The 576716-nt window shown below is 36.2% G+C and overlaps 3 protein-coding genes, 2 long non-coding RNA genes and 1 other non-coding gene across 13 annotated transcripts; 4 read left to right on the top strand and 2 right to left on the bottom strand.

Annotated features, from left to right (window-relative positions):
• Positions 1-8349: 8349 nt before the first annotated feature.
• Positions 8350-103573, bottom strand: LOC105708929 (uncharacterized). Of its 2 annotated transcripts, XR_001105407.2 has the most exons (5): positions 103439-103573; positions 94028-94137; positions 85585-85649; positions 17667-17754; positions 8350-8610 (listed from the first exon to the last, which is right to left on the bottom strand). It is a non-coding gene; the product is annotated as an uncharacterized LOC105708929 (long non-coding RNA). The 2 variants fall into 2 exon arrangements; XR_002478872.1 differs by lacking the exons at positions 8350-8610; positions 17667-17754 and adding an exon at positions 74077-74389.
• SLC38A11 (solute carrier family 38 member 11) lies at positions 12625-69866 on the top strand. 3 transcript variants are annotated; one of them, XM_012440667.3, is made up of 12 exons: positions 12625-12707; positions 13208-13322; positions 15152-15226; positions 17611-17745; positions 18703-18768; positions 24193-24299; positions 26340-26419; positions 47125-47195; positions 47868-48029; positions 51708-51820; positions 54649-54780; positions 69352-69866. In XM_012440667.3, exons 1-12 carry the CDS (start codon positions 12669-12671, stop codon positions 69643-69645), a joined length of 1389 nt encoding a protein of 462 aa, XP_012296090.1. In that variant the 5' UTR covers positions 12625-12668; the 3' UTR covers positions 69646-69866. The 3 variants fall into 3 exon arrangements, with proteins under 3 accessions (XP_012296090.1, XP_012296091.1, XP_064238733.1); XM_012440668.2 differs by lacking the exon at positions 47868-48029 and having other exon boundaries at positions 12636-12707; XM_064382663.1 differs by lacking the exons at positions 12625-12707; positions 13208-13322; positions 15152-15226; positions 17611-17745; positions 24193-24299 and having other exon boundaries at positions 18719-18768.
• An 84845-nt stretch (positions 103574-188418) lies between the features above and the next one.
• COBLL1 (cordon-bleu WH2 repeat protein like 1) lies at positions 188419-280085 on the top strand. 4 transcript variants are annotated; one of them, XM_021672511.2, is made up of 16 exons: positions 188419-188524; positions 191877-191996; positions 217221-217409; positions 231674-231875; positions 233967-234195; positions 235024-235062; positions 240164-240261; positions 240375-240611; positions 260003-260156; positions 260592-260666; positions 261889-262008; positions 264078-264312; positions 265332-265426; positions 268979-270546; positions 272426-272602; positions 278824-280085. In XM_021672511.2, exons 3-16 carry the CDS (start codon positions 217318-217320, stop codon positions 278911-278913), a joined length of 3411 nt encoding a protein of 1136 aa, XP_021528186.2. In that variant the 5' UTR covers positions 188419-188524; positions 191877-191996; positions 217221-217317; the 3' UTR covers positions 278914-280085. The 4 variants fall into 4 exon arrangements, with proteins under 4 accessions (XP_021528186.2, XP_021528189.2, XP_021528190.2 ...); XM_021672514.2 differs by lacking the exon at positions 235024-235062; XM_021672515.2 differs by lacking the exon at positions 261889-262008 and having other exon boundaries at positions 188420-188524.
• On the bottom strand, positions 261588-340383 carry LOC135276987 (uncharacterized). The gene is made up of 4 exons (XR_010344591.1): positions 340305-340383; positions 326035-326109; positions 324295-324391; positions 261588-262443 (listed from the first exon to the last, which is right to left on the bottom strand). It is a non-coding gene; the product is annotated as an uncharacterized LOC135276987 (long non-coding RNA).
• Positions 277084-277217, top strand: LOC135277109 (small nucleolar RNA SNORA70). The gene has a single exon (XR_010344710.1). It is a non-coding gene; the product is annotated as a small nucleolar RNA SNORA70 (small nucleolar RNA).
• Positions 340240-469612, top strand: GRB14 (growth factor receptor bound protein 14). 2 transcript variants are annotated; one of them, XM_064382664.1, is made up of 14 exons: positions 340240-340603; positions 341834-341966; positions 411116-411272; positions 429647-429768; positions 431700-431774; positions 434882-435019; positions 454070-454180; positions 454372-454467; positions 460537-460617; positions 464977-465093; positions 465184-465256; positions 465351-465438; positions 467912-468005; positions 469243-469612. In XM_064382664.1, exons 1-14 carry the CDS (start codon positions 340413-340415, stop codon positions 469387-469389), a joined length of 1623 nt encoding a protein of 540 aa, XP_064238734.1. In that variant the 5' UTR covers positions 340240-340412; the 3' UTR covers positions 469390-469612. The 2 variants fall into 2 exon arrangements, with proteins under 2 accessions (XP_064238734.1, XP_064238736.1); XM_064382666.1 differs by lacking the exons at positions 340240-340603; positions 341834-341966 and adding an exon at positions 391065-391278.
• The last annotated feature ends 107104 nt before the right edge of the window (positions 469613-576716 follow it).

Genomic DNA, 576716 nt, shown 5'->3' on the forward strand with positions numbered 1-576716 from the left:
AACAACCTTTGAGGTAATGACAGGAATTTGAGTTGAGAAACAACCTGGGATGTCAGAGGGATTTTCGGAACCCATGAAATCAATTCACAAGAGAAAGAGAACACTTTCATCTTTTAAGAAGCCTGCTTACAATAATACCAATCATGTATGAACTTGAAAGAGAGGCTTTTCCCAGACTTCAAATGCTAAAGCTGCCAAAATCTGAGTTTGGCAAAAATGAGGAGGGCAGAGGGGTTAAGGAAGAAAGGCAAAGCCAACCAGTCCTCCCACTGCGCTACTAGACCACAGGTTCCCACCTGCTTCTGTGCAGAGCTTTAATTACTAAATTGAGACCCTTCGACTCTATTGCCTAGCCGTTATGGAGGCTGTTGGAAATGTCATTCAGTAGCAGTAAAACATTTCCACACTGAATAAATATTAAAGGGAAAAGTGAGGGAGAAAAATAAAGTCGTGTCTTAATTACACTATATTTGCTATGCCAGCGCAACTTCCAGACGAACAAGTAACACCACCAGTCACCGCCCCCCCACCCCCCCACCGCTCTGGTTCCAATCGGATTGCCTAAAAAAAAAATCTTGACGCTTCCACCATCTCAACCAATTTCGTAAAACTGCAGATGCTGGTGCTCCTTCCTTTGAAGGATGTATGTGGGGAGGGGGAGATGCTACAAATTAAAATGGTGAGGAAAGAGTTTTAAAAAGAGCAAATAGGAACTGTGTGCATGTTAAGGCATAAGTAGCAGTTAATAGTGTTAAGAAGCATCAGCCTTTCCTTGTTCCATTGAGCACGATGATAAGGACCTAAATCTCCTGACATGAAATGGTAAAGACTCAACACCACTCCAACCAAAATGGAATCCAGTCTCTGGGAAGAAAGAGGAAGAAAGGATAGATTAAGGAAATTGGTGGAGGGAAGGGGTGAAAAAGGAGACTAGCAAAGAAAGAAAAAGAAATTCCTAGATTTCCATCTGAGACAGATCTATTTGGGCTAGCTGGTGACATGATGAAAAAGTTTTTAAATGTTTGCACCATTTTCTGGACCCCAAATGCCATTCTTCAGAGATGCTGTGTAACCCAATGAACCATCCGGAAGATCTGAGCTCTTCACAGTATTAATCCTGGAACCCAGACTTCCTGTTTCGTGAAGGACCCGAACATGGTATTATGCATATGTATTATGAAACTTTTAACTACTAAAGACCATGTGTCTTGTGAATATTTTTATTATCGCTGAAATCACTGAGGGAGTTAAGTTGCCTCCCTTGAATACTATCAGCTGACACATCCCATAAAAAATATGCCAGTTAGTAGCTACCAGAAAAGTAACTACAGATAATTTGAACCAACACAGAACCTACAACAAATGAATAATGAAACAGTAATAATTCAAGAGTTTGCTGTGGAATAGAAAATCACTTCAAAGGAAATTTCTAAGAGGAAAATATTTCTTCTAACTAGGGCATAGAAAAATATAAAAATGAAAATAAATATAGTTTTTTCCCTCTAACTGAGTCTAAAAGGAGTTACAGTGCCTTGAGAGCCACTGGCTATTTAAGCTAAAGGGAACAGTGTACGTGATTTATTTCAGTCTTCTCAAGCATTTAAAGTCTGTGTGAGTGTGAGTGTGAGTGTGTGTGTGTGCACATATGCATGTGTGCATTCAACTGTTAGATTGCTCTTATTTTCCCCAAAAGGTATCAATTGGTAAAATGTACAGGCTTTTCAGTAGGACACATCACCTGATTCTTACAACATACACACAAACACACACACACACACACACACACACACACACACTATAAGCTGTCTTCATATGGTTTAGTTTGGATTTTGCAACTTGTAAACATTTCCAATCTTTCAGTCTGTGGCTTCTTTTAGATAATTTATATTTTATTTGCAATATGTTTTACATTATTGAATCATCATTTTTTAAAGTCATTGTAGTAGGGACATTTAAGTCCAGGCCAAGCCCATGCATAAAAAGATTCAGTAAGAGATTTGCTGTCTTGTACTTCCCACCACATCTGGGTCAGGCCCCTGCAAAGCAAGGTCATGGGAATGTGGCTGCTGTCTGAGCCGTTCCTTTTCTAGCCCTTAGGGACATGACCGTCCTTTTGGACATTGAGTTGAAGAAGGTAGTAGTATTTATAACAAATCTAAATGGATTCATATTATTCTTACCCACACTATTTTCAGATTTCTTTTAAAAGTCAGGCTGAGCTCCTGTGGCAAGTGTTCACTTCGTTCATACTAACATTTTTTAGAAAATATCTTAGGTTCTTATGTTAGTAAGAAATAGATGCAAGCACTCTGAGAAATGAACACAGCTAGGGAAAGTGAAAATAATGAACTGAAATTAAAAACAATATTTTTTGTAAACAATTTTGTTAAAAGTTAGAGATACCAAGAATTCAAAGGGAAAACATGCCTTGCTGCATTCTTGCTTTCACTTCATTTTCTCATATGGCTGATATAGAGAAGTCAACCACTAATAAGAATGAAGCCACTTATTATGACATATTATTTTTAACTCATGAAACGTTCATAGTGCTTCATATCTCAAAAACGTATTTTATATCTTTGCAAGTCAAGCACCTTTGCTACTGTTTGTCTAGCAATAGGCCCATGGTACCCCCAAAGTTAACAGGAGGAAAGTATGTAATAAAAGACAATATTACAAACTAAAAAGTAATGAAAAATGATAATAAAACTAATCGGAACCTATCTTTATTTGGTTCCAAACACTCTTTTCTCTTATTATTTTATTTAATCCCAATAATACCTGTTTCTATCTTATTCTTCATATCAGGTATTGACATATCCTCCCTGAAATGGTTAGGCTTGTGTCCCTACTCAAATCTCATTTTGAATTGTAATCCCCATAATCCCCACATGTCATGGGAGGGACCTGGTGGGAAGTGATTGAATCATGGGGCAATTTCTCCCATGCTGTTCTCATGGTAGTGAGTAAGTTCTTACTAGATCTGATAGTTTTATAAGCTTCTGGCATTTCCCCTGCTGTCACTCATTCTCTTTCCTCTCACCCTGTGAAGAGGTACCTTCAGCCATGATTGTAAGTTTCCTGAGGCTTCCCCAGCCATGTGGAACTGTAGGTCAATTAAACCCTTTTTCTTTATAAATTACCCAGTCTTGGTTATTTCGTCATAGCAGCATGAAAATGGACTAATACCTTCCCTTTATCTTATTTTCAAACATAAGGTCGAATTCTAATTTTACTAGCATCATGGAATTGAGGAATTACAAGTAGGAGAGGAATTTTAATCCCATCTAGTGTTTCCATGTATACAAACCATAGTGCAAGCCACTGTCGAAACCCACCTTCAGCTCAAGCTGTTTTCTCCATTCCCACTCTCCATTGCTTTGTAGGGAAGCCACTGTAGCTGGCACAATGGCCCATTGACTGGATGAGGGATGGGTAACTAGCCCAAGGAGAGCTCATCCCTAGGTTGTGTTAAAATAATTAATTGGGAAACCATCAAACTGAGGTGGCTCTAGCCTCTTGAGTTCATACATGTGAACTCAAACCGAGCTCAGAGAAAAGGGTCATAGTCTAGAAAAATGAAACTTAAGCTTAACCAATCAGAAACTGCCAACCAACCTCTAACTAGGGACTTTAAAGCTACTTTAACCAATCAAATATTTTGTTTGCCTTGCTTTCGAGAACGACTTATAAAAGTTTTTCCCTTATTTCCCTTCAGTGGATCCCAACCTGTTTGTGGTTTGGCACTGCAAATTCATGAATCACTGTCTGCTCAAATAAACTCTTTAAAGTGTTAATGTGCTTAAGTTTATCTATTAACAGTTGGCAGCCTCCTAAGAGGAGGTGTGGTTCAACAGGCTGTGCTCAGTGGAGGCAAAGGTATGTAGCTAAGCCTGTCAGATTCACTTGCTCTGGAATTTTCCCCAGAGAACTCAGTGACTAACCAGTCAGTTGCAAGAGAATAATGAAGTAGACCTACAGAAAAAAGTCAGGATTCCATGAGAAGGAGATCATACTGGCCATGATAGCCAGAGAAAAAAAAATCTGGGGCTACCTGGAATCTTGACAAATTTTCTAGTCCTAGATTCATTACAACAATTTTTCTAATCACCACTTTCCCCATTCCTAAAGAAGCTCAAGTAAGTTTCTATTTACTCACGAGCAAAGGAGAATGCTTCACACCCTTTCTATCCTTCATCATCCCCTACAACATCCTTGCCCAGTGGTCATGCTTAGGTTTAAATATCTCTAGTAAACAATTTACCACTCAATTTAACCCAGGACATCTCTAAGTAATTAGGGTATAAAGCCATTGGTTATATTGAGTGTGCCTTTCCAGCTTTGAATCATTATTCTCTGGCTACTTAAAGCATTGTGAGACGCAATATCCTCTCATTATTCTGATCCCTCTCAATTGTAAATGTCCCTGTTTATCTGTACCTTTCTTCAAATTATGACTTCCAGAGCTGAAAACTATAGCCTATGTGTGGTGTGACCAACACAGATGGCCTGGATTATCATCACCCTTGTTCTGTGTAATTTACTACAAGTACTTTACCTATGACTGTGTTAGACTTTTATGACATTTTTCTCAGCCCTATTACATCGTTGCGTCATTTAAACTTCTTGTTAATTAAAAGCAGTATTTGAAATGAGTTGCAGAAGTTAAAGAACTTCTTTAGGTCCTGTTAAAGAGAAATATCTAGATGGAATGAAACCTTCTTGATTATTAGATTGGTCTTGGTACCCAGCAGGGGTGTATTAATCTAGGTCAGATTTGTCTGTAAATGACAGAAAACCCCAAGTGACAGTTATTTAGGCAAAATTGAAGCTTATTGTCTACTCATATCACCATGAACAACCCAAATTTGGAATATCCACCAGGGACCCAGATCTCCTCTGTATTATTACTCAGGCATCTTCAAGATGAAGTTTCCAACAGGTGGTTGCTTCAGGGAAAAGCTCCATCTTCAGCCATCACATCTCTGCATTCTGGCTAGTGAGAAGGAGCAAAAGAAAGGTAAGGCATTATTTTCCTTTTCATTAAGGACAGTTCACCTGCATCTTCTTGGTCAAATTTAGCTCTATGACCACAATCAGTTATAAATACGAATGTACATTTCAGTTCTCTTTCCAGGTAGCCACAGTCAAGAGTCTCTCTCAGGGTGGAAGAAGGAAAAATAAATATTTAAAGCCAAATAGCAGTTTCTCTTGCAGTGACCAAAATTCCCTCTACTTTATATGATTTTGGCCTAACAAAAAGTATTTTTCTATTTGAATATATGAGCAGAAAACATCAATAAGAGCTTATCATCAGCCAAACAAATAAATGCTTTAAAAATAGCATTATTGGTTAAATTGTGTCTCCCTGAAAAGATATGTTGATGTCCTAACCCCTGCTACCTCAGAATGTGACCCTCTATGGAAACAGATGTAGGTGCAGGTATAGTCAAGTTAAGATGAGGCCATTAGGATGGGCCCTAATTTAATATAATAGGTATCCTAATTTTTGAAAAAACGGAGGGGGTAATTTGAACTCAGACACAGATAAGACATGCACAGAGGAAACAGTGTGTAGAGACACAGGGAAAATGCAGTGTGAAGATGGGGGATTGTAGTGTTGCATCTACAAGCCAACCACGAGAAGTGAGGAAGGATTCTCCCTTGCAGGTTTCAGAGGGAGCATGGCTCTGCTGATGTCTTGATTTGGGACTTCCAGCCTTCAGGACTGTGAGACAATAAAATTCAGTTGTTTTAAGTCACCCAGTTCATGGTGCTTTATTACAGCAGCCTTAGGAAACTAAGAGAAGTCTAGGTCATCTCCAAAGTTACAGCTAGATAGAAGAAATAAGTTCCAGTGTTCTATCATGCTGTAGGATGGTTATAGGTAACAGTTTATTGCCCATGTTCAAAAAGATAGAAGGGAAAATTTCAAATGCCCATAACACAAATAAATAATCAATGAGGTGATGGATATTCTAATTGTCCTGATGTGATCATTACACATTTTATACATATATCAGATATCACTCTGCACCTCATAAATAAGTACAATTATTATGTGTCAACTAAAATTTAAAAAGTTATCTCATTTAATTTCCACAACTACTGCTTTAAGAGAGGTACTCTTCGTTTTCTCTTTTTACAGATAAGTACTTTAAGGCTCAAAGAATGAAGCAACCTGCCAAGATCTCTTGAACTTTGATTCAGACCCAGTTTTTTTTCTGATTCCAGTGCCTAAGCTCCCAATACAGTATACTAACTAAATAACCCAAAATGCATGTTTTTAAGATCTGCATCCTTTCTCAGCTTGGATTCCACAAAAGATAACTGTGAAGTGTTATGTACATACTAGGTGAGATTATTGCCCCATAGGTCCCTTTGTAGCATGATATTGTAACCTCTCAGCCCAACAGGGACACTTCTGAGAATGACAAAGATGCTTGATATAGTTTGGATGTGTGTCCCCACCCAAATCTTATATTGAGATATAATCCCCAGTGTTGCAGATGGTGCCTGGTGGGAGGCAACTGGATCATGGGGGCAGATTTCTCATGAATGGTTTAGCACCATTCCCCACAGTACTGGCCTCACCATAGTGAGTTCCCTTGAGATCTGCTTGTTTAAAAGTGTGTAGCAACTCTTTGGCTCTCTTGCTCCCGCTTTGCCTTCTGCCGTGACCTTAAGCTTCCAGAGGACTCCCCAGAAGCAGATACCAGTGTTATGCTTCCTGTACCTCCTGCAGAACCATGAGCCGATTAATCTCTTTATAAATTACCCGGTCTCAGGTATTTCTTTACAGCAATGCAAGAATGGATTAATACAATGCTACTTGGGACAAGAACCCTAAATGAGAACAGTCTTGGGCAAACCAGGGCTTGTTTACACTAATACCTTATTGCTTGGCGCCCCATCCACTCTGACTCCTAACCAGAAATGTCACTGTAGCAAACTTACAGAATTCTAATGATTACAATTGGAAAACATGGAAGTACCTTAATTACACAATAATAATGATATGATACCACACAAATAAGATATTATTTCACGAGTAAGGTATGTAATACAGAAAATATTTACAAAATATTCACAAAAAAATTTACAAAAATGATGTTTAAGATGATTAATCCTAAAAAAAGGATATATTTTGATTATTTAGTTGAACATATCTGAGAAGACTTCTCAGCAAAGACTGAGGACTCCTACATCTGGAAAATTTAAAAAGAGAAAGTAAGGTCTATCTTGTATGAAACTCTGCATATTGGTGCTCTGTTTGTTACAGCAATGAAGCCAATAACCCAATACTGTGGAGAATGTCAAGCATCAGTTTTTCACACACACACATAAAAGTACTCCTCTTACAGACACATTTCTAAGGTTGAGGAAAAAGTAACTCTTTCCCAGGGATATGGATTTAAAGTTATTACCTCTAGTCGCATTGAAATTTGAACCTTAATTAATATCAAAAAGGAGTCAAATTAGACATCAGGGAGAGCCTTCTAAATTCGAATTTCTGCCAAGATAGAGTCTTCTTTTATTATTTCTAAGAGAGCTAGGTACTCTTGGAAGCCACCTCGTCTAGACTGTAACCAAATAATGATGAAACATAATAATCTTACAAAGGCTTAGCATGTGATCTACACAATTATATAATTTGATAAAAAGCTCAAATTAAGTCTCTGTATTTGTGAAAGTCAGGTTTCCAGAGCCTCTGCCTGGGGCTAAGACAGACTAAATAAAACTATTTTTGCACATGTGAATATATACCTCAACAAACCAAATACTATATAATCTGACTAAACTGTAGGGTTCTAAAATGATAACTTTGTTTACCTCTGCATGGGAGAATTGTTAGTGATTTTATGTGTCTCTTTTTTGTTGAGTTTTCTCATTGAGAATATAATATTATGAAATTATATTAAATAATACTTATGAAATTAAGAAACAGTTCTTTTAAAAAATCATCAAAAATATGTATAAAAACAGCCTATATCAGTTATCTATTGATGAATAACAAATAATGTCAAAACTTAGTGGCCTAAAAAAATAAATTATTATCTCACATTTTTGTGGGCCAAGGCTTTGGGAGCAGTTTGGTTAAGGGGTCCTTGCTAGAGTCTTTTTTGTTTTGAGACAGACTCTCACTCTGTCACCCAGGCTGGAGTGCAGTGGCACTATCGTGGCTCACTGCAACCTCTGCCTCCTGGGTTCAGGTGATTCTCCTGCCTCAGTCTCCCAAGTAGCTGGGACTACAGGCATATGCCACTGCACCTGGCTAATTTTTGTATTTTCAGTAGAGTCGAGGTTTTGCCATGTTGGTCAGGCTGATTTTGAATTCCTTACCTCAGCTGATCCGCCTGCCTCAGCCTCCCAAAATGCTGAGCCACCATACCCGGCCATTGCCAGGGTCTTTTATGAGGTTGCAGTTAGGATGCTGGCAGGGGCTGCAGTCATATGAAAACTTGATTGGGGCTAGAGGATCCCCTTTTAGTATTTCTCACTTATGTGATACTGGGAAGAGGCTTTACTTCCTCGCCATGTGGGCCTCTCTCCATAGGTAGTTTGAATTTCCTCATGACATAGCAGTTGTTTTCTCCCAGAGTGAGTGGTCTGAAAGAGAACAAGGCAGAATCCACAATGAATTTTATGACTTAGTATCAGAATGTACACACATCACTTCTGTCATATGCTGTTCATTGAAAGCAGGTCACTAAATACTACCTGCACTCAAAGGAAAGGGAATTAAGCTCCACTTCTTGAAGGGAGGAGTGTCAGAGAATTTGTGGACATATTTTAAGACCACCACAGAGCCTATATCTACACACACACAAAAAGAACAACACACACATACAGAGACACATATAATATTAGGCTGGTGCAAAATATTAGGTAAATAATAAAGTAATATGTCTTTAAAATAAAGTAAATGTCTTTACTTTAATGGCAAAAACTGCAATTACTTTTGTACCAACCTAATATATTGAAAAAAGTATTTAAAATAAAATTATAACTGAGAGTGGAAATAACTGAACATTTAAAATTTCTCCTTTTTATTTTCTACTTTTAAAAAGCAAACATTTTTCTTTTGTAATTAAAAAAAGGAAAGTTTGACAGATTTGTGGTCAATGTGGTGGTAAGACTAATTGTATTAATCAATAGATCAACTTGGTCAGATTTGATATCGTTAGAATATTTTTTCTGATTCATAAATATGCTATGTCTCCCAATTTATTTAGGACTTCTTTAATATATTTTGATTGTTTTTTTTTTCTCTGAAGAGACTGTGTACATTTTTATCCTTGGTTGGATTTATTCCTTAGTATTAGATATTCTCTGATACTATTATATACTTTTTAATTATAATATCTAGTTGTTTGCTGTTGCTGTGGAGAAATTAATATATTCTTAGTCTAATCTTATACTAATCAGCTTCCTAAACTCTCTACTTATTTCTAATTATTTTCTCTCAGATTATTTTGGATTTTTCTATACAAACAATTGTATCATCTAAAAATGATGACAATTTTATTTTTAGCTTTTCAATTCTTATATCTCTGATTTATCTTTTATTTCTTATTGCTTTAAACCAGGAAAGCCAATATCAAGTTAAATGAAAGTCACGATCATTGATTTTTTTTCACTTCTGATTAAATGGAAATACTTCCAAAATTTCCCCATAATGAAAATACTTTGCTATAGTTTATCACTATAGGAAGTTGTATTATATTTTTGATTTACAAAGAGGTTTTTTAAATCAAGAATTCAGTATTATCAAGTGTTTTTTCCTGAATCTAGTGAAATAACATGGTTTTTTCTTACCTATTAATGTTGGAAATTATAGTTATAAACTTTATAGTTAATTAAGCCATCCTTTCATAGTTGGTCTATATTCAACTTGGTTATGATTTGTTAACTTTTTCATGAACAGATAGATTCAATTTGCTAATGTTTTTCTTGGAATTTTTGCATATATACATTTTTTAGTAAAATAGGGTTATAATTTTTCCTTCTCAATGCACATCTATCAGGATTAAGATTACTAATATTAAAACTGTAACTTCATAGAATTAATAAAAAAACAATTTTAAAACTGAGAAGCTGGGAGAGTACACGTTCAAAACATATAACTGAAACAGGGTTGCCACCCCAAATATATAAATTATGCTTACAAATCAATAGAAAAAATTCACAATCCAAATCAAATGGGCAAATAAAAGGAAATTCACAAAGAGAACAATGAAAATATTTAATTACCATATAAAATATCTTCCACCTCAATGTAAATTAGGACACTGCAAATTTATACAATAATAATACACCACTTAAAAATTCGGCAGAACAATGAAACTTAAAAAATAGATTAAGTGAGTCCTGATGTTGCAGACAATGTAGAAAAACAAGAATTCCACCTCTGTTGGTAGAAGTGAAGTTTCTATCATTAATTCTCAAAGCAATTTAAAAATATTTAATGAAGACCGGGCGCGGTGGCTCACACCTGTAATCCCAGCATTTTGGGAGGCCAAGGCGGGTGGACCACCTGAGATCAGGAGTTCGAGACCAGCCTGGCCAACATGGTGAAACCCCATCTCTACTAAAAATACAAAAAATTAGTTGGACATGGTAGTAGGCACCTGTAATCTCAGCTACTCCTGAGGCTGAGGCAGGAGAATCACTTAAACCTGGGAGACGTAGGTTGCAGTGAGCCAAGGTCACACCATTACACTCCAGCCTGGGCAACAAGAGCAAAACTTCATCTCAAAAAAAAAAAAAAATTAATCAGGTTGAAAGTGTTCATGCCCTACTACCTAACACTTCTACATCTAGAGAAACTGTCACTTTTATGCTCTGGAAGAGAGTAAAATGAGAAACAAACTTAATATCTCTCAGTAGGTAACAGTTAAGTCAGCCATACTTAATTGTGTTAGATAAAATGAAAAAATATATCTGCATATAACTATATCATACATGCTGAAAACAAAAATGCCAGTGGAAAAATAACATGTACAATATGACACCAGCTTTGTAAATCTTGAAAACACAAAAGCCAATGTTATGTGTTGTTTATGGCTATAAATGAATGAATTAAAATACAAAGCAAGAATAGCAAAGATAACACTAACTTGATGAACCGATGACTCTAGGGATGAAGACCTGGGGAAAGGCATGGAGAAGGTCAAGGGAGTTCCTACTGTGACATTGTGTTTACTTTTACAATTTGAAAAAAGTATGACAGTATGTTAACATTTGTTAATTTGACAGCAGAGTGTATATAAAGTTTCTAAGTCTTTTGTTTTCCCATGGTTTTTAAACTTTTTTCATAATTGTAAGCAAATATGTATGAAACAGAACCTCTTTAATTAGGTACAGTTGGCCTCATATCCCTAGTTCCGCATCCATGTATTCAACCAATCCCGGAACAAAAATGTAGTTAGGGCTAGGATGGATGTGTCTATACTGAACACATACGGACTTTTTTCTTATTTCCTAAACAATACAGTATAACAACTAGTTAGATAGCATTTACATTGTTTTAGGTATTATACATAATCTCGAGATGATTTAAAGTATGCTGGAGGATGTGCCTGGGTTACATGCAAATACCATGCCCTTTTGTCTCAGGGACCTGAACATTCCTGGATTTTAGTATCTTCAGGGGTCAAACTAATCCCCTGTGGATATCAAGGGAGGACTGAATTCGGTAAGTATGATGGCATATTCCCGCTCTTATTGGCCCTGAAGCTGTTCTTTCATGCATTCTGTCTCTGATACTGAATACTCTCTGGGCTTGTTGCTTCATCTGTAATGTAAAAGGACTGAATAGAGGTCATTGAAGATTCTTTCTAGCTCTGACACTGTGGGTGCCATCCCTTTCACAAGCCCTTGTACTTCTCTTTCCGTTTTCAAGGTTCATTTCCAGAATCCAGTAACAATCCATCTTCATTATCTCTATGGCTCCTTTTTCTAAAAAGTTACCAGGAAGCCTTCGACCAAAGCATGCTCAGAGGTCAAGTTTGCTAAAACCCTAGGAAAGTTTTTTGTTTGGCTATTCATTTTCTCAGGAGTCTTTCAATTTCCATTTACAATAAAAGTCCTAAATTTTCACCAGTCGTCTCTGCCATTAAAGAGGTGTAGCGAGGAGGAGGTGCTGATAGGGAAGATGTCCCACGGGCCAAAGGCTGCTTCTGCGCTCTTACCTGGGCTTCAGAACCCAGCAAAGGAGCAGGTAACTTAGGAAAGGGCTGCAACCAGGCCGTCATAACTGTGCGATCTGGGCAGGGCAGCGTGGGTGGAACAAGTTATCCTTTGCAGCTCCGGGAAAGAGCAGCTCTCCCTGTTCGCTGAGGGAGGCGGGGGTATGGAGCGGGGAGGCGGGGAGACAGAGCTGCCCGGATCAGAAACATCCTGCAGCATCTCCTCATCCGGAGGAAAAATACGTTTGGGCGAACTCCGGTGGAAAAGCGCCCCAGGCTGCGACAGACTAGCGATCTTGGGGCTGCAGCCCTCGCTGCCTGCGGAGGGGGCCCGGGGGCGCCTGTGGAACCAGCTCCCTGCAGCTCCGCGGCCGCGCGCGGACCTCGGCTGTGTGCGAGGTGGCGGAGGAGGCTGGCCGGGTGCGAGCGGAAACCCAGCCTCAGCATCTCCCACCTGCTCAGGACCACCGCGCAGCCATGGGCTACCAGGAGCAGGAGCCTGTCATCCCGCCGCAGGTAAAACTAGAGACTGGGCAGGTTCTGAAGCCAGTTTTCTGGAAATTTGATTCACCTTGCGACAGGTCAAGTCAGCAAACTTCACCTAGGGTCTTAGTTTAGCACCGCGTAAAGTTCTCTGGGAGAAAAAGTTTTGCTTTAATCTGAGTTGTTGTGTTTTTTTGTTGTTGTTTTGTTGTGTTTTTTTTTGTTTTGTTTTGTTTTTCCTTAGCAGGCACTTTGATTTCACAGAATCACATCACTGAATTCCTAACGGATACTGTACTTAGCAGCTGGGGCAGCTGTAATCTGGAAATTTTAGGATGGAGTTTGCTTACCAAGCTCTGTTGAATTACCAGCTCTTATTTTTATTTTTTACTACTGTTATCCTGGCATTGTTTTATTTTCATTAGTGACATTACTTATTATGACTAGAAATATCCTGCTAGTATCCCGCATATTACTTTTCTAATTTTTGAGCTAATATTTGTTTATAATTGCTCTTTTATCTATTAAAATAGAGAGATCTAGATGACAGAGAAACTCTTGTTTCTGAACATGAGTATAAAGAGAAAACCTGTCAGTCTGCTGCTCTTTTTAATGTTGTCAACTCAATTATAGGATCTGGCATAATAGGTAAGTGTATTTTGTTTTGTTTTAAATTTTAAATGAAAGGGCAAAATTTGAGACTCGCTATGCTGCTAGTGTTCATTAATTATTTTTAAAGAAAAAATACTTAAATAAGAAAATTGATAATTTTCTTTCATAAAAGCCTTCCTTTGTTTTTAATGTAACAGTATGTATGGGTGTCTTTTATGCCGAAGATGGGGCTGCAAGTCACACTCTTTCCACAGTTGAGAGTATCTTCCACATGTGGTGGATGAAGATGAAACTGCATGTGGGTGGTGGTAAATCTTTTTGTTGTGGGCTGCGTGGTTGATTGCTAGTGTTACCTAATTACTTTTTCCTCTTACTGAAGTGTCCATCATTTGAATCATCTTTTTTTAACCTTTTAGAAGTATAAAACTTCCAGATATTTGTAAATATTGGAGGTGCAAAAGTTTAATATGAAAACATACCAATCTTATGAAAAATTAAATTCATACATTCTTTACCTATCTATACATGTTAAATTTTAAAGTACAAAATTTTACGATAAACTAATTTTAAATATCATTCTGTCAACAATGCAAATTTGTTAATTGAAAATGCATATGATTTTCCTACCAAAGGAGCCATACAATCAGAATTAAAAGAAATAAATAGCTCATATTTTCTCATTGTATTAGAAGCAAGGGAAAATTTCCGAAAAAAGTTGAGTGCATTGCATTATAGTAATAAAGGCAGCCATATTTTCAGTTGTGGTTATTCTTTTTGGTATCTGAAAACACTCTATCTCAGAAAAGACAAGAAAAAAAAACGAAATCCTGCAAAATACAATACTTTTTGAGAATTTAGTGTTTTATAAAGTTTTGACATTTTCCTCTCAGTTATCATCTGCTGAAAATTAAACATTTATCTGGATTGTTACTTTTCTTACTTTTCACAAGTTAATATGGTTCTTGATTTTACATTTTTCTATGGATAGTCTTTTTTCTCCCCCAAATCATACATAAAACAGAGTTACCTGAGGTAAAGTAGAAGGAAGCAGAGGCAAAGACTTGTTTACAATTCTACCTCCATGTACCATGAAGGTATGGGCAGCTGTACTTAGAATTCTAGAGCTAATTCCTGATGTGAACATGTTAAACTGAGCCATGTCAGCAATGCTAAACAATATCACTGAATTCTGCTCAGCAGCTTGTTTTCTTTTCTTTAAGGGAAAACTTTTCAGAGAATAAAAATTTTGAGTGGAAATATTTCAACTGTATTTGTTTTAAATATTTTATAGTCCATAATCTAAAATTGTCCATTTCCCCCAAAATTATAAGAAATAATTTTATGTATCCCTTTCAGCATTATAAAAAATAAATTTGCCTTCTCATTTTCCTCTCATTTTTTTCCTACATAATAGCCCAATTTTGACTCCAGAGTCTGTCTTTCTTAGTATTTCATAACCCTTCTGTGCTCTTTATTATCCTGTCTGTCTGCTTTCTTAGTTAGCAGGTAAGGAAGGATTTGAGGTAATGACTTTCCACATATTCCAGGGTTATGTCACTCTTATTCTAAAGTCAGCATTATTTATGTGAACTGGCTTTTGTTTTTCATTTGCTGCTTTCTAAGTCTTATTCCATCACTTCATAAACTTGCTCTCTTGACTTGTCCCTAAGCTAACAATTTATTCCAAAATAAGTATTAATACCTAACATTTAATATTAATACTGTCCTATGTGCAACTTACAAATATGTCATATAAGAATATACATTGATTTTTACCTGTTATATGCAGAAATTGGGGGGGGAAATTTCTGTATTTCTAGCTTTCTTGTTAATGTGAAGGGTGGGGCATTTTATGTTTTTTTCAGGATTGCCTTATTCAATGAAGCAAGCTGGGTTTCCTTTGGGAATGTTGCTTTTATTCTGGGTTTCATATGTTACAGGTAAAATACTATATAATTTCTTATTGCTGTGACTTCAGTTGTGCAATGACTACACACACAGACACACACACATGCACGCAGATGCTGCAACTGAATTTTCTCGTTAATTAAAAAGTGTGTCAAGGAATCCTAAAGAATTTAAGCATTTATGCCTGAGGAGATTTACTTTTCTTACTAATCCTTTAAACAGATTAGGAAAAGTAGAAGAGCATTATATATTACCAAGCCTAAATCCTTTTCATGTGCCTTTTTCACTTCATGCAGAAAGTAGTAGATGGGGAAGTCATTGTAAAGCTTCATGAAGGCTAATAGAAGACTGTGCTCTCAAAGTGCAGACGGCAGGGCTTCGTAGGCAGGTGCATGTGAATGAGCAACCTTATTCAGCTGTTGTTTGTGCAGGTAGAATTGAAGCCCTGGTGATCAACCAGCAGGGGTCATCACCCCTGGCGGCCTGGTTTATGCCTGCCCACACTCATTGCCTGCTACTATCTTTAAATGCAGCGTTAAGTTGCTTCTACATTACATCTTCTCTTCTGCTTCCCCCTCTTCATGTAAACAGTTCATTCACACCCACATTTTGCCACTCCCCCATTTAAATACAGGCTTTACAACTCATAATCATCTCCTCTTTTTGTTGTCCTCGTCCCCACTCTGTCAGCCCCCATCTCACCTTATGACAAACCGGCATCTTTCCTCTGCCTTAGGATCACTGTAAAAGAGGTGGCAATGATTAAAAATAGACACAACTCACAGGAGTTGCTGCTGTGGTGGATTAGGTGCCCTTTTACCAGCTAGTGCAAAACACCTCAGCTGCCCTCTGGTCTGGAGTGTTGGCTTGGGCCTCAAGGGGCCTCCATGCCTCCATGAGGGACCAATGTGTGGTACAGTTGCAGCTCCAGAGCTCCACTGCCTTGCTGAGCTCTTTCCCCTGCCCTGTCTTCTCATTCCCCTTCTCCAGGGAGCACTCCATCCACAGGCCCCTTGCCCTAGAATCTAGATCTCAGCTCTGCCTCTGGAGACCCTGCCAAAATGCCATCCCTCATAAAACCTCAGGCTTCCAAGTCCTGCCCAAAACTCAACTATTTTTTCTCAGACTGACGAAGAGACAGTAAAGCATATAATAGGTTGCAAATTCGAAGCTAGAGAGGCATTGAACTCCCTGCCTTCTTCCTATCACCAACTGCTTCTAGTTCTTACAGTTCTTAATTTGTAACTTAAGACCCATAAATTAGCAGCATGGGACCTATAACTTTGTGCTTATGAAGAGTTACTGTTTAAAAATTGCAGTCTACTTATTAGACCATTTATTACACTAAAAAAAAAAAAAAGGTCTGAAGTTACTGGCAACAGAGCTGGGATTTTAATTAAGCGCATGGAGTCTGAGGCTAGACTACTAAGGCCTAAGTCCTGATTCTTCTTTTACTACCTCTATAGAGATCAATTTACTTAACCTTATGTGCCTCACTTTTCTCATCTGTTAAATGAGCATGATAATAGTGCCTACCTCTGGTTGTTGTGAAGATTTTAAAAGAATGGTATTTGGAAAAAGACCTACCATGCAGAAGAGCCTTGTGTTAAGCATTTGCTAGTAGTTTGTGGTTGTTATCACTATTACCAGACTCCAAATACAATACTTTTCCCACCATCACATGCAGCTTTTCAAAAATAAGTAGAAATAGCTTAAGTTCTCACTCAGCCTCCATAACACAGTAGTCATTGTGGTGGACATTTAAACACCATAGTCCTCACACTGCTCTTCAAGGGTGCCATATTGCCTTACTTTACAGATGGGCTCAGGAAAGTCAAATCTTTCACCCAAGGTCACACAGCTAATGAATAATTTTTATCCAAAGGCATTAATGGGTCTCCCTGAGATATTTTAAGCAGAAGACACAATTAGATTTATGGTCATCTGTGGCCAGATCCACTTGGTGGAGGGAGAATGTTCAGAATGTATCGTCAGGGAAGGGAAATCAAAGGTGTCTTGATGAAGGGCAAGATTGGTGGATAAAAGAACTAGTAGGTGGTTATTGCAGTACTCCAGAGAAGAAATTACAAAGGCCAAAGCTCTACCATAAGGCAAGTAGAGATTACAAATTACAGGCTACATTTTAATATTTCTGATGCAATAGTTAATAGACTTGGTAACCACAGGAATATAGAAAGTAATGAAACAATTTAATGAGCAATATTGTAAGTCTGGGGGTTTCATAAAAAGTAATGTTTTATGAAAAGAAAGTTAGCTTTGCTCTGCTAATACTATAGCATTAAATTAAATGCTTCTTTAGAATTTCCCTTTTTCTCCATGGTAATTAAGTTAAAACATGAAAAATATTTGTATTTCATGTAATATGACATTTATTTAATTAATATTCTTGCCACAGGCTTTTCCCTTGTTTTATTGATAAAAGGAGGGGCCCTCTCTGGAACAGACACCTACCAGTCTTTGGTCAATAAAACCTTCGGGTTTCCAGGGTATCTCCTCCTCTCTGTTCTTCAGTTTTTGTATCCTTTTATAGGTAAGTTGACTGTGAAGATAAATATTGCAGTTATGTGCATAAGTATATAGTCATTTCTAAATAGTGATAATAGTCATTAAAGATATTATTATAGCTGTTGAAATCTTTGCTGAATTAAATGTTTACTTCTTTAATCATATTCTTCCTTATTTTCTGGTCCTTTTGGTTTATTTTCTGACTATTTCTTTTAAGTAAAATGAGGGTTATTTTCACAGGGTTAATGTTTTGTGCTTTCTGTATTTGGTAAAAACAAAGTGGAATGATCTAGCATAAAACGTGAATAAGGTAACACATTTCTTATAAGGCTTAATACTCTTTTTTTTTTTTTGAAAAGCTAAGGATTTGTGGAAGCCATGTACTAGGCCAATGTGCTATTTAAAGTTTATACCATAATGGTGAGAATGTCACCTAGCAGTTCTTAAAAAATGAAATGTTAATGTTCACCAATGGCCAAATGGACTTTATTTTCAAAATCTGTACTACAGAAGGTATTGTTCAAACCAGTAGGTCCATATGTCTTCACAGAAGGCTAATGATATATTTCCCAAAAAAGTCTTACTTTTTCAATTGAGGGGATATTTTAGTGCCTTCAAAAGTTTCTGTTATTATTCCTCACTTTATGCAGTACATATGTTCCTGAAAAGGGGGTGTTGGAAACTGAACTTTAACAACAAAATAAATTGCATACTAAGTAACTGCCAAAACTTGCTACTTAAAGGTGTTCTGTGATGGATCAATTTGTAAAGAGAAAATTCTTCTTTTAATACAAATTGATACTCTAGCATAGATCTGTTGTCCAATTATCTTTAAAGTTTTCCAAATTGGTAATCGTAATATACATTTGAAAGTAGTAGGATTATGTCAATATTTGGGAAGTAATAATTGATCACTTTCAAAATATTTAGGATAAAATATTGTGATGGCTTATTGATGACTCTTATTTTAATTATTTTTTAGCAATGATAAGTTACAACATAATAGCTGGAGATACTTTGAGCAAAGTTTTTCAAAGAATCCCAGGAGGTAAGTCAAAATAAAAATTCTGAGGATTTAAATATGTTTATTTTATATAGTTATTTATAGTTAACATGATTCATAATAATTTATAAATAAATAATTTGAAAGTGAAATCATTGGATTACTTTAGGTATCTCACAATTTCCATGATTCATTCTGATCTTAAAGTTTTGATCTACTTTTATACAAATTTAGTTCTTATTTAGCTGTTTGAAAAAATATTGTTACTGTTTATATACTTAGAGTACTTTATAATTTAAATTATTTATCCTTCATATCACCAGCTCTCTGTGCTAACATTTTTTCATGTACTATTTAAACTACATGATTTCTTAAATAAGCAAGAGGACTATGTTCCCCATTATTTGTATTAAGGTATAATTTAATACAGTAAAATTAGCCCTTTAAAATCTATATTCTGTGGTCAGGGGTGGTGGCTCACGCCTAATATCCCATCACTTTGGGAGGCAGAGGAGGTTGGATCGCTTGAGCTCAGGAGTTCAAGACCAGCCTGGGCAACATAGTGAAACCTTGTCTCTACAAAAAGTACAAAAATTAGCAGGACATGGTGCATGCACCTGCAGTCCCAGCTACTTGAGAGGCTGAAGTGGGAGGATCACTTGAGCCAGGAGGTGGAGGCTACAGTGAGCTGTGATCGTGCCACTGCCCTCCAGGTTGGACAACAGACTGAGACCTTGTCTCAAAAAATATATTTAAAAAACCTATATTCTGTTAGTTTTGACAGAGGAATATAGTCAAATAACTACAGCTGCAATCAAAACAAAGAACGACAAGCCAGGCACAGTAGCATGTTCCTGTAGTCCCAGCTACACTGGAGACTAAAGCAGAAGGATTGCTTGAGCTCAGGAGTGTGAGCCACATAGAGATTCTGTCTCTAAAAACAATAAAAATAATGCAGAACAATTCCATCACTCCCTCCAGTTTCCCCATTTCCCTTTGTAGTCAAACCGTAATCTCCAGCTCCCCCTTTCAACCTCCTGATGAGATTTCTCTCCCTGTAGTTTTGTTTTTTTCAGAATGCCAGGTAAATGACATCATACCATATGTTGCTTTTTTGAGTCTGGCTTATTTTATTTAGAAAGGTGCATTTGAGATTCAGCTACGTCTTTAGATACGTCAGTAGTTTACTCTTTTTAACAAATTACTGAGAAGCATCCCATTTTATGGATGTACAATAGTGTATCTGTCACCCAGTTAGGGACATTTTTGTCATTTCCAGTTTAGTGTAATTACAAAAAAATCAGTGTGAACATTCTCAAGCAGACCTTTTCAACATATCGCTACAACTTCACTCCCTGTTCAACTTTTCACTATGTCATGGTTTTTAGAATAATTCAGAGATCATGTGTCTTTTTGCTTTGAAGAGCTTCTCATCCAAACTACATAATCACCATTTCACTGTGACACTCTCTACAGTTGCCATTACAGTTGAGGAGATTGACACAAAAACACGTTTCCTCTTAGTGCTTGAATCACTCATTCTAGAGACCTACAAAACAAAATGAAACAAAACCTAGAGCTAGAAACTACAGCTATTCCTCACACAGGGTTTATTGGAACTCGAGATCATGGAGACATAGCTATCAAATCACAGACAACCTAATGACCTGCTGTGTGACCCTGAGAAGGTTAGTTGTCCTCTCTGAGTTCCAGTTTCCTCATCTCTAAATTATGAATCATAATATTATCTGCTTCATAGAATAGTTGTGCGAACCAAAAGAGGTGAGACAGGTAGTGTCTACCACACAGTAGATTTATCCAGTACTGTTAGCTATCATTAATGTTAACCTGGACTGTCTGTAGCTTCTGTGCCAGCCCCCAAATTCCAGAGCATGAATGCATAAGCTGAGACCACAAGAGTGGGTAGAATGCTAAGAGAAAATGGGCAGAATATAATACAAGACATACAATATAATGTGTGTCTTATTTTTTCTTACTTGTGTATGCAAATAGAAAATTATGTATACATAATTTGCATACACAAGTAAGAAAAAATAAGAAAGAAATATATTTACATATAAACTGTGGTTATCTTTTAATCATAAGATGCATGGGATTTTTGTGGGGTTTGTTTTTGTTATTTTTTCAAGGTTTTTCTTTCTCTCTCCTTTTTTTTTTTTTTTTTTTTTTTTTGCTTTTCAAGATGGGGTCTCACCCTGTTGCTCAGGCTAGAGTGCAGTGGTATAATCAGCTCATTGCAGTCTTGACCTCTCAGGCTCAGGTGATCCTCCCACCTCAGACTCCCAAGTAGCTGGGACTACAGGTGCACACCACCACGCCTGGTTTTGTAGAGATGGCGTTTTGCTTTGTTGCCCAGGCTTGTCTCAAACTCCTGAGCGCAAAGGATCTGCCCACTTCAACCTCCCAAATTGTTGGGATTATAGGCATGAGCCATCTCACTTGGCCTCTAAGATTTTTCAAAAGAGAATTACTAATTCCATATATATATATTTTACATGGAAATTTGCTCTTGTTGCCCAGGCTGGAATGCAGTGGCAAAATCTTGGCTCACCACAACCTCAGCCCCCAGATTCAAGCGATTCTCCTGTTGCAACCTCCTAAGTAGCGGGGACTATAGGCACATGCACCACCATGCCTGGCTAATTTTGTATTTTTAGTAGGAACGGGGTTTCTCCATGCTGTTCAGGCTGGTCTCGAACTCCCGACCTCAGGTGATCCGCCTGCCTTGGCCTCCCAAAGTGCTGGGATTACAGGGGTGAGCCACCATGCCCAGTCAAAAAAATATATTTTATTACTGTATTTTCCTATTCAAAAAGTAGCATCTATTTATTGGAAAAAGTATTAGAAAGCACAGACAAGTAAAATGGAGAATATAGAAAACACTAACAATCTCTTCCTCTTGGGACAATCAGGTGGAAACCATCTTTTCAACCCCCTTCCTGTTTTTCCTCTTCCTTCCTTTCTTTTTCCTTTTTAATGCATACTTTTAGAGTTTTAAGAATACATGTAATTTCAGATATTCATGTGAATAATATAACATTATATATCTTGTTTTATAATACATTTCTTTCTCTTAGTAATATTTTAAGAACATATTCTCATATCAAAACATAAATATATATATGCATTAATGGAAGTTCAGTCTTCTGTACAGTATCTATTGTACAGTTGGAGTGACCATAATTAATTTACCTTTCCCTGATATGAACATTTGGATCAGTAATTTTATTTGCAATTATACAAACAATGTATAAATAACACCCTTCGTAAAAATAAAACATTATAGAAAAAACTAATGGTCCCTTGAAACCCCCTTACTGGTTTTCAATTTTGTAATAATCAAAAATGACTTTTAAAAATGTAGGTCACATGGCAAAGAACACAACTTTATTCTTTCCGCATTTTCAACATTTTGAGGTATGACAGTTTATAATGTTCACTTTGTATATCTTGTGAGACATATTATCCCAGAGTATATTTAGACGTAGATATTACAAAATTCTTAGCAAAGCTTTATTTTTTTTCTGAAATACATCCCTAATGTCTTAAATTGGCAAGTAGGCAGTTACCTGTACTTTTCTCTGGTAGCCAAAGCCTTGGTTCTTGATATAAGTCAAAGTAACAAGAAATGTTGGTATAAAAAAATAATATGTTTACATGCTTTTAAATTTTTTCAGAATTTTTATTTTCAAAAATTTCAAGGTTCACCTTTCTTTACTGTTGTTTAAACATTTAAAATGCATGCTTGCGTGCATTTTTGATAGATCAGTATAGGTAATATATCTCATCATTAGATCATTAGTGAAAAACGTCCTTTATGCAACACCCTTTAACCTCAGTTATCAGGCGCCTACCTGTTGATCCTACAGCACTCTGTGCCAGCGTTTATCTAGCCCTTAGCAACTTCTCAATGAAGCAAAAGGCTTAAAGGGTAAATAGAAACAGATACACAAATAATTTGGTTCAAATTATGTTCGCCACAAATATGTAAATAGTGAGTTCAGGGATTTTGGAATTGATTTTCCTGTTTTACTGTTTTAATTTTTACTTTTATAATGACTAGTTATGGCTGAGTTCAACTATTCATGATTAAATATTCCATTCCATATATATGTATAAATATATACACATACACATGTATACACACCATATACATATATATATACACACTATATAGAGAGAAAATACTAATAATCTAATAACCATATATAAAATACACATCCGTGGTAAAAATTTATGTCATTTTGAAATTTATTTCTTGAAATTTTCTTGTAAGTTTATTAGCCATCTAAGAAAATTAGTGTCATTGTTTAGGATAATAGCTTTTATTTTCTTACCACAATTATTCACTCATTTAAGACTGGATCTCTATAGACTTTAGAATTTGCAGAGACGGATGCACAATGACTTGGTACTACTGAAGACATTGTTAGAATATAATGACACAATCTCTGAGTGAAATTTGATATAAGCTAAAAATGTAAACAATAGTGTCTTCATTGAAATAGATATATAGCTCCTTAAGTGACTGTTTTAATTAGCACTGCTTTTAAAATATGTAAATCCTTGTATGTTTTATTTTATGCTTAAAACTTCCATTTCTATTTGATTATATACACAATGCATATAATGATGTGTAATTTTCTATATATGTATATGGAAATTTCTATATATGTATACGGAATATATATGTATATGTAATTTTCTATATGTGTATATTTCTATGTATGTATATGTGTGTGTATATATACATATCATGCATATATATATATATAATTTTCTATTTGTATTTACACATGACCATAGCCAAGAATCTGCAGTGTCTACCAGTTGCAGCAGCTTCCCTGTGACTTCCGCCCTATCCAATAAGCGGCTTCTGCCACTCGGGGAAACCACTTCTTTCTTGACAAAAGTATAGAACTGTATCAAATATTTTTTATCTAAATCTTGATTTTTAAAATTTTGTTAAAGTATTACTGTCCAAGACTGTTGGGTATAGAGAAAAAAAATTCATAGAAAATGAATCATCCTCCTAAAGCTTACTTTCTACCTGAAGCATTTTGTCATTAAAGGGTTTTGGGCAGGGAATGACATAATGTATTTTACCGTTGAAAAGGAATTCTGTAGTTTTGGTTTAAGAGTATACTCTAAGAAGACAAAGGTAGGCAGAAGCATGAAAACCGGTTAAGAGGCTATTAAAATAATTTCAGGGTGAAATATTACAACATCATTTGAAGTATAAGTCATCCTGAAGTTTTTTTGTATTTTTTGTATTTTTGTGATTTATTTTTATTTTTACATGTTTCTAGAGTATATTAACTCAAAATCATTGTCATTGAGGTAGCATTTATGTTTAAGTAATTTTTATAAATAAATGCTGGGCTATTCAGTGTGTCACCAATGTGTTACTTATACCTGTAACGTTTAATAATATTTATTATGTTTTAGTTGATCCTGAAAATTTGTTTGTTGGTCGCCACTTCATTATTGGGCTTTCCACAGTTACCTTTACTCTGCCTTTATCCTTGTACCGAGATATAGGAAAGCTTGGAAAGGTAATTTTTACATGTTAAATGGGCACAGAAATGTGCCTTGTTGCCTGCCTTAATCTATTGTCTACTTGGCAAAGTTCTTAATTACAGTATTCATCTTTAGTTTCTTCTACTTTACTTAGAGTTATGCTAGAGTAAACCGTGTTTGAAACATTAGTTTGTGAGAACTGATAAATAGTTGATGAATATGAACTAATATATTCTTCCTTTTCTTTTTTAAGGTAGATACCCTAACTGATGTCAGACAGCACATTTTAAATTTAGAAAATATAAAGAACTATATTTAAAGCAAATCTAATTTAATAGAGAAGTGTTTCATCTTTTTTTGTAGGTAGTTTAAACAATTTAGAGTTAAACTAAGAAGTAACAATGAGTCACTTCAATGGCTTAAAATATTTTTATTTGTAAGTTACAATGTCTATTGTGCTTATTTTTCATTCAGCGAATTTAGTTTTCAATGTGTTGATTGGTCAATTTTTGAGAATTTAGCCAATATTTATAATTTGTATTATTGAAGAGAAATACTGAACTCTTCCAATGAAAACAATTAAATAATTATTCAGTTCACTACAGATGTTCATTTGCACTTACTCTCAAGGAATATTTGTATTTTACCCAAAATATTATTGGTACTATGTCTACATAATGCCAATGCCAAACATTCTGACAAGATATTTTTGCAAAGGATTATTTATATAATATTTTTATATTCTATTTTGAAAAATCCAACATTTGACTGAATTTTACTTTTCGCTATTATATGTTTGACGTTGTATATCCAATTATGAAGCCCATCCTTCCAGGTAGAGCTGACGGTAGACATAATATTGTAAAGTATTCTGACCATCCCTAATAGTTATCTGGAAACAAACAAGATGGTATCAAAACATGCTTTTTTGTGAACTATATAAAATAATTGAACTATTTTCCACTTCACATATTCAATGTAGACATAAATGTTATCTTCTGAGCAGACAGTGAGGCATTCATAAAAGGAAAGCTATTAACATTATATCATATTATTAATACCTGAGCATGTTTTCCCTAAATATCCCTCAAAAGTATCATATTGAGATATCTAAGTAAATCTCTCAATGGATAAAGCAGAGTGGTTAGGAGCCCTAATCTGGAGTAAGGCTGCTTATATCTGAGTTCTCTCTCTGCCACGTTCCAGCTGCGTATCCTTAGGGATGTTGTTTAATCTCTATGCCACTCAGAAGATAAGCCAATTCATAATAGAAACTTCTTTCTAGTTAAAAATTAACAACTTAGAAAACAAGGTTAATGAGATTCACATGAAATACAAGCAGTTATATATTTATTTTTCCTTATCAGAGAAAGGATCCATAATGTGCTTATTCATTTAAAAAAATTAGGACTAGAAACAGAAACCTAGCATAATGAGTTCACAGGACGCAGACACACACAAACCAGTTTATATTTTAACCAGTTGACAGAATGACAGAACAGAGAGGAAGAAGCAAAACAGGCCTAGAAACACAGACCAAAGGGCAAAACCATGTAGGAAAAGTAGAGCTGGAGAGCAGAGAGGAAAAGCTGAGGTACCCGCTCCTTAAAAAAAAAAGGAGGAGGAGGAGTGTGTGTACTGCTGGAAGCAAGAGAGTAAAGTAAAACAAGTAGAAGCAGCAACTATAGATAGAAAAAAAGCACATGTCGACACTAAAGTAGGACGTGAAGAAAAAAGAAAACATAATTTCACTTTTACTTTCATAAGCGAAAATCACCAGTTTTGTGTTCTATGCAGAAGCCACCATAAATGTTTAAAGCCATATTGCATGGTGATGATAGTCATATATAATACTTGCTCATCTACTTGGGGTGGGTGCGGGGAACCAAGACTCTGATCTGATAAGAAGTTACCTGCTTCACGTTGTCAACACCAAGATGCAAGAATAACCTACTTAAGAATTAGGCAGAAAAATCTATGTGTAAATTTACCCAATTAAAAATGATAAAGACTTAATATACTAAATAAAATAATCTCTGTCCTAAATTGACAATACCCTTGTATTTTCTTTACAGGTCTCCCTCATCTCTACAGGTTTAACAACTCTGATTCTTGGAATTGTAATGGCAAGGGCAGTTTCATTGGGTCCACACATGTAAGTTTTGTGGTTACACTTGTTAGTCTCTGGTTTATGGCCTTCACGTAGATATTTATATGGCATAAATGCAGAAATATAAAGTAACCATGGTATCAGAAACATCATTTATGGTTAGTATTTGACAAAATGAGATAAAATAATTACAGGTAAGTAAACATGCATTTTTCATTTGGACCCTAGGAGGCTGATAGAATTAAACCAGGTTTAATGGCCAGCCCAAATAATTAGAAAAAGAAAAGAATTTTGAATAGTTGAAAAGGGGCATAATGGATGTTTTTAATCCATCAATTAAAATGTGAACACTGAAAACCACCCTTTATTCTCTTCTGATTATTTTTATTAATTATTTTGTGTTAAAATACTCCATCATTTGTGAACTACTGATAACAACTGATAGTGCTATTTGTTTCTTTTTAATGTTATTATTTGGTCGGGTAAAATGTTGACAAATTGGTATTGGTTCCCCCAATTTTAAAAATGTTACTCATTCATTAAATTTTATAGTCTATGTCCTATCAATCTAAACTACACTGTTTCTATGCTATGCTTATATAGCAGACTCCCCAGATACAGACTGGGCAGTTTATAGTCACAGTCTCAAGAAAATGCTAGAATGAAATCAGCTTAGATTGGCTTTACATGCTGAATTGGGTTTCCACAACTCATAATAAATATTAGCCGAATAAATAAATAATACATTAAGGAGTGTCCAGGGTACCTTAAATGTTTTCTCCAAACAAAACAAAGAAAAAATAATTTAAGATGTAATATCTAGCACAATGCAAGGAATACTAGGTTTTTAATGAATGGCATCTGTAAGTAAACACATAAAAGGAAACCTAATGAAGAGTCCTAATTGTTAATGCAGTGGCCAAGGTAATTTATGTTTTCTCATTGATTAATTGTTGTGCTGCAAAATTAATTCATTTTCCACTGATAATCTTCTTAGTGTACCAGGAAAATACATAAATAAATAAATAAATAAATAAATAAATAAGATCTCAAGTTTATTGGGGAAAAAGCATGAAGTATCTATGAAATATCCAGTCTAAGTGCATTTGATATAGCCTTTTCTTTCATAAAAGCAAATGCCCATTTTGAAAGCATTGAAAAAAAGAAAGCATAAATGTTTATATTACTCTTTTTCCTCAAATAACTTAATCCTGACTCATATTTGTATTGGTCAACTCAGAATGTCATAACAAAGACACATAAACTGAGTAATGTTAAATGACAGTAATGTATTTTCTCATAGCTCTCAAGGCTGGAAGTTAGAGATCTGGGTGCCAGCATGGTAGAGTTCTGGTAAAGGCCATCTTCCTGCCTTATTGAGGGCAGTCTTCCTGCTGTGTCCTCACATGGAAGAAAGACAGCAAGATCTCAGGTGTCTCTTTTTATAAGGGCACCAGTCCCATACTGAGAGCCCCATTCTCCCTTCATGTATTTATCTAACCCTAATTGTCTCTCAAGATCTCCCAAAGACCTCAACTCCAAATGCCAGCACATTGAGAGTTAGGGCTTCAACATATAAATTTGGAGGGATACAATTCAATTCACAGCATTAGTGGGTTTTTTTTTTTTCTTTTTCTTTTTTTTAGAGACAGGGTCTCATTCCCTCACCCAGGCTGGAGTGCAATGGTGAAATCATAGCTCACTGCAGCCTTGAACTCCTGGGTTCAAACAGTCCTCCTGCCTCAGCCTCCTATGTAGCTGGGACTGCAGGCATATGCCACCACACCCGGCTAATGTTTTATTTTATTTTTTGTAGAGATGGAGTCTCACTAATTTGCCCAGGCTGGCCTCAAACACCTGGCCCCAAACAACTCTCCTGTCTCAGCTTCCCAAGGTGCTAGGATTAACAGGTGTGAGCCACCATGCCTGACCTACACTAGTGGTTTTGAAATGCACCTGTTTCACTTCAATACGGCCATTTATTCTTTCACTTTAGTAAACACTTACTGAGTTTCTATTGTTTCCAGTGATTGTGTTGCACCCTGAGAGAAAAAGAGTAGAGAGAGGCCAGAATTAGCAAATTGTTTGCAATCAACGATGGAGAAAGGACATATTCTAAACACCCCTGCACCACAAAAAAAAAAAAAAAAAAAAAAAAGGAAGAAAAATAAATGACGGTACCAGGTAGTAAGTGCAAAGCAGAAACATGAAAGAAAGGCAGAGACAGTGCCAAAGCAGAGGGTGCTTAATGATCTATCCTGATCAGGGAAGGTTTCCTGGAGAAAGAAAAAATGATCTGTGTGTTGTAAAAGATGAATTGCAATTTTTCCAGATACATAAAGGGTAAAGGTATTACAGACTCAGGGAAAGCTATGTATAAAATGTATACTTAATTCTACTGACTAATATCATTTTGTGCATGTATGCACAAAAACATATACTTAATTCCACTGATATTAATTTAGTGTCTATTATGATGGCACCATATTCAGCTCCAGTTTTCAAAGCTGAATTCACAGTAACAGAAAGCTAATGAGTATATTAAACAGAATACAGTAAAGTATAATTTGGGCTAAAAGTTTTAATTGTGTAAGACCAAATTGTTTTAATTGATTTGTTTTACTATAAAAAGTGTTTACAGGGGGCCGGGCGTGGTGGCTCACGCCTGTAATCCCAGAACTTTGGGAGGCCGAGGCGGGTGGATCACGAGGTCAAGAGATCGAGACCATACTAGTCAACATGGTGAAACCCCGTCTCTACTAAAAATACAAAAAATTAGCTGGCCACGGTGGTGCGTGCCTGTAATCCCAGCTACTCAGAGGGCTGAGGCAGGAGAAATGCCTGAACCCAGGAGGCGGAGGTTGCGGTGAGCCGAGATCGCGCCATTGCACTCCAGCCTGGGTAACAAGAGCAAAACTCCGTCTCAAAAAAAAAAAAAAAAAAGTGTTTACAGGGAAAAAAATAATTAGTTATAATAAAAGGTCTTATAGGTTTGGTAAATATAGTATTATGAGACAATAATGAAGGGAAAATATAACTAAACTAGAAAGTTACTTAATCCTCAGTTGCACCATGGGAGAACAGTGTAAAGCAATGATTCTCAACACTTGTTTCACGTAAGAATTATCTGAGTATCGTTAGAAAATACTGATGCCAGGGCCCCACCTGTAGAGATTATGAAGGAATTGATCTAGGGGCCAGGCAACTGGATTCATTATTTTCCTGTTGGGGATTCTATGAACAAAGATTCTAGAGCCTCTTGGTTTAAAGAGATTAGAATCATGAGTACATTTTTTTAAAACTAACACATTGTTTCTAAAATTAAACCAGAGATTTTGTGTTATTTTAGTTACTGTTGTGTGATCATTTTTCATGATTCATTCTCCACTATTTTCTTCAGTATTTTTATGTGCAAAATGTCATGTGAAATACTGTCATGAATACATAGAGAAATAAAATATCTCTGCTTTCAAGGGGCTCACAGTTTAGTGAAGAAGTCAAAGCTAAGCAAATGACTATCATATAGGCAGTGTACCTTGATACATAGAAGAAAGGAAGGGCAGTTCACTTCCTGGTAGGGCTCAAAGAACTGATTTTATGACCAAAGAGCTATTTAGGTCTGTTGTCAGCAAAACGTGGCCTGTATCTGTCTGACCTTCGTCTAGTAGTGATACAATATTTTATCTGAGTCTTTGAAATTTAATAACAAGGATTGTTTACTTAACTCTTTCAATATTTAGATGTTAAAGAAGTGTTTTTTTTAATACTGTGCCACATTTTATGTGTTTGAATACTACTGCAAACAACTTCTGTTCATCCTGATTTACAATCAGGCTAATCAAATCCCAAGTTCAGGAGTTGGCATGGTAGCTAGTCAGGCAGGCTTCTTTCTGAAAATATGACAGCAATGAATGCTTGTAATCCATAAAACATGAGAAATTCAATACTCCATGTGTGGTTTTCTTCATTTTCGGCTTAGATGAATGATCAGAAAACCTGCGGTTTTTTCCATAGGTCTTTTAAAGTGATGTTTGAGAAAGATCTTTAAACCCACTATCAGAAAAGGCGAAGGTCTGTAATGGCTACTGGTGTTGACCTTGTTACCATGGAAACACCATTTTAGTGGTTATGCTTTTAAAATAAAACACAATTCAATTTCCTCTTCCATAATTTATAGGGCCATAAATTCTGCTTTTTGATACGATTTCAAATATCTCACAATCCAATGACTTTCAGGTTTTTTTTGAAATTACATTCAGTTTTACTGTATTTTCTAACCTTTTGCTTTCTAAAAACTAAGATGGCAAAGAAATTTAATTGCTTTTCAGAAAGTGTGCTGGTATAAAAATGCAGTAACAGTTCTCCCATTTTTTTTCTAACTAGAATCAGAGGCATTATCACTGTGAAAGACCTTCATTCAATGCCTTACTAATAATTAATTATTCGCATTCAGAATGGAAATTATAACATACAGTCCAAATTTACAACTATTTTCCCCTCATATGACATCTTTCTTACAGCATTTTAATCATGTGATATTCTAAACAAAATTCCAAAAAGTGAGTCTATACTTTCAATAGGCATTTATGCATATAAAATGTGTCTTCTCCAAGGATCTCAATGCAATTAGTTTCCTTACACCTTATCCATTCTAACCCTGAAATTCTACAGTTTAATGCTACATATAAAGAACTAGAGATGGGGTTAAGAAAAGGATTTTAAAAAATGGGTAAAGACAGAGGAAGGCTACATATTTAAGGAAAGAAATGATTCATTCTGACAAATATTAGCCATTCAACTTTTGTTTAAGTTCAGAGGTACACGTGCAGGTTTGTTATATAGGTAAACTTGTAACATGGGGGTTTGTTGTACAGATTATTTCATCACTCAGGTATTAATCCTAGTACCCATTAGTTATCTTTCCTGATCCTCTCCTTCCCCCCAAGTTCTACCCTCTGATATGTCCCAGTGTGTGTTGTTCCTCTCTCTGTGGCCACGTGTTCTGATCATTTAGCTCCCACTTATAAGTGAGAATATGTGTTCTTTACTTCTCTGTTCCTGCATTAGTTTGCTAAGGATAACGTCTCCCAGCTCAATCCATGTTCTTGCATGGGACATGATCTCATTCTTTTGTATGGCTGCATAGTATTTCATGGTGTACATGCACCACATTTTCTTTAGTCAGTCTGCCATTGATGGACATTTATTTTGATCCCATGTCTTGCTATTGTGACTAGTGCTGTAATGAACATACGGATATACATGTTTTCATGATAAAACAATTTATATTCCTTTGGGTATATACTCAGTGATGAGATTGCTGGGCCAAATGCTAGTTCTGCTTTTTCAGACCTTTGAGGAATCACTACACTGTCTTCCACAATGGTTGAACTAATTTGCACTCCCACCAACGGTGTGTGAGTGTTCTTTTTTCTCTGCAATCTTCCCAGCAGCTGTCATTTTTTGATTTTTTAGTAATATCCATTCTGACTGGTGTGAGATGATATCTCATGGTGCTTTTGATTTGCATTTCTCTAACAATCAGTGATGAGCTTTTTGGCCACATGTATGTCTTTTGAAGAGTGTCTGTTCATGTCCTTTGCCTACTTTTTAACGGTTTATTTTTTTTCTTGTAAATTTGTTTAAGTCCCTTATAGATGCTATATATTAGACCTTCGTCAGATGCATAGTTTGCAGAAATGTATTCCTATTCTGTAGGTTGTTCACTTTGTTGATTGTTTCTTTTGCTGTGCAGATGCTCTTTAGGTTGATTAGATCCTGTTTGTCAATTTTTGCTTTTGTTGCAATTGCTTTCGGAATCTTCATCATGAAATATTTGCCATTCCTGTGTCTAGAATGGTATTGCCTAGGTTGTCTTCCAGGGATTTTGTAGTTTTGAGTTTTACATTTAACTCTTTAATCCATCTTGAGTTAATTTTTGTATATGGTGTAAGGAAGGGGTCCAGTTTCAGTCTTCTGCATATGTCTAGTTATCCCAGCATCATTTACTGAATAAGGAGTCCTTTCACTATGGCTTGTTTTTGTCAGATTTGTCAAAGATCAGATAGCTGTAGCTGTGCAGCCTTATATCTGGGCTTTTTATTCTGTTCCATTAGTCTATGTGTTTGTTTTTGTACCAGAACCATGCTGTTTTGGTTACTGTAACCATTTAGTGTAGTTTGAAGTTGGATAGCATAGTGCCTCTAGTTTTGGTCTTTTTGCCTAGGATTACCTTGGTTATTTGAGTCTTTTTTTTTTTTTGGTGCCATGTGAATTTTAAAATCGTTTTTTTTTTTTTTTTTCTAGTTCTGTGAAGAATGCCATTGGTAGTTTATTAGGAATAACATTGAATCTGTAAATTGCTTTGGGCAGTATGGCCATTTTCATGATATTGATTCTTCCTATCCTTGAGCATGGAAGTTTTCTTCCATTTCTTTGTGTCAGTACTGATTTTTTTTTTAATCAGTATTTTGTTATTCTCCTTGGATAGCTCTTTCACCTCCCTGCTTAGCTGTATTCCTAGGCATTTTTTGTGTGTGGCAATTGTGAATGGGATTGCCTTCCTGATTTGGCACTCTGCTTGAGTCCTGTTGGTATGTAGGAGTGCTAGAGATTTTTATACATTGATTTTCTATTCTGAGACTTTGCTGAAGTTCTTTATCAGCTTATCCTTTTTGACTGAGATGATGGGGTTTTCTAGATATAGGATCATGTCGTTTGCAAATAGGGATAGTTTGACTTCCCCTCTACCTATTTGCACGCCCTTTATTTCTTTCTCTTGTCTGATTGTTCTGGCCAGGACTTCCAGTATTATGTTGAATAGGAGTGGTGAGACAGGGCATTCTTGTCTTATGCTGGTTTTCAAGCAGAATGCTTCCAGCTTTTGCCCCTTCAGTGTGATGTTGGCTGTGCTTTAGTCACAGATGGCTCTTATTATTTTGAGGTATGTTTATTCAATTCCTAGTTTATTGAGAGTTTTTAACATGAAGGGGTATTGAATTCTATCAAAAGCCTTTTTGGCATTTATTGAGATAATCATATGGTTTTTTTTCTTCATTTAGTTCTGTTTATGTGATGAATCACATTTACTGATTTGCATATATTGCACCAACCTTGCATCCCAGGGATAACACCTACTTGATTGTGGTGGATAAGCATTTTGATGTGCTACTGGATTCGGTTTGTCCATATTTTATTGAGGATTTTTGCATTGATGTTCCCCAAAGATATTGGCCTGAAGTTTGTTTTTGTTGTTGTTGTTGTTGTTGTTGTTGTTGTTGATGTTGTTTCTCTGCCAGATTTTGGTATCAAGATGATGTTGGCCTCATAGAATGAGTTAGGGAGGAGTCCGTCCTCCTCAATTTTTTTGAGCAGTTTCAGCCGGAATGGTATCAGCTCTTCTTTGTACAGCTGGTATACTTCAGCTGTGAATCTCTCTGGTCCTGGGTGTTTTTGGTTGGTAGACTATTTATTATTGATTCAGTTTCAGAGCTCATTATTGGTCTCTTCAGGGAATCAGTTTCTTCCTGGTTCAGTCTTGGGAGGGTTTATGTGTCCACAAATTTATCCATTTCTTCTAGAGTTTCTAGTTTATGTGCATAGAGGTGTTCATAATATTCTCTGACTGTTATTTGTATTTCTGTGAGGTCAGTGGTAATATTTCCTTTGTCATTTCTAATTATATCTATTTGGCTCTTCTCTCTTTTCACCTTTATTAGTCTATCTATCTATCTATTTTTTTGTTTGTTTGTTTTCAAAAAACCAGCTCCTGGAGTCATTGATCTTTTGAATGTTTTTTTGTGCCTCAAATCCTTCAGTTCAGCTCTGATTTTGTTTTTTTCTTGTCTTTTGCTAGTTTTGGGGTTGACTTTCTTTTGGTTCTTTAGTTCTTTTATTGTAATGTTAGGTTGTTAAATTGAGATCTTTCTAACTGTTTGATGTGGAGCCACTGAATTTTTTAATGATGTATAAATTATTGTCCTTTATGTTGCAAATGTGAACAAGCACAGAACCTTAACTGGTTGAAGCAAAAGAGAATTTACTCCCTTAACTGTAAGTTCAAGGTTAGTCCTATTTATCAGGTATGCTTGAATTTAAGAGCTCCATTAATGAAATCAGACATCATTTCTCTTTTATCATCTCTTGCCTGTGCTTTCTGTTTTGGCTTTAGTTTCTAAAAGCTTTTCTCCCTGACAAGATGGTAGCAGCAATCTCAACCTACATCAAGTTCAAGTCCATAGAAAGAGAAAGAATGTTCTCTTTGAAGGTACCTCCAATCTCACTCATAGAATTAGTTCTGATTGGCTCTAACAAAGATGCTTGATGATTACAGACACTATCATCATGGCCTGTGTTGAGATGTTTGTCTTTAGGTTACATGCCTGACCTGGATTTAGGGATAGGATGAACCCAACTAAAGCACCTGAAATAAAAATGGGGAAAAGGGTGTCCCAAAGGACAGTAATGCCAGCAGAAGTGGGAGTAGCCTTTGCGGGGTGCAAACTACGGATGTCTGCTTCAGGTGATGAGAGTTTCAATCAAATGGTATGGGTAGAAGCCAGGTTAGAGAAAATTAAGATGTAAGTGAGTGATAGGAAAGTGAATTTGGGGTATCCTTCCTCTTATTTTTCCCCTTCCCTGTCCTTCTCTTCTTTTTTTGTGAATAACCTCTATGAATGAAAGTGACATGGCAAAACAGTGACTTGAGAGAGTAAGAGCTCTAAAAAATACCTTCTTTACCATGGGATATATTGAACATGTGACATAGACCAAGCCAAAACATAGAACCCAAAGTCCTCTGTGAGATGATGAAAGGCTGGACTTCAATATATAGTTAGGGTGATCTTGGAGAGGAGCTAAAATACTTTGTCCTTTTGAAACAATAGGATAAGAATATAAGGAGCAAATTATGAACGAAGTCTGAAGATCAGTGAAGGGAATTTGAGAATTCATGCCTGATAACCTATATTTTTTCAAAGATGAGATGATTATCTGAGAGTGTGGTAAATAGAAGTAGGTTCAGAACATGAATATTCTGGTTGGTTAAATTTCCTCTTGGTTTCACCATAGAAAGTGAGAAGGGATCTACACATAGGAATAAAATCGTAATGTGTTTGTTAAATTATCTTTAGTTATCTTCTGGGTGTGTGTGTGTGTTTTTTTTTTTTGTATATGTATTTTCTGCCTCTCACTATATTGGAAGTACAGTGAGAAGAGAGATTACAATTGCTTTGTTCACACTTTATACCCATTACTCAGCAAAGTGCCTAACAAAGGAATTAGAATTCATCAAAGAATTGCTGAATCATCAATTGGATGCATGAATGAATCCATGTGCCTTCTCGTTTTAGTCTTCAACTTGGGGATTAACTGACCAAAATTTTGAAGTAATGAGACAATAAAACATTGTCTGGAGACAAATAAAAATTTTATACAAACACTGTCAAAGAAAATTTGCCTAAGGCTTCTTCCATGCTAGTAAAATTTGCTAACTAATTTGATAACTAAAATACCATTTGACTCCAGGCTCTGCAGCACTCACTGTTAAAGCTAGTGGTATGTTTTACCAGGAAGGTTGCCTACATGAAAGATGCATAGAACAATTGCTTTACCTGAGTCTACATAAAAATAGGAAGGACATTTGCAAGACAATATATGCTCAGGGAGGATTAGTCCAGTCACTGTGTTAGTGGAGCTGGAGGAACAGCCTAGACTGCTCAATATTAAGTACTTATTTCACCTACCATTAGTTATTCTTATAAATAGATGCCTTAGTGGGGTTTACCACCTGTCTGTTATTCTAGTTAGAAGCCAGACTGGTCTCTGGTACAGATTCACAACCAAATAGCAAAAATAGAAAGAAAAAAGGAACCTGTTCTTTGAACCAATAACATTTTATTAAATGTCTAACTGATGCCAGTCACTCTTCGAGGTACTGGGACCGTAAGATGAGGAAAGCACAGTCCTTGTCTTCAGATCCCTATAGTTTGTGAAACGAACTTATGAAAGACAATCGCAGCATAATAAGTAATAAAATTATGAGTAAGTGCAATGAAAATAGAGGAAGGGCCCTTAGCCCAACCTGTGCAGGCAGGTAATATTACAGGATAAGAAAATACATGGGTTTTGCTTTAAAAAATAAACAGGCATAGTTGCGTCAAAAAGGACACAGGGGATGGGTAGCTGGTAGGGACAGGTTGGAAGATATTGTTGGGAGAAATGTGTGTGACCCAGAGATGGGATACATATAACAGCAGACGAAGTTTGAGGGTCTAACATTAGGAAGAACTTGGAGAAGATGAATACTTTGCCATTCGCTGAGGGAACTACCATATAAAAATAAAGGCCTTCCTTTGATAATTTTCTCCAAAACTTTTTTTACATTGCTTCTCAAATGCATTTTATCATAGTTTTAACAAGTGTCATATCTCCATATTATCTCTTTTGAAAAACTGCTGAAGATGGTTCTGCTCTTAGTCTCTTTGTGTTATGATAACAAAATACCACAGACTGGGTAATTTACAAAGAACAGAAATTTGTTTGTCAGAGTTCTGGAGGCTGGGAAGTCCAAGATGAAGGCACTGGCATTTGGTGTCTGGCGAGGGCTACTCTCTCTGCTCCCACAATGACACCTTGAACTCTGCTTCCTCTGGAGGGTACAAATGCTACATCCTCACATGGAGGAAGGGATGGAAGAACAAAAAGAGGCTGAATTCACTTCCTCAAGCACTTTTATAAGGATGCTAATTTTATCCATGAGGGTTCTGCCCTAATGGCCTAATTACTTCCTAAAGCCCCCACTTCTTAATATTGTTTCACTGAGGATTAAGTTTTAACATGAATTTTATACGAAATGCAAACGTTCAAACCATAGCACCCACTGATCCTGACTTCCCTATCACCACAAGCTATATAGCTTCTGCATTTAGAAAGTAACTAGGGTGTCGGCGATTCTGAGCTGAAAGTTGTGCCAGCGTATAAAAGGAAATGAGCCTAGAGAGTTTGGCAGAGACCAAGATGAAGGAAAGTTTTACATGTGGTGGTGAGAAACTTGGATTTGTTCTTTAGTTGATGGGGCATTGAAAGTTCTTAAACAGGTGAGTAACTAGATCAAGTCTCAGTTTTAATTGGACTTCTCTTGCAGTGGAGTCAAGGACAGATGGGAGTAAAAAGACCTGGAAGGAGGCTATCTATAGCAAGCCAAGCATCCAGGCAAAAGGATTCCATTTGCCAATGGAAATGATATAAGGATAAGACTGGTACTGAAGAGGAGGGGAAATTCAAGTAATTTTAAGCTGGTAAAATCAGGAGAACTTAGTGACTGATTGAATGAAGGCAGTAAGGGTACAAGAGTTACCTAGGGTGATGGCAGAGTTTCCAGCTTGGAGAACTATATGGGTAGATGGTCCAGAACTCACTGCCAAAGGAAGAAAATAGAAGAGTCTGCCAGCAAACTAACATTTATTAAATGCCTACTGGGTAAGTTGCACTTCTAGATACTGGGGCTATTAAGACAATATATCACATACCTTTTCTAGAGGTCTCTTACAGCTTAATTCAACGTCGAGTATGGCAAAATCACATACAAGGGTCTACCCTCTTTTAAGTTATTTATCAGGATAGGAGGGGAAGATGATTTGGAAAAAAATATAGTACATTTTAAATATTTTATATCTTCATTTTGTGGGATCCTTGTGGGAAGAGGAGTAGTAGTCACCCAAACTTTTGGAAATGCAAGTCTGGATCTTGGGGAGGGTGATATGGATGAAACTGTACCGGGACTGCATATAAGGTAAAGAGAGGCACAGTCCAAGCAGAAACCCAATGACAAAGAATTTATCTGGACATCACATCTGAAATTACATTTATTTTTAATTTAAATTTGCATGATATTTTAATCCTGTTTTATGAAAAAGCACAACAAAGAACCAAAGCGACACCCATAATTCTGATAAGTGTTCATCATATTAAAAAAGTGAAATCCTGCCCCCTCCCACCCATACTCTGCCCTTTTAATCTAAACCCTTAGAAGTAAACACAGTTAACACCAATTTTAGAGAATTCACAGAGGAATGAGAGACAACCCAGTAGGTGACAGAGTAAGATTCAAATGAGACTAGTGTCTCAAATGGCAAAAATGAAGTATTTGTGATGTATATGGTGCCAAGCTATGCTAACTTTCTATATTATTCATATTCTAAAAATTTATATTTCAGGAAAAAAAAAATAGCATAAAGTTTTATGTAAATTTTAACTAGAAATCAGCTTTTTAATAAATTTATTTTTGAAGAGTTTATTTGGGTTTAATGAAAATTCTATTAGAATATATACTTTTTAAATCGTTTCAACTTTTATTTTAGATTCAGGGGATGCATGTGTAGGTTTGTTACGTGGGTTTGTTGCATGACACTGAGGTTTGGAGTACAAGTGATCCAGTCACCTGTAAAAATGATCCGGTCACTACTATCATAGTGAACATAGTACCCAATAGGTAGTTTTTCAGCCTTCGCCCTTCCTTCTTTCCACTCTCTACTATTCTGTGTTCCCAGTTCCAGCGTCTGTTGTTCCCATCTTTACATCCACGTGTACCCAATGTTTAGCTCCTACTTATAAGTGAGAACATGTGGCATTTGCTTTTCAGTTCCTGCATTAATTTGGTTAGAATAATGGCCTCCAGCTGCATCCATGTTGCTGCAAAGGACATGATTTCATTCTTTTTTATGGCTGCATAGGATTCCATGGTGTTTACCACATTTTCTCTATGCAATCCACTGTTGATGGGCACCTAGGTTGATTTTTACGTCTTGGCTATTGTGAATACTGCTTTGGTGAACATACAAGTGCATGTGACTTTTTTATAAAGTGATTTATTTTCCTCTGGGTATGTACCCAGTAATGGGACTGCTTGGTTGAATGGTAGTTCTATTTTAATGTATTTGAAATATCTCCAAACTGCTTTCCACAGTGGCTGAACTAATTCACATTCCCACCAACAGTGTATAAATGTTCCCTTTTCTTCACAGCCCCACTAATATCTGATCTTTTTTATTTATTGAGACAGGTTTTGCTCTGTCATCCAAGCTGGAATGCAGTGGGGCAATCATGGCTCACTGCAACTTTGACCTTCTTTCTGGGTTCAAACAGTCATCCTACCTCAGCTCCCTGAGTAGCTGGGACTACAGGTGTGTGCTACCACGCCTAGCTAATTTTTTAATTTTTTGTAGAGATGGGGTCCCAGTTATGTGGCACAGCCTGGAGTATCTGGTTTTGTTTGTTTTTACTTTTTAATTGTTACCATTTGTACTAACGTGAGATGGTATCTCATTGTGTTTTTGATTTGCATTTCTCTGATAATTAGCGATGTTGAGAGGTATTCCTTATTGGCTGTTTGTATGTCTTCTTTTGAGAAATGTCTGTTTATTTCATTTGCCCACCTTTTATTGGAGTTATTTGTTTTTTGCTTGTTGAATTAAGTTTCTTACAGATTCTGGATACTGGAACTTTGTCAGATACATAGTTTGTGAATATCTTCTCCAATTCTGTAGGTTGTCTGTTTAGTCTATTGATAGTGTCTTTTTGCTGTGCAGAAGTTGTTTCATTTAATTAGGTCCCACTTGTCAGTTTTTGTTTTTGTTGTGATTGCTTTTGAGGAATTAGCTATAAATTCTTCACCAAAGCCAATGTGGGGGGAAGGGTATTTCCCAAGTTTTCTCCAGGATTTTTATATTTTGAGGTCTTACATTTAAATCTTTAATCCATCTCGAGTTAATTTTTGTATATGGCAAAAGGTTGGGGTCCAGTTTCATTCTGCATATGGTTAGCTAGTTATCTCAGTACCACTTACAGGATAGGGAATCCTCTCCCCATTGCTTATTTTTGTCGACTTTGTCAAAGACCAGATGGTTGTAGGTGTGTGGCTTTATTTCTGGATTCTCTATTCTGTTGCATTGGTCTATGTGTCTGTTTGTGCACTAGTACGATGCTTCTTTAGTTAGTGTAGCCTCATAGTATAGTTTGAAGTCAGATAATGTGATGCCTCTGGCTTTGTTCTTTTTGCTCAGGGTTGCTTTAGCTAATGGGACTTTTTTCGTTCCATATGAATTTCAGAATAGTTTTTTTCTAAATTTGAAAATTGATGTTGGATAGTAATAGTGTTGAATTTGTAGATTGCTTTGGGTAATATAGTCATTTTAATGATATTGATTCTTCCAATCCACAAGCATAGAATGCTTTTCTCATTTGTGTGTGTGTGTGTGTGTGTGTGTGTGTGTGTGTGTGTGTTTTAATAAATCAGTTTTAATGGTTCAGAGTGATTTCTAAGAATAATTTTCCTGAGCAGCTTTATATATTCATGTAAACCACAGTTGTGTATAGAACATAATCAGCATACAAGTGAGCTGGGAGTGAGAAAGTGACAGAGCTTTCGGTGGTTGCCGGAGCTGGAGGAAGTGGTGAGATCTGCTTGTCATTAATAGCTGTGGTGTGACAGGCAACATGGAGCCTCTGTTTTGTGTCCTCCAGAGCACTTAACTCCCTGATGTGTCTGGCTGAAGAGGCTCTTACAACAAAAATGCAGCCTCTGCCAGAATTGTATATTTGAAAGTGCCTCTGTTTAGCTGAAAGAGGTTGGGCAGCTACCATAGAGAGGCACGATGTTTTTAGATCCTCCTGATCTAGAGGTTTAAGTTCTGAGGCTCCTTTTTATCAGTCTGTGAAGACTGGAGCTCCCTTTGATAGGACTTGCTACCTACTACATTGCCTTATTGTTAATCACCTATTATAAAGATAAGAGTTTGTCTTTCAAACTAGGATAAAATTTCAGAATGCAAGAATCCAAACTGAGACAATATTGCAAAATAAATTTAACTCCCCAAAGCTCTCCACCTCCAGCCACAATCCCCATAAACACAAACGATTTCTTAAAAATATATAATGAAGCATTTGTTTAGATTTACCAGGGGAAGAGAAGCAATTAATTTTAAAAGTGTATGCCATGCAAAGGCTACAAAATGCTATAAGCCAGTCCCTATTTTTGTTAGTATTAAAATATTTTGAATCATTTTCAAAACATTGCTGTTAAAGTGATCTAAATTTTATAGTAGCCTTCATTATTTGTCTAGATCTTTTTAAAACTTTCTAAGGTATTATAAGGAATCCTGCTTCTTTTCAATGTTGCTTTTATTTGCACTTATTCAATGCATTTGTTTTTCTCAAAAGAATACATTCACAGGCTAGGTGAGGTGGCTCACACCTGTAATCCCAGCACTGTGGGAGGCCAAAGCAGGAGGATCCCTTGGGACCAAGGGTTTAAGACTAGCCTGGACAATGTAGCAAGACCCCCACCTCTCCAAAAAAAAAAAATTTTTTTTAAATAGCCAAGCGTGGTGGCATGTGCCTGTACTCCTAGCTTACTCGGGAGCCAGAGGCTAGAGGATCTCTTGAAGCCAGGAGTTTGAGGCTGCAGTGAGCTATGATCATATCACTGCTCTCCAGCCTGGGGTTAGAGTGAGACCCTGTCTCAAAAATGAAGTAAAATGTATTAACCTGATTGTATAAAATCAAATATTACAAAAGGCTTTTAATGAAATAGAGTAGCCTCCTACCAAACCCTTTTTAAAATTTCAACCCTTTAAGCCTTATCTCTTGGCATTCACATTTCTACTTCTAAGTAATATGATTGTAACTGCCTTTTTTGGTGTCTCACTGTTATCTTCTCTTATAGTAGATGAAGATTTAGCTCTTTCAAGCTGTCTTTCCTCTTCTTACATACATGGAGAATACTACAACTTTTAAAATTAAGTTTATGCTTCTCTTCTTGTACACTTCTCCTTTCTTTTCCCTACAGTTACCACTTAATTTTGGTTTTGCGTTTACCTGGATGTCTAGTTTAGCTTTTGAATTTGATCATTTTTGTTACTTCTTTTCCAGATGCTCAAACATATAATCTATTCAATTTATTATTTTCTTCTGAAAAACTCTATCCCGGAGCCTTCTGTCCTGTCCTCCATTCTACACAGATTGCTTTCTCACTTCACTCCCCGTGATCCTCCTAGGACTTCCTTTCACCTCCTTTGTGTGTTGTATACCCTCTATCCATGATCCCAGATCTTCCATTTTTCTTTACTTTCTCCTTTTGTCGAAGCCTCCTCGGTAGCTTTCTGGTATCTCTGAGTCCTGCACATGCCAGGGTTTTGCAAAATGAATCGTCTCTTTCTCATCATGAGCTCCCTCTACGTGGTTGCAACATCTACTCTCAATAGTCACCACGGAAGTATCCAGTTTCCTTTTCACAGAGTGTCTTCTCCTCAGATGTCTCTTCTCACACTATTCTCTCCCTCATGAATTTATTCCTCTTTTAAACTTCTTTAGTAGCAGTTTAGTGGGATCTCAGGAAAGAAAAAAGATAAACTTATGTGGCCCATCTACATATGTTTCATTGGTTGTCCAAGTTTAACTTTTGATGATTAATTTGCATGGAGGTTTAAGTAAAAAATTAAAAATTGTATTTAAAATATAATTTCTGTCTTAGGGAAGTTATTGCATTTTGGTGGAGGGTGTATACTAGGCTGTAAATAGGATAGCAGGATAGGGTATATGTTCCAAGGCTATGGTTTAGAGCATATACCCTACAGATAAGCGGGGAGTACTGAGCATACACTGAATACTATTTCTTGATCTTGGTTAGCCCTCTGTGTTCACAGCTTCTGCATCTGCAGATGCAACCAACTGTGGACAAAAATATTGGAAAAATATTAAAAATAACAATATAATAATAATAAATACAATCATCCTAGGCTATTTTATATTTAAAATTTTTAAATATTGTATGACAACTATTTACATAGCATTTACATTGTATTAGATATTGTAAGCAATCTAGAGATAATTTAAAGTATATAGAAGGATATGCTTAGGTTATATGCAAGTTATTAAACCATTTTATGTCAGGGACTTGAGCATCCATGGCTTTTGATATCTAACAGGAAGTCCTGGAACCAATCCCTCCCACATAACAAGGGACAACTGTGTATGCATGACCAATCTCGTCTTCCAGTTTTTAGTTTACCTCTATATTTTTAAATGTGTATATAAAAATTTTTATTATACAGATGTTTTATAATAATTACCTTCTGTTGATTTTATTAACTTTATTGTAATTTTTAATATTATGGTTTGGGGTTTTTTTGAGTTTTAAATTTCTTTTTCTCCCTCAATATTTTATTTATTTTACTTTATTTATTTTGAGGCAGGGTCTTACTCTATTGACCAAACTAGAGTGCAGTGGGGTGATCATGGCTCACTGCAGCAGCCTGAAACTTCCAAGTTCAAGTGATTCTCCCACCTCAGCTTCCCAAGTAGCTGGGTGTGTAGGGGCTTACCACCATGCCTGGCTAATGTTTTTATTTTCTGTAGAGCCTGGATCTCCCTGTGTTGCCCAGGCTAGTCTTGAACTCAAAGCAATCCTTCTGCCTCAGCCTCCCAAAGTCCATCGTGCCCAGCCTCAATATTGTATTTTATTTTTTATTTCTTTTTTTTTCTGTTTTTTTTATTACTTGAATTTAAAAATTAATTTGGGGTAAATTGATGTTTATATGATATTGAGTCTTCCCATTCGTGTGTATGGATATGGTATGTTTCTCCATTTATTTGTGTTTTTCAATAAAAGTATAACATGACATTAAAAACATGCACATCTTTTAAAGTATTTAGTGTTTTTGCTGTCACTGCCTCTTAAAAAAAAAAACATTTTAATTAGTTGTTATTTGTGTGCACCAACCCTCTTGATTTTTTGTGTATATTGAACTTGTATCCAGTAACCTTGCTGAATATTCTTATTAATTTCAAGGGCTTGTCAGTAGATTTCCCTGAATTTTCCATAGACGTAATTATATTGTGTAAAAATAATTTACACAATCTTTCCAATGATTACACAACTTTTTACTTATTTTATTGAATTAGCTAGGAATATCAATAATATATTCTGGATGCAGTGATATTGAACATCCTCTCTAGTTTCATCCTTAATTATAATATTTCTAACTTTTCACTTTAAATATGTCATTTGCTATAGGATTTGGTGGACATTCCTTATCCAATAAAGGAAGTTCTATTTTATTATTAGTTTGCTCAGCATGTTTTTCAAAATGAATACTGAGTTATATGCTTTTCTATAAATTTTGAAATGGTCATAAGCTTCTTTCCTTCATTAATCTGTTAATGTGGTAAATTACACTAATATCTATCAATATCAGCTATTAATAAATACTGATTACATTAATATTTTGTTATTAAACTACCCTTGTGTTTATTGAAAAACTTTCTTAGTCATGATTCCTTATCTTATAAATTGCTTGATGACATTTGAAAATATTTCATTTCACATTTTAGCATTTACAGTTCAAAGTCAAAAGGTCTATACCTTTATATTTTCATCCAGGTTGAGTATCAAAGTTTCAGCAATCTCGTAAAATATACCCAAGAACTTTCCTCTCTCTCTCTCTCTTTTTTTTTTCCCTGTACAACTGGTTGTATCCGGAACTCAGTCCCAGGCTATTTTATAAATGATTGGAAAGCCATATTCAGTATCTGTTTCTTTCTTTTTTCCTGGACTTAGACATATGCATTTTCCTATCTGTAACATCTTTTTTGGCACTTTCCATCTTATAAAATCATCATCATTAAGATGAACAGAGAAAATCCAAAATTATCTCTAGGTATTGTTTCACACTCTGGGAATGTACTTAAGGAAACATATGGACCCAGGGAAAGATTTAAATGGAAGAGAAAAAAATGAAAATGAAACTTCTATATTTTATTACTAATATAAGATTTAAAAAGTAGGACACCACCACAATCTGTACTGGGGTTGGGGAGTAGGGGTGAATATTTTCCAAGTGCAAAAACCGTAAGAGGGAAAGCGTACCATTTAAAACATATTGCAAAGTTAGAGAATCTTCAAGTTTCTACAACTGTTAGTGCTGCCTGATCTAAATCATTTTCTAAGGATCATGTACAAAATATATATTTTTTCACACTAACATTGGAATTTAACAGGTATGCTGCTTTTAATGTCGACTTCATTTAGAGTAGTGGAGGCAGCAGGTGGCAGTAGCTCCCACTCCAAAAACTGGGAATTGGAACAAGTAACAATCCATGGCCTCCCTTGCAGGCCAGCCTTTCTGTAAAGTTTCTTTGTGTCTATAACTGCTCGTTTCATATGTGGGAAAAAGATGATATAATGCATAATTCCCACAAAGTGTGGATAACAAACAAGAATTTTTTGTGTGCATCCTCTTTACATAGAGAATGAATAAACAAACTTATGAAAGAGATGGGACTTCAGCTTTAGAATTCCTCTTTTTCATTGAAAACGCCCAGTACCTTTTCATGCTTCCTAGGAATTTCCCTCTTCCTTTCTTCATGCATTGCTTTGAGTCTCACTCTAGCCCTTCCCTTCCCAGGGAAGTTGACCATATTTTTAGACTTTTTTGCTACCATCATTAATAACACTAGATAATATTAATACTAATGATTGTTTATTGAACATGTGCTATGTGATAAACTCTCTTCCAGAAGCTTTACATATTTCATCTCACTTAATCTACACAGTAACTTAATGAATTAGACACTACAATTATTCTCAATTTATAAATGTTGAAATTGAAGTCCTGTAACCTGCCTAAAATCACACAGTTAATCACAAAACCATTCGCCAGAATACTGCAAGCAACAGCTTAAAACTCAAAGGACTTTACAGTGCTTTATATCCCTCTGGAGGAGCCTATTCTATTATCGATAAACCCTGATACACCTCACCACCTCTTGCCCCCAGCCTATATACTGCCATCCTTCAGGAAGAAGGCCAGAAGAACAATGGAGGCTAACTGACCTTAGAGCCTTTGCTATTCGTCATGACTCAGGGTGTGTTAGTCAGGTAGACCTATCACTGTCAATACCAAATATTTTCATTCCACTAGGATGTAGCCTGTTTCAAACTGTTTAAAGTGCAAATAGCTCCAAAATTCCCTTGAGAAATACATCTACAGGTGGGAATTTGAGGCCATTGTCAGATGGTTCAGTATGGAAAAAATATGGGAATGAATAAACCAAGAAGATAAATCCCAACTTCTTCACTCATTTTCTGCGAAAGCTTGGCAAGTTATATTACCACCCAGAGCTTGATTTTCATCATGTGTTAAATGGTGATAATAATACTTGTGTTACTGTGAAAATTAAATGAGATAACACAGTAGAGTTTCCAAAAGATAGTAGTACATCCACAATTAGTATTAATTCATGTTTACCTCCCTCAATAAACTGTAGTGCTGATGAAATTTTTCCTGGGTAGGTTAAGCCTGAAAAAAGAGGGGAATCAACAGCAATAATTGGGCATTATTAATTTTTGTATCTGCCTCAAAATGTATCTCAACTGGTGAGTCCATAATAAATGCTTGCTATTAAATTGATGACCAAATAAACAAATTCACAAAATTACATAGTCTGGATATTTTACATATGTGAAAATAGAATATGTCCAAGTATTGATGTACATTTTAGAGGACAGGGGTTCAGAGATAATGATTATGGTCCTGGGAAATTTATTTATGATTACACAAGATAAACGGGAGCCCCTTATTAATTTCTGGCTTGAGGACACTCAGTTTATATTTGTAATACCATTTCTTGTTATCTGATATACTGATGCTTGAATTTATTTAACCATTTATCAAGTTAACTGATTCTTCTTCTAGACCAAAAACAGAAGATGCTTGGGTATTTGCAAAGCCCAATGCCATTCAAGCAGTCGGGGTTATGTCTTTTGGTGAGTATGTGGTTTCAAAGGCCCTTTCTTAATGTGGAGTTGTCTGTTCCATGAAAAAAGTGCTGTGTTTCATATTTATGTCTGGATAGCAGATGTCCTAAGTTTTAGACTTCCTATTAGCAGCATATGATCTAGTTTGTGCCAATATAAAATTAGGCTCAAACTTTTCTCACTCATCACTAAAATTTGCTTCAGTTTGGAGAAATCCATTTCTTACACAGAAAACTCATTACAGTCATCTTGTTTCTTAACTTGGAAAGCTAGCAAGTGTTATGGACTTCTTCAGACCTTGCACACAAAGTATTATAAATTGGCCAGATGTCTAAAGCTACTTTATTATGTCCCAGATGGCAAAGGAAGCCACAGAATGAAAATTATGGTATTTAGATTTTCCTTAAGATGGGAAGGGTCATTAGGAAAAAGAAAATGGGAGAGAAGGTTGGACTGGCCTGGTTTATATCAAGAGTGAAATGAAGAGATCGTATAAGCCTGATGTGAATGAATGATCTCATTTTTAGAGTTATTAGAAAAATTATTTTCTGACATATTAATAAATTCATATATTTAAATTTCATTTCATTGGCATCTAAAGTAGCACGTCTCTGAATTTCAGAACTAAAAAGAAAACCCTCGTGCTTGCTTTAATAATGCTCTCTTTTTTTTGTATTGCAGCATTTATTTGCCACCATAACTCCTTCTTAGTTTACAGTTCTTTAGAAGAACCCACAGTAGCTAAGTGGTCTCGCCTCATCCGTATGTCCATCGTGATTTCTGTATTTATCTGTATAGTCTTTGCTACATGTGGATACTTGACATTTACGGGCTTCACCCAAGGTAAAATGAGAGATTCAGTTATAGCATATTTCAGTGTTCATGTGAATTGGTACAGGTATACCCAATGTTCTACTTATTATTGGTACAGGTATGCCCAGTGTTCTATTTCAAAGATTACTCTCTTCCACCCATTCTCTCTATCCTCCTGCCTCCCTGCTGTCAGTTTGCTAATTTTTACCTTTTTAAACTGCTCAGTTTAGTTCTGTAGCCCATACGCTCTCCTTCCACGCTGTCACTTCCCAACACTTGATTTTTGGCTTTTCTCCACGGCAGCTTCATTTCAAAGGGACCAGTGGCCTCCCAATCTTCAGAGCGAATAATCTCCTCAATTTGCATTCTCTTGAATCTCTCTAAATCACTTAACAATACTGAACTTCCTTTCTTTGCTCAAATTTTTCTCCCTTAGAGGAAAGAACGTTACTATATTATCATTGTTATTCTTTCTCTCTGTTCATTTTTTTCTTTCTTTTCTTTTTCTCTACCCTGTCTAATCCCCCACTCTACTCCGTCCCATGCCACCCAGATAACGGTCTCAAGCATACTGTTTGCTCTTCTCTCAACAAATTTTCCAGATACTTTCATTGTTGTAATTCTAACCCAGACTCTTTTTGTCTCCAACCTGCTGCCTGTAGGACATTTCTACTCAATTGTTCTATATTTGTCTTAATCACAACACATCATGTTTCCCTGAAAACCAGACTTTTTCTTCCTCCCTCCAAAGATATTTCTCTGTTTTTGCATTCACCCAGCAGGCCCAACAACTGAGCAGTCCTCCCTTCTACTTCCCTCGACTCTTACATTCAATCACTGATGTAGTGTAATATTCAGGGCAGTCCAGAGATAGGCTGTGATTTACATATTTCATAGCTCTTGCGGGTCTATTATCTCACTGACCTTCAGACAACCCTTTGAAGGGAAGTGGAATAACTAGTTTTACTCCCTGATTAAAACACAAAGAGATGAAGTAACTTGCTCATGTGCTGTCTGGTGACAAACTAGAAAACAAGTCTTCTGACTCTCAGGTTCAGTTTTCTTTCCATTCTCTTTCTGCCTCCCCTATTTTGGTCAGTCATGACCCTCTGAAATTTGTCTCTTTGCCTCTAGCTCCCCTTAGCTTAGTTTTCTGAAAACACTTGGGTGCTCTTGGGAGGAAAGCTGCCTTGTTTTGAACAGAGGTTACAGATCACTATGATTTTAGGCAAATATTTCTTAAAATGAAGAAAGATGGCTTCAAAAAATAATAACTAACAAAATTCCAATGCAGCCAAAAATATAATACATTCATGTGCCACTAGAGTGCAGTAACAAAGAGACCTTGAAAGTTCTGATAAGAATTGTGCTCCAAAACATTGCCATGTATCACTATTGCTACATAGTTCACCAAGCCAAATGACCTATGGGCTCTGGTCTTTACAGGACCTTGGTTTTTAAATGCCTTTTCTATGAGACATAAATCTTTTTTGTTAGTCAATCTTCCTGGAGTTTTTGTCAGTGTAATGGTTCATATATAATTAAATCTTTATAAAACAAAGCTGACAGGTGTTTGATGTTGATTTCCCCCTAGCATTTTAATTCTTTAAAATACACTTAGATTCAAGCTGCCATAAGCTGACATTGTTCCTCCAGGCCACTTCTCCTTAGGCAAATCTAGTCTAATTTGTGCAAACTGCTTTTTTCTTTTCTAGCCTCTTTCAGTAGATAGATTTCAACTTGTGAGGCAGTGGGAACTCTGGATTCTCGTTGACTTTTCCAGTGACGTTTGAAAAGACACTAGGGCTCATTTTTTTTTTTTTTTTTTTTTTTTTTTTGAGACGGAGTTTCGCTCTTGTTACCCAGGCTGGAGCGCAATGGCGCGATCTCGGCTCACCGCAACCTCCGCCTCCTGGGTTCAGGCAATTCTCCTCCCTCAGCCTCCTGAGTAGTTGGGACTACAGGCACGTGCCACCATGCCCAGCTAATTTTTTGTATTTTTAGTAGAGACGGGGTTTCACCATGTTGACCGGGATGGTCTCGATCTCTTGACCTCATGATCCACCCGCCTCGGCCTCCCAAAGTGCTGGGATTACAGGCGTGAGCCACCGCGCCCGGCCCCTAGGGCTCATTTTTTTAGTGGTTAGTGAACAGGGAACTTCCATCCTTTTTTCTTAGAGAGTTGGAATCTTTTCAGTCGACCTTGAAGCAGGTTTCTGCCACCTTTACTTTGTGTTTTAATGCCCTTCTGCCCAAAAGGGAGGTTCTAAAGTAATGTACATTTGTTCTAGTTGATGGGGGAGGGGAGAGAGTCACTTAAAGTAAACCTTGGGAAGAGGCAAATTATTTAGGATATTCAGCTTTGTGATGAAAAAACAGTACAGAGGTATTATAGTCTTTCTTCTTTTTAAATGGTATAATATTGAGTGACTTTTATCTAATTTTCAATTAAGTGTAATTTTAAAAAGTAACCACAATTTTAACATTTAAGCGTGTTATAGTCAGAAAATAAACAAGCCCAAATACTCTGTTTCAGCATTAGTTATTGTTTGTTTTTTAATTTTTTGTATTTATTCCATGGACTACTGTGCAGTCGTAGGTAATTGTTTTTTGATACATGACATCTGTGCCCTAATTAGATCCCTGTATTTCTTCATAGACAGCTGAGAAATATAGTCTCTAAATAAGAATTGTTTCAAGGTATATTTAGTCCATCTTCTAGTCTGGAACTTACTAAATTTAATGTTCTTTCTGGGAAATTGTCATATTTTCACAGTTTTGAATCAATGCATTTACCCTTGGGCTCATGCAATGCCATGAAAAGCAATGTATGTATGAAATTTCTTTCGTGGCCCCAAGGTTGCGATGAAACCCTATAGCATGATACACAGGAAATTCAGCTCCCCAGATGTACTGGTCTACTCTTCCTTTCAGGATTGTTCTTGATCTAAGAATAGCATTTCAAAAGGAAATTTGTTTATTTTAACAGGCTTTTTTAAAAAATAATGAAGTCACTTACTCACCAGAAACAAAGACCAGAAGACAGTTTACAAAGCCAGTGCACAAGAATTTAGAGAGTTGATTCTGATGTAAGAAGACAATGGATAAAGTATTTTCCAGAATTCAATAAAAAAATTTGCAGCAAATCTACCAAAAACAAATAATAAGAGAAAAACTAATGGTGATGGATTTATGTTCCTGTGGAGCATGTACTGGTTTAAATCAGTGAATAACTACATGGTTATTGAATTCAAAAACTTATATTTAGACCCAGTTATCTGTTCGCTTAACTAAATGAAATGAAGTTTATGGTGATTCGATTATAAGTCACGTGTCACTTAATGACAGGGAAACATTCTGGGAAATGCATTGTTAGGTGATTTACTTCTTGTGTGTAAACATCATAGAGTGGACTTACACAAACCTAGATGGTCGCACCTATTACACGCCTAGGCTACATAGCATAGCTTATTGCTCCCAAACTATAAACCTGTACAGCATGTTTCTGTCTTCAATTCTGTAGGCAACTGTAATGCAATGGTATTTGTGTATCTAAACACAGAAAAAACAGGAAAAATACAGCATTGTAATCGTATATGTGGACCATTACGTGATGCATGACTGTTAATACCTAATATTTCAATTATTAGATAGTCATCTCAAACATTTAGTATCTAGTAAATAAACTTATTTTATATTATTATCTAGGAGATTTATTTGAAAATTACTGCAGAAATGATGACCTGGTAACATTTGGAAGGTTTTGTTATGGCGTCACTGTCATTTTGACCTACCCGATGGAATGCTTCGTGACGAGAGAGGTAAGCACGGTTTCTTCCCAACACTTTACCCAGCTGATCTCTCTGCCACAGTTAATTTAGGAAGATTTATAAATATTGCAGTTTGGCAAATTTCCAAGGGCATAACAAATGGTATAATTCATAAAAGTTTCTTTTCTGACTTTAAAATGTCAGAGTTTAAAGATGAATTTAAATTCAGATGTTTACAAGACAATTTTTCAAAAGTTGGGTTTGAAAATTAGGTTCGGCGGATTTGACTTATATTACCATGAGCACAAATATTTATACAACTGCATTCCAAAGTGACTGCCAGCCTTTAGCAATAGCCAAACTAAAGTTGCTGCCTTTAAGGCATTCTTACAAAGAAATTAAGTAACAAGGTCTAAAACATGTTTTACAAAGCTGTCTTTTTGCTTAGATGTTTTATCAGTCAGCATGTATTAAAGACACCGTAGATTCTACAGTGCCCTACGGATTCTAACTCGTTCTGTTATTTTTCAAAAACTAAAATATCTGATATTCCATGGAGAACCAAAATTCAGCTGAAACTTTTAGTTTTACAGATATATTTTATTTATATATTTACATATGTAGATGTATGTATTTACAACTATATTTAACATATAAGTAATCACATAAATATATAGCATGTTATTTACATATAAATATATTTTATTGTCAAAGCCAACTCTAAATTGTGTTATATATTCCACCTGGATTTGTAGAGAAAGATTAGCCAAGAGAGAATTCACTCTTTTGGTGTAAAGTTGGATAACATGGCCTGTCAGGAATCCCTTATGCTATCAGCTAAAACTCCACCATACCAGTTAGCAGTAAAACATGATCCTGCTTCACAGTGGGTCTTTCAGGGACCACACTGCAAAGGGCTCAGTCATAGGATCTCTTCCTAGAGGCTGTTTGTGCAGTGCACCATGTGAAAGGCTCTAATGTGCAAAGTGAAATATCTACAGAGCTTTAAATACACTCAGTAATCCGCAGGCTTCTTGAGGCAGGCCAGGGCTTACCCTAAGCCAGTCCCAGAGATAAGGAACTGACCACACAGGGAAACAGAAGAGGGAAACGTCCAGCACTGTGTATGTCCTTTACAACTAGCACGTCTCTCCCTTACACACATATATCTCACAGGCCAGTTCTCTACCTTGACTATAAAGGAGAAGTAGACTGAACTATTTTGTTTTAATGTAAGAGCCTTTCAAAACTGTACTAGCTGTTGTTAGATGCAGGAAATGGCATTATTTTAGCTTCTGCCCAGTACTTAGGTTCAAATCTGATCTCTAGATCAGTAAGAACAGATGGTGCCTTCTCACGTGGTTTCTAGTAAACTGCCTGTAGGCGGTCTGAGTCACTTCACCTGCACAACTTCTGTCTTTAGTACTTGAAACTTGAGTTTCCTTTCTAGCTGCTGTGACAGGAAGACAGAACTAAATCAAAATCTCTGCCATGATAGCAAATACTCAGCAGAGGAATGGTGTCTATACCTTTCCCTTCTCCTGCTCTTCATTCTGCATGCACACACACACACAGACACAAATTTACAACTGACAAAAATATAATCGAACCGTTTCAATTCATAAAAGCACCGAAAAGGCTGTCTACCCTTAATAAATATCTTACTGGCTGCCTCACTAAGTGATTTTTCACTCTCACAATTACATCATAGAGGCATCTGTAAAAATGGATTTTAAATAAGATAATATTTGGAGAGACATTACAACTTCTGTTATTAATACCACCATTAAATTATTAGCAAAGTCTTGGCAGTATATGAAATATGGGAAGTGTTGCATATTCAGGCAGCACAGGTTAGAGAGACGGCTTCTTTATGATACCTCAGCATGTGACCCTCTCCTGTCATTTCCAGCTCTTGCTTCACTGTTATTTTGCACAGTGTCACTAGTCATTCAGACTATCTTCTCTTTATCCTCCATAGGTATTGCTCCTGTTCTTATCTCTTTGCTCTTTTACATGCTCTTGACTCAGCCTGTAATTCTGCTCCAAATCCTACCAAGGTAGGTCAAGCATTTCAAGGGTGCTGTAAAGGAGATTACTCTAAGGACACAGCTCTAGATACTTAAAGATCCTTCTAGTCCTAAATTCTGTTTGATCTTTTTTGTCCTGTTATAAATTGATCTCAACTTGTTTTCTTAAGTTTGACCGTATACCTCCAAGAATTAATTCTTGAGAATAGGAATCATTTCCTTGGCATTGTATCTTTGCAAACCATATCATAGTGTGGGACACATTAAGTCGGCTATTTTTTATTGCTTTTCTGATCTGAGTAGTAATGAAAAATGGTGATGAACTCTTCCTCGTTTTTGGTGAGAAAAGGCAAGATAAAATAGACTTAAATTGTAACAAATAGGAATTCATTTATATAGAATTAATTTACTGTTAGTAAAGGATATTAAACATCCAGTACTATTAAAGGAAATGTGATAGCTACTTTTTAGAGGCAATGCAAATAATCTAAATAGTATGTCTAGTTTGTTTTAGCAGTAACCTGTTGGACTTAAGAAAAAAGGATAAGATAACTTTCCAAAGTCTCTCTTACACTTGAAAGACATATGTATTGAAACATTGGTATGCCACACTATAGGTCTGTAATATAATCCACTGACTAGTAGTTCAAGAAGGAATACTTGTTATTGATATGTGTGTCTATAAGTAAGTACTTTGGAAAAGATAGAACATTCCTAGTGACTTGAGATTTGATTAATAGCCTTATTGGTAGTACTTTATATACTCCTAAATGCTATTATGAAATACTTCCTCAATAAATCCTGCATGCCTTTCAAAGTCCCTCTCATAATAATCTGTTTATTTGGCAGGTGATTACCAATGTGTTTTTTGGTGGGAATCTTTCGTTGGTTTTCCACATTGTTGTAACAGTGATGGTCATCACTGTAGCCACGCTTGTGTCATTGCTGATTGACTGCCTTGGGATAGTTTTAGAACTCAATGTAAGTACATTTAAAGATTTATCTTTTCACTCTAAATTTTTCCTTAAAAGATGATGATTACATTTAACATAAGATGTATTTTCCTTAACAAAAGTGTCACTTTTTGAAGTGGAATGAAATATGTTTGTGATAGTAAATATTTTCAATGATGACTCTGTGTACTTTATGGGACTCGGTAAAAGCCATGGTTGTTTGGAGACATACGGGGTCGTCACGACTGGCTAGGCAGTGCTGTTGGCCTCTAGTGGGTAGAGGCCAGGGATACACATCCCACGATGCACTGGCCTCTCACAGCAAAGAATTATCTCATCCAAAATGTCAATAGTGCTGAAGTTGAGAAACGTTGGTTTAGAATACTTTCGCATATTTCATTTACTATATAATACATACGTGTTACTAAAAAATGACTATGAATTAAGTGGATTTTGACTTTGCTGAATAATAATATATCTAGTGAAATTTATGAAAAATATGAAAGCATTTGAGTTACACCTATTCACTTGCTATGACACAATTCCTTTTTCTTTAAATATTTTTCTCTCTCCAGACCTTTCTTTTGTAGTCTGCACTGCCATGATTTAAACTGAAGCCTCATAATATCACCGTTGAATTAATCCCACTCTGTTTCAACTATCATATATTTAAGTTCTGCTTTCAGTTTATCTGCATCCTGCTAAAAAGTTTCCATTTTCCTACCAGAGCAAGTATAAATACTGTTGCTTCTACAGGCTTGTCCTTTATGTAAAGCTATTTCCTATTTACTTCCCCAATCTACGCTCAGCTCTAGTCAGTCTCATTTTTTGGCCTGTGAATAAGTCATATCAATTCTTTCCATTATTCTTTGTCTTATCTGCTTTTTATTTCCTATCATGATTATTTTTCTTTCATTTCTGTCCAAATTTTACAAAGACCTTAAGATCCAGTACAACTTCTAATTCCTTTATTCACCAATCCTATATTTATTGAGTAATTACTATGTGCCACACAATAGAGTATAAGGATGAATGCGATAAGAAACGATCTATGCATTCTCACAAAGAAACATAAAAGTTCAACTGCAATATAGATGATGAAGACAGAGGAAGCCGGTCACAGGGGCTCACACTGTAATCTCAGCATTTTGGGAGGCCAAGGTGGATGGATCGCTTGAGCCCAGGAGTTGGAGACCAGCCTGGGCAACATAGCAAAAACCCATCTCTACAAAAAATTAGCTGGGTTTGGTGGCACTGCTGTAGTCCCAGCTACTCCAGAGGCTGAGGTGAGAGGATTGCTTGAGCCCAGGAGTGGAGATGGTCCCACTGCACTCCAGCCTGGGCAACAGAGTGAGACCATGTCTAAAAAAGAAGAAGAAGAAGACGATGACAGAGGGAAGTAGATGGATTCCCAAAACACATTTTTGAGAAAAGATTGGCACAATTTGGTGACACAGATTTCATTGGGAAGACATGGGACAGAATGACTTCTTGGTTTTATTCTGTGGAACTAGAATAATGATGCCATTTGCTAAGACAGGAATGAAAGTTTTTCTCCCACTACAAAGTGGTTAATCTCCTTCTATAATCCATACAGAAGTTCTCATCAGAATCACCCACCATTTAGCATTTATTGGTCATACATCACTGGGAAGGGAAGCCCTGTATAGTTGGGATCCCAAGTCATCATTTACTCATTTCATTGAGAATTGAGGCATAAGTTAAGGTATTATTGTCAGTTCCCAAGTTACTACGTCGGCCAGATGCCATTTTGATTTGAAACTCCAGACAAAGGCAGGTGGGAATTCAGTCAGGGATCCTACTGGGGACTTTCTTACAAATGGAAAGTAGAGTGCCAGCAGTTTTCAAAACCTGAGGGATCGAGTTTCTGCTTTCAGCACATGGCTAGCCAGTTTTCCCAACACCACTTATTGAACAGGGAATCCTTTCCCCATTGCTTGTTTTTTTCAGGTTTGTCAAAGATCGGGTGGTTGTAGATATGTTGTGTCGCCTCTGACGCCTCTGTTCTGTTCCATTGGTCTATATCTCTGTTTTGGTACCAGTACCATGCTGTTTTGATTACTGTAGCCTTGTAGTAGAGTTTGATGTCTGGTAGTGTGATGCCTCCCGCTTTGTTCTTTTTGCTTAGAATTGACTTGGCTATGCGGGCTCTCTTTTGGTTCCATATGAAGTTTAAGGTGGTTTTTTCCAGTTCTGTGAGGAAGGTCATTGGTAGCTTGATGGGGATAGCGTTGAATCTGTAAATTACTTTGGGCAGTATGGCCATTTTCACGATATTAATTCTTCCTAACCATGAACATGGAATGTTTCTCCATCTGTTTGTGTCCTCTCTTATTTCGTTGAGCAGTGATTTGTAGTTCTCCTTGAAGAGGTCCTTTACGTTCCTTGTTAATTGTATTCCTAGGTATTTTATTCTCTTTGTAGCAATTGTGAATGGCAGTTCGTTCTTGATTTGGCTCTCTTTAAGTCTGTTATTGGTGTATAGGAATGCTTGTGATTTTTGCACATTGATTTTGTATCCTGAGACTTTGCTGAAGTTGCTTATCAGTTTCAGGAGATTTTGGGCTGAGGTGATATGGTCTTCTAGATATACAATCATGTCATCTGCAAATAGAGACAATTTGACTTCCTCCTTTCCTAATTGAATACCCTTTATTTCTTTTTCTTGCCTGATTGCTCTGGCTAGAACTTCCAGTACTATATTGAATAGGAGTGGTGAGAGAGGGCATCCTTGTCTAGTGCCAGATTTCAAAGGGAATGCTTCCAGTTTTTGCCCATTCAGTATGATATTGGCTGTCGGTTTGTCATAAATAGCTTTTATTATTTTGAGGTACGTTCCGTCGATACCTAGTTTATTGAGGGTTTTTAGCATAAAGGGCTGTTGAATTTTGTCGAAGGCCTTCTCTGCATCAATTGAGATAATCATGTGGTTTTTGTTTTTGGTTCCCCTTCCTGACACCTTACACTAAAATTGACTCCAGATGGATTAAAGACTTAAACATAAGACCTAACACCATAAAAACACTGGAAGGAAACCTAGGCAAAACCATTCAGGACATAGGCGTAGGCAAGGAGTTTATGACCAAAACACCAAAAGCATTGGCAACAAAAGCCAAAATAGACAAATGGGACCTAATCAAACTCCACAGCTTCTGCACGGCAAAAGAAACAGTCAATAGAGTGAATCGGCAACCAACAGAATGGGAAAAAATTTTTGCAGCCTACCCGTCTGACAAAGGGCTGATATCCAGAATTTACAATGAGCTAAAAAAGATTTACAAGAAAAAAACAAACAAGCCCATTCAAAAATGGGCAAAGGATATGAACAGATACTTTACAAAAGAAGACATACATGAGGCCAACAAACATATGAAAAAATGCTCACCATCACTGGTCATTAGAGAAATGCAAATCAAAACTACATTGAGATACCATCTCGCGCCAGTTAGAATGGCGATCATTAAAAAATCTGGAGAAAACAGATGCTGGAGAGGATGTGGAGAAATAGGAACACTTTTACACTGTTGGTGGGAGTGTAAATTAGTTCAACCACTGTGGAAAACAGTGTGGCGATTCCTCAAGGACCTAGAAATAGAAATTCCATTTGACCCAGCAATCCCATTACTGGGTATATATCCAAAGGATTATAAATCGTTCTACTATAAGGACACATGCACACGAATGTTCATTGCAGCACAATTTATAATAGCAAAGACCTGGAACCAACCCAAATGCCTGTCGATGATAGACTGGACAGGAAAAATGTGGCACATATACACCATGGAATATTATGCAGCCATTAAAAACGAGTTCACATCCTTTGTAGGGACATGGATGAACCTGGAAACCATCATTCTCAGCAAACTGACACAAGAACACAAAATCAAACACCACATGTTCTCACTCATAGGCAGGTGTTGAACAAGGAGAACACATGGACACAGGGAGGGGAGCACTATACATGGGGGTCTGTTGTAGGGGGACAGCGGGGGGGTGGGGAGTTGGGAAGGGATAGCATGGGGAGAAATGCCAGATATAGGTGAAGGGAAGGGAGGCAGCAAATCACACTGCCACGTATGCACCAATGCAACAACCTTGCATGTTTTTCACATGTACCCCAAAACCTAAAATGCAATTAAAAAAAAAGAAAACAAACAAACAAACAAAAAAAAACCTGAGGGAACTGGAGAATTGTCTTTTCCACCAACAGTGGAAGGAAGGAAAGCTCATAAGGAAGTAAGCAAGTGCTGAAGTTAACTTCTACCTTCTTCCCAATTTTGCATAGGCCAAAGACTAGTAGGGCCACTAAAAATTATTTCGCATACCAACCTTGATTTGTGTAGATGGATCGCTGCTACATTAATGTGCTGACTTAATTTATGTATTATCTCGTGTAATGTATTGTTGTAATGGTCTATAATCTTGCCTTACCTAACAATTGGTAAGCTCTTTGAAGAAAAGAATACTTAACCACCTCCCCTCTCCTCCATAGTATTTGGCACAGTGCTAAGAACACAGTGCTCAAAGTATTGCATGGGTGATTGCACCTTGGGACTACAGTTCAGGATCTATTTCTATAAATATTCCTAGACATAAGATACTTTCTGTAATGTAGTACCAGGAAATGAAGTGTTATAAAAAATGGTGGGTGTTGTCAGTGGTAGTAATCTTTCAGCTATGCTGTGGAGATAATCAACATAATGATTTTCAAACCCTGTTTTTTCCTATTTTATGAATTATCTTGTTTGAGTCCATAAATTTGTTTGTTGATATTTTAGGATTTTGTTGTGAGACAAAATATGTTTATTATCTGCCTGAACAGTCACTACATCTCGATAGCACAACAAATTTTTTTGTTTTCAAGTTAATCTAGTGCACATATATTGCTCATTTTTCAGGAATGGTATATTTTTTGTAAACCTAACCATTACTTTCTGTGAAGTTAATGGCTAATCTCCATGGCATTTACACAAAAAAATTGTAGGCACATAATCATATTAAGTATTCTCTATCATACTTATATTGGAAACTTTTTTTGGTTAAGACAGAATTCTGGTATTACAGAGTAGTCATAAAAGAGTACCTTGTGAATATCTATTATAAAGTCAAGATCTGAGCTGGTCCTGGAGGACTATTTTTAAAATTTAAAATATGATTCAAGATCTTTAGATTTTTTTTAAATCTGATTATATAGACGTACATTAAAAATTAGAGTGCTAAATTGTCTGTTACGACCTAAGAACCCAAGACAATTACTCTAGTTTCAAAACACTTTGTAAGAATTAATAAAATCTAGGATTCATTCTCAGACCACTTGAGAATGTGTGTTTTTCACCTCAGTAAGTCTTCTGGTGTGCATAATAACATATTCAAATCTTTACTCAACTCCTTTTTGTGTGGGCACTTACCATGTCTAATAGAGCCAAATCAAGCATCATGTCTGTCAGTAACTAATACACGCTGGATCACGCAACACATTAGAAGTAACAAAGCATGCTGTGTTCCACTTCATAATAATGATGTGGGCCAGGAGCTGTGGCTCATTATGTGTAATAATACAATAATAACATTATCATTATCATCATCATCATCATCATAATGTGGGCCAGCACTTTGGGAGGCTGATGCAGGTGGATCACCTGAGGTCAGGAGTTCAAGACCTGCCTGGCCAACATGGTGAAACCCCATCTCTACTAAAAAAATCCAAAATATATTAGCCAGGTGTGGTGACATGTGCCTGTAGTCCCAGCTACTAGGGAGGCTGAGGCAGGAGAATCACTTGAACCCAGGAGGCAGAGGTTGCAGTGAGCCAAGATCACATCACGGCACTCCAGCCTGGGCAACAGAGCGAGACTCCATCTCAAAATAATAATAGTAATAATAATGTGAGCTACCATATATTGAGTATATACTCTGTACCAGGTACTTTGCATGCATCATCTCCTTTTATCTATATTCAGTGGACAGATGAAGAAACTGAGGTACTGCATGATTAAATAGCCTGAGGTCATTCTAGTTACAAGTAAAAAAAATCAAGATTTGAACATAGGCATTTGGACCCTAAAGTTCACATTTTAAATCATTATACTGCTCTGAGATTTCCTAAGCATAAGATTTTAAATTATGTAAAATAACTATTCTCATTTCTCTGTCCACTTTAAGTTATAAAATCTATGCATTGAGTTTATCTGTAAGAAAGGTTAAGAGTAATCTATGATACATATATATAGACTTTAATAAATGGGTTAAAACATACCAGGAGATGAAATAAAATGGAACTAAAAGGTTTTTGTCTTAATAATTTTTAGTTAATAACTTTCATCTTAATAATTGTAATACTTTAGAAATGTAGTTAATGGCTTTTATCTTAGGTAACAATTTTAGGACTTTATTCTTTTGGCTTCTGAGCTTCAAAGATGAGATGAATAATGAGCTTCACAGGTGAGATGAGTCAGATCTTGCAAAATTAGGGAAATGCTACTATTTAGTATAACATATGGAATAAAATGATTTGAGGTTGTATTAGTTATTAAATTTAAAAAATTAGAACTTTGCTTTCCTTTTGTTTTTTCGTTTTCATGGCAGTAGACAACCAGGAAATATTTTTCCAAAGCAAACACACACTAAGTTTTAAAGGTTTCATTTTAGAAGCAAATCAAATAAACGTAAGTACTATTCTTGGTAACAAGAATCTAGCATCTTAGCACTAATGTTGCTATTGGAGAAAAGAGGTGTCTACAGTAATTGGGCCCTATGGGTTTCTGCTTGCAGCAGTACAAAGAGAGAAAATGAAGCAGCTGGTGCCTGTGGCCAGTGTAACCAGCTCATCAAGCATTGTGTGCAGTTTACAGTGGAAGGAAGAAAGCAAGCCAAATGCCAGCAAGAGCCCAGATAGAGAAACAGTCTTTGGGGTGAGAGAGCCATAGTCCCAGTTGCCAAAGATTTCCTGAGCAAAAGAGACTTTCTTTTTAAAGTATAGGAGTGAATTTCATGAATTTAGATTGATTACAAAGTAGAAATTTAAAAAATGCGTAAGCATTATTTTATTTAGTTTCCAGCTTCCCTGAATCATTTGAGAGATTTCTATCCAGATAGGAAAGCTCAGACATGTTTTCAATCTGTACTGGCAATAAAAATCTTCAATAGCTTCTGTTCTTTCTCTCCAGCAAGCTGCAAAATGCCCTGGCATCCATAGTGTTATTATCAATTAATAAGTGCTGTCCCACCTTTATAACTTAGACTATGTTTTGTTGTCTTTTTAATAAGCAGTCATGGTTTTACATCCTGTCAAGCAATTTCAGAAATTATTCCAAAGTCAGTGGTGTATCCTTAAGCAAGGCTACATTAAATACAGCAAATAAGCTAGACTAGTTCATAGGGAATAGATCAGCTGCAACCACATTATCATTTTACTGATGATCTTGACTTCTAGCAACAACCTTTAGTAAGATTGAGCTTTTAAATATCAAAAAAGTGGCTGGTATCTAAAAAAGATACTCAACTGGACTTCTTCCAGTAGAAATATTAGCTAATAGTTTTTCCTCTAATTGCTATTTTCTCAACACTTACGAATTATAACATAAACAGAATACCCATTGCTTTGCGCTGCCCAGCAAGTTAAGTTTGAAGAGTACCAAAAGGCTGACTGATGACAACTTCTTAGCAGAAGCTGAGGGCAGTTTTCATCCTGATAATACCTTCATAATCTGCAGTTCCAGATGAATTAGCTGCATGTTTGTTCCTACAAAGAGGAGACCTCAAAACACACACACACACACACACACACACACACACACTCATATATATTTGTATTTGAATTACTTTCTGTTGTTTTCATAAATTGTTATTTTAAAGAAATCAAAGGGTAATACTTTTTGTTATAAATACAGACCAAATTTTACAGTACTTTCCATAACTTAAAAAGCACTGTTAATTCCAAATAACAGGATAGAACCTATGCAATTCATAGTACATTTCCTTCTAGCTATTTGATAACTAATCTTTTTTGTGTGTGTCCTTTTGTAGATATTCATTTGAATTCAGATGCTATGAATGGCAAAAGTGTATTTTCTATATATTTTAAATCAGAACATAATTTTGGTATTTTTTATTATTTTCTCATTCTTATGTTTCTTACTTTGGAACTATTTTCCATGCAGTGTAGTCTCTACTATTCTTTCTTTGGACACTTTTGTTTTTGTAAAAATTCAAAAAGTTATATTATTGGAATAATAGTAATAATATTTCTGGTATAGAAATATTGCTTTGTGTAAAACACAGAGCAATTTTATTAACTGGTGTGAGAATATAGTTATTTTAAAGCTATTTTTAAGGTTCAATTTATAATTTTACATCATCCAACTTCAAATTTATTTTGCTGTTATTTTTCCTGGAGAAAATTTACCAAAATAATGTGTCAAAAAGCTTTTAAACCATAGGTGATAGTTGCATTGGGTTTCATTATATTATTCTTTCTACTTTTGTTATACTTACAAATTAACTTTTAAATTTAGAAAAACATTTTATGAAAAGCTTGCATTTAGCTGTAAAGCAGTATCACATTTGTTACTGATTTTATATATTAAAAATTTATATTTTATTATTTCAGAGAACAACGTTTGTGAAATGTTATATTAACAGAATGAAAAATAAAAACTACATGATTAGCCAGGTGCAGTGGCTCACACCTGTAATCACAGCACTTTGGGAGGCTGAGGTGAGAGGATCACTTAAGCCCAGAAGTTAGAGACCAGCTGAGGCAACACAGTGAGACCTCGCCTCTGCAAAAAATTAGCCAGGCTGTAGTTTTAACAACTGTAGTCTCAACAACTCAGGATGCTGAGGTGGGAGGATCACTTGAGCTCAGGAGGTTAAGGTTGAACTGTGATCACACTAGTGCAATCTAGCCTAGGCAACAGAGTGAGACCCTGTCTCCAAAAAAAAGAAGAAAGAAAAGGAGAGAGGGAAAACAAAAAATACATGATTATCTCAACTGGTGCAAAAAAAGCATTTAACAAAATTTATCATTATTTCTTGATAGAAACTCTTTTAACAGTTTATAGATAGAGAGAGGAAATTTCTCAACATAATAAAGGCTATTTATGAAAAATCCACAGCTAACATCATAATTAATAGGAACAACTGAAGGCTTTTCTACTAAGATCCAGTAAAAGGTAAGGATACCCACTCTCAGCACTTGTCTTCAAGATAACGCTGGTGGTACTAGAAAGAGCAATCAGACAAGAAAGATGAAAGGCATCCAAATTGGAAAAGAAAAAGTAAAATTATTTCTATTTGCAGATGACATGATCCTATATGTAGAAAACCCCAAAGATTCCAAAAATAGTGCTAGAACTAATAAATTAATTCAGTAAAGCTTCATGACACAAACCAATGTACAAAAGTCAGTAGCATTTTTATACACAAATAATAACCTAGCTGAAAAAGAAATCAAGAAAACAATGTCATTTATGACAGCATCAAAAATATTTTGGAATAAATTTAACCAAAGAGGTGAAAGATTTATATACTGAAAACTATAAATCCTTGATGAAGGAAATTGAAAAAGACACAAATAAATGGAATGTATAAATAAATGGAAAGATATCCTGTGAATAGATCTGAAGAATTAATATTTTTAAAATGTTTATACTACCCAAAACAATATATAAATTCAATCTAATTTCTATCAAAATTCTAATGGCATTCTTCACAGAAATAGGAAAAACAATCCCCAGATTCCTACAGAACCACAAAAGACCTAAATAGCCAGGGCAATGCTGAGAAAGAGAAGTGAAGTTGAAGGCATCACATTTCCCCATTTAAAATGATATTATAGAATTCCAGAGAGAGATCCAAGATGGCTGATCACTAGCAGCTCAGGCTCGTAGCTCCCAGTGAGGGTGCAGAGAACGAGAGGACGCCACACTTTCAGACGTTTTTTTGTTGCTCATGGACTAAGAGATTCCCAGCGGAGGAGCCCCACGGGTCACCAGGGCGACTCTTGTGGCTGGCGCAGCGGTTTTGCTGGCGCCTCAGTGTGGCAGTTCTTGGTGCAGAGTCCGGAGATTCCCGGGCAGAAAAGCACCATCAATCTTAACACCGCTGTTTTGGCCGGCGCAGTGGATTGCTCAGATTTCGGCGCTGCAAATCAACAAGTCGGACGTCAGCTCAGAGACCTACTTAGAAAGTCAGTAATTACAAAGATGACAGAGGGATAAATATATAATGAAGGGAAGAAACCAGCCTAAAAAGGCAGAGAATACTCAAAATCAGAATGCCTCTCCCTCTACAGGGGATCGCAGTTCTTCATCAGCAACGGAACAAGGCTTAATGGAGAGCAAGTGTGTTCCATTATCAGAAGCAGGTTTCAAAATGTGGGTGATAAGAAACTTCTGTGAATTAAAAGAACTTGTTCTAACCCAATGCAAAGAAACTAAGAACGTTGAAAAAAGGTTTGATGAAATGCTAATGAGAATGGACAATTTAGAGAGGAATATAAGTCAATTGATGGAGCTGAAAAACACAACACGAGAACTTCGCAAAGTATGCACTAGTTTAAACAGTCGAATTGATCAAGCAGAAGAAAGGGTATCAGATCTCGAGGAACAGCTTAGTGAAATGAAACGAGAAGATAAGATTGGAGAAAAAAAGGATAAAAAGGAATGAGCAAAGTCTCCAGGAAATATGGGACTATGTGAAAAGACCTAATTTACGTTTGATAGGTGTACCTGAAGGTGACGAAGAGAATGAATCCAAGTTGGAAAATAGTCTTCAGGATATCATTCAGGAAAACTTTCCCAACCTAGCAAGGCAGGGTAATATTCAACTCCAGGTAATACAGAGAACACCACAAAGATATTCTTCAAGAAGACTAACCCCAAGGCATATAATCACCAGATTTATTAGGGTTGAAATGAAGGAGAAAATACTAAGGGCAGCCAGAGAGAAAGGTCAGGTTACCCATAAAGGAAAACCTATCAGACTTATAGTAGATCTCTCAGCAGAAACCCTACAAGCTAGAAAAGAGTGGAGACCAATATTTAACATCCTTAAAGAAAAGAACTTCCAACCCAGAATTTCATATCCAGCCAAACTAAGCTTTATAAGCGAAGGAAAAATTAAATCTTTTGTGAACAAACAAGTACTTAGAGACTTCACCACCACCAGGCCTGCTTTACAAGAGCTTCTGAAAGAAGTGCTATACATATAAAGGAACAACCAATATCAGCTTTTCCAAAAATATATCAAAAAGCAAAGAGCATCAACACAATGAAAAATTTACACCAACTAATGGGCAAAACAGCCAGCTAGCATCAAATGGCAGTGTTAAACTCATATATATTCAAATTGTATAAAAAGCCAAAACCCATCGGTATGCTGCATCCAGACTCATCTCACATGCAACATACACAAAGACTCAAAACAAAGAGAAGAAGGAAGATTTACCCACCAAACAGAGAGTAAAAATAAACAAATAAATAAAAAGCAGGAGATGCAATTCTCGCCTCTGATAAAATAGACTTTAAAGCAACAAAGATCAAAAGAGGCAAAGAAGGACATTACATAATGGCAAAAGGATCAATGTAACAAGAAGAGCTAATGATTCTATAGATCAATGAAACAGAAAATTAACAAGGACATCCAGGACTTGAACTCAGACCCGGAACAAGTAAACTTAATAAACATTTCTAGAACTCTCCACTTCAAATACACAAAACATACATTACCACCTCATACCTATTCCAAAAGTGACTATATAATTGGAAGTAAATCACTCCTCAGTAATCGCATAGCATTTCATAGGTTTAAATGAAATATTGGTTGGCTGCTTGTTTGTTATTTTCTTCCCTTATTCCTTCCTGTCGACATTAAGTATAATTATTGGTATAAAAGAGGTTTTCAATACCCATTACTAAACTGCATTCTAGCCTGGGCAAGAAAGCAATAATCTCATTCTCTCTCTCTTTTTCTCTTCCTTTTTCTTCCTCTTCTTCATTCTTTTTCTTTCTTTCTTTCTTCCTTTTTTTTCTTTCTTTTTTTCTTCCTTTTTAGAAAAAAAATGATATTATAAAGCTGCAGTAATTGAAACAGTATGGTACTGGCATGAAACACAAATATAGACCAATGGAACATAAAAGAGAGCCAAGAAATAAATCTAAACGTATAGTCAACAAAATTAGAGTCAACTAGTTTTCTACAAGGGTACCAAGAGGATACAATGGGGAAATGACAGTTTTCAATAATGATGCTGGCAAAACTGGATTCCTAAGTGCAAAAGAGTGAAATTGGACCCTGATCTTACACCATACACAAAAATAAATTCAAAATGGATAAGATGTCTAAATGTAAGGCCCAAAATTTTAAAACTCCTAAAAGAGAACATAGGGTAAAATCTCCTTGACGTTAGCCTTGGAAATTATTTTTTTGAATATCACACTAAAACCTCACATCATAAAAGCAAAAATAAATAAATAGGACTACATCAAACTAAAAGACCTCTGCAGAGAAAACAAACAAAAACTAAAACAAAAGCCACAACAAATGACAACCTACAGAAGACTGGGAAAAATATTTGCAAACCATCTGATAAGGGGTTATGATAAAAAAATTTACAAATAATTCTTATAACTCAATTGCATAAAAGCAAGTAACTTGATTAAAAAATAGGTAAAGGACCCCAGCAGATATTTCTCTAAAGAAGACATGAAAATGGCCAACAGGTATATGAAAAAAGTGCTCAACATCATTAATCATCAGGAAATGCAAATTAAAACCACTAGGCAATATCACTTCATACCCTTTAGGATGGCTATAACGAAAAAGGCCAGAACCTACAAATGTTGACAGAAGTGTGGAGAGAAGGGAACCCTAGTATACTGCTGGTGGGAATGTACATTGGACTAGTCAATATGGAAAACAGAATGGAGGTTCCTAAAGAAATTAGAAATAGAACTTCCACATGACCCAGGCATATCTATTCTGGGTATATACCCAAAAAAGATGAAATCACCACCTTATAAAGATATCTATACTCCCATATTTATTGAAGCATTATTCACAATAGTGAAGAGATGGAGACAAGCTCAGTGTTCATTAATGTATGAATGTATCAAGAAAATGTCATATAGATCTGTTTATAACATGGCATATTATTCAGCCTTGAAAAAAGGATATCCTGCCATTAGTCACAGCATGAATAGACCTGAAAAATGTTATGTTAAGTGAAATGAGTAGGACAGAGAAAGCAAAATATTACGTGATCTCTCATATATGGAATAATTTTTAAATGTCTAATACAGAGACTTTGATGTAAAAGAATAAAACTGTGATCACCAGGGGCAGGAAACAAAGGGAGGAAATGTAGAGAGGTAGGTCAAAGAATTCAAAGTAACAGATATGTAGGATGAACAAGTCTACAGATTTAATGTACAATATGAGGGCTGTAATTTATAAAATTGTATTATGTTTGGGACTTTTGTTAATTGAGTAGATTTTGGCTGCTCTCATCACCAAAGAAGTTACTATGTGAGATGATAGATATGTTAATTTACTTCAATACAATAATCATTTTACTATCTGTAAGTATTCTATAACAGCGTGTTGTAAACCTCAAATATACACAATAAAATTTATTTTTTAATGTATGTTTTATGACTTAAGAGAATATTTGTCATAAAATTTTAATGTATTTTATTAATATGTTACATTTTTAACTATGCTGATTAAAATTTAACGTAATTAGGAAAACATATTACGTAAAATGCATTAAATGTTAACATTTGTATTATTTGCTAAGTTTTTAGTGTGAATTAGCCTATTTGAGGAGAAAGTCTCTTCCTTTGACATCAATAGCTGTTGGTATTTTTGTAATAGACAATTCTACTACTCATTATTTTAAATCTGACATTTCTTCTTAATTGGGTTTATTCCTAGCTAATGTGGGGAAGGGCGAATGAGTTATAGTCATTTAGCTCTGCTGTCAGCTTTTTCGGTAACTGATGTGCTTAGTTTTATTTGAAAGAGGATTTAGAAATGCTATTTCATGTTAAATGTCTTAGGGTTATAGTTTTTCTTTCTCACACAGATAGGCACAACTTCCACACAAGCTCAGGTAAAGAAGAAAGACATCACATCCCCTATACAATTTCCCAAAATTTCCCTCTTACATACTAATGACAAATAGACATTCTTGTTTGAAGTACATAGTGGATACACAGTAATTTTAAAAGAAGAATATAAGGAAATGTGATGAACTGAAAATATGGGAAATGTCAAGAGTGCCAGAAGTCAGTCCTATCATCTGCTTTATTTTCTATATTATTTTCTGATAACATTTTCTTAAGTCTGATATTGTTATACTGTTTTATTATTTTCATCTGTAAATATGCCAGTGGAAAAGGCAAAACCTATTTCTAAGTCTTTCTTAGAATTATTTTCTTTCCCTTCTTTGATTTAACTGAACATATCAAATGTTTAACATGTGCATGAAAGATACATTTTGTAAGTGCTTTAAAAAGCTGTCCAAAGAATGTTTCCATCTAGTAACCTTATCTTGTTTCTTGTTTTCATCATGCAGGGTGTGCTCTGTGCAACTCCCCTCATTTTTATCATTCCATCAGCCTGTTATCTGAAACTGTCTGAAGAACCAAAGACACACTCGGATAAGATTATGTCTTGTGTCATGCTTCCTATTGGTGCTGTGGTGATGGTTTTTGGATTCGTCATGGCTGTTACAAATCCTCAAGACTGCACCCACGGACAGGAAATGTTCTACTGCTTTCCTGACAATTTCTCTCTCACAAATACCTCAGATTCTCACGTTCAGCAGACAACACAACTTTCTATTTTAAATATTAGTGTCTTTCAGTGAGTTGACTGCTTTAAAAAATATGTATGTTTTCATAGAATTTAAGCCACGTAACATTTACAGATGTTTTAGTCTCTATTTATATTGTAAAATTATTATTTTGGCATTTATCAAGACTTGGTTTTCATGACTCTTTAGTGCAATATAAAAGATAAAGAAAAGAAAAATTGAATGTATTTTACCTTTAACTGGAAGAAAATAAATGTTTTGTTCTAATGACTGCACTACACTACTGCTAATTGAAGAAAGGAGAGTGAAGCATTTAGCATTTTCTGCCATCCCCCATTTATTTAATATGCAAACCAGAATATTGTGCTCCAAAATAAGTAGGTGATTGTGGGTTGGAATTTTGTGTAGGTGTCCTTTGGCGGGGGAGGAGGGGTGGATTTTTTTCTTTGTCCTTAAGAGTCTGTGGAATTGAAAGGAAGGGAAGGGAAACCCAAAATTATTGAAAATAATACATAAATTTTAGCTGCATTCCTTGTTTAAAGGGAAGTGGATCCCTGGAGAAATGAGCAAAGGACATTCCATGCAAGGAAGCCTGAAACATAGACTGGCTGTGAGGAGCAAGGTGTGTGAGGAATCAAATCACCTCCCATCTTCTGATGCCGTGGGAATACAATGGTAACGCCATTATAAAATGGGGGTTGTGGGGGCAAGACACAGTTTCTGTGGCAAAAGCCAATGAGATTGGTTACACATCAGATTTGGACCTGCTGAATTTGAGGTGTGGTCAGGAATGTACAACTGGAAGCTGCACTTTGAGACTAGAAATGTGTGAGAAGAATCGGGGCTATAGAAGAAGGATTCTCAGTCCACTCAGGGTTCCTCGGAGAGATTTCTGGGAGCTCTTGTTGACTGGGTCTTTGGAAGCAAATACTGAGACGGAGTTTGTCATAACTAACAGAAGAGAGGGGAAAGCAGGATCGGTAGGGAAGGGAAGAACTGCAATGCAGGCTGACCTCAGCCAACCCCATGGGGAAGCTGGTGTGTACATGACCTATCAGAATTGTCCGCGTTCGGGGGAAATAGGCAGGTTTTGATACTGCTGCCTCCATCAATCATCGAATGTAGACATCTGGAGGAGGATGAGTTCTTGGGCTAGGCAGCTCTTTGCAGCAGAGCAAACCCTAAAGGAACTGAGAGCTGGAGGCGGTCTGCTGATAGCTTTGTTACCACATGCTTCCTTGCAGGGGGATCTGGGAGACACAGCTGTGCCCACCACAGATGCCCTCAGTTTTTACTGAAGATTTTTGAATGATTTTTGAATGAAGATTTTGTGTCTTCATATATATGGCAATCTTTAAAAAGTAGCCTGAAAATTTGGGGCCATCTGGATGGCCTCCTTGTATCAAGTATCACCTAAGATTTCCATTTCATTTGTATTCCAACCAAGTTGTCCATCTGTGGTACTATATTAATTTTTGCCAAATAACGAGACTCTATCACAAGCAGAGCTAATACACATATGATGAGTTTGTACAAATCAAATGCAAAAAAAAAAAAATCCTACAGGAAGTGTATTAAGGGTAGGTTCACAGCAGTTTGAATAAAGTGGTGAGAGTTGAGTCATTGTGTGACTCACACTGAGAAAGGCCTGTTGAACACAAAGGAAGATGCATTTTAGCAGGTAGAACAATGCTCAAGGTTTTAGTGGTGGTTTGTTTTTTTTCAATAAAACATTATCCTTGCCAATAAATTAATTTAAATTCTGTTGGATAGCTTTTCTGTATTTAACTTATAAATTTGTTTTTTTATAGTTAAAGGTCATAAGGCTAAGCATTTTGTGCCTGTTTTTAGATTGGTACATGTTTAGGTAAAATATAATAAAAATGCTTTCATTCCATGTAAGAAATTTTTACCGCAGTGTGTCCTTACATTGCTGAAGACTGAGAAACACTGACCTACATAGTTACTAAATAAAGTCATGAGGGATGAGATCTCTATGCATGTACAAAGAGGAGTAGGTCAAGGATAACACGATAGCACATAACCATCTCTTATCTTGTACTTTGATGTTGCTTCATACTCTTCAAGTAGATGAAAGCTCCTTGTAGGAACTGAGTGCAGCATTACTACCTAATAAATATTTCTTAGTTTATTTGTTTTTAATCAGCTACAGAACAAGACTGCTTATGACCCAGTTATTAGCTGCATGGATTACCAGTATCTTTCAAATTATAATTGAATAAATCTTAGGAACTCACGTTTATTTTGCAATAATAGTTGCATGTTTATTTTGCCACCATGCATAACTGCAAGAGCCCCACCCCCCAATCTATTTTCTGCCTCAATTCAGTAAAAGATTCCCCTGAAAATCTTCCCACCCCTCCCACTTGTTGCCCCTCACAAAGCAACTTAAAGGTCTTAAAGCGGTTTTTGAAACTGTCACTACACTAAGTGCTTCTTAACTCTAAAAATGTGGCGGTAGGCAGGAATCATACATTTACACACAAATGAGAACATCTAGCAATACACTTCCTTTAAAAACATAAGTTGGATAGCATCTGTGTAGTTTAAAATTTGAGTCATTATTCATTTATTATAGAATCTTTATTAACAACGCTAACTTGAACCATCTTCAAACATCAGAATGGGTAAATTGTCTACGGCCATACCATCCTCAATGCATCAAATCTCATCTGATCTTGGAAACTAAGCAGGGTCTGGGCCTGGTTAGTACTTGGATGGGAGAATGGGTAAACTGCCTTGCCTGGACTATTTCCAGTGATGTCAAACAATAATTGTTGCCTCTTGTTTTTCTTAAAAGGAGACTGAATCAAACTAAGAAATTTTCAATTAGTCCTCTGTTGAAGTCATACTGTACACATCTGTTTAATTAAAGATACAGTTATTGAACAGAATAGGTCTCCTTCTGGTTTATCTGCTGTAGCCTTGCTTAGGAAAGGAATAATAGTCTGTCTTTTAATTAGGAGTGGTTATTGATTGGAGCAAGTATTGTCAGGTAGTCCAAGAGTGGCCCCAGCATGAATCGGTGAGTGACCATGAGGTCACTCACGGTCACCCATCAGTAAGGGTACCCATGAATGCTTTACTAACTGTGGCAAGGATAATAATTTGCTACCTCAATAGAATAGGCTCTTTAAGAATTTATACTTACTCTAAAAATGTATACAGAATTTGCCAGGATGGAAGAGCAAATATGTAGAGTAGACCAGAGATGCTGTGACCTGGAGAACACATAGACCAGGAAAGAAAGGAAAGAGCCCAGTCTTCTTCTAGAGTAGTGCCTTTTAAACTTGGACATGTGTCAGAATCACCTGGAGCCCTTGTAAAAACCAGATTGCTGGGCTTCACCCCCGCAGTTTCTGATTCAGTACTTGGAGTGGGGCTTCAGAATTTGCATTTCTGAAAAGTTCCCAGCTGATGCTGATGCTGCTGGTTCAGGAATCACGTTTGAAAAAAGTTGGAAGTTGGACGCCAGAAAGTGCTAGATGGAGCCATCTGTTTAAAGGACAGGGCAGAATACAAGCAAGACTTAGGAATACCATCCCAGATCTCAGGGAAGACAATGAGGCTGGAGACACAGAAGGGAGAGTGATTAGTACATGTTAAATGTGTTATCCTTTGCCTCTTTGAAAAATCGTCTATCTAGAGATACTTGCAGTGAGAAGAGGAGAAACCAAGACAATAATATTAGTGAAGAACAATGACAAGGGACATGGGAGAATACAGAGATTACAACCCAAAATCGACACAGCTATGCTGATTGAGTTGGAGGCCTGATTCTGAGCCTGTCAGCACTCAGGGAAGGTTGCCTGAGCTTCATGGCTGTCATTGTGAGAAGGAAGAAAATATACCAGTTTTTCAAAAGAACACTAAGTTTTCCAAGGACTAAACTCTCAGCAGAATGGCTTACTTGGAAAATTACATAGGGAATATGAGTAAAACTGTTATGAACAATGTTCTTGATAACATCATTCAGATAAAGGATTTACCTGGTTGTCTTTTATAAGACACTTTTTCATTTCATTAATGTTTGCTCATCGAAAACAAAGATTATCAATATATTTGGCTTTGGCATTTTTATGATAGTATTCATGTATACTATGCATATACCCTTCAGAGGAAATTACTTGAAATACGCTTAAATATTCTTAAAACCTCTGAAGTACACACCAGTCTACACATATTTTTTCACTTTTCCATCACTAAATTAACATGTACTTTTAGTTTTTTTAATTATAAGCTCCTTGACACCTGAGACAATGTCATAGTTTTATTTTTTGTCAGTGTATGCTCATATATCTTACTCATTTAAGATGCTTGAAAAACATTTAAGGACTCAAATTTATCTAATTTATATGTATTTAACCCCTTTAAAGTTATACCCTAGCAGGAAGCCCTATATTTTTCCCCCTCACTTACTATTATTTCAAAAGAAACAAAGAGTCAAAACTTTCAACCCAAATGCATTTATTGTTTAGGTACACTCATCACCTTGCTTAACTTTAGCAGACAGCTCAGTAATTTGACGTTGCACTGAGAAGAGGCAGTTTAGGAACAATTTAAGAAAAACACCTCAAGCTGTATCTCAGCTTGCAGTTTAAATTTTCAAAGACGTTTGAAACTTATTTTCAAGGCACAGTGACAGCGATGCATTTTCATGTTTAGATTTTGTTTTGCCAGAGGATAGCAAGGCCAGTTTCAGAAAAACGAATTCAGTTCAGGCTTCCTGCAGTCGAGTCCCATCACATAACAACATTGTTCTTTAAATCTTTAGGTGCTGGAAGATAAAACAATAAAGTATCTTCTGGGAAAAAGTAAAAATTATTTTATTCCAAGAAGGCAGTCTTTGAGTGATTTATGACTTTTCTAATAAAATTTAGCTTTCTTGTAAAGTCTTAAGAATTTTCTAAGCTACAGTTTTTAACTACTGCATCCCTATGTGAAAGATGTAGAGTGGAAATTGAGTAATATGACCTTGGGTTTTATATGCTCTATGTCTCAAAGCATTTCAAAATGAATTTAGATGTTTTTTAAGCTGTAAGAATAGACAAGGGAAGTGAAATAAGCTTAAACATTTAGAAAAACAGGGTTTGAAAACCCCTAGGGTTTTGTAGGGGCTATTGCGATAGTACAAACATAGTGGGAGACCTTCCCTATTCTGGAAGACAGCCTGACCTTTGGAAATAGACATTTCTTTTAAAAAAAATAAGCAATTTAAAAAAATTGTTAGTTTCAGGTAGGAAGTTTTCCAGGAACAAACAATTTTATATGTGAAAGCTAAATGTCAGCTGTGGACGTGCCCCTTTCACAATTCTAAGCCTACTCCACAGTTCCTGCAAATTCTTCTGGCTTTCTTTCTCATATGCCCCTATGCTGCCATAAACCATTGTTCTTTTGTTTCATATCTGTAAAGTTCTATAACATTTTAGACACAAAACACAATCCCTTCATCAGTTTCCATAAAATCCACTTACATCATGCTGCGTGTAAATGTTTGATATTGTTGTTGCATCTCTTAAATATTTAGAGTGGTTGCAAGAAAGGGTCACATCTCAAAGAAAGGCCTTCAACCAGTTCTCAGACTTCACCTTCTGAGCTCCTTCTCTACTCCTCTCATTTTTCATCTTCTTCTCCAAATTAATTAACAAGGAATATTTCCCTCTGACTTCCTCAGGGAGGTCCCAATCTCCAGGTTTCTAGGAGACGCACTATTCCCCCTCAAAAAAAAAAAAAAAAAAAAAGCACACACACTTTTACCCCACATCTTTTCATCGTTTTAGTCCCAAAACAAATGCTACTCTCTTTCTTTAAAAAATCATGGTTGGGCGCAATGGCACATGCCTGTAATCCCAGCACTTTGGGAGGCTGAGGTCAGGAGTTCGGGACCAGCCTGGCCAACATGGTGAAACTTTGTCTCTACTAAAAACACAAAAATTAGACAGGTGTGTTGGTGGGTGCCTGTAATCTCAGATACTTGGGAGACTGAGGCAGGAGAATAGCTTGAACCCAGGAGGCGGAGGTTTCCGTGAGCCGAGATTGTGCCACTGCACTCCAGCCTGGGTAACAGAGTGAGACTCCATCTCAAAAAAAAAAAAAAAAAAATCACATGGAAGCTATCAATATATACATGTTTTCCATTCCCTTACACATATGTACTCTGTTATTTATATTCTGAATTGCATTTCTGGTCACTTTGTTCTCCATGCAAAGGGATGCCCAGAAAACGTCTGCCTTACATAAAACTGAAACTTGGGTTGATGGCTTTAAATAGAAACCATCCCATCCAGATGGGTAACAGGGTTGACCAGCTCCCACTGTGAAGCCACATGGCTTAAAGCCGTGCTCCCACAGATCTATTGAGCTTATTTTCAGCCAGTGAAACCACATGGCTCAAAGCTGTGCTCCCACAGATCTACTGAGCTTATCTTCAGCCAGTGTTATTTTTCACCGCAACACTGTACTGTACTGTTCTCCAAACAACAGCTGTGCGTCTGCCTACTTCGTTTGCCCTCTGGATAAATCTAGCCTTTTAGAATTAGATTAGAGCAGGCGCAGCTGTAGTGGGTGGATAATCATCTGCTTTATGAGTGAGGGGAATCTGAAAAGCTTACTTGTTTGCTCAAACATCATCTATGGAATGATACTGTGGTGTCTGACACATTGTTGATGGCTTTTCGGTATTTAAAGTAGAGATATCCATTAACACTGGAGCATAATTAGAGGATCTAGATGAAGAATTAGGAAACGTAATTCTGAGAGAATGAGAATGCTGCCCTCCCAAATTCTCTCCACTTTCCTAAATTCCGGTAGAATATAAGATTCTGCCCAAATATTTCCTTCTCTAAGAGGTCTCCCCAGCCTTCACCAGCAGACAATAACTTTTCTTCCTCAGTAACCTGTGAGTATATGTCTTAATAGAAAGAGTCATCCATTATGAATAAGAACTTTCTAACAATTAGAGCTGACGAGTATTGGCATAAACTACCCTGGGTCTTAGTGAACCTTCTGTTCCTGGAACAAATTAAACGAAGATTTGACAGACAATTGCCCTCAATGTTCTGGGTAAGAATTGAACTTAATGATTTTTAAGTTCTCTTCTAATGTTGAGTTTCTAGATACTGCCTTGTGTTTTCAGTTGAAATAAAATATAGCTGTTATGGAACACCTTTGATATTTACTTTTGCATGTCTTTAATATAGAGACCATTCATTCCTTTCCCATGTTTAGACCACCTTGTACAAAATAAGTGTTCAAGAAAATGGATGGATTGGACAATGCCAGATGATTTTGGCAGGGTGCTTAAGAAAGGGAAGGGAAGACAACCTGGAGACGATAAAGCAGATATATAGCCATGCCATGAAGCACCAGATTCCCAGCATTTAGGACCCCAGGAAGCATGGGAGTTCACAGGGAGTACAGGGACCCTTCAACAATTTCATATTTATTTTACCACTGGGTCTATCCATGTGCTAGAATTTTTGTTGTCACTGCTGAGAAGCATGCAAAACTTGTTCTTATTCTCTTCCTTCTCGTCATAATTCCTGCTTTCCTACTTAAGGAAAGGATCATTTGCAGGAAAAATTAAATGGTTTAATAATTGTGGCAAATAGATCCACAAATTCCGTAATTGCTCCATTTGAATGGAGAAGATTCACTAAATGCAGAACAAACCCTAACCGTAGATAAACACAAATGCATCAAACCCATAACTGGGTGCACAAATGTGCAGCATCTACTGGTGATTCATGCTGGAAGGTGGTTGTACTACATTGCCCCAAAAAGCATAGTCTGTGGACCAAAAATATTGGCATCACCTGGGGTCGCTAAAAAATACGGAATCTCAAGCCTCACCTCAAACCTACTGAACCAGAATCTGCATCTTAATAAGAGCCACAGGTCGCTCATGTGCACATTCAAGTTTGAGAAGCACTAGCATAAAAGGAAACTTGTCTTTTGGGAGGAGGACCTATCAGAATTAGCTAGGAAACAGTTAAATAAGCAGTCACTTCTTGGAGAGTCTATTATACCCACACTAGGGCTTCTGTTACTGATGAGAATGTGGGGTAACCTTTCAGAGACCTGAGAAAGACAAAAGGTTCTTGGCTATAACACTTAAGCCCATTTGTGTCTGTTCTACCTGTAATCATGTGGTCAAAAACATTTTTTTTTTGCAAATTAGGCAGACATAGTGGCACGCACTTGTGGTCCCAGCTACTCAGGAGGCTGAAGTGAAAGGATCGCTTGAGCCCACGAGATTCAGATCAGTTTGGGCAACATCATGAATCACGCCCCACCCCCATCTCTGCAAAAAATATTTTAAAATTAGCCGAGTTTGGTGGCTTATGCCTGTGGGCCCAGCTACTCAGGAGGCTGAGGCAGGACGATCACGTGAGCCTGGGAGACTGAGCCTGCAGTGAGCCATGATCATACCACTGCACTCCAGCCTGGGCAACAGAGCAAGACCTTGTCTCAAAAAGATAAAATAAAACATTTTTTTCATCATCAGTGCCTAAAATTGAAACACACCAGCCACACCTTTCATTTAGATCACAACTGGCTAATTCTTTCTAACTATGGTAGAAATAACGCTACAAATGGAGAAACCTTAAAGACAACCTGTTGATTTCTAGTTTGTATTTAGAAGCCCTAATGAATACATCAGAAAATTTTCAGCATGGGAATATGCTTTTAGAGTCATATCTATTGTCAAACAAATAGGAGGTGGGCTATGGACACGGTAATCATTGCAATAAACATTTAAAGCCTGAATATAGTACTTATGTTTGAATGCAAAAGAGTGTAACTTAATAGTTACATATATGAAAGTCATAAAAATTACTCTAAAATTTATGTTGCTTCTAGATTAAGTGGTTGGCTAAATATAGGATATTCAATATCATAAAACATACTCTCCAAGTTGTCTGAAAAGTCACTTAAAATACATTTTGACTTTAATAACAGTGAACATGCAATTATTTTGGTGACATTAATAACTTAATCAAAGAAATATAATCTATTTGTAAGGAAGCAGTAACTGCATCATACAACTTAATTTAAATTTAGTGAAGGTCTGGTGTTCAGGGAAGGGGGAATATTCCTCATTCTAACCTCAAGAGCTCTTGATAATAAGGGGAATCACAAAAAATATTTTCTTAAAAAGAAGAAAATCCCGCCTTTTGCAAACATGGATAAACCTGGAGGATATTATTCTAAGTGAAATGAGCCAGACACAGAAAGACAAATAATGCATAATCTCAGTTACATGAGAATCCAAAAAATCATAAAAGTCAAGAGTGGAATGGTGATTGCCAGGGGCTGGGAGGGGTGGAGGGGTGTGCTGGCAGAAATGTTGGTCAAAAGGTAAAAAGTTTCAGTTATGCAGGATAAATAAGTTTTAGAGGTCTAATGTATACCATGCTGGCTATAGTTAATAATACCAGATTGTATACCAGAAATTTGCTAAGAGATCTTAAGTGTTTTCACTAACACTAAAAAAAAAAAAGTAACTATATGAGGTAATAAATATGTTAATTAGCTCAATTGGGGTAATTATTTCACAACATACACAGATATGAAAACGTCCTGCTGTACATCTTAAATATATAAAATTTTTATTTGTTAATTGTGCCAGAATAAAGCTGAGGAAAAAAGGAAGTAAGACAGAAGTCTTATCTAGATGAAGGCCAGTTGGTTTCCTAAATCCCGATAGTGACAGGTCATGAGATACGAAGTTCCAAGGGTGAATCTGAAATCGTCACTGTTTATGTAAGCAAATGATATGACCTTTTCATCTTCATTTTCCTTATCTTTAAAGTGAAGAAATTATCATATGCTAGGCTTCCGTGAGAGTTTTTCTTATGTTTATTGATCATTTGAATTACTCTTATTCACTGTATTTTACTTAATTTTCTTCCACTGGGTCTTGGTTTTTTTCCTTGAGGAATTAGTAGTGTTATGCCATTATGAATAATATAAATAGTAATTAAAGTAAATTTTGTATTTATCTTTTAATTTTATTTTTTACTTAATGACATTTTTCACTTTATGTGGCCAAATGTATTTTTTTATCTAAGAGTTTTTTAATAATTTTTATAGAAGTCATTGTTCAACTCGAGAGTGGATATTTTACACACATTATCTTATATTTTTGAATTAATTACAGTTTGCATTTGTGTCTTATTTTATTAAAAATTATAAAATGGCCAGGTGCAGTGGCTCATGCTTGTAATCTCAACACTTTGGGAGGCCAAGGCAGGCAAATCACGAGGTCAGGAATTCAAGACCAGCCTGGCCAACATAGTGAAACTCCATCTCTACCAAAAATTTAAAAAACTAGCCAGGCACAGTGGCAGGTGCCTGAAATCCCAGCTATTTGGGAGGCTGAGGCAGGAGAATCGCTTGAACCCAAAAGTCAGAGGTTGCAGTGAGCCCAGATTGCAATACTGCACTCCAGCCCAGGCGACAGAGTGAGACTTCATCTCAAAAAAAATAAAAATAAAAATATATATATATATATATATAAAGCACATTATAAGTAAACTTAATAACATAACATAAAGATAAAAAGTTAACACACTATTCATATTTTGGTTTATTACCCTCCAGTCATTTTTCTATGCATGTTGTCACTAGATTGAGATAATACTATATGAGAGTCTTAGGTCCATGTTTTGAATATCATATTATGAGCATTTCCCTGCCATTAAAATTCTTCATGGCAGACCTGATTTTTATCAGCTGTATAACATTCCACTTTTCATATGTTCCATAATCATTCTCCTATTGTTCCGTTTTTAGGGTATTTCTCATTTGTGTTATAAATTAACTTAATGAACATTCTCTCATGTGATTCTATTTTATCATATTTCATGTTATTCTTAATAAATTTTTTTAAAAATAGAATTATTAATTAAAGAATATAAAAATTTTAAGGCTCTTGCTTTTTTGTTGTTGTAAACTCAAAATCGAGGTAAACTACACTAATTTAAAATTTCACAAGTATACATGAAGGTCCTTTTGCCACACATCAACAGTGAATATTACCATCCAAAAATATTAACTGTCAGACGTGATCTGTTTTAAATGGATTTAAAGCATAATATTTTGTCTCTATATTCCTAGAGACACACTTTAAGGGGAAGAAAAACCTTTTTTAAAACAACAACAAACACTATTTTCTGTAACTTTATTGATGGTACCTGTGGTGTTGCAGGCATTGTATTCCAAGGTTGCTATGTGGGCATATGGTTCAAGGTAAAGGAGTAATTATAATGGTGTCCTTAAAAATCAAGATTTTGGAGATGCAGATATAACAGCAATAAATTTTGTAGGCTGGGAGGGATGGCTCATGCCAGTAATTCCAACACTTTGGGAGGCTGAGGCAGACACATCACTTGAGCCCAGGAGTTGAAGACCATCCTGGGCACCATGGCAAAAATCATCTCTATGAAAAATACAAAAATTACCTAGGCGTAGTGGTATGCACCTGTAGTGCCAGCTACTCAGAAGGCTGAGGTGGGAGGATCCCTTGATCCCAGGAGGTTGAGGCTGCAGTGAGCAGTGATCAGGCTACTTCACTCAAGTCTAAGTGACAGAGCAAGACTCTCTTCCCAACAATAAATAAATAAATAAATAAAATACATACATCTGTAACATTTGGTAAAATTCCCATAATCTTAAAATTGAACAGAAAATAAGTATATGAATTCAAAACAATTTTATCTCCAAACATTTAAACACATATTTCATAGTTCTGTAAACTGCAATGGCTGAGAAACAATGACCAAAGCATAATACATTGAACACAGCAATGCCAATATTGTGGTCTCCAAATACCTTTCCCATTGAAAAGAACCAAGGCTCTTTGGAGAAGCGGTTCATTGTAGGAATGGGACAGAAAAGTTACAAGATAAAAATGGAGCATCATTTCATGATGGAAAACAAAGAAGCAGAAGTATGTAAATAACTTGCAAGTCATCTTGGAGTGATCTGTTTCCATTAGTCAAAAGATGGGACAATATGAGCAACAATCAGAACAGTAACATCAGTGGTTTACAATACATTCTATAGGCCAGGCATGGTGGCTCACACCTGTAATCCCAGCATTTTGGGAGGATCATGAGATCAGGAATTCAAGACCAGCCTGGCCAGCATGGTGAAAGCCTGTCTCTAGTAAAAATACAAAAAAATTAATTTTTGGCACATGACTGTAGTCCCAGCTACTCGGGAGGTTGAGGCAGGAGAATTGCTTGAATCTGGCAGGTGGAGGTTGCAATGAGCCAGATATTACCACTGCACTCCAGCCTGGGCAACAGAGCCAGATTCCATCTCAAAAAAAATGATTCTGGATTCTATATGTTTTTAAAACAAACAAACAAACAAAACTCATTCATCATCCTTGGAGGATTCCAGGAAGCCAATGCATTATTTGAAAACTGGGAAAAAGGGAAAAATCAAGCATTTTTATAGGCTTTCTTCTAAAAGTTCTACTGCTGGGTAATCAAAGAATTCATAAATTTCTCTTTATTAAAATATTCTGGATAATAAATGTTAAGAGAATTATAGAATTAAAATATCATCATTGTATGACCCTCTAATGAATTATAAATCTAAACACTGATCACCAATAGTGCCTAACAGCAGAAAAAGAAAAAACTTGATAGCATTTGTCACCAATGGAAGATTGCAACTCCACCTATGTAGTAATCAAAAAAGAAAAAAATCAAATTTGAATTATCAAGCCTCTAAATCTAACTTCCAATCTGCAAGAGATAAAGTAGAAGGGAAACTACAGATTAAAAGAGACTGAAAAGGCGAGTTGACCAATCACAATGTATGAATCTTATTTAGATCCTGATTACAACAAACAAGTTGGGTGACAGAGTGAAACAATGGGGAAATGTAAATACTGATTGAAACTTTGAAGATACTAAATAATTATTTAAATTTTTATGTATGAAAATGATATTGCGGTTATGTCATCTTTTATGTACACTGAAATATTTATAGGTGAAATTATATCTGAGAGTTGCTCAAAATAATTTAGCAAGTAACAAGGGAAGCAGGTGAGAGTATAAATGAAAAAAGATTGTCCATAAGGCGATAATTGTTGAAACTTGGGGACGGGGACACAATATATTAAACTATTCTCTTTCTTTTCGTATATGTTTAATGTTTTCCATAATATACTTTTTAAAAGAAGGAAACATTTTTGGAATATCTTTTATGAGGGAGGAAGAGGGATTGAGTCTAATTACAACCTTCCATGCCTACAGGAAAGAAATTGCAGTCTGTCCCTTTTTGGAGCATTAAAGAAAAATGTGTGAATTCATAATCTTCTGGTCATTATATAAGGAATGTTCTCCTTGAACCAGCATCCATGTCAACTTCATAAAGAATAGTATCAATAAGAGGATTGCACAGCTCTTGGAACCCAAGTGATACTTATTTTCTTGGGTACAAAAATGAAACAGAATATCAAGAACTCTTAAAACTCAACAATAAGAAAACAACCTGATTTTAAAATGGGCCAAATGCCTTAACAGACACCTCACCAATGAAGGTATACAGATGGCAAATAAATATATGAAAAGATGATCTATATCATATGTCATCAGAAAAATGCAAATTAAAACAACATTGAGATACCATGATACACCTATTATAACGCCCAAATCTGGAACACTGATAAAAGCAATTGCTGGTGAGGATGTGGAACAATAGAAATGCTCATTAATTGTTGATGGGAATGCAAAATGGTAACATCCATTTTGCAAAACAGTGTGGTGGTTTCTTATAAAACTAAATATACTCTTACACGTGACTCAGGAGTTGTGATCCTTAATACCATATTTACCCAAAGGAACTGAAAATTATGTCCACACAGAAGCCTGCACACAGATGTTTGTAGTACAGCTGTATTCATGATTGCCAAAGCTTGGAAGCAATCAAGATGTCCATAATAGGTGTATGGATTAATAAACTGTGGTTCATCCAGACAAGGGAATATTATTCAGGGCTAAAAAGAAAGGAGCTATCAAGTCATGAAAAGACATGGAGGAAACTTAATTGCAAATTACTATGTGAAAGAAGTCAAACTAAAAAGCTTATATATTATATAATTTCAAGAATACACCATCTGGAAAAGGCAAAACTATGGAGATAATAAAAACAGCGGTGGTTGCCAAGGGTTATTGGGAAGGCAGTGATAAGTAGGCGGAGCTCAGAGGACTCGTGAGGCAGTGAAACTACTCTCTATCATACTAGAATGATGGATTTTTTTTACACTTCTTGAAACCCATAGACTGTACAAAAGTAAGAGTGACCCCTAATGTAAACAACAATCTGTGATAGTTATGATGTGTTGGTGTGACTGTATCAATTATAACAAATGTACCAATCTGATGGGTAAGGTTGAAAATTGGGAAGACTACACGTAATGTGCGGTCAGGAAGTATATGGGAAATCTCTGTACCTTTCTCCTAAGTTTGCCATGACCCCAAAACTGCTCTAAAAATTTTATCTTAAGTAAAATTAAATGGAAGTAAAAATATCATCATTGAGGGTTCTCCTTTCTTTGCTTTCTGTTGTTTATATTTTAATATTATAAATAGAGTGTTCTAGAATTTAAAAAAGAAAGCTTATAATGTAACTATGTTGAAGACTTACAATTATTACCTGCTGTGAGTTAAAATAGTTTGCCTGCATAAAATGTATCTAAAAGACATACAACGTCCAAATGGAGTATCCAAGTGCAAGGTGCGAATAGAAGTCTCTCCTTCATGGGTTCCTTCTGATACTTACTTTGGACAATTTTCTGTGTAATCACAATGGTAAGAGAGCTCCCTCCAACATCACACAGGGAGAATCACTATCTTTTTCTTTTTTTGCTTTTCTTCTCAGCAGCACCAGTCCTGGCGCTGTTCAAGACATAGTATTCTTGGGACGCATTAATATACAGGTCTCATTTAGGATCAGGGAATCGTGGGTTGAAAGATTCTAATGCTTTGACTCTCTCACCATGAGAGAAGATTTCAGAATACAAATTATTAGTGTTGAGGTAATTTGCAAGTACATAGTCTCACATTCTTCAATAGATTTGGCACAGGTTTAAAGTCTTAAACCATCTGTTCTTGGACAGCTTCACTTTTATTTCCCTTGGAGGCAGCTGGCCTCTCCTTTGGCCTTGACCCAGGGGCCAATGTTCCTTCTTGCTCAGCCTACCATCATCCCAGGCCTCCACTGAGTATTACTTCTACAGATTTCCTAGGGCCTTAGAGAGCCAGTGTCCTTTCCTAGCCTGGGGCCCAAGTCAAGTTCACGTACTTAGATGGAAATTGTTCTAGTAGTTCCAAATGTGAGCTGAGGGTTTTCTGACCAACCTTCCGCTGGAGCTGGGCAACAACACAGTTTACCTGAGCTAAGCATCCTCCCATGATGAATGTGTTTTGGGTTTCTCTTATTTTTTTCCTTTCCTTCCTTGTACTTCAAAATTTTACAGAACTTGTAGTCTCCTCTTCTTTATACTTCTGATCACATACCCCTGAGGATTTCCTACCAGCAGCCCACATTCTAAATTTGAATCACAGTTTCTTTGAAAATGCTCAATCGCAAACTGCACCACTGGACTTGTAAGCTTGTCCTCAATGCTGAACCCTTACCATAGACCTTTTGGCCCAGTAAAATATGGAGATTCATATTTCTAGACCTAAATGCAGATCTGTGACAGCTGTGTGTAGGCACATTCCTGGTACCCCATCCTGATCTCCTTGGGTCCGCTCTTCAGAGGACTGGCCTTGAGATGCCTTCTGAGTGCTGACCTTCCGTGCTTGCTCGTACTCTTTTCAGAGAAGCAGAAGTGCCTGAGGCACTACATTCCTGGGAAACCAATAGCCAAGTACGGATTTGTGTCTCAGACAAATCTGAGACGTAATATATGTTCCCTGTGGAATCACTGTGAGACTGAGAACCTACCTGAAATGTCTCCCGTTTGTCTCCTTTTGCCTTCCCAGTCCTGCTTCTTCACGCTAGAGTACGTCCTGAATAAATCACAAATATTAACACATGAATTCTTATCTCAGGGTCAGCTTCTCAGTAACTCAACCTAAGCGTCCATGCCATCAAAATGCCAATGTGTAATTACAGTCAATGCCTGGATTCTGCAAAACTGATCATTCTAGATTTACCAAAATTTGAGAGGAGAAAGTTTGTACCTCCATTCTAGACAAAAGAAAAATATAGAGATAAAATAATCCCATAGTAATTTTTTATATTGTATTTTCTTTGGTGATAGTTTTTTAAAAAATACTTGCATTCAATTTTCACAGTTTTAAAGAATCAAAGTGTACATATGTTTTTAAGTATAAATTTCAAGAAAAAGGAAGGATTTAATTTTTCTATATAATTAGTAGCCTGAATACCTTCTCTTAACCTATATTTTTACTTCCAAATACTCTTGATTGTTTTCCTTTGTACTATACATCAGTGATCTGTGTTTGAGATTTATGTTTATTGTCATAATCTGGCTATCATTTTACATGTTTGGTCACTGCTTACAATAGCACAGTTCTAATGAGAGCCATTAGTCTAGAAGCTGCTTTACACACTGTTGAGTATATTTGATTTTATTTTCAGACACCTCATGCTTCAAATGTGAGCTACTCTTAACCCATTGGAAAGAACATGGAGATTTATGGCTAATTTAAGAAACAGAGGACTCCTACTGAGAAAAGAGTTATGTTCTCAGATCAACACTAGATATGAAATGAAGTTATTAGCTAGGCATAGTGGCATGTGCTGTAGTCCCAGCTACTTGGGAGACTGAGGCAGAAGGGTAGCTTGAGTTCAAGGGTTCAAGGATGTGGTGAGCTATGATTGCACCATACCACTCTAGCTGAGGCATCAGGGTGAGACCCTGTCTCAAAACATAAAAATAAAAATAAACTTAGTGTTGAGGTAAGAATTTAAATCATTTGTTAGAAGAACATTCCCCATTATACTTCTTTTAAATTTTTTCACATAAATATATGACATCTCTATATCAATTTTCAAAAGCATTAAAACATCTAAAATAGCAAAATGTCACCAAACTTTAGCTTCCACTCACTTTTCATTTTGTAATCACTGGCATAGCACTTCTTTTGATAAGCTGTTCTGTATTGCAATAGCAAAACCATAGAAAGAGTCATAATTTCCAGTAACATAAATTAGACATCATATAAGCTTTATAGAAAAAAAAAAGGACAATTTAACATTAGACAGGTTACCATGGCAAGAGACTCTGGATAGTCTGTCTCAGGGGGTCTGAACAATAAAATAACTGTCAGTGTGTAGTAGATCCATCTGAATTCAGGCTCAACTGTGACATTCCTTCAAGAACTTTCCAGTTGCATGAGCTTGTGATTATTCATGGAAGAAAGTTTTTTGTAGCATCTAAAAAATTTGACCTCTGCAACTTTAACTTCATGGAAAAAGTTAGACAAACTTATTTTCCAGGCAATGATTTAAAAAGGACAAATATTTATGAGGTACTAGATTGTGATGTCTTAAAACGCAAGGTGAAATTAAACACATGATTTTTCCCTCACCTAAGAGGTATGTTTAATTGCTTCTGATAAAAAAATACGTAGTTAAATACACATGTACATTAATGAGATATTTGAAGGAATAGTTAACATTTTATAGCACATTAATGATGTCTCAAATGAAGCCAAAGCAAGAAGTCAGTGTGAATGACCTTCGAATTGAAAAAAGACAAGCTGAAATGTCTTCAAGTAATTATTTTGGCACATAAAATCTGAAGCGATGAAAGAGGTTCTAAAGTTCTTTTACAGAACCCATAGGACTCAATATACTTTGTATTCAATGAAGTCTTGGGGAGAATTATGACAAATTGTTTGTATTAAAATATGAAAACTTAAAACACTGTGGTCCTCATGCATAGCCCACCTTCACCACCTTCATGAAGGAATCACAAATCAAACACTTTTTCTTGAGTTATTTTAGTAATTTTGATTGGGTATATCTAGTCTATGAGAAAAATAAAGTTTTTCCTAAGATATTTTAATGTGCTTTTTATTTAGCAGTTCATAAATACTCCTTATATTTTTATAGCAATTAATCTTTCTTTTGTATTTGTCAGAAATATCAGTGCAACTAGATGAGCCAGAGACAGTGCCAGACTTTTCACATTGCCTATTATTTCTTAACCACACAACGACACACCTAAGATAGTTCGTGTCCTTTGTAGGGACATGGATGAACCTGGAAACCATCATTCTCAGCAAACTGACACAAGAACACAAAATCAAACACCGCATGTTCTCACTCATAGGCGGTGTTGAACAATGAGAACACATGGACACAGGGAGGGGAGCACTACACACTGGGGTCTGTTGGGGGGAAATAGAGGAGGGACAGCAGGGGGTGGTGAGTTGGGGAGAGATAGCAAGGGGAGAAATGCCACATACAGGTGAAGGGGAGGAAGGCAGCAAATCACACTGCCACGTATGCACCTATGCAACAATCTTGCATGTTCTTCACATGTACCCCAAAATCTAAAATGCAATAAAAAAAAAAAAGATATTCTTGCAAGTTAAGAGTAGCAGTTTGGTTGAAATCCTAGCATGATTCATTGCCACAGGGATAAAATGTAAAGCACCCGAGGGACCGAAACTTTCTCCCAGCATGTTAAGGCTTTCTAGCTTTGCTGTTTGTCCAAATATAAGCAAGCAAGTTGTGAAATTTGGCTCATCTGTGGCCATGGCCAGTTTCCTTTGCCCTATATCCTCTTTATCACTGAGAGGTTCACCCCAGCTGGCTCTTCCAACTCTAGTCTTAGGACTGCCCTTTGCTGTTTTGGCTGCTCAGCAAACTTTTCCACAAAAGGCCAAAACAAATAGCACCATTGACAGGCATTACAAAACCGCTGTTACTCTGCCAGCAGACTTGCAAACCCTCAGGGGGTCTCCAGGGGTGAACTGAGTGTAACATAAGCCTAGAGTTCTGGAGCTCTCTGCTGCCAAAGGGCCAATGCTTTTCTCATAAACAGAAGGTGTAGGTTAATTTCAGGATGACTTTTCTGACTCATTTATAGATCTTGCCCAAGACCTAAGTATAAGAGACGTAAAGACAATGTCCCTTTAAGAGATGGGTAGATAAATAAATGACTGCTCAGCCTCATCAGGATATTAATAGTGCTCCAAACATACCTGGCTACACCTGTCCAGTAAAACCCCACCCACTGCATAGTATTTTTAAGTAACATAGTACTTTACTAACTAAAAATGGGAAACCATCAGAGGACTCTGAGAAAAAGTGCTATGTTTTCAAAAAGTTATTCTGGCTGCTCTGAGGAACATTGGCTGAAGAGGAGGAGAATGGGAATGAAGGGATGAGTCCAGAGGCTGTTGGTATAGGGAAAACAAGATGGTGGCTTGGTTTAGAGTGCTGACATATAGATTATGCCTAGAAGAAACAATGTTTCATATTAGAAGAGTTATGTGAAGACCTTCTTTGTGGCAAAAATGACATAGCAGAGCTGGTTACTAAGGCTACGTCTAGTACCCCCAGATACAACTATGTCGTCTGTATGTCTATTAGCTAATCTCTCTGTGCCTCAATTTCCTCTTCCATACAATGGGTAGATAGTAAAGCATGAGATTGTTTTGAGAATTAAAAGCATCAATACATGGAAAGCTATTAGAATCGAGTTTTACACATAAAAATTATGAAAAAACCAGCTATTATTATTAACTGGCCATTCTCTATGTTATAAAGTGACAGATGAGATGGCACAAATCAGTCTTTCATGATTTACATTAAATTATTAAGATAAAATGTAAAAAGAAGAATAAGAAGAAGACATCCTTGTTTTACCCCACTGGTACATATTATCTATAATGAGCCAGTCCTTCTGCTTACTTTGGTCTTATAGCACCATGAATGCCTCTATTCAATATAACTCAGTTTAATTCACTGCTGATTTCTGCCCACACAGTCATAATACAGAGTCTTTAAAGGACACAGACAAGATTTTGTTATACTAACAGATTTTATTTCCTTTCAAGGAGAAGTTACGGTATTCCTACCCCTCCCTCCTTGGAACCTCTAAGGAATCTCTCATGACGTCCATGTCTCCCCTTCATGGTTTCAGCTCCTGCTAGGCAGCATAACTCCCCACTTGTCCCTAGCAATCACTGGGCCACATCCATCATGGTTCTAGTTCTCACCTGAGCCCAGTTTCTGGTTTCTGGTAACCACACATTCATCTGATATCCTTCCCGTACAAGAGAAATTAAAGCTCCTTGAAGTATAATCTCTGAGCTGCTTCACGCACAGAATTTCTGAGATCCTGATGTATGTCTGGGTTGTCCCCTGTTTCACTTCTCTGATTTTCATCACCTGAGTGATCAATTCCTTAATTTAATTCCTTCTCTTTGAAAGGTTGAGGGTGATTTCCATTTTCCTGACTAGGCATTAAATGATATTTGGAGAGTTATATTTGTACTGCTGATAATATTTGTAGAGTTGATCAGGTGAAACATATTGGCAAAGATCAGAGCCCACCATTTACAACATTACATAAACATCTAGAAGTAGGAAATCTGTTTTGAGTATTTTATCTACCATGAACTTTCAAAATAATTTTAAATAATGCTTAAACTTTTGTTATAAAGATAATAGCTGTTTTTTTAAAAAAAGGGAAGTTTAAAAAATGACTTTAATTACTATTAATGTAACTCTCCTACATTGTACTTGTACATATCATAGTAGTGTTGGGACTTGGGGGCAAGATGCAGTATTTACATTTAAACTAAATTTCACCCTATTAGGTGAGCCATTTATGATCACATGGACACCAATTTAACACTGAATCAAGATCACAGAGCTTGAGAGAGGTGGGAAGGAGGAAATGAGGATCTATTAATCAAGACTCATTTGAACCCTCGCCTACTGCCAATGTCAGGGACAGTTACTAAAGAGTAAGACACAAGGTTTGTAATCTGGGAGCTTTCTGCTAGCATGGAACAAGAAAAGAAAGAGGGAGAGAGCAAAAGAGAGAAGATGAACTCCAGGGGCAGAACGGATGCACTCCTCTGAAATACACTAAGGCATCCAACTCCATTATTCCACTCTAATTCCTAAATAATCTCTCCTCAAAGACACATCTCTTGAGCTATTTCTTGGTATCCAGGAACACAGAGCACTGATTGTCCTGATTGTCCTCTGCCTACGACAAAACCAGGATGCTGTTCATGTGACTAATTAAATCTTGCAAAATTAATTATACTCTTCATGGTAATTGAAAAGACCTCAAAAAATATAAACCAAATGTTCCAGAATCATCCAGTTTGAAATAACTTATCTCAATAGATATAAAACATTCTGGAATTAGAAAAAATTTAGAGTTTATCACATCTATCATTTACCCAACCAAAAAGGTCTATATGCCAACTAACAATCACTATGAATTAGTCTATAAAAATCATCATTAAAATGTATTTCTTAATTTCTTTTCATTACTTGGTTTCTTGTTAGTATCCATTCTATCACATCAAGATTCCAGGAAAGGATAGGATGACAGCCTTGTCCTCAAAGGAAAGAACTATCCTGAGTTGTACAAAGACTACAGACAGCCTTGCTTTCTGTACTGATGGCCAAAGAAAACAGAAGCAAACTCACTGCCCTGTTGGTGAGGACGAGTTGGCAGCTCTCTCTTAATGAGTGAAATTCAAGGCCAAATCATTCTGCAGCTTCTAGTTGCATCAGCCTCACTCCCATGGAGCACATTTGGAGAGTTCAATATTTTAAAAAGATTTAAATTAACAATATATTTTACAAATGTCTACTGTAAGTTGCTCAAAATCAGAATAGATCAAAAAGTCTATCTCAGTTTGAAGTTAATGATAAGACCAGGCGTGGTGGTTCACACCTGTAACCCGACAATTTGGGAGGCTGAGTGGGGTGGATCACCTGAGGTCAGGAGTTCAAGACCACCCTGGCCAACATGGTGAAACCTCGTTTTTACAAAAATACAAAAATTAGCCAAGCATGATGGTGGATGCCTGTAATCCCAACTACTCGGGAGGCTGAGGCAGGAGAATAGCTTGAACCCAGGAGGCAGAGGTTATAGTGAACCGAGATCACACCATTGCACTCCAGCCTGGGTGACAGAGTGAGACAGCAACTCAAAAAAATAAAAAATAAAATAATAAAACATCAAAAAGTATAACAAAATTATAAACCAACTAACAAACACAAAGTTGAGAAAATATATACAGGTATATGGTATAGAGGTGTTAGAAATGTACAAAAGAACCTAGTTTCATTATATTTCTCATGTATCTGAAAAAAATTATTTGAATGGTTTCTGCCTTAATTCCTAAACAAGACATATCTCTTGAGCTCTCTTACCCATAAGCCTAGAACAGTTTGCACATTGTGTGTGAGGATATTGCACACTGCGTATGAGGATACCAGGATGTTGCTCTCATGACTTTAATTAAATTTTGTCAAAAATCAATTATAGTTGACCCTTGAATAACACAAGTTTGAGCAGCATGGGTTCACTTACACATGGATTTTTTTTCTGCCTCCATGCTTCTTAGACAGCAACACCAAGCCCTCTTCTTCCTCCTCCTCTGGCTTCTCAATGTGAAGACAATGATGATGAAGAACTTCTCGATGATCTACTTTACCTTCCTAGTCAACTAACCTACTTCTTGATCTAATTCATCTTAATGAACAGTAAATATATTTTATTTTCCTTATTTTCTCAATAACATTTTCTTTTCTCTAGCTTAATTTATTCTAAGAACAGAGTATATAATGCATATAACATACAAAATAGGTATTAACTGATTGTTATCAATAGGGCTTCTGATCAACAGTAAGCTATTAGTAGTTAGGTCCTGGAAGAATTAAAAGTTACACATTGATTTTTGACTACACAGTGGGTCAGTACTCCTAATCCCTGCATTGCTCAAGGGTCAACTGTATACCAAATAATATTCTCTACTGGAAGGATCTTTTATTTTTTTATCTCTCCTTTCTTTCTCTGTCTCCTCTTCTCCTTTCTCTTTCATCCCATTCTCTTCCTTTTCCGCCTCATCCTTCTGCTTCATATTTCTTTACTTAGCATAAATATGGTCCTTGACACTCACTCAAGTTTTTACTCCACTCCTGGAGTAGAGTCTTTTCACCCAAGAAGAATTTCTGGACTGAGAGTACAGCAGCTCTCAGTACCATCGGTGTCAGTTTCCTCACTTGTGCAATGGTGAATAATAATGACTTCCTAGAGGTGTTGGGGTGAGAATTGGAGATTATGTATTTAGGATGTTCAGTATGGTCTTGACATGTTAGGAATGCACAGTTAAATATAGCTGCTGTTATAATTGGTTGGTTAGTTGACTAGGAATTGAATTTCAATAGGTAAATATTAAATTAACAGAAATTGATATAAAATTTAGTGTGTGTTGAGGAAATTTTGCATAGTTTAGCAAGACTGCCATCCATAATAAAAAATAAATGGTAAAGCTAGAAAGGTACGTTGGAATTGAGGGATAAGATATGTGTTGACAGTGGGGAGAGAGAGAGCCACATCAAGGGGTTTGGATGCCATCCAGCAGAGAGTGTGAAACCAGTGAAGGTTTGAATGCAGGGTCAAGTGCAAACTGTGCTTTATTCAAAGGCCACTCTGGCAGTGGCACACAGGATGCTTGGGAGCTAGAGAGAAACCAAAGCAAGGACAGAAGAGGAGAGGGAGCTAATTTATATCCAAGCAACACATAATAAAAGGCTGAAGTACGATAGCAGCAACGGAACTGAAAAGAGAGATGATTCAGGAGTCATTTTTGATGCATTAATTATAAAATTTGGCATCCAACAGAATATAAAAGGTCAGGAAAAAATGATGCCAAGGTAGTGAGCTAAACATTGAGTTAAATGGCAGTATTTCTCAGGGTGGAGGGTGGAAAACAGGCCAAGGAGAAAGAAGACCTCATAAAAAATGTGAAAGGAAAAGAATGGAGAGAGAGGAGAGATGGAAAAATACTGGGAATGAAAATGATGATTAATATAAAATGAAATGTATAAAAATGGTTATATTCTATGGTGTTGCTTAATCCATAAAAGGAATTTTCTCAGGTAAACTGACGAATCCTTAAAACCTAGATGCCTAATCTAGGGTGTGCATTAATTTGTCTGTGTGGGAGGCAATGCCCATGTACACTTCAGGGCATTTATTTGCTGTTGCAACAGCATTAGCATAGAAATAGTCAGAAAATATGCAAAAGGGTTTCTGAAGGAAATTCCCACTCCTTAGTTTTTCTGCTCTGATTCGGATACAAAATTATCCATCTGGAAATATTTGGGCACAGTTCACCCTTCCTCGAGTCAGAAGGATGAATTAACTTACCTCTTGGTGCCGCTTGCAATGCTCAGATACTCTGACCAAGGGCTCTGGGCTCAGTTTCAGCAGCTAACAGTCGCAGTGGAAATCCAACACTAAAGCAGACTGGAGAATCACTGTTGGAATCAACGTACTTTGTCACTTTGAGAACAGAGTAAAGAACATAAGCAGTCTATCGATAAAGTTGTTTGCCTACCATTTTCAGCACCAGAGATTTAAAACTGGGCAGGAAACACCTTTGAAAAATGATAATCCCAAAAGTCTGGAATTGATAGAATGTTTTCATCTGCTATCAATTTTCTGGGATTTTTGGTCATTTGGATTTTGGCATCAAATTATCTAAATGCATGCTCAAGGTGACAAGAGGAACAATTAAATTCTATAAACTTATTTTCTTTCTCTTTTTCTTTCTTTTTTTTTTTTTTTTTTTTGAGACAGAGTCTTAAATTGTCCCCTGGGCTGGTGTGCAGGGCACAATCTCAGCTCACTGCAACCTCTGCCCCTGGGTTCCAACGATTCTCCTGCCTCAGCCTCCCAAGTAGCTAGGATTACAGGTGCCCGCCACCACACCCGGCTAATTTTTTGTATTTTTAGTAGAGACAGGGTTTCAGTATGTTGGCCAGGATGGTCTCAAACTCCTGACCCTGTGATCTGCCCGCCTGAGCCTCCCAAAGTGCTGGGATTACAGGCATTACAGATATGAGCCACTGTGCCTGGTTTAGAATCTTATTTTCAAATAATTATTCTTAAAATGCTTTTAGAGAAAGCTTTTATACAAATGCAATTTTTCAGTAATTAATCAGTGTCCACTCATTTTAAGTCTCAGAAACCTCTTTTTAAAATGTTATATGTTTTCTTCCAGTACTTTGGTTTACCTTACACATAACCATTTCTTCCCTAAATGATGTCACAAGGATTTATTATAACAATTAATTTTGTACTTGTTCTGCCTAAGGCACTCAATTAGCATTGATGTAAAAAGGCACAATTTTATTATGCTAAATTATCTAACATATAATATGTGATTAGGACTAAATAGTGTTAGAAGTCAATGTGGCTATAAATAAATTCATATTAGAGGGCTGAATGAGTGAACATCATGTTTTTCTCATCTTTTGGAATTGTATTACCTGTGAGGTTTCACGATCCCATGAATGTATGACAACTTAGAAGCAGTAAAAGTGCTAAGTTGGGCATGTAAGGATATTCGTAAATAGCCTTATTATAGCAAAGGACTCTCTTAGCGGTGCACCTCACGTTGGCAGCTACCTGAATAACACTAACCAGTTCTCTTTCCTCCCTCAGCTTCATGGAAGTACTCTGCTAAGTCTTTGAACCTCACTCTGAGATTTCCAACAGATGAAGTAACAATGTCTTAAATGTATATAATGTATATAGGACTTTCCTTGGAGAGTTCATTGGCATAAGTACAAATGAAGGACATAGTATATATCTGTTATAATATATCCATAGTTTATAACCACATTCCCATAACCACATATTATAGACTTTAAAAGTAAGGGCTAAGTCAAGGTCATGCAGTTAGAAATGAAGTTTTTAACACTAAGTCTAGAGTTCCATTCATTACGTTATCTTTATTAACTTAGAAGTCACACTCAGCATGTATTATAATTTTAAAGTTTGCAAAACACGGGCTAGTGTCTGAATCAAGATATCATACCTTCCAAGCAGCTTGCTTAATAAACCTACTTGCTCAGAACCTAATGCCAACTTAAAAGAATTCAAAGAACTTGGATTAGGTTCTTTTAATAGTTCCCATTATGACCTACTAAATTAAATTACAAATTGAAATGCAGCTGAAATAACTCTGTAACTAGTGGTTTTTTTTTTTTTTTTTTTTTTTTGAGACAGAGTCTCACTCTGTCACCCAGTCTGGAGTGCAGTGGCATGATCTCGGCTCACTGCAACCTCTGCCTCCCAGATTCAAGCGATTCTCCTACCTCAGCCTCCCAAATAGCTGAGACTACAGATGCCCACCACCATATCTGGCTAATTTTTGTATTTTTAGTAGAGATGGGGCTTCAACATATTGATCAGGCTAGTCTTGAACTCCTGACCTCAAGTGATCCACCCACCTTGGCCTCCTAAAGTGCTGGAGTTATAGGCGTTGACATACCGCATCCAGCCAACTAGTGTTTTTTGTTTGTTTGTTTGATTTTGTGGCATGTCAAAGTACTTTTTTTCTGGCTTATTTATTTATTCATTTATTATACTTTAAGTTCTGGGATACATGTGTAGAATGTGCAGGTGTGTTACATAGGTATACATGTGCCATAGTGGTTTGCTACACCCATCAATTTGTCATCTACTTTAGGTGTGTCTCCTACCGCCATCCCTCCCCTAGCCCCCAACCCCTGACAGGCCTCTGTGTGTGATGTTCCCCTCCCTGTGTCCACGTGTTCTCATTATTTAACTCCCACGTATGATTGAGAACATGCAACTAGTGTTTTTATGGCTGATGAAAAGCTTTCAGCTGAGCACTGTGGCTCATGCCTATAATACCAGTGCTTTGAGAGGTTGAAGCAGGAGGACTGTTTGAGCCCAGGAGTTCAAGACTAGCCTGGGCAACATAGCGAGACCCTGTCTCTACAAAATAAAATAAAATAATTCCCCAGACATGGTGGGTTGTGCCTATAGTCCCAGCTACTTCGGAGGATAAGACAGGAGGATCACTTAAGGTTGAGGCTGCTATCTCAATAATGAAAAAAAAGAGAAAAAGTTTTCAATGTCTAACACTCATCTCTGGAATATTTATTTTAATGAAAGTGAGATCCATTTGCCAAATTCTAATGAGATATTTGTAAGGCTAAGTCTTTTTTGTTGTTGTTGTTGTTGAGACAGAGTTTCGCTCTTGTTACCCAGGCTGGAGTGCAATGGCGCGATCTCGGCTCACCGCAACCTCCGCCTCCTGGGTTCAGGCAATTCTCCTGCCTCAGCCTCCTGAGTAGCTGGGATTACAGGCACGCACCACCATGTCCAGCTAATTTTTTGTATTTTTAGTAGAGACGGGGTTTCACCATGTTGACCGGGATGGTCTCGATCTCTTGACCTCGTGATCCACCCGCCTCGGCCTCCCAAAGTGCTGGGATTACAGGCGTGAGCCACCACGCCCGGCCGGCTAAATCTTTGTTTGGGTTTTTCTTAAGAAAATCCCAGCACTAAGATCAGAGAAGTGTGGGATATGGATAGGATTCCAATTAGTGCTATTCCAATTAGCATTGATTTCAATTAGTGCTATTGATCTTTCCCTACATGCCAGAGTCTGTGCTAGGCCCCTTCATGAACATTACAATATTTCATTCTCCCTCGAACATGGTGGGATATGCATGGAAATCCCAGCTTAACAGATGATGAAATTTCAGGATTCTGGGACTTTTTGATATTTTGTCTAGAAGCTTAGTAGCAAAATAAGTTGCTGTTATCATCTCACATTGAGGCTCAAGGATAAGCTAGTGTATGATAAAATTTTAACATTTATCATGAATGGGTTAAAGCATTTAGAAATTAGGCTGACATTAATTAGCAAACTAACTTATGTTTGAATAAAATAGAATTTGGCTGGGCTGTGGTAATGGAATAGATTGCGGAACTTTATATACTGTATAACTGTTTATTAGAGTAAATATTACTTGTAACACTACAAACAACGTAAATATAAGAAAATGGTAGAAAGACTTTAATCAGATTTCTTTGAAATCTGTCAATATTCACTTATTTTAATTTGATGATGGGTCTCCACGATGCTATGGTAGAAATCAATAATGATTATTATTATGGCAAACATGTATATTGTACTTACTACATGCCATATACATCCTATATGTTCACTCATTTAGTACTCACAACAACCACTTGATTTATGGGTTATTATTATTCCCATTTTGGAGATGAAGAAATTATAGCACAGAGAGGTTAAGAAACCTTCCAAATTTACACAGCTAGCAAGTGACACATAACCCAGGTAGTCTTCCTCCTGAACAGAGACCCTTTAACTCTACTCTATATCCCATATATTTTGGATTCCTTATAGTCTAGTTCAATGACCTGTGAAGTAATAGGTGATTTTCATAGTTGTGCTTTAGCACTGCAGTTCCAAATTGGTAGTCCTCAAAGAATTGGAGAACCAAATTATTTTCAATTAAATTCAACACATGTTTTTTGAGTGTCTGTCATTTACCAGAAAATCTTCTGAATGCTAAGGATTCACCAGCTACCTCTGTGCCACTGAAATGGCAGAAGATAGAAAAAAAAAATCTTCGCCTAGATTTGCCATAAAGCAGAGTCTATGACAAAGGCTTAATTAAGTGAAAGTGGTTAATTTAGGAGTATGATCTCAGGAGACAGGAGTTAGGGACAGGGGAAGTGAAAGAAAAACCATGACGGAAACAGTCAATGGATGCAGTAAGTCAGCCACCACTCTGGTTGACTAGGTGTTCTATTCCCTGGGATACTTTGTGAAAAGCATTCCTGGTTACCTGTCTGAACTCATCTCCTGTGCCTTTCTTGTTCCAAGCAGACACATTTCCTACCTTTAAGCCTTTGAACCTGTGATTTTCTCTGCCTGAAATGGTCTCCCTCCAGATACAGGATGATTAACTCCTTTCATTTCTTAAGATTTTCCTCAAAAGTCATGTTCTCAGTGAGGTCTTTACCCCTTCAAGAGTAACTTCCCCCCAACACTTCCCATTGCCCCCATTGCCCCTCCCTCCTACGGTCTTCAACTTGACATTGATCAGTTTCTAATACTTTCCTTAACTCTATTGCTTATCGCTTGCCTCTGCCACTAGCATGCAATCACCTGCAACTGTGCCAAGCACATAAAATCTTCTCAGTAAGTTTTTGCTGAGTGAAAAAATAAAACGGTTTCAGAGGCATTCATATGCCTCAAGGATAGTTACAAGAATTATAGCAAAGATCTGAAAAAGTAAAACATTCAGCTTTTGACAATCAAATGTAATTTTTGAGTTCATAGAAGTCAATAAGCTTCTGTATTAGAATGTTTTCAAACAAAACATTTTCTAAATTTATTTCCGATTAACATATTAAAAACAATGTCAAAAAAATTGAATGGCAGGTTTTCATTGTAGACCACAGAGAAAAGGAAACCCATGATCTCACATAAGCAAGTTATTTCAAAGAGGAATAAGGAGCAGAAAATCTTTTCCTTTCAGAAAAGGTGATACTGGGAAGAAAAAGAGAGGCAGAGAAAACAGCCTTTCAGACATATATTATATTCTGCCCACACTCCTCAGGGTTAAAATTATGGGAGGATGGAATATTAGGTTGAGAGAATTGCCAAAAATGGAAAAGCTTTGTCCCATGTTCCACTTGGTATCTTGGTAATAGATTACCATGAAATAAACCTCACACTAATACAGGGAGTGGAAATGAGGGTTATTAGAAAGGGAGGCAGTGAAGGGATGTGGTTAAACAGTTCCTTTTCCGGCAGTATTCGTGACTCCACAAAGCCCGCACATAGCATAAAAGAGACCCAAAAGTTCCTGTCTGTATGAAGCAGACACTACTAGTATTTCAAAGACTAGCTAGGTGTTCATGCAACGTGGTTGCAAGAGGAGGTCAAAGTTCTCCTATAGCTAAAGATTTCCAAATGGGCACTCAAACTTGGGAGTAAGTGGTGCCACTTCCACTCCCCCGCTGACTGAATTATCAAAAAATTATATTAGCTATAGATAAATAAAAATCCACACATTCTTTGCACATCTGTATAATGAGTAAATTTTCTACCCTACAACTATAGCATATACATCACCACTTACCTCCTTAAACAGCTCTAGATTAAAGTACTATGATCCATTCCAGACCAGCTTAACTAATCAATTCCTCATGTGCTACTTCACTTTGCTTAATGTAGGAACAGAACAATTTCTACTACAGTCTACTAGTCTGAGAAAAGATATGTAGAAAGGAAAAATGAGCTTTTATAGTGAGTGGAATGTTGACTGTCAACATAATCAGGTGTATATTAAATACAAAAACATAGATATAGAAAAAAATATACACATAGTCTACTTTCTTCTTCCATGGTTCCAAAGAAATTTAAGACAGACTTTTCTCCATATTAATTGTTCAGTCAACCAATACTCAAAGTAGGAACTGACACCCTGAAGCATTTCCAAATGGAACACTAACCAAATATATGGCCATGTGACTTTAGGTGAAAATAATGAATCAGGATATCTCTTAATAAACCTAATACTTCTGAATGAAAAAAAACTTCTTTTAATTTGATGCTAATTTTCTTCTTTGCATGTTTGTCTGGGAAAGACTAGGTCCATATAATCTATAACAGGATCTCAGTTTTTGCATTGGTCATGTAATAAAGGAATTTACTCCAGCCATTGGTGAATCTAATTACTATTTTTGTAATAAAAATAAGGAGTTATATCCTGTTTTCATTTGACAGTCACTGATAGTTTCCTGGCTAAGCCATTAAGCTAATGCCATAGCAATTACCTAAATTAAAGGCTGGAATATAAGACTCACCGGGGAAGATGGTCATGAAGACCTATTAACTAATCAAAACCAACTACTCTATCCATCTTATAAAAATTCTCTATACAACAAGCAGGCAAGAATTATTAAAATATCATTTGGCAAAATTTGGTCTAGGTATTCAAGTCACTTAAAATACTGTAACTGGTTTTAATGTATACATCAACATTAAAGACGTTCTATGAGAAATCCAAAGGTAAAGTAAGAAAAATGCATGTTTTATTGTTTTTTCCATTAAAATACTAAAAATGGTTGTACATTACTAAAAATGGCTGATTTACCCTATTGAAATAATTTATAAACATTTTCTTCTCACTGCTACTACTCCTCCCTGGCTGTTGATTTTATACTTAATCATTGATATTTGTTCCCTTTCTTCTAGTACCAGTTCTCACCCAATTACAGTTGCTACTAAATTGTAGTACATCATACTCAAAAGACATATTCTCTGTGGTTTCTTTAATGTAAAAATGACTAGAAGTGAATGCAAATATTAGTGCTAGCAACGAATTCACTAATTGGAAAGTACTGCTGCAAGGTCAAGACAAGTAAGGAAATAAATAATCAAGAAATAGATCTGGTGGCTTTTATGTTCAAACAGAGTAATAATCAACCAGTTGATTTAGAGAAATATAATCTTGTCATCTCATTTAACATTGCAGAAATTTCTAAGACCAAGAGCAAGGTAATCAAAAAATTATAGTGAAGTGTTTCCTTTAAGATTGTAAAAATTAATAGCTCAAAAAGCAAAGTTAAACAATCATTATGTTGGAGTAAAATTCCAAAGTTAAAAATTATTAATCACAATCAAGTTATTAAAAGGTATGAAACCTAAACTGAATTTCATTATGTTTTTGATAATGTATCATTTTCAAAAAGTTGAAAAATTGACTAAAACAAATGGAGAATAAACGTGTGTCAAACATTTATTTAGCTCATTAATGAGGAAAATAGAGAATATTAAACCTGGTTCCAAGGGCAGAAATAGCAAAAACCACCAGTCTAGATATCAAAAACTTATTCTTTTCAGTGGGCATAAAATATTTCCCAATTTACTTAAGGTCACAACTATACAACAACAACAAATCCCCGAAGATTATTTTTGAAAACAAGAGAAGACTGGTCTCATTTTAGCTTGACATATGATTGTAGCACAAGGTGTAATTAACCTCCTTGCTAAGGTAGGTACATCTAGAGCCATACCATGTTGAACAACTACCTAGGCTAGAAAATTAACTTCAGTGAAAATTTCATATGGAACCTCAAATTACATTTTTAATAGATTTAGTATTCCAAGTTTTTCAAAATTGCTTTTGTTGGCTGCTTTAGTCTGAAGCTAGGAAACCAAACCCACAATACTCATCTCAACAGATTTTAGCTATAGTATCTATAAATTTGAGTATATTGTTTTCTGCTTAAGGTCCCTAAAATACCGTGCAGTGTGGCCTGTTAAGAAGTAATGGTATTAATAGCCTATAAGATCTCAAATACATATCAGACCATTTTTTTCTGGGACTGTTTCATGGGCTTAGGTTTCATCTAGGAACTGCAACCTTTGTTCTTTCATGATGGTCTTGTCAGAACTAATGAATTCAGATTTATTCTCATATCTAACACTTCCAAGAATGGTCTTGGTTGCACAGTCAGTTTGTCTATGTCCTGGTGAAAAGAAGGACAGATTTTCACTGAGCCTGTTCAATTAACTATATTGCCATAACAAAAGATCAGAAAGACTCAAGAAAGTATTCTGTTCCCCAATTCTGAAGCCTCAGGGAAAATAAGTTGCCATTTAAAGAGTGTTTCATTTTAATTTAAAAAGTATAGTCTACTATATAAAGAGTTAGGGAGAGATTCAGAAAAAAGTCGAGGAGGGGTTTCTCATATATCCATTAGAAAAAAGAGCACTAAACATAATATCAAAAATTAGATTTTCCTACTCTTTAAATCTTAGATATTAGGTCAGCAGTTTGCTCTCATGAGGTTGTCCTCGGGACTAAAAAGAGAGTAACTAAAATCCTGACTCAGTCTTCTAGTACTATCTGACAGTTGTCTAAGTGGTGACACTTAAGATCCCTATTCTATATCCATAAGACTTTATTTTGAAGTATCAGTAGTTAAAAGTATAATCAATGAAATATTTTTATTAATAAGTATAACATAATTGCATTCATAGTATTTAGGGAAGGTGGAGATTCTCTTTGATATGCCAACTATTCCCATGCAGATTTTACAATAGTGTGCAGATATTTAAGAAATATAGAATATAATATATAACTCAATTATTTACATCTTCCTGTTTTATGAAGTAAAAGGAAAAAAGTTTTTGATTGTCCATGGCCCTGGGAAATTCCAAAAATAGTTTAGATATAAAATTTATACTGAAAATAATACTTCTTACATTGTAGGATCTGATCTGAGGTAGGTAAAATCGTAAGAGTTATCAGTAGATATTTGGTCACTTAGGAAAGACCCACAGATGCCTGCAGTGAATGTTTGATTGGCTACCTATTAATGAAAGTGGCAATAAGATATTTTAAATTAGAATTGAGGAAATGTTATTTTGCTTGTGAATAATCATGGACACGAAAAACAAACACACTACCACAAATTATTAAAAATTATTAAGGCGAGACAGAATCCCTGTTCTGGGAGCAGATTACACAGAATATTATTACCTCTTGTTAAGAGCAGATGGAATTCTCTAAGACTTACTTGCAATTTTAAGAGAGAGTAAACCAAATTCTAGTTTTACATAAATGTAACATTTGACAGAGGCTCATTCATTAAGCTGCTACTTTTAAAATTATCTTATGAATAAAACCATCAAACCTGAACAAATTTGCCAAAAAATTAACACATTATAAGACTTCTTTTTAGACTTACCATTTGCAAGTAATTATAAATCAAAGCAACTAAAATCCACTTTCCACAAAACTTCTATAGTTGTCTATATCTATTCACATTTATTTTTTACTATCTTCTTTCATACTTTATAGCAACCAGCCATTTTTCCTTAGGATAACACTACTTTCCCTCTTCTTTTATCAACTAAAACAAGTTCCATTATCTTGATTTACAATCATAGCTCTCCAATTGCTTTTGGTAACATTTCAATCACCAATATGAATTTAATCCTTAACCAAAGTAAACAACTTCATTTCACAGAGATAACTGAGATACAGATAATTGAGACATTTTCATCATACCCAAGCATTTTAGCAAATTATCAAAAATTGTAATCAAATATAACATGACTCTATACATGCATTCTTTTTGTACTTTCTTAAAGTAACAGAAAGTAATATGCATGTTAGCATGACCCTTAGAAATTATCTAAGTATCCAAATAACATCCACCAACTAATTAGATTTAATTCAAATTCCAGCTCTTGAAGTTAACTAAGGGGCTTGAAAATTATTTAAACTGATACATTACAGAGATAATTCGTTTTTTTTTAAAGATTGTAAGAATTGTAATTCAATTTACATGATTGTTATTTTTTCTTTTTATTTTTTCATAAATTATTTGAAAATAATGTTAACTTTTCTAATCAAGAAATACTACAAGAAATGTGGAAATCCAGATTAACTATTCTCCAAGAAAAACAAATTCAAAACTTAAAAAAAAAAAAAACAAATAAATAAATGAATATGTTTATATTATACTTCACACAGGTGAAAGATATATTACTGTTTTTTGAAACTAAAATTTTTAAAAAAGTATTTTTTTTCCATCAATTGACTTTGATTATGAAAACTTAATTCTAAAATAGAAAGGTTTCTGATTGGCCAGTTTCTACAGGAAGAGCTTTCTGCTTCAGAGTCTAGTTCTTTTAAAGGTTTAGAACTTTAGTCTCTTTATATTACAGGAATTCTGGAAATTTGAGATTTACGTAAGTTCTTATCCTTAATAAATAAAAAGAGAGCTCTGTTATTTTAAAAGACATTGTAACAGATATTTAATACCTTTCAGATATATGAAAATATTCTATACTCAGTCAATAAGAGGCAGTCTTTTCACTGTTACAAGACACATGGAAAGCCTGGATGAAAATATAAAACATGTATCAAAAATTTATTTAACTTGTTAAGGAGGAAACTAGCAATGTAATAAATGCCATTTCAAGAGCACACATGGGGCATTACTAAAGAAAAGAAGGGCCAAGCACAGTGGTTCATGCTGGTAAACCTAGCATTTTGGGAGGTCAAGGTGGGAAGATCGCTTGAGCCCAGGAGGTCAAGTCCAGCCTGGGCAACATAGTGAGACCTCGTCTTTACAAAAAAACAAACAAATTAGCCAGGCACAGTGGTACATGCCTGTAGTTCTAGCTATTTGAGAGGCTGGGGAGGGAGTATCACTTGAGTCTAGGAAATTGAGGCTGCAGTGAGCCATGATCATGCCACCACACTCCAGCCTGGGCAACAGGGCCAGACCCTGTCTTGAAAACAAGAAGAGCCAGATGCAGTGGTTCCTGCCTGTAATCCTAGCACTTTGGGAGGCTGAGGCGGGCGGATTACCTGAGGTCAAGAGTTGGAGACCAGCCTGCCCAACATAGTGAAACCTTGTCTCTACTAAAAATACAAAAAAATAACCGGGCATGGTGCCAAGCGCCTGTAATCCCAGCTACTAGGGAGGCTGATGCAGGAGAATCACTTGAACCCGGGAGGTAGAGGTTGCAGTGAGTTGAGATTGTGCCATGGCACTCTAGCCTGGGCAGCAAGAGTGAAACTCATCTAAAAAAAAAGAAAAAACAAGAGAGAGAGAGAGAAAGAAAGAGAAAAAATTTAAAAAAAAAAAAAAGAAGAATGTTGGAATAACATTGCTAAGTTAGATACAAAACTGATTAATGTCCTATAGAGAAATCAAATAATATTCTTAGAGCTGTATTTTCTACTAGACAAAATCCTTTGGGTAGAGATGCAAGATCCTTTGCATTTCTACCCAATGAAAACCCACAAGTTAACATGTAACTTCACAGCCTAGGTTCTAATCAATAGTAAATAGTATATGAAACAAAGGGGCATTCTCCTATAGAGTGAAACTACCTTTAAGTGGACCTATTAGATAAAGCTCCAGCATGGCACTGAAAGGATATGTGGTCCTTTTTGCTTCATTTCTAAAGTGTAATTTTTCATAACAATGTTTAGTTATAAGTTGGGATTCTTGATAAACATGAGAGTTCCTGTGTCTTCAAATAATCCAAATAAGAAAACTTAAATAGATGTTTATTTGCACCAAAATTCGTATTATTTATCAGAAGTCCATACTTAGGCTAAACTTCATTTGTTGTCAGATGATACCAACAGTGATATTCTTAAAATCCTGGAGGTCAAGAGGAGAAATTGATTATAAGGTTAGAGAGGAATCAAACCGATATGAGTGATACTGGGTTTCTGGGAACAGAGAGCATTCTAAAAACCAAGACTAATAGATATTTGTTTCAAAGGGTAATGCAGGGTATAATTTGAGTCTAAATGGAACACAGGAATGCTCAGACATGTCTGAAGAACTAATTAGGTAGGCCACAGGAGTTGAGTCCTGTGAGTTCTAGGGTGGAAGGAATTTTGAACAGAAGGCTGAAGGAGTTTAAGAAATACAGGAATTAAAAGCCTATGGGTGTAGTACGCAGCCTGACTTCAGGATATTGAAGACTCCAGGAATGGGCACCTCCCTGGCATCTTGAGGACTTACAGCTGTGAGAACACCAGTGATGAACTTCCATGATCCAGAAAGATGTGTGCTTATGGTGTGGCCCTGCAGCAATAGTAGTGGAGAGCTCTTGCCCTCAAGTAACCGAGAATAGAACCGAATAACATAAGAACACTATCCATGAGCTCAAATTAAAAGCAATTTTACCTCTAACCTCAAGATCTCCAGAAAAAATATGAGCAGCATTTGAGGGGCTACAGCCACTGCATTAGCAAAGAAGGACATGAGTCCACAAAATACGGGTTTTCAATACTACATGAACATTTGTACACAAAAGTAGACAGTCTAGTGAAAAAGAGAGCTATTGAGAGAAAAAAATCAGTTGAACGATTTCTGATATTTTAGAATAAAAAGTAAACTTACACTGGTGTGCATTCAGATATCTAAGCTTTTTCTTTTATGATCTATGAAGACCTATTAGCACATTGATGGGTTTTTGTGTTTTGTTTTTTGGAGAGTATTTTTTATATTTTTAAACAAGTAAACAACAGTAGCTTATAGTGGGTATTTAATTATGTATCCTTTTCCTAACCTTTGCTCAGAACATTTAATAAAAGGGAATAAGAACAAAAAAAAAGATATTTGGAGTTGCCCAGGTGATAAAATAGGTTAGAGTGTTATTACTGTTTTTTTTTTTCTGGGTTCATAATTAGGTGAGTAAATGGAAGGGGGATTCCTCAAAATGGGGTGAAAGCATTCTGTGAAGATGCTCCAATTCAAAGGATTGTTCAAATGTTTCGTGTTATCAATTTGGAAAGTAATTTCTGGGAGATGATTGTTCTCAGGCATTGGGCCTGCCATGAAGGATAAGGATCCTCTCCTAACCATCCATCCTCGCCGCCTCACCACAAAATTCTCTGTGCTCTGGGTTATTTGGCTGATGTGGTTTGGCTGTGTGTCATCACCCAAATCTCTCATCCAAGTACTAACCAGGCCTGACCTGCTTAGGTTCTGAGATCAGACGAGATAAGCCACTTTCAGGGTGGCATGGTCCTAGATCCAAACCTCACCTGGAATTGTGTCAGGAGAGGGACCTGATGGGAGGTTATTGGATCATGGGGGTAGATTTTCCCCATGCTCTTCTCATGACACGGAGTGAGTTATCATGAGATCTGATAGTTTAAACATTTGGCACATCCCCACTTATTCTCTCTCTTTCCTGCTGCCATGTAAGACGTGCCTTGATTCCTGTTCAGCTTCTGCCATGATTGTAAGTTTCCAGAGGTCTCCCCAGCCATGCAGAAATATGAGTTAATTAAACCTGTTTTCTAAATAAATTACTCAGCCTCAGGTAGTTCTTTATAGTAGTGCAAAAACAGACTAATACAGTCGTTTCACAATTATCTTATTATTATCATTTCCTCTGGCCACCAATTCAACCACTAACGCACATGCACATATAAAACATATGCATACAAATATCTCTTACAAATAATTGCATCTTCATAATTTTACACTCAACACTCCTTATCCATAAATGACATTTTCAGAGTTGTCGAGTTCATTAAAACATTATTGTGGAAGATTCTCAATGTTTCCTATTTTCCTCAAACCTCTCTCAACCACAGAGAAGTTGTTGGGTTTGAATACCAACCAAACCTTTTCCAGTTCAGCCTCCCTGATCCAACCTTGTTTCTCCCACTCCGACAAAAGATTTTAACACAGAAAAACCAAAAATGTTTAGCTACACTCATTTTTCTTTTTCTTTGAGTTATTGTTGTTATGGTCACAACAAATCATTGATTTCTTTTGAAAAACCAACCAGGTAATAGCAATTTCTGCTCTGGAATAGCTTCTTTGTTAAAAGAAAAAGGTGTTGTCCCTCTGAATTTTCTATTTTGTCATAAATTTCAGCTGCATTTTACGCATCTTTAAAATCAAAATAAAGGTCAGGTCCACTGGCTCACACCTGTAATCCCAGCACTTTAGGAGGCCAAGGCGGGAGGATCACTTGAGCCCAGGATTCGGAAACCAGCCTGGGCAATATAGTGAGAATCCCTCTCTACAATAAAATACAAAAATTAGCCAGGTGAGGTGGTTTATGCCTGTAGTCCTAGCTACTCAGGAGGCTGAGGAGAAAGGATCACCTGAGCCCAAGGAGGTTAAGGCTGCAGTAAGCTGTAATTGTATCACTGCACTCCAGCATGGGCAGCAGAGTGAGATCCTGTCTCAAAAAATAAATAAAATAAAAATAATTATGCTTTCTTGCTGTCTTGTAATGTAGCCAGAATTAACTGCATCTTTAAAATATATAGTACTCCTTAGTACCTCATAAGTAAGTATAATAAATATCAAACATATTATTACTATAACATTGGTAAGAGATTTTTCTCTTTATGGCTTGCTGGAAGGCATTATATGTTGTGGTTTAAATTCTTAATAAAATTTCTTTATAGAATTTTAAGATTTTTATTTCATATTTTTAAGGAGTACTTTTATATGAAAAGGTATAATTTGAAATTAGCTACAACTACTGCTTTTGCTAAATAACACAACTTTCAAAAATAGATTTCAAGGTATCTTGTTCCAATTTCCTATTCAGGACAGGCCTCATCTCTATAACCAGCCTGATAAATTGTCTTCTAAATCCTACTTGATTTTTCCCTGGGGACTACAGGAAGAGCAATGCATTGCATTTTTAAAATTTAAAAATAAACATGCAGTGGAGATGAAAAGTCAAAAATAGGTTATGAAAAATTCTTATAAAATCAGCATACCTCTGACAAGACTGTTAAGAATTTTAAAAAAGAGAGAGATAAAGTGGATTTGGAATTAAAAAATGCAACATAATTACAGCTTTTTTAGGCTAAAACAAAGGCTATTGTCAACTTTATGTGGATCATTTTGGAAGCTTATATGAAATAGTTAAATTAGAATGAAAAAGAAATTTACTCAAAAAGCACTGAAGACACTGAAGAGCTTTGAGCCATAATGAGCTCAGGCCACCCTGAAGCCCCTGCCTCAGTTGCCAGGAAGCCCATAAGGGACATCTCTGTTTGCCTTCCTGCAGCTGAGGCTGGTTAAAATACTAGCACTTTTTTTTTCTTTAAGTGATATATTTCATTAAGGACTGGAAGAAAGTTCCTGGGTGCTGAAATAGTGTTAACCATAGCTCAGCTTGTTCTATGATATTGATAGACTGCATAATTTATAACATACATAAGAATCACACCTGGAGTGATGAGGCAATATTTCATTTAAATCAAAATATGTAGAAAATAAAGGAGTCTTATATTTGCCAGATGTAAAACTGTATTTTAGTAGCATTCCATGTAAAAGGTCACTGATTATTACACACAGTCCCCATGTAGTAGGAGACTGAGAAGTTAAAAATGATATGGTCTCCCTGAAGTCTGGGTATTTAAAAAAAAAGTAAAAAGAAAAATTGACATGTTTTCCTTTAACAAGGTCAGAAAAATATCTTAATCCCATTTCCTTTTTCCATTCCAAAAATAATTATTTATTTACTTAGTACATGCCTAGATCTCTGAAAATGTTTATTCTTTGCTGATCAAAATTATGCACTCTATTTATTACAACAGAAAATTGTAAAGATCTAGAAAATATATATCACTATCCCTGAAATATACACTGTGGCTCTTGTAAATATGCAATTATATAAAAATACTTCAAACAGGAAAATTGCCTTATTTAAGTAAGCTTATCCTGCTACTTACTTGCATTGTGATGGCTGATAAATATTGTAAGCCTAGGAGAAAATACTTCAGTCAGAGATCTGCAACACTCTTTCCATTACCTTGTTAATTGCAGACTCATACTTGTATGCCAGTGATGCCTGAGTGTATTCTAGACATTCAGCTAAGTCTGTTAACTGTGTTATCTCATTGAATTTTCTCAACAATCTTATGGAATAGCTATTATTTTCCCAACTTACTAGATGAGCCAAACAAAAATAACCCAAAGTTCACACACTTACATATATCTAATAAGTTATGCTATTCTTATTTTCTGCTTTTCTATCACTTTTCTGCTTTTCTATCATTTTTCTATTTCTACCACAGTTACCAAGGAGAAATAGTTAAAGTAGCCAATAACGAATGTTCAAAACATTAAAAAATTGTACCTTATATGTGCTAGAAACAGTAATTTCAACATACTAGGTGGACTTTCGGCAGTGTGCTCTTCTCATCATACTATTTGTAATCCAAATGTTCATTTTGTGTTATTTTCCATGTCAGGCTGCCTTTGATTTTTCCAGATTTGTGTTGTTGTTAGTAGAGGAAAATATACGGTTGTTAATTCTGCTGCAAATATCCATGGGGTGGACCTTATTAGGAGTACAGAATGATCCGATTCAACTTCATCTTGTTCTGTACAGTTTTCAACGTCCTGGGTGGATCCCACAGTAGAACATGGACTAACAATAACAAGACATCACATTTTTATAGTGTCTTTGTTCTTCATATGGTCAAGGGTGCTCATTACAGAATGCATCTGAATTTCTGATCATCTCTTGATTTTTCTCCTCTATGTTTTGCCTCCCTGATCTTCATATTCCTTAAATGAAACTGGACATGTCTACAACCTTAAACTCTCTCCAGAATGAAGTGTTTCCTTTGGGACAAGTCAGGTTCAGGTAGGCAGTACCTTTGAAGCTGGCCTAGACTTCAGAGATAGATAGGAAAATATATTCAGCATGTTGCTTACACAATAATATTTATTTGCTCTGGGATACCTTTTTAAATCTGCTATGATTGCAACAAGGTAACTCTAATGCTACTGCAAAATAAAGTAAAAACCAGAAGAAATCACTTTTGATCCTAGTTTTGCTACTTTACTAGTATCAAGGCTTTGGGAAAGTCTTTGCTTCAGTTTCCAGAACAGTGAAATAGTGATATAAGTGTCTATCTCTGCAAGCCCTTAAGTGGTTTAAACTAGATTCAACAAGTGAGAGTGCTTTGCAAGGGGTTGCATGTGACATCTTGTTATTAATAGTCCATATATATGAATTCAATAGTTTTTAACACAATGAACTTGATTATTCAACATAGATGGTGAGAAAACTCAGAGACCAGAGAATATTTATAGATTCATTATAGAGATAAGGAAATTGAAGATCCCACAGTTAAGTGATTTACTCAAGGTTATTATAGAGCAAGAAGTCAGAGCTCTCAGCTTGGAGGAGGACAATTTATGCTTTACAGGTATAGGCTTACAGAGACACAGCTGGCTCCCATTTGTAACATTTGTTTAATAAGGCTCTCCATTACCTTCACTGGACACTTACTGTTTGCCAGGAACAGTAAATTTCCTAATGTCATCCAGATAGTAAGAGTTAAATCCAGGGATGTAAAGTCAAACCTGTCTGGCTCCACAGCCTGAGCTCTTAACCACCATGGTACTTAGTTAACCGCACACACACTCAGCCTCCCAGGAGACAAGGCACAGGAGGGAGCAAGGAGCCCTGCCAAGATGAAATATGCTGAGACTTGTTAGGTTTTATGCCTGGAAAGACAAATCAGTGGCTAGTTGACTCAAAGTTGTACATTTTGAAATACATGGAAACTGACAAGCAGTTAAGGCTTTAGGAAGCTCTTTAAGACTGAAAGGGAGAAATGCAGCTTCCAGTTATAGTTAGAATTGAATAACTAATTTAAAAGCCTAAACATCAAGATTTAATCATATCACATACAATAGATAAAAATTGACTTTTTTTGGTCCTTATCCTGTTTTTCTTTAAAGAAACACCCATATTTGAATGGTATTTGAATTTTAAATTACGAGGGTACTTTTAATAAAGCTGATACTTTAATGTGATAAGAGTATATCTACTTCCAATGAGTAAGAAAATTACTGCCAACAGAATTACAGAATCCAGAAACAGAAATTTATTTGGCCAAAGGATATCTTAAAGCCGGAAACGAGAAGGCAGATTTTAGTTAACTTTGTGTTGATAGAGGAGAATCTGAGCTTTGAAATTTGAATGGGCACTGAAAACCCTGCCCTCTTTCATGCTCATAGCACTAAATTACATGTGTGCATGCCCGTGCACGTTTTTCCAGGCCTCACCTCTATTCTGGAATGTGTGCATATTAATAGTCTCTTCTTAGCACTAAATATGATAATATAGAAATATAGCACCATTTTAAGAGATAGCGTACTAATTCAGGCATTTCTTCTAATACTTAGGACTGAAAATTGTTAATCTTTCAGGAGAGGGGTAAAATGCCCTACACTGATTATTGACCAATTTCCTTTAGATTTTAAGTTGATTGAGAGTCACAAAAAAGTACTGATGAGCCCAGTGGTCCATGAGTCCCACAAGGGCAGAGGCAATATCTTTGTGATCTTTGTTTTCCTAGCCCAATTCTTGGTATAGCACATATCCAATAAAACACTCCTTTTATTAAAATAAAATTTAATTCATGAATATATAATCTCCTTGGAAGTTCTATTCTAAAAACTGTTGATTTTTCATGTTTCAAAATATAAAAATCTGATGAGTTTAAAAACTCATTAAAATTGACAACAAGGCACATCTATTTCGGTTCTTTCAATCCCTAGAAGGCTTGGTTGTAAATGACCCTCCAGAAGAGAAAAGGTAATAACTGTAATTCCAAATATAGGATCATGAAGAGTGTAATTCATATTTTCCCTTTAAAAATAGTATTGTACTTATTTTCTTCAAACTTGGATATCAAAGTCAATATTAAACCTTATACAGGAAAAAGAGGGATTTATTTACATTTTAGGAATAAATTAGCCAAATATGACTTTTATTTCTTCTGTTAAACAACACAACTGGATAAAAAATATCTCCCACACTCAATTAGTCTACAAAAACTGTTATCTATAATACTTAAAGAGGGGGGCCATGCATTAATCTTGAAAGTATGAATAACTGTATTACCATGTCATTTGAATATGTCATATAACTCACATATTAAAATAGATCTGATGAGAGTTAAAATGTCTACAATTACTATGGTTATTGAAAACTACATAAACAATACAGACTTTAGCTATCATATTTGACTTTAAAATGTTTAACAATTGTTTATCGTTTCAATAGGGAAAACTAATTCTGTCAGTTTTTATTATAATTGCATACATTGGACAGTAAAGCCAACATTTAATCATTTAAGAGTTAAGAATTTTTCATATTTTCCTTTGTATATTTCTAACTTCAGTGCAAAGAAGAAAAGAGGCCTCAATGAAACAAAATCAATTTTTTTTGTTTTTGGTTTTTTTGAGACAGAGTCTTACTCTGTCACCCAGACTGGAGTGCAGTGGTGTGATCTCGGCTCACTGCAACCTTTGCCTCCCAGATTTAAGCAATTCTCCTGCCTCAGCCTCCTGAGTAGCTGGGATTACAGGCACCTGCCACCATGCTTGGCTAATTTTTTTTTTTTTTGAATTTTTAGTAGAGATGGGGTTTCACCAGGTTGCCCAGGCTGGCCTCAAACACCTGACCTCAGGTGATTCACCTGCCTCGGCCTCTCAAAGTGCTGGGATTACAGGCATAAGACACCATGTCCAGCCAAAATTAAAAAAAAAAAAAAATTTTTTTTCCTAAGTAGACATTGCTATGTTGAGGAAACTGTGATATTTCAACAAACATATCTATTGAATTTATTTATTCTTACCTATTAATTGTTGGTCAGTTTGAAAAAAGGCATTAAATAAGATTATAAATTGGAATAGGAGAGGAGAGAAAAGAAGATATAACAATAATAAAGATAAAGACAGTAGTGACTAATCACAAAACCTGGCCCAGCATTCTTGACAGCCAAAGAAAATATTTTTGGTATTTTGGGATAAAGCTCCCATGAAACATTTATATAGGGAACATCAAATTCTAACAACACTTTCTATGTGTTAATACATGTAGGAATACTCTGTAAATTATGAAAGCACTACACAAAGATGAAAGGATAATTATTATGCATATATTACTGAATTGAGAATAAAGCCACAATTCTGACTTTCAGCTCCATTTTCATCAACAAAGTCTTATGCATAAATAACAGAAAAAAAGTTTGTCTGAGATTGGGCAGCTTCTATGAAATACAAAGTCTGAAATAAGACTTTTATTAAAATCAAAATGCAACAACCCTGATCTTGTTCTATAAAACTGCCAACACACATGTGTATACAATCTAAGAAGACAAACACTTCCTTTAGGTTGTAATGTGCAAAGGTGAAATGCATAGAAGGATATTAACCACCTCTGAAGTGTAACTTTTCAGTTTTAAATAAAGCTTTTCAAGTGGCACTTACAGTGGAATAAAAATGTACTTAAAATAAGCATTTAAAAAATGTTTTCAATGTTCCATACAGTTTACAAAAACTTTAGACAAACCCCAATTCTATTTTTCCATGAGTGGTTCACTTTAACATGCCTGTCTGCTTTTTACATAAGCACACAGGTATTTATTAAGTATATAAACCTCCTTTCCATTTCTTACTATCCAGCAGGATTCTGAAACCTAGATTATCATTCAAAGAGATACATAGCTAAGTGGACCTTCATTTAGCTTCATTCTACCCGTTTTGGTACTAACCCCATCAGGTAACCATGTGGAGAATAAGTCTTCTCTCCCTAGTAGGCAAACTCATCTTCCATCTGTTCCATTTAAAGCAGCCTACCAGCCCCTTTGAGTTGAAGTCTTTCCTAGACTCAAGTTCCTTTTAGGATTCTTCTGAAAAGGGAAACCCTGAAGGTTTCCTTCATTCCTTTATTCAGTGCACACAGATTGGTGGAGAGTCTCCTGTGTTCTGGGCTATGCTTTCAGGAGACAAAGGATAAGATGTGGTCCTTTAAGAATAGGCTGGGCGCGGCGGTTTACGCCTGTAATCCCAGCACTCTGGAGGGCTGAGGCGGGAGGATCACCAGGTCAGGAGTTTAAGACCAGGCTGGCCAGCATGGATGAAACCCTGTCTCTATTAAAATACAAAAAATTGGCCAGGCATGGTGGTGCACACCTGTAATCCCAGCTACTAGGGAGGCTGAGGCAGGAGAATCGCTTGAACCTGGGAGGCGGAGGTTGAAGTGCGGCGAGATCGTGCCATTGCACTCCAGCCTGGGCGAAAGAGCGAGACTCTATCTCAAAAAATATATTATAATATAATAAATATACCCCTTCAACTCTGCCATTGTGTAAATGAATAACTGAATAACTGAAACAAAATGTCACAGGGCCTTTCTCTACCTAACAGAACCTACTGGGGGCCAAGAAAGGGAAGGGCTACTTCTGTCTTGTAATCAGGGAAGTCTTCCTGAGAGGATAATACCTATGCTTAGCCATTTAAAATGGTCGGCTGGGTGGTGAAGAGAGAGGGAGATTCCCAAATGGGGAAATTGAGCAAAATCCTGGAAAAGTGGGCAATTTTGAAACAGCTCTGCATAACTAGGAAGATTGGAAAACGGCAGTTTTCTCCTGTTATGTAAAAAGATTTATAGCGGTCAGGCCCAGTGGCTCACACCTGTAATACCAACACTTTGGGAGGCCAAGGCAGGCGGATCATCTGATATTGGGAGTTCAAGACCAACCTGGCCAACATGGTGAAACCTTGCCTCTACTAAAAATACCAAAATTAGCAGGACATGGTGGTGGGCGCCTGTAATCCCAGCTACTTGGGAAGCTGAGGCAGGAGAATCTCTTGAACACGAGAGGCAGAGGTTGCAGTGAGCCGAGATTGTGCCACATTGTACTCCAGCCTGGGTGACAGGAGCAAGACTCTGCCTCAAAAAAAAAAAAAAAAAAAAAAAAAAAAATATATATATATATATATATATATATATAGCAACTGTGATTACTATTTTGCTAATCACTGGCTACAATGAGGATAGTTTAGTACCACATGCAAACACCACCAAGCTTGGTGGTGTTCTTCAGTGGTTTTGCCCAACATAGCTTATTTCTTGCTTATGTGGATTCTGCTGTAGGTCCTGGGACTCTCCAGAGCAGCTGTGCTCTGGGTAATAGTTTAGCATTTCAAGAACCTTCAATCTTGTGTCACCTTCATTTTAATACATGCTTTCATGTTTGTGGCAGCAAAGGAAGAGAACATAGAAACTCAAACACTGGCATAAGTAATTTCACCAGAAAATAAGGCATTTCTTGTCTGCTCACATTTCCACTTACCAAAGTCACAGGACCATACCTAATTTCTGTGGGGTGGAGCATATAATCCTTCCTCTACCAGAAGGAGGACAGCAAAAAGTGGTGAGCACTAAAATGCCTTCAGCGGTTATGAAATGTTATGAAAATGTTTTATGATTAAGATTAGCCTAATCTTACTAGTATTAGGGTCCATAATATTACTGGTATGTCGTAAATTAAGGGTGAAACTAATTAAAGATTTAATCTTGTCTTGTGATTGAAAGATATGACTTTAAAGTAGTTTCACTGTTACTCAATATTTGTTGCAAGCAACTGTAAAAGCTTGCACAGCTTTACATTCAGAAGCATAAATGATTCATGAAATTGTTTAACCAGAGTTATTATTTAAAGACTAAAATCCAGGGGTATTTAAATAAATTGCATTACTATTAAACTCTCTAAAAGCAACTTTTTCTAATATGGTTCCAGTATTGTAATCCAAATGAGTCATGTGTTTTTTTCTTTTCATTGCAAAGATGCACTGAAAGGACTACATAATGCACTGGAAGAAATAAATACTAATGCCTGCCTATGATAGGCAAATAGTACATTGCTAGGCATTTAGTTCAGCAATCTTTCTTTGTTGCTGCAATGGATAAACAACTAAAGGAGCATTAATATTTAATTTTAATATCTGCCAAATGTTACTCTATCAGTGGCTAACACAGGTTTGTTACTTGATGTCAGTACTACAGCAGAGGTCTCCTTCAGGGTGTTCCTTCATGTAAGATCTCTCCATCAGTTTAATGCAAATATCTGTTTTTAAAACTGTAATTTTAAGTTAATTTCTTAATTAATGTCGCATTTTTTTCTGAAAACACATTTTTGGACCCATCAGAATGGCTTGCACCTTAAAACAATTGGCTCTTATGAAAAATATAAAATATGCAAATATATTACAGTGGTACCAACATGATTGCGGTTTTGTCATTACTTTTAAAATGGCAAAAAGCCGCAGTAACTTTTACCTAGGACCTATCTGTCAGGTGTAAAGAATCATCTAAAGGGCATGCACGTGGATACTAAAACGTACAAACAAGCACACAGCTGTGTATGATTCCTTTACGCTTGTAAAACATCCAATAAGTGAATAAAATCTATCACTTAATTCTTACAGACTGTCATCAGACATACTGTTGACCAGTTTTCATGTCACAACTGTTATAGGCTTTTACAAAAAATGCCTCTGAAGACAGGGCAAGCTTAAACCTGCCACCAATTAGAAAGATCTGTGTCACAGGTGCACTTTTAAAAGAATGGCAACCTTAGAGGTCAAGTTAAAAATACAAGCTAAGAAAAACACACACACAATCCTGGACGTCGAAGGTCAGACTGCAGGGAGGGCAAGCTACAGGCCCCACTCTGTGAGTTTCTGTTCGCATTCCGCGGAAGCCTCAATCCTCCCCTCGGGTCCTGGCCAGGCAGGTAACTTCCCTTCCTCCCCACCTGTCCTGCTCTGGCGCACCAGCCTTCCCGAAGCGCAGCCCTAGCGGTGGGAATGGGAACACCTCGCCTGGGAGCTTCCTTTCGGTTCAGCTTCCCCAGCCGGACCCCAAGCCCTGAAGCCCTGGGGGAAGGAAATTCCAACTCGCTCCCGGCCCACCCCCGCCCCGTTCCTCTCTCCGGCTCGCTGCTTCCCTCGCTCCGATGCCGCCGAGCTCGTCCCCACTTCTGGACAACCGTGCGGCAGAGGCGGCGGCGAGCTCCCGGACTCCGGGCAGGGAAATGGGGCAGGGTGAGTGAACGAGCGGGCTCCAGCGAGGCCCCCAGCCCCCAGCGAGCGCCCGTACCCCGCCCGCTGGGCAGGGGAGGCGCTGAGTCGGTCCGGCTCGCGCTGGGCTGAGCCTCGCAGGGGCTGCCGCTTCTCCATTCAAGTCCTGGCTTAAGAGCCGAACTGCCGGCGTGCGGGCCGGGGGAGGGAAGAGTAGGAGAGGAACCCGCGAGGGAGAACAGGAGAGCTACTGTCTCCTTCGGAAAAGAACGTAGGAGCCTTGGGTGGGAAAAAGAGAGATCAGCCCTCCCAACTTCTCTTCGGGAAAAGTTTTCCCAGGGCGTTTTGTTTGTGCAAACTCGGCCGGAGGAGCCCGGGAGTGCGCTGCCGGCGTGGCGGCGGTGCCCGTGCGCCCGGCCCGCTCCTCCTCCTCTTCCAGCCAGGGCAGCTCCTCTCCCTCCCCGAGAGGCGCCAAATGGCTACTCAGTAAACCCCACGGGGCGGGGGCTGCAGCGCCACCTCCTCCTCCGCCGTACTCTGGGCGCTCGCAAGACTTTGCGGCGACGGCGGCGGCGCCCGCGGGTTGGGAGCCGGGGCCCGCAGGTGGAAGCGCACCCGGGAGGCGGGCCGGCCGGGGCTGGGGCGGCTCGGGCGGGCTCTTGACGCTCAGCCAGCCCCGCTCCGGCCTCGGGAAGGCGCGCGTCCCGCCCTGACCCGTCGGCCTCTCCCACCCCAGCAGTGACGCGCCGCCTCAGAGCTGGAGCCCGCGCAACGCCCCGCAGGGCGATGGACGGCCGAACCCCGCGCCCGCAGGACGCCCCGGCGGCGCCCACGCCGCTCGCCACCCCAGCCGGGTAAGCACAGAGCGCCGCGCCGCAGCTCACCGGGGAGGGCGAGGAAGGCGAGGACGCGAGGCCTCAGCGGTTTCACCTGGCTGGCAACTGTTTGCCCTGCCGGCGGCCTGACTCACTGGCTGCCCTCCACGCGGCCGGGGAGGCTGCTTCCTCCAGGCCTTCTCGGAGGCCACCCGGGCGGAGGGCTGGTTTTTGGTTCCCTTCCTACCAGGGCTGCCCAGGATTGCTGAAGGCCAACTGAATGCTAGGAATTGGGTGAGGAGTCCGGGAGCAAAAAATGTAACAAAGGGCCCCTTGTTTGGGCTCTGGAAGAGTGGTGGACGATACCTGTAAGTGAGCTCCTGGGAAGAGGGCAAAACTTTCCTTGGCCGTGGGCTGAGGCCCAGGCAGGTGAGCAGTGTCAACGTGACTGTAAGGAGTGGGCTTTCTGCAAGCGGGTGGAGGGCGACGGGAAGGTGTGCCAGCTGTCAGCCCGCATGACAGTTCCGGGAGCGAGCGGGGTGCGCGCCTCTGATTGGGGGTGTGTGTGCCTGTGGCCAATTGCTGGTGCCAAAACCAAGCGCAAATCAGATTGCAAACAACTCTACTTTTCTTTTTATCCTCACATGTTTGAGAAGAGATTGGAGGGGAAGGGGCTGTCACATGGTGAGTTAATATTAAATGAAGCATGTCTTCCTGCCAGATATGCGAATAGTCACCTTGCTAAGCATTTGAGTAAACAGTAATGGGAACAGGTAGTTCTGCAAGAGATGAAGAAAACCCTAAAATAACCTTGGCCTTGGTAAATAGTTCAGGAGTAACTTGGATGCTAGTTGAGCTTCTGAAGTGGGAAACCCCTTTGATGTGGTACACCTTTATTTTCCCAAGTGTTCTCCCAACATAGTTTATTTTCTTTATCTGAACCCAGAAATGCCCTAATGAGAATATGAGCATTCCAGAAATAGAAACGTTAAGGAAAAATCGACGTTGTCACTAATGAATGAGACTTGTACAGTTTTCCTGATTTAAGAGTGTAGAAGTCATTTTTCCCTGGAACACGACAGGCGTTTCCTTAGAAGCAAGTCACAGCATGTGTATTCATCAGAGACTATTCGAACATTGGCAGTTGTCTAGAGGAAACATGGAAAAGTCTCAAAGCAACGTGACTAATCTAAAAGATATTTAGTATAATTTTTACATAGAGGAAGCATGTAGTATATGAATTAATTCTTTCATTTTGCTCCAATTAGCTTTCTCCTCTCCAAATAGTCCTCTTGCTTTTGACTTGCTTTTTTTCTTTCCCCAGGTTTTTCATTGTTTAAATATTATCATATGTCCTTCCATACGTTCTCACGTTAGGATGAGTAAAGAAATATATTGGTAGAAAGATATTGAGCATAAAAGCAAGGTTCCTAAGTGGAGCTGCAGAATTATGTGAATTGATGATGAGACAGATTTCCGACTGCAAAATAAGATAGAATTAAATCAGATTTGGAAATGGATTAGGTAAAGATACTTTAAAAAACAAAGAAAGAAAAACATACCTGCTTTCACAAAATACACCCATGGGTGTTCAGAAGTCACTGGGGACTTTTAAATAAATTGATGAGGTCAGATGGCTCTGTGTTGAAGAAATGGAAAAACACTTTCGGTGGCAAGGATGACTATAGTAAGAGCCTTCAGATGTTACTCTTGATACTCTGTTTTAATGTAGAGATGAAGTCTTGCTGTGTTCCCTAGGCTGATTTTAAATCCCTGGCTTCAAGCAATCCTCTCACCTTGGCCTCCCAAAGTGTTCGTATTACCAGTATGAGCCAGTGTACCCAGCCACTTTTGAGAATTTAAAGGTTAAACTGATAAGTTCTTCACTTTCAAAGAATGTACAAAAGTGCTTTATCTAATTTGTTAAATATTTGTAAAGGACTTTTGCCCTCTCCTTTTCAAATTTAAGTAGGGACATCTGAGAAAAATGTGTCAACACCTTATCTGAAACATCACCATTGTTCTATCATTTCATGTTACATTATTCTATTCAGAGAAGTTATCACTACCTGAAAAATATCAACATTAAAAAATTACCTCTCTACTTCATTTGTCTTCTTCCGCTTGCCTAGCTTGTTCTTTGGCGTATTCTGAGTGCCTGTCATATAAGAGTTGTTGAATACTTAATATTCATTATTGCTTCTGTTCTTTCTTAAAAACCCAGAACATTAAAAAAAGATTTAAATTGAGTGAAAAATACCTGAGATAAGAGTATGTGAGAGGTGGCAGGCAGCAATCTTAATATGTTATAATTGTTAAGTTTTGGAGGTAAATTTCTTGCTATAAAACTAATTATATCATAACTCATTATTTTAATAAACAAGGAGACCTAATTTAGTCTTTATCTTTGGATATTACCGTTGGAAAGAATTGCTCTGTAATTTTCTAAGTTTTACGTTGTTGTAACATGTCATTTTAACATAGCACTAAGTTTAATTGTTTGTATTTTATAAATGAGAATCTGAAGGTCAGAGACTGAGCGACTGGATTGCAGTCCCAGCAAATTAGTAGTGAAACCAGAAGAAAAACTCCAGGTGCCTACTTCATTTTGTTAATTGCTTTTAATCTTTTCTTGACCATGGTATGATATAGTAATCTACATTTTAAAGGATAACTTATATTTAACCATTAATTCTGTAATATTTTAATACATGTCAGGAAAAAGGTAGTTGATGTTCTTATCCTCACTTGCATTAATTCTATGATAAATTAGCCCATTTGAAGAATGACTATTTTAAGAAAAATAAATTGTTTTATGGCCTCTCGGCTGCTTTTTTTCTTTGAAACATTCTAAATAATAATTGTAACATCAAAAAGGATAGTTCGAAGTTTTTTTGATGCCTTCATGCATTTAACTCACGTTTAGTGTTCTACCATATTTTGAATTATATGTGTTGGGTGCCTTTTTTTTTTTTTTTTCAATGGAAGCAACAGTGCACAGAACTAGTGCCTGCCTTAGGGTCTGTGCTGGTGAAGTCCCTGCCTTCAAAGGGTCTGGTCCCGTGGTCATCTTGAGTGTCTTTCATTTTGGCCTCCATTTGTACTGCTTTAATCCCTTACCATTCTAGATTACATCCCTTTCTTTTGAGACAGGGCAGAGCCTTGCTATGTTGCCCAGGCTGACCTTGACCGCTTGGGCCCAGGTGATCCTCCCACCTTAGCCTCCTGAGTAGCTGGGACTACAGTCACAAGTCACTGTGCCCAGCTTTAGATCCCTTTCTTAATATCATGCAAAAGTATCCACTTCATATTTGTTGTTCTGTATCTTATGGGCTTGTTTATGGCATTTGTTATGAGATACATTGTTCTATATTTTATGGGCTTGTTTTTGGCACCTAAAAGTTTAGATGGAAAAGACATTGAGTCACAACAGTTTCAGTTTTTCTTTGAGAAAAAGTTTGCCAGCAACTTTATATATATATTCGTATGTAATATGTACATTCATATATAATATATATTTACATATTTTATGTATGCTATACATATAAATGCATATATACTCCTAATTCATATATGTATGATTTCATATGTATGTGAAAGTTGACTGGTTTAACTTGCATAGTGATCTAGATGAAAACTGATAAAATCATTTTTATATTTGTTTCTATGAAGTGGAAATCCTGGGTTGGTTTGCAGTTTGTTTTGCAGAGAGCAACACTGTTGGAGACACTGGTTGGAAAATTGAAATGCTGCATTGGAGAATAGAGTGATAGCCAAATTAAGTTTTCTGTGTTAGTAAAGTGACGTTAATCACTTAGAAAAAGCAACATGATTGCTGACATCAACCTGGGTGCTTAACTTTGGAACTACTAGTACTTGTGTTATTTCCTTGCCAGACACGCTTAAAAAAAAAATTCCTCAAAATTTAAATGTTAAAAGCTTAGTTGACCTTGCTCTGAGGGATCTTGATGTTTTGATTTTGAAGCAAATTTTCAGGAATGTACATGGGGGACAAAAGCTCTCTTTATCATTTTGTAGCTTTGGAGCTATGGAGTTAATTGAAGGCATACGAAAAAAGAATGAGTTAACAGCTGCTTTCTTAAGCTTTTACTGGGGAGCATTATTGGTTCTAAAGTTTCACTGATTGTATGAACTGAGTTCTTCGATACTTAGAAGTTGAGTTACTTCTCTGAGGTTTCAACATGAGAGTCATCTGGGGTACTTTCACGCTAATTCTTGAGATCTCACACCCTCACCCATTCTGATTTTAATTCTCTTGGTCTGGGACCAGGACATGGCTAGATTTAAAATGCTCCTCAAATGATTGTAGTGTGTGACCAGATTTGAGAATTATTAATTAAGTAGATATCAACAGCTGACATGGAGCTGATGCCAGAAAGAGAATAGAGGCTGTTATTAATCATTTGTAGGGAATCAAGTTGTAACTTTAGCCTTTTGAAGGATTCCATTTAGATTCTTTACAATATTATTTTTAATGCTTTTGCCACTTGTTTTTGAATAAGTATATTAACTTCATTTTACAGTTAATGAAGCTGAGGATCAGAGAGCTTAATTAACACATTGAAGGCCACACAACTCTAAGGAATGGAAGAGTATTAGAAACCAGCTCTGATTGCAAACCTATGCTTTTCATAGGGCTATGTTTGCTACCATGGATTATACTGAATGGCTAAAAAAAGATTTTTATTTAAAGTGGCTTTATAAATGTATTATCTTGATTCATGTTTATATTTTATATTTAAGTACTGTGAATTTCAATACATATAAAAATGTCTAGCATTTAAAAGGAGATTCGGTATTTGGATTGTGTCTTCAAAGTAATATGTAACATATTCCTGTGTTTGGTATGATGTAATTTAACTCATAGTAAACTGGCAGTTTTCTTTCATTATATGACAAAGTCTATACTTATTTTTGGTATTAGGCAGCTATTAAATTTATAACAATATTTCAAAAATAGGATTTTTGATTACTAAATAAGAAAAATGAAATTATTTATTAAAATGATATACTTCTCCTTTAAAATCAAATTATCTCTACATGAATTAGAGGATATTGAATAACAATATTATGACCTTCCATTTTTACTGAAATGCCAGATGTGCTTATATAATAATAAATGCCAAGTGTCACGTTATTAAGACAACTACTTTTAATCAGTCAAAAACTCATGAACACTTACTTTATATAAAACACATTTTTCTAGGCATTGGGAAATAGGCTTCTAATCTTAAGAGCTTCACTCTAGAAATTATATGTATCTGTAGGAATAAAAGGAACATATGATGTTATGTATAAATGGCACTTTACTGGCTTAAGAACATTATGTCTGTGCTTACAATTTAAAATGCAACAGGCTAACTTCTGGGTCAGCAAACTATGGTCCAGCAAACTATGTCCTAAAAGTCAAAACAGCCCTCCACCTGTTTTTTTACCCCCTTTTTCTCCATTTTTTTTTTTTAACTGTGGTAAAATATGCATAGCATAAAATTTACCATCTTAACCATTTTTAACTGCATGGTTCAGTGATGTTAAGCACATTCATATTGTTGAACCATCACTACCACCCATCTTTATAACTCCTTCCATCTGGCAAAACTGAAACTCTATACCCATTAAACAATAACTTCCCCTTTTCACTTTCTTCAGCCCCTGGCAACCACCATTCTACTTCGTCTCTATGATTTTGATTACTCTAGGTACCTCTTACAAGTGAAATCAAAGTCTGTCTTTTTTGACTGGCTTATTTCACATAACATAATGTCCTCAAAGTTCATACCTGTTTCAGTGCGTATCAGTAATTTATTTCTTTTTGTAGGTGAATAATATTCTGTTGCATGTATGGACCACATTTTGCTTGTCTGTTCATCCATCAGTGGGTATTTGGGTTGCTTTCACATTTTAGCTATTGTGAATAGTGCTGCTGCTATGAACATGGGTGCACAAATACCTCTTGAAGACGCTGCTTTCAGTTCTTTTGGGTATGTTGTTAGAAAGGCTGGATCATGTAGCAGTTTTATTTTTATTTTTTTGAGAAACTGTCATACTGTTGTTTTTTTCCCAGTGGTTTTACCATTTTATATTCTCACCAACAGTAAACAAGTTTCCAATTTCTGTTCACCAACTCTTACGTTATAGTGCCTCCATTTCCCATAGCAGCTATCCTATGGGGTGTGAGGTAGCATCTCATTGCATGTTTGATTCTCGTTTCCCTAATGTGTAGTAATTTTCAGTACCTTTTCATTGGCCATTTATAAGTCATCATTGGAGAAATGTCTGCTCAAGTCCTTTGTCTGTTTTTCAATCTGTGTTTTAATTCTCTATATATTCTGGATATTAATCTGTTATCCACCACCTGTATTTATGAAGAATTTTATTGGCAAACAGCCACCCATGCTCATTGGCATACCATCGTCCAACTGGTTTCATATTATAGTTGAGTAGTCCAGATAAAGACCATACGGCCTGCAAAGCTAAAAATATTTGCCCTCTGGCTCTATACAGAAAAAGTTTGTTGACCCACTGGCCTAACTTATAAGATGAGTAAATAAAGTGGTAATTGTTTAATTAAATTTTATTGAGTGCAGGAGGCTTCTAAGTATGAACTAAAATGTCAGTTGAAACAAAATTATTTATTATCTGTATAGAGTAAAATATATCTTATACTATGGGATTTTGCAGAATGGAGATTGGTGATTTATTTCTTTTTCAAGTGAAGACTAGATTTGGCTGTTGTCAAACATTTTAGAATTTTAACATTTATAAGATACTAGAATACATTTTAAGAGAATTCCAGACTTCTATGCTAGAGAAACTTTAGAAAAAAATGACTGATATGATTAATAAGATATTTAGAAACAAATGTGCCTAGGAGGAAATGGACCGAAGGTAGAAGAAGTTCCTGTCTAGTTTTTTTGAGTCTGAAAGTCAAACTGCCTTTATGATTTCCAGCAAGTGTTTTTGTTGTTGTTTTCAAGATATTTCATATACTCAAGCTTTTGGTGTTCTAACATTAGAATCATAGTAGTTTTGAGACTTTTTTTTTTTTTTTGTGACTTTGCTGATTTTTTTCTCCCATCTGCTACAGTAAAAACAAACTGAAAGTATGGGAGAAAGAAGTTTCCCATGACTATTTATAAAAGGCCAAATGTCTGTAGTTTTGCATACACACTTCATATCTGAGGAATGAATCCCTTGGAAAAGGTTCTCAAAGATTGGCTAGCCTTTAGAAAAATGATAGAGTGAACATGGGAAATTAAGTTCACTGTGCTGTTTATAAATTTAAATATTTTAAAACTTGACTTTAGACCTAAGAAGTCTGTGGAGTTGAATTTTGGAGCCTTTTGGCAAAGTGCTTTAATTGGAATTATCATCTCAGTGTGAAGACAGCAAAGAATGTAAAGGCAGGAAAGATGGTCTGTTAAGCTGAACTCATACAAAGTTGAAAACTGAGTTCTATTTGTAGCTTGTAACTATTTATTTATTTATTTTTGAGACAGGGTCTTCCTCTGTGTCCCAGGCTGGAGTGCAGGGGCACAATCTCAGCTCATTGCAACCTCTGCCTCTTGGGCTCAAGTGATCCTCTCACCTCAGCCTCCTGAGTAGCTGGGATTACAGGCATGTGCCACCACGCCCAGCTAATTTTTGTGTTTTTGTAAAGATGGGGTTTTGCCATGTTGTCCAGGCTGGTCTCAAACTCCTGGCCTCAAGAGATCCTCTCGCCTCAGCTTCCTAAAGTGCTGGGATTACCAGCATGAACCACCATACTGAGTATTTGTAGTTTTTAATTCTACAATTGAAATCAGAGCTTTAGGAGTAATATAAACAATTATTGTTTTTTAAAGTATGGCTTAATAGGACAGAGGTTTTCTTTTATAATGACCTCAGACTTGTAGAAAATTCCTTTGTACATAATGGTATAAAAATGCTATATACTTGAAAATAGCCAAAGTGTTTCAGAAGCAAGCCTCTGAAATGTGGTTGAATAAGAAGCTGAGTTGTAGTAGTTTGGACTCAAAATATGGTTGTACTTATAAAATATGATTTTTTTAAATATGGGGTGTAGGTTGACTTTAGGATTGAATGCTAAGGCATCAGAATATGTCTTTAAAATGATATTAATCATTAGAAAAATTATGTTGTTTCTCAGTGTGATTAATTTGAGGGATTAACACCAAGTGATTGGTAGGCATTCTGGTGTGATATTAAAAATTAAACATACCATTTTACTTTATAGCCTAAAGTAAAGCCTTACATCATAGCTTCTGTAATTACAACAACATATATTTGTAAGGAAGTAGCGTTAAGATGCCCAAATCTAGGTGAGACATTTATCAACAGTCCTTGAGGATCCCCTCTCGAATCTGCTTTCATGCACATGCACACATACTGAGAAATAGAAGTGAGGAAGTATTAGATGAGCCCAAGGGGAGTAGTGGTGGCTGAAGCCAAAGTTTTAACGGCTGCTACTTTTGTGTGTTGATCAAGATGTGCTGGAAAAACAGGAAATTGAGCTGCTAAACATGAAATGACTAACTACTATCCTGCCATTCCCAGACCTGATTGGATGGGCATAGTTTCTAGGCCAGTTAACCGTAATCAAGATAATTACAGGAGTCATTGAACTTATTTTCTCCTTTGTGCTAAGATGAATGTGAGTTACACACAAAATGGAAGTGTCCTAGGGTGGAGCAACTATTTCTTTTCTTTTATGCCTGATAGTTACATGCTGTATCACTATGTTAATAGAAATAGGAGAGAGACAGGATCACTGTCTTATAGGACAATACCTGTATTTCCCGATCTATGGCAGCTCCCATTATTAGGTATCCGTGATTCAGTTATTGGTGGCAAAATCCTGAGCAAACTGTCCTACCACACTGTAGGAGTGAGTTCTTCCTGTCTCTTGCTCCTACAAGCTGGGTGCTTTAACTTACAGCAAAAAAAATAATTTTTTCTGTGGTTCAGGAGAGCAAAGCTGAAAGTGGTAGGGAAAAATATCAGCAGGTGAAAAGAACGTTTGAATTTCGTTTAAAATTTAAATAAAATTTAAATGATTTCTACCAGATAAATTTAAATGATCTCTACTAGGAAATTTCAATAAAATTTAATAAAATTTTAAATGTTAAAATAAAATTTATTTTTATTTTTATTATTTTTTGAGACAGTCTCACTCTGTTGCCCAGGCTGGAGTGCAGTGGCATGATCTCAGCTCACTGCAACCTCTGCCTCCCAGGTTCAAGCAATTCTCCTGCTTCAGCCTTCCCAGTAGCTGGGACTATAGGCGCATGGTGATGCCTGGCTAATTTTTGCATTTTTAGTAGAGACAATGTTTCGCCATATTGGCCAAGCTGGTCTCAAACTCCTGACCTCAGATGATTCACCTGCCTTGGCTTCCCAAGGTGCTGGGATTACACACATGAGCCACTGTGCCCTGCCTAAGATAAAACAAAATTTTAAATGTTAAAATGTTAGATGTTTGTAATCCTATGATATTAGTCTTTTAAGTTTCCTCTTTCTCTGAAAGTGGGTAAGCTTTATTGTAATTATTACCTATGCACTTTGTTCTTCCCTTTGGAAAAGTGAGATGTGACTTTGATTGAATGAAAAATATTTAATGCTAGTAACCTGAAAGGAGGAAATATACTCATTTTTCCTCTCACATTTGAATTGGGATGAATTGTACATCTAGAATCTATTCCACCTTCTAGTTTACTCCATTTTATTGTACATCATTTTGAAATACAGTCTGGTCTGAAATGAACAATGTTCAAGAGTAACTCATACCTTATGTTTGTGATTCTATATAGAAATACGTAGGACATTCACTCTTAGATGATGCTAAGAAAATATAGTCCTGATTTGTGCTGGTATCTTTGTGAAACCTAGAAACATATTTCCAACACTAATTTAATTTCATGGTTATAAGTAGTTTAACCTTAAATTTATTTAGATTTTTTTAGAGCTTTCTAATCAAATTCAAGATTCATATGTATGTGTGAGGTACAACACTTTGAGATTTTTGTTTTTTGTGTATGATATAGGACACTGAGGTAATGTGTGTTTCAATCAGTAGCAGTTCTAAGAATTATCTGAGGATTTTGAATATTAGCCGTAATTTTTGATAACCCAAATTCATGCTTTTTTGTTGATGCAATGGGGGATTTGAATGTCTTGGATTTGGGACAATTACAGTTTCCGTATATTACTGTAAAGCTTAGGCAAGGTAGAGACCAAGTTTCTGGAATCCCATAGATATATGGAAGGGTTTGAATACAAAGGTGTCACAAATACCAGTGGTATTAAAGGAATAGTCTTGGGGCACCAAGAAATACAGTTTAGGAAGCAAGGAATGAGTAGTATAGTGAAATGATTTAATTCCATGGTCAGCATCTTTTAATACTTCTTTTACTAAGGAACTCTTCCCAGTCTCAGCTTAGTTGCCACTCAGGTGCTGAGCCATTGTGGACGGTTTTATACCCATTATCACCATGGCCCTAGGACTCTCATTTTTTGAGAATGTGGACCTATGTCACACCAATATGGGCCTATGTCAGACATTCTCATGGAAGTGGAAGGAGTACAAGAAAAGGAGACCATTTAGGATTTGAGAAGGGAGATGTTTTTATTCTTAAACCTTAGAGAACCAGCCAGCTTCTTAAATTTGACACTGCTAATCAAATAGTTTTCATTGTTATATGCATCTGAAGCTCTATAATTGGCTATCTCAAAGAAAAAAAAATTTAAGTATTTATATTCAAAATAAAAGGGGAAAATCTGGGAGATTTGGGGTAATGCCGTGTTCATATACAATTTGATTTTTCATTTATATTTAAATGTGTTGTGTTTTTCGGTTGTGTATATGATACATATTTCCTTCTTTTCTCTTGGCCCTGTGTAATCTGCTTATGTATTTACACTACTGCTTGATGGAAAAAAAAAATAAATTTCTTGGGATTCTTTTCAAGGGGAGAATTTTATCTTATTTTTTTCTTCTTTGGTTAGCTAAGTAGATACATGCTTTGCTTAATGGAAATGTAAGAATAATGATGTTTTTGTCTGGGGATGTGGTTGAAGATGAAAGAAGAAAACAAGCAAAATATATTCAGTGAATGGGAAAATAAAAGCAGAACCGTTCCTGATGATAGAAGAAGAGGCAGCTGTGTTAATGCTGGACTCTGTCGCCACTAAACAAGCAGTTTGAGGGCTTTGATCGCTTGTATTCACTTTGTAACTCTGGTACTGTTTGTGGAACACTTCTGTGATCTTAGGTTATTGTGAAGTGTTTTCTGCCAAAGGCTATACATAACCCCTTCAAAAGTACCATATCTGATTGTGAGGGAAAATATTTCATCCAAAATCAAATTGATGGTTGTGTCAATGACAGTTTTTTTATGGTGGTATTTATGGGTCATGTTATTTATTCATTATTTTTCTAATGGGCAGTATATTCCAATGTCACAAAGAGCAAAAGAGAAAAATGACAAAACGGTGAGATATCTCCTTCGAGTACCTTGGTTCCTGTCACCCATTTCCTTCCCAGAGGCGATCAGTGTTATGAGTTCTTTCGAATCATGGTGGCATTCTAAACTAGCACTGTCCAGTGGAAATAGAAGCCACAAATGCAATTTAAAGTTTTTAGGAACCACATTAAAAAAATTAATGTAAGCAACGTATTACATGACACATGATTATATGATTCTAAGTCTTTAGAAACAATAAAGTTGTCTTTATCGGAGAAATATTTTATACGAGTCACAACTATAAATTAATTCTATTAAAATGTCAGTTTCTTAGTCATACTAGTCACATCTCAATTGCTCAAGAGCCTCATGTGCCTGGTGACTACCGTGCAGTTAGTGCAACTCCTTATATTCATGAGCAAGCGTGTGTATGTATATAGTTTCTCCCTTTTTTATACACAGTGAGTGCTGCTTCATACGTTGCTTTTTTACTTAACAATCTACATAATTATTGCATTTTATTATATAAAGAGCTCTATTTTTTCTAGCTATGTATTATATCCTTGTAGGGATGAATTTTAATTTATATAACCAGCCTCCTATTGATGAATATTTAGGTTTATTCCCCTCACTCACTCTTTGCTATTGAGTTGTCATTTGAATAACCTTTATGCAGTTTACAATTTGCTGTGAAACTCTAAAAGGAAAGGGCCATATTCTTTATTGCTTCTTTTGTGTAACTTGCCGTGTTTAATATGATTTCCAGCATATACCTAGAAACAATGATTAGTTATTGGATAGGTGGTATTTGAGTTTGTATGAACTCTAGAAAAAAGTGAGTGTTGGAGATGGAGACAAATTACTTGTCCATTGGAATGGTAGGAGCTCAGTTATGCATGGTATCCAACCAAGTATTTCATATTCATTTTTATAGCCATTAACCAATAAATTGTTACTAACACACCATTAAATGCCACACCATTAAAATTACTGTTTTATACCTCTCAGTACTCTATTATAAAATTCCATTCTTGGTTTGAGCTTCTCATTTAGCCTTATTCCCTGCCATAGTATTTTTGAAAGAAATGTACATTTCATTAACAGTATTATATAAGTGAAAATTCTGAATAATATTTTCATTTTATATCTGGAGAAAACAAAAGCTTTGTCCATCATGGGCAAGGTTGTTTAACAAGACATAGGGGTATATTATTTTTTACAACCTAAATATTTCCATTTGAGTAATTACAGCAGAGTACTATTTAATTTAAAGAATAGGTTGTATATATTGAGAGTGAAATAGTCATTAACTGTGTGACTAATTAGTGCATAAGAATTCATACTTAATTTGTGTTAATACCTTGAAATCTAAATTGTCAACAGCCTTTCTATTTTGATTCCAGACTTCGGTTGGTAGAGGACATTATTCTTTTGATGTGAACAATAATGGGCTGAAGAATAAGACCAAATAATGAAGGGTGTTTTCTTCTAGCTCATGAAAGAAGAGAATTTAGAAATCTCATAAATGCAGGAAATGCAATCGTCATGTGGGCACATTGGAACGAAAAACAAGTATGAGTATTTGTTCTTCCCAGTGTTTTTTGGGTGTTACTCTTCAAAATGGTTACCAAACTGCAAATATGGTAGAAATCAGATTTGTTCTTTTTTTTAAAAAAATGTTTTTGGCAGCTAATCTGCATTTTACATTATTCCCAATTAAGATGAAATTCTAAGCCAGAATTTATTATGAAAAAAACCTTAAAGAAATGGGCTGGGCACAATGGCTCATGCCTGCAATCCCAGCACTTTGGGAGGCCAAGGTGGGTGGATCTCTTGAGGTCAGAAGTTTGAGACCATCCTGGCCAACATGGTGAAACCCAGTCTCTACTAAAAATAGAAGAAGTTAGCCAGGCATAGTAGTGCATGCCTGTAATCCCAGTTACTCCAGGGGCTGAGGAGTGAGAATTGCTTGAACCCAGGAGGTGGAGGTTGCAGTGAGCGGAAATCATGCTGCTGCACTCTAGCCTGGGTGACAGAGTGAGACTCTGTCTCAAACAAAAAAAAAAAAAAAAAAAAGGAAAAGAATGATTATTTAATGGGATCCAGTATTCCATAAAACATTTTAAGTAAGCCTAATACTCTACATTTAACTCTGCGGGCTGCCTTACGGTTGTCTGATGCAATGAGCCAGTGCACTTGGCACTCTGGCATTTAACAGCATTAGTTTTGGTTTCAAATAAAACTGGTCCAGCCAGAAGTCAGATAGCACTTGGCAGGCAGCTACTGTAGAGTGAGCCTGGAGATAGGACCTGGACCTCAATCTATGCTAAACCACTTGCTGGCTTTAGGCACTTTATTTCTCCTCCCTGAGCCACAGTTTATTCCATTGTGGAAGAGGATAGTAATACACAGCGAAAGTGTGAAAATAATGCCAGTATATGCCAGGCATTTAGTTTGTATTTGTGAAATCTTAAATATTATCTACATTGTTAGAAAACAGCTGATTGTGACGTGGGCATCATTATTATACTATTTTGAAACCAGAGAAGGCCAGTACACTCCCTGTTCTCATTTGCCTCTCCCAGGAAGTGGAGAATGAAGTTGGTTAGAAAGTTCATAAGTCTACTGTGAAACTTCTTGTGCCAGATGCAGGGAACTTGTTCTTGGCACATTGAATGCAAAATGTGTACTAATCTTAATGAAAATCACATTCCCTTTTAGAGGAGAAAAATGCCCCCTCTGAGATTAGGAATATGCTACCAAGGTGATTGTAATTCTCATTGTTTCCTCACTTCACCATTCTGGGAATCGCCTTCCCTCTTAATATTTCACTTTTCTCCTATGTAAGATGAAAGTAACTCTTACTGCATTTCTTTGATTTTGTTAATACTAATATGCAGTGACTGAAAATTTTCTATTGTAAAGTCATGAACTAGCATAATTACTTAAAGAGGAGTTAGGAACTTGAGACACCCATTCTAATCATAGGTTATCATATATTGAAAATTTTTTTTACACCTGGATTAAAATCAGATTTTCTACCTCCTGTACACAAGAAATTGAGGTATTATACTGTACCACAAATGCTGTAAAACTGTCAAGAAGCTGGCTTCAGTTATTGGTAAGAGCAAGAGGGATCTGTACCTCCTGACTCCTCCATCTCTCAAGATGACTGCGACTACATCACTTAGTACGGGGTAAGAGTGGATGGCATTTGTTTCAGGTTGTTTAAAGCCGTAACTCTTTCACCTCTGGTAGCATCATGATGGCATAGTCTGAAAATTAACCTCACACCCTTGAATAACTTTTAATGGAGTAAATACAGTCAAATAGATTTATTGATTGATTTGTATTTTTTTATGGATTTGCTTTTTGTCGTAATTTTTAAAAAATTTCCTTGCAGGTTAAGTTTTGATGTAAGAAAAAAGTGATTTTGTTCTACAATTTCCCTGTATTATACAGCAATATTTTCAATACAATTGGCTGCTATCAAAATCTCAACATAATTAAGATCTATTTTTTTTCTAAGTAAACTTCATGGAGACTTTCAGATAGAATAAATTATACCTATGCAAAAACTCTGCACTTGGAAAGTTATTAAAAGGTAAATTTACCTTTTAATAAATATGTTTCACAAGATAGTATGTAAAATAATATGGAGACTTAATTACTTAGAGATTGAATGAATATTTGTAAATTCATTCAAATTTCCACTAATTAGAAGTATCAGGGTCACATTAATTTAAGAACAGTGGCCAATAGTAAAAAAAAAAAAAAAAAGCAAAAAAACAAAAAGAACAGTGGCCAATGGCTTGCATGACTGGTCATGCAGGTAATGAGCATTTATTGAATGATGATTCACCAGGTGCTGTGCTAAATGCATAACATGTTGCTATATTTAGTGGTCACATCCAACCCACATCCAGTAGATATGGATGTTACCCAATTGTACAAAAGAAGAAACTGTAGCTTAAGGTATAACTTGTCTGGGGTCTAGTGGTTAGGCAGTGGTAGATGTGAGCCCAGAATCAAGATATCTTTTGAAATCTGTTTGCTTGATCACGTTGCTTTTTGACAACTTCTAGGCTTGTTTAGTGATAAAGGCAGTAGGATAAGTAATAGCAGGAGTGGTGATCTTAAATAGGACTGAACACTTTTTCTTTGCATTTTTAATATTTTTTCCAATTACCAAATTAACATGCTTGTCACAGAATGTTTGAAAGCAATAGGAATCTGTAAATAAAAATAATTTTGCATGCCACCTAGAGATTATAACAAAACTGACTTATATTTTAGCCTTTTTTTTACAGTGTATTCTGATTTATAATTTAACATGCTTTCTGTAAAAACAACTCCCATGGTCACATAACTTTGGGAAAGTGTAGGTTTTAAAAAGTTAAAAAGTTAAAACTGTTTTCTTCTCTCAAGGCTTTCCCAAAGATTTTAATATGTGAACATGCATAATGAGCTTTCAAAATGGAAACTTAATAAGTAACATTTTCCCAGTTTATTTATCAGAAATAAATATATTGAAATCATTGTTTTTTTTCAGATATATTTTAGATAATGCTATGGATAGATTGCATCCTTCTAGAATTTTTAATAAGCATTTAGGTTTTTACCTACTATTTATGTATTCCTTTTTCTTCAGGCTTATATGATAGGCTGTTTCAATTATTTAAAACTCATTTTAAAAATGTGTTTTGAAATAGTTACATAGCAAACCCTGTGTGTATGTGTGTGTCTGCATTTTTTTTTCAACCTTTCACCTGTTGAACATTTCTGCAGTTTCCAATGAAATCATTAAATGTGAAAGAGTATGAGTTTTCCATTTGGGTGAAAGTGATTCCAGATCTGAAAGGTTACAAAGCCTGCTGCAGTGAGGAAACCAACCCCACAGATTGTTACACAGCTAGAAACTGCAAAAGCCATCACAAAGTTTTGAGAAATCTGTACAAGATGTATAAGATCCCCTGTGATTGGCCATCATGGGATAGAAATGACAGAGAAGAGATGTTCTCAGGGGAAAATACAAGAAGTCACCTATGAGAATGGGTTGGTAAGTTAGGTGTCTGCGTGTGTAACTACACACTTGGTTCAGAGGTATGCATTTATTCAGGTATAGCCTGGGTGGTCCCTAGACTGTACTGGAGAAGCCTGGGCACATGAGGAGTACTGGTTATTAATCTTTGCTGTGGTGAAGGAGGGTAAGAGGTTTGGAAATTTTCAGTCTTCTTGAAGGGTGAAGAAATTGGGTCTGTGGACAGGGATTGATTTAACAGGGAGAGTTAAACTTATTTGTTGTATAGGATTTGGTTTGAAGTCATTTAATCGATAACCCATTCTAACAACAACAAAAGAAGAATCAACGGTTTGTTGATTTTCGATAAGTATTTGTTAAATAAATAATGTGTCAGACACTGCTGGGCATTAATGGCCAATTGTGTTGAAAATATTACTATACAGTACTTAGAAATTATGCTTATGGAATAAAATAACTGCTTGGAATGAAAACATGATTGAATCGTATTGAAAATAGATATCTTTGAACAACCTTCAAGGCAATGTAAACAATACTCTCACTATTTTAAAATAAGGAAAGTCCAAATCTCTGAAATGCCACTTACTATGCAGTTTCAATTTTTGTTGTCGTTGTTCTTTGGATGAAATTATATTTGGTTTATAAGATATCTTAATAAAACTTTTCACTAGCCTGGCCAACATGGCAAAACTCCATCTCTCCTAAAAATACAAAAATTAGCCAGGTGCAGTGGTATATGCCTGTAATCTCAGCTACTCGGGAGGCTGAGGCACAAAAATTGCTGGAACCCAGGAGGTGGAGGTTGCAAGTAATCCGAGATTGTACCACTGCACTCCATCCTGGGCAACAGAGTGAGACTCTGTCTCCAAAATGATAATATAAAAATAATAATCTTTTCAGAAAACTTACATGATTATGGAGCATGTAAACGTGTATATACCTTCTCTAAACCCCTATTGAAATTTTCCTTGAGATTAGTTCATCTCATTAGACTTTGGGAAGTTAATTTTGACTTCTCTTGACCAGAACCAGGTTTCAACCCTGCCTTTTTCAGCTTGAGATAATTAATGGCAAGACTTGGAGAATACTACCTTCCTAAGGGGCAGTGGATTGCAAGGGCCAGTGAGATGGTGAGATGCCAAAGGGAAAATTCCTAAAGCGAATATCCAACAACCCAGGAGGCATATGCGGACTATCGCTGAGGCAGCAAGAGGTGGTTGGCTTTGGTCGATCCCTTCCCTGCCTGGGGCTTCCAGGGCCCCCAGCTCAGCAGACACAGAGGCAGAGCCAACAGTTTGACATCAGATGACAGTGGAGGTTATTCTTCATCTGACCAGACTCTAGCAGTCACCTTGGTTGCCTTAAATGTGTGACTTCTTATGTGAAGTGACAATTAGGAGACCCTGAGAATAGTCCAGGGGACACCGGTGTGTCATTTTAGGGAGAGCTACGGTTGAATCTTGGCTCAGACATTGACCGGTTATGAGATTTTGGACAAATAAACATCTTTGCATCTGTGTTTTTGTTTTTGTTTTCCAGCTGAAATTGAGGATAACTTACTCATTCCATAGGCTCATGGATATTAATTGGAAGCATTTATATGTAGAACCATGAAATATTGACAAAGTGATAAACCTCATGGATCATGATTTTCATTTAGTGATTAAATGTCTGTAGCTAAGTTATTAATGTTTTTGGACATCAGCCATAGGAAAAGTTCACAGACTGGTTTAAGCTCCCCACTCTCTGTTTCTATTTAGTAAGTTAATAGTTGATACTTGGTTTAGGATAATTGTTTTCCAAATATAAATTAGGTAGTTTTGTAACTTATTAATTCATGGAATGTGATTCTCGGTAAGCAGGTTTTCCAGCCCTTAATCATTAGAAACGTTTCTACTCGGTAAGATGCAGAGATAGTGAACAAACAATGTGTATATTATAATAACTCCCTTTTCCTGTAGGAAATAAAATAATCAACTAGCCAAACAGTTCTTTATCTAACTTTATTGTTGGCAATGGTTCCTAATGAAAAGGCCTTGTTTTTGAGTCTGTAAGGGAGTCCTCTTGTGTAAGAAGATAGTTTTAATTTTGTTCCTCCCATATCTATGGCTTGGGTTTTATCTCTTGTACACAGACTAGGAACACTCACTTATGTGGTCGCCTAGTCGTCGCATAAGTTCTACATCTTAAGCTAGAAAGAGTCCCTTTGCATTATAAACAATGCGTAAGATAGTTGATAATATATATGTCTTGAATAGATTATGCATTTTCTTTCTGTGTTTTTGACGAGGTTAGTTCTCTTGACAGCACAAATTCCCTTGGGTGTGGAGAGTGGGAGGGCATTTGTTTGAAGGTGTTCTTTCTCACTGAGCTTTGTGGCGCCATCTTCATGTCAGGTCACATTCATTTCCACATGGATACTCATCTAATTAAAAATTGGCCATGTCATTTCTGAAGCAAGGCAGATTATTATTTTAATCATGAAACAGAGAGTTGCACTTTTTCTTATTTAAGGAATCCTAACCAGGTTACCACTGCTCATAAACTGCTGAAAATTGGTGAGAACCTTGAGGTCATGGAGCAAGAAGGTGTGATCATGCAAGAGGGTAGCCCACTAGAGTGTGCTCATGTTTGGAAATTGTGTGTTTAATGATAAATGCAGGCATTCTTACTGAAGCTAGGTGAAAGAGATGAATATATTACTATCTTGTGATTTCAGAGAACTAGGTAATTTTAGAGATTTGTAAAGTATTATTGCTTCCTGACAGTATTCTTAAATTTTATGAAAATAACAGCAGGACTGGTGTGGTGACCATTTGTAATCCCAGCACTTTGGGAGGCCAAGGTGGGCAGATCACCTAAACCCAGAATTTCAAGACCTGGGCAACATGGCAAAACCCCAACTCTATAACAAATACAGAAAATTAAACAGGTGTGGTGACATTTTCTTATAATCCCAGCTACTCAGGAGGCTGAAGTAGAAGGATCAATTTAGCCTGAGAGGTAGAGGCTGAAGTGAGATGTGATTCTTCCACTGCATACTAGCCTAGGCCTTGTCTCAAAAAAAAATAAATAAAAATAAGTATGTGTGTTGGGGGGTGGGGGAAGACAATAACAGCATTTTCCTCACTCCAACTGACTGTTCTGAATAGAGAAACATTTTAGAGTTCATGAAGTTAAAATATCCAGTTGTGGCCGGGCACGGTGGCTCATGCCTATAATCCCAGCACTTTGGGAGTCCAGGTGGGTGGATCACCTGAAGTCAGGAGTTTTGAGACCAGCCTGGCCAACATGGCAAAACCCCATCTTTACTAAAAATAAAAAAAATAAAATTAAAAATAAGAAGCCAGGTTGGTGGCAGGTGCTTGTAATGCCAGCTACTCAGGAGGCTGAGGCAGGAGAATTGCTTTAACCTGGGAGGCAGAGGTTGCAGTGAGATAAGATAAAGCCATTGCACTCCACCCTGGGCAACCGAGTGAGACTCTGTCTTTAAAAAAAAAAAAAAAAAAAAAAAAAACTGGATGTTCTTTTTTACCCCCATGGAAATAACTTAGCAAAAGAAAAAAAAACCTTTAAAAAATCTCACAGCTTTTAAAGGTAAGGGCAAATTTTAAATGAAAGTCAGTGAAAACCTGGACCCATGATTATAAACAGTAGAAACACAAGTTTCTGAACAATTTTTTTCTCTACTTCAAATTTGCTTTGTGTTTGACGCTTTTGGCACATTTCCTGACATCTCTTGAGCTTTCATTGCATTTTCCCATTTTTCAGGTTCATTAAATTTTGTTTCTTTACATTGTCAACCTTTGTGATTTCCAATCTGATCAGAGTAAATATCTCATTATTTTAACTTCGTATTTTTTACGTATTTGACAAACTTAAAATACAATGTTTGAGAAACTCAAAATATTTAATTTAAATTTTTCCCTTGTAAATTCACTTCTTATGCTTTATTGATTTTATGTTTGTGTATCCATTTTTCTGTTGTTGACTTTATGAAAGCTCTTAGTATGTAAAAGTTATTGATGCTTTATGACATTTTCTAAATATTTTACTAGTTTTATTTATTATGCAGCTTTGTTTATGGAAACATTTTAGCATTCTAGTTTCATTATTTTTTAGAGACAATTCTATTTATTTTTGCTTTTCTTGGAAAGGAAATACTAACACTTTATAAGTCTTTAAAATATTACTTTAAATTTATGATAAACTAAATATTTGACAGAAATAGGTGAGGCATGGTGGCCCATGCCTGTAACCCCAGCACTTCGAGAGGCTGGGGATCTCTTGAGGCCAGGTGTTTGAGATCAGCCTGGATAATATAATGAAATATTGTATCTTCCAGAAAAAAAAAAAAAAAAAGCTGGGCCTAGTGGCATGCATCTATAGTCTCAGCTGCTTAGTAGGATAAGGTTGGGAGGATCACTTGAGCCTGGGAGGTCAAGGCTGCAGTGAACTGTGATTGCACCACTGTACTTTAGCCTGAGTGACAGAGCAAGACCCCATTTCAATATATATATACATATATGTATATATATATGACAGAAATAAAGAAGTATATTCTTTTTTGTTATGAGACAGAGTCTAAATTAAAAACTGCTTCAACACTACCTATTGAACAATTAATCTTTTCCTTCTGACTCAAAATAACACCTTTATAATATTTGATATCCTTTTTTTTTTTTTAGACAGACTCTTATTATGTCACCCAGATTGGAGTGCAGTGTCATGATCTCAGCTCACTGCCTTCTGGGTCAAGCAATTCTCATGCCTCAGCCTCCCAAGTAGCTGGAACTGCAGGTGTGCACCACCATGCCTGGCTAATTTTTGTATTTTTAGTAGAAATGGGGTCTTACCATGTTGTCTAGGCTGGTCTCGAACTCCTGAACTTGGCAACTCGCCCACCTCAGCCTCCCAAAGTGGTAGGATTACAGGCATGAGCAACCATGTCTGACCTTGAAATCTGTTTTTATTCATGTGTTTGGTATCAGGCGTTCCATTCTGCTTCATTGATTTTTCTGCATTTCTATCAGTCTTTTACTTGAGGTGTGTTTATAGTATGTTTTAATGCTCTGATAGGGTAAATCATATGGTCACTATTTTTCAAAATTCTCTGGTCTGTTTTCAAGTATGTGTTTTTCCAAATAGCATTTAGAATTGGGAATTGATTAGTTGCATTCAATTTCCATATATATTTGTTGCATTTTTCCATTCAGGAACTACTCCCAGCACTATTGTCTTCCCCTGATGTCTCACCTCCCTATTACAGGACACATTTTATCATTGGGAAGATTTTTTTCGTGGGTTCCGTCTGTTAAGAGCAAGTTATCTTGAGGGCTACTGTATTAACCAGATGTCTTCAACTAAGTAACTTATGGTATCATAATATAATATAATGTAACTAAATCATACTATGGTATTGTGAAATGGTTCTTAAAGTGTGGTCCCTAGTACATAGCGTCAGTATCAACTGGAAACCTGATAGAAACATTCTCAGGCCGGGTGTGGTGGCTCACGCCTGTCATTCCAGCACTTTGAGAGGCCAAGGTAGGCAAATCACTTGAGGTCAGGAGTTCAAGACCAGCCCAGCCAACACGGTGAAACCCTAACTCTACTAAAAGTACAAAAATTAGCTGGGTGTGGCAGCACATACCTGTAGTCCCAGCTACTAGGAAGGCTGAGGCAGGAGAATAGCTTGAACCTGGGAGGCAGAAGTAGCAGTGAGCTGAGATCGTGCTGACTGCACTTCAGCCTGGGCAACAGGGTAAGACTCTATCTCAACAAACAAACAAAACAAAACAACAACAACAAAACCATATTCGCAGAGACTCACTCTGGATGTATTTAATTAGAAAGTCTGAGGGCAGATTCCAGCCATCTCTATAATAAGCCCTCCATATGGTTCTGATCATGGGAAAGGTTGAGAACCACTGGCTCTTTGGAGTAATATCAAATAAAATCCCACTTTACCCCTTGATAGCATTGTAATTTGGGTTATGTTTTTATATGCCTAAGTCTCAGCATCTTCTTTTGTAATATGGGCTATAATAGGAATAATCTGTACTGTAAGCAAAGGGTATAGATACTTAGTAGCTGTTAGTGCTATCAGAGTGCTTCTTAATAAGTGAGAGCTGAAGTAGTGTACAATGTGAGTATTAGAGTATGGTGCCTAGGCAAATGGAAGGAAAGGTCTGGAAAGTAAAGGGTGTTGCAGGTTTTGATGGGCTCCATATAATTGGTGATGCCCAAAAGGACATAGGAATTCTTGGTATGGGATGGTGAAGATAAACACTTTCAGCCTTGTTCACAGTTGGCACCTTTTAAGTGGGCAGACAATGGTGTGCTGTCATTGAAAACTAAAAATTTGTGTTAAGGATATATGTAGGATTAATTTATTAGAGCTCCACTGTTATATTGCACAAAATAAAACACTTCTGTCATACTTCTCTAGTTTTAAACAAAATCTGTCAACACAACTAGAATATGCAAGTGGAATAAGGACTGATATCTTCATTTAGTAAAGATTAACATGAAAAAGCCCTATTTGTGATTGAGAAACTGGAAAAATTAAATGATGTAACTTATTCAACGTATTGATAAATTACTTTGTGCGAGAAACTAGACTTAAAAGGATGACCAGCATGTAGATGTGGCTCATGAGCAGTTCATAATTGGGAAGTAAAAAATAGCTCAGCGATACGATATTACCTATGGCAAGGCCAGTAATAAAGGCAAGCATGTGTGGTTGTGGAAGAGGCAACTCTTGCACTGAACTTGAGGAACAGGTAGATCCTATCCCAGGAGAGGTATGTAGAATATGCTGTAGGAACTCATTTAGTGATTAGTTCTGCCTGAGGCCACTGGGGTCTTACAGTGACAATGAAGGATGTAATGGGAGTTGCCAAGCCAGTCAAGGAAGAGATATTCTAAGTGATGCGTAAATGTTGGAGTTTGAGGAGTAATCTAGCACAAGGAGAACATACAGGCTTGGCAGGGCAGGCGAGGCTACAGGTGAAACTGTGCAAGTTCTCCAGATATTGTGGTTGACTGAAGAGAATTTTTGTTTTAATATTTATCTTATTTTTAGATAAACAGTATTTTTATCACCACTGTTCTAAGTCCATGTTCTTCTTCTTCTTCTTCTTCTTCTTCTTCTTTTTTTTTTTTTAAATATATACCATTGCACTCAGATAAGGGAATTTAAGTTAGAAGTTCAGGAAAGCTTTCATGTTACAAGTTCACATTCATACATCCCAATTTTAGTTCAAAAGCTTGTTGGTTAATGCAGAGAAAGCCTCTTCCACGAGTGGCAGTGGCTATGAGTTATTCTTGCTACTGGCAACACTGTTGTTCAGTGAGTTTTCATCATTCATGTGCCAGATTCTATAGTGTTTCCTAACAAGCCTATGGATGTTTGCGTATACCTCGTTGGAGTCCTGCCCTTAACTTCAGTTCATAGAGCTTGGTTCTGACTCCCTGGCCGGCTTTGCTAATCTTTTCCTAACCTTTTCCTCTTGGGACCTGGATCCCGAGTTCTGTGGCCTCCACAACCAGCTGTAAACCTGCTATCAATCAGAAAGATTCACTGGGAACCTTGGCTAAATCCCATCCTGACTTCTACACATGCCACAAAGTGCCTTGAGACCTTGGCTGTTGTGTTTCATCTGCCACATGATACCTGTTTAGTAGAGTGTAGATAACCCCTTGTAACTAATATTGAACCTCCACTTAGCAGCTCTTGGGGTTCTTTTAACTATTGGCCATGCATGTTGATAAGTCCCTCTTGTCTTAGTCCCACTAAGCTAACCATTGACCTTTATCCTGAATGAAAGATACACATTTTTATAAGGATTATAAATTGCTAAATTCTGTGGATTCTTACAATATGGTATTCTTTAAAAATCAATTTCTAGTTTAGGTATGGGCTATTTTGATGACCTCTTCTTGCCCTCAGCTTTAATTTTTTTTAAACTTAATACACTACCGGGTTATTTCCAAACTATGGGTCAATTCCTGTCAAGATTTTCTTCTCTTCCCACAAGTCTTTGCTGTCTGTACGGTAAAGGCCAGATTCTGTAGAAGGCATTGAGAATGCAGGGTGCCTGGTCCTAACTGTCCTGTCTGGCCTTATCTCTCACACTATCCTTCCACCCACATTCTTTTCTGACTTGGATTGCCAACTGTAGCTTCTGAAGACTGGGGAATTTCACACCTCCTTGCTTTTGCCTTCTGTTTCTTCAGTGTGGAATTCTACTGGCTCAACTCACTGCTCAGAGGAATCCACACATTTTTCAAGACCCACTTCCAAATTCCACCTTCTCCTTGAAGCTTTTACAGATCCTCAAACCAGATGCATTTCTTCTTCCCTTTTTCTTTCATGACACTTTATCAGAGTGTATATTACCTTTTGTCTTCTATGTTTTTGTATACAAGCTTGTTTTTTCACAAAATTATAAACTTCTTAGTGGAAGATTTCTCTTTTTACCTACAGTAGCACTTGCTCACATTGTTTTGTCCATACTGGGTTTTCAAAAATTGTTTTGTCCATAATTAGGATTTTCATGGTCTAAGAAATTTTACTTTTGCAAAGAAGGGTGCACTGGGGGAATTCGAGTCTTTGAAATAGTTGTCTGTCTTTTCTAACCTCTTGCCTTCTCTTGTATGTGTCAGGTAGAGGAATCTGGGTGAGTGCTTGAGGTTGTGTTAGAATGAGTAATATGGTTTGGGGAAAAACAATTCCCATGGATCTTTAACCAATTAGGATAGTGGTAATACTTTGTTTGAAAATTGTTTAAAAATAGGTCATAATCCTAATGATTTATTGATATTCTTAATACCAAGTACTAGGGCAGCACTTTCACATCCTCTTGCAACAACCCCATGGGGTTCATGTCTTATCCCTTTTTGTACAGTAGGAAACTGAGGATTATACAATTTTCTTAAGTGAGATTAAGTAAGAGATGGAGTCAGGAAATGTCAGATCTGTCTGATTTCAAAGCCTGTGTTCTTCATCACTGTGCTCTCTTGCCTTAAGCATTTGAAAAGCATGCATCTGTGGACCTTTTTTTTTTTTTTTGAGACAAGGCATCTCTCTGTCCCCAGGCTAGAGTGCAGTAACATGATCTCGGGTCACTGCAACCTCCACCTCCCGGGCTCAAGGGATTCTCATGCCTTAGCCACCGGAAGTAGCTGGGATTGCAGGTGTGTACCACCACACCCAGCTAATTTTTGTATTTTTAGTAGACATGGGTTTCACCACATTGGCCAGGTTGGTCTCAAACACCTGACCTCAAATGACCTGCCCACCTTTGCCTCCCAAAATGCTAGGATTACAGGCATGAGCCACCTTGGCTTGGAAAGTATGCATTTCTGACATCACCTTGCTGCTATGGAGATCAAATCTAGTTCGCCAGCTCACAGTAGAAACAGTGATTTCAGTGTCTGCCCTTCTCCAAACTAGCTCATTAGCTTGTAGATGCTCAAGAGGTCAACGTGGTAAGTTAACCTATGAAGTTGAATAATAGATAAGAGAAAGAGGGTTAAATGCTGAGACACTTATGTCAAATATAGTCACTTTTTGGCTCCTTTGTTGCATATAATTAGAGGACAGGTAATTAAAAGAACTTAATTGAAGGGTAGAGGAAGGTTTAGAGGACAATGCGAATTTATACATTTTTTTCCAAAGTTGAGGTATAGTTTACTTTTTTTTTTTTAATTGCATTTTAGGTTTTGGGGTACATGTGAAGAACATGCAAGATTGTTGCATAGGTACACACATAGCAGCGTGATTTGCTGCCTTCCTCCCCTTCACCTATATCTGGCATTTCTCCCCATGCTATCCCTCCCCAACTCCCCACCCCCTGCTGTCCCTCCCCTATTTCCCCCCAACAGACCCCAGTGTGTGATGCTCCCCTCCCTGTGTCCATGTGTTCTCATTGTTCAACACCCGCCTATGAGTGAGAACATGCAGTGTTTGATTTTCTGTTCTTGTGTGAGTTTGCTGAGAATGATGGTTTCCAGGTTCATCCATGTCCCTACAAAGTACATGAACTCATCGTTTTTGATGACTGCATAATATTCCATGGTGTATATGTGCCACATTTCTCCTGTCCAGTCCATCATTGATGGGCATTTGGGTTGGTTCCAGGTCTTTGCTAGTTTACTTTTAATAGAGAAAAGACTGAATTGAGGTATCTTATATGTACATATCTACCTGTTTTTTCTTTATATGATATATGGAAATTCTGTCTTTTCCCCCTCTTTCTCTTTAACCAAGTAGGACTTCCTATGGAAATATTGTATCCTCAGAAAACTTTTGAATCAATAAATTATTGTGGGGAAAAAAGAAAGATTAGCAGAAGGAATACCTTATTATTTTACTCTCCATCAATATACATACATTGAGATAAATATATATGGAAAATTTTAGTTGATTTATTTAGTCAGTGACTATTAAGTGTCTATGTGTCAAACTTCATCAGGATGAAAGATAAGACACTCCCAATGCCTTCCTCGAATATTTCTTAATTGATGACCCAGCAGAAAGTAAAGACTCTTTAATTTTATATATAAGAATAAGTAATAATACAAAAATCAACCAGTTGTTTATTAAGACCTTATTAGATACTAGGTCTAATGTTAGGTATGTTGAATATATTAATATTAAATCATTTCATCATTATAATGACTGTGTGTGAGAGATACTACTATCTTTGTCCCAATTTATCGAATGGGGAAAGGTGTCTCAGAGACAATGAGAAATGAAGCAGCTTCTCCAAAGTAATTCATTCTCACTACCCTACTACTCTGATTCATCTATTTAAATTATGTATTATTTTAGTATATGTTGTGTGTAGGATTTTCTGTAGAGGTTAATTTTCCAGAACTTTATAAAAGTATCATTCCTTGTGCCTGTTCTGACCTCGTCACATAGACATGGATGTGAATCAAGGATGTGCCATTTTCTTATTGGGTAACCTTGAGAAAGTTACTTAATTCTCACAACCTCTGTCCCCTAGCTTATAAAATGCAGATTAAAATCCATTTTGCATAGCCATGTAAAGCACACGTAGGTAAGTCCCTAAAATTTTGTTTCCTGGTCATTTTCCTCTTATCCATTTCCATAAAATAGATATAATCATGTGATTATATAAGAAAGATTTTGCTAAATTTTTAAGCTTGACTACACACAGTTTTCTGTAAATTCCTTGAGATGTTCCAGGAGCTCAATAAGTTCAGTTGTGATGTTGGAGAGTAAACATTGGAGTTGAAATTGGAAGCCCCGTATTTATTTTGCAACTTTGTTGTTCATTTCTTATTTTACGGGACATGGAGATGCTTTCATTTAATAATTAGCTCATGACTTTTTACTATTTGTTGATGCTTGAAAGGGCCACCAACTCAGCAGTCAGTTGGAGAAATAACCAACACTGCTGATGTTCCATTTGGATGATGGTAACTGGTTACATAATGAAAGTAATGCTGTTTCTGTTTAGCTAAAAAAGCAACCATGAATCAAGATAAAAACCTTGCCTGAGAAGCTTCTTGAATGCCCAGTTTGACTTTATACATTTTGTACCGTTGGTTACCCTGTGAGGTCTTTCAAGGAGTACATGGTTGTTCATCTAGTGGTTAAAATAAATGCATTACTAAGAGATCTTTGTTGATTAAACCATGATTTCATATGACAGTGTAGATTCACATTAGCATATTGTTCTGTTTAGTTGTGGTTTACAAAACTTAAAGTAGTAACTGAATATAGTGAAGATGTATTTATTGAATATTTTAGCATATATCCATCCATTTGATGATAGGCCTGTGAGAATTATAATTAGAAGTATATGTCAATTTCTAAAATCTAATTTTAGAAAAGTTGTTTAGTTCAGTTTTTTTTTTTAATTTGGAAATTTAATTTTTGGTCTTAAGTACTGAAAAATGTTGTTATTTAAAAGAATCGGTGAAATCTTTTAGGTGAATAATCAAGTCCTAATTTATTGAGTTTGTATAAATGAATTTGGTTATGCCATACTTATGGGAAATTAAAAAACTAAATTATTTCTATATTAGTATACAATAGGTGTAACTGCATAATGCTTATTTCAACAATGACTTTCTTTTTACAAAGTGTTTTCAAAACTAAAATAAATCAGCATTACAATTTTTATTATCAGTCAATTAAGTTATCAAATGCTTACTATAATATATGCTAGGCACTGTACCAAGGGCTTAACATATATTTTATTTTTATGATAACTCAGACATGAGTGCTAAGATACTTGTTTTTATATCTGAAGAAATCTAGGCGGGGAAGGGTGAACTCTTGCCAGAGTTACAGGAGGTTTGGAAGGTCGTGGGAGAAACGGTATGAAACCATTCACATTCACTTAACCATTAGTCTGTTGTTGTCTCTATAGTGTCACAAAAATACTATTGGTTCACCTTTTTATGAAGATTTTTTTCTAACAATTTACTGTTTCTAGAATATAAACTGATAAGTAACAGACAGGAACTAAGTAGTTTACTAACATCTTAGGAGGACAGGGACAATGCATGCCTGACTTACTTCACTACATAGATCACAAATACCTAGCACATGGTTGGCCAGTTAACTCACTTTTGTTAAATGAATTGATTAAAATACTTCTATAGAGTGGTGATATTAAAAAATCCTGTATACATCATGATTTTAATTTTCTGTGTAAAAGTGACATTCAAGTGTTCTTGACTAGCTGACCTAGTTTCTTGCATAATACAGTGTTAGAAATTAAAAAGATTTTGGGCCAAGCGCGGTGGCTCACGCCTGTAATCCCAGCACTTTGGGAGGCTGAGGCGGGTGGATCACGAGGTCAAGAGATCGAGACCATCCTGGTCAACATGGTGAAACCCTGTCTCTACTAAAAATACAAAAAATTAGCTGGGCATGGTGGTGCGTGCCTGTAATTCCAGCTATTCAGGAGGCTGAGGCAGGAGAATTGCCTGAACCCAGGAGGCGGAGGTTGCGGTGAGTCGAGATCGCGCCATTGCACTCCAGCCTTGGGTAACAAGAGCGAAACTCCGTCTCAAAAAAAAAAAAAAGGTTTTGTTCTTTGTGTTGCTAGATGTTGGTGAAAATAGTATAAGTCTTAAAATATCTTCAGCTAGTTGTGATGTCAGAAGAGTGTTTTTTTTTTTTCAGAGCCTTAATTTGAAATGGGTTGCCATGGTTACTACAAATTGGAATCTAATCAAGAAGAGTCTCATGAGAAATCATAGCCATGCTACAGGTATTTTAGTTTTAGAATGAAAGGAAACAGGTCTTGACATCTCAGTCTATGTGAACTGCTGAACCTCAGCGAAAATGCTACCACAGAGGAGAGGATTATGAATTTAGATTGATAATTGCAACTGTAGATGCTTCTAGCATTCAATTTGGAGATAAATGAAACTTTTTTTTTCTTTTTGGTGAACTTTTGCAAACTGTTGCTCAAGTTCTTTATGTATTCCTAGTCTTAACTTGATGACAGATATACTGGATATACTTAACTGGATATACTTTTTTGGGTGTTCCGTTTTTTCAATTATGTCTTGTTGATTCCATCATTAAGTGTCTTTCAGATAGGGGTTTAAAAAATGTAACTTTGACTTTTATAGGTGTCAGAATACCACTTTAAAATAAGTAATCATAGAGGCAAGAAATTGAGAGACAAACTGGAACCCAATTAGAGCGCTGGTCACGAATGATGGAATTCTAGCCCTCTAACTAGAGTCAATCTTTAGATACATGGTATTCCATTAAATCTAGGATGACATCAAATCTTAGATTCACCATTATGTATATTTGACTGAAGGAAAATCATGGCCAATTAAACTGATACAGTGTTTTACAATTTTCAATTAATGCATAATTTGCATGTGGTAAAATTACCTGTAGTTCCACCAGTTTAGATAAACACATGCAGTCATAATGCCACTATCACAATTGAGATATAGAACAATTCAAAACACAATTCATTATTGCTTAGTTTTTATATTTAATGATATTGAAATAATTTAAATTAATTTGTCCTATTTTCATCATATCTTGTGCAATCACGAGAAGAAACATGCAAACAAAAATAGTTTTAAGGTGTTTTTTTTAAACTTCTTCAGATTCAGATCTGACTTTTCTTTTGAACTCCCAATTGTCAATGACTGTTATTTCACTTATTTTGTCCTTTATGCCACGAATTGCATCACTAATTCAATACTTCTGTAAATCAGAAGTGCCCTACTGTTGTCCCTGGGGTTTTCTTTCACGTGGATTATATCTATTATGCAAGTTTTGGTTGCCATTTTCTTATTTGACTAACTCTAGGTTTGTTTAGTCCTCAGTTCAGTAACATGTCACTTGAAGTTAAGCAATTTCTGTTCAAAGTCAGTAAGAATGTTCTGCCAAATTGATGCTTGAAGCATGCTTCATGTATTTATTTTCATATATTTCAACATGCTTGTCATATATTTTGTTATTTTTCTTTATATTTCTTTTCAAGTAACTTTAATTTTGGGTAGGATTTGTTTTTAAAGCTTTCACTGTGAACCATATCTCTGATATCTGAATTCCCTTTAGAGAACTTGAATAAAATTCAATAGTAAGAATTTCGAGCTTTGGCAATTTGGAGAATTACAAATTATTAAAATATATTCATGAAATATAGAACAATTACCTTAAATGTTACCATACCAAAATAATCAACTTTTTTGATTATAGGGTGTTCCCTTTGTTTTAAAAATTTGCATTCTATAATTTTATGATAATCATGAACATTTCTATATTGTTATAACCATCAATTTTATTACCTACATTATGTTCAATTGCATTGATATGTCATTTATTTTTTCTATGGCACATGCTTACATAATTATTTTTTGATTATTTTATAATTTGGATTTTTAGAAATGAAAATTTTAAAAACAAATTTTCAGATAAATGTAAAATCTGTATGAGACAGATTTATATTTCTAGAACATACCTCTCTAACCCCAAATCCAATTTTCAAATCTCTTAGAAAAAAAAAAATCTTAAATGTATCTCAAATATGAGAAAGGAAAATCCTCCATAATCGAGAATCAAAAGATGTTTCTTTCTGCTAGAATTATAGGTAATGAAAAATCATGTTTATAAGATGATATCCATTTGGGTTGGGATCTAGAGAAGTGAATGATTCTTTTTTTTTTTTTTTCATATTAAATCCTTTTTCTCTCATGCATATGCTAGTATATTTGATATTGATTTATTTTTTCTAAAGTAAGTAAAATTTTCTAAACATCTCAATGTAAAATAAGATAGATGATTTTTTAAAGAGCTCTTTTGGCATTTATTTAAAAGAAGACTTTTTGTTAAAATTGTTACTAAACAGTTTAAATAATTACTAGAATTGTGTGGCTCTTTACATATAAAATTTTAGTTCTTTCTATTTGATGTTAATGCCATGTGAATATCTTGCATAAAATTTTGAGCTTAAATGTGCACAGTACCTGTATTTGAGAAATTATATATCATGGTCAGGGCAACTCAAATTATTAAAAGGTGCTGACTCCAGGTGTTTCAAAAGAAATTATTTTATAATCTGTTTAATGAAATGAGTATTAATAGTCACTTTAATTCGACAGCTTATTTAGATACTTTAAAAATAGTTTTTGTATGTAACAAAGTACAATTATATAATAATCTAAGAATACGCTATCCTATTGTTGGTACAGCAATACATTTCTGTTTTAAGTTGATACCAAGTGCCATGTTTCATGAATTTTTTTGTTTGTTTGTTTATGCTTATAGTACAAACTGGAGCAGAAAGCTTTTGTCTGGAATTCTGAAAAGCAAATACCAGCCAAACAGACTCCATTCCTGCCTGCAGTTCTCTGTGGACCAAGGCAGAGCAGAGTCTGATCATAAACACATAAACACTGAGTATGTCACATCTCTGTGTACCTCAGTGCTGACTTTCTTTAGAAATTGTGACAGAGGAAAAAAGTGGCTCATGAGATGCCTAACCCAACTATGCTGATTTGTTCTGGTCTTAGAATAAGAGGGAGAAAACCTGTGGTAGTTTTTGATAAATCTGGCAAACAACACAAAAATACCATCCTGTGGTAAAATGTGCATAGATTCTTCATGATAGACAGCTGAGTGTCATTATAGGAACCCTTGCCTGTAAGTCAGGATGGTGACTGATACAGCCATGCCACAAATATTTATTAAGCACCTACTATCTGCAGAGTATTCCATTGCCAGTAGATTCTCAGCTCTGATCAAACACAGATCTATCTATGCCTTCTGCATGGAGCCAATGAGGAAAAAATTGCAAGTTTGTTTTGTCACTATTTATGTTCACTATATATGTTCATTATAACAAAAAGTCTAAAATACAATAAATTTTAAAGTCAGTTCTTTAGAGGTTAAATATCTTCCTGTCATTGTTGTCTTTGGATTGTCCTTAATACTCTGAGACTTGGCTATTTTTATTGAAAGAAAAATTCTATAATTTTGAACTATTCGTCATTTGGCTTAGGCAATGAATCCTACAGAATTTTAGACCCACAAAATATTTTTTGTGTCAATATCCCAATTTTATGGATGCTAAATAGCAATCTCCAGAATGTCCTCAGAAATAGGGATTTTGCTGGCTAGGGACATTTTGTTACATGTAGGAATAAGAGTTAATTATGTTTGATACTTAATAATGAATATTTATTTCCTTTGTGGTTGAACATTTTAAAAATGGCTTTTATGGACGTTATCAAGCATACCTACCAGAATATTAAAATATATAAGCTGCACATATCTTTCAACTCTGTGATTTATATCCTAAGGTGAGAACAGATTGCTGAAGTTTCTTTTATTAAAATTCAAATATAAATTTTATTCATACCTAATTTAAATGATAGAATTTATCCTCTAAGTCAACAAAATACTGTTATAGTCAAGAATGGGAATATTTCAGGTACTTCATATATTGGCATTTTTTTTTTTTTTTTTTTGAGGATGACAGTTTGGTGATTAATGAATTCCAAGTGTTGCTCTAGTGCTGCTCTCCAATGTACTTTGAGACTATTTAGTGAATGCTGTAGAAAGTACCACATTGTTTGGCTATAAAAAGAAACATTGTTCTTACTTTTTAAGAATATGTGAGTGGGGCAACAAACCGGCTATTTCTGGTTGAAACAACTTCACTTAGTGATAGTTCCTTTCAAATGCAGTGATATACCAAAGATTGTAAAACACTGTGGACTTTTAAGTTATTTACTTAAAATTTTAAAGGTTTTTAAAAAATTAATAGTGCTGTCTTTTTTTTTAATGGGCTTAAGTGCTTAAAAAATCTAGTCAGACTTACACTCTTTCTTAGAGAACTAAACTAAAAACAAAGAAGAAAATAATGTCAGATTAGCTAAAGGAAATACCACAAAATTTAAGCATGTTTCTTAAAGACATTAACAGATTCTTAGTTTAAGCCTCATCCATTTTTATTTAACATTTAATCCTAACGTGTAGCTATTGGGTTTCAAAACCAAAGGCAGATGGTAGAAATGGTGATTTAGAATGGTGGAAGATAGACTGCTACAGACGGGATGCACTAACAGTAAGCACTGATGACGAAAATGAGAGGAGACAGGAAAAACTATTAGAACTAGACTCAAAAGCTGCAAACCTTATTATGAGGGCCTATACACATCACTAAGTCCCTAAGCTATTGTATAACACAGCAAAGATGTAGTTTTAAAAAATATTTACCAAGTCAAAAGACCATAAAGCATCAAACTGAAGTAAAATGGGCTTGTTAAGGAAGGTTGTAAAAATGAATTACAGATTGGGCCAGAAGGAAAATCTAGTTCATTTACGCAAATATGAATTATACAGAGACATTCTTTGACCCAAAGATATTATTTAAAATAAAGCTCAGTCTGGGTGTAGTGGCTCATGCCTGTAATCCTAGCACTTTGGGAGGCTGAGACGGGCAGATTACTTGAGATCAGGAGTTCGACGCTAGCCTGGCCAACGTGGTGAAATCCCAACTCTACTAAAAGTACAAAAATTAGCTGGGCATGGTGGCACATGCCTGTAGTCTCAGCTACTTGGAAGGCTGAGGCACAAGAATCGCTTGAGCCTGGGAGGCAGAGGTTGCAGTAAGCTGAGAGCCTGCCACTGTACTCCAGCCTGGGAGACAGCGAGACTCCATCACAAAATAAAATAAAGCTCAAACAAAAATAAACTCAACCATTTGGAAATAATAATTAAATTATCCTAAATGCTTAGAGGAGAAATTAATAGGAGAATAATTAAATTATCCTGAATGCAAAGAAGAAATCAAACAAAACAGGTATAAACAGTAACAACAATGCTAATATTATTAATAGACGATGCTTAGATGCAAATAAATATCTGTACCGCATTTACATTAATAAAGTGGAAAATGAGAGAACATGGACTAAGAAATTCAATTCATGTTGCTGGAACAACAAAACAAATATATGGAGAGGAAGTAAATAATACATATGTAAGTAGGAATTAATGATTTGACAAACGTAGAATTGAAAAACTAGCCTTTTTTTAAATATTTTTTTGAGACGAAGTCTCTGTTGCTCAGGCTGGAGTGCAGTGGCACAATCTCGGCTCACTGCAGCCTTTGCCTCTCGGGTTCAAGTGATTCTCCTGCCTCAGCCTCCTGAGTAGCTGGGATTACAGGCACTCATCACTGTGCCTGGCTAATTTTTTTGTATTTTTAGTAGAGATAGGGTTTCACCATATTGGTCAGGCTGGTCTTGAACTCCTGACCTCAGGTGATCCACCCACCTCGGCCTCCTAAAGTGCTGGGATTACAGGTCTGAGCCACTGTGCTCAGCCCTATGTAGCCAATTTTTAAGGGAAGGGCAAAATAGACTTCTTGAAAATGTAATGAAAAGGAGAATAATGTCATAATGGATGTCGTTATGGGAGTTTGGGATGGGGAGGAAGAACAAGTAAATAGATCATGGGATTTTTAGGGCAGTAAAACCGTGATGTATGATATAGTAATGATTTTTTTAAAACCAATGAAGCTACAACCCAAAGTGGTGAACCCTAACGTAAACTATTAACTTTCATTAATAATAATGTGTCAGTATTGGTTCGTCAGTTGTAACAAAATTACCACACTGATACAACTTGTGTATAATAGTGACAACTGTTTGTGTGTGCTAGGGAGGAGATGCAAAGAGTATGTTTGTACTTTTCGATCAATTTTATTGTAAGCTTTAAATTACTCTAAAAATTTATAACTTGAAAAATAAATATGGAAAAATCTACATCCTTTCTCCTTAGCGACTTGAGGCCATCATCATTTGTCTTCTAGGTCAGTCGAATCTACAGAGAAAGGAGACGTATAAAGAAAGGAGACATATAAAGTCTCTTATAAGAGACATAAAAGTCATCTTACTGGCATGGAAAAGAAAGCACTAGAACTTCTATTATATGTAATTTTAAAATCAGAAGTTAATCTTTATTAATAAACACAGGTAGGCACTAGAATGTTACTTTGTGGGTCAGAGAGTCCATATACAGTGTTAGAATTAGGCTGTTGGGAGGACAGGTCCATTTGAACTGCACTAGGAGTTGCCTTGTTGGCTTCGGCGTAGTTAACATCTTTCAGAATAATGCAGGTTATGTAAACCACGTAAGTGTTTTACACATTTTATTATTTATTAACTAATCTTCATGACAGGCAGGTGAATATGTTTGCAAAGAGGCTGTGCATTGAATACAGTGAAAATACAAGCACACGTGAACCACAGGAAAATAGCAAAGTTGACGGTTATCCTTTCAATCAACTTTTTGTCAGTCACATTATAAGAAATGATCAGAACTGATAAGAATTGAACCCCCAAAAGCAGTTATCAGACTATTTGAAATAAAGATTTACTTCACTTTTCCTAAAAATATATCATTAATAAAACATATTATGTGTTTGTTTTATATAATATGAAACAGACATTTCATATTATAGACTTTCGTTTTTATAAGCAAACTTTTATTATTCTTTTCAGTTTCATTTTTTAAAAAAGCACCCTGAATACAGCAGCACATGTTATTTATAAATTGTGTCAATTCTTTTTCTTTTACTCATAGAGTTGTATGATCCAATACGTCTGGAAATTGCTGGTCTGAATGACTCCAACAGTTTCCCAGCTGGTTTTCCTGTCTCTGATCTTACTTTCCTCCAAATCATTTTTCATATTGCCACCAAAAAAAGCACCCTAAAATGCAACTCGGATTCTGCCATTTTCTTGCTTAAAACATGTACTTTCTATTTTGTGTGGTAAGTCCTCACACTGGTCATGTAAGATACTGATAGGGGCCTGGTCCTCTTCCCCAGCCTTATCTCCTGCTATCCCTGTTCCTGAAAGATATTTCTCTCTGTCTCTCACGAGTATCTAGAGGAATTTCATCTCCTCCTTCATTAGACTGTGTCTTTCTCATTATTCAAGTATGTTGAGCCCTCACTTTCTTCAAGAAGTTGTTTTCTGCCTCTAACATGGGTGAGATGTGCTCTTAAATAGCTACCTGGCTCGTCTGCTGGGCCTGGACTATTGGTATTTGCTTGTCACTATTGTGACTAACTTTGAGTGCCTCTAGGGCTTACTACCTTGGCTGTCCTCGTGTGTATAATACATTATTGTGATAAGACAAATTGATTAAAACCATATTTTAGAAGTAAAGTGATATTTTGTACAATGTTGACAAAAGATATATTATAAGCCTACTTATCTAAAAATATGTTCGATGAAGGATTATAAGCAAGGCTACTTTTCTTTGTCATACTTTGTTTTTTTTTAAATCTCATATGATGAGCAATTTTTAAAGATATCACGTATTACGAATACATTTATTGAGAGGCAGAGAAATATGCAAAAACTTTGACATATCTAAAATATAGTAAAAGTTACTTTCTAACTTCCTCCAAAAATTTTAGTCCTTATCCTTTGACCAAGTTTATGTTCCAGAAGATCACTGAAGCTTTATAATAGTTGACATTTTTTTGTCTTATATTTGAGGAAATACTTGTCATAAAAACTGAATTAAAAATCTATGTATTATAATCTATAAGTTTTGAAGTGGCAATTTCTGTTCTACAGAAAGAGAAAGATCATTTAGCACTGATTATGTCACCCGATTATTTGGTTTTAGGAAACTTCTATTCGTATCTTCCTTTAATTATTCATTTTTCAATTTGCCTCCCTCCCCTTCCTTCCTCCCTCTCATTCCCTAAGTGTAAGTTTTAGTTTAAAATGTTATTCCCAACTTGTAAATATAACTGGATGTTTTTCAGGGAATTTTATAGACTTTCAAAATAATTACATATCAAAATACAGATACTTCAAAGACTAAAAACTCTTAATATTAAAATAAACTATCCCAGACTTTTAATTTGTTACAGATTTTCTATATCTAAATACCTAAACATACGTTTGTTCTAACTTTATCAGATCACCCAATGGACCTTATTTGGAAAGTCAGCACTATCTAGTGTGTGAGGCAATGGAAGCTGTGCTCACAACCTTCTCTTGATTTCAGTAAAATCCCTTTCTCCCTTCAATTCTGTGCTTTTTCCTACTGTATTGGGCCAAGTAAACTCAGTTTTTCCACATTTCCATCATCTCTTGCCTTCAAATATATTAGTGGCAAATACACATTCCCCTTTTTCATGTATGAATTGTTCAAACTTATAGAAGTTTGAACAGTTAAAGAACTATATTCTACATTATGATGTTCTATATGTTCTACATTATAATGTAGAATAGAACTATATTCTACATTATAGAAGTGCAGGTTTTATCTGTGGACCTATCTGTTTAAAGGTATTATCAGATGGTCCATTATGAAATCAGGAGACAACAGATGCTGGAGAGGATGTGGAAAAATAGAAACACTTTTACACTGTTGTTAGGAGTGTAGTTTAACACCGTGGAAGACAGTGTGGTGATTCCTCAAGGATCTAGAACTAGAAATACGATTTGACCCAGCAATCCCATTACTGAGGATATACCCAAAGGATTATAAATCATTCTACTATAAAGACACATGCATAGGTATGTTTATTGCAGCACTGTTCACAATAGCAAAGACTTGAAACCAACCCAAATGCCCATCAGTGATAGACTGGATAAAGAAAATGTGGCACATCATGGAATACTATGCAGCCATAAAAAGGATGAATTCATGTCCTTTGCAGGGACATGGATAAAGCTGGAAATCATCATTCTCAGCAAACTAACACAGGAATGGGAAACCAAACACCACATGTTCTCACTCATAAGTGGGTGTTGAACAATGAGAACAAATGGACACAGGGAGCAGAAGTCACACACTGGGGCCTGTCAGGGGGTGGGGGACTAGGGGAGGCATAACATTAGGAGAAATACCTAATGTAGATGACAGGGTGATGGATGCTGCAAACCACCATGTCACGTATATACCTATGTAACAAACCAGCACGTTCTGCACATGTACCCCAGAACTTAAAGTATGATAAAAAAAAAAAAAGAAAGAAATTATGATGGATGCTTACCATGTGTCAGGTATTGCGTGAAATACCTGACACATGGTAAGCATGTGAGGTTTACAGAAGTAGAAGTCTTTTACTTTGAGTTTCTTAACAATTTACATTTCTCTACAAATATACTTTTCTTTTGTCATTAGCAATCATTCGTGAATCTTAATCTGCTATCTAATTTGAGAGTTGACTATAACAAATGTAAAAGATGTTAAATATTTTACAACTTTTTTTGCTTAAATTTTGTTTTAATTTTTAAACTCTAGGTTCTAAGCTAAAATGGAATTTCATATTTACTTCAAATGCAGCTACAAAGAATCAGAAGATACATTATCATTTCTTCTTTTTTTGAATGCTCAAGAAATAGGACATGTGGTTCAAATGATTGGTTGTGTCTGTAGGAGCTTGCTCTGTAGCCCAATCTTCTTTCAGCTTCTGGATGCCATTATTCTGCTAGAAATATACTGCATATTCACAGATAATAGAAATAAATATAGTATTATTTACTTGTGTGATTTCTTTCTCCTGTCACAGATACTTTTACTTTAAAATGGAGGTGGGACAGGCACAAATAGAAAACTGTGTGGCAGTCTGGATATCAGTTAAGGCTATTCAAACTTTGAATATAAGTCCATTTAAACAAATTAACATGCAATAAAATTGACTTTCATTGGATGTACACTTCTAGGAATTTATTACATTAAAAAAAATTGGGATGGGGTCTTGGTCTCTCTCCCAGACTGATGTGCAGTGGTGCGATCATAGCTCACTGTAATCTCAGATTCCCAGGCTCAAGCAATCCACCTCAGCCTCCTAAGAAGCTAGGACTATAGGTGTGTTGCCACCATACTTAGCTACGTTTCTGATTTTTTTTTTTTTTTTTTGGCTGGGCGGGTGTAGAGACGAGGTATCACTGTGTTGCCCAGGCTGGTCTTGAATTCCTGGCCTCAAGCAGTCCTCCCTTATTCTCCCAGAGTTGGGATTCCAGATATACTCAGCTCCAGTGCTAGGAACTTTAACCCATGCACGGGTTCATAAAATTTCCACCTCTATGAGGACATAGACTAGTTCCATCGCTCTAGAAAAAAACCTTTACTGTTACTTTGTAATGAGACCCTAACCTATCAATATCACCTTGTGACCACTGATCTTTTATCTGTCACTGTAGTTTGACTTTATGAATGTTTTAAAAATAGAACCATACAGTATGCAACCTTTTAGGACTGGTTTCTCTCTCTCTGTCTCTCTCTCTCTTTCTCTCTCTCTCTCTCTCTCTCAGCATAATGCCTTTGAGATTCATCTAACTGTTACGTGTGTCAGCAGTTCCTTTTTATAGCTTAGTGTAGTATTTTGTAGTATGGATGTACTGTAGTTTCTTTTATCTGTTTACCCATAGAATACCATTTACATTGTTTCTAGTTTGGGGTCATTATGAATAGAACGTTCAAGTGCAGTATTTTTATTTCAAGTACAAAATTTTCATTTCTTTTGTGTGCTGCCTAGGAGAGAAATTGCTGGGTTATGGTATATTTAATAAGAAACTTCCAGACCATAGAGTAGTTGTACCATTTTGTATTCCACTAGGAGTACATGAGAATTTTATTTGATCTGCATCCTTAACAACATAGTATCATTGGTATTTATGTTAGCTATTCTAATACATATGTCATAAGATCTCATTTTGTTCTTAATCTACATTTTCATAAAGGCACTTGATGTTGAAAAGTTTTTTGTGTGCTTATTTGCTATTTGTATATCCTTTTTGGAGAGAATTGTTTAAGTCTCTGGCCAAGTTTTAATTTGGGTTATTTTCTTACTGCAGAATATTCTAAGTTCTTTATATATTCTGGATACAAGTTATTTGTCTGATATGTGACTTGCAAATATTTTCTCCTAGACTGTTGCTTGTTTTTTTTATTCTCTTAATTGTGTATTTATAGAGCTAAAGTTTTTAATTTTGATAAGATCCAATTTACCAATTCTTAAACATGTACTATACTTTGGTGTCTTGTTTAAGAACTTGCTGCCTAAATCCAGATCATGAATGTATTCTTCTTTTTTTTTAAAGTTTTGCAGTTTTCAGTTTTGTGTTTAGTTGTATTAATCATTTTGAGTTAATTTTTATTAAAGGTATAAGCTTTAGGTCTGGATTCATTTTTTATAGCATACAGTCCAATTATTCCAATATTGTTTGTTGAAGAACTATCCTTCTGTAATGAATTGCCTTTAAACATTTATCAAAAACAAGTTGCTTCATGTTCGTGTGGCTCTATTTCTAGATTCTCTATTTTGTTCCATTGATCTAAGTGTCTGTTCGTCAATGCTGCATTGTTTTGATTCCTGTAGCTTGCTTACTCCTCTTAACTGAAACTTGAAGCAAGACCAGTTTCTTTTGCTGTGACTAGAACTAAATAATTTGTAAAACATTTTAAATATATTTTACATATTCTCTATAATAAGTCTTGAAATTGAGTTGTATCGGTTCTCCAGCTTACTATTCTTTTTGGGGATTGTTTTTTTCTTTTTTTTTATATTTTACTTTAAATTCTGGAGTGTTGAACAATGAGAACACATGGAGACAGGGAGGGATTTTCTTTTTTTTTTTTTAAGTTCTTGTTCCTTTAGCATACTGTATATTTTAATATCCTCTTGTCTGTGTCTACAGAAATCCCACTGGAGTTTTGGCTGAAATTGTGTGAAAAGTACAGATCAATTTGAAAAGAATCTTCACTGTACTCCATCTTCTAATCCATGAACAGGATATGGCTCTGAATTTAGTTAGGTCAGCTCTGATTTCCTTCCTCTATGTATTGTAGCTTTCAAAATACAGATCCTCTACATATTTTGATGGAGTTACAGTCAAGTATTTTCATTTGGAGATTTTAAAAAATCGTTTATTGCTGTTATATGGAGATATTTCTCATTTTCAATCAATAAAAGAGGGCAACCCCCTCTGTGCATTAGGAGTGCTTTTTTTTTTTTTTTTTAATTTTACTTTAAGTTCTGGGATGTTCCCTTTCCTTGGCCTTGAGCTATAGAGCATCTCCTTGTATTCCTTCTAATCCTTTGCTTCTGAGTTTAGCCTGCATTGAATCCAAGCTGGGATATACTGGAGAGGGAAAGTAGTTGTTCAGCTGCTTTTCAAATTATTTTTCAGATTCTTCAAATTATTGGTTTATGCATTCTGTCTGGGTTTTATAGCTGCATTCTGTTAAGGCAGAGTAAGCAACCACTTGCTTACCCCTCTTAACTGAAACTTGAAGCAAGACCAGTTTCTTTTGCTGTGACTAAAACTAAATAGTTTGTCAAACATTTTACATATGTTTTGTTAGCAGATAGTCCACCTGAGTATTATTGAGATCTTGCAGCAGTCTTCGCTTGTCCACTCCCTGTCAAGAAAATGACACTACAACTCTTCCCAGCCCTGAATACTCAGCCTTTAATTATGGTCTCATTTAAGTATTCATTAGAGAAAATTAACCTTTTTTGGCTTGAGTAGTTGTAATTGAGTATGTGATATCAAAGTAATCTATTTGTGACAATTTTTCTAAAAGAAGAGGAATCATAGTGTTGTATCTACATAACTAGGTTTGAGTTATGTGAGACTGCTTCTGCTGGCAGCCTTGGCAAACTCTAGCGAGAAGTGGAGGTTCGATATTTAGAAAATTAATTTGTATGTCTATGAGAATAATTTGATATTTCACAATTAAAACTTATATAACAAAGTAAATGCTGAGATGTGAAGGCAGATATTTTAAAGAAGGAACAAACTCCCTTAATTTACATAAGAGTCTTAGATGTTTTTTTTAATTTACTGCTTTAAAAGCTGATTTATCTAGCCAGAATTCTGCAATGAGAGTATTGAAAGCTTTTACGTTGTAACTGAGGCATATACATTTTCTGTTAAATTTCTTGGTCACTTTATTACAGGTTTTAGGTATGTCGGGCACAAGCCAGTATAATCATGGATTTCTGACCCAATCTCCTGTAATAATTGATCCTTTCAATGTAAGTTTTAATCATGTTCTGGCTTAGTATAATGATATAGTGTTATATAGTTTCAGTTCCAATCTGGTTTTCCCTAAAATGGAAGATATTTAGTAACATTTGTATCTGCGATTACATGTTCATGTATAAGGAAAAAGAAAGTAAAGAAATGGTTAATTTTGTGTTTGCTATGAAGGAAGAAGGTGTTCACTTGCTTTTTCGAAAGTGGAGGAATAGTGCTCTAAATTCCCTTTTGCTTTTCTGGAAGAAATATGTACTGTAGTAAGAAAAATATGTAATGAGAACTTCTTCAAAAAAATTCACTAGCATTTCAGTTATACCTCATTTTGATGAAGGATGAGTATCTGGAAGTCAGATTGGGTGCATGGTCATGAGGAAATGAAAGAGCATAGACTTTAAGGTCAGAATCTAAGCTCTGTCTTTAAAATGGTGGATATATTGTTTAATAATCTTAAGGTTTTTTTCTGTCTTATGTATGGTTGATTTACCTACTTAATTCAGAGGCTTGTTTAGTGAGTTTAACAAGAATATATTTACAGGGACCCAAAGTTATGCCTACCGTATAGTGGCATAAGCAATAGTGCCTTCATTATACAATAGATAGAGCAAAAAAGTAAGTAGTTTAATAGCTTAGAACTTGCTGAAAAAAATCACTTGCTAACGTTCAACTTCAATGAGTAGCAAGGAAACTGATTAGCTTATCTAATATGGTGCATAGTTTTTGGCTAGAGTACCCAGGTGTGTTTACATGTCTTTAAAGCTGAGATGCTGAGTAGTAATAAGTTATGGATAGGGTTTTGGCAGAGCAGTAGCCCTGCATCAGGCTCACTTTTTCCCCCATCTTCCTTTAACTTTTGTCTTTTGATATACATGAATGCCATGTCAGAGTGACAGAAGTGTTTTAAGCCCTAGCTCATCTGTATCACATAATAATGTCATTGGAAGCCCATGAAGAATTTATTTGGACATTCTAGTCTGTAGGGTGAGCTTGTGACTGATCAGAGAAGTGGCAGAATACATAGTTATAGGCCAATTGGTGTTTATATTAATTTCTTATTACATGTTTCTGAGAAAACTGACTATGTTATTTGGCATCTGTAGCAGTAAGAGTCCAGTAAGAGATAGAAATCACACAATAGCTTAAATGAGAAGCTTAATACAAAGAATTATTAACTATGATAAAAGAGTATGTCTAAGGAAACATATGACACCTTAGGGCTGGGACCAAGCAATCTAGGAAGAACAAAGTTGTAAAGGGTTCAGACTTGGAGAAGGTGTGCTTTAGCCTGTTGGAGAAGCTTGAAATTTAGCCAGACTCAACCTAGTTTGGAGTTGTTGCGCAAATAGGCAACCCTCTGGAGTGCAAGTAGGAGCAGGCAGTCAGCAACAGTTGGCATACATGTGCAGGACTCCCAGTGCTAGACAGAACAGAAGTCATTCCTGGTGCACGGGATGGTGGGGATAGGGAGGCATGGGTGGTGAAGGTGTGGGTGGAAGTTGTGGAAGGAGCTGCTGCTGGACGCATGACCTTCCAGGCCACAGGCAGCTGTGGGCAGGCAAGGTCCCTTAATTAAACCTTGCCAGGGAGTCCAGACACCAGCACAGACAGGAGGCCTGTAGAGCATTTAGTCTGTGTAAGCATTTTCGTTTGTATAACAAAAGTAAAGTAGAAGGGTTATTTCCAGGAGAGGCTGCAAAATTGGATCGACTGCATTGTGTACTATGGCTAGTGCAGGCTCTGCCAGATATCTTCATAACCACACCCCTTACCACCCCAGGCCAGGCAGGAAATCCCAGAGAACTTTTTCCTCTACAGTGTCCCTTCAGAGCCCTCTATAAGGAGGCCTAACATCATACTTCCTTTAAAGGAGAGGTGCTTAAAGGAATTCAGAAGGGGTACATTTGGAACTGAGAGGCTGGGGATAACTCACACAGCATCTTTCATTTTGAAAAAATGACGAGTTCTGCCAGCATAGTCAATCTAGAAACTATGTAAAACATGAACTTGATACTCAATTTGCCCTGCATACAACTTTATCTTCTGATTTGTAAAATTTAGAAGAACTTAAATCGTGCCTATGTTACATGAAAGACATGCTGAACTCTCTTCGTAACATCTCTTAATTCTGCTGGAAGCTGTTTAGGTTTGTAGCAGCTGGTCCCAAGTTATTGATGGACATCTTGGTGGCAGATGGTGTTTTGGGTTGTAGTTTAAGGGGAGAAGCTTGCAACTCCATCTTTTGCCCTCCCTTACCTCTTATCACCCTGTCTCCCACTTAACTTGGCAGATTTCAGCCATTAGGGAAGCCTTACATTGCCTAGTGTGGTAATGTCTGCATTTGAGAGGATTTTGAGTTACATTGACATTCTACCTGTAACTAATGGCATCAACAAAATTCCCAGAACTAATACATTTTCCTTCTAGCCTTGTGAATAGCATTGACTTTTAGAAGCTTTATGGTGAATATCAAATGTGAAATTGTTTCAATTAAATTTTTTCATCAGATAATTTTATTGACACTTAATCCCTTTCCCTTCTTTTTAAAAAAGTTTGAGACAGGGTCTCATTCTGTTGCCCAGGCTGGAGTGCAATGGTGCAATCATAGCTCACAGTAACCTTGAACTGCTGGGTTTAGGCAATCCTCCTGCCTCAGCCTCCCGAGTAGCTAGGACTACAGGTGTGCTCCACCACACCTTACTGATTTTTAAACATTTTGTAGAGATGAGAGTCTCACTATATTGCCCAGGCTGACCTCAAACTCCTGGCCTCAAGCGATGCTTCCCCCTTGACTTTCCCTTCCCTCTCCCATTTTTTTTTTTTTTTGGAAGGGCAGCAACTTCATCTGTCATCACACACCATAAAATTTTATAAGAGATTGGTTGCCTGAAGAGGTTATTAAAGTTTTTTATTATAGAAAATATATATTAAAAATACCTTACTATAAACAATACTCATTATATAAAGTTAGAAGATATTAATATGCATAAGTAAAATAAAGCAAACTTCTCCAGAGTTTATTCCTATTTTCCTCAATGTATAGAATTCTAGATGGTTGATTTCTGTATGCATTTGTTTGTACCAAAATGAAATGCTGTTTTGGTTATCCTGGTTTGTCCACTGATTTTTCTCTGCTAATGCTCTTCACTTCTTCATGTTGATTCATTTTCATCTTAGTTATGTCCTTTCTCACATCCTCATGTGATCTTCTATTTATTAATATAAACAGAAGGTCATACTTAGAAATGGCAGAGTAAAGTTGAAGGAAGTTCACAGCAGAGCTATCTTTATTAAGAAAAAGAATTGTCTGCCCATTCACAGTGCTAATTCTTTTGAAAAGAAAAATCCAGACCTCAAAACTGAAGACTTTCTAAGTCTGACATCCTTCTACTTCTTATGTCTGATATCACTATATATTAAAGAATCATAACTTTTTACATTTTAAAAAATTTAATTTTAAGTGTAACTTTGAAATAATTCAGTTTTTAAGGAAAATGTATATTTTAAGATTGTTGATCACACTATTTACCATCAGGCTTTCTCTAAGACTAGGCATTTACCATTTTAGGCTTTCTAATGTGGTACCTTTAGTCTCAAGGAAACAGTAAAACACCTTAGATATTGTACCTGTATGTTCTGTATGATTAAGAAAAATACAAATAGACTTTTAAAGCCTGTAAGAAGTTGTGATGAAGACATAGCTTATGATCCTGGAGAGAATTAATTTAACTGGGAGCTGGTCATTTGTTAATCTACTGTAGGGGTAAGAAAGATTTAGAAGATATTTGCAATGGTTAATTTAATAAAATATAATGACTTAATAGAAATGATTAACAATAATGCCATGAAAAATATTTTCAATTAACATTGAATTCATTTTTACTTACTAAACTTTGAGGGAATTGCATATTTTTGTCAAAAGTAAAAAGGTATTATTTTGCCATGTACTGTCTCTCCTTTCTCACTCTCCTCATATATATGCATAATATTCTTCTGTAAAATAATTTTCAGTTTATATCCTTTTAGCCTTGTGAGTGCTTCAAAATACTGTATTGCTTCTTAAAAAACATTATTTCTAAATGTTCTCCTTTAGAACATTATTATAAAAGAGTGCCTTTAAAGAGACATTTAGGGTAGTTTCCCTTTCAGAATAAGCATATTTGATTACTTGATATGTGGAACCAACTTTCCCTAGAGACGAAGATGAGAAGAGTCCTAGAAGGAAGTGGGCTTAGTGAAGACTGGTCATTGTGATAAGTATTTCTCACAATTCACTTTTGTTTTTATTGGCTCTTGCTCTTGGCATTGATTTAGAAGGTTGAATAATTCATTTTCTTTGCTTTTCTTAACAATACTAAGTCTTAAACATTAGTACTTGTGTGGGGCAAAGATCTGTGAATTCAGCAATGTCTTTTGCTCTTACATGTAAATGGTGTTAACTTAATAGAAGAACACTAGAGCATTCTAGGGCAATAGGTCTGTGACTTCACGTGAGGGGATGAAATTGTCTTGCAATTCCTGGGAAACTCAAGTACTCATTCTGCGTATGTACCGAGCCCCAGTAAGTCTTGTTCTTTCTCTTTCCTCTCCCTGTCACTGCCTTGTTCAGGAGTGTGCACCTGACTGAACAAGTGGAATTAAATTTGTTAGACCATCCTTGTGCCTAGTAAAGCGTCACCGAAATGTCAGAATTCTAGATCTAGTCTTGTATGACTCTTCAGAGATGTGTCTGCATTTTCCCAAATCTAATTTTTTTTTCTTCCCTATCCTCCTTACTCCATCCTGCTGCCCTTCCCTCTGCAATAACCTGAAATGAACTTTATTTGTATACTTCTGGAAATTTTTACCAGTTTTTACCTAGGTATAATTTTTTACCTAGGTTTAACATACCTCCAAAACTCAAGGACATTCTTCTTACACTTAATACAGAGCATTTAGACAAATGCAGTTTTCTTTTACGTTGCATCTGTGGGTTGATTTATGGTATGCATAATTTAAGCCTTACAATGACGCTGTAAGGATAGGTACTGCTATCACCAGGATACAGATCAGAAGGCTGTGGTTCAACTTCCACCCCTTCAGTTTTGAGGTCTGGATTTTTCTTTTCAAAGGAATTGGCACCTTAAATAGGCAGGCAATTCTTTTATTTAACAAAGAGAGCTCTGCTGTGAACTTCCTTCAAATTTACTCTATGATTTCTAAGTAAGTATGACCTGTTTGTGTTAATAAATACAAGACCAAATGGAGGGGAACCTAATTGTGATTAATAATTATGATTGATAATTATGTAAAAAGCCATTTTAGCTAACTGATAAAACTTTCTATAACATTACTTTTATAATTTTAAAACACATACGCATTCCTAATCTGTAATTGAAAATTACTTTTCCAGTAGATGATGCTAATGATTTCCATACTCCGTCATAGTTTACAGAGGAATACACTTATTGTCTTACCAGTCTGCTATAAATAGGCTTAATTTTGAATTGTTAAATGGTTCCTCATGCAAATGTCTTTTTTATTCCATGACACACTAGGATGATTTTTCTTTTCTTTGCATTTTTTTCCTTGTCCCATGTGGACCTGTTAATATTGGAAAGGAATTTCACAAGGAACTTAACATAGAAGTTATAACAACAAAAGTCTCTGAAAGTAGAGCATGTTTTCAGATCACTAGTGATTTCAGTCATTTAGTTTTCTGAAGATCGCAAAAAGGATCTAACATAAGAATATAGATAAATTAGGGAATAATATTATCATAATCTCTCATTTGCTTTCCTTTGGTATTTTTCAGCATAATAAAATATATGTCAAAATAACATGAATATACCTAAAGAGTTTTGTTAAAGAATTACATTTATGAGATTTGGAAAAGGTTCAGTTTTGGTACTGCTATAAATACAAGATGGCATAAACTCCCCTCTTTTTGAAAAAAAATTTTTTTAAAGAAAAGCTTGAAACCTTCGCTTAGAAAGGTTTATAAACCGCTATCATGTAGCAGAGTTATGTTCTAGATAAACAAATTTCTGTTTAACAAGTTAAATAGTGCAGAAATCACTCCAGAAGTAATAAATTAGGTTTTTCACAGGTTTGAATTACATTCTACTCGGGGGTCTGGCCCATGGCATGAATTTAAGAGTTTCTGCCTTTTGGTAGGATTCCAAAGGCTGATTATCTCAGGACTGTTTTTTGAAAGTAAGAAGCAGAAGATAAGCTTGTGGTTCTTTTCATTTTTTCAGACTGGGTGATCCTTGATTGGGAGTTGAATGGAGTTTTGGGGTAGGAATGTTTATGGGGAGGAACTGTAGGGTGTGTCTCCTAGTGGAATGTTCATTCCAAGGAGAGATTCCAGAATATGGTGGGCCTAGGAATGGAATTAATCCTGAGGTGGAGCAGAGTACATCACTTCATCTTCCTGTATATTGATTTCAGGACAGGCATGTTTGAGGAGTAACATCTCCAGGGGGAAAGAGTATATGCTCAAAAGTGATCCTTCTAGATGTAAAGCATGAGTACAAAATTGATGTTATAAATGCTTTAAAAGGGAAAATTATGTCTTTTTCCTCTAATGATATTTGATGCTTACTCCACGTTACATGTGTAATTTAACATAAACACTATTTGATTGGTACTACTCAATTCAAAAGTTGAGGAAATTAAGGCTTGGAGGTTAAGTGATTTACTTAAGGTTACATAATGAATAATGGAGTCTAAATTTGGCCTTACATCTTTTGAACTTGAGTTATTTGTTTCTTAGTCATGATCCTATTGTGAAAAGCCTTCCGATTCTAATTATGTGGTAGCTGAACTGCTACTTGATTCTTTTAAGAGCCAAAGAGGTCTGGTGCAGTTGCTCACATCTAAATCCCAGCACTTTGGGAGCCAAAGAGAGTGGATGGCTTGAGCCCAGAAGTTTGAGACCAGCCTGGGCAACATAGTAAGACCACATCTGTACAAAAAATAAAAATAAAAAAAAATTAGCCAGGTGCGGTGGCACACACATGTAATCCCAGCTACCAGGGAGGCTAAGGTGGGAGGATTGCTTGAGTTCAGGAGGCAGAGGCTGCAGTGAGCTGAGTTTGTACCACTGCACTCCAGCCTGGGCCACAGAGTGAGACTCTGTCAAAAGAAGAAAGAAAGAAAGAAAGAGAGAGAGAGAGAAAGAGAGAGAGAGAGGAAAGAGAGAGAGAGAAAGAAAGAAAGAAGGAAAGAGAGAAAGGGAAAGGGCCAATGGGAATTGGTTTGGGAAGTTTATCTACTCGCTATTTAAAGCAGCAGCTCTTATGTGTTTATCAAAAGAGGCTGTGGATTTAAAAAATTAAAATAATTGAGCATTTATCTGACCCACTTTGATATTGAAATACAAATGTACATGATCAGTCAGTTTTTACTTTCAGAAATCAAGAGAAAAGCCAGTTGTTTTAAACAAACCAAGAAACAAACAAAAAAACAAACAACAAACAGGGAATTCAATACTTATAAAAAGGTTGGCAGTTTGGAGCAGTAGAACCTTACCTGTGCCTTCAGGTCTGGCGACACCATTTGTCCGGCCTCCTAGAGGTACTGCTACCTCTGCTACCATCAGGAAGAAGGAGAAGTTGCTCCTAAAGCTTAGTTGTGATCTAGGAATCACAAAGACAGCACTATACATGATGGCATACCTAATTAACAGATGTCTGGAGGTAAGAGAGCCTGGGAGGAGAAGTAGTTAGGATTTTAGCCTCTGCAATTCAGGTAGGCACACAGGAAGACAGTTGGTATGGAGGTTACTCACCATATTAAAAAAATAAAACTGTCTGTCTGTCTGTCTGTCTATCTATCTATCTGTCTATCTATCTATCTATCTATCTAGTAGCAACAGGATGAGACCTTGCTTTGTCTCCATTGCTGTATTTCCTGAGCTCCCTCACTCCCAGGTGTCATTAAAATGTGCCTTTGTCTTTCTGGTCATGTGTCATGTGGAAGTTTTATTTGTTTTATTTTGTTTTGTTTTTAACCACGTCATTAAAGGCTTTCTCAGTGAATAAATAATTTTAAAATATTTGATTAATATATGTAGTTAACTTTTAAAAAAGTATTTTGATAAGTTATTTTGGCAAGTAAGACAAGGGATGCTAGAGCTAAACTCTAGCTCTGAATTCTAAAATACCAACAAAAAAATAATTCGCAGATATAACACCAGGAGAGTGTTCTGAGTCTGTTATATCTCTGGAAGAGTATTCTGTACTTTTTCAAAGATAGGCTGCAGAGAATCAAGTATGCATATAGAATACATTGTTACGTGTATGTATTTATACACATAACTTTTCTGAGTGGAGAGTAATTTGGATGTGAACTTAACTGGAGACTTCTGATTGGAATCATCTTTTGGAGAGTACGTTATAATATCATATTTCAAGTTATGCAGAAGTGTGCAAAAGAAGGAAATTATTCCTAAGCTGGAGTTGGTCTTTTGGCATTGTTGTTAGTTCAGGTGCCTAAAACTCTCAAAAGTTTAATTAGTTTCTGGAGAGAGTTGGAGAGTCTTCCAAAGCATTTTTGCCGTCAGTGATCAATGATGTATTATGTAACCCATCTTTTCTTTTCTGGAGTTCCCTGTGGAGTCTTATAGCTTTCTTTCTTTACTTACTAAATGCTTTTATATGTAGCAGGCAAGTATGAGATACCCAGTGTAAAAGTTAAGAAAAACAATTGAGTAGGGAGGCTCTTTGTTGCTATTTAATTTCAGATATTTGTCTCAGATTTTTTTCTTTGTACAGTTAAGTCTTCAATTTATGTTGTCACTGGGTTTGGTGAAACTGCAGCTTTAAAATGATGTATAAGAAAACCAGTTTTACCATAGGTTATTTGATGTAAACAAGAGCTAAGTTCCTATGACATTTCTGGTCACAAAAGCGTCACCAAAATTTTAAATAAAAACCAAAACTGTTATGTTATTAAACATTAAAATAAATGTGAGCCCTGCATACATTTAAGAAAGGTTAATAAATCAAGTGGGATAATGATTTACCCACTTATTCCAATTTAGGGTCATGAATGGCCAGAGCATATCCAACAGCTTAGCGTGCAAGGCAGGAACTTGCCCTAGATAGGATGCCATCCCATTGCAGGGTGCAGTCACATACACCCACACCCACATACCCTGGGACAATGTAGACACACCAGTGAACCTGACATGCACATCTTTGGGAAGTGAGAGAAAGCCAGCCATTTTGGAGAAAACCCATGCAGACATGAGGAGTAAGTGCAAACTCCACACAGATGGTGGCCCTAGCATGAATTGATTTCTTTTCTCATTAACATTATAATGAAACAACATTCAATGAAACATTATTCAAGAATCTGAAATTATGTATTTTTCTCCTTCATCTATTTTCCCTTAATGTATTTGAATATATGGAGGAAAAAACAAATGGTAAGCTTTAGAAACAAATAAAAATCAGCTGGCTGTTTTGGAAGTATTCATGTTTTTTTATCAGTCCAATGTGTGTAAAATGTCAACTTAAGGCCAAAAAACAAAACAAAAAAATGCAGTAGCCTTACTTGGGAATTACCCAGCTAATTGCTCAATTACTTTATTTTCAAAATATCCTTTAAAGGGGGTAACTTCAGAGAGCATGTCTGCAATTATGATCTAGGTGTTGATAGGAGAAATAGGCTTGCTCATGATCAGGTTTCAAATAGAGAGTTAAGTAGTCCTTAAATCTCATAGTCTCACCTATTCTAAATCTGAATAGAAATAATACAAATGCTCAAAATATAGACTTTTGATGGAATAGCTAAGTATTCTAACATACCCTCTGAGCTCCCCTCTATGCCAAACAACTTCAGCTCACAGTTCCCTCTCCTTCTCCACATATTCTTATTCCTCAAAAACATTGCACTTCCTTTGGAAGATATTCACTCTCCTTAGCACAGAGGTAACATTGCGTTTTCTCATGCCCAATTTTTGCTTCATATTCTATCAGCCTTGTAAGACAGGATATGTATGACCAAAAATTCTAACTACTTTGGATACCATCTGGCTAAACACACGTGACCACTCTCTTGGCCTCCATCTACCTGCCAAGTCATTTCTCCCCCATTTCCACCATCACTCCATCTGCAGCCAGTTTTATCTCACTCCCTTATGACCTCCTGTCCTCATGATCTCTATTAAAACAGGGTGTATAACCAATCTAATACCCTATCTTAATGTGTTTCATTTTTGTTTTAGTTTTGAGACAAGATCTTGCTTGTCTTTTGAGGCCAGGTCTTGTCCAGGCCGGATTTGAACTCTTAGGTTTTAAGTGATCCTCCTACTTGAGCCTCCCAAGTAGCTAGGATTACAGGCATGCACCACTGCACCCGTGTGTGTGTGTGTGTGTGTGTGTGTGTGTGTGTGTGTATGTAAACCTCTACTCCTGCAGATAATCTCCTTTGTTACTAACTGAAATTACCATACCTCTGAAATTCAGAAATTCCACTCACTTAACAAATTCTTGTTTTCCTACTTTTCCTACTGAACCTTTTCTACTACTCTGTACATCTCTTGAACTTTTTATTCTTGTGATCTGGCCTTTATTGGTTAAACATAGAGATGGGATCTCGCTATGTTGGCCAGGCTGGGCTTGGTCTTGAGCTCCTGGCCTCAAGTGATTTTCCTGCCTTGGCCTGCCAGAGTGCTGGGATTACGTGTGTGAGCCACTGTGCCTGGCCAGTTATCTGGCTTTTCATGCTTTTATTTCTGTATTTTGTGTAAATTCCAACATCAGTCATTTTAACTCCTTTCAATAGTTAGCTCAATTTCGGGGTTTTCCTTCTTCCTAGACAAACTTTTACCAAACATGTCACTAACCATAAAACTGAATCGGCCTAAATTATAGTATCTTCTATATCTGTTCTCCAGCTGATAAGTGTTTCTAGAGGGAGAAAGTGGGCCTTGATAACTCAGTGGAAGACTCTTTGCATGTATCTCATGTAATTTTCATAACCTCCATGAAAGCTGTTTTTATCAGCAACTTGTAGATTTTTTTTTTTTAAGGTACAGAGTTGTGTTTGAAACTAGGCCTTATGATGTGTGGAGCACAAAGGATGCAGCAGCTCCAAATGTTACATCTGCATATCAGTCTTTCTTAGAGAAGAAAACCTCTTTCTCTGATTGTCAAACAAGACTTTTGGCCTTACTCTGAACTAGATTTAAGCGAGTGGCCAAAGCAATCCCCATGGCCAGAGTAGTGTTAACCTCTAGCTGGCTTAGGCTTGGGTTTTGTCAATCACGGTAGTAAGTTTGGAAGACCTTTCTACTTGGTTTAGGCCAATCAGTACCCACTTATGTGGGTAGGTTATGGGAATCAATCCCATTTAGTCACCAGGACTGCTAACCTGTGCAAAAAGTATGAAACGGAGGCTGGGAAAGCATCTGATGAGTGTCTGTTACAGTGATTTTTTTTTATTCAATATAATGGGCTTCTCACATTTTCAAATTCTAGTAGTTTATTTCAAATTTGGTTGTAGAAATTTAGAAAAGCAAGTCATAAAAGAAGACACTATGAAATCAACAATGGAATAATTTTGCACAGTTCCCTTTTTTCAGAAGCTTCTATGGGAGTGGGGAAGGTATTACAGTAAATACAAGTTGGGATGTTATGAGCCATATAAGCTGGAAGACCAAGGATGCAATGTAATTGGGGTTGTAGGTGAAAGCGTAGCCCTGGTGATTCTCCAAGTACTCAATGATGGATGGCATTTAAATGATGTTAGGGTATTTATTTCAGGGCTCAAGGTCACAGGCAGGGGATGCAGGAATGGAAAGGTATAAGAAGTTATATTCAGAGGATGGTTGCTTCTTTTTTCTCCTAGCCTTGCTGAGGTTATAATTGCCAAATAAAAATTATATGTGTTTAAAATATATATGTTTTAATTTATGTTTACATTGTAAAATGATTACCACTGTTAAGTTAATTAACATATTCATCACCTCATATAGTTACCATTTTCTGTGTCTGTGATGAGGACAGTTAAGATCTCTCTTAGCAAATTTCAGTTGTATCATACAGTATTTTAAGCTATAGTAGCCATGCCATGCGTTAGATCTTCAGAACTTGTATTTGATATGTTATAATCATTATTTTTGTAAGTTTGATTTTTCTGATGTGGAGATGTTTCAGGTAATGACAAGGTCCTAATGATAATAAAGTACAGGTTTGAAAAGGCCAGTGAACTAGGTAGGATGTTGAACGGACTATCAATATGGGCATTGAAATTTAAAGAGTAGTGATAGCAGTAAGGAAAGATAAACTTACTATGAGCCAGATGTCAAATTCCTCAGTGTTTGTAGAAGGCAACTCGAAGATAAGTGATTAACAGTGTTAAAGTGGTAATATATCTGGTAGCTGAGACCCTTGGGGGCAAAGGAGTGGTTGTTAATGAACTAGAGTCATACATTAGTGAAGAAGGGATTCAGGAAAATGCTGACTGTTCCCTTTCCCTGGTCTGCAGAGGCAAGCAGAGAATGAATAGAGTCCATTTGAGAAGTGTATGATGGTATAATCAAGAAAAAGGCAAGCTACATTAAGGCAAGAAAGTAGAGGATGCTTTCATAAAAAATGTTAAGAATGGTGAACCAAGCTTTTTGGGAATTAGCAGTTAAAGAAGTACAATGGAAGTCATTAGAATGGTGTGGGTAAGGGTTGGTGAGAAAGAATCTGGGAAGGTGACACGGAAGCCATTCTGGGAAGTGATTCTGGATCTCAGGCCTGAGGGAGACAGAAGAAGACTCTGCCTACAGACTCTTCATGTGTGATTCCAGAGTTTTAATTAAAACAATTTTTTTTAGTGTTATCACTGACTGTTGCTTGAGCTTCTCCTGGGCCACCTGAGAAACTGAGCTTCCTACTGTTTTCCAAGCCATCCCCTGCTCCTCGTGCTTCTGGTCATACATCTAGTTTTCCAGAAATGTCTCAGTCCACCTCAGCATCTCAAGTTCATATCCCATAAGACCATGTCAACCCTCACCTCCCCCAGCATGTGACTTTCTATCCCTCTGCCCAGTTATACGTTCAGTTTTATTTGGCATGACTTTTAGGACATTGTGTATTGATGTTATTTTGTGTGTATTTTGCAGGACTCCATATCTTAGTATATTTCCTATGTTCTCTAGCAAGGTGCCTTGCACTTGACATGTATCAAAGTACTGTGTGGAATATGAGCAGTCAGAAAGGACTCCAAATACAGTGTAGGAATAGCCCTCTGGGCTTGTGAAGTTTTGATCCATGTATGAAAATATTCCTAATTCTTTTCTGTATTCAGGAAATTCAACTTTGTTAACTAGAATTATTTTTATATAATACATAGAAACACTGGAAATCGAACTTAAGACATTATTCATCTGAAAAATTAGATTTATTATCTTTTTTAAAGTGACTGCTTCATTTCGATTCCTTAATCATCTTAGTTGCCTGTTTTATACCTGCCTGGTATTAAAAAAATGCCATTTTTTATTATTTAAAAAAAAAACACCTTTTGTTGTAGAGGAGGATTTCCTCTAGCTATTTATTTTGTATCAAAGGAGATACCAGCTGTAGCCTATGTCACTGAATCAGCTTCCTATTTTCTTCTTTGAGAATAAGCCTCAGATGTCTTTTTTCTTTTTTTCTTTCTTTCTTTCCTTTCTTGGACTCAAATACCAGTGAAAACTCCCAGCAAGCAGAAAGAATAGTTATATGATGACGGGAATATTGGTATAAAGTTTATTTTTGTTGCCATAGCAACTACTCAGCTACATTGTCTCTCACTTTGGAACTTCTAGCGTCTATGAAAATGTTTTGTGTAACATCCTGTATTAACCCGTGCTTGAAGTTTTTTGTCTGTTACTGGCTCACCATGAAGGGCTTTGCCTATTGTTTTCTCTGCTCTGAAGAAACCAAACCAAATAAAACTAAATCTTTGACTACTTCTATCCATTTATGGGGTTGGCTGGAAGTTCCTTGTGAATGTCCAGAGTACCCTTCTGGCACAGTCCATTTGTGTGGCTATGTGGAACCGTCACAGACCATCACAGACCAGTTTCACTCTATCGCCCAGGCTGGAGTACAGTAATGCAATCTTGGCTCACTGCAACCTCCACCTCCTGGGTTCAAGTGATTCTTGTGCCTCAGCCTCCCCAGTAGCTGGAACTACAGGTGAATGCCACCATACCCAGCTAATTTTTATATTTTTAGTAAAGATGGGATTTCTACCATGTTGCTCAGGCTGATCTCAAACTCCCAGACTAGGTAATTTCTAAAGACTAGAAATGTTCTTTCTCACAGTTCTGGAGTCTGGGAAGTTCGAGATGAAGGCCTGGACGTCTGGCAGGGGCCTTCTTGCTTCATCCTCACATGGCAGAAGGCAGATGACAAGAGAGCACCCTTGCAGCCTCAAGCCCTTTTTACAGTAACATTAATCCATTCATTAGGATGGAGTCCTCATGACGTAAACATCTCTCATTAGGCCCCACCTCCCAACACCATCGCATTAGGAATTAAGTTTCTAACACAACTTAGATAGGGAGGACACAGTCAAACCAAAGCACCTTCATTTTATATGTATATTAATTGTTTTAAAAAAAATACGTATTGACTCTAGTACCAGTGGAATCCAAAAATGAAAATAGCAAATTTCCTTCTCTAAGAGAATCTACAGTGTAAAGGGAAACAGATAAATGCATAAGTTTCATATAGGATTTTTGTATCCTCATTACCCATGCATACCCTCCTCTAAGTGCTTAGGGAACAGAGGACAGGGAAGCAGAGTATGCAAATAGAAGGAAGGGAGGAGAGATTAGGACGCCTTCTTAGGGAAATTCACATTAGAGCTGGCCCTCCAGAGAGAATTCAGTGCTGTGGACAAAGGGTGGATATACTCACATCACTCTGGAATTCACAGAAGCAGCCACGTGAAATAATTACATCTGTGGATCCAGCACTTTCTGTATGCTTTAGCAGTGTGTGAGAAACTTGGAAGACTAAAGAAATATCTACAAATTATGTCTTAAATAAGTGAACTTAAAATTTAGAGATACAAAATGCAGATACAAAAATAGAACAATAAAACTATGATTATATAGAAAAGTGTTTGTTGAGTGACTTCTGTGTGTTGCACAGTGTGGTGATACTCCCTTCATGGATCTTAAAGTCTATGAAATAAACATATATAAAACATGCATAAATGAAAATTTAATGTGAATGAAGAATTTACCATTTTAATACGTGAGATACAGTAACAGTACCTGTACAGTGTTGTGCAACCATCACCACTGTCCTAGCCAGAACATTTCCATTATCCCCAAAAGAAACCTGTACTCATAAAGCAGTTCTTCCCCATTCCCTATCTTCCTCAGCCCCTGGCATCTACTAATCCGCTTTAAAAAAAAATGTGAATAATATGGTGTCACAGCTTGAAAAATAATGAAAATAAACTGGTTTGATCGTTCTTGTTCAGTTGATATAAAGTAATGTTTTTCTACTCAGTTTGTTAGACTAATTTTTCAGTTAGGTAATTTTAAAAAACATAATTAGTCTGGGTGCAGTGGCTCATGCCTGTAATCTCAGTACTTTGAGAGGTCAAGGTGGGTGGATCACTTGGGGTCAGAAGTTGAGACCAGCCTGACCAACATGGTGAAACTCCACCTCTACTAAAAGTACAAAAAATTAGCCAGGCATGGTGGTGCATGCCTGTAATCCTGGCTACTCAGGAGGCTGAGGCAGGAGAATCACTTGAACCTGGGAAGTGGGGGTTGCGGTGAGCCAGGATCCTGCCATTGCACTCCAGCCTGGGCAAGAGAGCAAAACTCTGTCTCAAAACAAAACAAAACAAAACAAAACAAAAAAAACATAATTAACAGAGTTAATTTAAGGATGAATAGCTCTACTGTAGAATTTTAAATTTAAACATTAGTAATTTTATTGAAGGAGCAAATGAAACTCACAAAATTAAAAAGAAGTAATAAAGATCAGGCATTTTCTTAAACTTTCATAATACTGAGAATTAACTGCAAGAATGAAGCTAGGCATCAAGATTTTTCACACTTTTGTAATTTGTGGGTGTATAAAATTGCAAACATAAAAGTAAAAGACAATTCAAAGTAACAGGGAATTAGAAGTGTTGGCTAAATAAAAAGTGTCCAAAGTTATAAGGATAAACAGTTCCATTTTTTTTTAAACTGGATAGCCTTCTCTGAGGCTAAAGAAAAAACACGATTAAAAGAAATGCATAGCTTTATTTCCATTTTTAAAAATTCAACAATACATTGATAATGCTATTAGGGAAGCATGTTTACAGTTTCTCTAACAAGTAGTAATGAGGTTTGAATACTTTGTTATATTATTGAGATTTGTTGAAGATAGATCTACTTTATTGGTTTTCTCTGTGTATGTGGTTTCTTTATGCTTTGTTTTGAGCACCTTCACAGATAAAGCCTTAGAAATAAAATCAGGATCGATGTTTTAATTTGGGGCACATTTCAAATTAAATTTGACTTTTAGTTTAGTGGAAAATAATGTAGCTTCTGGAGTCAGACTTCCTAAGTTCAAATCCTGCCTTCCAGGTGTACTACTGCCTCGACTAATTGTCTAAATAGTTCTTATCCTTATCAGTGAAGTATCTTGTAAAGTATCCATAAAGATATGTGTTTGTGGGGTGGTGAGAAAGGGGAAAAAGAGTATCTCAGCAGCACTTCACAGAGTGCCTGTACAGAGAACATGAAAGCTTCTGATTTGACCATGATGATACCAAAGCATTCTTTTATCTAAAAATTAAATGTTAGCCCAATGCTTCTCCAACTTGTTAGTAGCATTTATTTTTATCAGCCTTTCTCAAAACTGTTCCAACCTCTCTCCACAAGTATATGTTATCATGGGCATGGGCCATCATTGTGCTGTTTTTGTCATATGGATATGAGGTACCTAAAAAATAAAAGGATTGGGGTTAAAAAAGTCTAATAACTTAAATCAATGTAAAGAAGATAAATGTTTGTTTTCTCTGTATAGTATTCATTGTGATGTATGTAAAAGGTATTGAATCTTGTTTTTTGTGTTTTTGATTTTAAAGCAGTAAATTACTTTTATAAATAAATGCAACATTTTGAAACTCAGAATATTTGCAGAGGGAAACACGTTACTGCTGTTGAAATACTGGAGGGATGTTTGTGTATTTAAAATTCTCCTTAAGTATAAGGAAACGCCTTATATGCACATCACAGGCAAGGTATTCTTAAAGGGTGTCTGTTCTAAAGTTGACTTACTGGAAGAGCAAATTATTGACTGGGAATTATATTTACTCCTTGCCCAGAGACCTCACAAGGTGACAGTAGTCGCCGCGAAAACAGCATTTTCACTTGTCTGTTGCTTACCCTGCTTTGTGGATTTCCACTTAGCCTGGCAGATACTCTGGCAGCACCGCCCAGGGCAAACATCATTTGGTTTCTAAATAAGGCATAAAGCTGAAAATACACAAAAGTGGAATGGTTGTGGAATAATTAGGAGTGCTGCAGCCCCTGTCCATTCTCTGTGGTGATAATATCATCTGTGTCATAACCCATTATCCTGAGATCCACAGGAAATAATCATCAGATCTTCAGTTAATGTTTAATTATTCATTATTGTCCAAGAGGAAACCATGCTAAAAAGATTGCTCTTGAAAAAAGCCCTGAAAATCTCAAAACTTTTCCATGTGACTTGACTCAGAAGACTTAAAATGAATGAACATATGTCTTTTAAGTTGGCCAATAACTTTTATAAATTTAAACTTTTATAAAAGGGAGAAATTACATAGAATTCCTTTCATTCTCAGAAATGTTTACTACAAAGGCCTCTTATGTTCTCTTTTGTGGCATTAGAACCCTCAGTGTCAGCCATTTCTACGCTGTAGGCACTGTCCTGAGGACCTTGGTTACAACAGTCCCCTAAGTAGCTCTTATTACTAGCCCATTTTATGAGAATCTGGGAGAATGAGGATAAGTAATTTGCTCCAGGTCACACAGACAACTAACGGGGATGCCAGGAATCGGGTCCAGGTAGTCAGCTCTGTCTTGCTAGACTGCCTCACATTTAGCAAAAGTAAAACTTTGCTTGAATTGTAGGATAGCAAAGTGACATTATTTAAGCTATAAAAGAAATAAAAGTGTATCATATCATATTTTAAAAATATTTTAAAATCCATGAGGCAAACCTTTTTCTCATCAGGCCTCATCTCGGCCCTGAGTGCAGTATGAGAACATTCTTGCAGACGGAGGCCTGACCCACATCTCATACCTGCACATTCCCTACCCTCCCTTTAATGTTCTGTCTAAACTTGTGGAGTGCTATCATCTTAAGTCTTCTCTTTCCTTCTTGATTCAGTTATTGGGACAGAGGCTGATGAAAAAAGACCTGAAGGAAGGCACTGGTCTGTGTGGTCTCTGGTTAGAGGAGCTAAAATGGGACTTTTTGGTCAAGGGACTCAGAGAGAATGCCCCTGCTGTAAGAAAACTGTCCTGCCTGGGCCTGGGAGTCTGTGGGAAGCTGGGAAGTATCCTGTGGAAATAGGCTCTGTGTTCTGGGAAGTGGCGTGGGTGGAGCAGGGCAGGGCAGCTCATTAAGAGCAAGGAGGAAGAATTCTGTATCTCCTGAAGCTTACATGGAATTCTCTGAGGGATTCAAGACCTCATCAGTGTTGGTAAAGGCTCTTTAATATTGTTCTTAAGGCTGAAAAGAGCAAGGAACCTTCTGGCTTTTCCTGTTGGGGAAGCAGAGGACTGGGATAGCTCAGATTCCTTCAGGGTATCAACAAAGAGCAGGACAATTATGATGAAAAAATTTCCCAGGCAAAGATGATGACTCTGTCATGATTTGTACTGTTTATCCTTTCTCATCAGAGAGCCTGTGATCTATGGTAATATTTACATGTTTGGATCACTTTTCTGCCTAGAATATAAGAAAAGATCAAATTTCCCTACCCCTACTTAGGAATAGGAAAGTAATTTGGATAGGCAAAAACAATATGGATAGGAAAAAACAAACAAAAACAAAAACAAAAAACAAGCCATTGATCTCAATTGGAGAGTACAAAGTTTAAAGACCATGTTTCCAATGTGACTCTCAAATTCAAAACTCCTGAATGACTCACATCCTGTGAAGTCTTGTCTTCCTCCTGTAATTTCTATCCTGGTTGTGGGTGGTCTCATCATTTACTGAATTATCGTAGTCATACACTGGGATTTCTCCTGGTTTTCCCCCTTCTCTTTTGTTAACCTGTGACTTGGCCACTAAATTTTGCTGATCCTATCACTGAAATATCTCCTCAACCGATTTCTTTCCCTCTCTTCCCAGTGCTACCAGGTCTTGGCAACTTTTACCTGGATTACTGATCATTTAATTGGTCTATGTGTCCCTGGTCTTAACCCTTTAATCAATGCCTTCCATTTTCATTATAATGATATTTCCAGATGCAAATAAGATCATATGACTACCCTGTGTGACTGATTTTAAGTAACCTAAATTCAGTATGGCCTACAAGGCCTTGCTTGGAAAGTTGTCTTTTATGTCTCACTCACTGTTGACTGGGCTGGAGTGCAGTGGCATGATCTCGGCTCATTGCAACTTCTGCCTCCTGGGTTCAACGATTCTCGTGCCTCAGCCTCTTGAGTAGCTGGGACTACAGGCACATGCCACCACTCCAGATAAATTTTGTATTTTTTAGTAGAGACATAGTTTTACCATGTTGACCAGGCTGGTCTGGAACTCCTAACCTCAAGTGATCTGACGACCCTGGCCTCCCAAAGTGTTGGGATTACAGGCATCAGCCACTGCGCTGGGCCAGAGGAAAGTTCTTTGCTTTGGAGCATTAAGACCTCTTTTCTCCCCTTATATTTGCTGTTCCTCCCAAATATAACCTTTTCTGATGCACCTGTCCTCTGAGCTGCCACTTTATTCCCTCAGTGTCTTGCAATCCTTCATGTCATAAAGCCTCAGTCAATGTTGAGTGAGTTTTCCTGATCAGTCTGTCTGCTTTTCTCATGTATCTGAGGCTATCTATTCCTATTAGAGGCATCCTGTTAGAAGCACCAGAACTATATTTTTGTGGTTGTTATCTTTAACTCTTGGCCACTATGCATAGGAGCAGACAACAGTGGTGAGATCTAGCCACTGGCTTAGAGTTTTCAGTGCCATTCTCCCAAGGCCACATAGAATGCTGTGTTTAGCAGGGCAGATTATTTGACAACAGAAAATTTTATGTAAAAATTCAGAGTTCTTATGTCTTCTGAAAAATTGGAAAACTTCCTAACACAGATTTCTCGTTTCTCAGAGTATTAATTAGCTAGATATGAATAGCCTGTACTATTGCTAGCCTTCTCTCCAGCTGGCTACAGGTACCCCTATGCCAGTTTCTTTTACACTTGACACATTTTATTTCTATTTTGCCTCAGTGACACCTGTGTTAAGGAAGTTGTTTTACACTCTTTAAAAGTTGCTTTAGGAAATCAATCTGATATTAATGTGATACATGAATGTCATTCATCTTGGTTTAGAAGATTGTGTTCTCATTTTTTCTAAGAAGGATCATTGTGAGCATTCTCCCTGTTACCTACATTCAGGTATATAGCAGCATTTCTATGTTGCTCTCCCTTAATGCTGCCTGGAATCCTCAGGTGCATAGATGCATATACAAAACTTTTCAGAAGTCTAGGGCAGCATTCTTAGGAAGGTAACAAAGAAAATTTAAAAAAGAATCTTGGATTATACTGTAATAGTTATTCTGTCTTTAACAGTAGTGGGGGGTGTGTGTGTGCGCACCCGTGCATGCATACGTGTATGTGTGTATGTCCCATTATTTAGTGAATTTTTGTTTTTCCTGGCATATTACTTCTTTTATATTGGGCCAAATTACTTCTTTTTAAATAAGTTAAGACCAATAGTAAGGTTTGTATATGCCACACAGAACTGAAAAGACATTTTGAAAAATAAAAAAATTCAAGCTACAATTCAAAATTAAATTTTAACTAAATACCATATGGTATTCTGGATTAGATCATGGAACATATTAAAGAAATTAGTGGACAAACTGGTGAAATCCAAATATAGTCTGGAGTTTAGTTAATAATCACTGATTTTAATATTAGTTTTGACAAAGGTATGTAAGATGTTAACTTTAAAGGAAACTAGGTAAAGTGCATATGGGAACTGTCTTTAGTTACTTTACTAATTTTCTATAAATCTAAAATTATTCCAAAACAATAAGTTTATTTTTAAAAATTAAATATCTAATGTAATTATTTTTGTGTTTTTTGTTTTCAAGGGCTAATGCCCTTTTTATGTATGTTAATCATAATGTTTTTTTCAAAGACAGTTAACCACAATTTGCATAAATATTTAAGTGGTTGAATTAGCAAAAAAAGTGTTCCTCATAACAGATTCACTTATTTGACAGCAAAGACTTGCTGATTGCTTGTCAAGTGCCAGTCCCTGTTATAGGCATCAGGAAAAGACTGACAAGGTGCCTCTTCTCAGAGTTTAGATTATGAAGGGAACCAAGTTGGGGGCCGGGGAGGGGGTGGGCAGCCAGACAAAATAAATTTCAAGAAGAAAACAGCAATAAATACTTTAAAGAGAATTAAAATAGGGTGATGGGATAGCAGCTGGTACTCTGCTGTAGACTCTATTAAGAATCTTTATGAGAAGGTAATGTTTGAACAGGGATCTGCATGAGGAAAAGCATTCCAGGTCCAGGGAACAGTAGAGTCAAAGCTCCTAAGACTGGGAGAGCTTATACATACCAGACCTAGAAAAAGCCAGTGCTGCTAGAACACAGGGGTCTGATAAAGAGGACATGAGACCTAGACAGCGCTGCAGTTTGGGGCTTCCTTTAGCAGGATGAGGAGTTTGAAATTTATTCTGAGGGCCATGGGAAACATTTGGAAGATTTCAAACAGAGAATGAATTGATAGTTTACATTTTAAAATGGCGCATAGATGTTTTGTGGAAGAGATTGGAATGATGCCTGAAAGCAGAGGCAGGGAAGCTGTCAGGGTGGAGTGGGAAGGAATGGAGGGTTGAACTGGACCGGACGCGGTGGGGCGGCGAGTGGTTGTTGTAGTAGAGATGAAGTGCATGAATTCAGCATCTGTTTTGAATTGAAAATGGAAGTGAGGGAGAGAGAGGAATGAACCAAGGTAAATTACTAGATTTTGGACTGTATTGGGGCTGTTATTGAGGTGGGGGAGACTAAGGGAGGAGGAGTGAAAGTTCAGTTTTAGCATTATCAAGCTTGAGATGCCTTGTTAGACAGCCAAGATATTTTAAAATATGGGTAGTAAGACCCCCAAGTAGAATGATCCCATATAATTGATTATACAACTTGGGATATCTTTGAGGGCAAATGAGGAGGGAGCATTAGGACACTAAAGACTAACAGCAGGGGCCAGGTACCGTGGCTCAAACCTGTAATCTCAGCACTTTGGGAGGCCAAGGCTGGTGTATCACTTGAGGTCAGGAGTTCAAGGTCAATATGGCGAAACCCTGTCTCTACTAAAAATACAAAAATTAGCTGGGTGTGGTAGCACATGCCTGCAATCTCAGCTACTCAGGACGCTGAGGCAAGAGAATTGCTTGAACCTGGGAAGTGGAGGTTGCAGTGAGCTGAGGTCATGGCAGTACACTCTAGCCTGGGCAACAGAGTGAGACTCCATCTCAGAAACACAAAATCTCAGAAACACAAAACAAACCACCAGCAGGACAACAGAGGCAAACAGAATGTGTTGCACATAGGAGTCTGTTTCCAGGCAAAGATTTTAGGATTGACGGCATCAAATATTTAGAGTGCCATGAAGAAATCAAGCAAAATAAAATTACGGAAGAATCCTGCTCTTTAGTATTTGGAGCACCATGAGGGGCATTGGTGTTAATGAATATATAGGATAGTGTGGGTGGAGTTGGGGGTGGTAGCCGGATGGGAGTGGGCTCATAAGAAGCTACAAGGTAAGGAAGTGGCAATAGGAACTATGAGTGCATTTTTTTTTAAAGAGGTGGAATCTCTTTCTATGGCCCAGCCTGGAGTGCAGTGGCGCAATCACAGCTCACTGCAACCTCAAACTCCTGGGCTTAAGCAGTCCTCCTATCTCAGCCTCCCTAGTAGCTAGAACTATAGGCTTTTACTGCCATTCTAACCTGAACATCTTATTGTTTGAAGTCATTATTGTATATATTTAAGGTATAAAACTTGATGTTATGATAAACATATACATAGTGAAATAATTACTGCAGTCAAGCAAATTAACATGTATCTCCTCACATAGTTACCTTTTTAAAAAAAGAAATGATACAGGCACCTGAAAACTGCTCTTAGCGAACTTCCAGTATACAGTACAATATTATTAGCCTCAATCCTCATGCTGTGCATTAAAGCTCTAGACTCATTCTTATGAACACCTTCTTAAAAATGTTTTGTTGTGGAGATAGATGTAGGTACAAAGTAGGTAGAGCTGTATAAGAGACCAATCCATGCTAGAAAGCAAGTGCCAGTGACAATTCTTGTGCTATTTTGAGCTATGTCCTTATCAGTCAGTGTTACGCACATGGAAGAAGAAATAATGATTTTATCAGTGAAAGTAATGGGACATGTAATTTTGTATCAAAAAAATGTCACACATATTTGAATAGTCTGCATTTGATTCTCAACATTCTGGAAAAGTCTGAAGTGCTGCAGAGATGCACTTTGATTTTATAAGAGAACCGACTATAAAATCTAGCTGTTTAAATTCTACTCTTTTCACATCAGGGCCTTTACAGTAGAATGTTAGTGGAAGTGAAGCCCTGAAACTGAAATACCAGCTTCCATGGGCTGTATTGAGGTTTCCATGGTAGAAAATTATGTTTGCCCTGGACTGATTGGGAGAAATTTTAGGGCGTCTGCTGGGAAGTTTACCTGTTTTTTTGTTTGTTTGTTTGTTTGTTTTGACTTTTTACAAAATTAAATGACTGCATTTTTTCTCTGAGTTTTATTTTCATATACTCAGCTTTCTCCAAACTATCATCCTACAAGTAATTTTAAGGTTTAAAAAAATGTTGTACAGATGTGCTTGTTAGCAATAAGATAAAAAATGATTAATTAAAATAATTATAGATTTTGTATATGTTGAGAATCTGCAAGCATTTAGAACTTTATAAAGGAGACAAAACAATTGGATTATCCAGTTTTATAATTGCTTGATAAGCTGTTTTTTATTTTTATAATTTTTATTGTATAAAACACATTCTCTTCAGAGAGAGAGCCTGTGAAAATGTTAATGTGATCATTTACAGAATGATTTGGTAAGACCAGTGAATTCCTTCTTTTACATACTTGCCAGAGGTAAGAAGTGCCTGGCGGTTACACATACATGACAAACCGCTGAGTTAGTAACAGAGCAGGACAGTTGGTTCAGCATTCACTAAAAGTAAATAGCTAAAGGAACAGTACCGTTTTATAGAGACTTTCTGGAACAGTTGTAAGTAAATACGTTTTGTAAAACTTTTAAAATAATGTAACCTTTCCTAATCTTCTGCTTTAAAAATATCTTTCAAGCTATTACCACTCTTAAACATTTTAATATTTCTGAGGACTCTTTTTCTCTGTCAGAATTTTTGTAGAAAAAGCTGAAGAAGTTTTTTTCATTTGTTAATTGATGCTTTGGAGAGTAAATTATATAATTATTTTTCTTGACACATTAAATATATATGCATGTTAGATAAGAAAAGTTATTTTAAATATAATGCTTAATCCATTAAACTCTGTGTGTATAATATTAACTACTGCTGTTCATTATGTTCTTACTGGAAACATTTCCTAGCCTTAAGACATGGTGAGGTTCCTTTCAAATTGTGGTAAGTATTTCAATAAACACTATGATAAATTACAGTAATCTAGGGCTTTAGCTTTTACAAGGAATGACCTCTATTATTTAAAATATGAAAACTCTATAAAGCTGACTTTAGGTATTTGCTTCAGTTACTTGACAGAAATTTGAACTAGAATTCAGCATTCTGATCTCTAGATTGGCACTCTTTCCCCTGTACGATCCTGGCATGGGCCTCTCTGTGTTAACAACCCTCTTGGTAGTAAGTAACAATTGCAGTTAGTCAATTTACCTGAATTAAATTAAAAAAATAAAAAATCCTTTAGCACATGACCCTGAGAGCAGACCTTGAGTGTAATATTTACTCTGTCAGCATGAACCTTGAATAAGAAGGTTGTTCATGGACATTCTAAGTTGGCTGGTACACAATTACGTGCAGCTTTGCTAAATAAACTGAATAATGCAACTTCACTCATCTCCCTGCTTGCAGTGCTGTGCTTTCTATACAATGTGTGTGCTAAAACATTGTTCTTTTATTAAGTAAGACATTAACTTCATCCCTTAAATAGATGTCTGGTATTATGTAATATTAGATGAATGTGAGGATTAGTCTTTTTATCTAAGATTAAATTGTGGCGTAGAATATCTGGATACCCAAATGCATCCTTTAATTGAAACTCCAAATGGTTTGTGTTGAAAGTTTGGTGACTTGAAAGAAAAAATTGAGTTAACATTGTCTTGTGATATAAAGTAGGTCTTCTAACAGAGCTAATTAGCATTTAAAGAAATCTCCTTAGAAGAAGTGATAAGATTATTTAAAAAAAAAACTGAAGAAGAAATAATACATGTACTTAGGAGAGATTTCAGATGTTCAAATTATGAATCTACTTGCTATTATAAAATGTGAAGAATAGTCAATAGAATCATTGGTTGTATTTTTTTTAAACAAGGACTATATTTCTAATACCTTTTAGAAATCTAATTTATTAACTTATATAATTCAAATGTAAATTTCCCATAGAAATAAATACATGAGATTTACATTTTTCAAATTTTGCTGATAAAGAAACTTTATCACATTTAATGTTGACATAAACCAAAACAGCACAAACTGCAATCTCACTATGTTTTACTTTAAAGGTAATAAAGATAGACCGGGCGTGGTGGCTCACACCTGTAATCCCAGCACTTTGTGAGGCCGAGGCGGGTGGATCACGAGGTCAACAGATCGAGACCATCCTGGCCAACATAGTGAAACCCCGTCTCTACTAAAAAATACAAAAATTAGCTGGGCGTGGTGGCGTGTGCCTGTAATCCCAGCTACTCGGGAGGCTGAGGCAGGAGAGTTGCTTGAACCCAGGAGGCGGAGATTGTAGTGAGCCGAGATTGCGCCACTGCACTCCAGCCTGGTGACAGAGCAAGACTCTGTCTCAAAAAAAAGAAAAAAAGATAATAAAGATTGTATCAAGTTACTATCTGTCACTGGTTAATTGCTGCTAAGCACTCGCTATGAGGATTAACAACTAAAGAAATCCCCTTATTCATGTAGGTGATGAGGTCAGATGATCCAGACTATAAATAGGCAAACTTACTGATGTCATTAATAAGGAAGAGGAGAAGGCACCTCTCCTGTCTTGTTTACTCCAACTATGCATATGTTCTTTAGAAAGCAAATTACTGAATAATATGGAAAAGGAAAAAATTAAGGTGAGTAATAGAATTGTTTAACATAAACTCATTATACATTCAATATTAAGAGTATAATTATATTCTGTTTTCATGTTTGAAATAATCTTTAGAATTGGGTGGGTTTTTTCTAGAGTTTTGAAGTTATATAGCTATAAGTTGGATGCCTTCTTATCACAATTTATTCTTGTCAAAGGAAAGTAGATAGTAATTTACAAGACACATTCAGTAATGGCACATAAACCATATATGTGGTGATGTACAGTTAGAAACTCATGCTTTGTCTCCACCTATTCAGAACAGTGTGCCTCCTACTGACCCATTTTTGTTTTTTAACTTCAGCCTGTTGTCAATTATGTCATGAAACTCCCAAGTCATGTGGACAAATCCATTTATGATTCTAGTTGACAAGGTCACTTCTTTGTTAAAGGTTTCCCTTTTTTGCAAAATATACGTAAGTTTGAGTTTGTTTTGTCTAGTAGGAGTACCCTAATCATGCATTACTGTAGTGCCTGAAATGAAACACAATACACAATTTTTTTTCCCAATGAGAGACTCTAGGAAACAATGAAACCTGTTGTTTAAACAACAAAATATTTGGATGGAATATCAAATTGATTATGCGTTACATGTGTGTTGTGTGTTGTTTGCTTTGTTTAGAATTATTAAAGATGATTTTCAAAGTGTCATGCTGTTGATAGAAAAAACTTAGGTTGTTGGTCAAAGTCATCTGTGGTTTCTTAAAGTGCACAGCTATCTCATCAAATTCATGAATATAAGCAATGCTGTCTCAGTGATATAGAATTCATTTTGCTTTTGAGATAAAATTTTTATGTTTTCTAGCTTTTTAATAAGAAAAGTGGTAGAAGGCAATTAGCAAAATATTACAAGAGTAACATGAATGGTGCTTATGAAATTGAGGACAAAATATAGAACATAGTGATCTTTTTGTGAGATGAGTACAATAAACATATATTATTTTTATTTTAGGATCAAAAATAAATGTGTGGATTAGGATTTTAGCTCCTGTATCTTGACATTCATAATAACTGGACCACACCTGTAATACCAGAATTCTTGTGCTATAAAAGTTGTTTTAATGGCTTTGATATCCAACGGCTATTTTTGAACAAAGTCTTTGCTATGACATTGAGTTGTACTGACCATCATTGGTATGTTATATATGCCTTTGTTTCTAGGTCCACCTATTTCCTCAGGGAAAGTTTGTATAAATGGGACTACTGTATATTTCTTTGTCATTTCCTTTTCTTGTTTCTGAGAGGAAGAATTGCAATGGATTTTACAGTGTTTATACATGAAATCAGCTACCTTTCTATGGTACTGAATGATGGTGTTGTGAGGACCACTAGTAGTATTTCGTTTGTTTAAACTAGGCAGATGAAAACATTGTTTACTTTTCAGAATATGGGTAATTTTGTTTTGTTTGAAAAGATTTAATATAGTTATATAGATCATGAAAGCATAATTATAATGAATTAGTCTTTAGTATGCATATATCTAATGGTTTTCTTTTGATGAGTTAGTGATTTTTTTTAGTAGATGTAATTTCAGAGAAAATATTTATAAGAGGTTCACACAATTTATTGTGTGTGGGTTTTTTTTTTTTTTTTGCTTTTGCTTTCAATTTGTCACTCTAAATAGAATTTTAAGATCTTAGATTGGTGTTTCACTGGTGCTGGGCACACAGATAGGTCATACAGTAACAGAATGGCATAGGATAAAGGAAATGGGTCTTTGAAATGAACTTCCCTGGGTTTTAAACCTAGGTCTGCAGTTTACTGACTGAAGATGAGTTACTCCCTGGGTTTTAAACCTAGGTCTGCAGTTTACTGACTGAAGATGAGTTACTCCCTGGGTTTTAAACCTAGGTCTGCAGTTTACTGACTGAAGATGAGTTACTCCCTGGGTTTTAAACCTAGGTCTGCAGTTTACTGACTGAAGATGAGTTAACTCCCTTCTCAGGAATTTATGCCTTGTCTGTAAATTATATACAAAGCAATAACTCACAGTGTTGTGGTAATAATTAGCTTAATGTATATATAGTCTCCTGCACATTGTACCTTAGTAAATTCCATTATTTATGTTTTTATGGGTGCTTCAGAAGTGCTCATTTGTTGACCAAAGACACCGAAAGAGAAAGAGAGAACAAGGTAACATTTGGGATTTTTTATGGGTAGTTGATGAATATTGTAAAATAATAAACTGTTGGTTCTTTGAATGCAGGGGTTATACTTATTTCTTTACCCAAAGCCAGCATAGGTGCTTAATAAATTCTTGCTGTGGGGGTACATATGGCAAAACTCATGTTTCTTCCTCTCCTGGTTTAGAGTTCTTTCCTGTGCATTGCTTCCTTTAACTTTGTGCAATTACTCTTTTTAAAATTGAGACAGGGTCTCGCTATGTTGCCCAGGCTGTTCTCAAACACCTGAGCTTAAGTAATCCACCTGCCTTGGCTGCCCCAAGTGCTGGGATTACAGGCATGAGCCACTGCATTTTTCCCAATTACTCTTAAATGAGCCAATTTCAATTAATCTGTAATTTGACCTTTTTCACAAACAGGAATATAAAATATATTCTTATTTGCTGATGATTGGGGAAATACATATATATACATATATATATAAAAATATGAAATGACTTATTTGGGAGAATTGTCAAACCATCAGTCTGAAAGTAAAAGGCGAATATCTCTGTGATGGATGGGAAGAAGAAAATGATTTTCATGGAATATAGATGTTTAGCAACCCTACAGGTTGGTTTTGTTTTTGTTTTTTGAGATGGAGTCTCACTCTTGTTTCCCAGGCTGGAGTATAAAGGCAGGATCTTGGCTCACCGCAACCACCACCTCCCGGGTTCAAGCGATTCTCCTGCCTCAGCCTCCTGAGTAGTTGGGATTATAGGCATGCACCATCATGCCTGGCTACTTTTTTTTTTGCATTTTTAAAGAGATGGGGTTTCTCCATGTTGATCAGGCTGGTCTCAAACTCCCAACCTCAGGTGATTTGTCCGCTTCAGCCTCCCAAAGTGCTGGGATTACAAGCGTGAGCCACCGCGCCTGGCCAAGTTGGTTATTTGTATGCATTGCTAGAAGACAACCTGATTGTTGAATGGCTAAGGATAATTTATTCTTTGTGCAGGTTCTTGTTTTCTATGAATCAAGGTCAAATGCTGAAAGGAACTGTTATTTCATGTTAAATACATCAAACATTCTAACCCAGCATGCTTTTAAGAAATGAGATACTTTTTTCAAAATTAGGAAAACATTTGATAGAGTATATGTGTATCTGAAAGAGAAATCATTCATTCAACCATGTTTTATTGAACATCTTCTTTGTTCCATTAAATATTCTAGATGCTTCAAGATCCAGCATTAAACCAGAGAGTTAAGGTGCCTGAACTCACTCAGCTTCCATTCGCTAATATGAACTTGCTAATCCGAATTAATCACTACTCAGAACTGTGAACATTTACAGTAAGCCATTTGCCTATTGTTGCTTATATGGAAATATTTAGTGTGTAAACAGATTTCTTTGCTTAGTGTGCCATCGTGGGCTTGCAATAAAAATTTACCTAAAAATAGTTAAGGAATTAGGAAGGCCAGTGCTTTCATGGAGATTTTTAGATATGTCTTTTGTCTATATATATTACTTGTCTTTAAATTTCATTGTGATTTTTAAATTCTGATGAAGTAATAAAATTTACAGATTTTTAAAATTTCTTTTTATCAAATTATTTACTAAGGGATAGATGATAGGAAGGATTTAGCTAATAGACATAAGATGGTTCTGGATCATTTCTTCCCCGGATAAGAATCCCCAGATAAGAGAGATTATTTCTATAGAAGAATAAAAATAGTTTCTGGAAACTATGCTTATATATTTATATCTTAATTCAAAGGTGTCCAATCTTTTGGCTTTCCTGGGCCACATTGGAAGAAGAAGAATTGTCTTGGGCCACACATTAAATATAAAATGCACTAACACCAACTATAGCTGATGAGAAAAAAAAAAAAATCTCATAATGTTTTAAGTAAGTTTACAAATTTGTGTAGGGCCACATTCAAAACCGTACTGGGCTGCATGTGGCCTGAAGGCCACAGGTTGGACGAGCTTGGCTTATATTATTATTTTATTGAGAGAATCATTTGTATTATTTCTGGTGCATATCATCTGATCCACAGTCTTCTCATTTTCTACTGCCTTTCTTACAAATTGTGTAATAAATTAAGGAGTAGCAGATGGTTTCTTTTGCTTGGCCTGCACATGTTTAGATCAACTAAAAATAATAATAATAATAATCAAGTTTTAGGTCATGATTTCTTAAAGTTTTGTCAGTGTATGGGTCAAAGTTCTCCAGCAATCCTGTATCTAGTAATCTGTAGAAGTTCTTTTTTTTTTTTTTTTTTTTTTTTTTTTGAGACGGAGTTTCGCTCTTGTTACCCAGGCTGGAGTGCAATGGCGTGATCTCGGCTCACCGCAACCTCCGCCTCCTGGGTTCAGGCAATTCTCCTGCCTCAGCCTCCTGAGTAGTTGGGATTACAGGCACGTGCCACCATGCCCAGCTAATTTTTTGTATTTTTAGTAGAGACGGGGTTTCACCATGTTGACCAGGATGGTCTTGATCTCTTGACCTCGTGATCCACCCGCCTCAGCCTCCCAAAGTGCTGGGATTACAGGCGTGAGCCACCACACCCGGCTAGAAGTTCTTAAACTTCTTCAGTCAACAAACTTGGTCAAATAAAATTTTCAATCCCTCAGTAATATATGCTGAATGTCTGTTCTTTGCACTGTTCGGGGCTAGGACCAGTAAATTACTCTCTAGTTTACCTGCTCATGCCAGTTATATTTCTTCAAAATTTTGTTTTACTATTTCTTAACCTGTTAAGGCCTGTTTTTACAATTTCTTATTTTAATAATGTGATTTTAAAAATACTATATACATACAATGCAAAAACAGGAAGAGCTGTTTCCATAAAAGCAAAATTAAATACTTAAGAAAGAATCTTTGGTGAGCTACCTACCCTCACCAAAAAATTATGCTATTGAATTATAATTGAATGCAACAACTAAAATAATGAAATAAAAATATGAAATAAATGAATTTACATGTAAATTATTTTGCAGATGTATTGAAATCTTTCATTTACTTAGAAAAGGAGAACATCAAAGGCAAGCCTTTGTATGCTGTGTTTGCAAGAAGGACAGAATGAAAATCCCGTCAGTGGGTCCATTTGCAAAAATAAAATTTTCACTCTACGTCAAAGAGCAGTGAATGAATTTGCATCTGTGCATTTTAAGTTAGAATGTGTGAGGTTATATGAACTTTTGATTTCCCACTTTACCTGACCTTTTAATAACCTGACTAGAAATATTAGAGGGTTTTGTTATATTTGCCTCTCTTTTTGATCATTTTTCTAAATCATTAATACCAAACTATTTTCCATAAGCTAATGCTAGTATCTCTTCTATCTATGTGTTTTAAAACTCTAGTGATTATTCCAAAAAATGAACTTATTTAAATATGAGAAAAAAATTAAAAAATATTCATGCAGTTTTATGATTGAATTTAAAAGTATACTTTCGAACTGCCCATTGTTGTATAAGCAACATTTGGAATAGAATTCCATCCCTCTCTGTGTTTAGGTAGTGAAACCAGTACTTAAGTTAAACACAATTATGCTGTGTTCATTGTACCAACTTTATATATGTTAGTTTATTCATTATTCTTATGATATACTCAACATTTATACTAACCTATTGATCTGTAGTTGAAAGAAGAATGGCTTAATGGAAAAGCAGAGGCTTATATAGTTCCTAAACTGTTTTAATCATAATCAAAATATTTCTTGGATAATTAATTTTGTGTCCGAGGCTGTGTTTTTGTGTAATACAGGTGTGGCTTATAGTTCTTGAATATTTGTTGGTCTTTCACAAGTAAATTATAATTTTAAATGCCAGTGACCTTAAACTATTTCCATATGCATTGAGGAATGCAGGAGGAATCAGAGAGTACTAGGAACATACTATTTTTGCTGTGAAGTCTTAACAAGAATGACATCCTGTATTAGTTCGTTCTTGAACTACTATAAAGAAATACCTGAGACCGAATAATTTAGAAAGAAAAGAGGTTTAATTGGCTCACAATTCTGTAGGCTGTAGAGGAAGCATGATGCTGGCATCTGCTCAGATTCTAGGGAGGCCTCAGGAAATTTACAATCAGAGCAGAGGCAAGTGGGAGCCAGCACTTCACATTGCTGGAGCAGGAGGGAGAGCAAAGGGGAAGAGGTGCCACACACTTTTAAATGACTAGAGCTCACAGGAACTCACTATTGCAAGAATGGCACTAAGGGGAAATTTGCCACCATGATCCAATCACCTCCCACCTGGCTTCACCTCCAGTACATTGAATTGGGGAACACGATTCAATCAACATGAGATTGGAGCAGGGACAGAGAACCAAACCATAACACATACCAAAAAGAGTATATGCAAAGACTTCTGTGTGAGTGTTCATAGCAGCCTCATTCTTAACACATACCGAAAAGGGTATATGCAAAGACTTCTGTGTGAGTGTTCATAGCAGCCTCATTCTTAACACGTACCAAAAAGGGTATATGCAAAGACTTCTGTGTGAATGTTCATAGCGGCCTCATTCTTAACAGCCAAATAGTGGAAGCAACTCAAACATCTATTAATTGGTGAATGGGTAAATAAAATGCAGTCTATTCATACAAAGGCATTCTGTTAGGGAATAAAAAGTAACAAAGTATGGATGTATGCTGCAACATGGGTAAACCTCAAGAGCTGCTTCAGTGGAAGAAGCCAATCAGAACACATATTGTGTGATTCCATTTACATGACATGTCCAGAAAAGCAAATATAGAGAGACAGAAAATACATTAGTAGGTGCCAGAGGCTGGGGGTTGGTTAGGGTTAGAGCAGAGATGTTAGAAAGAAAAAATTATGATCTTATTTAAAGCACAAGTAAGAAATATTACAATGAAAAGAACTTCAGAGATCTTCCAGACAGCCTTTCATTTTATAGATGAAAAGGCAAAAGTGATCTTCATTTAGGAGGTCAATATTCCTAAATGTATTTTTGATTAGTTTTAGTAATTTCTTTTGTTTCTTTGTATTTCAATTATTGTTTTGTTCATGTATACCATAGAACGTAAGATTTTATGTTTTATATTAGTAATTTTCAAATAAAAAAGGAGTATTCATTACTAACTTTTCACCCAGCTTTAAAAATCACAAACCCATTTTCCAATTTTGCCTTAGCTATCTCCACTTTTTCCTCTTTATTCGTCTCAAGAAAATCCACACATAGCCATTTTACTCATAAACATTTTGCTATATATCTGTCACTGAGAAGGACATTTAAAAAAATATCTTTTATGGCATTGGCGTATCTAACATTTGGTGGTTATGTCACTTAAATCTCTCATTCTACACGAGTTCTTTCCCACCCCCTTCTTTTTGTTCCTATATTTTGATTATTGGATTATTGATCTTTCAGACTACCCCACATTCAGGATCTTGCTAATTACATTCTTGTGGTTGTGTTTATATTGTTTTTCAGTCTGTTTAATTCTTTGGTTAGAGTCATAGTAAATGTTTTAGATAAGAATACTTCATATGTGGTATTGTGTGCTTTCCATTGCAACACGTCATGAAGCATATTATGTCTGTCTAATATTTAGTGATGCTAAATTTGAAAAGTGGGTTCGGGTGGTATCCATCAGATTCATTTATTACATTCCCAGTTAAATTCTCACCTCATGGCTTAGAGTTCATTGATGAATGGTTGCTTAATGCTGTTTTTGAACAAATATTGAAACCAATAATTTTCTAATTCTTTTATTACTTCTGCATTTTTTTAAAGCTAGAATTCTTTAAAGGAAACCCTTGTTCATCAAATGTTGTATTTCTGTATGAACTGTTTTTCAGGCAGTATAAATGCTTGATTAATTCTGTCCCTACATTTTCATAGTGCTGAGATGTCCTGCCCTTGCAGCCTTCATAGTGACCAGTTTAATTATTAATAACTCGTGGATTTTTTAAAATGTTACATTTCAACAATGTAGTCATTCTTTTAGTGTTCAAATTATCCTATCTTAGGCCAGAAAGAGATCCGCCCAGTTGCCTGCTGAGTCCTTTTGCCGTGACCTCAATAGTCTGTGATAACCTCCATGAATCTAGAACATTCTGTTTGCCAGAAAGGTCTCATATGCTTTTTTGGCCCACACCTGGACTCAGCCATTTCTTCAAGGAACCCTGGTTCCTTTGGTGGAAAATATATTTACAGACCATAAGTATATGCTCTTTGCTACTGGGTGGTGACTTTCAAGTGGACAGCTGGATAATATGCATTGTTTTTTTTTCTTTTTTTTGAGATGAAATCTCACACTGTCTCTCAGGCTGAAGTGCAGTGGCGAGATCTTGGCGCACTGAAGCCTCTGCCTCCCAGATTCAAGTGATTCTCCTGCCTCAGCCTTCCGAGTAGCTGGGATTACAGGTGCCTGCCATCATACCTGGCTAATTTTTTGTATTTTTGGTAGAGATGGGGTTTCACTATGTTGGCCAGGCTAGTCTTGAACTCCTGACCTCATAATCCTCCTGCCTCAGCCTCCCAAAGTGCTGAGATTACAGGCATGAGCCACTGTGCCTGGCCAATATGCATTTTTGAAAGAAAAAAAATTATATTCCTACTAATATATTCAATCAAATTTAAAGTCACAGTAATTTATTTAACTCCAATTTTATGTTTATCTCTTCTCATTCAGAAAATATCGACCTCTAATAATATACATTAAGATATTTTACAATTATATAAATAATAGTTTCAAAATAATTGTTAACACTACTAGTAATAAGACAACTGGGCACAGTTTTAAAATTCTTAGTGTTTTTGTCTTTAGAATATATCATAGTAGGAGCATATAAAAAGGAAAAGCTAGCTGGATGTGGTAGCTCATGCCTGATAATCTCAACACTTTGGGAGGCCAAGGCAGCAGGATTGCTTGAGGCCAGGAGTTCAAGACCACCCTGATAAACATAGTGAGTTCCTGTCTCTACTAAACAAAAAAATTAGCCAGATGTGGTAGCACATGCTTCCAGCTACTCAAGAGGCTGAGGTGGGAGGATCTCTTGAACCCAACAGGTTGAGGCTGCAGTAAGCCACGATTGCGCCCCTGCACTCCAGCCTGGATGATAGAAAGAGATCCTGTCTCAAACAAAAAGAAAAAGGAAAGCTCTAAAAACATTTAATGGATTTAAAGACAAAATTTCAAGATACATTTGTAGAAATCTTTTTTCCCTATTCCTTTCCTCCCACATAGATAATCGTTTTTATTTTTATCTTGGCGTTGTTTCTGTTATATTCCATATAGCACCCCATCCACTTTTTATCAAAGGATAGTATACTAAAAGAACTTATTTATTTCATTTGTCGATATATTCCAGACATGAATGTATTTGATCTTTTTCATTCCTTTTCATGATTGCATAATACTTTATGGAGTGGATGTACCATAATTTGATATAGTCTACAATTCATGGTTATTTGGTTTGTTTCTTGTCTTTAGTTTTCAAAAATGCTCCAAGAACTAACGTTATGCGTAAGCCATAAGCTGGTGTGTCTTTGTGGTAATGTCCTGTTGGTAGGATTATTGGGCCAGAGGGTAACTACATATTTGATTGTGTTCGTTATTGCTAAATCTTTCTCTGTAGGGAAAATTTCTCCATTTTTGTGTCCCACTAGCAAGGTATGAGAGTGCTTGTTTTCCCAACCTTACCAATAGTGTGTGTTGTCAAATTTTTGACATTTTCTTCAAACCTGATATGTAAGAAGTATACTTTTGTGTAAAACTAAGGATTTTAAAATTGTATAATAACTTTATCAGAAATGTAACCCTTTATGCCAAGAATCAGTAAGCTTTTCCTGTAAATGGCCAGACAGTAAATATTTTAGATTTTGCAGGCTCTAAGGCCTCTGTCACAACTACTCAAGTCTGTTATTGTGTGAAAGCACTCATAGATTATATGTAAATAAATGAGCATGTCTGTGTTCCAGCAAAACTTTAACTTTTTTTTTTTTTAAAGGGTGATAAACTTAACTTGGCCTGTAGGCCAGTTTGTTCACCCTTGCTTTATGCCATTTTTAATAATACCAGCAGGTTAAAATGATCAGATGCTTTTACCAGGCTACCTAGTTTGTTATCGTATAATACACTATACATTTAATATATTGATTAAATGAGACAGGTGAGAGTCAGCTCAGTATATGTTGCATTGATACTAGAATCGAAGTATACTGTATTGTAATGCAGCACTCTTTCCTAGTTCCCCACTACCCCTCCTGGTTGGTTCAGGACACTGTATATTGATTGTTTCATCTATGGTGTAAGAGATGCTACTACTGACCAAATCTACATTGAAAGTACCTTGAGTTGTTACAAACTTGTCTTCCTTCAAACATACATGCTCAGTTGACTTTTATTTTGTCCAGTGATGCTCACGTTTTTCTGGCTCAAGGTCGGCACTGTCACCTGTGGCTAAGTAGCATGGTCAGGTTAAATAGCCCTATAAGGAAGGATTAAGCCTATAATTAAAGATTCACTTGAGGCCAGTATTAATCAGCTGAACTATTTGAGCATAATCACATAATGACCATAATTTTTCATCCAAAAGAACTTGTTTTTTTTTCCACAGATCAGAAAGCAAGTGAGCTAGCATTTCAGAGGTTATAGCAACTGTTTAAGTTAGAGATTAGCAGCCTTTCAGAAATAATATTCTAAGACTTTATTTATTCTCTAGTTGCATTGCTACTTTTCTTATGAGATTTCTGGGAGATCATGGGAAGACCGTGATTCATTCTTTTCTGATAAAAGGTAAAAGGGACCTGGTAGGTACTTGGCACAAAGCTGCCTAACGTAAATGTGAAAATTGTATATCTGGATGTTCCTGTGAATGTCTTCTTAGGAGAGAATTTAAATGAAGATTTGGAAACTTCTTGGGTTTTAACTCTTACTATGTTGTATATGGAATAATATTTAGATTGATCTTTTCATGAGTTATATCAAACAAAGGAAACTTTAAACTCAAATACCGTGATGCTTATTTTTGTCTATGATTTGCCAACAATAATTATTTCATATAAAAGCATAAAGGCCAATGATAGACATTTAAATATGTGATGCTTGTGTCTTATTGAGGATGCATTTTCCCTACACACCTTTGTTTTAAAAGCATGGCTTTCTATGTCAGCATTTTCACTTCTGTATTGACATAATATCAGATTTGTTATGACTAATAGTATTTGCATTATTAAATAGATCCATAATGTCATTATATATCTTTTGTTGTATCTGCGGGAGCCTCTTGGCTCAATTATATTGTCCATGAATGAGGTCTTGTGTGGGTAGGGCTTCTTTAGTAATTAGCCATTAAATAGAACAAGAGTTATTGATGGAGATAATCATTTTTCTAATATCTTTGCCTTTATTTTAGTCTAGTGGTTCTCAAACTGCAACGTGCTGGTTTATCAATGTATATTACCTGGGCGCCATATGCAGGTTTAATTTAATAGGTACAAAGCAGGTCCACCCAAGCAAACCTGTATTATGAACAAGTTCCTTAGGTGATTCTAATATCATATCTACCAAATTTTGAGAATCACTACCTTAGGTATATTTTTATTGTAACTTTTAATTTTTTAACTAGTTTTGTTTGAAAGAAGTTACAGAAATAGTGCAGAAAGTTTCTCTGTGCCCTTCCCATTTCCCCCAATAATAATATCATATATAATGATAGTATGTTGTCAAAACCAGGGAGGTGACTGATACTAATGCTATTAACACAGGTACAGACTGTATTCAGATTTCATCAGCTTGTTACATGCATTCTATAAACTTCATTATGTTTGTTGATTTAGGTTTATAGTTTTAGGAAATTTTGCCACATGTGTAGATTAATGTAACTGCACGTTATCAGAATACAGAACTCTTCACCACCTCAAACAAAATCCCTCATGTTAACCCTTTATAGTCTCATCATGCCTCCAGCTTTGGTTGCCCTTGATCTGTTTTCTGTGACCTGAAGTTTGTCCCTTTGAGATTCTTACATAAGTAGAAACATACAGTATGTAACTCTGCTAGACTGTCTTTTTTCAGTCAGCATAATGCCCTTGACATCTGTCTGAGTTGAATATATCAAAACTTTGTTGCTTTTTATTGCTGAGTAGTTTTCTGTGGTATGGATGCATCACAGATTTTTTTCTTTTCTCCCTTTGGGAGCACATTTGGCTTGTTTCCAGTTTGGGCCTTTATGAAGACATCAGCCATAAACATTTATGTATTGTGTGAATGTAAGTTTTCACTTCTCTTGTGCAAATACACAGGATTAGATTACTGGGTCATACGTTATGTGTATGTTTAGTTTTACATGACACTGCCAAATTGTTTTCCAGAGTGGCCTTCACCATCTTGCATTCACATTATACAAGTCACATATGAGAGAGCCAATTTTTCCATATTCTTGTCTGTACTTGATATTACCAGTATTTTAAAATGTAGGTGTGTAGTGGTAGCTCATCATAGCTTTAATTTGCATTTTCCTAATAGATAATGTTGTTGAACATCTTTTTATGTGTCCATTTATCATTCGTTTACCCTCTTTGGTAACAATTTTAAACCTTTTTTCCATCTCATGACTGGATTGTTTCTTACCGTTGAGTTTAGAGGGTTCCTTGTATATGCTAGAGATGTCTTTTTGCAGGATACGTGACTTGCAAATTTTTCTCCCGGTCTGTGCCTTGTGTTTATATCTCCTTAATAGGATCTTTCACAGAACGAAAGTTTTTAAGTTTTGATGAAGTCAAATTTTTTGATATACATATATATATATATATATATGTACATATAAAATCTATACGTACATATATATACGTATATATATATACGTGTGTGTGTGTGTGTATATGTACGTATATATAAAATCTTCTATGGATTGTGCCTTTGATGTCATATCAAATCCTATGGCCTAACTTTTGTTCTCAAGGATTTTTCTTATGTTTTTACCTATAAATTTTTTAAGTTTGTGTTTCAAATTTAGATCCACTCTTAAGTTAATTTCTACATAGTGCACTACCTTTGATTTTAATATTTCTAAACTCAGATACTATGTCCAAATAGTTATTTTAGCTACTATTTGTCAAAACCTGTAGCTAAAAAAATTATTTTGGCAAATTTATTTCAGGGAGTTTTCTTTATCAGTATGTGGTAAATGATAGGTTTACCCAAACATGAATTTAAAATTTTAACAGAGTCTGATGACTCAATAGTATTTAATATTTACCCGAGTTACATATTTGAGAGTAGGTTACTCCGATTGTGACTTGAAAGCAACTTTTGGTTTTATACTTTGGTCAGCTAATCTACCAGTAGGCTTGCTTGGCTACAATATGCATTCCGACTGTTTAACATGTATATGTGCATATATTTTAATAATTATAATTCTTACATTTAATGTTTTAAATGCTAGATTTCTAACTTGGCGTATGTTTGAAAATTTTGTTTTTAGAAATCAACTAAAACTTTTTAACTTCCTTTGGTGGATAACTTTTTTTTTCTACATTTATTATTTTATTGCTTCAGAGAGCAACTGTAGTAAGATAAAAAAAAAATCCACAGACAATTTTGTTTTTAATGAGTAACTTTTTCTTCAAATCTTTATGAATAAACCTTTTTAAAATAGAAATATGTACTTGTAATAAGGCCTTTTATACTTAATTTTTATGTGCCAAAGAAAAAAGAGGTTAGAGTTTCACATAGTTCTCTCTTCCCATGTTTTTGTTAATCATGAAAAAAAAAAACTAATTGTAATGTCAATCACATTTTTATGACCCTTTTGGACTAATTTTTCTAAACCAAAATGATTCTCCCATATATGTTGCCTGCAAAGCAACAAACACAAATACAAAGGACCCTTTCAGTAGATGATGTTGATTCCAGTTGCTACTGCCACTTGTATGGGCAGAAAGCTGTGCAAGAATGAATGGAATCACAAGTGAGCATTGGGACATGGTTTTGTGGTTTGGGTTTGTTATTGAGATAAGTTATTTGGGCATTTCTATAAATGTTTATGAATTATTTTAGGGATCTATTCAAAACAGGATAGTATTTATTAGGGATTATATACATAAAATGTTTGGCATAGTTTGTGCAACTAGATAAGCATTCAGTTAATATAGAGATTTTTCCTAGAGTGCATTTAGGGCATCTTTGCTATTGTTTAGTTGGACTTATTTCATTTTTAAGTTATTGGTATCTAAGGACCTCGTATGGTATTTCTTTAATCTTCTCACCATTTCTTTATATAGCACTGAGTGCACAGTGGGTGCCCAGTAAATGTTGTTGACTGTCTTGTGACTCATTGTAGATATTTCTTTTAAGTCTGTTTTCTCAACTTGCTCATTTATTTATATTTATTTTATATCTCCTCCTTTGATATAGCTATTTCTGATGTAAGTTTTTCTCATCTTTTTCCCTCGTTGAAATTTGACTTTCTTAACTGCGCAAAAAGTAAACATCCCTTATAAGATAATTAAGAAAACCCAGAGAAAAGCTGAAATTGCAGGAACATTTATGGGACATGTATGAGAAATTTAATATTTAATTATTATTATTATTTTTTGAGACAGATTCTCACTGTTGCCCAGACTGGAGTGCAGTGGCATGACCTTGGCTCACTTCAGCCTTGACCTTCTAGGATCAGGTGATCCTCCCACCTCAGGCTCCCAAGTAACTGAAACTATAGGCATGAACCACCACACCTGGTCTAATATTTAATTTTTACTTCGTCGATATATTTTCCTATCCTATATCTTGGTTTGTGTTAGTGGCTCCTTGAGAGAGAAAGACCCAGACAGGTGTGTGTATATATATATGTAAAATTCTGTTCACATATTTGTGGTGCATTTTCTTATGTAAATTATATCTCAGTAAAAAATATAAAGGAAAAGATCGTTTTAGTTTCTTTCATGAGAATTTTCCTCTTTGATAAAAGGAAGCAAAAATATAACAAGGATTTAAATTTGAAAAACTTATTACTAAAATTTTGGACTGCTTTTAAGATATGTTATAGTCACTGATCCTGAGACCTTGAGTTTACATAATTGTGAATGACCTAGGTAGCAACCTTTAGGCATGTATCAGAGTTTATAAAGTTCCAATGAAGGTATATCATTAAGTCTAATGGAATATTTATGGTGTGCTAGGCATTATACCAGACTGGTGGTTCTCAAAATTGGCTGCACTTTAGAATCTCTTGGGGAGTTTTTAAAAAATCCTCACAAACCAATTAAATCAGAACCTCAAGGTGATGCCTAGGTCTCAGTATTTTCTTCAATGTAGGTGAGTCCATTGTGCAGCCAAGTTTGAGAACCACTGTACTACACAATGAATATACCTTACTCATTTAACCCTCTCAGCAACCTTAAGAGGCAGAAAATGTTATTCCAGTTTTGCAATTGAAGTTCCAGTGAGATCAAATGACCTAATAACTAATTACTGCAGATCCAGGCACAAACCAAGTCGAAATCTTGATTTTTATCAATAATTCTTGGTGATTAATATGTAGTTTTTTTTCCCTTTTTAATTTCAAGTGTATATCTTTTTTCTATTACTCTGTGCCTTTCTGAAATGCATTAATGCTGTCACTGGGAGATTATACTGTATGTATTTCGTGAGCTAGACATTTTCGTTTTCTCCCTGCCATGTCACCCACATTTCCCCACCCAAAACAGTGAAAGCCAAATCATGCAACTATTATCTAAAGCACTTATTTTAAATTTATAGATATTAGAATAAATTTATTCACTTAGAGATGCTGCTCAGGAGTAAACTATTACCCTATAAACTTTTATAAAATATATTTTGCCATTTTTTAACTATTTTAGATATATAAGCAAAATGAAAAATAGAAACCAGGATTGTGGAATTGAAAATATTATTATGATATTACTAAATATGGAAGAAATTTCCCCAGAAATTACCTGGTGATGAGTAGAGGGAAATGGAGAGAGAGAATTATGTTACTTAGCATCTCAGTAACTGGCTACCATAGTGTATATTAAAATTCCTCACCAGAATTATTTTTAGGAGTTACGTGTTTTCTGTTGGAATACATATCTGCTTAAAATAGGAGAATAAGAATTGCTTCATGAAAAGTTACTTGGCAAGTGAATTTGGAATATACCTCTAGTTAATCTTTCTCTCTCTCTCTCTCTCTCATGCTGTCATATATACGGGTATATATACTCACATGTTTGTATATGGGTATATATATACTATATGTATAGAATATACTTAGAGTAAGGTGAACAAAAGCTGGCCCTGTGTCTGTTAAAGGTCTGAAATGATAACTAAGCTTAAGTCAGAACAACTCCTAAGATGTATCTGGGAACTACCTTTTCACAGCATAGTGATTTTTTTCTGTATACTTGAAAAGTATGGCAGGATGATAAATACTGTCCATTTGTTTACATGAATTTAAAAGGGCATTTAGAAGCAACTGAACTATCTAATTTCATTTAAGAAATAACAGTTTTTGAGTTGAAACCTAAATTAAATGTACAGAATCCTGTCATTACCTACATGATCCTTTTATTGCATGAATTGGAACACAGAGCAGGTTATGTCTTTCTGGGTACATGACAACTAAATTACAGTAAAGCTTCATCTACTCACTCTAACCTTATTCTCAAAGGCCTGATGATACAAAGAGGTTCTGTTGTGTTCCTGTGCCCCACTTTACATAATTGCTATGTTCCTTAAAAGTAGTAAAAGGGGAAGATTTGAGAGAGTTGTAACCACAGAAAATGAATCAATCTAATGAAACTGTATTTAAGTTGATTCATTTTTAGGAATTAATTGAGCATACTCTGCAAAAGGTAATGTACTAAGCAAAAATGCCAAAATTATGTTAATGGTTTTTGCCTCAAAATTCTTTTCTGGCAGATAATGTGATGTACTTTGGAAACTATGCACAAGGTACCCTGGGGTATTTCACTCTTGCATTGTGCTAGTCATTTGGCTATGTCTTTACTCTTTCTGCCATACTGTCATGGTAGAGGGAAACCTGTGTCTTTAAAAGCAATTGAAAAATTTTTTTTATGTATTTATTTCAGACAGGGCCTTGCTCTGTCACCTAGGCCGGAGTGCATTGGTACAGTCACAGCTCACTGACCTTGACTCCCAGGCTTAAGTAATCCTCCCAGCTCAGCCTACTGAGTAGCTGAGACCAGAGGTGCATACCACCATGCCAGACTAATTTTTTAATTTGTTTTGTAGAGACGAGGTATTATTATGTCATCCAGGCTCTTGGGTTCAAGTGATGCTCCTGCCATGGCCTCCCAAAGTGCTAGGATTACAAGTGTGAGCCACTGCGCCCAGCCGGAAACCTGTGTCTTGTCTTTGGATTTGCTCCACTTCATCTCACAGAAATGAGTGTGATAGATGATCATAGCTAATTATTGAACAAAAGGATCTACATGTTTCTGTTAAATATAGGCAAGATACTAAAATAATTTAAAATAGACTTCTATGTATAAAACGAGAGGTTCTTGGATTGCAAAGAGGATATGCTCTAAATGTAGGTCATAGCAGTTGCAGTGCTTTAGAGCACAGCGAGTATGTCAAATCACCTGAAGCTGAAACTCAGGTACAGGGTGTATGTCAAACTGTCATTCTTGGCTGGGCGTGTGGCTCACACCTGTAATCCAAGCACTTTGAGAGGCCAAGACGGGTGGATCACCTGAGTTCGGGAGTTCGAGACCAGCCTACCAACATGGAGAAACCCCATTTCTACTAAAAATACAAAAATTAGCCAGGCGTGATGGCACATGCCTGTAATCTCAACTACTTGGGAGGCTGAGGCAAGAGAGTTGCTTGAATCTGGGAGGCAGAGGTTGTGGTGAGCCAAGATTGTGCCATTGCACTCCAGCCTGGGCAACAAAAGTGAAACTCCATTTCAAAAATAAAATAAAATAAAATAAAATAAAATAAAATAAAAAAATAAAATAAAATAAAATAAAATAAATAAAATAACTGTCATTCTCTAGTTTACTGGTTGAGTGGTGAGACTGTAGTCAGGTGTATGCTGGGGCTCAAGTCTGTGCTGGGGAGAGATTTGCTTCCAAGCTCACTCTTGTGGCTGTTGGCCTGAGATGTCAGTTGCCACATGAGACTCCCCATAGGGTAGCTGGATTCTCTCAGAGCAGCAGGGTACCTAAAACAACACCATAGTTTTTTGGTAACCTAACCTCAGAAATGACAGCCAATCACCGTTGCTGCATTCTAATTACCGGAAGTGAGTCACTAAGTCCAGCCCACATTCAAAGGGAGGAGATTGCACAAGGAAGCAAAGTCAGATCATCTTAGAGGCAGCCCACCATGGTAAATGTATTTCATTAAACTGAGTGTATAAAAATGTTATCATTTTAACATGTAGTCAATATACAATAATTATTAATAGGTATTTAATACCTATTACTAAGTCTATGGAACACTGTGTATTTTATACTAATAGCGCTTCTCAGCTCAGATGTTATATTTTCATTAGAAATACCTGATCTGTATTTAGATGTCATGAAATTTATACTTAAATAAATAGATTCTGGGCCAGCACGATGGCTCACATCTGTATAACTGCAGCACTTTGGGAGGCCAAGGCGAGTGGATCATTTGAGGATAAGAGTTCACGACCAGCTTGGCCAACAAGGTGCGACCCTGTCTATACAAAAATTAGCTGGGCATGGTGATACATGCCTATAATTCCAGCTACTCAGGAGGCTGAGGCATGAGAATTGCTTGAACCCAGGAGGCGGAGATTGCAGTGAGCCGAGATTGCACGACTCCCCTCCAGCCTGGGTGACGGAGTGAGACTCTGTCTAAAAAATATAAATAAATAAATTCCCATACTCGAGTTGTCCCAGATATACTTAAACATTTTCCAATAACTCAATCAATTATAAGTTTTAAAGTTCAAATTAAAACTGTAGTCCCTCAGACACACTAATTATGCTTCAGGTGCTCAATAGCCACATGGCCGCCACAATGGACAGCAGAGTCCCAGAAGGAGGGTAATGATAAGGTACTTGGAAGAAGCAGGCAAGTAGTATTTAAGATAATAGAAATCTCTGTATTTTTTGTGTGCACCTTGGAGAGAGAGATTTAAGGTGGCAGAAACATGGGATATAATTGATGTGACTTTGGATTATTGGTTAGACTTGAGTGGAGGTGCTATGGGGGCAGAAGTCGGAAGTGATGAATGGCTTGTGGTAGGGACTTGGTATTCCAGGTGTTGAAATGTAAAATAATTGAGTGTGGGAGACTGAAACGAGAGCTTTTCAAAATTTTCCTTTGAGTTAGCCATTCTCTTCGTCATTTTTTTCTAGTGTGAATGCCGAGAGAGTGAAAAGCACTTGGAAATGGATTCCATTTTCCAGGCTTCCATTTCCTATGATCCTCAGAGGAGACCCTTTCCTCACCAGTAGCAGAAGTGTTCTTAGCATAGGAAGAACTCCCCGGGAGTGGGCGTCCTGTCCGTGTGACTCTTTCAACCAAATGGTACTCGTAAATTAGTGCAGCCACTGTGCCCTGACCGTAGTCCTAACTATCTTGTCTCCATTTCCAGTCTAAACAAAATTGTGCTTAAATATTTGTATGTTAGAAGTAAAGGGATATAGGATCATTTTGTTCTGTACCTGTATATTGTAAATGAGAAAATGGAAGACCAGAGAAATTAAGTGACTTACTTATGGTGACTCACATGGCCATTTAGAATATTCCTAGGCCTTTTGATGTCCACTATATTGTTTCTCCAACCTCAGCTGAGAAAGCAGCTGTCTCAGTGGTAGGGCTGGGGTATGGGCACATCTGGCATCTGTGTTCTTGTTTAAATGTTGGGGCTTATTTAGATGGCCCTTTCTAGGATTATTGGAGGGAGATTTGGTGGATTTTTATTTGTAGTTGTCCCATGTTCTCTTGCTTTGGGGCAAATTTCTTAAACCTTTGTAAACCCTAGCTAAATGGCAGTGGCAACTGCCTCATAAGATTAAATGTAGGCAAAAAGCACCTGTACAGGACTTAGAAGATACTCAATAACCACCTTGTTTTTTCTCATTCACTAGTTGACTTTTGCTCCTTTACTTTTTGTTGTTTATTTTGATGAATGTTTAAGCTCTCAAATAAATGATGTAATGTGGTAGTAAAGAGCACCGACTTTAGAATTAGACACCTTGGGTTTAAATTTCAGCTCCACCGCTTACTGGCTAAGGAAGTTTAGGCAAGTTCCTTAATCTCTCTGCATTTCACCTTCGTCTGGAATGTGGAAGTGGCAGCACTTGCTTTATATAATGTGGTAAGGACATGAGTTAGTGCAGGTAAAAAACGTTTTCTAACACACAGTCAACACTCAAGGGTTAGCTGCTGTTGATACTGTATAAAAACTATTTTACCTTGTGTCCTTTTTGGCACTTACCATTGGGACATGGCACTAGCATTCCATAAGTGCTTGCTTTGATGTGAAGAATACCCACTGTCTCTTTGCTTGGTCCATTATACAAAGTATAACTGAAAGATGAGTCCCATTCTTAAAAATGAAAAATTAGATTATTCTTTTCTGATAGTAATCATGATCGTCATTGGTCAGAGGAAGCTACAGATGAAGCTGTTCATTCTTGTCCCACAGATTATGTGGCTTGAGGCAAATTACTGAGCATCTGGGCAAAATGAGGGAGCCTTCTTACCATTCTAGAATTTTGTCAGTCTCGATTTAATCCCTAGCCCCTTTTTTCCCAAATAGGAAAAACATTTAGAAACTTCCTGAGGATTAAGTTGTTTTACCCATGTGGATCTCTTTGTGGCTTATTTAAATGTTGGAACTTATTTAGATGGCCTTTGCTAGGGTTATTGGCGAGGGGATTTGGTGGGTTTTCATTTGTGGCTGTCCCATGTTCTCTGCGCTTTGGGACAAATTTCCTGAACTTCTGTAACCCCCAGCTAAATGGGAGTAGCAATGGCCTTATAAGATTAAATGTAGACCAAAAGCACCTTTTCAGAACTTAGCAGTAGCTCTTCATGAATGACTTGAATGACTTCTTACACCTCTGGCTACAGAATAAGTTGACTCTCAGCAACCCTCCAAGTTTTTGCTCTCCTATAAACCCATTAAACTAATATGACCTTTCCTCCCTTTCTTCCTCAATTAAATTCTTTAAAATGCTCTTAGAGAACCCCATCTTGTGCCAGCTAGGTGCCAGCAGAGAATGAGACAGACCAGGTCCCAGCCCTCCAGGAATTTTTGTTCTGGGGCCAAATAATAAACAAGGAAATAAGTAAATGAGCAGGATGACTTCAGATAGTGATAAATATGATGGGGACTAAGCAGGGCTATGTGAAGGTGGGCCACAATGGGTGGGGGTGGGCCTTGGTACCTCTTTTAAGTGGTAAGAGAATACCTCTAAGAGGAGGAAATATTTTATCTGTATTCTGAATGAGCTCAAGGAGCAGGCAGTTTGAAGTTTTCTGATTAAAAGCATTATGGCAGAGGGCAAAGCTATGCAAGCCCTTGGATGTGAAGAGACTGGGTCTATTTCAGGAAAGGAAGAAATGCCAGCGTGAATTACACAGGGCATTGAAACTGGGAGTATGGAGAGGGAAGCTGAGATTGGCTCAATGGTTCTCAGACTTTACCATACATCAGAATCATGTGGAGAGTTGTCAAATGTGGATTGTAAGGCCCCGCCCTCAGTGTTTCTGATTATGTATGTCTCGGGTACTGCAGCCTTACATTTTGCATTTCTAAGAAGTTCCCAAGTACTACTGCTGCTGCTCTGAAACTATACTTTGAGAACCACCAGGCTAGCTCATCTGGGGCCTGTAAGCCAAGGAAAAGAATTTGGGTTCATCAATGCACTGGAAGGCCAATGAAGGATTAGAGAGAGGTGATCTGATTTACATATTTTTTCTTGTTTTTCTCCCCCACTGACCTAATGGCATATATATTTAAAAGATCGCTCTGAATACTTCAGAGAATAGATTTTAAGGAACAAGAGGAGAATCAGGAGAGACCAGTGAAAAGGCTATTGAAGCAGTTTGGGCAAAAAGAGATGATGCCTTAATTACCAGGGTGGCAGCAGGGAGCTGGTGAAAAGTACACAAGCTCAGGATATGTTTTAGAGTTTAGATCCCAGGGACTTGTTAATGGATTGGAAATAGGAGGTAGGGGGAATTAAAATATGCCTGCTTGAGGTTTTATTGCTTGAGTTAACTGGGTAGTTTGTGGAGCCATTTGTAGAGATGGGGAATAATATAGGGGAATAATATAATAATAATAATAATAATTAGAGATAAAGAAGAGAATCAGGTTTTGGTTATATAACATTTGGGATACCTATGGTACGTCCAAATGGAGATGACCATGAGATTATTGGGTGTAAAAGTCAAAACTCAGTAAACAAGTCAGGGTTGGAGATATGAATTTGACAGCCACTGACATATAGTGATATTTAACGCCATGGAGTTTTATGAAGTCACTTGGAGGTGGGGGTTGTAGAAAGAGAAGAAAAAAAGGCAGAGAATGGACAACTCTGGGGTGCTCAACATTTAGAAATCAGAGGAGGTGAGGATGGGGTGACTGAGGAGTGGCAATGAAGAAGGAAGGAAACAGTGGATTGTGTGCCCACACAAAGAAGCCAAGGGAGGAGAATCCCTCACAGAGGACTTGAGCAACTGTGAAATAGTGCTCAGTGTGACCAAGATGAGACAGATAATTGTCTGTGATTTGGACCTTCATAGGTCATTGGCAACCGTGAGAATAAAAAAGTAATTTAACAATCACATAATGTTTTGGGTTTCTCCTTGTCAGTTTTCATTACTGCATATCTTTTCAAGCCCTTTTGTCATATTCACTCTTTGAAATTAGGTTCGTCAAGAAAAGAGAGCTTTTATTGTTTCTAATTGTATTCCCTTGAGCACATAATACAATGTTATGCCCACCTCTGAACAAATCTTATTTAATAAATTCTTCTGTTGTTTCATTAAACCCAGACAGAGAAAATGAGAAATTTTGTTGAGAAATTGGTCTTCAATTTATAATTGTAATACATAGTTTAGTGGCCATGAAAACACTGCCATTTATTTTGAAGGACTGCCTCATCAACACTTACAATAAATCCTACGTTTGATAGTACTCTATGCTGAGAGACGGTTACTGTTAAATTTACTTTTGGTCCTTAGACTGCAATACTTTAAAAGCCTATTGTTAAGACTGATAATTTGTTCTTATATTTTTGTCTTGAATATTGAAGCCATATTTTTGTATAGCACTTTTCTGAATAAATCTATAAAAATACTTCATAAATATGTTAAATATAGCAAACTGATGAGATCCCATTGTAGTTGAGTAGCTTATTAAGGATGTAAGTATATCTCATAGCATTTTAAACCTTTGCTTTTTCAAATCAAGACAAGGATTGTGTTTTGCTGAGCTCTTTTATTGTCAACTTTTTATCCATTTTAAGGATATTATATTTACAGTAATGGAGTAATGATTACAATGGGCACATGATTTTGGAGTGTCCCTGTAAATCAAAATGATAAAAGACCAATCAGCAATAAAAGTAGGACACTAATTGAATTGTGTGTTAAAGGGAAGTTGTGATTTTTCAAAATATATTATTGAATAATGCAAATTTTGCCTTAGTTTTCATTATTAATATTGAGTATAATATTGACATAATTTTAATAAAGCAATGATTTATACGAGCAATAACTTAGTAGCTTGTTATTTTTAAGCTTGAATAATGAATTTTTGCCCTGATGTGGGAGAGTTTTCCTATTATAAATTATCTTTCCAGTATAACCTCCTCTCCACCCACCCTTATGTGAAATTTGCTATTGTTTACTGTTAAGGGTAAAAGCCTCTGAAGAGTAGACACTAATAGTCAAACAAGGCCACTGGTGAAGAAAAGCGTATGTGAAAATCTATTTGATAGGAAAACTGGCTCAGACATTCCTGTTTAAAAGGGGTGAGGAGGCTTCAATGGCAGTTAATGTGATTTTTAAATATTTAAATATTTTTTAAAACGTATTTTAAGTATAGTTGTTATTGAACGTTAATATTACTTTTTTCTATTTATTTTGTATTATTAGAATTTCTTATATTTAGATTATAATACACATTTGATTATTTTCACCATACTTTTAACTTTGGGTGACAATTTTGTTAATACTTCAAAGTCTCTGACCAAAAAAAATAGTATTAGGAGAGTTGTGAGTAGGTAATGGTATTTTCAAAAGTTTGCTGGTGACTAGAAGGTCAAATAAGTTAAAGTCTTAAAGCTACTTAGGAATCAGGTCAAATCCAGGCTTCCACCTGGTATTCTTTTCACTAGACTGGACTATGTAGTAAGCAAGCTAGATAAACACATTCATAAATTTGATGTGTCTGGATCACAATTGGGAACTAACATATAATTGATCCTACAGGCTCTTCTTATCTAAATTCTACTTTTCTTTCAAGACCTGAGTCTCTTGTCTCTTGTCTGGAAGCATGCCTTGATCCTGCTCCGCACCCCACACAGCTGGGCTCGGCTGTTTTTGTTGACCTAAATTTTCAAAGTTACCATCTGTTTGATGACCCTTCTTTTTCCTTTTGCATTTGTTATTTAATTACACATAGCATCTTCTCAGGTGTATTGCTCATTCATTGTGGAAGGATCTTGATCTTATTAACATTGCTTTCCATTTTTCAGTAACAAAAGTCACAAATACGTTATTAAATTGTGTAACAACTGGGGATACTGGGATGTTTTTCCTAGAAGTCTTGTGTAAATGGCTGGCTGTGGTAGCTGATGCCTGTAATCTCAGCACTTTGAGAAGCTGAAGTAAGAGGATTGCTTGAGCTCAGGAGTTCAAGACCAGCCTGTTCAACATGGCAAAACCCCATCTCTAGTAAAAATACAAAAATTAGCTGGGCACGTGCCTGCAGTCCCAGGAGGCTGAGACATGAGAATTGCTTGAACCTGGGAGGTAGAGGCTGCATCGAGCTGAGATCTGCCACTGCACTCAGGTCTGGGCAACAGAGCCAGCCCCTGTCTCAAAGAAAAGTTCCGTCTGAATGGTTTTTCAACTAGTGCTTTGTCCTACGTTCCCTGTCTTAAAAGAAATTGCCTTATGTATAGTGATTAGAGATGGATTTTCATCACAGACTCAGACTACCTAAGGAAGTAAAACCGTCACACACATAGACATCACAACTGTGAGTCAGAGTTCATTGCAGTGTGCAGTAGACAGGGAATACTTCCCCAGAATTGCCAAGTTCTCAGTTATCCCTTGCTAATAAAACCAGGGTGTATTTTTCGTTCGTCTTATAAAAAATAAAACATAATCAGTTATTTTTTTTTTTAAATCCCAGACAAGTAATCTGGGATAAAAGCTCATTTTATTTTGTAGTGGTAAGGACTCTTTTCCTTCCCAGTCTTAGGCTTAGATAGTACATCTTCTGTGGAAAGTAGTCATTGAATTCACTCTTTGAGCAAATATCAGTGCCTACTATGCGGCAGGCATGGTCCCAGAGATTCTGTGCATTTGTAAATGTGTGGACAAGGTGGTGGAGACAAGGCCCTACTCTCATGGAATTCATTACCCTTTAATGGAAGGAGACATGATTAAGTATGTTGCTCATTAACCCTGTGGCCAAAAGTAAAGCAGAGAGAGAGATGAGGGTGTTAAGGTCAGGAGCAGACTCTGTAGAGGGCCTTGCATTCTAGATGTGCTCAAGGAAAAGGCAAGAGTCCTGAGATTGGATGCAGTGAGCCTAGGGAGAGAGTCTTAGGTAAGAGACTGGAGAGGCTGGAGGTAAGGGAGGAAGGAAGGACCTGTTACAGATGGTCCCCTGCTTGTGATGGTTGGATGTATGATTTTTCAACTTTACCGTGGGTTTATCAAAATGTAACCTTATCATAAATTGAGGGACATCTGGATTTATGATGGTTGAATTATGATTTTCTGATTCTATGATTGGTTTATTAGGGGTATTTGGTATATTTTTGACTTATATTTTCAATTTCAGTTGGATTTATCAGGTTGTAACCCCATTGTAAGTAGAGGGACATTCGTATCGCACTCTAGATCTTTTTCTGGTTGAAGCAGGAAATCTTTGGAGAATGTGGGAGGTGAGGCAGTGATCTGACTTGTGTTTTATTTCATTATTTTATTTACCTATTTATCAACACATTCAGAGAAACTTGTGTGATAATGAACTGTAGAAATGATCCCTGAAAGTTTAGTCTTCTAACTTGTATTTTAAGAAGATCACTCTGGTTCCTATGTTGAGACTAGATTACGAAGTGACAAGGTTGGGAGCAGGGATGTCAGTTGGCAGCTTGAGCAGAGGTGTTTGGTGATCCATGTTGCTGGTGGATTCTGGGTCTGTTTATGGTAAAAACCTGGTGGAATTTGTAGGTGGATTGGATATATGTTTGTGAGAACCAAGATTTTTGACCTGGACAAATGAAAGAAATGTGATCGGCTGAGATGGACATACCTGGAGAGTCATTTTAAAATTCATTTTTGTTGCTAATACCAAAGGGACTTTTTCTTTCGTTGAACTTTCTGACTAGTTTTTGCTGATGTTTATGTAGGCTAATGACACTTTAGGATATGAACTTTGTAGCAACCCACCTTACTGAATTATCTTACTTACAAAATGTTTTAGCTGATTCACTGAATTCTCATCTCTGACTTCTCTGTGCAAGTTTATCAAACCATTGAGTTCCAAAAAGTACCATTTTCTTTTATGGCTGTATTCACTTTCCTCTGCCTGAAATATCAGTTATTTCTTGCCTTTGCTATGTATTTCTACACATTCCTCAAAGCCCAGCTCATGTTTCTCATCTGTAAAACATTTCTGGATTCCTAGGAAAGTTACACTTTATTCCTGTGACCCAAAGCTGCAGTATCTGCATACCTGCGTTAGAGCAGTCATCAAATTTGATGGTATTTTGCCTGCTTGTCAATCCTTTGGGGCTATGAACCCTCAGGAATAGGAATTGAGTCTTGCTCATCTTTACTTTTCCAAAATAAATACTTGTTATACATGAGTGGTCAATTTCTGAAGATTTAAAAATTGAAATTTGACATTGGGGGGCATTTTTTTTTACACAGTTTTATTAGCTTTTATTCATTATAGTAGTTTTTAAAATGTAGTTTTGTTGCTCTTGTAAAATTAGTCTTTTCTGAAGTACAATGTATTTCTATTATTATACCACTAACAGTCAAGGGCTTGTTATTTTAGTAAATGAATTTACAGTGTACAATGAAGCAAGGAATCTTGCTTCTGTCTTTTCATGATGAGTCATATGTTAAAGGAGTTGGAGTTATGAGACCTTTAATTTTGAAAATACCAAATGAGTGGATGTTACATATTAACTTATAAAGAAGCCTTTTGATCTTGTTTGCTTCCTATGTTTGCCTAGCAAATAAAAATAGAAGGAATTTAAATCTATATTTTTCTGAGTGGAAAGGAGTAGTATTCATTCTTCTAAAACCAATTAGCCTTTTATAAAAGTAATATTTTTTTAAAATTTATTTGACAGTGCTTTAAATAAAAACATAAATTTGTCATTACTTATAGTTTATTTTCACATTTTATTTTTTTCAACCCATGAAATCATTGGATTGGCCTATGTAAGTCTCCTATTTCTGATGTTAGGTAAGAGGTTGTCTTGGTGATGCAAAAATATTTATTAGAAAATTATTTGTAATGTTTTTCATTGAAGTAGACATTTATCAAACAACCCATCGTAGTTTATTGGTAGGTATAGTGGGAAATACAGCCATCCACAGCATGCTTCTTTCTTGCTTGCTTTCTTTGAGATAGGGTCTCATCATGTTGCCCAGGCTGGACTCAAACTCCTGGACTCAGTGGATCCTCCCACCTCAATCTGCTGAGTAGCCAGGATCTCAGCTGTGTGCCACCACACCTGGCTAGCATGATGCTTCTTTTTTTGCAGGGAGTTATAAATGTACGTAGAGAGATGAAACTGGTGCCCAGAAAAAAAAATATTTTAAAAGTTACATCTATGGAATTGGTTGTATGTGATTTATCAGTTCAAAGAAGGAAGAAATTTTGTGGAAGGGATAGTTTGGGGCAAGTAGGGTGGATTTAGCTAACCTTTGAAGGATAAGGTAGGGTTTTTCTGAATAGAGAGGCAGAACATACTAGATCACAAACAAACAAGGTGAAAGGCCCAAAGGTAAGAGTTATTATGAAATGAGAGAATGAAATACTGATCTCTATCCTGAAACAGTAAGGATTTTTGTGATTTATCTCATCAAAGAAATTAAATTATCCTCTTGGCTTGCTATAATGAACACACAGTAAATATAAAATTTATTTATCATGTTTCTTTTTATTTCCCGGAAACGTAGGCATTGTATTCAAAACAAAATGCTGACTGGAAAAGGAAAAAATTCCTAATTCCGCCATCCAACACTAACATTTGACATTTTTGAACATTTTTTCTAGATGTGAAAAACAGATACATATACATTTTGGAGTTTATAAAATTAGATCATATTAAAAGTTTACTTTAAAAATAAAATATATTTTGTGTTTTCTTTATATTTTAGGAGAAAACCAAAAGCCAAGGCACCACTTCCTCCAGCTGAGACCAAATACGTTGATGTCTCTTCAGCTGCTGATTCTGTAGAATCCACCGCCTTCATCATGGAACAGAAAGAAAACATGATAGATAAAGACATTGAACTCTCAGTGGTTCTACCTGGGGATGTTATCAAATCTACTACTGTTCATGGCAGGTATGCTGGAGTGAATGAAATATCAGGACCTCCCTTTCTTATTCCACCATTGAAAGCCTCTGTGATAGACATCTTGATGTTTTTTATTTGACAAAACACTTCATTTATCACTCTGTTTAGTTACCTGTTAAAAAAAAGAGTGCTAAAATGGTGACAAATTTTTCTACCAATGTTTTAATATCAGTGCTATAAATTCCACAAGCCCAATTAAATGACTCTTGAAATTTGGAACCATTTCATATTTCATTAATTATTTAACACGTTTTTAAAAATAAGCCTTTCCTGGAAGAATGGCCATCGGTTACATTGATTTTGTAAACCAAACTAATGAGACAAGCCCAGTGACCCCTCTGAAATTCCCATCCTTTTTTTTTTCAAATTGTTCTTCCCACTTTAAGCTGCTCCTTTAAATTTGAGTTTACAGAAGTTACTAATTACTCTAAAAATGTAATACTTTCTTATTTATCAAAACAGTTAAATCTGTCTATAAATTAATTGGCAGGGTTTTTTTTACTTCATTGAATGATTTAATTAATTTATTTAAAATCTCGGTGAGTTAAGTAGAAAAGTAATATCAAACTTTATCCTAGCAAAAAGGAAAGATGTGATTTAGAAGACTGATGTATTTAAATACTTTTGTGAAAATTGGAAAAATGGAACAACGTCAAGTGTAATTTTCCATTTCACTTTGAAGTGGAAAGTTACATGAACTGTAGACTTGGTCTTGTTCTTTCACCTTCAACTGCCTATTTGTTATCAGGAATCCTGTTTTAGAAATTTAGGCTGTTTTGACCTTAGCAGAGTCTGTGTGTTCGTGTGTGTGTGTGTGTGTTGTGTATAAGGAAAAGCATATATTGGATATTACAGTCTTACAATCTGGTTTTGTCTAGAGAAACTTATTCAAGATAATTTTAAGATTTATCATGAAAATCATATGTAACTTTAAAGATTATTGAAAGTAGATGAAGACAAAATAGTTCAACTTTAGCAAATAATATAGTATTATTTAACTCTGATTAAATTTGAGGAAGTTGCATTTTGCCATTTATTTTGTATTGAAAGTCATTTTGGAGATCACACATTGAGCCCTATTTGTGAGATTGAAAAACCCGTGTCGGTGGTAGGCTCCTACCTGCAGCTGTGAATGACCTCTTTTGGATGAGGAAGACATCTTGAAAGTTAGAGACAGTGGCCATCATCATCAATTCTTGAAATATTACTCTGGTTTTAAAAGGATAATGGATCTGGCTGGGGGTAATAAAGGCAATTCCTTTTTTTTTTTTTTATTTTTCCTGAATTTGAAGTAAGTAAAAAAAAAAAAGTCAGCATTTTTTCTAGTTCTTTAGGGTTACAGGTGACACTGGCTTCATCACAAATACTCCTCAAAATTTCTTCTTGGGGATGTACCAGTCATCTATTTGTAGTGCCTTATTCTCTGTTTGCTATCAGTGAGTCTCTGGGTTCTTCAGCTTTTTTTTCTTTTTTAAACCTCAGTGACTTTAATACCAGAAGCATCGTTTTTCTCTTCGTCCTGTCACCCATCATCGTTATTTTAGACTTTTTCACATGCCACCTTGAGTTAATTTTTCTTCTGTTTCCTCAACTCTGGAAACAGAGATCCATGGTCAACTTCCCTGTTTCCACCAGAGAATGGTGGAATCTCATCACTTTAAAACTGTTCCATTTCTGAGATCTTAGGTTTCCTTATTTGAATGCAACCTTTTTAAACATCTAGTTTATCTACTTTAATTGAATTTGTTCTTCATCTGCCTCGAGTCTAATTTATGACTGTTCTGTAGGATGCTGCATTTTTCATGTCTAAATTTTCTTCATGTCTATTTTTTATTCATACCTGATAGATTCTGCATCAGTCATTTCTCCTACGTTTGTACCTACAAAGACCATAGATTTTTCCCATCCTCTTCCAGCGTGTTTGTCTCCTCAGTTCCCTAAATCTGAGTAATTTTCCATCAGTCAGCTTTGTGCTTTTGCACCGCCAACTGTTGAATTGCTGCGGTTTTCTTATCTATGAAAATGTATTATAGCTGAATTAATAGGATTAAATAAGATTCATATATTTTGCTATAATTAAATGAAATACTATCAGTGCTTGGTGCATATTGGCTTCCTCCATTTTTTTTTTTTTAATTTAACCCTGGGCTCTCTTCATTTACCTTGCACCCTCACATTAATCTAAAACACCTTTCTGTTTGTGGCACTACATTTAATAAAAGACTTCAGGATAGCAATTCAATACCAAATTAAAGAAATCCAAACTACCAAACCCGCAGGTTGGGATACCTTATTTGCTTCTCCAAAATTAAGTAGGCTTTGCCTTCGCCACCACTCTCCTTTGTATATCTTTTTTTTTTTTTTTTTTTTTTTTTGGACACTGAGTCTTGCTCTGTTGCCCAGGCTGGAGTGCAGTAGTGCAGTCTGGGCTCACTGCAACCTTCACCTCCTGGGTTCAAGCGATACTCCTGCCCCAGCATCCCAAGTAGCTGGGATTACAGGTATGCACCACCATCCCAAGCTAATCTTTGTATTTTTATTAGAGACGTGGTTTCCCCATGTTGGCCAGGGTGGTCTCAAACTCCTGACCTCAGGTGATCCACCCACCTCAGCCTCCCAAAGTGCTGAGATTACAGGCATGAGCCACTGCACCCAGCCCTCCTTTGTGTATACTAAGCTTCACCACATGACTCTTTGCTCTTCAACAAATACTCTCTTTCTTTTTACCTCCATACCTTTATGAACTACCCTCGCCCCATAACTCACTACCCTCATTTTCTCCAGTTAGTTTATATAGCTCAGGTGATGTATTTTATATAAAGGCTCCCTGATCTCCCCAGAATAGATGGTTAACTCTGGCTTCCAAGCTCTTCTGACACTTTATACCATATTTATTACATATTGTTCTACGCTGCAATGTATGTGTAGGTCTTCTTGAAGAAACCACAGAGCTGTGAGTATATCATTACTTTTCTTTATAATGCCTAGCACAGTTTCTTGCAATTTAGTAGGCATTTCATAAATTTATCAAAATGAATATTGTCTTCCTAAACCCTTCTGTGTAGACGGAGGTAGCAACATAATAGTGTGAGGAAGCACTTAGAATGAGTCCTAGTTGTTTGGCCAGAATCTTTTAAGTAAAGATATTTTCTCCAGGCATAGAGCGAGGAAGGAATGCCCCAAATTCTGATTGCTTTTTAAATTTTGTTTAGAGTTGAAGAGTTTCTCTGAGAGTAGAATTTATATCAGTGTTTTTTTTCTTTCTTTCTTTCTTTTTTTTAGACAGGGTTTCACTCGCCCAGGCTAGAGTGCAGTGGTAAGATCTGGGCTCACTGCAGCTTCTGCCTCCCAGGCTCAAGTAATCTTCCCACCTCAGCCTCCCAAGTAGCTGGGACCATAGGCGTGTGCTACCACACCCAGCTAACTCTAGTATCTTTTGTAGAGACGGGATTTCCCCATGTTACCCAGCCTGTATCTCAGTGATTTTACTACGGGGTTTCATTTAGGGACTTTGTTCTCATTAGTTTTATAATTCAGAAATGACTCATTGATACTGTGACTAATTTTCTATTTTAAGTGTTTGTGATTTAAAGTAGTTGTATGATTCTGAATATCTTAAAAGTGTGATTCTGTGGTATCTTAATGTGATCCAATATGTTTTAGAGTTTGAGTTGGGATATCTTAAAAGTATGACTTGGGATATCTTTATAGCGTGATTAGGGATGTCTTGAGTGTCACAGCTACTACAGTTCATTGTTTCACAAAACTGTTTAACAATAACAACAAAAGGAAATGTTCAAATAGAAAATTATGTTCTACCTCTGAAAAATGTTAATTACCTAATGAGAATACTGATAATAACAAAAATAAAATTTCTTCATGGCTTTGTTACTACAATAAAAAAAAATCTCAACAGAATAATACAAGAATTTGGTGGAGGACTAAGGAAACTAATTTTAAGTGTGTGAGGGTTTCTTAGATAAACAGAGTTCTATATGTAACTCTGCAAAGTCTTTAATGCAGTTTTTTGAGAGCATCCTTTCTGAATTTTATTTTTTGAATAGTATTATTTATTACGGCTTTACTGTGAAGAATAGTGCCAGTATTAGACTGAAATACAGATTTCAAAAACTTAAATGCCTCACTTCACTTTGCGGAAATACTTTTCCCACCCAAAATGTATTCTTGGGGAGTATTTTTGGAAAGTCCCCATCATACATGTCATGCAGAGGTGGGCTAAGGATGTTCTGTTTGGGCAATGTGAGTGCACAGTGGTATCTTCAGAAGAATGCACTTGTTTGTACATTGATTTTCAACAAAGAGCTTATTCAGATTAGGGAATACAGTGGGGTTGGAGGTGGTCATAGACTTTATGCTCAGGGAGAAACTTGTTATTCTGAGTTAGGTTGGTAGCCATCTGCCAGCTCAACTATTTTTGGTACCAGAACTTGTCAATGCCATCCCTTTAATGACCAAAAGTCACCATGTGTCTACTATCTTGCCTTTGTGAGCCTCTGCTTACATTGAAGGGGGCTGCCATGCTAACCTGAAAACTCTTGGGCATTTCTGCATATCCTGATATCATGGATGGCTGGATTGAAGGAAGGAGGAATTATTATTATTATTATTATTATTATTATTATTATTTGAGATAGAGTCTCTCTCTGTCACCAGGCTGGAGTGCAGTGATGCTCTCTTGGCTCATTGCAACCTCCAACTTTCTGGTTCAAGCGATTCTTCTGCCTCAGCCTCCTGAATAGCTAGAATTACAGGCATGCGCCACCACACCCAGCTAATTTTTTGTGTTTTTAGTAGAGATGGAGTTTCATCATGTTGTCCAGGATGGTCTCGATCTCCTGACCTCATGTTCCGCCTGCCTTTGCCTCTCAAAGTGCTGGGATTACAGGCGTGAGCCACTATGCCTGGCCTAAAATATTTTATTTACAAATAAGTTATAGTATATAAGATATAGTATATGTATATAAATGTGTGCATCTTTGTATAGACTTGTGTATACCAAATACAAAATCTCAAATGCTCCAAATTCCAAAACTTTTTGAGTGTGAATATGATGCTCAAAAGAAAAATTTATTGGAGCATTTTGAATTTTGGATTTCCAGATTAAGGATGCTCAACTTATGTAATTCAAATATTTCAAAATCTGAAAAAATATGAAATCTAAAACACTTCTTGCCTCAAGCATTTTGGATAAGGGATACTCAACCTGTTTCTGTGTATATGTGTATAATATATATACTTGATAAACTAGCAGTTCTTTGTCTTTCTAAAAATAAACATTAAAGGATACTACTGTTACAGAACAGGCTGGCTCTTCTCAGAAGATGCCATACTTCACAACAGCGTAAGCAGTGGCGTCTGCTAGTACTTGGGAAAAGTTAATTTTTAATGAAAATAGTCTTATAGACTAAACAGATATAGACATCACATAGAATAAGGAAATATGTGGGTACATTTGTATATGATTCTAGGTCCTCATCTTGTAGTCAAGTGTCTGCTTCATAAGTAATTATTCCTCATTTAATAGGTATTAGTTCATTTTACCTCTTCACTTTCTCTAGGCTATCCTTTTATTTTTATTTTTAAATTTTTATTTTTTTTTTTTTTGAGACAGAGCCTCACTCTGTCACCAGGCTGGAGTGCAGTGGCCCGATCTCAGCTCACTGCAACCTCCCACTCCTGGGTTCAAGCGACTCCCCTGAGTCAGCCTCCCAAGTAGCTGGGACTATAGGCATGCACCACCAAACTGGTTAATTTTTTGTATTTTTAATAGAGATAGGGTTTCACCATGTTGACCAGGATGGTCTCAATCTCCTGACCTCATGATCTGCCCACCTCAGCCTTTCAAAGTGCTGGGATTACAGGCGTGAGACACTGTGCCTGGATTCTCTGGGGTATACTTTTAAAGCAAAATGTTCAATTTGGGATATCTGGTAAGACTGACACGAATCTTTAACCTGTAGAGAGAGCATTCTATGGCCATGCTATCACACTTTCTTTCCTACAAGAGGGAAGAAGAAATAAGCACCACTTTATAGCAGAGGAGGATATTTCTTTTATGCCCCTACCACAAATAGGAATTTATTTTGATTTGAGCACACGTGAGATGCCATAAATGAAGACACAAAGAAAGCACAGAACTCCAAGCTAGAAGTCACAGCTAGAAGTTGGTTGGTTCTAGACTTGCTGTGTGATCTCAAGCAAGCCACCTCACCTCTCTGAGCTTTTCCCATAAAATAACCCAAAGACATGTTGCACATGATTTCCAGCCTGATTTGCCTGTTCCATAGCACCAGTTAAAAGCAGAGTTGAGCCTAAGCCCGCGGTTTTGACTAGCATAGGGTGGGTCCACTAAGGAACTCGGGAGCATTTTACATGGATTACAGCGCCACCTATTGGTAAAAAATAGACTATGAAAAATGACAAGTTGAATCAGTGTAGGGTTTTTGCTTTAAAAAATAGGAGTAACAGAACAGTATGGCTCTAGAAAATTTTCTAAAGTTCACATCACATTTATACTTATTGAGAAGTGTCTATTGATGACAAATGTATGATAAATATATGTATATAGCAGGCAAATTAATTTTTTTAAACTGCCAAAAATCTATAGTATGGTATAAACCATGTTTAATCTACAAGATGCTTAAATTTTGGTTTAGATCCTTATTCTGCTGTAGTTGCTTTAAAAAAGTTGGCATTTTAACTGTACAAGCATTTAAACATAACAGTACTACTTGAGTTTTTAATTGGTACTACTTGAGTTTTTAATCATCCTGTCATCTAGGTTCTGTCACTGCCCTCCGATGTCTCCCATGGCCCTAAGCCCAGGAGAATGTCAGCCTCTGTCACCTGCCTGCTCTCCTGTTTGGGAAAGGGGTGATAAAGCATTCACAAATGTCCTCAGAACATTGTTCCCGGCAGGGCAAACCTCTTCTCTTTCCTTTCCTGGCATCTACAGCTTATAATAATGACCCTTTTCAATTTTAGTTGTTTAACTTAATTTAATCTTTTAATTTTTCTAGAGGCAGGTTCTCACTCCATTGCTCAGGCTAAAGTACAGTGATGTGATCATAGCTCACTGCAGAACTCTTGGCTCAAGTGATTGTCCTGCCTTGGCCTCCCAAAGTGCTGGGATTACAGATGTGAACCACCATGCTCAGCCTTAATTTTAGTTTTTAAGTGTGACTACGAGTGCAATAATTAGATGTTCTAGAAAGTTAGAAAATACAGATAAGCCAAAAAATTGTAAATGCAATTTCACTAAATGGGCAGATTGCAACTTCTAACATTGTAGTGTCTAACCTTTTATTCATATGCATGTGCATATATGTACACACATCTATATATGCACTCTTCTTTTTTACAAGAATGTGGTATTATATTGAACATGCTATTTGTAACCTGCTTTTTTTCAGTTAATGATTTTCATCTTTCATGTCAATAAAATTTTATCTTATCCTTTGTCTATATTCAAATTACCCCAATTATAGTGAGATATATTTGTAGTATTTTTGCTTTCATAAGGGCCATGTTGGTTGTTTAGTAGGTGTGTTCTTAAATCAAAATTTTTATGATGGCAATTATTTATAACTAGCTCTGAGTGTAACACCCAAGATAAATGACCAGATAGAGTTCAAAGTGATGACTTTCTAAAAATTGTGGGTTTTTTTACATTTAGTAATATCTATTTTTAGTATGTTAAGAACTTATCAGCTTAGTAATCTGACCTATTACTAATTATCTTCAAATCTTAATTGTGTGTGTTACTTTCTTCAAAATATTTCTTACAGCATAATAAGCACTCTAAATTTTGAGACTGGGTCTGTTTGTTTTGTGTACGTGGTCTATTTCATTTCTTGCACACACACAGCACTGCTTCATTTTTTGAACTCATTACTGAACTATATGGGTTAGCATAAGATCGATAAACATTAGTAGCAATAGAGAATGTTGTAAAATTTCTGTACTATTACTGGTATGTATAATTGGGTTGGTGTGCATTTATAAGGTATAGATAATGAAATTAATCTGAGGAATTGTCATTTATTTCTGAAAGAAGTGAGAAATCTCATAGGGATTTCTTCATTTCAAAGAAGAGCTTTTAGAGTCTTAAAAAAAAAAGTCTCCCCTCCAGAAAATTATTATATTATCTTACAAGAGAAAAACATCTCTAAATAGTGTTAATGCAAAGCAGAGTCTGCTGACTAATAAAATAAACCATAATTCAGTGTGGTGTGATAATATAAAGGAGTGATGATAATATTCCTCCAATCCTTTTCCACTTTTAATAATTTGCCTCAGGTTTCAGATGGACTGCTCACATGTACCTCTGCCTTGAAAAACAGGAAGACAGGCATCTTTTCTGTGGTGATCCTGTGGTCAAACCCATTAGCCAACTGCCTTCAGGTGCATCAGCTCAGGGATGATTATCCAACCAGAATTGTTATCTTTGGCAGAAGTAGTTTGGCATCCAGGTGGATAATTCTCAGCTACATTCAAGAGATGACTTCATTTCCTGTGGGTGCACTCTGTGACTAGTTAACCCCAGTGGCAGATCCACTGGATGCAGGACCCGCTTAAAAGTTAATGTCCTACTTTATAGTGTTATGGCTCCTTTATGGTAAAGCTAGACAGTCAGTAATTCTCAACCTCAAAACCTTCTGGTCAGGGTCAGCTCTTCTGTGTTACAGTGTTGAATGCTGTAATACTTAAAGCATTCAAACTAGTCTGAGGCTGTTTTTGGAAAAGATCTTAACCTCTTTTAATGCTTATGTCTCACCTTTGTGTAAAGATGGCCTGGCTTAGGCAAAACAAGCTTGTTAATTATAAAAAAAAAATAGAGCTCTCACCACGTTGTTGTTTTTTTTTTTTTCTAAAGCATATGTATCTCCTTTCAACAAGAGCGCTCTCGTGTTTCAGTTGTATTGTTCTGCTTTGCATTTGAGCTCATTGACTTTCAAGCAGAATTAATCACTGTTTCCTCTAAATTCCTCATTTGACAACAGTGACCTAACTAGGTGCCTAAAGATTACTAAGTTGTGGTCCTGCTAGAGGGGAGCTCACATCCAGGTACACAGAACCCAGATAACTTCTTGAGGTCACTCTGCTGCTCCAGATCTAAAGAAGATTGGCCTGAACCGCTGTTCTACCTCCTGTGCAAAGTTCAATCCCCTTTAAAATCTTATTGTAAACTCCCAAGAGTTTTATGTTCTTGGGGCCACCTCTGGCTCTGACTTTATATCTTAACCACCTCTGGATTCCTATTTTTCAGTTTCTACTTTTGGAATGTCCTGCCTTTTCTTTATTTGATGCCTCCCAAGGCTACCAGAACCTCGGTGATGGCTTGTGAGTTACAGTAAGCACTCACATAGCAACCCATTGAAATTTGCATTTTAGGCCTCCGATTGGGTGCTTTCAGCAACCCTGCCACTTTGTAATGTTCCTGCAATCCTGGCATCTTTCCACTGGCTAGCTCCTCTTTCTATCTCTGTCTCCTTTCTGCATTGGCTTCAATCCCATCAGCTCCCTACGAAATATATCCAGAATCCGACTAGTCCAGGCCACTACCATCTCCCACCTACATTTTTGCAATAACCTTGTAGCTGCTCCCCCAGGCTATTTTCAATACAAAACCCAGACTGAAATCCTTTTAAAAAGCAGAATAGATCACATCACTCCTCAGAACTCTTTGGAGACTTTCTGTCTCAGTAAAATCTCAGGTCTTCACTTGAAAGGCCTTTAAATACTACAAGATTAACACTCTGATTTCATGCTTATTGTTTCCACCTTCGAGCACATTCCTGCCTCAGGGTTTTTGTACTCGGCAAAGCTATCTTTCCCCAGATACCCCAGTCCCTTCAAGGTCTATTCTGATGTCATTTATCAATTAGGACATCTCTAACTTCTTTCCTTAATTTTTTTTTATGAGAGCATGTATCACTATCTGATATTTTTTATGTTTTACTTGTTTCTTAATTCTCTTCTCTCTATATCAGCATTTCATAAACTTGATAAACTACAGGATGATCAGAATAGGCCAGAGTGCCTGTCAAAGCACAGATTGCTGTTCCTCATTCCCAGAGTTTCTGATTAACGATCTGGGCTGGGGCTTGACAGTCTGCATTTCTAACAAGTTCTCAGCAGATGCTGATGCTGCTGGTCTATGTATCACACCTTGAGCACCAGTGTATGTAGAATGACTCTGTCCAGTATGGTAGCCATTCACCATATGTGTCTACTTATGTTGAATTTAAATTAAGTTGAATACCTTAAAAATTCGGTTTGGGGGTCCACTAGCTCAGTAGCCACTGTGTTAGACAGTTCAGATATAGAACATTTCTCTCAATGCAGAAAAATCCTTTGGGCATATTGCTGTAAAACACAGACTACATAAAGATCCACCTGGAGCTTACTTCAGTGTAAGAAATCAGGTTAGATACACAACTTTTCTTTTTCATCCGACAGTCAGTTTTCCCAATACCACTTTTTGAAAATTTAGTTGTTTCCCAGAAAAAATTCATATGCAGTGTTAAATTCCCATATGTAATTATGTCTATTGCACAACTTTCTGGCCTGTTGCATTTATCTGTCTGAGAATAGGAATATTTTCAAGACAAAATTGGCTTCTGTAATTTTTGAATAAAACATTGAACCTGGAATTATAGAATGAGAGAATAAAATCATAAAGAAATTCTGTGGTTTTCAGCTGCCTTTCAAAGAGGCATTTTTAGTAGAAAACACATAGGCAGTGTTGAGTTCAAAGGTCATGATATAGTCTGCAACTTTTTTCACATGAAATCTGATATGGTGTGTAAAGTTTCTAGAAAATAAAATGACTGAGGGAATAGGCCATATATTAATATTCTTGAGCAATTATCACCCCATCTATTAGATTAGAAAATGTATCACAGATAGAAATACCAACATTTCTACACAAAGTATCAAATGGTTCTAAGTTTTTGAAAAAATTGAAAATGTACATTTTCTTAAATGTTCATGTGTTTATACATAAGGGATGAAAATTATGGCACAAAAATAGGGATAAAAACAAAACAAAACTTCGTAACTTTTTGTCTTGTTAACTTATTGTGTATTTCTGGCAGAGATTCCAAAATCTGTATAAGAAGTAAAAGACGTTGGAAGAATAAGCTTTAATGTTTTTACATTTGTTACTTGATACATTTGTATAAGGAGAGAAAGCAACACGGTGTGCATGTGTCATCATTTGCTCATAGACAACAGCAGACGGCTACCCATTCAGTTGGCAATGAAACTTCTCTCCTCCTCCAGCCACTGTATTTATAATTATATTTAACTAGACATTACCTAATCTTTCTTAACTTTATTTACTATCAAAGAAGGTACTATTTCCAAGTCTGGAATTGGTATGTGGCATCCACTTGCTTTTGTAGAGTATCGTATTACCAAAAAATCAGCTTCCACGAGACCGTTTTGCTAGTCTCTCTCTGGATGAAATTTAAAATGTACTGTTAAAAGGCAACACATGGGCAATATAGATACATGTATGGCTATAGCCTATGGCTCAAAGGAAGGATGTAAAACTCTTAAATATTATGCAACCATCTAATAAAGATACAGGGAATGTATTTTGAGAACTGAAATGTATTCATTGGAATTTTTTTTTAATTTTTTTTCATTGAGTGACTTAGAGCCTTTGATTTATTTTTCTAAATATATACACAAATAATGGGGTGCTACTTGTATGTGAGGGGGGATAAGGGAGGCGTGAGGGACCATTGAGAAACATACTCCTTATCTCGTAGAGATTGGACTGACCTAGGAGTAGGCAGCGACCACGGAAAGTGAGTAGAAATTGGGGCTGAACACAGGATGATCTGAAATCTATGTAATGTGTTGTTTGACTTCAAGACCATACAACGTCAGACAACAAATCCTTCCCCACCTCTGCAGGAGACTTCTTGTCTGGAAGAACTGCATCAGAGAGGCTGCAGGCCTCGGAACTCACTGGGGGTGAGGTGCAATATGAAAACAGGTGCACTAAAGTAAAAGTAGCATACTACCGAGGCGGGTGGATCACAAGGTCATGAGATCGAGACCATCCTGGTCAACATGGTGAAACCCCGCCTCTACTAAAAATACAAAAAATTAGCTGGGCATGGTGGCGCGTGCCTGTAATCCCAGCTACTCAGGAGGCTGAGGCAGGAGAATTGCCTGAACCCAGGAGGCGGAGGTTGCAGTGAGCCGAGATCGCGCCATTGCACTCCAGCCTGGGTAACAAGAGCGAAACTCTGTCTCAAAAAAAAAAAAAGTAGCATACTGAATGGTGGGATTTTTAGCCCCATTTCACTGTCAAGTTCCTGAAAGCCAGTAGCCAGGTTTATATCTCTAGTCAATAAATTGAAGAATCACTTTTTACTAATATATGCATTTCCCTTTCGAGGTGGGATACAGATGGCGGACTACCCAATTACCCTAAAGTGAATCCCATGAACCTAACCTCCATCCATAAAAATAGGATTTTCACACTGTGGTTTAGTGCCTTATTCTTAAGTGTGAACTAGCAGCTTAGGATCGCATGACATTTGGGGAAAGCACATGATACCAAATATTTTTTAGTTTGCTTTCCTTGAGAGCTGACAGTATTAAGAAAGACTCAGAGACTATGTTGTTCTGTTAATGATATGAATGAAAATATGTCTGTATCACAATGAGAATCTATGGAAAGGGAAGCAAAAAATTGGTAAGTATCCCTGAATCCCAAGTTGGGTATGAAAGTTTCTGTAGAAATAAGTACTGTATCACTAATAGTATTTCACATTCATTCATTATTTGAAATTATCTCATGCATTTAGTTTATTTTATTTTCTAGCATAAGAGCTGGTAAACTTTTTCTGTCATGGGCCAGGGAGTAAAAATAGTAGGCTTTGTGGGCTATGGCTACATAGTACGTGGGGTCACCCTACTCCATTCTGCTGTTGTAACTAACACAAAAGCAGCCTCAGACCTTACGTAAAAAACGGGCATGGCTATTTTCCAATACAACTTTATTTACAATAACAGACTGTGGGCCCACTTTGACCTGCACGTTGTTGTTTGCTGACACTTGGTTGAGTCCATCTGGTAGAGTATTAGATCTATGAGAACAGACATACATACACTGGAGTACTGTGATTCCAGTGCCTACAGGATATTCCTAATCTTGAATGATTAAAGAACTTGTCCTACACCCTTTAGGATTTTGTGGACTTCCTGTGTAGATATTTAAGTCTGTTTTCTAAAGCCAAAGAGGTAGTGGTTGTTGTTCCAAATGCTTCATTCTTATTAGAATTATTACAACAATTCACAAGCTAAAGACTGCCAATAAAACAATGTGTTGTGAAGGACTGCTCTTGGGTAAGGAAAGGACTCCTCTTCCTGAAATTTATAATGAGGAAACAATTTGATAAAAACGTAAAAGTAGTTGTTGAACTAGTACTAGGATACATGCTCTCTTGACTATCCCAGGACTTTTTAACTATTACAATTTTGTCTGTTTAAGTTTAAGTGTCTTGTAGTTCAGTTTTTTTTGTAGTTAGATTATTTTTGTTACTATTATTAAGACAGGGTCTTACTCTGTTGCCCTGGCTGGAGTGCAGTGGTGTGATCTCAGCTCACTGCAACCTCAACCTCCAGGGCTCAAGTTGTTCGCTGGCCTCTACCTCCTGAGCAGGTGGGACTACACACCAGGCTAATTGTTTTATTTTTTGTAGAGACAGGGTCTTGCCATGTTGCCCAGGCTGATCTCCAACTCCTGGGCTCAAGCAGTCCTCCTGCCTCAGCCTGTAGTTCAATTTTTTTTTTTTTTTGAGACGGAGTTTCGCTCTTGTTACCCAGGCTGGAGTGCAATGGCGCGATCTCGGCTCACCGCAACCTCCGCCTCCTGGGTTCAGGCAATTCTCCTGCCTCAGCCTCCTGAGTAACTGGGATTACAGGCACGCGCCACCATGCCCAGCTAATTTTTTGTATTTTTAGTAGAGACGGGGTTTCACCTTGTTGACCTGGATGGTCTCGATCTCTTGACCTCGTGATCCACCCGCCTCGGCCTCCCAAAGTGCTGGGATTACAGGCGTGAGCCACCGCGCCCGGCCCCTGTAGTTCAATTTTTAAGCTGCTTTCCCAAATACTAGTTTGTAGCCTTGTTTATCTATTGAAGAAAAGCATTCTAAGAAAATCCTCAAAACAATAACAGGTAATCAAATACTCTTGTTTTGCAGTAAACCTATGATGGACTTGTTGATATTCCTTTGTGCACAGTATCACTTAAATCCATCAAGTTACACAATTGATCTGTTGTCGGCTGAACAGAATCACATTAAATTTAAGCCAAACACACCAATCGGAATGTTGGAAGTAGAGAAGGTAATTTTAAAGCCAAAAATGTTGGATAAGAAAAAACCTACACCTATAATACCAGAGGTAAGAATTCCACTGTAGATTTTGATGTCTTATGGCTAAAATATGAAGTTGGTTTTTCAGTCATTATCAGCAGCTCATTATAAATGAAATAAAAATGGACTTTCCTGATCAAATGTGATGTGAATGTGGGTATTATGTTTTTCTAGGCCACTTTGTGTAAGATTCAGTTGGTTATTGAGCCTTGGATTAAATAGAATTTGGGCAATTTTTAGATTTAAGTGCTCTAAAATGATCACTATGATTGCATAAGAATGTAACAATTATAAATGATTTGTATTTAAGCTACTCTTTTTTTTTTTTTTTTTTTGAGATGGAGTCTTGCTCTGTCACCAGGCTGGAGTGCAGTGGTGCAATCTCGGCTCACTGCAACCTCTGCCTCCTGGGTTCAAGCGATTCTTCCGCCTCAGCCTCCCGAGTTGCTGGGACCACAGGCATGTGCCACCACGCCCGGCTAATTTTTGTATTTTTAGTAGAGGCGGGGTTTCACCATGTTGGCCAGGATGGTCTCAATCTGATCTCTTGACCTCCTGATCCGCCCACCTCAGCCTCCCAAAGTGCTGGGATTACAGCGGGAGCCACCGCGCCCGCCTAAGCTACGTTTTTTAAAAAGTATTTTATATGTAAAGGAAGATTTTAGAATCTTCATGAAAATTCATGTAAGAATTTCTTAAAATAATTTTTTGGCTTCTGTATACTTGGTAAGCAGCAGTTGTAACTTTCTAATATCTATTCGTGTGTGTTTGTGTGTGTGTGTGTGTGTGTGTGTGTGTGTGTGTATGTGTTTTGTTTTCCAACTCTTCATTGTGTTTGAATTTACTAACATCTGAACTCTTAATATGTGCTACACATTAACTCTATTTTCTCTAAAGTACAAATTTTATGCAAAAAAATTTACAACCATTCTAATATCATCAGTTCTTATTAAAATTGTTCTATTGATATAAGCAATAGGGTAGAATTTTATGGGTTTCAAGAAATACTCTTTCATTATGAACATTAACCATTTTCATGTCATACTGTATATGAAAGTTTGTCTATTAAATTGATACATGTGACTTAAATATACCTATTCTTGAATTTTCTTCATATTGTGAAGCTTTTTTCAAAGAAGTTGAGTTTTTGAAAATATTAAAACATTTGCTTTCTACAATATCATTGAATATTATTATTATATATTAGGATATTGAACTGCTTTCTGTCTAGGTATTTGTTTCTGTCTAGGTGTTTATTACATATCCATGCTATTTTTCTAGATGGAAATAGTTATATTTATGATATAGCATGGGATTATACAAAGGGTTTTAGTTTTATAAATAAATGTCTTTAAGGATCTGCAAAATGTAGATTTCACTTAGTATGTTCTCATGTCGCTGAGTTTCGTGCAGGCTTTAATTCAATTACATAAAATGATGGCATGCTTAAAATCTTCCCAATAACTTTAAATTATTAGTACTAGATATCTAATGAAGAGATTTTAATATTCTTTGCTAAAATATTAAAAGTAGCCAAAGTAGTAATAATAACTACAACAACAAAAGCTAACTACAACAGCTAATGTTCTCTTATTGATAAGTGACTGTGTGCCAGAAAGTCTGCTAAGCTTTTCATATGGATTATCTCATTTATCATGTTTCAAATGAAAACAAAAATTTTAGTGATGTAACCAAAATGCCTTTTTTTTTTTTTAATTTAGGCAGTAGACAACTTATTTGAAAGGTAAATATTCCTCAAAGGATAGGAAAAAAGGTGTATAATTTTGTACTATGTATATTTGCTAATTTTAAAGTAAATATTTTAAGGAACAAAGTGAAAACATGAGTTGTAATAGATATGAGGCTAGTTTGTTCTTTTGTCGTTTAAAATCTAATTAAAATATTACCACAGAGTGGTTGGATTATTTAATAAACCACTTTGTTTGTTTCTAAGAATTTGCTTTGGATTTAGGAGGTAACATTAATCAAAAAGAGAATTTCACACCAAAATAGGAAAGTACTGTTTATGTATGAATATGTAACTGTAGATTATCTCATTATTGTAGAATGTTTGTTTCAGTAAATTATGGCATAACTATTACCTTAATCTGTGTTTCAGAAAACTGTAAGAGTAGTGGTTAATTTTAAGAAAACACAGAAGACCATAGTGAGAGTGAGTCCACATGCATCACTTCAAGAACTTGCACCTATTATATGTAGCAAATGTGAGTTTGATCCATTGCATACTCTATTGTTGAAAGATTATCAATCGCAGGAGCCCCTCGACATGACAAAATCTCTTAATGACCTAGGACTAAGAGAATTATATGCAATGGATGTCAACAGAGGTAAGTAAGACTTTTAATTTGTTTATTAGTGGGATGTGTATATTTGTATATGTTTGTGCATTATGTTTGTATATAGGTCTTCTCAAGTTCATGATAGCAGTTAATGAGTCCTATAGATAGAAGTAATTACATGGCATTAGGAATAAGGAGACAAAATGTTAATAAATGTAAATTAAATATAACATTTAACTTAATTTCAGTTATTGAAATTGGAATTGAAACTTGTCTTTTAGCCATTATCTACATTTTTTATTTTTCTTTCTATCTGTGAATTTTTTTTTGTAGGATTTAATTTAATTCTTCATGGCCTTGAGACTTAAACAGAAAATAAAAATTTACATGTAAATTCATTGTTATTCTAATGAAATGTGAATTTCTGTAGACTCATTATGATTTTTGTCTGAGTCTTAGTTATCATTCAAGTTTGGAAGTTTCTTGCCAAATGTTTTCCAAGTTAGCACCAAAATAAGTTAGCTTATGAAATGAATCCAAAAATTCCAAAAGTTTTTGAAATAGCTTCCAGTTTTAATCTATAGAAATGATGTAATGTATAAACATTTGGAGATCTTAGATAATGCTAGTTTGTGTGATGTCTAGTAGACAAATGCAAACATTTATTCAACATGAATCTGTTTTACTAGGAGAAATAAAAGTTTAGTGAAGCTAACAATTATTTACATACTCTGCGCATAAAGACTTCAAAATTTATCCTGAGGTTGTGGCTTTATGTAATCCATAGACTACTTTTTCAACTCAATGATTTTTTATACTTGAACAAACATCATCTTCACAGTCAATTTACCCTCTTTTATACCCCTCCTTCTGTAGCCACTTCTGTTACTGTCTTCAGTAAGTCATCTTTACAAGGTAAGACGTATGAATCAGTAGAAACAAATTATAACATGAAATTGGATATATTGAAAATAAACTTCTAATTTTTCCTTTTCTTAACATCACTAACGTGTTTATTCTTTAAGAGATTTTAATCTAGAAAATATTTATTTCCTTAAAAATATAGTTTCCTTCCTTTTGATTTCCAAAGTTAATTATAATAATTTCATTTCAACAAATGTTTAAAAATTATATTATTCTAACAGTGTGGGAAAACATAGTTTTTACTCATATAAGGAAAAATTATTTTGCTAGGATTTTTATTTGGTACAAATGATAATAGTTTGATAGTACCAAGGAAGCATCTCAGACTATTCACTGAACGGTAATTCAGAATAATAGGGTATTATATTCATCATATAAAATTTTGCAGTCATTGTTTGTGAACATTTTGTAATAATGTGGAAAATACTTATGTTGAAATTAGCTTTATAGCATATAAGTGTGTTTGATACAATAGGTGAAAAAATACTTTTATATGAAATTGCTGAAAGGAAATACATTAAAAATTTTAATAGTGGTTATCTTTGGGTGATAGGCTTATGGTAGGTGATTTTTTCACATTTCTTTTCTTTATAATACATAATTATATAATGGGCATGCATTCCTTTCATAGAGAAAAAATGTATTAAAAATTGTCCAATAATAAATTGTAGAAGTCTTTATTCACCCATTAAGAAAAAGTCCCAAATAATTGATTACCCTGATAATTACCATCCTACTAAAAAACAAACCTTAACAAACTGCATATATTACTTGTTACTGAAATCTCATCTACTTCTATAATAATAATAAAGAGATTAGAAATAGTGGTCTCTGTGGTTCTTTCTCATACGAGCAACAGCATTTTGTTACTTGTACTTGACTTTTCCTCCTAATTTTGCCACTTTCTGTCTACATCATCCTAAGCAAATTCCATAAACTTTCTGGACTCATTCTGAGGGTGTCGGATGCATTGATTTCTAATAGCCCTTCCAGTAATGGAAAGATGTGGTTTATTCAGAATATTAAATGTTGTGAACAAACCTTAAGGGATTGAAATAGTAAAATTAAGAAAGCTTTACAGTATCAGAATCCACAAGGTTGATCCAAATGCTGTCAATGCCCTCGCCTTCTTATTTTTTCTGATATTATTTGAAAACTTAAAACTTTTCATGCAGTTATTTTAGCCTGCCTTCTAGAAACAAGAAACTACAGTATTTGAGTTGCTTTTCTAAATAAGTGCAAACCTTCGCTTGTCTTAGTGTTTAACCTGACTTGCTGTGATCCCTGATATAGAGCTTTAAATGAAGACTTAAGGGCTTACTCGTGTGCCAGATGACCATGTACCTGGAAATTTCTTCACCAAAAATGACAGTATGGGCCAGGCAAGGTGTCTCATGCCTGTCATTCCAACACTTTGGGAGGCAAAGGTGGGAAGATTGCTTGAGCCTAGGAATTTAAGACCAGCCTGTGCAACATGGCAAAACCCCATCTCTACAAAAAGTACAAAAATTAGCCAGGTGTGTTGGCACATGCTTGTAGTCCCAGCTACTAAGGAGGCTGAGGTAGGAGGATCACCTAAGTCCAGGGAGGTCAGGGCTGTGGTGAGCCATGATCTTGCCAACGCACTCCAGTCTGGGTGACAGAGTAAGACCCTGTCTCAAAAAAAAAAAAAAAACCACATAAAATATTCTGGTTATACTTATTGTATTTGCACAACCATATGAATTTTTCATCTACTGTTTTGACTAAATTTAATTGTGTATCCGTATGTGATAAGTGGTGTATTCCATCTTAAAATGAAATAATGGCAAATCTAAAAATAATTATAAATATAAATCTTTAAATGGATACCAACTACTATGGTAGTGCCTGTTTGTCTTTGTGCAAGTTATTAAAATCCTCTGTTCACTTATAGTTCCTGAGAGTGTAATGGAGTAATACCACTGCTTTCATTTTTTTATATCCTGCAGGGTAAATGTTAGTATGTTCCAATAAGGAAAAGGGCTCAGAGTGATAACTTTTGATACCTCCCTCACGAGGTCATTCTAAGAAATATATTAGGCATGCAAAAACCTTTTACCCTAAAATGCTATCCGCGTGTTCATTATTATTAGTTGCTAGCATTGTCAAACTCATTGTGCAGAATGTATGCCGCTTATTTAATATTTTAATCATCAGATTTAAAAATTTTAGTTTGTAAAATAGTTTTCCTTTAATATGTTATTGAGGAATTTCGCATTACTATATTTATTTGGTGTTAACTAGCTTTGCTTTCCTGAAGTAGCTCGTATTTTGCCTTAATTTATTTTGGTTTTTTAGACATGTATTTTAAATAAAAGCATTTGAGACTACATATTTATCTCTTAGTTTTTCTTTAGTTATGTCTCATAAATTTTAATATGCAATATTTTATTTCAAATGTTATTGAAATTATATTGTGATTTACCATAGAATCCATATGTTGCTTAGTAGAAGAAATATTTTTTGAATTTTACAGATCACCACTCATTGTTTTTCCAGGTTTTTAGAAAAATTTGCTACTCATTTATCAAAGAAACCAGGTCATTTGTTTCATAGCTTCCCGTATTCAGATTTGTACTGATTGCTTCCCTTGGTGTCACTTAATGTTTAATTTATTGTAAATGTCATTGTATTTTATTTCAGTGTAAATTTCCCCTCTATTTCCTATGAATTGATGGTTAAATCTAGAGGCTTGATCAGATTTTGGTGAGAGATGTTTTGGCAAGAATACATCACAAATGTTACTGTGTACTTCCATTAGCAAACGTAACAAGTTATTTTTTCTGATGTTAGCCTTCAGTGATCTTTGTCTGCATCTTAATTAAGAGTTGAAAAATGGTGAAAGTCTATTGCAAACAATATACACCTCCTAACGTCAGCGATTTGACTGCTATCTAGATCTAATTCAATCAGAAAAAGGTAGAATAGGCCAGGCACGGTGTTTCACGGCTGTAATCCCAACACTTTGGGAGTCTGAGTTGGGTGGATCACCTGAGACCAGGAGTTTGGTCAACCTGGTGAAACTCCATCTCTACTGAAAATAAAAAAAATTAGCCAAGCTAGGTGGCATGCACCTGTAGTCTCAGCTACTTGGGAGGCTGAGGCAGGAGAATCACTCAAACCCAGAAGGCAGAGGTTGCAATGAGCCAGATTTCACCACTGCACTCCAGCCTGGGTGACAGTGAGACTCAAAAAAAGACTCCGTCTCGAAAAAGAAAGATAAAATAAAAGTTTGATTATTTCCTTTCATCAGCGTTTAAAATAATGGACTGGTTCTCTATCATAACACAGAGGTGAACAAATAGGCTTATGTTGTTTTTTTGTTTTTGAGACAGAGTCTCACTCTGTGGCCAGGCTGGAGTGCAGTGGCATGATCTTGTCTCACTGAAACCTCTGCCACCAGGTTCAAGCGATTCACCTGCCTCAGCCACCCAAGTAGCTGGGACTACAGGCTCATGCCACCATGCCCAGCTAATTTTTTTGTATTTTAGTAGAGATGGGGTTTCACCATGTTGGCCAGGATGGTCTCAATCTCCTGATCTCATGATCCGCCCGCCTCAGCCTCTTAAGGTGCTGGGATTACAGGTGTGAGCCACCGTGCCCGGCCCTTATTTGTTTATTTTTGAGACAGAGTCTCGCTGTGTTACCAGGCTGGAGTGTGGTGGTGTCATTTTGGCTCACTGCAGCCTCTGCCTTCCAGGTTCCAGCAATCTTCCTGCCTCAGCCTCCTGTGTAGCTGGGACTACAGGTGCCTGCCACCACTTGGCTAATTTTTTTTATTTTTAGTAGAGACGGGGTTTCACCATGTTGGCCAGGATGGTCTCCATCTCCTGACCTCCTGATCCACCCGCCTCAGCCTCCCAAAGTGCTGGGATTACAGGTGTGAGCCCCCAGAACCGGCCATTTTTTTAAAGGATCATTATGAATATATGAAATTAAACACATGTGACATGTTTCAGTTTATTGAGTTACTTTTATGGCATCCAATTTATCCTTATTTTTACCAGTAGAAACCATCTCAGGTTGGTTCTTGAGTCCTTTTAACACAACCTGGTAGACTTTGATAGTATTCTTTCTACTATGGCTAGATGTTCCAAGCTTATATTGTACATTTCTTGATACCAACAGATAATCAACCGTTCTCAAGTAATCATGGTTTCGTTTAATGGGAAATGGAAATTAGAGCCAATTTGGACCAGGGGGGCTCAGCACTAATTGGCTGCATCATTGCTTGTAGGCCCTTCAGTTGACATTAGGAGATGCTTTTTGGAAAATTTTATATAAATATTATGTATACAACCTTGAGGTTTGACATTTGCCATTCTAACTAAAATTCCACTACCTAATTTTCAGCACTGTTAACATTTGGGACAAGATAATTCTGTCATTGGGGACTGTCTTTTGCAATGTATTATGTTTGGAATCCTCCCTGGCCTCTACCCAGTAAATGCCGGCAGCACAGTCTCCTAACCCTGTTGTCAATGGTGGCAGCCAAAATAGTCCCCAGACTTGGTCAGATGTCCCCTGGGGGGCAAAATTGGCCCCAGTTGAGACCCACCCTATTGAATAACTTTTATGAAACATTTAACAAAGTACTGAGCAATTATAATGACTCACATTTGTAGAATAAAATATTTCAGAGTAGTTTAGCTGTAAGACAAAAATATAATCAAAATAAAGGAACAAACTGTGTGGTAGAATTTCATATCTTGTTTAATTTGAAGTGTCGTTTCTATTTTACTTCTGCTTCTGAAATGTTGTATAGAACACAGACTCTGAGTCAAAAAAATCAAGTTTGTGTCGTAGCTCTGTCATTTCCTGAGTGTTGGCCTTGATTATTTATCTTAGTTTTTTAAGCTTCAGTTTCCTCTGCTGTGAAATAGGAACAATATTTGCTTATCGCTTTGAGAATTTAATAAAATTTAGGGTGCTTAGCAGAGTGCCTTGTTTGTAGACTATAATTGATAGCTTTTAGTATTAAGTACGTTTGCAAAGAGGAAGTAAGAGAATAATCTTGGATGTGAACAGTCAATCTCAGGTACAAAAGTAAGATGCGTTTCTTCTGTTTTAGAGTCCTGCCAAACATCACAAAACGTAGACATTATGAAGGAGAAAGAAAATAAAGGGTTTTTCAGTTTTTTTCAACGCAGTAAGAAAAAGCGGGACCAAGTAAGTATTGTCTTATATTGCATTTTGTAAGAGTCTTCAAATATTTTTAATGACTAGTGCTTTTTACCAATATCTTGAAATTACTAGATTTTGGCTTTATCATTCTTTACTAGACTGCAAGTGCACCTGCAACCCCTCTAGTAAACAAGCACCGCCCAACTTTTACAAGGTCCAATACCATTTCCAAACCATATATTTCCAACACCCTGCCGTCGGATGCACCCAAGAAGAGGCGGGCTCCATTGCCCCCAATGCCAGCATCTCAGAGTGTCCCCCAGGACCTTGCACACATCCAGGAGAGGCCTGCTTCTTGCATAGTGAAATCCATGAGCGTTGATGAGACAGATAAGGTGCGTAGTTTTATTTTCTATTTTGTTTTTTTAGGTTGAGGCAGGGTACCATTTATTTTCCTCTTATCTAACTTACCTTTTCTTGGTAGACTAATAAGAAGTAGTCCTCTAACAGTTGGTAATTAGTAACAGTTACTAATATGTAATAAGACGAACAGTTCATACTAAGATTGGTACTAGGAATAGATCCTCTATATACATACAGGTCTGTGATGCAGTAAAGAGTAAATGTTAGTTTTAAGTAACTTTCATATTCAAGCAAAAATATATATATATATCCAGAAACCTAAAGTCTTGGTTTACTAATGCCAAACTAAGGGCTCTTGCTTAATGCATATAATAGAAATGAAAATACAGTCTTTATGTTTGAATAATTCTTTTTTTAAACAGTAACACACTGAGTTGTGTTCATGAATTTCTAACCACACGTATCTTCTTGACCTGACTGAGATTCTCCAGGGAATATCCTGGTATCTACCTGGTATGTAGTTACTCCATAGTGAAAAAAAGAAAATGAGCCTTTTTATATAGAATATATCACAGTTACCTTTATGTACCCTTATCTTCAAAGCACTTTTCTAGGTGTACCTTTTTCAAAAGTTTCTTATTATTATTCACCTTTAGTCTCAAATTTTCCCTGCGTGTGCCATTTTTTGGAGATCCATTGCAAAACTACTTTTCATGGCTAAACAATCCACAAATTCCTTGCTTAATTCATATAAAAAATAAATGGATTTTTAGGTATATAATTGAAGATGAGACTGTATATATTGTTGCTGGTAATCAGACGGAATGATTTAAGTAACTTTGAGAGCAGATTATTGAGACACTGAGTAGTTTTCTTGTATCTAATTGAAATATTTTTTTTCTCCTTTGGGAGCTTAGTAAATGCAATGCTAACATAAATTTACTCTTCCCAAGCACCTGATACACATTTCTGTGCTTCCTTGACTTAAAAAATATTACCCATAGTTTCTAAATGTAGTTTATAGACTATCTTACATGCAACTCAAAGAGATATAAATGAAGTTTTAAAATGCTTATCCTCAGTACTTGGAAAATGATCTATTAAGTTTCTTATTTCTATTAAGACTTTCTTGTCTAATTTAATATTTGTGGTATAAAATCTCATAAATCAGGAGGATAATGTTTTTTTCAAATGATAGAATCGTATACTGACAAAGTTTTGCAGGTTAACTGCTTGAGAGTTGGGTGAACCCTCACAGAAGAGATGGTTCTTGAGTTCACTCTTAAAATATGTGTGGGAGTGCATTAGTCAGGCAAAGGAAACCTGTTCAGAGATGCAGGAATGTGAAGACTATGCATGCCTGGGCATGAGCAAGAAATAAAGATTGAAATTAAGCAGGTAAGCAGGGGTCAAGTCAGGGTCCCAGAGACTCTATTTTGTGCTTGTAATCCTTTTAAATTTCTTCACAATAAAAAGTAGCATTTTTAGAGTTGTTGTATAATTACCATAAACTATGTCATATAAAGTATAAATTATCATACCTTTGAGTAGCCACCTGTCTTTTTACATATATTAATATACTTGAGCCCATGCTCAAAATCTTTATTCCAGCCGTCCTCATCCAATCTATTTCAGTCAACTTTCTTTGTACTTGGCTCCCCAAGAGGTCTATGTTGTCTTTCTAATAGTCTGTTTCTTAAAATTCTGGGCTGTGCTACCAGTGACCTCACTGAAAGCTATTTCTTTTGATTCTTTCCCTCTGCTCTGTGACCAGTTGCTGCCCCTGTGTTAAGTAATCTTTTTTTTTTTTCAGTATGTTGCCTTTGGCAAAGTACACATCTTTATATAATTTTCTAATTATTTTTTCTTTTGATCTGGACATCTGGGTAGTTCTTTGATGTATTGTTCGGGAGGACCCAGAATTATTTATTTTTCCCTAGAGAAGCTGAAGAACCATTTTTTATTTATTCATTACAAAAATTCTTAGTGATTAAGCTGTAGTACACACACAAATTCATACCTTCTTAGGCATCTCTGCAACTAACTTCTTGATATATTTGATGTGATTAATTACCCCCTTGGTCTTGATTTTTCTTTCTCTTCCTTGGTCTTGAGCCATTTTCTAATTTTATTTTTTCTTGTCACTATTTCTTATATGTATTTTCTAAATTTGGAGGTGGTAAATCCATGGTCTTGGTCTATATTTACTACACTCTTTCAGAGAAGGCATCTCTTTTTTTTGAGTTTGTGGGCTAATGGTTCTCAACTATAGTGGTTTGAATAGTGTTCCTTGCAAAAGGTATGTCTGAGATCCAACCCCTTCAAAACCTGTGATTGTGACCTTATTTAGAAATAGATTTTTTGCAGATGTACTCAAGGATCTCTAGATTATGTATAGGATAGAATCTGTAGATTATGTATAGGATAGGATCTATAGATCCGTGACTTTAGTACAAATCCTTGGATTTTAGCAGGCCCAAATCCAGTGACTGATATCCTTATAAGAAGAAAAGACACATAGGCAGAGAGACACAGAGGAAAAGCTCATGTGAAGACAGAGACAGAAATTGGCATTATGCTGCCATAGCCAAAGATTACCAGGAGTCACTAGAGCCTGGAAGAGGCAAGGGAGGGTTCTCCCTAATGCCTTCAGAGGGAGCAGGACTCTGCTAACACCTTGATTTCAGATTTCTGGGCTTCAGAACTGTGGAAGAATACATTTGTGTTGTTTTTAGCTACCCAGTCACAGTCATTTGCTAGGGCAGCCCTAGGAAACTATACATTAACTTCGTAATTCCAATGTCGATATTCTTCCAGTTGCAGTTTGAATTCACAGTTGCTATTGACTCATCACTACCTGGAAGACATATTTAAAACCAAAATCATTGTTTTTCTACCAGACTGAAAAGCTCAAGATCATCTTTGATTTTTTTTTTTTTTTCCTTTTACATCTAATTAGAGACCAATCCTTCATTCAGTCTCCCTTCATGATGTCTTTTATTCTCTCTGCTGATGTCTTTGATAAAGAAATCCAGGGCAGAGTATAAAGAGAAAACCAGTACTTAACATGTCTTTGAAATACTCAATGTGGTTGCCACATTTGTATTTCTTAATTATTACTTTTCAGTTCAGAAACATTGCATAGCTTGCTGTCATTTTTCTGGGCATTCAAGATCCTCTACAGAATGATCGCAGTTTTGCTTTTAAACTTTTTAATTCCTCATCATTTATAGGATAGGATAGGATACTCTCTCTAACCAGAAGATCTGACTTATTGTTGCTGATGCAAAATCCTTCGTTCTGTCTTTTCAGAATGGAATGGCTCCATTTCCATGTTCTTCATTTCTACTTACCCATCCAAAGGATGTCTGTTCTTTTACCAGATTCATCGAGAGTTTTCTAAAGATTCCAGCATAGAAAAATCTTTGCTGTCTCTGAATTTGCCTCTCTTGTCCCCTTTCATTTTTTCTTAATTTGTATATGTATAAGTAGTATATGTTATATAATTCTAAAGATAAAAAGAGGAATAGGATAAAAATTCTCTTCCTCTGACCCCAACCAAGTTCTGCTGCCCAGAGGCAACCACTATTAACAGTTTCTTGTGTATCTTTCCAGAGATGATGTATGCATATTTAAACCAATATTCATGCTAAATATTATTTTTTTCCTCAGGTGGCCATATGCTGCATGCATGTTACACTTTACTTTTTGGCACTGAATTATTTATTCTGAATATTCTTAGAAGTTCATAAAGGGCTTCCCCTTTTTCAAGGATCGCATAATACTACGTTGATAGGTATAACATGATTTACTTACCTCCTCCTCTAAAGATAAACATTAGGGTTGTATTATGGCATAAAACTTGTAGCATTCTTAAATTTTACCTTTTTCTTTTCCCCACCCCGAGGGCAGGAATTGTGTTCTCCAGCAAAATTCTGTAACATGGTAGATGTTCAAGAGAATTGATAAGTGAACATTAATCATGCTTTCATAGCCAGGTACAGTATATACAATGAGAATGTGTCACACTTAGATCATAAACTTTTAGTATGTCATATATCTGGTGAATTTTCAGAAGTACTTGGATAATGTAAAGATTGCTTACATTTAGTTTTATGGTAATCGGACCATGTAATTCTTAGCAGTATTTTTCTTAAGTTTTTATAGAAAAGCCAGAATTTAGATAAGGTTATATTGAAAACTTGAGGTCCAACTAAACTATACTGTACATGGCATAATGCATATAAATATAATTGATCCTTTAATTAAAATTATTTATAGGCCAGGCATGGTGGCTCATGCCTGTAACCCCAGCACTTTGGGAAGCCGAGGTAGGAGGATCACTTAAAAGCCAGGAGTTCAAGACCAGCCTGGGCAACAAAGTAAGACCCTTATCTCTAAAAAAAAAATAATAAAATAAAATAAATCAGCTAGGCATGGTGGTGTGTGCCTGTCGTCCCAGCTACTCAGGAGGCTGAGGGGGGAGGATCACTTGAGCTCAGGAATTCAAAGCTTCACTGAGCTCTGATCTTACCACTGCACTCCGGTCTGGGTGACAGGGTGAGACCTTGTCTTTAAAAAATAATAATAAATTTAAAAATAGTAAAAACCCAGTTTATATAGCTATGTGCAGATATTCAGGAAATTCAGCAAAACGTATGAATTTATGAGTGACTCATACTTATTTTACTGCTTGCTTGTATTAAATTTAAAATCGAAGATGGGCATTATCACTATAAACATTTTTATCTATTTTAACAATTTAGTTTTGAATTTGAAAATGTAAAATGTCACTATTTTTAGTGATTGAAGGTGATAACGTGTTGAGGACAAGATAACTTGGAAGAAAAATATTTATGACCAAATTGGTTCTAAGTATATGAATTTTAGACGCACTTTCATTTAATTTTTATTGTTCGGGATACAAAATAAACCACAAGGGTGCGCTGTTTGACAGAAGTACAGCATTCTAATTTTTCCATATTTTTTCTCCAAAGCACCTTTTAATAAAGCAGAAAGAAAATATTGGAAATAGTTACGTTAGAAATAGAAACTGCTTATTGATGCGGGTAAATAAAGCTAGAGAGATAAATGTCAGTAACACATGACAAAGGGATTTATAATTAGCAGTTTTATTCATTTTGAGTTTTTATTGCATTTTATTGTTCCTTTAAGAGCCACAGATACTACGTTTGCCTTAGTCAGGGTTTACTAATGTCAGTAAATCTGTAGCTTCGGAAAAATTTTGTCAACCACATTTATTTTATACTTTTTGGCTGTCCATATTTAATAATTTGCCTCATTCTTCTAAGATATTTCTCAATATCAACAAATTAAGGTATTTGGATGGTGATATTTTGGAGCTTATATTGAAAATATTCACATAAAAGGGTGTCGATTTGCTGAGCTAATTTTGACAAACTGTGAAGTTTCCAAAGACTATTCAGAGTTAGAGATAGCAAAGATCCACTTAGCAAATTATTTAACCCAACCTTTTAGAATATTTCTGCATCTAAAATTATTTTTTCTATGTAAAGAATAAATTTTGAAGAACACATATTTTACTGTCATTGCTGCAGTATCCTTTCATATCCCTAAATTTCTCTGTACCCTCTTTCGCCTGATTTCAAGCCTCATGTCATTTTTTCCTATGAAGGTGAATATATCATCTTCTATGAAAATACTCATTTGAAAAGAAAACTTTCCCATTAGAAATTTTCTGAGGCAGTATTTCTTGGTAGTTTTTGAGCATTTTTAAAATATGATTTTGCCTAATGTTTTGAAATGCCGTTTGTGCAACAAGACATATAATAGCTCATACTTTATTTACATGAACCATATAACATATTTTCTTATATAAAATGTACATAGTTATTTACAATAAGATTGTCATTTGTGAAATGGGAAGTCAGAAATTCTATTACATTGACTTACATTGCAAGTGACTTAGAATTCTGGGATAAATCTAAGTTCAGAAATCTAGTTTCTGCATCGTATCTGCTGACCAAGAATTTATGAAGAGCCCATTTAATAAAATCAATGACCAAAGGATGTTCTGTTCTTATTGACAAATTAGCCTCATCAGCTGATTTTACATTTGAATAACTGGCAGAAGAGGTGGAAAAAAGTATTGGATAGTCTTGACCTGTACGTAGAATTCACAGAACCTTTTGTAGAATTGTTCATTCGGCACATTTGGTGGGACTGCCGCTTGTGATTATGAATATACAACAGCAATCAATTTTTTCCTCTGGCTATGAGCATGACACATCTTTTTATTTGGGATATTACATTGTGGCTGGAAACATTGTAAAAAATGATCTTTGTTGGGCATTTTATTTTGTCTCACTTTGCATCCTGCTTCAGAAAAACACTCAACTATTGAGAAACGGAAAGTTTTTGCCATCTAGTATTATGCAAGTGAAATTTAATACTTAGAGTGTTAGTTTTAAAATAACTGACTTAATTTTTTAAATGTTTTAAATTGTTCATCTTTTACTCAATTTTGTATTCTAATATATATATGTGTGTATATATATGTGTATATATATACATATATATGTATATATACATAAAATGTGACAACCTGTATAAAATTTTATGTATATAAATAACACATTTTATATACATATATATACACATATAATACATATATATGTGTGTATATATATACACACACATATATATATCATGGTTTATAAGCAGATGAGATGATGTAGGTCATATGCTTATGAAATATACAGGTATATATTCTTATTTTATTATTATACTCTTAATCCTAGTTATTTTACATAGAGTATGTAAGGTTTTACTCTCTGTTGTAATAGAGTATGTATTTGCAATTTTTAAGAAACATACCCCTCTTTAGATTTTACACAGATTGTCACATTTTATTTTCCCCTCCATTTTCCTCTTATATTATATAGAAAGTGGACCACACACATAATTCTACAATTGCCTAGGAACAGTGGTTACCATGGTATTTGCAGTTTGCTGTACAGAATACAGCTGTCTGTACTTCCAAAAATATGATTGGTTTCATTCAGCAGAGAAATGTACCAACACTGTATAATATTTAATCTGCTCCCCATTTTAAGGCTTTCTTAGATATAGTACATACTTTGCCACTGTAGTTTTCATCGGATTTTCAAAGGGTCATAATCATAATAACGAAAGCAGTGCTAAATGCTTACTAATGTGTCAGACAAGGCTCTAAGAACATTACTTATTTAATCCTCGTCACAGCCCTCTGAGCCATTACATTTTAGGTTTCTGCCAGTTTTACCTCTGGCCTAAAAGTAAAGAACTATGAATTATGAGGAATTAATAATTGTTAAACCTTAAAGAAAAAAAATATTATTCAAAGAGCAGTAGGTCATTTGTGGAATTAATATGAATTTCTCTTTCTTATCTATTAGTATATAAAAAGTTGGACCTCTCTGAAATAACATACTGAGTTAATACAATAGCATTGAAAGTAATCAGCGTTAGGAGACATACTTCACCAGTAGGACGTTTACTTAGCCTTTCTACCTCTGTGATGTTTGGGACCTCATGGGGAGACTTGCCTTCCTCTGGTAACTAGCATGTGTTAACAGAGGCCAGGGCAGATAGAAGCAGGCCTCTTTCCTGGAGTGATAAGCTTATGAGGTCACTGGGATAAGTCTGCTTACCCAGCCTTAATTCCCTTTCTGGGTGAACTGAGTTGGCCCTAGTTTGTTTGGTTGACTGCAGCTTCACTCTGGTATAGGTCCGAAACTCAGTTAACTTCTAGATGATTCACATTCTCCTACCCTGTAGTTAAAAACACCTATATCCTCATCACTGTGATCACAGATAATCATGGTTACCACCATTTCCTGTCTTTTAAACTTGATCCTGAGCTCTGCTTTCTCTTTCTTCATCTTTTTTCATCCAAGATGTACCACTGAGCTAGACCCTCAATTTTGGGCTTTTACAAAATGCAATATGCAAAGGATTATCACTAATAAGACTTAGTTTATATACTTTATCAAAGTTTCATAGGGTTGATGAAAGCACTGATTGTTTCAGGAAGATAAATGGAAAAAATTTACAGGGGGATAACATGGGGTGTGTGTGTGTGTGTGTGTGTGTGTGTGTGTGTGTGTGTGTGTGTGTTTTCTTTCTGTTGTGCCTAGAGAAGGGCTGGAAAGAAGTCCTGACCTGACTTGAAAGAGAGAATCTTGAATTCTACTAATAGGTCTACTATCTTCTTTGCTGTTGTCTTTTTTTTTTTTTCTTTTTTCACCTTCACTGAACTTCTCTATGACTTAGTTTTCTCTTCTGTAGAATAAGATTGTGTAATTGAATTTCCCAAAGTCTCTTTCAACTCTAGTATTACAAAATTGTTACTTTGTTATTTTTTAAAATTGGCCTCTAACAGATGTGTTTGTTTTGGTTTGATCAACATTAACGAGATCTTGGTGTCTAATCCTGGTATTACTTCTCTGAGGATTTCGGACACTTAAAGTACAATAACAAAATAAAACATTGGCTGACATCTTTAGATCTTCCCAAACTCCAGACTGTAACACAAAAGTTAACACAATTGCATGAGTATTGCATTACCAAAAAGAGGTAGAAAACTTGATGTTTGATGAAGATGTGCTTAGGTTAATGAGTTTGTTAACCATCGGATACAACTGTTACCATTGACTAATAAGTTTTAAAGTAGATGACTTTAAGAGAAATCTAGTAGCAAGCTTGGCCACTCAGAATGCTCTGAATGGGTTTAATTTTAGTAACCAAAAAGATACAAGTTACTGTTGGTGTTGGTATTTAGATCACCTGTAAGTGAATCTAGCTGTAACCTCATTGCTCCCTCTTGTAGTATTTATTTCAGCAGATTGGTAGGAGCAGCATTAAAATTAGCCACATAGTGAGAGCTTGCCTAGTGTAGATTTAAGAGCTCCAGGCCCTGGTACTGCTGTCCTACTTCTCTTCTCGTTATTACCTTTGTCTAGGACCTGACATGCCCCCTCTATTTCTCATACCCCTTCACTTTGATGTTATGCGATTTCTCTTAATCTACATAACCTAGGCAGGCTAAGATTTCCTGTGCCATCAATGAAGAATCTTAAAACAGGTTTATATAGAGAATAAGAAAATAGAATGTATAAGCCCTAGATTTTCAGGAGTGGGGAGGAAGTGCCATCCAAAGAGGAAAAGGGTGTAGAACAGGGAGATTCAGGATCTCAGAAATAAACTTGCCCCACCCCACCAAAAGATTTTATTTTTACAAATCATAATAATATAATGGAGAAACTGGCACGTGTGCTTTCATACAATGCAAGCCAAAATGTGCATGCACGTGTGTGTATGTATGTGCATGTGTGTATACAAAGGTATAAAAAGATACTCATGTAGACATGAACACCAAAACTTCTTTGAGGCAACTTTTATTTGTTGGGATTTAGTGATTTTTTTTCCTTATCATTATATACATTGTTTGTATCTCATAAGACTCAGTTAATTTTATCATATCATCCATAAAACTGACTTAATTGTGATGCAAACAGCTTATTTTACAAATTCAATACAAGACCTCATACCTCTAAATTGCATTTATTATAGTATAATAATAACATGTATAATGATAACGACACTTAAAATTGACTTGCTTTTCTAAGTTGTAAATTTTTTTTAGCATTCTTCCATCAAGAGTTAGGAGTTAAAACTTGACCCTCAGATATATGAAAAGTTCAGTTATTGGACACAATAGTAAATATCATAAATTAATGTCAATTTATAAGATATTTTCTACTATTTCATAGTGTTTATTAGGAATGTCCAGGTTGGAGAAAAATAATGTGAGTCTGTCCCTTGAAAAACAAAACATGAGTTTTAAGACAATTTCAAGGGATTGTTTACATTCTCTCCACTAACCCCACTCTTTCCCACCTGTGTAAATCACATTATAAACTAGAAACATTTATCAACATCATTGAAGTTGGGCTTCCATGTTTCTATCTCCTAATTCAGTGTTTTTAGTTTTCTTTGTGTATCCTTTCATTTAACTCTTTAATACAGGACACATCAGTTTCAGTGACCCACATTTTATAATTCAGCTATGATTAATGGGTGATCTAATAACTAGTACAGAGCAGGTATTCAGTCATTCTCTTGAATGCCATTTGATTTTATTTTTTTCAGTTAAATTGAGTTTGATTTTGAATCAGTGAATTCTGATCTGGGTGTGAATTCTGGGGGATTAACAATCTGGAATGGTTTTCAACCTGACCTTGCCATTTTCATTAGTATATTCTGTTTCTCCTTGCAGTGTTTTCCTTTTTACAGACCATAAAATTTGGTGATGTACATTCCTGTTAGAGGTGCAGTTTTCATTAATGGCAGGCAGACTTACCAGTGACTCTAACTAAAGTAAATAATTGAACATCTCTAATGATTAACCAAAGCAGTTTCCCCTAGTAAGTAGACACTTCTGTGTTTTCTCATTTTGTAAAGCCTTTAGACTTAATAAATTTTAATCCCTGCCACTTTTTAAAATGTAGTCATAATTTGAACAATGTAAATATATGTTGGTAGTAAAAGCAGAAGACAGTTATAAATAGTTCTTTAATTCTTCACATTAAATTTGCTTATGAAACATTTCAAGTGTATGTACTATGATACACATCCATGAATTCATCACTGATTCAACAAACTAGTGTTAAATATTTAACCTTTATTAAAGTCCTTTAAAGTATGTTGAAGAGACCTGAGTTGACTTAAAGTTGGAGGTTTTTAGACTCACAATGAATGTTTATACAGTAGACTAAGTATAGGTTCCTGAACATTGGGCAATGTTGAGTTTTAAAGTTAATTATTACTGAGACTGATTCCAATAGGACTCTTACCAACACAGTCTCCAGAGAGTACAGTCTTAAAGTAAATACCTTCTTTTCCCTATACTTTTTACTCCAAGATATACATAACTATAATTCTTATTTTATTTGCAGAACACTTTCATGTACTTTAAAATAGACAAATTACATGTAATAATATCAGCTAATGATTATGAAGCATGCACTGTATGCTAGACACTGTGCTATGCATTTTTTTAGTTTATTATACTTTAAGTTCTGGGGTACATGTGCAGGTCGTGCAGGTTTGTTACATAGGTGCGCACATGCCATGGTACTGGTTTGCTGCATCCATCACCCCATCATCTACATTAGGTACTTCTCCTAATGCTATCCCTCCCCAATCCCCCAACCCCCTGCTATTCCTCCCCTAGTCCCTGACCCCTCAGGCCCCAGTGTGTGATGTTCCCCTCCCTGTGTCCATGTGTTCTTATTGTTCAACACCCACTTATGAGTGAGAACATGTGGTGTTTGGTTTTCTGTTCTTGTGTCAGTTTGCTATGTATTTTACATATAACATTTCATTTAAGCATCCCAGCCTCTTTTGACATAGGTGCTATTACTTTTCATGAATGAGGAGGCTGAAGGTCACAGAGATAATAAGTGACATGCTGTCTGAACCCCTTGTATTGACTCCAAAACCCATTTGTTTGGTAATCATTGTAATGGACTGCCTTCTACCTTGCAAACCCTCTGTAATCCTCTCTCCAGCTAGACAAATTCACGTTCAAAAATAGTGGGTAGTTTGGCTCTGCTGTATGCAAGAGTAGAGCTATTGGGAGACTATTTGGAGCATATTCCTGAAGTGCACAGAAAAAAATACAGCTTAAGAAAGCTGCTGCTCAGGCCTCAGTGGTCTTCCCAGCCTTTTAATTAATTTAATTTAATTTTTTAGCATTCTAAACTCATGATGTGTATTACTGAAATATTATTTAAATACCGTGGCAGTTTAGTAAGGCTGCTTTTAACATTAGTCATTCCTGGGTTTGAAGCCTCTCCGGTCTTATGTGTTAGATATGTATATTCTCTGTAAATCCCAATGTATACTTGGCTTCCTTGGCTACAATCTATTTAGAAATATCAAAGTTTCTAGCTTAAATGTCCCTTCTTTTCCTGCACGCTTTCACCCTGCCTCCCCAAGAGAAGAATGTTTAGTGGATATAGAACATCTCTTTCTCAAGTCCCAGTTGTTCTTCCCTTCTGTATTAATAGTGATGATTTGATTTTTATTATCTTAACTTTCCTTGGCTATTTCTTAAATAACCGAAATTATTTTCTAAGAGTCTTCATAAAACCTCTTGCCACTGTGTCTTATAGGACAACAAAAATATATATATTAAGCTATTTCCTCGAATGCTAATATGAATATTACTCGTATTTCAAAACAAAATTTACATTTCTGTCATTAATCTGTTGCTTATTATCTAAACTTGCTATTCTTAGTTCTTCAAAACTCTTGCCTTTGCACGATCTTATACCGTTAAATTTACATTTGTCCTCAACTTTAATAAGTTGTTTTTTTGTGTGTTTTTTTGAGACAGAGTCTTGCTCTGTTACCTGCACCTCCTGGGTTCAAGCAATTCTGCTGCTTCAGCCTTGTGAGTACCTGGGACTACAGGCGTGTGCCACCACATACAGCCAGTTTTTGTATTTTTAGTAGACGTGGTGTTCCATGTTGGCCAGGATGGTCTCCATCTCTTGACCTTGTGATCTATCCACCTCAGCCTCCCAAAGTGCTGGGATTACAGGCGCCTGGCCAACTTTAATAAGTTATTTTTTTTAATTTTATTTTATTTATTATTTTTTTATTTTTATTATTTTTTTTTTTTGAAAGAAAGAAAGAAAAAGAATAAAGAAGAGGAGGAAAAAGGAAGAGAAAGAGAGAGAGAGAGAATGGGAGTATTGCTTTCTTGCCCAGGCTAGAATGCAGTTTAGTAATGGGTATTGAAAACCTCTTTTATACCAATAATTATACTTGATGTAAACAGGAAGGAATAAGGGAAGAAAATAACAAACGAGCAGCCAACCAATATTTCATTTAAACCTATGAAATGCTATGCAATTACTGAGGAGTGATTTACTTCCAATTATGTAGTCACTTATGGAATAGGTGTGAGGTGGTAATGTATGTTTTATGTATTTGAAGTGGAGAGTTCTATAAATGTTTATTAAGTTTACTTGTTCCGGGTCTGAGTTCAAGTCCTGGATGTCCTTGTTAATTTTCTGTCTCGTTGATCTATAAAATCGTTAGCTCTTCTTGTTACATTGATCCTTTTGCCATTATGTAATGTCCTTCTTTGCCTCTTTTGCTCTTTGTTACTTTAAAGTCTACTTTATCAGAGGCAAGAATTGCATCTCCTGCTTTTTATTTGTTTATTTTTACTCTCTGATTGGTTGATAAATCTTCCTCCTTCTCTTTGTTTTGAGTCTTTATGTATCGTTGCATATGAGATGGGTCTGGATGCAGCATAGCAATGGGTTTTGGCTTTTTATCCAATTAGAATATATATAACTTTAATACTAGCATTTGATGCTAGCTGGCTGTTTTGCCCATTAGTTAGTGTAAATTTTTCGTTGTGTTAATGTTCTTTTCTTTTTGATATATTTTTGGAAAGGCTGATATTGGTTGTTCCTTTATATGTATAGTGCTTCTTTCAGAAGCTCTTGTAAAGCAGGCCTAGTGGTGGTGAACTCTCTAAGTACTTGTTTGTTCGCAAAGAATTTAATTTTTCCTTCGATTATAAAGCTTAGTTTGGCTGGATAGGAAATTCTGGGTTGAAAGTTCTTTTCTTTAAGGATGTTAAATATTGGTCCCCACTCTTTTCTGGCTTGTAGGGTTTCTGCTGAGAGATCTGCTGTAAGTCTGATAGGTTTCCCTTTATGGGTAACCTGATCTTTCTCTCTGACTGCCCTTAGTATTTTCTCCTTCATTTCAACCCTAATAAATCTGGCAATTATGTGCCTTGGGGTTGATCTTCTTGAAGAATATCTTTGTGGTGTTCTCTGTATTACCTGGAGTTGAATATTACCCTGCCTTGCCAGGTTGGGAAAATTTTCCTGAATGATATCCTGAAGAATATTTTCCAACTTGGATTCATTCTCTTCATCACATTCAGGTACACCTATCAAACGTAAATTAGGTCTTTTCACATAGTCCCATATTTCCTGGAGACTTTGCTCATTCCTTTTCATCCTTTTTTCTCCAATCTTGTCTTCTCGTTTCATTTCACTGAGCTGGTTCTCGACTTCTGATGTCGTTTCTTCTACTTGATCAATTCGACTGTTTAAACTTGTGCATGCTTCGCGAAGTTCTTGTGTTGTGTTTTTCAGCTCCATCAATTCACTTATATTCCTCTCTAAATTGTCCATTCTCGTTAACATTTCATCAAACCTTTTTTCAAGGTTCTTAGTTTCTTTGCATTGGGTTAGAACGAGTTCTTTTAATTCACAGAAGTTTCTTATCACCCACGTTTTGAAGCCTGCTTCTGTTATTGGAACACACTCGTAATCTATTAAGCCTTGTTCCATTACTGATGAGGAATTGCAATCCCCTGTAGAGGGAGAGGCATTCTGATTTTGAGTATTCTCTGCCTTTTTACGCTGATTTCTTCACTTCATTATATATTTATCCATCTGTTGTCTTTGTAATTACCGACTTTCTAACCAGGTCTCTGAGCAGACGTCCAACTTGTTGATTCCCAGCGCCGAAATCTGAGCAGTCCACTGCGCCGGCCAAAATAGCTGTGTTAAGATTGATGGTGCTTTTCTGCCCGGGAATCTCCGGACTCTGCACCAAAAACTGGCGTGCTAAGGCACCAGCAAAACCGCCACGCCGGCCACAAGAGTCGCCCTGGCGACACGTAGGTCTCCTCTGCTGGGAATCTCCTGGTCCGTGAGCAACTAATATTCGTCTGAAAGTGTGGCGTCCTCTCGTTCTCTGCGCTTTCACTGGGAGCTAGGAGCCCGAGCTGCTAGTGATCAGCCATCTTGGATCTCTCTCCTGACCATTTGTTCACTTTAATAAGTTTTATTTTTATCACTTTAATGAGATTAACTGTATAGGTTCCAGTTATGACAAGCCACGTAATTGTACCTTATATCAATTAGTGACAATCATAGTCACTTTCCTCTAATGTCTTTTTTTTTTTTTTTGAGACCAAGTTTTGCTCTTGTTGCCTAGGCTGGAGTGCCATGGCGCAGTCTCAGCTCACTGTAACCTCCACTTCCTAGATTCAAGAGATTCTCCTGCCTCAGCCACCTAAGTAGCTGGGATTACAGGCATGTGCCACCACACCTGGCTAATTTCTGTATTTTTAGTAGAGACGGGGTTTCACCATGTTAGTCAGGCTAGTCTTGAATTCCGGTCCTCAGGTATTCTATTCGCCTCAGCTTCTGAAAGTGCTAGAATTACAGATGAGAGCCACAGCTCCTGGCCAATGTCTTTTTTATTACCCTCTTTAATTCACATTGCAGCTTTAGAAATGCACGTCCATTTACCATCATGATACACATGCACAACATGTAAGGATGGTAAATGTCATAGAATAAGGTTATAAAATAAGTGCTTCCCCTAATGTCCGTGGCTTTGTCTTTTCAACATGCGTTCCCCCAATTATCTTCATAAATACTGTTAAAAAAATTTAGCATTTATAAAACTGAAATATGTCTGTTTTGACAAATTTTAATTTTTTTATCCATAAAAATATAAATATTATGTTTTACAAAAAGATAGCTTATTTTAAGACCTCTAGGCTGAATAATGAAACATATGAGTCTATGGTTAGTCTGTCTTTGAGTTAGGAATAGGTTCATAAAAATTTGTGAGTCTGGATATGTTCCTCCCTTTTTTTATTTCTATACTGTCTCCTTTATTACAACCAAAATTTAAGAGCTCTAACTCCCAAATAGATACTGTCATTGAGAAATTCATATCATGGCTCCTTTACCATGGAAAAGACCAGTAAGTGACAATGATTAGGAATGTGTACTAAAAGTGAACACATTTTTATTATACACCTTATGAAAGCAATCAGTCAAAACATGGGCAACATGGAACTAGGGAGGAAAATCAAATGCTGCTGTTGCTTTATGCATGAAGGCGCCACTTACTGATCCCCTAGTGCATTCTTACTGGTAAACTAGATCTGCCATAGGAGTGGAGCATGGCTTTAATAGGGCTTTGCAGAAGTAAATCCATCAAGAAATAAAGTCACATCTTCTACTGCTTTTAATTTGTAGATAGATATTTCTTTTTAAGCAAAGGGCCATGTTCTTTTAGGAGAACTTTTGGCCTTTTTTCCTGATGTTTCCTAAATTTGTTGCTCTTGTAAGATACCACATGAAGGTTTTAGAACACAAAGACATTATCAGTAGAAACATTTCTATTTAACCTTTATATTCTACTCAAAACAATATTTAAATACTGCAAATTCCTTGGTGCATTTGTTTCTTAGCTTTTTGTTGCAGCAGACCTTTGCTTTGAATTATTTCAAATGTCCATTGAGAATCCACCCCCATGCCTACCCCAGGCAGGATGATCATAATATTTAGTCAGAATTGACTTTAGTGACTCTGAAATAGAATCCGAGTTTGGGTGGCAGGCTTTAACTCTTTTCTTGCTGGATTATAGAGAAATCTGAAGAATTTTGGAGGAGGAATCAGAGTAATGGGATAGGGTTGGAGGGAGAGTTGGAGGCAGCTATTTACCAACTAGTAGGAAAGAAGTTTAATATTTTACCTATTGGTAAGATCTCCCTGGTGCCACCTTGTCCCATCCCCCTGTTAAGAGGCAGAGTTAGTGGGTTTGTGAGAGGTTTGTTCACTGAAGCTCCTGCCACTGTAGACCTAACTGTTTTTCTCCCTGTGGAGGTGACCTGCCTTCTTCTTTCATACATAACAGTTGGCAAAGATTACAGCTAACTCAACCCCTTTTCTTTGGGGGCAGGCTTCCTTTTCTCTCTGGCAGATATGACAAAATTACAAAATAGTAAGTTTGCCACATTTTTCTTGGTGTGTAGCAGAGCATGAAGACTGAAAAATATCTTATGAATTAGTTCACTTCCCTTAGATGTACCCACATTGTCTTGTAAGACTAGAATGGCCCAAGCTTTACACATGCTCCTGGTCTGAGTACATCAGGGGCTTTTATTTACAAATGAAGAAGGCAACATATCATTTATTTTTTTCGTTCATTCAAGAAGTATTTACTTAGAAACTTCTGTGAGCCAGACATGGTTCTGGACATACAGCAGTAAGCAAAATAGGAGGGGAAAAACTCCCGGCCCATGTGGTCAACCCTATGGGAGCAGACAATGTTCAAGGTAAATAAGCCAAATATATAGTATGTTAGAGAGCAATTAAATGCTGATCATAGAAATAAATCTAGGAAGTAGGGATAAGAAATGTTGGGACTCAGGGAGGAGTTCATTGAAAATTTGACCTTTGACTGGGCATGGAAGCTCATGCTCGTAATCCCGGTACTTTGGGAGGCCAAGACAGGCTGATCACTTGAGGTCAGGGTTTCAAGACCAGCCTGGCCAACATGACGAAACCCTGTATCTACTAAAAATACAAAAATTAGCTGGGTATTGTGGTGCATGCCTGTAATCCCAGCTACTTGGGAGGCTGAGGCATGAGAATAGCTTGAACTTTGGAGGTGGAGGCTGCAGTGAGCTGAGATTATGCCACCGTACTCCAGCCTGGACAACAGAATGAGACTCTGTCTCAAAAAAAAAAGTCTTTTGAGAAATGGTCTGAAGAAAATGAAGGGACACTGAGTTATCAGAAGGAAAAGCATTCCAGGCACAGGGAGCAGTAAGGGTGACTACCCCATGATGGAGGAACTCTGCCGGACATTTGAAGAGCAGCAAAGAGGCCAGTGTGGCTGGAGAGTGGAGTGAGCCACTCCATTACCAAAGGAGGAGGCCAGAGAGCTAGGCACCAGGTGGTTAATGGATTTATAAAGGGAATTATTAGTGAGTTTTGGCCAAAGTTACCTAATCTGGTTTACATTTTAATAGGATCTTTTTCATTATCTTACTTAAAGATAGCAGATTCTTTTTGCTACTATGTTGAAGGACTATAGGGAAATAATGTGGAGACCAAGTCTAATTAGGTACTTCCTAATGATGATTCAAATCACGTAGTAGCAGTTAAGCTGGATGTTGGATGTCTTCTAAGGGAAGGGACAAAAGGATTGACTCAGTGTGAGATGTGACAGATAGAAGATGAGGGCGAACGGAAGGATGACTTGTTCTTTATGGGAATACTGTGAGAATAGGATGTGGCAGAGGGATAAAGAGGAATTATCATGATCTCAGTTTTAGACATGCTAAATTGAAGTGGCTTTAGACCTTAAGAGGAGATCAGAACAGAGATACAAGATAGACACAGATTTGGAATTCATCGGCATGCAAATAATACTTAAAAACCAGAGAATAGATGAGATCCTCAGGAAAGGAGCAGAGATACTAAATGGAATGTGTTCACAGACCACACCCTGGGCCACAGCAGTATTGATCAGGAGTTGATCAAAGCCTGGGAAAAGTATCATTGAAAGCGTTCAAATGGGATACGAGAAATTGGAGACACAAACTGTGAACAACTTTATTGGTTGATTGATTGATTGAGATGGAGTTTCACTCTTGTCACCCAGGCTAGAGTGCAATGGCATGATCTTGGCTCACTGCAACCTCTGCCTCCGGGATTCAAGCGATTCTCCTGCCTCAGCTTCCCAAGTAGCTGGGATTACAGGTGTGAGCCACCACGCCCAGCTAATTTTTAAAAATTTTAGTAGAGACAGGCTTTCACCAAGTTGGCCAGGCTGGTCTCAAACTTCTCACCTCAGGTGATCCGTCCACCTTGGCCTCCAAAAGTGCTGGGATTACAGGCATGAGCCACTCGTGTCTGGCCCTGAACAATTCTTTTAAATAGTTTTTTTTTCTCTTCTTCCTTTTTTTTTTTTGGTAAAGGGGAAGAGCAAAGATGGCGTGGCCATTGGTCAGGAGGCACTGGCCCTGCTGAGGGAGGATGTCTTAGGGTCTGCTGACAGTCACGGGCTAGGAGTGTGAGCAGTAGCTGTTAGCGGTAGGTGGCTTCGAAGGACCTTGCCTCAGGTAGGCATATCGACGTTCACAGTGTTTCTCACTGATACACTGCAGGTGAAAAGAGGAAGATTTAATCAAGCCAGCTATCACTGTACAAACAGTGTTCCCTTTTTCATACCTTTTAATTTCTCCAGATTTTTCTTTAAAAGTTTTTAACTGTTACTTATGAGTCATCTACATTACATTAGTTGTTTGCATGGCAGTCTCCCATTCTAGCCTAAGTTCTTGAGAAAGGCCATATTTTATTTTATTTTTTAACGTATCTATTCCATAGTCCAGCTTCTCCATGTGGCAGATGCTTCATAAACGTTTTTAAAGAATGACTGTTATCTTCCATTTGGGTATATCCTGTGTTTGACATAAAGTTCAGCATCTTCCTAAAGTTTGCTATTAATTTCTAAATACAGGATTCTATTTGGCCATTTTGTTTTCCAGAGTCCCTGTGAAGGAGGCAGAGTGAGGGCAGGCTCACTGCAGCTCAGCAGCACGTCTGCAGGGAATTCATCTTTGAAAAGAACAAAACGAAAAGCACCTTCCCCACCCTCCAAAATACCCCTGCAGCAAAGTGATGAAAATAGTCATGTATCTGGTAATGTGATTTTTTCATTAACATTACATTTGTATTGTGTTTTGTTTAATATGGACGGTAGGAAAGATATGGATTATATGTTATGCTTTTTTAATAATACTTAGGCTTTTAAAATAGATCTCGATTAGTCTCACTTAGCTGCCTTTTAAAAATCTGAAACATCACAAAATAAAGTGTCAAAATTATACAACTCCATTATCCTAAAATGAACATGTTATAATTTGTGAATTTATTCAGAAAGGTGCTGCCATTTCAGGATTAGCTGCATGTAGGAAAGGGTATCTAAGTGGATTTTAGTTGTTGCATAGCTAGATAGTAAAATGGCTTCTAGCGAGGCTCACTACTTTCTGAACTATATAAAAATAAGTTAAACTGTTAAGGAATCGTTTTATTTGTGAATCTGACTTTATAAGTTGTGTTGCTTCTTTCCTTTAGCCTTACAGCCAGAAGATGGAGTTCCTTCAGACAGTGTTTCAGAAGCAAACTCTCCTGCGGAGCTATCCAGCCCAGGTATGACACCCTTATTCCACATGGTATAACTACTGAAAATGGCTTCCATGATTATTGAGAAACAAATCCAGTTGCGATGCTTTGTACATGAAAGAGATACAGATTATTTGGCCTCATATCCCAAATTTTACATTATAAAATGAATTCTTGCCCCCACCTTTCTGCCCCTCAACCCAATTAGAGTATGAAGCTGGCAGAGATCAAAATTTCAGTTCTGGAATTGTCCTTGAGCACTTTCTCTATGTGGTCTCCTGTTTTTCCTTATGCAATATCAGGTTAACATTTATTAACCTCCTTCCCAAGTGTATTGACACACCATAATTAGGAATGTACCTTGGTGTGTGCAAAAGAAAACTTACAAGAAAGCGTAAGCACAATTTCCTTATGTAACCGTTCTAGGTATGAACTCAACATACAAGTATCCTACTCTTGGTAAAACAATGGTAAAAGTTTGTTGCCATGAAAATGTTTTCTGTTGCAGTATATGGCTCTCCTTGTGGATTCTCTCCAAATGAAATTCCATTAAAAGTAACATAATTTATTCTAATATTTTTCCAGTGTTTTTAATAATACTAAGTAGCTTTTATAAGTATAATAAAAATGTTTTAATCTTTAGAGTTACTGTTAGGCATCAATGAATGTGAAAGACTAGTAATGTCATACTAAAAGTAGACTATGATTACGTTAGGACTTTATCATGTGGATAATTTTGTAAGTATGGAAAATGCTTAATATAACTCACCTAATTTTTATAATTTATATTCCAAATACTGGAAACGTTTAGGAGCAACACTCTTGAATCTTGAATCTTTAAGTGATATTTAGGAATTTGGAATTTTAACATATATATGTAAGAATTCTTCATTCCTCTATGATTTTAAATCTTACTCTTAGATAACTAGTAATGATTTTTCTCAGCTTTTACTCAGAATAATATAAATGGCACCATTTTGTTCCACAAAGGAAATTTATTGGATAATGTTAACAATTTCAACTGTTTTGTGAAATTAGAAGTCACTGAAGTATTAGAAAAAGGTGTGCATGCTATTCAAACTTTGTTTCATATCTGCTTTCTTCATTTTTTTTCCATTTTACCTTCTTGTTTAATGCATGGATAATTGTGAGCTAACAAATCTGATTTCTTCCAAAATGCTTCTTGGTCTCTGCTTGCCTTAACTCTGTTGTCTAAGTGCCATTTCCACAGATTCTACTTCTTTGGCAGAAACCTCCTTTGGCCCTGGGCTCTCCAGTCAGGAGCAGTGCACTGCGTCCAAACTGATGGAGGAAACCTCTGTCTTTGAGTGCCCTGAAACACCTGAGGCAGCCATAACATCACTGACATGTAGGTGGTCAGGCCTTTCTTGGCTGGTGCTTTGTGTCAAGCAGATTAAGATATCATCAGTTGTAAATTTGATTACTTACTGAAACTTTGTATAAACATATTTTATAAAGAAAGAGAACTTTCCCCTTTTTCACTGGAAATTTTATCTGGGTTTGGAGTTTGTTGTTTTTCCCAACCATACAGATGAATACAACAGAGTGGATTAGTTAAATAAAATCAGTGGTTCTGAAGAATTTTAGCTTCTCTTCTATTTGTCTTATATATACTGAGGGGGTCACTTAAAAAACACAATTGAGACTGGGCATGGTGGCTCACACTTGTGATCTCAGCTACTCATGAGGCTGAGGTGGGAGGATTGCTTGACTCCTGAATTTTGAGACAGCAGTGAGCTATGATTATGCCACTGCATTCCAGCCTGAGTGACAAAGCAAGACCCTGTAATAAAAATAAAAATAAAAAACACATTTGTGTCTAAATCATCATGACATTTCATTTTTCTCAATACAGAGTTTTCAAATTATATAAATACATTCTTAACTCATGGATAACAATATGCTATCATAGACACATTATATTATACATGGGTATCATAATGACTATTTCACATCATAATAAAATGTCATTTGCCAAAATATGTACATTTGAAAATTTACTTAAACCTAAATTTTAATATATTTTTTATTGAGTAATGTATTTTTATTAATGACAAAAATACCATTAAAATTTGCCATATTAATTTCTCAAAGAGCACAAATGGCACACTTTTCTGTCTATATGCCTAGAGATAAAATTTTAAAAATATATTTTAAGTACTTTAAATATTCAATTATGTTAAAATTTTAAATTTTGTGGATGTGCTGATTACTATAATCTGATGCTATATCACATCCCCACCCCACCCCCTCCCCCCACCCCAGCCTTATGATAAAATTAAATTTCATTCAGATACTATGGTGTACATGGAAATGTTTAATTATATTTAGCAAAAGTCCAAAACCTCACTCTTTGGCTTGCATTTACTTTCACGGCTAATCTTGTCAATAAGCATGAACATTAACTGCTAGGGATGCCTCCTTCTCTTTTACCCTGCTGGCTATTGGTTATTGGTGATAAAGCATGTTTTTTATATAATGAAATGTTAACTACAGCTATTGAAAATATTTATGTATACACACATATGTATTAATACGGATGATATTTAAGATATTGTAAGTGTAGAAAAAAGCTAGGTGGCTACAGCGTGCTTCCATTTATATTAAATAAATTATCAAAAAGAAACTAACAAAAGAAAAGGAAACGTGGGTATAGTTATCAGCATATGCATGTATATTACACTTTCTCCGAACATACAGGAAAAACTGTTAAAACAAGGTGCCTCTGAGAATCACACTGGGTAGGAATAAAACTTAATTTTCATTGTCTAATACTTGCTCTATTTGTATTTTTAAAAATTATATTAAGCATCTAGGTCAGTGGCTTTTAACTCTGATTGCATAGTGGAATCATCTAAGTAGGCTTAAAAGTCCCTTGCCCCCCACCCTTCAGAGATTCTGATTTTGTGGAATAGGGTATGAGGCTTAGTATTTTTAAAGGGGGCTCAAGTAATTATCAAGTATAGTTGGTACTAATAACTATTGAGTCGAATTTTATGGGTGCCCTTGTAAACAATACAGAAATCTCATGTGCTTTTCATTTTTGCTTTTAAAATTATTAATTTGCATTTAATTTGCACTATTGAGTTGTTGGATGAGTGTAAAAATCATCCAGTTGAAAGATATTTCTTAAAGGAAATATTTAACTTGAAGTTTATGAGATTAAATAACCTTTTGTTTCTACCATGAATAAAACCTAGAGTGATAGCAAATTGTTTTGAGAATTATGAGTCTGAGATAATCTAGTTTTATGTTAATGTGACTACTCACCAGGAGAAAGAACTTCACTATTATTTTTGAAGCAGAACTTAAAAGAGTCTAGCTAATTATTATTTTTCAAAATTCTTTCCTTGCCAGAATTGCATAGGATGAATGAGGCAAATTAATATTTAGGATTATATCTGCATTTCTTTGTAGCTGGAATAAGCTCTGATTATAGCCTTGAAGAGATAGATGAAAAGGAAGAACTGAGTGAAGTGCCTAAAGTAGAAGCTGAAAATATTTGTGTGAAGTCACAAGAGATTCCTATTGTATCTACCGATACAATAAATACACTGAAAAATGATCGTGACTCAGCCCTTGACAATGATGGTGGAGAGTTCTCACAAAACTCCAAGGAAGAAAAACAAGAAACTAGAAGCACAGATGGACAGTAAGTAGTCTCTGTGCTGGAGTGTTGGTGGCGGTTTGTTTAACTAACACTAGTCTTCTGAAATACAGATCTGATATTTTAAACATAAATACAGTCAGCCCTTTGGTTTTGACTTTATCCCTTTTACCATTATGAAAATGTTTATTAATGAAATACTTATTTGCTGTAAATATGTTCAAAGAAAATCAAATGTTATAGTTCTAATATCCGTGCATCAGATAAACCATGAGAAATAGTTAATTTGTGTGATTAAAAATGGAAAGTTTGTGTTTGCATATGTTTTGCCTGTTATCTCTGTGACCTAAATGTAATATTTCATTTTCAATTTTTACCAAGTATTCCTGGAGGATTTTCACTGACTGGCATTTGAAAACAATTCTGCATATTAGAGTATGATGTTAAATCACGAGTATTATCTTTGCAGTCAACTTTATGAAACAACGTACTTTCTCCACGATTCTAGAAATGAACAGCTATAGTCTATTCCACTTAGGTTTGAAATGCAACACCATGATTAAGGTGAAATCAACCAAGCAAAATAAACCATGTATGTCAGAGGTTTACTATAATTTGCATGAGATTGTCTCCTTATTAAACTGTTCTATCACCAAAGGGAAAAAAAAGATCAGTGAGGTCAATCTGCATTCTGGTTTATATAGTTGACCTTCCCGGATGCAAAACTAAAATGTTTCATTTAATTTCCTTTTTCTTTAAAAGGCAAATAACTGATAATAACAAAATAAAGCCACTATTTTGGAAAAGTGTCGATTTTACCAAGCTTCTTACATCTTTCTTTTTAATGGGACCACCATATGAAAACAAATGTTTCATAGCAGCATTTCTTGTCAGTTATATTTTTCCTCTGCTGTTAAATTTCCGATGCTTGGCAGAAATAGATAATTATTTTAGTCCATCTGTCTTTGGAAATTATTGCCTGTTTTCTCATTGTGTATGTGTGTGTGTGACTCTGTGTGTGTGTGTTTCAGTAGTATCAACATATACCGTGTCATATCTTCCAGAGAACCACACAGTGTAGTATATGATACAAGCAATGAAAAGAAGGTAGTTGACAGCCTAAGAAACTTGAAGTCATTGGGCCCAAACCAAGAGAATGGTAAGTTATATGAATTAATAGCCAGCACTTTATTACATGCCAAGGACAATACCTAACACTTTTTGTATATATTAACTCATTTAATCTCCTGTAACTCATTTAATACCTACCTCATTTGTGAATATTATGGGTACTAATATTTTTAGTCCCATTTTACAGATGATTGTGCCACAGAGATGTTATATAACTCACCTGAGGTCTCACAACTACTAGGATTTAAACTCAGGCAATATTGCTCCAAAGTGTACTCTTAAGACCATATGTACTACTTTTGTGGTTAAAACATAGAGATTATCTAATTTAGACTTAGGATCTTAAAAATGTTTCCTCTGCATATCTATTTGTGATCTCCTTTTTTTTTCTGTCTAATTTTCTCGAATGGAACTTTTCTGCCTGATTTTCAAGGCCCAGATCATCTAATGATATAACTTTGTTTACCACTGTTTCCCAGTTCCCTTCCCCAAATCAACACAACGTATTTTTTCTCATGATGTCATTTGCTCATTTCTATATCGTAAGGCCTATATTCATGTTGTCTTTGCCTGGAAGACAATTTTTCATCTATTTTACCCATTCAGTTTTTATCCAAATCATATTATTTCATTTTTTTAAATTGATTATTGGAAGGTTTGTGGTTCTATATGATTCCTCAACTAAATCAGGTAGTCTTGGATCCGAGAAGTTACATTTGATACTTTGCACTACTCATGGCACCAAGCAGAATACTGAGATACTCATAAAATATTACTTAGTATTGAATTTCAGAAAAGCAATCCTATGCAAATAGAAAATTCAACGAACGCACAAAGGTGTTTTAAGGAGATAAGAAGGAAGTGGCTTATGAATTCTCAGTCTAATCTTTTATGTTAGTATACAAAACTAGGTTAAGATATTCAGAAAACATAGGAATATAGTATTCATATTTGAATAAGATATTGATAATCCCAATGCCATATATAAATATAATTATATATCTATATATATAAAATTTTATGTGTTTGGTGTATGTTCATTAACTTGAATATGTATGCTTCTGATTCATTTTCTCCCACATTCAATACCATTGTGAGATATACTGAGAAGGTCTAAAAGCAAATAATTTCTTCATTCTCTTCCTCTTGAGTAAATTTTTCACAGCATGTACTATGATGGCAATAGCATTTCTATTGAGAAATTATGATTTAAAAGCCATTTCTTTCTCTTTAAAACAATAGTCAAGTTGAATCATTTTGCTAAGATTTTTGTTGTCGAATTAGTGCCAGAGTCACAAGTATATATACATAGTATTTTGATTTGCACGTGGTTTGTTTGGCTAAGACGTTTGTCAACTCTAGCTGTTTTTTAAAGTAAATACTGTCTATTATTCTTAAAGTAGTTTTATTCTGTTTTCCTTTTTACCTATCCTTATCTAAATCACTGTCTTGTAAGGTTGTCAATGTCAGTGTCAGTTTTGAGTGGAGGGTCACTATAGTATAAAAGATACCTTCTCCCTCTACTGGCCATCCTTGGAAAATGATCTAGCCATTCATAAACACTTGGTTAACATCGTCAGTTGTATATGAGGATAGATTCTGGGTTTCCAGGACTGCCAATCATTGGAAATAATCATGAAATGTTGAGAAAAAATTCAGAGTTAGACAACGGTAAAGTAGGTATAACCCACCAAAAATATGAAAAACAGACTTATAATTCTAAAACCAATAAATTAGGGTTTCAAAAAGGGATTTAATTTAAAATAAATGTTTACAAAGATTAACTTTTCTTTTGGATAATGTTTGTGTTGTGTGAACTGGGAAATACATATATTCAGTGGAAAATTAGAAAAAAAGAAGGAAATAGATTTAGACTTATTTCCTGCTGCCAGGAACTGTTTCTTAAATTCTTCCATGCTCATAACAGTGTTCAGAATAGTGTTTTCATATATAAACATTGAAACATGCTTATTAACCAAGTAAATTGAGAGCAGAGGCAGAAATATGCCTCTTCTATAGTTCCTAAGAGCATGAGTCTTTAATCTTGTAAATCAAAAGAGTTAATAATAATTGGTTATTGAGTAAAGAATTCAGCTAGGTAGATGATACATATTCTGAAACTCAGTTGCATTTTTATCTGGAAAGAATAAAAATGAGTTGCATTTTAAAATTACATGTTTAATATAGGAATCTTACAACACAATATGGAATATTAACTGCCACAACCAAATAACTATGCAGTCTTGCAGAGTTTAAAAATGTGAAGATATTTTTAAAAACTGTTTGTATACAAATTTACCTGACGTGATATTTTTCTTCATGCATATCTCTTTTTCTTTTTTTAAAAGATGAATTATACAGTGTAACTCTTTACATTTCAGGCAGTGTGCTTCATCTCATCCCTATAGGTAAAAGTGGGTAATGATAAAACTATAGAGAAACACTTGACATACTTTCACAATTTGACCCCCAAGGTTCACATTTAACTGTGCTGTGCAAATTATTGCCATACCTGAAAAGGCCACTAGGGTTTTGAGGATAAGCACAGTGGTCATGCAGGAGGCATGATTCTTCAGGGAATTTGAACAGAGGAGCACAGGAATAACTTAATTCAGTACTAGGCACGTGGTGCAGACGCCAAAGTCTGTATTTCCTTCTGCACGCCTCCTGCCAGTGCTTTGCCATCCTGTTGTTGACTGGAAGCTGTTGCTCTGTTAACCTAGACACTGGCAAATGATTTTTATTTTCAAGAGGTCTGAATTAGAATCAAGAAGAAAAGCAGTGCAAGGAAGAGGAAGGTTATTTTCTTTACTTTGATTTTGATTCTGACTCTAGAATAATGATGCCTATTTCCAGCAGAGAAAAATCTAAACCAATAAGACTGATTTCATGCCATTGAAATCACCCATGTTATAACTAAAAGCAAAGCCCTCTAACAGTCTTCAGCAAGGATACCTAATTAACAAGAGAATCAACTGAGATTCTGTTTTTACTGTAAATCTTGAAGTTAATGTTTTCTATTATAGGCCTTCATTAAAACTGACTACATTTGCTGGGATTTTTTTCTTTTTAATGTTAGGTATGAAAATATAAATATGCTAGGGGCTATAGAAAAGACTGTCAAAATAGAAAACAAAAGAAAAAAATACAGTTTTTGAATTTGTCAGTTTCTATTTTTTGTCATTATGAACAATGAAATTTTTTTTACTTCTGAAAAGAAGCACAGCTACCTTCTATGGAGTATTTATTCTGGTCAATATACTAATTAGCATGCTATCTAAATGATACATCTATAATACAACAAACATTTTCACCTTTTTATGCCTGAGCAAAAAGGCTCAAAGGGGTTAATTAACATGTTGTGGCCACACTAGTTAAGCCAAGGGTTCCAAACTTCACTCCATATGAATCCAAAGCCCCTACTGTTTTCTCTGTATGTTACTACCTGCCTTTATAAACTCAGTGAGTTGAAAATTATCTGTAGAATTTAAACTATTTCAGGTTGGATAAAGTAGGCATTAAAAACTTGAGGTTTTCTACTTTTGTCATATATTTAACTTGATCTTTTTTCCCTCAATAGTTCAAAATGAAATAATTGTGTTTCCAAAGAACACAGAAGACAATATGAAAAATGAAGTGAAGAAAACAGAAATCAACGTAGGAGGTGTTGCCAAAAATAACGACATTGATATAGAAGTGGAGAGACCATCAAACTCTCAGGCACATGAAACTGATACTTCTATAAGTTACAAGGAAAACCATCTAGCAGCTTCATCAGTACCAGATCAAAAACTGAATCAACCCAGTGCAGAAAAGACAAAAATGCAAGATGTAGCAATTCAAACAACCCCTTCTTGTAACAGTTTTGATGGGAAACACCAAGATCATAATTTGTCTGACTCCAAAGTTGAAGAAAGTGTGCAAACTTCAAATAACATATCAACTCAACACTCATCCTTAAGTTCACAAGATTCTGTAGATACCTCAAGGGAATTCAGGAGCCAAGGCACCCTAATTATACATTCAGAAGATTCGTTTACCATAAAAGATCCAATTTGTGCACATGGTAATGATGATCTTTTGCCTTCTATTGATAGGATTGATAAGAATTCAACTGCTTCTTACCTAAAGAATTATCCACTTTATAGACAGGACTATAATCCCAAGCCAAAACCTTCAAATGAAGTTACACGAGAGTATATACCCAAAATTGGAATGACTACTTATAAAATAGTGCCTCCCAAATCCTTGGAAATACTGAAAGACTGGCAATCAGAAACCATAGGGTATAAAGATGATCAGGACATACATACTTTAGGGAAAAAGTACACTCATGAGAATGTGAAAGAAACTGCCATCCAAACAGAAGATTGTGCTATTTCTGAAGGCCCGAAAGGGCCACTGCCAGACCTTAAACCAAAGCCAAACCTGAGAACAGAGCATCAGGTACACGGTTGTGTGAGCTCACCTGTTGGTGCCATGGTTAGTCCTCTGAAACCTACTCCCAAAATGACAAGAGACACTGGCACTGCTCCTTTTGCACCAAATTTGGAAGACATAAACAATATTTTGGAATCAAAATTTAAATCTCGGGCTTTAAATCCCCAGGCCAAACCCAGTTCCTTTTTCTTGCAGATGCAGAAGAGAGTATCAGGTCACTATGTGACTTCTGCAGCTGCCAGAAGTGTCCATGCTGCCCCTAATCCTGCTCCAAAAGAACTGGCAAATAAAGAGGCAGAAAGGAATATGCTGCCTTCTCTGGATCAAACTCTTTCTTCCTTAAGTAAAACGGCTCACTCTGTTCCACAACCCCTTGTTGAAAAAACTGATGATGATGTCATCGGCCAGAAGCCTGATGAAGCCTCTCCTCCTCCCATAGCTCCGAAACCTGTGACAGTTCCTGCTAGTCAGGTATCCACACAAAATCTGAAGACTCTGAAAACTTTTGGTGCCCCACGACCATACTCAAGTTCTGGTCCTTCACCGTTTGCCCTCGCTGTAGTGAAAAGGTCACAGTCTTTCAGTAAAGAACGTACCGAGTCATCTAGTGCCGGTGCATCGGTTCAACCTCCAGCCAACACAGAGGAAGGGAAGACTCATTCTGTAAATAAATTTGTGGACATCCCACAACTTGGTGTGACTGATAAGGTAAATGTAACCTTTTTAAATATAAGTATTCAAATTTAACAACATGGTTTAATGGGGGTTAACAAGCGTGTTGATATGTTTGTGTGCTACTTAACTCTGAACTCGTATTAATCTGAAATTAAGCTATTGTAGTGAAGAGAGTGTTAATACATAAAATCTGATATTCACTCACGGTTATAACTTATATAACTTGTTGAGGTATTACTATAAGGTCATCATTATATAATAGTGTCAATAGCAAATGTTTTAAAGTTTCTTTGCTTATTCATTTCTATGATATACTTACTAGTTTATGGTTCTATTTTTCTGTGTTATCTTAATTTGTTTTTAACTTGTCTAAGTCCTCTGGTTTATTCTCCAGTATTACATTACTATATAATAGCAAAAGAAATCGTCTTAATGAAATGGAAAGAAACAGTATCAGAGACTAGACAAAATAAGCATCTCTCAGCTATGTAGTTTCCATCATATACACTCAACGCCAGCTTGCAAATATTGTACATTTTCACATATAAATAAATTGAAAGCAGACTTTTAATATGTAATTTTCTTAATTCTCCATTTTGTTAATTCACTGTCAACTTTGAACTATAATATGTATGTTGACCAAAATGTTAACTAGCCACTATCTAACCTTAAATATTTACCAAAAAGGAGTGTTGTTGACTTAGTGTTTGGTCAACCAAATGTTGTATTTTGCTGGCTTCAGATAAAGAGTCAAAGGAGAAGATGAAATTCACAGCATGATTTATGATAATCCTCATGCAATTTTAAAGAAATACTGTGTGTACTCTTACTCTGATAGTGTTTAAAGAGTACGTTCATATTTGTGTGACAGTTCCAGAAGTATTGAATATTACTTTTTCAAACATTCCTAAAGCAAAAGAATGTTAACCATACTGCCAAGTAAATATTTTTCCATAATTGCATAACAATATTTATCTTAAGGAATATTTGTTCATGTATTTTTACATTTACGTTTATTACTTTGATGTAGCATCAGGAATAGAAGTATGATATAGAGATTAATTATTTACTTGGGTACAAAGCCTGTGACTTTTCTTGGAATAGAATACCATTCCTAAACAATGGAAGTCTGGTTTAGATAATAAAAACTTTTGAGTCATTGCCTGAGCCCTGTTTAGCTCATTTTTTAGTGAAGTTATGTATTTGGCAGTTTGAAAAAGACATTTAAGATTACTTGATAACATATGCCACTTACGTCAGTTACTAAATATTCCTTCCTGAGAAGTTTAATTAAATTTTTGATTCTTCAGTTTGGAAGTTCCTAATTTTTATATATTGATTCTCATTCCAAAAATAAAACATAGTCAGCACTTAGTCCCTGTGACTTCCAGAAACACAAAATAAGCTACTAAGTGTAGCATAGTAATTTGTATTCCTTTATTAGAAGAGATATTAGATTCCACAAATATGACATTGTCTATTTGACTGTCTTGTTCATTTAAAAATAGTAATTTCACAGTCTAGAATGTTGAAACCATGAAAATGGGTCATTTTCTAGTTTGTAGAATTTTAAAAAATCTTAATTTGGCTTTTCTAGCCAATTTTGTATATTGGTAAAATCAACAGTATTTAACTCAAGCACAATAAAACTACCACTGTATTTATGAAGCAAAGAGAGGTGCCACTTTTCTTCTTTGGCTTCCTGAGTTCAAAAGAAAATAATACCCTCATCTTCAGCTTAGCTCTGACAGGGCAGAGATAATTCACTGGGTGAGGAAACAGAGCTGTGTCTGAAACACGAGTATGGCAAATGGTGATTGTTAAAGAACTACTGATGATGAAAATGTTTATCAAAAAAAGGGCCCATTCTTTTCTTGGCATTCATATAAATATTTCACATTTATTTTTGTAGGAAAATAACTCTGCACATAATGAACAGAATTCTCAAATACCAACTCCAACTGATCGCCCATCATTCAGTCTTAGGAGACAAAGTTCTTTACCATTCCAAAGCTCTGACCCAGAACAGATGAGACAGAGTTTGCTGACTGCAATCCGTTCAGGAGAGGCTGCTGCCAAATTGAAAAGGGTAAGTCTTCTTTATCACATGGGTGACCGTGGGTTTATTATCACCATTGTCAAACTAATACTTAGGGAAACAAAATTTCTAGCATGTAAATCTAAATAGAGTTCCAAAAGTTAACTTTTATGTTAGAGGTCACTTTTGAAGCATAAGATAAAGGAGTTCCAGAGTCTTACACATACTTGAAAAATACGTCAGGTCTATTTTCCACAGCATGGGCCAGGTGCAGAACATGAGTTTTGTTTATTTTAATATAACTATATAGAGAATGCCCTGGAGTCCTATTTTAAGAGATTATGTTAGCACCTCAAGAAAGATTCTTTGGAAAATACCTCACTGTTCTAAAAAAGGTAAATTAGTGATAGGACCCTACAAGTTTGTAGTCATGGCTCTTGCCATGATTAGTTACTACCATATGTGAGACTTAGGGAAGAATTTATAGGTTAAACTAAAAAAAGTAGAGAAAATCTAGAAAATGTAGATGAGATATAATGCAGAAATTCAACTCTTAGTAATGCCCTGCCAGAGTTGCCTAGCTCCTCCTTACTGTGGAGTAGAAGAGCATCAAAAGAGGAAATCTGCTTTTTCTCAAGAAAAACACCCAACAGTGTCACAGGGAATTCTTTTCAGGTGAATTTCCTCCTTGGGTTTCCTTCATCCACTGAGAAGAGGATGTAGTGAAGCTTTGAACAGGGCATCAGCACTTAGACTCCTCAGAGGGAGTCCTCTCCTAAACCTCTGTCCTCTTCTACCCTTAATTGTCCTGGTTGAAAGCACCTTAGCATCTAAGACAAGGAAAGTACTTATCATTCCATTAACTCCTGAGGCATTTCATTTTGAGAGATCATTTTAAAATCCATTTAGAGAATAGTAAGAGACTTGTTGAGCAAAACATTGAACTCAACAGAAATTAAATCTGCAAAGGAACAGGAATGCTACTAAGATAGAAAAAAAAAAAAAAACAGGGAAAGACTTTCTGGGTCTTTCAACCATATCGACATTGGCCAAACTTGCCTGCTTAAGCCAACTTCCTCAGTGTGTTTGTGAGGAACTATGAGTGACAGCCATTCCCTCCCAGAGGACTTGGCACTCCTGTCTGGGCAAACATGGAGACAAGGCGAAATATTGGGTGCTGTCAAGAGTGGAGGAAACAGGAAGGAGTAATTCAGGAGGTTAGGTTTGAATTTTGTACATTATTTGTAGAGTCTGATTTTAGGTGCCAAGTAGCATAGCAATTTGGTATAGCTTTGAATATTGAAATTGGTTTTTCATAGGTCATGACAAATTTATATTTTTAGAGGAGCATATATGTCCATGTTAATAAATTACATATCCTCACTTATAAAAATTTTTCTTTCTGATTTTGTAAATTAAAGATGAGTTTCAAACCAAGCACTACTGGTTTCTCAGTTCAATAAATTTGGCCAGCATTTTTAAAGCACACAAGTAACAAGTATTGTACTAGATACTGAGAGCACAAAAATGAATAAAATGCAGCCTCTGTCTTCTGTGCATTCACAGCCTGATCCTGAGATACAGTGGCATATCAGGCCCATGGGAGAACCAAGTTACTACACAGAAACTGCTTGCAGTGTCTTTATACTAGGTCAGTGAAGATATTCATCAGTTTCAATGAACTAATTGCAGAAAACTGCATTAAGTTGGAATTGCCTTTTAGGCCAGCAGAATTATACAGGCCAGCAGCTATATATGTGGTGTGTTATGGGCCCTGACTTAGCAGTCCTTTCACACAGAAAACTCTCATTGCTTCCAGAATGAGATGAATATGACTCACCATAAAAATCGGCCACTAAATGATGATCCTATAATTGTTTCCTGTTTAAAACTAGTTACTTTAGGTTCTACTGAATCTAAAATTTTCTCTCTTTCAGTGGAAGCTTATTGATAACTCTGAGTATATATAGTGCCAGATTCTAATGTTTTTAAATAAAAATCCCATCTATAATCCATCTCATTTCACTAAAAATGGATGTAGTATCTAGTAAAGTTCACAATATGCAAACTTCATGACCAGCATTTTTCACTTCTAGTTACATACACTAAAAATTTTCTTATTGGGTACCAGGACTCTCACACATAAGAATGTTCATGGAATATTGTTTATAAAAACTCCAAAGAACTATAACACTAATATCCAATTAGTAGAATAAATAGCAGCATATTCAAATAATGGACTGTCATATAGCCATTAAATGGACAAAATATAGTAAAATGCAGCCGTGTGCATAAAAAATACACAAAAATATATATGCATAAAGTTTGACAGCATGCAAAACTAATTTATATTATTTAGCGATGCATGTATAAGCAGCAGTTATTTTTAAAAAGCAAGGAAATAATTACAAAACTTATGATAGTGCTTACCTCCAGAGGAGAAGAAAAGAGGTTGGTGAGAGCTTATTGAGGTAAGCTGTGCACACAACTTAAGAAGGAATCAGAAAGCTAAGTAACCGGATAAAAGTTATTTATTTTAATGCAATAAAAATATCCAAAATAATGCAAAAATCTATGATGAAGAAAATACCAAAATTTTAAAAGAAGATTAATAGGGAACTTGGAGGTATTCTTTCTCTTGAGTGGTGCGTTGTATGCAGGTTTGTTTTTCACTGACTTGCATATTTACATTTAGCAAATTTTTCTATACGTATATTCTATATCAAAAAATTGCAAAAGGAAGTAAAAATGGGCACAGGCTGGCTCTAAATTTCTTGTACTCTTTGCTTAAGTCCTGTGTTTCTGTTCTGTATTGAAGATTTCTTCTAATTTCTTTTAAATTCTGACATTTCTTTTATAGAACAACAATTATATTGCCAAATAAAATCTCCAGTGATTTTGATAGTAGGTTTAGATTGTTCATCATAAAGTTGGCTCTGTGTTTGTCTATATCTTGGCACCAAAATGTTCAATTTAACTTCAGGTACTCACTTGTCTTATGGCTCTGCTTCATACCCAAGCAATTAACCTTCATTATAATGGTTGGTTCATATTAGAATAATTATCTAGTTGATTGCTCTAGTGTAAATGTAGTCATAAATGTGCCATTTTTTTTTCATGTTTCAGAAGGGAGTTGTTTTTTTTTAATACCTTACCCCTACTCAACCGCCTATAGTCACAGAGTAGTCTTTCTTTTCTTCATGTAAAGCATTAATAAATTGAGCTCAGTATGTTATAAATTGTGTGATGTTAAGGTTTATATATGAATCAGCAGATTATTTACAGAAAATAAGACAGATTAATTCATTACCCTTGGCCTGTGTTGACGTAAGAACAATGTTGGCTTTCAGTACTTGATGGTCTCTGATTTACTAAAATTCAAATTATTACCCTGTTACAAGTAGAATATAGGTTTGAAAAAGTAAGCTCTGAAAATAAATCAATGAAATGATATTTTGATATTTAGCACTATGTATTAAGTGTTTTTCAAATGTAAGATTTGTGTTTGATTCAACAGAAAGTGGAGGGAAGGAAAAAACTGGGTAAGTCACACAGAATCTTGCTGGTTTGTTTTGTTTATTTAATTGTTCTTTTAAATTCATATTTCCTTGGCTTAAATTTGAAGAACCAAAGAATTTCAGGTTGACAGCTGCATTTTTAAAGTAAATGTAAATTATAGAAATTTTCATAGTTACATTCCTTATGGAAAAAAGAAAGTTATGTGAAATTCCTAAAAATTCTTTAAACTTCAAGAGTAGACAATCAACTAGTAGATATTCACAGAAGTAATTTCTTAAATGTTGTTTTTTAAGTTATCGGTATCATTTGTAATATGTTCCTCATTCAAAAACGTTCAATGATACCTTTTTTTCTTGATGAAAGTTTGTAAAAAGTTACCATATTCCATTTAAGAAATATGAGCACTATACTGTGCCAGGCACTAAAATAAACATCCATATAAAGTAGGTATAAACTGGCATTAAACTCAATAAGATATCTGCCCTCAGAATTTATAAACTGGCATTCTAATGATGTCTTCTTGTGTTTAACAGTTTAGTAAACAAGTATTTAAATGATAAAGATGTCATTTTTCTGCAAAAGTAACCATTCTTGATAGATTGGTCTGTAAGCTTCTAGACTACTATTGTGGTTTATAAACATATTTAATTTACAAAGTGGAATCCTCTGCAAATCCATTCATAAACAAATATCTCTTTGAAGTGTTTTTAAATTGTTACATATATATCTATATTATTCTTTTTAAGATTACATAGTATTTGAGTTTATGAATGTAATATAGCTTATTTGTTCCTTATTGGTGGACATTTAACTGGATTCTATATATGGTGCTACAATGAGCATGTTTTACTTGGAGACATTTAGAGCCATCAGTATGTTTTCTAAATGCCTAAAATAAATTTTCTCCTTTACAAATAATTATGAGGACTGCAATTTTGCCAAGAATTACAAAAATAATCCTCCTGTACACAGAAACATATGGGACCAAAGTTCCACAATGAAAGTCATTACCTCTGCAGCCAAATAAACTGAGTGAGTTCCTTTCCTCATGGGGCCCAGTGTGCAGTGGCTGCAAACAGCAACTTCCTTGATAGTGTATGTGGCCTGTTTCTTGTATGGTTTGCTCTAAGGGACTTTGGTGACAGGCCTTCCAGATGTATGTTCCTGTCTCTGACTTTGCACTACCCCAATGTAGGCTCCAAACAGGCATGCGAGGAGCCTTTGGAAGGCCCCAGGACACTGTGGCCTGGGTTCACATTGGCCAAGTTATCATGTCCATCTGCACTAAGCTGCAGAACAAGGAGCATGTGATGGAGGCCCTGAGCAGGGCCAAGTTCAAGTTCCCTGGCTGCCAGAAGATCCACATCTCAAAGAAGAGGGGCTTCACCAAGTTCAATGCTGATGAATTTGAAGACATGATGGCTGAGAAGCGGCTCATCCCAAATGGCTGTGGGGTCAAGTACATCCCCAATTGTGGCCCTTTGCACAAGTGGTGGACCCTGCACTCATGAGGGCTTCCACTGTGCTGCCCCCTCCTAATACTCAACAATAAATCTACTTCCTGTCCAAAAAAAAAAAAAGTCATTATCTGTCATTTGTTGGCTCTACGTGGAAAGAAATCCCACAGGCATAGTAAACAGATTGCAGATGAGTTTTCCATTCTGCTGGTGGCAACTCTTCTTCTTATGCATTTTCTTTCAGATGTGTAGTGTCAACCACTCTACTCCATCCTGGGTTCATCAGAGTCTAGAAAATACATTAGTTTAGATGACCAATCTTTATTTAGTAAAAGGCAAGAAATGAAGCACAAGGAAGCCAAATCCAAATTAAATTTGCCAGTTTTATTTTCCTTTTAACTGATTTACTCTGTTGATAGGAGAATCTGTGGCCATTTGTACTCTAGTTGTCTTCTTGTGAGATGATAGTGTTGGTTATGAATCTAAATTAGTCAAATTATAATCTAAACTGTCTTAAAATATCTTCATCATATTGCAGGTTTGATATTTCAAAATATAGATATTTACTATTCAGAATCCAAATGACTTTACATTTTTCTAAAGCTGGAGTTTCACACTATGTAGAATATTCTTGTTTTAGTGTTTTTATTCACTTAAAGTGTGTGAACAGAAGATTTTGCCATAGAATTTTGAAACTTAGGAGTTTACTTAACTGGGAGAAAAAAACTCCTTTTTAGTCTGAAGTCATTTGGCTTAATAGTCACAGGTTTGAGTTTTTAAATCCTTCATATGAAAACATTTTTAAAACCAAGGGCTAGTTTTTTTGTTTTGAATAAATAGGGGGTCATTTGGAGGGGAATTTCACGTTCATTTATACCATCAGTACAAAACATGTAAAATTCATTGTTTTGTGGAATTCACTTTATTTTTCTACATTCTTGGGGCAGTTTTGGGGAACCAGAATTACAGAATTAATCCAGCTAAAAATGCTCTTTAACAGCTTGGCTTCCAGTCTGTTTGTGCTCTTGTCCTTTGTGTTGATTTGGTACTTTTGTAAAGATTAAGATGTGTTAATGGATTATTTAACTTATTTGTTGTGAAAATAACAACTCTTTTCTTTTTTTAATTTTATGGTAGAATGAACATTTATTCCTTATTATTTATAATTTATTGAATAATAAATACTTAGCATTTACAATTAAGCAGATGTTAAAATGTGGTAACTGTTGAAAATGGAAAATTAGACAGCTGTCCCATTTTAAATTGATGGGTGCAAAGTCTGTTTCTTTCTCTTAGGTTACCATTCCATCAAATACAGTATCTGTGAATGGAAGGTCAAGACTCAGCCATTATTCCATGTCCACTGATGCCCAGGACGGCCGTTAAATGTTACCCTGCCACACTGCACTGCACTTCACTTCCACTTCAGACCAACTTCATACTAACGGAACATTTTGGCAAATGTATATTCAGATGTACACTAATATATTATCTGTTAAAATATGAGAATTTATGCTGTGGCTTTTAATGCCAGAAGAAAAGTTACCAGAATTTATAATCATTTTTTTTATCTTTTTTTGCCTTAAGAATTGAATATGCTGCTTTAGAACTTTAAAACGAGGTGTAAATGATTTTCATTTTTTACAAATGAAAAATAATCAATTTGTATTGATTTCACTTACCCACGCATTCTCTGCAATGGTGACTTAGACAAAAGTATTAGATTCATAGACTTATATTTGTATGACACATAACGAGGACAAACATAGATCTGACATTTGCTGCCTCAGTGTTACAATTGGAAATATTTATAAGTTATATGAAAGCCTGTTTTGTGCTGAAAGAATGATTTAGAAAACTAGTGATATCAAATAAGTATATTCAGTTCAATAATTATTTTCAATGATGAATCACTTAGTGTGAAAGACTTGCCTTGTGTATTCTTTATGTAATTACAAATCACTGTCAAATTTATGGGAAGTTCATAGTATTTTAATATTTTATTAACATGGAACTCTTGTTTTTTTAATCTTTAGAACTTAAATTCTGCAAGAATTTTAAATATTTTCTGTATATAATTATGACATTGTCACATAGAAATTACACATTTTATGTGCCAGAAGCCTTAAAAATCTTTCTGTGAAAATGTTGATATATTGTGACAGTTATTTCACATTTGATATGTAGAGAGGAATAGGGGTTAGTTCATGTCCATATAAAAAACTTTAAAGACTATTTAGAAGTTCCAGAAATTCTGGTTTTAATTCAGGTAAAATGATAAAATAGTCATTATATAGTTCAGATGCTAATATCCTAAATAATAATATATATTTACATTGAAGCTAAAACTGTTAAGCAAAACAATGCCTAATTTGTTGGCTTACAGCTCTTCTGGAGTCTAGAGCCTGTTGGTGTTCTGTCCCTACTTTAAGAATTTAATTGCTCACTTATTCTAAAAGCTTTGTTCAAACAAGATGATATTAAATTTGTTTTCACTTTACTGGAATATCTGCCTCTTTGGGATTTTTTTCTATTTAATAAAAGCAAGTTGTATATTTGGGATGCTTTTAAATATATATAGTTTGTGTCAACCAGCATATTTATTTCCCTTACCTGATGCATACGTTTCTATTAGCCAGTGAACAGACAAGTAATTGTCAGATGTACCATTTATCAGGGATCCCTAGTGTACATTTAAGCCCTGGCATTCTGACTCCAAAATGGATGGTCTAAGCATGTGAAATGCTTAGCATAGTTCCTGATACATGGCATGGCCATCTTAAGTGCTAAATGTTGCTGCTGTTTTCTTTGAATTAGTTGGAGAGACCCTCATATATAGATACTTAAGTTAGGTTGTTATAAGCTAGTAGAGAAAGGAGTAAATTTTTTTTTAATTGTGTTGGTATAATTATCTACTTGTAAAAATATATATTTGGATCCCTAATTTAAACCTTAATATATTTGAGTTGGATTGAAGACTTAGCTAAAACATGAGCCACACATAAGATGTTTTCAATATGTTAATATATAAGAAAGGCTTAATTTATTAAAATATAAAAGTTTCTACAACTTATGAAAAGTCTACCCAATAGAAATATCAGCACACTATTCTTACAAGAGGAAATTCAAAAGGCCAACATACATGGAAAAAAAAATACTCTTCACTGAAAATCAGAGAAATACAAGTTAAAAACATGGGAAGGGTGCCAGGCGTAGTTGCTCATGCCCGTAATCCAGCACTTTGGGAGGCCGAAGTGGGCAGATCACGAGGTCAAGCGATCAAGACTATCCTAGCCAACATGGTGACACCCTGTCTCTACTAAAAATACAAAAAATTAGCCAGGCGTGGTAGTGTGCGTCTGTAGTCCCAGCTACTTGGGAGGCTGAGACAGGAGAATCACTTGCACCTGGGACATGAAAGTTGCAGTGAGCCAAGATCGCACCACTGCACTCCAGCCTGGTGACAGAATGAGACTCCATCTCAAAATAAAAACCAAAAAAACCATGAGAAGGTACCACATCAAATTAGCAAAAACATAAGTTTCAAAATAGCAAGTGCTGTCAAGAACATCAAATAGTGGGAACTCTAACTGTTGGTAGGAAAATACACTGACATAACTGCCAGTTCTGCGATATCTAGTAAAATTAAACATTCCTTACCGTGGTACCTTAAAGAGGTATTTATGTACATGCGTAAGGAAACATCTACAAAAATGTTCATGGCAGGCTTGTGTAAAACAGCAGAAAGGGGTCCTAACCTGCGCTCAACTTTGGTAATGCATATATTCATATGATAGACTTCCACACAGCAGTCAGAATGAACAAGCTAGAGCTATGTGTGTCCGCATAAATACATCTCAGAAACAAGTGACAAGAGAGTAGTGGAATAAGATGTGTTTTATGAAACCATTTATATAAAGTATAAATATACAAAATACTATAAATTATGACTTTTTATGTAAAAAAAATTTGCTGATGGCTATCTGTGGTAACTAAGAAAGGTTGAATTGAGATTTATAAGAGGCATCAATTGTGTTTGTAGCATTTTATTTTATAAACTGAAAACAAGTGCTTATTATATTCTAGATTCTAGTTTACTTGTAGTTTATAATAAAATGTTTTAAAGGTTACATAGGATTTATGGGGCTATGTATATAAACTATTAATACATGTATATTCTGAAAAGTAGCCTTATCTACCATTTTAGGAGAATGTGTGCTACCCTCTCAATGGGAAAGGAAATTTGTGACAAGTAGTTTTCACCCATCGTATCCTGAAATAACACAAGTAAGGTACAGGAATGGTCTAGAACCAACTTTTGACTTTCATGTATAATTTTTAGCGTCTAGGCATTTTGCTTTTCCTTCTTTCCCCCAATCAAATTATTCTTTATATAATATTAAAATTATAATTCAGATTATATATATATGAATATAAAGTACATTCTTTTTTGTCCCCAGCATCCCAGTTTTCTCTCCAGAGATAGCTGTTAATATTTTGATATGAAGTATTATATAGATGTATTTATATGAAGTACCTGTGTTCAGGTTCGTTGGGGGCTTCTATGTTTGTGTGTGTTAACATGAAAAAGTCACACTCTAATACTATCTAACAACTTGCCCTTGATACCAGCAGTGTTCTGGGAGAGTTTTCTTTTTGCACATGCAAATCTATCATTTTTCCAGTAGCCATTCTATTGTTCTTTGCTGTGGTACATAATGTTGGCTGGAGTGAAGAAACTGGGGTTCAGATGACAAGTCTGCCACTTATGAGTCATGGGATCTTGGGCAAATTACTTTCTCTATGCTTCATTTTCTCTTCTGAAAATGAATTAACATGAACAAATATGAACACTTATTTTTAAAATGGCAGGCAATTCGTCTTCTAAAGTTACCTGATGTCAATATTATTAGTGAACAGGTATTATCTGCCTAATATAATCCCTATTCTTTGAGGAGTGACCCTTCTTCCGATTCACCTCTTCATGTACTGCCAGATCTGGCCTTGGCTGCTAGGCATTGGCAATAGCATGCTCACTCTGTCACCTTATCCAAGTCCTTGAAATAAGACCAATCTTTGTCCTGAGACTTAGTTACTTATACATGCTTAAAACCAAAAGCATCCCAGTTGATACAATTATTTGTCTAATGCCAGTTTACTTTTGACCCACTACCAGTAGAGAAAATAAGTATTAAAGAGCTAAGAATCAAACTTATCATTTTTACAATCTACTGATTTTGGTAACTGACTTGAAAGAAAAGAACTTGGAATTAAAGGTCATAACAAAGATTTCCAGGGTCAAAGTGATTTCTGAGATTTTAGATGTAAAGCTCCTATTTGATATTTTAGAGTTTACAAGATTTTTATTTGATCCACATATTTTAAAAGTGTACAAAGATTTCTACTTTACAAAGGTCACACAAACAAAGGAGTCTCAGAGTCCCGCATCCAATTTCTAGTCTGCTGTTCCCCATAACCAAATGTAGAAATGATGGTGAAGAAACGTGCTAGATTTCAAGGGATATCAGAATAGGAATTATTTGTTCTGAATTGTCAGTTGGTTTTCTTTTTCTGTTAAATGTTACCACATTCCTGCAAATTTCCATCCTTAATATGTTAGGCTTTTCATATAGATACATTATGTTTACAACAAAGAAAAAATGCCACCATGTGCTCAGAACTTTTTTGACAGGTATTTTGAGAAGAGTTATGGAACATTCTGGTAATTTGTAGAGATCTCTTGGCATCTCTACTTCACAAACTGGAAAAAATCATTTGGGAGCCTTGCTAATTACTTTTCTTGGAGAAGCAAAAATGCTACAGTTGCAAACAAATGTATAGTTTTCAAAAGAAGCAACTTTTTTGCTCCATAGTTTATTCTTAGTTTCCAGCCCACCCTTTGTGATAGTGCGTAGCAGCGTTGGCCTCAATTCTGCATCCATACCTTTTGCTCTGTGACTTTGCAACTCCTCTCATTGAAGAGGCAGAGCCTACTTTCCCACCCATAGAAGCAGGTTTTGAGAGTAAGAGAATGAAGTGAAAATGACACTGTACCAGTTCTGAGACCAGCCCTTGAAGGTTCACATGTTTCTGTTTGCTTTCACTGTATTTGAAATGTTGCTGTGAGAAAGACATCTCTCAGACAGCTGAATGGTCCCAAGAAAAGGAGGAGAGATGCAGGGAGCAGAGCTCCCGACTGAGGCCAGCCTAGATCATCGAAGAGCCAGGCCCTAAGCTTACTCTTATGTGTAAGCAATAAATGTTTACCCCAGCAATACCAACAAAGTTTGTGGTTGGCTGGTATAGAGCATTAATGTGGCAATAGGTGCAATACACCCTGTTAAACCATACACATATAGACTCTAACCCCAGTAATAAATTCATTCAATCTGTTCAGGTCCACACACCCTGTTCCCTCCAGAATCCCACAGACTACCTACTAAATCCAATACGAACACACGTCAGGCTTTCTGTGTAGCTCCCAGCCAATTAAAAGCAAGTCTAAATAATATTTTTTCTTAGTTATGGTGCAGAAGTATATTCTCTCTCTTTCTCTATGGTTTTCTCTCATTTTGTCTTCATATCTGGAAGCATGAGAGCCCAGCTGTCAATGTCATCTAGAGCTCCCTCAGAAGGTCACTGAATTTGTTTGTTTCATAGGATTGCAAGATAAAATAGAGAATGCCCAGTTAAATCTGAATTTCAGATAAACTACAAATTACTTTTTTAGTATAAGTATGTCCCATACAATATTTGGGATATAATTATATTTTTATATTGTTTATCTGAAGTTCAAGTTAATTAGGGATCCTGTATTTTTCTTAGCTAAATCTGGCAACCGTACTATTTCATTGAAAACCCAAACATGTACAAAAAAGGAAGAAGCAGAATCTACCATATGAGTAATACAAGAGAGCAGGTCCAAGACTCCCTAAGTCAAGAAACCAAGAGGCGTCATTATGGAAAAGAGTAGCTAAACCCATGTGCTCCTTGGTAGTTCTCTATCAGAGATGCCCTCATGCTATGAATGGGGAAGGTTTACTGAAGAGTTCATAGTGAAGAAGATTTTTGAATGATTTCTGTTCGTGGGTTTTGGATACCTTCAAGCCATCAGAAAATATGTACTTAGGAAAGTCTGGTAATGTCATAATCACCCTCCACGTTGTTATTATGACAGTTAAAACAATTGTTAAATCTAGGTGGTGGGTATGTGGGTTATAATTGTACATGATTTTTAACTTTTCTATGTGTTTGAAATTATAATAAAGTCAGTAAATATTGATGCACTCCTATTACAGTGATCAACTGCACTCTATACATGTGAGTAAAGACGTGTAATTTGTGGCCATTTGTTCTCCCTCCACCCATTAAGAATGTTAGTCAAGTCAGGGTAGATGATGCGAGGCAAGTAGGAATTTGGCAAAAGCATCTCACTATTAGCAGTGTTAATTAAGGGTGTTATGGTTTCGTTTTAACTAAAAAGCACCATACACTCCAAGATCTGATGGAACACAGCATTATTTTTAAGAGGGAGGGAGAAATAAGGAAAATGAAATTTAAGTACCGCTTCTCCACCCTTTACTCTGCTGTGCGTCCCTTGAGGTAGGTTTCTTACCACATTTTACTCATGAAGCTCAGAGACCACCTAGGGTGGTGCTGGGGTTGAAGACATATTTCATACCATGGCCACATTTTTTTCTGCTGCACTCTGCTGCCTTATTCAGGTTGTAACTGTGTACTTGAACAATCTTAAAATTTTTTTTTCCTTTGCAATGAGTGCCTCTTTATAAATTACATTTCTAATCTTTGTAACCTTATCTCAGTTGCCTAAACCTGAGAAAAATCATAATGAAAGTGACCAGTATTTTTATGATTTTTCTCAGGTTTTCTCCAAGACCGTCTTGAAAGCTGATGAACGGCTGGTAATTCGTACTAGGTGTTGTGCCACATCCGCTATAAATATGGAGCACCTCCTAGAATTTTAGTAGGCACTGTACTTTAGAGAAGTATGACCTTCTCCTCGAGAAGTCTAAAATCAAAGTCAGAGAGAGGAGACAGACATAGAAATGTGGAGAAACATAATCCAGTAGTGCATGAGATGTCCTAAGGAAATATCTGCCAAATGCTAAAGGCTGCAAAGACTATGATGTAAAGGGACTGGTGCTCTGGACTTCCAAAATTGGGTGGATAGGAGTTGGTAATGTGAATATAAGAGGAAACACTCTGAGGGCTTGCATATGGTGAGTTTTATTAACAGTCTGCATTATTCTGGGGTGGCAAGTTTGCTCATTTATTTGAGGAACATGTGTTGACCATTTTCTTTCCACCAGGCGCTGTGCTGGGTCATAAAGAAACAAAGTTAACTAAGACAATTTTTGTCTTCCAAGAATTATAGACTAGTGATGATTCATGAAACATGGTAATAAAAGAAAAGTATGGGAAACTTAAGTTGTCCCTTTTTCCGCTAGGTCATTTGCCTTCTTTTCAGAAGTTCTTTATCTGTTGCTACTAGCCCATTATTAGTTCCATGAATTGTGGATATTCTCTTCATGTTTGTAGCTTATTTTTTTCTTGTTTCTTTAAATTGTCTTTTAATGAAAAATTATTAACATAATTGAAAGCACCAGTATTTTATGTTATGGTTAAGATTTTTTGTAGTATGTTTAAGGAATACTTTTCTGTCCTGAGAGCAGACAGGGGAATTCATTAGTATTTTATTCTGAAAGTTTTGAGGTTTCATTTCTTAAATTTAAGGTCTGAATTCATCTGAATTTTTTGTATGGTTTCAGATAGCAATCCATTTTTCTTCTTGCTCCATATATGAATAGTCAAATTTTTTAACTCTATTTATAATCATGACTTTCTTCAGTGATCTGACATATTATCTCATTTTTGAGGATCCCTAAATTAATAAATCTATTTTGGGACTTTTATTTTCCTGTTCCATTGGTCAGGATGTATATACTGCACCAATATTACTGTCTTAATTACTATAACTTTATAATAAGCCTTTATATCTAGAAGAAAAGTTGCTCCTTTTTCTTCTCCTTCAGAAATATCTTGGCTATTCTAGCTCTTTGCTCTTCTCTTTAAATTTTAGCATAACTTTAGTTTCTAGAATATATGACTGGGAATTTTACAGAAGCGTTAATGTGTCTGACTAGTAAACACAACGAATAGCTCAGTGTTAGCAGTTAACTGAGGGAATACAAATCAAAACCACAAGGAGATAATGATTTGAGCCTATTGACAAAAATTCAGAAGTCTAATAATATCAAGTGTTGGAGAGGATATGGCCCAATATGATCTTATCCACTGTTGGTGGGAGTATCAACTGGTACAAACACTTTGGGAAATGAGGGACTTCTATAATATCTAATATTTGCATATATCCACTTACCTCTCTAGATCTGGATCCCAGCCCTCTCCACCCTGCACTGTGTTCTTGGAAACTGATCCTAAATAGTTTCCTTGCATTCTGGCTTTTGATTTGGTTCAGCCAATGAGAGACCATGGCAAGACAATTGAGAGAATCATAAAGAGTCAGGTCAAGGTTCTTAGTGAGATTAACTCCTTCTCTGCCAGTTTGTTAGCTGAGTTCTAAAGCTAGAACTCCATTGAGTAATCTTTTAAAGCTGCAGCTGCCCTCTTGAAATTAAGTAGTAGCTCCCTCTTCATGCCTTGTTAGGGCTAGAGATGTTTAAGGGTCCTTGCCATTGCTAGTCCTAGCATATTTTGTTGTCCCATAGTAGTTCTTCTTTAAAATTTCTTCAGTTACACAATTTGATCTTGTTCCTGACAGTACCTTTGCTAATATAACCAAAAGCTCAACAGTTTCACTGTTAGGTATATACCCAAGAGAAACCAAAGTAGGTGCGTTTTCCAGGAGACATGTTAAGAACGTTTGCAGTACACTTTGGATTCTTTGGTAATAGCAAACAAACAAACAAAAAAAAACCCACAGAAGGCAACATACAGAATTATAACCTTTTTATAAAATTAAATTATGTCTACATAATATATGCTATAAATTTTTTAAAAGGAGGCTTAAAAACACTTAATTTAGAGATTGGTTACATGTGAGAAGGAGAAAGGGAGTAGGCAAGGAACGAAAAGGTAAGTTATCAGTGGTGTTTTATTATTCTGTGATAGAAATTGGGTGGTGGATTTAGAGATGTTTATTATATAAATTGGTTGGATAAAATAAATGCATAATTAATGTATTACGGTTAAAAATGAATAGCAGGTTTAGAGAGTCTAGAATTCCTCTAAGTAATCCTATGAAGTTTTGAGCGGAAAGGTGACATAATGATAAAATTAATCTGCTGGAAGTGGCCAGAAATTCAGAAGTTAATGATCCCTTGCCAAAATCAACTCTGATTTTGATGGGGTTCTGCCTCTAGACTTGTGGCAGAGAAAGGGGAAAAAAAGCAGAGTTAAGAGTCGATAGCATTTTTGGTGGAAATACAGAAAACAAAATGAGATAGGACTGAAATGTGAGGCCAAGAGTTGGTAATTTAGTGCAGATTTTCCATCCCAGAATTATTGAAATCAGCATTTTAAATATTTTCTTTTAAGGAAATATGAAGAATATTTAACCATTTGATGCTGTGTCTATATTGGCTACGTTTATGCCAAGTGATACAGGATGCCTTCATTTCTTGGGCTCTTCCCAGTCCTGACTGTTTTCTGGGAATTGAATACAAGACCAAAGCTGAGACACTGCAAATAAAGGTCAGGTTTTAGCTACATCTACAAAATCAATTATATATTTTTAAATTGCTGACAAATATTATCCAAGTTTTTTGTTTGTTTTGTGTGTGTGTGTGTGTGTGTGTGTGTGTGTGTGTGTGTGTTTAGTGAAAGGAGTACCATTAAAAGATATAAAGGGACATCCTGGCTAAAAAGATTAAAACACTTCTATTCCAAATTATGGTATATATTATCTTTGCTTGAATGTCAACCATTCCTAAATTCAGAAAACATTTCTATACTAAACATTTCTCTTAAATATTTAAATGTTAATTTCTTTCCTGCATTCAGTAAAAATAGCAAAACTTATTAGGGAATTCAATCCTGTGGGTTGAGTTGTTAATCCTTGTACTCTATTTATACAATTATTTTTGAGTTTATTTCCTATTTTTATCTTGTCCTTCAACTGCAGTATAGTTCAGGGTTGCCTATTTTTAGTGCACTCAAGTACCACACCATGGAAATGCTTGTCACAGTTCACCATATAACCACAGCAGTACTGGACCGCACCTTGCCTGGCAGCAGGTGGCCAGTGCTTATGTTATCTGTCTTTCAATTTAAAGGGTGAGTCCCAAGTTTTCTATTCTCTAATGAATATCCATGTTGTTGTGGAAGAAGAGAAAAGCAATAAAACATTTTTATTGCCCCTGTATTCTAGAAGAGACCTCAAAACCCTTGTCTAAAAGTAAGATAAGACATTTAATATGCATACCAAAGATAAAAGAAGTCCTTTTTAGCAACCTGGGGACTTCTGGCTCACTTTTTGTCCCATCCTCATTTGGAGAATCCTATAAAATTATTTTGTTTTATTTTTTAAGAAAATTTTCAGAGAAATGAGTTTGACTTCTTGAAGATTCTTTGGCAGCTTTCTTTTCTTTTTTAAATTCTTGTCTAGATGAGCTGTCTGCAGAACAAGCCTATATTTATTTAAATATAAATTTAAAATCTGTGCCTCATGCCTCTTTGATATCTGAGATGGGGCTAAAATGACAAGTGTGTTTAGAGATATCTGGTTAATATTTTTTCAGATTATCCAAATCGGCTCACTTGTAGAAGGCTGACGAGTGGAATTAGAAGAGAATAAATCAATATGTAATTATGACATGGTGCTGTGGCATGAGACAACGGTGTATTTGAAATTGGGGATGCAGGTTTCCTGCTTCCCAACCATCAGTCTGTCAATGCCATCTGTTGCACAATGTGAAGAACAACTGAGCTTATCCTCAACAAACACTGGCTGTTGGTCTTTTCATTTTTTTTTCTGAAGTACTTGTTTTTATCAAGACAAAGGTCCCTGAAGCATCACAAAGATTTATGCCTTAAGGAATGTAGCACAATTAAGATCGTTTTCTTGAAACTTTTAAGTGGTCATAAAGAAATAAGAATAAACTGGAGAAATGAATTATTCCAAGGATGCCTGCCCAACACAATGTCACTATACGAAATTTCACTTGCTTCATTTAAAGGGGTATGTATGATTTACAGTAGAAATGACAAAGATTTCAAATCTCAGTTACCAAAATGTGGAATAGCAATGTACTGTGTGGCTTCCCTTGGTTGCAATAGCAGAAGAAAATTACACGTGAATGTTTAAAGAGATGTTGAACTATGTTATATTATTCATACTATACCTGCTTGTAGCACTTAACATAATTGTAGTGTAAAAGCTATTTATCCAATATTCCCCATGAGTGTAGCTCCATATCTGTCTTGTTTGCCCTCCATCCCCAGTCCATAATACATCATAACAGGAGCTTTTGCCTTGACCATATCTTCATCTAAATGCTTCATCGATGTGAATCATTTAATGTATCATAACAATATGTATTATCATTACCTCCATCTTATAAATGAGGAAACTGAAATTATCCAAGATTACATATCTAGTAAACAAAGCCAGAACATGAACCCAGGCCTTCTGACTCTAGAGTCCTCGTTCTTCTATACTGCCTGTCATATTAGGCATGCAATAAATAATTGCTGAAAGAATGCATGAATAAGACAGTACATTTTATATTGTAGCTTGACTAAATGAGAAATAGACCACTGGAGATACCAATCCTACCTCCCTAAAAATGTTATAATAGATGTAGTCAATAGCATTTATAGCATAATAATATGACAATAGCCAAGCTTCATTCTTGATGTAATTATAGAATTCTCTCAAGTTCCGAAGAGATATTTTTTAAAAATTTGGTTAGGTTTAATTTGCTCAAAGTTGTTTTCATTTCCATTTAAACATATTCTGCCATAAATAATACACAAATATATAAGCACAGAATTCTTCTGTAGTACTTACTTGTAAAAGTGGCTTATGAACTTGGAAATTGCTATGAAGTGAATTCACTGATTATTTTATTTTATTTTACTTTATTTAACACAGAGTCTCGCTATGCCACCCAGGCTGGAGTGCAGTGGCCCGATCTCAACTCACTACAACCTCCGCTCCTGGGTTCAAGGGATTCCCATGCCTCAGCCTCCCTAGTAGCTAGGATTACAAGTGTGCGCCACCATGCCCGGCTAATTTTTGTATTTTGGTGGAAATGAGATTTTGCCATGTTGGCCAGGCTGGTCTAGAACTCCTGATCTCAAGTGATCCGCACGCCTCAGCCTCCCAAAGTGCTGGGATTACATGTGTGAGCCACCGCACTTGGTCTAGCCACCACACTCAGGCTTACTGATTGATTTTAAAAACATTCACCAAGTAACCACAGTATAAAGTACTATGCCTCTAACTAATCCCCCCTTCTCCCTTGGACATTTCTTATTCTTACCATGGAGGTGAATGTGTCTGGTCATATTCTCTAAATTTATATGTACTGTGTATTTTTAAGCTTGGTTTGATTATTACTTGTTTCCATTTTTTTTTTTTTTTACTTGTTTCCATTTTAATAGATTTTCTCAAGAGAACAATTTCAGTATTTCAGTAATAATAAAATTCTCATAAGAATCAAGGAATAACAGACATGAATTATGTGTACTTTTTTTTTTTTTTTTTTTTTTTTTTTTGAGACATAGTCTTGCTCTGTTGCCCAGGCTGGAGTGCAATGGTGCAATCTTGGCTCACTGTAACCCGCCTCCCTGGTTCAAGTGATTCTTCTGCCTCAACCTCCCGAGTAGCTGGGATTACAGGAATGAGCCACCATGCCCGGCTAATTTTCGTATTTTTAGTAGAGACAGGGTTTCATCATGTTGGCCAGGCTGGTCTCGAACTCCTGACTTCAGGTGATCCACCCATCTCGGCCTCTCAAAGTGCTGGGATTACAGGTGTGATCCACCGCACCCAGCCCAAATTATGTGTACTTAAAAAATACAATTGCTTGTTCCAAAGTTATATTTCATGAGAAAAGTTCAGTAATATTTAATCAAAAAGACTTTTTAAATTATTGGTGTTTTTGCTAGAATCAGTTTTATTCAAGAGTGCGTGGGGCTCCAGTTACACAGTGCAGGGAGGGTGCAGTCTGGACCAGGATACCAGAGATGTGAGTTATGGGCCTGGGGATGCGCAATTTACTAGGAGACCTTATCCAAGCTACTTCGCTTCTCAGAGCCGCACGTCTTTCATCTGTAATACTAATGTGCTTTTGAAACATCCTTATCTCTTTCAGAAAACATATAGTGTAATGAATCATCACACCAATACTGTGAATTTCATAGTGACTTTTTTTAAGAAGTTATTTTTAAGGGAAGAAAAAAACCTTCTCCTTTCTTTAAATCTAGATTCCATTTAATTGATAGTATTTGTCTATGAAAAATAGAATAAGCTATGGTGAAGTGATTTGTGTAAATGATCTCATTCAGGAGGCACTGAAGGGACAGATACTTGTCATTGCCAAGTAAGTCACATTTAAATTCCCTCAAGCCTTGAGAAATAATGTGAGGGAAAGTGCAAAAATAGCACAGTCATTCCTTTGGACTAAGTCAACTCCTGGGCCTCCTGAGAACGCTGCAGCTGTGTGTTCATCTGTATGCAAAGAGAAATAATAAGAATCATCTATATTTGGCACAGGGTACTTTTTTATATACCAGTGTACTCATCTATCAATCCATTTTTTGCGGAGCCTTTTGGTAAGGAAAGACCCACCATGCACACTGCCTCATGCCCAGTTATAGGCACATATTGAAGATGCTTTTTTCCCCGGCAATACAGAAAATTGCATGAGCACACAACCACACTAAACCAACCAGAGTGAAACTAGAGGCAGCTGTATCTGATTGAAACTGTGGTGAGAATTGAGATTGACAGAGTTGCAGGACTAGGAGGTTAATGAGTCCATAGTCCTGCCTCCAGGCAGAACAGTCCTATACCATTCCACGCAAATGACAGCTGAACCTCTTGGAAAAAAAGAAAAATCTTCACACCGTGCTTCAGTAACCTATTCCATTGTCTAAATGTCCTTATCCTCATAAAGTTCTGGAAACAATAGAAGTCCACATTCTCCTCTGTTTAATCTCCATGTTGACAGATAGAAAAAATAATAAATTGACAGAAACGTCAAAGATGATGAGAACTTTAGGGATGGGTCATGGAACTGGTTATCATCACCTTTCCAGAGACCTCAGAGGAGAGAATAATTAGCAAATCTGTTGTGGATTGTGGTTCTAGTTAAAATAATACTGTGAGTCGATTTGTTTTCACACATAACATTTATTATGAACTACTAAATGAAATTTTGCCTTGCACTTCATAGCAAGGACCATAGGCTTAGCAAACACTATCCTGAGCTGAAACATGAAATGAAAGAATAGGTTCTTAAATTTAAAAGGGGGCTGGGTGCGGTGGCTCATGCCTGCAATCCCAGCACTTTGGGAGGCTAAGGCGGGCGGATCAGGAGGTCAGGAGATTGAGACCATCCTGGCCAACATGGTGAAACCCCATCTTTGCTAAAAGTACAAAAAATATTAGCTGGGCGTGGTGGCACACGTGTGGAGTCCCAGCTACTCAGGATGCTGAGGCAGGAGAATTGCTTGAACCCAGGAGGCGGAGATTGCAGTAAGCCGAGATGGCGCCACTGCACTACAGCCTGGGTAACAGTGTGAGGCTCCATCTCAAAAAAAAAGAAACGTGCAGAACTGGTGTGTAAATAGAACCATATTTCTTTATTAATTATTTTTTTGTTATAGAATTCTAATTTATAGATACTTTCTAACATATAATGCTTCTAATAATAGATTACTACCTGCCCTTTATTTCTGGGAATTGGGAGTGTCGAAGGTGTTGGCAGCATTATGTAAGAGAAAAGAATAAGAGGTTTGTAGACCAGAGTTCTAATCCCTTTTCTACTGCTTATCATCTCTATAGGTTTCAGAATACTGCTTGATGCCTGGACTTCATTGCCCTCACCTGTGAAGTGGGACTAATAATACCTATTTTACACTGTTCTTGAAGAATTAAATGGGATAATACTGGTGAAAGCATCCGGGACTTGACAGGCACTGGAATAAATGTGAGTTGCCCATGAATCTGATCTGTCACCATTGCCTTTCTTTTTTCTCCATTTCTCATGAGTTCTGAGAAGTAATTGAGTGCTGGACAAACTTGCCTGTTCAGAGCGTGTCACTAGGCTGGGTGTCTGCTTCGATTTGGCCACTTGGCCTCTCTTCTCTGTCGCTGATCAATGTGCAGACTCGTGGTGGGATTTCCCACAGGGACATCAGGGGCAAAAGCAAGGAGGCCTTCTAATCCCAACTTAAAACCGATGTTGGATTTTAACTTGAATTTTTAAAAATCTACACATGTTACATTTTTGCTAAGTAAAAGTAGATGGAATTTAGGTTCTAAAACACTGTATCCATTTTTAGAAAGCCATAACAGAACTTCTTTGTGCACAGGATAAAGAGACTGATTCAAAGATAGACTTTTTAATTCACAAGAGTGAGCAATAAGATTGCTATTATTCGTTGTTAGCTAGAAATGCTATTATCTTCATTATTTGGAATATATTTTTAAAACTTCTTATTATCAGAGAAATATGTTCTAATACTTATAAAGTAATAAGTAGAGATACTTGAAACATCAGTCCTAATTTTATAATCCAGAAACAACCACTGATAATATTTATGTACATTTTTTCTCTTTTTCTACATATATTCTGACAGGAAGAACTGTTTTCAAGTTCAAATTCTTCCACTTACTAGTTGGTCTTTGGCAAGTTATTTAGATTCTCTAAGCATTTGTCACTGCATCTGAAAACTGGTACCATCTTTATAGAGTTTTTGTGGAGATTAATAAGAATATGCATATAAAACAATACTGAATGTGGTACAGGATAAGCTTTCGATCATGTCAGCTACTGTTATTATGATCTTTATTATCTAGATTATATTTTCGACGGAAAAATAACAGTTCAAGTCAAAATACCTTGCTAGTGACCATCATTATATATGACTGTTTCTCATATACCAACAAAAGGACAGTTTACTTAATGCTTTACGATGTGACCCCAGATACTATAATATCATAACTTATTTAATCCCCATAACATATCTATGAGAAACATTATTATTAGTCCCATTTTATAGATGAGTAATCTGAGTCAAAGGTTAAGCCACATGCAGATTTCACAGTGAAGTGGCAAAACTGGGATGTGAATGGAATCAATTGAGTTCCAGACTCCATTTTTGTAAACAGATATGGAAGAGTTTAATATTTAGCAGGTATATTTGTAAATATTACTGTAAAAGTCAAAAATTCTAAAAAGCAAATGACTTTCAATTAATTAGAAAAGAACCAGATAGATAAGTACAAGAAAAAAATTCGATGAGATGGCCTATCCTTTTAGAAAGAATGTTTTTTGCAATGTTCCCAATTAGCCTTTTATAACCATCCAGCAAAGTTACAGGGCTTCCCCCCATTCAGTCCATTTCTTCAGAACTCGGTAGGTAGCTAGAAGTGGTTGGGCAGCAAGCAGTGAAAAAAAGATGTGTATTACTCTTGGAAACAGACCATGTTGCAAGAAAGTCTTTGACATAAAACAAGGCTGAGTATACACAGTTGTCTCTCATATGGCATTGGTCTGGAAACAGAAGTGAACAAGCCAAACCCTATATGTCTCTCTTTTCCTTTGAATTGAATTCCAGAATGTGATTTTACACTTGATATTAGCCAAAAGGCTGAGAAGTGTCACTAGCAGAATGTGTTTTTTATATTACCAGGTAGTATTCATGTTTCTTCTTATTTATTCCTGCATAATATTTCATTCAGTGGATGTAACAAAGACTATTGAATAAAAACAAGATTCCTCAGTCATTCCAAACTAAGTTAAAAATTCTGTGCTCTCTGAGTTCATCAATTCTTCCCTTTTGGATAATGAGAAAAAAAAGAGAACAAAAGTATCTAAAAACAAAAGACAGACAAAAGATAAACCATAATCGCTGTCAGCTTTTGGGGAGGAAACTACTATGTTCAGTTATTGCTAAGGAAAGTATAAATTGGTATATTCCTGTTAGAAAACAATTTAGCAACACTTATGAAGTGTACTGTAAATGTTCATACCACTTGGCACAGTTCTCCCATTCCTGGGAATTTATCCTAAGGCAATAATTAAAAAGAAAAAAATATATAAATGCAGGGAGAATTCAAATGCAGTGTTAATTATAAATGAAACCCAAGAAGCAAACCAATTGTTCAACAATAGACAAGTAGATAAACATCCACAGAATGTTTTGCTCTTTCAATAATTATAAACATAAAATGGAAAATAACAGAGAAAAAGAAAAAGTTGAAAAGCAGGGCACTAAATATACAGGCATACCTCGTTTCACTGTGCTTTGCTGTATTACATTTCACAGACATTGGATTTTATACGAATTGAGGGTTAGTGGCAACCCTATGTCAGTTAATTTGATTAGTTCCATTTTTCCAACAGCATGAGCTCACTTCATGTCTTTATGTCACACTTTTTTGTAATTCTTGCAATATTTTCAAATTTTTCTTTATTAATATATCTGTTATGATGATCTGTGATCAGTGATCTTTGATGTTACTATAGCAATTATTTTAGGACACCACAAATGTTGCCCATATAAAACAGCAAGCAACTGAGAAATATTGTGTATGTTCTGACTGTTCCATCAGCCAGCCATTCCCCCATCTCTCTTTTCTCCTCAGGCCTCCCTATTTCCTGAGACACAACATACTGAAACTAGGCCACTTAATAACCCTAAAATGGCCTCTAAGCGTTCAAGTGAAAGAAGGTGTTGCATGTCTCTCACTTTGAATCAAAAGCTAGGAATGATTACGCTTAGTGAGGAAGGCATGTCAAAAGCAGACAGGCCAGGCACTGGGGCTCACACCTGTAATCCCAGCACTTTGGGAGGCCGAGGCGGGTGGATCTGCTGAGGTCAGCAGTTCATGATCAGCCTGGCTAACATAGTGAACCCCCCTCTCTACTGTACTCCCAGCTACTTGGGAGGCTGAGGTAGGAGAATCGCTTGAACCTGGGAGGCAGAGGGCGCATTGAGCTGAGCTCACTCCACTGCACTCCAGCCTGGTAACAGAGCAAGACTCCATCTCAAAAAAAAAAAAAAAAAAAAAAAAAAAGCTGAGACATGCTTATTGTACCAAACAACCAAGCTGTGAATGCAAAGGAAGAGATCTTGAAGGAAATTAAAGAAAGTGCTACTCCAGCGAACACAGAATAATAAAGCGAAGCAGCCTTATTGCTGATATGGAGACAGTTTAGTGGTCTGGCTAGAAGATCCAACCAGCCACGACATACTGTTGAGCTAAAACCTAATCCAGAGCAACATTCTAACTCTCTCTTCAATTCTATGAAGGCTGAGAGAGATGAAGCTACAGAAGAAAAGTGTGAAGCTAGCAGAGGTTAGTTCATGTGGTTTAGCGAAAGAAGCTGTCTCTGTAACAGAAAAGTGCCAAGTGAAGCAGCAAGTGCTCATGTAGAAGCTGCAGGAAGTTATGCAGAAGATCCAGATTAGATCGTTGATGAAGGTGGGGCTACACCAAATAACAGATTTTTAACATAGACAAAGCAGCCTTCTCTTGGAAGAAAATGTCATTGAGGACTTTCATAACTAGAAAGAAGTCAATGCCTAGCTTCAAAGCTTCAGTGAACAGGCTGACTCTCTTGTTAGGGACTAATGCAACTGGTAACTTTAAGTTGAAACGAATGCTCATTTAGCATTCCAAAAATATGAGGGTCCTTCATAATTATGCTGTATCTACTGTGCCTGTGCTCAAAACACCACAGCATAGATGACAGCAACTCTGTTTACAGCATGGACTACTGGATATTTTAAGCACACTGTTGACATCTATTGCTTAGAAAAAAAAGATCCATTTTAGAATATTATTGTTCATTGACAATGCACCCATGAAAATATATGAAGATATTAATGTTTAATATATAATATTAAATAAATATCTTAATATTTAAGAAATACATTTTACAGGGCTGTATCTTACATAGAGTTATTCTTCTGATGGATCTGATGAATGTGAATTAAAAACCTTCTGGAAAGGATTCACCATTCTAGATGCCATTAAGAACATTTGTGATTCATGGGAGGAAGTAAAAACATCAACATTAACAAGAGTTTGGAAGAAGTTGATTTCAACCCTCATGGATGACTTTGAAGGGTCTAAGACTTCAGTAGAGAAAATAACAGCAGATGTGGTCAAAATATACAAGAGAACTAGAATTAGAAGTGGAGCCTGAAGATGTGACTGGATTGCTGTAATCTCAAGATCAAACTTGAACACATGAGGAGTTGCTTCTTATGGAAGAGAAAAGAAAGTGGTTTCTTGAGATGGAAATGACAACAAAGGATTTAGATATTACACAAACTTAGTTGATAAAACATCGGCAGGTTTTGAGAAGCCTGACTCAAATTTTTGAAAGAAGTCCTGTGGTAGGTAAAATGTTATCAAACAGCATTGCATGCTACAGATAAATCTTTTGTGGAAGGAAGAATCTGTTAGTGTGGCAAGCTTCATTGTTATATGACTTTAAGAAATGACCATAACCATCTCAACTTCCAGCAAACACCATCTTGATCAATCAGCAGCCATCAACACTGAGGCAAGGCCTTCCAGTAGCGGAAACATTATGACTTGCTGAAGGTTCAGATGATCATTAGCCTTTTTAGTAATATAGTATTTTTGAGGTATGTACATTTTTTTAGATATAATGTTATTGCATAATTACTAGACTACAGTATAGTGTATACATAACTTTTATATGTACTGGACAACCGGAAAATTTGTGTGACTTGCTTAATTGCAATGTTTATTATACTGCAGTGGTCTGGAATGGAACCTGCAGTATCTCTGAGGTATAATTATACTTCATTTTTAGAATTTTATTTTTTAATAGACATTTAATAATTGTACATATCTATGGGGTACACAGTGATGTTTCAATACATAAAATATATGTAATCAGATCACCTTTATTATCATACATATCACACATCATCTCAAACATTTATCATTTATTTTTGTTAGGAATATTCAATATTCTTCTAGTTATTTCAAACTACATAATATACTATGGTTAAGTATCATCATTCTCAAGTGGTATAGAACACTAGCACTCTCAACCTGTTTTCTAACTATGATGGATAATGCAAATGTAAACCTGAAACATACCCATTTTCCTTTAAGGCAAATGATGAGTTCTGTAGTTTTTGATGTGTTTGGTTAAGTATGGTTGCTGGAGGTGAGAAGAGGAAAACTGACATACTCTTCTAATGACAAAAAACCCACATACTCTTCCTCCATTTATTTAGCTCATTTATTAATTCTTTTGCATTTCTCAAACAAAATTTGAAATAAATTTAATTATAAAATAGCTACCATCCAGTTTATGGAAGGTAACATTAAATAAATAGGAGCAACGAACAGGAATATGAACTATGCAATTTTTTTTCTTTCCAAATTAGCCATCTTAGTCAGAAAAGAGATTGAGAATGAATTTCTGTGGTAGGGTCTTCAGTCTACAGTAAGATTTCATTTCAAACATTAAATTATGTTATGTCTTTATTTTTTTTTCTTGAAAACTACAGTAGACACTGATGTTGCTCTTTCCTGTTACTGACTGCTTTTCCTGACCATCGGCGTGAATTTCAGGCTCCCTTTTTAGTAGTTATTCATTTTTTTTTTCTTGACAGAGTTTTGCTCTGTCACCTAGGCTGGAGTGTAGTGGCGCAATCTCTGCTCACTGCAACCTCCACCCCTGGGTTCAAGCATTTGTGATGTCTCAGCCTCCTGAGTAGCTGGGACTACAGGTGCCTACCACCACACCTGGCTAATTTTTGTATTTTTAGTAGAGACGGGGTTTCACCATGTTGGCCAGGATGGTGTCGAATTCCTGACCTCAAGTGATCTGCCCACCTTGGCCTCCCGAAGTTCTAGAATTAGAGGCATGAGCCACCGTGCCCGACACACTTTTTTTCTTTATCTGCTATCTTGATATGACCATTTAACATTTCATTTCTATTTGTTATTAATTGTTGATTCTCTAATGTACTTTTTCTTTTTCCTTGTTTTTTGTCTTTTTTAAAGGTGACCTGGCTAACTAGCTACACTCATTTTTAGTTCTGGATATAAAGGCTAACTCAATACCAGCTCTTATACAGCACTTTATATGGTTACATAATTTACCAGGAGAACTAAATGATCATGGTTTTGTGTCATTAAGAATGTCTTCTCATTATTCCCATCTTGTATTCAAATACTCTGTTGTAAACAGAGAAAATGCTTTTAATTTCTTTTTATTTTTTCAGTGTAAATAGATGCCTTATGAAAAAATTAACTGTTCTTCCTCACTTGTTATTAAAAGTTTCATCACCACTTTGGGAGGCCAAGGCAGGCGGATCATGAGGTCAAGAGCTTGAGACCATTCTGGCCAACATGGTGAAACCCTGTCTCTACCAAAAATTCAAAAATTAGCTGGGCATGGTGACACATGCCTGTAATTGCAGCTACTCGGGAGGCTGAGGCAGGAGAATCTCTTGAACCAGGGAGTCGGAGGTTGTAGTGAGCTGAGATTGTGCCACTGCACTCCAGCCTGGTGACAGAGCAAGATCCCATCTCAAAAAAAAAAAAAAAAGAAAAAAAAAGGTTTTGTTACTTCGTTTATACAGTTTAGTCTTATGGTTGAATGGTACTGTATATTTTAGTCATGTTGGAGTAAACTAGGTATTCATTGACTTTCTCTGCAATGATTGATTATTTCCTCATTTTTGTTGCTGGTGATTTATTTCTTGTGTTATTCATATGCAAATACTTTATTTCCCAAGTGGATCATTGCCCTAAAGTACTTTTCAGTGTAAGAAATATAAGATAATATTGAACTTTTAAACATTTTGTCATGAAGTCTTAAATATAGGCAAGGGCTCTAATTCGACTCCATTCTTTGATTTGTGTTTTTTAACATCTGAAAATACTAGCTATTAGGAAAGAAACTTATGCCTCTTCAAATGGTAATGTAACACCGTGGGAAGACTCCCGTTTTCATAGGTGACATGTTAGTGCATATCTATACTTTAACCATCATAAGTGACTGCTTGAGCAGTGTCATCAGAGAATAATGTGCAAATACATAGGCCTTCATTTAACAATGCTCAGTGGGCTAGAATAGGAATTTTATCCTCTCTGCCTCATAGGCTCTTCTGCGAAATGAGAAACTAGCACTTCATTTGAAAAGCCTCTTCTAGGTATAAAATCTCCAATAAATCTGAATGTTTTTATTTTAAGAATCATAAAAGATTATACATTTTAGTAAAAGCAAAAAGGATTTTTTTTTTTTTTTTTTTTTTTTGTGACAGAGTTTCGCTCGTTACCCAGGCTGGAGTGCAATGGCGCGATCTCGGCTCATTGCAACCTCCGCCTCCCGGGTTCAGGCAATTCTCCTGCCTCAGCCTCCTGAGTAGCTGGGATTACAGGCACGCGCCACCACGCCCAGCTAATTTTTTGTATTTTTAGTAGAGACAGGGGTTTCACCATGTTGACCAGGATGATCTCGATCTCTTGACCTCGTGATCCACCCGCCTCGGCCTCCCAAAGTGCTAGGATTACAGGCGTGAGCCACTGCGCCCGGCCAGCAAAAAGGATTTTAAAGTTTATTTTTCTTTATTTTTAATCTCAATTTTTATTTTGGATCGGGGTACATATGTAGATTTGTTACAAGGATATATTGTGTGACGTTTGGGCTTCCATTGATCTTGACACACAGAGCGTGAACATAGTACCCAATAGGACGTTTTTCAGCCCTTGCTTCCTCACTTCTCTAATTTGGAGTTCTCAGTGTCTATTGTTCCTGTCCTTATGTCTATGTGTACCCAAGATTTAGCTCCCACTTATAAGTGAAAACATGCAATATTTGATTTTCTGTTTCTGTGCTAATTTGCTTCAGCTGCATCCGTGTTGCTGTAGAGGACATGATTTCATTCTTTTTTATGGCTGTGAAGTATTTCATGGTGTATATGTACCAAATACTCTTATTTAATCCAGCATCAATGAGCACCCAGGTTGATTCCATGTCTTTGCTGTGGTGAATTCTGTTGCATAGTTTTTGGTAGAACAATTTATTTTCCTCTGGATACATATGCAGTAATGGGAGTGCTGGGGTGAATGGTAGTTCTATTTTTAAATACTTGAGAAATTTCCAAACTGCTTTCCACAGTGGCTGAACTAATTTACGTTCCTACCAAGAGTGAATAAGCATTGAAAAAGGACTTTAAAAAATAAAGATATTTAAAGTGATTTGTTGCTCACAATTTAGGATTTACTGTGGTTGACAATAACTGGTCAATATTAGGGATATGTTGGATTATAGCTATAGCTATGTGTATTTACATTTTCAAATGTATGTGCATTGAAGAAAGAAATTTAAATGTGCAGGTTGCCCTATACCCTTAGAATATTAAACGAAGGCAATAAAACATGATAAAACAAAATGGAAATTAGAAGTTTTCACATATTGACTAAAACCCTGCCCTGAAAAACCTAATGCATACATTTAATATCTCTACCACCATGAAACTGAGATTAAAGGATGGTGCCATGATATTATGCGGACTGTATTAGGCTGTTCTTGCATTGCTATAAAGAAATACCCAAGGCAGGGTAATTTATTAAAAAAAAAAGAGAGAGAGAGAGAGAGGTTTAGGCTCGTGGTTCTGCAGGCTGTACAAGCATGATGCCAGCATCTGCTTAGCTTCTGGGGAGGTCTCAGGGAGCTCTGACTTATGACAGAAGGCAAGATGGGGGCAGGCACTTCATGTGGCCACAGCAGGAGCAAGAGAGAGAATGTGGGAGGAGGTGCCACACACTTTTAGTCAACCAGATCTCCCAAGAACTCAGTCACTATGGCAAGGACAGCACCAAAGGGATAGTGCTGAACCAGCACCAAAGGGCTAGTGCTAAACCATTAATGAGAAAGCCACTCCCTTGACCCAAACATCTCCCAGTAGGCCCCACCTCCAACACTAGGCATTACGTTTCAACATGAGATTTGGTGGGGACATATTTTCAAACTATATCACTGACTCTTTAGAAAATCCAACATTAAGAATGTTAAAGCGTAACAGAAGTAAGTTTATTAGTTCCATGTTACACAGGGAATCACTTGTAGGTTTTCTTTAAAAGGAGCCATTTATGATTCCTCCATTAGTGCATTTATAATTTGATTCCATGTGTAAAATTTCCATTTCCACACAGTTTTTTGGTAACAAATTTATTGTGTGAAGCAAGGTCTACTTGTAATCTTATGCTTTACTAAGCAAGGCTGAGTAGCCTCAAGGTCATTCAGACTAGTTTTTGGCTTCTGTGAGAAGACAGACCCAAGCTATTTAAGGAATATCTGGCTGCTGGAGAGCTTGGAGCCAAATTTGCAGTTCGTCACTAGCAAGCTTATGTTTTTTAGATGGTAACCCGACTTCTGGCTCCATCTAACTTTTCCATTCTTATTTTTCCTTTACCTTGTTTAAAAATACTTCTCAATTCAAAACATTTTGAATTTTTCTGTATTAAAAAAATCTCAGTAACCTGCCTTAAATTGCTTTTGATGCATATTTGGATATAAATTTAAAAACAAGGGTGAAATAGTTTGTGTGATTCTTAGGAAGCTCAAAAGAATTAAGTTCTTTTTTTGCCTAAATTATTCTTAATGCTAGAATAGAAAATGAATAACCATAAAAAAGCATGACTTCTTAACCAGAAATAACTTGTTGATAAATACAAATAAACATGTCTTAAGTTAAATATCTGGCTTTACTTGAAGTAATCCTAATACTATAGTACTTATTTATAAATTAAATTCCAAACAGTGTATGGATCTGCATAGATAATGACATTTTGAAAACTGTATTTCACTATATAAAATGGCACACTGAAATGTGATTCTTATGAAAATACCTATGATATCTACATTAATACACACTGGAAAGATAGTAATCAGTGAAACTTCTGTGATTTCCACATGAATCAACAGTGGAACATTGCTTAATGTAACACTCAATTACATCATGTTTAATTTATGTGGAAATGTTTGGAAATGCTTAAAACGTCTGTGGTAAATCATTTCAGAGTCTTAATTAAACACTTTTCTATGATAAATTGCTCGGTAACCACTTAAATAATATTCTTACATAACTATCAGTTTATTGTGAAAGACCCTAAACCCAAATCATTATATTTTCTTCTTTGTATGATCCAAAGCTTGTATCCTTCAAGGATTCATTTTCCTGTCATATAGCAAATAATTCTAACACTCGTAGAATGCTTATGTCCATCTCATAGCTAGTTATCATTTTTTAACTCACAATATTTATTTCTTGATATGTAAATATCGTAGTGAGTTACAGTGTCTCCAAGAATGATTACGTCTTAAACTTTGATATTCTTTCCCCCAATAATATTACTGAATATAATGTTCTTCTCCCAGACTCAGTTACTTTTATTATAAGGAGTATTTAAGAAAGGAGTTCAATTTCATGGTAGAAACTAGGTGAAATGTAATTTTTATATTTGGCATATGAAAGATTTCATGTTAAGCTGAGAAATAAATATTTTGAATCAGAAAAATACTAACTAAAAATCAATAACTTCACAGGTACAGTCTCTATAACTATAAAATCCAGGAAATGAGAGTTCCTTTAGGGTTTAAATCACTACCTGATTAAATATTTCAATAAAATAAACCCTTTTTGTAATGTTTTATATGCACACTTACTTAAAATATAGTATTTTTCAAGAGCTATGATTGCTTTATGTAATGTAATTTAGTTAAAATAGATGCAAATTTATATAATTCCAGTTACATATGAACTTAAAATTAGACATTTGCTGCTTTTTGTATCATTTTCCAGAAAAATGAGTCAACAACCAACTAGGAAACAGTACTAGTCAACTCTTGTTTATAAATTAACAAAAACCAGTAAGAACAAAGCAACACAGTCTGAGTATAACACAGCAAAAAGGAATATGGGGAGTGTACTACTGGGCTTGTAATTCGGCTGAGGCCTCACTGGAACTATATGAATCTCCTCCTCTACTTCACTTCCTTTGCCTTCAGTTTGAATCACAGTGGGTCATGATTCTTTTTCCTGTATGGTGAGGGATCTGAACCCCTTGTGGCCCTCCTGAATTAGGTTGCAGTATAATTTCATTGACATTTTCTTCCTATCCCCAAATATAGCAATAACTATACTTTCCTTCAAGGGAAACAAAACACAGTAACGCATTAACAACAGTAACGATCTTTTTGTTTCCCTGATTATCTAGGGCATGAAAAATCCAAACTCATCAGGTGCCGCCTTAGTTTACAAATAAATGCAGTATTATTGTATCTCTTGGTAAAGAATTCCCTTTCTCTTGGTGCTATGCTATCAGAGTCCAAAATCAAAAGGGCACAAAGCAAACAATTAGAAAGTGTCAGTAAATGTAATCTCAAAGCCTTGCATCCCAGTTTCCAATCCTAGGATTCTAGGCCCATATATTTTAGCTAAGGGGGTAACAGAACTCCATGTGACAGTCACTTGTTCAGAAAATAAACCATATTCTGCAGGACAGCACTTTAAATTTGCAAGCTGTTAACTCTGGATGAAGCTCATCTGAGTTTTCAATGATGAGAATGAAGTATGCCATAATACCAATGAATCTTTTGAACATTAGGTCATTGCCTTGTTTCTTTATAAAGTTATTGCCTTTTTCCCTAAACTGAAGCAATTTTGTGTGGGATACCGTGCCCTTGCATAAGGTAGACAATTAATCTATAGACACAGCAAGGACAGATAAAAATGATCAACAAAAGCAAAAAAAAAAAAAAAAAAAAAATCCAGAATATTTATTGCAAGAAGGAAAGATTTCTGCTCCTCACTCTTTATTCCCCAAAAGATGGCAGCAGCCCACTCTAGACAACCTGACACCAAATAGTTCTTTGGTTCTTCTAGATATAATGCTTATAAGGAGCTTACGATGGTCTGCTGCTATTAGAAAATGGAGTATTCATCAAGACCATAGCCATATTACGATTGGGAAGAACTCCATGTTGTTGAAACCATGAATAACCTTCATTCCTTCCATGATGATCATGTGGTTCTTGAGTCCACTAGAATTTCCTGAGAATGAAGGGTGACCTATGTCTACTTAGTGGGTCACCTTATTCACACTAGAGGCTTTGTGGTGAATACATAACTTCCCAAAAAATATATTCACATTCTGGGCTCACTATGAAGGATCATACCCCTTCAGCAATCCCTTTCCCCAAACTTCTTCCACATGCTCCAAGTCCACTATTTTCAAGTGCCTGGCTGTCTACCCAGTACATTAACAGCTGAATTGGTGTAGGTTCCCGTTCTAGTTATTGTTGTTGCATAAAAAAATTAACCCACAGCTTTGTGTTTCAAAACCATTATTTTATTCTAATCATGGATTCTGTAGGTAAGGAATTGGAGTGGGAGACAGTTTGTCTTTGCTCTATGTCTGTGATCTCAGCTAGGAAGTCTTGAAGCCTGGAGGTGACTCAATGATTGTGGGCTGGAAGCATCTGAAAGTTTGTTCATTCAAATATCTGATACCTAAACTGGTCTGACTCAAAGACTAGGACTGGTGACTGGGGCCCCTACACATGGCCTCTCTTGGCAACCATACAGCATGATAACTACAGGGTAGTTGGATTTCATTCCAGGTGACCATAGGAAATAATTGAATTACTGTTTCACCTTTCCATGCTAGGATCAGGCAGATCTAAATTCCATCACTAAAATGATTAGGATCTAAAATTTCTTTAGCCTTAACAAGGCCAGATAAAAACCCTAAATTCTGCCCATTTCACAGAAGCTCTGTGCTATAACTGGCTACTGGTAACAATTTCTGTTTCAATCAAGGTCTTTGTTGCACAACAAAATAGACTCTTGCTTTACTAATCAGAAAAGAACTACATTGAAAGAATATAGCTTGGCTCAGATAGTCCATAAGAAGGCTAAAAGTACCTCTCCCAGGAAATGGACCTTAGAGAGTGGGAAGAGAAAATGTATATAAACTTATATCTCCATAACAGCTTGATAGGACATTGTCACTAGCAGTGTCACCACTAGGTCCTCACCATTGCTGCTGGCATTAACATCTACCACTACAATGACTACTTGACCTAGTCGAGTTCTGTTGCCTCCAGAACAACCTCTAACTATCCCAATTGTGTCATTTACTACAGAGCTAACATTCCTGCATAGAGTAGCCTGTTGGCTAAACCTAAGAGACATGCCTGCATCTTAATTCATGGGGTGAGAAGAGGGGCTGAATGTTCTTCCCAGTTCCCTAGAGGGAAGTGGGGTTTTGCTTCACCACATTTACACAACAAAATTCCTCCCAAGTAGAAAAGGGGCTTAGATTATATGTAGACAAAAAATAAAGCAAATACCCATTGAACATACTTAATCTGATTATTTAATAATTAAAATGATTGAATAAGTGAATTAAGAGTGAGTTAGTTCGATTGCTTTAACTTTTTTCATTTATAAAATAAGGGTTTGACCTGTGATCTCTGATTTTATTATAACTTTAAATTCTCTTTTAAAAATTATTGTCAGCTGGGCATGGTGGCTCGTGCCTAAAATCCCAGCATTTTGGAAGGCTGAGGTGAGAGGATCACTTGAGACCAGGAGTTCAAGACCAACCTGGTCAACAGGGAGACTCTGTTTCTACAATAAATAAATGAATAAATTAATAAAAAATTAAAAATTAACCAGGCATGTGGTGCATGGCTGTGGTCCTATCTACTCAAGAGGTTGATATGAGAGGATCACTTGAGCCTGGGCAGTCAAGGCTCCAGTGAGCCATTATTGTTCCATTGCATTCCATCCTAGGCAACAGAGCAAGACTCTGTCTTAAAAAAAAAAAAAAAAAAGGAAAAAATTATTGTCAGTGTTATTTGCAGAGGCTCATCCACATGGTGGAGCCATATGCCCAGGACTTGGCAGTACCCACTGCACGGATTTCATGAAACTCCTAATGAACCAAGTAGGCTAACATTTTGAAGTTCCAATGGCTTGTTTTATGTGTGTATATAAAACAGGTATAATTAAATATTATTGAACAAAATTGGTTAAATGTAGTGGGGCTGCATCTAATTTTCCATTGTGTGAGCAAAAATGTGAGATTTTTTTTTTGACATCATCTAATTTTGCTTTCTGAACTACAACACAGCTTGATTGTCTAGAGATAGCATATAAACTAGCAGACAGCAAACTCAGGAAACACCTTTCCCAAGGAGGTAGGTTCTGGTACAGAAATCCTTCCATGAGACACGAGGTTCCAAGGTTCTCTATGAGGAAATTTGGGAACTTTCTGTCTAATTCACCTCCTCTGAGTCATTCCTTCGGCAACCTAGATCTCAACTGTGAGAATGATTCAACCTTTTTAAGCCAATACAGAATCTTTTCTCTCTCCTTCAGAAAAGATTGCAAATATTCTTGGAGGAAAAGGTGATGACACTCCAGAACTGGCTGGCTTTCCTCTTCACAGTGGATCTGTGATGGTTCCCAAGGAAAATGCCTACAGGGAATCTCCCTGGCTTCATCTTTTGTCAGCCAGTGCCGAACCAATCTCAGGTCTTCAGAGAAGATTTCACCTACGGTGGCTCTCCCAGTATGGTTTATTATTGAAAAATTAGGAGTAGTAGCAGTACCTAGAGCATATGGTGGTTGTGAAACTAAGTGAGATGAGCTTAGAACAGTGCGGGGCCTACAGTAAGCACTAGAAATGCACTACATATCAATCTTATTATTTAAAATGATGCCCAAATTCCTTTGCAGAATATTCAGCTCCCCCTCATGATCTTGCCCTTGCTTTCTTATCTGGCTTTAACTCATCATACTCCATACCACTTTTTCCCTGGCACCAGAAAAACTCTGTTCCACCCCTACTGAACTACTTGTAGTTATCCTGAACCTTCCATTCTCTCTCTTGGCTTAGGGCTTTACACATGTAGCTCTCTGTCTAGAACATCTTATCCTACATAATTTGTCATATTAAATTCTACTCATTCTTTGGGACCTTGCTTCATAGTTAGATGTTGCAAAAGCTTTTCTGTTCTCCAAATTTGGGCCTGGTCCTATGTCTTACTAGATGCCCTTTAGGACTGTCCTAATCCACTCAGGCTGCTATAACAAAATATCATAAACTGGGTGGCTAACAAACAACATAAATTTATTTTTCACAGCTCTGGAGGCTACAAAGTCCAAGATCAAGGCACTGGCAGATTCAGTGTCGTGTGAAGCCCCACTTTCTAGTTCATAGATGGTATCTTGTTACCAGAGGCAAGGGTACCTCTGGAGCCCCTATTAAAAGGGCACTAACCCAATTCATGGGGGCTCTGTCCTCAGGACCTAATCACTTCCCAGATACTCCACCTCCTAATACCATCCCCTTGGGGAATAGGATTTCAACATAGGAATTTCAGATCATAGTAAGTACCCTCTGTTTACCCCTGTGTCTGTAAAAGGTCATTGCAAACTGCTTGATTCTTTGGCTGTCTCCTCCACTTGCCCATAAGGTTCCTAGAGGTAGAATTTCCTGATGGTATAGCGTATCACAGTGCATGGAACATAGTACATATCCCATAAATAAAGAAATAATGAGAAATAGGCCACTTATGGCATGATAGAGTTATTTCAAAATAGAAACAAAGAAAAGCAAGATGTATTGGTGGCAATTACAAAACATCATGTATATTTTTAGCCCAAAATATTTAAGCATATTGGGAATACATAAATAAATGAGGCATTTGGGGTATAAATATCTCTCACTCAAAATGGAAATTTGTAATCATTTTATATCACATATTTGTACAAAAGTACTGTAAAGTGTAATTAATACTAAAATAAAATTACTGCACTGGATAGGGAAAATCAAATTGGTAAATTGATTAATTATATTACTAATTATTTCTTACATTTTTGTTTTCATTTTTGTTTTTCAGTTAGGGCATCTGCCTTAACTTTGGAATAAAGATGTTCATTGATCCTGGTTTACTGGACTTTAATCCAGTACTACTGAATTGAAGCACACTGTGAACTACAAACATATTTTCATTCACCATGGCAGATGCTCTTTGAAACTTGCATCGTGAGGACAGAAGTTCAATTACTGTGTTTCCCATTTGTTCTGCTGACAGATAGAGGCCAAATGACAAAATGGAAAGATCTTCAACTAAATGTCAAGAAAAAAACTAGTGTTCTAGAGTCGTCTTTGCCACTTAAAATAGCCTTGTGACTATAAGTGTGTCATCCAACATCTTGGAGGTTCAGAAATGGAACGGAAATATATTTTGTAAGTGGCATAGCATAATGAAAGAAATAACCTCCAACACATAAATGTCTGTAGAATCCTGGCTTTGTCACTCCTACTTAGGTGACCACTAAACCATCTGTTTCCATTTTCTCTTTCACTTATTTAATATACCTTTAGTGGTTAGCATAAACAGACACTATTTGAGAATTAAAAAATGAAATAAGTGGTTGTTATCTAGAGAAATGCAGCATTTAATGTGAAAAGCAGGCATCCAAACCTTGCATGATACGGTCAATAGAAGCCTTTCTCAAATTTTTATGTGTATAGGAACCACCTGAGGAATTCCTTAAAATTGTGGTTCACTGCGTCTGGAGTGGGACCTGGGATTCTTCATTTTACACAAACTGCCAGGCTATGAATACTGCTGATCAATGAATCACAGTTTGAGAAGTGAGTGTAATAAAATATAAACAGAGATATGCTACCAGAGCGCAGAAAAAAAGAAACTAACTCAACTGTGTAAGATCCAAAGAGGAATTGAGATGGAGTTGAAGGATGAGTAACAGAAGGTGCAAAGCAAGACAATTAAATGTCTTTGGGTAGAGGCACTATTTTATATAGAACACAGCGGTGTGAATTGCCATGGTGTGGGTATAGAAAAATGATACCACACTGGGGAGTCGTGTGCAGGGAGACCAGTTTCCAGGAAGAGCAACAGTTCACTTGGGAGGTGATGAAGGCCTGAATTACTTTAGTGTATTCATGCGACTATTCATAGCTGAGTTTTCTAAAAGGTATAGTGGAGAGGCCCTAATGAAGGGAGAAACAGGGAGGATAAAAAGAAAAAGGAAGTACATTTCTCCCAATATATTTACGAGGTAAAAAGTGACAAGACCATGGCCATATTCAGTGGCTCATGTGTGTAATCCCAGTGCTTTGGGAGGCTAAGGTGGGAGGATCACTTGAGGCCAGGAGTTCAAGATCAGTCTAGGCAACATAGCAAGACCCTATCACTATATAAAATTAGCTGGGTGTGGTGCCACGTGTCTGTAGACCTGACAACTTGCGGGGCTGAGGCAGGATAACTTGCACCCAGGGTTCAAGGTTACAGTGAGCTATGATCATGCCACTGCACTCCAGCCTGAGTAACAGCAAAACCCTGTTTTAAAAAAAAAAGAAAAAAAAATGACAGAACCAAATTGGTAATATTGTTTTTGTCAAAATTACCATTTATGTCAACATTACCATTTTGCCAAATTGGTAATGTTTTTAAGATAAGAGTTAGAGTAAGAGAAACAGTTTCAGATTTGCCAGAGGAGGTTGAAAGTGACGATAAAATGAATCTGAACATGTAAAACTTAATGACTGAGGGACATATTTCCAGGGCCAGGATAATTTACTTAATAACAGAAAAGCAATAATAGATCTTTAAACCTAGAGTTTAAAGAATTCTAGGATAGAGGCTATTTTCTATTTAGCAATAAATTTAATTTTTTTTGAAAAATATTAGCATTTTAGCATCATTTCATGAGTCCTTTCAGTAATTTTATTTTCTCATTTGTAACTTCTCTGTGTATTCCTTAAAGTTGGCTGTTATGACTTCTAATTGTATTAGGAATAATGCCAATAAGATGTCAGAAGAAGATGCCCAGACCTTGCTCCCCCACAGAAACACTGACTTAACAACAATACGTAGCCCAAAAAGCCTTTATGACAATGGTAGAAATCAGTTAGAAAGTTGAAGTACACCAGGCAAGCACAAAGCCAAGAATAGCCCCATTAAAATGGGAAGGAGAAGCAAGCTCCTCCTCTAAGCTGTTATAGTATGTAATCCAAATGAAAAGCCCCAATGTACAGCTTCTCCTTTGTAGGGAAAGAAGAAGATTGGAATGTATGTCCAAGTTCCAGCTTTTGGGGTGGGAGGAGGGTGCTGCCTCAGAGATTGGTTTTGATCTTTCCTAACTTGGAGCATTAACAGGGAACCAGGATGCTTTAGATGCCTGAGAACAAAGTGCAGTTCAGTGAATTGTGGCAGCACCAGAGAAACTGATGTACTGCAGACAGACACCAGAGAGAGCAAGAGATGACAAGTTCCTGAAAAAGAAACTGGCCAGCCTCTTTCACTATAAAATTACATGTACAAGTTCAGAGAGAAGATGCATTCCCATAAATGGTTTGTGAAGCCACTAGAATCTCTATACAGGCTGATTTGTGAAGGTTTTCCCTGTACAAAACCAGTGCACAAAGATTGGGAGAAGTGGCTGAGTTTCAAATGCAAAAATCACAATAAAAAATAAGGCACATAAAAAAACAAGAAAACGTGGTTAATTCAAAGGAATAAAGCCAATTTTCAAACAAACACCAATTGTAAGAAACAATAAAGATCTGTGAAGGTAGCTAACAAAGAATTAAAAATAATCATCTAAAGAACATCAGTGTGCTTTCAGAGAAGACAGAAAACTAAACAAAATCAGAAAAATGATGCATGAACAAATTAAGAGTATCATTAAATAGATTTTAAAAACAAGAAAACTAATGAAACAGAACCAAACAAATTCTGGAGCTGACAAATAAAATAACTGAATTGAAAAATTCACTAGAATGGATGAAAGTAGACTTGATCAAGCAGAAGAAAGAGTCAGTGACTTCAAAGACATTGAAATTTCAAAGAACAAAGAACAAAAGAACAAACAACAAAGAATAAAAGAACAACGAAAAGTGTTGAAAGCCTAAGGAACTTCTAAGACCCCATCAAGCAGAGCAATTATATACATTATAAAAGTCTCAGAAGAAGAAAAGAGAGAGAATGGGACAGGGAGATTATCTAAAGAAATAATAGCTAAACACTTCCCAAATCTGAGAAAGAAAATGGTTATCCAAATTCAAAAAGCTCAAGGAACTATAATGTAGATGAATGTAAAAAGGCTGACACTAAGAAATATTATAAACTGTCAAAAGACAAATGACAAAAAGAGGTTCTTAAAAGCAGCAAGAGAAAAGTAACTCATTACATGCAAGGGAACTTCCATAAGTTTATAAATGGATGTCTCAGCAGAAACACCTGCATTACAAAAGAAGAAAGATCTCAAATCACCAATCAAAATTTACACCTTAACAAGTAGAAAAAGTAGAAACTAGAAAAAGAAGTAACTAGAAAAAAAGATCAAACTAAACCTACAGTTAGCAGAAGGAAGGAAATAATAAAGGATAGAGAAGAGATTAATAGAGAAGAGAAAAAAGGTCAGCAAAACTGAGTTCATTCTTTGAAAAGATCAACAAAATTGACAAACCAATCTTCTCAAAATCTTCAAAAAAAAATAGAAGAGGGGGAACACTGCCTCTTGAGGCAAAAACCCTAAATAAAATACTAGCAAACCAATGTAGAACACATTAGAAAGATTATACATCATGACTAAGTGGAATTTATTCCTGGAAGGCAAGGATGGTTCAACATATGAAAATCAATCAATGTAATATACTACATTAACAGAATGATGAACAAAACCCATATGATCATCTCAATTGATGCAGAAAAAGCATGTTGCATAACTCCAAAAACTTTCATCATAAAAACACTCAACACACACACACACACACACACACACACACACACTAAAGGGAATGACATCCACATAATAAAGCCCATATATGAAAAGCCTACAGCCAACATCATGCCAATGGTGAAAAACTGAAAACTTTTTGTCTAAGATAAGAAGCAAGGCAAGAATAGCCACTCTTGTCACTTCCCTTCAACACAGCACTGGAATATCTAACCAGAGCAATCAGACAAGAAAAATAAACAGAATCTAAACACAAAAGGACTAAGTAAAATTATCTGTGTTTACAGATAACATGATATTGTATGTAGAACACCTTAATGATCCTAAAAAAAAAAAAAAACCTGTTAGAACTAATAAACATATTCAGCAAAGTTGAAGAATACAAAATCAACATGCAAAAATCAGTTGCATTTCTCCCATCCAAGTACTAACCAGGCCTGACCCTGCTTAGCTTCTGAGATCAGATGAGATTGGGTGTGTTCAGGGTGATATGGCTGTAGACTGTCAGTTTCATTTCTATACATTAACAATAAACAATCTGAATATAATTTAAGAAAAAATATGATTTTCAATAGCATCAAAAAGAATACTTAGGAATAAGCTTAAGCCAAGATTAAAAAACTTGTACACTGAAAACTATAAAATGTTGCTGAAAGAAATTAACAAAGACACAAACAAATGGAAACACATCATGTTCGTGGATTGTAAGATTTAATATTGTTAAAATATCCACCCTACTCAGACCAAACAATGAATTCAATGCAATCACTATCAAAATCCTAATGGCATACTTTTTGTAGAAATTTTTAAAAAATCCTAAAATTAATATGGAATCTCAAAGGACAATGATGAAATGATCTTCCATGAAGGCACCAAGACTACACAAGAGAGAAAAGACAGTCTCTTCAGCATATGATATTGGGAAAACTGTGTATCTACATGCAAAAGAATGAAATTGGATCCTTACCTTATACCATATACAAAACTTAAAATTGATTAAAGATTGAAATGTAAGATCTGAAACTATGAAACTCCCAAAAGAAAACAAAGGAAAAAAACCTTCATTACATTGGACTTTTTAATGATTTCTTGGATTTGACACCAAAAACATAAGCAATAATAGCAAAAATAGGTAAATGGGATTAATCTAACTTGAAAACTTCTGCACAGCAAAGAAAACAATCAACAGAATGAAAAGGTAACTTAAGAAATAGGAGAAAATATTTGCCAACTATATATCTCATAAGGGATTAATATCCAGAATGCACAAAAAAACTCCCACAACTCAACAAGAAAAAGTCAAACAGCCCAATTTAAAAATGGGCAAAGGAATAGATATTTCTCCAAAGAAGATACACAAATAGCCAACAAGCATATGAAAAGATGCTAAACCTCACTAATCATTAGGGAAATGCAAATCAAATCCACAATAAGATGTCACCTCACACCAGTCAAGATGGCCACTGTCAAAATACCAGAAAATAACAAGCATTGGTGAAGCCATGGAGAAACTGGAACACCTGCACATTGTTGGTGAAAATGTAAAATAGTATAACCATTATGGAAAAAAGTACAGAGATTCCTCAAAAAATTAAAAATAGAATTATAATATGATCCAGCAATCCCACTTCTAGGTACATACACAAAGGTATTAAAAACAGGAACTCAGAAACATATTTGTGTACCAACATTCATTGCAGCATTATTCACAATAGCCAAGAAGTGGAAGCAACATTAATGTCTACCAACAATCGAATAGGTTTTATAAAACATATTATTCAGTGTATTAATCCATTTTCATGCAAAACTGGGAAGAAAAAGAGGTTTAGTGGACTTACAGTTCCACATGGCTGGGGAGGCCTCACAATCATGGTGGAAGGCAAGGAGGAGCAAGCCACATCTTACATGAATGGTGGCAGGCAAAGAGAGAGCTTGTGCAGGGATACTCTTGTTTTTAAAACCATCAGATCTCATGAGACTTATTCACTATCACAAGAACACCATGGGAAAGACCGCTCCAGGATTCATTTACTTCCCAACAGATCCCTCCCACAACAAGTGGCAACTACGGAAGCTATAAGATGAGATTTGGGTGGGGACACAGATCCAAATCATATCATTAAGCCTAAAAAAAGAAGGAATAACCCTGTTGAGATATACAACATGAAGGACATTATGTTGACTGAAATAAGCTAGTCACAAAAAGACAAATGCCACATGCTCCCACTTATATAATAAGCATCTAAAACAGTCAAATTTTTAGAAACAGATAATAGAATGGTGCTTGCTAGGGACTAGAGGGTAGAGAGTTATTGTTTAATGGGCATCAAATTTCAGTTTTACAAGATGAGAAGAGTTCTGGATATGGATGATGGTGATATTTGTACAACATTCTGAAAGTACTTAGTACCACTGAACTGTACACTTAAAAATGATTGTAATCATAAATTTTCTATGTTTTGACCATATTAAAGTGATTTTGAATATAGTATATTTTAATCTTCCCTGTGGTGGGTCATATAATACAATTAATTTTCTATCTCTTCCTCTCAATTATTGCCAGCATCATGTCAGCTGCTTTTGTATTAAAGTGATTACTGAGTGTATCTTCTCTTCACAGTACCCTTTCATTTCTCATGAGTTCTATTTGATTATATTCCAGACTCTTCAGATAAATTATTCTGAAATGATTTGTCATAAATGAATTATTTTTGGTAGTGAATAATATTGGAAGTCTAAAAGAAGCACTATACAGTAAAATGAATTTAGTAAACTTTTGTCTGTATTTGTAGAGCTGATTTCTTTTATATAACAGGAGTTTCAAAATCATGAATCCCCAGGGTCAGAGAGGTAATGTAGTGGAGTGAAGCGGGCTGGGTGTAGCTATTCATAGTTCCAGGGAATTGATATTATGTGGGAATGCACATCCTCTTAGGAGCTTCTGATTTTTACAGAGAAGTAGAGATCTGGATTTTCATTTGAAATCTACTGATCTTACCTATATTGGTGTAAATATTTTTAAAATATTATTTACAATTGTTATGGGTTGAATGTGTCCCCTAAAAAGATATGTCAAAGACTTAACCCCAATACCTGTGAATGTGACCTTATTTTGAAATAAGGTCTTGCAGATGTAATCAAGTTACAATGAGGTCATTAGGGTGGGCCTTAATACAATATGACTGGTGCCATTATAAGAAAAAGGAAAGAGAAAAATACATAGGGAGAATGCCGTGTGAAGCCTGAAGCAGAGATTGAACAGAAGCATTTATAAGCCAAGGATTCTCAGCATCATCAGAAGCCAGAGGTGAGGCATGAAACAGATTCTACTTCAAATTCCTCAAAGGAACCAACCTTGCCACAACTTGAATCAAAGTCTAGCCCCCAGAACCATGAGACAAAACATTATATTGTTTTACTAAGTACCCAATTTGTGGTACTTTGTTATGGCACTCCTGTTAAACTAATGCCATAGTAGGTAAACAGAACTGTGAGTTTTATATATCGTTTGCCACCATATCATATTAGTAACCTTATTATGGATTTTTAAAACTCAAGAATTTTTAAAAGTACATGTTTGTGGCTATGCCTGTTTGGAATGTGGCAAGGTACTTTGTGTCATTCTCAACATATCCACCATCTTCTAATGCCTTACTCCAAGAAGTGACCAGAAAGATAAGTATTTGAGTTTATTACCTCACAAATATTAAAGACTTACCACGTGCCAGTTACTGGACTACACACAAGAAGTAAAATAAAAAAGAAAATCCCTTTTTCCTCAAGGAAGTTAGTGTTATAAAATCAGTTCTGATATAGTAACTGCGATGGTGAGGAAGAGGCACGGATTGCTATGGGAAGACAGAGGAGGAGTCCCTAACACCAACAAGAGGCTTGGAAAGTGATCACGGGGTGAAGTGAAAGTTGATTTGTCTTACAACTAGTATATACTAGAATTAAATTCAAACCCAAACCTCACTCTGCCTTACCTCTGCTTTGGTTTTCTCACTGCAAAGTGAGGATAACCTTACTCCTTAAAGCTTTGTTGTGATTAAAACAAAAAATAGAAAGCACATTGTCTCAATGTCTGGACATGCTAGACCTTACTTCCGCCCACTCAAATCTGGACTTCCTCCCTGTCCTTTAAACATGAAAGACATCTCCCAGATGGAAATGGACGAATATATCTCCCAGAATCCTGCTTGCAGTTAAGGGGAGCCTTGTGACCAGAACTGGCCAAGGTGTGAAAGCATAGAAGGGCCAGCATGTGATTATTCCCCCTTGCAGGAACCAAGGAGACCATGCGTTCTAGACGGTGGAGCTGCAGGTGATGGTATTTGTGCCATCTTGGATCTCCCAGCAACCATGTGGAATCGGACCTCTGCCAAAGGGGTCCTTTCCACATAATACAAACAACTCCTTGTTTTGTTAAGCCACCAGGATTTGAGAGTAAAATTTTCATAACAATTTATCTTATTATATCCTAATTAATATACTGTTGCTTAATACATGCTCTGCAAATGTGAGTTTTCTTCTTTCTTTTGAAAATAATTTAGAAATAACCATTAAGTTTTTAAAAAGTATTAAAAGTTAGGCTGTGTATTACCCAGCTGCATACAATATTCTTATTCTAGATCCTGAGACAAACCGAAAGCTTCTATGATAGTTGAGAAAGCAACTATGTCCTAAGATGAGCTGAAATAAAAAACCCGTTCATTGTCATAAAAAAGTCACATCTCATTAAAGATCATCTCTCTCATTTCTCCAAACCAAATTATTTAAGTTTAAAAATAGCATAAGGACATTGAAAAAACATATCAATGCTAAAAATTTCAGCTTGAGGTTTCAGTCACTATTTTTAACATACCTTCAAAGGGTTTTGACTGTCTTTACTGCAAATGGAACTCTTCCAGGAAGGGGTTATTCAACAAAAAGAAGTCTTATTTTCTTTACAAAATGGGACATAGGAAGAAAGATCAGAGTAAATATAATACCAACTCTTCTGCTCAAATCTAAATACTTTTGCCTAGCAGTCCATGTCTTGATGATATGTTCTGATTTGCTAACCAACCTCATTTCCCACTTTTTCCCAACATAGACCTCATTTTAACCAAGTCTTCTCAAAGTCCATAAACAAGCCATATTCATTCTTTCTTTATGTCTTTACCCATTTGCCTGAAATGCCCTTCTCTCTTATTTGGAGAATGAGCTCTGCGTCTGCTTCCTGTAGTTGTACTTTGTCCTTCAGGATTCAATATTTTTTTATGCCTAGTAATTTTGTCTCTTTTCTAGACTATAACTCTCCAAGAACAGAAACGATATTTTTTCACACTTTATCTTCTTATCCTCAAAGTTCTGGCACAGTACTGAACACACCACCAGCAATAAGTAAATTCCTCTTGGTTGGCTGGTTGTGAGCCTGTGTGGAGAGGGATGGGTAATGAAGTGTGAGCAGGGAGAGTGGAAAATTGAAGTGGTTTTAGCAGAAGGTCTAGCAGCTGATGTAAGAATCAGTCTCTGGAGGCAGGGAGGACTTAAAAATCATCTTCCACAGTTTTTGTTTGTTTGGTTGGTTGTTTTTTAGGGTTTTTTTTTTTAAAGTTGAGTATTACCAATTAGTGACCACTTAACAATAGGCTTACACTACAACTGCTCCATAGAGGATGAAAGTATGCAGTAAGGGACTTCAGAAACTTTCCTGCTTGGAAACAGCTCTGTGTGGTTGTAGAAAGAGGCCCTGTGAATGTTACTACTGTTCATATTTTAAATATCAAGTTCTATATTCTCTGCTATTGCCTCCACTTTTGTGAAAAAGATGCATGATCACTGGATACAATGTATGTATTATGTCATTTCACCCAAACTGTCACCGAAGTTCTGGATGCAGCACAGAGGTTTTATGTAACAATGACGTTTCAGTTTGTTAATAATGTGATGCATACTCATTCGAAGTGCATTGGTACCAGTAAGTAAAGAGATTTAAGATGATATGTAGGTAGGTTTTCTTCAGCTGCCTGATTGTACAGCAATGTATTGTAACCTGTTAAAAATGTTATTTTCAAATATGTTAAAATAGGTGCTGAATTAGATTTGATGTTCTGAAAAGGAAAGATCATATGCTCAAGTCAGGGCCATGAACTGAACTGCTTGAGTGGAAGTAGAGGAGGAATGGATTGGGAGGGAGATGTTCACCTGAGCATAGTTACTCACTGGATAAGCATTTCTTGAATGTCAGGTGCTGTTCTAGATACCAAGGAGCTCCAAGGATACCAGATAGACTTGCTCTCCACAACCACGGAGCATACATTCAATCTGGGGAGGTAGGCAATATGCAGATGAATAAATGCTCATGATGGCTTTAGGCAGCAGTAATTTCTCTGAAGAAAATAAAATAGGGTGATGTACCAGAGTGGTGAGGGAAGGGTTTTTGAGGAAAAGCTCTCTGGGGAGGTAACATGTAAGCAAAGGCCTAAGTGACACAAAGGAGATAGCTTTTCCCCAATGTGGAGAAATAGTCTCCCTGCAAAGGCCTTTAGGCTGGAGTGAGCTTAGTACGTTTGTGTTGGTGGAACAGGAGGAAGGCCAGCATGACGAAGGAGAAATGAGGGGGCAGATGAGACAGGGTAGAATGGCAGGGGTCAGATTGTAGGCCATGACAAGGGGCTTGGGTTTTAATTCTGTTAAAGATTGGAGACCTGACTTCCTCTTTTATTGATTCTGGCAGGACCTGTGTACAGTCTGCCTCCATCGTCCACCTGTTCCTAGCTGGTGGCTTCAGGTGCCTGTTTTCTCTTTTCTCTTGTCCTGGCTGCTGTTTTAAGAAAACCACTATCTTTTAAACAGGAAGGCTTCATGTCTTTGAGGGATTATTTGGAGAAAACAAATATTCTGTGACTCAGCCATTTCTCAAAGTACACGTGGTCCTCCTGTGTAGCTATTTTAGCAACAAATAGAATACTAGTTATGAAGCAAACCTAAATGTGAGGATGGGTAAATGGAGTGCGCTTTAGAAGCTCCATGTCATCTCTTGTGTCAGTGCCAGGGCCAACATATTCATGTGGCTCAGTGGACATGGTACTTTGGGCCCCCAATACTTTTAGGGGTACATACAGTGTTTCAATTTTTTAATAATAAAGAAATTAACTTTTAATTAAATAAGATATTCACCTTTATGCCAATGCATTCATAAAATATAATTTAAATATTTTTATGGAGAAAGGGACTTATGTAGGCAAAAGGGCCTAGGGTCCAGGGAAATCATGATGCAACCTTGTTACTGCTTATGTATTAAGAGACATTAACATACTGTGTACTCTTCAATAGAATTATTATTCTGAAAGAAATACATCTTATTTTGCTTGTTTTTCTGTTTGTTTGTTTGTTTTTTGAGACACAGTCTTGCTCTGTCACCAGGCTGGAGTGCAATAGTGCGATCTCAGCTCACTGCAACCTCCAACTCCCTGGTTCAAGCGATTCTCCTACTTCAGCCTCGAGTAGCTTGGATTACAGGCACCTGCCACCACCCCCAGCTAATTTTTGTATTTTTAGTAGAGACAGGATTTCACCATGTTGGCCAGGATGCTCTCGATCTCCTGACTTTGTGATCCACCCTCTTCAGCCTCCCAAAGTGCTGGGATTACAGGCATGAGCCTCAGTGCCCCATATGTTTTACTTTATTAAATTAATGGACTCTTAACTATTTGAATAATAGACTACTGTACCATTATATTATATGGGGTATACTATATACATAATGTTAAAGCAAACTAAATATGGCCAGAGAAGGACTCTGTACTTGAGTCCTTTTGGACAAACTGCAACCTAACTTACCAGGTAGACAAAATTAAAACCTAACTTAGAAGTATGTGCCTCTAACAATAGATGAGTCTTGGTCAATACCAGCAGCCATACTTCAACCACTCATACCCTACTGAGTGTTCAAACTGTGTTCAAACAAGGCAAAACGCCAACCTGTAACCAATTCAGCTGTTTCTGTATCTCACTTTCAATTCCTGTATGTCACTTTGCTTTTTTCTATAAATCTGTTCTGACCACGAGGCACCCCTAGAGCTCCTCTGAATCTGCTGTGATTCTGGGGGCTGCCCAATTCATAAATTGTTCATTGCTCAATTAAACTCTTTTAAATTTTATTTGGCTGAAGTTTTTCTTTTAACAATACTTATAGATATACAAGCAGAATATTTTAAAGACTGGATTAAAAGGGAAAAATAATGTTTAAATAATTTTCAAGTTATTGATATATAAAATACTTACTCTTAATAAAGTTATTAATTTTTCAGTGAAAGCTATATAATTGCATATGCTGAAATTGGGTGAAAGTCTTACTGTAATATTTTGTGACCTAAAAATTTAGTTCAGCTTCTTAAACTTGGTTCTAAAGGCTATCAGAGCTGAAAATTATACTTCACAAAAATCTGTATTTTTAATGGAAAGAGTACATGAAAGGCAGCACTTAAAAAATCATGATACTAATTTTTCAATCCTGTCTAACAATTATGCAAATGTTTTGTTGAAATTCATCAACTTGATGTCTTATTAGATATTTGTTTTTGACACCAAATCAGAAGTTGAATTGTTACATTTTTAGCAATGAGTTAATGACCCACTGAAATTCTTTATTTAGAAAATTTATAAACGTGTATAAAATGCTACCAAGGGTTTTTTTTTTTTTTTTTTTTTTTTTTGACAGAGTCTCGCTCTGTCACCAGGTTGGAGCGTGGTGGCGCGATCTCGGCTCACTGCAACCTGCGCCTCCTGGGTTCAAGCGATTCTCCTGCCTCAGACTCCCGAGTACCTGAGACTACAGGCACATGCCAACACGCCCAGCTAATTTTTGTATTTTTAGTAGAGATGAGTTTTCACCATGTTGGCCAGGATAGTCTCCATCTCTTGACCTTGTGATCTGCCCACCTCAACCTCCCAAAGTGCTGGGATTACAGGCGTCAGCCACCACTCCCAGCCATTACCCAGTTGCTTTTGTTTGTTTGTTTGTTTTGGGTTTTATTTTTAGTGAGAAAGTCTTGCTTTGTTTCCCAGACTGGACACAAACTTCTGGGCCTAAGCGATCCGCCCACCTCAGCCTCCTGAGATATTGGGACTACAGGCACCCAGTTAGTATGCTTGGTTTAAGATTTTTTTCTTTCATTTGTGTATTTTTAATTAAGAAGCAATTATAAGGATATTTATAGGTGACATATTTACATCTGCTGCTAACATGAAGCAAAATCACATAACAATAGAAACGTTTCTAAAGATTCATTTTCAAAACTTTCTACTTTTGTAAGTTTCTTTCAAAAAGACAGTTGATGAATCACTCATTGATGAAACACCCATTTTATCTTGATGGAATGAATTTTAAACTGTCTTTAAAAAGTATCTGCCTGGTAGCATTCTACGGAGACATACCTGTAATTGCAGCAAAGTTCAGCAAATTTGGAGCACTTAACTAATTTGCAGTGTAAACTCAATTTTTTATTTCAACAACTACTTCAGGTTGTTTGAGAAGGATAACCAGTAGAACACAACCATTTCGTGGTCATTGTCTGCCTTATTACAAAGTATTTAAAGGTTATAAAATTGAAAATAGTAAGTTTAAGGTAACTTAATGGGACAGGGAAATCACAATCCATAGCAAAACAGTGAAAGTGAATCCAAGAGTATTGGAGTAATTCTCAAAGAGCATGGACTCTCGTAATATGCCCTGGGTATAACTTATACACTTGGTATGATCTGAACTTTGCTAATATACAGAGGGTGTGAAGGTACCAATGTAAATATCTATATTAACGATTAGTAAAGTTTAATATCTTTTCTATATTTTAGGCAAGAAATAATTATAAATTGGAGGCTTGATAGTTTCATCTTGCACTGTAACAGATTCTTTTATTTTAGGGACTACTCTGTTAAATTGCTATTGAGTGTTTCCCATCTTTTTAAACTTTTTATTCTGGTTGTCTTCTCCTAACATAATATTTACTGTGACATGGATAGCTTTTCATATTTTTGCCAACCAATGTGCTTTAATGACAACAACAAATAAACATGGAAATTACAGACATCTTCCAAATATACTGTAGATTCATGCAGATTATTTTCAGGGTTTCTCATATCAATTGAAGTTAATAATAAAAGTTAGTTAAAAATTTTTTTCTACACTTGATCTGAAAGAACAAAACCACGTCTTTTGCAACATGTTTGCAGCTGGAGACCATTATTCTAAGTAAAGTAACTCAGGAAAGGGAAACAAATATGGGATATTCTCATTTGTAAGTGGGAGCTAAACATTAGTACTCACGGACATAAATATAGCAACAATAGACACTGGTAACTACTACAGTGGGGAGGGAGGGAGGAGAGCAATGGTTGAAAAACTGTTGTATTTATGCTCAGTAGCTGGGTGACAAGATCAATTGTACCCCAAACCTCAGCATTATACAACGTACACAGGTACATGTTTCTGCAATGTACCTGCACATGTACCCCCTGATTCTAAAATAAATGTACCTGCACATATAAAATAAAGGTTGAGCCTGGCACAGTGGCTAATGCCTGTAATTCCAGCACATTGAGAGGCAGAGGCAGGTGGATCCCTTGAGATCAGGAGTTCGAGACCAGCCTGGCCAACATAGTGAAACCCCTTCTCTACTAAAAATACAAAAATTAGCTAGGTGTGGTGGTACGCACCTGTAATCCCAGCTACTTGGGAGCTGAGGCACCGGAATCACTTGAACCTGGAAGGCAGAGGTTGCAGTGAGCTGAGATCACGCTGCTGCACTCTAGCCTGGGAAACAGAGCAAGACTCCATCTCAAAATAAATAAATAAATAAAATAAAATAAAGGTTGAAATTGTAAAAAAGAAAATAATTTCTGTAATTAAAAAGCAATTTTACCTCTCTTTATTACTTAGTAGTTCAAAGACAAAATATTAGAAAAAGAGCACCTTAATAGTTGAGATAAAGTTATACAATTAGTTGACTTTATTTTCAATTCAAAGTGTACTATAACTTCAGTTGCTGGTAGTTCAATTCACACTTGAAGCAAGTCTGAAATTTAACTTAGAATAGTATTCCTAAATGTTTTCTAAAAAGATTTGCTTGAAATCCATTGTCCATCAGTATTGCCTAGACTTTGTCAACCTACTTTTATTCAAAAAGGAGGCAGGGGGAAGGCTGGGGAAATAAACCAGGTCTGAAGTAACATTTTACAAAGGTTTAAAAACTTTGTTAAGAAGGTTTTGAAAGTCAATGGTCACAAAAAAAATTCTATTCAGCTCATCAAATTTACCTTAGCCTAATCCATATTTACCAACTTAGTTCCTCCTAGCTATTTTCGCCATCTTCTATCATTAAACTAAGACAGTAGTCCTCAGTCTTGAGACTAGCAGAAATAACCCCTTGATGGAAGTAATAGCTACCTACCTCTCCAACCACACCTTCTCTGTCTACTTTGAGGCTTCTTCTTCCTCCTTCTGCCCCATGAATGTTCCTGCCTGAGGTTTGTTCAAGTCTTTACTTTAAATGACCTTGCCTCTGACAATCTCATTTGCTCTATGATTTCATTTACTGTCCCTCTGCAGAATAATCCCCAACAGATGACTTTAGAGGAGATTTTTCAAATTACAGGCAGGCATTCCAACTTCCTGCTATGCATCTACATTTGGATATCCTACAAGCAATGCAAATGTATACAAAATCAAAAGCATGATTGACTATACCCTCAATTTAAGTCCTTAATTTCTGTAAATGCTCCATTCCCTATCTACCTTGTCTTGAAGCTCAGGGCTTCTTTGAATTGTCCCTCTCCTTTCCCACTGTCCTACCCTTACTATCATCACTTGCATTATTTTCAATAGCTTCTTAAATTGTCTCTTTACTTTCAATTGAAGAACATGTCAACTTGATCATCACTGTAATGCATGGCTTTAATCATGTTTCACATGCTCTTTAAAAACCTTTGCTTCTGAATACCCATAGAAGAATGTTCAAATTGCTCCATCTGGCATTCAAGAACTTAAAGATCTGTCAAACTTTCCTGGGTTCATCCCCCATCATTCGATAACTTATAGCTTACATACTCAAGTTGAATTTTATTACTTAATATTTTCCTAATATAGCATGCAATCTCTCGCTCCTTCATATTTTTCTGATATTGTGTATCCTGTCTCTAGGTTGAAGTACTACACAACCTTAAAAACCCAGTTCAAATTATGCCTTTTCTAAGAAGCTTGAACTCCCAGGTTCAAGCTCTAGCTAGCTGTAATCTCTATTCTGATGAGCACCATGGTGTAATGGAAAGGGCATGGGCTTTGAAATTCTATACACCTGGGTTTTGAAGTCATTCTATTAAATTTTTGATGATAGAAAATATATTTTATTACTTTAAATCTTGGTTTTCCATCTATAAAATGGGTATAATACAACTTACCAAGAAGTCCAAAGGAAACTCTGTGTGATGTGATTGATGTCACCAGGAGAGTCGGCAGAGTGACTTCTAAGAAGCCTGAGAAAGGAGAATTTTTATTCATTCAGATACGTCAAATGTCTACTATGGATCAGACACTTTAAAATAAAGAATAATAAATACAGTCCCTGCCTGCCTCAAGCTAATAGCCTTAGAATATAAATTCACCTGCACCCAGGTCTGGTCCTCTACTTTGCAGACTCAGGAACTTGACCTAGATTTTTAAAATATTTTTTTGAGACTGAATCTCTGTCACCCAGGCTGGAGTGCAGTGGTACAAACTTGGCTCACTGCAATCTCGGCTCACTGCAATCTCTGCCTCCTGGGTTCAAGCGATTCTCCAGCCTCAGTCTCCTGAGTAGCTGGGACTACAGGCGTGTACTACCACATCTGGATAATTTTTGTATTTTTAGTAGAGATGGGGCTTCACGGTGTTGGCCAGGCTGGTCTCAAACTCCTGACCTCAAGTGATCTACCTGCTTTGGTCTCCCAAAATGCTGGGATTATAGGCGTGAGCCACCACGCCTAGCTTTGACCTAGAATTGATTGGATTAATGGATATGACTCTTATACATGAAATCCTTGAGACTAATATTTGAAACCAGAATAACCATTTCATTCTTTCTTTTTTTTTTCTCTGAGACAGGGTCTTGCTCTGTCTCCCAGGCTGGAGTTCAATGGCACAATCATGGCTCACTGCAGCCTTGACCTCCCAGGCTCAAGCAATCCTCCCACCTCTCAGTCTTCTAAGCAGCTGTGACTACAGGTGCACATCACCATACCTAGGTAATTTTTGTATTTTTTGTAGAGACATGGTTTTACCATATTGTCCAGACTGATCTCGAAATCCTGGGCTCAAGCAGTCTGCCTGCCTTAGCCCCCAAAAGTGATAGGATTACAAGCGTGATCCACTGTGTCTAGCCTAACAATTTCTTATTTATTCTGAAAATGCAATGGTCAGACAAACTGGTCCCCCAACATTGGTCTAACCACACAGCCATATAAAATCAGAACTAGAAGGAAAACAGATTCAAATATTGAATAGAATTGGGCTATGATAGCTAGATAGATAATCTCCAAAGCAGGAGGATAGATTTTCTTAATACATGATTGTAGGTATGTGACATCTAGAATATCCAGCCCAAGAGAAGCCCTGGAGTGATCCCCCTCACCTATTTTCCTTTATTTTCTGAAGAAATTGCAGAAGAGGTTCTCAAATGTTCCTATAAAATTTGAAGGTAGGGATGGAAATGTATGCTACAGATCTCTGCACAAGGTGTTACCTCATGGTGCGGCTGGGAGTGTTTGCAGAGAGGAAGAGATAGAAGTCTCAACTAAATTTTAAGCCGGGCCTAGGAATCAACATGTGGCAAGAGAAATCACGGAGTAAGTGAGAATGAATTTGAGTATTGGCCATTATGCAACGTAGCAAGAGGAAGAGATAGAAGTCTCAACTAAATTTTAAGCCGGGCCTAGGAATCAACATGTGGCAAGAGAAATCACGGAGTAAGTGAGAATGAATTTGAGTATTGGCCATTACGCAACGTAGCAAATCAAAGGCAAGATTTCTGTATCAAGCCAAAAGAAGTGTCATTATTTCCACACTGATTTTTAAGTTGTGGATTGTTACATGTTTCTTAATATATTATTTAAATTTCTTAAAAGCTGAGACAAGGATTTCTAATAGAACACCATATCCTATAGACAGTAGACTCTGAATTAATGGTAAGAAATAAATGAATGATCCATTTAATCCTTAAAGATGATACACATTATCTAGGCATCATTTGTACATTGGGTAAGCCCCCATATGAGAGAGATATTTGGGGGCTGGAAGAGGGACATGTGAAATGCAGGCCTTAGATGGCATGAGACTTAAATAGTACCAGGTTGGCATCAGAAGGGAAGTTGAAATTTTATCTCTATCATCTTCCTATCCCTTTGATATTCAAGTGTCCAATAAAAGAGAAATCTCTAAGACATATTGGTTGGGCATGAATAAAAGAGAAAATATGGAGTCCAAATAATCTTACCAAAATAGTGTTTCTCTGGCTTTGTCCACACTCACTCTGCAGGCCATTTATCCCCTCACAAAACTGTAGAGTATATAGTAATCATTGTAAGTTGCTAACTGTTATTTTTATATGTCTATCAATCCATCACTAGGTTTGTTCCAAAAAGTATTTGAGGTGGCTTGCACAAATACAGCAAGATAACAATAAAAATAATAGACACAACTAAAATATATAGAAGGAAGTCAAGGTCAATACTGAGAACAAGAAAAGAAAAGAAACTAAAACCATGGGCATTATTCACCCACAGAATGCAGGATTTAGGGATCTGTGTACTTGCTATAAATGGGGTACAAAACTGTGATACTGAGCTTTCTTCTATAAGCACTTGATCTTTGCTGGTATATTCTAATTCCTTGGGAAATCCAAGTTCCTTACAACATGAAGCCCTAAGAGAATCTGTAGGGAAGGGTTAAATTAGCATTTATTCAGGTATACTATCCTATTTTTTTGGGTATAACACTATGGTACATTGCTAGTTTAAAAACTGTTATCAAAGATTTTCAATTCCTATAGCCTGTTCTTTAAGGGAATTTTCATTTCTATTTTATCTTGCCACAATCCCAATCCTTTTACTTCTTTTTATCTTTTTAAAATAGAATCCTGCTGCTCCTTTAAGACATTCATTCAAGGACAATCCTTGGATTTACTAGTACTGCTGTTTTAAATACGAGATAACTAATTTGTTTATTTTTTTTTTAAAAAGTCAATGAGATGGGAACTATATCTAGCTACTGAGAGTAATAAAAGTTGAGATATAAAATAGCTATACTTTACACTTCCATATTAAAGCTGGTGGCAGGATCACTGTGAGCCATCTGGAGCTCACAGGTCTAAGAGTATGCACAGTTTAGATCTAATAAAGGTGGGCATGCATAGGTGTGCCAAGAGACACTCACTAAAAGTTGTGCTTCGAGGGCTGGAGAATAAAGCACACTCCCTGGAGCACTGCTGTGGTTTTCTTTACTGCTTTAAAATAAATGAAATTGTACTGACTTTAGCTTATAAAAGTCACAGACAGTTTTGGAGCCCCAAATTTCCTCTTCCCACAAAGCAATCACAAGCAGGAATATTACAACTGCTGAAAAAATTTTGGTACTACCAAGAATTAGGAGACTTAATTGGGGCATTATGGAAATTCATAAGCATGCTAAAAGTTTTACATGAAGCAGTTTGAGCATCTGAAAGTTGTGTTAGAGGATAAATGAATAAGCTGGGTGCAGTGGCTCATGCCTGTAATCCCAGCACTTTGGGAGGCCGAGATGGGCAAATCACGAGGTCAGGGGATCAAGACCATCCTGGCCAACATGGTGAAACTCTGTATCTACTAAAAATACAAAATTTAGCGCGCATGGTGGTGCATGCCTGTAAGCCCAGCTAGTTGGGAGGCTGAAGAAGGAGAATTGCTTGAACCAAGGAGTTGAAGGTTGCAGTAAGGCAAGATTCCAAGATTGTACCACTGCACTCCAGCCTGGCGATAGAGCGAGACTCCATAAAAAACAAAAACAAAAACAAAACAAAAACTAAGGCAGAAGATAAATGAATAAATTTATAAGAGGTATAGGTAGCTTTGCCTGTCAACTCAATTAGTGTTCCCAGAAATTTTATTTTCAATTAGACACAAAGATTACTTAAATGGTCTTTCATGGGAGAGGACCACTTAACAGAAGGTAGTAGGATCTCCAGTGGATTGTGGTCCTATAAAATAGGGCCTTCACCAGTTGGCCACAGTACTATCCTTCTATCTTAGAGTAACTTAACCTGAAGTTACCATTCTCCTATGCTTTATTTTACTCAGGTGTGAATTTTATCTTCTAAAAGCCACTGAAAGAAATGTATGGTCACTATATAAGTCAGAAGATGCTTCATCCCAGTCCACAATTAAAAATTGCTTTGGTAGAATAACTGGCAATAAGCTAGGGGGCTAAAGAAGTCCCATTTTAAAGGAATAAAATATAGACTAGGTTATGGTTTGATGAAGAGCCTCCCTCTTCCCAGGAGCATTCGTTAATTTTAGGCCGACATTTGATATCTCAATACAAACAATTAAGGCAGAGCAATGAAAGGATGTATTCAAAGTGTTGAAAGACATGAGTGCCAACCAATAATTCTATGGCCAACAAAAACATCTTTTAAATATGAAGAGGCGCAGAAAACAGTTTGACAAAACCCATTGCCTCCTCATAATAAAAACACTCTAGAAACTAGGAATAGAAGCAACATTTTTCAACTTGATAATGGGCATTTATAACAAACCGACAGCCAACATAGAATAGAATGCTGAAAGATTGACTATTTTCCCCTAAGATCGGAAAAAAGACAAAAATTTATATTTTTGGCACTTCCATTCAACATTGTGTTGGAGGTTCTAGGAAAAGAAAGAAAGGAAGGAGGGAAGGAAGAAACGAGGAAGGAAAGAAGAAAGAAAGAACTATAATTGCCTCTGTTTGCAGATGACGTCGTCTTGTATATAGAAAATCTGGAGAAATCTACTAAAGGACAAAACAATAAAAACAAAACCTATCAGAACCAATAAACTCATTCAGCAAGGTTGCAGGACACAGTCAATATGCAAATCAATTTGGTTTCCATAAATTAGGAACAAACACTCTGGAAATATAAGAAAACAATCCATTCATAACAACATTAAAAAGAACAAAATACTTAGAAATAAATTTAAGAAAGAAGTACAACATTTATAGTCTTAAAGTTTTAAAACATTTTAAAACAAAACTACAGAAGACACAAATAAATGGAAAGCTATTCCACATTCATAGATTGGAAAACTTAATATTGTTAAGTGGGCAATACTCCCAAAGTTGAACCCTGGATTCAATACAATCCCTACCAAAATCCCAGCTGGCTCCTCTGCATTAGCTGATCTGAAAATGCATATCTTTTTTTTTTTTTGAGACGGAGTCTCGCTCTGTCACCAGGCTGGAGTGCAGTGGCCTGATCTCAGCTCACTGCAACCTCCACTTCCTGGGTTCAAGTGATTCACCTGCCTCAGCCTCCTGAGTAGCTGGGACTACGGGCGTGCACCACCACACGCAGCTAAGTTTTGTATTTTTAGTAGAGACAGGATTTCATCATGTTGGCCAGGATGGTCTGCATCTCTTGACCTCATGATTTGCCCGCTTCTGCCTCTCAAAGTATTGGGATTACAGGTGTGAGCAACCGTGCCCAGCCTTAGCTTAAATAACCTTAAAAAAATAAAAGCAAAGTTGGAGGACTCACAGTTCCTGATCTCAATTTTGTTTTTTTAAAATAGGATCTGGCTCTGTTGCCCAGGGCACAATGATCTTGGCTTACTGCAACCTTTGCCTCCCAGGCTCAAGTGATCCTCCTGCCTCACCCTCCTGAGTAGCTAGGACTACAGGCACACATCACTACACCTGGATAACTTTTGTATTTTTCTGTAGAAACGAGGTTTCACAATGTTGCCTAGGCTGGTCTCGAACTCCTGGGCTCAAGCCATTTGCCTGCCTTAGCCTAACAAAGTGCTGGGATTACAGTTGTGAGCCACCTTGTCTGTTCCCCTGATTTCAAAACTTTAAAGTTTACTAAAAAGATAGCACAATAAAAGTAGTGTGGTGTGGCAGAAGGATAGACACGTCAATGGACTAGATTTGGGAGCTCAGAAATAAACTGTCATATTTATGGTCAATAGATTTTTGACAGGGGTGCTAAGAAAATTCAATGGGAGAAATGCCAAATATAGGTGAAGGGGAGGAAGGCAGCAAATCACACTGCCACGTGTGTACCTATGCAACAATCTTGCATGTTCTTCACATGTACCCCAAAACCTAAAATGCAATAAAAAAAAAAAGAAATTTCAATGGGAAAATACGTGTTTTTACTAACTGGTGCTTGGACAACTGGATATATACATGCAAAATAAGGAATCTGAACCCCCTTTTCATACCATACACAAATATTAACTCAAAATTATTATAATGTAAATGTAAGGACTAAAACCATAAAACTCTTAGAAGCAAATATAGGAGTAAATCTTTGTGAGCTTGGCATAGGAAAAGCCACCTTGAGATCACAAAATCACAAGTGTCCAAAGGTAAATATAAACCGTACTTCATCATCATTAAAAGCATTTGTGGTTCAAAGATATCAGCAAAAAAGTGAAAAGTTAATTCCTCATATGAGAGAAAATTTTGCAAATCATAAATACGATAAGGGATTTGTACCTAGAATATGTAAAGAACAATTAAGATCAATAATAAAAAGACAAATGATTCCATTAAAAAGGCAGGATCTGAATAGACATTTCTCCAAAGACAATATACAAATGGCCAATAGGCACAGGAAAATATACTCAACATCATTAGCCATCTGGAAAATGCATGTCAAAACCATAATGAGATACCACTTGGCACCCACTGGAATGACCATAATCAAAAAGACAGATCATAACAAGTGTTAGGAGGTGGAGGAACTGGACCCTTCATAGATTGCTCATGGGAAAGTAGCATGGTGCAGATACATTGGACAGGAAGAGACAGGAAGTAAATTAATGGTAACCTAGGACTGAGTAGGTTGGAGTAAAATGGAGAGTGATTGCCAATAGGGAGTGATTGAGTGATGAAATTTTAATATAACATCTCTCAGGAAATAACAAAACAAACAAAAATCAGTAAGAATAAGGAATTTAAATAGCATGGTTAACACATTTGTCCTAATTGACCTACACATACATAAGTGAAGCAACTATAGAAAACTCCTTCTTTGATATCATACATAGAATATTATTAAAAATTGACCATAGTCTGAGCTATAAAGCAATTTTCAAGAAATTTCAAAGGACTGAAATCACATAAAGTATAGTTTGTGATATCAAGATAGTTAAATTATATATTTGAAAGAATCAAAATCGACAGCTAGAAGAATATTGCAATGGAAAGTATAAAATACTTTGAACTGAATAATACAAATAAATATACTAAAGCTTCAAGGATACAGTTAAAATCATATCTGGAGGGAAATGTATGTCTTTAAATGTCAATATTAGAAAATAAAGCTAAACAGCAATAAACTATAAGCATCTATGTAAAATATTTAGAAAATCAACAAAAAATAACTGCAAATAAAACCAAAAAAAAAAAAAAAAGGAGGGAAATTAGAAAGATAAAAATAGAAGTCAGGAGCAGTGGCTCATGCCTGTAATCCCAGCACTTTGGGAGGCTGAGGTGGGTGGATCACCTGAGGTCAGGAGTTTGAGACCAGCCTGGTCAACATGGTGAAACTACATCTCTATTAAAAGTATAAAAAATTAGCCAGACGTGGTGGCAGATGCCTGTAATCCCAGCTACTCAGGAGGCTGAGGCAGAAAAATTGCTTGAACCTGGGAGGCGGAAGTGCCACTGCACTCCAGGTTGGGCAACGGAGTGAGACTCCGTCTCAAAAAAAACCTGAAAACCAAAAAAAAAAAAAAAAGGAAAGTATAGAAATTAACAAAATAAAGCACAAATGAAAAATAAGTTATTCTTGAAAAGCTTAAGAATTTCATGAACTCTAGTGAATATAATCAAGAAAAAAGGAGAGAAAGCACTAATATCCAATGTCAGGAATGGGCATAGGGAAGCATAGTAAATCCTTCAGATATTAAAAAGCTAATAGAAAAATATGAATAATTTTCTGCCAAAATATTTTAAAATTTAGATAAAAGAGATACATTCCTAGAAAATGCTACTTGTCAAAATTGACAGCAGAAAAAAGAATTTAGAATAGTCCTATAACTATTAAAGATATTGAGTCAGTTATTAAACATTTTTCCACAAAGAAAATTACAGGGTCTGATGACTTAACAAGTAAATTTTATTAACTACTAAGGAAGAAATAAGTCATTTATTAAACAACTTTTCCACAAAGAAAACTACAGGGTCTGATGGCTTAACAAGTAAATTGTATTAACTATTAAGGAAGAAATAACACAATTTATATAAGAAATAATCTGTATAAACTCTTCAAAGAAAGAAAAAGAGGGAAAACTCTCCACTTCTAACAAGGCAATCATTACCCTAGACCAACATCTCAGAAGAATATTATGAAAAAGAAAAATTCAGGTCAATCTCATTTATGAACATAGGTGCAAAAACCAGTAAACAAAATATTAGCAATGTGAATAAATATATGTATCTATATGAGTAGGGTTTATCCTATGAATGTACACTTAATTTACCATTAAAAAGTCAACATAATTACTTTAATAGAATAATGGAGAAAAACCATATGATCAACTCTAAAGGCAGAAAAGTTGGTTTAATAATGTTCACTATCCATTCATAATAAAAATTCTTAGCAAACAAGGAAAATTAGGGAACCCTTCTCTTTTATCTGTTAAAGGATATATGTGATAAAGATATATTATATTTAATACCTATCTTTTTGAGATCAGATCTAAGACCAAGATCTGTGCTGTTAACTATCTTGAAGAATCAGTCTTGAAGAATAGAATAAAAAGCCTTGCTCTATTGAGTATTAAGACTTGTTATAAATCATAATGATTACAGCAATGAGATATTGACATAAATATTGTTAAATAAGCCAGTGGAATAGAAAGGAGAACCCAAAATAGACTTATGAATAGATCAGCAATTGATTATGACAAAGGAGTCACTGCAAAGTTGTGAGGACAGGATAATTCTGTGAATGAGGCTGTGATACTACTAATTTATATTAATAAAAAACAACCTATATACCTTTACACTATAAAAAAAACCCTAGAACTTAAAAATAACTCATAAGTGAGGAAGAAAAAGAACTCATCATAAGAATGGGCAAGAGATTTGAACTGGTCCGTCAAAAGAGGATGTCCAAGCCAGGCTCTGGACACTACAGGCGTGTGCTCATGCCTGTAATTCCAGCACTTTGGGAGCCCAAGAAGGGAGGATTGCTTGAGCCCAGGAGGTTGAGATTGCAGTGAGCTGAGCCATGATTGTGTCACTGCACTCCAGCCTGGGCAACAGAACGAGACTCCAATTCTCAAAAATGAAAAACAAAAAGAGGATATCCAAATTGCAACTAATCACAGAAAAAAGTGCTCAAACTCATTAGTCGTAAAGAAAAGTCTAATTCCACAGTGAGATACTGCTATGCACTCACCAGAATGCCTACTGTGACAATTCTAATATACTTATTGTCAAGGATGTGAAGAACTGGGGAAGCTTATGCATTCCTGGTAGTAATGAAAATCAATACAAACAATTTGGGAAACTGCAGTATCTACTAAAACAGAACATGTGTCTATATACCATGACCTCACAATGCCACTCCTCCATGTATACCTCCCGGAAGTGCCTGCCTATGTGCACCAAGAAAAGTGTAAAATGCACATTGTAGCAGTGTTAATAATAGTCAAAGATGGAAACAGCCTAGATATCTTTCTCCAGTAAAATGAATAAGTAAATTGTGGTATTACATACAATAGAAAAACAAACAGAAAAACTAAAGCTACTTGCAACAGCATAGAAGAATATCACAAATGCAACATTAAGGGAACCAAGTCAAACGTAAAAGGGCCGTCTTTTTGGCTCCATCTATATGAACAGTGAACCTGGAAAACATAATCTATTTTGTTTAGGGATGGATAATTAGGTGTTAAACTATAAACAAAAAGAAGGATTTGATTACTCTGAAAATCTGAATTGGGCTGGGAGTGGTGGCTCAAGCCTGTAATCTCAGTACTTCGGGAGGCCAGAGAGGGAGGATTGCTTGAGCCCAGGAGCTTGAGACCAACTTGGGCAACATGGTGAGACCTCTTTTGTACTGAAAGTAAAGAATTGAGTGTGATGGCATGTGCCTGTGGTCCCAGCTACTTGGGAGGTTGAGGTGGCTGGATTGCTTGAATCCGGGAAGTCAAGGCTGCAGTGAGCTATTTTCCTGCCACTTCACTCCAGCCTGGGTGACAGATACTGCAAAAAAAAAAAAATAATAATAAAATAAAAAGAAAGAAAGAAAAAGAAAAAAAAGAGAAAGAAAAAGAACAAAAGAAAGAAAGAAAGAAGGAAAGAAGGGAGAGAGGAAGGGAAGGAAGGAAGGAAAGAAGGAAGGAAGGAAATTTGAATTGGAGGAAGGAGTAAGAGAGGAGTTTCTGGAGAGCTGACAAGAGTTCATTTCATGACCTGACATCAGTGTTTTCATTGTGATAAGTCATTATACATTTTCACTTTAGAACTTCTTTTCTGTATGTGTTTTATCTTTCACAATACAAAGGGTTAAGAAATTTGATTGATGAGTAGAGGGAGAGAGGAATGCAATGAGGACACATTTTCCAGGAGATGTAGAAAGACTGAGATTCCTGAGGAAAAACAGGAAAGGGAGGTGCAAAGAGTAGGAAATGTCCACAGAGGAAAGGGGCCAGGGGACAAGCTGCTTCTCTGCAATTTTACAGGCTCAAGTCCAAAGGGAGGACAGCCACCCAGGGGACTGACATCACTCCTTAATACTCACATATCTGCTTTATTGTTTCAGAAATCTGTCCATTATGAGGATGAAAATTTCATCTAAGTCAAAAGAGAGGACAGCCATCCAGGAGACTGACATCACTCTTTGGTACCCAAATATCTGCTTTATTGTTTCAGAAATCTGTCCATTATGAGGATGAAAATTTCTCTTTTAAAACTTCTCTTTTATAGAAAAACACCTCTATTATCTTAGGCTGTAGCAGGTCTGACAGTATGCTGTACCTTTTATACTGCATAGTTCTTTATTTAGAATCATTTCTTGTAAACCACTTGGATAAAAAACAAAACAAAACAAAAAAACCTCGTTCCTTTATTGACTTGCTTCAAAAATGTGAGTGAGCTAATTCTAATAACCCTTGGTACAAATTCTCAAGGTACTATTGGGAGTAAATTTAATATTTACTCCCAATCTATGAGAAAAAATTATTTAGGTTCTCATTATCAGAGGCCTGTTCTTTTTCTTTTTGCCCTTGGTAATCGCAGGAATTACAATTTCTACCCATGGCGGGTCAGAGGATGAGCATCAAGCCTGCAAATTGACCCTCCCTGTGTTTCCACTAAATAAGAGAATGCCTGGAAAGGGCAGACACAATAGAGACCTACTTCCAACAAAGGAATACTCTTTCTTGGGGTTAAGAAATTATGGCAAGTATGCTAGGATGTGGAGCAGGATACACTACTGGGAAATAGCATTTCCAGTGATTCCAAAGACATATGCAGTTTCCACCTATCCCTTTCTCCAAGAAAAAAAAAAATCAAGAGTGTGCTCTCTCTCTTCTGGTGTGTGTGTGTGTGTGTGTGTGCGTGTGTGTGTGGTGTCTTTTGTGTGCAAGAGACAGAAAGGGGGGAGAGAGAGATAGAGATAGAGAGAGAGTTGTTTGGAATGGAGATGTTATAAACTTCAGCCACTGATTTGTGTGCTGTGAGAATGCTCAAACTATAATATTCTTAGAAGAAATGGCTGGGCGAGGTGGCTCACGCCTGTAATCCCAGCACTTTGGGAGGCTGAGGCGGGCAGATCACGAGGTCAGGAGTTCAAGACCAGCCTGGCCAGAATGGCGAAACCCCGTCTCTACTAAAAATACAAAAAATTAGCTAGGCAGTGTGCACCTGTAGTCCCAGCTAGTCAGGAGGCTGAGGCAGGAGAATCACTTAAACCTGGGAGACGGAGGTTACAGTGAGCGGAGATTGTGCCACTGCACTCCAGCCTGAGTGACAGAGCAAGACTCTGTCTCAAAAAAAAACAAAACAAAAACAAAAAAGAAGAAGAAGAAATGGCTGCCTGCAAGAGTTCTAGATAAAATTGGCATAATGATGATAATGATTAAAGTTTAGTTATTTCTTTGTTTCTTTAGTTCAAGTTATTTGCAACTACATACCTCATTTGGTTTTTGCTGGGATAATCTCAGTATATCTGTATGCTTTTAAATTAAATTCACTTAAATCCAGGCATAGAATCTGTAATTCAGAGAACCGGATGTGAGTGAGGGCTTTGTCTGACACACGTGTCAAAAAATGTTAGTAATTACCAACATTAGTATTATTACTTTTTTTTTTTTTTCCTGAGAAGGAGAATCATTTTGTCCTGGTTTGGCCAAAGTATTGTATAAACTTCAGTGTCCTCAACGTTTTGGCACCAGGGACCTGTTTCATGGAAGAAAATTTTTCCACGAATGGGAAGTGGGAGTGATGGTTTCGGGATGAAACTGTTCCACCTCAGATCATCACACCATCATCAGATCATCATCTCACAAGGAGCAACCTAGATACCTGGCAGGCACAGTTCACAATAGGGTTCTCTCATCTATGAGAATCTAATGCCCAGCTGATCTGACAGAAGGCAGGGATCTCGGTGTGATGCTGGCTCACCAGCCGCTCACCTCCTGCTCTGCGGCCTGGTTCCTCACAGTCCATGGTCTGGTATGGTGTGGTCCAGGGCCCAGGGGTTGGGGACCCCTGGTATAAAGGATCCCAGAGATCACACCCACTGTGATCCAGGTATACTTCTGGGCCTTAATTTTGACACTAGAAAAATGAAGAATTTGGATTCCCTGAACTCTAACTCAAAGATCTGTCTTCACGAGTGCCCAGGTATCCTGGCAGGCTGGGAGTTAGTGACCCCTGGGTTGTCTAGTGGTCTGTGCCTTGGTGGGAGAGGATGCACTGAGATGGGGGAGGGAGCTGCTGCTTTCTTCTGGAGGCAGTGTTTACCTTTCCCTGGGCAGAGGTTGTTGAAATTAAGAAAACCTGGTGAAGCAGATGCCAGGGACACATATTACCTAACTTTGGTCAAAGAACAAAGAACCTGTGAAACATTTGGAAATCCTCAAGAGTGCCCAGGGACGGGCACACTTATTGGAACAGCAGAAACAGGATCACCCAACATTTCAGAGTAGGGCTGCTGCATGTCACAGCGTGAGCATAATAATGCCATTACCATTTCAAACAGTCTGGGTTTTTGAGAACGAAGCTTCTGGGTTGGAATATTGATTACACCAGCTACTAGTGCTACGTTTTTGTTGTTGTTGTTGTTTTGTTTTGTTTCTTTGTTTGGAGACAGAGTCTCGCTCTGTTGCCCAGGTTGGAGTGCAATGGCGCTATCTTGGCCCACTGTGACCTCCGTCTCCCAGGTTCAAGCGATTCTCCTGCCTCAGCCTCCACAGTAGCTGGGATTATAAGCACCAGCCACCCCGCCCGGCTATTTTTTGTAGTTTTAGTAGAGACGGGGTTTCACCATGTTGGCCAGCCTAGTCTCGAACTCCTGACCCCAGCTGATCTGCCTGCCTTGGCCTCCCAAAGTGCTGGGATTACAGGCGATGGCTTTGAGCCCCAGTTTCCTTTTGTGTAAAATGAGATAAACATCTAATTTATGGAGCTGTTGAGAGGATGGAATAGGTAGCGTAAGGCACCATGGAATTCATTAACGTAAGCTTCTCTCATTACAATAAAACTAATAGTCTTTCTAATTCCAGACACCTTCAGGTTTACTCATGCTTTACTGGGAATTCTCAACATCTCGGTAGTTTCTATAATGATTGGACTCCTTGCTCCCCTATCGCTCTCCTGCAGCCCCCCCGTCTTTGGCTGCGGAGTGGATGGAAGAAGCAGCACGTGGGGGAAGGACTGGGGCAAACCCAGCCCCCTGGTACCCTGGCCTCCTGGCCTCCTGGCCTCCTGGCCCCGTGGGGACTGTCATGGCGGCCCAGCAACAGCTTAGGTGATCTCAGATCGCTGAACAAGAAGAATGCAAGGGTGGGAGGGTCAGGGCTGCGCAGACCCCTGTCCCGCCAGCGGTCCTCCCGGCAAGCCCAGCGGGAGCACCCCCTCGGCTGCGTCCCCGCCTCCGACGCCGCCGGGGCCGCCCAGACCCTGAGCTCAGCCTCGCGCCCCGAAGCCCACCTGGGGAGGCGGCGGTCCCTGCCTAGCGTCCCGGAGCGGACGGCCCGGGAGCGACGCCAGCGGTCCCGGGCGCCCCGGGCCACGCGCGGGGCCGGCCCGCGGCTCGCGCGCCCTCCCCGCCCCCTCCGCGCCTCGCCCCGCCGCCCGCGGCCCCCACCCACCGGCCGCTCCTCCCCTCTCCCCACCCTCCTCGTCCGCCCCCTCCCCTCCCCCGCCGCCTCGCAGACTGCTCGGCCGCGCGTCTCAGCCGCCGGGGCCCCGAGCGCAGGCTGCGAGGCCACCGCACCTGCAGAGCGCTCGGGCTGCCTAGCCGGCACCTCGCCTTCCGCCGCGCGATCCCGTTCTCCCCACGCGCCGGGTCTCCCATGACGCCCGAGCCCCCCGGCCGGCGACAATGACCACTTCCCTGCAAGATGGGCAGAGCGCCGCGGGCAGGGCGGCTGCCCGGGATTCGCCGCTGGCCGCCCAGGTGTGTGGCGCTGCCCAGGGGAGGGGCGACGCCCACGACCTGGCTCCGGCCCCCTGGCTGCACGCGCGAACGCTCCTGCCCCCGCCGGACGGGACCCGCGGCTGTGCTGCAGACAGGTAGGCAGCCCTGGAGGGCGCGGGGAAGTGTCCTGGCTGGGCAGCAGGCGAGGGGGTGAGGAGGCGGTCCTAGGGGGTGAGCCATGTGCCCAGAGCTGGGCCAAGTTTGTAAAAGTCTCTGAAGACAATCCTCTGAGCTGGCTCCTACCGGACCAGCAGGACATTGCGATCTCACAGTGCCTTATAAATAGCATCACCGTTTCATTGAGAGCTCTCATCTCTTTCGCCTCTGCCCATCGGTGTGAAACTAGGAGGCCAGGCTGCAGGTTGATCACCTTCTGCTCCTTCGTGGCCCTGCATTTTGACAAAGGAAACTCTATTTTATTTTATATATTTAAAAAAATCGTAGCATAAATGTATTCACCTCCCACAGAGTCTTACAGCGACCCTGTAGAAGCAAAGCATGGATTGACATTTGAGCAGTCTTGCTGTTCAACAGGAAAGAATAGAGGTTTTAAAAGGTTTGCCAATCTCCATAGCATTCAGCACTAAGTGCCTTTAGAGTTGCACATACTTTTGGGAAAAAAAAAGGTTACAACAATACACAAATCTGTAGTCCTTTATATTCATACATTTAAATATTACATTTTTTTTCCTGATTTTCAAAGCGCTCCAACTTCAGTGAAGTTGAAATTACTCTCCAGTGGACTAGAGTGGTTTATACCATCAAGTTCTATTAACTTACCTCCTCAAAACACTGCCTCACTGTTTAATATCTATAAGCACTTGAAATATCAACAGACTGTGTGTGGGCAACATTGTGAATGAAATTTGAAGTGAGATGAACCACAGCTATAATTAATAAACCATAACTTCCAAAAGTGATTAGTAAAATATCATAAGGATGAATGCACTAAATGTGACTTAAAGACTTTGTCAATATAATGGAAGCCTAACAATGTCTGACTCCTCAGGGTGATGTTTACATTAGTAATGGTATAGTCAAATTATCAAAAGGAATAGTTTCCATGCCTGGTGATTTAAAGGCAAAAGAGAGAGAAAAGGAGAGAGAGAGAGAGAAATATTGTAAGAGATTTTTTTCATCTCGAATTAACATACTATATTTTGACCCATAGAGAGTACATCACAGACCTTTTCTGTATACTTTATATAATACGAGCTTTGCCACAGAGTGGTACATGTTGGCCTTAGCACACTTTTTAATCCTGACAGCAATTATATTTTACATTCTGTTTTATGTAAATTACATCCTATGTTCTCTTGCTGTAGGAGAAAAAAGAAAGATCTTGATGTTCTGGAAATGCCATCTATTCCAAACCCTTTTCCTGAGCTATGCTGTTCTCCATTTACATCTGTGTTGTCAGCAGACCTGTTTTCCAAAGAAAATTCAAGGAAAAAACAGGTATGCATTTTTACATTTTAAAATTCAAAAATCTTAGGAGTTCTGAATCCATACAGTCTTTAAGATTTTCCATAATTTACAGTATTAACAAAGGATTAGAATGGGCTCTGTTAAACAACTCTGTTGACTGACATTATCCTTTGGCATTATTTTCATTTTGGGCCTTATTTTTTTAAGGTGTATGATGGGAACGTTAAAACCTACTTCCAAGCGTCCTGGGATGGATTAAAAGAGAGAATATATATATAAATTACAGTGGTTGGGAGCAATTGTTGTTCACCAGATAGGTAGGAAATGGGATCATTTTTAAGCCAGGAATTGGGCAGAGGTTGGGGCTGGGCACGCAGTGGTAGTGGTGTGAGAAGGGGACTGACTGGTTCCTTTAATACTTTCTTTAATTTTTCATATTTTTAACCAAAGCCAACCTCATTTACCAAAGGAAAGTGATATAGTGATGCTATGGCAAAAAGTACTTGGAGTTTAGGGTCAATATGTCTTCATTTCAGTGGATTTCTCAGTTTGGAGGCTCTGACTACAGAATATAGACTACTCATAATTGATAATTAGAAAACTGTATTTTTATGATTTTCTTTTTTCAAGTTTCTAGTTTGGGACTGACTGAAGCAAATTAGATTTTAAGGACCAAGCAACTAACAGAAAATACATCATCGTTACACATTTTGAGGGGAAAAATATTCAGTGTCTCCTAGAATAATTCGTCTCTTATCATATACGTTCTCCCAGTTTTGACCCAGCAAAACAAAGAGAAGCCTCACTAGATGAAATGCACCTTGTTCTTACAAGGGTGGAAACAATAAATTTAAATAGCCAGATATTTGCAGTGGGAGAAGGATAATGAACAGAAAGGACAAGACAGTTGGCCATTTTACCGCATCTATTATTCTCTTTCTTATTTCTGCACCTTTATTACCTCTGTTGGGTTCAACTATGTGTGTTTATGTTTTTAGGAATGGAGGAAATACCTTAGAAAGCAGGTGAATTCTTGATCATATACAGCAATAATAGAAACAGCAGGAAATACGTTTGATGGAAGCCCTGTGTATATACTTTTTGGGGGAGGGGTTTGAAGTCACTTGGAAATCATGTTTTTGGGTAAGAATGGGAGAAAATGGGAGTAAATTTTTCTAGAAGCAGAACTATGTTCTGAATTGCATTTTTAAAAGGAGAAATAAGCCCTTAAGTGGGTGACTGCTGGGGAGATAGACAAAGAGGAGACTTGAGAGCTTTATTATCACGGTGAGGTTTAAAGTCAGATCCCAAGGAAAAAACAACCCTAGTGAAACTTCCAAGCTCTTTGAGAGTTGACTTTTCAGTCTGGATAGAAGATGGAAATAAGGATGGTAGATTTGACTGTGTGCCATGGTAGTAGAAAAAAAAAACAGATTCCGGATTGAGAGTAAGAAAAGGAAATGTCTAATGATGGCATAATGGTCATCTGGAAGAATTTAATAGGTAATTCCCAAATTACTAAGGATCTTCTATGTTTCGTACACCATCCTAGGCAATAAGGCCCCTAGCTAAGCAATAATATCATGCAAGATAGTTATAAAAGATAGGGCTTTGATTTGGGGCTGTGATAGTGGGTAGAGCCTGAACCAGAAGGGAAGTAAAGGGAAAAGAGATCTGGGCTGACTCACTTTAATGCTATGAATGGACACTTGCAGAATGCGTGTGTCTAAGAGATTTGTTGGTGATGCCAGGTTTGATTTGAATAGAAAGTGGGTAGTGGTATGCTTATGTTAGTATAGGAGATGAAAGAGAAACAGTGGGTAAAGTGCCAGGGTCAAGGCAGGATGTGCCCTAAGTGTGGATAGTCATCAGACTAGGGTAAGACATCTTAGAGACTGATGACATTTCTTCAGATCAGGTTTAAATTGGAAAATGGGGGAAAAATAGCAAATTAGAAATGGGGAAAAGGTGATGTTTTTATTGACCCCTGTAGGTTTCCTGCTCTGGCCTTGCATCCTGTATCCACAATGACCTTCTCAGAGAGCACTGTACCCACACAACACAGCTGTGCTGTTTCCTGAGCAGAGTCCCAGCCTGATTTTCAAAGATCAATCCCAGAAGGCTGTTCCCACCTTTGAAGGGCCCTTCTTGCTGATCTTTGCCTTGACCCAAGGGTTGAGAGCTCTATGAAAACAAGGGTACCCCAAAGTTGAGGAAGAGGGAGGCTGCTTTTTACTTTCTGTTTCCTGTTCCCCCCACCTAGACTTTGCATTGAGAACTGATCCTTTTGTTTTGGCTTCTTTGTACATGCTCAGTTCTTTGAAATGAGGAAGGTTTTGAGAATAGATGACTCTATGTAAGTGAGTCCCCAACTCAGTACCTTTGTGACATACATTACCCTTTTACAAGATGGTGTTTTTGGCCCAGTTTATCTGTAACCTTCAGTTGAGATGATGTAAGTGACTATATGTGAAAGACTCTACTGCGTATTATTTATGGTTGAAATGTTATAGGAGAAGATGTCTCTTTTATATTTTCTGTCATTTGTCCTGTTTAACCATTCCAGTCATTTTAGCAATTCTTTTCTCCCCATAGAAAAAAATGAGGAAAATAATTGTACTTGTTATTTACAAATCAATGACCAGAAAATTTGAGAGAATCAAATTAAAAATGTTAAATTTCATCTGGCCTTTCAAAACCACAGTCAAAAATCATCTCACAAGCCATAAATTTTGTTTATTATTTGAGATGCCTACATAACACATGAGTGGTAAAGTGCATTGAAGCCAGAAAAAAAGTGAAAATGCTTTGTCACTTTTTGCAAATAAAATGTCCCAAAGTATACAATACTGTAGGCTTTCAGTACTATTATTTTTTAGTAAAAGCTAGAATAAGAGAGAATCCATATTCTTTATTCCCTTTTCCTCTTTTTTTACAGTGCTGGCCATATTTCCTAGGCATATTTCTTTGCGTTTACCAATAAAGCAGATTTAAAGTATACCTTCCCTTACATACACGGTCCAGAAAAGTTACTTATATTAAAAGTGACTTCCATTATGAACTTAATCTCTTTTTTTCCTAATTTCTGATTGAAATTTATCAGGAAATTATCTGTTAGTAATGAACCCTAAATACCTATTGTTTGAAGGAAAGCAAAGAATTAGAAATCTTTATTTAGCTCTTCCAGCAGAATCAATTCTTGTCTTGTTTGTTGACCCCTAGGTAATTTTTGTGCTTGGATATAGCCTGTGTAGTAACTCTGGTTAATTGCTTCCCAGGACTATGTTGTACAACTAAGTAAGAATAAAGCCTCTGAAGGCTTTAGAGATTTAAAAAATACTATGAAAAAATGTGTCATGGAATGTTTGAGTTGGGTGAGATTTTTCAGATCCTCTATTTCAATGTTCTTTTTTCAGAGATGTGTAAATTGAGTTTAAGGAATGCTATGTGTCACAGCCAGCACCTGATATCTGGATTTCTTGAGGCTTTGACAGTCCCTTTTAAGGAAGATACAATTTCTAAAGAAAGCGAGGACTGTAAATAAGAGTAAGACAATAATACATGTATACCAGTGTTGTTAGTTACAACTCTCCTCATAACACAAGAACAGGAGAGACAAATACCATTAGTTAATATTCATCTAAGGACATGGAATTCCTCTTTTTATTTTTTCCCAAAATGTAACTACGTTTTTTATTTCCAGATTTCTTCTCCGTCTTCTCCCTAAAATTGGTCTGAGAAATCTATCAAATGTTTGATTTTATTATCAAATAAGATGTGTTAGTATTATGAATAACCAGCTTTTGTGTGTAGTTTACGGTCCACAGGATATTATTTCATGGGAACACAAGGAAGTAAGTATGTCACCTGCATTTCAGGATTACAAAAAGAATGTGCAAAAACCAGAAGGGATTTTCCCATGCTTCCGTAGTTTACATAAAGGGAGATCAAAAAGAATACTATGTCTCAATGTGCTCTGTCCCTCACCACACTGTTTCTAGTCTATTCTCTATTAAATTAAGGATTTTTTTGTGTGTATTCAGAAAAATAAAAATTTCTCTCAAATAATAAAAAAAAAATAGTTTTCCATATGCTCTGGCTTTGATTTCTTTTTTCTGTAGCATGTCACAGATTTTCAAAGGATGAGTAGATCTCTGTCCCCAAATTAAAGGATCTCTTACATCATTCCTTTGTGATGTCACTAATTATTCCAATTTGGACATGCTGAACTTGTATGTGTGGTCCTATAGGAAACTTATGTGGCTGCTACGTTAACTGAAATTTCATGTACTTATTTTTCTAGTATACATCGAAGTAAAAGAAGAGAAACTCTATGTACATATTTTATTTTTTCCAGACTCAGCAATTATGAAGATTTTGCCTCGTTTGCTCCATCTATTTCTTTTTTTAAAAAAATGTAGTTTCCTTGCTAAAGTATTTTTATGTAAATCCTGGACAGCCCATCGTTGCATCTCTACATAGTTTTGTATTCATCTCTAAAAAATGAATTTTCTTTTATAACCCAAATGCTATTATTTCCTGACAGAAATAACAATAATTCCTTGGTATCATCTAAAACCATTCATAATTGAATTTTCTCAGTTGGAATGGCTCATGAAATTCTCAAATTACAAACTGCTTAGCTTTCAAAAGTCTGAAAATTAGCTCTTTGGAAGTTTCAATTCATTTTTTGATGGAAACAACATCATAAATTGTGTTTAGGCCCTCTGAGCTATTTTGCAAAATCCCATTTAATGTGAAACAAAACATATATGCAGAAAGAATAATAGAGACAATACTCTCTCCTATTAGGGTTTCAAACAAATCTGTCTTTCCAAAGACAATTTGCTACTTTTGAATGCTGGCACTTGATGAATATAATGTTTTTGGAGAAGAATTTGAAAGTGTATAGATCTTTATAGCAGTATTGAAGAAGGCTTTACAGCTGTGCTTCTCAAAGTGTGATCTTTAAACCACCTTCCTCAGAACCACCAGGGATGCTTATTAAAAATATGGATACTTGGACGTCTTACAAAACCCACTGAATAGGAATGTTCTGGGGAAGGTTATAGGAATTTGATTTTTTATATGTTTTTTTCTTTGACATGTATACAAAATCAGTGTACTCTTATTCTCTGCCACTTTCAAACTGGGCCAATTGGACGTTTCGAAACTGAAGACAATTCTGTTTTGTTGACAAAGGTGAGAATGTTACAAATGGCCTTTAGTTGGTATTTTAGCCAGGTATTGATTGTTCAGACAAAACAGAACCCCAAATGAACCAGCCTGAAAGGTTATGTTGTAGTAGCTGAAGGCCAAAAGGTCACTGGTCTCATGAGAGGCTGGAATTGGGAACAAGAAAGTCAGCAAAAATCAAGGCAATCACTTTCTCTATTCTCTCCCTTTTGTCTTCCCACAAACATACCACATAGTCTCTGCTTCTTCTTGCAAATTCACATCATTTTTGACATTTCTTTGCAGTCTTGCTTGCCCTGATTTCGTGTAGCACCTGCGGCCCCGAGTGGCTGCTCCCAAGTTTTCCTCCAACTGTTGGTTCAGTACTTGGTAACTGACTGGAAACTGTATCTGGAGAGGTTTGTCAGTCCAGTGTGTCCAGCTCCTATTCAGTTAGATGTGACCAAGGGGACAGTGGGTCCTGGACCACTGTTCACTCCGCAAGGGTATGGTAACGTGAGAATGTGGTACAGGCTTAGTAGGTATGGCATATGGAGGCAGGGAGGAAACAATGGACAGCTAGTATCCTAGGGGAAAAAAGATCTCAAACAGGACACAAACACTCATTCTAATCATATTTATATGATATATGATGATCCACCAATTGGTTTGTTTGACTTCATGTATCCAGTTCAGAGTGTCCAGTTCCTTTGTCTCAGTTCACTTAATGTACATGAAGCATATTTATTGGACAGTAGTTTTAGTTGATATCATCCTTCAGGGCTTCTCAGCTTCCTTGGCCATTGTCCTAAGCTTATTTCTCACTGAGGTTCCTTAACCTCTGATGGCAGGAGCTACCAACTCAGGATCCTTCCCATCTTACTCTAGTTACCTTCATTGTAGGAGAAGATAGCTTTCTTTTCCTATTTTAAAACTTAAATCCCCTAGCAGATCTTCTGTTTGTCAAGGTTTTATTTCCAGTTTGAAGGTTGCCTCTAATTTTTGGTTAATTTGCAGGGTACATTTGCAGTCCAAAGTTTATCTACAATATGAGTTTTCTTTTTAACTTTATTGAAATCCCAGCTTCTGGTTTGTTTTTCCCTAGGGGCATATAATATGTTCCGTCAAGAGAAAGAAAATTGGAGTCATTCGTGGTTCAATATAACTGGATTTTAATTAATATAAAAAAGATTTCTGCAGTCTTATGGATATTGCTTTGAAAAAAATGTCAGCTTATGTCAAATAGTAATAAACACTACTGTATAAGTATATACTTATGTGTACTTCAATGGTGATAAGCAGACCTGAGAATTGGCCTTTTGGCTTTCCAGATAAAGGTCAGCTCAAGGGAGACCCCAGGAAGTGGCCACAAATCGTTGCCAAGGCAAGGGAGTAGAAAGAAAGGGTTCAGGATTAATTTAGAAGAGAAATGGCAGGACTCACATAGGGAGAACATCCTTTACTTCTTGTCCTTTTCTTTGGCCTGCTCATTTAGTATTTTTCAAAGCCACAAGAAAAACAAACACAAATAGGAGATTTAATATTGTTAACCAGTTTACTAATGCTTGTATTCGAAAAGATATTTAATAAGTTGGCCTTTCATTCATATACATTTTTCCATAGATATAATGTTACACGCAGTGGTTAGGTTGTCAGGCCAAAGTTTTAAAACCCATAATGGCTTCAAAATATAGCACTCTTACAATGTTGCATGCACTCTTTTTGATATTGCTTCTATGGAAAGATGTGAGTCAATAGGATGTGATTGAAAGATATTGGAACAGGAATCAGCAAACCTAGTTTTTAATACAGTCTTACTGCAGATGAGGGGTGTCATATCAGCCCATTGCTCACCCTTTCTGTGTCTAAAAACTCTACAGTTTTATTGTATTCCTGGAGCAAGTGATTCTGATGGCTGTAGAAGCAGTAATTAATGACTCCTGTGCAGCAGATAGAAGAGTCATGGAAAGTGGGGTTTCTTTTGTTCCACTAGCCCTAGAAGCTCCCTCTCAGCCTCTGTTCAGGTATTCCCCCATAGTGCCCATACTTTTTTTGATAAAGAACATGTTTGGGGTGACATAGGACAGATGGCACAGGAGTCCCATTCATGGAAATAACTGGGGCAGAAGGGTCTGGTTAAACTAGAAATCATGCATCAAAGTCACAGTTGAAACATTAGAAGTAGAATCAGAAAAGGAATCACATCTGGTAGGAGCCAACTTGAGGGGTGAAGTTAAAGTACAGAACCAACTATCTAAACTTAGAAATAAGGATGTGAGATAAGATGTGACCACTTAAGACCTGCATAGGTCCAATACACATTTGGCTCTGCTTGGCTTAATAGGTATGGGGTGGGCTGGATGTGGTGGTTCACGCCTGTAATCTCAGCCCTTTGGGAGGCCAAGGCAGGTGGATTGTCTGAGGTCAGGAGTTTGAGACCAGTCTGGCCAACGTAGGGAAACCCTGTCTCTACTGAAAATACAAAAAAATCGGCAGGACATGTTGATGTGTGCCTGTGATCCCAGCTACTTGGGAGGCTGAGGCAGGGGATTTGCTTGAACCAGGGAGGCGGAGGTTGCAGTGAGCTGAGATTACACCACTAAATTCTAGCCTGGGTGACAGAGCGAGACTCTGTCTAAAAAAAAAAGGTATGGGGTTGTCATAACCTCTGAATTCTCTAAATTTATCTTGCTCCACCCTCAGATCGTCTATTTGATTACTTAAGCCAAGAGTCAAGGAGTCTACTTTCTGGTCTTGTTAAGTACTGCTACATCTTTCATCAAGGTAGGACTGAATCTATATACATCTATCTCTGCTGCTACCATCCTAATTTGAGCCATCGTCTTCTCACCTACAGGAGCTCCATAAATGACCTTTTCTCTTCTTTGTTAGCTTATCTTGGTTCATTCAATACATATTTGTTACAGGGAACTTTCAGAAATGTAAACCACAGCATGTCATTTCCTGGTTTAAAAAATGTTGATACCTTAGAATGAAATCCACATTTCTTACTTTGACTGGCAGGACTCTACATGGTTTGGTCCCTGGCTACCTCTGAAACCTCATCTACATTCTACCCTTTGTTCATTAGACTCCAGCCACCGTTCTATTTGTGAACTTAGAAAACTTTTTTTCTATCTCAAAGCCTTTACCTTGGCTGTTTTCTGTGTCTGGAACCTCTTTCCCCGGCTCTTGACATAGCTGATTCCTCTTTATTCTCTAGATTTCAGTATTAGATCTTTTCATCAAGGAGATTTTTTTTTTTTTTTTTTTTGACTAGCCTAAAAGTAGCCTGTATTAAATTTTTTTTTTTTTCCTGTAATCCTAGCACTTTGAGAGGCCGAGGCGGGTGGATCACGAGGTCAAGAGATCGAGACCATCCTGGTCAACATGGTGAAACCCCGTCTCTAGTAAAAATACAACAAATTAGCTGGGCATGGTGGTGCGTGCCTGTAATCCCAGCTACTCAGGAGGCTGAGGCAGAAGAATTGCCTGAACCCAGGAGGCGGAGGTTGCATTGAGCTGAGATCGCGCCATTGCACTCCAGCCTGGGTCACAAGAGTGAAACTCTGTCTCCAAAAAAAGAAAAAAAAAAATTTTTTTTTAAAAATTTTCCATCACATTTCTCAACTTGTTTCCTTGGGTGTACTTACCATAATCTGAATTGTCCAATTATCTATTTGGTTTAGTTGTTTTCTTCTTTTTCCCTCTATGTGAATTATCTTGACTATATTGTTCTTGAGTTCTTTCCTGGAAAAAATGAATGAGTAAATGGATTAATGAAGATACATAGTTAAAACTAATATTATCAAATTATATTTTGACATTTATTCTAATGATGATCAATCATCTTCATTAAATTAGAAAAAAAATTTTGATTAATAGATTCTGTTTACAAAAATAAAATTGTATTTTTATTTGTTAAATTTTTTTCTTGATAATTATTTCTCTATAGTACAAAAGTAAAATTATAGATCCTGAACTAATTGGATTTTATCACTACATATCTTTTGCTTTTATTTAACACCTATGAAAATTTGATTATGTGTAATGAAATTAATCAAAATATTTCTGATCGTATACATTATTTTTTATGTAGTATTATACTAAGTGAGTGCTCAGTGAGCTGCTATATTTTCTTTCAGTTTACTGTGTGTTCATAAGATTCACAGCTTTAGAAAAGATTAAGTGGAAATATCAGTTAGGTTTATAATATAAGTCTCTCAGAGAAAGAGTTATAGGCTAGCAAATGTTTTAATTATTAAGAATTAATGTCAGTGGTGAATTATTTAGGTCAGTGTTCATCACATGGAAATGGGGAGACATATGCCCTTTGAAAATACATGAAGACTTTTCAAGGGCTGTACAAACATAGGTTTAAGAGAATCAGTTTTCACTTCCTGAGAATCCACCTGTGCTCCCAGTAACTGCCTCATGGTGCATTACCCTGGGGCATGTAAGCCTCCAGGGCATCACACACAGGGAAAGCTTTCTTTAATGATTAATGAAAGCACCACAAATCAGAAGGAGTTCGTTTTTAATGTCTCAAGCCTCTTTCTGTTAAGACAAATGGTAGAAATGAGGATTTTTGACCAGTGTTAAATATTCTGAATTCAGATATGTGATGGTGTGAAGGGAGTAATCACAATTTTCTTTTTTCAATTTTCAATTTTTGACTTCAGTTCTTCCATGTCCTGACTGTTGTCAAAGAATGTATAGTAACCCTTGAGGGAGAACTTCTTAAGAGCAAAGCAAGGAGCGCATTAGTGAGAAATACTGAATGCTGAAATGGCCTTTTGTTATGTATTTAAATGTATTCTCTGCTATTCTCCATACGTATTTATAGGATGCATCAGTAGTTGAAAGAAAATGCACCTACAAACACCTGATATAATATAGGTTAGTGCTGCCGGTGAGGTTATTTCTGAAGTCACTGGAGCACAGTTTGCCTGCAGGAAGTTTGCTGGGGAGAGCTCCATGGACACAATACTTGTAGGAATGGACACAGGGAAAAGTTGGGCTGCAGCACAGCCGCAGCAAAGGTCCAGTTGATCCCATAGGAGAGCTCTGGAGCTGGATCGGCCCTACAGAATCATTCAGAATTAGGGCATAGGTGCTGGGCTGCCTGGGAAGTGCCAGACCTTGGGCATGGCAACTCTCTTCAGCATAGTGCAATGGCAGGCAGGGAGGCCTTAGCCACAGGTCTCAGTGGCTGATACGCTAAGGGCTGGGAGAATGAGTACTTCAGTCTTGAAGGGGGTGGGTTTAGATGGTGCGCCACAGTATCTGCCATAGTTAGTAACTGATTTTTTTAAATGTTTACAGAAATCTTTTTGGAGACTACCAAACTTTTCAAGATAAATTGGTTAAAACTAGAGAATAAAACATGTACATGACTTCTTTCAAATTTTGTGTGTGTTATGCAATATTGTACTTAAATCTCTTTTAGCAAATCATATGATAAACTCTTTATTCCAATTTCTGTCAATTCATATCCCATTTTATTATAAAATATTTTAATATTTTCTAATTCCTAAAAAATGATATGCTAGCTACTGGACTATCTTTTAAAAGTGTCATGTGCATTCCTGAAAAACATAAGAAATTTTTATCATGGTGACTACTACATTTAATGGAACTATTTCTAATTTTATACTTGATTTTTATTTGGTTATATTCAAAAGCTGAAACCTAGTGGTGAAAATGTACAATAACACAATTGCCAAAGGAATTCTATGTACTTCTTAGCACTTCATCATACTCCCCAGAACTCTTAGTTCTGTATTAATTTAACGTTTTTCTTTTCTTTTTTTTTCCCCATGTGTCCAAGTCATGAACCAAGCATTGGGAAGCTGGGATAATATAAGGGGTTGCTTTGCTTTGTTCCTAGCTGATATGACATAGGCACCATCAATGTATTACTTTAATTTTGACCCGCTTTTAGCTATTTCTCTTCTAAGATATAATTCATAATTTATTTTTTAGTGTTTTTAAAGTATTTTTCTCAAAATGTAACTAATTTGTTTTTGTTTGTTTGTTTTTGGGATGGAGTCTCACTCTGTTGCCTAGGCTAGAGTGCAGTGGTGTAATCTCAGCTCACTGCAACCTCCATCTCTTGGGTTCAAGCAATTCTCCTCCCTCAGCCCCCCAAGTAGCTGGGATTATGGGTACCCACCACCACGCCCAGCTAATTTTTGCATTTTTAGTAGAGATGGGGTTTTACCATGTTGGCCGGGCTGGTCTTCAACTCCTGGCCTCAGGTGATCTGCCCACCTTGGCCTCCCAAAGTGCTGGGATTACAGGTGTGAGCCACTGTGCCTGGCCAAAATGTAACTAATTTGAATTGAAAAGTAAAGTTGGACTTTATCTGACAAAGTATAAGTCTAATTTGCCAATTGCTTTGAGAGTGAGGATTAACTTTTCCAATTATATGACTGACATTTTCTTGGGTAAACTAAATCTGAAACTTTAAACTTTGGATGAAAATCTATGTACAACACATTATAAAACCAAAGCATCTTAGGGAAAAGAATTGTAAAGAAATCATGCAGAAACCTTGTATTTTGGTTTGTCAAATGTATGACAAAAACACATTTTCCCCCAAATTTTCTGAGTGTATTAGTTTGAACAAAGTACATTTAAGTTGAAGAGTAAAAAATCATTAATGGCTAATGGTAAATCTTTGCTGAAATGGTAAAACTTTGTTGAAACTCTCCAGAAATTGATAAAATTAATGGATCTGATTGGGTGACAAATCTTTATCAAGTCAGATGGTTTCTAATTTGTCATTTTCAGTTGTATTATATGAGGTCTTTAACTGATTTACTGGTTAATAGATCATTAAAGATTATTGTAGCTCTGATGGAGTTCAAAGATTCACGTTGCCTTCCACCACCTCTGTGTTCCCTCTTCTCCCTCACTCAGCTTAATTTTCCTAACTAGCATTTATCATCTGACATGTGTTATGTTCACGTATGTATGCTTTTATCTACTGCCTTTTCCTAGTAGAACATAAGCTCTGTGAAGACAGGAACTATTTTTTAATTGAATAAGTTTTATTTATTCAACCTCTAGCATGTAGAATAATGTCTGGCACTTCTCAAGCCCTCAGTTAATTTTTGTTGGATGGAAAAACAAATGAATGGAGGAACAAATGGATAAAGAGCAAAGAAGTCATTATAATTAAGGGGTAGAATATTTGGAAACGTACTGATATTTTAATATAAATGATATCAAATGTGTAAAGAAACTTTGAAAAGGGAAATTTGGTTTATTTTCCAGGAAGAGTCTGATATTGTTAGATGTTAAAAGAGAGCCTGGTCAGGATAAATGTTTGAGTATTGATTTACCACTATAAGCACATTCTAAATTTGGATTACCCTTGGTGAGAATGGGTTCTGTTCTTTGTCTCTTTGGTTCCCTTGTAAGCATTTTCAGTCTTAGCAGCACATGTATGCCAGTTAAAAAGCATGCATACTTTATGGGGCTGAGTCCAGTAAAAGCTTTTCAATCAACCCACATTCACAGTGGAAGATTACTTTCATTCTTGGGAAGGGTGACATATGCGTGTGAAACACAGTATTCAGATGAAAGGGCTACTTTGGTATTATTTAACTGTGTATTGGCAAGACCCTAGCCAGTATCTAGTTTCTCTTTAGAGCTATTTTGCATTATATTACAGTACTCTTACTGTGCTGTGCCAAGGAAATTAAGATCAGCTGGAACACTCTGTAGGTCATTGGCTTGGAATCTCAGGGCACTGGGAACTTGATGTTTTGTTTTAATGACCTCATTTAGGCAAAACCTGCCTTTGTCCCAGAAGCATAAGGGGCCCTTTACAAAAGCATGCCTGCACCTTGGGAAAGATATGGGAGAGGTTCAGAGAAAAATGACTAAATATTTAAAGGTATTGGGTCAACCTCCATGTATAGAGTACATAATAAATTAATTGACTCTTTAGTCAAGAAAGATAAAGAGGAGTCCTAATTATAAAGTCTGTTCAACACAGACTTAGCCACCAACTTCCGTTATATCTGAAACATACTTTTAAAGTTGAAGGATGTAATTTTAAGAAAAATGGAAAGAAGAAATGATTACAAGTCACGTAGGGGTTTATGGGTATTGTGTTGTGGCAAACAATTTCTAAAAGGGATTTTTAGGGGCAATCACTCTTGTGGAATGATGACTCTCCTCCGTATTTCTCAAAGTAGGAGTACATATGCATATGGGATGTGTGGGGTTTGTGGGAGGGCCATATGGGAAATTGCGTGATAAACAAGGAACACCTTTTTGGAACATTAATTTTAATTGAAAATAAGGGAAAAACATTCTTATATTAAAATAAACATTCCTGAGTAGAATACATAATGTGCATGAATTTTTAAGAACAAATTATGTACCTTAGATAGTCTTACCCTGAGATGGCAAAGGCTGTGCAATTACTTTCTTCTGCATGTTGGGTGGAAACATTTGAGAAGTGCTAGTGTAGTTTTCAGTTCTGTGAGAAGTGGCTCATTGTAACTCTCATGAGGGCTGGTTATCTCTTTCTTCTCTAGCCACAGTTCTTTCTAGAGCTTCTCTGATTTTACTGGTTATCTATATCACTACAATTAAAGATACTGGGTTTTAAACATTTGAACAGTTTTCCTACTCTACTCTCCTGTAGCATAGCAGGAAATAGCTGTCAGCTAACGTCTCTGAAGACCACCTTATTCCCAAAGACCTACTTTTGAGTCTTTATGTTGGTGTCTCAGTAGTTTTAGATATTTTGACTACTTTTTCTTTCTTGAAATACTTTCTTGACTTCTGACTCTTAAAGGTTCTGTTGTAGGATTTGAGTGTTGGTATTCCTTAGGGTTTTGTCCTAGAACGTCTTGTTTTCATCTGGTTTTCATTTTACTGCCAGGATGATCTCATCTACTTCCACAGCCTCAATTGCAGTGTGCACGTAAGCCTAGGCTAGCTCTATACTGGGCTGCCTGCTGGATATCTTCATTTGTATGGCCCATAGACCTCTCCAACTCAGCAGATTACAAAGCAAATGAATACTATTCCTCTTAAACTTGCTCCTTCTTCCATGTTTTCCTTCCCTGGAAATAGAATATACACTATGCATACTAGAAAATCAGATCTCTTAGTTCATCTTTGGCTCCTCTTTATTTCTCTCTCCTCATCCAGTCAGGTAACAAGTCCTGTTAAAGAACAACTCTTGGATTTACCCACTTTTCATATATTCTCTGCTATTGCAACAGTTCAGGTCAAATCATCTCTTACATAATTACTTTGAGACTCTCCTCACTGATTCTCCATTTTTAGTAGTTTTCTACTCCTAGAGGAGGTGTATGCTTGCCTATTTTGATTAAGGAAGTAAAATTCATTAAACATAAAATTAGCTATTCCCAAATCTACAATTTGCTGGCATTTACAATTTACTGACAGAAGTGCATCCACGGTGTTCTACCACCATCTCCTTTGTCTAGTTTCAAAACATTTTCATTGCCGCCAAAGAAAACTCTAAACCCATTAAATAGACATTACCCATTCTCTCCTCCCTCTTGGCTCCTTGCAATCAGGAATCTGCATTCTGCTTTTATGGATTTACCTTTTCTGGATATTTCATAAAAAATGGAATTATACAGTATGTGACCTTTTGTATCTGGTTTCTTTCACTCAGCCTGTTTTGGAAGTTTATCCATGTTATTGTATATAGTAGTAGGATTCTCACCATGAAATAATTCCAAGCACTTAGAGAACTAACATTATTTTTTGAAAGAAGAGATTGTTCATACGTGATTGCTTTCTCTTTGTGTCTTTGTTCTCAATCCCATTTTATTTCTCCTTTTTCCTGCTGTGAGGGAACCACTGTTCTGAGGTTTGTGAGTATCATTTCTTCCCATGTTTTTATGCCTTTACAACATATAATACTCGAATATGTCCTAATGATTTATTTAAAAATATATTGTATATGTATCTCTGCAACTTATTATCATTTGACATTTTGATTAATCCATATGAATAAATATAAATCACTTATTTTAATTTTATATCATTATATACATACACCGTAATTTCTTGTTTACCCATTGAAGAAAACTGATAACTTCTTAATTTCTGTCATCACAAACCACACTGTAATATACATTCTTGTGCCTGTGTGCATGGATTTCTCTACTGTATGTATTTTTTTATGATATTCAAACAAAGAAATGTTTAATTATTTGATGCTGATACAGTTTTTTTTTAAATTTAAAATGAGACAAATCCTTTTGCGCCTTTTAAGGTTTCCTTTTAAGCCACATGCCTATATTATCTATTTAAAGAATAATTTTTTTAAAATAAAAAGAATAATTTAAGAACTGTATACATAGGGACAAGCCATAAGCTTCACCAACTGGATACTAGACCCTCTTTCCCCAAGGGCAGCCCATTCCTGGTTCTTACTGTATGTATTTAGAAGTAGAATTGCTTGGCTGTAGACAGGTGCATGTTCAGTTTTACTAGGTATTGCCAAATCGCTCTCCAAAGTGGTTGTGCCCACCAGCACTATATGCGTCTCCATTTCTACACTTTCTCATCAACAGCTGGTATTTTCAGAATTTAAAGTTTTTTGCCAATGTGGTGAGTGTGATGAAATTTAATTACTGTGTTCATTTGCATTACCTTGATTATTGTTAAGGTTGAGAATCTTTTTATTTGCTTCTGGTCATTCATATTTCTTCTTGGTGAATTACCTGTATTATTTTATTGTATTGTTTGTGTTTTTAAAAATGACTTATAATAATTCTTTATGTGATATTGATAGTGATCTTTTTGCAATTGTAAACATTGCAATTATCTTTTCTCAGTAATTGTGACTTGCCTTAACTCTGTTTATAGTGTTTCTTATGATACAGAATATTTTTGTTTTAATTTAGTTAAATCTAGTTTGTACTTTTGTGTGTCTTATTTAAGAATTTTTTCCCTCTCTGTCATGAATATTTTTTCATCTAGTCATTTTTATTTTTATTTTTTATTTATTTATTTATGTAAGGTGGTGTCTCACTCTGTTGCCCACGCTGGAGTGCAGTGGCTCAATCTTGGCTCACTGCAACCTCTGCCTCCAGATTCAAGTAATTCTCCTGTCTCAGCCTCCTGAGTAGCTGGGATTACAGGTGCCTGCCACCACACCTAGCTAATTTCTGTATTTTTAGCAGACATGGGTTTTACTATGTTGGCCAGGCTGGTCTCGAACTCCTGACCTCAGGTGATCCTGCTGCCTCGGCCTCCCAAAGTGCTGAGATCACTGGCGCGAGCCACTGTACCCAGCCTCTTCTAGTCATTTTTATATTTTAGTTTTCACATTTGGGTTTTTGCCACAGCACAGTTTATTTTTTATGATAGTAATTTATTTTTTTAATGAACATCCACTTAGACTAGCACCCTTTGTTAAAGTAATCATGCCTTCTTTTTCCAAAGCTTTTTAACATTTTTTGATCATGTATTAAGTTCCCCTTTTCATAGGTTGAAGCAATAATGTTAAAGGGCTAGTCAAATTATGTTACTCCTAAAACCATTCCATGAATCTCCTCTCACTCGTCAGATACTGATTTTAATGGGACCCTTGAGGTACTATACAGCTGGACCACTCCTCTAATCACACCTCTAACCCTTTCCTCCTTATACTCTGTGCTTTGACTACACTTAACTGCTTTTGGTTTTGTACAATGTCTTTCTTTTTCTTATCTGACCCAATGAGACTCTGGTCTTTACATAAGATAGATGTTCAATCTTTCTGCATATCTCTTTTCCTTAATCTTTAAATAGCTATCTTCAAATAATGTATCTTTGAAGACTCAGCTGCAGGAGGCGTCTCTTCCTGTGCCAGGTATGTGTTAGCTGCCCTGCTTAGGGATAATCTACCAGGTCAATTACATTTCATTATCAGTGTTCCGCAATCCAGGAATCCCTGGGGGCAATAGGAATGAGTCGGCCTGGATTCTGGATTCTAGTCTTGTTGCTGGCACATACTAAGTCTTCTGTATATACTTGCTGAATGAACAGAAGTTTCAGATAACTCTCTCACCGAGAGTAGGATTCGTTTTTAAAATACTTGGTAGATGATCATCCATATAATCTCCTCTTGAGCATTTTCAATGACAATGAGCTCATTAGCTTATAATCAATAAAATCCCTTTATAATGCTTTCCTATGAACTACTTGTAAACATGTTTGTCTACAAGTGTTAGGAAAAAAAATTGTACATTTTTTTGCAGGATATTGCCTTCATCTCTATGTAAATCTGAATTTTGACCTATTATTCCAGCATGCCAAGGTATTGCTGAATTTTATTAATTTCAATAATCATCACAGCATTTCCTTATATGTTTATAAGTATAGATGATGTTGGTGTCTTCATTCAACAGTGAAAAGAAAGATTATATTACTTGATTAAAATTACAGGGATAGGAAGTGGCAGAGGCCAGGTACGAATTCAGACTGCCATATATTATGCTATGTGCAGATTCCTAATCATCTGACCTACCTTCCTTCCTTCCTTCCTTCCTTCCTTCCTTCCTTCCTTCCTTCCTTCCTCTCCTTCCTTCTCCCTGCCTCCCTCTTTCCCTCCCTCCCTCCTTTCCTCCTTTCTTCCTTCCTTCTTTTTTAATTTTAAAATATATTTTGAAGATACACAAAGAGTGGTTTGTTTTATAAACAGACCAGGCCTATACTATGGATAATATTGCAGAGTAGAATTCCAGAGGTGGGTGTTGCTGATACATTACTCTTACATGGTATAACCCGTGTGCCTGATGGAGCAGAAGTGGTTTTAGATTTATATAAAGTTTCCTTTCACTCAACATTATCTTGGACTTGATTAGTTTATTTCTAGATATATAAAGTTATAGTAATTAAACAAAATTTAAATATAAAAATATTTTTGATTTCTTTTGGAAAAACAGTTCTTCAAAACTATTAAATGTGTATCCTGAATTGTGAAGGTCTGCAGTTGTAAAGCAGTGTGATTTCTTTTCCCTTTCACTGGTTTATAAGGGTGCATATATTGTACCTTTATATTAGTGATAAAACAGTTTCCAAGATAATTTCAAATGTGTTTTTATTTTTATTCTTTTAACAGCTGAATGTAGTAATAGAATCCTTAGTTTTATCCTAGTTTTGCAGGTGAAAAGAATAGGGTCAAAGATCGAGGGTTGAATATACAGATTATGCCTGAGAGAGCCAGGGCTTGAACTCAAATTTTCAGATTTCAATCCCAGCCCTGTATACCTAACATAAAATTCATAGATAGAATTCTGTTTAGAAACTACATACAAAATACCTTCTCTGTGCTTTCAATATTGTAGATGTTTATATAGCGAAATATGGGTTGTGACAATAATAAAAAGAGTTGTCCTTTAAAACACATATGAAACCAACCTTAATATATTCTGATCTCCCTCTACCTCCATAGTGTTTTTCTTATGATATCGGTATACTCCCTTTATGAAATATGAAAAAATCCTTATTATTGTTTCAGGAAATGTCAGAAATCATTGTTACTATTATTATTTTTAATTTGTAAGATTTTGAATGACTTTCAGAAACTGCTAGGGAAATTGGATCATTCTAAGATCAGGATATATTCATACTGAAAGAGCTTAGGTGTACTCTGGAGTGTTAAAATTAATTTTCATTGACAGATCCTTGTCTTGGATTTAATTGAGATTTAAGTCAGTAAAAATTCTGCCCTGTGGCCTAGAGAACAATTGGACAAAGTAGATGAAGTGGAGAGGAAAGTATTTTCTCAATCTTTTTTTTCCATTGGAAGGAACCCAGGTCACGGTTCTTTCCAGAGACAGTAGAGATTTGGCAATGGACCAGTCCTGCTGTTATGTGGTCACTATTAGCAAGTCAAATGCTCATCTTTATAATAAATGTGGGGCTATAAATATCAGTGCAGAGAATACTGGCTTTAAAATCATGCAATCAAAAATGATTTAAGTATTTAGAGATTAAGTTAAATTCCATTTAAAAAAGAAATTAATAATGTTATTATACCTATCAATGTAATTATCCTTCAATCTTAGAAAAGTTGTTTAGGATGGCAATTCTCAAACCCCAGTGGGCATATCATATGCATAGAGTATTTGATATAAGTGCAAATCCCTGGGTCTCATCCTTGGAGAGTCTATTTCCATAGGCTGAGAAATTAGAACCTTTAACAAGCACCTGCCAGGAGATTCTTATAATTCAGGTGCAGCTTGACTCTATACTATTTTTGAAGAAACCCTGATATAATCTGATTGAATCAGGGTTTGAAATAATGACATTTCTCCTACAGAAGGATTGATCAATTGGCCATCAATTCAAGAGGAGCTATCACTCATACATCTACATGCTTGATACGTACATTTGAGGTTCTATAATTTTTTAAAGGATAACCCTTGTCTACATCTGTTTGCTTCATCTGAAAGGTATTAGAATTTGCTTGAATTTTAAATTGCATTGGTTTTAGGAATAAAGTGTACTTATTGTTTAACAAAGAACGTCTATGGCTGTGAAAATTGTCCTTTCTCCGACTGCTGAAGTGGTTGCTGAAGTAGATCACACAAGGGGGCGCTGTTTAAATAAGTTTTGTGTGTGGATGGTTCCAAATCCGTACAGCAGAGGGTGCATGCTTTAAATGATATAAGGAACCTGTGACCCGATTGTTTCAGCTTGAATTATTCTAGATTGCATTGTTAATTTAATTTATTTAGGCTATTAAAGAAATATTTCTGACTGAAACTTATTTAAGTAAGGATCATGTGAAGTTTTTATAAGTTAATATTTTATACATGTATTCAAATCATTCTGATATCTTGGCGTTTTTGCGTTACATTATAAACAGTGCCTCTAGGTAGCATCTCTTCTAGGTTGGGTCTTTTCTTTTTTAGTTGTAAGAAGTAATATTCTTATTTGCAAAATGGCTAGTTGGCTATAAATCTACAACTGACAGGTATCTTCTACAGATTATCTATTATATAATATTTTGTAGTGTTTTGCCTGAGAATTGAAGATATATATCATTCACATCATATTATGCTATTTTTTCTCTTTCCTTCCAGACTCAGTGCATATGCAAACACTTAGTTTATAACTTGTTCTTTTTATTTAGCATTTTCCAATATATGCTTCTATCAATTAATACTCTATCAGTTTTAGTAGAATAAATAAACTTGAGCTTGTTGAATCAGAAAAGGAATGTCTCCTTTGTCATTCTTGTTGTCAAACTGGGAAGTTTTCTGAAGGTAGAGACTGTTCCTTATTCTTTTTTATCTCTTCAGTTTCTACTATGAAACATTGGATAGAGTAATGAGTGTCACTGTTGGTGTCAATTCCTAGATATAGGCTATGATGGATTAAAGATGGTTGTAAATTCTTTACTACATCTCCCACCGAGAGAGGAAATCTATGTCCTATCCTCTTGAAGGTCTCTGATTATTTGACCTATATGATAGTTAGGCAGTAATAGTGTGACCATTTCTGGTCCAAGGCTTTGAGAGCCTGGCAGCTCCCCTTTCCTGTTTCTTGGAATACTCTCCGTAGCAACCCTAAGCTACTTCATTTGAGCCCTCTCTGACTATATTGAGGCACCGTGCTGGGGAAGCCATGTGTAGAGTCTCTGATAGTCTCAGCTGCTCCCATCTTTTCAGCCATCCCTGCTAAGGTGCTAGACATGACGGCGAAGCAATGTTGGATGGTCTAGACTAGCCCATCCTCCGGCTGCATGTCTTTTAGGGAAAGTGACTTCACTGACACCGTATCAAACAGCAGAATTGCCTAGATAAGCTCTCCTCTTCTATTCCACAAAATCATGAGATGTAACATAAGGGTTGTTGTTGTAAGACACTGTGTTTTGGAGCAGTTTGTTAGTGTGACGATAAGAGAGCCATAACACAGGCTAAGTTCTGGAGAGAAAAGTAGATGGTGTCAACTGGAAAAAACTCAGGGAACATCTTATTTAACCACACCCATTTATAGGGAAAAACTGTTTCCAGAGAGATAAAGTCGCATGTTCAAGGTCATCTGGATGGTTAGGGTCACTATCAGGACTCTTGTCTGACTTCGTTGTCCTTGCCTTTAGCACGTAAGATCATTTAACATTTTACTTTACAACTAGTAAGTGAAGACCAATAGATATAGCCTAGAGACACCTAAAGACCTACTAGCATGCCAGAAAGAACTTTGCAGTCTCAATAAGAACCCCCAGAACAGGTTCCAGGAATACTCTGCCCAACCATTTTGTCCTATGTAACCAGAATTATAAAACGTTACATTCCAGTTTAATGGTACATTTCATTTAACATTCAAATATAGCAAAAGATACTAGAAAAATAATCGTGCACACAGATATATGTTATCATGTGTAAGCAACCACAACATTTATGCAACTTGTATGCCAAAAATTCCTTGGTAAATTTGGGAGCTTGGAATGCATTTTCCCATAGAAACAATGATATTCAAAATTCAATTTAATGCCTAACATACCTAAAGTATAGTACTTGAAATTATCACCATGTTTATCAGATTTCTTTGAGGAAGTGCTTTCTGAATGCCAGCTTGGTATCTATGGACCCATCATTCCAACCTTTCCCTTTATTTGGCTTTGACAGAGGCTCTTCCTGTTTGTTGAGCAATGGAGGAGAGCACTCTATCTTGCTCTTAGCACGAACTTGCAGCAGATATCTTAGGCTTCAGGATGAAGAGACAGAAGGTTCCTTAGAGACCTTATCTCAATGCAATGGGAGAATGTCCTCTACCTGGTGAAGAAACAGCATGGTTCAGGACTTCTTGTTGGTTAAATTTCTTAGTTCAAGTCAGTTCCTGGTGCTTCCCCTCCCCTCGCTATTCTAAGTATACTAGGGACTGGTTTACTTGCTTTTCTTTCCATCCTCCTGAATAGCTTCCTCTTTCCAAGGTATCAATTTTAAAAGTCATTAGAGAACAGGATGAAGTATTTTTATTTTTTCCCATGTATCTATAGTTAAAACTTTTTTTCGCTTCTCTTCCCTTGTCTCCCCACTCTTCTCCTCCTCCTTCTCCTCCTTCCTCTCTCACTCCTTTTCTTTCTTCCTTCTTCCTGTCCTTGCTTCCCTCCCTCCATTCTTTTTCTCCCTGCCTCTCTTTCTTCCTCTCTACCCATTGTCTTATTTCTCTTAAAATCAACCCAATTTCTTTAATGACTGGAGAATTGTCAGCTAGTATAGTTAATTAAATTCCTCAGTTTATTTTTAGATTTGAGGAAAGTGAGTGGCATTGCTCTGTATCTTTGCTGCTTATATGAATAAGACCAACTATGTGTTCCTACTAGATTATAAGCATTTGAAAGGACGGGCTGCATCTAATTTTTCTTTATGATCCCTATCACATAATTTTGAAATGCTTAGCAGTATTTATTGTATAAATGAATAAAAATCAAATATTATAGCTAAAGCTTCTCTTTATTAATGTATATCTGCACCATGAAAGAGGGTGAAATGCACTCAAAATTATTTTGACATCCTGCAAATCCTTGCATATTGCCTATGTTTCTAGCCTGTATATTGTATATAGCAAGTGTGTGTGAGGTTATAAAGTAAAATTTTGCAGTTGAGTTTTCTCTTTTACCTTTATTTTTTGCTTTCACTTATATTCTTTAACTGAATTCATTTTCACTGATATTCATGATACTAAAGGGTTTTCTTCTTAGGATACAAACAAACAGTGGAGTGTAATGTTATGCATTGATGTGGTCAATTAACTAGTCATAGGAAGAGTATCTGACATTTAATCCTTCCATTCCTGAGAGTCAGATTAAATAAGTGAAGGTTTTGTAGGTTATTTCAAGGATTAAACAATAGATCTAGGAATCATTTTTTAAAGCTGTTTTTTAATGACAAATGAACTGTAGTACTTTACTCAAATAGAATCATTTGTTCTGTGAGTGACAGTTCCAGCTTTCCCCAAGGACAAGACAAAAAATGTACTTAAAAAGTTCAAGGTAATGTTTGAGTTTTATGTTTGCTTGAGCCCTATTTGAAGTGTAAAAATGAGATGCCAACAAGTCCCAAGTTGAAGAACATATTATTCCACAAAATGTTATCTTTGTGTATTTATCAGTATTTTACTCTAGCCATTCTAAACTATTTGCTATTTTTATCTTCTTAGACCAAATGTACTTTAAATAATTCATCAAGTCATCAAGAAAGAAAACCCAGCTATGAGAGAATCCTAGATAGTAATTTAAAAATAAGATTAGAATAGTATGTAAGGAAACCTTTTAAAAGGATTTGGTTGTTTAGTCCTTTCTCTCTCTGTCCTTTATTTTTGAGAAAGCTGGCCTCTTAATGACTTAAGGGGTAATAATTTTCTTCTTATGTTAGGGTTCAGGATTGCTCTGATTTTCCTTGATGCAGAAATATTTTAGGAACAATATTTCAAAAGACAAAACAACTCTTATTTTGATGCTTGACTCATTTCTGTTATGTATTTAAAAAGTAGCTTGTAATGTTCCTTCTATCGCTATTTGGTCACTCGTGTTTGGGAAAAACTAATTTGTGATTGTGCATAAAGTGGAATGCCTACAGTATATTCTACGTTGGGGTTCACATTTAAGTACAAATATAGAATTCAGTCTTTGTTTCTATTTTCCATTGAGCATATATATATATATTTTTTCTTTTTGAGATGGAGTCTTGCTCTGTTGCCAGTCTGTAGTGCAATGGCCCAATCTCGGCTCACTGCAACCTCCACCTCCTGGGTTGAAGTGATTCTCCTGGGTCTATAGGTGAGCACCACCATGCCTGGCTAATTGTTGTATATTTAGTAGAGACCAGGTTTCACCATGTTGGCCAGGATGGTCTTGATCTGCTGACCTCATCATCCGCCCACCTTGGCCTCCCAAAATGCTGGGATTACGGGCGTGAGCCACCGAGCCCAGGACCCCATTGAGCATATTTTAGATGCATGATCTTATTTCTGCACTATTGCAATAGTCTCTAAGGGCCATCAGCTGTTCTGCCAAATCATACTCATCTCTTCTTTTTCTGTTATTGCTAGAGTACTGTCTCTAAAAACTCAAATCTGAACATGGTATTCATCTAAGAATGTCATAGCTGAGTGATATCTTAATGACATTAACCCTCGAATGGCTCCCCACTGCCTTTAGAATGGAACCTAAGCTCTTTACTGTTTCTTGCAAAACCCTCTGTGATCTGACTCCTGACAGCCTTCCCCTGGCCTCTGTTTCATCTTACTCTACATCTGACTTTCCCTTCAGGTTTAGTTTGCTGTCCCAGAATGAATTATCCCTTTTCCTAAATAGCATTTCCTAATATCCTCAAGAAAAACAAATCACATACTCCTTAGCCCTCAATGTATCCATTGTGTTTGTTTTCAGAGCATCTATAACATCTGTGCCCAAATATTCTTTTTATATCTGCTTTTGTCTGCCACTACACACTCATATTATTGAGAATAGGGATTGTGTCTTACCATCATTAGCACTGGGCCCTTGGCACAGTAAAACTTAAAAAAGTTGGTTGAAAGAATGAGTAGGCTTACCAAACTGAAAATTCTTAATGTCCATTTGACTACATAAACATTGATTTATTGCAAAATCCTTAGCATGCTCTCAAGTACTTGATCGTCTGGATTATTTTATTCTTTCACTGATTTATCTAATAAACATATGTTTTCTCCCTTTAATACAGATACTGAGCTGGGCACTGGTGAATGAAACAGACATGGATCTATTAATGGGTCTAATATAGTCTGATTTAAAGGGTAAAACCATTTTCATGAAGAACCTTTGCTGAGTTATGGCAGAAACAGACTTTGATGTTTACTGTAAAGTCTGACCTTGAAAAACTATAGGGATACACTTTTCTTTGCCTCTTTTCTAAACCCTGTTTTTATTTTTGTCCATTTCCTTTTGTTATAAAAATTTAAAGAAAAATATTTAGTGGGTAAGTTTAAAATGTGTACAAGAGGCTGGGCATGTTGGCTCATACCTGTAATCCCAGCACTTTAGGAGGCTGGGACAGGGGATCACCTGAGGTCAGGAGTTTGAGACCAGCCTGACCAACATGGTGAAACCCTGTCTCTACTAAAAATGCAAAAATTAGCTGGGTGTAGTGGCGTATGTCTGTAGTCCCAGCTACTCGGAAGGCTGAGGCAGGAGGATCACCTGAACCTGGGAGACGGATGTTGCAATGAGCCGAGATCATGCCATTGTACTCTAGTCTGGGCAACAGGAGTGAAACTCTGTCTTGGAAAAAAAAAATGTGTACAAGATACTTACGGTAAAAAAAGTATGCCCGTTGAATCACTTATGAAAAGGTTTAAGCAGAAATAGATTGTCTCTTTCTGCTCTTAAATGTGGCTACTTCAATTAACACCCTGGAGCTTGTGAAATTATGGGTGAGTCCAAAGTTCTCTGTGTACCTTGGAAGATATGAGCATTATTTAAAAATCCCTGAGTAAATTTACATACAACCTCTGTACTTTACAAGATAGAATACAGGGGAAAGCATCCTGGGGGAAGAGGCCAGAAAGATAGCTCTACACATGGCTTTGACAGTCATCAGCAGATGCTTACCTGTTTCTTCATCAGTAAGATACATATGATAGCCATTCCATTTATCTCACAGAGTATCATGAAGATTAAATACAAAAATAGCCATGTGGGCACATCAAATTATTTTGTTTCAAAATAATGGATGCTTAAGAAGTCCGGAAATACGTCTTATAAAAATGAGAAAGCCTCTTTTGTCTTCGTGCAAAGGGAGATAGCCCTTTTTACTTACTGAGCAGAGGGTTTTCATCAATATATACCTACTGTGTTGTGAGTCAGCACAAAATAGACTTTTTTTTTTTAATTAGCCTGTAACAAGATATTTTAGATGTTTTCTACTGATGCAAGCTGAAGATTTTTCGTTTTTTAATAGACTCTTTCTCTTCCCGTACTGACAATATGGTCACATCAAAATTTTTGGTTGATTCTATTGATATATCTATGTAAATATCATTCAGTGTTGCATGATGTGTTATGATTATGTTCTTCTGTTGTGAAAATGTTGTGGTTTTCCTGTAGCTAATAATTGCTTTGTTGTTTCATTTGCTTCATTTTCTTTGATCCTGTTTCCAAATTTCTTCTCCTCTCCCAAGAAACTGGTGAAACAATCTTAACATAAACTTCCAAGGGGCCAACTGTGCAGAGACTCTGTTAGTTCTGTCCTTCGCTCAAAGACATCCCTCGTGATTTCTTCCTTTTCTTCTTTTTGTGGTAGTGTACCTCGCTGGGGGAATGAGGAGTAATTTTTGTGAGTCTTTATTGGTCTGAAAATGCCTATATTTTAAGTTTACTCAGAAATACTTTTGAATATAGAATTCAAGTCATTTTTCACTTAAGGCATTTTAAAATTGCCTTTTACTTATAGACTGTTAGGAGTTCCAATTCATTTGTAATTCCAGTTTGCCATCTCATAGCTTTAAACCCGATGTAAATATATTCATTCATTTATTTACTTGATTTTTACTTTTCAGTAATCAGAATGTATATATAGTTAAATAATATTAAAAATAAATTAAAATTATTCATTGAAAAGTCTTGCTCCCATTCTCATATTTATCAGCCTATGTCACTTCCCTCAATCCCTACAGGGTTTTGCCTCCATTAATGTCTTTTATACATCCCCATGTTCTTACCTATGTAAATACAAGTAACTGTAGATATAGGTTTATTATAGCCATACTCTATTTGATTTGCCTTTTGGCTTAACAGGTTTCTTGGTACCTTTACATGAAAGCACTTTAAAAAGCGCAGACCACTATATAACACAAAGTAATTTGTATTAACTCATAATTTAGGATGGGTTTTTGCACACTTGCAACTACCTGTTGATTAAACAAAAGGCTTATCACAGGGAATGACAAAGATGGGAATAACCAGTCAGAGAGATAAGGGCATGGAGGCAGAGTTGAGATGCTTTGAGAGAAACAGAGCAACATTAAAAAGAAATAAGAAAAATGGAGGTGGGTGTGTAGAACAACTTTCATAAACTGAGCAGTATTTCCACATTTGAAAAAAAATTGTTGGTACGATAGAGTGCTTTACTCTATGCAAAGCACATTTAAAGTAAGCAGAGAGAGAAGTCTTACAATGCCATTAAGCCACAATTCTCTTCTTTCAGTTTTTTAGATTGTGAGTAGGTTGACATGCACATGAATGTCAGACAATGAAGAGGAAGGCCATATGAATGCTATGTGTCTAGTGGCTGATGCTGGCCACAGACTTGCATCTTAGCCTGTGGTACCCAAGAGGTAGGGCCTCCATGTCAGAGCTGGCTTGTTTAGGGTTGCATCCCAAAGGTTTCACTGGGTATATTTTTTCACACTGCTGATAAAGACATACCCAAGACTGGGTAATTTATAATGAAAAAGAGATTTAATAGACTCACAGTTCCACATGACTGGAGAGGCCTTACAATCATGGTAGAAGGTAAAAGGCACATCTTACATGGTGGCAGGCAAGAGAGAAGTGAGAACCAAGTGAAAGGGGTTTCCTCTTTTAAAATCATCAGGTTGCATAAGACTTATTCACTACTACAAAAACAGTATGAGAGAAACCGCTGCCACAATTCAGTTGTCTCCCACAACATGTGGGAATTAAAGGTAGCTATAATTCAAGATGAGATTTGGGTGGGGACACAGCCAAACCATATCACTGGGATCAGTAGCCTATGAAGCTGGCTCTGGGTCAAGTTTGCCTATTGTGTTACCTCAGCCTCCCGAAGCAGTAGATACTGCTTTGGACAGGGCAGTGGGCTCAGGAAATAGTTTGTGAGGGTTAGTGAGAAATTGTGGTGAAGTTAATTGCCCCAAGGCCTTAGAAACCAATGGCCCCCAGACCAACAACCCTGGGAATTAGAGAAGATCAGGTCTCCCTAGACCTGTCCTCTGAGAATTAGCAAATTAATGGAATGATATTGCAGGATGCAGCTGGACCTGAGCAGAATATACTTTTCCCTTCACCTCTTTTATTGAAGAATGCAAGTACTATTAAGGCACACTGGACCTGATGGTCTGTTTTAGGCATACTCTTTTATGGGCACCTTTACATGAGGTGTTATTGGTTGGGAGATAGAAAAAAGCAATTTTTCTTTTTGGCCTTCAAGACTTTTGTCACTCAGTAGACACTTTCAATGTAGTGTTTTGGTCAAACTCCTTACTTAATGGACTAAAGTGGAAGGTACTTCTGTGGTTATGTTGACAATAGAAACAAATCCTAGTCTAATCTTCCTGTGTACTCTTTCTCCATCCATAGTCTTAGAAAGTCTTTATATTCTACACAGAAGATTGACGTGGAAGAGTATTTCTAACTGCCAATTTATCTATTTAACTGTTAGTTTGAAAGGAAGGATCAGATAAATAAACAGACAGAAATTTCTGTGCATAATCGCCAATCAGCTTATTAGAACTGAAAGCAGATTCTTAGGGCTAATAGACATTCATTAGGCCAAATAATCTTGCTGTGTTAACAAACTACATAATCGATTTAGGATTACAGCCAAGTATTAGCATGTTATTACACATGTGACTTAGCTGTTTTCAAAATAAATCTAGTGGCAGCTTTGCAAATATGGATTCTCATAATGGGACTCACACAGTTGTATATTTAGAGCTTTTTAATATAAGAATAATGGAGTTAACATTTTCTACGCATATAGTGGAGAAAATGATTGTGTCTTGTTTGTGAAAATGTAAAAAGGTGAAACCACTTGTACAGAGCACTATCAAAGTGGTTTCAACCATAGGTTTAGATGAAATAATAGTGTGGAAGAGACATGATTAGTCTTGTAGAATTCCTCCAGTGTCAGGATGCTATGTGCTGTATATAAAGCGTAAACTGAATATCAACTTGTGTAAGATTATAATCTGAATAATGGCTTCATTATTTCCCTCCCCCAAACTATTGAACTTGCTTTATTTGAGTATGGCTTAAGATCATGCAATTTATTTGTTTATTTTATATCAGAATTGATACATCCACAAAAGTATGTTCTCATTCACAGTAGTCACTTGGAGGTAATTTGAATCTTAGTGATATAGTTATTGCTCAGTAATTTTGGGACACAGTGAGAAGTTGGCTGTCTGTAACCCAGATGAGAGTCTCATCAGAACTCAACAATGGTGGCACCCTGAGTTTGGACTTTCAGCCTTCAGAACTGTGAGAAAGAAACTTTTGTTGCTTATAAGCCGCCCAGTCTATAGTGCTTTGTTATAGCAGTCCAACTGAAGTAAGACAAGAACATTATTGGAATAAGAATTCTGTGGTTAGGATCTTTGACGCCTGTACACCTTGTGTTGAAATTTGATTCCTGTTGGTGGAGGTGGGATCTACTTGTGTTTGGGGCATGGGAGTGGAATCCTCATGAATAGATTAATGCCCTCCTTGGGTGGGAAGCAAGTTAGTTTTCTCTCCATGAGCTTTGGACAGAGATGGTAGTAAAAAGAGCTGGACCCCTCCTTTCTCTCTCTTGCTTCCTTTCTTGCCATGTGATCTGTGCACCTGCCAGCTACTCTTTGTCTTCCACCATGAGTGGAAGTAGCCTGGGGCTTTTGCCAGATGCCCAGTCTTCCAGCCGGCAGAATTGTGAGTCAAATAATCAACTTTTCCTTATAAATTACTCAGTCTTGGGTATTCCTTTATACCAACATAAATTGACTAAAACAAAGGATATAAGATATCAAAACTTTTTCTATGGCACTGCCTGTGAAACTGCAAAGTAGAGCATTTTAACTAGGATATAATTTTTTAAAAGGAGAAATAAATTATTATTGTAGTTGTAATTTAAATGCATTCACATAGGACAGTTTCTTGAAAGCAAAAATATAATAATCATAAAACTTTATCAATAATAGTTGAATACTAATCTTATATTTTAACTTCTCTAAAATGTCTGTAAATGTACACATTGACTACAAGAGAGACCTCTATGAACTGTGATATGTACGTTCAACCTACAAAAAATAAAATTGTGCTTCATCAATATTGAATTGCAACTAATATGCTGTATTTAGAACCATAACTACCATTAAACGGATGTTATCCAAAAGCAATTTTTGGATTTATTTCTCTGAATTGGGAATTTAATAAAGATGTCTTGAGGTTTAAACAGAAGCCATCTTTTTCTTGAAATAGCCTTCCCTGCAGCAAGCTGAGTATTTAAAACTATTGCATTGATTTTAGAACCATGTTACTTAAAATAGCTTGCAGCTTCTTCCTATTTATGCCAGAAAATAATAGGTCTCTCCTTTGTTAATAAACTGTCAAATAGATAAAGATGGCTAAAAATAAAAATACAGGCTTATTTTAAACAATTTAGAATGAAGCTCCACATAAGGCGGTCTACCTGAATAACTTCTGAGACAATCACTTTTGAAGATTTCGCTCATTTCCTGCATCTAATCTGCCCTGACATATTTGCTAAATAAGTATAATTATTGCATAGTTACACATCATAAATATTTGAGCTTGAGGTAAGAAAAAATGCACATTCTCCTACGATTGCGGTTAAGAGTACTTTCTTCTCTCCACCGACATAGGACTCTATAATGATGTCCACATTTGCTTTCTTGATGTTTCTGCTGTGACCGCTGGCAAAAACAGCATAGCAGACCAGATGGTCTGTTGATTTAAGTAGAGAAATTCTTTGGCCCTTATTTAATTCAGTTGTTCTACTCAATCTGCTCAGGAGAGTCTAACGAGAGAACATAAGGCTGCTGCTGTTAAGATGAGGTACATTGGCAACATTTCGGCATTTCTTGCCCACCCTTGGCTGGGCATTATTGTTAGTTTTCTTATCTTTATAAAACCATCAAATGAATCATTTAAATAATAAAAATGGTTTTTCATGCCTCATGATATTTTAAAGAGGAATTCTGGGTTTAAACCCTGTTACCTATAGAGAGTTTTAGAAGACTGGAAACACATTTATCTGTTAACAGTTGACAAGAAGTTGATCCTTTCATTTGGCTTGAGAAATATTTTGATGACCGCCATGGTTCCAATGTGGGAAGATAGGATGAGTAGTTGGGAAGTCATGAGGGAATGTAGTCCTTTAAAACTGCATGATTATTTCAGAAATTACCGTGGCACACACTACCTTTGAAAAGATCCTTCAGCAGTGCTCACCTCCTTTTGGTGTGGACCTCAGTGATGCCATTTCACCCACTCTCTCATGTGGTGTTTTACTTCTGTGAGAAAAGCTTTATGTCCAGGGCAGTTTTCTTTCCCATTGCCTCTGATTTCAAGAATGAAAAATTTCTTGGGAAGATCACCCTGAATGTCAGTTTCCGATCAGGAAGCTTAGCAGACCTTGCATTGGCAAAAATAAAAATGGGTGAAGATCGTTACCTTGAATTCTTTATTGGAGTTTAAAGTAATCGACAGTCGGACTCTTTCTTTCCTTCCTTTCCTTTACTAGTAGTAATATTATTTGTTAGTATGTGGTATGAAAATTGGCAGATATAAACAATATGACATTTTTGTCAGTTTCTATACTAAAGACAATTCCTATATTAAAGACAATGACTGTAGGGACATGGCAGTTAAGCATGTTTGGGGGATACATTGTTCCAATAAACTGAATTTTGAAACAAACTATTAACTGAAAGATAACTTTCTTATGCAGAGGAACTGTCTTGAACAAAGTAACTCACCTGAGATAATGAGTGTCCAGCACAGTGCCTGAGACATAAAGGATGTTTATTACTGAGGGTCTCCGTATTTAAGGATGTCTTGCTTGACCCCTACTCTTGTTAAATAACTTGTCTGGGTATAGATTTCTAAAGTCAAAATAATTTTACTTACAGAACTTTGAAGATATTTATTCATTGTCATTTGTCATCCAGTTTTGCAGACAAAAGTTTTTTTGCCAGTCTGATTTCTTGTTATTTAAGTAAGACTTTTCTTGTTTTGAATTGTTTTCGGTTTTTAACCTTCTCTCTGGAAACTGCAGTTTTTCTCTTATTGTTGCTATTATGATAGTTCATTAAAATATGTTAAAAACTGTCTTTAAAAAATAGCTATTTCTGCTCTGTTCTTGGTAGGCTCATTTAATCTCATGCCTACGGTCTTTTATTCAGCAAAGAGAAAATTATGTGTTTCATTATTTTCTTTCTTCTGTTTTCTCCTTCTGGGTCCAAATTTTGCCAAGCATTATGTCAGCCTTGTGGTTTTGAGCAAGTTAACCTCTAACATCTTTGATCATCAATTGCATTATTATAAAGTGGAAATTATAATCCCCAGGAGGCCAGTACCCAATATGGTAATTATTCTTTATCCTTCAGATGTCTTGTTTCTCTAAGCTTATCATTTTGATCAAGGGATTTGAGCCTAAATATAGACTTCTGGCTCTTAAAGTGATGTTTCGGCTGTTTTTAGCCTGAAGGTTATTGGGCATGACTGGTCTTCTTCAAGGTAGCACTCGCTCATTTCTGAAAGCTTCTTTGACACTGTAGCCTGTGTTGTGTGGCAAATGCAGAGATCAGCACATAGAAACAAGTCAAAGCATTTATGAAAAGGGGAGATAAAACGTTAAATAGCAAGGACACTCTTAGAGTTCGTCTTAAGGTAGAAGTCTATAAAAGACAACAGTGGGATCTATAGTATTTTTATGTGGGTTCAGCTGATGAATGACTGCCACATTTATCTTCCCAGAAGAAAGCTCTGGCCATGTCACATTCTTTGTTAAAAATCCTAACTGGATCCCCATTGCCTATAAAATTAACATCAGGTTCCTCAGCTTAATTTCCAAGTAGTCCAAAGATGGACTCCAATGAAACTTTCTAGTATTGTATCCCACTATTCTCTACGTATTCCTTCACTCTAATCCAAATATATTACTCTGTGCTTCCCAGATCTATCCCACGCTCTTTCCTTGGACTCCTTTCTTTCCTCCAATTTATACCAGGACATTCTTCTGTTTTGAGGTCCAACTTAATGACCTCTTTCTTTAAAAACTCTTTGCCAATCTCTACAACTCCAGGTTCTATTTCTATGTATGCCCCAAAGCACATACTGTGTGCATCTCGTATGTATAACATACTGCATTGAAATGACTTAAGGCATAATCTATGTCATGCTCATCTGTGATCTACTAAGGTCTAACAGTATTTCACTTATAATCTATGCTGAGTAAATATGGTTGACTAAGTGACTGGATACATTGTTGTAATGCTACATTGTGATGTTTCACATTGAGAAAGTAAATTTGGAGGTTGTTTTGTTTTTTTAAAGGAGCTGACTGGTGACCAAAACTGTGCTTTGTTGACTATATTGACTTAACAGTTTTTTATATTATCTATGTGATCACTTCTTAATATTTATTTATTTTTTACAGCTTTATTGTGGTATAACTGGCAAATAGAAATTACATATATTTAAGGCATACAACATGATGTTTTCATATTTGTATATATTGTGACATGATTAACATGATCAAGCTAATCTCATCATATAGTTATCATTTTTTTTGGTATGGTAAGAATCCTTAAAATCTATTTTCTTAGCAAATTTCAAGTATGGGTTTCCACAAATAGTGATAAACACTTGCTAACGACACAGTAGTACTGTCGGATATTTGGGAAACTGTTATTCAGCTTTCAGCCCGTTTCCTGTCAGGAGTTTATATAAAGAAAAATGAAATTCAAATATAATGCTGCTTGTGACTGAAAATATTGTGCATTTTAATGAAACTTTTGTACCATCTAGCTTGTTTTTTTCTTATCTGAAAATAAACCGACTTATTACTTGGAATTGATGGTAGCAAGTGTGCTGAGTGTTGAGATTTATTTTGAAATGTGGGGCCGAGTGCAGTGGTTCATGCCTGTAATCCCAGCACTTTGGGAGTCCTAGGTGGGTGTATCACCTGAGGTCAGGAGTTTGAGAACAGCCTGGCCATCATGGCAAAACTCCATCTCTACTAAAAATACAAAAAGAAAAAAAACAGCCGGGCATGGTGGTATATACCTGTAATCCCAGCTACTCAGGGCTGAGGCAGGAGAATCGCTTGAACTCAGGAGGTGGAGGTTGCAGTAAGCCAAGACCATGCCACTGCACTCCAGCCTGGATGACAGACTGAGACTTTGTCTCAAAAATAAACAAACGAACAAACAAAGGAAGCAAACAACAACAAACAAAACAAAACAAAATAAAAAACAACCCAAAATGCATTCTGTCTTCTATTTCTTTTCCACTGATGAAAATGCATTCTCTCTTCTACTTCTTTTTCACTGATGAAATAAAAGATACTGAATAATCCAATCTTTAAATTGGAGCATTTCTTGTAAGGAAGTATGTAACTTTTATAAAGGTACTAGCAGTTTCTTGATAAATACAAGGAAGAGTAGGACAAGACATTGTATGGAGGTTATGTGTGATTTATAATATTTGGGAGAAGACCAGGCATAATTTTGTGTCTTCAGTCAGTAGAATGACATTGATTTGTGACAAGTGAACATATTCTTTTCTATTTTTTCAATGGTGATAATATTTAGGAGAATAGTAGTTAAGCCTCCTGAAAAGTATTTTTTTTACATTGTTGGGACTTATTCCAAGCCATCCATCTCCTAAATATATAAATATTTTAGTTTTGTTCAGGAAATGAATATACTTTTAAGTTTATATTAATAGTTTTTCTTCTTGTAAATGGAAAAATACTTAAAGATCATTTTGTTTAAAAACCTCATTTTGCAGATAAGAAGGTATCACTGAATTTTATTGGGCTGAATAAAAATTTTCATTTAAAATAAAAATATGATAGAAATTGAAATTGGGTTAAACTCTAGCCAATAAATTGAATAAAATGCAATGCATTCTAAATTCTGAATAGTAATATCGAATTTTATTATAATGCCTAAGTGCCCATGAGATCACCTAATTGTGTCGAGAAGACAAAATAAGTATTTTCAGCACCAGAAAGGAGACTCCCTCAAGTAAGAAAAGTCCTATTTCATTGAACTTTTCCAAAATGTTTACAGTCAGAAAGTATCTGAAGAAATGATTTCTATTGTAGTGTAAGAATGAGTATAATATTTTATAAGTTCAAATGTTTTATCATATATCCTTTTACTATTTGTCCCACCAGTTTTATGTTCCTTGTTTTTTCTTTCTTGCCTTTTTTTTATGATTAATCAAGTATTTTGTAATTATTTCATTATTTTACTCTATGGTATTGTTACCACTGCTTAAATCTGTTCCTTCACTTTCCACCCTTAATGTTGATATTGTCATGTATTTTAATTCTACATAGATCTTCTACTTCATAAGACTAGTATATCCACTCAATATTCACTTTGAATTAGCGGTATGTTTACTTTTCTTCACTGCTCTACCTCCCCCCACTTCTTTACACAATGGTTGTTTCTCTCTACTTTTTACTCTCCATTCTTTTTTTTCCTCCTCTGAGGTCAGTTTTCTTCTACCTGAAGAATTCTACTTAATGTTTATTTTAGTGTTATTCTGCTAGTGACAAATTATCTCCAGTTTTGTCTTGAAGTGGTTTTAATGTAAGAGGGCCACAGGGGGAACAGTGATCTTTAGTGATAAATGGGGTTAAGTTAGAATGAAGGGAAAATTGAGAGAAGAGGTTGAATTTTGTGGGATTTTGTTCATGATTGATTGTGAGACTCAGAAGCATAGTAAAAGGATTTTAGTAGTTAAGGAAGTATGGATGGTGAAGTAAAATAAAGCAATAGACTGCTCTTCAGTAAAGAAGCTAGGGCCTGAGAATGGGTGACCTGGGAGTTCTGGACCTGTGGTGATTGACATAAATGGGGAGGGGGAAAACGTAAAGACATTTGTGTTGAGGGACTCAAGACAAGCAATCATGGGGAAATTGTAAGGAGGGAAGTGTTTCTACCACCATGTTAACTTCTGTGTTCTCCTCTTAGCTATTTCCATGGAACTGTGGAGGGCAGGGGAGGTATTTGATTATGGAGATCTGAGGGTTCCATTTCATTCCTAGAGTGAACTATAAGAGATGAGAATAAAAGATACTCATCTCTGATTTGGGAGATACTTAGGATGTAAAATTAGCAGCATTTGGTGATAGAGTGGATATGGATATGGGATGTAAATAGACGGAAATGTCAAAAATGATTCCCAGATTTCTGGTTTATGCAACTTGATGTATGTGGTGCCATTCACTGAACTAGAAGCGCTGGTTGGAGAAGGACTAGGTTTGGGTGGCTAATGGTGACACCATCAATTTGGCTTGGACTTTGTGAGTTTGAATTACATTTGAGTCATCCAAATGGGGATATCAAATAGCCAATTAAATATGAATCTATTGCTGTGCAGAGATATCTGGGCAGGAGATAAAAATTTGGGAACATCTTTCTATAAGTTGTTAATTAAAGTCTTGTGTCTTAATAAGCTGGATAAAAAAGAGTCAACAGAGAGAGGCCTATCAAGAATGCCAACATGATGCTGAAGGACAAATAAAATGAAGAAGAAAAGATGCTCATTTTACTTAGCTTTGAGGAGGTCATTGATGAAAGGATTGGATTAAGACCTTTACAGTAGAGGCCTTAGATTGAGGAGTTTACTGGTTAAAGAGAGATAATTTAGCTGGAGGGAAATTTTAGGATCTTTCGTCCTTAAATCAAGGGGTTTGAATATGTGTAAAAGCCAGTGAGAGGAATCTGGCTGAGAAAAGTTAACTATCCAGGAAAGGGAAGAGATCATAATATAGAACTTCTAAGAGGCTGGGAAGGAAATAGGCATATATTAATTTCCTCTTGCTGCTGTAACAAATTACAACAAATTTGGTGACTTAAAACTTAACACGTATTTGTCTTAGAGTTTTGGAGGACAAAAATTTGAAATCAGTTCACTGGGCTAAAATCCAGGTGTGAGCAGGGCTTCATTTGTTCTGGTGGGCTTAAGTGGCAAGGCAAATGTGGAGATCCATTTCCTTTTCTTTTCCAGCATCTAGAAGCTGCCTGCATTCATTGGTTCTTGGTCCTGAATTGCTTTGACCCCTGGTTTGGTTTTTGCCTTTCTTTTCCCTTGCTGTATTCATTGAAACATTGCCTTCTCTCACTCTAACCCTCCTCTTTCTCTCTCTTTTAAGGACCCTTGTGATCTGTTGGAATCCCTTTTATAATTCAGGGTAATCTTCTCTGATCAGGACTATTAATCACATCTGCAAAATCCCTTTTATGATGTAACATAACATATTCACAGCTTTCAGGAAGTACAACTTTGACATGGGGTGATGGCGGGGAATTTATTCAGCTTCCTACAAAGACCAAGCACAGTTAGAGGGACAGATTCTAAAAGAAAGAAGGGAAAATAATTTAATTGAAGAGAAGGAAGGTAGAAAATATGTGAAATATGGCTGGTTTGCATATGTGATAGTGGGAATATAATGTATTTCCTATTTTTTTAATGTAGAGATTGTTTCACTTCTTTGAGGGAAGGGGCATTGGTAGTAGATCCATAGAAGAAAGCACCATCCTCACAACTAGAGCTTATTTTCACTTCACTAATAGAAGAGCCTGCTGTGTGCCAGGAGCCCAATGGGTAGAGCGATATAAAGATATCCAACACAGGGTGATTATTATTTCCTGTCACTTGGATATAAAGATATCTAACACAGGGTGATTATTACTTTCTGTCACTGGGAGTTTTCAAAGCATGTTAAATATACACTTGATTGGAAAAGTTAAGTAAGTATTCCTGGGTGCTCAAAAGATGACGTACAAAAGATGACTTTAATATTGACAGTTCTAATATTGCTGATTGTATAAGTAATGCATACTTTCTAAATAGAATCCACTTTATGTATTTATTTATTTGATTGATTGATTTTCCTGAGATGGAGTCTCGCTCTGTCACTCAGGCTGGAGTGCAGTGGTACAGTCTTGGCTCACTGCAATCTCTATGTCCCGGGTTCAAGTGATTCTCCCACCTCAGCCTCCTGAGTAACTGGAATTATAGATGCCCACCACCACACCAGGCTAATTTTATACTTTAAGTAGAGATGAGGTTTCACCATGTTGGCCAGGCTGGTCTCGAACTCCTGACATCAAGTGATCCACCCACCTTGACCTCCCAAAGTTCTGGGATTACAGGCGTGAGCCACCATTCCCAGCCTAGAATACAGTTTAAAGAAATATATCATAAGGCTGGGTACAGTGGCTCATACCTGTAATCCTAGCACTTTGGGAGGCTGACGGGGGGCAGATCACCTGAGGTCAGGAGGTTGAGACCAGCCTGGCCAACATGGCAAAACCCTGTCTCTACTAAAAATGCAAAATTTAGCTGGGTGTGGTGGGGCACCTGTAATCTCAGTTACTTGGGAGGCTGAGGCAGGAGAATCACTTGAACCTGGGAAGTAGAGATTGCAGTGAGCCGAGATCACACCACTGCACTCCAGCCTGGATGACAGAGCAAGACTCTGTCTCAAAAAATAAAATAAGATAAAAAATGTATTATAGAATGCTACTAGAAATAATTGATCAGAAGTAAAGAATATAGTAAGAATTCTTAAGAGGTTTTTCTAGATATTTGTATAGTCATAGCTCATGGCACTCTGTTAAGACAGTACTTGCCCTTTAACTTGAGTAATCCGATAGTTTTTTAAAATTTAATTTTTCCACTGATAGTAAATGAATTATAAAGATTATGTGAATGAAAATAGATACATTAAAAATAAGCACTTTATGGTTTCCAATCTTCTCTATCTTATTTTCTTTCCTAGAGATCAAGATTGTTAAAAATTTGGCATGGATTCATGGAGGTCTTTTTCTGTGGTCTTACCTATGCTTATGTGTATAGCTGGTCTTCCAATAAGGTCATTTTTTTAAACATTATTTTTTTTACTAATACGATTGAGGAAAAATATCCCAGGATCAGTCCACTGTCTGTGTGAAGTGTGCACTTTCTCTGTATATCTATGTGGGTTCTCTTCAGAGATTCGTTTCCTCCCACTTCTTAAAGATGTGCGGGTCAGGTTGTCATGTCTAAATGGTCCCAGTGTGAGTGAGTATGTGTGACTGTGAGTGTGCCCTGCAATAAAATAAGGTCCTGACCAGGGTAGGTTCACACCTTAAGCCCTGAGATGCCAGGTATAGGCTCTGGTCACCTGTGACCCTGAAATAAAATAAATCATTATCTCACTCGTTTTTACTCATCTTTCTTAAATGTATATATAGAAGCTCACATTCATTTCAGTGTTTAAAACAGAAGTTTTGTTTTTTTTGTTTGTTTGTTTTTGACATGGAGTTTTGTTCTGTCGCCCAGTTTAGAGTACAGTGGCACGATCTTGGCTCATTGCAACCTCCACCTCCCGGGTTCGAGTGATTCACCTGCCTCAGCCTCCCAAGTAGCTGTGACTACAGGCACCTGCCACCCCGCCCAGCTAATTTTTTGTATTTTTTTCTTAGTAGAGACAAGGTTTCACTGTATTAGCCCGGATGGTCTCAATCTCCTGACTTCATTATCCTCCCTCCTCAGCCTCCCAAAATGTTGTGATTACAGGCATGAACCACTGTGCCTGGCCTGTTTTGGGTTTTTATTTAGAAGTTTGGTGACTTTTTTGTGACCAGAAATATGCCACAGTAACTTATCTTTTTATCAATTAGCCTATGGTAAAATTGGTTTCTTTATATGTCGTTTGACTTAAAGTCACAGTTTCTAAGAACCGATTGACAATGTTAAGAGAGGATTTATTGTATATATAGAAGTATAGGATATTTTATTGTTTTTACACAAATGGGGTCATACTAAGTAACTATTGTATAATTCATTTTTTTAAATTGGACACTATGTTTTAACAATTTTATTTGTTCATACTTTGGTTCTCTTAATTTCTACCTAACATTTCATAGTCTGAATGTATTACATTTTATTAATGTGACAATTTCCAGTATATATGGTGTTTCCACATTTTCTCTTGTAAACAGTGATGCAGTGAACACTCTTCCAGATGCTTTTCTAATTATTTATGCTGGTTAGTCTATAGAGAACCAGAAAAGGAGTGGCTATGTCAAGGTTTAAGGCTTCTGAAGATTTTTACAGTTGCTGCCAAATTTTCTTCCATAATGTCTGATCCCATGTGTATGCTTTTTATCAGTATTGGAGAATACCACTCTCTCACTTGGTACTTGTACCAGCATTTTGTTTTATCAGTCATTTGCATTTTTTGTCCAACTCATTAAGATGCCTTATTTTTATGTATGTTTCTCTTACTACTGATGAGATTGAGTACCTTTTTAAGTGTTTATGTTCAGTGGTATATTGTGTGTGTGTGTGTATTGTCTTTTCATACCTGTTTTTTGTCCATTTTTATTTTGGGTCTTTTTAAACTCTTCATCTTAAAGGAATCCTTTATGTATTTGGATTATTAATTCATTCTTAAATATATTACATATATACTTTCTTAATAGGTGTTTTATATTTGAATTTGTGGAGTCTTCTATGGCGTTAAAATATTTATGAGTGAAAATTGTTTTTATAATTCCTTTTAGGTCTTAATTTGGAAGACTTTTCACATCACAAGTTTATTAAAGCATTATTGAGTTATTTTTTTAAACATATTTATAAATTAATTTTCTTAACATTTCTTTTTAGTTGTCTAATGTTACAGTCTATTTTAGAGTATTGTATTAGGTAAAAAAATCTATATTTTGTTTGTATTTGTATAGTTAGTCTTTTTAGGAAGCCTTATTCTTTATTGATTTTCAGTGGCAACTCTTGCGTACATGCACACACAAACACACGAGTCTGTCAACACTTTTGGAAACATTGGCTAACTACAGTTTTATTGTATATTAGTGTATTAGTCCATTCTCACACTGCTATAAAGAACTGCCAGAGACTGGGTAATTTATAAAGAAAAGAGGTTTAATTGACTCACAGTTCCACTGGCTGTATAGGGGGTATGGCTGGGGAGGCCTCAGGAACTTAAAATCATGGCAGGAGGGCGAAGAGGAAGCAAGCACGTCTTTACATGATGGCAGGAGAGAGAGCGCTAAAGGGGAAGTGCTACACACTTTCGAACAGACAGAGCTCATGAGAACTCACAATTGCAAGAACAACAAGGGAGAAATCCCCCCACCTCATACCAGGTCCCTCACCACCACTGGGTGTTACAATTCAATGAGATCTGGGTGGCGGCCATAGAGCCAAACCATATCAATCATGTACACCAGGTATGTGAGCCCCTCATTGATCTTGTTTGTCCGGCTTTCTTGGCTACAGTTGTACATTTTCTTAACTTTGAAATAGTTTGACTAGCACTGAAATGATCTGTTCCTTAAAGGTTATATAGAATTTATTTGTAAATCAAACCATCTAGGATTTGGCCACAGTTTTTGGGAGTATCTCTTTGACAACTATCCTTCTTCTATGGCAGTCAGTTTCTTTGAATTTTGTGGAGTCAATCTGTATAAATTATATTGTCCAGAGAATAATCTATTTCATTATGTTTTATTTGCATATAATCAGCGGAAGTAGTCTCATGATTCTCATCATTTCTCTGGTATTATTTCTTATTTTGTATATTGGTACTTTCTCCCTTTTTTCCTTCCTCAATTTGTTTCACTATTTATCTATTTTACTATTTTCCCTAAAGACCAGATCCAAGACTTACTAGTTTTATCATTTTACCTTTTTTCAAGTTTTAAGTTCTACTTTTATCTTTATTAGTTTCTTCCTTCTGATTTCCTCAGGTTTAATTTAATGATATTTTTAAATGTTGGGTTGTTAATAAATGTACTTTTGTTTAATATACATGTATTTAAGGTTATGAATTAGAGTCTGAGAATTGTTTTAGCAGTATGAGATATGATATATAGTGTTTATTATACTTATTATTATTACATAGCCATTTTACACTTTCAATTTTCATTGTTTTCTTTGCCAGAATAGTTATTTGAAGAGTCTTAAAATTTTCAGATGCTAGGAATTCTTAACCCCAGATTTATTGGTGATTTTTCCTTTTATTGTATTGTGATTAGAAACTATTATCTGTATTCCAAAATTTACTGGGGTTTTATCTTTGATGTCGAATGTGATCAAGTTTTTTTTTTTTTTAACCAATTTCTTGAAGAGAAGGGATATTCTCTGATTTTACCTTAAAGTTAAACATATGGCAATTAAATCCATTTTATTATGTTTGCCTATTTATATATTTTATATTTATACCTACTTTTTAATCTTCTTGTTATTCAGGCTTTGAGAAGGTTGGATAATAGTCAATTAATAATGTGTTTCCATCTGATTTTATCCCTGTTACAGAGTTCGCTTCACAAGTGTGTACCAAATGACACCTAGACATTCATAATCATTTTAATTTTATTGTGAATTATAACATTCAGCTTTATAGTATTTTCTTCCTTGCTCCTTCCTTCCTTTTTATTTTTATTTGTCCTGTGGGCTTTTGCCTAGACTTTTGAATAGGCAACCTGGTGAAGCACTTGGTTACAGGGGGCTCTCTTTCCCATAGAATAGAGTAGAATCTGTTTTATGATTCAACTTAAAGGTTTTCTTTCAATAGGTGAGTTTTGCTGTGCAATATCTATGAGATAACATACACATTTGGCATTAGTACTGTTATTTTATGTTTTCCAATTTATAGATTAAAAAAAAAACTCACAAGATGTTCTGCTTTCTTAGCTTTGTGTTTGCTTTCTTTTTATTAGAAAAGTTTGTATTTCTGTTATCATTATATGTATAACTGTTGGAAAATTCTTAATCCTCTTATTTCCTTAAAAATGATGTATTATTCCTTTCTGCAGAGTAATAATGAAGCTAATATGTTTTCTCTTCATTCTCCCTTTTCTACCAGCTGATTTTAGCATTATAAAATAAGTTACTTAAAATTCTCCTACGGTTTATCAGTTTTAAATATCTTTTGATCTTAGTTACCAAAGCAGTCCGCTTATATGGTATTTACTGCATACTATATCCTTGCTCCTTCAGCTTTCATCTTTTTGAAAAGTTTTATCATTTCATATTGAAATTTCTTAACAATTCTTTTATTGTTATGACTCATATTACTTAATTTTGTTATAGCAACATAATCACATACATGTTTGGAATTTAGTACCATGATTGGTTTCAGTGTTTATTTCAGTTATTTCACTCTGGTTTTTACAATCATCACTTGGATGACTGAAATTTATCTTCTAGTAAATTCCTCAAGAAGATCCCATGAAAACACGATTTTATATATTTGTATATGTCCAAAATTTTGAATATTGTCTGTTACCTTTATAATTAATGAGTTTGGCTGAATTTAAAAATCTGATTTATATTTTCTTGTTTCAAGGATTTTATGAACATTACTGCATCCAGTGGAGTATCTAGAGGGCGGTGGTGTCCACTGAATCTGACTGTTACATGTTGCTGTGGAGAAATTTGACAATAGAGTGATTCCCCCCTTACAAGCTACTAGAAAACTTTTGCCTTGCTGTTCAAAAGGTTTCAGCAATTTTACTAGGAAGTGTCTTAGTGTTGACTGTTTCTCTGGGGAACTATGTGACTTTCACTAAGTTTTTCTTTTTCTTCATTTTGAAACAGGGTCTCACTCTATTGATCAGGCTGGAGTTCGGTGGAGTGCAGCCTCAAATTCCTGGGCTCAAACGATCCTCCTGCCTCAGCCTCTCAAGTAGATAGAACTACAGGTGCTCACCTCCACACCTGGCCATATTTTTAAAATTTTTCATAGAGACAGGCAAGGTCTTGCTTTGTTGTCCAGGCTGATCTCAACTTCCTTGGCCTCAAGCTATCCTCCTGTCTCAGTCTCCCAAATGGCTGGGATTACAGGCATGAGCTACCATGCCCAAGGATCAGTAAGTTTTGACTATAAAAAAATTCTTATATTTTATTTTATGTATTTTTTCTGTTGTTTTGGTTTTCTTCTGTGTGGATTTCAGGTACATGTGTACAGATCTCTTTTACTTATCTTCAGAGAGGATCTCAGTTTCTGTCCAATGCTTCTTAAATTTAAGGTAATTTTTACTCTCACTTTGGTTACTTCACTGTTAGAGTGAAGGGGAAAAATTGGCTAGTGGTGAATCAGATCAGCACATCAAATGTGAAGACTGACTCTACGTCATTTATTTAAGTAAGTGAAAATTCATAGTAAAGTAAGATGAGCTGGTAAACCAGAGGTTCTGAGTTTACCTCTGAAGATCTGGGCTACATATTTATTGCTGAAACAATCTATGTCAAGAATTTTCTGAGACTGCTGTTCTCAGGACAACATTTAGATTTAGTGTTCAAACTAGTGGTCACTAATAGAACTATGCCAGATAGTGAAAGAACATCTAAATGTTTCTGTAAAGAAGACTTTGTACTTTTGTTCAGAAAAAATCATAAGGCTAACAGTTGTTAGGATGAGAAAGGCTTGTCTGCTGTGTAACTGGAGTGACTAGTCTTCCCACATTTATTGTATGTGAACATAATGCCTACTGTGTACAGAGAACACTCTGCTAGGTATTCTGGGAGAAGCCAGGGAAATAAGAGACTCAGTCTTGCCCTTAAAAATTATACTTTTGTTAAGTAGAAAAAGTGGGGCCTGTTGAAGGATTTATAAGTTATCAAAACAATGCATTAGTAAGTACCAGGCAAGACATGAGAAATGGAAAAGTTTAAGTCCTAAAAAATATTACAAAACAGAGAATGACATAATCTATAAGGAGAGATGACTTCCTGGTGGAATAAAATGATCTATGTCTTTGAGGGAGATGATGAACCTAGAAAGGCAATGAGTTATCTCAAGGGGGCACAGCACAATAGTATGAGATACAAGGAAAGATGAAAGGACAGTGCAAAGTGTATTTTCTGTGAGGCAGCAAATTGGTTGGATTTAAAAGTATTTGTAGGACCTGATATTCAAGAAGCAGCTACCTTATAGCTTTTTTTTTTTCTCTATAAATCCACTGGTACATAGACACTGTGATGGTCAGAGAGAAGTTAGACATGGCCCTGCCCTCAAGGAACCTACATTCTAAATGATATAGAATGCATCCACATAGGAGACAGTAGCTGAAGTTTGAGTAGACTGGTGTATGATAAAGAGTAAAGTGGTATTATTGAAAGGACAGGTAGGGTTCGAATCTGTAAAACAAAATGAAATAATACCTATTTTTCAGGGCTGTAAGAAGAAAATGAAATAATACATGCAAAGTGCTTAACACTTACTGGGCAATTGATACGTGTTTGTTGTCTTTCCTTCCTTCCCCACCTCTCAATTTTAAGATAACTTGTACTATAAAAAGGAGAGATCCTTGAAAAATGCACAGAAGTGAAACTTTCAAAAGAGTTGTGACTGAAGTTGGGCCTTCATTGTGGGGCTAATAAACTGATGAACATTATGAACAAAGAGGTGGGAATTCAGAACATGCTTTTGGAAGCTTCGTTGAAGTTGCATGGGAGAAGAGATTTGAAAGGTGGGCTTGGAACCTAGAGATTGGCTGATACTTATGTATTAGGTTGGTGCAAATGTAATTGCAGTTTTTGCCATTAATTTCAGTAACAAAAACCACAATTACTTTTGCACCAACCTAATAGCATTCTTCTGCCCAGATTCCACCTTGTACACAATAATAACTGATAGTTTATGTTTCACCCTGCATCAGCTCCTTTGGTAAACAGGAATCACGAGATTAACTTTGAATTCTCCATAGCAAACAGCACAGCACTTTACACATAGTAAGATCTTCAACACATATTTATAAAGCAGGTTAATAAAACAAACAAATGCTTGGGTACATAAGAAACAAGAGCTGTATGATTGTGACATTTTATGCTAATGTTGTATCAAGCTATGTATTTAATAATAAAATATGGGAACACATGTTGTAGAGTGGAAAAGTGGAGTGCCTTGGAGAGGGCCAGGTTCTCCCTGGCTTAGTGTCTATGGACTTTGTGAACTTGGACAAGTTCTTTTGCAATATGTGCTTAAACCCAAGACCATTTCTTAGCTGCCTTAATTTCCTCACCTATTTAATAGCTAGTACCTTATAGAGTTGTGAGCATTAAGTGAAAACTAGTCCAGTGCCTGGCACATATTGGGTACTCACATAAATATTATTAATAATCACAATTATAATTTTTATTTTTCCTAATTGAAATATTGATATGCAAATATTTTAAGTGATGACATTTATTCTTATTCTATCCAATTATTGAAGAAAAATCTAAATAAGGTACAGTGCTATTCTGTAATATTTTATTGTTGACTCTGTTGTGTTAGAAAAATTCTTGTTATGTTCAAGTTTCATTTTTGGAGATAAAAGGCCAATTCTCTGCAGTGGGAGTTTTAGGAGTGTTTTGTTAGTGTCTGCCTTGGGCTCCTCCAGGCCTTCTACAAACTTGATTTCCTTTGATCCTCACAGCAGTTCTGAAAGTGTTGGCCATAGTTTTTTTATCCTCATTTTGCAACTGAAGAAATTAAGGCTCAGATGACAAGGTTAGTGAGGGGCAAAGTATTTGTAGTAACTAATGACAAAAAAAGATAGGCTGAAGTTAAATTTGGAATCAGTGTCTAAAATAACTAGGAAGTAATATAAAGCAGTCAATATGAGCACCTGCAAAGGATTACAGAAAAATGAGATTCCACCTGTCTTAAGTGTGCCGTGTGCTCTCTTGTTCAGTCTGCTGAATATGAAAAGGATAGGTAAGCTTTACTTTTCGAAGACAGTTGCCTTTTTGATAACAAAGTCACAAAATGTCAAATTTTGCTCTTCATAATTTTCCCTAAAAATTTAGCAACTTTAGTTTTCCAGTGTTCTGGAGGGCTGACTTATCACACGTAAGCAGCGAGTCATCTATTAAGTATTTTTAAGGCCTTATAGGGCATGGATATGTTGCACTGTAATCTATACAGGACCTGGATACTGTTTAGACTTGAAGCATTCATTTCATAAATAGTGTTTAACAGGCTCTATGGTGTGACACAAAACAGCATTTCTAACTTTCCCATTATCTAGACTTCAAACCTCAGAGTAAACTTTGAGACCTTGACTCTTTGTTCACATGTTTTCAAGGTCTGCATATTCTTTCCCTCTAAGCACTTTTCAAAGCAAAAGCCGTTTCCTTCTGAAGCCTGCCCTGATCCCACCTCTATTGTGTAGGTTCTTCTACCTTGGTGCACCCTTGATATTTAGCATTTAATCACTATTAGTCTCATTTAATTACTATTAGCATTTAACCACTGAGTGGGATATTTTAACTTAACAACTAATATCTCTATTCCAGTATGAGACAGTGACCTTAACTGTCTTAACAATAGTGTGTTCCTACTGCCTGATACAGGGCTTGGCAAATAGTGAGTACTTTGCTTGATAACTTAGTGATATGAATTGTTTTTATTATGATGGAACCCCAGTACAATTTTTAAGACCAGAGATAACACTTTGTAGTATTTGAAAGCTAAATTGAGAAAAGAAGACAGATAAGGCCAAATATAGTGGATGATATTCTCGAAATTATTAGTTACCATGGTCTTTGTTATTGTTGGCTTGCCGAAAAGTGGCTCAAGGTTAGAACAGAATCTTTTACTTCATAAATACTAGCCCCCAATCCCTGTATTAGTCAGTATTTTCTTTCTTGGTAATTTTTTTAAAAAGATCATGATAAACCTCGCTGTTTAAGAATCAAAATAATTAATGCCTCCAAACTAGGTCTGTGACTTTTTATATTAAGTTCTTTACTGTCACTCCCAACTACCATTCTGAGGGAGTTTTGGTTTTGAAATTCAAAGCAGGGAATCTTGGAGTTGTTGTGTCTCTTTTTCTTTTGAGGAATGTAAGCTCACCATGCATATTAAACACACTTATGTGTAAAGCAGTAAAGTGAGCCCTGCCTAGTAGCAGTCAAGATAATGAAATGGAAAGTTTGTGTCTATGTTGCTGAGAATCTTCCATTTTGCCTTGTTACTACAACAATCACATTGTTATCTAGAAATTACGAGTTCTTCTTCTTCTGCTAGAGGCAGTGGTTCACGATTGAAGAGCATCGAGCAGTTCAGTAAAGCTTGTCCAGGTGTCAGTCCACAAGGGATTTTACAATTGTAAAAGCTCAGATTAGTTTTAACACTGCGATCCTTTTTGTCACTTTTGAGTGTTTCTTTCATTCTTTATTTAGACTTCATTGAAAATTTTCTTGTTAGTGATCAATATTTTCCGTTGCAAACCTCCTCCGGCCTCCCTCCCCTAGAAAGATTAGAATAACATTTTCAGTTTTTATGAGAAGAAATGCAAAATGGTCGTTAAAATTTTCAGAATCTTTGAGTAGTGTTATTTTTTAAATGCTTTTAATAGAATGAAATATGCTACATCACAGACATTTGTGCTTTTTAAAACATAAGTATTTGAGATTGATATATTGTAGTTTAATGTCCTCTTTGTATTTCACACTGTTATTTAGGTTCATTGTTAAAACAGTATTTAACGGTGTGTGATATCAAGGACAGCTAGGAGGTCTATAATACAAAAATTTTGGTGTTTAGGACATGAAAGATATTAACATATTAAAACTTTTATTGCAATATAGAAATTAACACTTTGTGCCAATTCTAACCTCAGGATAATTTTTTTGTGCTTCAGGTATGTTCCATTTGTTCTCTTCATCAATCTTATGAATAACAAAAAAAAATTCGTTCATTAATGTATTTATATACTTTAAATAGACCAATGTAAACAGATTCATATCTGCCATATGTTGAAATGCTTTAGTAGAGACATAACTGCCTAGTCAACCAAGATGGCATTGAATTGCACTGTTTTGGAAAAAAAGTTGAGCGAACTAGATGCCTGTTAATCTGGTTCTTTAAATATCATAAACAAAAGTATCAGAATGTGTTTCCAAGGACAAAGGCGGGGTTTTCCGGGCTTTGATTGGTTGCTGCCTTGTCCTGTCCCACAGCCATCCTTAATTGGCTTTCGGTAGATTGGAATCACATAAGCAGGGTGACATTTATTACTTTCCTAGTTGTTTCATCGCACTGAGCCCTGAGATTCCCAAGGAGTAACTATAAAAGATTTCTTTTATTTCATCCATGATCTACGAGAGAGAAGTGCAGGCATGAGTTTGAGTGCAAGAAGAGTTACTCTGCCTGCAATAACGCCAATAATTCTACAGAAAAGGGTATGTGACTTCTTTTTCCTTTTCTTCTTTAATTTTTCTTGGTGCTTTTTTTCCTGTTACTGTGTGTTTATTAACACATTGGAAGTTTTACTTAGATACCCTTGAAAACGCGTATAATTCATTAAAGCTGTAGGTAAAATTAAAGGACACATTATTGGAATTGAACTAGGAAAAAGAATTCTGCGCTAGAACATCGCTGTAGTTGAAGACTTTCATGTAACAGAAGTTTGATCTCGATTTCAGGTCATTGTGATTTAGAAACTCTATTGAAATTTTTTCTCTTTTTTCTTTCTACTGTAACTTCAGGCCTCTTTGCTTTTAGTTCAATAGGAAATCTGCTATTATGTCTTATATTTGTTTACTAAGGGATAGCTTCTTTGTTTCACCATAATTCATAATATATCAATCTCTTCATTGTTGAATAGACTATATAATTATTTTACTGTTTAATCATGTGTTGCCAGTTTCTTATCCTCAAGTTTCTACCCATTTCTATTGAGCGTCTGTGTATTTGCTTTAGAAAAGCTTTCCATTAAATTCCCCTCTGAAAGGGCTATCTGTTAATTATTAATGCAGTCAATCCTGTGTGTGAAAATATTTTATTTATTAGTTTTTTGTAAAGATTATTTTTATGTCTCACGGCATTGTATTTTACAAGGTGATAAATACAGCCATGTCATGTAGCCATAGTAACCTTTTCTTCTACGTATACAAAATAAGAGCATTGCATTGGACTTCTTAAAGAATCAAATCTGTCACATTGAGAAGGAAAGCACTAAAACTCAGTTTTGGCAATATGCTTTCCAAATGGTTTTGGTGACACTAGAAACTGTAGTGTTTATTTTTGTACTCAACTTTTAATAGTTAAACTGTTAACTATCAGAGCATTCCTTTAAGTCAAAGGTCATGTTGCAATTTATTTGAAACATGACAGATCTAACAGTTAAAGTGGCTGTATTTTTTAAAAAGGAAGTATCTCTTTACTATTTTTAATTTTTACATTTTCAGCTTATTTTCTTATCCAGTCAACCATCTATTTACTGGGAATTTTTTATTTGGCATTGGAAAACTATATGGTAATTTTGCAGACATGAGGTTTTTATCTTTCTGGAGACCTTTTGCTAGTCATAAGCAAATTTAATTAAAAACATTTTGCTTTGCGCTTTAACTTTTATTTTTAATTGATCTTGGCAGTACATTAATAATGACAACATAGGTTCTCTGGCTCATTGAGGATGTGAAAAGACATATTAACATTGATCATGTCTGTGTTCTCATGTTTGAGTTTTTCTTTATCTAGTTAATAGTGCAGTTTAGATTGACTAAGAAACTTTTATCATGTGGTTTGTTTTTGATGACATGTTGGTGTGATGGAAAATGTACCATCTGGACTCTCCATTTTCTAGCCCTGTGACTTTGGGCAAATCCAGTAAACTCTCGGAGTCTTTACTTCCCCATCTGTATAATGAAGTAAGGAGTTTTCAGTAAATGATATCTTCAGTCTTATTTGTGTCTGTAATTCTGTGAACCAAATATTTCATATTTTCATGGTTATAGTAAAATATGTAAATTGTTTTTATTATTTTAGAGAGATTGTAAAACATTAGGAAAGGATGCTGTAATTTTCAAGGAGTTCGAACAATTAGCCTGGGAGAAATTGGTTATGGGCAAAACTTGGCTGGAAAAATAACTTCTAACACTATCTACTAAGTAGGAAAACTAGATTACTCTGAAAAGCTGTGATTATTATTGATGTTACATCTGAGCTGCCAATGGACACATCATTGTGATTTATCTTGGTATTTTAGTAATAAGCTTCTGTCAAGTTTCTCTTATAATAATTACAAAAGTCAAAATTCTCTAGACTCAAATCTGTGTTATTTTTTCAGTGAGTGCACATATTTAAGTGCTTATATAATTTAGCACATCATTATTTGCTTCTCCTGATATTTTAACTCCCCAAAGACCAATTTTTGTCTATATGATTCTTCTAAAAATCTTAGTATCTTTTATTTTAGAAATTATTTTCTGATTTAAAAATCATCCATCTGCTCTGGTCACACCATGACTCATTTTTTTCTTCCAATATAAGAAATTATTCCATACTTGTAATTAACTTATTTTCCATATGTCCTGTAATTTTAAATGATCTTAGTACAAGCATTTCTCAGAATATTTGGGGAGCAACTTCTCATTTTCCCATGAAGGCAGGTGCTTTTTCTACAGATTTGGTGTAAAGTTTGCTCATCCTGAGTGAGTGGCCCTTGACAACTAATTTATCAAATGGAATCCTAATCATTTAAAAGGCTGAGAGCATTTCTGAAATACTCAATAGCAATAGGGAGTAATTTTCTTATCACCTGGTAAAGTGGCTGTAAGAGTCTCTGGTAGTAATTAGGAACTTGAATTTTAAACATGGCCCTTCATGTGGTATAGATCTACTTTGTAGCAGAGAAAGTACACCTGGATCTTTGAGAAAAAAGGTATTTTGGTAGATTCTCTATCAAGTAAATTGGAAAAAAATTTTTCACTTCAACAAATTCTATTAGGATCTGATTTATCTGATTTGAGTGAATTAAGGTTCTGGTGAAGAAGGCTTCTTCATGTGCCTCAGAAACGATGACTCCTCAGCAAATATTGTGAATGACTCTTTTACCCAATAGCATTTTCCTGAGATCATCATAGGCTGTGCTTTTTATTTTTTCAAATGAGAAGACTGAGTCTCTTGGGTGTTGAGTGACTTATGCAAGGTCACTCAGAAGGTCAGTGGCAGAGCTAGAAATAGAATCTAGATCCTGTGACTTCCAGTATGCTTCTCCTAGATACATGTTACCTCCTGAAATTAATATGGTAATGAGATTGCCTTATGGTGCGTATAATTGCCATTCAGGTCTGGAATTAGCTTAGGCAAGTCCTTTCATCTTCCTCTGCACCTCCACCAACTCCCTTATGCTCTAGCATAGAAAACATTTTATTCAGAAAGCAATTGTAAGCAGCCAAGTGTGTGTGTGTGTGAGTGTGTGATAGAAAGGCAGTTTATACCTGGAACTCCAGATTGGCACATTACGTAAAGAAAACATTTTAAGGTCTCAGAGAGTTAACATAAGACTCAAGCATTGCAAAGTATAAACTAAGTTTAATATAAAATTCACATTCTTTTATACAAACACTACCAGGTTAGAAGGCCATATGTCCATATGCTGATTCAGTGGGTTAGGCATATTTCATGCCTCTATCAGGTTAATATTGTTTTAAGTTATGTTTGCAAGCATTTTTGTATTCTTCATTCATGCTACAATTACAGGAGATGTTCATAAGCATAGAAGATCCTGAAGTATCTTCTGAAATCTCAGAGAAAAAAGGAATACTTTTGGTGATATATATTTTTAAGATTCAAATCCTTTTGAAAATTGTAAATTCATGAGTATAATATGGAGTGGTGCCATTTATGAGAAGATCGAATTCCCCGTTCATATAAGAGAATAGTTCATGGTAGAATCATTTCTTTCCTCATACAATTAGAGTCACTGCTATGATTTTCTAAAAGTGATTTAGTGGAGGAAAGAACACATACCATATCACTATTTTTCCCAGAATCTTTTAAATGTGCAAAATCAGTCCAAACTTCCTTAGCATTCACCGTGCTCTGGGGCCTGCCTGGCCCTCAGCCTGCCCACTTTCCCATGAAGACTTTACTGCAGCACGTTATTTGCCTCCTTGTGCTTCAAACAGCTTTTAACATCTGTATCTCTGCACTTCTGCTCCCAGGATTGTGCTCTGCAGCCTATAGACAACTCCAGACTTCGTTTGCTCTCCCAAATGCTGTCCATTGTCTAAGTGTCAGCTCAGGCTGTGGTCTCATCCTAAAGCCTTCTCAGACTCTTTGGCTTCACATTTATCATCATGGTGCCTTGATTTGTTATCACTGGACATGCTTTGTTACTCATTTGCTAATTCAACCACTACAGCCGTACAACATCAATTTTATTATTACCTTTTAAATGATATTTAAGTCATATTGCTGTCCATGGGTGTGTACAATATGACTTTCAATTGCTCTATGTTGTTTATATTTATATATCTTGCACCACCATTTGGTTTCCAAAAGTTGTCTTTTGATTTTTGGTCTTACAACTATATCTTAGTATTATAAGGGAAGAGATTTTTAAATAAAATGTTTTGTTGGTTATGGGCAGAATGTAATTTCATGTAACCAGAAAACATAAAGGACCGTGGATTTAAGGAGGAAAAGAGATTTATTTTTTTTTCACTTTACAACAAAGATCAGTCCAAAGTTAATGTCGCAGCCCCATAATGTCCTCAGGCAACTGAACTCCTTCTTGCTTTCTATTATTTCTTCCCTGGTGTGGGTCCTTTTTCCTTTTGTGGAAGGATAAATGAAAGTCTCCAGTTACCGGTTTACAGCCTTTGCATAAAGAATGGGAAGGGCCAAGAACAGGCTCATGAGTTTTATACCAGTTAACATGTCATTGTGGAGTAACCATGAGTCTCTGCTTACATCTTATTGGCCAGGATTGTGTCACACAGCCAACTCTGGATACAAAGGAAGTCAGGAAATGCAGACCTGGAGTATAGCCACTGCCATCCTCACCAGAATCGGGACTCATCAGGAAGGAAGAGAGGAAGGGTGGATGTTTGTGGGCAACTCTCCATCTCCTCCACAAGTGCCTTGAACATACTAGACATTCAGTAAATATTTGCCTGGGATTTTTATTATTGTGGTGCCAGATATGAAGCACGGCTATGCTTTTTGAACAAATAACATTCTATTACTTGTGTAGGGATTATAGGCATGGTAATAGCGGGGAGAGAGCAGATTTCCTGAGTAGAAGAGGGTCGTGGAAGGCCACAAATGGTGGTCTGAGTGTAGAGGGTGGACTTGCTTGGAAGGTGATAGTGAAGTGGTAGTGGGCATCGTTTCTGCTTTTTATCCAGAGTTCCCATTCTTGCTAAACCTTGATTTTTCTTCTGCCCTTTTTACTTTTGTACAGGGTAACTTAGTTGCATACTAAACCGGGAAGGGTGTCACACCGATGAATGGTATTTGCATTTTCACAAAATGTTTCTTTTCCTGAAAAGTGAGTTTTTAGGAAGTGTGATGTAGCAGATTATTTGTATGCTTTAGAGCCAGGAAGTCCAGAGTTTGAGCTCAGCTTCATCACTCACCAGTGCTCTGGCTTTGAGAGCACTCTTTCAAACCCCTCTGAGAATCAGTTTCTCTGTCTTGGGGATGACGACGCTTCTTCACAGAACAGCTAATAGTTGTGAGGCTTCAACAGGATACATAGAAGTATTTCACATGTAGTAGAAGCCTAACAAATATGAATTTCCCTTTTGCCCCAACTGTGAAATGGCATGTTTTACTAGTTTCATAAACAGTTTAAATCTCCCTATGATTGAGAATTTAAATTCTCTGTGCCCTATTCTACGAAAGTGGTTATCCAAAGATTTCATAGTAGAAAACGAGTCAAACAGAAAGTGGTTTTTCTTCATAAATTGCAGCCAGGGCGAGAAAGACAATATATCTTTCAAATGCTTGTTGTCACTGTTTTCCTTTTATAACTTTAGAAGAACTCTAATTTGAATTTTAAAAAATGAATCCAACTATATATGCTGATGAATTTTTTTAAGTCTTTGGGAACATAGATTTAAATGCAAGATAGATGGTTAATTATTCCTCCTTTCAATGTTCTGGGGAGTATTAGACAGGGACTTCTGGGTTGTATATTTGAAAGGGATAAACTAGGTCTAGTATTAAGAAGCTGTTTCATTAGGCATGTGGTGTTACTATTAATAGAACCTTAGCTATATGATGGTGAGGATTTGTTACTTTTGATCATCAGTGGACCCCAATGCCCAGCACATAGAAGGCACAAAGTTGGTATCTAATTATCATTAGTTGGATAAAAACAATTTTTGTAAAGGCAAGACTGAACTCTTTAGATACTGACCTACTATTTCCTTCTCAGTGTTTGATTCCATTGCTTTTCCTTTATTTTTGTCACGTTTCTCATCTTTTGGGATGAAAAGCTGTAATACTCAGGCCTTTTCATTACCTTAATCTGGCTCCAACTTGCTGCAGTGGGCAATTTGGTATAGTCACTGCCCTTCACACAGAACAATAAAAAATAGCAGCTACAACATGCTCAGCATTGATTACACATTCACTATAACCCTCATAAGAACCCTAAAACCTTGGTGGCCAAACCCATTTTCGGATGAGGAAAATTGGCTTGGAGAAGTTAAGTGTCTTTGCCAAAGCACTTTGCTCATAAGTGACAGACGCGGGACTGAAGTCCAGGCCTCTGCTCTACCTTGCATAGGAGGCTGCCTCTCAGAATCACCTGGGCACGTGCACTGCACAGCCACTCGGCACAGTGTGGTTGCAGTAATATGTCCTCTCACCTGTAGTCTTTTCATGAGACAAATCTCACCTTTTCTGCCAATCTGCCTTTTGCTCTCCTAGTTGTTTTTCCTTTCTGTACACTCAGCTTTGCCTCAAAGACATAGTGATTCAGCCATCAGATCAGAGTTTCTTAGAGCTCAGCAGGACTGTAGGGGTCTCTTGGGACTTATTCAGAAATCCCTTATTTTGCTTTCAAAAATTTATAGTAATAATTGCTAACATTAACTGCTATCAGTTTGCCAACATTTTGCCCATTTTACAGTATGAGGAATCGAAAACTCATAACGAATAATAAGCCTGGGATCTGTGATCTGATCACAGAGCAGATTCCAGGGTCCCCTGTCTACTGTGAGCACCTAGGCTGAACCTCCGTGAGTACAGGTGCCAGGCATCATGATTTTGCACACTGTGATGCATGGTCCACATTTGGCAGTGGAGGCTGATTAAAAATAGCTGGGCTAATGAACAGTCTCAGACTCTTGCTTGGGGCAGTCTGTAGGGCTGGCTCTCCTGGATGTGTCCCAGCACTCTTAGCCAAATATTGAAAATAAGAATCTCTTTTTGGCAGAAAAATGAGGCGAGACTTTTGGTAACTTCAGATTCTAAACCCCTAGAAAGGATAAAGATTTTCTAACCCTGTAGGATATTAAAAATGCTTTCTCTTATGGTAATTATAAAAGAGGAAATCAAAATTTGTTTTGGCAAGAACAGGATTGACAGAAAGCCTCCTAATCAGACGTGCATATTTGAACGTATACATTCAGGCTTTGTTTGGGAAAACACCAGGAATATTATTTTGCATTTTCAAAAGTGATATTAGCTTGGGTGGTTTTATCAAGATTTGAAGAAAAAATTTGATATTACCATTTGAAATCCCAGCGAGAACTTCAAAGATTGAGTTCCAGGAAAGGTTCCTGGTGAGGTGATACATATATATAGGTATACATATGCCCCCAAAATCCTTCTTATTAATGTTTAATATGTAGAAATCATTTATCTTAAAAATTCAAATATTTAATAATTCTAAAAAATAGATATAAACTTTATCACAAGCTTGTAATTATATCAAACAAAAACGCCATAGATTTAACAAGGATGTAGTTTTCGAAACATGGTATTTTCTCTATTTACACAAACTGAGAAATAAAGACTCCCTCTGCTGGCTATTTCAGTATTTGCAATTTTTCTGGCGAGAAGCTGTGAAAAGTGGAAAAATAACAAAGAAAAGCAGCCTTTTTTGACACTCAAAAAGCTAGGTGCTTTGGGATATATGTATGCATACATCTATTTATGTTCTAGTTTTTATTTATCTAATACTTTTATTCAAGATGTTATGTAGAAGCAGCAGCTTAAAGCAGCCTAAATACCGGATGAGCAGAATGGAAAGAATACAGCATCAGGTGGGAGCCAGAAATGGGGATCTGCGGCTGGCTCAGCCAATGACCATTTAGAGGTCCCTGAGCAGGTCAAGACTCCAGCTTCAGCTTTTTCATTTGTGAAACTGGAGGATTTCAGTGGATGTTCTCCAGGAACCCTTCTAACCTTTAGTATTTTATGATTCTAACGGTATAGATTTCATTTCTTTTACAGAACTGTGCTCTATACATGTCTTTCACTGATAAAAAATAAATATTTAGAAAAATGTAAACTAGTACAACCGCTATGGAAAACAGTATGGAGATTCCTTAAAGAACTAAAAGTAGAACCACTATTTGCCCCAGCAATCCCAGTACTGGATATCTACCCAGAGGAAAAGAAGTCATTACACGAGAAGATATTTGCACATGCAGGTTTATAGCAGCAAAATCTGCAATGGCAAAATCATGTAACCAACCCAAATGCCCATCAATCAATGAGTGGATAAAGAAACTGGTATATTTATACAATGGAATAGTACTCAGCCATAAAAAGGAATGAATTAATGACGTTTGCAGCCACCTGGATGAGATTGGATACCATTATTCTAAGCAAAGTAACTCAGGAATGGAAAACCAAACATTGTATGTTCTCACTGATATCTGAGAGCTAAACTATGAAGAAGCAAAGTCGTAAGAATGATACAATGGACTTTGGGGACTTGAGGGGAAGAGAGGGAGCAGGTGAGGGATAAAAGACTGCAAATATGGTACAGTGTATACTGCCCGGGTGATGGGTGCAGCAAAATCTCACAAATCACCACTAAGGAACTTATTCATGTAATCAAATACCACCTATACTCCAATAACTTATGGGAAAATAAATACATAAATAATTAGAGAAAGGAAAAGTAAAGTTATAAAATGGGTATAGATCAGTTGTTCCCAGTGTTGTTACTGCATGGGAATGTTACGATCTAGAGTGATGTTTTGTTCACTATTATGTTTCTGATATAATACCCCCAAATGTCCGGGGAAGGTTGAACATAGCATATTTTATTGATTGTATGGCACTTTAAGTTGTAAGAAGCATCATTATTTTATATACTTCCAACTAAACTATAACATACCATTAAGGGTAAGTTACATCCAAGTGTTAGGGAAGTTAAATGTGCAAAAAAAATGCTTTTAAAAATCAAAGAAATAAGGTAGTTCCTAAAAGGGCTTCAATTGATGCCAGATGACCCAATAATTGCAATAAAGTCTGATGTGTCTTGTGCTCTAGTAAACAGTGTCTTTCTCCTCCTCACTGTTTTTTCTCTCTTCTAAACACTTATTCCACCCCTCCCCTACTTGTTCTTTTTTTCTGTGTGAACCAATTTTTAACTTTTTCACTTAGACATGTATTATGGTTGTTCTGGGAATAAACTATTGCTTAAAAAGTGAAATGAGATACTGAAATAACATTGTGTCCAGCAAGCATGGTCAGTGGTTTTCTGCTTTAAATATGAATTAGCATTAGCACTTGCAGGTTTTCTCATTTCAAAGATGAATTAGTGCTGGCATCCTAGCAGGAATTGCATGAGTATTAAAAACACTGAAACTTAGAGAACACAGCTTTGATGAAATCATCAGAAACTTTAGCGTGGGATTTGTGATTTGACCCTCTCTTTATTATTCATATTGGATTTAGGTCTCAAAATAACGTGTGTGTCTGTTTGTGATAGCTTAGGATATTTTCTAACTTAGTTGCTAATGTTTGCCTTCTTTTATAATGAAATTGAAGCCGTTTCTTTAGCCTTTCTTTTTGCCACATAATAGAGCAAACTGAAAGGGCTTGAATTTCTCTCTTTGTCAAATTGACCCCCGACTTGAGTTGGAGTCCTTCTTTCTACCTAATAGGAAGAAAGGAAGCCCACAGAAAAAGTAGTCTCCATGGATTTTGGCCTGAGACAAGGAGTGCAGAACAGGTAAATAATAGAGGAGGAGGATAAAGGTGAATGGATGGGGCTTTAAGGAGATGTTCTGAGCCTCTTCTTGCCTGCAGGCTTAAAAGTGGCATGATTCTGCAGTGTCACTGCCCCAGGCTATCTGGTGTGACAGTGCTAACTCCCCTCCTGTGCCAAGATTAGGGCATTTCCAATAGTGAGACCACACTGAGCCTCGTTAGCCTGTTGCTGGATGAGAAAATAATGCGTCATAAAACTTTATCTGTGCATTTTGAATTCATATCCAGGACTCCTGAAAGCTCTCTATGGATCCTCAGGAGCACAGTGTCTAGGCATGACCCTATAATTTACTGCAGAAATGTAGTATCATACAGGTTTTACCAAGGCTGAGTTTTTACAGAGGTGGTATGGAGATGATCCGTCTTGAAACCTCAATGATAAGAGCCATACCTCAAAGATCGTGAAAGGACAGAAAGAGCCTTGGTCGGGGTGACTTGATGGAACTGCTTCACCAGGCCCTGAGCTGCCTGCCCTGGTTTCGAATGTGAGACGGAAATCAACCTCATTCTGGCTAACCCATTGTAAAAAAAAGACTTCCTGTTATTGCAGCTGAACCCATTCCTAAGTGATTAAGTCACCATGTGGTTATTTATCCCGATTCTCCTGCCACTTTGTAATAATATTCATGTAACACTGTCATTTTTATTGTTAAATAACATTTAATTTTTAAGAACTATTTCTATGTCGCCAACTTTTTAAAAAGCTATCTGTCACCTGTGTATCTTAAAAAGTATTTCCTATTGTGGCGGACCCTGACTTGTTTGCACTGAGGGAAACCAGTGTTCTGCAGTACCAGCTGAAGGCACCTCTTCCACAGGCCCCCTGGCACCTGTGCTTCTTTGCTGTCCTCATAACTTAGTCCTTCTGATCTCCATTTAGTGTGGTCTCTATACTGTTTCCTGAGTATTTTTTGCTCCTTTCTTCCTCAGTATGTTTGTTCATATTTGTCCCACACAGGTATTTTCTTACCTTCTTTCCTTATTCTTTCAGAGTCCCAGACATGAAATGGCTCTCAGCAGTCACCTAAGTCAGCTTTGTTCAGTCCATAAGTTTCATGAAAATTTACCTACATTTTCTCTTTGGTCCACGTGTGTCTTTTCTCCCGTAGAGGTTTTCAAACTCTATGACGTTTCAATACTACCATTTTGGAATTCGCTGCTATTGTCTCATACAGGGCTGTACCTGATGGTTTCATTCATCACTGAAGGAATCGTTTTGATTGTCCCTGTGTGCCCCACTCTGTGCTCACTGCTCGGGATATAAAGAGGAGAAAACAATGGTCCCTGATGTCATACAGAGTTCTGATGGTGAAGGGCAATGCGTAGTAATTACATAGTGGCACACATGCATGCATACAACAAAGGGCCTGGAGGGTCTTTGGAAGCTTCCTCCCAGTAATAATGGTTTATCATAAGATATGAGAGAGTAGAAAAAGTAGAGGGTGGGGAAACCGCGTTCTAAGCACAAGCAGTAACATGTGCAAGGGCCCTGTGTTGAGAAGAAGCATGGCTTTTTCAAGAAGCTGAGAAAAAAAATGTAGGATTGGAGTCAGGACAAGATTGTAGGGAATAAAGTTAGAAGGGGATGCAGGGATATGGAAAAAACCTGTTTGTGTCAATCAATTCTTGTAATTGTGATATTGGTGACAATATCTGTTTTAAGTGATGTCGTATAACTAATTTAACATGTACTGTTCATGCTCAAGGAAAATGTGTTGTTGACTTTCTCTCACAAATGGAGGGAACTGGAGACTTTTCTTGCTACCTGATTTCTCAAAACTATGTACTGTTTTTCTCTTAGTAAATATTTGACAGCTAGCAAAATAATACAGGGTAGCCATAAGAAAGCAGTGGATATTTTTGAGCTGTTAAGGTCTTTTGGAGTAGTCTTTGTTTTTAAAATTAAAAACAAATTAAAAAAATCACTATTAGAGATTTGGAATAAGGAATAATGACTACATAGCTTCCCATTCCTTTCAAGGATTATTTTGAATTGCTTAATTCAAAGTATCTAAAAATGTCTCTTCTTATCTTAGGATACTGTGTTCCTTATTTAGAAGAATGTAAAAATTCAGGGCTACTCTGACCTTGATATAAAAATATTTCACATGACTTAGGTACATTGCCTATCTATTAAAAATAATTAAAAAATTTGAAACATTAGAGCCTATTTTATAATTTTACTGTAGTTGGATGATAAACTTTCAAAGAGCTATAGAAATAAGCTTAACTTTAGGACATAATTCAGAGCAAAATTCTGTGGGCCTTCTTTCTTATTTTTATTTTCTATTAACTATATGTTAACTATACATATATAATTAATAGATATAATATATAAATTAGTGAATTTATATTTCTGTTTAAAAATTATATATGCCTCATCATGCTATGATCATATTTAAATATGATATTTAAAATAAATTTAGTATTTAAATTATTTAAAATCAAAGACTAATTAATTAATTGCAATTTAGTTTATCTATTGAATGTAAATTTTCCTAACATGGAAGCTTTGACCCAGAAGATAACCATAGTTAACTATGCCTAAATATCTTTTGCTTTCACGTTTTTTCTTTCCCTTGCTTCATCCTATGGATTCTTCCTCATTGTTTTATGCTTAATCCATGCTCATTATTTTACCTGCTGTGGGGCAAACCTATGGCATCATTAATGACTTTTCAGTTATGGCAGATCCAAAGCCCTCTTTTGCTCTGTGACATTCTCAAACGACCAATTGACAGCCGTGAGTTCATTTCAAATATTCTAGAATGAATTCACGTTGAAAGGATCTGGCTATTCCATGACACCCCATACCTTGGAGTCAGCAAGGAAGAGGAAAAAGACTGGCTGCTTAGCCTTTGCTCACCTTTTTCTTTAGTTAGAGCTTTTCGGATATGTTCGTATAATTTCAGGTGGTGCAGAGAAATACTAAGTGTGCTTTGCAGGCAAGGTAATACATACTGACTTGACTTTATTTTATTTGTTTATTTATTTATTTTTAGAAATGGTCTTTGCCTTTCATTTTAAATATTTTGTCTCTTTCAGTCTATAGGCTTTAAAAGCCTCAAATGTTTTTCTGAAAAGTTACCATTTCTTCTACTTTAACATTTTTTTGTCTAGTATTCTAAAAATGAGTTAAGTTAGTTTTTTTAATCTCCTTCCTCCACTTAACTTTTTATGAAGAGCGGTCTAGGGGAGGAGTTGATGTATCAAGTGTATAAACATGCCTTGATAGAATGTCAATCAAAAGAGAGATTTGCTCCACCCACATTCCAGCATATCCCTGCAAGGGCTGCAGTGACTTTGTATTAAATTTGCATTACTAGGTGCCGTATGCTCCTAGGGCAGTTTTTGAAGCTGTAAACTACTCCAAAGGCCAAGGTTGTTCTGATTGTCAGGATTAGAGTGACAGAGAAGGGCTTTCCAAGGCAGGCAGTGTGTACCCTCTTGGCCTTCCTTGAAGCTCTGTTTATGCTAGTGGGATGTTATAGATAAACCTTATCAGTGCCATGTTTCTTTTGCTAGTCAACCTTCAATCCTTTGATGGAGCAAAATTTCTTCCTATTCTTCTTTAGGGTCAAGGAAGAATTTCTTCCTGTTGGCATCCAATTTCATATGATCTTGTAGATAAATTGATATGACTATATACTACTCACTCTAAAGCAAACTGGGAATTTAGGCCACTGCACTGGAAATCTATAATATTTCTTTATTAAATAGCATGATTATATAATGTTCAAAATTTTTTTACCTTTTAGTATGTATAAGAAAGAGAATACTAATATTTTGCTTCAGTGGTTCTTAAGAACAGCTCTGCTATTTGTTTTTTTACATGATCACAAAAGTCTTTAACGTTAACTTAGTTTTAACCCATACTAGTCATGCAGTTTTTGTGATGAGTTGACTTTTTTCTTAAATAGGAAGGTTTAGTGTAGTAATTCTTTGGGCAAGAGGCATATTTACCTCTACTAGAGAGTTAAGGCTTCAATGGTCTTTTCCTTTTTCATATATTTTAAGGATGAATACATAGAAATAAAATGAGACTTTTTTTTCAGTTTTTTTGAGACTGAGTTTTGCTCTTGTCACCCAGGGTGGAGTGCAATGGCACAATCTTGGTTCACGGCAACCTCCACTTCCTGAGTTTGAGTGATTCTCCTGCTTCAGCCTCTCAAGTAGCTGGGATTACAGGTGCCCGCCACCAAGCTTGGCTAATTTTTTGTATTTATAGTAGAGACAGAGTTTCACCATGTTGGCCAGGCTGGTCTCGAACTCCTGATCTCAGGTGATCCACCCATCTTGGCCTCCCAAAGTGTTGGGATTACAAGTGTGAACTTGTAATGGCCAAAAATGAGACTCTTTAACAAAAGCATCCCACTCACAGTATAAAGAATTTTCATAATTACAGAATATATCTAAGAGATGACAGAGATTTACTGCTGTGGAATATCAACCTAAATATAATTTCATTATTCATAGATGAATGTGTATTTTGGACAAGTGTGAGCATTAAATATGATTTTTTTAAAAATAAGGGCTTGAAATGGATTTTTAACAAAAATATTAAGTTTTTCTCTCAGCAGGTGTTATTCTTTCTAACAATGAAATATATGCACTTATTCCAGAAATTCAAGTTGGCCTAAGCCCCTCTAAATTTGTGCATCTCAATTCTTCGCAACATATGTCTAAATTTGCAGTGACACAGTCTGAAGAAGATAATGGCATGTCCTGATTATTTAGTCACCTTTCTCATTTTATCCAACTTTACCTCTTGCTCTTTTCAAGCTCTTTTGAAAAAAAATTTGGTTTAGCCTTCAGCATGTCTCTAGTTTTTCATTTTCTTAGCTTCTCTGATATAAGAGATAGAACATGCAAATAAGAGGCATACTTCTGTTACCCTAGGTGATGAGAGTTTACGTCGGAAAACACATGAGGGTAGTCAGGAGGTGCAGAGAACATTTTTGGCAACCACTAGGTCATTCTTCAGTCCCCCCGTTTCCTGGCAAGGAATGTGCAGCAGGGAACAGAAACAGTGATGTTCTTGCTTCCTATGAAAGAGCAGTCCCAGAGTTGGTTCCTCTTGTCCTCTCAGGAGTGGGTGTCTTCACATCATCTTTGGCAGAAGCACCCACGGGTGTTTGGTCCAGGCAATTGTAACCACAGCAGCATCCCTGAGAATTCCATCAGTTTTCTAGTATAGATGCAGGTGTTGAAGGTATATCCATAAGAGTAGTAGCCTACCAAGATGCAAGCATGAGAAGCACTGAGACACCAAGTAGAACTTGACATCATAGTGAATGAAGTGAAAAATTCAAAGAGAATAGCATCTGATTTTGATAGTGTTTTTAAAATCTTTTTCATATGACTTTGTAGCAGCTTCAGTGACTTCAAAAACTCAGAACTGCCATATCGAGTCAGTTCTTACCTAGGAATTTGTATGATGAGAAAGTATATACTCATGAGAATAATTTTAGTTTCCTGAGCATAGACATGGTAATTAATTATATACTCCAAGGCAGAAAATACTTTCCCATTAAAATTTGCAATTATATAGAGTAGCTACCATATTCAATGCACTGTGACAGGCTTTGCAGGTGGTACAAAGTTCCCTCACTTCATATATCTGTATTAAGTCATGTATCACCCTGGGATAGGTTCCTGTGATACAATGATAAATGGTAAATAAATAGATTTTTCTTAAAAGGGTTTTTGCTAGGAGAGTGATACAGTTTGGATATTTGTCCTTTCCAAATCTTATGTTGAAATTTGATCCCCAGTATTGGAGGTGGAGCTTAGCAGGAGGTGTTTGGGTCATGGGGGCATTTAGGATTCCTCATGAATGTCTTGGTGCCATACTCAGAGATTGAGTGAATTCTCACTCTTAGTTCCCATGAGATCTGCTTGTTAAAAAGCATCTTACACCTGCCTCCCCTCTTTCTTGCTTTCTGTCTTGCCATGTGACACACCTGCTCCTTTTGTCGTCTGCATGATTGTAAGCATCCTGAGGTCCTTACCAGAAGTGGATGCCAGTGCCATCCTTCTTGTACAGGCTGCAGAACCCTGAGCCGAATAAACCTCTTTTCTTTATAAATTACCCAGCCTCAGGTACTCCTTAATAGCAGCACAAAACATTCTAAGACACATAGATGGGGAGAAAGACAGGCAAACCAAAAATCACAAAATAGGAGCACATAAAAGAGGACAGTCAGGGAAGACTTTCTGAAGCAAGTGCCATTGGTACCAGGGCCAAATATAAGTTTGCAAGAGAAAGCATGTTGTTTGTGAGTGGAGCACTGAAACTTATTCCAGGTAGAAGGAATCACATGTGCAAATAAGAAAGAAAGGTTTGAAAGTGTTTGTCTTATTTGGTTTGGATCACATAGTGTTCTGTTCCATAGGACAATAATCCTATTTACGGGGGCCCACCTGCATAATGTAATTACCTCCCAAAGGCCCCACTTCCAAATACCATCATTTGGGACTAGGGTTTCAAAATGTGAATTTTGGAGGGCACAAACACCCAGTCCATTGCAGCATGACTTACTCTTTGTGAGCCCTATTTGCCCACAGTTGTTCTTTTGGTAACAATAGCAGCTCCAGCCTACATTTTAGCAGGCTTAGGTCCAGTAGAAAAGGAAGTATACTCCAAGGTTATGTGAATATATATCTAGATTGACTCTGACTGCCTCTGATTAAGTCACATTATCATCTGTTAAATTATCACTGTTGTTTGGGTACTGATTGGTCAATCTAGAAAATATCTTCCATCCAGGAGCTGAGGCAATGATGCGCTGATAAACTGGCTTTAAAAATAAAAATTTTAAAGAGAACTTATATGTAGGATTTATGGGTTTCTATCATATAAATACTTGCATCATGGCCGATTTTAAGATTTCTGGCTTTTAGAGCTCCTGAATTTTTAATAGTCAGCTCTTGCAAGCCAGTTCTAGCAGCTCCAGCAAACTATCACTTCGCTGGTGGAGCTGCCAGAGCACAAAGTCTGCTGGTGAGGGAGGGAGTAGTAGTCTAAAAGGAAAGTATCTATCTATCAGAAGAGGAGTAGGTGACTGGTAGACAAAGCCAAGTAAGATTGCACTGTACCACTGAAGAATTTTTAAATGTTCTTATATCATTTCCTTGAATAACATTTTTAAGGGCCATATAATATTCCATTCTGTAAAAATACTGGAGTTTGCCATTTTTTTATTGTTGGATATTTAGGTCAGTAGAATGACACATAATGCTTTGCTGGACATGTCAATGCGTAAAGCCATTTTCCACATTTAGATCAGATACTTAAGATAGATTTCTTATGAAAAATTATTGGGTCAAAGGAATAGACCATTTAATACTTTTGATAAATATTCTCCAATATTTATGTATAAAATAGTTTTACTACTTTATATCATTGTACGATAGCAACTGTTTCCTTGCACTGTCATTAAGTATAATTTTTAAAACATAGGGCAGAATTGATATGTGATTTTAATTTATAACATTAGCTGCTGTAATGGATAAAACCTAATTCACAACAAGTTAATGCAATATAAATTTATTTCTTGCTCATGTCAGAGTCTTATATGGGTTTTCCCAGTTAGGCATCTTCTATGTGGTCATTTAGGCGCAAAGTCTCATTCTGTTCTATTGCTTTTCTTTCCTCTAGGCCCTTGTAGTCATTCTGTTCAGTGGGAGAACGGCAAAAAGCAATGCAGGACAATATGTAGGAGATTTTCATGGGCCAGCAAGTGTGACATTCTATATACTTACATTCCATTGATTAAAATTCACTTATATGCCCACAGCTAATTGCAGGGAAGAAAAGAGAAAGGATTTGGTGAACATCTGGCCAGTTTTTATCCAAATACTCATACCTGAGATGGAGAAATCTTTTCATAAAGTCTGATTATATTCCCTACTTGTACTATTTGAGTATATCTGGAATAAATTACTGATGTTACTAGGTATTTAAAGGATTTTAATTTTAATTTTTTTTTTTTTTTTGGTGGATGGAGTCTCACTCTGTCACCCAGGCTGGAGTGCAGTGGCACAATCTCAGTTCACTGCAACATCCGCCTCCCAGGTTCAAGTGATTCTTGTGCCTCAGCCTCCCAAGTAGCTAGAATTACAGGCATGTGCCACCATGCCAGCTAATTTTTTATATTTTTAGTGGGGATGGGGTTTTCTCATGTTGGCCAGGCTGGTCTTTAACTCCTAACCTCATGTGATCTGCCTGTCTCAACCTCCCAAAGTGCTGAGATTACAGACGTGAGCCACTGCACCCAGCCACAATATTGGTAAGAGATACATAGCTTTTCCATAGACTGGAGTGGTGGGGAAATGATACTAAATGGTTACTGAATGGTGTTTAGTTTAGGCACTGAAGAGAATGAAAGTTGTTGGACAAAGTAGCTTTGACACATAAACAAGTCTTGGATAGGTAACATTCATTCAAAGTATAAGAAAATTAAATGTACAAGACACTGTATAAGGAATTACAACTGACTAAAGCAATGTTTGCTGACTTACTAGAATGATATTTTAATAGAATATTTTAATAAAAATGCTGCCTATGGATTGAAAAGTATTTGCAAACCATATGTAATTGTAAGTTAATATCCAAAATTTAGAAATAACTCATACAACTCAATATTAGAAAAACAACCCAATTGAAAATGAGCAAAGGGCTGGTGCTGTGGCTCACACCTGTAATCCTAGCACTTTGGGAAGCCAAGGTGGGTGGATCACCTGAGGTCAGGGGTTCAGGAAACAGCCTGGACAATATAGTGAAACCTCATCTCTACTAAAAAAAAAAAATGACAACAAAAAAAACCCCCGAAAGTAGCCAGGCGTGGTGGCGAATGCGTATAATCTAAGCTACTCAGTAGGCTGAGACAGAAGAATCGTTTGAACCTGTGAGGCGGAGGCAGCAGCTAGCTGAGATTGCACTGTTGCACTCCGGCCTGAGCAACAAGAGCGAAACTCCTTCTCAAAAAAAAAATATACAGACATCTTTCCAAAGAAGATATAAAAACAGCTAACAGGTATATGAAAAAGTGCTCGACATCACCAATCATTAGGCAAATGCAAGTCAAAACTGCTATATCACCTCAAACCCATTAGGATGGCTGTTATAAAAAAGACAAGAGATAACAAGTATTGGTGAAAATGTAGAAAAAAGGGAACACTAGGACACTGCCAGTGAGAATGTGGATTGATACAGTCATTCTGAAAACCAGTATGGATATTTGTAAAGAAATTAAAAATAGAACTACCATATGAGCCAGCAATCCCTCTCTTGGATATATACCCAAAAGAATTTTAGTCAGCATGCCACAGAGCTGCCTATACTCCCATGTTCATTGCAGCATTATTCACAATAGCTAACATATGGAAACAACCTGAGTACCCTGTCCCATTGATGGGTGTATATTAGAGTATATATATATATATATATATATATATATATATATATATAAAATTCATTGTATATTTGCATTACACACACACAATGGAATACTATTCAGCCTTAAAAATGATATGCTGCCATTTGCTACAATGTGGATGAATCTGGAGGACATTATGCTTAGTGAAATAAGTCCTTTCTTTTCTAACAGAAAGAAAAATATTGCATAATCTCAGATGTGTAATCTAAAAATAAGTCAAATATGCAAAGACAGAGAACAAAATAGTGGTTTCCAAGGTCAGTAGTGGGGTGGAGGGAAGTGAGGAGATGTAGCTCAAAGGATACAAAGTAGCAGATGTGTAGGATGAACACATTTAGAGCTCTAATGTACAATGTGAGAACTATAGTTAATAATAGTGTATTGCATTTGGAATTTTGCAAAATGAGTAGATTTTAGCTGCTGTTGCCACACCTGCAAGAAAATGGGCAACTATGTGAGGTGATAGAAATATTAATTTGTTTTACTATATAATCATTCTGATATATACATATAATAACATCATGTACACTTTAAATATGTAAAATGAAATTTATTAAAAACACAAACAGTAATATTTTAGCTCTTTTTCTTGTTTCTGCCTGCACAGGTGATTAAAGTATACAGTGAAGATGAAACCAGCAGAGCTTTAGATGTACCCAGTGACATAACGGCTCGAGATGTTTGTCAGCTATTGATCCTGAAGAATCATTACATTGATGACCACAGCTGGACCCTTTTTGAGCACCTGCCTCACATAGGTGTAGGTAAGGACACAGAATTATTGTCTCACGTCATTGCTTTTCTATTTCTCATTCAGCTCCCTCTTGAACACCAATAATTCTTAGATTTGGTCTTTTGAGATAATTTTCTATATCTTATAGGTGATTCAGTTCCTTTTTATTCTTTTTTTCTTTTTTTCCTTCTGATCACGTATTTTCAGATAGCCTGTGTTTGAACTCATTGATGTTTTCCTCTGTTTGACCCATTCTGCTGTTGAGAGCCTCTAATGCATTTTTCACTTCAGAGAATGTATTTCTCAGGTTCACAATTTGTTTATTTAAAAAAATGCAACCTCTTTGTTAAATTTATCTTATAAATATCTAAATTGCTTTTTATTGTTATCTTGGCAATCACTGAATTTCCTTGAAGATGCTATTTTGAATTCTTGGTCAGAGCTCACATATCGCCGCCTCCCTAGGGTCATTTACTGGTTCCTGTGTCTGTTTAGGGTGATTGTGGTTCCCTGTTTGCTGTTGTTTTTATGGATGTATGTCTACATCTTTGTATTGAAGGATTATTCGAGTCTTCTCTGGCTGGCTTCTTTTGTTTTTTATTAGATTTATTTCTTAGGAGGTTTTTACTCTTAAGTCATTGCCTTCTTTTTGGCTCTAGTTGGTGCTTAAGCCCACCTTCACCTTGGCTTTAGTAAAGGTCAGAGCACTGCACTTTCCAAATAAGAGAGGTCTCAAAGGGGATATTCCAACAGTGTGGGGCAGCTGGCTAAGGGCTCATGCCCAGGGGACCTGTGGAATGAACTTCCTACAGTGTTGTGCTGCTGAACTGTCAGTCCGATTTGGTTTCTCCTTTGGCTGGGTTGCAGAGCAGAGTTTCTGGGGTTGGGGATGGTTGTCCTGCTTCCTTTGTTTTTTCTCTGCCTGTCCTCAGGGATATTTCTCCCTTCAGGAAATCACGATGCTTCCTGTGATTAAGACAGAGACAGATCTCCTGCCAGGGAACCCAAGATGGTGGGTAGGTGGTTGTCCACCTTAATCTCACTTTTTCTGGTATCAACACAGTGAGTTGGGGAAAAGGTTTTCACAAGCTTGTGGGAGGGGCATCGTGGTAGATGTGGAAGTTTGATTCTCTTAACTTCTGGAGATTTTCTTCACCTCTCTGTCGCCCGTGGAACTGTCTCATCTTCATTTCTGAGTTCTGGGATACTTCCGGGGAAAATCGCAGTGCTGTTTGTTTGGTTGTGGTTTTCTTTGGAAGAGAGTGAAGCCAGTGTGCTTCTTTGTCATTATTTTTCCAGGAAGTCCTGCTTTTCTGTTTCTTTTGGTATACATCCCATGGTGAACATTTTCTTCAAAAGTACAAAAATAGAAAGGAATTATGAATAGTAATTTCTTTATTCTTTTATTTTTGGTTATTTGTAGTCAAGAGACAAAGAAAGTAGCACAAAATGGAAACAAGGATGGAAATTTTATAATTTGCCTATGCCTCTTCATTTAAAGAATGGTCTATGGGAATTTTAGAGCTAAAACAGATCAAATTGATGGAAGAATGCATTTCATAATCATTTTATTAGCACATTGCAAAGTGCTTGAGATGTTAATAAAATAAGCTGTCATTTGGACCACATTTTGAATCAGTTGCAGCGCTGACAAGTACAAGTGTCCATAGCAGTGATTCTCTTTATGGGAGCTTAGAACCTAAATTTTTTCTTGAAGAAATAAGTAAGTCCTTCACATTTTAAAGACATAAACATAAGGAGTAGCCTTTAAAAATGTTTTATTTGGAAATGCATCTCTATTATGAACTGTGGAGCATTTAAAAAAATTATTTTAATATGTTGTAAGAATTTATTCTTCTACTAGGGTGAGACAGGATTTGGCAACAATTTTGTTTCCTGCTTTCTTATTTTTATAGATGTTAGTGTTAAAAACATGTTTACATATAAGTAGATAAGACAGGAAGGAGTTTGTTATGGTGATGCCGTTCGGTTCTTTGAACTCTTTGTGAGTTTCTTTTGGTTGCTGTCCAAATTACCACAAACTTGGCTTAAAGCAACAGAAATTGATTCTCACACTTTTGGAGGCCAGAAGTCTGAAATCGGTATCACTGGGTTGAAATCAAGGTGTTGTCAGGGATGTGTGTCCTCTGGAAGCTCTAATTTCTTGCCTCTTCCAGCTCTGGTGGCTGCCAGCATTTGTTGGCTTATGGCTGCATCACCTAATCTCTGCCCCTGCAGTCACATTGCTTTCTATTCTTCTGCCTGTGTCAAGTATCCCTCTTTCTTATAAAAGTGGTAACAGTTTGGGCCCACCTAGATAATTCAAGATAATCTCCATTTCAAGATCCTTAATTTAATACTGTCTGCAATTTTTTTTTTCCCATGTTACAGTCACAGGTTCTGGGAATTAAGATGTGGTTATCTTTTGGGGGCTATAATTCAGCTTGCCACATATTTCTTGCCATTATATGTTTAAAAAGTTTTAGTAAGAAATCATTGGTCGGGCGCGGTGGCTCACGCCTGTAATCCCAGCACTTTGGGAGGCCGAGGCGGTTGGATCAAGAGGTCAAGAGATCGAGACCATCCTGGTCAACATGGTGAAACCCCGTCTCTACTAAAAATACAAAAAATTAGCTGGGCACAGTGGTGCATGCCTGTAATCCCAGCTACTCAGGAGGCTGAGGCAGGAGAATTGCCTGAACCCAGGAGGCGGAGGTTGTGGTGAGCCGAGATCGCGCCATTGCACTCCAGCCTGGGTAACAAGAGCGAAACTCTGTCTCAAAAAAAAAAAAAAAAAAAAAAAGAAATCATCAAAATTATTTTAAATAATTTATCAGTGACAGCTTTATTAGTTGCTTCAATTTGTTCAGACTTGTGAAAGAATTTTATACATAGTCATTAGAGTCATTTACTTTTTAGCATAGCTGCCAATATATAAAATTGTCCCTTTGTTTGATGCATTCAAGAGTTTATGCCTCAGAGCAATGTGCCAATGTAAGGTTCTGTTCAAATGAAAGGTTTGCCTTTCTCTTATGAAGTGGAATTCAAAATGATGTTAGCAGAAAAGATGTGTTTTTAGAAGGATTCATTTTTAAAAGATTTTTGGAAAGTGTTTTTTCTGAACACTACCTGCACTCCCTGAACCATTTAGAAAGTGTTTGTACTTCTGATTTGACAACTGCTGTCCTAGGACACGTCAGAACTTCATGGAGGGGACAGAGTGAGGCCTGTGGAAAGGACGCTAGGATTGTTCCATGGTCTCCTCAGTGGTAGCTGATGAGCTACAATAGTGCAACTGATTTTGACAGCTCATCCTAGAAAGTTATCAACCTGCCAAGAATGCCTGATTCTGAAGCTGTGTCATACTGGACAGTATGACTTGTTCCTTTCTCTTCTAGGACAGAAAAGGCTCAACATATATTTTCTTAATTGCCGCTTGTGACTAGTTTAAATTCTATTCATGATAATTAATCTCCTAGTAGTATGGTGTTAATTCTCAATAGAGTTCTGACTTATTCCAAACTATTTCATTTAGCACCTAATTAGCATAATATATTATTATGGTATTTCATATTCTTATTTTTTTCTTTTGAGGGGACTTAAATTTTTTTTGTTATACTCACTACCATTTATGTCTAACAAGTAGCTTTGCAGTTCAGTAATAAAAATCTACTCTGTAAATCAAGATGTGGTTTTCAGTGAGAACACTGCAAATTATTTATATTAAGGAATAAAATGTACAGGTCTTTTAATGCAAAAGCTTAAAATGGAACATTGGGAATTAATTTGATCCACATACTAAATTTAAACTTTTAGGCATCAAATAGTAATGTAAGTTTATTTCTTTATTACTGTATTTTCTGGAAACTGCTGAAATAAAATCAAAGATGTGACCATATTCTCATGACTTCATTAGCCATGCGTTAGACCAAAGCTCATAAGAAAGAATTTTATTTCCAGAGCCTTCTTGTGTTTTTTTTATCCTTTTAGTTTTTCACTCAGATTATATGTTTAAACAGGACAATTGAAAACATTAATTCTACCCCAATACTAATACGCATTAGATTTAATAGCTTCCAGTTCTTCACTGATATAACAGGAGAATAATCAGTATTGAGGTACTGTCATCTTCTTCAGCACAAAATGTAAACAGATTTGTCTTCAAAATGCTTTTTGTTTTAGTTTTGCCTTTTTGCATAGCTTATTATAATCTTACAGTATCTATTCAGTCTAATAGTGGTATGAAGTAAAATGTTCTATTTAACTTGCACATGTAAAGGAATGGAAAAAACTAGAGTGGTTTTTTTCTCCTTAAATGTAATATACAGCTACAGATGCTCTTTGCCAACAGAATAAACTAGTGACATCTTTACTGCAAGTCTTCTGTGAGTGCTAATGATGTAAAGAACCAAAGGATGAACTATTTGCCAGAACTTTAGTTATCATCTAGTCAGCTTTGACTGTTGTTCAAGAAACAGTCTTGCACTCTCTTTGTCCAAAATGATGAATTTTCAAGAAATAAAATTCTATTTGGTTTTCTGTTCCTATGTTAACTCGCTTAGGATAATGCATTTATTGAATAGGGAGGCCAACATCATTGATGGCTGTAGGAATGTAGCTTTATTTCTTTATGCAGGATATGGCTTCATTCTTTTTTTATGGCTTCATAGTATTCCATGATTTATATGTACCACTTTTTTTTTGTTTATTTTCTGAGACAGAGTCTCACTCTGTCACCCAGGCTGGAGTGCAATGGCGCGATCTCAACTCACTGCAACCTCCACTTCCTGGGCTTAAGCTATTCTTGTGCCTCCAGAGTAGCTGGGATAACAGGAATTTGCCATCACACCCAATTTTTTGTATTTTTAATAGAGATGGGGTTTTGCCATGTTGCCCAGGCATGCTTCAACTCCTGAGGTTAGGTGACCCACCCTCCTTGGCCTCCCAAATTGCTAGGATTACAGGTGTGAGCACCATGCCTGGCCTATATGTACTGCATTTTCTTTATCCAGTCCACTGTTAGTGGGCATTAAGGTTGATTCTGTGTCTTTGCTATTGTGAATAGTGCTGTGATGAACCTATGAGTACAGGTATCTTTTTATTTATTTTGGATATATACCCAGTAATGGGATTGCTGGATTGAATGGTAGTTCTTTTTTAAGTGTTTTGAGAAATCTCCAAACTGCTTTCCACAGTGACCAAACTAACTTGCATTCCCACCAGCAGTGTATAAGCATTCCCTTTTCTCTGCAGCCTTGTCAATATCTGCTGTGTTTTACTTTTTGATAATAGCCATTCTGATTGGTGGGAGATGGTATCTCATTGTGGTTTTGATTTGCATTTATCTGATGATTAGTGATGTGGAGGAAATTTTCATGTTTCTTGGCTACTTCTATGTATTCTTTTAAGAAGTGTCTATTCATGTCCTTCACTACTTTTTAATGGGGTTGTTTTTTGTTTGTTGAATTGTTTAAGATCCTTATAAATTCTAGATATTAGACCTTTGTCGGATGCATAGTCTGTCTTCGCATATGGTCTGTGTGTTTATGAGACTAAGTGTTTGTAATATCCTGAGGCCTCATAGGTAAGGACGTTTTGACCTATAGGATAGATGAGAGTTTAGGGTATTCTGCACTGTAGCTTACTTTTAGTGACTAAGATTAGCTTAGGCCAGTTTCAGATACATTTCGTGTTGTTAATACATATGCTACTGTCATTGCTTCTCATCTGTCTAAACCTTATCACAAACTACTAAAAGCAGAAGGGGAATACTTGACATTCAGAATGTAGTACGTTCCCGAACCTGAAATCTGTTTGCAGAGTTATGTTTTCTGTGGCAAAGGAAACTTCAATCTTATTCTTACATATATATGTTTTTTGTTTTTTTTTGAGAGAGTCTTGCTCTGTCACCCAGGCTGGAGTGCAGTGTGTGATCTTGGCTCACTGCCACCTCTGCCTCCCAAGTTCAAGTTATTCTTGTGCCTCAGACTCCCGAGTAGCTGGGATTACAGGTGTGCACCATTATGCCTGGCTAATTTTTGTATTTTCAGTAGAAACGGGGTTTCACCATGTTGGCCAGGCTGGTCTTGAACTCCTGACCTCAAGTGATCCCATCTGCCTTAGCCTCCCAAAGTGCTGGGAATACAGGCATAATCTGGTGTAACCTATCTCTGCGCCTGGCTGTTATTAGTATTTTTAATATAAATGCATATGTGTGATAGCTACTACTAGTGTGTATAGAGTATGTATTTTAATATCCATTTTACATACAGGAATACAAAGATCTAGATTCTGTCAGATTCTATAATCTGCATTTTCCATTGAAGCAAATTGGTTTCTTCTCACCACAACATTTCAAGCAAATGCTTCTGAGATTCTATGGTCAGTTTGCCCCTGTCTCACTCTATATCTGTCTCAGGCATGCTATAATTTAAATTTTGAACCCCCAAGAACAGTTTCAGATAAACGCTCCTAACCCAGGTAGTAATGAAATTACTGAGATTGAACAGAGCCAGATATTTATTTTGGCTGAGCAAGAGGATCATGCTAAAAATTACCTGTTTTTGAATTTTTAAAAACATGAATTGTATAATAATATTATGTTTGTAACTTTGAGTTCAATATCCATATTTCATATCCTCTGCCTATAATTATTACTATATGCTGCTGAGAATTTTAATAGGCAGAGTAAATCATTGAAGGCAACTAAATATTTTGATTTTGTTATGAATGTCTGAATGGCCTGATTTTGGATCATATTATTATATGGTTCTACTTGTATACACACTTTGATAGACAATGAATTTACAATGTCAGTATATCAACAAATATTTCTCCTTTCACGAAGTAGTAAACCAGGTTTTGTAACTGGTGTGGTTTGCTTCACAGCCACTGGATGTCACTATAGCTCCCCAGATGGAATCCTCTCTGCTTTTATAATCAATGTAAGAGTAAGGGTGGGGGAAAACTTCAACTTCAAGTCCTCTGAAACTTAAAGGGATCCATGTTTGTCTTGCTCCCATTTTGATTCCTAATTGAAGCCATGGTATGAAGCAGTGGCAATTAACACAATACCTCAAGCGCATACCTATAGACTCCTCGGGAAGAGGAATTAATTGTATTTTAGTATCATTGCTAGGGACAGCTGAGATTTCCATTGCGAATATCATTGTGGAGTGGCTTTAATAAGCAAAATGAATGACTGGAGGCTTTTAATGAAACCATTTAATGTGTGCAGCTATGCCCACGTGATCGCCTTAAGACAGAAGCGATGCACAGTGACAGTGAGGGAATGGTTCACAGCGTCCTGCTTGGAAGCTGCTCCTTCACTCTTTTTTCTTTTTTAACAAAGAAAGTACAAGTGTTTTTCCTGTTCTGGAGCTGATATGTAGTTGGACTTTCTGTGCAGTATATAACATACCAGTCATCAGAGTTATGACCACCCTCATCACAGCAGAAATCATTGTGAAGCCTTTGGGACATGTGGCACTGTGTTTCCTTTCATGAAGAGAATCATGTGCTCTGACCCCCTGTGCTTTGAGGAGACTTGGTGTCCTGGTGGCACGCACAGACCGGAAATGGGCAATATTTAACTAGCAAAGAGTAGGAAGCGCCCATAGCTAAATCTGCCTCCTGATTCAGCTGATTTTTCCTTCTACGTATTCTCATAGCCTCGGCTACATGAATTTAGGTCCTGACATCTCTCCCCTCAGGTATTATATTAGCCTCACAACTGGTCCTCCTGCCTCTGGTAGTACCAAAGTTATCCACCTGAATGCAGACCTGATTCTTTTTGCATTTGGGTCCAAGGTCCTCTGTGGAGCTTGTAGCATCTTGTGACCTGTCTGCCCTTCATAGCTTCAGCCTTATGTCTCACCCCTCCCTCCTTTTAGTTTATACATTAGAGAACTGCCTGCACATGCCTGCATACACTACAGTTTCTACTATTTCTTGCTTATTCTGTTAAGAGTCACAGGAAACCCCTTCCTGTCCATCTTTACCTGGCTAACTGTTATGCATCTTCCAGGGCTTAAATATTTTAGTTAAAAATGGCAGGAAAGTAAAACCCTAGCCTTTTCTTAAAAATGCTTATGACAATAAAGATGAAAACTCTCAGCTGTCCAAGCTGACTGATAGATAAAGTAGTGCCACAGTCCGAGGAGAGTGGAGAGAGAAAAGCAGTTGGAGGCATCTCATGCTCAGCTGTGTGAAGTACAGTCACCCTTTGCATCTGGCAGCAGGCCGGGAGACACATCTGCCTCTTCCACTTGCCTGGCTGCTTGGTGTAGACTGCTGCTGCTGCTCCAGGGCTGTTCCTTGAGATGATCAGGATGCTTGCTGCCACCACCCATTCTCATTCACCCTTGGGAAACTGCAAATCCTGTAAACAGCAGAGAGGTGCAGGAGGCACCAAGAGTGATCAATCGTGTCCTGGGAGGTGATGCTTCCACAGGACATACTATAGGTGGGTGTGAGAAACAAGCAATGTGGACAAGATTTAGATACAAGGCTGTTCAAAGTAGATTATTTACAATATCAATTAACTAGACAAGTAAAACCTTACAGTATAAAAGGAGAATGTTATAAATTACAGTACATCCATAGGATGTAATGATGTAATATTATGCAGCTTTTGATCATGCTGTTATTCTTCCTTTGAAGATTGATGTGGGCAAATGTAAGGTTATGATGATGATAGAATAAAATCAGTGTATAAGCGTATAATGTTTTCTAATATCATAAAACTTTGTGCACATACACACATGTAGAGCAAGAGAAAAAGACAAGAAGGAAATATATTGAAAGATTAGGTGCTTATTCCTGATTGACAGGTGTAAAGATGTATTGTGATTGTAAGTTATCTGTATTTTTTTTTTAAATGGAATGTATTACTTAATAATCAGAAACAAATAAACACAATTTTTAAAACTTTTAAAGAGATTTTTAGAGCCTTAGTTCAGACATCTTTCTGAAGCCCCAAGTTAGACAAAATACACATCTTCTTTGCTGCTGTAACATTTTCTACAACTATCTTGACAGTGATCATATTATTAAAATTAGGCAGTAATTCCATGGAGCTGGGACTCTCTGTACACCTGGATCTTTGTAATTCAGAGCCTAAGACAAATAAATGTGTTTTGAACTAAGTCCTACTAAACTGTAATGTATTTATATCAAATAATTCATAGGGTGGATAACAAAGTACATAGAAGGAATAGGCTTGGAAAAGAAGCCAAAGAAATCACATGCTGTGCTCAGATAAAATTTCCTCTGAGTCCTTAAAGAATGCTCTGAGAACCTTCAAATTAATGGAAGCTCGTTTGTAAGCTCTTCAGATATTTACCCAGTCAACTTGAGATCATATATATGCAGGCATTTTGTGGAAAAATAATGCTGTCTTTGAATATAAGTTGCAATAGTTGGGTCTGAGTTAATTAAAGAGTGTTTCCACTTGCTGAAGAATGAACTGCAGGGCCTTTATAGCCATCAAGCTGAAGTGTCACAATTTTCCTATTATTGCACTTGGGGAGTTGAATGTGTCTGATGGCAATTTTCTGGGGGATCCTGCTGGTATTAAGTAGTATTCTTAGGTTAAGGAACCTTTTAGGAATTCAGCTGTGTTTTATTCTTTGCTTCTCCAGTTTTTGTTTTGCTTGGCCAGAGGCTGTTCATTTTTTATCTGAAAATAAGATTGACAAAATGTATGTAGTTTCTACCCAGCACAGAGAAGTACAAAGACCATTTGTCTCCTGGAGTTTCCTGTAAAAAAGGTATTCAAAAAATTGTTTTCTGAGCGAATTAGAGGTAAAAGCCACTTTTGTTTCTTCTCTTATCAAGTGATGAGAAGAGTAGGGACTCAGATTTCTATTTGAGCTCCACGCTGTACTTGGCAGTAGATTCAGCAAAGAAATCCAGGCAGAAGGTCACAGGTGAGCACTTTCCATTCTTGGAGGATGGAGGTTTTTAAAAAGACTTTGATGTTAAATCAACAGTTTCAGAAGAAACTTCTTGCTTTCTTCTTCTTTCTTCTTTTCTTTTTCTTTTTTTTTTTTTAAAGAAAGTTTCTGAAAATTAGAAAACAGGATTACCTGTAGTTATTATTTGGTAATATTTCTTTTTATTGCCATAAGACCTTAATGACCTATTAGAAATAAAAAAATACAACTTAAAGCAATATGACATTTTTGTTTTTGTTTTGAAAAAGCTTTTAAAATGCTTTTTGAAGCTTTTCTTTCTTTTTCCTTCTTCTTGGTTGCTATGTTGAAGTAATTTAAGAGGGCTTCCCTCCTATTTTTCTACCTACATATGAGTGGTAGTTGAAAATTGTAATTTACTTTCCAATGCCCAAAAAATAACATCAGAAGGTTTTATTTTAAATAGATTTGTATCTGTGAAGTTTTAATAATATGTTTTAGTATAGTATTTTAGATGAATTTTATGAAGTTTTTAAAATAAAGTCTTTAAAATAATAATTTTGAATTCTTGTGATTCCTACCTGTAGTCATGGCTCAAATGGTAACTCAAAAAGTACCTAAGTTCATTCTGGATTTTGAACATTGTAGCAAAGAACCCCTAGCTGTAGAATTAATATCTTTCCTTTTGATATTTGAAATATATGATAAATAACTTAATAGAATTACTTAGTTGGTTAAACTTTGCTTGAAAGGAAAAAGGTCCATAGAAAGTTTGTTAAAGGCCCTTTGGTTTAGTGTTTCGTTTTCCCTTTTCTTAGGTCTTGGTAGTGACGTTCCTTGGCTAGACCTAGGCAAGAGAAAGTTGGTCTTCAGCAACGTTTCACCTCCTTTTTTAGCATTTTTATTTTATTTTTCTCAAAGTAATCCGTCTAGTCATCTTGCATCTTCCTGTTGAATTTTCTGCCTGCTGGGGCCTGTATTTAGTCAGATATCTGCACTTAAAAAAGAAATGCTAATTTTATGTGACATATGATTAACTGATGTTCAATTATGCCTCCCAGGGTTGTTTGGATTATTGTAACATTAATCCTTTAACATAATGAGATGGGTTGGAGGAAGGTACAATGCATCCAAATTGGGATGGTGATACATAAATTTAAAAAGAATATGTAATATAATTTCTAAAAATCAGATTCTGTAATAAGAAAATTATATCTTCATTACCAGGCTAGTATATAAGGTAAAAAACTACTGCTGCATTCAATCTGCTTGACTTTTATTAGCTTCCCTAATATGTTTATCTGAATTTTTGGTAGAACAGTACTAGAAATCTTTTTCAAAGGAATGGAATGTATGTTTTTGGCTTTATATACTCTCTATTTCTTGATGGCTTTTTAAAAGACATATTTTTCTTTTTCTTTTTTTTTTTTTTTTTTTTTTTTTTGAGACGGAGTTTCGCTCTCGTTACCCAGGCTGGAGTGCAATGGCGCGATCTCGGCTCACCGCAACCTCCGCCTACTGGGTTCAGGCAATTCTCCTGCCTCAGCCTCCTGAGTAGCTGGGATTACAGGCACGCGCCACCATGCCCAGCTAATTTTTTGTGTTAGTAGAGACGGGGTTTCACCATGTTGACCAGGATGGTCTCGATCTCTTGACCTCGTGATCCACCCGCCTCGGCCTCCCAAAGTGCTGGGATTACAGGCTTGAGACACCACGCCCGGCCGACATATTTTTCTTTTTCTTTTTTTTCTTTTTGTGAGGCAGAGTCTTACTCTGTCACCCAGGCTGGAGTGCAGTGGCACAAGCTCAGCTCACTGCAGCCTCCACCTCCTGGGTTCAAGTGATTCTCCTGCCTTAGCCTCCTAAGTAGCTGGGATTACAGGCACCTAACAACCATGCCCGGCTAATTTTTTGTATTATTTATAGAGATGGGGTTTCCCTCTGTTGACTAGGATGGTCTCAAGCTCCTAAAGTCAGGTGATCCACCCACCTCGGCCTCCCAAAGTGCTGGGATTATAGGCGTGAGCCACTGTGCCCAGCCAAAAGACATATTTTTCTTAAGATTACCAGATTATCTTTCTAGTGCTAGTAACTGCATTATGTAAATACTTGGTTTTATAGTTCTGTGACATTTTCTGCAAATATTGTATCCTTTTTTATTTTTTCAAGATTGGTATTCTGGTTTTTATTTGCATGTAGTCAACAAAACCCCTGACTAGATTCTACTTGATAACTATACATATTACACTAGTTCTTTTTTATATTCAGCCTCCTGAGTAGCTGGGATTACAGGCATGAGTCACTGCACCTGCTTAGTTCTTTAGTTACATATTTATCATAGCTGTTCAAATGTAGTTTGATTGTTTAACCCTTTGTGTTTTATTTCCTTATTTGATGCAGTCCAAATTCAAATGATTTGTGCTTTCATGGAAAGTAAAGATTGACATAATTTGAAACCTTGCCCACTACTGTTTTGTCCCTTACACTGAAAATGTGATTTACTTTTAGTTAATTAGCAAATATTTATTGAATACCTTTCAAAATAAAAGAAATGGAAGCAACTAAAGTAGAGAATGGCAGGAGCATGAAAGAGAAATTTTAGTTGCTATAGGCAGAATGCACAGGATATAAATAGATCCAGCAGAGCTGGTAGGGAACGTCCCTTGGGTGAGAACTTCCGTGAAGCTGAGGCAATGCTGTGCAGAGGAAGAACATCAACTTAGGCTCAGACATGTGGCTGTCATTCAACCTGGGCAGACTGGCTATTCTGAACGTCTGTTTCTATCTGTAAAATGGAACTATAACTTGCTAATTAGATTATTATATTGATTTCCTAAGGCTTCTGTAACAAATTATAACAAATTTGGTGGCTTAAACAATAGAAATGTAGTATTTCACAGTTCCTGAGGGTCACATTCCTTCCAAGATCCTTAGGGAGATTCCATCCCTTGCCCATTACAGCTTCTCTTGGCTACTAGCATTCCTTGGCTTGTGATGATTCCATTTGAACCTCTGCTTCCCTGATCACATTGCTTTCCCTATTCTGTCTGTGTTAAATCTTCTGCCTGTCTTAAAAGGATATTTGTAATTGGACTTAGGGCACACCTTAATCAAGAATATTTTCCCATCTCAATATCCTTAATTAAATGACATATTCATAGGCTTTACCACATAAGGCAACATTTACAGGTTCTACAGATTACGACCTGATATCTTTAGGTCCATTATTTAGCTTACTACAGGTATTATAAGAATTAAATACAATAGCAAAACAGCTCTCAGACTGATACATGCAGAAATGTAACCTCCTTTACTATTTAATTTTGAATTAGTTTCTGATACCGAGTCTCCTGGTTTAAGAACAGACAATTTATTCTTCTATTATTTCTTTGCTTTCTGGATTGATCTTAGTCTTATTGGGGAAAATAATCAATGCAGTTTTCATCAATGATTCCATGCACATTAAAATGTGTTCAGTTGAAGGTTTAGACGCACCTTTACTCCTCCAGCACTCTGATGGCACATTTAAATCCCAAGAGGGATATCCGTCTAAGTTTTATGCAACTGTTCTCTTCATGTTCTGGAAACTCCTGCTTTTTAAGCTTATTGCTTATACCATGATGACCCTTAAGTTCATAGTCTTCCCTTAGCCTTTCCATATTTCTTCTCGGACACTTGGTACTACAATACTGTTGCCCCTACTGGGATGCTATGCCCTTGACATTGTATTTAGCTGTTGCTTCTCGGTCATGCTAGATGAAGGGCTTCTACTTAAGGCTAGATTATAGCCTTTCCTCAGTCTATACTCTGATTTGAGCCACAGACCACTGTTAAACCTATCTAGAGTCTTACAACTCTCAGAGAGTTCTATTCAGGAAGGAGGTAGGATATGGGGTCACTTAGGACCTACACCATCCAGTTACCATCTAGCTCCCTCACGATCTTCACTCCACCAGTTTCCTTTAATAATCCTTTAACTATGCCTCCTTTCCCAGAGGGCAGAGGGTGGGTCCCCATATGTGACTGTGGAGGATTGGCTAGGCACGCTTCTTCCTAAACGATTATATTTGTCAAAGATTGGTAAAGTCTACTGTGAAGCTCAAAAAACCAAGAAAAGTCCTCTTGGTTATTTTTTTTTTTTCCTTTCTTTATAGTATATTATGAGGGCAGAATTCATACTGTTTCCTTAGAGGTAGAGGAAGGTAACAGATCCAAGGAAACAGGTTGGCAAAGCAAGCAAACAAGCGTCTTTATTGATATCTTGAAATTGTCTCCCACTGCAGTTGCAGAGAATATATATATGGTGCTTACCATATAGTACATTTAATGATGTGTACCTGTGTTTCATAATCTTGAAAATGCCAGCTGAATTTGTATGAGAAGCAAACAGAAGTTAGGACAGATTTTTAAAGGTGCAATGTCCCACTTGGTATCTCAGTGATCACTGGATCTCCCTCCAGTTTGATTGTCTTGCAGTTTTTCTAGCTTATTAATGGTAACACAGTCCTTCTAAGTTCTAATGCTGAGAACCTTGATGTCTTCCGTAAGCACTTTCTTTTTCACTCCATATCCAATTTGTCAGCAAATTCTGTTGGCCCTACCTTCAAAGTAGATCAAGATTCTGTGTATTTTTTTTAAACTACATCAACTACTACCATGCTAATCTACGTGGTATCATCTCTCCTGGGGTTAGTTCCAATAGCCTATTAAATGGTCTTTGTGCGTTCAGCCTTTTAAAATCAGTTTTCTACTCCACAGTGTGATCCTACTAAAACTTATTAGTTCATGTTATTCCTGTGTTCAAAATGACTTCCCATCTAAGTCAGAGGAAAAGCCAAATCCTTACTATGGACTGCAGGGCTTTCTACAACCCGCCATCTCCTCACCATTATTTAATTTCCTCTCCTGGGATAACCCCTTTTCCTCATTCAGCTTAAGCCACACTAACCTCCTGGCTGTGTTTCAAACATACCAGCCTTGCTCTCACCTCAAGGGCTTTTTAATTGCTCTTCCTCTCTGTCTGCTTGGCTCTTGTCCTCTTCTCTTTTGGGTCTCCTCTTTAACATTACCTTCTCAATGAAGCCTTCTTGACAAGCTGTTGGAAATGGATTCCTATCTCCTATGTCCTCAGCACTTTCTCTCTCTTTCCTGCTCTGTTTTTCCCTGTAAAGTTTATCACCACTATTATTGTTTAAATGTTTGCCCCTCCAAATTTGATGTTGAAATATGATCCCCAGTGTTGGAGGTGGGACTAATGGGAGACTCTGGGTCATGAAGGCAGATCCCTCATGAATGACTTGGTGCCATCCTGTGGTAATGAGTGAGTTCTCACTCTATTAGTTCATACAAGAGCTGGTTGTTCAAAAGACCCTGGCATCTCTATTGCTGTCTTGCCATGTGACACACCTGCTCCCCATTCACCTTGCCACATGTTTCTAAGTTTCCTGAGGCCTCACCAGAAGCAGGTGCTGCTACCATGCTTCCTGTATAGCCATGAGCCAAATAAACCCCTTTTCTGTGTAAATTACCCTACCTCAGGTATTTCTTTATAGCAGCACAAAATGGACTATGACAACCACTTTTTATGATTCACATTTTATTTATTATCTATGTCTTCCCATTAGAATGAAAGCTTCATGAGGGCAGTTATATTGTTATGGCTTCTCCACCACAAAATTCCTAGCCCTAAGATGAGTGTTTGACACACTATAGACCTTCAGGAAATATCTGTTGAACAGATGAACAAATGACCAGGTTGTAACTAACTGCCATACTATATGGATTTATCTATAACAAGCAGAAGCAGACAAGCTTTTTGGGCAGTGTTTGCATTCACTCACATGTTTTAGGAGTTTTGCTATGCTACCTGTGTTCACATTGGATTAGAAGAATAAGAAAGTAGAGGTTTGAAGATTAGTTAGGCTGAACAAGAAAAGGCAAAGGTCTAAATGGAAATGGTGACAGTGGGACCTGGTGTGGGGGTTGTTTGTTGTGTGACAGACAGTCAGAGGAAGAAACCCTGTTATCTGATAATTTCAAGAGTAGAAGATTTCAGAGTAGAAGTAGAGAAAGGTACAAAGGTGAGTTTTAGTTCTATTTTTTTTTTTGAGAGAATGTAATAAAAATGACAATAATAAAAATAGGATAATTTAGGAAGGAAAAAGTCATCTGAAAGGGAAAAATGTAGATGACTTTGTTTTGTTTTTAAGTTTAAAAAGTTTTTTGGTACCATTCACAATTTTGTATATGTACAATTCAGTGGCATTATATGAATTCACATTGTTGTGCAACCATCATGACTGGCCATTGATCTCTAAAATACTTTAATTTTCTCATACTGAAACACTGCATCAATTAAACAGTTACTCCTCATTCCCTACTCCTTCTAGACCCTGGCAACCACCATTCCCCTTTCTGTCTCTATGAATTTGACTATTCTAGATACTTGTATAAGTGGAATCATACAGCATCTGTTCTTTTGTGTTTGTCTTATTTCAGTTAGCGAATAGCTTCAAGGTTCATCTATATTGTAGCATGTGTCAGAATTACATTCCTTTCAGCTGAATATTCCATTGTATGTACTGTATATACCACATTTGTTATCTATGCATTGTTGATGGACATGGACATTAGGTTTTCACCTTTTGGTTTTTGCAAATGATGCTGCTATGAACATTGGTGCACAAATTTCTGTTTGAGTCCCTCCTTTTACTTCTTTTGAGTAAACAGCCAGCATTAGAATTGCTGGATCCTTTGGTAATTTTATGTGTAATAATTTGAAGAACTGACATACTGACTGATTTTAGACACACTGTGTTTGAGGTGGTGGACAGTATAGCAGCTAGGACAGGAGCATGAGTGAAAACAATTACAGCCAGAGATTTCACTTCAGAAAACCTGAAAAATGGGATGGTTGAAGAGGTGAGAATGAATTAGTTTATAGGAGGAGAAAGAAAAGGGTTGAACCTAGACTGAGATAGAGGGAGAAGGAGCTAGTGGAGCCAGTCAATGGGATAGAAAAGGAGCAATCAGAGTTAGGAATAGAACCCCAAGTGTTGATATACACTTAGTTCAAACTCATCCATATTTATTGAGCACTCTTACGAGAACTTCCTTTCAGATGAATAAATGTCTATTTAAGAATGATATTATTTTCAAGGGTATGGGTGTTGTAGGTCACAAATCACTACTGAATGTTGAATTTCTGAGGCACAAATGCTTTTCAAAAACATCCTAGAAACAGTCAAACAGCAGAGAATTTCCATATTCCTTATTTGGTTGTTCTCCATTTCTTGTTTTGCTTTAGTAATTTCCAGTTTCTTTTGTTTTCTCCACCTTTTATTGAAGTATGGTATACATTAAGAAAAGTATACAAACCAAGTGTGCACAACTCAATGAATTCTCAGATACTGCACATACCAGAGTAACCGACCCCCAGATCAAGAAACAGTATTGTACTCACCCCAGTGATTCACTTCATTCCCCCACTTAATATCTCCAAGACCCTTTCTAGCACTGTAGATTAATTTTGCTGTTTTGAACTTTATGTAAGTCAAATCATGTAGTATGCCCTATTTGTGTCTGGATCCTTTAATTAAATATTGTGTTCATGAAATACAATATTTACCTATACCGTTGTGTGTTGTTGTAGTGTATTTTCATTGTGTGCTTTTACACAATTTACTTATTCATTCTCATATCAATGGGCATTAGGGTAGTTTCAAGTTTAGGGCAAGTATGAATAATACTACTGTCAACATCATCACAGTTTCTTATCAAAATAGGAATTTTGCATATTATATTCACCTCTTTAAAACTGCCGTTGCTTACTTAAGTGCCTTTTCTGCCAAGTGCCTTCCCACCCTACTTAATTATCTTCTTTATTAATACAAAATGTATTTTCTTTAGTATTACTTTTGAGAGTATGAAGTACCCCAAGGAATTGGGCTCCTTAAAGAAAAAAATCTATATCTACTTGTATTAAAATTTTCTGTTTAAAGCAGTTATTTCAATTTTTCTCAGTTATCCAGATTAGTCTGGACAGTCTTAAATGCACATGAACCTGTCAAAATTCTTCTTCTTTTAATGAGGTGAATTGTTCAACCTTGAAACAAATATTTAAATTTTGGCACCATGGTGAGTTGGAGAAAAAAATAGCTCTCATATACTTAATGCAGATTTGTTATCAAACATATTATTTACACAGTAATAAAAGGAAATCGAGATAACAAAAAGTACATTATGATATTTTATCCATTGTTTTCTTTTTAGACAAGTCTGCTTTGGTATAAAGATGAATATTAGTAATTGAAGCTTGATGAGAAATTTTATCAATCTGGCTATTTCATAATTAAGTTGAAATCTGCTATGTTTAATAAGGATGTGTAATATATTTTATATGTTTGTATGTGTGTATGCGTGTGTATATGTATATATATATTTGTCTGTTTATCTGTCAACATACTCATTGAAACATTTTAATGATTTACAGAAAGAACCATAGAAGATCATGAACTGGTGATTGAAGTGCTATCCAACTGGGGGATAGAAGAGGAAAACAAGCTATACTTTAGAAAAAATTATGCCAAATATGAGTTCTTTAAAAACCCAGTGGTAAGTGAAATCCTCATTAATAATTATGGAAAATAGATGAATCAGTTAAATTTTACACAAAAGGAGAGTCACTATATATAAAATACAGTCCTATTTGGTAGCTTGTAGATGAAGACTCTGGTCCTTTAAAATTATACCCACATTTCTTATGCTGATAATGATTAGTGAACATTATACATAGAACTTCAGATACACAGGTATAAAACTTTTTAAAGCCATATTGGTAAAGTCTGAACCAAGATGAATTTTGTTATTTAATTTAAAAGTATTAGGAAACCTAGTATTGCCTTTTTTGAAAGGGAAACGATTATACATTTGATGTGGGAAATGAATTTTTATAGGTTCTTAAACAGATTAAGGACAAGTGTTAAGCAAAATATTATACCTTAACCCTTTCTACAGAATTTAGGAAATTTAAATAGACTTTCTAAAGTAAAAAGCAGACTGATGATTGTTGAGAGTATTGTAACGTAGCCAGAAATTAAGATTGACCTGAATCTTGCTGTGCCAAATTATTTTGTTTTCAGTGTAGTAATTTTTGAACTAAGTAGAAATGAGATAAAGACCAGTGCATTATCTCGTAAATACTACTTTTATTGTAGTTCTCTTTAAAAGAGAATAAATGTATGTAACATTCTAATGAAGACTAGGGATCTAGAAAAGTCAGAATAGCCTCTGGGCTCATTATTTTAAATTGTTTTTGTCTCTGCAGCTGCAGCATATTTTTACACTAAGTTTTGGATGATAATTAGATTGAAATGATTCTTTATGAAAAATATATGATACAAACCATAATAGAATATTTTCAAACCCTGAAAGACCTCTCACGTTCTCTTTTATCTTAACCTACTAATAGAAACATAATGGGATGATCTTTGGCAAAGAAAATTAATCATAATAAAAATTAAATAAATTAGAATGTGAAGGGAAAGTGTTTTTGTGTTGTGAGTCTTCATTAAAAAGAATTTAAAACAATATATTTAAAGAAATGTTGTTCAGTGCTCATTTTTATTTTATTTTTTATTTAAACAAGGCTGGACATTTGTTTTATAGACCTATTGCAGTGGTTCTTAACTGGTGGGGTGATACTGACAATGTCTGGAGAAATTTTTGGTTGTCACAACTGCTGGTGAGGGACAGGAGGGCTGCTAGTGAACAGAAGATAGGAATGCTCTAATGCTCTAAACATCTATAATATGCAGAAGAGCCCCCCTCGATATGGAAGTATTACACCAAAATGCTAGTAGAACTGCTGTTGAAAAACCCTGTTCTAGAGGACATATAATACATTTTCCCAAACTTGTCTAATCACGAAATTTACCTAGAAGAGAGTGCTTATTAAAAACACAGAATCTAGGACCTGCCTGGACCTACTGAATCAGAGACTCCAGGAATAAGGCCTGGGAAATCCTATTTTAAACAACTACCTGAGGTAAATTTTATGATTTAAAAGTTTGGGAAAATGGTAGGTAGAAAGAACTGGACTTTTAGCTCCCCAGCCCAGTTTAAATCCTGACCTCCACAGTGTTGTGGGCTGTGACCTTGGGCACACCCTAAACTCTGTACTTCTATGAGCCTTTTCTTTGTCAAATGGGATCCATTGTCCTTTTGTACCTGGTAGGCAGGACTCAGGAAGAAGAAGTGGGAACAAGCATATTGTCAACTTCAGGGCAGTGTTTATTACTCCAGATACCTGAATCCATCCACATCAGCATTATCTGGGTGCATTTGCTATTCTCTGTGCCCAACTCCAGACATTCTCATTAAGGTACCTGAGAGTAGAGTCTAAGGATTGGCCTTTTCAGAAGCACTTTGGGTGAATTTTAGACACACTAGTTTAAAGAACTTTTGCTTTTGATTACTATATTGGTCATAATTGAATCTTTTCTAGCAGGAGTTTTGTGATGATTTAACCTGTATCTTTTTGACAGTATTTTTTTCCAGATCATATGGTATCTTTTGCAACTGAAACCAATGGTGAAATATCCCCCACACAGATTTTGCAGGTAAAATATATATTCATTAGAATATATAAGTAATAGCACAATGAAGGAAAACTTTCAAGTCCTTTTCTATACATGCCCAGATTTTGAAAATTTATGCTATGAATTATTATTAATATTTTTTTGCTGTAGGTAAAACTAGAAAAAAAAAGCACTCAGGTAAAGAATGCCCTAAATCAATAAAGCTCGCTAACAATATTCTTCTTCCCAGATTTAGCCAATTGTTAAAGGATTTTACATATTTAAAAATGTGTGTCTTAAAAGGAAATTTGCAATTTTGTTCTGTGATGTGTGTAAAGATCCTGTTAGTCTTTAGAAAAATCAAAATTCTTCATCAAATTTAGATATTTTACCAATAGATACTTAGTACTAGCTTTCATAATAAATACCCTCAATCCTATTTGTAATATAATATTTAGAAAATAAATGAAAGGATATAAAAGATACAGAATGCAAATGTATACATAGCATTTGTAATAGCTGTGATGGAAATCCTTGCATAGAATTGTGAAATATTCTTAGCTGAATTGAGAATACTAGTTATTAATTAAAAATCTCCTTAATTTTGTATCTATTGTACTCATTTCTTCCACACTGGCAGTGGCTTGAAATTGTTATTTTCAAAGACATTGTTGTTATAATAAATGAATGATTTCGGTTATTTTCTTTAATTTTTGATAGGTTTGTAGCTTTACATCAGAAGCTCTACAGTTGTTTTTCACAGGTTAATGTTGAGCAATGTCTTTATAATGGTTGCTGTTTGAGCTAAGCCCCATGCATCCCCAAACCCACTTAGTATTCCCTGATCTTTAATGAAGACAACTTTTATTATTTCCAATATTGCTTGACCTTAATATTAGGTTGGTATGTCTATCATGGATTTGTTTTCTGTGGGATTTTTAATAGGTTATATTTCATTTTTGTGCTTCAGAATATTTTTGAAACATGATTAGTCTCCAGAGATTTTTCTAAAAGCTGCTTCTGTGCTGCTGGGTTTTTACAGAGACACCCCGTCAAAATGTTAGGTAAATGGCAGCAGCAGCTGTGCCCCAGGACTTTCAGATCTCAGCCCTCTGAATGCTTCACCACTGTATTACAACACAGTGGTGGGATGGAGTTTTTATTCCACCTCCTTTTGCGAGTCTTCCTATAGCACAGTTCTATTGCTTTAATGTTAAATTATAAAAACAAGAAAAATCATAGGCTTTGGAATCAGATAGTCCTGCATGTGCCCCTGACCTCTTCTCTCCACTGAGGCAATGTTTCCACTTTTTAAAAGGTTTCTTCTTTTTCTAATGTGACCTCTATGACTCTCTTTTTAAAATTTAATTGGTTTGGTTTAATAACTTGGAAAGCACTCAAACTAAAAAACCTACTTGCCTGTTTTGCATGTCAATTAATTAATATCTGTGGCTCATTAAATTAAATTTCTCTTAGTAATTTACTTTAAAAAACATAAATATCTACTATCAGTATTTCCTTGAGTAGCCTTTTAAAATGTGTTACATTATTTTAGTTAATAAATTCCCTTACTTTCAATTTTTTCCCATTTGTTTATTCAGAGGGATTTTTCTTCTCTTTCTTTTTTTTTTTTTTTAAATGAGACACTAATGCATTTCCACTGTCTTATTAAGGATGCTGAGCACAACCACTCGGTTGAGCTATTCCTTTTCGTTCTCATTTTCTTGACTAACACATGCCCACTGTCTCAGTTAATTATTACCATGTAACAAACTATTCCAAGCCTTTATGGTTTAAAGTACCCATTTACATTTTGCCAACAATTTTGTGGGACAGGTATCTAGGAAGTGTTCAGCTGGGTGGGTAATCTCTAAGGCATATTGACTTAGTGCTAGGGACTGAGGGTCCCCTTCGAAGAGAGCTTTTTGACTGCATGTCTTTTGATACTGCTTGGTGTCTGTCTGTCTCCCTGTCTCATGGTGTCTCATCCTGCAGGGCTCCCACTTTCTCTTTCTCTCTCTCTCTCTCTCTGCCTGTCTCATGGTGTCTCATCCTGCAGGACTCCCACTTTCTCTCTCTGTCTCTGTCTCTCTCTCTGCCTGTCTCATGGTGTCTCATCCTGCAGGGCTCCCACTTTCTCTCTCTCTCTCTCTCTCTCTCTCTCTCTCTCTCTCTCTCTCTCTCTCTCTCTCTCTGCCTGTCTCATGGTGTCTCATCCTGCAGGGCTTTTCCAGTTGCATTGGGTTTCTTACCTGTGATGGTCTCAGTGTAGTCACATTTCTTACGTGACAGCTGGCTTCCAAAGGTCAAGTCATGAAAAGCACCAGGCTAGTTAGGGACTATACCTAGAACTAGCAAAGGGTCACTTCCACCATATTCTATGGGTCAAAGCAATGACAGGCTTGCTTGCATTCAAGGGGATGGAGAAAGACTCCATCATTTTGTGGCTCATTGGCAAGATGACATTGCAAAAGAGCATGTATGGAAGACATTGTTGCAGTCCCTTTTGGAAAACATGACCTGCCACATCCACCCACAACTAAGAACTATAGATGACAAAGAAATGATAGTTTTGTTTACTTTACTCTTCTCAAGGAGGTGAACTTGGCTCAACTTCCTGCTTCACAATAGAAGTCAGGGTTGTGGTCTTACTTATACCATAATGAGGTTAATAGGCAAACCTGTAATCTCAGGGAAAACCATGAAAAAGGAGAAAAGTATATCATAGGACTTAACTCTGTAGATGACTTCCAACTTTTTGAGTGGACATTCAATTAGCTTATAATTTTGGTAGTTAGATAACTAAGTACTATCATTTAGAATGTATATTTTGTGAATTCATTTTCATTTGAAGAGTCTCAGGTTTTTGAAAAACTCTGATTTATTTTCTGTTGTATGTATGTGTGTATACACACACACGGAGACAGAGAGAGAGAGAAAGAGAGAGAGGGAGAGAGACAGAGAGAAAGAGATACACCAAGGACTAGCAAAGCACATGCAGTATACACACACAGTAATTACTGTAATGTTGTATGTTATGATCCTGTTTGATTTTTACATGTTTATATTTGAAATTTTAACATGATTAGTATAAGGTGACCATATCATTGATTCAATCATAGTATGAAAATATATAAATTTTCTTTCAGATGTTTCTCAGTTCAAGCACATATCCTGAAATTCATGGCTTCTTACATGCGAAAGAACAGGGAAAGAAGTCTTGGAAAAAAGTTTACTTTTTTCTAAGAAGATCTGGTTTATATTTTTCTACTAAAGGGACATCGAAGGTAAATTGAAGTATCTATGATGTGTTATAAATGACATATTAGCTGTAAGTTAAAACATGTTTACTTTGTTGTATTTATTACTTTATTACTTGATGTTAAAGGTTGGTCTTAATTTTTTTGATTTAAAACATTTGCCCTGACCTGTTTGAACATTAACTACTCAGCTTTACTTCACACTGGTTTCAACATCATATCTTTGATGGAGTCTGGGTGCTCTTTCAGTACAACATGTATTACTCCTTTTTCCTCACTCTGAATTCACTCCTTGGCTGCAGAATTTGAAGCTCAATGTCGTATATGCCTTTTCTTTTTTTCCTCAGCTCATGCTGCTGATCTTATCTACTTCTGAACTTCTGTTGATCAACATCAACAGAACAGTTAATAATAAAATAGTTAATAAAAGGACTCATCTGAGTCATTTATTGCTCTTTTATTATTGATTGATGGATTTATTTGAATAGGTTTTTAAGGAATAGGTTGTATTTGGTTACATGAATAAGTTCTTTTTTTTTTTTTTTTTTAAAGATACAGGCACGTGTATGTTCATTGCAGCACTATTCACAATAGCAAAGACATGAAATCAACCTAAATACCCCATCAATGGTAGATTGGAAAAGAAAATGTGGTATATATACATCATAGACTACTATGCAGTCATAAAAAGAATGAGATCATGTCCTTTGTAGGAACATGGACAGAACTGGAGGCCATTATTCTTTTTTATCTTTTTGGTTTTTTCTTTGAAAGAAAGAAAGAAAAAGAATAAAGAAGAGGAGGAAAAAGGAAGAGAAAGAGAGAGAGAGAATGGGAGTATTGCTTTCTTGCCTAGTCTAGAATGCAGTTTAGTAATGGGTATTGAAAACCTCTTTTATACCAATAATTATACTTGATGTAAACAGGAAGGAATAAGGGAAGAAAATAACAAACGAGCAGCCAACCAATATTTCATTTAAACCTATGAAATGCTATGTGATTACTGAGGAGTGATTTACTTCCAATTATGTAGTCACTTTTGGAATAGGTGTGAGGTGGTAATGTGTGTTTTGTGTGTTTGAAGTGGAGAGTTCTATAAATGTTTATTAAGTTTACTTGTTCCAGGTCTGAGTTCAAGTCCTAAATGTCCTTGTTAATTTTCTGTCTCGTTGCTCTATAAAATCATTAGCTCTCCTTGTTACATTGATCCTTTTGCCATTATATAATGTCCTTCTTTGCCTCTTTTGCTCTTTGTTGCTTTAAAGTCTACTTTATCAGAGGCGAGAATTGCATCTCCTGCTTTTTGTTTATTTGTTTATTTTTACTCTCTGATTGGTTGATAAATCTTCCTCCTTCTCTTGTTTTGAGTCTTTGTGTATCGTTGCATGTGAGATGGGTCTGGATGCAGCATACCAATGGGTTTTGGCTTTTTATCCGATTAGAATATATATAACTTTAATACTGGCATTTGATGCTAGCTGGCTGTTTTGCCCATTAGTTAGTGTAAATTTTTCGTTGTGTTGATGTTCTTTTCTTTTTGATATATTTTTGGAAAGGCCGATATTGGTTGTTCCTTTATATGTATAGTGCTTCTTTCAGAAGTTCTTGTAAAGCAGGCCTGGTGGTGGTGAACTCTCTAAGTAATTGTTTGTTTGCAAAGGATTTAATTTTTCCTTCGCTTATAAAGCTTAGTTTGGCTGGATAGGAAATTCTGGGTTGAAAGTTCTTTTCTTTGAGGATGTTAAATATTGGTCCCCACTCTTTTCTGGCTTGTAGGGTTTCTGCTGAGAGATCTGCTGTAAGTCTGATAGGTTTCCCTTTATGGGTAACCTGATCTTTCTCTCTGGCTGCCCTTAGTATTTTCTCCTTCATTTCAACCCTAATAAATCTGGCAGTTATGTGCCTTGGGGTTGGTCTTCTTGAAGAATATCTTTGTAGTGTTCTCTGTATTACCTGGAGTTGAATATTACCCTGCCTTGCCAGGTTGGGAAAGTTTTCCTGAATGATATCCTGAAGAATATTTTCCAACTTGGATTCATTCTCTTCATCACATTCAGGTACACCTATCAAACGTAAATTAGGTCTTTTCACATAGTCCTATATTTCCTGGAGACTTTGCTCATTCCTTTTCATCCTTTTTTCTCCAATCTTGTCTTCTCGTTTCATTTCACTGAGCTGGTTCTCGACTTCTGATATCCTTTCTTCTACTTGATCAATTTGACTGTTTAAACTTGTGCATGCTTCACGAAGTTCTTGTGTTGTGTTTTTCAGCTCCATCAATTCACTTATATTCCTCTCTAAATTGTCCATTCTCGTTAACATTTCGTCAAACCTTTTTTCAAGGTTCTTAGTTTCTTTGCATTGGGTTAGAACGAGTTCTTTTAATTCACAGAAGTTTCTTATCACCCACGTTTTGAAACCTGCTTCTGTTATTGGAACACACTCATAATCTATTAAGCCTTGTTCCGTTACTGATGAGGAATTGTGATCCCCTGTAGAGGGAGAGGCATTCTGATTTTGAGTATTCTCTGCCTTTTTACGCTGATTTCTTCCCTTCATATATATTTATCCGTCTGTTGTCTTTGTAATTACCGACTTTCTAACTAGGTCTCTGAGCAGACGTCCAACTTGTTGATTCCCAGCGCTGAAATCTGAGCAGTCCACTGCGCCGGCCAAAATAGCGGTGTTAAGATTGATGGTGCTTTTCTGCCCGGGAATCTCCGGACTCTGCACCAAAAACTGGCGCGCTAAGGCACCAGCAAAACCACCGTGCCGGCCACAAGAGTCGCCCTGGTGACACGTGGGGCTCCTCTGCTGGGAATCTCCTGTTCCGTGAGCAACAAATATTCGTCTGAAAGTGTGGCGTCCTCTTGTTCTCTGCGCTTTCACTGGGAACTACGAGCCCGAGCTGCTAGTGATCAGCCATCTTGGATCTCTCTCTGAATAAGTTCTTTAGTGGTGACTTCTGAGAGTTTGGTGCACCCATCACCTGAGCAGAGTACACTGTACTCACTGTGTAGTCTTTTATCCTTCACCCCGCTACCATCCTTTCCCAGAGTCCCCAAAGTCCATTGTATCATTCTTATTCCTTTGCATTCTCATAGCTTAGCTCCCACTTATGGGTGAGAACATATGATTTTTTGGTTTTCCATTCCTGAGTTACTTCACTTAGAATAATGGTCTCCAGTTCCATCCAGGTTTCTGGGAATGCCATTATTTTATTCCTTTTTATGGCCGAGTACTATTCCATGGTATCTATCTATCTATCACAATTTCTTTATTCACTCGACTGATGGACATTTGGGCTGGTTCCATATTTTTGCAGTTGTGAATTGTGCTGCTATAAACATGCATGTGCAAGTATCTTTTTCATATAATGACCCTCTGGGAAGATACCCGGTAGTGGGATTGCTGGATCAAAAGTTAGTTTTACTTTAGTTCTTTAAAGAATCTCCACACTGTTTTCCATAGGGGTTGTACTAGTTTACATTCCCCCCAACAGCATAAAAGTATTCCCTTTTCACCACATCCGCACCAACATATATTATTGTTTGATTTTTTTTGTTATGGCCATTCTTGTAGGAGTAAGGTGGCATCACACTGTGGTTTTGATTTGCATTCCCTTGATCATTAGTGATGTTGAGTATTTTTTTCATATGTTTGTTGGCCATTTGTATATCTTCTTTTGAGAATTGTCTATTCATGTCCTTAGCCTACTTTTTGATAGGCTTGTTTGTTTTATTCTTGCTAATTTGTTGGGTTCATTGCAGATTCTGGATATTAGTCTTTTGTCACATGTATGCATTGCAAATATTTTCCCCTAATCTGTGGGTTGTCTGTTTACTCTGCTGATTGTTTCTTTTGCTGTGCAGAAGCTTTTTAGTTTAATTAAGTTCCATCTATTTATCTTTGTTTTTGTTACATTTGTTTTTGGGTTCTTAGTCCGGAAGTCTTTGCCTAAGCCAATATCTAGAAGGGATTTTTTGGATTTATCTTAGAATCTTTTGTGGTTTCAGGTGTTAGATTTAAGCCTTTGATCTATCTTGAGTTGATTTTTGTATAACATCAGAGAGAAGGATCCAGTTTCATTCTTCTACATGTGACTTCTCAATTAATTATCCCAGCACCATTTGTTGACTGAGGTGTCCTTTTTTCCATTTTTTTTGGTTTGCTTTGTCAAAGACCAGTTGGCTCTAAGTATCTGGCTTTATTTCTGTGTTATCTATTCTGTTACATTTGCCTATATGCCTATTTTTATACCAGTACCTTGTTGTTTTGGTGACTACGGCCTTATACTACAGTTTGAAGTCAGGTAAAGTGATGCCTCCAGGTTTGTTCTGTTTGCATAGTTTTGCTTTGGCTATGCAGGCTCTTTTTTGGTTCCATATAAATTTTAGTATTGTTTTTTCTAGTTCTGTGAAGAATGATGATGGTATTTTGATGAGAATTGCATTGAATTTATAGATTGCTTTTGGCAGTATGGTCATTTTCACAATATTGATTCTACCCATCCATGAGCATGGGATGTGTTTCCATTTGTTTGTGTCATCTATGATTTCATTCAGCAGTGTTTTGTAATTTTTTTTTGTAGACTTCTTTCACCTCCTTGTTCAGGTATATTCCTAAGTATTTTATTTTATTTTACAGCTATTACAAAAGGGGTTGAGTTCTTGATTTGATTCTCTGCTTGGTCACTGTTTGTGTATAACAAATCAACTGATTTGTGTATATTAATTTTGTATCCTGAAACTTTTCTTAATTCATTTATCAGTTCTAAGAGTTTTTTGGGGGAATCATTAGGGTTTTCTAGGTATATGATTATATCATCAGTAAATAATAACAGTTTGACTTTCTCTTTACTAGTTTAGATGTGCTTTATTTCTTTGTCTTGTCTGATTGCTCTGGCTAGGACTTCCAGTACTATGTTGAATAGAACTGGTGAGAATGAGCATCTTGTCTTGTTTCAGTTCTTGCGGGGGATGCTTTCAACCTTTCACCATTCAGTATAATGTTGGCTGTGGATTTGTCATAGATGGCTTTTATTACTTTAAGATATGTCCTTTCTGTGCTGATTTTGCTGAGGTTTTTTTTTTTTTCTTTTTTGAGATGGAGTTTTGCTCTGTGACCAGGCTGGAGTGCAGTGGCATGATCTCGGCTCACTGCAATCTCTGACTCCTGGGTTCAAGCGATTCCCCTGCCTCAGCCTCCTGAGTAGCGGGGACTACAGGTATGCGCCGCCATGCCCAGCTGATTTTTTAGTAGAGATGGGGTTTCACCATGTTGGCCAGGATGGTCTTGATCTCCTGACCTCGTGTTCTACCCACCTCAGTCTCCCAAAGTGCCAGGATTATAGGTATGAGCCACAGTGCCCCACCATTGTTGAAGTTTTTAATCATAAAGGTTACTGGATTTTGCCTAATGCTTTTTCTGGATCTATTGAGATGATCATGTGAGTTTGTTTTTAATTCTGTCTATGTGGTGTATCACATTTATTGACTTGCCTATATTAAATTATCCCTCCGTCTCTGATATAAAACCCACTTGATCATGGTGGATTATCTTTTCAGTATGCTGTTGGATTTGGTTAGCTAGTATTTGTTAAGGAGTTTTGCATCTATGTTCTTTAGGGATATCGGTCTGTAGTTTTCTTTTCTTGTTATGTCCTTCCCTGGTTTTGGTATTAGGGTGATACTGGCTTCATAGAATGATTTAGGGATGATTACCTCTTTCTCTGTCTTATGGAATAACGTCAACAGGATTGGTACCAATTCTTCTTTGAATGCCTGACAGAATTTAGGTGCGAATCCGTCTGGTCCTGGACTTTTGGTAATTGGTAATTGTTGGTAATTTCTTTTATTATCATTTCAAACTTACTGCTTGTTATTGACTTGTTCAGAGTTTCTGTGTCTTCCTGCTTTAATCTAGGAGGGTTGTATCTTTCCAGAAATTTATAAATCTTCTCTAGGTTTTATCGTTTATGTGCATAAAGGTGTTCATAGTAACCTTGAATGATATTTTATATTTCTCTGGTATTGGTTGTAATATTTTCTGTTTCATTTTTAATTGAGCTTATTTGGATCCTCTTGCTTCTTTTATTGGTTAATCTGGATTAATGGTCAATTTTATTTATCTTTACAAAGAACCAGCTTTTTGTTTCATTTATTTTTGTATTGTTTGTTTCAATTTCATTTAATTCTGCTCTGATTTTGTTATTACTTTTCTCCTGCTGAGTTTGGGTTTGGCTTGTTCTTGTTTCTCTAGTTCCTTAAGGTGTGACCTTAGATTGCTTATTTGTGCTATTTTAGACTTTTTGATGTAGGCACTTAAGGCTATGAACTTTCCTCTTAGCATTGCCTTTGCTGTATCCCAGATGTATCGATAGGTTGTGTCACTATTATTGTTCAGTTCAAATAATTTTTTTAAATTTCCATCTTGATTTCATTGTTGACCTAATATTTCCATGTATTTGCATGATTTTGAGGTTTCCTTTTGGAGTTGACTTACAGTTTTATTACACTGTGTTCTGAGAGGGTACTTGAAATAATTTCAGTTTTTTAAAAATTTATTGAGACTTGTTTTGTGGCCTGTCGTATGGTCTTATCTTGGAGAATGTTCCATGTGCTGATGAATAGAATGTATATTCTGCAGTTGTTGGTTAGAATGTTCTGTAAATATCTGTTAAGTCGATTTGTTTTAAGATATGGTTTAAATCCATTGTTCCTTTGTTGACCTTCTGTCTTAATGACCTGTCTAGTGCTGTTAATGGAATATTAAAATCCCCACTAGTATTGTGTTGTTGTCTATCTCATTTCTTTATGTCTAGCAGAATTGTTTTACAAATTTGGAAGCTCCAGGATTAGTGCATATATATTTAGGATTGTGATATTTTCCTACTGGACAATTCCCTTTATTATCATGTAATGTCCCTCTTTGTCTTTTTTAACTGCTGTTGCTTTAAAGTCTGTTTTGTCTGATATAAGAATAGCTATTCCTGCTCTCTTTTGGTGTCCGTTTGCACTGAATGTTTTTTCCACCCCTTTACCTTAAGTTTATGTGAGTCCTTATGTGTTACTGTTACGGGAGTCTCTTGAAGACAACAGATACTTGGTTGGTGAATTCTTATTTATTCTTCCATTCTTTATCTTTTATGTGGAACATTTAGGCCATTTACAGTCAATGTTAGTATTGAGATGTGAGATACTGAAGTACTATTCTATTCATTGTGCTATTTGTTGCCTGAATACCTTGTTTCTTTTTTCATTGTGTTTTTGTTTTATAGGTCCTGTGAGCTGTGAGATTTATTCTTTTTTTTTTTTTAATGGTGATATGGTTTGGCTGTGTCCTCACCCAAATCTCATCTTAAATTGTAGTGTCATAATTTCCACATGCTGTGTGTGAAACCTAGTGGGAGATAATTGAATCATGGGGGCAGATCATTCTCATGCTATTCTTGTGATATTGGATAAGTCTCACAAGATCTGATGGTTTTATAAAGGGGAATTTCCCTGCACAAGTTCTCTTGTCTACTGCCATGTGAGACATGCCTTTCACCTTCTGCTGTGATTGTGAGTCCTCCCCAGCTATTAGGAACTATGAGTCCATTAAACACTTTTTCTTTTGTAAGTTGCCCAGTCCTAGGTATGTCTTTATTAGCAGCATGAAAACAGACAATACAGATGGAGTCTTGCTCTCTCACCCAGGCTGGAGTGCAGGGGCACCATCTTGGCTCATACAACCTCCACCTCCCAGGTTCAAGTGATTCTTCTACCTTAGTCTCCTGAGTAGCTGAGATTACAGGCAAGCACCACCATGCCAGGCTAATTTATATATACTTAGTAGAGTCAGTGTTTCACCATGTTAGCCAAGTTGATATTGAAATCCTGCCCTCAAGTGATCCACCCACATCAGCCTCCCCAAATGCTAAGATTTATTCTTTAAAGAGGTTCTATTTTGGTCTATTTTGAGGATTTGTTTCAAGATTTATAGCTCCTTTTAGCAGCTCTTGTAGTGCTGGCTTGGTAGTAACGAATTTTTTCAGCATTTGTTTGTCTGAAAAAGGCTACATCTTTCCTTCATTTATGAAGCATAGCTTCACTGGATACAAAATTTTTGGCTGATAATTATTTTGCTTAAGGAAACTAAAGATAGGGCCCCAATCCCTTCTAGCCTATAGTGTTTCTGCTGGGAAATCTGCTGTTAATCTGGTAGGTTTTCTCTTATAGGTTACCTGATGCTTTTGCCTCATAGCTCTTAAAATTTTTTCCTTTGACTTGACTTTGGATAAGCTGGTGACTACTTACCTAGGTGATGATAGTTTTGCAATGAATTTCCCGGGTGTTCTTTGAGCTTCTTGTATTTGGACGTCTAGATCTCTAGCAAGGCCAGGGAAATTTTCTTTCATTATTCCCTCAAATATATTTTCCATACTTTTAGATTTCTTTTTTTTTCCCCTAGGGAACACCAGTTCTTAGGTTTGGTCATGTAATGTAATCTCAAACTTCTTGGAGGCTTTGTTAATCTCTTAAATTCTTTTTTCTTTGTTGGATTAAGTTGAAAGAGTTGACTTTGAGCCCTGAAATTCTTTCTTTTATTAGTTTGATTCTATTGTTGAGACTTTCCAGAGCTTTTTGCATTTCTCTAAGTGTGTTCCTTATTTTCAGAAGTTGTGATTGTTTTTTATTCATGCTATTTCACTGAAGATTTTTCCTTTCATATCTTGTATCATGTTTTTCCTTCCCTTCTTTCTCTCTCTCTTTCTTTCTTTTTTTTTCTCTCTCTCTTTCTTATTAAGTTGGACTTCACCTTTCTCTGATGCCTTCTTGATGAGCTTAATAATCAATCTTCTAAATTCTTTTTCTCTCAGGAGATTTCTTCTTGGTTTAGATCCATTTCTGGTGAGCTATTGTGATCTTTTAGGGGTATAAGATAACCTTGTTTTTTCATATTACCAGTATTGTTTTTCTGGTTCCTTCTCATTTGTGTATACTATGTCAGAAGGAAGATTTGGGGCTAAAGGGTTGCTGTTCAGATTCTTTTGTCCCACGAGGTGCTACCTTAATGTGGTGCTCTCCTTCTTCCCCTAGGGATGTGGCTTCCTGAAAGCCAAACTGCAGTGATTATTTCTCTTTTGGATCTAGCCACCCAGTGGAGCTACTATGCCCTGGGCTGGTACTAAAGGGTGTCTTCAGAGAGTCCTGTGATATGAGCCATCTTCAGGTCTCTCAGTCATGAATACCAGCACCTGCTCCAGTGAAGATGGCAGGGGAGTGAAGTGGCCTCTGTGAGAGTCCTTAATTGTAGTTTTGTGTGTTGTGCTAGTTTTGTGTTGGTTGACCTCCAGCCAGGAGTTGGCGCTGTCAAGAGCACATCAACTGCAGTAGTACAGGGAGGATCAGGTGGTGGATTGGGGCCCTTGAGCTCCCAAAAGATTATGTCCTTTGTCTTTGCATACCAGGGCAGGTAGAGAAAGACCATCAGGTGGGGCAGGGTTAGGCATGTCTGAGCTCAGACTCTCCTTGGGCAGAACTTGCTGTGGCCACTGTGGGGTGTGGAAGTGTAGTTCTCAGGCCAATGGAGTTATGTTCCCAGGAGGGATTATGACTGCCTCTGCTGCATCATGCAGGTCACCAGGATAGTGGTGGAAAGCTGGCACTTACAGGCCTCACCCAGCTCCCATGCAGCCCTAAAGTTCATTCTTGCTCCCACCATGCCTGACCATCAGTACTGACCGTCATTTCCAGGCAGCAGGTGAACAGGGCTAAGAACTTGTCCCAGGCTACCAGCCTCCCAGTTAAGAAAGCAAGCAGGGCTTTCAGGTTTGCACCCCCATGCCTGCTGCAGCTTCTGTACTGTGTCTGCACTTCTGATTCACCCCTATTCCCAGGTTCTGTCTAGGAAACTCTGAGTCGGTTGAAATTGTTACAAAGTTCAGCTAGAAGTTTCCTTCTCTGTGGTCTTTTCTAAGTTCCTCTGGCAACTGTCCCCAAGGACCCCTGTGAGACAGTCAGAAAAGGCTTCCCTGGGGACCGAGAGTGCCCACAGGTCTTTCCTGCTGCTTTTTCTACCCCTGTATTTCGCTCAACTCTAAATTTGCCTCTGCTCTAGGTAATGTCAAATCTTTCTCCTGTGATCTGGACCTTCAGGTTCCCCAGTGAGGGTGTGTGTTCAGGGGTGGACAATCCCCCTTTCACACTTTGGGTACTCACAGTTTTTTGGCTGTCTTCTAGGGGCCCTGCAGCAGCAATCCACTTCCTTCAGAGGGTCTGTGGGTTATCTCAGCTTTCTGTGTATGTTCCTGCAAAAGTTCACGATGCGAATCTCCTCACGTTGTTCTGCCAGTCAGAGTGGGAGCTGCAAGTTAGTCCCACCTCCTATTCCTTTACTGGTCTTTAGTTATTTTCTATGGTGTTATTTTGTCTCCTTACCTACCTTGTAAATTACTAGAGGAAGTTATGATGTTGTCATCAGGGATGAATAGATAGATTTATCTACATGCTTACATATTTACCTATGTAACAGTTACATAGATATATATGTGCAGAAGTCCATATGCACGTACATTATCACTTAAAACATGCATGTGCATTCTGCTGCCTGGTTTCTGTGTCTAATCTGTGTCCATTATGTTATATAGTCTTTGGCATGTAAGTGTTGACATTTTATGCAATGCACTGATGTCTTTCAAGTAAAAACTCTTTTGAGATTTTTTATGGGAGGTTATTGTGATTCTATTTTCATACATCTATAGTTGTCAATGACAGCACCATTGCTCCTTTATGGGTTAAACTGTCATTGCTCTCTAGCAATTTTTCAAACATTCTTATAAACATTGGTGTTTAGTAATTTCCCTGCCATATTTCTCAGTGTGTTGAAATATAGTCTGCTAAATCTTGCTTCTCAGCATGCATATTCAATCTGCAAAGTCAGCTTTCTTTCATACTAGAAACGTACATCCATTATTTATTTGACTACTTCTTTTCCATTCTTGTTATTTGATCTTTTAAATTTTTGTTAGGATTTTCTGTCTTGGCTAGTTACGACTTCAGATGTCCCATGGCTTGATTAATTCCAGTCTCTGCCTTTGTATTCACATGGTCTTCTCCCTTTCTCTCTGTGTGTCTCTTATAACACTTGTCATTGGATTTTGGGCCCACCTGGATAATCTAGAATAATCTCATCTCAAGTATTCTTCAGTGACCATTTTTCTGAATTAAGGTTACATTTACAATTTCCTGGCATTAGGGCATGGGCATATCTTTTGGGGGGATACTATTCAACCCACTATAGAAAGCCATTGAAAAGTTTGAACAAGGGAGTGAAATGACCAAAAGAGTATCTTGAGATTAGTTTTGTCACAGTGAGTTTAAAAGATCAAGGAGAGAGAGACTGAAAAACAGAAAAAGAGATTGAAGGGAAAAGGCAAAGGAGGCAGAGAGGGAGGAGTGGGAGGGAAAGAGAGAGAGAAGTGGAGAGAGACAGAAAGAGAATTGGTTATAGGCACAGATGCTAACTAGATGATCATTTCATTAATCCAGGTGGAAGTGATGGAGTCTAACCTAGAACAAGCAGTGGAGGGGAGAATGAAGGAATGGCCACAGATTAAATGGCAAAAGGCCAGATTTGGGTGGCTGATTGATATCAAAGAAGAGGAAGCAGTTAAAATGTTCTTAAAGATAAAAGAAGAGTAAGAAATAAAAAAATAAAAATAAACAGGAATAGAAAATTTGCTAGAAGATAATTCTCTTAGAAGACAAATAGTGATCTTAGTTCGGGATATGTTTTGTTGTGGATGAAGCATCTAAATGACTTCTTAGATGCCTCGGCTCAGCAATCCTCCTGCCTCAGCTTCACAGAGTGATGGGATTATACCTGTGAGCAACCATGCCTGACTCGTCTTTTAGTCTTTCTGCTTAAGATAAGTTTACACACCACATTACAGTGTTATAACCTTCTGTATTTTAAGTGTACTTACTATGACTAGTGGGTTTTGTGTCTTCAGATGATTTCTTATTGCTTATTAACATCCTTTTCTTTCTGATTGAAGTATTCCCTTTAGCATTTCTCATAGGACAGGCCTGGTGTTCATGAAATCCCTTAGTTTTTGCTTGTCTTGGAATATCTTCATTTCTCCTTCATGTTTGAAGCATATTTCCTCTGGATATACCATTCTAGGGTAAAAGTGTTTTCCTTCAGCACTTTAAATATGTTATGCCACTCTGCCTTGGGCTATAAAGTTTCTGCTGAAAAGTCTGTCATGTATAGTGGAACTCCATCGTATGTCATTGTTTTTTTCCCTCTTACTGTCTTAGGATCCTTTTTTAAATCCTTGTCCTTTAGAAGTCTGATTATTATACGTCTTGAGGTTGTCCTCTTTAGTTTGAATCTACTTGATGTTTATAACCTTTTTGTTCTTGGATATTGATAACTCTCTCTAGGTTTGGGACGCTCTCTGTTATTATCCCTTTGGATCAATCTGCAAACTCATCTTTTTTCATACTAGAAATGTACATCCATTATTTATTTGACTACTTCTTTTCCATTCTTGTTATTTGATCTGTTAAATTTTTGTTAGGATTTTCTGTCTTGGTTAGTTATGACTTCAGACGTCCCATGGCTTGATTAATTCCAGTCTCTGACTTTGTATTCACATGATCTCCTTTTCTCTCTGTGTGTCTCTTATAACAACACTTGTCATTGGATTTTGGGCCCATCTGGATAGTACCCCTTCTTTAAAGATAACAGCTCTTAGATTTTCCCTTATAAGGCTATTTTCTAGATCTTGTAGGCATGCTTCATTGTTTTTCTTTTTCTTTTGTGTCCTCTTGACTATTTTCTTTTCTTTTCTTTTCTTTTCTTTTCTTTTTCTTTTTTTTTTTTTTGAGACAGAATCTCAACCTGTTGCCCAGGCTGGAGTGCAATGTTGCAATCTCGGCTCACTGCAACCTCCACCTCCTGGGTTCAAGCGAGTCTCCTGCCTCAGCCTCCTGAGTAGCTGGGATTACAGGCACATACCACCATGATGGGCTAATTTTTTGTATCTTTAATAGAGATGGGATTTCACCATGTTGACTAGGCTGTTCTCGAACTCCTGACCTTGTGATCCACCCACCTTGGCCTCCCAAAGTGCTGGGATTACAGGCATGAACCACCTTGCCTGGCCTTGACTGTGTATTTTCAAATAGCCTGTCTTTAAGCTCACTATTTCTTCAGCTTGATCAATTCTGTTGCTAAGTGACTCCAATGCATTCTTCAATATGTCAGTTGCATTTTTCAACTCCAGAATTTGTGCTTGATTCATTTTTTCAGTCTTATTGTTAAATTTATTTGATAGCATTCTGAATTCCTTCTTTGTGTTATCTTGAATTTCTTTGAGTTTCCTCAAAACAGCTATTTTGAATTCTCTGTCTGCAAGATCACATGTCTCTGGATTGGCTTCTCCTGGATTGTTTCCTGGTGCCTTATTTAGTCTTTTGGTGAGGTCATGTTTTCTTGAATGGTCCTAATGCTTATGGTTGGTAGCTGGTGTCTGGGCATTTAAGAGTTAGATATTTGGCTAGGCGCAGTGGCTCACGCCTGTAATCCCAGCACTTTGGGAGGCCGAAGTGGGCGGATCACAAGGTCAAGAGATCGAGACCATCCTGGCCAACATGGTGAAACCCTGTCTCTACTAAAAATACAAAGAAAAATTAGCCGGGTGTGGTGGCACGCACCTGTGGTCTCAGCTACTCGCGAGGCTGAGGCGGAAGAATCGCTTGAACCCGGGAGGCGGAGGTTGCAGTGAGCCGAGATTGCACCACTGCGCTCCAGCCAGGCGACAGAGCAAGACTCTGTCTCAACAACAACAGAAAAGAAAAAAAAAGAGAGGAAAAAAAAGAGTTAGATATTTATTATAGTCTCCTCAGTCTGGGACTATTTGTACATTCTTGGGATGTCTTTCCAGGTATTCAAAAAGTCTTGAGTGTTGTGATCTAAGCCATATATGTATTGGGAGGCAGCCCAAGTGTACTAACTGTGGTTCTTACAGATCTGTAGAGGTATCACTTTAGTGATTTTGGTTAACATCCGGAAGAATTCCCTGGATTACATAGCAGAGACACTTGTTCTCTTCCTTTACTCTCTCCCAAACAAATGGAGTCTCGCTTTGTGCTGAGATGCCTGGAGCTAGGGCTGAGATAACACAAGCACCCCTGTGGCCACCACCCACTGGGACTGCATTAGGTCAGACCCAAAGCCAGAACAGCACTGGGTCTCACCCAAGGCCTGTTGTAACCACCAGCTGGCTACCATCTATGTTTGCTCAAGGCCCTGGGTTCTACAGTCAGCATGTAGTGAATCCTGCCAGGCTTGTGTCCTTCCCTCAGGGCAGCAAGATCTCCCAGTCCCTGGGTTGGTCTAGGGATGCCATCTGAAAGCCAGAGACTATAGTCAAAAACCATGGAAACTGACCAGGTGTGGTGGCTCATAACTGTAATCCTAGCAATTTGGGAGGCTGACGCATGGGGATCACCTGAGGTCAATAGTTTGAGACCAGCCTGGCCAGCATGGTGAATCCCCTTTTTCCACTAAAAATACAAAGATTAGCTAGATGTGGTGGTGCAAGCCTATAATCCCAGTCACTTAGGAGGCTTAGGCAAGAGAATCACTTGAACCTGGGAGGCAGAGGTTGCAGTGAGCCAGGATATCATTGCACTCCAGTCTGGACAACAAGAGCAAATCTCCATCTAAAAAAAACAAAAAAACAAAAAAACCAAACCAAAACAAAAAAACACTTGGAAATCTATCTATTGTTCCATTCTACTGTGGCTTAGCTGGCACTCAGACCATGAGACGCAGTCCTTCCCACTCTTCCCCCGACTTTCCACTGGCAGAGGAGCCTCACCCCATGGCCACTATTACTACAAGTCTCCAGGGAGTACTGCCAGGGACTACTGATGTTCATCTAAGGCCCAAGGGCTTTTCAGTCATCTTGTGGTGAATGCATCAGGTCTGGGACTCACCCTTCATGGTAGTTGGCTCCCCTCTGACCCAGAGCAGGTCTGGAAATGTCACCCAAGAGCCAAGACCCAGAACTGGGGACCCCTTAGAACCATCGTGGTGCTCTACCCTTCTGTGGCCAAGCTGGAATCGAACATACAAGGCAAAATCTCCTGTGTTTTTCTCAAGCAGAAGGAATCTTTCACCATAGTCACTACAACTGGAAATGTGCTGGGTTTCACCTGAAGCCAGCATATCTTAGGGTCTCATCCAAGTCCCATGGCATACTGCCTGTGTATCACTGCTGGTTATTCAGGGCCCAAGGTCTCTTAGTCAGCAGGTGATAAATTCTGCCAGGACTAGTTTTTTCCCTTCAAGGCAGTGGGTTCCCTTCTGGCTCAGGATGTGTCTAACGATGTTATCTGGGGGCTACTTTCTGAATGGGGGCTACTGAGAACCAGCTCAGTTGGGAGACTCCCACTCAGGTGGGCTGAAGGTTTTGAGAGGCAGACACCCAGATAGTGCAACAGAGTGGATCTATCTGGGGACCAACAGTCTGAGAGCCTGTAGGGCTTACAGCTCTCCAGGACTGAAGGCCCCGAGCAGATTTTCATCCATGTATTTGTTTACTCTTTGACAGGTGGCTGTCAGTAATACACAGGCATTCTACGTATACACATAACTCAAGAATATACCAAGTAGGCAGCTGTTACCTGCCTACCACTAACTACAAACTAAAAGTATCTTCTACAAGGGAATCATGGGAGCAGGGTAAATTTAATGTCCCTCAACAGGGGGCCTCACAACTCTGACAGGTGCCCTGTCCTACTGTGGTTAAGCTGGTATCCAAGACGTAAGACAGAATCTTCTTTACCCTTTCCCCTCTCCTCTCCTCAAATGGAAGGAAAGGATCTCTTTTTGGAGCCATGAGCTGTGCTGCTTGGGATTGTGGGAAGGGTGGTGCAAGCACTCCTTTAGCCACCCCAGCTGTTGTCTCATTAGCTAATGTGCCCTCCAAGTGTGTTGCTTCCAAGCCTAGCTCATCACTAGGACTTGGCTAGGAGTTGCAGTCCTTGCAGCCTAGAATGCCTTTCATGTCTATTTAGGGCCCCAGAGCAGTTTAGTCTGCAGTTGGGAGGCTTACTAGACTCGAATTCCAACTGCTGGGATGGGCAGTTCTCCTCCGGTTAGGGCTGGTCTAAATCCTCCCTCTGTGGGTAGGTGTCAGCTGAGTTCAGTCTGGTTTTGCTTTGTACTGTGAGGGCAGCTCTGAGTTCAATGCAAAGTCTCACAGTTACTGTGCTCTCCCCCTCCCAAGTGCACAGATTCTCTCTCCTGCTGAGGAACAGGGGAGGGGAGATGCTGACAGTTTAAGACTGTCTTTCCTACCTATGTCTGCCGATTTCAGTGACATGAAGGCTCCCAGGGAGAACTGCCAGGGACTGCTGATGTTCATTTAAGGTCTAAGGACTTAAGTTATCTTGTGGTGAATGCACCAGGTCTGAGACTCACTCTTCCTGGTAGTGGGCTCTCCTCTGAAACCTCTAAAACCTTAGGAAGGTGCTTTTTTTGGTGTAGATATTACATTCAGTGTTCTTGCTGGGGGGATGATAGGTAGAGTCTCTGTACAGGTGTCTTGGTCTGTCCCTCCTAATGTCTTATATGGCAATTCTACCTATTAAAGAAACCATTTCCTAACCTTTTCTAGAGGTGGTCTTGATTGGTTTTAGTTCTAAAATTAGTTAACCACTTCTGCAAACCTTAAAGATATGTGGTCATGAATATATTTACAGAGAAATCTCTAAGTACCCTTCTCTCCACCTCCCCATGCCCATACACACAGGGAGATGTACAAATGTACACATACTTACATTTTGCTAACTGTGCCAATACAGCTTCATAGCCTTATAGTGCCATAAGCCTTAGCATGTCTGCAGTAGTGGAACAAAAATCAATCAAGAGAAAAAACTCATCATGCTTCTTCTTCCAGTGTTACTCAAGCTACCTTTTACTCTCATTTGAACTGAACTATACTGAGTTCTACAGCATCAGTAGACAGGGATGGTTTTATTTTATCTTCATAGAAATCAAACATTTTTACCCACAAATTCGTTTCTATCAAGGAATAAGATTTTAAAAGGCATGGCAATATGTGTACCTTTCTCCTTCCTCCTACCTTGTTCCAAGAGTCCTATGCTGGGTCTTTTTAAAACAATTTTCTGTCTTATTCTCGTTAGAAACTACAGTCATTTATTAGATTAAAAGGCTTAAGATCATTAAAAAATCTGGAGACAACAGATGCTGGAGAGGATGTGGAGAAACAGGAACACTTTTACACTGTGGGTGGGAGTGTAAATTAGTTCAACCATTGTGGAAGACAGCGTGGCGATTCCTCAAGGACCTAGAAATAGACATTCCATTTGACCCAGCAATCCCATTACTGGGTATATATCCAAAGGATTATAAATATAAGGACACATGCACACGAATGTTCATTGCAGCACTATTTACAATAGCAAAGACCTGGAACCAACCCAAATGCCCATCGATGATAGACTGGACAGGGAAAATGTGGCACATATACACCATGGAATATTATGCAGCCATCAAAAACGATGAGTTCGTGTCCTTTGTAGGTACATGGATGAACCTGAAAACCATCATTCTCAGCAAACTGACACAAGAACACAAAATAAAACACCACATGTTCTCACTCATAGGCGGGTGTTGAACAATGAGAACACATGGACACAGGGAGGGGAGCACTACACACTGGGGTCTGTTGGGGGGAAATAGGGGAGGGACAGCGGGGGGTGGGGAGTTGGGGAGAGATAACATGGGGAGAAATGCCACATATAGGTGAAGGGGAGGAAGGCAGCAAATCACACTGCCACATATGCACCTATGCAACAATCTTGCATGTTCTTCACATGTACCCCAAAACCTAAAATGCAATAAAAAAAAATGAACAAATAGAAAAAAAAAAGGCTTAAGAACAGTGATATACAGAGAGACTCTTGCTCTACCGGTTATCAGCGGTGGAATAACACCAGTAAGTGACAATGAAAGGCTTTTGGTTTTTGGATTTGAATAGGGTTGCCTGTTTTGCTTTATCTTCTTCTGTGGGGTGTTTTTAATATTTTTTATTGTTTTTTTTTTAGCACTGCTTCTCAAATTTTAGTGCTTATGAATCACCTGGGATCTTGTTAAAATGTAGATATTGATTCAGTAGGTCTGGGATGAGCCCTGAAAGTTTGCATTTCTAACAAGCTCCCAGGTGATACTGATGCTGCTGGTCTGAGACCACACTACTAGCAGCAAGGTTTTAGAGAACAAATGCGTTTTGGTCAGTTTTGATTATACATTCAACCTCAGAATTAAGCACTTCTCCATGTTATTAACCTATCCCAAAATAATATGACCTACTGATTTCCCATGACCAGTTTTAAATCTCATGGATCTCCCAGAGAAGAAATAGCTGTTCATGATTCCACTTTGCCTTGAAAATCAGAAACATTCTGCTGCCAGCTAATTTCCCTGAACTCCTCTATCTGTACAGGCTTGCTTTCTTTCTTTTCATAAAGTTAGAGATTCCTGCAGTTGCTGCTTCCTGTGGTGTGTTGTGCTGTACACAAATGTGGGGATATTGTGTGTGAATGAAGCAGGAATCATTGTCTTGTTCTTTTTCTTCTTCTCTAACTGCTACGGAAGCTCAATCCAACCTTCTCCCTTTTGTTGAGCTACCATTATTTGAAACCTAGATAAGCAACACATTTCCCAAAGCCAATCTTTGCTAACATTTTTTTCTCTCTAAGATTCCTTGAAATGGTGGTTAAAGAGAAACGGAGATTTAAAACAGGAATTTATCTTTATTATTGGAAGTTAAATTATAGACAAAATTGTCATTTCCCAAATTAAATAAAATTGTATGCAGCTCCTGGTTAAAGATATAGTAACTTATATTTGTTTTTCTTCTTTTATTTTTGTGGCATCATGCTGAAATTCTGTTAAGCATAAGTTTTTGCTCGAGGTATAAATTATATAATAAAAACAGACAAAAAAGATAATGCAAAAATATGTATCCATTTCAATACTTTTTTTAAGGAACCGCGGCATTTGCAGTTTTTCACCGAATTTGGCAATAGTGATATTTATGTGTCACCGGCAGGCAAAAGAAAACGTGGAGCACCGACTAACTATGGATTCTGCTTTAAGGTACAGGCTTAATATTTTGATAGATGAATAAAGCAAGCCTCAGCCTTTTAGGTAAGCTTGAGTTTCTTTTAATTTCTTTTGAAAAGAGACAGGTTTCTCTTATATATAAGAGAATTTTAGTGGCTTTTATTTCAACAGGTGTTACCTTCAAGATATGCATTAACGATAAACAATGTGCTGTGGCCTTCTAGCCTAACAAAGCGGGAGGGCCCCGAGACCTGAAAATGCTCTGTGCAGAAGAAGAGCAGAGTAGGACGTGCTGGGTGACCGCGATTAGATTGCTTAAGGTAATCTCGCCGGAGGCATGAATTTCTATTAAATGCTGTGAGTACCATAAAAGTTAGAAAATATCAGTATTTCAGGACATGAAGTCTCACTGAGTGGCTACATGAGAAAAAAGAAAAATAACCACCAAATGTGTGTGTTTTTAACATTCTAAATGATAAACATTTTCAGAGTAGAGTGGAATAACCTAATACATTTCTCTTTTGTGTGTGGAGTAGGTATTCCACTTCTAGAAATGTTCTGATTTTTATTTTTGTGAAGGTATCACATAGCCAGTATAACTGAATGAAATGTCTCCTATACATGACTTAGTCTGCATTCTTAAAACATTGCCCGTGATCCAAGGTAAATTGTATTTTAAGATGTGCCCACCCTTGAGATGTTTAATGTAACTGTTTTGTGTTCTGTTTGTGTTATATAAATTGCTTTCTAGTTTAATAAGAATTACTCAAATTATTACACAATTTTACTTGGATACATTTTTTAAACAACTACGCTTGTGCTAAGTAGAAGTGACAACTTCCGTAAGCATAATTTGTTGCTGCTGAACAATTTTGTAATAAGTAACAATATTGTAAAAGTAGATCCACATAGGAAATAAAAGCAGAACTGATTTCTTCCAGAATGTATAGAACACACATTTATTTTTGAAAATGATTTGCCAGTAAATTGAGCAAAACTTAAAATTCATATTTATAACAATTATCAATGATTTCTTTTTAAAGATACTGGTTTGGTAGATACAATTAGGGAAGAAATTCAAAAATGTTTGTTGTTGTTGGAAAGATACAATCCAAATGTGCCTATCCATATTAGTATCACTGCTGCTGAAGCCAACAAAATACATAATTTATTGTTATTATTAAAATTTTGATTTAAAATAAAAACATTAACATATTCTAAGATACTCTTTAGAATTTATGCCTAGGCACTAATGTAATTTGCCAATATGTTGATTATGCGTATTATATGTGTATCATATATATATTCCTTTTCTTACCACAGGAAGATTTAGTTTATTAACAATGTGTGACTAAAACTAGCTTTTTGATATAGTTAGAAATGAAAATCAGAACAGTTGGGGCACTGTGAAGTCTTTAGGTTCCCCCATTTCATTTACCCTGAAGAAGGGAATGCAGTAAATTTTTCAATATATTTGCAGTTTGCGTATTTTCTAGGTGTGCTTTTTTTCTTCTGCCTTTGCCATTTTTACCTCTTCTGCTCTCTGTGATCATTTTCCTAGCATCCTACTTAAGAGAGATCAGAGTAAAGAAGGACAGAATAGTCATAATCAGAATTATTGTCGTAGCAGGTTTAGAAGAAAGTTTTATTTTGTATTCTTGTAATTTCTTAACTGAGGTAAAATTCACAAAACATATAATTAATCAAACTATTGTTAATGTAAATAATTCAGTGGCATTTAGTGCATTCAGTTCCAAAGCATTTTAATCACCTCAAAAGCAAACTCCACACCCATTAAGCAGTTACTCCCAGGCCCTAGCAATCACCAATTTGCCTCTGTCTGCGTGGATTTACATATTGTAGATATTTCATATAAATAGAATCATATAGTATGTGACCTTTTCCTTCTGACTTTTGCTTAGCATAATGTTTTGTGGTTCACCAACATTGAAGCATGTATTAGCTCTTTATTCCTTTTTATGGCTGTGTACTATTCCATTGTATATCTCTCTATATCTGTATGTTGGATAAACACTTTTTCCATTTTTTCATTGATGTACATTTAGGTTGTTTCTACCTCTGACTATTATGAATAGTGCTGATATGAATATGTGTATAGGTATTTGTTTGAGTACAGGTTTTCAATTTTTGGGGAATACATGTAGTAACGAAATTGCTTATTATATGGTAATTCTATATTTAATTTTTTGAGATATTGCCAAAATGTTTTCCCCAGTGACTGAACCATTTTCCACTTCTATCAGTAATGCATGAGAGTTCCAGTTTCTTCATATACTTGTCAATACTTGTTATTTTACTTTTTTTTGCTCTTGTTCTTATTAATAATGGTCATTCTAGCAGTTATAAAGTGATTTTGGAAGAAGTTTTAAAAAGATGATTTAAATGACGCTTTTTGTTTAACTGTGAAATTTACATTCTTTTGCTGTTTTGGCAGATAGCCACCGTATTTACTTCTTTATGAGAGGTTTGTTTGTTTCTCAAATATTCTGCTGTTAAAATCGCCTGAAAAGCTTTCCCTATTTGCATGTGGTTCCCGACCCATCCTTAGGGATTCTGATTTAGAGTCCCATGTGTCTGTCTGAATAAGAACTACTAACTTTGTCTAGCCCTCCAATTTTACAGATAAAAAGGCTGGTACTCTTTGGAGGCTCTACTCCATCAAAAGTTATGGTAGAGAAAATATCTTGAGGTTTTTGGTTTTCTCTGTTTTCCAAGCCTGGATCAGGTTAGGCTGTAAAGGGGATATTCTTCACCCTTGTTAACCCATCTTCATCCCTTCTACCTTGGGCTTAAAGTTTGACACCCAACCCAGAAACAGGTGGTAAGCCCACTTCCTTTAATCAGCATTTCACTTAATCTAAGAAGCCCTTGGTTTTTACCAGGATACATTCTTATTTTTATTAGAGCTAGAAAGAAAAAAAAATGATGCCAATAAAATGATGACATGATACTTTCATATCACTTACAGTTTTTGTTTTATTTATTCAAATAATTAGGTTTATTTAAACCTATATATTTATAATTTAATCACTTTTGTTTGCACACACACATATATACATGCAGCCATAAACCTATTTTACACATACACATATATGCATTAAGTATATACACACATAAATGTAAAATAAAATATATAAGTAGAATACATTAGTTGAAGTATCTTTAAAACTTCTTCATATTCTAACACTGGCTTTTCTGAATCATTTTCATCTCACAGTCACAGATACTTGTATTTTCCACAGGATGTGGCATGGAGCTGGGATTCTAGCTACTGATACTGCTTCTGGAAAGTTTGATGCTGATGATTTCTTCATCCCACCAAAGGTTTCAGGCAATGACAAATCACTAGGTCCATAGTGAATATAAGATGTTACAGAGAATAGGATGCAGTTGAGTTTATAGATATTAAATTTTGAAATGCACATCTAAAAATGGGTGAAATATACTAACAACTTTCTTTAATCCTTTCATTTCCATGATGCTTAGTTTTTGAAAGAATGTCCCCTTCTCACTATTTTTTTCTCATCTTACTGTTCTTAAGGCATCTTTCAAGTCACAGTTTTCCAGTTCAAAGATGCTTAATTGTGTTGGTTTCCTATGACTGCTGTAACAAATTATCACCAGGGTTGTGACTTAAAACAACATTTAAATTTATTGTTCTTTAGTTCAGAAGCCTGAAATGAATCCTACTGGATTAAATCAAGGTGTTAGCAGAGCTGCATTTCTTACTGAAGGCTCTAGAGGAGAATCCAGTTACCTCGTATTTTTGGCAGCCTTTAAGATCCATCCAGACTTCTTGCCTTGGGGCCCTTTCAACATCTTCAAAGCCAACACTGACGCACCAAGTATTTCTCACACCGCCGTCTCCTTGGTTCTGCCTCTTCTGTCTCTCCTCCCGCTTGTGATTACACTGGGCCCACATGGGTAATCCAGGATCATCACCCCACCTCACAATCAGCTGATTGACAACCTTAATACCCTTTTGCCATATAGCTTAACATAGGCTCTGAAGATTAGGATGTGGACATCTTTGGGGGACCATTATTCTACCTACCATATCCATGTTCCTTGTTCATTTCAATAATGGCAAAGCTTTTTCCAGATGAGGCTGAAGAGGGTAGGAGGCATCTGTGAGGCCCTTTATCTGGAGCCCATGAGAACCCAAGCAGGAAAGAGATATGATACGATCTATTTTACATTATAAAATATCGAGATCACAGGAAGCCAGGACTTGCTCCGGGTCTCACAACGCAGACACGTTTGTGGCGTTCTAATGGTGGACTGGGTTGACTTTGCTGGCAATTTCTTGTCAGCAGGGCTTCTCCTGTTGAATCACCTGGCTGGTGTGCAGCTGGGCTCACCTGAAGGTAGAAGGATCTCAGACACCTACTTTGTTTTCTTTTGTTGCCTATTTTGTTATTTCCAGAGTTTATCATTGTACTTAGTGGGGACGAAGAGGAAGATATTTTCTTGACAAACCCGGAGTGCCCTCTTTTTCATCACATGCCACTTGTTAGATACAGCCTTCCACCAGTAATTTGGCCCCTTGTTTCACTTTCATGTCTTTTTATATATATGTAAACTCTTCGTATGGATCAGATGGAGACTCTCTTTTTCTCTTTCGAGAAATTCTAATTACATACAGAATTGTGGAGTATCTGAGAATTAGGAAATGGGAGATTTTCTCATATGTAATGTCCTAGTTGCATGCTGTCTCTTTTCCTTCCCTTCAATTAGATCTCTGCTAGGTCCTCTCTAACATATTTTGGTCCCTTATCTGCCCCTCTGTAGGATGGGGAAATGTTAAGGTGACCCCCGCCCCACCCCTTGTCCAGAGTTAAATGCCTACTAAAGACCTCCAGCAGCACAGAGGCAACTACCTCACACTGCAGGTACCAGGGACAATACATCTTTGAAGATAACAGATTTATTAGTAGGCTTTTCAATGTAGATAAATAAAAGGTGGCCAAGCAGCGTGTTTCTTGTAAAAGTGTTGGTTTGAGGTTATTATGTAGTCTCCAAAATGAATTTGACTAGGAATTAAGCTCCTCTGCCTTCTTTTTAAAGCTATTGTAGGCTTAGAGTTGATTTGAAATAAATTTCATTAGGTCCCATTAATGTCAATCAAACCTTAAATTAAGAAATAATTTTTAGAAGTTGGGAAATAATTGGATAAAGAAATCAACACAGAGAATTTTAAATGAGTGTGGGTTTGTATTCATGTTAAAAGCAAAATCTTGAAAACAGTGACTCCTCTAGACCCCCTTTGATTTTTATTTTTTATTTTTTTGCCTAATTACCAAATATATCCATTTTGCTAGAATTGCTTTTAAGGAAATAGTCTTTAGTAGAAAAACAGCTCTGTTGGAATGTTTAAATGGAATTTATCCTTTAGGTAAGATTTGATTCCATGGTGTCTGTTTAATCTCTTTTATATAGAACCTGACATTTAAGTTCATGATGGCTCTATGAAATGGACAGAATTGCAGAATATAGGGGAAAAGGGGCTGGCTTATTCCATTGTTTTCTTTTTTTTTTTTAACAAGTGGCTTAAATCTAAAGGGGTTAGCTTCCAAATTCAGATGTAGAAACCTCCAGGACAAGTTTGGTCTTGGCAGTTGGCATTCTTACTATTTTTTATACTAATAATCCAGTTATAATCCAGACCTGTTTTCCAATTCTGTCCTGCCAGCCCAATCCATATGATGCTGCCTCCTTAAAGTGAAGACCGTGAAATTCTTATCTTCTACCACTTATACTGTACCTTGAAACCTTTTATTTGAAATCAGCTTGATTTTCCACTATTTTGGTTTCCCTGAATTTGAAGTAAAAAATTAACCAATGGCATAAGAGTTTTTATATGACGATGCTATATTGTCAATAATTTTCAACATAGGGCCATCCTTATGGATTTACCAAAGAGGGAAAGTAAATCATTAATCATTCATCCGAGAGTTATAATAAATTTTGCATAGTGTTGCTTAGGATGTGTGTGACGTTTTTGGAATCTTTGTACCAGAAAGCACATCACCCTTTCCAAGTGAACTTTTTTATCACGAGGCAGTGGACCACCCCAGAGAGTTGTGGTACAATTTGGTGCTAAGAATACTGAGTAGAAATGTCAGCTCCAGACCTCTGTACTGGTGAGCTGGACCTTAAGTTGTAGGTCTAAGTAAAAGACTTCAGTTGTCTTTTTAAATGGATTATTGTGGGGTACTAAAAGCTTATCTTTCCAATTTTTGTTTGCTTTACTTGTTTGCTTTAATTCTTTTTACATTTATATTGTATAATTGATGAAAGTATTGATTTTCATAAAACGTAAGAGTAGTAAAAGTGGTGGGAATGTGTTTTATTTATTTATTCTGCAGTATGGCATGCAGCTGTACCAGAATTATATGCATCCATATCAAGGTAGAAGTGGCTGCAGTTCACAGAGTGTATCACCTATGGTAAGGACCAAATTTTTCAGCCTGTATTTTACTTTGCATTAACATTACATTAATTTAAATAACACTACATAACAGTATCTTATAATAATTTATATTATTTTCTGTTGGTTAAGTAAAGTAACTCTTTGGCACCATTCTAGTATAATGTTACATTGAATTTTTTATTCTTGGATTTTATTTGCTTGCAACCTATGTGATAAAATCATCTCAGTATCATGTATTTAATAAAATACATAATAGTATATGTTAAGGTTTTAAATATTTGAAAGAATTATGTGTCTTTCTGTGTCATTACAACATTTGAAGACTAGATCTTAAAAATATAATTTATAGGACATATTCCTTGGCATTGTAGATCATGTTTGTTAATTATTGCTTTTCATTGTCGTTTCATTTTTTTATTTTAATACTGATTCTAGGATTGTCACAGTCTAGTATAAAGACGGCAATGATTTGGTATTTTAAAAACTGCAGTATACACATGTGAGCTCTTTTGCATTCTGGCTTTCTAACAGTAATTTTTTACGTTCCAGGCCCTTTAAAAGCAGCCTGCTTTCCAGGAAACCCAAAAACTGCAAGCCAAAATATAGGTCATGTGTTACATTAACTCTGGCACTGCTTTTCAGACTTATACTAAATGTAACTTGGATATTTATTTGCAGACACACACAGACACATCTTTTTTCTTCTTTAGGATCTAATTTTAACTTCGTGTGCATTAACATAAGAAATGTATTTGTGAACTTAAGATTTATGTTCTGCTATTTTTGCTGCACTCCTTAAGATTGAGTATATTAGGAATTCAGATGTATGCACATGTGTTACAAATCAGTTAATGTGCATTTTTTTTAAATCTACATTTTCACTTAGGTTAAAAATATGCTCTTCATGGATGTGACCAGGGAAGGTGCATTTACCCCTCACGTAATGTAGTAGATGAAATGCTCCATTCTAGGAATGAAGCATGAAATAATGTTGATTATGAAGTCTGATAGACTATATAGAAAAAGAACCGCTATTTTGTAGTTACATCACTTTGAGTTATGGAAGAATAACTTTTCATCTTTGTATCATATTACTCTTAAGATCCAAAATAAGAAACTAAGGAGCACAGTGAAGTTTTGTAAAAGCAGTCATGTTAAGATGAATATTTTTACAGTTTGTCAGTTTACCCTTATCTTTCAATCCATGTGTCTATAAAAAGAATAATTACTTTTATTATATTAATCCTTTCCTATACTCCTCCAAATTTCTTTTAGCGTCCAAAGTTATTAGGAAGAATATGTTAATAGCAGCCAAGTGTTTGGAGGCAATTATTGTTTAGTGTCCTCTTAGTCATAGGAAAAATGGTTATAAACAAAGTTCTTCCTAGTCTCATCACTGTCAGCATACGTGTATGGTATTTCTCTTGCCTTTTTCCATTGAAAGTGATGCTGCCATTGATCAAAATGTGGATGACAGTTTAGTGTGGCCTTCCTTGTTCAGAGCCATGTAAAGGAAGAGATACTCCCTGAGTGAGTTTGGTTGGGAATAGGGGGTGTAGGATGCAGGTGCCTGTGTGATAAGGACCTGTCTTGCTTGGCAGTTCTCATAATCAGACACAGTAGCATGTGAGAATTACATCTCCAATATTCTGAATTTCCGTGAAGGAAACTTAGAAGTTTTGGGAAGTAGTTGTGTTGTCTTTGGTGTCTGTACAAAATCTCACTTTTCCAGATCATTTGGGAAGAATCAGGGACCTAAAAGATGCCAGTACCCCTCGCCAGCCTTTGTTGCTTTTCATCCAGGGACTATTTTCAGCGATTAACACATAAGTTTTTAGTATACATTTTAATATAAAACTTTAGTTATGTTTTTAAAGGAAAAATACTTTTTTTTTCTTTTCCTTACTTTTTCAGGTATACATTTTGAGGAGGGAAATGAGAAAAAAATATTCTCAAACCACAATGAACATCTAAGCTATATATAGCATGTGACAGCCACCCCATTAGCCTTTTAATTGAGAATCAATCAGCAGCAGACATTTCAGGAAGCCAAATACATTTGGTCCTTTTTAGGGCCAACAAAGGATCATATAAAGGAGTATTTATTAATATTGCCCTGGCTGGAGTGAGGGGACAGAGGGTTGGGGAAGGGGAGTCTACTCAAGCTCTTTTTATTCTTCACTTTTGACCAGAGAATAGACATTCTAAACTGCAATTTCTTCGCTTTATCTCCCAAGCTATGGAACACAAAAGAACCCTACGCCAGACATATCTGTTACTGCTTTTACCATACGGTGCCTGTATGACTTGGTCAAGTCACTGGTATCCTGCAGTGTAAAATGAGGGTGATGGCTGTATAATCCCTAGAAACCATTACATTTCTGATGTTCTGTAGCTCTGTATAAAGCAAATGAGAGAATAATATCTGAAGAAATTCTGTGCCCTCTTGCGAATGGTGACACTGTAAGTTTATCTGGATCCTTCAAATGGGATGATACTGGCTGTCACCTAGCCAAACAGCCTGAAAAACATTTTATGTGCAACCTCACTAAGAATGAGTAGCCGTGATCTCAGAGTGTGGGCTGGATAATCCAGGATATATCCAGGCCTATTTTTTTTTCATAAAAAAGAAAGTAATGCCATTAAAATCATGGACCCATTTTTTAGGGTTTTCTCTGTTCATCTCCTAAGAAGAAAGAGCTAGAAAAGGGGACAAGTGTTGGAGAAATATAACCAATTCTGAATGTTATCAACATTGCTTTTCTATGTGAAAGAAATTGAGCTGAAAATGACCTTTTGAGTTTGTCAGACTCTGCTTTACCTCCATTTCTTTGTCCACCAATAGTAAACTATTAATTTTTCATCTACCCCCTGCCATTCAGTAGAAAATATTTGCTATAGTCCTGTGTTTTCCCGTAACCTAGTTAATGTGGCAAATGAAAACGTTCCTTATTTGTAGTGTCGACTTCTATGCACGTCAAGTAAATAGGGAACACAGGATCTTGTTTTACTTCCTGGCCTGTTATACTAGAGGGAGAAAAATAGGACAACTGATTATGTTTTTTTTTTTTCTTAAGTAATAGCATTTTTATGTTGCCAGGGAGTTGAGATTATAGAACTTACCTTGGCATGTAAAGGGAGAGATAGTGCAAAAATAAAGCTATTATGATTGAGGCTACTTACTCTGTGGTTTGGGCAGGTAGATGCTTTCCATTAATGTCAGCAAAGCACAGGTATATCTGACTGGTCTACAGCCCTGCACAGAAGATCACGGGGTGAGAAGGGAAAACAAAGGTGTGACAGAAAATACAGATTACAGAGACAGCATCTGTGTGGAAAGAGCAACTGTCAGTTATAGAGGCTCCTCCAACAAATGCAATATTGCATTCCAAATCTCCAGAAATGTAGATGAACCATAATAAGATTGTAGGCCACTACAGCATAGTTTGAAGAGAAAAATTGCAAATGCTAATAAAGTGGGATATGTGATGCAATGATAAAGGAACCCTAACTTTCTTTTGTGGATAAGGTTTTGTTAGAAGCCCACATTTGACTATAGTCTGTGCAACCAAGCCAGGTATAGCTGAGTCCACATAGACAGAGATAAAATGCTTTTAAGCCAGGGGTCCCCAGATGCAGTCTGACTAGTAGTTTACTATTGTAACTCCACTTTGAGTTTTGCTCTTCTATTAATTAGTAGGAAATAACTGTTATTTTCCACGGAAATTTTAAGATTATGAGGTTCTCTGCATTATTCTTTCACTAAATTTTATTTTCTATGTGAGATGAAGGTCGATGTGATAAACATTTAAAATACATATTCTAGATAGCTCCATTATAAAACTCATTAAAAATGAGTAGTATTTGTAAAGAGATATATGTCAATCTTAGTTATAGCTTTTGTGTATCTTGAATCTTAAAAAATAGTTGCTTCATAAGTAGATGGATTTGACATATAATTGATGACTGATGGATCTCAAAGCTTAATGGATAGATGAATTCAGAAACAATGTATCTTTTTAACCATGGGAAAGGCTATTCCTTTCTAAATGGAAGTTTTCCCATTATATAAGAGAATATGAAAAGATAAGTTTGTTTTAGAAGAAAGACATACTTTAAAAGCTTTTAATCTGTTTATTCAACTCTTCAGTTACCTTAACAAATTACTATTTAGCTTATTTAGCAAAAATATTTTATAGCACCATTGTATCTTGAATATGTATTTTCACGTTAAATTTTCTGCCAGCCACTGTGGGTAACACCTTCTAGAATGGAAAGGTACTGCCGGAAAAACCCTGAAAGATAACTTTCAAAGAATATTTTAATGGCTCAAATGTGTGTGTGTGTGTGGTTGTTTTGTTTGTTTGTTTTCCAGAGAAGTATATCAGAGAATTCCCTGGTAGCAATGGACTTCTCAGGCCAGAAAAGCAGAGTTATAGAAAATCCCACTGAAGCCCTTTCAGTTGCAGTTGAAGAAGGACTCGCTTGGAGGGTACAAGTAGCTTCACATTCTTCAAAATACTTATGACTTCCGTTTGTTTCACCTAAAAACTTGAGATTTGTTTTCTCCTTCCTTGCTCAGAAAAAAGGATGTTTGCGCCTGGGCTCTCACGGTAGCCCCACTGCCTCTTCACAGAGCTCTGCCACAAACATGGGTATGTCTGTTCATAGTCATTGCCACTGAGTAGATGGATAGACATGGGAAGGACATACAATGAAATTGCGATCATCTCCATCTTATTTCTTTAGCTATTCACCGGTCCCAGCCATGGTTTCACCACAAAATTTCTAGAGATGAGGCTCAGCGGTTGATTATTCAGCAAGGACTTGTGGATGGGTAAGTTTCGTATTTTTAATTTTGAGTACTTGTGATTTGGATTTCTCCTATAAGTAGTAATTACTTATTCCATACTCACAAAGGGTTCTTGATTTGGGCTTACCATAAAATAGAAGTGACTTTGTCCTATATATGAGGTTGTCATTGTATTCTAACAGTATCTGTATAATACCTGGTACATAGTATGTGCCTGGTATTTGTATATAAATCAACAAATAACAGAACAGAAGATCTTGTTCTTAACCAGTGATCACTAATATTACTCATGATTGCTGATTATAGCATCTCAGATATCAATTGATGGGGGAAAAATGAACTTGTTTTTAAGTGTCAACATTTTTATTTGAACATATAACTATTATTAATTCAAAGTATGGTTTATATTATGACATTATGTCACATGTATTTTTTAAGGTATGATGTAATGTGTGTTAAGTAAAAAGCTGTTTCGTATGTGTTTTGAACACATTTTTTTTTCTGTTTACATTCCTATTCTTTTCTCTAAATTTTAACATTTAAAGTAATATAAACTTATGAAAAGAGGACTTTTCAACTGTTTCTCATGTTGTCTTCTAGTGGGGTACCATGGTAACAAAAGAGAAATATAAAATATGAAAGATTTATAGTGTGAAGAATTTTATTTTTCTCAAATTACTCAGTGTTTCAGATACATTCTATAATACTGGCTAAATTCCCTTCTCAAGTGCAGTACAAATGAAGGAGGTTGTATTGTGGTTTAGATGAGAAATGAAATCATTATCAATTTAAACAAGTGGTGATGGGATCTTTTATCTTCAAAAGTTGGCTTACGCTGATGACAAGGTTTCAAGGTGATTTAATACTGACATTTGTATAAAAATGCATCTTCATACGGAAGATTATTAATAATGAGTCAGCATTTCTCCAGATTGTAAATAAGATATTTTAATATGCTTCTTTGCATGAAGTGCAGTCTTTTGGGATATAAATTTGAACAATCAGTAGAATTACAATTTGATGAAAGCAAGAAAATAAATGAATCACAAAGAATCATTAAAATGTTTTAAAGAATTATAGTTTTCTTTATTTCTGACCCAGTTTTTATAAAGTGAATGAAATGATTGTATAAGAAAATGAAATATCTCATTTTTAGTATTTTTGGTATTCTTTTGGAAAGGTGTGATGGTGCCAGGTGATCCACTAGGTGGTAGTGCTGACCTACTTAGGAATGGGGAGAGACTTGCAGCTTGATTTACCGGTGAAACGCCCTTTTGTCCCATTCCCAGTGATGTAATGTCGGAATTTCACACAGCGAAAATGAAATGGATAACCTCGTCAGACATCTGTGGTGCTTTAAATTTGGCTGCCTCTTTGCCCAAGCACAGTGAGATTCATATTGGATTCACCAGTGGGGATCATTTACACAGTGTGTTTGCCAACAATTAATACAAAACTGGTTTTGCACTGCACTGCCAGTAAATAAGAATGCACTTCTGGCAGCATTTTTCTCTTAGGCTATCAGAGGCCATGTCTTGTTTTTCTAGCCTGACATTATAGAGGCTTTTCTGTCGCATTCTTCAAGATTAAAGTATGTGGTGTTTGGATGTTTCTTTTACTTAAAGCATTTTGCTTACACATTTAATAAATGATTTCAAGATTTTTAAAAAGAATATATTCATTTATTTCTTGCTATTGTTTATGTAACAGTTGAAACGAGAATTAAAAGAAAGGGTATCCAGTATAGAAGAGGAGGTTATACTAAAATCAGATTTCAGGCCGGGTGTAGTAGCTCATGTCTATAATACCAGCACTCTGGGAGGCTGAGGCAGGCAGATCACTTGAGGTCTGGAGTTTGAAACCAGCCTGGCCAATATGGTGAAACCCGTCTCTACTAAAAATGCAAAAATTAGCTGGATATGGTGGCACGTGCCTGTAGTCCCAACTACCTGGTAGGCTGAGGTGGGAGAATTGCTTGAACCCAAGAGGAGAGGTTGCAGTGAGCTGAGATGGCACCACTGCACTCCAGCCTGGGCAACAGACCGAAACCCTGTCTCAAAGAGAAAACAAATTCTTCTAAATTCTTACCTTCTTTCAGGGCCTAACATGACCCAGATGGTAAAATAATAATATGCAAATGCCTTAATCATTGGACAAAATAATTACATGTGAATACCCAATTTCCCAGTGCAAAGAGAACATAGCACTAATTGTTGAAGCAGACAAAACAGTGCATTGTTTACTGTGATCAAACAATCTGTCAAATGGGTTGTGAATTTAACCTATTAAAATTACATTAGCACTGATGACAGCTTTATAGTACAGATTATGTTGTACCATATTGATTGCCAAGTTGGATAATCCCACACATTGAATACATAGTAAAGGAGTCCCTGGCTACATTTATGCATACACTTCTTGAGTTTGTTGATGCTACAATTCTATGAAATCCAAGAGTAAACATAGAAACATGTTGAAATTCCTTCTTTCTCTTTAGAGTTTTCTTGGTACGGGATAGTCAGAGTAACCCGAAAACTTTTGTACTGTCAATGAGTCATGGACAAAAAATAAAGCACTTTCAAATTATACCAGTAAGTAATTTGTGATTTCACATTCATATATTAGAAATGATCTTAATGCATAAGCTTTTGGAAACTTTGGTTTTCTTTTGCTCCTTTTATTAAATATAATTTGGGAGCTTGTGCTTTGACTGGAGTTAACTTTGGCAGATATGATTTTATGAGCCTGAATTAATATAAGAAATACAGGAATTGTAAAAATTAAATTTTCCTTTTTCCGTGAAATATGATTTAGCAATATTGTATAGACCCCATGCTACCTATTGTTAAAAGGCCACTGAAGCTTCTTTCTCCTGAATTCTAACTGCTCTTTAGGAAACATTATTTTAAAGCCCTTTCTCCTCTCTTCTCTCAAAGAAATTTTTTTCTTTTGTTTTGTTTTTAATGACTATGGCTAGAAACAGAGATGCTATTGAACTGGTGAAGATTTAAAGCATTCTGAACACATTTTTAAAAGTTCTGTGACTTCGCTTTTCTGTGGCACAACTTGCTTTGGGATTCCTGTTGCCTCTGCTGCTGTGTGTCTGTGTGGGTGTGCATGTGTGTATGTATGTGATATTATAGAATATTGGAACTGAATGGTGTGGAATGAAGATTCAGTGTTTTTGGAAAGGTATTATATAATATTGCTAAATTACTAGTGCATCCTTTTGAATTGCCTCTTTTTGGAATTATCCAAAGGCCGTTTAAAGTATCCTCCTTACTTCTTTGATTTTGTGATCAGTGTCCCCAGCAAGTGTGAATTGTTTCGTGCCAGAAGACTTCACTGATTAAAAAAATAGACAACTGACAAAATGACATTTGATTAGCATAATATGTGATTGCTTCAGAATAAATCTACTGATAAAGTTATGTATATATTCGTTTTTGTGGCTAAATAGACAACATTTAGAAAAGGAAATTAATTTCTCTAAGTGGGAGCATGAAAATCTTCCACTTACTTTTACTCTGAACATTGTAGATTTCTTACATTGATTCAAAATGTAATACAGTCTTAACTAACAGAATGTTGGGAGAATTAGAACTAGATGAAGTAGAGTAGCAAAGCTTATCTGGAGATCAGATGATGTTTCTTTTAAATACAAGTGATGTTACAAAAAACAAGTAGATACGCCATAACATTCTTTTCACTGTCTTTCAGTTTTATAAACTTGGCAATTTTGGCATATGGAGATCGTTTGCAATGGAATATGGTTGTCCTTCTGGGTAATTTACCCTCTTTACTAATTTGCTGCTTTTCCTTCTGCAGGTAGAAGATGACGGTGAAATGTTCCACACACTGGATGATGGCCACACAAGATTTACAGATCTAATCCAGCTGGTGGAGTTCTATCAACTCAATAAGGGCGTTCTTCCTTGCAAGTTGAAACATTATTGTGCTAGGATTGCTCTTTAGCCAAACCAGAAGTGACTTATTAAGGTATTGAAGGAAAAGGACTCAAGAAAAATAATAAAAAACCATAAATAAGGGTAAATATGTTACCATGTGAAAAGAATGTATTTTACCTGCAAATTACAAAAAATAGTTTGTGCATTGCAAATAAGCAAAGACTTGGATTGACTCTACATTCATCATTTAAAATTCATTAGTTAAAATTAAACCTTAGGAAAAAAAATGACTTGGTGTGTTCTTTTGTGATTTTTTAAATTACTATAATATTTTCTTCAAATATGCATATTTAAAACACCTGTCTGCTGTTATTTACTATATAGCAACATTAGAATTCTCAAACACAAAATATGAAATAAATTGGAGGTCAGAAAGAATTATTTGTGCTCTAAATTTCAATTATACTATTTTTTAATGTTAAGAAATATGATAATAGCTTATCTACTAAAAGAAACTACCCACAACCTGTTAATGAAATTAAAAACTATTTTGAATTATATATTTTCTGGGTTTATGATCATCTTAAAATGAAGTCATATTTTGAGGTAGTAGCTTTAAACCATTTTGAAATATGCCGATTTTTTTTTCCAGAAAATTAAAAAATATTATTAAATTGTTAATTATAAAATTTATACTGGTATTGTATCCATTAGCGGCATATTGTTCATTGTATTTCCTTCCATTAATTTAATGATTGGCTAATACTACCTATTTTTAAGAAAGTAATTGAAATGTAGAAAAGATGTATGTAATTTGCACACACCTTCTCATGGCATATAATCTATGACAATGTGACATTGTTACTTCAACATTTCACACTTGCCCCATTCTCTAACTTTCAGAACACTCATTAAACACACAGTAACACACATTAAAATTATACAAAATACTGGCCACCTCCTCTAACTGACCTTTATCACAACATTGTGAGAAAGATTTTTAAAGTAATATTTATAAATGCATACTTTAGTTTTAAATAAAGCTGTATTTTTTGGTGACGAAGCATATGAAAGCATTCATGAAATGCTAATAGAATAATCACTGAAAAAGAATTATTAAATTTTTAAAGATTTAACTTACTTTTAGCTAATGCAAGCCTAATTGTGAAAACACTGAAACTTAGAACGTTAATCTGATGTTATAAAATACTGGTCTAGTTTCCGCAAAAGCTTGGAAGGCACACAGGACTGCTAAGTGGAACAGCATGGATAAGCGCACTTGGTCCTTTCAACCTCTCAGAATGGCACTGAGTATTTCTGATTTAATTTTGATTTTTTAAAAGACTGTGTTTTAAATGGGAATACAGTTTCTCAGGTTGTTCCCAGTTTAAACAGACAGTATGAGAAAATGTACTATTTTGAATACCAAACTCTTGTAAATTGTGCTTGTCTTTGTTACTTGGGTCTCTAACTTCATAAACTAAATGTATTATTGAGGGGCTCAGATTTTGTATATAATTGCTTAATTTGATCTTAAAGTATGAGTCAAGAAACATTATCGAGAAAAGGTGACAAAGGGAAATCATTATTTTTTTGATTCCTTCTGAAACCGGGTCTTGTGTGTCTGTATCTGTGTGTGTGTGTGTGTGTGTGTGTGTGTGTGTATGTAAATCTAATATGATTGAAATCTAAGAATGTCAGACACATTCACAGTTACTACAGTATTAAAGTGCATTCCCTAGTAAAATGTGAATTACCTTTGGGTTACTTTCCATTTTGATTTAGCTATGTTCTGTTATCTTGCATCATTTGGGATAGGGATGAAGACAAATTGTCTCTGTTTTCTTCCATTTCTATTTACATTGGAGGTAATATGCTTCACTCTCCCAGAAAGAAGCTAGCTCAGCAGACTATCTATTAGGAGTGCTTCAATTCAGAACAATTACTTGTTTCATGTGGATAACAGTGTAAGCCCTGACTGATTTGAATAGATCAGATGGACATTTTTGTTTTAACTGTTTTACAGGGGGTGACATCAGTTAATTAGAGCCCCATGTTGGTCACTGGCTTTTGAACACCAATCATGGCAACTGTACACAGGGTAGTTGTATTCTGGTGGTGATGTCGGATTATTTCCTGGATCATAACTTCTCTGAGGAGGAAAGGTCATCATTGGTAATGGTTACAGCTTGGTGTTCAAGCTAGCTCCTCTAAAAATGCTCTCTTCTATACTGCCAGGCACTTTTAAGCTTCGTGGTGCCTTGGATCCATTCAGCAGCCTGGTGAAGCCTATGGACCTCCTTCTCAGAAGAAATGCTGCCATATTGTGACCTGCTGTATACCTGGCTGTGTTGATTTTACCCATATAAGACCTCCAGTTTTCCATCTTGAATTCTTTAGAGAAGAGAATGGGTGATTCCTAGTGTGACACAGAGTAGTTTGCTTGAGATTAAGGGTACTTGTTTCAAGGACCTTGTTATTACAAGGTTATTGTAACATTGAAAATTCACTCAACCAAACCTCTACGCCTATCTCTTGTGGGATGCATCAGCTCAGCCAAGTCCTGGCTCCCACGCTTACTGTCTGTGACATTTCTTTGAATGTGTGGTTAGCAACATGACAAGGAGAACCCCAGTGCTCATAACTAGGGCACTGCTTGTAATGTTGCTAACCACATACTCCTCAGGCCACAATACAGATTTGCATAGATATCTTGGCTGAGCACATAACTATATTCAGCTAAGAGTTCATTGCAGAGATCTGCCCAATTGAATGTAACCAGCATAAATACTTGTCCTGCAATTGGGATATCATATGATTAGTTCTTTGCTATATTAATGTACTTTGTAAGTGTGAATAATTCCATACCATACAATACACAAAACTTTCGAGTTAAGATTATAGCTCTGGTATTATAGTTTGTAGATTTGAATTCCAAGTCATTATATACTGGTTATGTAGCCTTGGTTAAACCAATTTCTTCATCTCTAGATGGAATCACTACCACCACCATCATCACCAAGATTTCTTGTCTTGCCATTCAAATTGGCCTAGCCATCTTCCTTAGTATATATGTCTGTTACATTAGCGATCATACATTTAGGTCCTCTACCTCCCAGGTACATTGCCCTTTCCACTGAGTGTTATTGCATTGTTACCTCTTGTTCTTCCTGCTAGGAACAATATATTGCACATCACATATTAGCCTCTGCCCTTATTTCAGTTCTTTCTATAAGAATGCTTTTATGGAAATAAGTATGTATCCTACAACAGGGTGCTGCTCAGTCCATCAATGTAGGGCTTGTGTGGAAAACCATATTATACCTATCCATACAAGATCATACAGACCACCATGCTTTTTTCAGCTGCTGATTAAATAATAAAGTGTGATTTGTGATTCTCACATTCATCCTGTCCCCTTCCTCCAAATTACATAGGATGGGAAATATAAAAGGTTAAAAACTTGCTTTAGAGTTCCTGCCTGGACAGTGCAGGGCATGGGATGGTACACAGCTGGGTTGGGGAATATGAAAAAAGCTCTTCCTAGGTGTGTCCTTCCTCTAGCTGATCATACACTCAGTATATCCTGTCCCCTCTCAGAAGCTCTTTTGTTGTTAGCAATCTGATTAGGAGCCGAAAATGATGTTCTTGTCTTGTATGCTTGTTAAGTTCACTTCAAGATGTATCAAGTACCTATTATGTGGAAGGCACTTTTAGAGATGCAAAACTGAATAATACAGGATAGATATACAAGTATCTATCCTAGAAGGTAGGCTGGGTAAGTGTTACTATAAATACAATGAGAGAGAGACATTGCTTACACTTGCTGAAAGATGGGAGGAATAAAGTGAGTTCCTGGAAGGCCTGTAGGAGTTCAATTTACAAAGCCTTGTAGAAAGGACTATATGGTCTTATCAAAGGGAGAGGGGCAATGCCAGGCAGCATGGAAAGGGCACATACTGAATTTAAGAGTTTTTCTGCAAAGATAGCTTCATTGTAACTGAAGTATATAGGGCATTATAACAGAGAGGAAAGTCATGGCAAATAGGACTAGAAAAGCAAGGAACTGCTGCATTAGGGAGAGCTTCAATGCTAGACAAAGCAGTTTATATTTAAGGAAAAGCATAGCCAGGTACCTCAATGCTTTACCCCATTGAATTTCTACCTGGAATGGTCTTTATTCATCTTTTAATCTCTACCCTGCACATTATTGGTTCTCATAAAATGTTTACCAAACAAATGAGTTAATTTATTCTTCTATCTAGAGGGTAGAAGTAGGCTGATAATGTCTGGAGTTATGAGAGCAACTGTGGATAAGATGATTAAAGATGAAGAAATGAATTAAAGGAGCGTGACGCAGTAAGGAGTGGTGTAAGAGTCTTGGCAGTAATCAGGAGAGCCTGTTCTAGAGCCATGGGCATGAAACAGGGATTTTATGGAGGGTGAGTCATCACTGATGTCATAAGCAATTGGTTGACAGGGATAAGAGGGAAGCAAAGACAGGAGCAAAATATGATTGGTAGGTTTAGGATCAGATAAACTAGGAGAATTGATATTCATGGTGAAAATACACACACACACACACACACACACACACAATAATTTTTTAACAGATGTCATTGAAATTCTTAGAGAACAAATCGTTTTCATTCAGAAGTTTTTTATATAGGAAAGTGAGGCTTTAAGGATTCGTACTGAAGGAAATAGTTAAATATAGAGAATTTTATTTTGTACAGGACACTAAGAATTAGGGCACAGAAGTGAAAAAGTGCGATGGTTGGAGAATCATCCAAGGGCGTAATGAGAAGGTAGGAGGCAGGAACCTAAGGAGAAAGATGGTCATTGAGAAAGTAAAGAGACCAGGTGGCAAAAAAAGACTCTTAAGAACATAGATATTGAGTACACAGTATTAATGATGTTTACTATGTGGTTCTACAATTTAGTCACCCTTCATCCTCCCAATCCTGAAAGAAAGCTCCGGCACATACAGCTGACCTGGCGGAGTGGTGTTACAGAAAGTCCAGGGAAAGAAAGGGCCATACTACACATCAAGGTTTAGATGGTATGTAAAGGGGAATACAGGTAAACGCAAGTTTAGCAGAAGTAGGAAATCCAAACTACAGGACCAAGTGTCAGAAGCTTTGAATTGGACATCATTGGCCTTCCAAGTGGAGATAGTTTTGTTTCACAAAAACCAAAAGGCAAGCTGCCCTCGGCTAACATGAAAGTTGTAGTTTTTATAAAAATCATTTTTAAAAATCAGCCCTTTTGTTGACCTAGCAAAACTCTCAGTCTCTGCTTTTCTCATTCGTAATCTACCTTCTTGCACATCACCCCTTCTTCACTTCCTGTTATTCAAAATCATTGATGTCTCCTTAACCTCACTGAAACTGACAATTTCAGACCTTTCTGAGTTGCTTTTTCAGCAACTTTGGAACTGTTGACCACTCCCTCCTTGCGCGACTTTGTTCCCTTGATTTCCATGTGAAAAGAGTGCTTGCATTTGTCTTGTCTTTCTGGGAACCTCTTCTTGGTGTCTTTTCCATGCTCATCTTCCTCTTTGCTTCCTTTAAATGTTGCAGTGCTTAGCTAGGTCCTACACTCAATTCCTTTCTCTATTTTTTCTCCATCCCTATAGACTCTTTCCTTTATTCTCATAGTTTCACATATGAAATGACTTTTAAACCTGTGCCGCCTTCCTGAACTTTAGACTCATATACTTAGGTATCTTTCAACATCTCCATTTGTGCATGTTATGGTTATATCAAACTTCACATTACCATGGATCTCTGTCTTCCCTTTAAAACTGACCTCCTTCAGAGCTTCAGTAAACATAGAATGATCATTCATTTCCCAAGTAGAACCCTGAAAGGTATCAAGAGACTATGATCTTTCACATCCAAATAATACTGAGTGCTGTATATATATCATTGCTGTATTGTACACTGCTCTCCACCTCCATTGCCATTGCACAAATCTGGGCCACTTTCTTTCCTCTGCTACTACAGAAGACTCTTGAATGGTCCTCTGGTCTTTTTCCACACCTACCCTCCCTCCTTCACTCTAAGACAGAGTGATCTCTCCACTTATTTGATCATAGTACTCTCTTGCCTAAAAGCTTCAATGGCTTCCCGTTGCCTTTGGATAAAGTCTATTCTTCCTAGCATTGGCACATACTGTTTCCTTCATCTCCAACATATTCCTTTACCTTGTTTCCAGTTCTGTGAACTCTTTTCCTTTTTAAAAGCTCATGTAACACACCATTTCCTTCAGGACAATTCCCTTGACTACAGGCTAGGTTAAGTTGCCCTACTATAGATTCTTTCAGCTTTTCCATTGTAATACTCATCACATTCTATGAAATTTGTTGTTGATTTTTGTTTTCCTTACAAAGCGTAAACTCCTAGCAAGGAAGGAGTATCTTGTTCGTAGTTATAGCCTCAGAATTTAGCCAAGTGCCTAAGGTTGATCCTAAGTGCTTAATAGAGATTTGTCAAATGAATCAATATATGAGGAGGTGACACCAGTCCTTTGGAAATGTAAGTTAGAAGCTCAACAAAAAGGAAAAAATACAGCGTAGTTTCAAAAAAAAAAAAAAAAAAAAAAAAGAAAAGAAAGAAGGTTAAAATCTGAGGGCAAAATGATGTTAATCACTTCATCCACAGATTTGTAATAGTGAAAATGTTTTTTCACTTTTGTAACAGTGGAAAACATATATATACATGCATATGATTTCAGACATTATAAGATAAAAATTAGAATTCGAATATACAGGAATAGTCCCCTCTTATTCATGGTTTTGGTTTCCATGGTTTCAGTTTTCCATAGTCAACCGCAGTGTAAAAATATTTCATCACAACTCTTGCAGTTTGGGGCCATTTTTAAATAAAATAAGGGTTACTTGAACACAAACCCTGGGATATCACAACAGTTGATCTGGAAACTGAGACGGTTACTTGGTGACTAGTGTGTGGATAATGCACGTGCAGTGTGGAGATGCTGAACAAAGGGATGATTTGTATATGAGGTTTGAGGGAGCAGGACAGTGTGAGATTTCATCATGCTACTCAGAACAGTGTGCAGTTCAAAACTTAGGACTGGTTGATATCTGGAATTGTTTATTTACACCACAGTGCCTACATCCTTCATCTGACTTCATCTCATTATGTAGGCATTTTGTCATCTTACATCATCACAAGAAGAAGAAGGGTGAATATAATACAATAAAATATTTTGAGACACCACATTCACCTATTTTTATTATAGTACACAATTATTATTGTTCCATTTTTTATTGTTATTAATCTCTTACTGTGCCTAACTTGCATATCAAACTTTATCATAGGTATGTATGCATAAGAAAAAACATAGTATGTATAAGGTTTGGTACCATCCACAGTTTCAGGCATCCACTTGGGATCTTGGAACTTATCCCTCACAGATAAGAGAAACTACTGCACCCTCTTACTTTATTTTCCTTTATTGAAAATTTATATTGAACTGAAACTCATTTAAAAATAACACTCACATTGAACTCAGTAGAAAACACCTAAGACTTTTCCATTGTTTTCCTGGACCAGTGGCACAGTGTCTTTCCCATTCTCCTTTTAAAAACAGCCGAAGTCTCAACACTCAGCAAACCTATAAATTCAATACAACCCTTATTAATGCCTAGTGTATTTATTCCCTGGATGCAATGATTCTAACTTTGACCACAAGAATATGCATATAAGTATATCCAAGAACACTTAGAAATTAATGGGGGGTTACTACAACAGATATTAAAATGTATTGTAAAATAAGTGATTAAAACAGCGTTTAAATAAAGACACTCCTACGATCATTATTTAATTGAGCTAACATGACTTGTTTTTGTTGTAACTGCTGAGGACGCTCCAAAGGAGAAATCTCTTCCTTCTTCTACCCTGACTTCAGGAAGCATAGACTAACTTTGTGACTGTAGACATCTGAGCTACCCACACACATTTGTCTCCTACCAATCTCAAAAGAGATAGTAAAATCTTGTTATTTAGGATTATGGGCATTGAAAGGTAGATTATCCAAAGAGGAGAAAATATATTATGGGAAAGACCCACTCCATGATCCAATTAGCTTCCACCAGGCCCTCCTAGGACACATGGAATTATGGGAGTTAAAATTCAAGATGAGATTTGGATTGGGACACAGAAAAACCATATAATGTACACATACAAAAAAGAATACGACAATAAATAAGGTTTAATGACAAAATAAAAATTTGGATAAAATACTTATAACATTATTAACAAGAAATAAGATTAATATTTTTGTTATTCAAATGCCTTACATGTCAGTAAGCCAAACATGCTTTCCAGCAGAAGGAAGGCAAAAAAATGAACTGGCAATTTCAAAAGAAGTAAATATCACCAGTAAATATATAAAAAGATGTTCAGCCTCATTAATATCCAACAACTAAAATTTAAATTTTGATCAGTTATTTTGGCCTAATACATTGGTACTAAGTATTGTCAAGTGTGTGGGGGGAAATTAAACATTCCGCTGTATCATTGGTGAGAATTTCAAGTGCTACATAGTAAAATCTTTCTTTTTTCTTTTCTTTTCTCTCTCTGTTTTTTTTTTTTTTTTTTTTTTTTTGGAGATGGAGTCTTGCTCTTCCCAGGCTGGAGTGCAATGATGCAATCTCTGTCACTGCAACCTCTGCCTCCTGGGTTCAAGCAATTCTCCTGCCTCAGCCTCCTGAGTAGCTGAGATTACAGGTACCCACGACCATGCCCATCTAACTTTTGTATTTTTAGTGGAAATGGGGTTTCACCATGTTGGCCAGGCTGGTCTTGAACTCCTGACCTCATGATCTGCCCACCTCGGCCTCCCAAAGTGCTGGGATTACAGGTGTGAGCCACCATACCTGGCCCAGGAAATAGAAATCTATTTCCAGAAATTTATTCTAAGGAGAAAACTCTTTAGTAGTGCATCGTGTTGTATTTCTTAATTTATTTACTTGTTTGTTCATGCAGTAGATATTTTCTTAGTGCCCAATATGTATTTGACTGGGAAAAACTCAGGTACATGTAAGACACAATCACTGATTTTATATCCTGGTAAATGATACAGACAAAAAACCATAAAAACAAATTTAAAAATAGTTCCAAGTTACTTGTAAGGAAGTGCTAACAGAAATAATAGAGTGGGCAGTGTATATTACACAAGAGGTCTGGAGAAAACCTCCATTTAGGTGGAGACACGGTTAAAAGGATCTAACCACGTGAAAGCCATGAGGGCAAAGAGCTTTCTAGGCAGTGGAAAGAGCATGTGCAGAAGTTCCCAAGGCAAAAAGTAACACTTTTGAGACCAAGACTATTGGGGATGGTGGGTAAGGAGGGAGTGGCACAGCAGATAATGGTGAGGATCCTAGTAACATTCAAACCACACAGGCCCCTTTTAGGACAGGAAACAGAGTTTAGATTTTACCCTAAGGGCCATGGAAAGCCAGTGATGGCTTATACAGAATCAAACAGAAAAGATAAATTGGGATTTATATCTGGGAAACATCACTTTGAAGTTTTGAGCGTACTGGTTTGGAAGTGGGCTAGGACAGACAACATCATCTATAATAGTGAAAAATTATAAATAACAAGTAGTTATCAACAGGGATTGGTCATAATCAGATGGGTGATCATATATCTGTACACAGTGATATGGAAAAATGTATTCAGTTTTTGAGAACCAGTATGTCTGTGTGTGTACACGTATGCTAGGAGGATGTAGTTGACTCTGCTTTCCCTGTGATATAAAATTAGTGAGGCGTTGGGGCGATTTTATAATTTGCTTTATCTTTTTTTCTATGTAACATTTTATGATTGGTCATATTTTTTATGATCAGGAATACAAATAATTTCCTTTTCATTCTAAAGAAAAAAGGCAAGGGAAAATTATTTGTCATCTTACACTCTACTTTCCTAAATTTGACTATGTTTGTTTGCTGTTTCTTAATGTGAGCTGGCATTCTTTTCTAATACAATACACATTTGAATTATTAGGTATCTTTTCTGTCTAATCTAGTATTTCAATCTGAGCATGTTACTCATCTGTCAAAACATGTGGATTCGTTATTTCCCATTAGTTCTCAATGGACAATGAACACACATCTTGGCAGCTTCCTGCCTATTCCTTAAGGAAACAAGAGAAGTCTAAATTTAGGCTCTCTCCCTGGGCTGTGGTCTTTGTAACTCAAAGGAACTAGAGAATTTTCAATAAAAGAGACCTGTTTTTATCTTCTGAGGCTAGGCTAGCTCCCAGCTTTTCATCCTGAAGGACTGGTAAAGATCACAAAGTGGTTTCAGCTTCAAACTCCCCAGTCTTCTTCCAGTGGCATTATCGTAGACATACATGAATCCTACACAGGGCCTTGGGAGTCTGAAGGTTGTTTGAGTATATTTTCTGAAAGAACATTACTTTCTTGTTGCTGTACAGTGAAATATAGTAACATTTTATTATAGTAAAAAGAAATAACTTACCTAGAATTGCAATCTACCTGGTTAATTTCTAGCCCCTCCAGAAAAAAACAAAATTGTTTTTCCCCTAGTTTCTACACACTATCTCTCCTACTCTTATCATTTTAAATCCCATCCTTGTAACACCCTTCTCTTGGTTTCTCATAGAAAATAGCTTAGCCTTTGTGCTTTCTTACTCTTGTGTCTCTTACCTTCTTAGAACTTTTCAAAATTGTCTTTCACTCAATGTTACAATTATTAACTAAACGCTATCAAATTGTAGTTCCAAGTACATACCCAAACTTTGTGCAGTGACTCAAATTATCCACGGATCTTCTGGTTGATTGAAAGCTTAGTTGCAGGATTTAGAGAGATGATCATGACGATATGATGATGATGATGATAATGATGATGATGACTGATTAAATATTAGCAATAATGCTGAATGCATCATTGAGTGCTCTCTGCACAAGCACAATTTCCCCAGAACTTGCAGGGTACATTTACTTAAATTAAAAAAAACAAACAAACATGTAAGTAGCACATCTTCATTGTAGAAAAATTAGTCAACACTAGTAAAATAAACCACAAAAAGCCAAAACACCTGTAATTTCACCACCTGCAAATAACACAGTACTGCTAATGCATCTTATGTATAATAAGAATAAATTATGTGTTGTCTTTGAGCATCTAATACTAGTTGTCTCCTATCCATTTGATCTTCCTCTTTCTGGGCATCTGATTTTTATTTATAAGGAATCATAAATTATTTCTATCTTAAATGCACTGTCTGGAAGATTTGCATAAATGATTCTTTCTTTTGTAAATAAATTTTAATTGATTTGATGATGAAATTTTAAGATTATAAAATAAAATTTCATAGAAAAAGCATTATTTCTGAAGAGTTTGTCCCTCTGATGTTGAAGCTCTTCTCCATGTTGCCCCCAGTAAGAGTCCAAAATGACATGTGCTCTGCATTCGGTATGAAACTTCAAGATCAGAGCACTAGAGATAAGATATTCTATTTAATGCACATAGTGTAGTTCTTTAAGCAAATGCATCCAAAGTGTACAGTTTCCTTAAAGTGTAGTTTCTTAACCAAATGCATCAAAAACTTCTCTCAAAGATTCTAGTGTAGCTCTGTAAAGTTACCCAGAATTCTGCATTTGTAATAGACATTCCAGATGGTTACGATACTTATTAAAATTTGAGAAACAGGATCATAGTCCACCTGACTATTACTGCCCAGTACTAGTCCTTTCCAAATGCTTCACTGTTTTCACAATATAGTAACAAGGCAATTTGCCAAATTCCTGTTAGTGTAAAATAGCAGTAAATTTCCACTGATTATGTAACCAATGATGACGCTTTCTCTTCTCACTGTATTTTGGGTTGTATTCTTTCAAACCCACAATGGTAACAAGATTTATTGAAGTCACTCTAACTCTGAATACACGAAGTGATTCTCATGTATTACTGTATTTCAAGGTTTTAAATGTTAGACACAGAATGCACTGAGTGTAATAGACATATAGGTTGATCCAACTAAAGTTAAAATTAAGGAAAGGCATGAATATGTAAAGCCTACTGATTCTTTTTCACCAGTCTTAAACTAAAAATCCAAAGAATCAGAATAATGCTAAGGAACAGCCAGTGGATGTCACCAGTGCACCATGGATTTGTAGAAGCAAGCATTGTTTTCACTGTTAACTCTCAGGAATAACTGCCTGGTGGTCTTACACCTTTGTAACATACAATCTTTTTATTTTCTTTTCCTTATAAATTATTGACTGATTCTGTACCAATTAGTTCTACCAGTGGGTAGGTCTGTTATCAAGTTAAGCTTCAAGACAAGAACCTGGACTCAAATGATTAAAAATTTAGAGGCAGTTAATTAAATATGCAGATAGCCTGTGAAGCTACTTCTTGAAACTATTATGTTGTCTTTTAATATGAATGATTTGTATAATTAATAAAAAACAAGCTTGAAAGGATTTAAGAAAGAAGTAAGATGTTAAAGGGAATAGGGTTAAATGCTAAGAAGTAACATTACCATTCGATTAAGAAACATTTACCCTAAAAGATAGTAATAGTTGCTTTGTTTCAAAAATATGGTTCCCTTCTCAGCAAATTTCATGTTTCAGACTTCTATAACTGTTTTGGAAATTATATATTGGATCACTGAGTTGTCTGGGGGCTAATTAAATACATTTTGTGAATTGTATACTTTTTTCTCCAATTAAAAATTTTAATTACTTCAGTGAATTTTGCAATTTGAAGGTTTGTTGTGAAGTGTAAGCAGTGAAGCATAGATGTCCAGATCAAATTGGGACTGCTGTTACGATCCCTCGGCTTATAATAAAGCTACTTTTAGTTAATTATAAAATTGCCCTAAGCAACTCTGACCCCCAAATTCTATGTTTTAAAATGTATTTTTCTCCAGATTGTAGATTCTTCTCTGTTATGAACACAGGTCTGGAGTCTGTCCAGGTCTTCCCATTGTGTAACAGCAGAAAAGATGTTTAAACTCTTTATGCTTCTGTTTTTTTTTTTTTTTTTTTTTTTTTTTGTCTATGTTAAAAGGCAAATCAAACAATACCAATACCAGAAATAACTATTATTTTCAGAACTCTGCTAAGTGTCAGGCACCACACTAGGCTCTTTGCACAATTTGCCGTATTTAATCATTGAAAAAAATTCCATAAGGAAAGTTGTGCTATTCTGATGTCACAGAGAATGGAGAAGTGCTGAAGCTTGCTTTCAAATCATGGGATGTCTAACTCAAATGCCTAAGATATTTTTCAAAAGGGCTCTTTTCAACAGATAATGCTGTTGGCATGCTTTCTAAGGCCCAGGTATTGCACTGAATATACTCCATAGGTAGTACATTGACCAACGGCTGGCAGTACATGCCTCACCATGAGTGCCATTGATGTCAAAGTCCAACGCTCCTGAACAAGAGGTATCTGCCAAGCCTCTTCCAGGGCTCTTTGAAGTAGGTTCTGTCTGTGCTGACCCCTGGGACTGAATCGAGTTACTTACACTTTGGAGACTGTGGAGTTAGAGCCACGTAGAGTGTTAATGTTTGTAAGTTAAGTTTTGAAGCATTATCACAGAAGGCAAAAAACTAAAGAAGCTATTTTCAATCTTAATTTAGACATGAAAAGACATGGTGAATATAAATAATAGCCTCAAGACCATTTCAGGAGTCTGGACTTAATTCTAGGATTGACAAACCCTTCTCATGTTAGTCCCTGGATAACTACTGTTTGAAGCAGATCATCAATCCCACTTCTGTTGGAGACATTTTTCCAACTATTGCTTCCATAACTACAGTTTTTTCTGGGTTATCATTAACTATGTGCTCGAACATCATCCCAAACTCAGCATGACACAATTGTATCTGTGGGTAAACTTTGTGTATGAATAAAATAGCAACTGTAAAATGATTTAAAATAGGTTAAATGCTTAAGAAACAATGGTTCTGGCTTTGTAGAATAAATATGTTGATGGAATAAATTGTTTCCTATTTCTTCATATTTCAGGGTTTGTTTCTAAGATTTTGATAAAGTAGTTTTATTTTGCCATCGCTCAGATGTGCTGTTTTTTGACTGTTTAATGGTGATTTCCAACAGTATGTATCTATATGTATATAGCTATCATCTGTCTATCTATCTATCTGTCTATCTTCTTTCTATCATCTATCTATCTTTCTGTATCTAACCTATAATCTATCTATCTATTATTTATCTATCTATCATCTTTTGGTCTAGTTTATAAAATCTAGACCAAAAGTTATTTGTACAGGAACCCTGTTATGAACATTTCATTTGGAAGGGACCCATGGGAAACTATGCATGAGGGAAGGGAAATGAAAAGACCATAATTTCAGGCAGAGAAAGACTGGGGGTTCAAGCCCACTTACCAACTCTGTGATTTGGGGACAAATAAATAACTTCTCTGCACTTCAGTTTCCTTTAACAAAAGGAATTGTCATAAGGATTGACAGAATGTATGCAAAACACAAGACCTAGAACCTGGAACAAAACAGCTCAATAAATACTATTTTAAAAATCTTTTCTTTTTTCCCTTTCTCTTTGGGAACATAATAATCATTCAATAAATTTTTGTTAAAGGATAAACAACTGCTACTGTATAAGCAATTTTTAAATCAATTTGTTGGTTATCATCTTCATCCTTACAGTCTTTCAGCATCTTACCTTTTAAATTTCTCTAAACATGAGTCTGTCTTTGCCAACACTTCTCTGGGTTCTATTATTTCTGATACTACATTTGTTTCTGGAGGTTCCCAAGGCCCCCTTTTCTCATTTACTCCCTCTAAAAGTAGACTTTTATTCTCACCCAAGGCCTCCCTCACTTGTTCAAATCTTGATGTATTTCAAAGCATAACTTAAAATATATGCTTTCCATAAAATCTTCCAAGAGAAAAAAAATTCACATGGCAAACAGTTCTCTCAAAATTTTACATTTCTGAGGATGGGTTGAAGTGGGCTTTTTCGAATTAGCATGTGTTTGAAATAGACTATAAGGTCTTCTTGAGCGGGGAATGTATTTTATATGTTACTTTCTATCCTCTAGATGCTGAACTATATCTGATTTGAATAATAGATACATTTTGAACCAAATCATATCAGAAAGAAGATAAAATAATCCTTCTACAGTATTTTAGAAATAATTTTTCCTATTTTTTCTCTCCATTTTTGCCAGTACTTTTTTCTTTTCTTTATTTTTTTAGAAATATGATTATAATTTTAAACCAGTAAGGAAACTTCCAAAGTGTTTTTGGCCATGATTTTTTTTCTACCTCCAATTCATCTATCTAACATTTATTTATTGTCTATTATGTCTTAGAAATTATTCTGGGTACTAAGGAAAAGAAATATATAACAAATAAGGTCCTTGTTCTCGAAGACCTCACAGAAAGTGAGAACAAACCCGTTAACAGATAAGTATAAAAACATACTTAGTGCAGTGACAGAACTCGTAGAAATAATAGAAGCATCCCAAATGGGCAAATCTAACCTGCTTTTAGCTGCCTTTATTTTCAAAATCAGATGTTCTTATCCCATAGCTTGCCCATAAGGATTTTAATTTAGTGAGCCTCTCTCCTCATTTTTGTATCTCTACACTACTTTTTCCTACTAAGTTCAGAAAATCTTAAGATTTTCATATTGCATGTTGAAAATTATATGTATGTGTGTGCATACGTCTCTGTGTGTATATATATATATACGTATGTGTGTGTATGTATATTCATACACACACATATATATTTGTGTGTGTATATTCCATTCACAGACCTTCTCTACTTTATGTATAGAATTACTCTCTTGATTTCTTCATATGGCAATATTGATAATATATTTCTATTACACCCCTATCACCTTACAAAATCACCAAGAATTTGGACAAGGTCCATTCTAACTCTCAATATCTGTACAGATAATAACGATTATATTTCTATACCACTTAATGCTTTTCCAGGCAATTTCTTAGAGATCTGAGTTTTGGCAGTAATGTTTTCCAGGAAAGATGTGCCGTGTTCATTGCAGAGTACAATGTTCAGAATATTTGGCAAATACCATACATGGCAATTCTTTTCACACAAAGGCAGTCCAAAATGTTTAAGTAATTCTTGTCATGTCAAAGAGTGCAAATGTACTTCAGGTATGGTTGGTTGATTTTATAAATGAGTTTTTCCACTTACCATTGTTACATCAACAGACATTTCATTAAATTATATTTAAAGATTTGACAAGACAGGTCCTGTGGAAAGCAAGTTAGCTTAAATTTCACCATCTCATCACACTGTGATTGGTCTAAGTGTGGTAGACCCTGAAAGGGTGGGCTTAATCAGCATGAACATTTGCAGAAAGTAATGAAATTTAATAATAAATAATTCCAAGAGGCCTCGTTAAGGGGGAACATTATTATCAAACTGAATATACATGTTGACAGCTGTACCAATAAATTTGAGAGCTGTGAACATTTACCACATAAAATAATGAAGATCCTTTAAAAGGCCCTGCTGCTCTTGTTTGAGGGAAAAGAATTGCTTCCTGACTATATTTTCTCATCAAGAAAGGGGGAAGGAGGGGGAAAATAAATGCAGTATGTCTAAATTAACTGCAAGAAGAAACATTCCTAACAAAGTTTATCAAACTATCTCTGCTATCAAAATTAAAACTGTAGATATAGCTGACCACAGCATTTTTCTTGAGGTTTTGCATCTTATCAAATTGATATAGTGCTTTTGAATTTTAGTTACAAACAAGAATATAAGAAGATTATTTAATCCCTAGATCTTGATTCTGAATGCAAAATTGAACACACACTCATTATAGTTGCTGCATTGAAGTTAATAAAATTATGAGCCAATAATTAAATGTTATGCTTGAGGACAGATTATATAATGTTTGCAACTACCAATAGTTTTCACAAAAGATAAAGGAAGCAGACAAGCTCTGCTAGATTTATTTAGAATTTCTTTTTATAGAACATGGATACATTTTGGCATTAAATTGCATTGGATTTAAGAATACCTAGTATGCAACTTCACATAGTCAATTGCCAGTATAGATGATTACAATTTAGCTAAGCTACAAGAGAATCAAATATGTTATGGATGTTATACTATAATAAATGAATTTGGTAAAGAGAATTATCCTAACGAGATTAATTTTAGGAATAATTGCGCAAACACTGGCATCACTGAAGATAAACAGTATAATCCTCTCAAGAGGTGTTTTTTAATAAGTCTGTACAAAGCGTTTATGGGACATGGACAAATTTTCATATTCTTATACTGGATCCAATAAAAAGAGGTGAAAGAATAAGAATGAATACTCCTTCTTTGATTTTTTTGTTTTCTCATAAACATTTTAAATTACAAAAGACCTAGCACCTAATTGACAATTGCAGTCAGCAGCAAAATAAAAGGTACCTGGTTTGAGTTGCTGAAAAAAAATAAAGATCCAAAAAATGCAAGTTCTGTATTTCTTATTCAGGGCATCTTGTGCATACTGCAATCTCTACACTAAAAGCATTAAAGTTATTTTTCCCCTAATTTCTATATGTCAATCAAATATTTAAATCTATTAACATTTTAGTCAGAGCTTTAGAAGTCTGCTCCTTCTGTACCTTGTCAATCTTCTTTGTAGCCTTAAACTTCTGTCTTCTCTAGGTGTCCTCTCTAGGACCCCCAGCCGTACCCCAGGTCTACACTTTGGTAGATATTACTAGTGGTCACTAACATTCAATTTTCTCTAATGCCAGGCATATGGAAGACAGATCCCTGGAGTGAGAGGGTCCTGTATCTTTTTCTGGCCATAAGACAAAGTATGGTGGTGAAAAACTTGTGTTCCTTTTTCCAGTTGCTCTTGACCTGACAAAGGTGTGAGAAGATGACATCTTCCATACAGTATAGCTATAGGATGGTGACGTCTCTATCACCTGGATTCCTGGGTGTAAAAGAGCCCTCCACCAGTCCACTTTCTACATATTATATGATCGAGAAGGAAACGTTTTTATGTTAAACCAATTGGATTTTTGGTATTGTTTTAGGGTTATTTTCTGCAAGCAAAACCTAGTTCAACCTAATTAATAAATGTCCTTACACAGGATATTTTCTACTCTGATTCTTCCTATCAAAACTGTTTTTATGTTAACAGTTCCACTAGATTATAACGGTGTTTGAAAAATCTCACTTATATGAAAATATCAGTAAATACAGATACCCCTTGGTGGTAGGAAAGAGACAATGAGAAGCCAAAGACAAGGGTGAGGTGACAAAGTTGTTACCCAAGGAAATAACTGTTGGTGGAATATTGCAGCCCTACAGATGACTGATAGGGGAAGGTAATTCAGAGTTAAAGCCCATCCTTATTTCTGTCTGTGGTTCCAATAAAACGCTAGTGCTTCCTGAACACCTAAACCTTCTCCATTAGCTCCTATGCATCTAAGCTCAGAAATAGTTACTTCTTAAAGGGTAGATATTTTTAAAAATTAATTTATTGAAATGTTAATATGAAAAATAACCATAGCTCTAGTTCAGGAAGGTAAAACATATGAGAAATGAGATGAGACATTAACTTCTTGAGTATGTAAAAGTAGAAACATTATAGACTTCCTCCCCTCAGCTTTATTTTCCATGGCAGACATTTACACACTAGCCAAAATTAATAAATAACATTTTGTCATATTTACTTCATGCTGTTTTTTTAAAGAAGTAAAACTGTATAGACTTCTCCCTTCTTTCCTTTCCAAAGGTAATAGCATTCACAAATTTCATGTGTATTTTTATACTTCTACAACATATGTAACTATTCATAAATTATATGTTATTTCCTGTGTATTTAAAAATAAGTAGTGTTATTATCCTATACATATTGTCCTACAACTTGCTTTATAAAAACAAAATAAATGTATTTTTGAGGTCTATCCATGTTGATGTCTATCTATATCTATTGTTATATAATTCTATCTAGTTATGTGTACATATTTCATTTTTGCTGCTTTTTATGGTTATATAAAAGTTTATTTATTTCCTGTATATTTTTTCTTTGTGTTTTTATGAAGTTTGTACTATTACAAATAATTCTGCAAAAATATTCTAAGTGGTATCTTCTTGTGAGAGTTCCTTGCTTATGTTGTTTATGTTTTAGTTGTTAGACTATCTACCTATGAATTGCAGGACTATAGATTTTGTAAATTTTCTGTATTACAGGTACTGCCAAAACACTTTCGTAGTTGGTCCTAACACTTCACACCCCTACCAGCAGGGGTATGAGAACTTAGGTATGGGAATTACCTAAATCCTCTCAACACTTAGTGTTATAGACAATTTTTTTTGCCAGTTGGATTGTTATAAAATAGTATTTTAATAATACTAATGGATGTGATTTTATTTTCGTGGGATTCTGTTAATTAAAAAATCAAGTTTCCTCTTCTGGTATTTGTTCAAATCTTTTCCACATTTGGTCGTATTCGTATCACTTTAGAAGAGTTTGAACAATTTTTTAAAAATTCTAACTCCTCTTCAAATGTGTTTCAAATGTTGTCACTCAGGGCATGGCTTGTCCTTAAACATTGTTTACAGTATCTTTAGTGAAGAGGTTTTAATTTTGATATGGTCAAATTAAATTATCCACTCCTTTATAACTTATATTTGACATCCTAAGGCCACAGACATTTTACATTTTCGTCTTTTTATATGTAAACTTTAATCCTCTTGAAATTTATATATGTGTATACTGTTTGAGTTTTATTTTTATTATTATTGTTTAGTATGAGAAGCCAACATCCCAATGCCATTTTTGATAGTTTGTTAATAACATATTTTCAATGCCTCTTTTATTATTTAACAAGTTTACTTATAGACTTCTATTTCTGAGATTTTTATTTAGTTCCATTGATAAATTTGTCTTTTTGCCTTCTATAGCCACATTATATTAATTACCATAGCTTTATATACAAATCTTCATTTCTAGTGAAGCAAGACCGCTTTGCTGCTTGTACTTCTTTGAAAAATGTTTGACTAATCTTAGAGCTTTGTTCTTTTATGTAGAGCTAAGAATCAGTTTGTCAAGCTGTATGAAAAATCCCATTATGCTTTGGATTGGAATTGCGTGGGATTTATAGATGCATGTGGCATTTTGACTCGTCTATATAATGTGAATAAATAATTGTGAATATATATGTGAATAAAGAATTGATTCATACTCTAGCCTTTAATGCTAAGCAACAAACAGCATGTATGTATCACTTCCGAATCTAATGGGACTCTCAAGAAATGCAAACCTGTGTTGGAAGTACTTTAGAAAGAAGAGCAGGTGGTGTTTAAAAATGGAAAAGAATTTGGAGAGGATTCAATTTTAAAAACATAAATAGGGAATGAGCAAAAAAATGCAACCATGGCAGAGAATGAAATGACATCTTATGAGGTGTGTGGATGGGGGAAGGGAGTGCTGGGAGGAAATCACATAGGAATGCTAGCTGCATTTTGGACCCTTCAATGTCCTGAAATTGGAAACTTTTCGAGTGTGTTTCAAAGTAGTAACCCTTTCCCGCAAATAACAAATAAATTAGTTTCAATAACTATTGCCGAGTTCAAGCTCTAGAATCTCCTGGTTTAAATGGTCTGGGCCAATGCATTCTTGTACACCTCACTTCCCTGCCAGCTTCATTGTTGATTGGATACTGATGAATGGCAATGCTGTGCTCCACTGCAGCACTTTATAAATAACATAGCACAGTAGATACAGCACAATAGCAATTCCTATTTTTTCAGTGATTGGACTGGTTGGAAACAAATAATTTCCCTAATAGTGGGCTTTGGATGGATATGGGTGCTGGATTGATCTCTAACAAATGTGTCAACAAGATATTAAAGCAAGATGTATACAATTTTATGATGACCGAGAACATTTTAGGTAAAAGGCAAACTTACTATTTAAATGTCCCTGTGCTGCCATAAGTGAAAAAAATCCCAAATAAAACAAATTGATACCGGGGAAATGTCAAGCAAACTGCACATATTTGTTAGATAAACATTACTGTTTGGCATTAACTAATGTTAATATTTTATGTCCCTTGTGTTTCTCTTTATTATTATTTCTGAAGAACACTTCTGTCTTTTCAAAGACTTGTTTAAATGAAAACATATTTAATTACTAGATATTTTACAAAAATACAAAGTCATCAGAATTTCAAGATTGTCTACTTACAGGCATATTATCCCACTAAATATGATGACATTAAATGTAAGTCAAACATCAACTGATTAAAGACCCAAGCATAAATTTCACAAGAAATTTACAGTGGAAAATATAGGAATTGTAGACTTTGGTAATTATTAGAACTGCAAGGGGTATATTGTCATCTCATCAAATTCTGCCATTTTATTGATAAAACAGCAAGTAGGATGTCTTTTCTAATTCAAAGGTTACATATAAGATCATTTTAATGTCAAGGTGCTGTTTCCCTCTCCTGTCATATGGTGATACCTCCTTCCTCTATGCATGGAAACCCGAAAAATCCAACCTACTGAATGTCTGAAAACTCTTTGACTTTGTCACACTCTCTTGCTTACTAGCTTCTGAAAGTGTTCCTTCAGCTTAGAATGGCATTCCTGCTACCACCTAATCCACCCTGATAACCTCCTACATTTTCTTTGCTAAAAACAAGAATTACTGACATTTATTGCATGCTTACTATATGCCGAGCACTGTTTTAAGCCAATGACATAACGCAACTCGTTAAATCTTCATATGGATCTGACAAAGTACATAACACCATTTGATATATGGAAAAACTGAAACACTGAAATCTTATGTAATTTGTTAAAGAAGATGAAGCCAGATTACCAGATTAAAACCTAAACAGTATATCTTCAGGGCAGGATATTTTAACCTCTGTGTTGTACTGGCACCACACAGGATTCAATCCCAACTTCACTTGCTTTTGCAACTCTTTTCCTACTCAGGGAGTCTCTTTTCTGAGTATCCACAAGACCACTCCACGTAGGACTTTCCATGGTGAATATTAATAGATTTCATTATTATCTATCCTACTGTGAGCATCTTGAAAGCAAAAAGCAGCATTACATAGGATTAAGAGTTTGGACCTGGGATTGGACAGACCTGGATTTGAATCCCAGGTGTGTCACTTATTCAAAGTGTGGCCTTGGCAAATTACTTAACCTATTGAAGCTCCATTTTTATTATCTGTAAAATGAAGATAATATTTGCTGCTTCATAATATTATATTAGAAGGATTAAATGCATTACAATACACAATTGTTCAACGTAAATTAGCTATTATAATTATTATCTGTATTCTCTAAGTTGAGTACTGTCATAGTGGTAGATGCATTTTTTTTTTTGCATAAATAGGGCTGTAAGGGACATAGATAAACCAGCTTGTATTCTGAATTTACTAACTAGTGACACGTATGTTTCATGAACTCTGAAGATTAACCTTCAATATAGAGAAATATCCCTCCTTTAGCTATTCTATCTTGCAGTTATGGTACTCCCTTTGCCACCTTAGTTGACACATCAACTCAGGTTATCTAGGATATTATTTAGAGCACAGGGAATGGATATATTTTTTACGCACTGGTGCTTCCTGAACTGAAGAAGGATGGACATTGAAGAATCAAGTATTTTAAGTAGCTCCTAAAGCAGATGGAAGGAGCTATTGTAGCCATCTGAGCCACTTGCTGCGTGACCTGCAAGGTTTTATTCTACTTTTGTCCTTGAAAACCGGAAAACAAAACTACAAAACTCTTGGCTTTCTTCATCCATAGGCCCTAATGTGTAAGTCTGTGTGTGCAGCAGTGTGACCCTCATGCCGTCTTTGTTGATAAGGATCAGGATTGCTGGATGAGAACTACAGTGGGAGGAAGAAGTCATAGTGTCTAAAATGTCGTATTTAAAAATATGGCCTTAAAGTTGTAACACTGGAGCCCATGTAGACAAACAGGCAAATAGCATAAAGCAGACAAATAAGCAAGAAGAAATGACTTTCTTGCAAAAGAATAAAGCCGCTCAGGAGGAAACCCTTTATACATCCAATGTCAAAACACGAGGGACTCACATGCACCAGTATATTCCAGCATCAATGGCCCTATTCACACTGAAGTTATGATGAGCATGACAGTGTTATCAGATACCCAGATAAGTGAGGCAACCAAATTGAGTCTTTTGAGATGATTGGAGGAAGTCCTATTAGTTAAGGAAAATTTTTCTCAGGCACAGTATAAAGTTAGCATGTGGCAGAGAGACACTTGTGAATTTCCATGACCAATCTATTCTCCACATATCAACCAGGACAATCTCTACAACTGAGAATACAGCCTGTCATGCCTCTGTTTAAATCCCGTCATTGGACTTTCATTGCTTTATGAATACAATGGAAAGTTAGTGCTATAATCTACAACATCCTCTATGATCCAAGCTCTGCTCCCTTTTGCGTTGCCATCCATTTCTCTCCTCTCTATGCATGCTCCCAGACCCAGGGACTTCATAAAGTTTCTCAGTGTACCCAGTGTCTTCCTACTTGGGGGTTGCCACTCATGCTGTTCCCACCACATAAACACTTTCCCCCAGATTTATGCCTGAATGTCTCCTTCTCTATTTTTTTCTTTCGATTTTCTTTTTTTTGAGGCAGAGTTTCATTCTTGTTGCCCAGATTGGAGTGCAGTGGCACAAACTTGATTCATTGCAACCTCGGCCTCCTGGTTCAAACAATTCTCCTGCCTCAGTTTCCCAAGTAGCTGAGATTACAGGCATGTACCACCACTCCCAGCTAAGTTTTTGTATTTAGTAGACATGGAGTTTCACCATGTTGGTCAGGCTGGTCTCGAACTCCCAACCTCAGGTGATCTACCTGCCTTGGCCTCACAAAGTGCTGAGATTACAGTTGTGAGCCAACCCATCTGGCTTCCTTCTCATATTTAAGGTCTCCTTTTATATGCCATCTCAGAGAGGCCTTTCCTGGCCACCTTACCCATGTACCTTCTATTCTTTATCATTAGCTCTATTCATACCTTCATAAAACACTTTACAATTTCAATTATAGATTTTTGTTTATTTATGCTTGCTTATGGCCTTTCTTCTCTACTAGACTTTGAGCTCTAAGAAGGACCCTAATCTGCCTTGGGTAGGTATTCACTAGCATTTGTTGAATGAAGAATGAGTGAATAAATGGATAGTTCCATAAGTTAGTCTTGTGATTGGAGCCCTGAGCCAAGAGCTTCTTATGTTTAAGGGAATCAACAATTAATGGCTCTGACTTTTTTTCTTTGCCATGGCAGAATTGTGAATGTGAAGCCAATTTAGATTAGAACTTCACCTGGCAGTGTGTCTGAATTCTAGAGAAGGTAGGAACAAATTGAATATTTAATATGCATTTGTTATATTCAAGGAAACTTAGGGGATAAAAAGTTGGACAAGATGTGATTTCAGCCAGCACAGTGGCTCACACCTGTAAGCATTTTGGGAGGCCTAGGCAGGCAGATCACCTGAGGTCAGGAGTTCAAGGCCAACCTGGCCAATGTGGTGAAACCCGATATTTACTGAAAATACAAAAAGTTAGCCAGATCTGGTGGTGAGTGCCTGTAATCCCAGGTACTTGGGAGGCTGAGGCAGGAGAATTGCTTAAACCTGGGAGGAGGAGGTTGCAGTGAGTCAAGATCGCACTACTGCACTCCAGCCTGGGCAATAAGAGAGAAACTCCATCCCCTGCCCTCCCACAAAAAAAGATGTAATCTCTTTCCTGACTCATCGTACAGTTTAGGGCATTGGAGTTGTCCTATAAACAGGTAAGTATAGCATGAGTGTGGTAGACAGACCAGCACTATGTGTTAAGTGCTGTTGTGCTACTGTGTGCTGTAAGTGCTATGGGGGAGCATAGACACTACTTGGTTTTTTAAAATAGCGTTTTGAAGGGAGTGATTTCATGCTCTAAATTTAATCTATTCTGTATAATCTATGGGCTTATGTATTTTTGGGTATGTATACCACTGGAAGAAATCTAGAGTAGAGCTGGCAAATCCATCTGTCCACCTTTCACTTATTGATTACATCAGAAAATATTTTACAAAGGAACAGACACTGTGCCTATTGTGCTAGGTACCAAGTATATTGCTACAAACTGGAGAGAGAAGCTCTGTGTTCTCACAATGCCTTTGCATCCATGAGAAAAAATAGATATTAAATAAGAATGATAATGTCAGATTTTGACAAGTATTATGGTAGAAAGAGAGTGCTGAGATTTAGAACCAGTGATGAGGACAGACTACCCTAGGGAAGGTGACATTGGACCTGAAGCACGAAGGATGAGCAGGAGCTGCCAATAGGAGAGCTACAGGAAGAGCCTTGCTTTCAGAGAGCATCCAAAGTAAGGGCTCGAGTCAGGACAGAGATGTGGATGTAAGACTACGGAAAGTCGGTATGGCTGAGCCTAGTGGGGATGGGGGTGAGAGGAGGTCAATGCAGCAAACCATGCTGGACCTGTGGGCTATGCTTAGGACTTTGAATTTTATCCTAATAAAGACCAGAAGAAGTCGTTGAAGAATTATAAGCGTGGGATTGACAGGATCTGATGTGTATTATTAAAGGGTTACTTCAGAAGTAAAGAGTAGGAATTGTGCTATGGTCTGAAAGTGTGCCCCAAAATTCATCTGTTGAAACTTAATCCCCTTTGTGGCAGTATTAAGATGTGGGGTTTTGGATAAAGAAAATGTGGTACATATATACCATGGAATACTATGCAGCCATAAAAAAGAACAAGGTCATGTCCTTTGCAGGGACATGGATGGAGCTGGAGGCCATTATCCTTAGCAAACTAATACAGAAACAGAAAACCAAATACCACATGTTCTCACTGATAAGAGAGAGCTAAATGATGAGAACACATGGACACATAGAAGAGAACAACACACACTGAAGCCTATTGGAGGGTGGAAGGTGGCAGAAGGGAGAGGATCAGGAAAAATAAGTAGTGTGAGGAAGGAGACCCCTTCCTCTTAAGCTTCTAAGACCTCTTGCCCTTAGATTTCTACGTTGCATTTCAAAAGGAGAAGTAAAAGTTGAAAATAGAAGCACAAGGTCAGTGGAGGAGACAAAACTGGTGCCATCCGCTGGACCTGGAGGTTAACGATCAAACCCCCACCCTAGTTCCTATCCTATCTATAGATCACAGGCATGGTATGGAGGAATCTTTCCCGGAAGGCATTGTTCTTGCTTAATCACGATTAGACCCCCACCAAAGTCACATGCCCCTCACTTACCTCATTGATCACGACCCTCTCACATGTACTAGTTAAGATTGTGAGCCTTTAAAAGAAGCCAGGCTTTTCTAGTTGGGGAGCTCGGTTCTTGAGACACGAGTAGTCTGCAGAGACTCCCGGCAGAGTAAAAAGTCACTTCTTTCACAAACCTGGTGTCCTAGAGGTTTTGTCTGCGGCATGCCCTGCTACGGTGACTACTAGGCTTAATATCTGGGTGATGAAATAATTATACAATAAGTTTACCTTGTAACAAACCTGCATGTGTACCCCTAAACAAAAAACACAAGTTAAAAAATAAAAAAGAAGTTGGGGTCTTTTGGGAATTGATTAAGTCATGAAGCCCTCATGAATAAATAGATTAGTCCTTTACGAAATGGCTGGAAGGACTAACCCAAGTTCTTCTGCCATGTGACATCACAGCATTCATCCTTTTTTGCCCTTTGAGCCCTTCCATTATGTAAGGGTACCTAAGTGGCCCCATCTATGAGGAAAGGGTCTTCACAAGAGACACTGGACCTGCCAGCACCTTGATCTTGGACTTCTCAGCCTCCAGAACCCGTAGCGCTGGTTTGAGAAATAAATTCCTATTTTTCATAAATTACCCAGTCCCAGATGTATTCTTACAGCATCACACACAAACTAAGACAGGTTGTAAAGAGAGTATGAGCAAAATTTTAACGCTCTTTAATGATCACTATGAGACGCATCTTTCTATTTATATAATACGGATCAGCAAAAGTGTTTTGGGTAACCTCTACGTGGCAAGCATGGTGCAAAAACAGAAAGTTACTGTTGATGGATTTGATCTACAATATTACTGGGCTTTTCTGTGGGGACAGAACTGCCATATTTTTCAAAACTGATTTCTTCATTCAATTTCAATTTCCTTTTCATGATTAGCTAAATCGAAAGCAAATGTTTAGGGTCCTTTTAACCTGCTCACCTCAAACCCTCTTTCTCTTTCTGAACAGATCTGTAATTTCCCAAAGTAGTGCGTGGCTGTGGCGTATAGTACTTATCCCGAAGAAGCAGGTTCTGCTGGGGGTTCATGCTTGAGTCCATTTTTCTTATCTTTCTCAAATGGCCGAAGTTAACTGATTTGAAAGGGCCTCATTTTAAATTACATTCATTCAGTGAAAACAGAAATTAACACTTAGAGACATCTATATGCTAATGATTGTAGCTCAGGGAATTCACTTCTAACCTTTTCAAAAGGCACTGGTAAAGAGCCATTTCACTTGAAAGCAACTTAGTAAAACTGGTAGATTAATTAAATACCATAAAATTTCTTTAAGAATCTTTATTTCATTTATCATTTATGCCATTATTTTTTTCTTTTTTATGTGAGCTACCTTGGTTCATATCGTGCCTTCTAGGACACATTATTTAGCAGATTATTTGATACGAATAATGCAGAATCCAGTGTGGTAATGTGATGCTATGAGTTTGGAAGATAGCAAAGGAACAAAAGACACACAAAAGAAATCTGTTCATCAAGGCCACCCCTAGTTCATGTTGCAGCTTTGCGCAATTTTTTTTAAAGGGCCCTCTGTCAGTAAAACCCCTGGGTAAGGGGACAAGCCCAGGGGTAGTAAATGGACTCTAGGTACAAAATCCACTTGCCCCTTCTGTCACTTGCCCTGTGCAGTGAACAAATTGCACAGCAGTACGTGGCGTCCTTTAGTGGCTCTCTGTCTCATTGCTCCTTCTTACTTATCTGTATTCACCTTATATCTACTTATTTTCAAACATGATTTCATGTCTTTAAATTTTACTATCAGGGAAAAGCTAGCTTTTTCCGCCTACCTATCCCCTAAAGAGTAAACTCTGACAAGGATTCATTTTGGAGGAGGATACATTTTGTTGAGCTGTGTGAAGGGGAGGAGACCATGTGCCTGAACAGGGCAGTCCCTTCAGAGGACACATTCATGAAGCAAAAAGAACTTGTTAATTTCACACGCAATATATATTGCTCTTATTTTCTGAATAAGCAACAAGAACTGCATATTTTAGGGCATGGGGGTTTGCAGTTAGAGCTACCTGTGAACCCTGGTTCAGCCTGACGCCAGTTGTATGACTTTATGCATATTATTTAATCTCGTTGAGCCTTTGCTCTTTCATCTGTAATATGGGAACAATAACATGGACTGGGAGGGTTAAATGAGAAAATGCATGTAAAGTGCTTGGTGCAGGACACAGGATAAATGCTCTGTAGAAGGTAAGACCTGAAGTGATGAGGAGAATTTAAAGAAACAAACATTTGAAAACATTTCTGCTCTCAGAAACTGTACCCTAGAAAATGTTTCCCAAAGCTGAAATAAGGGACCTCAGATACCTAAGCTGGCAATATTGTATGACCCCTTTGCTATATATTCTTTATTCAAGCTTCCCTCATACTTTCTCTTTGATCCACATCCTAAAAAATGATACTCTGAAATCACCAGTGTGGATCATATCAATAAATGGTCCAAGTTATCTTTATTCGTCCTCCATTTTTTAACAACTATAAAATGTAAGTTTTGACATATATTTGTACCCATAAAACTTTCACCATGATCAAAATAATAAACATATCCATTACCCCAAATGTTTCTTTATATGATTTTGTTACCCCTCCCCTTTGCTCGTCTACCCTCTATCTTCACTGCCCCCTCCCCATCCCCAGGCAACCACTAATCTGCTTTCTGTCCCTATAGATTAGGTTGCATTTTCTAGAATTTGATATAAATGGAATCATATCCATTCGTATGTGCTCTTTTTTTTTGTTGTTGTTGGTCTGATCTGGCTTCTCTCACTCAGAATAATTATTTTGAGGTTTATTGTTAAGGTAAACATTTTGACCCCAGTAAGGCATTATTTCTGCCTGAGCAGCATCCATTTTGTGGTATGTATCAATGGTTTATTCCTTTTTCTTGCTAAGTGCTAGTTCACTGTAGAGCTATACCATTAATTTTTAATCCATTCACCTGTTGATAGACAGTTGGACTGTTTTCACTTTGGGACTACTACAAATAAATTTTTCATGAGCATTAAAATACAGGTCTTGGTATGGGCATCTTTTTCATTTCCTTTGGGGAAATACCTAGGAGTTAACTTTTAAAGTAATCATTAAATTGTTTTTCAAAGTGGTTGTGCCACTTTACACTCTCTCCATCAGTGTTTGAGAGTCCCAGTTGCTCTATTTTCTCACCAATACTCGGTGTGGTGAGTCTTTTTAATTTCAGTCATTTTAAGAGTGATGTAATGATATTTCATTGTGATTTTATTTTTAATTTCCCTAATGGCTGTCATGTACTTCTTCCCAATCCTTATATCCTCTTTGATAAAGTAACTATTCAAATATTTTTGCTCCACTTTAAAAATTAGACTGCTTTCTTATTGATTTTTCAGTGTTATTTATATATATATATATCCAAAATATATCCAAATCCTGATAAAAGGTCTATATCCAAAGTACATAATATGCAAATGTTTTCTCCTGTTTGTGACTATGTTTTCATGTAATTTATTCCATCTTTTAAAGAGAAGTTTTTCATTTTGGTGAAGTTCAATTTATCATTTTCTTTTATAGATATTTTGCTAAATGAAGATTACAAAATTTTCTCCTGTTTTTGTTTTTTTTCTGCGTTTTATAGATTCACGTTTTACATTTAGATCTATAATCCACTTTGAGTAAACTTTTTCATTTGATGAAAAGTATAAATCAATGGTCATTTTTTTTTTTATTGCACTTTAGGTTCTGGGATACATGTGCAGAATATGCAGGATTGTTGCATAGGTACATACATGGCAATGTGGTTTACTGCCTCCATCCCCGTTACCTGTATCTGGCATTTCTCCCCATGTTATCCCTCCCCAACTCCCTACCCCTGCTGTCCCCCTAATAGTACCCCGCAACAGACCCCAGTGTGTGATGCTCCCCTCCCTGTGTCCATGTGTTCTCAGTGTTCAACACTCGCCTATGAATGAGAAAATGTGGTGTTTGATTTTCTTTTCTTTTTTTTTTTGAGATGGAGTTTCTCTCTTGTTACCCAGGCTGGAGTGCAATGGTGCGATCTTGGCTCACCGCAACCTCCGCCTCCTGGGTTCAGGCAATTCTCCTGCCTCAGCCTCCTGAGTAGCTGGGATTACAGGCACGCGCCACCATGCCCAGCTAATTTTTTGTATTTTTAGTAAAGATGGGGTTTCACCATGTTGACCAGGATGGTCTCGATCTCTTGACCTCGTGATCCATCTGCCTCGGCCTCCCAAAGTGCTGGGATTACAGGCGTGAGTCACCGCGCCCGGCCTGATTTTCTGTTCTTGTGTCAGATTGCTGAGAATGATGATTTCCAGATTCATCTGTGTCCCGTCATTTTTATATGTGTATAGATCTTCAATTGCCCCAGTACCATTTATTGAAAACACTATTCTTTCTGCACTGAATTGCCTTTCTGCCTTTGTCAAAAATCAGTTGATAATATACGTGTGGATTTATTGCTAGACTCTCCTCCTCCATTCTGCTCCACTACCTTATTAGTCTATTTTTAAGGCCATGGTAAATTTTGAAAACTTTTCATTCTTGAGACAGTTGAATGTCATTCCATCATTAACTCCCTCCTTCCATGTACCTCAACTGGACAACTTAGTGTAATTTTGTATTTTAGTGAAATTTAGACAAAGTGAGTTTAGTCAATAATGTAAAACTGGTTTGGTTTAAAGATTCTCTTTACCTTTTGTCAGTTCTGTTTCCCACTATTCATTTTTATTTTATTTTTTATTTTTTGTGCCTTTATGGCTGTAGCATGGTGGGGGTAGAGATGTGATATAAATACCTTGACAAACTGTTTTCTATAATATGTAAACCTACATAATCTTCAAATTGCTCATGGTAAGGTGGAGAGTGGCAGTGGAAAAATCAAATGAAGAACTCAAAACAAACACTAAACCCTCTCTAAAAGATGCCTGCTAATGAATTTGTCCATTGCTAAATTATACCTAAGTTTTCTCTGTCCTTTGTTGTAAACACAGAGAAAAAAATGCTCACTTTTGTTGTTTTAGACATGACATGAGAGGTTCTGGAAAGCAGAGGCACGTTGGAAATCCCAGGGCAAGATCCAGCTGAGCCTGCTTGAGAACAGGGCTTTCTCAGGTAGGATTCCACTTGTAAATCCCAGCTGTCAAACTGTGAGGGACACAGCTTCAGAAGAGGAGAGTCCGCCTGTGGAATGAGTCCAGAGAGTGTGTTTGTTGCAAACTGGAAGCAGGGAAGGTAGTTATCAGCACGTTAGTAGGTCCAAGCTGATTGGCGAGGCCCTTGTTACTGCTAATGAGGCTATTTTTATACTGATAGCTCTATTATTCCCCACTATTGTCATGGTTACATGGACAAAAGGAGAAAGCGAATGTAAACTTTCTGAAAAAAGGAGATAGTATGAAATTAGGATCATTTAATCACTTATTCTAACAACAAAAACAAGTCCTTCCAGAGATGAGTTAATGAACTATGGTTTACCCCTGAGGCTATAATCTTCCACTGACATCAGTCTCCTCATCTGTTAAAATGAGGGGGTTGGACTAGATGATCTCTAAGGTCCCTTCCAGCACTGAAAATTCTATCATTCTATGATTATTTAATCTATTTCCTAGTGACTGGAAGTTTTGCATTTACCATATATAGAAAGGAAATAAAGGAAATCTGACTTGGAAAGTTTGAAATTTTATTTGCACCACAAGCTTGATTTTGAAGAAGATATGGAGTAAAGATGTTTGAATTAAAGAAACTGATGTCTACTGTACTTTAGACTATATACAGTCACTTTCCCATCTAGTAGCACATTGAGTGGGTTGTGTGGAGCACGAAAGCATTCAAAAACTCCTTCTGCTCAGGTTAAAGGTGCAATTCAGTATTCATGACAGGTTACCAAGGAAAGTAACCTGATATCTGTGCTAACTCCAATCCTCTTTCAAAATGCTTCTCAAACGCAATTTGGCATGAGCATGTCAAGCTAATATGGCAGATGTGGTTCTCACTTGCTATTTGTCAAAGCTGCGCTTGACCAAATCAGAATGTTTATCTCTAGACTTGAGCAGACCCTACAGACAGTAAAAGAATGAATCAGAATCCTTTCAGATAGATAGATTATTAAGCAGATTATTAAGGTTGTTATATATTTGTGCCACAAATGGGCAGGACTTTATTTTATTCTATATTTTTCTCATATCATAATGTCTATAGAAAATGAGCATATTGCTGAAATCAACTACCTGAAAGTTTTATCTCATTAATCCCCTATTTCCATTCATAGCATCACCTGTTTATTTCATCTATAGCTAGTGTTTCAGGAAAAAGGTTACAAATGTTGCATTAGATGTGTACAGTTTTAGCCTTAGCATGAAGAACCTTCTGTAGACATATCTTCAAGAAACTTACAATTTGCTTGGACAGATAAGACTTCAACAATAAGCGCTCTTAGTAAGGGCCTAGGGGATGAGAAATGTTCATATATTAGATGCTTACTGTGTACAAGGAACTGGGCAGATGTCACCCTCTGAGGTAGGTAGCCTAATTTTTGTTCTATAGATTAAAATCCTGAGTCTCAGGTAATTAAAAAAGCAAACACACAAAAACCATGGTTGCATATCTAGTAAGCTGTTGATCTGGAGTCTGAATCCTGGTCGATCTGACACCAAGACCTGTCTTATTCTCTGAGCACTTGGGATGACAAACACGTTTCATTCCATCCTAATTGTCAAAGCTGAGTCATTGATGGAGCTCTACTTGGAGTGTTGGTTGAGAATGTTTCTCAGAGCACCTCCGGGATCACAGTGTAGTGCCCTGGACCACTTGTGATGTAACGTGGGCTCTCAATACTGCCTATACTTGCCTTAGCTCTGGGTGGCTAAATAAGTGGCACACACCTAAGTTATTAGAGAAAAGAAAAGCAAGGAAAGCTCAGTAGAGTCTGCAGTGCTCATGGAAAATTTCTCAGAAAACTTGGAAGATGAACCAGTTTTGTTCTGTGGGCAGAATTCGAGTAAGTGGACAAAAAGCAAACCAGCCCTCTAAAAAGAGTGCCAGGAGTAGAGGCAACAAGAGAGCAGATCTTTAAGGCAAAGACGGTGTAATTTTTGTGAAGCTGAGACACTTGCCTTCACGCCTGTGTTAACAATGGGGTGACGGAATATGCGTAGATTGTTTAAACTGGTTCAAAGCCCTTCCACGTTTACACCGCTTGAACAATCTCTCTGTGTTTCATTAGTTGCCAATAAGTTATCCCTTTGTTTCTGCATTTGGTTTTATGGATTCTATTGTTGTAATGATGAGAGCACAGGGAAATCATGTAATGACAGGGGGAAGCACTCGCTGGGGGAAAGAAAAGCACTTTGAAGCGATGGGACTCCCAGGCTGCATCTGGGCACAATGCCAGCTTTTCTGCAGCTGAAGAACTTGCCAGAGAAACAGCTGGCAATAGCTACAATTCACCTGTAATAAAGACAACTGATACCGACCACTCAGCACACTAATCAATGATTTAATAATTGTGTCAATGAAACAGATTATTCAATTGACTTCGGGGGACTGTAGCCCCCCTCTGCAGTCATATGCTGCCTTTGAGAATGGCCTAGCCTTCCCCAACTGACTGACACATTTCCCTCCAGTACTTTTATTTTAAGACCCTCCTGGTTACAACTTTTATGTCACAATATATTGGAACATCATATGCCCCTTAGACCAGTGTTTATTGACATTTATGGAAGTGCCAGGAAATTCTAGTGAGTGAATAGAGCCTTTCCTCACTCTGTCTACCTATGTTTGTAGAATCTGTCCCTGGTGTCAGCACTGTCCCCTTGGGGGTCGTAGAATATCCTTTCTCCAAAGGAGATGACACTTCCTGGGATGCATCACAGTGCAGTATGACTGAGGGGGTTTGGCAAGATGCAGTATATATTCAGCTTCATTGCATTTTGAATTTTTACTACCTCTTCCCTCTTTCTCTATAATACTATGAGTCATTCTCAAACTTAGTTAAGGTTCAACCCAATTATAAACAAGATTTTCTTATGGAGGCTCTGGGAAAACTTTTTCTTCCACATTTACTGGTGGTCAAGTGAACAGATACAATAAAATGTGGAAAAGCCTATTCTTGCCTTTTTCTTGGCAGGCACAGTAGGCTGCTGGTATCCCTCTGTCCTCTGCAGTCCTCTTGCACAAATCCCTCAGACTGTGGCCTTGGGAGGCATGTGGGAATTTGATTGGCTAGTGTGGTATGGCTGGTGGTCATAGCAGGTCTCGTGATCACTTTGTTGCCACTTTCTGCTCAGGAAGAGTTTCCACAGTAGTGCTTCTTTTTCCACCCTACCTTCTTAATCTCATACTCAATGATTCAACTGACTACTGTCTAAGCTCTCATATGTTAGTTAAACCTAGTAGATTTTAGGATTTGAGCATTAATGATACTGGGTCAGCTAGAGTTAGGTTTTCCCAGTTGGTGAGCCTATCATAACACTTGACTTTTGCAAGAAAAAAAAAAAAACCAGAGATATATGTAATTGCATAATTGGCTCTTAAAACTTGTTGGTAGGTATACAGGATCTCAAATAGGAAGTCAAATAGGAAAAGAATCAGAACCTACCCCTAACCAGCAAGGGTAAACTAGCTTAATTATTTTTAACAGGGTCTCAGTCCCATTGCTTAGGCTGGAGTGCAGTGGTGTGATCACAGGTCACTGCAGCCTCAAACTCCTAGGCTCAAGCAATTATCCTGCCTCAACATCCTGAGTAGTTGGGAGCACAGGCACGCACCACCATGACTGGCTAATTTTTAATCTTTTTGTGGAGACAGAGGTCTCCCTCTGTTGCCCAGGCTGGTCTTGAATTCCTAGGCTCAAGAAATCCTCCTGCCTTGGTCTCCCAGAGTGCTTGGATTACAGACATGAGCCAATTCACATGGCCCCTGCATTGCTTTAAAAATGCTCCTTTACTATCACTCTCCTTATCCCTGATTTATCTTGGGTCCCATTAATTAAGGGCCTGATCTGTGAGAAGACTGTTTGCTTTAAGGGTATATGCATTTTAATGGGTTTGCTTAGGGCCTAAAAAAGATTCAAGACACAAAGGACTGGAGTCAATAAGGTTGGGATTTCAGACAGTATGACAGGTATTGAGGGGGATATACTGTTGGCCAGAGGCCTTGCCTGACACCATTCACCTTTCACAAAACAGACAGTTGGCTTCACCATAAGCAAATGGACAATATCCTTTTCTTCTTTTTTTCCTTCATAATTTTGACATAAACTATGCAGTGAAAAGCAGGTACCAACTGGTAGTATCCATTATGTATGGGGACCAATTTTATTAAGGATCTAGGAAATACCTCCCTTGGTGGCATATTTAGAAAGTAATATTGGCATCCCGTCCGTCCATGTTATCAGTGAATGACAAGTCAATGTCTTGATGCCTGATCTTAATTATTCACTCTCTGCCATTTCCAGAGACCTGAGATGGCTTTCATCTGTGCTGACACATGGAATATAGTGAAAAGCATTAATGGACTCCAAGTGTGAATATGATAACAGAGAAGAGAAATTATCTATATTTACAGATATATAAAATTACACATAAATGTATAAACATATATACATATGTAAAGGTTGGTCCATCAAACCAATTTAGAGGAATCTAGCATAGGTGGTTAGAGTGCCATCTCATTCATACATGTAAAAAACCATAGTGACATTTCTTTCCTGATCATCCCCCAGAGAGCACGTTGGATTATTTAAATATTACCTATTAATATTTATGTAATGTTTCATATTATATAATTTGTAGAGCATTCTTTTGAGGATAAAATGAGAAGATAGATATAAGAATACTTTGAGGATTAGAAATTGGAAGATATATTTCACCATAATTATGACTATGATTATTTTCATGTTATCCATTTGGTTTCAAGTTTTGGATTACAAATTCCTAGAGAGTAGGGCTGACATCAGTCGGATTTCAACTGTGAGTAGTTAAATGGCACAATCATGAACAAAGCAGAAGAAACAGTGAATTGGGAGTCAAGGACCTTGAATTTTATTCCCAGTTCTGCTGGTAACAATCCGCGTGCCTTGGGCAAATCATTTAATCTCCCTGGGTCTTTAAGTCTTCATCTGTAAAATGAGAAAGTGAATCAGCCAATGTTACATCCAGCACCAATTTTCAGAGATTTGTGATTTTTTAAAAAAATATGAAATCTCTCATCAGGGAAAGTTCCTACTGCAGTCTTTGCTTCAACCAAAAAAATTAGTTGGGATCAGCTCGCATAATATGTTAGGTTGTCAGAATTTCAGAAAACTCGAATATTTTCCAGAAATTGTTTTAATGCCAGCAGGCTGTTACCTGCGTTGCTGCCAAGATATTATAATGTGTGGGAAGAACCAGTAAAAATAACATAAAAACAAAAGCTTGGGGGGAAATCTTTCGCTGCTCAATGAATCCTGTTTTCGGTCTGATTTATCTGACTGCAAAGAAGTAGTAAATGAAAATTTTTTCTTTCTTTTAACCTTTTCTTCCCCTTTTCTTTCTACTTTACCCCATCAGCCCTATTCTTTGGAGAAAAATAGGATAATTTTAAAACTGCCTTGATAAATTAGCTGGTTTAAGTTAGTTGGAGAAAAAATAATTTTCTACATCTCTGAAGGTCTTAATAATCAGGTGATATCTGAACAGTAATGTGAAGAAAGTTGAGGGAGCAAGACTTTATTGTCATCTATGTTGGGTAAGAGCATCAGGCTGAGAGAAGAGCAAGTACAGAAGGACTAGAGGCCTTTTTTGAGGTAGAAGAGTACCTGGTTGCAAGAATAGCAAAAAGGCCAGTATTCCTGGTGTCAAAAATAGAGGGAAAAAGTAGGAGAGATGGTTCAAGATGAGGAGGAGAAAGCAGGTTTTGTAGGTCTTTGCAGGGCATTAATGAAATGGGGAATCATTTGGGTTTTGCTGGAGGAATGACTTCAAAGTGTTGTTGCAATAGGGTATTTCTGGCAATAAATGGGGAGTGCAGCTAAGAGACAATAAGAATAATTCTGGGGATCGATGATGATATCTTGGAACAAAGTGGTAATCGTAGAGGTGCTGATAAATGGTCTGGATCCATTTTGACGGAAGTGCTAACATAATTTGTTGATAAATTGGATAGGAAATATGAGAGAAAGAGAGAGGTCCAAGATGACTCAAAGGCTATGGCTTGAGAAGTTGAAACTATGGAATTGTTATCAACTGAGATAAGAAGATGAAGAATTTCTCTTCAGACAAGTTTTTGATGTCTGGATGATGAAGAAGTGTTTCTTAAACTCTTAATCATTACACCTGTATTGAGTAATTATTTTCATTTATATTTAAATTTAGAAAGGAAATTGAGAAATAGGAAAAAACAATTTAAGATTTGGTCATTCTTTTAATTTCATTCATGCATTTACTTACTCATTCAGTTAATATGTACTGTGATCTCTTACACATTAAAATCACCCTACTGGGTTCTGGGAGAGGTAGAAAATTGTTCAAATGTGAATTATGTTGTCAGCACTTGTATAACTTATTAGCGGTACTTAATAGAGGGTAGAAAGGTGATTCATTAAAACAGGTAAGATGCCATGATATCTGGATATAGGCAAGTGACTGTGAGGAGTGGGAACCTATGAGATGACCTTAAAATGGGTTTGTATTTTATATATTTGGATGAAGGTTGCCATATCACCAAAGCCAGAAACACCATGAAAGAGGAAAGACGTTTTCTTATCTGTTAATGGCTTTGTGAGACTGTTGAAAGTAATCTGAAAGAACAATCTAAACCAGACTCTCAAGAAATTCTGAGAATTAAGCCCTAATGCTCATTGCATGTAACACATTTACTTATATGTAGCTAGAATGGAATTAGTTATTTGCCATTCTTGGGAGGATTGAGAAAATTTTTCCATGGTTGAGAAAGACTAATCTAGTCCCTACAAGTTCTAATTTCAAGGTTATATTTATGTATAACTTAAATTCAAGGTTAAGAGTTCAGCTCCTTGTGAAACCTCCATATCTAATCCCATAAGCAAATAAGATGGTGGCAGCCCCGATGTCTGTTTCACTTGAAATTGGGTGAGAGGATGTAGGTAAGGTAAAACAGCAAAAAAAAAAAAAAAAAAAAAATTCACTGTTACTCTTGAGGGTCATGTAATCTAATTGGGAAGGCAAACACAAGGACAAATACATAAGAAAAGTTTTATTACATGATCTAAATACTGTCCAGTGACATCATAGTCTTTGATTGAGGGCAAAGCATAGGGTACTGATTTGCATTAAGGAATTATGAAGGTTGGCTGGGCCAAATCAGAGAGGACATCACTGAGAATCTAGATCTTAAGAAAATATTGATAAGTCCTTGATTAATCAATTTTTAAAAATTGACATTTGAGCAGAGATTTTTATGAGCCAAATGATTAAGATGTGGGAATGCGGATACATAGATGACTTTCCTTAATTTTTAGAAGAAATCTTCATGTACAAATCTCTTCGCTTCATTTATAATTGTACCCCTCGAGTCTGCAGGATTTTCCTTTCCTGAAGGCTGACATTTGCCTAATAATTGAGTTGTGAAAAATGTCCCTTTTGATAGGCTCTTTCCATTAACAGTTATAAAATTTCCTTTTAGAAAGCACTGAGTGCTGCCTTCACAAAATGAACACTCTAATATGATGAAAACGTTCAAGGAAATGCAAGATCCCACACAGACAGATCCCCCACCTTTGGTGTGTGGATAACTGACTGATGAAGCTGTGTCTCCCAGGATGTGGACATGGTGAGGGATTTCGAGGAATGGCTCTTTTGACTCTGCAGGGTGCCTGCTCTTTGGAGCCCTCTATGCAAGAAGGTAGAGACATCCTATACACTTTCAAGAGAACAGGGAGCCACACTGGATTGTTCCAGTGCCCACTTTGTGTAATATGTTGCCAAATCAAAAATTCGTAATGGAAATACCGAAGTGAAATGTCAAAGAGTAAGAGCTGTTGCAGGTAGAGGAGGAAAGATTTTGCTCCTTTCTTTCTTTTTTGTTTGTTTGTGGTTGTTTTTGAGATGGAGTCTCACTCTGCTGCCAGGCTGGAGTGCAGTGGTGCGATCTCAGCTCACTGTAATCTCTGCCTCCTGGGTTCAAGCGATTATCCTGCCTCAGCCTCCTGAGTAGCTGGGATTACAGGCCCGTGTCACCACGCCCAGCTAATTTTTGTATTTTTAGTAGAGACAGGGTTTCACCATGTTGGCCAGGATGGTCCCGATCTCTTGATCTCGTGATCCGCCTACCTTGGCCTCTCAAAGCCCTGGGAGATTGTGCGTCTTTCTTTTTTTTTGAAATGGAGTCTCATTCTTGTCACCCAGACTGTAGTGCAGTGGCATAATACTGGCTCACTGCCACCTCTGCCTCCCGGGTTCAAGTGATTCTCCTGCCTCAGCCTCCTGAGTAGCTGGGACGACAGGTGCATGTCATCGTGCCTGGCTAATTTTTGGTATTTTTAGTAGAGATGGGGTTTCACAGTGTTAGCCACTATGGTCTCGATCCGCTGACCTTGTGATCCACCCGCCTCGGCTTCCCAAAGTGCTTGGATTACAGGCGTGAGCCATCGCGCATGGCCTGTACTCCTTTCTAAGGGCACATTGAGCGAGGCTGAAGAAAAACTTGACAGTGCCCCGTGTTAGCTCAGCACCGGCACATTGAAATATCACATAAGTGATGCATAGCATTTAATGAGTCGGGACTGAAAACTTTAATTCGCTTGTAGGGCTTTTTATTATTTTATTTTTTGTTCATTATATTTTCTGCTCAGTCTCTGTGGATGTTCTGCATTTTCATCATCAAATGACTGGCTGGCTATTTTTGTCAAACAAGAAGCCTGAAACCATCAAGTCTGAGTGTGGAGACAGTCTGCCCGCTCTGTCAACAGGATGAAAGTGAGTCTCAGGCTTTTTTAATTACAAGGATAACATGTTCGCTCATCTAATAATGAAGATGGTTAGCAATTTTAAATTTTAATAATCAATTACTGAAAGTAATTCTCCATTAAACCGCAAGAGAGCCATTAAATCTCAAAAGATGGAACATGCTGTATGTAACAGTAGCAAATTTTCTATTTTTAAATATCATTAGGGAATATCTGATTGTTTCATTTCTCTGCATTTCTTTTACCTTTTTCCTCATGCATACCATCTCATTTTCTGCAGGAAGACAGCACATGATCTTATAAATAATAAAAGAAAAACCTTGCAAGACTTGATCCAGGGGTGTGAAATATGTGCTAAGAATGTAATTTATTTGAGTCTGGCATATTTTGACTGAATAATAAGGAAGGTGACTAATTAATATTATACTATGCTGTGGGCAAGGCAGCACAGTGGGCCAGTCCATGCTCCTTTCACCTCTGGAGACCTGCATCCAAGCCTTAGAGGAGTTATATCCACTGAGCAGGGCTTGGGGGAGGGGAGGGGGAAGCATCAGATGTATTTTCTTGGCCGTGGAGACCCCTGTCCATATTCTAAAACCACCCAGAACATCAGCTTCTGCTCTGAGGAGATGAGGGAAAAGACGAATGATTGCTAGTTGGCTGTGGCAATTTGGCAGACTTATATGTCAAGGGGAGAGAGCTCTGTGACAGCTTCAGCTGCCCTAGCTCTAGCCTGGCTTAGCTCTCTCACTTTCATCCTGCTTAAACCTTTGGAAAAAAATGGAATAAACAGTGTGCATGTGTGTGTGCATTTTTTTTTGTGTGTGTATTCAGGTAGGATGTTGAATAGAGGTGACCAGAAAACAGGAAATGATTTTAAATCAAATTAGGTTAAATCTCCATTAGAAACAGCTGATTCCATTTCTACAGTATTTGAATCTCAAAGAGTAGAAAGGTACTGTGATAAGACCCTTGGTTTGCTTTCAGATGATGGGAAGGCCACTTTGAGTCTAACCAGTTGTGCTACCTACACTGAGCACAGACTACCATCTGGTCTGTGGGATGCAGAGAATTTCATTGCTTCAAGTGCCATAAGCAACAGGGCCAAAAATGGGGTTCTTATCACATCTTCTTTGACTGTTTTTCAGATGGGGAGTATGCCCGTATTTCTGAACTGTGCTGACCTTTCCAATGAGCAATCCCTTGCTTCCCCCAGAAGGTACTGAAGCAGAAACTGTGCCAAGCTAGGCAGAACTGGGTGGGAGTAGGAGTCAGGTAAGCTCGATTTCATGACATGATTAGTTAAGTTGCACTTTATTTGCAATTATTCATAAGATATTTCAAGTTTCTGAATATCGTAGCATTCTTGTTTCTCTCTCATTCTACAACACAGAATTTAATCATGATTAGAACCATCAGCAGGGAGAAGCTGGTCTGGTGGAGATAAGGGAAAAGTCGTTGACATTGAGTAATTTTGATCTTTGCGGGCACAACTGAGAGATGCTTTGGTGAGGAAGGTTAAGAAGAAATTGCTAAAGTTTGGATTACGATGTGAGTTTCAATTATCTGGTTATGATGACAAATCCATGTTCTACCTATCTACTATTATTTGTAAAACTGGAATCTTTGTGTGGGAGTGATATGTTTCAATTGAGACATCACCTCTGGATCACACAGACAGGTTTTAAGGGCCAGAAATCCTTGTTTGGCAATAAAAGGAGGCAATGGAATTCTCATTAGTGGGTTTGGTTCTTCTTGATACCTTACTGCAATTCTTGCATGTTCTCTATCTCATTTTCTCCAGAAACAAATCTGGTCCCTTAAAAGGGCCTGTAATAGAAAATACTGTTTCTTTTATTCGAAGTCTATGTTTAGAAACAAATTATAGCTCCTTAAGCTATGATTTAGCCAAGTGGCTATTTTGGGGTTGTGAGAATCTCCCAAAGCTAGCTGACTGTTAATGTTGGTTGGGCTCTTTTAGATTGGTCTCTGGGGTGCATGGAGGTAACTGAGCAACATACATTGAGTCCTCAGCTATTTGGTTTGGAAGTCAGTCTGTGGATCTCCTCCTCTAGGAATATTTACTACTTCAGAGTAGCAGAAAGTGAACTCTTAGTGGATTTCCAACAGAATACCTGATACTCCACAGACATTTGAAGGGAAAGGGCAGTGCCAAATCCCCCTTACTGCCGCAGTGGAGTTCATGTTGTTCCCTGGAGGAATAAAAAGTCACCCCTGGCACCACTGAAGGCAGGATTCTATTCCACAGAGCAAATGGAAAAGTAAGCAGGAGGCGACTCCAGGGACACCTTTGCTGCTTGCTAAGAAGCAGAGAACAGAATAATGACAAAGCCTTTAGGCCTAAGCTAACACCTGCTGGAGGAAAGGAGAGGCGATCAGGTAACCTTTCTAGAAGGCTCATGGTTAGAATCATAGAAAGAAGAAATAGGAAACCTCTAACTGTAGGTTCCTTGCTTACTGATAAGAATTTGAATGACTCGTGAAGATCAAAGAGGTAGAGAGCAGCTCTACCTGTACCAAAATGGAGGATCTCTGATTCAAGGCACTAGGTTTGCTGCACTGTGAAATGTGTACAGTGAGGCGAATGATTTTACAATGAGGTGCAAAGCAGCAAGAGTGTGAGATGGTGGTGAGGGTGTGGACTTTTGTCATTGCACAGTGCTGGGTTTGAGTCCCAGCTCAGCCACTCATTAGCCCTGTGACCTTGAGCAGTTTACTTAACCACTTTATGCTTCATTTTTCTCTTCTATTAAATGAAGATTAAAACAGGGCAGGATTTCTCAACCTCGACACTATTGGTATGTTGGACTGGATAATTCGTTGTTGTAGGGGTTGTCGTATGCATTGAAGAATGTTTAACAGCATCCCTGGCTTCTACCCTCAAATACCAATAGGACAACCACTGCCCACAAATTCTGACAAGCAAACCAAACCAAACAAAAACAAAAAACAACTCCAGACATTGACAGATATCCCCAGTGGGCAAAATGGACACCACTGAAAACAACTACAATAGATTAAGGTAGGAATAATGAGGTTCTATGACAATATTTTGGATATATAGTGGGTTGAATAAAATATATTGCTATAAAAAATAAAAAATAATTGCTCAATAGATATTTGTTGTTATTTTTATCCGTTTATAAAATTGTGAGAAGTTATTTTTTGTTTTATATTAAATAAAGCAGATATTAGGAGATGCCAATCACTCTCTCCATTCACAGTTGAATATTCCTAATTCAGAGTTTCAACTGACTCTGCTGCCTTTTACTTTGAGTAAGAGGAAGCAGGTTAAAAAAAAGACCATTTTTTTGTGTGTGTTCTCATTCTTAGTTTATGTGCAGTATGCAGATACACTCACAATTCACCTGGCAGAGGGTTTGCATAACAGTAACTGCATGATTAATTGATAAACACGGCAGTGTTCATAGCATATTCTGGAAGAACAATTACAAGTTCCCCAATGTAATAGATGTCTTGATGTTGAGTAGTTGCCCATGATATCCTTACTTAGAAAGACATTCATGACAGTTATATGTGGGCTTCCATTAAAAATTTACTTATATTGTGTCTGAACCATAGAATATTCACTTGTTTCATTGACATAATCTAACCAGGAAGAATGATATTCATTTCTGTTTATCATGCACATTAATGTCGTATCTCATTTGGTATTATTTGATAGCATGTACAATAATATCATCATTTAAAATTCTATTCTATCTTCTTTTATTCAGTAATTAGAAACAAACTACATCGTACACTAAATCCTGGCTTCAGGTCAAACTCTCACCACTTCTTCAGAGAAAGCAAACTTCAGAATGCTAATAAAAATAGGCATGACTAACCAAGGTAATTTCTTCCTGAATTAATCTTAGACTGTTTAAGAGTCATCAAAGGTTTATTTTTTTGGCTCCAGATTGAACTGCTGAATTTTGCAAAAATCATTAAAAGTTACACAAGGGAGAGTAAATTAAAACAAAAGATACAACTACCATTAAGACAACATTGAAGAGAGCTGGAGAAAAATGTGTATTTTAAGCTCAAAAAATCAAAAGATACATTTATACATATGTAGCTTTTGTTTAAAAGTTTATATATATATCTATTGATAGATTGATCTATCTATCTATATCTGTTTTTAAGAAATCTTTGGGCTAAGGGAAATTACCTTTCAACTTGTATTGGGAATATTTGGGTTTGGTCCTCCTATTTAATTATAGAGTGGAATTCATAGAGTAACTTTTTAAAACATTAATTTGACAGACACTCATGGCAAACACTTTGGGCCACTTTTAGATTAGAATTTTTGTTTCCCTGAATTATAAAAGCAACTTGAAGAACCAAATCAAAACAAAGTTGATTTTATTTCATTTAAATCTGCTGTGTGATCTTCCAGGTCATCTATCAATTTCCCTCACTCAAATTTCCAGCTCGTGTTTCCTGTACACTTTTCTTAGCCCCAAATATAAATTTTCATGCTTTCTTACCTTTTCTTTTTGAACATCGTTATAACCACTTTCTTAATTCTTTGGTCAAAACACATCCTTCACATTCTCTTTCCAAGCCTCACCTGTTGCTTTATTCCTTAGCCTTCATTTCTTGGGTGGCTATTTTTTACCACATTGTTTGGTACTGGTTTGTATATTTTGCTTAACAATGTTACGCTTATTGCATGTGTTTTGTTTCTTTCCAAGTAGATTGTTATACCACTGAAACCATAGACTGCCTTTGGTTTTTATTTTTCTCGAAGTACCCACCAACACGTTTTGAATGTAGAACAAATGTATTTGTGTTGGATAAATTAATGAATATTATATTGAACTATTTTAAAGTAAGTTCTAATGAGGGGTTTTTAATTTAAATGCTTAAAATTATATGACGACTCTAAAAAACCACCAATACTAGCATCAGAAATACCATTACTTAGAATGGTACACTTGTTTAATCCAGTCTAATTCTCATTTTTGCAGATAGGAAAACTGAATGGATAAATGATGCAATTGGTATAAACTCAGTGATCAAGCCAGAAGTGTACCCTATTTTCACTTTTGAATACCACCCTCTTCCCCATTTTCATGTTGCCAGTGAAAAGACACACTAATCTAAAAGAAATGTAATGATATGATGTCTCCTTACATCTTCCTAGAGGGTTAATATATAGCACGCTAGAGTTAAGCTCATGCTTTAGAGACATGCAAATGGGGATTAAAGTCTGGCTTTGCCACTCCTTAGCGGGAAGAATTCAGGTGAATAAGTTAAATCTCAAGCTTTGTTTAATCATCTGTAAAATGGGACTTAGAATTGTACCCACATCTCAGTACCTAGCACACCAGATATATTTTGCATGGCATATAAAAATCTGTTAACACATGTAATTACTAACACTCTAGGCTCTAAGGTTTTAAAATGCCTTTCAATTATGTTAATTTGATGTGTTTTTAGAGATATTATATATGGATATCAATCCATATATTTTATTGTATTATATACTATACTATGTCATATACTATACTTTATAGTGGATTCTATAGTATACCTTAACAAGGTCCCAGGGAAATTTCTTTTAATAGTATATATTTTGTTCTAAATTACCAAGAGAAGAACATTTTACATCTGAGTTTTCAGCTTAGATAATTTTAATGTTATAGATACTCTCACATTCATTTTCAGGAGAATGCTTAATGTACTCTTTTTAAAAATAGCTGTCAACAGCCTTAAAAGTTATAGTTTTAGTCACATAACTCCTTAGAGAACTTTTTCCTTTCAAAAAGTGAAATGATGAAAAAGAATACTGAGGGAAATTGCTTATTTTGTTCTCATGTAGCACAATATTTTTACAGCTATTCCTTTAAAGCTATAGATTGAGTAGAATATAAAATTCATGTGAGGACCAAAACATAGATTTCTTTTATTAATTCCATATCTTATCTGTTTTAATTTCAACCTATACTGTTTTTCTCAGGTAATTAGAAAAAATGGCTTTCTGGAAAATGAGTTATATAGCATTATTTTTAAAATCATTTGCTATTATCTAAATCAATTATCTAAAATATTATATTTTATACTAGATGCTATCTAAAATCAAACTAGCACAAATGCCTTTTCTTGGTCACAAGGAGATTTGAAGTATGACTGTACCAGGGCAAACTGCATACCTACTCTACGTAAATTAATCTCCCAAAGGAAAATGCATTATGGTTATAATTGAAGTTATCATTTCTAATACCACCATTAATGCTGATTGAATCTTAAATTTGTATTGGGATCATTTAACGAAGACACTATATCTCTTAAAAATTTGAGTCGAGTATACCCTATAAAGGTTAATCTATAGTCTTGAAGCTATTTCTTAGGCTTTGACAATCTGGAGAAGGTCAGATTATGAATCCGTGCAAAAGCCTATTTTTTATAATTTAAGAAGGATACTTATTTTATGAAAAGATGGAGATTGGCAATTTAGCTTAAGGGTTTTATTAGTATAAGCATTTATAGATCTGTTAACAATATTACCCATTTTAAAGTCAATTTTATTTTGTTAATTCAGAATTTTCATTTTAAAGCATTTTTTCTACTCTTAGTATGGATAGTTCTTGGGATAAGTAACATCTTCTAACCAGTCGACTTCTTTACGTTCTCCTAATTCTTTCACCTGTTTTTCTACATAGACGATTGACATCATTATCTACTCAGCTGCTCTATTTAGGAGCTTTTTTGAATGTCATTCTTTGTCCTCTATTTTCCCTTCCTTAGCCACATTCAATCAATCTTTGAGTGCTATCTGTCTTCTCATAAATAGCTACAGAAGGTATGAAAGGCATCTACATCTTTCTATTCTCCCTACCATTACTTTATCGTAAACAACAGCTGTGTAACCATTAGGCTGAACCATATGAAATTGTCAATATTGTCAGACCAAAATACTCAGATATTGACAATTTATTTAATTCAACCTAAGTTATTTTCCTTTCTCTTTTTAAAATCCATTTGTTTCACACTGCAGCCAGAGAAGTCTTCTCAAGACACAAATCTGATCATATCTCACCTCTGTTCATCCCCTTTAACAGTTTTTCATTGTCCCCAGGATAGGGTCCAAATTCCTTTTGGTGACTTACAAGGTCCTGCACGAGCTTGTCTCTGTTGATTTCTTTGGTAGCACTTCTTGCAACTTTTCACCCTTGCAGTTTTTCTAGGTTGTATATATCTGCTCTTTTGTATATATCATTTCTTCTACAAGGACAGTCTTCACTGCCTCTTTTCTTGGCTTAATCCAGTTGATCTTTTAGATCTCAATGTAGCCAACACTTTGTCCTCCTCTCCAGGTCTGAGTTAGAAGTTCTCTTAGGTTGCTTCTGTAACGTATTTAATTGAATTTCTTGTTTATTTTTCCATCTCTCTACTTAGTATGCTTCATGATGGCAAGGGCTATGTCTTTCTGGTTGAATGTTGGGCTTCTAGTGCTCTTTTTCATGGGAGATAATATATTCTTGGACAAGTTACTTAATCTATCCAGTTAGCCTCTGTTTCCACGTATCAAAGATGAAGATACCCTCTTAGGGAGGTAGCGAGAACTACATGAGATAACACATGTAGAATCGGATTTTTTGGCAGGCTAGTCTTAGATGACTGGGCTTCCCCTCACCATCCACTTCCCCAGTATTGGTTTGCTTCCTTTCATTTGGGAACTTATTTTTATCACTAGAGAAGAGAGATTTGGTGTATGATGTAGGGAGGATAGTGGAGGATGGGAGATAAAATGGAATCACTTTTTAAACCCCCCACCAACTCACATTTTGGGGCCTAGCTTTAGATGACTGTAGAGAAAGAGGCAGAAGTGGTAAGGTCCTTCAAGGCTGCGCTGTACCTAGGTGATAAAGTGGGCGAACAGTTTGGAAGGAAACTCTTCTGCCCTCTGCATGGGACTTGGTATTTTGTGACTCTCAGAGGATTGGGACCTTGAGTTTGCCCAGGGTCAGGTTATAGGGATTTATTTTAAGACTATATTTGACAGTTAGGAAGCCTGCATTTTTCTCATGGGAATACAAAACTAGTAGACATACCATGCCACTCTTTGCAGATAATAGACCTGGATTCAAGGATCTCAAAGGGACTTTTGTTTTATGGGTCATTTCTATGTTTTGTCAATGGCACTCTAAGACATCCTTAGGGGTTTTGTTTGTTTTTGTTATTCTCTTTTACCTTCTTGCTGCTAGCTGGTTTACTCACATTCTACTGTGTATTTCCCTTTTTGTATGTGGAGGTTTTTACTTATTCAAAGCATGTATTTAGAGGTGGAAATGTCTTTGTTATACCTTAGAAGATAAAATAGAAAGCTAGCTCATCATTTGACTTTGAAATTAATTTCCTGTGCTTATGGAAAGCTTTACTATATTTACTTGTTTATTCACTCCATTCATTCAACAGATACATAATAAGCATCTCTTACATTTCAGATATTCTTCTTGGTACAAATAATAATACCTATATACTACTATTACTACTACTACTACTATTGATACCTAAGATGCTATGCACATCAAAGTCCCTGCCCTGAAGATACTCACATCACAGCAACATTCAAACTACTGCCATTAATATTGGAAATGGAAGAGAGAGTGAGACTTAAGGTGGAACTCTAGTAGTTACCAGTGTGATATTACTTTGAAAGAGATTAGCAAAGTAATGGGTGAGACCATGGAGGTCTGTTTTTAGGACTCCTTGACACAGCCCAGTGATTTTCCTCTTCCCATTGATTGCTCACACTCTCTTCTTTTGTGTTACATCTAAGTACAGCATATATTCCTTGCAGCTTTGCTCCCAACGGAACTGCTCTTTTCTGTGCCTTGTCGTCATACAGGACACTGTTTCCCTAGATCATAATAGTCCACCTGCAAAGTTAATTTATGGGCTGGGGAACACTCATGAATTGATGTATATTTTGTCCAGGTAATGTATTTGCATTTTCAGCAGTGAGTTTCTATCATCCGAACCCCCCACCCCCAACCACCTACAAAGCGCTTCTATTGATAATTTCAAACATTTTTTTTTGGTGGGGGGGTTAGGGAGAGGGCTAAAGGAGAAACAATTTGATTGACAGGCAGATGTTTATTTGCTTCCCAAATCTCACCATCTATGTGGCCAATTGAAAAATACTTTCTTGAAACTCTGATCAAAAGAGAAATAAGTCAGAATTCTATTTGCTTTTATGCCAACTGTTGCTTATTTCCTTCATTTGTTTTAAAAGGAAAACATTGTGAACCTAAAATATTGTGAGATTATTTCTGAATTGCACTCATTAAAAACATAAAATATGTCCTTCTTGTGTTTGACATTATAAAGAAAGAATCTTGGGTAAGACCTTTGAGTGGGATGGGAGCCATCATCAGTGAATAGCTGTTTAAGTACAGAGATGCAATCCAATTACAGCACTGCATTATTTATCATCAGGCTGTTACTGCCATTCCCCTTAGCATTGTTTTACCTTAAATATCAGTACATTTATTGCCTTGAACCCCAAGATTCACCACTCTGGGAGTTGTTGGTTGCTGTGAGGGCAGAGACTGTTTTACAAAGCAATTGTGGTGTTTCCCAGCTGTCATTCTCCTGTCATAGCCCTCTTTAAAAGGGTTTGGGGTTCTCCTTTCATTACATATGCATAACTTCCATTAGCGTTAATCACATGCTCCATTTTAGAGCTGTTTTGGCCCCTCCGGTTAAATGGGCGTTTAAGCAGTTTTTAATGCATTATATGTACTTATTTTTTAAACGAGTATTATATGCCCAATTGACTGGAATGAATACAAAGTCCATCAGGTGAATACAGATTTATAATTGTTTTTAAAGCATGTATTATTTAGTCGACCAACCATGACAACCCTTTTGGAGTCATTCCAGCTGAGAGGAAAATACATGTATATGTCAATACCAAATAAACCTGCGTGAATTCTTTTACTGAGGTTCTCTCTGCTAAGCTTAAAACTTACCTGGCTAGTCATTTTCTTTCAATCTCTCTCTCTCTTTTCACAAACAAATTCTAAAAATCTTGTTCACTCTTTTTAGCTAGCATTATCATCATCTGTGAACTAGATGAAAGCCACACAATGTCTCATTCAACTCAAATAAATGCAACAAATTCGGCAAGATATATTGTGTGTGTGTACATGGCATTAGGACCTTATACTGAGGAAGAAAAGATATGCCCAGTTCTCAAGGCAAATATAATCAACTTACATAAATAATAGAGGTTAAGCAATGATTTTATATATGTTATCCAATATGTTTAAAACTTGTGAATAGGCAGATTCAAGAGAAATTCAATACTCTTCCACTCTTCTCAGACATACAATTAAATTCCACTCTGTTGTTTTCATAGAAGTAAACATGTTCTTCCTTCTCTGATTTTGTAGGATTACCCCAAATTGTTTTTCAAGCTTTAATTTATTATCTATAATTGTAGTGCCTTTACTTTTTTATAATAATAAGAGGTTGACTGTAAAATAGGACACTGGAATTCATTATTTATTAACTTTTAAAGCTTACGAGAGATACATCATGCAAATTCAGGCAATGCATTCAGAACCTGTACCAAATGAAAGATGGTTGCTCGAGATCATAATGTAAACCATGTCCTAGTTGGAAGAGTTAAAATCTCTATTAGTTTTGGGAAGAAAATATATTGCTTATTACCAGAAAAGTTTGTACATAGAACTTCCATTTTCAACTGAATGATGATTAAGAATTGTAAAATTTCAAAGGTACTTTAGGAATAACCTGCTAATCTTTGTAGTTCAAAAATGAATGCATGAAAAATAATATATTTATTGAGGTGATCAGGAATAATCCTTTTCATACTGTTCATATATGAGGATTGTTCTTATGTTGTAGATAGACTCTGTTAGCAGACATTGGTGATGGTTGCAACTCTCTCTGTTAGACTAGAGGTCAGTCTGAGACTTTTGAGAGTAGAGTCTCCCCATGTGACAGCGTGAGTCCGTTCTCATGCTACTAATAAAGACACACTTGAGACTCGGTAATTTATAAAGGAAAGAGGTTTAATTGACTCATAGTTCTGCATGGCTGCAGAGGCCTCAGGAAACTTACAATCATGGAAGGGGAAGCAAGCACATTCTTCACATGATGGCAGGAAAGAGAAGACTCAGCAAAAGGAGGAAAAGTCCCTTATAAAACTATCAGATCTCATGAGAACTTATTCACTAACCTAAGAACGGTGTGAGAGTAACCTCCCCCATGATTAAATTGCCCCCTACTGTGCCCCTCCCAGGACATGGAGATTATGGGAACTACAGTTCAAGATGAGATTTGGGTGGGGACACAGTCAAACCATATCACACAACTTTGAGCCTAGGTGTGCGGCTGGTGGCTGTGACTGTCTAGTGGTTTTCCAGGGGGTAATTTGTTTCTGGTTTATGGGAGTTCGTTGCAGAGGAAAGCTTAATTATGACAATGTGTTTTAGAACCCAGGTAGGGATTGGTGGGATGAAATCTCTTTATTTGAAACAAAACATAAACTTACCTTCCTAAAATATATCTTTGGGAATTATAATGGAGTAAGGTGAGCTTATTTAATGACACATTTGACGTTGAAATTTGTAGTAATGGATAAATTATCAGACCAGCAACTATAGTTACATTTGTCTTACTTAATTATAGATTAATGCTGTTCCACATCTGATAGTAAAGGCTGTTTAACTTAATATTTTTACGCATTTTATACTACTACTTTTCTTTTGGGTTTTCCTGTTATTTAGCTCCCTTATTCAAGTCTATCCATCTTTCCTTTAGCACTACCTTTTTTTCTTTCCTTCCATTTTTTTCTTCCACAAATACTGATTGGAAATTTGCTACATATTCCTCTCTGAATTAGGATCTTAATAAAATACGATTCAAGTCTTTAAAACCATCATAGTCTAAGGACTCTCCATCTCTCTCTATAGATATATAAAAGATAACAATCCAGTGTAATGAATGTATAAATATAGTGTTAACACAAATTTTTGGTAGGACAATGTTACTTGAAATTTCCTGGTAGCTTGAATTTTTAAAATTTTGTTTGATAATGGACATTTCTTTATGTGTTAACCTTTAGCAGAGCAAGAGTCTTTCTTAAATTGAAGAAAGACATTTCCTTGGAGGAATCAAAATGACTCTATTAGAAATTATTGGAGAGTGACCCAATGCCTTTCTGCATAAGTATCTTGCGTAAATGTATGCATTTTTAATAATATAAAATATGTAGTAACAAATCCAAAAAATAAAAGTATTATATATAAGTAAAAGCTTGAACTAAAGTTGGAAAGTACTATCATTATAAAACCTAACCAACCAAAATAATAACTTATCAAAGAATAAAATTAAACTTCACATACTTATTGTAAAAAGAATTTTAAAAAATACTTGCACTACACTTACTCCTTACTTAAAAAATAAAATCTTTAAAAACTGTCCATAACTTTGAGGGAACATCACTAGTAAATAGTATGAAATCTTTTTTTTTAGCCTCCCACATCATGAGCATACTTTCTTTACTATTTAATAAGGAAGTTACTTTCTATGTTCTTGTTCTATAGTGTGAAGTCCTTTGTGAATGAGCCACACTTTTTACTCATTCAAGTCCCTACAGCATAATCACATAGATTAACTGATTCGGAGCGTTAATTGTCACACTTGGAGAACTCTACAAACTTGATCATAGAGGTGAGTAGCAATGTGACACTGACCCCAGCATTTTCTTTTCTTTGGTGTTTGTTAGCTTGTATTTTAAAATTGTTTTCTATTCCCCGGTTATTTTCCACTTGAAGAACAATATTATTGAAATGTTTTATTAGAAGTAAACTACTTCCACATTTAGCAATCTCTCAAAAATACTGAAGCATTTCATTAGTTGGAATAAACTCCAGGTTTCACTGAACTCTTGTATTAGTAAGGCTGCAAAGTGACATCTTCTTCCATATGCCTCCAGTGCTGCCATTAAAGTGAAAATAATTCAGTAAATAAAAAGTATGGACATTGAAAAAATAATTTAGACAAAATTGTGATTTTTATATTTATTGATATTAACACTTTGTGCTTCTCTTTCCTCTTTACACGAATCGTGGCTTCAATGAGTACTTTGCTCACAATAGAACACAAACAAATAAGACCTAGGCAACTAAAAATATACTTAAAAATAATATAAAACATTATATGAAGTATTATTATAAAAATATTTTCACCCCATTTTCTTCCTACTTCCTTTTTGAAAATGCCAAATATTAAGGTATATATATTTTTATATATTTTTTAAAAAGTGCATATGTATTACATGTTGTTCTCTGTTCTTAAACATTTTAAAATGTATATTTGTTAAAATATTCAAAACCTACCAAGCTAATGCAAGCCAAAAGAAATCAGTTTGGTATGGCAAACATATTTTCAAAAGTCATTTCTTCGAAAAAATCAGAAAATACATTCAGGCTTTCAGAGAAGAGAAATAGCAAATGCATTTTAAGGAGTTGAAGCATTCTCCCTGTCTTCTTCAGAACACTCTGAAATCGACGCTGCAGCTGAGCTGATTTCATGTTAGAAAGCTAACCTAAATACACACTGACAGAGAGACTCTGTGAAGGGATGTAGAGCTGTCTGCTCTCTCACACATGCCACCACATACTCTCAGGTTCTGCATTGTTTAAGAAGACTGTGCAAGGGGTCGTTAAGATTATTCTTAAAATACAGTCTAGTTAAGAAGCACCTATGTACATTTATGTCTTGAGGCTGGAAAGAGTTTACCTGATACCTAGTTTTACATGTATTGAAAAATATAGAATCACTGTCTGTATCTTTATTGGTTAAATAAACATTCTGGTGAATATTGTGATTAATCCAGGCCTCCCCCAAAATTATAAGTATAAAAAGAGAGTAGATGTGCTTTAAATTGGTGTGGTTGGTTTGGCAGGTGCTTTCTTAATTTTCTGGCATGGTACAATGATGCACTGAGAAGGATCTAGGGTGATATAAAGAAATAGAATTCCTATATATTTATTGAATGTGACACAATATAATCAAAGAATGCACATAATTAAGTGCCATAGCTTGAAGCATCTTTGATGCGGGAATTCTTCTGCTGTTTTTTATTTTATTTTATGTGATTGCTTACCGATTAGTTCTCTATTTGCTCCTCAAGAATATACTTAAACACTCAATCAATGAATAACCTACAGCAGTTTGTTGTAGATTCAATAATGTGGAATGGTGCATTGTACCAGGATAGTCAGATATACCCATAGGGAGTGTCAGTGGTCAAAATGCTTCCATTGCCAGAAGGTAGTCTGAAAATGGTCTGGAAATTCAATACAGCATTGACCCTATGTTGTATACATGATCTACAGTTAGTTTCTCAAACATACTTGAAGTTTTGAAAAGAGTCATTTAGAAAAAAAGGCTAGGAATTTTTTAAAAATCTATTTTAAATGAGGTTTTTTTTGTTGAAATAGTTTTAAATGTATTAGTTCAAATGCGCAGAACAGCAAAATCTAATCATTTGTATTTTAAGTGTATCTAAAATTATTTTATTTTAAAAATAATTTACTAAAATAATTTTAAAAATTTAAATTTGCATACAAATATTTATTTTTATATGTATAGTTCATCTATTTCACCCTTCTAAAATCGGATTATCAAGCAACAAATAGTTGCAAATAAACCTTTGTGATGTCTGATTTCTACTACATTTTTTTCCTGTATTTCATCAGTGGATTAAGAATAAGATAAGTAGCAAGATATCTAAGTAAACAGATTCGAGCCATTTACCTAATGTCACACAAATGTGTTTGCTTTTTCCTACATTCTGAGAATTGCCAGTATCTTTTTATTTAAACACGTATCAACTTTACATTTTCTAATTATTAAGTGGTTTCATTTGTGTAGTTATTCCAAATTGCTTTAAGATGACAATTTTGTTAGTCTGAATTTGGAGTAAAATTAGGAATTAGAATTCCTACTAATAAAAAAAATAACAGAAATTGGAATATACTTAGGTTTATAAAAATTTCTTGTTATCTTCATTTATTCAGAGTTCCTTTGCAGAGCTTGAATAAACTGAGAATGTACATTAAAATGATATCACATCAAATGAATCTTAGCACCTGTTTTGGAAATTGTAGGTTTCTCATATTCAAAATTATAAAGATAGCGGCATTTGCTTTTAATGAACTGCAAGTACACTGAAATGTATTATAGTAAATATATGTAAATAATGTCTGTGTATGCACACATATGTGTAACGATACACTTTCAGAGTTTCACTTGAGGGATAGTAGATAAATAAACAAGACGTAAATGCCACACACTTTAGAAGCTGGTACTAAAATCTTAGTTTGGCATTTATGGTTACTTGGTCAAATGACATGGACAAATCATAAAATCATCCTGTGATGTTAGTGCTGTGAATAAAATTCTCTGGTGAGCTTTAGACAGCATCTCATTGGTTTTTATCATGGAATTTTTATATGTTAGTTTCTGATAGTGCTTGACAATGATAAAAATTTGAATGTTAATTTTTTTCTCATTGGTTGACAGGCTTACCTTTTTTCGGCATATGAAGTACTTTGAGAAGTTGCATTAAATCTATGGCTTATCAATTAATACAGTGCTTCATTAACACCTCTTCACAAATCTGCATAAGGAAAGTGCTGTCTACCTAGTTCCAGATGGAGAAATGGTGGTATAATACCAGTTAACTAATCCACACACTGAAATAAGAATTAATTGTGATGATTCATTGGTTTTTCTATTAGAATTTCTTCTGTTTTAAGATAAAGACTATGCTACTCTATAAAGTGAGATTTAGCTGATCTTAATCTTATGAAAGATGAGAATATTCACAGTATAAATGTTTATACTTGCATCTTTTGAACACATCTGTATGTAACATATGCAAGGTGCCTGGCTTTGGACTAGACACGTAGTTAGATGTGTAACAAATGCTAACTCTTTTTCTCTATTCTGTATTCTACATTACATTACAAGAATTCTAATGTTTTGTGCCTTTTTTTTTAAATGAGAGAAGACTATGTTTTTTAATTTGGACAAACCAACTGAGAAATTATAGTGTGCCTTGAAAATAACACATCCTGTAGAACAAAATTTGCATAAAGACTGACCTGATGCAAATTTTGCATAAGGACTGAGCTGAAGGTGGTATAAGGACTAAAAGTACTAGAAAAATTTCACTCCTACACCAGTACATAATCATAACCTGATAGTAATATTCCTTAAGCCGGTTCTCTGGTTTACAACTAAGTAGGTTCCAAGAGGACAGAGCTGTGCACTTGTTCAGGTCATAGTTGTTGTTTATCCAGGAACAACCACAAAACAGGTGTCCAGAAAATGTATTTCACATGAATGAACAAAATGCTACTTTCCCCCTTTATTTTTATCTTTATAAAGGCATGTAAATAAATTAAAATTTTATAAGATTTTGTGATATTTTAAAAGTAATCAGAACATTCTATTTCAATTCTGACTAAATTACTGTTATGATTGTTGCTTTTTTCTAAGACTGAAGCTAAAGCTGTTCTACTATGATTATGATTCAGGCTCCTTGTGCTGAGGAATCCCTAATTGGCATTTCTTTTTTTACTATACTCCCTTGCTGAGTGATATTATACCTAGCACAATATTCCTACCTCAACTATGGGACCTGTAGGAATTTAATGATCTTAATTTATGGATCCTCTTTAATTATGTAGTATTTTTAAACAAAGACCTTTACAAGACGTGTGTGAGTGAGACAATCAGAAGAACTTTTCACATACCTAGAAATTAGTGCATGCTCTACCTTCACTGATACATATATTTACTAAGAAGAGAGAAAAAGAAAATTATCTTTCTCTCTTGTTTTTTTCCCCCTTTTTCTGAAACCTAAAAGCATTTTGTTTTCTAGAGCTCTATAAAAGTTCAGCACATAAAAGGTTAGGAGCCTGACTTTTTTCTGTCGTGTATATCTTTGAAAAATTGGTTTATGAAGAGTCATACATCATGTAGCCGGACATATGGGAATAGTTAAAGATTAAGGTAAATAGACAAATTGAACTGCTTTAAATCATTTTCCTGGTTTCAATTTTATGAAAGAGCTTATGAACAAAAGCTGACATTAAGCAATCACAATAGGTCTTCTATATGTTTTAGACAGTGGTAAAGACTTTAGTGTCAGAGAGTGTTGCATCACCAATAGTTACATCAATTTGATTGGTGTCCAGATTTCAAAAATGTTACCTTGTCAAACCATAACCTTTTCCAAGTCTTTCATTTGTCATTGTTTTGTAGATTATATCATTTATTTTACATTACCTGTATCAGAAAGCATGGATCATGGATTATAAGATTTTTTTTATTGTATGTTGGTTGTTTTTGTTTTTAAAATGAAATTAATACTGTAGGCATTTGTGTTCAAAAGGGACTAATCAAATATTTTGGAAGGAAGTTTGATTTCATATAACAAACATTACTGTAACTTCACCTAAAGAGACCTTTGGTTCCTTTTTGCTTAAAAAATACATTTCAGAACCATTAGGAGAACATTTTAAATAAATTGAGTAAATATACTGAACTTTTCAAGGTATCTAATACACTAAAATCCTGTGGAGAGAAGCTGGCTGCTTGACTTTAAGGTAAGTCCTAGGAATTTGCCCAGTGGCATGGTGACAAACCCCTACTCTTATGAAAATTGCTATGGGATCTTTAATGTCCACACAAGAGGAAGGATTTGAGATTTTGTGGTCTCATTTGAAAGACCCCTACATAGTAAACTGCATGGAACTCAATTTATCTACCTCAGAAAGAAGAGAAGGCTTTGTAGCTCCTGTACCTATAAATCTAAGAAATTCTGTGAATATATGCCTTCAAATTCATGCAGTACCAATTCCCTTCTTAAAAATAATAAAAATAACAAGGTCTATGATCATCACGTTGATATAGATAAAAATCTATTAACTTTTCATCATTATCACAGCTCTCCTATCAAAGTGTAGACATTCGTGGGGCAAGCTCACCTCCCCTGGTAGCTGTGCAGAGGTAGATGAAGATCTTTTACATACTTCTTTGTTGGTTTGCCTTTTATAGTGTATGTGCTTGATTTAAGAACTGCTGATGGTAAAAAGGTAATTTAAGAAGACTACAAATATTTGCACAGATATGTGAACCCAGCTTATAAGACATTTGGCTAACAGGGTTTCCCATATTCTGAGCAATGTGAGTGACAGTAAAAAAAGTAACTTCTAGAAAATGTTGACCAAGTTTAATTCAGAGTTTGATCTGATTCTCTGTGAGGTTAACAGTCTGAAGACTATTACATATGAGGTATTTGCACGTTAGCTTTATTTTCTTTCCAAACGTTGTATTTGTCAGAAAGATACATAAGAAATAATGTAACAAAGTTTGCTGAAACACCTCAGGATGTAAAGGTACAGACTGTTTCTCCATAAGAGAAAAACACTATCATGTATATTTTGATAAAGTTACAGCAATTTTGTGGGTTGGGAATTTCTCTGGAATTGGGTGCCTCTAGCAATTTTGTCCTCAGTCTTTCTTTATCTTAAACACAAAACTGTTTTGGTTTGGCAGTTTTGATTTACTTAAAGGCTGAGATATTTGTTTTTCTTATGTCAGGTTAGCTAAGTAACTTGTTTATGTAAACACCATTTATGATTGCATAAAATATTACTATAAATCCAAATTTTGAATTCCTCTACTACATCTTTAGTACACCAACCCAGAAAGATATATCTGTGATTTAAAAGTGAATACACATGTCTTTCCTGTGTTTGTTATTTATGACCGTGAAATTCTATTTCAAAATAAAAACAAAACCACTGTTTTACAGATATCCTTTCATATTTTCAGTAGGCCCATTTTAGTCCAATGTACGCAGGTTTATGATGCGATTTATTTGTGAAATAAAGGGAGTTAAAACTAAGAACAAACAAAAGCGATCATTTAATCATTTGAAAGGGTCTTTTTTGCTCACTTTTACAACTGGTATTTATAAACCAAGTCAGATTATTAAAAATTTGGATTCAGAGATAGTTTTTTTTTTCTTTTTCACTGTTACTGGAAACAATGTAAATTCAATATTTCATTTTACATTATGGCTTTGGGTGTGAAGTAACCTTTTTCTTTAAGATGTTGTCATTAGTTAAGTTCTTCTCGGTTATCCCAGCAATTTATACAATTAACACATATCCTGAAATATCCATAAAATTTGACAATGTATCACTGAAGCAATACTCTAATAAAGTTAATGCACTATTACAACTTAAAGAAAATCTTAGATCATTTAAAATTTCTCCAGTATGCTTGATCACAGAATAATATTAAAACATTTTTAAGTTTAAGAACACATTTAGGTCACTTGTGATGACAGATATACTTTTTAAAGGTTCTTAATGTTGGCCTATAAAGCAAGTGTCAATGAGCTTGAACTGCATACAAATGACTTTTTTGCCTTCCACAAGGTTCTTCAAAGCTGTGGGCACTAGGGGGTGCTCTTGGAACTAATACTAACAACGAGAGCACTAAACTTGTTCTTTCAAATCAATAGTCTGAAGATCCAAAAATGTTTCGAATGAAATACTATATCGCTATTAGTTTTTAACATTGGACTCTGTGATTGTCGTCAGCCCAACTTCCAAAACAAATAACAAAATCAGTAATTAAAGCAAAGAGCTCCATAGCTTGACAATTATTTGTTGCTGAAATAAAGATTCTCCTCCTCTTCTACTCTTTCAAGTATTCTCCCACTTTTTCTTCAGTATTTATATATATATATTTATAAATGACAAGGAAAACAGGCTTGTCAGGGAATTAACATTTTCTTTGGAATTTAAATGTGCAGTCAGAAAAGTTTGTTTCTTAAATGAAATGTATCAAGAGTCTGAGGTCCAACTTTTCTCAGGGTGTTTGTGAGGTATTGTGAACATTCAAGGATGCTTACACATGAGGATACACGATCCTTATAAATGTTGCTATATACGAAATTGTAGAATCATCACCCGCTTCCACCCCCTGTAGTTATTTATAAAGGCGTCATTGGTAGTTGCCTTTCTTAGACCTTCCCTGCAGGCATGATCAGACTCAAGCAGGCAGCTATTTCTCTTTAATTTTCCACAGCAAGCCAGTAATGCTTATGATTATTGTGAAGTCAGGAAAAGTTTAGTTTCATCAAGTGACATGTAGTGATACAATTAGTTACTTAAGCACTTCTCATAAAATGTTCCACCATGGAACCCAGTTTGTCAGATGCAGCTAAATATTAGCATCTCATATTAAACACAAGAGTAAAACTGCCTCGTGGAAAGCACAGCTGACAGCTCTCAACATGAGCTGAATGATCATTCTCAATTGTAATCGATTCTGTAAGTACTGAACACAAACCCCCAGGCAATTGAAGAAAATAGGATGATGAAGGACTGCAAACTAATATGTTACACATCTTCATTGATTAGACATTGATTAACCATTATTTTACTGAATGACAAACAGCTAGTGGTAAAGTAACTGAGGCTTGTGATTTATTTACATCTTAGACAGAGATGACTTCTTTATTCAGCTGATTGTGAGCTAATGTTAAACCAGGAGATAGCGATAGCTTGAGGATCCAGGCTGCTGTTTTCTTTTTCTTTCTTTCTTTATTAAAAAGAAATCCTCTCGGGCAGTCTTTCTAGATTTCTGGCATGTTTCTATTAGAAACAAATTTAAGTAGATTTTAAAATGATCAGCTGAATTCCAAAATACAGAACAAGTACCTGTGGTATAACTACGTTTAATGGGAAGAACATTTTATAGACTTGGTATTTACAAGCATATTGATCAGTGTCTATTGAACTTTTAATTTAATTCTCTCTTCTCTTCAGTGCCTTATTGGCAATTGTACACATTTTTAGAATGAGTCAAATAAGAGTGTCTATGTGTCTGTTACTTATTTTTCTTCTGTGAAGCATATATTACTTTAGAATTATGAATCTATTGAAATGTGATACATGTAAGGCGGCAAATATTTTACACTTTAATTTTTGGTTCACATAAAATTTGAATATTATAGACAATCTTAGATTTACGTGGCTAAATCTTGCAGCAGTGTCATAATTCTTAAAGCCATTTCAATAGATCGCAAACAATATGTCTAATGGAAAAATTTGCTCTTGAATTGTCAGGCAATCTTTTTTCTATTATAATGAAGAAAAGAAAGAAAGATACTCAGTGAAATGAACTGGATTAGCACTAAGTTAAAACTAAATTATAATGAGACTAGCTTTCCCCCCCCTTTCTTGAGTACTCCACATTTTTAAGTTTTGCGGAAAACATTATTTATAAGCAGAAATAATTAAGATGTTCTGGTATTTGTCATCATAATGGTCACGATAAAGACTTTTGATGTTCAAGAAAGTATAATTTGCTTCTCCATTGGAATTTGATTATAAATTAGCACTAATTAATGTTCGCTTAACTGTTACAGATGTGTGCTACATGTAGTTAGTTACCAAAGGGGTAAATGTAGAAAATTTGTTCTGCAGAAGTATATTAATTTAGAGTAATGATTAAAATGTCATTTAAAAAAAATAAGAGAAATCCATTACCATTTCCAGTGTTACAAGACAATTTTAACGTTTATACAACTTAAGGAAAAATTAGTAAACCATATCATTTAAATTAATAAAGAGATGCATTCAACACCACCCTATTAGTTCTTCAATTAATAGACTCACAATTGTGAAATTTCATTGTCTTTTGCCCTGTAATGTAATTATAACTCTAGGCTAATAAATCAGATCTGTTCTTTATGGACAATGCCAACTTTATCATAATAAATAGATAAATATGCTTTTCCCCAAGGAATTTTTGTTAGTCTTATCTAAGACACTAGACATTTGTGTACATATATATTATCTCAAGCCTTCCAACTAAAGATTTGGCGTACAGTTTTAGGATCTAAACAATGGGGTAGAGAGAAAAATGCGTGAAGTTAATCCTATATTTTTGATTTTGACAAGTGGAAAGATGGTCTAGTTGTTAAAGAAACCCAGCTTTTTTTTTTTTTTTTTTAGACGGATTGCCCAGCCTGGAATGCAGTGGCACAATTTCGGCTCACTGCAAGCTTCGCCTCCTGGGTTCCGAGTAGCTGGCGCGTGCGACCACGCCCGGCTAGTTTTTATATTTTTAGTAGAGACAAGGTTTCACCATATTGACCAGGCTGGTCTCGAACTCCTGACCTCGTGTTCCGCCCGCCTACAGCCTCCAAAAGTGCTGGGATTGCAGGCGTGAGCCACCGCGCACCGCAGAAACCCAGCTTTACTTTAAGGGAAACAGACTTGTTAAGTTTTAAAAGAGGAAGACTACCTAGTTGGGAAAACATGTGGTGCTCTGACTTTTACAAAGGAGCTAAGTATAAGCTTGACTCACCGAGTTGCCCTTAGTTTAATGTAGATCAGTGGATCCATGCTAATTATAAAGCGCCTCCTTAGTATTATTTTTAAGATCTGATCTAAGTTCCCCGTGAGCTTTTTACAGTGCTCAGATCTTAGGAAAGGAAAAGTGTTGATTGGCTAGTGGAGCATGAAGAAAGAGCAAAATAAAAAAACCATCCAACAGCCATATCTCAGAGGGAGCTTGGAACCCCAGAGGGAAGTCTAATAGTGTGCTGTTTCCTTGTCCATCCGTGTTCAGGTGAGAGCACCACTGCAGGGGTCTGTGTGTAAATGTAAAAATCAGAAACCTAGAATTTTAAAGAAGCAACGATGATGTGATATTTGCACAGCAACTCCCCTTTGGGGAAATAAAAGACACCTCCTTTGGTGTTCGCTGTCTTTTTCTTTGAATGAATGTGAGTGTGCGTGTGTGTGTACGCACTCCCACGTGTACGTGTGAGTGTGCACGCGTGTGCGCTTATGTGGAGCTGTGTATGCTCCAGTTTCTTCAAGCATATTTAATATCTTTAAATTTTTAAATGAAAATGTAGCTGTCAATTTTAAACTAATTTGGATGGACAGCAATAAAATGCAAACCTCACTTCAAATTAGAATTTTCAGTGAGGATTTCTAATGGAAAGTAATTGCTGACAATAGGAAATGACAAATTACTAATTACTTAGTTCAATTAGACTTTTGTGCCTTTGGTCCTAAGTGGCAAGCATACAGCAAATCTTGCACTTTTATAACAATTAATGACACTAAAACTATTTAAACTGCCAACAGATGTGAATAAGAAGACATGAATTGAAACTTACTTAATTTACATACTATCCCTATTTTATATCAAGTAAATGGTGTTTAAGTTTTATGCCACAATTAAATATTACTGGTACAGTGCAATTTTCACAGAACTTCATAGGGCAAAATATCACTGTTCAAAAGCTGGTCGTTGTTAATGCTTCCTTTTTTCTTATCACAGCAGTATTTCTCTTTAAAAGATTCTTAGAGTATGAATTTCTATCTCTACTGTATTCATGGTTGTACACTAGTGTTAATTATATAGTGGCATCCTTGGTTTTGCTTATCTTTTTTTTGTCTATTCTTTTCATCTTTAATTTCCTAACGATCTACTTAGAATCCATATATTTTCTACTTCCCTTCTTTCCCATAAGGCTAAGTCAGGTGTGGTTTGTGAAAGGAGTTTTTTTTAGAAGTTCGGTTGCATTAACTATCTCTGTACTGTTAACTTCTGGCTGTAGCTTATGGAGACCTTAATTTGCTATTCCCAGGGCCACAATTTTTTTTTTTTTTTTTTTTTGTAATTTTGATTCTGCAAATATAGAATTAAGAAATGTTTCCAGTTATAATCAGAAAGATTTTTTTTTCCTCCTTAGGTCTGCAGCTTAGTACGCTACTGCCGATGCATGTGGAGTAAAGAAAGTCAAGGGATCCAATTATGTTTGCAATGATCAATTTCCCTATTAAGATTTAAAATATATTTATTATTTTTTCAAAGCATTTAAAAAAGTATTTACCAGTGAAATGAAAATAAAAATCCTGATCAGTAATTAAGCAAATTCACCTGGCATCTTGTGCCTACGGAGTAAGGGGAATGCTTTCAGGAATTAATCCAGCAATAAAAATAAACTTAAAAGGTTGTATAGCAAAACAAAACACAACACAGATACAATTAAAGACTTTAAAATCATTGCATATGTAAGCAAAGAAGTGATTCACTTGTAGAAACCGAAACTGGCTATTATATTCCCGAGTTTTCCTCTGGGAATTTCTGTAGCCCATGAGATTCTGTGCATGTCATTTAGAGTTCAGGCATCAGGTACTTAATCACCTTTCCCCGCGTTCTGGATAAAACTGCAAACATCCTATCCAAATTAAATGTCTACTTCTTATTGAGATGGCATGTATTGTGTGTCATATTAGTATTGAAAATTCATTATAATTGGGGGAATGGAAGCTTTTTTTGTTCTAATTCCCTTGTAAACAAGAGAAAATGTAAATATACTTTGTTTTATCATATGGATGCAGAAATAGGGGCAAATCAGAGGGTCCTAAAACTTGAGAACAAACATATTACAACAAGTTCTTTCTCTAGGGCTTTTGCTTGATTTTTGCAGGTTTTTTTCAAGACATGTAATTAAGCTATTGTTTAGAAGCAACATGGTAAACCAGATCCAAATAATCAAGGGTAGTTTTTGGACAAACCTCTGTTGTTTCACCACAGCTGTAGTTTTCTTTTCTCACAAGCCCTGTGAACTTTAAGGGCTAGAAATATAACAGAGAGCATACTAGATAATAGAGGAAAAAGGAAAAGCTTAGGCAGGGGGTAGGAGGCCTGGGCAGGGACAGAGGAAAGAAAGACTTTCACAAATCACAAGAAAAATGGCACTGGCATTGTGCCTAAAAAAAGATAATGTGGAAAAGAGGCAAGAGCAGCGATAGACTTAGCAAGTATATTTAGAGCAAGAATGACAGAAGAAAAAAATGGCCTAATTAGAAGAGAGGGAAAAGGAGAGAAAGGGAGCGGGAGAGGGAAAAGAAGAGGGAGAGAGAGCAAGTGCAAAGGGAGTGTAAAAAAAAAAAACCAGAAAGAAATAAGCCTAGGGAAATTAGCAAAACAGATACGAAGCTAAGGAAATATCCTCACTTGTGCCACAATACACCATGAAAATAGAATGTTTCGGTTGATTTAAACATCCAAGGAACGAGTCCTGTCTTTCTCAGTTTCCATCATCATTATTGAGACATAAACAACATAAAGGTATCACTTTGATAATCTAGATTTATTTTCTGTGGTTACCTGAGGAATTGAAAGGTGCATACTATCTATATATTATGCTTTATGAAATATATAAACTTGCCATATGCCTATTTCCATATAATTTATATTGTGTACATGGCTTACACATGTTCTGTGTTTAGTGAAAATTTGGGGAAGAAGGTTTTTAAGCTCGAAGAATTTTGAACACAATTATTTTTTGAACAGGCAAGCATGTTGAATTTCTCAGCAGATTTTGAAGAATTGTGTTGTACATGTTTTCTAAACTTGATATTTTAATATTATATATAAATAAATATATGTGGATACTTAAGATTATGCATATATATTTATATATACACATATATATGTACAACTATATATATAAAAGCTTATGGGAAGGACATTTTCTCGAGTTGCATTTTCTTCACATAAAACCTTATTTAAATGAACATGGTATTTTTTAAATTACATTTCAGTTGAGGAATACTCAAGCTTGATTCTGGTCATGTGTATAATCTTTCTAAACAGGCATATGGAACTGTTGGAAGATTGTTGTCAGCCATTTCCTTCCTCCCTTCGTTTCTATTTTCTTCACTCCCTGTCTTCTGGGTATATGGGGCCTCTAATATGTCTAACATGGGCTTATTTGGAAGGGATGCCCAATGGATGGAATGAATTTTATTCTGGATATGAATCTGTGACAACATGAGATGAGAGGGTCAGGGCAAGATATCCTTGAAATAATCTTTGGAGGCGCTCTAGAATATTTGGTAATCCATACCATTAAAGAAAATCTTGCTATGTAGGTGCTGATAAGCAGTTCATGTGTACTCTTGACCACTCCTTCAGGTTCAAGATATGAAGATTTCAGGCAATTTAGTAATGTCTTGATAATTTGTGTAATATGCTCCAACCTGGCTTGTTCTATGGATGGTTGATACCATTTAGGAAATTGACTAATCACTTACTGCAACTACTGAACATCTTAGTAGAAGCTTTCCCAATAAAAGGCAGTTTTTGATGTGCATGAGGCAGTTTTTGATGTATATGTTTATACACACACATCTGTACATATTTACATATATGTTACTGATTAGGATAATTATATAAGTAAAATAAAGATTTATATCTTCTATGAAGTTGGTGCAAATGTAATTGCGATTTTTGCCACTGAAAGTAATGGCAAGAACCGCAATCACTTTGCACCACATTAATAGTAAAATATGTTTGTCAACTTCCATATATCCGTACAAACTTATTGAGGCTAATTCAAATTTCCTATACTAATTTCCTCAGATAAATGCTTATATATCATGGGAGAATTTGATTTACTGAATGGCAATATATACAGATATCAAGTTCAAAATCTTTATTTCCACTGTCACCATCTTTATTCCTACTGTGACATTAACAAAGAAAATATGTTACTAGTGAAATGCATGCATCTTAGTACAAAAAATATGGATTTATCACAGACATAGCAAATGGAATCTGAAATCACAAGACATATTCTTTTAAGAAACATTTTCTCAGTTTCTTCAGGTTTCTGGACTTCAAAAGTGGCTCCTCAGAGAATACTTATTGTGCCTGCAACTTCTAGTTATGGCACATTTTTGTGCATTTGTTGATAATAGTGACTAATATGCAGAAAGTAGCTTGACTTATTTTATATTAAGAGAAACAAGGCATTGCATTTTTGCATAATAAAAAGCCAAAGTATTTAGCCAATAAGCTAAATGTGCTTTTTGGAATTTGGATTCGTTTAAATTATGTCTATTTCTTTGCAAGTTGAGAGAGGGAAAGGTCTCCTGACAGGTGGGAATTCCTATGTGAGGGCATCTCTCTGGAGATGAAGGGCAGGTGAGGGAGACCTGAAGGAAGGAAATATATAGTGGGATACTGTGTTTCAAGCACACTATTTATTCTAAGCATGTAGTCAGACTTTTTTGAATAAATAATAAATTTAAAAATTTCATCTTCAAAAACATGAAGTATCTTTTTACTTGGTTTAAAAAAATAAAATTGAATGTTTCTGTTATAAATGAAAAAATTCTAAAAATGTTTTCATTCATCAAGCAGGCTCTGGAAGTTAAACACACAGATTTGAAATGTACAGAACTCTGGGCTAGAATCGGGAGAAAATTCTACTGCTATGTCTGCCATGACTGGCTGTGTGATTTTGGAGAAGTCATTTAAACCTTTCTGTGCTGGAATATCCATTATAGAATGAAGATAACAATATCTGTCTTTTCTATATTTGGTATTGTTTTTAAGGTAAAGTGAGGAAATATGATAACTACTTGGCTGACATTCTAGTGTGGGAGTGGTAGGCAATAAACAGGATAAATAAAGGACATTTATAGAATATTAAGTTTGGTTTTTATGTCTTTAGTATTCACTGAGATATTTCAAACTTGCTACTCTTGATGCATTAACACTGAAATAATTAAATATACTTTTTCTAAAGAAAACATTCAATATTAAATGAAGCTTCTAAATTCAAACATCTTAAAATCATAAAAGAAAATCACACAGAAATCCAGGAAGCATCATATTTAAAATTTAAAAGAAGGGAGAGTGAGAAAAAAGAAATGAGGAATAAGAACCAAAGAATAACATTCCTAGTAATAATATTTTAGAATTGCAAAATATTGTTTATAACATGAAAGCTAAACTCACTAACATAAAAAGTAACTTATTTGACATGAAAATAGATTAACAGCTTTAAATTTAAAATATATTTTGATTACAGAATCATTCAGATACTTGAGCAAATGTGTTCACTGTACATTTATATCAAATTTTTATTTATTCTATACATGGTATCCAAATTGTAATAAATTAGAAAGGTAATATATTATGCTAAAAACTTCAGACTACCATGAACTACAAACAAAAGCAGAAAAATCAGAGAATGGGGTAGTCAGAATTCTATAGGCCTGGAGGGCTCTTCTAATTTAACTTCCTTTTTGATTGAGGAATCTCTTTTCCAAGGATCCCTGAGCATTGGTCTCTAGGCTCTGCCTAATTATATCCAGTGATGGGAAGCTCACACTCCTGTGTGGCCATGTATTGGGCACAATATTTGAGATTCACTTTTCACAATCCAAATAATGCATACCAACTAATGACAACTTTGGCTTATATTAAAACTTTTCAAAAATTAGATCATTCTATATCTTTTTAAAAAACAGAAATTCAGTTACATTTGAAAAACAGCTATGTACCATGGATGTGGGTGTGAAAGACAGAATATCATTAACATGGGTCTTAATTAACATGAAGGAATGTATAACTTATAAGGAGACTTAGAACAAATAATTACTACATGGTATAATACAGGTAAACATAGAAATATGAACATACTACACAGGCTGGGTAGAAGAGGATTTAATAGATTTATAAGGAGATGTCTTGAAATAAGAGAGGCGTCACTGAGCAATTGACACCTGCAATGAATGGTGTGGGGAAAGGAATGTAAGGCAGTAGAGAAAGCATATGCAAAGGCACTGAGTCCAAGTAAGAAGACATGTGTTGGAAATTCCAAGACAGCAGCCAAATCAAGTTCCCCCCTGTTTATTTTTAGAATTGATTTTTTAAAACAGCCTTATTGAAATACATTTGATATATTTTTAAAACTGTACTTATGTAATGTGTACAATTTGGTGAGCTTGTAACTATGATGACACAATCAAAATAATAAACACATCTATCAGCTCCAAGAGTTCTTTTGTGGTGGGAACACTTAACATGAAATCTACCTTCTTAATTTATTTTAAAAATGAATGACATCGTTGTTTATTGTAGGCATCATGTTATATAGCACAGGGCTCCCCAGCCCCTAGGCAGTGGACCAGTATTGATTTGTGGCCTGGTAGGAACCAGGCTGCACAGCAGGAGGTGAGCAAGGACAAGCAAGCATTATCACCTGAGTTTTGCCTCCTGTCAGATCAGCAGCAGCATTAGATTCTCATAGGAGAACACGAACACTATCGTGAACTGTGCATGCGAGGGATCTAGGTTGCAGGTTGCCCACTTCTTATGAGAATCTAACTAATGCCTCATGATATGAGGTGGAACAGTTTCATCCTGAAACCATTCCCTCAATCCTCCAGTCTGGTAAAATTGTCTTCCATGAAACCAGTCCCTGGTGCCAAAATGGTTGGGGACAATTGGTCTAGCAAATCTCTAGAACTTATTCAGCTTGTATAACTCAAACTTTATACCCATTAAACAGCAATTCCTCATTTCCCCTTTCCCCCACCTCCAGGCAATAGTTTGACTATTTTAGATACTTCATATACATAGAATCATGCAGTATTTGTCCTGTGACTGTATTATCTCACTTAGCATAATGTCCTTCAGGTTATCCATGATTTTTGCATTTAAATCTAATTCATCTCTGTTTGTTAAACTTCTCATTGAATGGTTTATGAATCTACTCTACAAATGAATACTGAGTATCAACCATATTCCAGGTGCTATTGTAGGTGTTGGGCATAGTGCAATGAACAAAACAGGCACAAGTCTCTGCTCTTATAAAGCTGGCATTCGAGTGTGGGAGTAGTAGGCAATAAACAGGGTAAATAAAGGAGATTTATAGAATATTAATGAATACATGTTAAGAAAAACATGTAAAGTAAAGGGAGACAAGAAATCTAGGGGAAGAGGAAAGGTGCTAGAATTGCAGATAGGGTAAGCAAGTGAAGTCTCACCAGGTAAAGGTGACAAAATAGTGAGACATTTAGCTTTTTGGAGTTGATCATTCCAGGTAGAAGAATGGGATAAGTCTTGAGGGCAAAATATGCCTGGTATGTTCAAGGGACAAAAGGAAGACTGTAACTAAAGTGGAATTAGCAAAGAGGAGGTTAGAATGAGATCAGAGGAAAAAGCTGGTTTTGTATGTCACGGCAAGAAATTTGAGCTCTTACTTTGGAAAAACCATGGAGAATTTTGCGTAGAGAAATGACATGATGTGACTTACCTTAGGACAGGATCATTTTGGCTGCTGTCTTGAAAACAGACCAAAGCTGGCCATGAACAAAAAGAAGGAAATCAGGTTTTGTGGGGAATGGGAGGTGGGATGGGAACAAGGGAAGGTTTTCAGGAAAATGGGAGATGAGATGGGAGCAAGGGAAGCTGCTGTTGCAGCTGTGGGTAACTTTGACAAGGATGGTAGCAGGCAAGTAGTGAAAATTTGTTCTCTTGAACTTTTTTTAAAGGTAGATAGCAGGTAGGATTAGTTGAAGAATAGGATGCAGAATATTAGAGAAGTCATGTATGACTTTAGAAGTTTTGGTCTGAGCCAAAACTAAAAGAATGGAGTTGCCATTTACTTAAATGGGGAAGACTACTGAAGGAGTGAGGTAAGGAGGAAATGTCAGGAGCTTATGAATTTGAGAGATCAAGTAATTCTCCCAGGAAAAGATGTTGACTAGGCAGTTGGACATATGAGTCTAGAGTTCCAGGAAAAGTACAGGTCAGAAACATAACTTCGAGAGTTGACCACATACAGTACAGTAGATGCTATTTAAAATCATAAAACTAGATGAGTTATCAAGAGAATTAGTGGAGATAGAAAAAGCAGTAATACAAGGACTGAACGCTGGGGCACTTTAACATTTAGAGGTTGGGGCGATGAGGTGGAACTGGCAAAGGAGACTGAGAGAGAGTAGTCAGAGAGGCCAGTGGAAATGTGTTGAAAGTGGTTTCCTGAAAACCAAGTGAATAACATGGTGAAATAGGAGAGGGAACACAACTGTCTCAAATGCTGCTGATAGGTCAAGATGAGAACTAATAATTGAACATTTGATTTAGCAACATATCAGTCACTGGTGATTGCTATGGCTTGAATGATGTTTATTTCTCTGCAAAACGCATATGTTGAAATCCTAACCCTTGAGATGATGGCATTAGGAGGTGGGGCCTTTGGAAGATGATTAAGTCATGAATGAAGAGCCCTCATAACTGGAATGAGTGCTGCCATTTTAAAGGGATCCCGGAGAGCTAGCTAGCACCTTCCATCATGTGAAGATACAGGGAAAAAGCACTGTTCCATGAACTAGGAAGAAGCCCTTTGTGACACCAAATGTGCTGGTACCTTAATCTTGAACTTCTCAGCTTCCAGAATGGTGAGAAATAAATTTCTGTTGTTTATAAGCTACTTAGCCTACAGTACTTTGACATAGCAGCCCAAATGGACTAAGACAGTGATCTTGGTAAGAGGAGGGCTGCTGGAGTGATGGGAGGGAGAAGTCTAATTAGAATGAATTGTGGAAACAATTGGAGAAGATAACTGAGGTGCAGTGAATAGAAACAGTTTTTGTTGTTGTTTGTTTTTTCTCATGAGATTTGCTATGAAAAATAGACAAATGGGATAGTAATTATGAGCTGAAACTGAGTCTATTTTGTTTTTAAGATGAGCACAATTTATGTACATGGGAATGAGCCAATAGAGAAGGAAAAACAGTTACTCAGAGGAGAGATGGGAAAATTACTAAAGCAATCTATGCACGAAGCAATGACATGATATGACACAATCACCTTGGCTGCCGTCTTGAGTACAGACCAAAAGCTAGTACAATGTAGGCAAGAAGGCATGGGCTAAAGTGTACAATGAGTGGAGGGTTGGCCATGTTAGGAGATACGTCTCCATGAATTTCTTATGTCTCTGTGTGTCTTGTGAGCAATGTCACTTGTTGCCTTTTTGTTCTAGACTCTCTTTTCAAGGATGTTCGTACAGCAAAGAGCCTGGGAAGTCAGAGATATTATCTATATCCATTTGGAGAGAAAGCAGGTGTGCTTACTGTAAAATGTAACAAAGATAATGTTTGCCTCCAAGGAAAAGTCAGATGAGATGTCAGATGAGAGTAAATCCTATTACTGTGTAACAGGAATACCTGTTACACAGTATTCCCTAAGCTCAAATTTTGTCACCTGTAATGCAACCCACTGCATATGCAGATTTTACTTGGTCCTCATCACATTGCTCTGTGAGAATTGATGTCAAGGAAACTGTATTCAGGATCTCCAAACGATCAGAACCAATAGAAGATTTTATATACATACACATATATAATATTATATTACATATTGTGTTGTATACAACATATAAGAATGAAATTATTCTGAGGAATTGGCTTACACAACTATGGAGGCTGAAAATCTAAGATCTGTAGTTGGCAAACTAGACACCAAGGTGAACTGATGATATAGTTGTAGTCCAAAGGCAGGAGAAGTCTAAAGGCTGTCTGGCATAGAGAGAAAACTCTTTCTTACTTAGCCCTTTATTCTATTAGGCACAGGCATTCAGTGGATTTGATGAGGCCCACCTATATTAGGAAGGAAAATCTGCTTTACTCAGTCTACAGATTCAAATATTAATCTCCTTACAGGCACACCTAGAAAGAATGTTTGACCAAATAGCTGGGTACCTGTGGCCTCCTCAAGTTGACACATAAAAATCAACCCTCATAGGAACAATCACAAGAGAATGATAACACTCTAGCTACTGCAATTTCTGTGAGTAGTAAACTGTCCTTTGTATTAACCCAGAACTGTCATGGCTTTTGGTGTTATCCACAAAATGTGGTAATCTAACTTTTTACATTGAAAGTAGAGTAAAATTTCAGACCCCTCCCATTTTGATAGGTCACAGCTAGGAACCTGGGCCATTCCCCAAGAGAAAGTGTTGATGTCTTAAAAAGACAAAAAAGTGTGAAACAATTGTTTAGGAGAGTGAATATGTGAACAGTCCAGGGAAATATCACATAAGCCTTGGTGGTATTGAGAATTACATCTTCCTGAATTTAAAGTGATACTAGAGAGCATGGTTATGCCTAGTTTAGCTGCATTCACGTTTTGATTCAAGCATAGACTTAGATGTAGAGGATGAAAGTTCAATGGAAACACTAGGGAGAGCCAAGGGAGCTAAGAGTCTGTGTAAGACAATGGTTATAATGACAGAACTATGGAATTTAAAGTGGCTAAAGAGGGTAGTGAAGGCATCAGGGGCCGGGAAATCAGTGAAGGGTGATAGATCAATGGACATTAGGACTCATTATACGAGTGATCAAAGGACTTTGAACTGGTGGTACTAAAGGAAGTGAGCTGGAAAGATTGTTCTGGTTGTCTATAATATTTATTATTCCTCCTGGAGTGTGCCATTAAATTCTACATTTTTCACATTCTGATATTTTCTAAGTACTTTGCTCAATTCTAAATAGTAATATTTACTTATTATCTTAAAGTTAGAGTAATATTATTAAGAAAACAAATGATATCAATTGTGTGCCTTTTTTTAAGTCATTTTGGGTTCTAATCATTATACTTTAAAAATTATATTTACATTTCTTTTTAAATGTTTATAAAAATATCTCTTTCAGCATGTTCCTGATTATTGATGTTAGTCTCATAGAAATTTTATTTAGAGAACACATATCTTACAGATCAATGATTTCCAAATGTTTTTGGTAGGGCACCCCTTTCAGTAAAATATTTTTATGCATTTTCACTTCAATGCATTTCTAATTATGTACTTGTACTAAAATATAAACATAATGTAAATATGACAGATGTACTATAAAACTTGACCAATTATAAGAATTGAAAAGTTTAAAGATAAGTAGAATGCAACAGTTTTTTTATTTTTCAGTGTGAAAACCTTTTGTTCTCATTATGTTTTAGTAATTATATTTTAGTCAATATTAATGTTACTTCTAATTTTAGTATTTAAGTGAAAGTCTCCTGACTATATTAGATCTAATGAGACTGTTATTGGCCTTTAACTCATAAGTGTCTGATCAGAAATGTGCTCAAGGAAGAATAGAGATCTTAGCACTGCTATTTTCTAATTGTTCAGTTGTATGTGAGTTAATAGAACTGCCTTTGATCTGTGGCTCCTTTGCGGAAGTCTTTTTAAATTTCTTGTTCATTTTGTGAGGGTGAATTTCATTAAAACTAGACAATGTAATCTGTAAATCTACTTAACGGGTGTGCTTAAATTACAATAGTTCAAATATGAGCAAAGGCCACCTGTCTCATTGAACTCCTACTGTTCCATTAGGATTCTTCAATAAACTGTACAGCACATATGATGTTCTCACATTTGAGCCCAATGTGGGTGTCCTTGCCAATCTGTAAATTAAATAATAGTATAGCTTCATGTCTTTTTTATTTCTAGGATAAAAATTCTAAGATAAATTTTAATATTTTATTACCGATTGATTTGGTTGCCTCTGTGTCCCACCCAAATATTACCTCAAATTATAATCCCATAATCTCCACATATCAGGGGTGGGACCAGGTGGAGGTAACTGAATCATGGGGATGGTTTCCCCATGCTGTTCTTCTGATAGTGATTGAGTTCTCACAAGATCTGATGATTATAAGTGTCTGGCATCTCCCCTGCTTGCAATCACTCTGTCTTGCTGTCCTGTGAAGAAGGTTCCTGCTTACTCTTTGCCTTGCACCCTGATTATAAGTTTCTTGAGGGCTCCTTAGCAATGCATAACTATGAGCCAATTAAATGTCTTTCCTTTATAAATTACCCAGTCTTGGGTATTTCTTCATAGCAGTGTGAGAACAGGCTAATACAGTAAATTGGTAACAGGAGTCAGGTATTGATATAATACACCTTGAAATGTGGAGGTGACTTTGGAACTGGGTAATGGGCAGAGGTTGGAATAGTTTGGAGGACTCAGAGAAGAGAGGAAAATGTGGGAAAGTTTGGAACCTCCTAGAGACTTGTTGACCAAAATGCTGATAGTGATATGGACAATGAAATCCAGGCTGAGATGATCTCAGATGGAGATGAGGAGCTAACTTGTTGGGGACTGGAAAATAGGTCATTCTTTCTACATTTTAGAAAAGAGACAAGAGGCATTTTGCCACTTCCCTAGAGATCTGTGGAACTTTGAATTGGAGAGAGATGGTTTGAAATTGAAACTTCTATTTAAAAAAGAAGCAGAGCATAAATGTTGGGAAAATTTGCAGCCTGATGAGGCAGTAGAAAAGAAAGACCCATTTTCTGGGGAGAAATTCAAGCAGGCTGCAGAAATTTGCATAAGTGACAAGGAGCTGAACGTTAATCACCAAGACAATGGGGAAAATGTCTCTGGGGCATGTCAGATACCTTCATGGCAGCCCCTTCCATCACAGGCCTGGAGGCCTAGGAGAGAAAAATGGTTTTGTGAGCTAGTTCTAGGACCCTGCTGCTCTATGCATGAGCAGTCTCAGGAATTGGTGCCCTGCAGCCCACCTGTGGCTAAAAGGGGCCGATGTACAGCTCAGGCCACTGCTTCAGAGGGTGCAAGATCAAGCCTTGACTGTGAGTGCACAGAAGTCAAGAATTGAGGTTTGGGAACTTCTGCCTTGATTTCAGACAATGTATAAAAATGCCTGGATGTCCAGGCAGAAGTTTGCTGCAGGGGTGGAGCCCTCGTAGAGACCCTTTGCTAGGGCAGTGTGTGGAAGGAAAATGTGGGGTTGGAGCCTCCATACAGTGTCCCCAGTGGGGCACTGCCTATTGTAGCTGTGAGAAGAGGGCCACTGTCCTCCAGACCCCAGAATGATATGTCCATCAAGAGCTTACAGCTTGCATCCTGTACCTGGAAAAGCCACACACACTCAATGTCAGCCCATGAAAGCAGACAGGAGCAAGGCTGTACCCTGCAAAGCAACAGGAGTGGAGTTGCCCAAGGCCAAGGGAGTCCACTTCTTGCATCACAATAACCAATTATGATATATATTCACAATTGATGTGAGACATAGAGTCAAAGATCATTTTGGAGATTTAAGATTTGACTGCCCTACTGAATTTCAGATTTTCATGGGGCCTGTAGCCCTTTCATTTTGGCCAATTTCTCCCATTTGGAATGGATGTATTTACCCAATGCCTATATCCTCATTGTATCTAAGAAGTAACTAACTTACTTTTGGTTTTTCAGGATCAGGCAGAAGGGACTTGTCTTTCTCAGATAAGACTTTGAACTTAGACTTTTGGATTAATGCTGGAATGAATTAAGACTTTCGGTGATTCTTGGGAAGATATAATTGGTTTTGAAGTGTGAAAGGGACATGAGATTTGGAAGAGGCCCAGGGTGGAATGATATGGCTTGGTTCTGTGTACCCAGCCAAATCTCACCTTGAATTATGGTCCCCATCATCCCCAGGGTTCAAGGGTGGGACCAGGAGGTAACTGAATATCAGGGGCTGTTTCTCCTATGCTGTTCTCATTATAGCGAGTGAGTTGTTATGAGATCTGATAGTTTTACAAGCACCTAGCACTTCCCCTAATTGCACTCACTTCATCCTGCCACCCTGTGAAGAAGGCTCCTGCTTCTGCTTTGCCTTCCACCATGATTGTATGTTTCCTGAGGCCTCTGCAACAATGTGGAACTGAGTCAATTAAACCTCTTTTCTTTATAAATTACCTAATTTCACATACTTCTTCATAGCAGTGTTAGAACAGACTAATACACCAATCCTAGTGAATTGTCTTATTTTCTTCCCACCGGGGTACCTACTGTCAAACCATAAAAGAATAAACTTTATTTTTCTTTGCCACATATATGAAGTAATATATATAATGTGCTGAGTAGATATTTCGTTAGTGAATAAGCCCATATCTTGCCTTGATTTAAAAATTACAAACCCGCCTATTTCCATTGTTTGATACTTTTTTGCCTTCTGTGATTTCTCATACATTTCTCACATATTTTGAATTCTATCATTATCTTGAAATAGAATATGACTAAATTTCATCCCATATGGGACTTATCTGAAAATTTATGGATATGTTCATTTTTTAAATGACTTCCTTCTGTGTATAATGCCTGGCTATTCTGCTGCTTTTTGTTTTCCCCATGTTATTCTAATATATTTCCTCTTAATGCTTTTTTTAAACAATGCATATATAGTACACTATTTAATATAATACATTATAAAAGTAAAATTCCATAATTATTAGTCCCATCATAATTTCAAAGAACAAGGTTAGGTACCTTTTCTTTTATTAATTCCCTCAATTCCAACCCCAACTCTTAGAAAATCTAGAGCTATCTGAAAAATGTGCAGCTATGAGTTGACACCCTTCTCATTGATTGACGTTACTCTCCTGTCATAGAAAAGGAGCTTAGTTTATCTAAAGAACATATGGTGAATGCTTATTCAGTGAATAGTATACAGATACTGAAATTCCTCATGCCCCTGAAACTTCATTCCCTAGTATGTGTCTCTCACTTTATTCACATCTGCTAAAGATATAAGAAGTTCTCTTGTTATTACTTCCTCACTTTCTTTGCTGTAGTTCTCACCTCCACTTTTTCAATGGCTGCAGGTATCTTTAGATTCTATCCTTAATCAAATGTGATTGTTGTCTTAGGTAATTTTGGAATCTGTCTTTCAGTTTTTAAATTTATAATAGAGTAGAAAGGAAATAAAAAGTGAGAATGCTTTTAGGTGATTCCATAATTTTCCTTTTTTTCATGCTATTATGTTTTTCTTCCTGGCTTTTTCCTCTGCTAAGAAAGTGACTTCTTACCTCCCTCATTATTCTTTTGCAATCACTATTCAAACCCTTACAAGAGTCTTTTTTTGCCAAGTATGTTCCTGTGTCCCCCACTGATGACAACTAGAGGCTTGTTGTCAGTATATATAGGGCAAACATGGCAGCACCTTTCCTTTAAACTTTCATTATGTTTAGAGAGAAAATGAATTTCCTACTACTTTGTCAAAAACTTAGGAAACTATTTAGAACAGACAAAAATACAACTTAGATTTCAGAGGGAGTTTACATTTCAACACTTCAAATCATCTGATATTTCTCCTTTTTATAGAACAGTTAATTGATGAGGTAGAACTTGGAGGCAGGCTCTTTGAACAGGCTTATTTGACAATTCCTGTGGCTCATGTTCATATATGATCATTCAGGCTTCTGGACGATTGATTACTTAAAAATATTCTTAAACTAGTTCTCTACTCTCAAGCAAGTATACTTTCTTTAACCAATTGTGACATATATTCACTGAGAAGATGCAAAACTTAAATACTTTTTGGAAGAATGAAGATAATTTTTTAAAACTTGCATTGCAAGTTTTATGGATTGCAAAGGCCAAATCCATAACTAATTAATTATAGTAACAGAAACTTGGTTGGGACTACTTCTGTTTTAAAAATAAAATTTACTGTTTTGTTTCTGAATACAAAAGTGATGCATATTGCTTCTAATATTTAGGAAACAGACAAAAGAAAAGGAAAGCTACCATTTATCACTACATAGCCCTGATAGAATATTTTATCTTCTTGAAAGTTGACACAGCATGGGAAAGTTAAGTTTAATTTTTGATATCTTTTCCCATTTCTTTAAGGGTCGATAGTTTATTCAGGTTTTCCAAATCAATTATAATAATTCTTTACAAAATCAGTTTTGGTAACTTTTTTGTCTTCTTAGAAGCCTATTGTTTTTATCAATAATTTTATGTTTTTAATTATTGCTATAACAGTAAGTTATTTTCTGATTTTTCTTTAGAATTGTTTTTATATTTGCATATTTATTTGTGTTTGAAGAGTCTTTGATATCAAACTTCCTTTTTAAAAATACATTATTTCCTGCCCTTAATTTATTACTTTCATTTGTCTATTTTTAAAATTAAATTTATTTTGTTCTTCAACTTTTTACCCCAAGGTATTCAATGACGTGTTAAGTTCATTGAGTTTTATTCTTCTTTATTAAATAACAAGAGCATTTTAGAATCCTTAATTTTCTTTAACAATAGATTTGGCTGCGGTTTTTTTTTTTTTTTGTCTTAATGTAGTTTTTACAGACAATAGCAGTTGTGCTTTCTTCTGTTTTCTGGAACAGCTTTCCAGTAGCAGCCTGGAAGAGGAGGCATGGTCTAATCACTGTGGTGCTACTCTCTTGGAAGCTCTTGCAGGAATGAGTGAAGTAGTAAGAACTACAGCACTATCTCCTTCTAAGAAGTGCCCATTTCCTTCTAAGACAGTGCTTTCCGTGCTTCTAACATAATGGCTCACACAGACAATATAATGTATACATCCCAGTGGGGTAAATTGTTGAAGCTACTTCCAGCTAAAATGCATAGTTTAGAAGCTCTGGGTCCTAGGGCCTGCTCAAAATGCATAGTTTAGAAGCTCTGGGTCCTAGGGCCTGCTCAAAATGCATAGTTTAGAAGCTCTGGGTCCTAGGGCCTGCTCCCTGCCCTTGCAACTAAAAGAGAGCAGCATCCCTGGTACACCTGTGACTTATTCTTAGAAGACCACTTGGGAATTTCTACTTTTAGAAACTGTTAGTACCACTTTCACCATGCTTCACATAATTGATTGACTCAGTCAAAGTTAGAAGTCTAAGCCTCCACAATTACATATTATCAACTAAATGAAAAAAAATTATTAAGGCCTAATTTACATATATTAAAATTCTTCCTTCTTAGGGTACAGCTGTATGAAATATAACTAACACAGAGTCATGCAACCACTACCAAAACAAAAATATAGAGTAAGTCCATCAGTACAACAATTCCTTTGCATCCCTTTGTGGTCTACTCCCCCTCACCATGTGGACTTAAAAAACCACCGGGCTATAGATTTGCCTTTTCCTGAGTATCATATAAATGGAATCATAATTATCCATTCTTTTAGATAGGACTTCTTCCACTTAGCGTAGTGCATCTGAGATTCCATGTTGCTGCACTATCATTAGTATATTCTTTTCTCTTTGATGTTGAGTAGTATTTCATTTTATGAATACATCTCAGTGACCAGTTGAAGGACATGTGAGTTGTTTCTAAGTTTTAGTAATTAGAAAGAAAGCTGCTGTAATGATTTCTGTACAGGCTTTTGAGTGAAAACAGTTTTAATTTCTCTTAGATAAATGCAAAGAATATAATGTGGCTACCTAATTAACAATAATTTATGTACAGCCATGAATATTGTATGAATACAAATTTATTTCTAAATGGATTTCCACAATAGCATGGAAATCCTACTATGATGCTCTAAGAAGCTAACTTGCCAACTTTGAAAGTCTCTTAATTTCCCCAGACTAAATATTATAGGTAGACCTTTGTTCACTACATTATTAACTGCCAATACAGAAACCAAGAGATGCAAAAATCTGTCATCTTCCCACTACAATGTAAAACCTACTTACTTTTGCACCCATTTCCTTCTATTTTGTCCTGTTATGAAGGAAATAGTTTCCCTTATCTTCTCAAAAAAGTTTATTACAAGGCTGTTTTTTATTTCAATGCTTATTTGAGCCTCCCTCTACTTAAATTTGATTCCAATTCCTACTACTCCATTGAAACTTCTTTCATTGAAGTCACTGATGACGTTCATGTTGCTAACATCAATAAATTTTTATTGTCTTCATCTTATGTGAATCTCTTGTGTTTTTGTCACTGTTTACCACTGCCTTATTTTATTTTATTTTAAAGCCATTTGTTGCTATAACCAGACTAATATAGTCCAATTTAATTATTTTAAGGCATTTGGAGCAGTCCTCTAATGCGATTTTTCCATTTCTAGTTTCTATTTGACTCTATTATCTTCTTTCCCAAAACTTCTAATTTTTAAAATTATCAGATTACAAAATGTTTCAAGAATAGTGAGAAGAATCTATACATCTTTCACATAAATTTTCAATTGTTACCATTTTTTGACATGTCATTTCTCTTTCTCTAAATCTATCTCTATAAAGGTAGTTATGAGTATCAATCTACTTTTCTATACACACTTAAGATATTTTTCTGTATTATATCTCACAATTTTAGTAATTTAAATTCATGTATTTAGGTCTATGATCCATTTCAGGTTAACCTTTATGTGAGATGTGAGACAAGAGTTGAGGTTCGTTTTTGTGCATATAAATAGCCAATATTTTCATCACTATTTGTTGAAAGACTTTTTCTCATTGAAAGACTTTTTTTCTCATTGAATTACTTTATCACCTTTGCTGAAAAAATCAATGGACTATTTTAGTGTGTGTATATTTCTAGACTCTCTATTTTGTTCCATTGTTCTATGTGTCAGTCTTAGTTCCAATACCACATTGCCTTGATTAATATAGCTTTATAGTCTACATTAGCTTCAATTTGCATATTGCAAGTTCTCCAACTTTGTTCTTTTTTAAATACACTTTTTATTTTTATTATTTTTTATTTAGATGGAGTCTCACTCTGTCGCCAAGCTGGAGTGCAGTGGTATGATCTGGCCTTACTGCAATCTCTGCTTCCCAGGTTCATGTGATTCCCCTGCCTCAGCCTCCTGAGTAGCTAGGAATACAGGTGTGCCCCACCATGCCTGGCTAATTTTTTGTATTTTAGTAGAGATGGGGTTTCACCATGTTGGCTAGGATGATCTGGATCTCCTGACCTCATGATCTGCCCACTTCGGCCTCCCAAAGTGCTTGAATTACAAGAGTGAGCCACTGCACCTGGCCAAATACATTTTATATTTTAAAGCAGTTTTAGATTTACTGAATTATTGAGAGCATAGTACAGACAGTTCCTATATACTTCATGCAGTTTTCCTCATTATTAGCATTTGACATTAGTATGGTATATTTGTCCCAATTAATGAAATAACATTGATAAATTGGTATTAAATAATGTACATACTTTATTCAGATTTGTTTAATTTTCTCTTAATGTTGATTTTTCTGGTTATAGTATCCCATTCAGGAAATTATGTAACATTTAGCAATCATGTCTCTTTAGGCTTCTATTGGCTATAAATGACACTTTCCCAGACTTTTCTGTTTTCAGTGACCTTGACAGTTTTGAGTAGTACTCATTGCATGTTTTGTAGAATATTGTCATAACTGGAATCTGTCTGATGTTTTTCTCATTATTAGATTGAAGAAATGTGTTTTTAGTAGGAATACCCAGAGGTAGAGCCATTTCATCACATCAAGGGTATATGATAGACATACCATATATACCTTGATGTATTTCAAGAGTGGGTACTGTGATGTAATGACTTACCACTATTGATGTTAACCTTGATTACCTGATTTAAAGTATGCTCTAATTCCTTAACATCAGCGTACTTATAGAAATTGTTTGGAAGTTTCTGCACAGGATATACTCCTCTATTTATTTATTTATAAAGTCATTTATCTATATCAGTATGGATTTATGGATATTTCTTTTATAATTTTGTTAATAATCAAATACTGATTTGTTTATTTTGTTCCTCAAATTGTTTCATCTTTGGCCATTGGGAATTCTTTCAGTTGGCTTCTGTACCCTTTGACATATCTATTATTGTGGGATCCCTTTGTTTATTTGTTTTGAGTACTTTCTTACTTCAATTCACTACAGGATTCTCCATGTTCATCGTATATATGTACTTCCCAGTCCTAATTTCAGCCATTTCTCTACAATTCCAGGTTCCTTTTACTAGAGAATCATTTTTGAAATCAAGACCTGGGAGCTAAGCGTGTTTGTTACTATAGTGGCATTATTACTGTCTGGCCCTCCCAGCAAATAGAGCAAGGAGACGTATATGTGTGTACACATACCTGTAAATATTTTTATATGTAAGCATTTGTATCTTTATTAAGCTAAACATGAGTTCACATACTGATATTTGCAACTATACCACACCATTCATTTTAGCTTCCTCCCCTTGCTATCTGTAATCTTCTACTCCAGCAATGAGAAACCTGGCTACTATTGCCTGCCATTCATTTACTTATGTGTTTAATTGCTGTATAAATGTGCAGTAGTTTTCGAATTGTTACCCCCTAGAGAAACAACTTTGTCAGCAAAAGTACAGTGCTTATGCGTGGCACCTTCTGCCATTTGTCTTACAGATTCCACTCAATTCCAAAGTTACTGACGTCAGAACGGTTCTCCCTCATCCCTTTCAGAGAGTTTGTTTCATACATGTGTAATGTAATTAGATTGTTTGTCATTTCTCCATTCCATCTTGGTACACTGTGACCTCTTACTTTTTAATTTGCATATGTTAAGCTTCACTCTGTGCTATAAAGTTCTTTTAGTTTTGAAAATTGCATTGTGTCATGTATCCACCATTACTGTATTATACAGAATAGGTTTACTACCCAAAAATATGCCCTGAGTTTCACCTTTTTAACCCTCCATCCCCAAACATTGGTACAGTGATCAGTGGATCAGTTTTCTACCTTACAGTTTTGTCTTTCTCAGATTGTCATATAATTGGAATCATACAGTTTGTAGCTTCTTCAGTCTGGCTTCTTTCACTTAGCGACATACATTTAGGATTCACCCATGTCTCTGAATGACTTGAGGGAGCACATTCCTTATCACTGGATAGTTGTCTTAGTCTGTTAACATGTTAACACTGCTATAACAAAATTTGATAAACTGGGTGACTTGTACACAACAGAATTTTTTTCCTTAAAGTTCTGGTGGCTGGAAATTTTAAGATCAAGGCGCCAGGAGATTCGATTTCTTGCAAGTGCCTGCTTCCTAGATGACACATCTTTTCATTACAGCCTCACATGGCAGCCGGAGCAAGGAGCTCTTTCAGGCCTCTTGCATAAGTGCATCAGTGCCATTCATGAAAGCTTCATTTTCATGACCTAATTACCTTCCAAAGGCCCCATCTTCTAATACCATCACCTTGGGGTTAGGATTTCAATATATGACTTTTGTGCAGACACAAACATCAGAATGATAGCAGTAGTATTCCATTGTACAGATATACAAAATTGTTTATATATTTCCTTATTGAAGGTCCCCTACTGGTTGCTTCCAATTAGATAATTGTAAATAAACTTGCTACAAATGTTTGCATGCATATTTTTGTATGAATGTAAGTTTTCAAATTAGTTGGGTAAATACCTAGGGGTGTGATTGCTGGATCATGTAATAAACTATGGTTAGCTTTGTCAGAAACTGCTACACTGTCTTCCAAAGTGGCTGTGCCACTTTGACTCCCCACCAGCAATGAATAAGGGTTCCTGCAGGTCTGCATCCTAAATATCGATTGCTATTTTCAGACCGTTGGAGGTTATTCAGTTTACAGGGTATGCAGTGGTATCTCACGGTTGTTTTAATTTGCATTTTCCTAAAGACAAATCATGTTGAGCATCTTTTCATATGCTTCTTTGCCATCTCTATATCTCCTTTGGCAAGTATCTGTCCAGATCTCTTGCTCATTTTTTTTCATTTTTTAAAAATTATACTTTAAGTACTGGGGTATATATGCAGAATATTCAGGTTTGTTATATAGGTATACATGGTGGTTTGCTGCATTCATCCCCCCATTATCTATATTAGGTATTTCTCCTGTTAGCCCTCCCCAACCCCCCAAACCTTACGATCCCTCCCCTAGCCCCCCAACTCCCCTAAGAGGCCCCAGTGTGTGATGTTCTCCTCCCTGTGTCCATGTGTTCTCATTGTTCAACATTCACTTATGAGTGAGAACATATGATGTTTGGTTTTCTGTTCTTGTGTCAGTTTGCTGAGAATGATGGTTTGCAGCTTGATCCATGTCCCTGCAAAGGACATGAACTCATCCTTTTTTATGGCTGCATAGTATTCCATGGTGTATATGTGCCACATTTTCTTTATCCAGTTTATCATTGATGGGCATTTGGGTTGGTTCCAAATCTTTACTAAATAGTGCTGCAATAAACATACATTTGCATGTGTCTTTGTAGTTGAATGTTTTATAATCCTTTGGGTCTATACTACTAATGGGATTGCTGGGTCAAATGATATTTCTAGTTCAACATCCTTGAGGAATTGCCACAGTGTCTTCCACAATGGTTGAACTAATTTACACTCCCACAAACAGTGTAAAAGCATTTCTATTTCTCCACATTTTCTCCAGCATCTGTTGTCTCCTGATTTTTTAATGATTGCCATTCTAACTGGCATGAGATGGTATCTCAATGTGGTTTTGATTTGCATTTCTCTAATGACCAGTGATGATGAGCTTTTTTTCATGTTTGTTAGCCGCATAATTGTCTTCTTTTGAGAAGTGTCTGTTCATATCCTTTGCCCACTTTTTGATGTGTTGTTTTTTTCTTGTAAATTTGTTTAAGTTCTTTGTAGATTCTGGTTATTAGCTCTTTGTCAGAGAGGTAGATTGCAAAAAATTTTTTCCATTCTGTTTGTTGCCAGTTCATTCTACTGACAGTTTCTTTTGCTGTGCAGAAGCTCTTATGTTTAATTAGATCCCATTTGTCTATTTTGGCTTTTGTTGCCTTTGCTTTTGGTGTTTTAGTCATGAAGTCCTTGCCTATGCCTATATCCTAAATAGTATTGCCTAAGTTTTCTTCTAGGGTTTTTATGGTGTTAGGTCTCATGTTTAAATCTTTAATCCATCTGGAGTTAATTTTTGTATAAGGTGTGAGGAGGGAATCCAGTTTCAGCATTCTGCATGTGGCTAGCCAGTTTTCCCAACTGTAATGCCCACCATTTATTAAATAGGGAATCCTTTCTTGATTGCTTGTTTTTGTCAGGTTTGTCAAAAATCAGATGGTTGTAGATTTGTGGCATTACTTCTGAGGCCTTTGTTCTGTTCCATTGGTCTATATCTCTGTTTTGGTACCAGTGCCATGCTGGTTTGATTATTGTAGCTTTGTAGTATAGTTTAAAGTCAGGTAATGTGATGCCTCCAGGTTTGTTCTTTTTGCTTAGTATTGTCTTGGCTATGTGGGCTCTCTTTTGGTTCCAAATGAAGTTTAAAGTGTTTTTTTCCAATTCTGTGAAGAAAGTCAATGGCAGTTTGATGGGGATGGCATTGAATCTATAAATTACTTTGGCCATTTTCACAATATTGATTCTTCCTAACCATGAGCATGGAATGTTTTTCCATCTGTTTTTGTCCTCTCTTATTTCCTTGAGTAGTGATTTGTAGTTCTCCTTGAAGAGGTCCTTCACATCCCTTGTTAGTTGTATTCTTAGGTATTCTCTTTGTAATAATTGTGAATAGGAGTTCACTCATGATTTGGCTCTCTGTTTGTCTGTTATTGGTGTATAGGAATGCTTGTGATTTTTGCACATTGATTTTGTATCCTGAGACTTTGCTGAAGTTGCTTATCAGCTTAAGGAGATTTTGGGCTAAGATGGTGGGATCTTCTAAATAAACCATAATGTCATCTGCAAATAGAGACAATTTGACTTCCTCTTTTCCTAAATGAATATCCTTTATTTCTTTTTCTTGCCTGACTGCCCTGGCCAGAACTTCTAATACTCTGTTGAAAAAGAGTGGTGAGAAAGGGCATCCTTGTCTTGTGCCAGTTTTCAAAGGGAATTCTTCCAGTTTTTTCCCATTCAGTATGATATTGGCTGTGAGTTTGTCATAAATGGCTTTTATTATTTTGAGATAAGTTCCATCGGTACCTAGTTTATTGAGAGTTTTTAGCATAAAAGGCCGTTGAATTTTGTCAAAGGCCTTTTCTGCATCTATTGAGATAATCATGTGGTTTTTGTGTTTTGTTCTGTTTATGTGATGGATTACATTATTGGGTGTTTGTGTTCTTCTTTTTGAGTTTTAAGAGTTCTTTAATATTTTGGACACAATTCCTTTATTAGATAAGTATTTTACAAATATTTTCTCCCAGTCATGGCTTGCCTTGTATTTCTCATAACAGTGTCTTTGTATAGTAGAAGTTATCCATTTAATAAGATCTAATTTATCAATATTTTTTCTTTCATGAGTCATGATTTTGGCATAGTAGCTATGAACTCATCACCAAACTAAAGATCACATAAATTTTCTCCTATGCTTTCTTCTTGTAGGTTTTTTGGTTGTTTGTCTTTCATTTTACATTTAACTGTAAAATCCATTTTGAGCTAGCTTTAGTTTAAAGTCTGTGTCTGAATTCATTTTTTTTCATATGGATGTCTAATTCTTTCAGTACAATTTGTTGAAAAGTCTATCATTTATTTGTTAAACTGTTATTAAGCCTTTATGAAAAAAATCAATTGACCATATTCAGAAGGGTCTATTTCTATGTCCTATGTTCTGTTGTATTGCACTATATGTTTATAATTTTGCCAAAACCATGTTGTATTTATTACTTTGCTTTATAATAAATATTGAAATTGGTGTCTTTTTGTTTTTTGTTTTTTTTTTTTTTTGCTTCAGTATTTTATTGGCTATTCTGGATCTTTTGTCTTTACATATAAAATTTAAAAAGTCAGTTTGCTGATATCTACAAAATATCTTCCTGAGATTGTTACAGGGATTTTGATGATCCTACAGATCAAATTTTGAAGAATGACATCTTAACAATATTGAGTCTTCTAATCGCTGAACATGGAATATCTTTCCACTTTTTTGGACCTTCTTTGATACTTTTCTTTGAATACATGCGTATCAAAGATACTTCTTTGATACAAACTACAAATGTTTTGTAGTTTTCTACATACAAACCTTGTTATAGTTTTAAAATTTATTCCTGAGTATTGCATTTTGTGGTGCCATTATAAATGGTATTGCTTCATTATTTTTTACTCTAATTGCTCATTTTTCATTTATAAAAAGGTAATTGCTCAGTGGATTAATTTTGTATCATGAGAATTCGGTGTACTTGCTTGTTGGATCTAAGGGTGTTTTTGTTTGTTTGTTTTGTTTTGCATGTTCTTTGGGGTTTTCTATATGAAAATCATGTCATATTTTTACTTTTTCCTTTCCATTCTGTATACCTTTCATTTTTTTCATGTCTTATTGCACTAGTTAGAATTTTCAGTATGATGATAAATAGGAGTTGTAAGACAGAATATAATTGCCTTATTCCTAATCAAAAGGGGGAAATATCTAGTCTATTACCACTACACATGAGGCTTCTGCAGGCTTTCTGTAGATGCTCATTATTGATCTGAAGAATCTTAGTGAGTGGAAATATGTCTAGTGTCACTTCTATTGAATTATATCGGTTAAGGCAATAATAGAGCCCACTTAATTCAAAGAGAAAGTTGAAAGGCCCATCCTCAATGTGAGAAGTTTCAAAGAATATGCATCCATCTTTAATCTATCATGGTTTGCCTTGAGGTATAAAGTGTTTATATTTCTTCCACATGGAAAATATACTCACTTCCTCCCACAAACTCCTATCCTGTATTATCTTGAAGTCTAAGACCTCATTCCTTTAAAACAAGTTAAGGTGTGTATTAGGCTCCTTCATTTATACTTTCTCTTGATGTTAACTTGTGAACAAAAGATAAGCTATATATAGCTCCTCCCCACACACAATATGCAATGGTGAGGTAGGCGTAGAATAACAGCAACAGTCTATCCTGTTCCAAAAGGGAAAAAGCAAGAGGCATATGGCAGTCTCTGGTCCATAGCAATTCTGAAATCCAATCAAACACATGCTGCCTTTAAAAAAATTAGAACTCAGTACTGTTCCATGGAAATAATTCTCTGTGCCTATTCACTTCTCCCTCTGAGCACTTTGTTCTGACTTTGAACTCATCTTTCCTTTCTATAAGAAACAGCTTGTGTCTCTAGCTGAATAGTGTTCTCATCTTTTTTTTTTTTTTTTGCCTGCAGAGAATTAGGAACTCAAATGCTTTTTGTATTCTGTAATATCATTATATTTTCCAGACTGATACAATTTTTAAAAAGCTTCATAAATTTCATGTATATCAATTTATAATTCATGCCAATAGATAACACCACATCCACAAACATCTTCGAAATAGGCTTCTCTATACTTAGGGTACTCTGTGAGGCTAAGACAATGCCTCCAAGATTCTCTGAAACCCAATATTTTTAAATAAGAGAGTCTACAGGGCTTGCCTAAGAAGGATTTTTGTCCTTAGAAGTTATTTTGTCCAGCTGAAAGTGTTCATAAAACACCACCTTACATCTCTCTGAGGTCTTAAAAAAAGGTTTCACACTTTCATCCTTTACTTCATCTTTACCCTCAGACCTTGCTTTCTAAGAAGGACCTAGATTTGATCTTTTCTATGAGGCTATTTCTTACTTTCAACAGTTTTTGTTGGCTGGGAAAGGCTGTCCTTAGCTTAGTATTTCCTCCAAATTATGCTAGAAAATTGAGAGATTTCTTTTTTAGTTTGTTTCTCCCATCTTTTGTTTTGTCATGGGAGCAAGAAGAATCTGTGCCTACAAATTCCTTAGCAAGATTTTTGAGATTATTAGGTTGCTTTTCTATTTTCCATACTGCTTCAGGCAACAGTTTTGCTAACTGTTCTGTCTATATGTAATTCAGCTGCACTTTTCACCAGTCTCCAATAACATTTTTCTTATTGTCCTTGATGCCCTAATAGCCTCCCTGAGGACATTCAAGTTTTCATGGATAGTTCCTTGCAGCTCCTGCTCACCATCTCGTACCAGCCAATAGTATAGCTTTTATATTACTTGTTATCACAGCATCACACACCTAAGTACCGAATTCTGTCCCAGTTATCTATTGCTACATAATAAATTACTCCAGATCTTAAAGCCTGAAGCAAAAAAAAAAAAAAAAAGGTGTATAATATTTTATAATTTTGTGAATTAGTAATTTGGGCAAGGCTCAGCTGGCCCGTGCTTTTTCTCTGCATGATGTTGAATGATGCCATTTAGTAGAATTCAGCTGGTGGAAGTCTTGTCTGGAGGGTCAAGCTGACTCCACACACTTTTGTCTGGTGCCTAAGCAGGGACAGCTAAATGGCTTAATTCATCTAGGATTTTTGTATGAGTAAGTTATTATTGATTATAGTCACCCTATTGTGCTATCACATAGTAGGTCGTATTAATTCTTTCTACCTATCTCTTTTGTACTCATTAAAGATCCCCACCTACTTCCTAGCCCTCTACTACCCTTTCTAGCCTCTGGTAACCATACTTCTACTCTCTGTCCAGGAGTTAAATTGTTTTGATTATTAGATCCCACCGATAAGTGAGAACAATGTTTGTCTTTCTGTGCCTGGCTTATTGTGCTTGACATAATGATCTCCAGTTCCATCCATGTTGTTGCAAATGACTAAATCTTGTTTATTTTCATGGCTAAATAGTTCACCATTTTGTATATCTACCACATTTTTTTTTCACTCATTTATCAGTTGATAGACACTCAGGTTGCTTCCAAATCTTAGCTGTGGTAAACGGAGCTTCAACAAACATAGGAGTGTGGATATTCCTTTGATATACTGATTTCCTTTCTTTTGGCTATATACCCAGCAGTGGGATTTCTGGACCATATGATAGCTCAGTTTTCAGTTTTTTGAAGTGTCTGTAAATTGTTATCCATAGTGGTTGCACTAATGTACATTCCCACTAACAGTGTCCAAGGGTTCCATTTTCTCCACATTCTGGCCATCATTTATTACTATTGCCTGTCTTTGGATATAAGCCACTTTGACTTGGTTGAGATGATAATTCATTGTAGTTTTGATCTGCATTTGTCTGATGATCAATGATGATGTTGAGCACATGTTCATATGCCAGCTTGTCCTCATGTTTTAAGAAATGTCTATTCAAATCTTTTGCCTATTTTTTGATCAGATTATCAGCTTTTTTCCTATAAATTTGCCTGAGCTCCTTACAGATTCTGGTTATTAATGTCAGAATATGTAAGGAGTTCAGGTGGGTAGTTTGCAAATATTTCTCTGATTCTGTGGATTGTCTCTTCACTTTTTTGATGGGTCTCACTCTGTCACACAGGTTGGAATACAGTAGCATGATTTCAGCTCACTGCAACCTCCTCCTTGTGGGCTCAAGTGATCCTCCTACTTCAGCCTCCCAAGTAGCTGGGATCACAGGCATGCATCACCACACCTGGCTAATTTTTTGTATTTTTCGTAGAGACGGATCTCACCATGTTGCCTGGACTGGTCTTGAACTCCTGAGCTCAAGCGATCTGCCCACCTCGGCTGCCCAAAGTGCTGGGATTACAGTCATGAGCCACTTTGTGTAGTCTGCTGTGTAGAAGCTTTTTAACTTCATGTGATCTCATTTGTTCATTTTTCCTTTAGTTGCCTGTGCTTCTGCGGTGTTGCTCAAGAAATCTTTGCCCAGACTAATGTCATGGAGATTTTCCCCAATGTTTTATTGTGTAGTTTCATAGTTTGAGGTCTTAGATTTAAGACTTTAATCCATTTTGTTTTGATTTCTGTATGTAGCAAGATACAGGGATCTAGTTTTATTCTTCTGCGTATGAATATTTAGTTTTCTCAGCACTATTCATTGAAGAGACTGTCTTTTCCCCATTTTATGTTCTTGGTACCTTTGTTGAAAATGAGTTCACTGTAGGTGTTAATTTGTTTCTGGGTTCTCTAATCTGTTCCATTGATCTATGTATCTGTTTTTATGTCAGTGCCATGTTGTTTTGGTTACTATAGCTCTACAGTATAATTTTAAGTCAGAAACTATGATTCCTCCAGTATTGTTCTTTTGATTAGGATAACTTTGGCTATACTGGGCCTTTATGATCCCATATAAATTTTAGGATTGTGTTTTCTATTTCTGTGAAGAATGTCATTGTTATTTTGATAGGGGTTGCATTGAGTCTGTAGATTGCTTTGGGTAGTATATTAGTTCATTGTCATGCTGCTAATAAGGACATACCTGAGACTGGGTAAATTATGAAGAAAGAGGTTTAATTGAGTCACACTTCAGCATGGCTGGGGAGGCTTCAGGAAACTTACATCATGACAGAAGGAGAAGTGAACACATCCTTCTTCAGATGACAACAACCAGGAGCAGTGTCAAATGAAGCAGGGGAAAAGCCCCTTATAAAACCATCAGATCTTGTGAGGACTCATTCACTATCATGAGAACAGCATGAGGATAACTGCTTCCATGATTCAATTACCTCCCACCAGGTCCCTCTCATGACATGCGGTGATTATGGAAACGATAATTCAAGATGAGATTGGGTGGGAACACAGCCAAACCATATCAGGTAGTATAAACATTTTAAGAATCCTAATTCTTCCAATCCACGAACATGAAAAATCTTTCCAATTTTCAGTGTCCTTTTCAATTTCTTTCATCAGTTTTTATAGTTTCCATTATACAAATCTTTCACTTATTTGGTTTAGTTAGTTTCTGGGCATTTAATTTTATTTGTTGCTATTGTAAACGGGATTACTTTAAAATATTTTTTTCCAGAGTTTTCACTGTTGGCATATAGATACACTACTGATTTTTTAATGTTGATTTTGTATCCTGTAACTTTACTGAATTTACTTATGAGTTCTAATAGTTGTTTAGTGGAGTCTTTAGGTTTTTCCAAACATCGAATAATATTACCTGCAAACAAGGATAATTTGACTTCTTCTATTCCAGTTTAAATGCCTTTTATTTCTGTCTCTTGTCCAATTGCTCTAGCTAGAACTTCCAATACTATATTAAATAATAGTGGTGAAAGTGGGCATCCTTGCATATGCCAGTTCTTTCAGATCTTTTCCCCATGCAGTAGGATAGCAGCTGTGGGTCTGTCATATATAGGAATGTTGAGGTATATTCCTACCATCTCCAGTTTTTTGAAGGATTTAACATGAAGGGATGAGAAACTGTATCAAATGCTTTTCATCATCAATCAAAATGATCATATAGTTTTTGTCCTTCATACTGTTGACATGATGTGTCATGTTGATTGATTTGCATATGTTGAACCATTCTTTCATCCTGTTGATAAGTCCTACTTGGTCATGATAAATCATCTTTCTAATGTATTGGTGAATTTGGTTTGCTAGTAGTTTGTTGAGGATTTTTGCATCAATATTTATGAGAGATATTGGCCTGTAGTTTTATTTTTTTGATGTGTCTTTGTCTGGTTTTGGTGTCAGGGTTCTACTGGCCTCATAGAATAAATTTGGAAGTATTATCTTCTCCTCTATTTTTTGAAATAGTTTGGATAGCATTGATATTATTTATTCTTTACATATTTGGTAGAATTCAGCAATGAAGCCATTGCGTTCTGGGCTTTTCTTGGCTGGGAGACTTTTTGTTACAGTTTCAATCTTTTTACTTGTTATTGGTCTGTTCAAGTTTTTCATTTCTTCCTGGTTAAATCTTGGTAGGTTGTATGTGTCAAGGAATGTGTTTATTTTTCCTGGATTTTCCAATTTATTTGCCTATAGCTGGTCATAGTAGCCATTAATAATCTTCTGAAATTCTGTAGTATTAGTTGTAATGCCTACTTTTCATCTCTAATTTTATTCATTTGGTGCTCATTTTCTTAGCCTGGAATGTTTGTCAATTTTGTTCAACTTTTCAGAAAACCAACTTTTTGTTTCATTTATAATTTGTATTGTTTTCTTCATTTCAAATTCATTTATTTCTGTTCTGATCTTTATTATTTCCTTTCTTCTAGTAATTTTGAGTTTGGTTTGCTCTTGCTTTTTTAGTACCTTAAGATGCATCACTAGATCATTTATAGTTTTTCTTCTTTTTGATGCAGGCACTTATAGCTATAAACTTCCTTCTTAGTACTGCTTTTGTTGTATCCCATAGGTTTTAGTTTGCTGTGTTTCCTTTATTATTTGTTTCAAGATACTTTTCAATTTCCTTCTTAATTTCTTCAGACTCATGATTCTAAAGAATATTGTTTAATTTCCATGTATTTGTATAGTTTTCAAAATTTCTCCTGTTATTGATCTCTAGTTTTACTCCATTGTGGTCAAAGAAGATGCTTAATTTTATTTGAATATTTTGAATGTTTTAAGACTTGTTTTGTGTCCTAATATACAGTCTATGTTTCAGAATGACCAATGTGCTAAGGAAAAGATTGTGATGCTATAGTCTTTGGATAAAATGTTCTTTTACTATCTATTAGATCCATTCATTCTATAGTACAGATTAAATCTGATGTTTCTTAGTTGATTTTCTGTTAGGGAGATATAACCAATGCTAAAAGTGCAGTGATAAGTCTCCAGCTACTGTTGTGTATTGGGTTCTATCTCTCTCTTTAGTTTTAGTAAGGTTTGCTTCTTATATCTGGGTACTCCAGTGTTGGGTGCATATATGTTTACAACTTTTATATCTTCTTGCTGACTTGACCACTTCATTATTATATAATGACTCTCTTAATCTCTTCTTATAGTTTTTGTCTTGAAATCCATTTTGTCTGATATAATATAGTTATTCCTGCTCTTTTTTGGTTTCTCTTGGCAGGTAATATCTTTTTTCATCTTTTTATTTTCAGCCTATATATATATATTTTGTTGTTGTTGTTGTTGGTTTGTTTGTAGAAAATGATTTATTTAGAGAGAGAAAAACAGGAGAAGGAGAGAGAAAGAAACAGCTAACTCTCATGCTGAGTGAGAATCCAGAAAGATGGAATCCAGGAGAGGAAAGCAGCTTCCACACTGAGTAGAAACCTATGTGTATTTTTATAAGTGGAGAGTGTTTCTGATAGGCAACAGATTAATAGGTCCCATTTTTTTGTCCATCGAGTCACTAAGTCTTTTAATTGGAGATTTTAGTCTATTTACATCAATGTTATTATTGGTAAGTAGGAACTTATTCTTGTGATTTTGTAGTTTGTTTTCTGGACTGAAAACTTCTTAGCTGCCTTTCCAATATATTCTATTTATTCGAATATTCAAAGATCCCATGGATATTCAAGAGCAGTGTTCATAGAGCCATGTATTCACGGGAAGAGTCTGCAAAAACATTTCGTCACTTCTGATCTGCCACATCTTCTATTTCAATTAACTACATTGAATTGACTGTTAAGTCATGGACATATTTTTCTTGTTAGTAAATGTATGGAAAAATTTTAAAGTTTTGAAATGTTGTTATAAATTAGTAGTCACTTTGCTAGGAAAAACCTTTAGTGATTAAAATACGCCCTTAAAGTTGTCCAGTCCTGTTCCTGGGAAGAACATGCCTTTAACATTGAAGAATCAGAGGCTGTTCCTATTCAATATCAGTTCTATTATTTATTACTTTTATAATTCTAGCTGAACATCTTGATTTCCTCAATTATAAAATGGGAGTTTATATCTATGATAGCCATATACTTTGATCTAGAATGGGGCACTTTGAGGAATACTGAAAAGGAAATGGCCATGTCTCCTTCATAATAGGCTAAAACTGAGGCTATTTTAGGAAAATTCAGACTCATTTGCCATATCACTTCTCAAGGATTTTGTGATGATTAAATATTTCATAGAGCATTCAAAATTATAAAATGTAAAATAGAGGCAAGATAGTGGTATACTTCAAATATACTATGGGAATATTATTTATATCCTGTATTTAGAGACTTCTAAAACTGTTTCTAAATCTGCTTTAACCACTATTGCAATGCTAAATGTCTGCTGCTTTTTCTTAACTGTAAAACTGTTACAATATTTTTAAAGATAATTTATCTTTATTCTATTCCCAGGGAAATCTGAAGAGAGCTGATAACTACTTACCTATGCACAATAAACTTCCCCACCTATTACAGCCACTCTTGCATCTTTTTAGTTAAGCCTTTTTCAGACTAAGTAATATCAAGTCCTTTATGTTCTGTGTTTCATCTTATTAATACAGTTTGATATTCATTAAAGTAGCTTCTCAGCAGTTTTAAATTATAACTCTCAGGACAATTTTTAAACCAATCACCCATTAAATAAAGCTCTCCTTTTTTTTGAGTTTTATGAAAATCTTTAGCTTAGCACATACAAATTGAAATCATTCTAAAACACTCTAATTCAGAATGATTTGTCTTAGATAATCTTCAATATATACCATGTTTTTTTCAGGCACAGAATTTTATGTGGAACTCCTGGCTTTATGTCCTATGAATTCTTGCCTTACTCTAGGCCTAGTTACAGACTGTTCATCTTGCTTTTTGATTCTGATATAAAGGGAAAAAACATTTGGAGAGCAGTATTATTGGTAATATTAAGGTAATATAAACCTCGAAGAGCAACTCTGAATAAAGTCTTGAAGTCAAATGTTCTCCAAATCAAAACTGGTCTTCAAAGACAAGTAATTTTTTTCTTTGTGGGAACGGGAGGTATCAGATAGGAGCTCATCACTGGTTATAAATGAGAGAACTTTAGCAACAAGTTCAGATCATGCCTAAGAACTCTCAATCAGCTGTCCAGGGAGCCTAATCCATGAGTCTTATTTGCTCACAGCATAGCTACAATATAGACCTTGGTTCATATTTGCAGAAAGTTTTGTCCTATCAAAAAATGAGTTGTGATTTCTGTGTTTAAAAATTATGAGATATAATAGAATATGTGGTCAAATTTGCCATGTGAGTGATAAACAGAAATGAGTGCTTACAAGATTAAACAAAAACATGGAAGAAAAAGGTGAGTTTGCAGATTTACAAAGTTTAAGTGAACTTTTCCAGAATAGGAAACACGTCTGCCAGGGTGCTTAATGTTTGTGAGTGGATAGAGTCTCACTGAGGTGGTATTAAAGGAAGCTCAGGAAATGCTATCATGCTCAAATTAAAAATGTACACATAAGTAATAACAGAAAACTGCTTCAAGATGATATTTAAACACCATAACATAAACCCTTCCAGGGTTTGATGCACCCATGTCGTTTTGAATTTAATGCTGTATTAGTTGAACTAATTCTGTGGATTCTGCTTGAAATGTTATTTAATTTTAGTACACGTTTCTCCTTCTTCTATAGTGAGCTTTTATCTAGTTGTAGATCTCAAATATTTTCTTGCAGATGACTAAAATGTATCAGTAGTGCCTGCTTAAATGACATCAATCTTCATGGAAGAAGTGTGAGGTTTGTACATCATATCAGCAATAGACTTCTTAATTATGCTGTAAATCTTGAGTTTCCACTATAGTATTAAAAATGAGAGTTACGAGCATTCATTTTTTTTTTAAGTATGACATTACATTTTTTTTTTTTTTTTTCCGAAAGAAGCACTTCACAGTGCATGGTTTCATGGGTATATTCAGTAGAGAGTCATTTGTTTTGATAAATTCTTTTTTATTTACCAGGAATTCTAAGACTCACTTATTTAAATGATTGTAGTAGTCATTTAAGGCATTAATGACGACAAAGTTCATTGTTTTCATTTGGTAGAGGTTGCAGTATATGGAATGAAATAGACTTTTTCTCCTCTGGATTTTCCTGTTTTTAGATTTTGTCATGTCTGCAATAAACTTGTATTTAATTGCATTTTTTAATTATATAAGGTATTCAGAAATGATAAAATAAAAACTTGAAGTCTTTAAAAGTTTTCCAAAATAATACTTTAAAAATTCTATCTGGTCTATTTTGACATTCAGAAACCCATGAAAAACCATATTATTCTTTGACTTGATATAATTTATCTATAATTTAAATACATTTTACTCATTAAATATAATGTCAATTAGCATTTAGTTCTAAAACAATAAAGCAAATCTTATAGTAATGACAATGGTTCCTTCCATGAAATTGTACATTATAATTGAATTATTGCCAATTATAGAGGCATTGTGCTTGTTGTACCTTTTAAATCACTGAGAATAAAAAATGTTATTTTCTAACTACATTTGGAATCATGATGCTTTAATTTAGCCAACTGTTCTTCAAATCACCTTTTGGCTCTGTTGATAGCTTTCTTTAAAGACTTTCTTAAAATGTTTCAAAATAAAATATCCTAACTTCTTGGGCTTTCAGATATTTATATCATGAGTTAAAATGCCTTATATTTGAAATTCTGAGTTTTACTACATTAATTTAAAAGCAATTATCAGGTATCATACACCTCAGTAATATTTTGTCCAAATATTTGCTTTCTGCCTACACTGTTGAATTTTATCTATCTCTTACTTTTCTCCTTAGTGAACGTTTTAAGTGATTTTATCACATAATATTTGCACTTTGCATATAATAAGCTTACATTGAATTTTTTTTCATTAGTATGATCTATATATCTTTAGCATGTTTTGATGAAATGGCTTTTATTTGCTGTATTTTACATTTTCCAGCCACATTACTCACAATTCAGAGTTAATGTTACTATTTTATAATTTATTAAAAGATTATATGTACAGAACTAACTCTCTAAACTAAGTCATTGCAATAAAGTGGTGATAGCATTATAAAAGGACACAGAAGACAAACAGCTGTTCTCTTTCTCCTCTACTGACCTAATCTGTGGGACTTTGGGCATTTTATTTACTTTTTCTGAGGTTTCAGGAACACATTTGTAAAATGGGGAACTAGTACTTACCTGTTTCAAAGGAAATTCTCCTGAGGTACATTATTGCCCTAAGATCTCGGATTCATTGATGATTAATTTCCTTCTTGCTTTGAAGCATTTTTAAGTGTGTATAGACAGGCTCAGTATTATGTCTATAAGCCTCCTAGTAGCTAATCTCTATGTAGAAATGTTTGGTCAGTGTCCTCTATTCATTCTTACCTTACTTTCTGTTTATTTATTCAATGTTTATATATACCTGACATAAAATTGTTGGGATGTGGTTCGGAACCATTTCAGTAAAGGAATGAAATGTGAGCAGATGAGATGAAAGCAATACAAAAAGAAGTGCTTATGAGAGGCAGATTGAGTGAGGAGATTACAATGCATGCTAGCTCTGTGACACTATCGGAGCAAGAACGACCTGCAATTGAGAGAAGCCTCTTAATACACTCGGTCCTTGAGTTATTTGGTGGGAGTAGGGTAGGGTTGGAGGAAGGAAGAGTTGTAGGAGGTAGAAAAACTCAGTTCAAGGGATGGATGAGGTTCTTTCTCAGCATATTAAAGAATATCTTCTATTCTATTTTATGGATAATATTTAAATACTTACTAAATTAGTGTTTACTGTTGGCCACTGTGGAACACAATACCATAAGCTACAGCTTTGTAGTAAACTGCTGATGATATCTCTTTGACCTCACCCCAACTTGACTTTAAGCTTATGAAGTTTTTAAAAGTCTCGTGGACTCATGGCTATCCATATAATCATGGCTTTTCTCTATTAGAGTAATTTTCTTCAATGCTGCATAAGAGAAGGAAAATTATTTATTATTAAACAGATCCTAACACTGGTATCTGACATAGTTTGCATAAATACATCAATTACAACTTACATGCTACATATTTTGATAGTCCACCTAAATAATAATTCTTAGGAGAGTGTATTTTTAGAGGGGGCAGTGTAAAGTTACATTAATCAAAATATTGTCATAATTCAATTAGTCTAAAGTGTCTTGTAGAAAAGCAAAACCTTAGAACTTTGGGAATCAGACATGTAACACATCAACAAAAAATGTCAACAAAAATGGTGTGGATGAGTCAGTACTTACCAGGAAAGTAAGAATGAAAGAAAATTCCGAGGAAGGAGGAATTGCAAATGCAGAGGCTTGGAAATGACAAAGCGGAGTGCAGACAGTCTTATAAAGTTGGGATGGGGAAAGGAATAGATCTTGGTGTGGAAACTGAGTGTCAAGTCTTCCACAATCCTAATGAGGAAATGGCAGCAATCTATCACTTTGTTTAGACTATGTTTTAGAGAAGATGAAAAGAAAAAAATAGTGTTGTTTGGTCTTCAGTGTAATCTTATATTTAGATATTATGTATACAATATTTAGATATCAAAAATATAGTGTATAGTCAATGGAATGGTGGTGAATACACTAATTATCACATTTTCTATGTGGTGGCTGACATTTTTAATATATGTCTCCTATCAATCCTTCAGAGCAAATGTACCAATAGAAACTATGTATAATCCATTAAATAAGAATAACATATACTGTTTGGATTTATTGGCTTTTATGAAATTAAAATATTATCATTACTTTCACACATTTTTACTTATTAATTTGTCAGTTGATTTATGAAAAATGTGATTATATTAAGCTAATTTGTTGCTCATACTTTTTTTCAAAATATTCCAAGATGTTAGATTTTTGACTCCCTTTTATAGATCAAAATGTAAACCACTTAATATTCAAATAGTTATTCTCCCAATAAAAGATTTTTAAATGGACCATATTCTATTTAAATATGTATATTATGTGATATGTTATGATTCTTACTAAAATAATGGCTGAATCCTATAGTCAAAATTTTCTATGCAGCCTCCAAAAACCATGCAGATAAATGGAAGTAAATAACATTACCCAACACTACGGCTAGACATAACTAGGAAACAGATGACTACAAACTACAATTCACATAAAGTGAATAAACTAAGAATTAGAGAATTCGGCTAAAGAAAATCATTTAACTCAGCAAGAACGGAAAAAATATTATACCTAAAAACATACAAAATAAGCAGAATCAAGATCTAAGTTGTTCAAGAACATAGTAAATTGTCAACAGAAGAAGGAACAGTGAGGAATGATCCTATTGGGGACATAATTCCAATCACATCAACTAGGGTTTGACCTAGAAGAAGATAGTCACACTTTCAACGGGAAAAGATTGTGAAGAAGCCTGATGATGGATAATTTAAGAGAAGAGACTCAGAAAGTGTGTTGGACTAGAGGAGGTGGTAATTTTGGAAAGGCACTACACCTGGGAGATAAAGCAACATCATAGAAGTGGGAGGTATTAATTGGAAGCCTGGTTGTAAAAAACATTTTAAGATAAAGAGCTAATGAATGCAAGAAAATGCTCCACTATGAATTAGACCAAATGTGAAAACCATGAATATCAGATTGATGTAAAATAAAAGCTGACTGAACTAGTAGTAATGAATAACTAAAGAAAAAGATAGTTATACCACAATAAAGATTAATTACAAGGTGCCCACTGGAAAGTAGATATATTTGATAATAGTAAAAGACACAGAAAATACATATGAAGAAATACCAAAAGAATAAAATCAATAAAGAACGATAAAAAAAGCAAAGAGATAAAGATTAATATGATTGGAGTCCAAGAGGAATCAAAACAAAATATTGGAACAGAACAAATACTTAAAATGACAATCTACAGAAACATTCTTATAATAAAAGAAGACTTGATTGTACATACAGCACTGAAAGCCTTCTGTGCACTTGTAAAATTTACTTTGAAATATATCCTAGTAAAACTGCTGGACTTCAGAGATAGAGAAAACAATTTATTCAGACTTTTAGATTTTGAAAAAGCCACTTTAAAAGAAAAGGAAAATAAAGTTGGTATCTGAATTATTGATATCAACATACAAATTAAGACAATAATGAAGCACTGTTTTCAAGAGAATCAAGGATAGAATGACAAATCTTTAATATCCAGTTAAGCTATCTTCTAAGAATTAGGCTAAAGAAAAGCAGTTTAACACAGCAAGAAGTCAAGAAATAGCACACCCTCAAGCCCTCCTTGAAGAATCCACTATGGAGCATATTACATCAAACCTTTAGATGCTGGAGAGATTTTTGGCAAATGGACTGGTAGTAAGAATTGAGAACATTTGGATGAGTATGGAAGTATGGAAGAGGTGCACGTGATTTCTATATGTGCTTGCCAAAGTAGAAATAAGAAAATGAGACACTTTGGGAGGCCAAGGTGAGCAGATGACCAGTGGTCAGGAGTTCGAGACCAACCTGGCCAATATGTTGAAACCCTGTCCCTACCAAAAACACAAAATTTAGCCAGACATGTTGGTTCATGCCTGTAATCCCAGCTACTCGGGAGACGGGGGAAAAGAATCACTTCAACCCGGGAGGTGAGGTTGTAGTGAGCTGAGATCGTGTCACTGCACTGCAGCCTGGGTGACAGAGTGAGACTCTGTCTCAAAAAATAAAAAATAAAAAATAAGGAGGAGATAAGAGAAAGTGTAAACTAAGAAAAACCCATGAACTTATTATGTACTTTGGAGTCAAAAATAATTTTTCAAGCTAAGAAATCACATAAGAAAAGCTTAAGGAAAAGAAGGACTAAAAATGATATCCAAGAGTATTAGTACAAATGTAATCACTAGAAAAAATAAAAATCTTTATATAAAAAGAATACAAAAAACGTAGTGAAAAACACATAAATATAATACAGTAAATTATACATATATACATATGCATGTATATATGAGATAAGACAGAATATATCAGTCGTATTAGTGTATATAAATAGCATCGGTCATGTATTGAAAAAGATTTTTAAAGGCTTACAAAGCAATATCCAAATCTGTAATATGCAAGTGACAAATCTGAAATTAAGTGACTCAGAAACAATAAAAATAAATAATATTGGCAAAGAGGTACCTTGTGTATTGAACACCTTGTGCCCAACTGTTAATTCTCTCAGGTCCTCATCTAACTCTAGTCAGTGCTGTGGCTATGGGTTTCAAATAAGCTTTGCACTAACGTGCCTCACTTTGCACCTGAATCTTAACTATATAACAAATCTGACTATATACCAATTGACTCTAAAAGCTAGGTTCTATGAAAGAACAACAACATGAAAACATTCGATAGTGAAATGCAGTAAAAATAGACATTTAATCACAAAAATCTTTAGAGGCTCTTCTTATCTAAAATGTATCAAACACCTTATTAAATTCTTGGGTCAAAATGGAAACAAAACATCCAAAAATAATGATAATGGAAACACTGCATAATGGAACCTCTGGAATACCATTAAAACAGTGGTGATACGAATTAAACAATTAGGTCAATAAAAAGGAAAATAAAGGAAATATTCAACTCAGAAACATAGAAATACACCAAGAAGTTAAAATTTTAAAAAACAGAGGGTCAATAGGAATGACAAAACCCAACATTTATTAAGTAGAAAACAAGAAAAAAAAAAAACAGTAGAAGCAAAAAATTAAAGTGCTTTTAAAAATCAGCTAAAGAAGCAAATTGCTAGCAAATTAGTCAAGAAGGAGAAATATGTTAGAGGGAATGACCACGAAACATCATTCAAACAAAGCATGTATTTAAAAAGGGAGACAGGTTCTGCACATGTACCCCAGAACCTAAAGAGCAATAAAATATATTTTTTAAAAAAGGGAGACAATGCGCTCAATCCTGTGCATATGAATTTGAAAACCTTGCTAAAATGGCTAATTTCCTAACAAAGGATAATGTATCAAAATTGACCTAAATAGAGACAGAAAATATTAAAGTCATACTTTTTATAAAAGAAATAGATAATCAATGGATCACTCAGAGGAAAGCATCAGACTTACATATTTGTACAACCATCAAAGACAAGATGATCCCCGTGCTACTGTTCCAAAGCTTAGAGAAGGTGAAAAAATTCCAAATTATTTATAAGAGGCAAGTATAACTGGTATTTAAATCCGGTAAAGATTTGAAAAAAGGAAGCCAAAGACCAATAGCACCTATAAATATTGATGCAAACATCTTAAATACTAGCAAGTAGAATCCAAAAGTATGTTTAACTATGATATATCACAACTAAGTATGATTAATTTCATTAATATAAAGCTGTTTTACATCAATTAATTTATCAATAAAAATCAACATATTAATAGGTTTAGAGAAAAAAAATAAAAGATCATCTCCACAGAGGCTCAAAAGTCAGTTGACAAAATGTAACAATTCCTGATAAAAACAGTTAATAAAATAAGCTATTTACTATTAGTTTTATATAGCAACTATGTTATACTCACAGATCCTGCAGATCAGGATTTTTTAAAGGAAGGTATAGAAATGTACCATTTTATCACAAAGAGTCACACAAAAATGAAAATAATATCTCAAAAAAGGAAACTACACTACCAACCTCCTCCTGCAGAACTAAGGCAAGACAGAGGGCAGGCAGTGTGAATTCCCTGGCTCCCTTGAGGTCGGTGGGAAGATATGAAAACTGAACCAGAAAAATGGGTGATGTTACCTTAGGAGACTGAGAACAGTGGGTCCTTAAAGACCGACCCAGCCAACCCTTCTAGAAGGCTCAATAAGGGCACCTTTCCAAAGCTACTAAGCATGCACATGGCATTTCAGGACTTTGTCTTATGGTTGCATAAAAGTATTCCTCCCACCCGGACTTGGCACTTTTTATGGTTCAAAGTTAATAACTGAGGAGGGATGTGTGGCAAGACAGCTCCTGGAAGAGCTCACCCAGCATAGCTGCCCTGGGCTCAGGGCCTGGGTTTCTGTTTAGTTCCCGGGAATACTTATATTTGATAAATTTTTATATAAATATAAAATAGGTAAATAGTATAAAATCTGAAGGGTTGGGGGAAAAAGTGGGAGACATAGCAAGAAGCCCTGATTGCAGAGGTCTTCTCAGACCAATTTGACCTCCTCCTTTTTCCCTTTGGCTTCTGGCTTCTCCTCTTTGGTTTTCTCCTCTTCTGCGGCTTCTTTCTTCTCCTTTGGGGCTTTCTCTTTTTCATCTTCTGTTTTGACCCTCTTCAAAAGAGCCAAGAGAGTGGATCAGGATTCCGACCAGGCACAGGGATGATGGCTTGTCTCAGCAACTTGATGTCTGGGCCTCATCTGGGGACTAAATGGCCGTGGATGACTCAAAGGCTGGGCACTGAAATTTTCTTGGGTTTCCTCCATTACATGGTTGGCATTTGGACCGAGATGACCTGTAGACTGAGTTCACTTGGGACCACAGATCAGAACAACTATGTGTGGCCTGTGTTTGGTTTGTGCTTCTCAGAGCATGGTGACTGAGTGCTGACAGGGTGCATGCTGAGAAGTAATATCTGGTGAGCTAACTTTTCAACAATCAGAAGGCTTCCTTTGACCTAGTCTCAGAAGTCACACATAACTTCACTTATGTCGTGTCCTGTTAGTTTTAATTGAGTTGCTTAGGCTGATCCAGATTCAAGGAGAAAGGAATTCACCTCCATCCCTTGATGGGAGAGTAGCAATGTCACACTGCATAGGTAAATTTGGTATGGAAGATAGTGCTATAAGTATTACTGGAAAATGCAATCAGTCACACTAAGCATCTTACTTAGTGGGGAGATACTAGAAGTACACCTGCCAAAGTCAAGGCAAGATGCTTTCCATCTTCACTACTCTTTAGCTGGGGGTTGGGAATTTTTGCCAATGAAATTGGCACAGAACAATTAAAGGTAGCATATGAACTGAAAAGTTCTATCATGCACATGCACGTGTGTGTGTGTGAGAAAGAGAGAGAGAAAATAAGTAACTATGTACAAAATTAAGATGGAAGTTATACAGATGTTCACTGACCTAAGGAACTCAAGAGATGTACATGATTGTTCTAGGCATACAGAGTATATATTAAACGTAGGCTTGATCTTTGCCCTGTAGATACCTATAATCTAATAAAATATGCAAAAAACAGACCAAATATACAATCAACAAAGCAATATCATTATAATTTTTAAAAATACCACTTTTGAGAAGCTGAGGTATAATTGCAGATGTTCCAAATACAAAAACCTCTGAAAAGAGGCAAAGCATGAAGGAAATTATAAGAACATGTATGAAGTGGCAAGCAGGAGCAAAGAGGAAATTTAGACATGAGGACTAGCTTGGGCAAGATGCAGTTATTTGTATGAAGAGGCCTGGGTAGCAGAGTTGGTAACTTGAGCTGACGCATATGTGGAAGAACTTTTCAAACAACTTTATACGTTTCCACATGGGGCGAGAGGTTGAGGAGGGGAAAGGGATGCATGTGGAATATCAATTCCCTCTATCTCAGTTGCTATTCTGTTCAAAAGTCTGCAGAGGTTTGAGATCAAAGGTGTGTATAGTAAAAGTAATAATAATAATAGAATTAACCTTTATTAAGCCCTATTGTATACTAAACATTGTGCTGAATAAGAAATGCTAGGTTCAGTGCCTCTAACATTATTTTCCATTGCACAGCTCCTTCTCTAAAAATTCACATGGCCTCTCTGTTGTCACAGAAGTTTGAGTAGAGAGCACACAGGGGGCTGAGATCTCCCTCCCAGTCAGTGATAAGTGGAGGGGTACACTGTGACCCACCTCCCATCTATGTCCGAAGTCCAAAGAGAAAGAGAGAGCTCAGTGGGTAATATTGTACATGCCCTTTTCATTAGCATTCAGTTTTGGTCTGTTGCTTATGATGAGATAGGACAAGCATTTTCAGGGTGCTCCATTAAATTTCTTCCTAACGCCTGAATCTCTTCACGATAGTGGGAAGATAAGATGCCCTTGTCCTCAATGTCCTTTTATTATTCACTCTAACCTGGTTCTCGAGTGTCTCCATTCACCCATTCTGAAGCCTTCTTTTCCTAATCTTTGTAGATTATTTCTCCATTTTTTGAAGACCGGGCAGTTGGCTCTTAAATGTTTCCCGCGGTCCTTTCATTTCACTGAATTTTAAATATTTCAGCCAATTTGAAGAGTTCATAATGATGAATAAGATTAAGCTTGGAGCTTAACCTTTTGAAACTGGGTGACGCGTTAACTCGGCTGGAACGCTGGTTAATTTAACAGCAGGAGTTGAATTAACTTGTCACAGCTCTGCCATTGTTAAATTTCCTGCTCCTGATCCTTGTCCCAATCTTGCAGAGCTTAGTTGTCCTGGGACCAGAGGATGAGTTGGGGTGAAGAATACAGCGGAAATGGGAAAGGAAAGATGGCGTGCTTTGTTAGGTGGTAGCAAGGTGACCAGAAATGGCCAGATGAGGTATTTCTTAGAGTTAGGGAAGATTAGAAAAGGAGAGAAAAGGAGAGGAAAGAAGAGGAGAGGGAGGGGCTTGGATACTAAACGGGGATGCAAGGATGTCATGGAGGAGTGTAATGTGATGAATAGAAAAGAGATGAGATACAAAAGAGAGGCTTATGTTAAGAAGAGGCAATGGATGACGTTAAATGAATTCCTGGGAATGCATTACGTTTTGTACATTTGAAGCTGTTAATATTGGCAGTCTGGCACAGAAACAAAATTGTCTCCTTAAAAATATTCCTTGCATTGGGCAGAAATAAAATTGTTGACCCACTGGAATAATTTCTGACATGATCTCAACAAGAGAGAATAAACTTGGCTCAGCAGAAATATTAATTTTGTCTATTTGCAGATCCTTGTCAAATATTTTATCTTGATGCAATATAGTCAGGAAGCAGGTGTAGGGGAGAGAGTAAAGAAGTAGAAGAATTA

This window comes from Aotus nancymaae, unplaced genomic scaffold, assembly GCF_030222135.1.
Source record: "Aotus nancymaae isolate 86718 unplaced genomic scaffold, 86718_ANA_hifiasm-v0.15.2.pri h1tg000029l, whole genome shotgun sequence".
NCBI classification, from domain to species: Eukaryota; Metazoa; Chordata; class Mammalia; order Primates; family Aotidae; genus Aotus; species Aotus nancymaae.

What these genes read in the sequence shown, in the direction of transcription:
- COBLL1 (XM_021672511.2), top strand. Translation starts at nt 217,318, where the DNA reads ATGGAACAGAAAGAAAACATGATAGATAAAGACATTGAACTCTCAGTG. An exon ending in CTACACCTATAATACCAGAG is followed by an intron (nt 231,876 to 233,966) that starts GTAAGAATTCCA and finishes TCTGTGTTTCAG; the next exon opens with AAAACTGTAAGAGTAGTGGT. An exon ending in ACTAGAAGCACAGATGGACA is followed by an intron (nt 264,313 to 265,331) that starts GTAAGTAGTCTC and finishes CATATCTTCCAG; the next exon opens with AGAACCACACAGTGTAGTAT.
- SLC38A11 (XM_012440667.3), top strand. Translation starts at nt 12,669, where the DNA reads ATGGGCTACCAGGAGCAGGAGCCTGTCATCCCGCCGCAG. An exon ending in GTTTTTGTATCCTTTTATAG is followed by an intron (nt 17,746 to 18,702) that starts GTAAGTTGACTG and finishes ATTATTTTTTAG; the next exon opens with CAATGATAAGTTACAACATA. An exon ending in ATATAGGAAAGCTTGGAAAG is followed by an intron (nt 24,300 to 26,339) that starts GTAATTTTTACA and finishes TTTTCTTTACAG; the next exon opens with GTCTCCCTCATCTCTACAGG.
- GRB14 (XM_064382664.1), top strand. Translation starts at nt 340,413, where the DNA reads ATGACCACTTCCCTGCAAGATGGGCAGAGCGCCGCGGGCAGGGCGGCT. An exon ending in AAGAAGGACTCGCTTGGAGG is followed by an intron (nt 465,094 to 465,183) that starts GTACAAGTAGCT and finishes TTCCTTGCTCAG; the next exon opens with AAAAAAGGATGTTTGCGCCT. An exon ending in GAGCTCTGCCACAAACATGG is followed by an intron (nt 465,257 to 465,350) that starts GTATGTCTGTTC and finishes TTATTTCTTTAG; the next exon opens with CTATTCACCGGTCCCAGCCA.